General features: G+C 46.4%; 8 protein-coding genes, 1 long non-coding RNA gene, 1 other non-coding gene and 1 pseudogene across 23 annotated transcripts in view; 8 read left to right on the top strand and 3 right to left on the bottom strand.

Moving 5' to 3' along the window:
• Positions 1–120401: 120401 nt before the first annotated feature.
• On the bottom strand, positions 120402–137761 carry RpL35A (ribosomal protein L35A). 2 transcript variants are annotated; one of them, XM_037429992.2, is made up of 4 exons: positions 137710–137761; positions 137213–137327; positions 129545–129697; positions 120402–120602 (listed from the first exon to the last, which is right to left on the bottom strand). In XM_037429992.2, the coding sequence occupies exons 2-4, from the start codon at positions 137317–137319 to the stop codon at positions 120428–120430; spliced, it is 435 nt and encodes a 144-aa protein (XP_037285889.1). In that variant the 5' UTR covers positions 137320–137327; positions 137710–137761; the 3' UTR covers positions 120402–120427. The 2 variants fall into 2 exon arrangements, with proteins under 2 accessions (XP_037285889.1, XP_075732580.1); XM_075876465.1 differs by lacking the exon at positions 137710–137761 and adding an exon at positions 137582–137627.
• A 19555-nt stretch (positions 137762–157316) lies between these two features.
• Positions 157317–158025, top strand: LOC119178751 (heat shock protein Hsp-16.1/Hsp-16.11). Its single transcript, XM_037429991.2, has one exon. It carries the CDS (start codon positions 157409–157411, stop codon positions 157946–157948), a length of 540 nt encoding a protein of 179 aa, XP_037285888.1. The 5' UTR covers positions 157317–157408; the 3' UTR covers positions 157949–158025.
• A 2330-nt stretch (positions 158026–160355) lies between these two features.
• LOC119178745 (GTPase-activating protein skywalker) lies at positions 160356–206386 on the bottom strand. The gene is made up of 11 exons (XM_037429984.2): positions 206249–206386; positions 202216–202311; positions 199792–199938; positions 195431–195763; positions 190271–190387; positions 190065–190175; positions 176013–176106; positions 170798–170919; positions 168888–169127; positions 165572–165927; positions 160356–161200 (listed from the first exon to the last, which is right to left on the bottom strand). Exons 3-11 carry the CDS (start codon positions 199930–199932, stop codon positions 161065–161067), a joined length of 1650 nt encoding a protein of 549 aa, XP_037285881.1. The 5' UTR covers positions 199933–199938; positions 202216–202311; positions 206249–206386; the 3' UTR covers positions 160356–161064.
• A 5-nt stretch (positions 206387–206391) lies between these two features.
• On the top strand, positions 206392–375264 carry LOC119178743 (uncharacterized). 7 transcript variants are annotated; one of them, XM_075875543.1, is made up of 19 exons: positions 206392–206525; positions 211533–211653; positions 233904–234091; positions 237437–237738; positions 256033–256178; positions 256987–257119; positions 280121–280294; positions 288214–288307; positions 295996–296174; positions 308106–308348; positions 312887–312928; positions 313477–313553; positions 315086–315216; positions 317228–317483; positions 321548–321664; positions 344230–344384; positions 352410–352562; positions 368388–368537; positions 374715–375264. In XM_075875543.1, the coding sequence occupies exons 2-19, from the start codon at positions 211535–211537 to the stop codon at positions 374744–374746; spliced, it is 2691 nt and encodes an 896-aa protein (XP_075731658.1). In that variant the 5' UTR covers positions 206392–206525; positions 211533–211534; the 3' UTR covers positions 374747–375264. The 7 variants fall into 7 exon arrangements, with proteins under 7 accessions (XP_075731658.1, XP_075731509.1, XP_075731745.1 ...); XM_075875394.1 differs by having other exon boundaries at positions 206396–206500; XM_037429977.2 differs by lacking the exon at positions 206392–206525 and adding an exon at positions 206641–206757.
• On the top strand, positions 281197–283782 carry LOC142774745 (zinc finger BED domain-containing protein 4-like). Its single transcript, XM_075875753.1, has one exon. The coding sequence runs from the start codon at positions 281932–281934 to the stop codon at positions 283765–283767; it is 1836 nt and encodes a 611-aa protein (XP_075731868.1). The 5' UTR covers positions 281197–281931; the 3' UTR covers positions 283768–283782.
• ScsbetaA (Succinyl-coenzyme A synthetase beta subunit, ADP-forming) lies at positions 371182–450539 on the bottom strand. 4 transcript variants are annotated; one of them, XM_075875980.1, is made up of 11 exons: positions 450384–450539; positions 449804–449960; positions 447885–447984; positions 427659–427821; positions 420822–421000; positions 410114–410202; positions 407939–408100; positions 403413–403555; positions 401229–401349; positions 374755–374843; positions 371182–371792 (listed from the first exon to the last, which is right to left on the bottom strand). In XM_075875980.1, the coding sequence occupies exons 1-11, from the start codon at positions 450447–450449 to the stop codon at positions 371718–371720; spliced, it is 1344 nt and encodes a 447-aa protein (XP_075732095.1). In that variant the 5' UTR covers positions 450450–450539; the 3' UTR covers positions 371182–371717. The 4 variants fall into 4 exon arrangements, with proteins under 4 accessions (XP_075732095.1, XP_037285882.1, XP_075731990.1 ...); XM_037429985.2 differs by having other exon boundaries at positions 410114–410210; positions 420830–421000; XM_075875875.1 differs by lacking the exon at positions 371182–371792 and having other exon boundaries at positions 374532–374843.
• A 190-nt stretch (positions 450540–450729) lies between these two features.
• On the top strand, positions 450730–517217 carry LOC119178750 (ras-related C3 botulinum toxin substrate 1). Of its 4 annotated transcripts, none has more exons than XM_037429989.2 (5): positions 450730–451059; positions 457163–457433; positions 465660–465777; positions 498398–498558; positions 506163–517217. In XM_037429989.2, the coding sequence occupies exons 2-5, from the start codon at positions 457179–457181 to the stop codon at positions 506238–506240; spliced, it is 612 nt and encodes a 203-aa protein (XP_037285886.1). In that variant the 5' UTR covers positions 450730–451059; positions 457163–457178; the 3' UTR covers positions 506241–517217. The 4 variants fall into 4 exon arrangements, with proteins under 4 accessions (XP_037285886.1, XP_037285887.1, XP_075732285.1 ...); XM_037429990.2 differs by having other exon boundaries at positions 450730–451099; XM_075876170.1 differs by lacking the exon at positions 450730–451059 and adding an exon at positions 451143–451299.
• LOC142775042 (uncharacterized) lies at positions 465818–471919 on the top strand (annotated as a pseudogene).
• A 10993-nt stretch (positions 517218–528210) lies between the features above and the next one.
• Positions 528211–528281, top strand: TRNAG-GCC (transfer RNA glycine (anticodon GCC)). The gene has a single exon. It is a non-coding gene; the product is annotated as a tRNA-Gly (tRNA).
• Positions 528282–532511: 4230 nt separating this feature from the next.
• On the top strand, positions 532512–535638 carry LOC142774670 (uncharacterized). Its single transcript, XR_012886490.1, has 3 exons — positions 532512–532733; positions 533207–533312; positions 533449–535638. It is a non-coding gene; the product is annotated as an uncharacterized LOC142774670 (long non-coding RNA).
• A 4431-nt stretch (positions 535639–540069) lies between these two features.
• The window catches only part of LOC119178710 (uncharacterized), a 650-nt gene continuing 95 nt past the window's right edge, over positions 540070–540624 (top strand). Inside the window, exon 1 of the mRNA XM_037429942.2 lies at positions 540070–540624. This exon is cut by the window's right edge and continues 95 nt beyond it. Within this exon, the coding sequence (XP_037285839.1) occupies positions 540070–540597 (528 nt within the window). The 3' untranslated portion in view covers positions 540598–540624.

Raw genomic sequence — 540624 nt, 5'->3', positions numbered from 1 at the left:
AAAAGCGTCCTAATGTACACCCTTTTTACGCTTCGTTTTTTTTTTAATTTGAGGTGTTTGTGAGTACAACACCCTCAAAACACCCTATTTACACACTTACATTAGGGGTGTCATTAACAAGGCTTCAATTATTGATTGATATGTGGGGTTTAACGTCCGAAAACCACCATATGATTATGAGAGACGCTGTAGTGGAGAGCTCCAGAAATTTCGACCGCTGGGGTTCTTTAACGTGCACCCAAATCTGAGCACACGTGCCTACAAAGCTACAAATGCACGACATTTTCGGGCAGTTTTGCTTATACTCTTAGTACACATTAACCATTTTGATACCAGCAAGGCTCTTACTACTAGCTGCTTGCGGGTCTAGTAATGAATCGAAGCAGGAAGTAATGTGACGGAAACGCAGTTTTCATCGATAAAGCACGCAAACTTCTATAAGACGCAAGATACAATAGGAGCACCGCTGGTTCAATAGAGTAAGGACCGATTCTCCTGTATCTCTTTCTTTCAACTGTATCATTTGCGTGATTAGTCAACACTCACAATGTGCACTGATTTTCCTGAACAAGGTAATGTTGCGCACATTAGTGTAGCCACGCATAGAACACTCCCCCTTCCCCTCTCCCCAATAAGATCGAAGCTTTTAAAGATGGAGGTAAAACATCCGCTACCTGCAAAAAAAACAACAACTGCACAGTTGTTTAGCCATAACCACCACGTCAGCAGGCCATCAGGTTCCTCAAAAACGAACATTGACGTCATGTATTTTTAGCAGGCACGTTTTATTTATTTACTGTAGTGAACGTTCATCTTCATGTGTCCTTAAAAGTGCGCCATGGAAATTAGGAAGAGGACACCGACCATAAAGAAAATACAGAATAAGGACATTTCGGTGACATTGACGCAACCTTGCTCACAATGGCGGCAGCCTTGTTGACTAAATTGCGAACAAAGCTCTCTTCAGGGGAGCCAAAATGCATTCTCTAGTTCTCTCTCTCTCTCTTTTTTTTGTGGATTCCCTTCTTTTAATTTATGTAACTTCCTCAGCAGACGTGCTGAGGAAGCAGACGTTCGTTCAAGGCCTTGACTTTGTAGGTAGTGAGAAAACAACACTGATGAAATATTTTCAGCCGTGGTCTTGTTCCAAGGACTGCAAGGTAGGTACAAATGTATTGTCTCAACGTAAAGTCAGAAGTAGTAATTAACAGGTTGAGAAAGTAGCAGCAAGTCAGTATTTTTATTTGCTGCACGCCAGAGCATTCCTCTTCTTTCTTGTTATTGCTTGGTGCATAAAAGCGTGCAGATGCGCTGTGGTCTTCGTCTTCCTAGCAGTACGCACGTGGCAATATGTTCTCTTCGAATAGTGTGACGGCCGATGCATGCAATGTTGCAATATCTTTACCGAAATGAAAGTGCTGATAAAATATCGCCTGCGTGACCCTGAATGTGCAGTCTCTAAAGACCCATAGAGCTATGCAAAAAGCATCAGCTTAGCTTTTTTACCAGTATTCACTACATTAGGTCGGTGAAGGTGCGCTTAATATTGCTCCTTAATATTACAAATGAGCGTTCTGACTAGTAGCTTGTGCTGGCCGCACTGCACCGTCACAATGTTCACTGTGATTGAGATGCACTGGTAAAGAACGAGTCATCATCATCATCATGTTGTCAAAGCGCTATGACACCACAAGGTGGCGTACTTCACAGGGTCTTTAAAGAGAGGCTTCATGTACACGTCTCCACGGAAGCGTGCACACGAATGTTGCCTATGTGTTCAAGCTGTCTCATAGAAATCATATATATAAAAAAATACATCATCTTCCAATTAGGAGAACCACGTGTACATGCGAAAAAGCGCGTGCTAGCGCTCACACTGACAAGGTGTTGACGCTGGCGCTCATCTCGGCGTTGCGCAGGAGGGAAACCTGGGGAATCGCTAAGTACGCAGTGATGGACGGTGTTTTTCACTGGAGCATGTCTATCGCTGCTTAAGGGCAATAAGAGACAGAAGACCGAGATTGGACACAGAGACCCGCAGTCCGCTTTTAGTTAACCAACACGCACCGAATTTTAGGGGCGAAGCTCCTTAAAGCGGCACCCGTTCGTCTCTCGTAGTAGTCGTAGTCGTAGTCGTAGTGTGTAACCAGTTTTACGTTTTGACCTGCAAGGTGGTGCCAGTAGGAGATTTTTCCTGTGCTTTGTTGAACAATAAAAACTTCTCGGCGTGTATTACCAGTATTCAGCGTGTATTACCAGTATATATATTACCAGTATTCACTACATTAGGTCAGTGAAGGTGCGCTTAATATTTCTCCTTTATATTACAAATGCGCGTTCTGACTAGTAGCTCGTGCTGGCCGCACTGCACCGTCATAATATTCACTGTGATTCAGATGCACGGTAAAGAACGAGTCATCATCATCATCATCATCATCATCAGCTTGACTACGTCCACTGCAGGACAAAGGCTTCTCCCATGTTCTGCCAGTTAGCGAGTATAACGCAAGATATTACTGCCGCAAAAAAAGAAAAGAAAGCAGCGCCCGCGCTGTACAGGGCCGGAGATAGCGTAAAACCGTATTTAGCCGGTCTGAGAGCGCACTGACGCCATGAAGTCTCGTCGCCTAGACAACGTTGGCTACCCGGTATTGCTGCGCGCCCGAGTGCAGAGCGCGGGAAAGGGCCCGGCATCGTCCTACATGTCACTGCGTGCGCTGGCGAAAATTCTCCCGTGTGTGTGCGTGTGGTGCGCGTGGCTTCTCGATCGGTAGAGTTTATTAGTCTGTGTTCAGTTTGAAATGTGCCTGCGCTCTGTGCTCGACCTGTGTGTTCTGTCAGTGCTGATTATTGCGAAGGTGCACCATCCTGAATACTGGACCTGCGGATTCACATTGTGGAGCACTCGAAGTGAAACAGTGAGTACCGCTCTCACGTTGTTCCGTTCAGCACTTTGTTAACTGCGTGAGCACGAGAACAACGCCTTTACACAATTTTGTTTTCAACTAGTTGATGACAAATCAGCATTTGCTTACTTAGCGAGAATATTTGGTTGAACTGTTTTACGGGGATGATGGAGAAGTGTGATTGTGGGCAAGTTTTTTTGTTTAGATTGTTTGGAGTACAAAGCAGAGTGAGCGTGCGCCGCTTTGGTTCGAAAAAATTGAAAAGATTTTTGCCCTTTTTTGGCAGCCGTTTTTAACGGGGCCCGCTCGTGCTGCTCATGAATTTTAGTTTACTAATTAATACATGTGTGGGGACGGCGCCTGTTAGCTCTAAGCATCAACCGTATGTAAGACGCATATGCTTGGGCATGTCGGTAGTTCATTTACTTTCTTTTTTTTTTTCTTATTGCACAAAAAGACCGAGAACGGAAAACAAGGGCGTGCTGTCCATGTCGATCTTTTCGGTTCTTTTTTGTTTTGTGGGGTAACACTACCGTGATAACTCGGGTTGATGCATCGGGTGATAACACAGCATATTGTTTCGCGTTAGGTGCGCCTCGCGAAGTTTGCCTACTTGTTAATACATTCAATTTCGTTAAATTTGACATCACCGGTATTTTCGTTCACCCGCAACGTAGCGTGACACTGCCGACAGCCGTGCCTATGTAGCGGATCGAGCACTGAAGCTGGACTTTTGTTTGAACAGACCTTTAGTCTGTGTTTGTGGTCGAATTGCCTACTTGAACAGCGCAAACGCTTGTTTGAACATAACTGCTAACGTTTGAGCACATTTTATTCAGATTGTTTCCATCATGTGTAACTTTCAAAATATTCTTGTTATTCAGAAATTTATTGCCATCGCCTTGCTTAGGCGTTTAACAACGCTAAGTACTTCAGATGTTAAAGGTATTTCCGCTATGTGAAGCGTGTTATTAGTTCTCTTTGTTGCACAAAAACACTTTATTATTATACATACTACACGGTATATAAGCATGTGTTGCAGCCAAAATGTGAGACTGGGCAGCATATTTATCTGGGAACACAACACGCACAGCCACTGAACAGCTATACGCTGCATCGGGAAGGAGTTATGCTTTCTCAGCCTGCCAACATGATTGAAACAAATGGCCCTAATTTAGCAGTATGCAATGGTCATTGACTGAAAGTAACAGGGTCACTTTATTCCAAATTTCCAAGCTAATTTTGTGGCTATGGCAAATGTGTATGAAAAAAATGTGCTGATTTAATGAACTGAAAACAGTGAACTGCATGAATATTTTGGAGAGAAAAAAGTTTTCGGTCACGCGCATACCTTTTAAACATTCCATAATGTTGTTTGAGTGTTGTTTATGAAAAAAATATATTTTACAACTACCGCTTCTTTTTTATACCAAGTTTGGTAGATGTTAAGTAAAGGGGCTTATGTAAGGTGTTTGAAACTCAGCAATATAAATACAAATTTCCGACCACATACGTCTGCAAGAATTTAGCCAAAGTGTGTTATGTTTGCATTTTCTCACTGCTATACTGCACTTTGTATGAATATCTGAGCTGTGACTACTTACTTCACAGAAAAGATATTTTGATGAAAAATTATTTTTAGACATCTTAAGCTGTTAACCTCTACGAGAAAAGATCAATCATTTCACAGATTTGTCGTTTTTGTCCGTATTGAGACGCAATTTGCACCATGTTATCGTCCAATTAAAAATCACCTTTAACCTCAATTGAAAGAAAATAAACAGTTCTTTGTATGTGACAAGTTTCATCATTACAATTTCTATTTCAAGGAATGAAATAATTTTTGAATTTTCTCATCGACGGCAATGGGGAACTTCGAGGCGTCGGCTGCCGTATGACCAAATGGCAAATGGGTAACTTGGAACTTCAAAAATCCTTTAGGGGCAAAGCTCTTGAGGCCGTGGGTCGTTCTCTCCTCTGTAGTCCTACTAGTATCCTTATGAGTTGCACAATAGATAGCGTAAGTGGTGTTCACGGCATATACACGGGCAAAATGATCATTCGTGGGGCGAATCGTGCGTCCGTTCATTTGTGCTTTCGTTCGTTCGTCTGTTCATCCATCCGTCCGGGCTTCCGTGCGTTGGTCTGTCCGTGAGTCCGTCCGTCTTTCTGTCCGTCCGTACTTGCGTGAGACTGTCTGTCGATCCGTTTGTGCGTCTGGACGGACGGACGCTACGCCCCACACATCATCATTCACTCCGTGAATATGCTGTGATCTTTTTCTCAAAACATAAATCGCTATGACAAAATTTGGCACATGAAAAGAACTGTTGATTTGCTTTCGATTTAGGTACAAAGTCTATTTTAATTGAACCACCACATGGTGCAAGTTGCGTCTCATTATAGACAAAACAAGTATTTTGTGAAATTCGCGATTTGTTCTCGTAAAGTTTGACAGCTTGAGAGGTCTAAAATATTTTTTTCCTGCAAATATACCTTATGTTGAATAAGTATTCACTGGTGCCTCAGATGTTAATTCAAAGTGCAGTATTGATATAGAAAATGCAGATATAACACGTTTCGGCTAAATTATTAGAGGCGTATGTGGTCGAAAAATGGTAATAATATTACTGAGCTTCAAACACTTTACACAAGCCCTTCACTTAACGTGAAGACCAAATTTCGCACAGAAGAAGAGGTACTTATGAAATAATTTTTTTTTCACAAACATCCAGACGAGATTCCGGGACGTTCAGGAGGCAGCCACGCGACCAAACAATTATTTGTCTGCGAAATATTTTATCAGTTACCTTTTTTATGGCAGTAAAATCAGCGCGATTTTTTTCTAATACATTTGAGATGGTCGCCAAAAGGGCTGGGACGTCTGACGTGGAAGGACCCAATAGCCAATTATTCCCTTATATAATCGTGTCAATGTGAGCCAGTTCAAGAACACTAGTATCATTCGCATTTTAATAGGTAACTGTACAGTACCTAATTTTACAAGTTACCTCCACTGAATACCTTGTCAATGCGCATACCGCCATGTATGCTTAGTGGCATTGTGCTTTTGTGCAATACAGATAAAATATGTTCATGTTGTTGCGCGTCGTACTGTACTCTTTTTAATAAACTAATCGAATGAGTACCATATGGTAGATCTGCAGAAATACACATGCATGCAGCTGTGTTGATGCATACTTAAGCATAAAACACATTGGTCGATGCCTACAGCTAATTAAACATTATCAACTTGGAGCTGCCCTTTTTATTTGCCTATGCGAGCAAGCTGAAAGGGTAAAGCAAGGTTCACATCTACGGCACAAAAGGTATAATGATTCTGCCACAGTGCGCTTTTTATGGCGTTTATTGCTCAGCAAACCTTTTCTAGCGTTTCTCACTGCAGTGGAGCCCGATGCCACTGAGTATGCTTGCTATGCACTCAATTTATACTTACACGTAAGAAAGCAGTTAGTTATGCAGGGTGCATACTGTATGTTGCACTCTTTGTGAAGTTTTGGTCATTGTTCCTTGTGTATTTATTTTAGGTTTCCGGGATTGAATTTCCTTTACAGAAAGAACAGCTTCGCCCCACTTCCTCGAAGGCACCAGTCATCTCAGCAGCTGAAGATGATTGTGCAAGCAGCAGTGACGAGCTGTGGTTTTGCAGCTAGAAGTATACCAACACAGACATTACATTAATACAACCCCAATTGCACTACCTTGTCGAATGTTCACATTTTTAATGTCGAAATTTATACTGCGAGATATAATAGGTTGTAAATGTGACTCCAGAAACTCGCTTACTTTTTCAACGTGTTTTTTTTCTATTGTATAGGTGTCAACAAACGCCATACCTCTCAGTCGTTTGCCCGACTAGCGCAAATGTTTTTGAAAGTTGTAGGGATTTGTTGTATTGAAAACAATGAATTTCTAGTATAGAGAGAAAAACTTGGTCACGTGAGATATTTCAAAATTTTGCAGAATGCCATCAGAGTCCTGTTTGTCAAACTTGCAGTTTTTCTATAATAAAGGCAGATGTGAACATATGGGCTTAATTGTTTTTTTGTTTTTTTGCTTCGGCATTATGTTCAGTTGAAGCTTACGCTACAGGTTACTGCTTGCACTACTGTGTGTGTGTGTGTGTGTGTGTGTGTGTGTGTGTGTGCGTGTGTGTGTGTGTGTGTGTGTGTGTGTGTGTGTGTGCGCCCGCACTTTTAGCGTCCTACTTTGTCGTTTTCGGCCCAGTCTACCTACCATATAGACACTCGTCTTATACGGCTCATTCAAGACCACGGCACCTTATTTTATCAGCTGCATGCATGCAGGTCTAAATGCAGTGGGTGACACCAGTATCTTCTTTCTTCCCTGTCAGCCGCAGAGAAGGTTCATATATGGCTCTCCCTGAGAACAATAAAGCCTTGGGCCAGTTGGTGATGCATATTTGGTGGAATGAAGTGCTATGAACGGCTCTTCTCAACACACAAGACCTTACGAGACCAGAGGACCTGTGCGCCGTGACCAACACACGTGACCTCCTGTGTCTCTGCTTGTGTTGTCCCGTTAATTGCGCTTCATTTGATCAAGTATGCTAATCCATATAACTGCCATTGTTCAAGGGGGTTTTTAGTGTTACACCCCACTCGCATGGGTGTAGCTTCATCGAACACCCATAGTTTAGGGGTGTTCATAAACACCTATTAAAGTAGGGTGTAACATTTCTTTACACCCTGCGGTTTCAGGGTGTTTCTAAACACCTTATTCTTTATGGTGTTCCTAAACACCCTAAAATGGTGTTGCCATGGGACAAAACAAATACACCCTTATGGGTGTAAAAAATTTTAGAGTGTAGTAGTGGCTGATGATCTTTGTATATGGCAAATTCTCGGCCGTACAGGTACCGATGAAGTTTTTTTAGGCCATAGATTATGGCGAAAGCTTCAAGTTTGCACTGCGCATGCTTTTTTTCTGCTTCTGTTACTGTACGCGACGCGAAGGCAATTGGCTTTCATTACCTTCGGCTGTCTCGCGAAAAATCACAGCGCCTAAGCCGTGGGACGACGCATCGCAAAGCATTGTGATCGGTTTATTGATGTCATAGAATGTCAGCACCTTACTGCTTTCAGCAAGTGTTTCGTAGCTTTAAACGCGTCGCTGCAATCTTTTTCCCTCGTCCATTTTTTTTTCCTTTTTGAGAAGCCGATAGAGTGGTTCCGCAACCGTCGAGGCGTTCTTGAGAAACTTGGTATAAAAATTCCACACACCTAAATATGCCTTAAGCTCCGTGACGATAGTAGGCTCAGGTGCTTCTAAGATTGCTCTCTTTTTGGCGTCTGTGGGGTAAATTTTCTGTTCAGTGACCGTGTAACCCAAATATGTAACAGATTTTTGAAAGAACCGGCATTTAGCAGTGTTGAGCGCTCTGTTATATTCCCTCAATCTCTGCAAGTCACGGTCGAGAGTTTGTTGGCAATCGCCAATGTCAGATCCTGTCACGACCACGTCATCGATATAACATCCAACGTGTGGGATGTCGTGAAGCACCTCATCCATCATAGCCTGAGAGATTGCGGGCGCACTAGCCACCCCGTAAGGAAGGCGCTAAAACTCAAACAGCCCCATACTGGTGTTGACTGTCAACAATGGTCGTGACTCCGGAGTAAGGGGGAGTTGTTGATACGCCGAGGATAGGTCTAGCACACTAAACACCCTTCCGCCTGCTAATGCCGTGCACAGGTCCTCTGGTCTCGGAAGTGGATAATGATCCGTCTTAAGAGAAGGGTTTACTGTTCTTAGGAACGCCGCTTGCTAGACGCGAGCCGGACGCGCTCGCATCGGCTCCTGCTTTTTTAAATGTTTTTGACCGCAAATTTGCCGATCGACCTCGGTTTTTCGACTCATCTGATCCAGTTTCTTTCAAGGATCGAGTGGATACCCGACTTTTGCGGGTAGGTCAAGCTTTCGAACTTTTATTTGGGTGTTTCACCCTGTGCCACGTTGGCGCTCAGCTCGGCCTGCCGAGCGAGACGCTTCGAGGATGCCGCTCGAGGAGATGGTCTTCGGCGAAGAAATCTCCAGGCAAGAGGATGAAGCCTCCGGATGGATTGTTGCCCACTCTCGGAAGAAGCAGCGTCAGGATTTTACGCCCGGCGACAGCCCTGGCCCCAGTGCCGGTCATCGTGCCGCCCGTCCAGCGCACCCGAAGGGGCCGATAAACAAGCTCATCGCCGCGTCGCGCCTGCCGCGATTGCCTAAAGATCACTACCGGGTTGTCGTACGTCCCAAGGGAGGCATGGATGTGCGCAAGGTCAGTGGAATCAAGGTTACCCAAGCTTTGGTGATGGCTGCTTGTCTCGGCCCGCCGCAGGCTGAGGAAGATATTGTTTGTGCCAATGAAATGCAGAACATTTTTGTGATCAGCACGCCACACGCTAGGAACGCAGAAGCCTACGCTAAAGTGAAGCAAATTCGAGTGGGAGAAACGCTCCATGAAGTCTCTACTTACGTGACGCCACCCGGGGATACGTGCAGAGGAGTTGTTCGCGGTATCGACCCTGAGCTCTCTGATGACCGGCTTCGTGAGCTCTTCGTGCACGCAAGAAATCCGAAGGTTCTTGGAGTACGGCGCATCAAGAAAACGCCCACGGTGATCGTCCTGTTTGACGGTATGAAAGTTCCAAACTACGTCATGTGTGGGACGAACCTGATCCGGTGCACGCTCTACCGACGACAAATCGACGCCTGTCGAACCTGCGGAAAGCTGGGACATCGCTCGGACGTTTGTCCCACTCCTACAGTCATCACTTGCCCGGACTGTGGGGTCTCATCGCCCCCTGAGAATCATACGTGCCAGCCGAAGTGCTCCATCTGTGGAGGAGTGCATCCGACGGCGGATCGGGCCTGCCAAAGCAGGTACCAGGTTCCCTACATCGTTCAGCGTAGAAGGCGACGACGGAGAAAAGCAAACAAGCAGCGCGCGGAGTTCGTGCCACAGCAAGCTCCCGGGCTTGGGTTCAACCAGGGGGGTGGCCTTGATAACCCTGGGCGGGGTGCGGGTCACCGCTTTCGCTCGAGGGATAGGTCTGCCTCCTGTGCCCGGATTCAGCAGGAACCTACCTGGGCTGAACGAGTGGGCCCAAAACGTGAGTCTCGCACTATCGTGCAGCGCCAGTTGCCAGAGCAAGCTACGGCTAGAATACAGCAGCTAGAGCGTGAGAATGCAACTCTGAGGAGTGAGCTTCAGGAGATTAAAGCATTAGTTGAGGAGCTTAGGCAGCGCGAACGCACGCCGGAAGGGGCGGTGAAAGTGCAGCAGGCCGAGGCACAACCTAGAGGCGGTAAGCGGAAAGCCGCTGACCCTCCGGTAGATATCGAGAAGGAGTTCAGTGACTTTAAACAGGAAATTATGGGGGTGGTCCATGAAATTAAGGAGGCCATCGCTGGTGTCAGCTCTGTCATCCAGTCCCTTTCTGCAAGGGTGGTGGTGGTGGAGCAAAACCTAAGTAGCAATCATGGCGAAGCTAAATAAAACATTTGTCATTTGGCAATGGAATTGCGCGAGCTTTTACAGGAAGAAGGCAGTTTTGCAGCAGTTCGTCAGCTCACAGGAGAATAAGCCAGCCGTAATACTCCTCCAGGAGACCCTTAAAGGAGAGGTGGCCCTCCGGGGTTATCACTCCGTGGCCTGCTGGGGGGAAGGAAAACGCGGGGTCGCCACCCTCATATCCAAAGAGTTCTCCTTTGAGGTTCGCGATGTACGTCCAGACCTAAAGGTGGAACACATACTCATTGAGTTAATCCCAAACTCTCGGCTTAAGGAGCACCTATTCATTCTCAACGTTTATAGCTCACCATCTGATGCTCGGGAGACTTTTAATGCGCTTCTCTGCAAAGCCTCCAAAATCGCGGGCTCGGCTCCGTTGACAGTTGCTGGCGACTTCAATGCGCAACATCAGACATGGGGCTATATCAATAATACGGCTAAGGGGCGGGCGCTTCTGCAGCATACTACCAATCTTAATATGTTACTAGTTACTGATCACAACTTTCCCACACGTCTCGGCAATTCTGTAGCAAGGGACACCACGCCGGACCTGGCTTTTGTCAGGAACGTCGAGTGCCCTTTCTGGCAGAACTTGCATGAGAACTTGGGGAGCGACCATTTCATCACGTCTATCTCTCTCGATGTTAAAGCACCGCCGCCGCGGGTTTTCAAAATTGTTGATTGGGATGCCTTTCGGGAACTCAGACAAAGCGATGAAAAAAAGTACGATGACCTTGGCCAGCTACTTGAGCGTCTTAAGGCAGATGTTAAAGCTGCCACTAAGGTGGTGGAGACGGATCTTAAAACGGAACGCATGGACAGCCGCCTAGCGAGGCTCCTTGAAGCCAAAAACTCCTTACTTAACAGATGGCGTACACAGCGACTCAACAGGCGACTCAGAAATAAAATTGCTCTGCTCAAACAGGAGATTGAATCGTACAGCCAAACCCTGGCCAGACAACAATGGGATGAGGTCTGTAACGCTGTCGATGGGCAGATGCGGTCAGGGGCGAAATGGAACATTCTCAAGCACCTCCTGGGAGATAAGCAAACTAAAGCTAATCAGAAACACACTGTTGATCGGCTCATTCACAAGGAGAGGTCTGCTGGGCTCTCCAATGATCAAATCTTACAACAGCTGGCGGATAGGTACCTCCCCCTGGGGGCTACCACGGATGCAGACTACCCGGATTTCTCTGGTCTGGAGGATGCGGAGCTGGACTCCCCCTTCAACACGGCAGAGATCAGGGCGGTCCTTTTTGATCTCAATGGAAAATCGGCTCCCGGGTCGGGCGGTATCACTAACAGGCTACTTAAAAATCTGGACGATAGATCCATTGAGCTGCTAACTGACGAGGTCAACCGGGTTTGGGAGTCGGGGCGGGTGCCGAAAGAGTGGCGAACGGCCTCTGTCGTCCTCATTGCCAAGCCTGGTAAACCTCTCGGGCTCGGCACGCTCTGACCGATCTCGCTCACGTCTTGCGTGGGTAAGGTCGCGGAACATGCAATCCTTAACCGAATCTCCCATCACATTGAACAAAACGAGCTCTTCCCTTTCAATCTCATTGGCTTTCGTCCCGCGCTCTCTACGCAGGACGTTATGAAAATGATTAAACATCAAATTCTCGACATAGACACCAGAGATGTCCGAGGGATTCTTGCACTCGATCTGGAGAAAGCTTTCGATAATATCTCACATCCTCACATACTGGATTCGATCTCTGAGTTGGGATTGGGGGCCCGCTTTTACGGGTTCGTCCGCTCTTTTCTCAGGGATCGCGTTGCCACCATTCGGCTCGGGGACCTCTGCTCCAAGGAATTTCACCTTGGACCTAGGGGAACCCCTCAAGGATCGGTCATTTCGCCGCTAATTTTTAATATCGCGATGAGGAAACTCTCGCTCGAACTCTCTCGTATCGACCGCATCGGACATGCGCTGTATGCGGACGATATTACTATATGGTGCACTGGGGGTAGGGACGGAGACGTTGAGGAGTCCCTCCAGCAGGCCCTCAGGTGCACGGAGGAGTTTTCGGATAGCACGGGGCTGCACTTGTCGACCGCCAAGTCGGAGCTCCTCCTGTACACACAGCCGGAGAAACGCAAGTTCACCACTATTCCATTTCCGCCGGAAGAGATCAGGATCGAAATTCACACACGGTCAGGGCAGGCCATCCCCCGTGTCGATAAAATTTGGATATTAGGCATGTTCCTGGAGGAGCACGGAAGTAACTCTCATACTCTGACTCGTATTGCGGCAACGGCGGAGAGCATGGTCAAGCTTATACTTCGGGTGTCTAACAGGCGTGGAGGGCTTTGTGAGGCCAACCTCATGAGGCTTTTCCATGCCTTTCTTATGAGTCACATTAATTACATTGCCGCAGCGCATAGGTGGGAAAGGAAAGAACAAGGGAAACTGGATGCGATTATTCGAAAGTGCATTAAGAGGGTCTTGGGCCTTCCAAACAACACAAATGAGGAAAGGCTCAGGGCTCTTGGTATGCATAATACATTTAGTGAGATTGCAGAAGCGCAACAAACAGCACAAGCTGCACGACTGCCCTCTTCCAAAGCTGGGAGACGCATCCTGGAGTTTCTGGGCTGCGAACCAACTATGGTAGCAGACAAAAAGATACAGCTTCCACCCAAATTGAGGGAGCAGATTACGGTCTCACAAATTCCTAGAAATGTTCACCCTCTCTACAATGTCGGCCGCCGGGCCGCTTGGGCTAGGTCGCTCCTCAGTTCCGCCGCTGCCACCCCTGAACTTGTGGCGTTCGTTGACGCAGCACAGTATCCCGGCACATCCAATTTCGTGGCTGTGGTCACTGACCTTCACGGTAAAATCCTCACAGCAGCATCTCTTCGAGATACCATGCCGGCTAGGGCAGAGCAGGCTGCTATAGCAATGGCCGTGGCGATTCCCATGCCACGCGCATTTTCACTGATTCTCGAGCTGCTGCACGAGCGTTCATGACCGGGTCAGTCTGTGAGCAGGCGGCCCATCTTCTTACCAAAAGACCACATTGCACGGAAATCGACGGCCACATCACCTGGTTTCCTGCCCACATGGGCAAGGATGTCCACCCTGTTATCCCCAATGCCAATGAGCTTGCCCATGCGCGAGCACGCGAACTGTCCCACCGTGACGGGCCATCGGCATCTAATTTTGGGGATGGCATCCGGCAGCTTGATTCGCTCCTCACCTTTAACGAAATTTGCAAAAATTATCGATTGGCCAGGCGTAGCTTTCCGCTCCCGCACCCGCAACTCTCTAGGGCCCAGTCAGTCACTTTAAGAATGCTGCAAACGGGTACTTACCCGTCGCCTTTAGTGTACAGCAAGTTTATCGACAGCATAAAACCGCAATGCCCTCATTGCGAAGAGAGACGTTGCACGTTACCCCACATGCTCTGGCAATGCGCGGCGCTGCGCGATGGCGAGCCTCTCAGCACAGAAGCTGCCTGGAGGACGGCAATTACCAGCTCAGACCGAGAGGTCCAAATCCGGGCTGTCCAGAGGGCCCGCAATTTGGCGGAGGGGCTCGCTCTTCCTGTCCCCACGTGGGTGCGGCCCGCAGCCGACCCTCCCCCTTGAGGGGAATCGGCTCCTCAGGACAATTTGTAAATAAAGTTCATTGACTGACTGACTGACTGACTGAGTGACTGACTGACTGACTGACTGACTGACTGACTGACTGACTGACTGACTGACTGACTGACTGACTGACTGACTGACTGACTGACTGTTCTTTTGTAGTCCCCACATAACCAGACACTGCCGTCTTCCATTACAACAGTGACTAGTGGCGCAGCTGTTGACTGCGCATTACCGGGCGCAGCATGCCTGTGTCTACATGTTCCCGCAGCTGCTGCTGAACTTTTTCCTGCAGTGCAAATGGGACTGGCCTAGCGCGGCAAAACACCGGCATGGTTCCCGGTTTTAGGACTATCTGTGCTTGAAACTTTTGTATTGTTTTCAATTTTGTTGCGAACACGGCAGGGTACTTTTGTTTTATACGCGCAACTGTGTCTTCGACCGCAATCTGGCCAATTTCCAGCCAGTCAAGTGATAGACGTTCTAGCCAATTTCTCCCGATCAGAGCGGGCAACCTCCTGCCCTTGTCCTTAACAACAATCATGGGTTACATCGTGCTTTCGTCTTTGTACTTCACAGTCACTTCACACTGCCCTTTCAGCTGTATTTGCTCCCCAGTATGCATGCGAAGTGACATTTTGCATGGTTCACATTTCACGTGTGAAAACTGAGATTGGTAAACTTGCTCCGGAATAATAGTGACTGCCACTCGCGTGTGAATATGCATATTCAGTGCGCGCCCTTCAACCTGTACGCTGACTTCATAAGAGAACTGCGTTGCATTAACTATTGATGGTACAGTCCATGCTCCGAGTCCTCGTCAGAACATTCGAGCACATGCGTGCTCTTAGGTCTCGCTCTAGGATTTGGGCATATGTTTTTCAAATGTCCTACTGCTGAACATTTCTGACAGACAGAGTTTTTGTACTAACACACTTCAGACGAGTGTCCCCTGCCGCACCGCTCACAATTTTCGCTCTTGCCGACTTAGTTTTCCTTGGGCTTAGCTGGTCTCTGGTCTTTGCACGGTCGGCCCTTGACAAAGTGCACTGATGCTTCTCGTCCTCTGAACCGCATTTACTCAGTGTCTCGTGCCACTAGTTCCCTGTCCAGGGCAATTTTACAAGCGCCATCAAATGTCAGCTCTCGTTCAGCAAATAAAGCGCGCTGGGTTTCTTCGTTCCGTATACCAGCAACCAATCCATCTCGGAGGGCGTCTTGCAAGAAGTCACCGTAGTTGCACTTCCTGACTGTGTTTGAGTTCCACGATGAGCCCTTCGACACTTTCTCCCTCCTGCTGTACGCACCGGTTGAACTTGCACCGTTCCGCTATAACTGAACTTCTGGGGCTGTAGTGCTCCTTCAGGAGGCGCTTTACTTCTTCTTACGACTTTTCCCCGGGGCCTCTGGCACAACAAGAATTCTTAGCACTTCATAAGCCGCTGGGCCTATTACTGTCAAAAAGACGGGAAGGCGCTTGGCCTCGGAAGGCGCATGGCCTCGTTAAGAAATGCTCAAAACGCTCTAAATACGACTCAAAGTTTTGCGACTTTGAGTCGAACTCCACTATTTTTCCCCAGTGGCGGCATTTCGAGAAAATTAGAGATGCTATACTCATCGGTTCGGCATTCCCTTGCTTTCACTGGCTGCTTTCGACGTCTCATAGCCGTTGCTCAGACGAGTACCTCTGCAGGGTATTGGCTAAGCGGTGACGTATACTCCGGGAGCACGTAATTGGGTGTTCACTAGACGAATGTGTGGCTGACTTGCTTCCGTTCCGTCCGAACGGCCGCCCAACTGCCGCGCGCGTGGGTTCGAGTCCCACCCTCGTTGCCATTTGTAATAAGGTTATCAGTCAGCCCGGCAGGAATAAAATGCCTTTATTCAGTGCCGATGTGCATATATATACAGACAAGTGACGTCGCATTAATTGCATACTGAGTGTCATATAGATATACATGTGGCGCGACATGCTGCGCTATCACAAGATCTTAATCTCTAATTGCATTAGGAGCGCCCAAGTGAACCAGGTATTTGCATGTATGCAAGTCAGTGCAGTGGATTTGCCCGTGTGAACCGGATAATGTTATAAAAGGTGAACAACACTGCGAACTCTTATTCTGAAGATATATGTATGAAAGGCAAAAAAGACAACCACCAGTTTGTAGCACGAAGCCACAAAGAAATTCATACGAATTTCTCAGAAAGAAAGCCTCTTAGTTGCCGAAAAATTTGTCCTGGTACGCCGTTGGAACCAGGACGAACACCTATCTGGGGCAGTCGTTCTGCCGATTGAGCTAACCAGGAAGCTAGCATTTGACGGCGCGAAGGTGTATTGATCGACAACTCGAAGCACATGGACACAAGTATTACAAATGTAGGTTGCAAATGTTGCTCATTTGCAACATACATGTAAGTAGCATCGCATACACAGCTGCTTGAGCCGCTAGATGTAGTACATTTTGAAGTGACATGCACTGTGCACCAAAAGCCAAGTAAAGTCACGCAGGACATTGTCATTGTACACAGCCCCTCTTCCACCAAGAATAAAATAAAAACGGTCAGACTGACGACTCGTGAAATCACCCCTTTTTATTGGTACAAAGCTGCTTCACTGTGAATGAATGCAGCTCGAGCAACATAGCATGTGGTTTCTGCTCTTTCAGTATAGAAGTAGATATATGAATACAGCATAATTAATAGAATAAATTTGGCGATTTCGCCCTCAAGCCAATTCTTGGATTGGGGGGGGGGGGGGTCAACCTTTGGTGACTCGGTGACAAGGACATTGGGGCATATGAGAAGGAGGTTAGGTCGGCCTCTAGAAGGGGGGGGGGGGGGGTTACAGCCTTGTAACTCCCCCGTCGGTGCGCCAATGACTCATTGGGTAACTGCTGCAAGTACACTTGCTGGTTACCCACTACGTAAATAATAATATTTCTGGGTAGTAAGGCCGGCATTCACTCTGCTATCCTTCGTCATTCTTCTGGGCAGCGTGGTATCCGCTAAACACTTTCAAGGAATTTAGTTCCAATGGTTCATGCAGTGACTGACAACGATGCGAAATTATGCCTGAAGTGGGTATGCGCCACAGTTAGTATGTGATCGAGTACAAGCTCCTGTAATAGGTTGGAGCATTGGACAACCCACTCGTTACGCTGTTCATATTGTGTGACGCCTGGTTGTTCTTTTGCTGTTCTAAAACGCTTTATTACTCCGATTAACGCAAGTCTTTTACCAACATCAATCCTGCCTAAGCCAAGTTTGGGAACATGTCCCATGCACCGGCGTGTATCAATGGTGGAATACTGGGCTGGCACCCAGTGGACCCGGGTTCGAGCCCCACTGTGTATTTGGTGTTATTTCGTGCGATAGTGGTTCTGGACACAGCGGCGGCAGCAAAGAACTCGGGACAACGCACATCGCGTGTCCCGAGTTTTCATCGCATAACATGCGCTCGCTGTAAAAGTTCAGTGGTACCAACTCATTTGTGTGAAGCAGGGGTACGCCTTCCTGACCTCGTATATATATATATATATATATATATATATATATATATATATATATATATATATATATATATATATATATATATATATGTATGTGTGTGTGTGTGTGTGTGTGTGTGTGTGTGTGTGTGTGTGTGTGTGTGTGTGTGTGTGTGTGTGTATGGTAGATTACTTATGAAGAGTCTGGCTTTGTTTCTCGTAAAAATAGAAAAAAGTTAATGTACGCTTCTAAAAAAACTGTTTTTTTTGTGACGTTTCGATCGGAGAGCGATCTTCATTAGACGAAATTTACTAGGCTCTATGGCATCGCCAAGCCGAGAGAGATAGAGAGAGGGGGTGAAACGAAAAAAAAACAAGAAAAAGAATACAGAAGAGATGAAGGGTCCATACTGATAAAGGGTCATACCACCACATGCGCGTACTTCTACATACGCATAGCACGTATCTTTTGAGCAAAAAAAAGTGCACACATATCGCGTGCCCAAACAACCCATCCATATGCATAAAAACAATCCAAGTTTTTGCGGGGAGAGAGGAAAAAAGGAGAAAATAAATAAAAAAGGAACAGAGTAAAAATACCAAGTGGACATATAAGTACGTCCCTGCGGTGCTTCCCGGCATATACACAGGTGTAAGAACTGAACATGTTTCTAAGAAGAAAACTTACCAAATCAAAAATATATACAATAAATACATCTGTGGTACAGGTGGCTAAATTAAACATATTCCAGTGATATATTCTGAATTTTCCCTCCTCAGGCTCACCCCTCAATAACTTCCCCCCGTAGCTTGAACAAAACACCAAAGTACATTCCTTGCGATAATTGTCGCGTCCCACTATTTCCCCTAAACCCCTCCTTAGTTACTCTTGAAGCCTGGGGAAGAGGTATCCGTCAGAACGATGTTGTAAATGCTTAAAAAACAAAAAAAAAACACAGCTCACGCGTGTCAAGCTCCGCACAAGGCGGAAAGAAGTGGACGATTGGTACATGCCAAGGAGCTACGACTTCTGGTCTGTGGCTCAAAAATGTTTGAAAAATAATAGAGGTTGTTTTTCAGATTTTTGCTGTGGGGCTCGAATAAGTTATTTACTCAGTTTTCTTTGACAGTTTCCCACCTTTCTCGGATCGCGCGCGCCTATGTTACATGCCCGAACACGTGCTCCGGGCGATATAAGGGAAAAAATAGTATAAATAAAAAAATCGGCAGATCCCACTTATCTGGGAATCAACGTTATGCGAAGTATGCAGAGGCAAGGTGACCGTGTCGCATTTTTTTATTGAGCGGCACGTCATGAAATTACGTTAAATATATGTACTAATGTTGCACGAACAGACGAAGTTGAAAAGTTACAGATGTTTATATAACCAGTTGTTCGCAATTGCGCAACAATGCCAACTGGAACATGCGTATTAGCAACACCAGAAGCTGGTATGAAGCACTGATGCTCCCGAAGATGCTGGCCCAGGACACTGCTACATAAATAAACTTCAGCGCATGGCAAAAAACCACAATTGACGTTAACCCGACGCGACAGCTGTATCAAAGTAGTACACATGTAATGTTCATATAATTGGGTAGGCAGCACTGCAATTACTATAGACGTTTCCCAAAAGATTGGCGTCTATTTGGAAAGTAATTCTGATACCTGGCGTAGCTCTGTCGTAAAATTTTTAATTGCCGCGCAGAATGTTTGGGTTCGATTTCAGCTGCGACCCTAAAATTTATTCTTTGCATTAGTCGGGTCGACGCTATACCGGTATCGGGTATTTCTTGACGCTCGCGCGTCAAAATTTCCCATGTGTGTTCTCGTCGTTCCTGGGTAGATACCAAGTGTCAATCACCTGTGGCACATACCCGCATACCAACGGCACATACCCACCCCCGGGTATGTACCAGTGTCTGGCGGGAATTGTTTAACGACATACGCAACGGGATTGTAGCGTTATTCATGTCTTGACCAGCGCGTCATATTCGTCAAACCATCTTACCCTCCCATGCTAATTTTGGTTCACGCCACGTTAAGGGGGTGACCAAGAGAGCACCCAAACGTAAGGAGATAGATAGATAGATAGATAGATAGATAGATAGATAGATAGATAGATAGATAGATAGATAGATAGATAGATAGATAGATAGATAGATAGATAGATAGATAGATAGATAGACAGACAGACAGATAGATAGATAGATAGATAGATAGATAGATAGATAGATAGATAGATAGATAGATAGATAGATATATAGATAGATAGATAGATAGATAGATAGATAGATAGATAGATAGATAGATAGATAGATAGATAGATAGATAGATAGATAGATAGATAGATAGATAGATAGATAGATAGATAGATAGATAGATAGATAGATAGATAGATAGATAAATAGATAGATAGATAGATAGATAGATAGATAGATAGATAGATAGATAGATAGATAGATAGATAGATAGATAGATAGATAGATAGATAGATAGATAGATAGATAGATAGATAGATAGATAGATAGATAGATAGATAGATAGATAGATATGCTCAAAGTCGCCGAAGTTCGCTAAGAAATGCTTCGCATTTAAAAGCTTGGCTAGGATCATTATTATCCTGAATCGTGCAGAGCGCGAATTGAAGACAGTATGCCTGGAGTGATATTTAGACCAGCTTTTAAAGCATTAAATTTAAAAATAATATATTATTCGCGCTGTTCACGTTTACTGTACTGCATAAACCACTTTGTAAGAGTGTAACCTTGATGGAATCAAACGGGTGGTTTACCGAGTTAATATTCCGAATGGACTGGAATGAAAAAACTTTATTTCAGTCCTGCAGGACGCGCTTAGCGCGTAGCGGGCGTCTCCCACGTAGGGACCGACAGGGAGTACCTGGCGGCCGCTTCGTGGGCCTGCTGGACAGCCCATTGCTGGTCGGCGAGAAGTGAGCTCCTGAGGGACCTCTCCCACTTGCTTGAGGTAGAGTCGGGAGGAGTTGTTCTACACTCCCAGAGCATGTGTTCGAGTGTCGCTGTGTGTCCACATGATGGGCATGTGTCGCTGGGGTATGCATCGGGATAATAAATGTGAAGCGTGGCAAGGTTTGGGTACGTGTGTGTCTGTAATAGGCGTAGGGTTAATGCCTGCGGTCGGTTAAGTTTTGGATGTGGGGGTGGAAATATGCGGCGTTCCAAGTAAAAGTGCTTTGTAATTTCATTGTACGTGATTGGTGCATCCCGATTGGTATCTAACCCAGCAAGATGAGGTTGCCCTGTGGCAGCGCGGTCGGTAAGTGCGCGCGCTGCATCATGGGCGATCTCGTTGAGGTTGGATAGGGCACCCGGCACCTGGCCGAGATGGGCGGGGAACCAGATGACAGTGTGGTGCTTCAGGGCACTTGGGTCCGCATTGCGCAGGATGCGTAACGCCTGGTCGGAGATGACTCCGCGTTCGAAGGCTTTGATGGCCGGCCTGGAGTCGCTGTAGATGAATTCCCGTTCACTGTCGAGCATAGCTATAGCTATAGCTACTTGCTCCGCTACTTCGGGGTTTCGGGTGAGGATTGTGGCTGAGTTAACAGTCTGCTGCGCGGATGATACCGCGACCGCGGTGATACCGCGACCGCGGCTTGGTTGTTGCGATAGGCAGCGGCGTCCACGAACGAGACGTTGTCCGCTTCCATGTCTATGCGCTTGAGAATGGCGGTCGCCCGCGCAAGGCGCCTGCCTCTGTTGTATTCGGGGTGTACATTTCGTGGTATGGGAGCGATCGTGATAAGGTCGCGGATTTCACGGGGAATTAGAGTCAACTCTGGGGGGTCCCTGGCCCTCGAGGAGAAGAAGCCGAGCTCGCGCAGAATATGGCGGCCCGCCTTGGTGGTAGTGAGTCGGGTCAATTGCACACGTTCCTGAGCTTCGGCGATCTCTTCTAGCGTGTTATGTACGCCAAGCTCGAGGAGTTTGTACGTTGGAGTGGTGATAGGGAGGCCAAGGGCTCGTTTGACCACCTTGCGAGTAAGCGCATTGAGTTGATCGCGCTCAGCATGTACCCACTTGTGTATAGCGGCAACGTAGGTAAAATGGCACAAAACAAACGCGTGTACGAGACGCAGCAGGTTGTCTTTTTTGAGGCCATGGTGCCTGTTGGCTACTCTAGACAGTGGTAGATCAGGAAGCGAATGAATGCATGTGAACGGTGGTTAATTGAAGTGGATGCGGAAGGCCGTGTCAGTCTGTCCTATGTAATGAATACCGCATACTTCGCGCTCGACAAGGTATATTACATTAGAGCTGTCACAGTTAACGTTTGAGTGAATGGGAGCATTTGAAATCGGAATGTGTGCTTGGAGCAACGTTGGTCACCTGTATGTATTTGCACACCTTGCAGCGAGCCTTTTCGCATGACTGACGTCCAGTTATATATGTCTTATCGGTTTTCGAACGCGCAAGATAATCTTTAATGTTTTGGGGGCATCTATATAGCACTCGTGGAGGAGAAGGTAAAACTTTTGATAGCTGTTCACTTTGTTGTAAGAAGTTAAAGCGTCTCTTTAAAATTTTCTTCACGTTAGGGGGGTCGCTACCAAATGTTAAAACCAAGTTTTTCCATCTCTCTTGTTTTAGTTCGTTCTGCTGATCAAGTAGCTGCTGGCAATCTAGTTTTGCCGCTTTATTTATGGCGTCGTAGACTATAGGGGGAGGATAATGTTGCTTTTCAAGTACCTCGCGCAAGTTCTCTGCGTTGGATCCAAAGTCTTCAGGCCGGGAGCAAACTCTTTTTAAATCGGTGGGCCTGGGAGTACGAGATGGACGTCTTGCAATGACGAGGGTGACAGCTATCGAAATGAAGGTATTACTGCTTTTCAGTAGGCATTTTGTAAACATTAGTAGTTAATGGCCCGTCTTTTACTATTAAGTGGACGTCTAGTAAACTTATTTTTGTTGTGGAGTATGCATAAGCGAATGTTATGTCTCAAATAACATCATTGAAAGATTGTATAAAAATAAATAGGCTTTCCTATGTACGTGTCTAAATAATAAAAGATATAATCGAAGAAGCGTCTGCAGAGAAGTCGCTTAATTTACTGGATTGATAAAAGCTTAGTTTCAATGTCATTCAGAAAGTTGTTTTTGTAGTTAGGTGCCATGCGGGTCCCCATAGCCGTGTCATTAGTTTGTAAGTAGTAATGGTTATAAACCTCGAAGCTGTTGAGTTGCTGTACTAACTTAGCAAGGGTTTCAATGACTATTGGGTTTGGTGAGTCAACCGATTTATGTGAACTATAGGACTGTAGTAATTCTTCGATGCCGTCATTGTGCGGAATATTCATGTAAAAGGAAGTTACATCAAGAGTTACAACGAAGGCATCATCAGAGAGTTTTACATCTTTGATCGTCCTAACGAAATGGTTAGTGTCACGTAGGTAGGAGGGGTGTGTAGGAAGTATATTCAAAATTAGGGAGTATATGTAACTTGCTATACGTGCTATGCCTATGTGGAAGAACGCGCATGTGGTCGTACGACCCATTAAAGTATGGACCCTTCATCCCTTCTCTCTTTCTTTCTCTTTTTTCTCTCCCCCCCCTCTCACTCGGCTCGGCGATGACATAAAAGCGCATAAGAGCCTAGTGAATTTCGTCTGATGAAAATCAGTCTGCGATCGAGAAACGTCACAAATGAACACTTTTATACAAGCGTATATATACATACAAGCGTATATATATGTATATATATATATATATATATATGTATATATATATATGTATATATATATATATATATATATATATATATATATATATATATATATATATATATATATATATATATATGAGATATAACAGACAGTAATGCCAAGGAATGTACAAGGGAAGTTATTAGAACCAATGGAATGTAAATAAGAAGAAAGAAGAAAGAAAAGTGGATGAAAAAAATTACCAGCTGTGAGCAGGAATCGAACCTACGACCTTCGAATAACGCGTTCGATGCTCTAACCACTGAGCTATCACATCGGCCGTCCCTCCATCCACTTTTTGGGGTTTATATATGTGAATTTAGAAGTAGGAGTGACAGTCAGCGCCATCTATAAGCCAAACAACGAGTGTGAAAACACTCTTATTCGCAAGTTTGGCGTCACGTAACACGTGAACTTATTATGAGCGGGCAGCTGATTAATCGTCCCTCTTATACAACCTAAACACACCAAGTCTGCCAGTACGAGACCCTCGTTCAATGAAATAAGGGAGAGAAGTGCATACCTAAGGGCTCGTATTTCCGTGTTTTAACACAATATTAATGAGATATAACAGACAGTAATGCCAAGGAATGTACAAGGGAAGGTATTAGAACCAATGGAATGTAAATAAGAAGAAACAAGAAAGAAAAGTGGATGAAAAAATTACCAGCTGTGAGCAGGAATTGAACCTACGACCTTCGAATAACGCGTTCGATGCTCTAACCACTGAGATATCACAGCGGCCGTCCCTCCATCCACTTTTTGGGGTTTATATATGTGAATTTAGAAGTAGGAGTGACAGTCAGCGCCATCTATAAGCCAAACAACGAGTGTGAAAACACTCTTATTCGCATGTTTGGAGTCACGTAGCACGTGAACTTATTATGAGCGGGCAGCTGATTAATTGTCCCTCTTATACAACCTCTTATACACTTCTCTCCCTTAGGTATACACTTCCCTCCCTTATTTCATTGAACGAGGGTCTCGTACTGGCAGACTTGGTGTGTTTATGTTGTATAAGAGGGACAATTAATCAGCTGCCCGCTCATAATAAGTTCACGTGCTACGTGACGCCAAACGTGCGAATAAGAGTGTTTTCACACTCGTTGTTTGGCTTATAGATGGCGCTGACTGTCACTCCTACTTCTAAATTCACATATATAAACCCCAAAAAGTGGATGGAGGGACGGCCGCTGTGATAGCTCAGTGGTCAGAGCATCGAACGCGTTATTTGAAGGTCGTAGGTTCGATTCCTGCTCACAGCTGGTAATTTTTTCATCCACTTTTCTTTCTTATTTCTTCTTATTTACATTCCATTGGTTCTAATAACTTCCCTTGTACATTCCTTGGCATTACTGTCTGTTATATTTCATTATATTGTGTTAAAACACGGAAATACGAGCCCTAAGGTATACACTTCTCTCCCTTATTTCATTGAACGAGGGTCTCGTACTGGCAGACTTGGTGTGTTTAGGTTATATAAGAGGGACAATTAATCAGCTGCCCGCTCATAATAAGTTCACGTGCTACGTGACGCCAAACATGCGAATAAGAGTGTTTTCACACTCGTTGTTTGGCTTATAGATGGCGCTGACTGTCACTCCTACTTCTAAATTCACATATATAAACCCCAAAAAGTGGATGGAGGGACAGCCGCTGTGATAGCTCAGTGGTTAGAGCGTCGAACGCGTTATTTGAAGGTCGTAGGTTCGATTCCTGCTCACAGCGGGTAATTTTTTCATCCACTTTTCTTTCTTCTTTCTTCTTATTTACATTCCATTGGTTCTAATAACTTCCCTTGTACATTCCTTGGCATTACTGTCTGTTATATCTCATTATTATTGTGTTAAAACACGGAAATACGAGCCCTTAGGTATACACTTCTCTCCCTTATTTCATTGAACGAGGGTCTCGTACTGGCAGACTTGGTGTGTTTAGGTTGTATAAGAGGGACAATTAATCAGCTGCCCGCTCATAATAAGTTCACGTGCTACGTGACGCCAAACATGCGAATAACAGTGTTTTCACACTCGTTGTTTGGCTTATAGATGGCGCTGACTGTCACTCCTACTTCTAAATTCACATATATAAACCCCAAAAAGTGGATGGAGGGACGGCCGCTGTGATAGCTCAGTGGTTAGAGCATCGAACGCGTTATTCGAAGGTCGTAGGTTCGATTCCTGCTCACAGCTGGTAATTTTTTCATCCAGTTTTCTTTCTTCTTTCTTCTTATTTACACTCCATTGATTCTAATAACTTCCCTTGTACATTCCTTGGCATTACTGTCTGTTATATCTCATTAATATTGTGTTAAAACACGGAAATACGAGCCCTTAGGTATACACTTCTCTCCCTTATTTCAATGAACGAGGTTCTCGTAATGGCAGACTTGGTGTGTTTAGGTTGTATAAGAAGGACAATTAATCAGCTGCCCGCTCATAATAAGTTCACATGCTACGTGACGCCAAACATGCGAATAAGAGTGTTTTCACACTCGTTGTTTGGCTTATAGATGGCGCTGACTGTCACTCCTACTTCTAAATTCACATATATAAACCCCAAAAAGTGGATGGAGGGACGGCCGCTGTGATAGCTCAGTGGTTAGAGCATCGAACGCGTTATTCAAAGGTCGTAGGTTCGATTCCTGCTCACAGCTGGTAATTTTTCATCCACTTTTCTTTCTTCTTTCTTCTTATTTACATTCCATTGGTTCTAATAACTTCCCTTGTACATTCCATGGCATTACTGTCTGTTATATCTCATTAATATTGTGTTAAAACACGGAAATACGAGCCCTTAGGTATACACTTCTCTCCCTTATTTCATTGAACGAGGGTCTCGTACTGGCAGACTTGGTGTGTTTAGGTTGTATAAGAGGGACAATTAATCAGCTGCCCGCTCATAATAAGTTCACGTGCTACGTGACGCCAAACATGCGAATAAGAATGTTTTCACACTCGTTGTTTGGCTTATAGATGGCGCTGACTGTCACTCCTACTTCTAAATTCACATATATAAACCCCAAAAAGTGGATGGAGGGACGGCCGCTGTGATATCTCAGTGGTTAGAGCATCGAACGCGTTATTCGAAGGTCGTAGGTTCAATTCCTGCTCACAGCTGGTAATTTTTTCATCCACTTTTCTTTCTTCTTTCTTCTTATTTACATTCCATTGGTTCTAATACCTTCTTTTGTACATTCCTTGGCATTACTGTCTGTTATATCTCATTAATATTGTGTTAAAACACGGAAATACGAGCCCTTAGGTATACACTTCTCTCCCTTATTTCATTGAACGAGGGTCTCGTACTGGCAGACTTGGTGTGTTTAGGTTGTATAAGAGGGACAATTAATCAGCTGCCCGCTCATAATAAGTTCACGTGCTACGTGACGCCAAACATGCGAATAAGAGTGTTTTCACACTCGTTGTTTGGCTTATAGATGGCGCTGACTGTCACTCCTACTTCTAAATTCACATATATAAACCCCAAAAAGTGGATGGAGGGACGGCCGCTGTGATAGCTCAGTGGTTAGAGCATCGAACGCGTTATTCGAAGGTCGTAGGTTCGATTCCTGCTCACAGCCGGTAATTTTGTCATCCACTTTTCTTTCTTGTTTCTTCTTATTTACATTCCATTGGTTCTATTAACTTCCCTTGTACATTCCTTGGCATTACTGTCTGTTATATCTGATTAATATTGTGTTAAAACACGGAAATACGAGCCCTTAGGTATACACTTCTCTCCCTTATTTCGTTGAACGAGGGACGAGGGTCTCGTACTGGCAGACTTGGTGTGTTTAGGTTGTATAAGAGGGACAATTAATCAGCTGCCCGCTCATAATAAGTTCACGTGCTACGTGACGCCAAACATGCGAATAAGACTGTTTCCACACTCGTTGTTTGGCTTAAAGATGGCGCTGACTGTCACTCCTACTTCTAAATTCACATATATAAACCCCAAAAAGTGGATGGAGGGACGGTCGCTGTGATAGCTCAGTGGTTAGAGCATCGAACGCGTTATTCGAAGGTCGTAGGTTCGATTCCTGCTCACAGCTGGTAATTTTTTCATCCACTTTTCTTTCTTCTTTCTTCTTATTTACATTCCATTGGTTCTAATAACTTCCCTTGTACATTCCTTGGCATTACTGTCTGTTATATCTCATTAATATTGTGTTAAAACACGGAAATACGAGCCCCTAGGTATACACTTCTCTCCCTTATATATATATATATATATATATATATATATATATATATATATATATATATATATATATATATATATATATATATATATATATATATATATATACACGATGGCTGGCCCATCAGCCGAATCGTTAATAAAGCCACACCACATTTCATACGTGCATCCTTCTGTTCAATCCTCAATCGTATCGGACCCATTGATCTTCATTCCCAAAGTACATATATATGCATGTATAGATTACTGAGGGTAGCACTGTAAAGAGAAGGAAACCATTAGACGTTTCTTAATATGCTCTCGCCGTTTCACGTCTTTCAGGAAAAGATTCATAGCGCTACCTCTTTGAAATCTGACTACAGAACTATCAGAATCAGTTCTTTCTTTTGGCGCCTCTACTCTGGGCTACAGCCTGGCTATCTGTAGCCTGGATACTATGACACATACCCACTACGGGAGATTGGCCAAAAAAAAACTATAATATCCTTTGAGTGGTCGGACAGTCTAAAAAATATGTAACGGAACTCTCCATCCTTCAAATGTTTCATAACAAATAATTCGTACTTCAATTCATTATACTAGTTTATTATACCTTATGCGATTAACACACTAATCAAATACTGTGAAATTTACCTACTACTCAGCCAATCTCCTGCATTAGGTATGAGTCGTTTGAAAGTTGCCACAGTTGTTCGATGCGATTCGAGGTCTGTCTTACTAGCTAGCTAGCTAGATTTAGCATTTGCTGGCGCAAACGTTTCTACGTCATGTTGTACTGTCCTGCATAACGCTACAAGTAGTGATCACTGTCCACTCATTCGAAGTTAACATTCCATTAGTGACGTTATACTACCAACCACGAAACTTTGTAGACTACTCTAAGTTGGAAAATTTACAGTCAACTTTGTCTTCCTTAATCAGTATGAAAAGAAATGTTAAAACTGTGAGTCTTAGCTTAGCTTTGAAGTATGCGATTAAAAATAACAACAGTTTACTGCATATTTTACGGAAGTAATCCCTTCATTCGCCAAATGGCATTTCAATTTTACAATAAAATATAGAGGCCGGAAAACTGCATGAAAAAAAGCCCTTATCAACCGATGTCCTACTAATTGGGGAATATATTTGTATGCTAAAGCTATTTTTAAAAAATCTGAATTATTATTGAAAGACAATTATGAGGAAAAAGTTATAGTTTTCTATACAAGAGTAGTTATAAAAAACTTCCATTTAAATTTCTCCGTAATCGTAACACATTTGCAGCACCGGTAAACATTGGTTCAGTTAATCTATGACCAAAAAAGTATCAGATATTTTAGCGAAAGGTGCAATAGGATTGGAGAAGAAATTTACATCACAAATGCAAACAAAGCTGGTAAAACATTCATGTGGGAATTATTTGGCGGAAATAAGTATGGAACAACTTGCACGCGTCGTTCCTCTTCTGCTAACATAGTTTTAGAACCACACAGCTTGATCCCAGAAATGTTGAAATTATTATTCGACATATCTCCAGAAAATAATCTTAACGTTGTCAACCACTCACTTAGAAATGATTGGGTTGTTACGGACCGGAGACTTGCAAAAATTGTTTTGCTTCTTAAAAAACAGTGATTATAAATACAGGTGGACAACATTATACCAATCGCTTTAGCGTCAAGTGTAATGAAAAAATATAATACTATATGTAGGAATTATGAAGAATATAACAAATAATCCAATACTCAGCTCGTGCCAGACTGTATTTAGACCAAGTAGCTCGATATGGTGTGCGCATGTCAATTTAGAAGCTAATGGAAAGCTTGCTCGGCAAAGACGGCAGTATGGGGTTTTAACAACTCTTCATTTTGTCAAAGCATATGATAGTGTGTTGAACATTTTATTCTCATTAATGTCCTTAACGACTTAATTTTTTTCTAGTATATTACAAATTGGATGTATGAATTTTTAAGGGTAGAAAGTTTTGTTGCTCCCAACAGACTATTTCATACGTCGACGTATGGCCAAACGAAAGGTTGTGTTTTATTTAGGATTTTGCTAAGTTCAGTACCACTGTGCGATAAGGTAGAAGTATATGTAAAGGTAGATGGCATTGCGTTTTTTGTGTCTGACTCTGATATACATTTACCAAATTCAAGTTTACAGTCATATTCAGCAACATTGGAAACCTGGTTTGCTGATATTGATATGAAACTAAGCGATACTAAAAGTTCTGTAATATTCTTCGTTTTGGATCAGCCAGTTTCTCTTCAATATCAAAAAAGAATTCTTTTACGTGCACTCTAATAAATATTTTAATGTATGATGAACTGAGCTGGCGTAATCATAATGAACATAATAAATAAGGCTACACAGGCTGTTGGGGTGATATGCTGACTTGGCCGACACCGTTCTGGTTTACGCAAATATACGCTGATCATAATTTACCGCATGTATATTCCCCCGACTCTTGAATTTGGTTGCAAACTCTTGTGGACCAGCATATAAGGTAAACCCCTTGAATCTTTTAGAGCGGGAAGCTCTTTGCAGTTGTTTAGATTTGTCAAAATTTACAGCTAACAACTTTTTTGCATCAAAAAGCTTGGATACCCACTCTCGCTTGCAGATTCCGCATTTTGAAAGTTAAAACTTATTTAAACTTTCAAGAATCCACATTGAGAAGGCAGCAGTTCGTATTTCTTGTGGAATCCGGTGTTTCTTCAGTGAGCATTGGCCGTGTGCGTATAAACCTCAAGTAGTGCTTTTTAAACACTATAATAGGTGATTTAAATGTTAAAATATACAATATCATCTAGAAAAAACCATAGGTAATGTGCAAATAGAATTCCATGTTTTTCCAATGAGCGCTAAACATTTTCTGTCTAAGTATTTGATTAGCTTATACTTATAAAATCTGTCTCAATCAGGTACTAATACTGCAATTACAATGGATTCATCTATTAATGATTGAAAAGCAGGGTTGATATCTTTTCTCTCACTATCCTCGCCATATCCATTACGCCTCCCAGGCTATATTACTATATTTGACGCGAAATTAACAGCTATATGTCTAGCTCTTCAAAGGTTTTCTGCAACTCATTCGACAGCTGTTACAGTGACTGATTCGTTATCCGTGTGTTCGTTCCTCTCGATCGTCGTCAGAATCTGCTGTATTAAATACATTTAAATCATTTATCCCAGCAAACATTTGTCTTGTTCGATTTATGTGTGTGCCCGATCAGCATGGTAAACATATAAATGAGATGAGAGGACTGGCTCACTCGCGCGAGCATCCATTGATGGTCCGCAATGTTCCGGAAGTTTTTCCTTCTTAAGGACTCATTAAACATTACTATACTGAATCCTTATTTTTCGCACTTCACACGAAATATTAAATGGTGTCCCGCGTTTAAATGGAAGTATTCACAACTAAATTACGATGCCGTATACCACCGCTTAGTTTCGGCTTGAACTGGTTTGGTCATGTCTTATTTCCTTTGTGCCACACTTGCAACAAACATAGAAATATCGACCATTTTCTACTAACATGCCACCGTTTCAAAATCAAAGAAAAATGTGTTTCGAAATATTATTCTAAATATCAGCCGTTCTACTCAGTACTTCGATTCTGTCCTTCGGGGCTGCTTCGCTGGAATTCAGAGCAGGGACGGTCTGTGGGTTCCTTCGCAAATTTTTATGTGACACAAGGAGATTACTTTGCTGAGTTAGTGATAAGCTCTCTTCACAAACCATACTTAAATTTAGCATTTCATTAGTACACAGAGCAGATTTAACCATTTATTATGAATTTTAAGTCAGTCAAAAAATTACATTATTTTTTCTTTTTTTAAGTTTTCAGAGTCATGTCAAAAATATTGTCGCGGCTAGAAGCCGGGCAAGAAGACAGAGGACGACGAAGTGTTGAGCGTGGACAGCACCTACGGTTTTTCCGAGAAAGAAGCCGAAGCGGCTGCTCGACAAACAAACAATGCTTTTTCGTTCTGTTAATACAGACCTCGTTTTTCCTGGTCGCACCGTCGTCCTGTATTATTATTTTCACCTAGTGACATTGGCGGAGGTGCTGGACTTCTCCAACTGATGCTTGGGACACCTCCGCGCCCTAGCACATCGAGTCCGCCACCGCAATCCGTTCCTGCAGTGGATACTCCTGTCTACCGCTGCAGTCGCCGACAGCGAGGCCTTAGTCCCGAGGCGATCCCGCTCGAACTTCTCCAGAAACACACCGTGCCGGGAGAAATGGCTACCGGAGGGCCTTCACAGCTTACTGTTTATCAGCCTCTAATTCCTGAGACCTTCCACGGTGAGGTTTATGAAGACGTCGAGGACTGGTTAGCCCAGTATGAGCGAGTCGCCAAAGCCAACCGCTGGTCCACTGAACAAAAGCTATCGCGTGTCTACTTTGCTTTGGCAGACAGCGCTCGTACGTGGTATGAGAACCACGAGTCAACGCTGCCTTCTTGGGAGGAATTTCGGCAGCCAATTCTTGGGACATTCGCAAATACCGACCGCCATGATTCTGCTCTGCAGCTCATCGAGGCACGCATACAGAAACCAAACGAGAGCGTTGCCATGTTTGCGGAAGACATGGCCCGCCTATTTCAGCGGGCTGACCCCGATATGCCTGAAGGTAAAAAACTCCGACATTTAATGAGGGGCGTCAAGGAAGAGCTGTTTGCCGGTCTCCTACGCAACCCGCCAACAAGCGTGGCGAAATTCTTCAAAGAGGCTACAACAATCGAGCGAGCACTGCAGCAACGGCGCCGATACCATGACCAACCAAACAAGACATCTTCCAGCCTCTCTGCTTTGAGTGCCGGTAGTGAGTGTTCTCTGTGCGAACTCATTCGTGAGGTCGTTCGGGAGGAGATCCGAAACCTCCTTAAGACTCCGCAAGAAAGTACCATGGCTTGCGTTGCAGAAGTTGTGCGGCAAGAACTCCGCCAGGCATTTTCATTGCCCGAATTGCTCTCAGACCAGCGGTCTGTAAGCTACGCATCAGCTGTCCGTCGACCCACTCCAGTGTCGTACAACTCGTCAACACTGGCTTATCGTGACGTGAGCCAAGGGCCTTACAACGAGCCGTGGGCCCCATCTCCCAATCCGCCGCAGCCGTACCCACAGTCTAACGTGCCTATGCAAACGGCGCCGATGTACACTCCGCCAACATCTGCATCTTGGTCGCAAGGTATGCCCACCAGTCGACCATTCATCCGTAAGACGGACTTGTGGCGCACCGTCGACCGTCGACCACTTTGCTTTCATCGCGTAGGAGCCGGCCATATTTTCCGCAATTGCCCGTACCGTGACCGTAGACATCATAACTTTCTACAAACCTCCCCTGATGCTTATTTCGATAACCACCGTGACAGCAGTGCAGGCCCGCAAGCACAGCAACCCGAATTGCCGTATCGTCGACCCCGCTCTCCTTCACCTGGACCGAACTCGCCGCCGCAGCGCAGTTACTCCGAGGTGGTCCGAGGCAGATCTCCTGGCCCTCATCGGGGAAACTAACAGCTACGACCTTTGGGGGGAAGGTTGCCGCCGGTCGAGATGCCATCACACCCCCAACATCTTCTCTACGACGCGATACGACGAATGATACCATGAATCGTACGGCGCACGATACCAAGGACGATACGACGTCACCGACATCAACGGAAATCGTAAGCACCAATCTAGACATTTGTATAGACGGACGCCCAGTAACAGCACTGGTAGATACTGGTGCGGACTTCTCCATTATCAGCCGTAAACTCGCCGACTGCCTAAAGAAAGTAAGAACACTGATATGGACGGGCCCAAACATAAGAACCGCAGGGAGTCAATTGGTGACGCCGACGGTCAAATATACAGCTCGAATTAATATCGGAAGTTCAGATTTCGTCGCTACTTTCGTAATTTTACCGGAGTGCTGCAAAGACCTGATCTTGGGCATGGACTTCTTGCGTGAATACGGCGCCATTATCAACATTCCTGAGAGATCAGTTATGTTTTGGACGGCCCCAGATCAAGTTTAGGATTGGCCCTGTACAAACCAGCGACGTCAGCCTTTGCGCGTCTTCGAAGACGACGTTACCGTCCCACCGCGGTCGAGTGCACTCGTGGCTGTGACATGTGACACTTCGAGCGATTCTGAAAACATCGCTGAGCAAATTCCAACACTGCTATTCAGCCATGGTTTATCTATCGCAAGAGGCGTCGTAAGCATAAAATGCGGACACACGCACGTCCTTGTTACGAACTTCAGCTCTGAACGCCGACATCTAACGAGGGGCATGGCAGTCGCGTACGTAGAAGAGCTCGCCGAGATCACGGACTGCCTAACTCTTGAAAAAGATAATTCAACTGATCTGACCCCCGCACCTCTATCTGCTGATATTGGCCCAAGTTTGCTGCCGGCGCAGAAACAAAGTATCATGCAGCTTATTAACAAGTTTGAATATTGTTTCTCTTCGATATCCAGGGTCCGTCAAACACCGCTGACAAAAACATCAAATTATAACGGACGACATGACCAGACCCATCAGGCAAAACCCGTACCGGGTAGCTCCGCGAGAACGTGAAGCCATCGAACAGATGCTTGAAGACGACGTTATTCAGCCGTCGAAAAGCCCCTGGGCTTCGCCAGTTGTATTAGTGAAGAAAAAATACGGCACCTTACGTTTCTGCGTGGATTACTGCAAGCTGAATCAGGTGACAAAAAAAGACGTCTACCTACTTCCCCGTATCGACGGTTCACTCGATCGACTACGGCACGCGCGTTATTTCTCGTCGATGGATCTAAGGAGTGGGTATTGGCAGATAGAAGTCGATGAAAGAGACCGGGAGAAAACAGCTTTCGTGACACCTGATGGTCTTTTTGAATTTAAGGTACTTCCATTTGGCTTGTGCTCAGCACCGGCAACGTTTCAGCGGTAAATGTACACCGTACTATCAGGCTTCAAGTGGAAGAGGTGCTTAGTGTATTTAGATGATGTCATCGTATTTTCTGCCACATTCGACGAACAAGTCAGGCGACTGCACTCAATATTTCAAGCTATCCGTTCCGCCGGACTAACATTTAAGCCGGAAAAATGCAATTTCGGCTTCGAAGAGCTTCTGTTCCTGGGGCATCTTGTCAGTAGTGAAGGTGTGCGGCCTGACCCTGAAAAAATAGCTGCCGTTACGAATTTTCCTGCACCAACTGACAAAAAGGCGGTCAGACGGTCTTAGGACAGTGTGCTTACTACCGACGCTTTATTGAGAACTTCTCGCGCATTGCCTAGCCGTTGACCCGCCTTACCAGAGAAGACGTCGCATTCGTATGGAATGAAGACCAGCAAAAATCATTCGACGAGCTGCGCCAACGCCTTCAGAAGCCACCAGTCCTCACACACTTTGATGATGACGCACCGACAACAGTGCACACCGACGCTAGCTATGTCGGCTTAGTAGCTGTACTCGTGCAGTGGCAGGATGGCGCCGAACGAGTAATTGCTTACGCGAGCAGACCTCTTTCACGTGTGGAAGAAAATTATTGCACCACGGAAAAAGAGTGCCTTGCGGTGGTGTGGGCGGTTATAAAATTCCGCCCACACCTGTATGGTCGTCCTTTTAATGTTGTCAGTGACCATCATTCCCTCTGCTGGCTGACGAATTTAAGAGACCCCTTAGGACAATTGGCGCGCTGGAGCCTGAAGCTTCAAGAATTTGACATGACGGTGGTCTACGGATCGGGGAATCGACATTCAGACGCTGATTGCCTTTCTCGTGCGCCATACGAACCAGCGACGGCAGAAGATGATGATACAGCCTTTGTCGGAGTTGTAAACACGCCAACTGTTGCACAGCTGCAACGAGACGACCCCGAACTAGAACCCATATTACGTTTTTTAGAGGGTCGCGCTTCAGCTGTACCTAGACTGTTTGCGAGAGGGCTTTCGTCAGTTTGCTTGCGCAACGACGTCCTGTATAAGATGAACTTCACGTCACGCGGAAACGACTACTTACTCGTCGTCCCAACATCTCTAAGGAGCGAAGTATTACGGGCATGCCACGATGAACCAACATCCGGCCACCTGGGTTACACGCGTACGTTGTGCAGAGTGAGGCAGAAATACTACTGGCCAAGACTGACGGCGACCATTCAACACTATGTTCGGACGTGCCTTGATTGCCAGCGCGGAAAAGTTCTACCCGTCAAACCAGCAGGCCTACTCCATCCTATTGGGGTGCCTGTTACTCGATTCGCTCAAGTCGGAATGGATCTTTTGGGCCCATTTCCAACCTCATCAGCAGGCCGCAGATGGATTATAGTAGCTACCGACTACCTCGCTCGTCACGCCGAGACCAAGGCTTTGAAGAAGGGCACGGCAAGTGAAGCAGCCCGATTTTTCGTAGAGAATGTGGTGCTGAGAATTGGCGCTCCATCAGTGGTAATAACTGACCGGGGAACTGCATTCGCAGCCAAACTATTACAGACAGTTTTAAGACTTAGAGGCACATCCCACCGGCGAACAACGGCGTATCATCCGCAAGCGAATGGTCTTACGGAGCGTCTCAACAAGACACTTGTGGATATTCTCTGCATGTACGTCGATGTGGAGCATAAAAACTGGGACGAGATCTTGCCGTATGTCACGTTCGCCTATAACACGGCTCATCAAGAAACAACAAGAACAACGCCATTCCGCCTTCTTCATGGTCGTGAAGTCACCACTATGCTGGATGCTATGCTGCCGCACGAGTGCGAAGACGCTGAAACGGATGCTGATTATATCACTCAGCTTGCCGAAGAAGCCCGACAACTTGCACGCCTACGCATTAGTCGCCAGCAGGACTACGATTCAAGACGGTACAACCTTCGTCACCGTTCAGTCTCCTACGAGCTAGGAGAGAAAGTTTGAATATGGACACCTATTCAGCGCCGTGGCCTCTCAGAAAAACTGTCAAGACGGTACTTCGGTTCCTATAAAGTTCTGCGACGTCTCAGTGACAATAATTATGAAGTTGTTCTTGATACTGCGCACTTTTCAAGGCGTCGAAGGTATGCTCCAGAAGTTGTGCACGTGGTACGCATGAAGCCTTATTTCTCCGAATGAACTCATGCGTTTCCAACGAGTACAAACTGCTTTGATTATAAAGCATCGGGACGATACTTTCTTGAATGAAGGCTAATGTCGTGGCTAAAGGCCGGGCAAGAAGACAGGGGACGACGAAGTGATGAGCGTGGACATCACCCACGGTTCCTCCGACGAAGAAGTCGAAGCGGCTGCTCTTTCGTTCTGTTAATACAGACCTCGTTTTTCCTGGTCGCACCGTCGTCCTGTATTGTTACTTTCACCTAGTGACAATATCCAATTCCCGTTAATTGGGAGCCAGTCACTGAGTAGATTCCTAAGGCTGACGTACTTGTCCACCGAAAAACACCACGATAAAACAGTTCGCGCGTCAAATATGCACACTCGACAGGAATAAACTACTATATCTCACACTGCAACTTGGTTGGTGTTTAAAACGACGCTAACAAATTTATCGCACTATAAATGCATTCTTAAGCGGGCAAGAGGGTCAAAATAGCATGGTAGTTTAAAGGGGTCTGACGAATGGTCATCACATAGATAACGGGACAATCCCGTCGCGTATGGCACACACCCGCATACCACAGGCCGCGATATGCGGGTATGGGCTGCAGATGACTCACAGTTTATACCGACCCAGGAACGGCAAGAACAGTCATTGGTCATTTAAATGCGATAGTGTTAAGGAAAACTGATATCGGAAGCGTTCACCTCACGTGTGCGAAGAATAAATATCAGGATCCCAGCAGGAATCGAAAAGAGAGCATTCTGCGTGGCAATCAAGTATTCTCCCACACCACCACTCTATGTCTCCGAGCTGTTTTGGAAAGAGACCCGGTGCAGGCGTAATGTTGGTGAAAGATTGGTTGTGATTGAAGTGCTGGCTGTCTAACTTCATAAACATGACATATAATTCGGGGAGAGTACCGAGGACCACTCTACGAAAGATTGACACTACTAGGACAAGCTGTTCACGTATGTGGGGTCATACGCACTTCTAATCACGACTTCAGTATTTAACCTGTAATGTACAACTACAAAGCGCGTTATTTTCTGCCTGATTAGAATCACTGTCACGCGTACCAATGCGCATGTGGTAGCGCTTGCCCATGAACGGCTATACTGGAGCCGCGGTGCCAGGGTGAGCGCGACGTAAGCTAGGCCCGAAACGCCGCTTTGGCGCCACTAAACAAAGCGCACCACCTTTTTTATGTCGCGGCGATGGTATAACATTTCAATTTGTTGCTTTAGAATTCAATGCGTTGCTCTTAAGCGAAACTAGCTTTTTTTTTAAGAGATGAGATCAAAAGGCGACGCGTAGAGCATCGATTGTGTGTAAATAATGGCGCTAACTCCCATTGATGCCAGGATCGAGAAAGGTAGCAATACGCTAACGTACTCGTGTGTCCAATCGCTAAGACTCTGATCGAGCCGTGGGTTCCAGTCTTAGTAAGTCCGGGTGAGTAATGTCTTGGTGAGTTTGAGTCTGAGTGAGTCGGGTTCAGAAAAAAATTTAATGAGCCTACGCTGAGCTCAGCAGGGTGTCACTTTCATCGGTGAGAAAGCCCGGAGGAGTTGATCTGGACAGAAAAAGACAGATCAACAAGATTTGGCGATATTACAAAATACTACAAGGAAATCAGAGGCAAAAAAATATTACCACTGCCTTAAGCTAGACTTGACAGAACTGAGTTCATTGCTTGAGGGCGTTATAAATAGAAACATATCCTAATAATATACAACTATAAAGACCTTCCACTCCATAGATATTCAACCTTGGTACCTAGACGTGGGTTGTATTCCTCAAAAACATAAAACAACGATATATTTAAGGCGAACTTGGGCCCGTCGGCTAAATATGCATGGCTTTAAATACGCATGGCTTTAAATTTTATTCAAAGAAGCATGCGATGTTTGCGTGTGAAATTGAAATACATAGCATACACTACTTGTATCAGACCTATCTTGGAATACGGTTGTGTCGTGTAGGGCCCTGCCGAGGCAACCTCCATTGCTGCTCTTGAACAAACTCAAAACAGTGCTGCCAGGTTTGTCTTGGAATGGTACGGAAGGTGGGAGGGCTGCACTGCAACGAAGGCTGAGCTAGGATGGAAGTGTCTTTCTGACCACCGCCATAAACAAAGATTGAAGTTTCTTCAATTGATTTACAATAATAAAACTGGAAATAATAGAAATATTTACCTACACAAACCTCATTACATATCAAAACGTTTTGATCATAGTTTCAAAATCCTGGAATGCCAAGCTAAAACGAACAAGTATGCCAAATCATTTTTCCTAGAACAATTAAACAGTGGCATAAGCTAACTGAAAAGCAAGTTCATAGTGTGAAAGAAGATGTATTTTATTCAATGCTGTTAAGCCGTGCTGTAACCTCAATGAAGATGTATTTATGCGTGAAGAAAACTGTATAGTGTTAGTGAACGTAGATGTATTTTAGTTATTGATGTGTGTACAAAGTTTTATTGTGTGTGCGAACGAAGATGCACTTCACTTATTGATGTGACCCCTCTGCTATGACGCCCTCAGGCTCTGCGGGGTATCTCATCAATAGAGAAAAAAGAATAGCTTTTCTCAAGGGTTGTCCCATGCAATAGCTAGTCCGAACCTCATCGACTTCTTCTCGCATATAGTCGTTTGCAAGAGGAGTCTGTTTTTATTAACGTGGCACGGATAAACGGGAAGCATGCTTAATCGGGGGTGTACTCAAAGGATACAGGTATCACTGTGCAGGTCTCTGTTGCCATAGCACGCACTAATTTAGGCACAATTTTAGTGTTTAATGACCGATGATCTGCGATTGAAGCGGAGTACTCCTTGCAGAGCCAGCGAACAGACTGCTGCAGGCAGCGATATCACTTCACCGACAGATGATTTCCGTAGCAGATGGGGTCAGTTGAAGTTTCCCCACTTAAGTACAACGAAGTGATCCATTAAAAAGAACGAAGATTGTGGTGCGGCACACTTCTTGTGGAAGATTTATAAACTCGAGCCCTTAGGTAAAACGGACTTGTATCGTAATTGCTACGAATAACATCCCCTACAGATTCCTCGGCTTGATTGTCTGTTAGTTCCCATTAACGTTTTGCCTGGCGAAAAAAAACGAGCCCTTAAATTCCCATTCTTTCGATCTCTCTAATGTATTGTGAATATACACTGTCGAAGTTTAATTGTAATAATGAAGGGTATTGAATAGAGCTTAAGTTATCTAATTACGTCTTTGATGCGTAAGTGGAAGGTAATCTAGAGATTCTAATAATAATCAGTACATATACAGTGTGTATATTAATGCACTCTTTAGCTAATGCAGTTTGAAAAAACACAAATTCGGCAGATCCCACGTACCTGGGAATCAACGTTATGCGAAGCATGCGGAGAGAAGGTGACTATGTTGCATTTTTATTATTGAGCGACACATCATGAAATGACGCTCAATATATGTACAAATGCTGCACGCACAGGCATATGTTGAAGAGTTGCAGATGTTTACATAACAAGTTGTTTGCACGTGCGTAACGATTCCAACTAGAACATGCATATCAGCAACAACAGAAGCTTATATGAAGCACTGATGCTCGCGAGGATGCTGGCCCTGGACACTGCTACATAAATCAACTTCAGCGCATGACAACTAACCACAATTGACGTTAACCCGAAGTGATGGATGTATCAAGGAAGTACATATATACTGTTTATAAAATTGGGTAGGCAGCACACCAACCACTATTGACGTTTCACGAAGATCAACGCCTATTTGAAAAGTACTTCCAAGACCTGGCGTAGCTCAGTGGTGAAATGCTTCATTGCCACGCAGAATGCTTGGATTTGATTCCAGCTGGGACCCTGACATTTATTCTTTCAAATAATCGGGTCAACGCTACCGATGTCGAGTATTTCTTAACACTCGCATGTTAAAACAGCCCATGTGTGTTCTCGTCGTTCCTGGGTAGATACGAAGTGTCGAACACCTGTGGCACATACCAGCTTACCAGCTGCACATACCCGCCCGTGGGTATGTGCCACTGTTTGGCGGAGAGTTTTTGACGACTTATGGGACGGGATCGGGACATTATTCATGTCCTGACCAGCGCGTCATATTCGTCAAAACATTTTACCCTCCCTTGCTAATTTTGGTTCACGCCAAGTTGAGGGTGTGACCACGAGAGCATCCAAACGTAAGCGGCTAGATAGATAGATAGATAGATAGATAGATAGATAGATAGATAGATAGATAGATAGATAGATAGATAGATAGATAGATAGATAGATAGATAGATAGATAGATAGATAGATAGATAGATAGATAGATAGATAGATAGATAGATAGATAGATAGATAGACCGACAGACAGACAGACAGACAGATAGATAGATAGATAGATAGATAGATAGATAGATAGATAGATAGATAGATAGATAGATAGATAGATAGATAGATAGATAGATAGATAGATAGATAGATAGATAGATAGATAGATAGATAGATAGATAGATAGATAGATAGATAGATAGATAGATAGATAGATAGATAGATAGATAGATAGATAGATAGATAGATAGATAGATAGATAGATAGATAGATAGATAGATAGATAGATAGATAGATAGATAGATAGATAGATAGATAGATAGATAGATAGATAGATAGATAGATAGATAGATAGATAGATAGATAGATAGATAGATAGATAGATAGATAGATAGATAGATAGATAGATAGATAGATAGATAGATAGATACGCTCATAGTCGCCGAAGTTCGCTAAGAAATGCTCCGCAATTAAAAAACATCTGACAAGCTACACAGCAGGACAGGACCACAAGGAAAGAAGACACAAGCAAGCATGGGGAAAGATGCCCTATGTACACTAGTAATTGCAAAACCAGCGTTGGGGCTTTGTCGAGTTGGTACGGGGTCATGTTCCAATAAACTGCACCAGGAAAGGGAGTTTCTGTTGCCTGTCCGGCTGCACAGTTTGTTGAAAGACGATCCCGCACCAACTCGACAAGCTTTCAGCGTAGGTATGGCATGAAGAACTTATTTTAGTCTTGAATAATTAGTCTTGACTGATGCAGGGCGCTCTCTCATCGGGAAAGGCATTCCGATCCGCTCTGCCACCGCACATTCCCTCTGGACAACCCTCCGTCCGGCATTTATTGCGTGGCATTCGCTGCCACCACCGTTCACCTTGAGATTCATTACCGACCAATGGCGAGCAATTTCAGATCATGCGTTCTCTAAATCGAGCAAATAGACCTGTGTGCCGCTACCAAAATTGACGGCGGTGGCGCGGCGCGGGTATGGGGGGAAGGGGGAGGTGGGATTACGATTCAAGTGTTGGTGGGAGTAGCAAGTTCCACCTTGAATTTTGCAGAAAAAAAATCTGTTTACCCGAAAAGGCCAAGCAGTTGAAGTGACAGCAGCCTGTCTTAATGTTATTGATCGACAAGTACTGCTCTTTCAGTTTTCGAAACAAAGCAGGCGTAAATACAAACGTTCAGCACCTTCAGAAATACAATTTAACGAAATACATGTTCACGCAAGTCATTTTTACAATTGCTCAGAACCGAGTCTGTCCCCATCAAGCTCATTCCAAAAATGCATGTTCCGCAGAAAATCAAAACAAACAAAAGAAAAAATAAGATTCCTAATTGATCTGATGGGCACAATATTGATAAAATCAAATCACCGGGTAAAATATGCCAAAGATACAACGAAGAATATGGGTGCTAGAACGCTAGAATCTGTGTAAACCATCTTATTTACGCAGGAGGATGACATGATTGCAAGTGCACTTATGTTCGAGAGGGGCTGCAGCGATAAAACATGCGCACTTGAAGTGTTTACAAGAAACGTTGGTCACAGCGACAAAATAAGAGTTTTATTGCTTTTTTAACAGCCTCTCACGTAGCTATGTCATGATAAAGCAGAAACGCGAGTTAGGCAAGTTAGTGGATATAATCGTAGAATATTTTACAGCGCAACGGGTTTGAGACGGACAGAGAAGGGACACAGCGCTGTCCGTCTCTACCCTGTGGCTCTGTAAAATATTCTACGATAGCTATATGATGTCTGTGGTCAGGCCACGAAATAGCCAACGCTTATTTGAGTTTAGCCAAAACGTTATGCGCTGTCAGCCCGCGTCAGTTTGTCTAGTTGCTTGACGTGTGTCGAAGATACCAATGTTGTCGAAGATCTTGTACTGTTCCGAAATACGGTGCCATTTTAAATTTGCTTGGAGAGCTATACACAAATGTATTTAAACTCCGTGACACGTACTAGGCTTACACCGTCATTACAACATTTAAATGAAGAGATCATATTCCTTATTTGAAACGGTCGTGACTACAGTATTTTGCAGGTACTAGATAATCGCCATATTTCATTCCTGTTACAAAACGACGAAGAAAAAAACAGTAATCAGTGCATCTTGATCTTGAGTGTTACAGGTGATTTTACAGATAAAGCGGTCCTCTTCCCACATTACAAGTTTAATTTGGGTGCTACTGATAATCTCTTCTACGTCATTTGTATAAATAATAAAAAACACCGAGCCTTGTGGCCTCTTCATGATTTTCATGTACGTGAGATGACTTTGCGTGGTTAAACGTAACAAATATTGAGTGCGATCACAAGTCATTTGCTATCCAATCAACATGCTTGTTGCCACCAAAATTGTGTAGCCAGAAGCTTGGCATGGCGAACAATGTAAAAATTTTCAGAATAGTCAATAAATATGGCATAAATCTCCCTTCAGTCATTAAGAGAAGCAACAATGTCATGCGTAAATTTAAGCAACTGTGTAGCCATCGAGAAAATAGGTTGTGTGCGTTTAGGTATTCTACATAGTATTTGTTGATTATATGCTCCGAAAGTGTGAAGATGGTTTAGAAAGCAAAGATATTGGCTTATGATTTGGTATTTGCTTGTTTTCGGGATTAAGGACACAACGGTTGCTAATTTCCGCAGTTGGGGACCTGTTGCACAGCTTACTTTTTTAAATACTATAGTAAAATGTTTAGCACACCTACTGAATACCACATTAGAAATGTATTCGCACATACTGTCTGAGCCAGAGTGTATTGTAACTTCAAAATTGCTATTAGAGTATGCACTTCACAGGAGCTTAATTCAAGATTAGGAAGATCAGATATAGTTTGCTTCACGCGAGAAATAGAGTGATGCCATTGTCGGTAGAAAAAAAACAGATTTGAATTAAACATTAAAGGCATTTTTTGAATTTTGAATTGAATTGAATCTTTATTTTCATGTCTGGTACAACATGAAGGATGGCGGGAGTAAAAGCTGCACTAAAACAGCTTGACTAGCTCCCGCTACCTAAAAATAAATGGGTCACAAGCAGTGGCATACAAATGAGAACAAGAGCATAATGTACAGAAATTCCCATGCTATTGGGAATAAAATAATTACATAATCTGAACGTAAACAGGATACAACAGTTCCTACGAATAGAAGAACAAAACATCAGTAGCTTGAAGAGGCTGTGTATACATGTGTTGAAAAATACATAAGAGGTCAAACGGATACAAAAGGGTAGATTTCATCATAATACAATTTATAAGAACAGAGATGCAATATTTTTTGTGGTCATGGTTTCTATATTTACGTCATTGCTGCTTAAATAATTCAACATTCTGGGAATAACACTGCGTACCATTTGGTCACCATACTTTGTGCGTGATCGTGGTATTAACCAGAGGTTATGCTTACGGGTATCGTATTTATTTTCCGAAGGTTGCAGGTTGGCTAAGTCAGATAGTACAGTTTTTTGCTTCAGCTCTTTTTTTATAGTCCTACAAATGTTGTAACTGTAAAGATTTTGAAAACTGATTAGTTTATATTTTTGTTGCATGTACATAACTGATTGATATGGTTCTTTCTTAGCAATAATTTTCAGAAATCTAGTTTGAAGTCTAGTAAGCTTCTCAATATTTGTTTGTGTTGTGTCACCCCATACTATAAAGCAATAGTTTACATAGGACATAAATAAGGAATGATAAATAATAAGTATTGTTTTTAATGGAAGTAGATAATTGTTGCGATAAATTATACCAAGTACACGTGCCGTTTTTGTTGCCACCTGCTCTACTTGTGCATCCCATAGCATGTTGTTTGAAAATACGATACCTAATGTTTTGACATTGTCAACTATTTCAATCAGACTGTTATTAAGATAGAGCGGAGAACTTACTTGTACCTGCTTGCCTTTTGCTCGAAATATAACCGCTTTGGTTTTTTCCGCATTTATTAATAGTCCATTGGAACATGCCCACTGCATTAACTTCCGGATTTGAAGCAGGATTGGCCATCAAGAATAAACAATGAGGGCATAGACGATGCAGGGGTAATAGACCACTGGAATCAGAATGAATTTTTTTCCATAAGTGTAGTGCAGGTATTACTACATAGTAGTCATTAGCCTCTTAATTTTAGCTTTTATTTATTTCTTAATGCATTACCTCAAAAGGCACTATCGTTACACCTGGGATGACGAGTCTTATGTTAACGCTTCATCCGATGAGTGAGATGGATTATGTCTCTGTGGTAGCATGGGTGTATGGGGTTTCATTTAATGTATTTGTGTGGCACATACTTTGATAGGCATTATCACAAAACCTAAGAAGGAGCGCATCTACAGTGAAAAATTCGTTGAAACATTCTAATTCCTCAAAAGACGAGGCTAAAGGGTCCAGTACGGAAGTGTCATCAACTTTAACAAAGTTCAGAACAGTTTCGATCTCAGGTCTCTGAGGAGAACACGCTAAGTTTGAAGTGACATAAGCAGTGTTATGGCCAGAAAGCTCTTCGACGACTTCACATTTTACACCGCGCGTAGGAGCTCGCCACCCTATAATGAACTTAGGCTGCAGCTAACTATTCTTCATCTGGCCTCGCGAAACTGTAAAACGCTAGTGTGTGAGAATACGGCTGCTCCCGGGGAAAAAGCCGAGTTCGTGCAGTGATATGATATCAGAAGCGTAAACGAGCCGTTCGCTGATGCCTGATGAAATAGCGATCGTGCTAGCGCATGCCAGCGCTCGCGACCACGCCCTTATATTCAAAGTTCACATATGCGGATCGAGCCACGCAGCCTCCGAGTATCCTTTTATACCTTAAAGACAGACAGGGCTCCCTTTCCGGCTGAAGAGCAATCAACGGTAGACGTCGCACGCGGACTGACGTTATCGCATGCACCCTGCGTGCGATGAAGATAGGCAGCTTGTTTCATGTAGGCTTCAGCAGTGTTCCTCGCTGTAGCACTCGTGAGATTTTATCCGCTGGAACTTGCATACAGTGTGCGTACAAAATAATTTATTTCGACTTTCAACGAAACATCACGGGGATGATAAAAGCCTGTAGACAGTGTTCATATAGTTCTTCTTGCAATACAGAAAATATACAAAAATTGTCGAAGCGGACTGGCCCTTGTTATGAAGAGCTGCGTTGTCTTCGCTGTGAAGAATTCGTTCGTTGAGAGAATGAAATAATTCCAAGCCTTTTCCTTTGGATTTGTCTTCATTTATGTCTTCATAAACCATGTGTGCGATTTGAACGCTAAACGTTTAGCCAATCAAGATTTCGGACTTGTCGGCTACACTCTTCTAATCTCCACTTGTGCCCCGCCGCGGTGGTCTAGTGGCTAAGGTACTCGGCTGCTGACCCGCAGGGCGCGGGTTCGAATCCCGGCTGCGGCGGCTGCATTTCCGATGGAGGCGGAAATGTTGTAGGTCCGTGTGCTCAGATTTGGGTGCACGTTAAAGAACCCCAGGTGGTCTAAATTTCCGGAGCCCTCCACTACGGCGTCTCTCATAATCATATAGTGGTTTTGGGACGTTAAACCCCACATGTCAATCAATTAATCTCCACTTGCGCAATCGAAAACTCACCAAATGCAGCAAAATCACAAGTTCATCGCGCATGATAATCCAGCGAGACGCGAGGAAGGAAGGGGGTGGCGGGTCACGAATGCATGCCAAAGTAGGGTACAAAACAATTTACAACTCCTATTTCTCGTATATGGACCATTCTAGAGTATGTGCCCTATAATTATGCCACGTGAATAACTGTTCTGGCATCGCGCAGCACGCTTTAAGAACGAAAAACGCCAAAAGAGAACAACATGTTGGACTGTGTATCTCCAAAAGTTGTTTCAGGGCGCTACATAGACAGCACATCAAAAACACGGAAACAACATAGCAGTAACGACACCACAAATGCCCCTCTCACAAATAATAAAGCTGCAGGAAAGCAGCTGTAGTGATGTATTCTATGCCCAGATTCCGCGTACGTGTAAAAATAAAACGAATGGTGGCGCTCTGCAAAATATTGTGCAGCGGCGGCGGCGGCGTGGTCTCTCTCAGAACTTCGGCATCTTCCCTCCTTAGCTAGTGTAGAAGCTAGTCGAGAAGGAGGAAATTAACTCAGCCCCTCAAGAAGGGGCTGGATGTCCCATTTTTTGTCAAGACCCGCATCAGTCAAGACTGATTTTTCAAGACCAAAATAAAGTGCTTCATGCAATACCTACGTTGAAAGCTTGTCGAGTTGGTATGGGATCGTCTTTTAACAAACTGCGCAGCCGGACAGGCAACAGAAACTCTCTTCTTTCCTAGTGCAGTTTATTTGAACATGACCCCGTGCCAACTCAACAAAGCTCCAACGCTGCTTTCGCAATTACTAGTGTACTTAGGGCATCTTTCCCAATGCTTGCCTGTGTCTTCTTTCCTTGTGTCCTGTCCTGCTGCATAGCTTATGAGAATATCCTTTTTGTTCTTTAAAACAGCAATAGCCAAACTGCAAATTGCATTACACACCACATATATACTGATTATCATTAGAATCTCTACATTACCTTCCACTTGCACATTTAAAAGGACCCTGTAACACTTTTTGAGCATGGTCAGAAAACGCTGCCGATCGATAGTAGAGGCTCCCGACAACACGTGAGCCAAATATAGTGCAGCGCGCAGCCTGAAGTTCACAATAAATTATCAAAGTTAGCTAAAAATTGCTTTCTCTTCTCTCGACAAATCACGGAAGACGCTAAAAAATCCCTCGTAGTAAGCCCATCTATCAGCTATTGGCTGATTTGAACAGGGCGCGCTCGGTAGTTACATAGATCCCCGCGGGAGGCCATGACTTGCCCATGCGTGCGCGCGCGATCACACTGAGAAAGCCATGCATTTGAAGAAGAAAAGTGCTCAAGGTCATAAGGCGCGCGTGACGTCTTTTTTTTTTTTTTTTTGCTCTGGAACACCCCCCCCCCCCTGCTTAGCTTCCAGCGCTTTCGTCGGGACGAGAGAAGAGAAAATGAAATTGCAGCATGCGACAAACCTTTGTAACAAATTCACTCGCACTGGACGGATTTTTTAAATTTTTGCAGCGTTGAATTCGTCAGACAATAAGCGCTTCCAGTGAGTTCATTCCCTGGTTACTTGAAAAAGTGTTTCATGGCCCGTGTAGAATGTTATAGATAATTTAAGCTTAATTTATTATCCTTCATAGGCCTAATTACTTCGACCACGTTATATTTCTAGTACAATAGAGAGATCAAAAGAATGGGAATTTAAGGGCCATGGTTTTTCTTAGCCAGGCAAAACGTTAATGAGAACTAACAGGCTATCAAGCAGAGAAATCTAAAGTGGATGTTATTTGTAGCAATTAAGATATGAGGCCGTTCCACACTACGAATGGCACTAACACTCTCCCATCTAAATGTGCAGAGGTGACGAATAAGTGTGCTGGAGTACAGCCGCCGTAGTCACTTAACCGGTAGAGCATCGGACGCGCTATTCGAAGGTTGCAGTTCTAGTCCCAGCGGCGGCAAGTTGTCTTTTTGTTGATTTTGATTCCATGACAGTGATATCGTAATTACGAGAAGTAACATTCCTTACACGTTCCTTCACTTGATTTAAGTCATATTAAGGAGTGTGTGAGAGAGCATACACACCTTTGACTACTTGCTTCTCCGAATGCGAATAGCGCTAGCTGAGCATAACGTGCAGCCCATCAGCCAAGCTTCGTCCGTGCATCATGTTCTCGGAGCAGATATAAGGCATTCGTACACCCTTGTGCAGGCCGTCGGTGATCTGCTTGATTGCTGGTACGCATGGCACGAACGCTAGCAAGACGATGTACCAGAAGGCGCACATGAAGGCCACCCAGAAGGACAGGTACAGCAGCACGAACAGCCAGAAGAGGCTCCAGATGGCGGACACCAGCTTGCGCACATCTTCGCCCATGGGGCCGTCCGCCGAACCGGATGTCACCTCTTGCGGGCAGTCAGAAATGCTGACGTTAGTAAGCTGCGCCAACACAGCGCGACGCCCTCCAATCTCTCTTTTTGGTTATAAAGCGTAGAGTATGCGTGTCCTGCCTTGACGAAGACAAGTATGCTTTCTCACAGTGTTGGCTACAACACCTTTAGTTTAAGAGTTTTTCATCTTCTCAACGTGTGCCTTGTTTATATTTACAACAAAAATGAGAACAACATGCTAAGAATCAGGTTGATATCTGTCATGGTCACACCATCAGTGGCGATTACAGACGACTCCATTGCGGCTTTAGTTCACTATAATCATGACGAAGCACGCATTGACCGAGTTGTCAAAAACTACAGTAAAGGTTTTCACGACACCGCCTACAGAAACAAGACGCTAATGTCAAAAGGAGCACTTTTACAGAGCTCCAGATGTCGCATAAACACATTTACACAAACTATGGTAATCCAAAAGCCATTCCGCAATAAGCAACATAGTTCGTGAATCGCGGTTCTGTGTGGGAGCCGGAACTCTAGTATATATTTCACTTCGGTCGGTGTCCAGCGTTGTTTTGAAAATGAAGTTACATGAACGGCTCATACATTTAGACGCGTACATCACGCATACTCATAGTGTGGTAGTAAATTCTTCTTTCCAACTCACAGTGTCATTCACCATATCACTATGCTTATTCAAACCACAAGAATGTTAAAAAAGCCACACAGTTTAGCAGCATTAACTCTCGACATGCCGCTCATATCCTTTTTTTAAGAAAAAGTTGACAGAATTATATGCACAGTCCACAATATCACCTTGGGCCTCTGTCGCAACGCATCGACCACGCACCTCCTCAGCCTTAGAATTCACAATACAATAAATTAGCTTATTGAAGCTCACAGAACTGCACAAATTGAACGATTGTGTGGTAGTAAGACCGGAATTTGTATACCCGAACGTATCGGCATTCCAGCGTCACGAAGCGGACAAGACTTGATCTCGCTACCACCCCTCATCAGACAGCGCTTCATTGTGCAGCCGTTGCCGAAGAAAATGCTGGCTGGAATTCATGACGGTAGACGATCGGGCCACGCCATAAACCTTCACAGTGCCCACAATACGAACACTAAGGCGGCTCACGTCGACGCGGCAAGATACCCAGCCCCCAGACAAGCCTATGCAATCAATGTGTCATTTAAACGCACGCCAGTCGATAAGAAGCCTACCACAATGTGCGCCGGCTCCATACGCACACAGGACCCAACCGATGCCGAAGAAGCTTGCCATAGCACTCGCCGGAATGGCCGTATTCGAAACAATCATTGGTGACTCTAAATCTGCCATCATCCGATTTGTCCGTGGCACTGTCTCCCCAGCCACAGCACGCATCCTCCGTCATCTGCCCCGAGCGGCACGCAACGCCTCAGGCGACACTGCTGCCAGCAGCGCCGACTCTGATGATTGCCGTTTCATCCAACTCATGAGGGTTCCAGCGCACGCAAGAAACCCTGGTAATGAAGCCGCCCACAGACAAGCTCGAGTACACGTACACCAAGCGGGGGGCCAGACTTCCGACCACGATATCGAAGCACCCGAACTACTCACCACCTTTCGCGACATCACGCAGTACTACAAGCTAACAAGGCAAACCAAACCACCCCCGCACCCACAACTAAACAAAGGTCAACAAACCACTTGGCGGCGGCTTCACACGAACTCATTCCCTTACGCGTACATATATATAGACACACATACCCAGCCTTATTCACATCTACGTGCACCCTTTGCAAGACACAGACCACAACCTTGGGCCACATCATCTGGGGATGCAGCAAGGACACTCCCCCACCCGACCTCCTAGGAAAGTCACCTTCATGTGAGGCCTGGGAGAGAATCCTCACAACCACAAGCCTATAGACGCCCAGCTCCGGGCCATCAAACGCGTTGACGAGGTGGCGACCAGGCATGGCCTGACAGCCCTCTCCTCCTAGGAAACCGTCAGCAACCAGGCCCGTAACTATGGGGATTGAGAGGGTTCTGACCCCCCCCCCCGAAATTTTTTTGATGCTTTAACTTTTCGGGTGATACTAAAATATTTGCACGCCTTCACAGCGACCACCAGCTGCCAAAGTTACACTGCAACTTTCCTGGCATTGCTTCCCTCTTCTTCCTATCTTCATACCTACCCTTTTACCAGAACACCTCAGCGCTCCCTCCCCCGCACGCGCACCTGCCCTATTTGTACAGCTTTGCACTTCGCCCTCGCGTTCCTTCGAGTCTTTTTTTTTCGTCTTTCACACCCTACCAGCTCCTTTATTGATTCCAGATGCTTTCCTTGTGCATTGCCGCTGGGGAAGTTATCCGTCTGTGCGGACCGCACGTGTAGGCTTTGGGTTCCTACGAAAGTGCGTCTACTTCTGTGAAGGTAAACAGTTCGACAGCAACGGCAACACGACGTGCGCAAATTTGCCAGGGAACGAAACCCCTAAGCGGGAAAACTCAGTGGCGCATTCCGAGGACGCAGGCTGCAGGGCAAACTTTTCTCAAACTGTAGTCCTCGCCACCGAAACGAATCATCGAAGATTACATCTACTGAAGGACTGGCATATCCGAGCAACTTCGAACAACCTGAACCACACGCAAGGAAATCTACCTCTTCTGTACACAGAAGGTATATGCGCCTCCCTACAAAGCGCACAAAGTGAGGATACAGCCGGCACACAATCCGGCACCAGTGGTCAACTTTCACAGCAGAAAAAAAACGCCACCAAGCTGGGCTGCGCGCGGGAGTACAGAGGCTGACGTCACAGCCTACAAAGTGCATATTGGGGGGGTCACGGCTATTTAATTAGCGCAGCCCAGAGAGAATTATGCAGGCACCCAGGGAGCTGTCTGTGAAAAGGTGACTTTTTCACAGGAACGGAGCAACACCTCCTTTCTGGACTGTACCACGGGAGTGCAAATGTCTCGGCAGTGCATTCTTATGGGTTCACGTATATTAAGGGGAGTATGCAGTGTCCATGGAGTCTTCTGTGAAAAGGTCTTTAAGTAGCGTTAATCCAGTTTGCTGCAGCTGGAGTACAATAATGGGCCTGCATGCACACCAGCTGTAGGGGCGTTCAGAAAACACATGCGTCACGCGGGAGCCGGCGCGTTCATCACACTTCTACATTCTAGCCACTGTAAAGAGGATAAGAGAGGAAGAAAACATCGCCCGCCGTTCACGCCAGGCAGTCGAAGCAGTCGCAAACGTCTTTTTGGAGCCACTGGCCACTTCTGTGTGCGGGCACAGGATTGCGGCAGCAAAATGAAAAGACACTCTGCAACAACGAAGCAAAGGAATCTTACGTCTTACTTCAAGAAAGTTCGAACCGATGAAGCGGACGGAGAAGAACCGCCTCCTTCGAAGGATAAAACTTCGCCCTCCTCAGCACTGGTGGAAAGCCAAGCGCGTCCGAACTTCTGTAGCGACTCAGGAGAATGCACCAGTTTATATGAATCACCTGAGAACGAACACGAGCAGGACACCCATGCACCGCCGAAAAATGATGGTGGCCGCAGTGCAACTCCACGTGATCTTTGTTCTACAGTCAACGCTGGGCAAAGTGACGCCTTTACCACTGGGCAACGCCCAAGGAAGGTGAGTGGCATGGCACCTACGCATTCTGGTTCGCCTCCACTCTGTGCGATGAGTGCGAATATTTTCGACTTGGGACTGTTTGTCTCTAAAAGCAATAATTTAAATGATCCAGAGACGATGGAGAAGCTGCTGTTCAATCCGTGGACCCCTCCGGCTAACTATGATTATCCAGCCACAGGGAAAAGGAATCTGAAGTTCCAACCTCACTGGGTAGATTGTTACCCATGGCTTGTTTATTCAGAGAAGCTTCAAGGAGCATTATGCAAATATTGCGTAGTCTTCGCAAGCGAGTGTGCAGGAAAAGGGGAGCACCAGCGCTTGGGCTGTTTTGTAACTAAGGAGTTCACCAATTACAAGAAAGCCATGGACGCCTTTAAGAGCCACCCAACCAGCAGTTATCACGTCATGTTAACAACGCTATCGGAGAACTTTTTAGCAGTCCGGTCCCGCTCACAGTATGACATCTTAACACAACTTGACCATGGCCTTAAAAAGCAGGCGGAGGAAAACCGCAAGGACTTGCTGCCAATAATAGAGACAATCCTTTTCTGTGGCAGACAAGAAGTACCGCTTCGTGGCACAGACGACTCTGGTCCGATAAATATGTCTGAAGTGCTGCCATTCAAAAATGATGGAAATTTCCGCGCACTGCTTAGGATGAGAGCAAATCGTGGAGATGCCACCTTGAGAGCTCACATGGAAACATCTCCAACGAATGCTCTGTACACGAGCCCAAAAATTCAAAATGAGTTGATCACCCTCTGTGGTAAAATCATACAAAGAAAGATAATGGAAAACGTCAACTCAGGTTCGTGTTTTTCAGTTCTAGCTGACGAGGCCACTGATATATCTCGCACCGCCCACATTTCCCTATGTGTAAGGTACGTTGGACACGACACGTCGGGAGTGCCCATTCTTAAAGAATATTTTGTAGATTTCGTTCCCGTGTATGATCTCACTGGCAAGACGCTGGCGAACACAATCCTGAACAGCCTTAGAGGTCATGGCTTTGACCTGAACCTACTTTGCGGGCAAGGATACGACGGCGCGGCATCAATGAGCGGCCACCTTAACGGTGTTCAAGCCTTCATTCGTCAAACAGCACCCAAAGCGTTGAACGTGCATTGTAGCGCCCACTCGTTGAACCTTGCTCTGCTTCACGCATGCAAACTCCCCAGCATCCGCAACTGTTTGGGAACTGTATCCTCAACCTGTACGTTTGTGAGAGCTTCGCCACAGAGGACGAACCAACTGCGAGACAAAGTAGAAGATTTAACACAAAAAAAAGAAAATCAGTTCTCTCCTTTTGCCAAACAAGGTGGGTAGAGAGTCACGATGCACTTCAGCGTTTCCTTGACCTCTACGTGCCTATTGTACAATTCCTCGAATATTTGGAAGAAAAGGCCGCGTCATCTGATACTTCATCAAAAGCTTCTCAACTGCTCAATGCCATTACGAAGCCCGAGTTTGTCGTTTCGCTTCAGATCTGTAGCGACCTCTTCTCTTTGACACTGCCACTTTGCAAGTTTCTTCAAAAAATTGACTGTGATTTGGCTCAAAAGTGCGATCACGTAAAGAATGTTATAGACGTTCTTTCCACAAAAGGGGCTAGTGCGGAAACGGAATTTAATAAGATTTTTCTGAAGTCGCTCTCTTTGCTGAAGATCACAAATGTTGAGATGGCCCTACCACGCATCACTGGAAGGCAAATGCAAAGAAGCAACGTACCTTCTGCTACTCCCGAAGAGTACTACCGGAGGAATGTGTGTTTGCCTTTGCTGGCTGACTTCGAAAATCAATTAAGAGACCGGTTCGATGCCCATAAGAAGGTCGTGCTTGGCCTTAACATGCTGCTGCCGAAATTCTGTGCATCAGCTAGCCTTTCTGATATTGATGATGCAGTGCAGTTTTACCTTGGCGACATTCCTTCGGCTAATGTCCTCGAAGCAGAGTTCACACTGTGGGTGAACAAATGCTGCCAGATCGAAGAAAAGAATCGCCCAGCTTGTGCTTTACAGGCCTTATAGATGTGCAACCGCGACTTTTTTTCCGAACATCCACAGCCTACTTTCTATCCTGGCGACTTTACCCGTGTCGACGTCGACCCCGGAACGGACTTTTTTCACACTGAGAACGCTGAAGAGCTACCTTCGAAATCATATGAACAACGACAGAGTGACCGGACTAGCACTGCTCAGCATCCATCGAGAACTTCAAGTGACCCCAGAACAAGTCCTCACAGAATTTCGCAAGTTGCCGAGAAGAAAAAACTTCCTCGTTTAAACTTCCCTCTATGTTTCAAGAGTCGATTAAAAGCTAAACCCAGCTAACCCAAGCTTTAACTCTTCTATTCTTTCGCAATTACGAGGAAACTATCCAGCAAGCAGAATGTGCGAACGGTAACAAGAAGATCGCAATGTCGGGCGACTTGTTTGTTTGCTTGCATACATGCTGTCACGGACTGCCATTTTTGCGACCCGGCGTAACGGCAAATTAACGGGCGCCACACTCCCCCGCTCACCGGTGGAACCGTTCGCTCATCAAAAGACTGGCCTTTAGTGCAGGGAAGTACTGAATGGGGTGCTCTTCTTCAAACGTCAGTCGCCGATGTTTGAGCCTTTGTACCTACGGCGGCGTCGGCAGGGTCGTCAAAGGCCGCGATGCACCCCGAACTAGCTGTAGACTGCAAGACGCACCGGCTGAAACCAAGGAAACTGACCATTCCCACGGGCAAAACTGCTTGTGGACAAGCCGTATGAGAGAACCCCAATAGGTTGTCACTCTCGCTCAGTTGAGGACCCTCTCCTAATTAAAAAGGGACGTGGTCAATATATTTTAGGGTGGAGTTTCTGACAAAGAAACGTGCATGATTGGACCCATGTAGAGGTCTCTTTTCCCCCTTGACGAGAATCAGGGGACACGGAGGTCGATTTAAGGAGATCAAGAAGTATCCCTTAAGTGGTTGTGGCTCCGTGTCGGCTGGCCACCTAAACTTAGCCATTCGTCTAGTTGTGACGCGAAATTAACGTCTGTAACGTAGGCATCGGTACTTGAATCTCGAGTAAGCTCAACCTGCCCGAGATCGGCTTCAAGCACTAGCCTCCCGGAAACACCAGCGCTGCAACACCGCCGACATCGCAGTTGTGCCAGAACTCTCTCTGACATATCGCATCCGATCGTCGTGGACTCAACGCTGCCGATCATCACAGGTATCCCTTCACCTGTTTATACCTTCGGACTTTCTCATCTGCAGTTTTATTGTTGGTTATATTTGTGTAGATTGTAATTCTTCTCTCTTGCAAGCTTATTTATTGATTTTATATGTATTTTGTTAGTTGGTATTAAGTGTGGTACTAGATTCCTCTGCAATATTCCTAGATTCCTCTGCAGTGCTGCAATATCACTAGAGTTTTGTTTGTTTTTTTCACATACGTCTCTGATCTCTTCACTGTCTCTGCTTACGTACGGAACGACCTAACCTGCTGCCATTCCCGTCGCCGACTTCGCGCTGGCGACGCTAGAGTGGCAGCTTGTAACACATACATACCAGTTTTGTACCGCGGTTACATTGTGTTACTTCATCAGTAGCCGTTGGTCGCGGTGTCCCCGGCTTTGGTGGTGCTATTGTCCCAACTTATTTCTTGCTTTGACCAGGATTTGAGGTTGACATACCAATTTCTTTATTTGGGTACAAATAATTGAAAAGTACCATCGAATTATTACAAGTAAGCGATGTACTTGTTTTATTCACGACAATAAGCCAGTATAAATCTTAAAAAATTGCAGCCGTTCTACATGCAAACCCCCCCCCCCCCCCCCCGAAAAAAATTCCTGGGTATGGCCTTGTCAGCAACCTCAATAAAGTTGTTCACTACTTCAAGAAAACTTTTTGTTTACAAGTGGGCCTTGTCTGCTTCTATTAAATCTATCTTACTATAGAAAAACTGAAATCATCTCCTGCTAAAAGGAACCATTAGTAGATGCGAAGCAGCGGGCACTAACGCTTACACTGGCGGTGACGTCGACGCTGGCGCTCATCAAGCGAAAGCCAAGTAAAGATGTCCTTGACAGAATTCCCAATGTGCGATCCAGTGCCTATACATACGGAGTGGACAGAGAAAGGTTGTGCAGGCTCGCTGGATTTCGTGCCGACCAGTTGTGCCCTCGCAATCTCCGACGACAGCGCAGCTCTGGCCGACTGGGTTGGTCCTACGCCATCGATAAGAGCTCTCGCAGGTGGTGCCCCGTGCTCGGACTCCTGTGACCGAGTTTGCATCATTTGCATCTTTCTTATCTCTTCTATCTCTCTTATGTCGTCGCTCGCTGTCCTAGCGCATATATATATATATATATATATATATATATATATATATATATATATATATATATATATATATATATATATATATATATATATATATATATATATATATAGAGAGAGAGAGAGAGAGAGAGAGAGAGAGAGAGAGATGAAATAGATGATCAGAGTTTCTTCCGGCTACCGTAATAAAAGTTATAAACTTCGAGAATAGTGCAGTATAGGAAACAAAACAATAAAATATTTATTTAATCCTAACAGTTTCGGCTGGTGGACCAGCCTTCTTCGGAGGATGTAAGTGAAATGATACAAGTTCCTGTAGCAGAGGGTCACCCTCAAAGTTTAAAGACCCTCCAAAAAAAAGAGAGAAAAAGACAAGCGGGCGAACGAGGTAGCAACAGACAACAAGAAGCAGAAGAAGGAGAGAAACTAGAAAGGAGCGACGGAGAGCCGCCGGAAACGAGCGGGTAATTCTGGCATTGTTACTGGGTATAGGTAAGACGCGCCGCAGGCGGAGGCGACCAAGAAAAACGGAAAAATGTGGAACATGTTGCCGCTTACTCGCATCCCACACATGGATCGAGTTTAAGTTCACGTGGTTCGGCGGCTGGCCCGTGGCATTATATTCGTGGCCATTATATTCCGAAAGCTGGAGCGGGTCGTATGCTTCTTGTGTGTGTGTGTGTGTGTGTGGCCCGATGCCACGGGCCAGCCGCCGAACCACGTGAACTTAAACTCGATCCATGTGTGGGATGCGAGTAAGCGGCAACATGTTCCACATTTTTCCGTTTTTCTTGGTCGCCTCCGCTGGCGGCGCGTCTTACCTATACCCAGTAACAATGCCAGAATTACCCGCTCGTTTCCGGCGGCTCTCCGTCGCTCCTTTCTAGTTCCTCTCCTTCTTCTGCTTCTTGTTGTCTGTTGCTACCTCGTTCGCCCGCTTGTTTTTTTTTTGAGGGTCTTTAAAGTGTGAGGGTGACCCTCTGCTACGGGAACTTGTATCATTTCACTTAGGATTCGCTCGCAGGATTTCAAGCTGGACGGTTGTGCCCTCGCGATCTCCGACATCAGCGTAGCTCCCGCCGACTGGTTCGCCCTCCGCGGTCTCCTGACGCCGTGCAGCTCTCGCATTGTGGCACCCCGCCCTTGGACTGCTTCGACCGGATCCTCACTTTCCTATTTCCTTCTTTTTTCTCTTGTTGGCTGTCTTCTTCTCCGTCTATTTCCCTTCTATTCTTTTTATCCCTCCTTCCCCCCATCCCTATAAGGCACTGCGCCGTGTCGCCTGAAGGCAGACAGAAATTAGGTGCCTTTTTCCTCTTCATTCTAACCACTACCATCACCACCATTTCACTTACATCCTCCGAAGAAGGCTGGTCCACCAGCCGAAACTGTTAGGATTAAATAAATATTTTATTGTTTTGTTTCCTATACTGCACTATTCTCAAAGTTTATAACTAATATATATATATATATATATATATATATATATATATATATATATATATATATATATATATGTGTGTGTGTGTGTGTGTGTGTGTGTGTGTGTGTGTGTGTGTGTGTGTGTGTGTGTGTGTGTGTGTGTGTGTGTGTGTGTGTGTGTGTGTGTGTGTGTGTGTGTGTGTGTGTGTGTGTGTGTGTGTGTGTGTGTGTGTGTGTGTGTGTGTGTGTGTGTGTGTGTGTGTGTGTGTGACGCAAGAAGGCAGGGATGGTTAGGAGAAGCATGACATACGACGACGGACAAGGCGCAAACCAACACCCTGTATTCCGGAAGGACGCGGAAATCACCGCAACAACCTTTGTCAACAAACACGCAGACGGGTGGCGCTGCATGTGTACCAATCAAGGCAAAGAGCACGACGCCTACGCAAATCAAGCTGCTGGTGCTCCAAAGCCTTCCCACTACGCTCATTCCTTGCCAGAATAGAAACAGTTTCATCATCTGCAGTTTCCACGTTCAAGGTATACTTGTGTTTTACAGTACGCAACAATCAGCCTCGCCCACCAGAACTCCAGGACTTACCGGACTACTGCACTCTTCTGTGAAGCTAGTGTGTTTACGGAAACTTCCTGGGACATGGAACGATCTTCCCTTTTTGACAGTGTTCACTTCTAAACCGCGCATGCTTAGTTTTCGTTTCTGTTCGTCTGACGTAACTTCTTTCGGGGGGAGGGGGAATCCTGTGACGAAAGAAGGCAGGGATGGTTAGGAGAAGCAGAGGAGGAAGAAGTGAGAATAGAACAAACATGGCGTATGAGCCAGGCCACGTCTCCCAGTCATGATAGCATCACACGAGTCGACAGGATGAACCCTGCCAGCCCCTTCATTAGTCGCGCATCATCTACGCAGTTCTCCGCATGACACTCTGAGCATACATAAACTACTGTACAAGCGCCTAGCAATACGCATCGACCAGCATCAGGTCAGAAACATGTACTGACCTTCCCATCCCCAAGTACACTCGAGCAGCGAACTATGGACCCGTACGTACAAGACTGGTTCGACCTGTTAGAGCTCCACGCTACCACTGCATCTTGGTCGGAACGAGAGATGGTTACGAACTTCAGCGACTACGTTACCGGTGAGGCATTTAAATTTTACCTAACCCACATATTCGAGAACGACAAGTCATGGCAAAAAATTAAAGAGGAGATGATTGCCCGTTTTAAAGACTATGACCAAGACCTACTCATTTCCAACCATCTAGAGACAACCGCACACTATCGTCGATTTCCTAAGCAGTCCTCAACCATTCGAAAGTCCCGCGCGAATCGACAACTACCACAAGACGAAGTATCACACGAGTTCACTGCCAGGCGGCCATGCGTATTTAGGGAACAACCCAACCATCAAGCGCGCCTTCCTTCTGCACGAAAGTCGGCATTTCCGAAGTTGTCTAACCAATATACGACATGAGACGTCGCTCACCCTACTGATTCTCTTCACTCTTTGCATCGCACACGTGGTACACCACCTGTGTTTTCATCGCTCAGTTCTTCAAACGCTCCTATCGCTCACCACTTGCCTTATAAGGACGCCGTATTCGTGGTAGATACGCCGTATTCGTGGTAGATACCATTGGGAAAATACCTTGTCAAGCCACTGCCATTCCAAAAGCCGTTGTACTTGAGGAACGCGTAGCTTGATTCTCCCACCAGGAGGAGGAGGAAAGAACTTTATTCAGAGTCCGGCGAGTAGATGGGGTGGGCGATTGGCCCCGCCTAGGTTACGGCCAGGAGTCCTTGAATCCTGGCGGCTTCCTCGGCCCGCTGGACGGCCCACATTTGGTCTTCGAGGACGGAACTGAGCATTGCGGTTTCCCAGCGTGCACGAAGGCTGTCAGCAGAGGCCACACACTTGTTATGAGTACTAATCCCTCTACATTCCCATAACGTATGCTCCAGAGTGGCTCTGGAGTCGCAACGCTTGCACCTGTCCGTTTTGTATATATCAGGATATATAATGTGCGATAGTGCAGGATTCGGATATGTCCTAGTTTGTAACTGCCGCCATTCGACAGACTGTCTTTTTGTTAATTTTGGGTGAGGGGCGGGAATATGCCCCTCTGTAATCTATAGTGTTTTGTAATTTCATTGTATCTGGTCATTCTGTCTTCCCACTCCCACTCGTCTGCCACGCCGTAATCACCGGAGGATGCTGGGGCGGCACTTGAGAGGGCAGCTTGGTCGGTGAGCCCTCGAGCTGCGTCATGTACAGCACCGCTGTTGCTGTCCCGCGTGATGGCATGAGCAGGTGTCCATATGATATATGTATTTCTGGGGCTTGTTCGACACCCTCCTTTGAGAATACGTAGTGCCTCCGGGGAGATGCGGCCGTTGGCAAAGTTTCTCACTGCCGTTTGAGAGTCACTGACTATCACGGTTGAGTTTGCCTGAGCTACAGTGAGCGCTATGGCTACCTCTTCCGCTGTCTCGGTACTTGTGGTGCGTATCGTTGCACATGTCGTACAGCGTTTGTTGCTATTGATTACAGCTGCGGTAAACCCCCGTTCACGCTTGTATCGAGCAGCGTCTACGAAAACTGCGTCCTTATCATTACCGAACTTTTTTTGTATTTGTTTTGCTCTTGTCTCTTGTCTAGCTTTATTGTGTTCGGGGTGCATGTTTTTTGGCAAGGATGGTATTATCATTGTTTCCCTGCTCTCTTTTGGAATGTCCACCTTAATGCCGTGTTGCGTGTGATACGTTATGCATAGTCGCTCTAGAATATGTCTTCCTGCTCGTGTCTTAGAGAGACGTTCATATTGCGCCGTACGCTGTGCCTCAATAAGCTCATCTATTGTATTGTGCAGGCCTAGCTGTAACAGTTTGTCGGTGCTTGTGCTAATCGGTAGCCCTATAGCTAGTTTGAATATTTTTCGAATGAGGCAGTCTAGCTTGATCTTTCCCGCGACTTGCCATTTTAAGTATGGCGCTACGTATACTATTCTGCTTATCACGAATGCCTGTATCAACCTTATCGTGTTTTCCTCCCTCATGCCACTGTGCTTAGTTGCTATCCTTTTTATGAGTCTCATTGTTTGGGCTACAGTTGCATCCAGTCGCCTGAGGATTTCTCCATTGTTACCCTTGGCTTCGATGAGCAGACCCAGTACCCTGTGTCTGCTCATCAAATACAAAAACCATACCCATCCTGTCGACGATGGGTATGGTTTTTCCATCGGCTGTTCTTAACTGTATTTCTTCTCCATGAGCAAGACCTTGCAGGCAGTTGTCTGGTTTGCGACCTCTACGAGTAGGTCTCTACAGCAACAGCTCTGATTTTTCCGCAGAGCAGGCTAGCCCAGTACCTTCCAGATACCGCTCGACCGTTTCGACTACTGTTTGAAGCGTTTCCTCTATTTCGCCATCACTACCACTTCTCACCCATAGGGTGATGTCGTCTGCATATATAGTATGATTCAGTCCTTCGATTGCTTGGAGTTTGGTTGGCAGTCCAATTAGAGCCAGATTAAATAACATAGGTGAAAATACCGAGCCTTGCGGCGTACCTGCACTGCCCATCTCAATTTCCTCTTAAACTAGGTCCCCTATCATGATCTTTGCCTTCCTTCCCGTCAGAAAATTACGCACGTAATTGTACGTCCGTTGTCCCAGATTTAGATTGTTTACCTTTTGTAGCACCGTTGCATGGGTTACATTATCAAAGGCCTTCTTGAGGTCTAACCCTAGAATGGCCTTTGTCGCTGTTCCCGGATTATCTATAATCTGATGTTTTAACTGTAGCATTGCGTCTTGCGTTGAGAGGTTCCTCCTGACCCCTATCATTGTGGGTGGAAGCGCATCTCGGTCCTCGAGATAGGTAGTTATCCTCTCCAGAATCACGTGCTCCATGAGTTTCCCCACGCAAGATGTGAGAGGTATGGGTCTCAAGTCCGCAATCTGCACTCGCTTGCCTGGCTTGGGTATTAACACAATTTTCGCTGTCTTCCATTGTTGCGGAATCTGTCCTGCCTTCCATGATTTGTTAATGAATTCAGTTAACTTAGTTATGGACTCATCTCCACATTGCCTAGCGTTTTGTTAGTTATGCCATCTGGTCCAGGTGCTGATCTAGTATTGAGTTTTTGCAAGACGGCCCTCACTTACGCCTCCCCGATCTCGTTGTCTAAATGATCATTTGCCAGCCCTGTGTAATCAGGGTGTGTAACGGGAAGCGCATGAGATGTATGTTTTCTTGATTTCATTCAGGAAATCCTGCTCTGTACCTTGATATCTTTGTATTAACCGATTAATGTTGTGCCTTTCTGCCAACTTGTTTCCGTCCGGGTTTAATAAATGTCTAAGGATGGTCCACGTTTTCGTCCTATCTGGTGTCCATGTCATTGCACTTTTCCTCCCACTGCTGTCTGCACAGCTGCTGGGCGTATTGCTCTATATCTCTGTTCAATTTAGCTATCTTTCTACGAAGTGTCCGGTTGTGCCTTTGGTTTTTCCACCTCCGTTGTAAACCTTCCTTAGCTTCCCACATGTGGAAAAGCTTATTGTCTACATACTCTAGCTGCGCCTCCGGTGGCACCATTTGCGTAGCGGCCTCCACGTCTCGTTTTAACTTTTCGGTCCATTTCTCAATACCCCGTATCATTTCGTCGGGCTCCTCTCTGATGTTTTGGAACTTGTCCCAATCGACAAGTTTAATTTGTCTGCCTTTTGCCTTCCGCGGCCCTGCATTCACCGTTATTTCAAGTATAAAATGATCGCTTCCCAAGTCATGTTGCGTATTGGTCCATTGCGTGTCCAGTATATTTTTGGTGAACGTCAAATCTGGCGTGGTATCCGCGCAAACGCTAGTACCTGTTCTTGTAGGAATGGATGGATCGGTCACGAGCGTCAGGCCCTCTTCTTGTGCGTCCAACCACAAGTGCCTGCTTTTCTGGGTTTCGATCCTGTATCCCCATGCACCGTGTGGGGCGTTGAAATCTCCTCCAATCACTAGCGCCCGGTTGCCCGTTATAGCGAGGGTTTTTCGAAACAGCGTGCGGAATTTGCGCTTTCTGCATTTAGGACTGCTGTAAATGTTTAATACAAAAAGACTGTCCTCTGTTTTTCGCGTGGGTATGAGTTCGAGGAGAATGTGATTTATTGCCTTGATTTCCGTGTCATGTTGCACCACCACGTGATTTCGCTTAACCAACGTTGCTAATACGTTTGTCTCCCCATCAGCACTGCCGAATGACTTATATCCCGACAGTTTGACCAGCCCGTGCGTTTCTTGCACCATTATGACATCTGGGGTGCTGGTGTCTTTAAGATGTTGTTGCAAAATGTATCGTTTTCGATTATATCCTCGACAATTCCATTGCCAAATCGTGTAGCTATTTTGTCTGTCCATGGCGGCATTACAGGCTCTCTAATCCCTCGGTGGACACCGAGGTCCTAGCGTACGGTTTAAAAGACGTCTTAACTGGGCCCCCACCACTTGACTGCGATCCCCATATTGCTAGCTTGGCGTCGAAATCAGCCACCATTTGCTGCACTTTCTGCAATATCGTCTTGCCTAGCTCCTCAATTTTGGCCTCTATGTTTGCCTCAAATCTAATTTCTAGTTGTTCGAGCTTAGTTTGCGATTATCTTTCAATTTGTTCCATTTTGGTTTCCATGGTGATTGCGAATTCCTCCTGTCTTTCTTGTGGCGCCGCCACTGCTTTTGGTTTCTTTACCATGCTTTTAATCGGGGGCGTTCTCTGGTTTACGTTTAACAGGGGTGAGGGCTGCTACCTCTTCCTCCATTGCTGCGCCTTTTTCCTCCATTATAACTTGTGAGGTTTCCTCGTTGCGTGTAACCCCTCCATTTTTCAGAAAATCATTTTCTTCCCTGAGTTTTCTAATCTCATTCATAAATGCAACATTGTTCTGCCTGATCGGCACCAATTCGTTCTCTAGCGCCTTAATCCTACATTAGAAAGCAGCCTCTGCCTCCGCGCGCGCCCCGGAAGCTACATCAGCCCAGCTCACCTGGAAGGGTCCCGCGGTGCCACAGACTCCGCTCGGTCCTTTTGAGCTTTGGAATCCTCCTCCCTCCTTTGATCGGGGAGACCCGGTATTGCCGGTCTTGGGTCTAGACCTCAATCTGGACCTCGATCTAGACCTCGATCTGGACCTCGATCTGGATCTCGACATAGATGTGGTGGTAGTAAACGTAGAGCGGTTTTTGTTTTGTGCTTGAAGCTTGGTGAAGGCTTCTGGTCCGGATGCGTCCCGCGTCCGATGTTCCGATCCTTGACCTGAGTCGCCCCATCTTTGCCTGTGAAGTGCTTTCGCTTCCGTCTCGTAGTAAAGTGCTTCTTCTTCCTCCCGTCGGGCTCGTTCCCAGCGGCGTCGTTTCACCAGGTACGGTACCTTAAATCTGGCCTTGCAATGGCGATCTACCGTCGGGTGGTCTTTGCCACACAGCTGGCCCTTCACTTCGCGCTCGTGCTCCTGCGGTGGGTTCTCAGTGCCACACCCTCTGCATATTCTGCTATTCGGGCTCAGGCAGACGTCAGCTCTGTGACCAAGGCGTCCACACTGGTAGCACACGTATATTTTCTTGCAGTACAGTGAGCACTTGACCATTGCTCTTCCGTAGCTCACATAACTTGGAACGCTATGCCCATCGAAGAGGACGATGACGTTCGTGGTGTTTCCCATCCTCTTGGCCATGAGGACTGTCGGATTTCTCGGAGTTACCAGCATTTCCACGATCTCTCTTGGAGACACGTCCTGCGTTACTCCTCGGATCACTCCTTTAAATGTATCTTCCGGAGCTGACTCGTACGCATTGGCATCGAATTCCTTGTCCCCAATTTTCAGTTGAGCGATGGTTTTGTATTTTTTGGCGCGCTCCTTTGATGGTGTGCTCACCACTAGAATGTTCTGTCTATAGTTGGCACATACCGTGTCTTCTTCCGATTCAATCCTGGGTATTTTAGCGGCGTTGGTGACGCAGCATTCTAGACGATTGATCCCGTAGTCAGTGACCTTGAAGCCGTCACGTGGGCGCACAATTATCTTGTAATCTTCCTTCGGCAGACGGGGCATCCTGCTCACAGCCACAATTTGTCGTGCTCTCTGTCCCTTCCTCCACCTATTACTGACCGCGTTCTCGCTTGAGAAGTGCGTTTCTTGGTCCTTGGCTTCATGCGTTGTGGTTTCTTTGTTGGCTCGTCCTCTTCTGTTCACAAGGCACCAACCTGCTTCGTTCTCATACTCTTGTTGCGTGATATCTTCGCCATCCACGCTCATCGTAGCCATCCTGTGGCATTAACCCGATAAGACGCCGCCTTGAAGACGCCAGCGTCCGCGGGCTAGGCGAAGCGCATTTTGCACAGCAGCAGGAGGCAATGGCGTCGTGCATTCGTCGGCGTTACAGAAATGTGGTCATTGTGCCGAAAATTAAGCGTCCACCTACGTGAGAGTGGTACCGTGGGGTTCCGTGGAACTTCCACTTTCTTCACTGTAAGAAAGCGTCCGTCAATTCTTCGATTTCACGCTGAGAATCACTGAAAATCACTGAAGGAAACAAACATACGAAGTCGGAACCACGTCAAGCCATGTTTGCGGCGATGTCATCCTTGGGAACTGGACCAACCCAAAGTCGAAACAGTATGGAGTCACCATTGAATGCAAGTCTCGTTAATAAAAACGAAAATGTATCTACTGCTTTCCTTGACACGAATGATGCTTGCAATGCACTCGTTAATAACGCTGGGACTACCAACAGCGTCTCCTCGTTCAACGACGATGACCACCCGCAATTTTCTCAGCACCATCACCACACCAAGAAAAGACGACGATGAACGAAAACTTCAAACCATCCACAGACAACCGCCCTCGGTAGTCACAGTCAAAAGCAGCCTTCACGTATTGACCAACTTCCTGCTTTTCCATCGCGTGGATCTTCGGTCGCTCACAACGCCCACCTCGCGTCTCACACATTCACTGTGGTCGGAATAGAGCAGAGAAGCTCGGAGCATACTCAGTCAAGCCCGGGACATACAGTTCAGTTCCATGCACCAGAAGAGCTCGTATCGTTGATTGCACGCAAAGACAGTCATTCCCAACTACAATCTGACAAAACCACACCTATTGCGATGTCGCCATTGAGAGCACAGCCATCTGAAAGCCCAAACACAGGAGGCTCAGAAGCAACTCTTACAGGTTGCCAGGTGCCAGAAGCCTACGTAATGAATGCTGTCGCAGGCGCCTCTGATGTTCCTCCATTCAAATCTGCCCTACCAACGTCGCTGCCTGAAAAGCGTCGCAACAGCTACCAACTGAACACTAGGTCAAATTACCAAAAAAAGCTTTGTCATATTCCAAAAAGGCTGCCACCTCAACACTTTTAGCAACATCAGCAAGGCCAGCACAATGCAATCGGCCAGGTTAAGCGTCTTGTTATTCGACACGGACAACTAGAGACGTCGGAAGAACACACACGGTGTCAAGAAAGACGTTTACAAATGCCTCAACCAAAGCGACAACATATTCAAGATGTCTCACTCGAGACAAAGAAAGCATCGAACCCCAGACATTTTCCCAAGGGACGTCGATAAAGTTTTCTCCAGCATAGAATAATACTCAGACAACATGACATACGACGACGAACAAGGCGCAAACCAACACCCTGTATTCCGGAAGGACGCGGAAATCACCGCAACAACTTTTGTCAACAAACACGCAGGCGGGTGGCGCTGCATGTGTACCAATCAAGGCAAAGAGCACGACGCCTATGCAAATCAAGCTGCTGGTGCTCCAAAGCCTTCCCACTACGCTCATTTCTTGCCAGAATAGAAACAGTTTCATCATCTGCAGTTTCCACGTTCAAGGTGTACTTGTGTTTTACAGTACGCAACAATCAGCCTCGCGCACCAGAACTCCAGGACTTACCGGACTACTGCACTCTCCTGTGAAGCTAGTGTGTTTACGGAAACTTCCTGGGACATGGAACGATCTTCCCTTTTTGACAGTGTTCACTTCTAAGCCGCGCATGCTTAGTTTTCGTTTCTGTTCGTCTGACGTAACTTCTTTCGGGGGGAGGGGGAATCCTGTGACGAAAGAAGGCAGGGATGGTTAGGAGAAGCAGAGGAGGAAGAAGTGAAAATAGAATAAACATGGCGTATGAGCCAGGCCGCATCTCCCAGTCATCATAGCGTCACACACACACACACACACACACACACACACACACACACACACACACACACACACTATATATATATATATATATATATATATATATATATATATATATATATATATATATATATATATATATATATATATATATTGTGAAGAAGAAAGAGCGTCGTTGGCAAGAAACATCGCTACCGCTTGGGTACTGGGTGCTGGGCTTCGCTCGCTCGGCTCGTGCTGATCATCGCCGGCATCTGCTTGACCGTTGCTCTTGCACGATCGTGTTTCTTCGTAGAACCACCGTCGCAACAGTCGTCAATAAACCCTTTTTCAATTGGTGGAAGGTGCTGACATTCCCCGTCACCTGAACCTGGGTGCTGCCATTCGCCGTCGCCTGAACCTGGAGCTGCGCAACCGAACGCTACCTCCCATCATGGCTACCAACAACGCGCAACCTGGCTCTTCCACTCCATCCCCCAGCAACCCCGGCGTTCTTCGTTTGCGAGAGCCCAAGGTCTTTAGCGGAGCTGATGAGACCGACGTGGAAGACTGGTTCGCTAACTATGAACTGGTGAGCGCAAACAACAAGTGGGATGACGCGGACAAATTGACTTACGTCATCTTTTACCTCACTGACGTGGCCGAAATGTGGTATAACAACCACAAAAACGACATCACGACGTGGTCTATCTTCAAAACCTTGTTTGCTGACGTTTTTGGCCGACCCGCAGTCCGCAAGTCCAGAGCCGAACAACGCTTGCGGACTCGCGCACAAAAGCCGACGGAATCTTTCACCAGCTACATCGAAGACATTATTGGTCTTTGCAACCGTGTGAACACCACCATGCCCGAGTCGGAGAAGATTCAACACATCCTCAAAGGGATAAATGACGGTGCATATCAGCTGCTCCTGGCCCGTAATCCTGCCACCGTTGCGGAACTTGTCACTTTGTGTCAAAGTTTCGACGAGTTGAACAAGAAGCGCGCCCTGACTCGGCCATTGTCCTCACACGCCGACTCGCTCTCCAGTCTCACTTCTGTTCCCGACCACTCACCAACCCTGCAAGAGATTAAAGACTTTGTGCGTGAAGAAGTAGCTCGGCAACTGTCGTTGATTCCCTTCACGCAGCAGCCGCCGTCCTCTCGTCTGCCCTCACCACTCCGCGACGTTATTGCCGAAGAGGTAGCTCAGGCTGTTCCCGTCGCCGCCCACCAGCTGCCTGTGGCCATGCCTGTTGCCCATGCGCCGGCTATGCAGCCCGTGGCCGCGCCTCTCACGTATGCCCAGGTGGTACGCAGCAGACCCCGCCAGCAGCATTTGCCACCCATGTCTTCAGTCGCTCCCCACTCCGCCCCATTTTCGACACCTTGGGCCGCAGCACGAGTCAGCAATTCCTGGCGTACTCCTGACAATCGACCGATCTGCTACGCCTGCGGTACTCCAGGACACGTGGCACGATATTGTCGCCGTCGCTTCCAACCACTCCACGACGCTACTCGGCCGTTACCGTATGACCCACAGCCCATGCACATACCTGCTCCCTATCCCTCACCGCAGTATGGATACACTAACTTTCCTGAGTCTCGGTCACACCAGCCTCAAAGTCACTCTCCCCGCTCCCCATCTCCTCGCAGGCGATCACTGTCCCCAATGCGTCCTAGACCCGCTTCTTCCAACCGGGAAAACTGAACGCCGCAGTTTCCGAGGCAAGAACTGCGCCGTCGTCGAAATGCTCAAGTCCTCGCACTTCACCAGCTAACGTCGTCGCTATATCTGTCGATGGTGTTTCTGCCTTTGCCCTCGTCGACACAGGTGCTGCCGTTTCTGTTATAGCCGCCCAGCTCTGCCGCTCCCTACGCAAAGTGACCACGCCGCTCTCTGGACTATCGCTTCGTACAGCTAGCGCACAACAAGTTCGACCTCTTGGCACCTGTACGGCCCGCATATTCATCCAAGGCTCTATGTACGTTGTCGAGTTCATCGTCCTTTCGGTGTGCTCGCATGACGTTATCCTTGGGTGGGACTTTCTGTCAAATCATCATGCCATCATCGACTGCGCACGCGCTGAAGTTCAATTTTCGCACCTGTGTGACGAACCTTTGCACGAAACCCTTGAGCGGTCGCCAAAACTTGTCGTGCGTGAGGACACTGAAATTCCGCCAGCCTCTTTTGCCGTTGTCCCGGTTTGCTGCGATGACTATAACGATGCTACAGTAATGTTTACACCTTGCGACATTTTCATGAGCCGCAGAGCCGTTTCCTTGCCTTTCGCTACACTCGACGTCACTGCGGGCCGAAGCAATATTTTCGTTCACAACCCCCTTTCTGCACCGCTTACGCTACTTGCCGGCGAATGTCTCGGTCGAGTGGAGTACCTCGATTCCTCTTTATTCCTTAGCATGCCAGACGAATCGTGCAGTAGCGCCTCGACCGAACTTCATGCCCTTTCCCCACTGGAGTGCTCATCGAGTGACACCTTCTCGAGTTCCATCGCCGACACCTTAAGTGCCCATGAACGCGCCGAGCTTCTTAATCTCCTCCAGCACTTCGCGAATTCATTCGACGTTTCTCAGCCGCAATTGGGTCGGACTTCCGCAGTGCACCACTACATTGACACCGGTTCGCACCAGCCATTGCGTCAAAGACCATACCGTGTCTCTGCTGCAGAACGTCACGTCATCAACGACCAGGTCGAAGAGATGCTACGCCGTCGCGTTATTCGACCATCGCACAGTCCTTGGGCATCTCCTGTCGTTCTAGTTCGAAAAAAAGATGGATCAATTCGATTTTGCGTCGACTACCGGCGATTAAACAAGGTGACGCGGAAAGACGTCTATCCATTACCGCGCATAGATGACGCCCTTGACAGCCTACAAGGAGCCGAATTCTTCTCCTCCTTAGACTTACGATCTGGATACTGGCAGGTTCCTATGGCAGAAGCTGATCGCCAGAAAACTGCGTTCATTACACCAGATGGCCTGTACGAATTTAACGTAATGCCATTTGGTCTTTGTAATGCTCCTGCCACGTTTGAACGGCTCATGGACAACACACTGCGTGGACTGAAGTGGTCTGTGTGTCTATGCTACCTCGACGACATTGTCGTTTTCTCTCCCGATTTTCCTACGCATCTGCTTCGGCTCCAACTGGTTCTGACGTGTTTAACCAACGCTGGGCTCCAACTGAACCTTAAAAAGTGCCGCTTCGCCGCGCGAGAGCTGTCCATCTTAGGGCACATCGTCTCCAAGCATGGTGTTCGACCCGACCCTGCAAAACTGCGAGCAGTCGCTGAGTTCCCGAAACCTACCACACTGAAAGAATTACGCAGTTTTGTCGGACTATGCTCGTACTTCCGGCGCTTCGTGCGAAATTTTGCATCGATCATGTCACCACTGACCAACCTCCTGCGCGGTGATGCAGACCTTTCACCCTGGTCTTCTGACTGCGACGTCGCGTTTGCCACGCTCCGTAGTCTGCTAACATCTCCTCCAATTCTTCGGCATTTCGACCCAACAGCTGCAACGGAAGTTCACACAGACGCTAGTGGGGTCGGTCTAGGCGCCGTCCTCGCCCAACGCAAGCCGGGCTACTCCGAATACGTCGTCGCTTATGCGAGTCGCACACTTACTAAAGCTGAGGCCAATTACAGCGTCACTGAAAAAGAGTGCTTGGCGCTAGTGTGGGCGCTTCGCAAGTTCCGCCCTTATTTGTACGGTCGCCCATTCGACCTGGTAACGGACCACCATGCACTTTGTTGGCTCGCCACATTGAAAGACCCTTCTGGCCGCCTAGCTCGGTGGGCACTGCAAATCCAGGAGTACGACATTCGTGTCATCTATCGCAGCGGACGCAAGCATTCTGACGCCGACGCCCTGTCGCGTTCGCCTTTACCTCCCGACTCGGCCTGCGGAACCACTGGTATCTCTATCGCATCTCTCGACCTCGACTCCTTTACCAGTGAACAACACAAGGACCCGTGGATCGCTTCTCTTTTTAACTGTCTTTCTGGATCGTCAACCACTGCGGTACCACGATCTCTCCGACGTCAAGCTGCTCATTTCGCCATTCGTGATCGGCTACTACACCGACGCAACTACGCCCCCGAAGGTCGTAAGTGGCTCTTGGTTGTCCCGCGCAGCTTGCGATCACAAATCTGCGCCTCCTTTCACGACGATCCCCAATGTGGTCATGCCGGAGTTTTCAAAACTTACGAACGCATTCGCCATCGCTTCTGCTGGCGCGGAATGTATAATTTCGTTCGAAAATTCGTTATGGGCTGTCCTAACTGTCAACGTCGCAAATCACCGCCTTTCCACTCGTCCGGTGCGCTTCAACCGCTTCCGTGCCCTGCCAAACCTTTCGATCGGATCGGAATTGATCTCTATGGCCCTCTACCGACAACATCAGATGAAAATCGGTGGATTATAGTCGCTGTGGACCATTTAACACGCTACGCTGAGACCGCCGCCCTTCCAAGTGCCACTGCGCGAGACGTAGCATCCTTCATCCTTCATCGCTTCATATTACGACATGGTGCACCTCGAGAACTACTAAGCGATCGAGGTCGAGCCTTCCTATCAGAAGTCGTCACGTCTCTGCTTTCTGAATGCCATGTTGTTCATCGCAAGACCACGGCATACCACCCGCAGACTAACGGGCTCACGGAAAGATTTAACCGCACCCTTGGCGATATGCTCGCCATGTATGTGACATCCGATCATACTAACTGGGATCGCATTCTTCCATTCATTACGTTCGCATATAACACCGCGGCACAGTCTACCACTGGATTTTCACCTTTCTTTCTTCTTTATGGACGCGAACCATCCCACACCATCGATACTCTCCTTCCATACCGTCCTGACGCATCCGAATGCCCATCTGTGTCCGAAGCTGCACGAAATGCGGAAGAGTGCCGTGAGCTCGCCCGCACCTTTACGTCTCGAGAACAACAGCGCCAGAAAGAAAACAACGTCGACCCTTCCCAAAGCCCCAGCTATTCCCCGGGATCACTTGTATGGCTGGCTGTTCCTTACCAAACCCCCGGCATTTCCTCAAAGCTCGTTCCAAAGTACGAGGGCCCATACCGCGTTTTGGAGCAAACCTCGCCGGTGAATTTTCTCATCGAGCCACTTTCCCCATCTGACGACATGCGCCGGCGTGGACGTGACATCGTCCACGTCGCCCGCCTTAAGCCATATTATAGCCCTCTGCCTCCAGACTCTTAGGTCGCCAGGATGGCTCTTTTTCGGCGGGGGCAAATTGTGAAGAAGAAAGAGCGTCGTTGGCAAGAAACATCGCTACCGCTTGGGTACTGGGTGCTGGGCTTCGCTCGCTCGGCTCGTGCTGATCATCGCCGGCATCTGCTTGACCGTTGCTCTTGCACGATCGTGTTTCTTCGTAGAACCACCGTCGCAACAGTCGTCAATAAACCCTTTTTCAATATATATATATATATATATATATATATATATATATATATATATATTGCCACGTTCCATTTCCCAAGTTTTTGTTATCGTCCCAAAACACCACACGATTCTCAGCGCAAACCGCGCCTGCAGTTTTCGAGAAGGTTTCAGACTGTAGTATATCATTTTGATAAGATCACGCCCATTGTGCGAACGGTACGGATTGTTCTAGAACCTACGCCACCACCAGCGATAACGCTAGAACATTCGACGGCAAGAGTATAAATGCCGACGCGCTTCGCCGCTTGTCAGTTGTTGAATGAAGGCCGACGCTCTGTTCGCCGCTATCAGTCCGAGACTGCTATCTGTGCGAGACTGCTGCTCTAATTGGACTTTCCGTTTGCCGGGCACAGGTTCGCCTAAATAAACAGTTAAATCCCAACACGAAGTCTCCTGTCTTCGGCCACGTCACGACCACGTGACAATATATATATATATATATATATATATATATATATATATATATATATATATATATATATATATATATATATATATATATATATATATATATATATATATATATATATATATGTGTGTGTGTGTGTGTGTGTGTGTGTGTGTGTGTGTGTGTGTGTGTGTGTGTGTGTGTGTGTGTGTTTGTTTTTTGCTTGTGACGCTATGATGACAGGGTGACGTGGCCTAGCTATCTCATACGCCATGTTTATTCTACTGTCACTTCTTCCTCCTCTGCTTCTACCAACCGTCGCTACCTTCTTACGTCACATGATTCCCCCTCCCCCCGAAATAATTCGCGAGCTACAATCTAGAAAGCATGAACAAATTGAGTCCTATAATTAAAAAAATGCCAGAAAACGCAGTAGTTCCATGCCACACGGCGGTTCCATGCACTTGCACAAAATGTTCACAGGAAAGGCAGTCCGGTGAGATCTAGGAGACCTCAGGTGGGCGAGGTTGGCTGGTGCGTTCTGGAGAGCATAACCATGCCTTCAGCGTTAAAAATGATGATGGCACAACCTGGTTAGTATTGAGGAACGAACAAGGTTGGGAGTCGTTGTAGCGTTGGAAGGTCGGATGTCTCATGCGTTGGATTCTGAGTCGAGGCTGTGACACACGCTTTGCTTATAAAATGCGTGCTTCTTGACGGATTGTGACGGTGTGATGCCGGCGGGCTGGCGGTATGCAAGAAGTGCTTCCGCATCTTTCTTGGCGTTTTCCGGGGTGTTGCGGTCTGTGTAACTGCAGGCGCAGGGAGCGTCTCTGGCGACTTTTCTCTGTGCGAGAAAATTTGACGTCTTGGAATACTTTTTGGGTTAGAGATCTTATTTTTCGCTGTTCTTTAATTGGTGAGTGTGCTTCCGTTGAATTTCGCGTTCGTCGATGCCTTCGTTGCAGTCTATTTTGTTGTCGCATGAGGTTGCGCGCTTGGCTATGCCTGCTTTGCTGATGCTGCTCAGGAGATGGCTGTAGTGGCAAGCCTTCCGGAATGGGACATTCATTTACTTTGTGGTTTAACGCGTCCTGTAGACAGCCGATTCATGGTGAAAAGGTTTCTTGCTTATCGGGCATGGCTGCTGGTGTGCCATCATTGCTAGCCTGCTCTTCAGAGGCTTCTGTGACGTGGTTTATTACGGACGCTTCTGAAAGACAACTGTGTACGAGGTTTGATGTATCATGTACTTCTGAATTTGTTCGATTCTTGAATTGGTGAGCTCTGCATGTGGGCGCCACAAGTGACATGGCATTACTAGGTTTGAACTGCAGATTTTGCAAGTCTGCGGTGCCGTAGAAATGACACGAAGCTCTTCAGAGGCTTCTTTTTCGCTGTTTGCTGCGAGTAGTTCTTGCGCCTGGTAGCGTGCGACGTTCGATGCGTCTGAGCCTTCTGTTTTGTTTGGACTCTCGGGAGTGTGTGCACCGGACGGTGATGCATGAAACCGTACGGAAGAAGAATGGCTTGACAAGGTATTTTTCCGATGCGCCAGGTCATCTACCATGAATACGGCGTCCTTACAAGGCAAGTGGTGAGGGCTAGGAGCGCTTGAAGAACCGCGTGACCAAAACCCAGGTGGTGGACCACGTATGCGAGACGAAGAAAGAAGGGCATCAGGTGGTTAAGCAACGTCTCGTGTCATATGCTGAAGCGATGACTTCGAAAATGCCAACTTTTGCGCAGAAGGGCGGCGCGCTTGACGGTTGGGTTTTTCCCAATATACGCATGGCCTTCTGTAGGTAAACTGGTGTGCCCCTTCGTATTGAGGCAGTTGTCGATTCGCGCTGGGCTTTCGAATGGTTGAGGACTGCTTAGGAAATTGACGATAGTGTGCGGTTGTCTCTAGATGGTTGGCAATGAGTAGGTCTTGGTCATAGTCGTTAAAACGGGTAATCATCTCCTCTTTGATTTTTTGTCATGACTCGTCGTTCTCGAATATATGGGTGAGGCAAAATTTAAATGCCTCACCGGTGACGTAGTCATTGAAGTTCGTAACCATTTCCCGTTCCGACCAAGATGCAGCGGTAGCGTGGAGCTCGAACAAGTCAAACCAGTCCTGTACAGGTCCATCGTCCACTGCTCCGGTATACTTGGGGATGGGAAGGTCGGTCGATGGTTCTGCCATGATGCCGGTAACTGCTTGCGCCTGACATCACCTATTCTGTGGTCGATATTCAGTTGAGGCGTATTGCCGGTGGCTTCGTGAATGATGTGTGGCTGATGAGTGGAGGCCAGGTCTTCATCCTGCCGGCTCGTGTGACGCTATGATGACTGGGTGACGTGGCCTAGCTCACACGCCATGTTTATTCTACTGTCACTTCTTCCTCCTCTGCTTCTACCAACCGTCGCTACCTTCTTACGTCATATATATATATATATATATATATATATATATATATATATATATATATATATATATATATATATATATATATATATTGTAATGAATTAATGAATCTGAGTAACGGACGCTCTGCTGGCAACGAAGAAGACGATGATGATCGGTGGCTGCAGTAGTAGCTCGCGCACGCCGCTCGCCATTAGCCAGACCTGCCTGATAAAGGACATTTTGCCAAGCTACGTCTGAACCTTTCTCGACGTACAACACCTATATTTTAAGTGGTGGAGGAGCCGGGGTTCCCATCAACCTGGAACTTCGCAATCGGACGCTACCCTCACCGTTCACCATGACTGCTCCTGGCCCTTCTCAAGCTGCCTCACCAACGACAGTCTACTGTACTGGCGCGCCTCGGCAACGCGACCCACCAATTTTTCGCGGCAACGATGAACAAGACGTCGAGGACTGGCTCGTCGAGTACGAAATCGTAAGTGCTTCCAACAAGTGGGACGCCTGCGACCAGCTCACAAACGTGCGCTTTTACCTCGCTGATGTGGCCAGCCTCTGGTTCAAGAACCACCAAGGCGAAATTACCAACTGGTCCGCCTTCAAGACCACCATCTCCGCGGTCTTCGGCCGTCCCGCCGTGCGCCGGCTTCGCGCGGAACAGCGTCTCCGTAGTCGAGTCCAGCGCAGGGACGAGACCTTTACGAGTTACATTGAAGATGTCTTGTCCCTTTGCAAGCGCGTCGATGAATCTTTAACCGAACGCGACAAAATCAAGCACATCATCAAAGGAGTTGACGACGACACATTCCAGATGCTCGTCGCCAGGAATCCACAGACCGTCACCGATGTTGTCCACCTCTGTCAGGAGTACGACGAGTTGCGTAAGCAGCGTGTCTCGACGCGCAGGGCCGCAGAAGATACGGCTGAAGTTTCCGCCCTTGTACACGACGTCGCTGCTGATCACACCGTCTTACTCCCCCAAATCAAACAATTCATTCGTGAGGAAGTTGCGCGTCAGCTTTCTCTTGTGGCCGAAGCATCCGCGCCAGTGACCTCGTTAGACCCACGTCTACGCCAGGTCATTGAGAAACAGGTCACGCAAGCACTGCCTCCATCGCCACCTGTCCCTACGCCGCTGACCTACGCTGCCGTCGTTGCTAGACCCCCAGCCCCACCTGTCTCTGGCGCATACCGGGGCACCGGGTCCTCCTACCCTACGACGCTGCCTACATACACGGCACCCCATCCCGTTTCGCCCCCTGCACCTTCTCTCGTTAACCCATGGCGCACCTTGGATAATCGACCCATCTGTTTCGCATGCGGTTTCGTGGGACATATAGCACGCTACTGTCGCCGTCGCAACTTCCAGCCTCCAGACCATGGGAATTCTGCAAATTACCAGGCTGCCCAGAATCCCCAGCGACCATCTTCTCCTATCACCGACTCATTGTCCCCACGACGCCCCGTCGATTCTCGCCGGTCATTACCACCCCGTCGCCGATCTGTCTCCCCGATGCTTCGGCGCACGAGCCCCGCTCGAGAGGAAAACTGACAGCCGCAGTTCCGGAGGCAAGAACTGCGTCGTCGTCGAACTTTCCAAGACCTCCTCTTTGTCCGCCCAACGAAATTGATGTGCTAGTAGAAGGTGTTGCTGTACGTGCACTTGTCGACACAGGCGCCGTCGTTTCTGTAATTAGTGAAAAACTGTGTCGCGATTTGAGAAAAGTTACAACGCCGCTTACGAATCTTGCTCTGCGTACAGCCACCTCCCATTTCATCGCACCGACAGCTCAGTGCACAGCACGCGTTCTTATTCAAGATGTTTGGTACGCCGTCAACTTTGTTGTTCTCCCACGTTCATCTTACGACGTGATCCTAGGATGGGATTTCCTTTCTACCCATCAGGCCCTCGTCGACTGCGCTCGTGCTGAACTCACGTTGACGAATCCGTGCCTTGATATCGACCACCACTGTCCCTCGAAAGTGTTTGCCACAGCTGACGTCCGCATCGCGCCGTTGTCCGCCGTCCTAGTGCCTGTGTTTTCCCCTGCTGCCACTAACTCGACGCTCCTGTTCCAACCAACTATAGCTAGTGTGCAACACCGAACCATCGTCCTCCCGTTTGCCGTCATCAACTTTTCCAATGGTTCGGCGGTACTTTATGCGTGCAACGTTTCTGCTTGCCCGTGCATCCTGCTACGCGGTGAGTGTCTGGGAAGCCTCGAGACCTTAAATTGTATTTTCGAAGACCCGATCTATCCAGACAAGCCATTTCTACCGACTTGTGCCATTACACCCGCAACTGACGCTAATGAACCTATGGATGTATTCCGCAAGTCCATCGATTGTAACCTCACGCCTGGGCAGCAGAAACAGCTGATCAAGCTCCTACAGCGTTTTCGAGCCTCGTTTGACCACAATCAGCCTTCCTTAGGTCGAGCGTCATCTGTTGTACACCGTATAGATACCGGTCAAGAGACGCCATTAGGGCAGCGTCCATATCGTGTGTCAACTACCGAACGCCGTGCCATCAATGAACAGGTTGACGACATGCTGACACGTGGCATAATCGAACCGTCAAGCAGTCCCTGGGCCTCTCCAGTTGTGTTGGTGAAGAAGAAGGACGGATCCATCAGGTTTTGCGTGGACTACCGGCGTCTCAACCGAATTACGCGCAAGGATGTCTATCCGCTGCCACGCATTGACGATGCCTTGGACTGCCTACAGGGAGCCGAATTTTTCTCTTCTTTAAATCTCCGCTCTGGATACTGGCAGGTACCCATGGCAGAGGCCGATCGTGAAAAAACTGCTTTCATCACGCCCGACGGGCTTTACGAATTCACAGTGATGCCCTTCGGCCTCTGCAACGCGCCAGCTACTTTCGAGCGGATGATGGACTCTATCCTTCGAGGCCTCAAATGGAACGTTTGCCTTTGTTATTTAGATGATATTGTCGTCTTTTCAACTGATTTTGCAACCCATTTAACCCGCCTCGAGAAAGTCCTCGCGTGTATTTCTGCCGCGGGGCTGCAACTGAATCTGAAGAAGTGCAATTTCGCCGCTCGAAAGCTTACGATCCTTGGCCACGTGGTTTCAAAAGACGGCATTCTTCCTGACCCTGCCAAACTTACAGCCGTTTCAGCGTTTCCCAAACCGACCACCATGAAAGAGCTCCGAAGCTTCATAGGCCTTTGCTCTTACTTCCGGCGCTTCGTCCGCAATTTCGCGACGATCATCGCTCCTTTGACCAAGCTCCTCGCCGGCTCCAGAGACCTTTCAGCCTGGTCTGCCACCTGTGATGACTCTTTCAATGAACTGCGCCGCCTCCTCACGTCGCCGCCTATTCTGCGACACTACGACCCATCGGCACCCACAGAGATCCACACCGACGCTAGTGGTGTCGGGCTAGGCGCTATTTTTGCACAGAAGAAAGACGGCTTCCAAGAGTACGTGGTTGCCTACGCAAGCCGAACTCTTAGCAAAGCCGAAAGCAACTATTCTGTCACTGAAAAGGAATGCCTCGCCATTATTTGGGCGATAGAAAAATTTCGACCTTACGTGTACGGGCGCCCTTTTGACGTCGTGACTGACCACCACGCCCTCTGCTGGTTGTCGTCATTGAAGGATCCAAGCGGTCGCCTCGCCCGATGGGCATTACGCCTCCAAGAATATAATATTGGCGTGGTCTATCGCTCCGGCCGGAAACATTCGGATGCAGACGCCCTATCCCGTTCGCCTCTACCCCCTGACCCGGACTGCTGCGAAAGTCTAACCTGTGATGCCACTGCCGTCACCATCGCCAACATGCCATCTGAGCAACGCAAGGACCCTTGGGTTGCTTCGATTCTAGACATCCTGGCTGGGCGGACGGCTTCCCCCCCTTCTCGCACGTTGCGTCGGCAAGTGGAGCACTTCGCCACTCGCGACGACGTGCTGTACCGACGCAACTACGCACCCGGTGGACGTCAGTGGCTACTCGTGATTCCACGTCATCTGCGATCCGAAATTTGTTCCACGTTTCATGACGACCCCCAATGTGGCCACGCAGGTTTCCTGAAGACTTATTCTCGCATACGTCTCCGATATTACTGGCGTGGCATGTACCGTTTTATACGACAATACGTTCGGGCTTGCTCGACGTGCCAGAGACGAAAAACTCCCCCTTGTCACGCCAGCGGTACCTTGCTACCCTTGCCATGCCCATCCCGACCATTCGACCGCGTCGGCATCGATATCTATGGTCCCCTTCCCAACACTGCTGACGGTAACCGCTGGATCATAGTTGCCGTCGACCATCTCACGCGGTATGCCGAAACTTCATCCCTTCCCTCGTCTACAGCAAAAGACGTTGCGACTTTCGTTCTTCACAACATCGTACTACGTCATGGAGCACCTCGGGAGTTACTGAGCGATCGTGGTCGCGTATTCTTGTCAGACGTCATCACAGCATTGCTGCGTGAGTGCCACGTCGTTCACCGCACTACAAGCGCCTATCATCCCCAGACAAATGGAATGACAGAGCGCTTCAACCGCACCCTTGGTGACATGCTGTCTATGTATATCTCGTCAGACCACTCCAATTGGGACCGAGTGCTCCCGTTTATCACGTTCGCTTATAATACCGCCATTCAAAGCACTACTGGGTTCTCTCCTTTTTTCCTCCTTTACGGACGCGAACCTTCTTGCACTATGGACACCATTCTTTCGTACAAACCTGACTCCTCAGAGTCCACGACTTTGTCTCAAGCCGCTACATACGCTGAGGAATGCCGCCAACTGGCAAGAGCATTCACAACCCAAGACCAAGGACGCCAAAAGCACCACCATGACGCATCAAATAACACCACTTCCTACAATCCAGGTTCACTCGTCTGGCTGCATGTTCCCTCTGCTACACCTGGCCTTTCTACCAAGTTGGTCCCCAAGTATCACGGCCCATATCGTGTGCTACAAAAAACGTCACCGGTGAATTACCTCATCGAGCCACTGGAACCATCTTCTGACCAACGTCGTCGTGGCCAGGAAATTGTCCACGTCTCGAGACTTAAGCCCTGCTACGACCCTCCCGTGTTTACTTGTCCATAGGTCGCCAGGATGGCTCCTTATTTCGCGGGGAGTAATTGTAATGAATTAATGAATCTGAGTAACGGACGCTCTGCTGGCAACGAAGAAGACGATGATGATCGGTGGCTGCAGTAGTAGCTCGCGCACGCCGCTCGCCATTAGCCAGACCTGCCTGATAAAGGACATTTTGCCAAGCTACGTCTGAACCTTTCTCGACGTACAACACCTATATTTTAATATATATATATTGTCACGGACGGCCATTTTGTCGACCCCGCGCCACGGCAATTAACGGGCGCCGTACTTCCCCACTGGCCGTGGGAACGGCGGGCGCATAAAATGAGCCGAGAAGTGCAGAATGGGGTGCTCTTCTTGGAACGGCGCCACCGACGTTTGATCCTTTTGTGACTGCGGCGGCGTCTGCAAGGTCGTGGAAGGCCGCGATGTACCACGAACAGGGATTACACTACGGGACGCACCGGCTGAGAGCCAAACAGTCTGACCGTTTCCCATGGGGGAAACCGTGGGAAACCTCTGGTGGCCAAGCCGTACGACATCCCAACAGCCTGTCACTCTCGCTCTCGGCCAGTTAAAAAGGGGTGTGGTCAATATATTTTTGGGGCAGAGTTTCCATCAATGAAACGCGCATGATTGGACCCATGTAGAGGTCTCTTGTCCCCAAGGAAGAGAGCGAGGAAACACGAGGGGGATTTAAGCGCAGGATTTTGCCCTGCTAGGCAGACTAGTCGCTGACCAACATGGTGTAGAAACAGATCAAAAAGCATCTCTTCTAGAAGTTTTTAGTGTGGCTCAGTATCGGTTGGCCACCTAAACTTAGCCGTTCGTCTAGTTGTGACGCGATATTAACGTCTGCAACGTAGACATCGGGACTTCGCCTCGAGTTAGCTCAACTTGCCCGAAGTCACCTGCAAGCACTAGCCTCCCGGAACCACCAGCGTTGCAACACCGCCGACATCGCAGTCGTGCCAGAACTCTCTTCGACTTCTCGCATCCGATCGTCGGGGACGCAACGCTGCCGGTCATCACACGTATGCCTTCACCTGTTTATATCTTCGAACTTTCTCCTCCGTAGTCTATTGTTGTTAGTTTGTGTAGTTTGTAATGGTTCTCTCGCGTAAGCTGATTTATTGTTTTTTATATGTATTTTTAGTTGTATCAAGTGTTGATGTATTTTGTTAGTCGTATTGAAGTGTTGTACTAGATCCCGTGTGCTGCAATATGACTAGAGTAAAGTTTGTTTTGTTTTCTCACGTCTCTGCTCTCTTCACTGTCTCTGCTTGCGTACGGAACGAACTAACCTGCTGTCATTCCCGTCGCCGACTTCGCGCTGGCGACGCTAGAGTGGCAGCTTGTAACATATATATATATATATATATATATATATATATATATATATATATATATATATATATATATATATATATATATATATATATATATATATATATATATATATATATATATATATATATATATATGTATATATATATATTAATCTCTCCTCACCCCCATTACTTGTGAGCTACTGTTGAGGTGTAGCACGCTGATGCAGACAGTTACGGGGCTCACTTTTCTCTTCTTTTCCCTTTTATAACCACAATCTCTCGGTTGTGCAGCGCAAGCAGTCGATTTTTTGCTAGCTGCCTGCGTCAGCCTTGAGAGGCGAGAGAGGGGGAGGGGAGCGACAGTTTTGCGGGTGTCTTCCTGGGGCGGCACGAGACGTGAGTATACCGCACGAGACGCGAGCATGAGCAGTGGGGATGTACGGAGGGTCAGCGTTGCATAGGCTAAAATCTCTTGCTTACATCTATCGTTGGCGCTATTTCTTTTCGTTGTTTTGCCTAAAGCCCATGGTTTAGTGTAGGCTTGTAGTCAAAGTATACCTGGGTGGATATCCTCACCTTCAGAGCGGGATCCATCTTTTCCTTTTCTTCCCCAGACCTTACGCATTGTTCTTCTTTTCTGAATCTCCTTTTATAGCCTATCCTGGCTATAAAAGGAGCTCTGGGGCTACCCGATCTCGCTTCATATGGTAAAGCACTTCCCCGTGAAATATAATTAAAAAATGCCTCCCTGATGATTTTTTCTCTCTCTCTTTTACCATTCAGTAGTTGCTATGAGTCGGATGTTTTTAATGTTAGCTAGTGCCTCTCGTAGCCACGGCGGAGTTTGAAGCACTCTTTGGCACGCCAGAGGGAGCCACAAGACGCAGTATGTTTGCACGAGGTCAGTCAATCAGTCAGTTTATTTTCCTTAAAGACCCCCGTGGGGTATTACATAAAGGGTGAATCAACACATTCACATAATAAATAAAGTAAATATTACATGGGTTACAATTATGGCCATTTCTTCGTATTACAATAAAATATACACATAAATTAACACTTGATCGTAAACTTTATTGAGAACAAAAGTATACTCAGAGGCCATTTAGCAGAAGATGTTCTGTTACGTATTGTGCAAACAAAGATGGACATGTTATGTCGATAATGCCAGGAGGGAGGCCGTTCCAGTCTTTCGCCGTGCGGAGAAAAAATGATGCTGAAAATGTTGATGTTCGAGCACGCATTAGTGAAACCTGCAGTGGGTGGCTTCTCCAGAGCGATATGCACGCTGCGGGTTTGATGTAACGCGGTTCATGCGTACGTCACAGATGACCAATGATGATTTATAGTTTGCACCTCTTGCGTTGCAAACACTTTTTTTTTGTTTAATCATGTTTTGTGCATGTCCGTGAGTGTGTTTGTGCGCGCGTATACGTACACAGATGCAAAATTTAATACAGTGAAACCTCGGTGGAACGATCACAGCTTGTATGAATTTCAGGATCATACAAAGTTTTTAAGGGTCCCGGCCAAAGCATGTTATGCAATAGAGTACGGTTGTTACGCACTGATTTTCATACCGCAGTATTTGATGCAAACGTACATGCGTCAGCACATTAACTCGAACGCTCCGACGCGTGGCTCCGCTCGCTCGGACTGAAGTCAGCACCACCAAGCATTGAAAATGATATGCTTGCTGCAGTTCACGATAGATGGAGCGTGCGTCAGTTTCACTAGTAAATTTAGATTTCCAGTCTGCCTGACCGACAGGTCGAATGCGCTCAACTCGGCATCCCGTTTTCGCCACGTTTCGCTCGTGGCTACATTATCGCGCACGCTCATGGCGTTCGTTATTGTGGACTTCTCTTGACAAAGCATTGCGTGCGACAACTAACGCACATTTCGAGTTCGAATTCGCAGCTGCTGTTCAAAAGAAATCAACTGTAAAAAAAGTAGAGCAAGCGCACATTCATTGCGTTTGTTAAAGGGCCACTCACCAGGTTTGACAATTTTTAGCTGACAAGCGCAATGCGTAGTAGACAAGGCGTTCATGATCCCGTCTGCCAAACTTTGCAACGCTACGCGCCGCGGAAATGGATCAAATTTCAAGATTAAAGCTGCTCATCCTCCCCTCTACCGGCGCACGAGTAGAGAATGAGGGCATGACGTAGGCGTAGGAATGGCCCTACGTACACGACAATGCAGTGACGTTGGTCCTCTACGTAGACGAGTCTGCTCTGACGTTGTCAACAGCATACCACGTGGCATGCCAAACATATTTACCACAACATGCGTAGTTTATGTATTTGTTGCTTTAAGAGACTAACAAAACTCGAAATAAATAATGAGACGCAATAAAGAATTGTGCGCGTTTTAGATGCGGAGCATCTAATACTCGAGGCTTGTAGTGCGGCGCCGTCCGCAAGCTTCCTCCTCCTTCTTCCACCATCTGTGCATCCCTTCCTCCTCTCCACACCGCGCGCGCTTCTCTCCTCCACCATCTGTGCATCCTTCCTCCTCTACACACCACGTGTTCTTCTCCTCTTCACGAACATTCGCCAGCTGTATGATGATGCGCGCATGCGCCGTCGCGCTTCGAGAACATCGGCAGCTGACGCGCGCGCATGCGCCGTCGCGCTTCTCCCCTTCGATAACCTTCGAGTACATTCTCCATCTTACGCGCGCGCATGCGCCGTCGCGCTTCGAGAACATCGGCAGCTGACGCGCGCGCATGCGCCGTTGCACTTCTCCCCCTTCTCGAACATTCGACAGCATACGCGCGCATGCGCCGTCGCGCCGTCGCCCACCATCTGTGCCGCGCGCGCTTCTCCCCTTCGAGAACAATCTACAATTCTCCAGATTCTCCAGCGGACGCGCATGCACCGTCGCGCTTCGCGAACATTCGACAGCTGACGCGCGCATGCGCCGTCGCGCTTCGAGAACATTCAACAGCTGACAGCGCATGCGCCGTCGCGCTGTATATATACTCAAGGTCGGCGCTCGCTCGCTCAGTTGCCGCTTGTCGGTTGGTTTGTACGGCGCGTCGACGTCCGAGGTTGCGGTGAAATGAATGCCAACGAATCCACAAACACAATGATCGACGTCCCTTCGACCAGCGCCGCCCTTTCGCATACGTGTTCACTCATTTAACACCCCCTCCTACAACCATGTTAACCAATTTAGCCATCGACCCAAGTAAGTCGCAATTTAACACCCCATTTCACAACCACGTTAACCAATTTAGCCATCAACCCAAGTAAGTCGCAATTTAACACCCCGTTAACCAATTATATGCTCCGCATCCTCCTCAGTGTTCCCTCGAGGGAAGCTGCGGGCAATCTTTTTCTTTCATTTTTTTCCGCGAAATGCTACGAGATGCAGGGCTAATGTGCCAGCGTTTCACATGCGTTCGTGCCCCCGCGGTCAGCGCATGGAGCCGACGACAGCCATGGAACGCTCCTACGCGTTCCCGCACTCAATGTGCTCATCTACTCAACCGCGCCTAAGCTAGCGTTTCCAAACGATCCCGCAGAAACAGGGAGGAGACCACAAAATAACGTTGGTCAACAAAGCAACGCTGCTCACGTGCTCGGGGGCTGGACTTGTTTGGGCACGTCATGCGCACGTCACCTCATGGTCAGATGCCGGAGAAGGTGGGGAAGAGATTTGGTTTGCGAATTCTACGCGGAGGAGCGGCAAGGGTTTCGAGCTCGCCTCCTCTCATCCTTGTTTCGCGCCGCTTCAAAAAACCTGTTTTCTCCACTCGTGATGAACCGATTTGAAAAATTTTTGTGGCAAAATTTTCCTCATCGGACACCCAACAACTTCCACTGTCTAACTGAAATTCGGTATGGGGCCTAGTGAGTGGCCCCTTAAAGCTGCAAAGTAAATAAATCTGAAATGCGGTGGCGTTGTTCATGTTCTGATTCATTAATATTCAGACAACGAGAACTGAACCGTTCTCGCAATTTAGTGTGTGCCTTCCTGTTAAGTTCACGCTGCATGGAAGATGTGGTCTTGGAGCGCAAGATTTCTGCGTGTAATAATGTGTGAGGTTTGACGTATCTGGGGTTTAACGTTTATGCGATATCTACGCGAGAAAACTGCTTTGTTCGCGATGTATCCATGCGTCTTCCTTGCTGCATAACACATGAAAACACTGCGCTACACGCCCACATCTTCCGGGCAGCGTGAACCGAACAGGAAGGCACACTATAAATTGCGATAACAGTTTAATCATCGCTGTCTGAAAATTAATGAATCAGATAATGAACAACGCCCTGCCGCGGTGGTCTAGTGGCTCCGGTACTCGGCTGGTGACCCACAGGTCGTGGGATTAAATCCCGGCTGCGGCGGGTGCATTTTCGATGGAGGCGAAAATGCTGTACGCCTGTGTGCTCAGATTCGTGTGCACGTTAAAGAGTCTCATGTGGTTGAAATTTTTGAAGCCCTCCACTACGAAGTATTTTAGGGGCGAAGCCCTTTAAAGCGTGGGCTGAGCGTCCGGTCGTAATCGTATATAGCCACCTCTCGTTAGTTCTTGAACCAGCCGTAGAGGGCGGTACTTGTACATATAACGAAATGCACATACGCTGAAAAACGCAAATGGTACGATACTAGAGGACGTTACTTATAGTACGATAAATAATAAAAATCACAGCATGTCCATGGAGTGAATAATGATGAGTGGGGCAAAGCGTCCATCAGTACGTCCATGCTTCCACCCACCCATTTCTTCTTGCTTCCCTGCGTTCGTCCTTGCATCTGTCCATCCGTCCGTCCATGCGTCCATTCGTTCATCTGTGCGTCCATCCGTGTAGCTGTTTATTCGTGCATCCGTCCATGCGTCCGTCCGTCCGTGCATCTGCCCTGCGTTCGTCCATGCGTCTGTCCGTGCATTCGTATATCCATCCGTCCATCCGTACGTCCATGTTTCCGTCCTGCCGTCCGTCCACTTCGCCCCACTCGTCATCATTCAAAGCGTGGATATGCTGTGAATTTTTTTATTGCCTACAAAGCATGTGACCGTGGAGCAGTGAATAGCGCGCCTGGCGTGTGCTGTTGCAGACCCATAGGTCATGGGTTTCACTCATGTTAAAAGATGTTTTCTGATTGTGCGTATTTTCGACATCATTTTCGTGGCAGAAATACGTCACTGAAGTCTTGGCCAACCCCGGCATAAAACACTGACATTTTTAAAAAATGGACGCGCCAGCTTTCTTTTATCGCAACTAATTTTCCATGCCTTATTTTGAAGGACACGATTATTTTTTGGTGACCCCGACATTCGGCTCCACGATATTTTACTGTAACTTCTCGGAAAGGAAAGAGGATGTCACCCCCTTTCTCTCATTTTGGTTGCGCCAACTGGCTTGCACGAGCAAGAAGTGCACTCTTTAGCACATTAATCCAGTGCCTTTCGTCGACAACCAGGTGTAGAGTAAGTTCAAAGAGAATATAATTCCGGTCGGAATGCCAGTGTGCCGCTTTAATTGTGTATTCATTGAATATGCCTAATGAGATATTCACAAGGCAATTTAAACATGGTAAGTGCCGTCCGTTTCTTAATTCCTTTAAATGTCTTCCGGTGTTAACTGTAGTTGTCAGTTAGCGTAATATTTTTTGCGGTTGCTGCACAGCTATATGAATTTTCTTACAAGCCGCCGGTTCGTTAAGGCCGCAGAAGCATTACACTTTAACCTATTCAGTAATCTGATTTGATTGATTGATATGTGGAGTTTAACGTCTCAAAACCACCATATGATTATGATAGACGCTGTAGTGGAGGGCTCTGAAAATTTAGACCACCTGGGGTTTTTTTTAACGTGCACCCAAATCTGAGTACACGGGCCTACATTTCCGCCTCCATTGAAAGTGCAGCTGCTGCAACCGGGATTTGATGCCGCGACCTGCGGGTCAGCAGCCGAGTACCTTAGCCACGGGACCACCACGGCGGTGCGTATTCAGAAATCTGGATACTAAGTAAAAAGTTCTATATTTCTCAATTATCATTCTGGCAGGGCGATTGGCAATAAAGCCTTTTGACCACCTTTCATTTTATATGATAACACTGGTATATAAGCACAATGAACCTTGCAGTGTTGGAGATAACAGAAAGGTACAAGACCTACAGGCCGCCCTACCGCGGTTGTGTAGGGGCTAAGGTACTCGGCTGCTGACCCACAGGTCACGGGTTCGAATCCCGGCTGCAGCGGCTGCATTTCTGATGGAGGCGGAAATGTTGTAGGCCCGTGTGCTCAAACTTGGGTGCACGTTAAAGAACCCCAGGTGGTCGAAATTTGCGGAGCCCTCCGCTACGGCGTCTCATAATCATATGGTGGTTTTGGGACGTTAAACTCATATATCAATCAATCAGACCTATAGGCACTGACAGCAGACGTTTTGCTTTGACTTTTTAAAAAAAACAGCAGCAATAAAAAAGATTATTCCAAGCTACTTTACGCGCAATGAAAATATCGTAAATCATTGAGCGTGCGCAAATTGGTACGCACAACGCCGACAGGAAGAAATATTCATGATGTATACAACTCCTATGCTCCTACGACGGTGACGGCCTAAAAAAATTCTAAGCGAACTACCGATGGTGACGGCCATACTGACGGCCAGGAATGCATCGCGTGAGGCGCGTAATACAGTGCAGATATATACAGTTCGTTTGGGTTCCATAGTGTCGGAGTTCTCATTCTTTTTATTGGTACAACTGTTAACGTAAACTACAGTGTTCTGCAATACGTATTTTGAGCGTCATTATTTTATTCTGAGTGCAGATAGTTCTATTTAGGCCCGTAGCCAGAAGGGGGTCCTATTTGATTTGAAAGCAAGATGTTAGTGTTTTATACGAGTACAAATAAAGCATATCTCTAAAAACAAAATGATCGCCGTAGCGAAATTCGGTGCAGAAGAATGATGAATAATATGCTACGAGACACAACACGAAGCCTTCTGAAGCACCAGCGACATATCTTCTGAACGCATAATGCATAGCTTCAACGTACTACAACCCTAATTTGGAGACAAGTATGGCAAAGTTAAACACTCACCCAGTTTCAGGCTGGCTGCCTTAGATGATGACTATGGCGATGACGATGGTGGCCGATCTGTGTGGCTCACACCCACTCTGGAAGATCGGCTGCCTTTGTTTTTCCTTCAAAACAATGGCACGTACCCACACAGGGGTATTGGCCAAGAATTGAAAGTTTCAATTGTTATTCAAAAATGCCTCTTTGTTTGTTTGTAGCTTGGGTACCATGGCACATAGTCTGGGGGCTTGGCCAAGAAAACATATAGTGTCCTATATGAGTGGTAACTGCACTGATGCTCACGATTGAAAATAATTTCAAAAAGAAGACATTACAAAAAAATAAAGAGCAAGAGAGTGAGAAACAAAAGAACAAGCAGTATGAATATAACGATAATTTGAATTTTGGAGTCGACAAGACAGCTGAGTTTGCCAAAACCGAATGTTAGCTGCCCCCTTCTTCACCTCCGCACATGGCACACATGTGCACTCAATGGAGGGAACTGGCAGGGTATAAAATCAAGGTAAAGTAGGTCCGTTTGCTCATGCGAGGAGTAAAGCAAGACCTCTTCACTGGGCTGATGCAGAATCCACCCAAAACGGTTCAAGAGTTTGTCTAGAAAGCTACGACGATCGAGAAGACGCTCGAAGTGCGTACCCGCCAGTACGATCGATGCAAGGCAATGCAGCTATCCACAACCTCGGCTCTAACGACATACATGAAACGATTCTATAGATCGCGTGAGAGGAGCTACGGAAGCTATTGCCTTCGTGGCAGCCCCAAGTAGACTCGATTGCCGACATTGTCCGAGAAGAAGTTCGGCGATCGCTAGGAGTTTCCGAAGCACCACATCCTCAGACGGAGCTATGAACTACGCTGCAGCAGTCCGCCGTCCTGTTCCCCTTCTGCGACAACTCTAAGACGCCGCACAACCACACTACCGACGCCATACGCCAACCGCCCGCCCTGCTACCACTGCGGGGAAGCAGCCCACACGTACCGCCACTGCCGGTATACCGCCAGATGGGCCTGCGCGGATTCGCTGTCAACGCACCACCTCCTCAACGTGGCGAGAGACCACATGACATATCCAATCTCATTCGCCAGGCCGCTACTCCTCCCCGCACCGCACCCAGCACGCCGGCCCTTCAAAGGGCCGATCTCCGAGCCCTTACTCGGAAAACTAAGGTCAGCATCTGATGGAGGTGCGATTGCTGTACGAATAACTAAAGATCCTCCGTCGCTACCGACAACGACGCGACGAAACCCCAAGAACCTGCCGGAACACGTACGCAGCTCAGACGTCGAAACATCGCTGCCAGAAGAAGACCTGACGACGCGATTGACGTGGAACCGGCGGAGCAACCGACGTAGCCGTGATCCGATGTCAGGACCTAAACGCAGCGCAAGACGACGAACAAGCGACGTCGACGTTCTCACCGACGGTCACAACGTCACCGCTCTCATCGACACTGTTGCCGACTATTCCGTCATCAGTGGCCGTTTGCCGCCAATTTGAAGAATGTAAGGACCGCTTAGAATGAACCCGAAATCCGTATACTGCTAGAGGTCACCTGATAACGCCGGTTGGAGTTTCCACAGCCAGGGTCACAATAAACAAGCGGACTTATCCTGCGAGCTTCGTTATTCAACAACGATGCTCCAGGGACGTGATACTTTGGATGGACTTCCTAAGTCACTATGGCGCCTTCATCGACCTGAGGTCTGAATCAATAACACCAACCTCAGAAAAAGCGCTGTCCTACAAGGCACCGGATAAGCATGCACTGAATGTAGGCCATTATGCCACCTTTCTCCAGCGTCACTATTTCCGTCGCCATCCAAAAAGCCGAAAACCTTGAAGGCGTCATCAAGGGTGATCAGCACCTACTTCTAAACCGTCAGATTTGCGTCGCAAGAGCCATATCCGAGCAGCGTGATGGCAAAGCAAGGGTGGTGCTGACAAAGCTCACCTACGAATGTAGGCACCTCAACATTGATGCGATGGTCGCCTGCAACGACGAATTCGTGTATGCCACCCATTTCTTCCCCTTCTTCGATGCTGCCGAAGCTACTTCGACGAATCGAGGTCCCTAACTATATTTCGACGTCAACCCGAGCCTTTCGAAATGCGAGCAAGGCCAGCTCAAGTACCTGCTCCTGCTATTTAAGCACTGCTTCTCGTCATCATTGAGAATTCAACAAACCCCAGTCCTGAAATATCGCATCGAAACATAAGAAAGTGCCCGACCAATTCTATAGAAAGCCCGTGCCGAGTTTCAACGCACGAACGCGACGCCGTGAAGAAACGAGTCGACGAAATGCTACGCGACATCTTTCACCCGTCCAAGAATCCGTGGGCGTCACCCGCGGTATTAGTGAAGACGAAGGAAGGTACCCTACGTTTTTGCGCCAATTGCCGCCACCTGAACAAAATCACGATGGACATGTACCCTTTCTCACGTATAGACGACGCCCTAGGCCGATTCCACAGCGCGAAGTACTTTTCGTTGATGGAGCTGAAGACCGGCTATTGGAAAATCGAGGTTGACGAGAGAGATCGAGATAAGACTGCGTTTATCACACCAGACGGCCTCTTCGAGTTCAAGGTCATACCATTTGGTCATTGCTTCGCACCTGCGACGTTCCATCGTGTTATGGACAACGTGCTGCATGGCTGTATTGAAATGGCAGACTTGCCTCGTGTCAGGCTGTTCGCCTTCAGCCCTTTGCCCCTGCAGTGAGCTCTGTATCCGGCTTACTGTAAAAAAAAATCCTACTACTACTACTACTACTTGGAAGACACCGCCATGTTTTCCTTGAGCTTCGATGAGCAACTCCGGTCCCTTGAAGCGGCACTTCAAGCTATCAAGACATCTGGATTCACCATGAAGCCACAAAAGTGCCGCTCTAAGTCCGAGGAACTCTTCTCCTGGGACACGTGATCAGCAAGTCTGGAGTCCATCCCTACCCGCGCAAAACAGCCACCATCGCCGATTTCCCAAGGCTCACTGACAAAAAGGCTGTATGTTGAATCCTCGGATTGTGTGCCTATTACAGGCGTTTCGTCGAAGGATTTTCACAGATAGCCGATCCGCTAACTCACCTTACGAAAACTAGCACTGAATTCAGGTGAAAAGCGACACAAAAGGAAGCATTTCGGAACTTAAACGATGCCTCCAAACACCACCGATACTTGCGCATTTCGACTAATACGCCAAAACAGAAGTACACACCGACGCAAGCAGCGTAGGCATCGACACCATCCTTGTGCAAAAGACTGACGGTCTGGACAGGGTTATCAGTTATAATATCTGGTCGCTATCCAAGGCCAAAGTCAACTTTTCCACAACAGAAAAGGAGTGCCTTGACATTGGGCAGCATGAAAGTTTCGTCCCTACCTCTACCGCAAGCCTTTCAAAGTTGTGAGCGACCACCACGCCTTGTGTTGGCTAACTAACTTGAAGGGCCCTTCTGGTCGCCTTGCAAGGTGAAGCCTAATGCTTCAAGAATTCGAATTTGCCGTCATGTACAAGTGCGAAAGGAAACACTCCGATGCCGACTGCCTGTCTCGCGAGCCCGTCGATCTACCACCACAGGATGACCAGGATGATGAGTGCTTCGGGAACCGCCAGTGCCGATGACTTCGCCGAGCGACAGCCAGCCAACCCGGTATCGAGGGACCTAGTGGAATATCTTGAGGACCCCACCACCGTCGTCCCACAACTATGCAAACGAGGACTGACGTCATTTTTTTTAAAAACAACATTCTCGTAAAGAACTTCTCTCCGGCCCGAGCTACCTTACCATTGATTGTACCTTCGGCGATGCGACCGGAAATTCTGCAGGCCCTGCACGATGACCCAACGGCTGCCCACATCGGTTTTTCCCGCACGCTCGAGAGGATACAAGAGAAATTCTACTGGTCACGCCTTTCTTCTGGCATCTCTCATTATGTGAGGACATGCAGGGACCACCAACGGCGAAAGACACAGAGACTAGGCCAGCCGGAATTCTCGAGCCCATCGAGCCACCTTACTGCCGTTCCGCCAAATCGGCATGGACTTACTGGGACCGTTACCTACGTCGAATTCCGGGAACCATCCAATGGATCGTCGTAGCTACTGACTACCTCGCGCGCTACGCCGAGACAAGGGTCTGAAGGCAGCGCCGCCGAGGTAACAAATTTCTTCGTCAAGAGCATCGTCCTTTGCCAGAGAGCCCCAGTGGTCCTCAATACTGACACAGGTACGGCCTTTACAGCGGACCTAACTCACGCGATCCTGAGGTAGAGCCAGACGAGTAACCGTTGGACCACCGCCTACCATCCACAGACCGATGACCTCACCGAGCGTCTTAATAAGACCATCGCTGGTATGCTGGCCATGCACGTCAACGTCGAACACAAGACGCGGGATGCGATTCTTTCATACGTGACCATCGCGTAAAACCCTGTCATGCAAGAAACGACGCAAATGACACCGTATACCAGTAGGTGTATAGAAAGAGTCCATGCATGACGCTCGACTCTACGTTACCCAACGTCCGCGACGAAGAAAACATCGACGTGACTAGCTACCTCCAGAGCACCGAAGAATCTCGACAACCTGCCCGCCTCCGCATCAAGAACCAACAGTCTACCGACATTTGCCGTTACCATCTTCGACGATGTTTTGTGGAATACCAGCTCGGTGACTGTGTTTGGGTGTGGACACCGATACGCCAACGTGGACTCAGTGAAAAACATTTGCGATGGTACTTCGAGCCGCACAGGGTAGTTTAAAGTCCCGGTTCCCTCAACTACGAGGTTGTCACGGCATCACGAACGCTCAACGGCGGCGTGCGTCACTTGAAGTCGTTAGTGTTCTGCGTCTGAAGCCGTTTTATGCTGTCAACAATGATACAGCCTAAGAACTGTATTCTTTGATGCTGTTCTTGCTGTGCTCTATTGCATGTACTTATTATTTATTCTCTTACTTTATACTTGTACTTTTGTATTTTGTTATAGCATCGGGCAGATGCCTTTTTCAGAGGGGGCAGTGCCACATTCGTTTCCCAAGTTTTGTTATCACCTTGTTACGCTGTCAGTAATTCTGAGCTCAAACCACACCTGTAGTGTTCGAAAAGCTTCAGGGCTGCAGTAGAGCATTTTATTAGGATCACGCCCACTTCGCGGACACTACAGATTATTCTGGGACCAACGTGGGCTCTAGCGGTAACACTATATATCGAATATTCGACGACACGTGTATAAATGACGACGCGCTTTACCACTTGTTAGTTGATCGCTGGCCGACGCTCGGTTCACCGCTATCAGTGTGTGTGTTGCTGCGACCTTCAATTTCCTAGCCACAACTTCAGCCGAATAAGCAGTTATATCTGAGTATCCGGTGTGCTCCCTTCATCCACGTCACAACCCCTTGGCTATACATTCTTGCACAGCAAAGAAAACATGCCTTTGCCTGTACGCCAGAGTAGGGGCACCAAAAGAAAATGTTATGTATATTCCAAGCCCAGTCTTCGAAAATGTAGTACTAGTAAGCCTTTTCTAAATTTATTGAACCGGTGACGAGGTATTAAAAAATGACTAATCATTTCGTTCTTATTACCGATATCAGGCACAGATAATTAAACCGGATCTATGTTATTAAGAATCAGGGAATTTAACACCGCAACGAAATATTATGATGGCAACTTCCATCATCCTTGATATAAGTCGCTGCACCAAGGTAATAAAAGCCGGTTGTACTCCGCAGAAGTAGTCGATACTGTCTGATAAACTTCGGCTGGATGTAACCTGCGAAATCTCGCCAACGTGATGTGTGCTGTTAGTGGGAAAACACAAATGATTGGCGCGGAAAGCGACGTTGCTACTAGGGAATTAGCCATTTCAAAATAAAAATAAACTTTTGCGGTGGTACCCAAATTAAATCAATACACTGAAGATGAGAGAGAACGAGTGATTCAAAAATTTTCAGTGAAGGCATGTCACAGCGCCGGATGCGGAAAGAGAAAGAAAGAGAATAGGGATGAGTGAAAGAAAGGGAGGTTAACCAGAAGAAAATTTCCGGTTTGCTACCCTGCACTGGTGAAAGCGAAATTGAATAAAAAGGTAAAAGGAGAGAAAGCACATAAATAATTAGTCAAATCATGAGTCGGTTATAATTTCCGCTGTTTTAATTGAAGTACTTACTTGCGTAAAGTGAATGCTATTACCATAGTTTCAGCAAGACGGGAATGTAATCAGGCAACCGTAATGAAAATGACCAGTCAAGTTGAGGGCAAAATATTCTGATTCCAGGGGTTTCCTCGGGGTGTGATGCGTCCGTTGTGATAACAACATTGGATGGCAACATAACATTTGTATGCCCTTAAAACAACCCATTTAAAATGCCGGAAGGTAATGTTTTGACGTGATTCGAAAGATATCGTGGTACTCAATTTTTGAAAAGTTCTGTGGCAAAGTTAAAGGGAAAAAGTCAAATTTTTTTTCATATTTAGAATACAATAGTTCAAAATTGTTTAGCTTATTTAAAACATAGTGACATAACATGAAATATGCTAACGAGGCAAGGCAAAATAAGACTCGTACATCTCCTGACGAGGCCTTTGAGGCCTTGACGAGAATTTATGGAATCAAGTTCCAAGAAGTTCCTTATATCAATCAGTTTAGCACTAAATAACATTTCTTTTACAGACTCTCTAGAGCATACTTTTGTATTTCTTTAATTTAGTACAATGTGCAACCCTTTTCTTTTCTTTCAATGTGCAACCCTTTTGAGACTAGCATGCTGCTTTGCGCGGCTTTGCCGCCTTATCTGCCATTCTCATGTCCCGACATGACTCCCCTCCTCCGCTGTCTGCCGCACTGGGAGAGCTAGGAGTGACGTTTAACCCCTCTCACCCAATAGCGCATGGTGACTGTGGCACCGCGCGCGGTCTCACGAGAGGTCTTGCGCGCGTGCGTCAGGAGTGAGTCAGAGATTATCCGGGACAGCTTACGGTAAGCACACATTCCCTTTTCTGTCCGTCGACTCCCGTTGTTTGGGGCTCGTCGGACTTCGCTGATGGCACCTCGCACCCGAAGCGAACGCTCATCTTTTGTTGCCCCTTTGCGTACGCTCGGCCAAAGGGCGGTACGGTGTCCTAGTGCGTGGCCACGCTACGCCGACCCGTCTCCCTCCGAAGCCAACGCGAGCGCCTTTGCCCTCACTCGAGCAACCGGGCCTTGGTCCCGGTGTCTCCGTGAATCACTTTTACCACGGAGACGTGCTCGTGGCACCCTGTGTAGTACTTTTCGCCCGTGGCATGGATAAGCCCATTTGCTTTCCCGCCGCGCCTTTGCAACGGGCTGTACTGCGTTTTGGTGTTGCCACAGACAATAAAGTGTTGCGACCTTGAGCAGTATCGTGTTCTCGCCACGGCGATGGTTAACGCATACCCTGCGGCTCACTAAGACCGGAACCCCGCTAGTGGCCGTACTCCTTCGGGACATGTGTCCCTACAAAGTGTATCACATGTTCTCTTGTTTCTTATATTATGTATTTGAATTGTATATAACCCCTGCTCTCAAAACCCATATTGCAAATTTTGTTGCTGTCGATGCTAAAGCTGAATTTTTCTCTATGTTTACCCTGCACAGGAGGTCCTAATTCATTCTCCGACTCTGGCACCTCCTTCTGTGTACTGAATTGCAATAACTTGAATATAAGGAAATAATTAAATTACAGAATTCCTGAAGTAATGATGAACAAATGCAATTGTCCGTCTGTGAAATCTGGCCCAATGCACAGAAAAAAAATAATAATTTAGCATTGGAAATAAAAATAATTTGATCATGGCTAGAAGGTTCTTCACATAATCTTAAAAAATTTTGCACCGTGCGAAGGCTAAAGCGGCATACAAGGGGTGGCGTTCACGCTTCTAGGTATAATACCCCTGTCACACGGGCACCTGTGAAGACCGTTCAACTCCCTCGTCTTTACGACAACGAAGATGCGGTCGCTGTCAGACGGCCACCCTTACGCAAACGAAGGTGAACGGAGCATTTCGCAAAGGACGTTCAACGATCTCCCTTCGCAGCGAAACGAGGTACTCTCGTCCTCAGCAGTCTAGAGGTCAGAAAAAAAATTCGAGCACTAAGTAGCCGCAGTGAATAAATAATACATTTTAGCAATATTAAACGTTCTTTCGTTGTAGTACTCATTCACAACGCGTGTTTGTTTACAATATTTACGCCCACCAGAGTTCACTTACTCTCAACACCGATGCCCTACACACCATGCCTCGCGAGTCGGGCTGGCCGGCGCCAGCCGATCAACGTCATTACCAGCGCAATATCGCACCACTTCCTCACGTCGTCCGCTGTGTCACTCATGGCTGAAGAACACAAAATGGGCGCTCACGAGGCAAGTAAGCGTAAGAACTTTCGTGCCGGGCATGTACACAGGCAACAAAACACCTTTATTTTCTCCGTGCAACAGAACAACTAAAATCACTATGTGGCCAGCGTCACTAGCAGCATTCCTACATTTAGCAAATGCGTTTTTATTTGAAATTATTTTTAATGGTTTGTTAGTCGCATACCTACTTAATAGTGCTTTTTTGTAAAAACCGCAAAACGAGGATTCACAAAAAAATCAATAGGGATCAAATTAGAATACTTATCCGAAAATCAAACAGCGCCAGCTGAGCCCCCTCGCGGCAACTGTTACAACCTTGTCATTGCCGTGTGACACTGCCACAACTACTTCTCCGTCGAACCCCCTAGGGGAGATTTACGTTGACGGTGTTCAACGGAGTTTGGTGGTGGCCGTGTGACAGGGGTATAACACTGCATCTGCAGCACCTTTTGGAAGGCGGACACACAGCCGCAATGCCTCTCTATATAACAGAAACAGAACTAGCAACCGAAGTATGTAGGCTGGCGCTACAGAAAAGAAAACGCTGCCCAATTCTGACAATGGCAGCTGCACATACATAATATACCATCAAAAGCGCCTTCCTTCTCATCCCTAATCTACAAATACTTGACCAGCGTAAAACGCCCGTTTCGCGTATTCCTCTTGTCGCGAGGAATACACGAATACATATATATATATATATATATATATATATATATATATATATATATATATATATATATATATATATATATATATATATATATATATATATATATATATATATATATATATATATATATATATATATATATATATATATATATATTGTAGTAAGCGAGACAGACACAACACCCGTTCATCGGGCAAGCTGTTGTATTCTGCCTCCTCTTCCTCGCTGTCCACCCCATGGCCCACAGCTGCCGCGCCACTCTTCGTTACATTCGGCCACACTGCGGACCTCACAACGAAAAAAAAAAGAAATTACAGTTCATTGCTCCTGCAGCAGTCCGACTGCTTTTTTCAAGCGCGACACATGCACGGCAATGTTGTTTCTTTTGCGTTTATCGAGAGTGAAGCTCGCATCTGAGGTGTTCACCCGCCAGGTATTTTCTCCTACACGCTGAGTAATTATGAATGGCCCGTCGAACTTAAGGAGTAGCTTCTTGCCAGGCCCGCTGGTTCCCCTTTGCACCCAGACTGCGTCACCAATGCTGTAAGAAGGAGCTGGTCTACGGCGTCTGTCATAGTGGCGCTTTTGATTTTCTTGTGCGTGGGTGGCTTTCTTGATCGCCTCAGTTCGGATCTTCAGACAGGCCGCTTTGCAATCGTTGGCACGTGTAATTATAATGGGAGCATCCAGACTGAGGACCGCTTTCAGCTGTGGTAGTTTCCCATAAACAATTTCGTAGGGCGTTTCCCCGGTAGACGTCTGCAGTGCCGTGTTAATCGCAAAAGCGGCTGACGGAAGGTGGACGTCCCAGTCGGCCTTTTCTCTTTTAGGGGCGAAGCTCCTTAGGGCGTGGGCTGTGCGTCCCCTGTAGCCTGTATGTAGCCACCTCTAGTTTAGTTCTTGCAGTGTTCACTAGATGGCGGTACCGTCCCCTGTATGTAGCCACCTCTAGTTTAGTTCTTGCAGTGTTTACTAGATGGTGGTACTTGTAGCTGATGATGAAAAGATGCAAGATGTTATAAACTAGAAAGCGGTACTTGTAGTTGATGAAAGACGCGAGATCTTATAAAATAGGAATGATGTCACATATGGCGCGTGTCATTGGTTGAAGGCAATCGTTCGACTTAGTGCAGAGAATATGCAGCCATCAAACTCTTTGACTCTGGAATCGTCCTCATGACCATGTACCTCACACCCAAACTGTCGACCGGGAACATCAAGACATTCATAGACACTGCGTTACGAAATTATGAGAACAAATACAAGAATGGACCATTTGTACTAGTTGGAGACTTTAACGTGGCTATCATAGACAATAATTGGCTTATCCAACATATGGCTTCTAGATATGCACTCAGACGTATATCGTTTGACCATATGAAACCTACCACGATCCGAGGAACATGCATAGGCCTAGTATTTGCAAATTGCCCACTGCAACCCATACAGGAACCGCTCTCCCTTCATTTCACAGACCATAAAGCCGTCATAATGAAGGGACATCGCAAGCCATCCATCGTCTAAGAACAAATAAAAGTTGATTTGTGTATATACACACACAGCGTTTCTCACGTCTTTACATGATCGACTGGGCGAATTACACGGAAGATTCACAGTTTACCGATGAATCCCTCCGGAGCTTCGCCCATTCATCATCATTCACCCCGTGAATATGCCGTAATTTTTTTCCCTGCCTTCGTATATGGAGCGAGTCGTGCCTGGATGCTCTGGTTAGTTCTCTCAGTAATCCCGTTTGCTTGAGGATGAAACGCGAATGTGAAGTGGGGCTGCACCCCTGCCGTGCAACGGTGCTTTTTTCAGTTCCCCGCTAAGAAACGTTGTAGCCCGATCAGATATTAACTTTTTTGGTAAGCCATGTATCCATTCAAATCGGTGCTTGAGGAAGTCGATTAGCTAAGTGGATGCAAGAGATGGCACGACCTCCACTTCCACGTATTTTGACAGGTAGTCTACTGCTACAATGACGTAACGATTTCCCGCAGTGGTGGTGGGTTGAGGTCCTATGTAATCAATGCCGATCGTGTGGAAAATTGTTTCGGGTATCTGGATTGGTGTTAGTAATCCAGGTTGACACCCAGGCAGTCGCTCAAACTGCTGGCAAATTTTGCAACTGGCGACATAAAAACGGACGCTACTTTGAATCTTCGGCCACCAAAAACGTTCTTGTAGTTTCCGGAGTGTGGCTCGTTCGCCGGTGTGTCCGCCTTCTGGGGAGTTGTGAATGGCTCGTAATATTTCTGACCAGTGGGATTTCGGGATCACCAGGAGGTAACGTTCTTCGGATCGGTCCGCTCGCCAGTGACGCCGGTACAATGCGGCATTGCGCATCACAGAAGTACTGTGATTTCCCTTGTCAGTGATAGATGCAATAATGGATGCCTAATCTTTATCCTCCTGTTGGGCTCGGGATATATCCATCTGGGCGAAAGAAATGTGGGTTTGCCTGGTTTGTTGCGCGCAGTCAAGGGGGTTCCGTGAGAGTGCATCGGCGACGTTGTTTAGCCCCCCGGCGCGGTGGCACACATGAAAATCGTATTCTTGCAGCGTTATTATCCACCGGGCGAATTTGTGCTTAAGTTGCTGCTTGGAGAACATCCATGCTATAGCAGCATTATCAGTCACAACAGTGAATTTACGCCTGAAAAGATAATGTCGAAACTTATCATCAACGCTCCATACCACTGCAAGACATTCAAGCTCGTTGGAGTGATAGTGGCACTCGGTGTCTGAAAGTTTTCAGCTGGCATAAGCGACCACGTGTTCCACGCCATCTGGATCACGCTGCACTAACACAGCTTCTAGGCCGACTTGGCTGGCATCAGTGTGCACTTCAGTGGACTAGTCTTCATTGAAGTGACTTAGTATGGGGCAACAAGTGAGCTTTTGTTTTATAGCTCGAAAATCATTTTCTTGTGAGACGCCCCATTCAAACCACGTGTCTTTTTTTAAGAAGACCGCTCAAGGGAGCTGCGATCGAAGCGAAGTGGGGAATGAACCTTCGCAAATACGACGCCATACCCAGAAATGGCTGAACCTGCTTCAAGCAGGTTGGTGTGGGATAATGCGACACGGCAGCTATTCGCTCCGGGAGTGGCTGAATGCCGACAGGAGATATATTATGTCCCCGGTACGAAATCTTGGACACCCCAAACTGGCATTTCTCTTTGTTCAAACAAAACCCTGCTGCATAGAGTACATCGTCCAAATTGCGAAGGTGTTCATCCTCCGTCCTGCCAACGACCAGGATGTCGTCTAAGTACACCACATAGGCTTGGTTTTTCAATGGTCCGAGCACTGAATTCATCGCACGCTGAAAAGTGCTAGGAGCCGTTCTTAGTCAAACGGCATGCGGTTGAATTCATACAAACCGAAAAGTGTTCGAAAGGCCGTTTTACATCGATCTTCCTCCGCGACGTTAATCTGCCAGTACCCTGCGCGTAAATCAAGCGATGAAAAGAACTTGCAGTGGCGTACAGTATCAACAGCGTCATCAATGCGGGGTAAAGGGTAGGATTCAGGCATTGTACAGTTATTGAGCTGCCTGTAGTCCACGCAGAAGCGTTGTGATCTGTTTTTCTTGCGAACAAGGACGACTGGCGCTGCCCACGGACTCGATGACGGCCTAATAATGCCCGCGGCAAGCATTTCATCTACTTGTTCTTCGATCACTGCCCGTTCTCGTTCAGCGTATCGTCGCAGTGGTACGCATATTGGCGGATGATCTCCCGTTGGTATGCGATGGAGCAGCAAATTAGTGCCTGGCAGTTCTGTTGTATTGATAGCGAATACTGGCTGATGGCGAGCCAATATAGATGATAAGGTAGGCGGAGTGGACGGCTCACCTGTCGGTGGTGATAGGGTTGTGGCGGTAGTTCCAGCTGTCGAAGACCGGAGCTCGACGTGGCCGCGACGTATGGTGGGTGAGCGCAATGTCATCAGATAGCAAGAAGTCAGCACCAAGGATCATGTCGGCAGCGAGGTCTTCAAAGACGGGAATGGCGGGAAGAACTTTAGTGCCCGCTGCCATCAGGACTGAAATGTCGAGCATTCCGACTGGCATAGCACTTCCTCCAAGTCCGCAGAGGGGAGGTTGCTTTCACGGTCGGATAGTGTCCGGAGCATGACGTCGGTGTAGTGCCGTTCGTTCCGCACCGGTATCCACCAAAGCAGATAGGTCACCTATTCCCTCAACATGAATGGACATCCGAGGAGTTTGACAAGCTTGGTAGTGGATTCGGTTCCGGAAAGGTTGACGACAGCCCTTGGCGTTGTGGCCAATGCGACCGCACTTGAAGCATCCGTGTCGTGTGGAGGCGTAAGTCGAACGGACAGTCGGTAATGTGTCCAAGCTAAGCCGACGACGAGAGCTTTGCTGAAGTTCGGCTGCCCTTTGAGCGAAAACCTGGGGTGACGCTTCAGGTGACTGGCAAGATAAGATGGCAGCATGGGTAGGGTCAGCCAAGCCATCAACGATATACTGGCGGGCAGCCGGAGAGATCCATGTAATGCCACATTTGTCGAGAAGCCCGAGCTTATCCTAGACGTATTTACGGGCGTCTTCCGATGGAGCCTGCCGACGCGATCGCATGCGCATGAAATGGTCGTCGTATGCGGATGGAACTGGTGGTAAGGCCGTGACGAAGGCTGTAGTCCAGTCACTCCAGGATTTGTACTTGCAGCCATCGTATTGATGCCACGCTTTGGCGCACTCGCGCAGTTGGCTTACGGCTAGCGATAGCGTCACGTCATCAGTCCATGCATGTCGACGGGCCAACGAATGGATTTCATCCAGCCAGACGGTTGGGTCTTGATCAACGCCAGTAAAGTCAGGAACTTTCGCCATAGGTGGAGGAGGCAACGTGGTGCGTGCACAGGCTCCTGAGAAGGTGACGGTGGCGTCTGCAAGACGCTGGCTCGAAGTAGCGATGGCCTGCAGAACCGTGCAGAGCTCGCTGGTGGCTACAGGCGAGGATTTACACCTGTCTTCTGGCGACGGTACTGACGCTGCTCCAGGGATGGTACCTGAGGCGAAGTCCAAGGGAACGTGTACGGCGTCCCTGGGCAAGGAGGCGGTTTGCGAAGCCAAGTCAGTGGAGTCACCTTGTGGTTTGGCAAGGACGCCTGCAGGCAGCGCGCTGGCTTCAGTACCCGCAGTGGCCAGGTCGGATGCCATGGCCACGGGAGCAGGAGCTGTGGGCCGCTGGAGAGTGCGTCGGCTCCATAGGATGGTTTCTTCACGCAGGTCGTCGCGCACAGGTTGGTTGAACGGCTGCGCCATTGTAATGAGCGACACAGACACACCACCCGTTCGTCGGGCAAGCTGTTTGTTTGTTTGTTTGTTTGTTTGTTTGTTTGTTTGTTTGTTTGTTTGTTTGTTTGTTTGTTTGTTTGTTTGTTTGTTTGTTTGTTTGTATCCTCTAATCCATGGCTCGTACCCACTCTGGGGGATTGGCCAAGAGAACATATAGTCTCATATGGACGATAACTGCATTATTGCTTACAACGAAAAAAAAGGGGGGGGGTGGGGGAGTTGTATAGTGAAGACAGTATGTTAAAAAAAAGAAAGAAACCAAAGATTTAGATAGTGAGAAAAAATAATCAACAACAAAGTAGACACTAATAGCTACAACTTGATTTTAGGAGCCGACCAGACAGCTGGTTTTGCCAAGCCCGGTTAATTTGGTATGTCACGTATTTATCCAGAATTGAAAATTACTTTTCGACCCGTTTTTGTTTTTTTTTTTGGGGGGGGGGGTATCTGTTAACGTGGGCTTTATGTTGAAAAGCGTTTAGAGTCTTGAATAAAATTACACACCGCATCGAATGCATCTCTGCGGCAATTTCCCAAAACAGAGGCACCAAAACTTAGAACATTTTCTCTGGTTAAATTTAAACCTAGATTCGCAAATAGAATATCTAAAAGTCGTTTCCTAATTAATGCATAGTTACGACATGAGCCAAAATAATGTTCAATAGTTTCTGATTCTTCGCAGAACGGACAAAGGGGGGAAAGTGTCAGACCAGCTCTGTGTAAATAAAAATTTAATGGGGGGACACGGCACCGGAATCTGGAGATTATAATTTCAAGTTTTTTTGACGAACTCCACTGGGCTTTCCATGGAAATTTGAGGTGCTGATAATCTGTCGATTGTGTGATATTTTCTAAACTATCTGTAAAAATAGCGAATTTCCTATATCTAACCCCTGATAAGTATTCTAACTCGGGAAGTACTGAAATTACTGGTCCATCGAGTGATGCTCGTGCCAAAGCATCTGCCAATTCATTTAATTGTAATCCGCAGTGACCTGGGACCCACACTAATTTGAGGAGTTTTAAATGCGGCGGTGCTAATGTGTGGAACGCTGCTAGGGCACGAGATTGTTCAGAGGTTGTCAGAGCTGCACACACCGAAAGTGAGTCTGTTAGGATGATTGCACTGGTCTCGGTCGTAGGAATTTTACGAAGAGCTAAAATAATAGCTACTAGCTCGGCTTCAAATATAGGAGTGAAATCTGGAAGCCTTACTGAAAAAGCCCAGCGGAGGAAATCAGACGCAATTCCCACGCCTGCCTTTTCATTGTTGACAGAAGCATCTGTAGCTATTACATTTTTAGGGGCGAAGCTCCTTAGGGCGTGGGCTGTGCGTCCCCTGTAGCCTTTATGTAGCCACCTCTAGTTTAGTTCTTGCAGTGTTCACTAGATGGCGGTACCGTCCCCTGTATGTAGCCACTTCTAGTTTAGTTCTTGCAGTGTTCACTAGATGGCGGTACCGTCTCCTGTATGTAGGTACTATACAGGTTGGCGATGCAAGCAGTGAAAATGAAAATAGAAACATGGGCCGAACATAACGATATTTTGGGAGAACTTCAGAACGGATTTCGAGTCGACAGGCGGTTAGACGATAACCTGTTTGTTCTCACTCAGTGTATAGAAATATCTAAAATAGAGAATAGGCCCTTGTACGTGGCTTTTCTAGACATCACTGGGGCATACGACAACGTTAATCAGGAAATTTTGTGGGATATATTGAAAGGAATGGGCATGGGCGACGACTGTATACAGCTTTTGAGGGAGATATACCGAGAAAATACAGTTTGCATAGAGTGGGAAGGAATGCGTAGCAAAGAGAGCGTTGAGATTAGCAGGGGTCTGAGACAGGGATGTCCTTTGTCCCCGCTGTTATTCATGCTGTACATGGTGAGTATGGAAAAAGCGCTAGAAGGTAGCAACATTGGTTTTAATCTGTCACACAAACAGGGCGGCATGATGATTGAGCAGAAGCTTCCAGGTTTATTTTATGCGGACGATATCGTCTTATTTGCGGACAGTCGAGATGATATACAGCAGCTGGCGAATATATGCGGAAGGGAAGGTGAAGCTCTTGGACTAGGATTCAGTGTAACGAAGTGTGGATTGATGGTATTCAATGATGCCTGTGATCAGACGGTGTCCATACAAGGCCAAGAAATACCGAGGGTAATTGAATACAAGTACCTTGGAGTATGGGTAAATGAGAGTGATAGATACATGGAGGTACAGGAAAAAGCCTCGGCAGCAAAAGGAAAGAGGAATGCGGCAATAATGAAGCACAGAGCGTGGTAGTGGTTAGAAGATGAGAAAAGGCACCTAATTTCTGCAACCCGGTCGGGAGCACGGCGCAGTGCCTGCGGGGAAGGGAAAAAGGGAGAAAAGTGGAAAGAAGAGGAAAGATTAATTGAGCAGTGGAGCGGTCATCATCAACAGAAGCAGCAGTCCAGAAGCAAAGGTAGGGGTGGCAAGGGCCCCATCCTCAGCGGTAGGTGAGGATGGGGCCCTTGCCCCATCCTCACCTCAGTGGTGTGCATGAGGGCAGAGGTGCAATCGGGAATGGATGTAAATCAAAGGACTGTGGGACGCCTCGCGTTGGGTGCTCACGGGAAGACGACAAACGAGGCTGTAAAGGGCGATATGGGGTGGGCAGGTTTTGAGGCGAGGGAAGCGCAGAGCAAAACAAGGTTCGAAGAAAGGCTAAGAAATATGAAGGAGAGTAGATGGGCAGAGAAGGTGTTCCGTTATTTGCATAGGAAGAGCGTGGACACACAGTGGAGAAAAAGAACTAGAAGACTCACTAGTAAATATACGGCTGGTATTGTGAGCCATATGTCAACAAAGAGCGTTAAGGGAAAAGTCAGGGAGGCGGAGAGGATTTACTGGATGGCAGCTATGGAGAAAAAACCGGCTTTGAGTAACTACCGAAAGGGCAAAAATGAAATAAGGAGGGAGGCATTTTACGATAATTCAAGGGGAAGCGCTTTACTGTTTGAAGCGAGATCGGGTTGCCTTAGAACGCGTAGTTATAAAGCAAGATTCAGTAAAGAAGAAGAACAATGCACATGCTGCGGGAAAGATAAGGAAACGGCGGAGCATGTTCTGATTGAATGTGGAGATATCCACCCAGGTGTACGTTTGGGCACGAGCCTACAGGAAGCCTTGGGTTTTAGGGACAACAATGGAAAGCTGAACACACCCGCGATTGAAATAAGTAAGAGACGGTTAGAGTATTGGTGGCAGAAAATTAGAGAGAAAGGACAAAAATAAATATTGGAAAAATAAAATATGGACAGTGTGCCGTAAATGGCAGAGAACTTAAGCTGAAAATTTACCTTTTTTTTTCATTAAGATAGAATTTATCGAAGTAGAGGCATTAGGCCAACATAAAAAAAAAGGTTTTTTTTTTTTTGTCGAGCCTGGTGGCATACTTGTCACCACCCCGTTATAAAGGGGACGCTCATAGCATCCATCCATCCATGTAGCCACCTCTCGTTTAGTTCTTGTAGTGTTTACTAGATGGTGGTACTTGTAGCTGATGATGAAAAGATGCAAGATGTTATAAACTAGAAAGCGGTACTTGTAGTTGATGAAAGACGCGAGATCTTATAAAATAGGAATGATGTCACATATGGCGCGTGTCATTTGTTGAAGGCAATCGTTCGATTTAGTGCGGAGAATATGCAGCCATCAAACTCTTTGACTCTGGAATCGTCCTCATGACCATGTACCTCGCACCCAAACTGTCGACCGGGAACATCAAGACATTCATAGACACTGCGTTACGAAATTATGAGAACAAATACAAGAATGGACCATTTGTACTACTTGGAGACTTTAACGTGGCTATCATAGACAATAATTGGCTTATCCAACATATGGCTTCTAGATATGCACTCAGACGTATATCGTTTGACCATATGAAACCTACCACGATCCGAGGAACATGCATAGACCTAGTATTTGCAAATTGCCCACTGCAACCCATACAGGAACCGCTCTCCCTTCATTTCACAGACCATAAAGCCGTCATAATGAAGGGACATCGCAAGCCATCCATCGTCTAAGAACAAATAAAAGTTGATTTATGTATATACACACACAGCGTTTCTCACGTCTTTACATGATGATCGACTGGGCGAATTACACGGAAGATTCACAGTTTACCGATGAATCCCTCCGGAGCTTCGCCCATTCATCATCGTTCACCCCGTGAATATGCCGTAATTTTTTTTTTGTTTCTGCATGTACCAAGTAATCGTTTAATGTAGTGGTAAAAAATCTAAGAGATTGCAACTTGGCTTGGGGGGGGGGGGAGATTTCATCGTCCTCTATTCTAATGTTGATGGTTGAGGAATTAGTTTCAATTACTGTTCTAATGTCTACATTTATGCAATCCAGTTTCTTTTTAACGAAAATTATCTGAGGGGTATGAAATCGAGGCCAATGTGCAAGAAAGAAAGAGTCAGGGTCGCTGATAAATGCGTACTCTGATCTTCGCGCCGGTAAACTGTAGAACTTTAAGAAGGTTTGAACCGTTAGACTGCGGAATCGACAGAGGAGTGTTGGCAATCGTGCTTCTTGATACAATATTATTTGCCACGAACCTGGGAAGTCCCAGGCATATTCGCACGGCTTCTCGCTCTAACATTACTAGTGGTTTAATTTTATAACCAGCGGCCCCCGAGAATAATACACACCCAAATTCCAATATTGGTCGCACATACATTTTATATATCATTAACATCGTGTGTCTGCGCAGCCCGTATTTTCTGTTGCTTAACCTGCGTAATAAACCTAACGCCCGTTGTGCCTTTGCTGTTATATATTCAATGTGTGGGCTCCAATTTAGCTTTTCATTATAAATCATTCCTAAGTACTTGACTGAATCAACTTGTGGATTAGGTTCCCGATTATATAATACAGAAGTTGAAACTGTATCTGCTATAGGAAACACCAAGAGCGCACTTTTACTGATGTTCAATGACAATGAAACAGATTGCAACCAAGTTTCTAGTGTATTAATATATCTTTGCAGTTGTTAATGTAGTGAGTAAATGTCGCTCTCTGCAGCGAAGAACGCGATATCATCTGCATAAATGTAGACACTGACATCCTGAACAATTGGAATAGAGCTCATAAGTATATTGAATAATGCTGGAGATAGGACAGACCCTTGGGGAACACCACGTTTCTGTTTGAATTTATGCGAACAACAGCCATCCTTCACGCAATACAATTCCCTTGATTTTAGGAATTCTGCTATCCACTCAGCAATATACTGAGGAAACTTTAGACTCTGCAAGGTGGTCAGTAGAATAGAGTGCTCGACACTGTCGTACGCTTTAGCTATGTCGAGAGTTACTAATGCGGCGTACTGTTTCCTTTTACGAGCAAGCTGTATTCGACTCTCTAAATCCGCATGGGCGCACCAAATTGAGCATTCACAACAAAAACCAATTTGATTTGGCTTTAATATGACCTTATTCGTCATCCAGGAGTTTATTCGGCCCTTTAGAACCCTCTCTATGAGTTTCACCATGTTCGAAGTTAGCGAGATGGGTCTGATATTTTCTATGGTAAAACCTAATCCTTGCTTTTTTATTAATGGGATTACCTTAGATATTTTCCAGTCATACAGTATCCAGGCATTCTTTAAAGAGTAGTTTACAAGATTGAGGACGTCGCCGGGGGATAGCTTGAATAAAATTTTAATCATAGGAACTGTGATTCCATCTGAACCAGGAGCTGACGATGGTAGATCTCGAATGACTTTTGATGCTTTAGACAGCGTTACGTTTTCGAAGTCAGTGCTTATGCTAGACTTTTGCCAGTTGAAAGCCATAATCGAAGAAAATCTAATTTCTAGACCTCTGCCAATTGACTCTAAAGAGTTCTTCGTTTCTTCCAATGATAGTTTTTTATAATCAGTATTTAATGTAGACGGCAGGATTTTGCGAGATCGCATATATTGAAATAAAGCTTTCTTATTTTTGGATTTCGACAGAAAATCGAAATGTCTTTTATCATAATCTTCTTTAGCTTGGGCCACCGTGTGTTTAAATACAGCGGCAAGAAATTTATAATCTGACCAGTTCTTAGGGGACTGATTATGTATTAGCTTCTTCCAAGCTGCCTGTCTTCGTCTGTGATCTCGTGAACAGTTGGAATTCCACCAGGGGCTATAGGGTATTCTCTTCGCCGATTTAACAGTAAATTCAGCGTTTTTGTATGCCCTTTTAATTACTGCGCTTATTTTCATAGCTTTAGTGTCATCTCCATCTTGAGAAGGAGCGTCTAAAGCAGTTTTTAGGTCGTGTTGAAATTTTGCATAATTTATATAGGTTCGGGCATGGAAGCATGAGGGTTTGACGGGGCAAGCGATCTCGAACATTATTGGAAAGTGGTCACTGTTGGAGGCGCAATCAAAAGCTGTCCACGATGTACTAGCAATGGCCGAGCTTACAAAGCTTAAATCTAAGGCGGTGCGTGAATGACCTCGAATAAATGTGGGAGTTCTAGCGTTAAGGCACAATAAGTTGTTGTCTACCGACCAGTCCCACAACCGTTGTCCACACTGATCTGTTCTAAAACCCCAGCAGGTATGGTGAGAGTTGAAGTCACCAACTATAATTTTTTCTTTACAGCCTGAATTAGCAGCCATATCTAACAGTCTCGTGTCTTGAACGCCTACAGGAAAGTAGACGTTTATTAGCGAGAAAGGCAAATATCATGGCAAGGTAATATCTAACGCGAAAATTTCGCATTCAGAAGACATACATTTGTGTGAGTTTTTTACTTTTAAACTAATTTTATTGTTTATAAGGAAAGCTAAACCTCCACATTTGGATGGACGGTCTAGACGAAAGGTTTGGAAGTTGGGTAAGTGAAATACATGATGTGTGGATAGCGAAGTTTCTTGTAATGCAATAATAGCCGGATCGAATTTGGAAGACAGGTATAACAGATCTGTTATGGCTGAGTGAAGAGATCGGCAATTCCAATGTATAATTTTAAGAGACCCTATGATTTCGTTAAAATGGTTTCGGCAATCACCTTATCTAAAATACTTTCTTTTAGAAAATCGGTTTTTGATAGGTTGTCTTTCTGGTATTTCTTGCTTTTTACATGTTTCGGCGAGCTAGGTTTTTTCCATGCAGGGGATCCAGAACGCTTTAGGCATTTGAGATCTATGTCCATATCTTGTGTGTCCTGAGAAGCTTCCTGTGCACCCTCGCTTTGCTTCTGAACGCCTTCTCCAGAGGGCTCTGCAGGCATCTGGTGGAGTTATCTCAGATTCTGCCTCACTTGTCGGGTGTGCAGACTCAGCATTTTTTACAGCCGTACTTCTGCCTCTTCTTCCTCGCTTTTCAGCCCATGGCCCACAGCTGCCGCGCCGCTCTTCGTTACAATATATATATATATATATATATATATATATATATATATATATATATATATATATATATATATATATATATATATATTGTAATGAATCTGAATAATATACATATATATATATATATATTGTAATGAATCTGAATAACGGACGCTCTGCTGGTAATGAAAAGGACGAGGATGATCGGTGGCTGCAATAGTAGCTCACACACGCCGCTCGCAATTAGCCAGACCTGCCTGATAAAGCACATTTTGCCAAGCTGCGTCTGAACCTTTCTCTACGTACAACACCTCTATTTTAAGTGGTGGAGGAGCCGGGGTTCCCATCAACCTGGAACTTCGCAATCGGACGCTACCCTGACCGTTCACCATGACTGCTCCTGGCCCTTCTCAAGCTGCCTTACCAACGACAGTCTACTGTACTGGCGCGCCACGGCAACGCGACTCACCAATTTTTCGCGGCAACGACGAAGAAGACGTCGAGGACTGGCTCGTCGAGTACGAAATCGTAAGCGCTTCCAACAAGTGGAACGCCTGCGACCAGCTCACAAACGTGCGCTTTTACCTCGCTGATGTGGCCAGCCTCTGGTTCAAGAACCACGAAGGCGAAATTACCAACTGGTCCACCTTCAAGACCACCATCGCCGCGGTCTTCGGTCGCCCGCCGTGCGCCGGCTTCGCGCGGAACAGCGTCTCCGTAGTCGAGTCCAGCGCAGGGACGAGACCTTTACAAGTTACATTGAAGATGTCTTGTCTCTTTGCAAGCGCGTCGATGAATCTCTAACCGAACGCGACAAAATCAAGCACATCATCAAAGGAGTTGACGACGATACCTTCCAGATGCTCGTCGCTAGGAATCCACAGACCGTCACCGATGTTGTCCAGCTCTGTCAGGAGTACGACGAGTTGCGTAAGCAGCGTGTCTCGACGCGCAGGGCCGCTGAAGATACGGCTGAAGTTTCCGCCCTCGTGCACGACGTCGCTGCTGATCACACCGTCTTACTGCCCCACATCAAACAATTCATTCGTGAGGAAGTTGCGCGTCAGCTTTCTCTTGTGGCCGAAGCATCCGCGCCAGTGACCTTGTTAGACCCACGTCTATGCCACGTCATTGAGACACAGGTCACGCTGGCACTGCCTCCATCGCCATCTGTCCCTACGCCGCTGTCCTACGCTACCGTCGTTGCTAGACCCCCAGCCCCACCTGTCTCTGGCGCATACCGGGGCACCGGGTCCTCCTACCCTACGACGCTGCCTACATACACGGCACCCCATCCCGTTTCGCCCCCTGCAACTTCTGTCGTTAACCCATGGCGCACCTTGGATAATCGACCCATCTGTTTCGCATGCGGTTTCGTGGGACATATAGCACGCTATTGTCGCCGTCGCAACTTCCAGCCTCCAGATCATGGGAATTCTGCAAATTACCAAGCTGCCCAGAATCCCCAGCGACCATCTTCTCCTATCACCGACTCATTGTCCCCACGACGCCCTGTCGATTCTCGCCGGTCATTACCACCCCGTCGCCGATCTGTCTCCCCGATGCTTCGGTGCACGAGCCCCGCTCGAAAGGAAAACTGACAGCCGCAGTTCCCGAGGCAAGAACTGCGTCGTCGTCGAACTTTCTAAGACCTCCTCTTTGTCCGACTAACGAAATTGACGTGCTAGTAGAAGGTGTTGCTGTACGTGCACTTGTTGACACAGGTGCCGTCGTTTCTATAATTAGTGAAAAACTGTGTCGCGATTTGAGAAAAGTTACAACGCCGCTTACGAATCTTGCTCTGCGTACAGCCACCTCCCATTTCATCGCGCCGACAGCTCAGTGCACAGCACGCGTTCTTATTCAAGATGTTTGGTACGCCGTCAACTTTGTTGTTCTACCACGTTCATCTTACGACGTCATACTAGGATGGGATTTCCTTTCTACCCATCAGGCCCTCGTAGACTGCGCTCGTGCTGAACTCACGTTGACGAATCAGTGCCTTGATATCGACCACCACAGTCCCTCGAAAGTGTTTGCCGCAGCTGACGTCCGCATCGCGCCGTTGTCCGCCGTCCTAGTGCCTGTGTTTTCCCCTGCTGCCACTAACTCGACGCTCCTGTTCCAACCAACTATAGCTAGTGTGCAACACCGAACCATCGTCCTCCCGTTTGCCATCATCAACTTTTCCAATGGTTCGGCGGTACTTTATGCGTGCAACGTTTCTGCTTGCCCGTGCATCCTGCTACGCGGTGAGTGTCTGGGAAGCCTCGAGACCTTAAATTGTATTTTCGAAGACCCGATCTATCCAGACAAGCCATTTTTACCGACTTGTGCCATTACACCCGCAACTGACGCTAATAAACCTATGGATGCATTCCGCAAGTCCATTGATTGTAACCTCACGCCTGGGCAGCAGGAACAGCTGATCAAGCTCCTACAGCGTTTTCGAGCCTCGTTTGACCACAATCAGCCTTCCTTAGGTCGAGCGCCATCTGTTGTTCACCGTATAGATACCGGTCAAGAGACGCCATTAGGGCAGCGTCCATATCGTGTGTCAACTACCGAACGCCGTGCCATCAATGAACAGGTTGACGACATGCTGACACGTGGCATAATCGAACCGTCAAGCAGTCCCTGGGCCTCTCCAGTTGTGTTGGTGAAGAAGAAGGACGGATCCATCAGGTTTTGCGTGGACTACCGACGCCTCAACCGAATCACGCGCAAGGATGTCTATCCGCTGCCACGCATTGACGATGCCTTGGACTGCCTACAGGGAGCCGAATTTTTCTCGTCTTTAGATCTGCGCTCTGGATACTGGCAGGTACCCATGGAGAGACCGATCGTGAAAAAACTGCTTTCATCACGCCCGACGGGTTTTACGAATTCACAGTCATGCTCTTCGGCCTCTGCAACGCGCCAGCTACTTTCGAGCGGATGATGGACTCTATCCTTCGAGGCCTCAAATGGAACGTTTGCCTTTGTTATTTAGATGACATTGTCGTCTTTTCAACTGATTTCGCAACCCATTTAACCCGCCTCGAGAAAGTCCTCGCGTGTATTTCTGCCGTGGGGCTGCAACTGAATCTGAAGAAGTGCGATTTCGCAGCTCAAAAGCTTACGATCCTTGGCCACGTGGTTTCAAAAGACGGCATTCTTCCTGACCCTGCCAAGCTTACAGCCGTTTCAGCGTTTCCCAAACCGACCACCATGAAAGAGCTCCGAAGCTTCATAGGCCTTTGCTCTTACTTCCGGTGCTTCGTCCGCAATTTCGCGACGATCATCGCTCCTTTGACCAAGCTCCTCGCCGGCTCTAGAGACCTTTCAGCCTGGTCTGCCACCTGTGACGACTCTTTCAATTAACTGCGCCACCTCCTCACGTCGCCGCCTATTCTGCGATACTACGACCCATCGGCACCCACAGAGATCCACACCGACGCTAGTGGTGTCGGTCTAGGCGCTATTCTTGCACAGAAGAAAGACGGCTTCCAAGAGTACGTGGTTGCCTACGCAAGCCAAACTCTTAGCAAAGCCGAAACCAACTATTCTGTCACTGAAAAGGAATGCGTCGCCATTATTTGGGCGATAGAGAAATTTAGACCTTACGTGTACGGGCGCCCTTTTGACGTCGTGACTGACCACTACGCCCTTTGCTGGTTGTCGTCACTGAAGGATCCAAGCGGTCGCCTCGCCCGATGGGCATTACGCCCCCAAGGATATAATATTCGCGTGGTCTATCGCTCCGGCCGGAAACATTCGGACGCAGACGCCCTATCCCGTTCGCCTCTACCCCCTGACCCGGACTGCTGCGAAAGTCTAACCTGTGATGCCACTGCCGTCCCCATCGCCGACATGCCATCTGAGCAACGCAAGGACCCTTGGGTTGCTTCGATTCTAGACATCCTGGCTGGGCGGACTGCTTCCCCCACTTCTCGCACGTTGCTTCGGCAAGTCGAGCACTTCGCCACTCGCGACGACGCGCTGTACCGACGCAACTACGCACCCGGTGGACGTCAGTGGCTACTCGTGATTCCACGTCATCTGCGATCCGAAATTTGTTCCACGTTTCATGACGACCCCCAATGTGGCCACGCAGGTTTCCTGAAGATTTATTCTCGCATACGTCTCTGATATTACTGGCGTGGCATGTACCATTTTATACGACAATACGTTCGGGCCTGCTCGACGTGCCAGAGACGAAAAACTCCCCTTTGTCACGCCAGCGGTACCTTGCTACCCTTACCATGCCCATCCCGACCATTCGACCGCGTCGGCATCGATATCTATGGTCCCTTTCCCAACACTGCTGACGGTAACCGCTGGATCATAGTTGCCGTCGACCATCTCACGCGGTATGCCGAAACTTCATCCCTTCCCTCGTCTACAACAAAAGACGTTGCGACTTTCGTTCTTCACAACATCGTATTACGTCATGGAGCACCTCGGGAGTTACTGAGCGATCGTGGTCGCGTATTCTTGTCAGATGTCATCACAGCATTGCTGCGTGAGTGCCACGTCGTTCACCGCACTACAAGCGCCTATGATCCCCAGACCAATGGAATGACAGAGCGCTTCAACCGCACCCTTGGTGACATGCTGTCTATGTATATCTCGTCAGACCACTCCAATGGGGACCGAGTGCTCCCGTTTATCACGTTCGCTCATAATACTGCCATTCAAAGCACTACCTGGGTTCTCTCCTTTTTTCCTTCTTTACGGACGCGAACCTTCTTGCACTATGGACACCATTCTTTCGTACAAACCTGACTCCTCAGAGTCCACGACTTTGTCTCAAGCCGCTACATACGCTGAAGAATGCCGCCAACTGGCAAGATCATTCACAACCCAAGACCAAGGACGCCAAAAGCACCACCATGACGCATCAAATAACACTACTTCCTACGATCCAGGTTCACTCGTCTGGCTGCTTGTCCCTTCTGCTACACCTGGCCTTTCTACCAAGTTGGTCCCCAAGTATCACGGCCCATATCGTGTGCTACAAAAAACGTCACCGGTGAATTACCTCATCGAGCCACTGGAACACGGAGGAAGGAAAAGGTAAGGAGAGGCCCTGACGTCACTCGTTGTGAAGCCGCGATGAAGCCGGAAGTCGGCCATATTAAGTAGGCAAATTCTCCTCTCTTGTTTACATATGAATGCGAAGCAGAAGGCGCGACTCCCTCTCCGGCTCGGAAAGCACGTGGGCTGCGCAGCGCGTGTGTCGTGACGATCCGAAACTAATGGAACTGGGCTCATCACTCAGAGCCAGCGGGACACCTTCAGCGAAATCGCTTCATCCGAGTAATAACAAAGAGTAACAGCTCGCTGACAACGAAGCAACTACGCAAGAACGCGCGCTAGATGCACTGACAACAGCGAGTGCTTTCACGTCATTAATTCAGCAACTGTACAGACAACACGATCGGTCGTGCGCCTTCTACGGTTGCATTCCGCCACGCGACTGACGCAGCGTCCTGCCACTGTGTCCGTGTTCCGCGTGAAACTCACCTGCGTCAGCATTCTGCGACCGTGGTGACTTTGAGCATGGTGCTAGTGACAGTTGAACGTGGTTGCTGTTACGTTGAGATTACATGCAATGCTGGTGGAGAGTGTACCAAGCGGAACAGAAAAGGTGTTTTAATACGCACATACAAGTTGTTACTGTACACACACAACACGAAACTACGTATGTGCACATGGTCATCACGGCGTCTTGCTGGGCTCAACAGCGTCGTCCGTTGTCACAACCAGGAGCACTGCTCAACCGTCACTGACCTGCAAGGCGTTCGTCGTCATTCAGCTTCATCATGGTGCCCAACGCCATTTCGCTGAACACTAACTGCTTCATCCGCGTCATCCGCCGCACGACACATGGATATGCACTTGTTCTACGCACTGTTGAAACCCCGTGATGGACAAAGAGATTTGTAAACGTGGCTAAGAGTAATGTAACAGCCAGACGAACACTGCGTAACCAATAACGCGGCGCAGAGCACAGATATTGTCGGCCACGGCTCAGCACGAGACCTGGGGAGGCACACATTCCGCCGCCAGCCGCGGCCGCTCACTGCTAGACCAGCTTCACTGCGCAAGACGTAACCATAGCAACGCCGCCATTGTGCCTACTGAATATGGCCGCCATGATGTCATTTCCGCCACATTTTTTACGCCCTGCGCCGGCTGGGCATGCCCTCTCCTTACCTTTTTCCTTCCTCCGTGCACTGGAACCATCTTCTGACCAACGTCGTCGTGGCCAGGAAATTGTCCACGTCTCGAGACTTAAGCCCTGCTACGACCCTCCCGTGTTTACTTGTCGATAGGTCGCCAGGATGGCTCCTTATTTCGCGGGGAGTAATTGTAATGAATCTGAATAACGGACGCTCTGCTGGTAATGAAGAAGACGAGGATGATCGGTGGCTGCAATAGTAGCTCGCGCACGCCGCTCGCCATTAGCCAGACCTGCCTGATAAAGCCCATTTTGCCAAGCTGCGTCTGAACCTTTCTCTACGTACAACACCTCTATTTTAATATATATATATATATATATATATATATATATATATATATATATATATATATATGGGGGGGGGGGAGAAGTGTATACTTAAGGGCTCGCGTTTCTGTGTTTTGACACAATATTAATGAGATTCGGTTCCTGCCCACAGCAAGTTATCTTTTCACCCACTTTTCTTTCTTCATATTTGCATTACAATTAGGGCTAATAACTTCCTCTATACTTTCTTTGGCATCTTTTGTCTGTTAGATCTCCTTAATATTGTGTCAAAAGACGGAAAAACGAGCCCTTAAGTATACACTTCTTTCCCATATTTATTAACGAGGGTCTCGTACTGGCAGACTTGGTGCCTTAGGTTGTGTACGAGGGACTATTGGTCAGCTGCCAGCTCGTAATAAGTTCACATGCTACACGACGCCACAGAGGCTCATAAAGTGTGTGCCACGCTCGTCGCCATGGCTACAGATAGCACTGACTGACACTACCACGTTTAAATTCACATATATACCCAATAAAAGTGGCTGGGAGGATAGCCAACGTGGTAGCTCAGTGGCACAGCATCAAATGCGTTATTCGAAGTTCGCAGGTTCGGTTCCTGCCTACGGCAAGTTATCTTTTTACCCACTTTTCTTCCTTCACATTTACCTTACAATTTTGTCTAATAACTTCCCCTATATACTTGGCATTATTGTCTGTAAGATTTCATTATTATTGTGTCCAAACGCGGAAAAACGAGCCCTTAAGTATAGACTTCTTTCCCATATATATATATATATATATATATATATATATATATATATATATATATATATATATATATATATATATATATAGCACCAGAAGAATGTCACGCGACATGTATGATGGGCACAAAAAGTAATCTCTTAAAAAATACAATGCCTTATCACTGAGCATAAGCTAGGGAATGCCGGTGCACTTACACCCCAGTGATGTGATAGCCTCAGTCTCAATAATCTTTCTAGTAAGCTTGTCATTCTCTTGATAACTGTGCACGCATCGAATATCGGCGAGCAGCCGCAGGATTTACAGTGAATGGTCAGCCAACTTCCTTGGCCATTTTTCACGTTATTACAATGTATCAGACTGGCAACAGGCATGTCAGGCCTTCCTATCAGGACATGGCATCCGAAGAGGGGCACACCAAATTCTCAGTCAAACAGTACTTCTCGCATCCACTTACTCTGGACTCCTGGTCATGCCTATCTGCCGGACAATGAACGCGCACACACTGTTGCCCGGGAAATTTCCTTCCGGACGGCCCGGCTAGGCAAGGCGACCATTTTAGAGTGGGGGGATCCTCTTCTCACTTACGACATTCTTCGTCACTACAGGAGCCCCGCCGCGGTGGTCTAGTGGCTAAGGTACTCGGCTGCTGACCCGCAGGGCGCGGGTTCGAATCCCGGCTGCGGCAGCTGCATTTCCAATGGAGGCGGAAATGTTGTAGGCCCGTGTGCTCAGATTTGGGAGCACGTTAAAGAACCCCAGGTGGACTAAATTTCCGGAGCCCTCCACCACGGCGTCTCTCATAATCATATAGTGGTTTTGGGACGTTAAACCCCACATATCAATCAATCGTCACTACAGGAGCGTCCGTCGCACTCAGAGCGCCTCACCGCCATCTTTCTCGCGAGAGGAGGCCGTAGCGCTAAGCCAGTTACATACTAAAACATTTTCCAATCTAGTATCACTTCATAAATTCTACCCGCAGTGCTATGCAGACCGTTGCCCCGGCTGTGGAAACTCGCCCACGACGTTCCATGTCTCGATCGAGTGCACTGCGAACATCTTTCCTCCCTTACCTGCTTTCCTTCACCCTTTACGTAACGAGGAGCTGTGGGATGATGCTCGTCGCAATGGACCTTCCGAGGTCCTTCGAGCTCTGATACAGGGGGCCCGACTCGTCGCTGGAGTCGCCCTAGGGACCCCGGACACTAGGGGTTCCTCCCACGCCCTCTTTCTCCATGCCTTTCTGAATGAAGAAGTTTCTCTCTCCATATGTTTTGCCGATATGGTCGATTGGGCCAGTTGGTGATACATGACCGTTTTGAAATGAGAGCGCACTGCTTAGACGCGGACAGAACGACAGGGACAAGCGCTTCCGACCTATGGTTGGCCGGAAGTTGGCTTAACGAAATAACATTTGCGACAGTGCTAGAGCAACAGTGATGTTCCGTGCAGGGAATTTTCGCCAGTCATTTAGAGCCAAAAGGAATCTTTGTGATATTACAGGGAATTTCACATTTCCAATGGAGGCAGAAATGCTGTAGGCCCGTGTGCTCAGATTTGGGTGCACGTTTAATAAGGTGGTCGAAATTTCCGGAGCCCTCCACTATGGTATCTCTCATAATCATATGGTGGTTTTGGACGTTAAACCCCAGATGTCAATCAGGGAATTTCAGGAATGGCTAAATTCTCCTATGACAACCGATAATTGGCGGTCACAGTGCACCTTCATCTGCTGTAAGCTATTCTGGTGCATGCACCATGCAAGCATAGCCCTTGAGATTTGTTTGATATTTACGTGGGGCGATTTCTAGTTCACTATTGCTGTTAGACTTGAAGCCCACAGTGTGCAGTGTACTAACAGTATAAATTAATAAAGTCATGCCTTTGTTGTGTGGCAGTGGAGGGGCTCGTCATGATTTCAAAAGTCGCCGGTACGTCAGACACATGTAAATATGGTATGCGTGTGCGTGAATGTAGGTGGACATTAGTACTCCTGTGCAGGCAAATATGCTGAGAATTTCGTCAATGTTCGCAGGGAAAAATCCCCAAAATAGGGAATTTTCATGTCTCTGAATGGGAATTCTTAGACGTAGTATGGAACATCAGTGTGCTAAAGGGCAGCTTGCTTTCACATGTCGCCAGGGCATGTTCCAAGAGTGGTCTAGTGGACTGGCCTTCCATAATGCAAGAACAATGCGACAAGGTGTGATAATCACTTTTTTATTGTCTCCTAGATGCGAGACGGATAGAGCATGATGCGTACCCGCCGTCCCATGGCGGCTGCGGGGAGGTTGCTCCTGAACTTGGCACGCACGATGCCGCTGTTGCCGTGAGCACGCGTCACCTTGCCCCAGATGGCCCGCACTTTGGAGTACTGCTTCTTGCGACCAGGCACCCGCGTCTTGCTGAAATTGTAGAGAAGAAAACTCTCTACGTGCGCTCACAATACTCAGGCTCTCTTGCAGGATATATTCTGCACACGATACAGTAATCAAGCTCTAGATTGGTCCCTGCTTATGCCACAAACACACAGTTCATAAGTTCTAACGGACCTCACTATACAAACACAATCCAAAGGACATTCCGCAGGATTCGTTCAGGTGATTGAGAAAACAAAACATGAATTCATAATGTACAGTATTACGTACAGAAAAAGTATAAGTCGCCCTTTTCAAGGCAGCAAATCTGATTTCACAAATTTTTCAGACAGCATAGAACGAATAAAACTGATTTTGGCATTCATATTTGTAACTTATGCACACTTTGTTTCCAACAAGCAAAAAACATATCTCACAGGAACTACTCAGTCAGATGCAGTTACAACAAAAAACCTCCCTATATTAGCAATTTACTCTTCTCCAATTTTTGCCTTCCCCTCTTTCTTTCTCCTAACCAGCAACTTAGTATGTGCACTCCAAAGTATTTCTAAAGTCAACAACTATATGAGCCAATGTCCAACAAAACACTTTTTGACGCCACTTCTGCATTCAAAACAACCCTTGGACAAGCTTTGTGCTACTGTGGTATGAGCAGTACAAAGAATCTGAGAGGGAGAGAGACAGATAGCATTAGTCCTATCCATGGTTATGCCTGGCAGCTTGGTTTACCTCAATGATCATAATGCACTTCAGATTTTCAGTTTACTTCAAGTAAGGCCCCTCCAATGTTTTACTTACATGCCACTTCGGAGCACAATGGCACAAAGGACCACAAGCGGCCTAATATCCACCTTCATCAAGATGCCATGGAACATGCCCCCTTCTCAAAATGCAAAGTTATGAAATGCCTCTTGATCTTAGTGGCTGTCATTCTGGCGATACCAGTCGTTGCGGACCCCACCAAAGCAGCAGAGGGCACACCGAAAAAAATGAATAAATGATACATGGGCAGTTTCACCACTGCTGCATTGTGAATCGGTTAAACACCTTAACATGCCGCAGCAAATGTATCACCCAACCAGAATCATTTTTAACATGAGTAAGACTTCAATGAGATATTTCCGCAATAGATATGACATTAGTAAAATGCCTGTTAATGAACGAAAAAGAAAAAATATATAAAAATAAACCATCCTGATTGGGAATCTAACGTACAACCTTTTGCTTCGCGATGATCACAGAATGCATCTCCGCAGACACTGCACAGGTAACAATGATAACAGCCAGCAGCACCCCTCGTCAACTACAGGTATGACTACTAGCTGTCACAATAGTGTTTGTTCTGTGCGCAGCATCCTATTCCCCCATGTGAGCGGCCTGCGACAATGCTCTAAAGGAGTAGCGTTCCTCGGGACCCAATCAAGTTCTGTGTGTGTGTTCGATCACAAGCAAGCACTTTTACTTAAATACCGACATAAGCCAAACCTAGAATTTTGTACTTAAAGAGGCCCTTTGACGCTTTTTCGTCAGCATTTTACAACGATGAAGTTTATGTAATGCTGAATGCCGAGATGAACGCAAAAAGAATGACCGCAATGATATGTACGGTAACAGAAGTTATTAGCCTTCAAACTTCCAAAAACCCAGCTGACGACCAGAACGAACATTAATTTCCTTTCGCAATGCACTCTCCCACTAATGTCAAAGGCTGTTCCCAATCACAGCGCGCCTCTTAAAGACATATCGAACGGCTCTCCTCGTGGTGGCTGTTGTGCAGCGTTCCTGGCGTCGTTTCGCAATTGTTTTCACATTTTCATATTTTCTTTAAGACAGAAATCCCACTTTTTTAAATCTGAGGAAGTATAAACAGTGCTTTTATAATTTATAGTGCATAAGAGTGCGGCCTATCTGAGAACGTACAGTATTACACGTGAGTTGTCACATCACACCAATCTAAATGTACGGCCTATGCAGTCGCTCCCACATGGTGCAGCGTCACTTTCGATTACAAAATTAGCCACTGCGTTACACTTTAGTCTCAAAACAGCGTGGTTTCTCTGTGAAAGTAAAATTACAACAGCATTATTTTAGCCGTTGCCAGTCATACAACCAAACCTGTGCATTCCACAGCCGACAAAAAGTGATGAAAACAACACGCTTCAATTTTTGCCGCAAGGCCACTATAAGAAAAAAAAATTTAAAATGTCGGCCTAGAATTGAGTAAATGGAGAACATACGGTCTAATCAAAATGTTTGGCTCCCAGTAGCAACATGTCTTTTCATCGATTCTGCTGAATCTTTCCGTAATACTTTGAGATTTCAATCAAAAGAACAAGTAATTTCCTGTATGCTTTCTTCAGTATCATAGCCAGTTATTTCCTGCATATGAATAAAAAGAAAGCAAACCCGACAACAGCCATGACACCTTGTGTAAACGAAGAACAGCAGCTCCAAGCGAATGTCTGCCAAGCAGGGCTGTGACAAACCATGCAGTGCTAGCACCCATGTCACTGTCTCAGCAGAGTTCACTGTTGCAAGGTTGTGATAGGCAAAGTGTTATGTGGTTTACATCATGCCCTCGTTCCCTTGCACTCACACTACACATGATTACTCCCTCACAAGTGTTCAATTGTGATAAATGGCTTGTCAACACTATACACTAATGTGCAAACACATTAAACCACTGCTACCAGTTTTCTCTTTTACATCGAATAACATCAGCCATATTTTTCACAACAATGTGTCACAGCATTCTTATACCATGTAACCGCACCCCAAAATTTTGGTCAATTTAAAAAAGAAAATATGAGCGATCATGGTGCAAGTACAGTGGAACTTTAATTCTACAACCTCCAGTTTTGCAACAACACACATTTTATGACTAATTCGTTTGTTCCCAGCAAAAAAACACCATAGAGATAATATATTGCAAATGAGTTCTGGGGAAACCCGCAAGGTGGCGGACCAGGACAAAATTTTCTACAACTAAGAGACTTTCTTTCTGAAAAATCTGTATGAATTTCCTTGTGGCTTCATGCTACAAACGGGTGGTTGTCTTCTTTGCCTTTCAGAGATAATACATTAAAAACCTTGGTTAAATGACACAATATTAGTCCAATCCTACATCTTACGACAACTTTCCGATTCCGCCTGATAGAAATAAAAACCAGCTTTACTCAAATCAAATGTGAACCAAATATTCCCGACTCCAAAATAAGAGGTTGTGTTACACTATGTTGACTGTAAGGAAAGTAGAAAGTGAATGAAAAATTTATTCTCCTGGCAGTTCATACACTACTGTCTAGGTACATCTAGATTGTGTGAATATTCTGGGTAATTATCTAGACAAGCTCTATTCACATGGAGTGGCTACAGCTGGTCAAAAAAGGTCTGGATACTTCAACATTTTTGGTCCATGGAAAAACTTCCTGGTCGAAATACAGCTGATCTGCCTTTGTCTGTGCCCTTTGCGGGCACATGTGCTCAGCACACAGAATGCAATGCGGCTATTTTCACCATGCAAACTAACCTTCACTTGAAGTGAACATTCATAATACCATATTTGCTTGCGTAATGAACGCGCTTTTTTCTAGAAAAATCGGAGCAAAGTTGGGGGTGCGTTTATTATGCAGGGAAATTTAATAACATTTTTGGGAAGCGCAAAAACTGCCGTACTACAAAAAAAAGTTAAGTCACTTAGCCTTTCGCAATTGACATACGTGTATACATTGTTTGGAAACTGCTTCTCTGTTGCACTTCACTCATCTTCGGTGGTTAATGGCACTATCTTCTGCAAGCTGTGCCCACGCACACCATAAAAGTGTTTCGCGGCAATGTTTTCTCGCAATTGTTTAACCCCAACAATGGTACCTGCTGTGATCTCGAGGGTGCCATGTTGTGCCAGAATCAGAGGTGCTGCCATGTTGTGGAAATAATCACAAGAAAAGATGGTGATTATTTCCACAAAATGGCAGCACCTCCAATTCTCGTGGCGGCCAGGCTCTGTTGGTACTTCGGTTGCAACTTGCTCTTCCTGCTTGTTATCTGTGCGTACTTCAAGGAACGCAAGATATAGGCTTTCTTTTCTACAGCAACTTATGTGGACAGTGAAGCGACGGCCGTCCTTCTTTAATCCTGTTATTCACGGTTATTTTTGGTGCTTCGGTGGTAGCTTGCTGCAATGTCGGTTACTAGCTACAATGATTTTTTTTGGTTTTCCAGAAACCTGCGACACGATGGCGAGGAATGACCCTTTGAGACAGCCATAGCGACAGCAAATCTTGTCGTTGTCGCTCGAAAATCGTGTAAATGTGGTTGGGCCTTATTCTTTGGCACGGACAGTTTCATGATCTTTGCTCGCTGTGTGCTTGTCAGCGCAATGCCTCTACACTTGTACCGTTTGTGACCTGTTGCGCACTGATAAAAACAAATATGATACGGTGAGCGGCAGGAAATAAAGGGTGAAGTGAGCAAGCCGAGGTGACCAAGGAAGAGATCCAATGGGCAAGGAGACGGCAGGTGTCGGTTAGTGGGATTGCAGCAAATGAATGTAGGGGGGTGCGTTTATTATGCAGGGAAAAAAATCCAAATTTTGACGACCGAAATTGCAGGTGCATGTATTACCGTATTTACTCGATTCTACCGCGCCCTCAATTGTAACGCGCACCCGATTTCCACGACGAAAAAAAAAAAAGTAAGACATCAATTGCAACGCACACCCATTTTTCTCGCTGGCCCGCGCGATCACACCACTCGAAAAAAGGACTCCTTTCGGGAGCGTCTTCCATTTAAATATGAGGTACGGGGGAAGCTCGTGCCCACATTGATGTGTAACAGAGCATTTCCGTCACTGTAGTTTTACCGTGGACCGATGTCAGCACGCGAACTTGCTTCGCCCCCTTCTTCTCGAAAGTAGTGGTGCCAGGCATGTCGAAGTAAACAGGCGTCTAATCGGCATTCCCGATCTGCCCAAGCAGGTAGCCGTTGTTGTGTCACAAGTTTAGGATGAACTTCTGAAAACTGTGCAGCTTTTCATCGCACTTCTCCGCAAAACTTTTCGCAGATGCCCGTTCACCTTCGGAGGGAAAAGCCTTTCCTCTTCATAAAGTTAGTTAGCCAGCACCTGCTCGCTTTAAACTGGCTCCGCATTAGCCCTTTTTCCAAAGCTAATTGCATAGCCCGCACTTGGAGCAGTTCTGTCGTCACGGGCCACTGCGCCGCTCGCTGCTCAAGCACATACTTGGCGAGCAGCTCTTCAATTTGCGGAAACCGACCCTGCTGTGGTCCACTGAAGCCTTTGCGTGAATCTTTTCTGTCGACAATCTTCTGCTTTTGTTTTTGCCAGTCCCGCAAGCACGTTTCGGGAACTCCGAAAGACCGCGATGCGACCCGATTTCCGTCTGTTTCTGCACACGCGATGACTTTTCTTTTAAAAGCGGCATCGTGGTGCACTCGAGTTTTTGGAGTCGGCCCTTCCATGCCGTCGATGCTAATGCACTACAAGATGACGAACTCCTCAGTACACGTACGAAGTGCCGCACATGGGAAACACACAGGCAGAAATGGCCGACGTGCCATGCCGACGCACGAAGGGGGCGGCCATTTTGGAAATGCCGATGGCAATAGAATGACCGTATTCATTTTTTTTTTCGTACTCTATTATAACACACATGCGATTTATGAACTCGCTTAATCGAAAAAAAGGTGCGCGTCAGATTCGAGTAATTACGGTATGCAAGTGCATTCATTACGCGAGTAAATGCGGTAATGGCAGAAAATCACGAGCTGCAATCACCAGCAACAAATCACAATGTGCACAGCTGCCACGGATAAAGGCAACCAACACAAACTCACGCTCCAATCATTGTGATGGCAATGCACTGATGGAAGCGTCCTTTTACTTTTATGAGCAAGGAAGTACCATTGTCGAGCAGCCACAAGGGTTTCCATAGCAGAGAACATGCTAGTTTACAGAAGCTATTGGTGTTTAGAGCATATCTGCCATACAACTCCAAGAATATGAAGCATCACTGAAGTATTGCATAAATATATTACTACTTTATATGAAAGACGAGAACTGGCGCATTCAGCATGGTATGGCCAATGGCAACTTTATATGAAAGATGTTTTACAGCCTACAATCAACGTAAACTGCAAAAAAAAAACAAATGATTAGGTTGTTTATCAATGCCCGTAATGTGAGCTATATATTTAAAACAAAATCTCGATCATTTCTACGCATCAACAATATGGATTGGATGTAAATTTGAATGTAGCTAAATGATTTGCAAGCTTAATATGACAATTATTGTTGCATAAACACGAGCCAACAAAGTTGCGTATTAACATGCTAGAATTGTACAAATTCTTTTCAGTTTCTTTAGGGCTTGCAAGTGGGTCATCTTCACTGCTCGTCTTCATTTTGACAGTGCCATTTGGGAACCGGTTACTAATAAAAAACACAATTTAGAGCAGCATGTAGCAGCACTTCCGATGACACTGCAGCTGGCTACTCCGACGGGAGCCTGTTGTCAATGCAGTTTCGCTTTTGTTTTCATGAACAGGCAATTTTAGGGCTCGACGTATCAGGAAAAAAATGCACATTGTATTTGGTTTTTCAAAGTTGACAATAAAGATTTGCGAACACCTCCTTGAGCTGCCATTAAGTGCCATTCGCAAAAATACTTTAATCGATTTTACATGCACAAGGTCGTGCTGTCGGCTTATCCAGGCGGTCTGAACCCCTTCATTCAGCAAGGCTGAGTGTCACTGCCTATATTTTTAGTTTACTGATTACAGTCGAACACTGCTACAACAAACATTACTTCAACAAAATTTCCGGTACAACGAAAAATTCTCGGTTCCCCGTCAGCAGTCTACTGGAGTCAATGCATAAATACAGTAAAACCTCATTAATTCGAACTCAGTTATTTCGAAATCCCACTTATTTCTAAGTATTTTCAGGGTCCTGTATTTTGTAATGTGTGTTTGAGCAGATAGTTTGAAGCGGCGGTCAGCACAAGTCCGGTTAATTCAAAAACCTTGGGTGCAGTAGGCCGATGCTAGATTTCGCTGCAAATCTGCGGAAACGACAGCCCTTAAAGCCACTAGGCAATGTACTTTAGCGATATTGAGTGCTGGCTGAAGAACTTCAGTCCCACTACTTCCAGCATGAAAAATGAAATTATAAAAAAAAACGGTCTCGTGATCTACTGAAATATGCGCCTGTGGAAAACAAGACGTGCTTCACTGCAATACAGCAATATGAAGATTTATCCATTCTTTCTGAGAACTTAAAAAAAATTAACCAAGGACCGTCTGGAGAAATCCACGATGTATGTGTACCTCTAAGTGCCGGTTGCTCCAGCAATTCGCACACTTGCACAGCTGGCGGAGTTCTTGCCTGCAACGCCTACTTCGAAAACTAGGGTCGAAAACTTCAACGGCGATATTTTCCAGCCCAAACACATCGCGAATTTCATCACACTGTCTATTATCAAATTCTTCATTTTATGAGAAAGAATGGGCGAATGGTTGCATCATGACGTGCTGACGCAGAAAGGAGCAGGTGACATGCTGCCCGCATGTCACTACTGTACTGCAGTGAAGATGTCTTTTTTTTCGCTAACGTGCAATTCAGTTTTTTTTTTCTCCGTGACAGCAGTAAAGCCTGGAATTCCTCTTTGTTTGCGGCAAAACAGTGACCAGGTATTGCTGGAAAACATAATCCTTGGAGCCACAAACTAGCCAGCACAGCAAAAGACCAGCTCTGATTAATTTGAATAAATTCCAAGTTGCTTTCGTTCCCCACTTTGTATGTTCTGTTAATTCGAAAACCTGCTTAATTCGAAGATTTCTCAAGGTCCCAGTGACTTCAAATTAATGAGGTTTTACTGTATTTTATTTTGCACATCCCCATCAAGAAAATTTGACGGTGCAATTCTGGGCTCAGATATTTAATGCCATGCAGTAAACACAATCTTGAACATTTCGATGCATATTTTAATTAAAACAAAGATAGTCTAAATTACATATTAGCACCATTAGAAATCACCGCTGTTGACCAAGTATGGGGGCCACCACTGCTTGATGAGACTACCCCACTTATGCCACTGGCTTGCTTTTTAGCCCCAGATAATTCGAAGACAAAGCTCAGTCGCTCAATTGTCCACACTGCCACACTGGGTTCAATTGCAGAATGATGCCTTTTTCAATACCAATGCTTTTTGTTCTTTTCTCACTAGGCCAACGTGGTCGCTGGTAAGAGCAACCGACTTTTGTGTTATAAACCCGAGAAATAAGCTAGCTACGACTAGTAGATAAAAATAGCATAGAGTAAATCACCATTCGACATTACACCTGCACTTCTGCGTCATGTGATGCCTTGTTGACGGTGGATAGCTGCTAGCGTTAGAGTGCCTCTTTGGTTAGTACGTGGAAATAATTATTTCAGCACGCTTTTTAACATGGCGTTACTATGAATGTACGAGAATTGCTTTACAACATTGCTGAGAAAGAAAAGGAAACAGGCAACACTTTTTGAATTTTGCTAATAAAAAAAGTTGCTTTGTTTTGCTAGCTCGGGCCAGCTATATCTTTTTTTGGATTTCCCTACAAGCAAACTCTTTCCGCACCCCGTGGGTTTCGATGTTGCTAGTTTGGCTGTATATGAAACCCTGATTATACAACGGTCTTGCATGGTCCCCTGAAAGTTGTACTGTACGCAAAGAAGGAAAATGCTGGCAGTTTTTCACTTGCTGCAACTTTCCTCTAACACAGGGCTGAGTACGAATCCTCGGCAGATGTACTCAAATCAGCGTTTTGGAGCAGATTTGGCACAATTCTGAGGTATTCATATGAAATGTAGTCCTTTCAGCTCAACCATGGTTATGGGAACGTCAAATGTACAGCTGCTACAAGTAACAACACAATAAATGGAGCTCCATGCTCTATGGCAGTGAAGCACTCACTTCTTCGCCGTGTAGACGAAGACAGCACGCTTGCCCAGGTAGAATCCTGTGTCTCGGCGTGCATCAACACCTTCAATTTTGAGCAGGGATGTGTGCTCATGCTGGTTGCGCAGGCCCCTCCGGTAACCAACAAACACTGCCTTGCAGTACAACCTGCAAACAGCACATCACAGTAGTGAGTCTGTAGCACACGTGCGCAACCCACACAAGGAATCAAAATTATAATGAAGCAGTGTGATGCATCAAGAAGGCATTTCCTTTCTAGTCAACACAACTGTTCGCTTTTAGTGTTAGCAATGAGCAGTCAACTTCACAAAATGATAAACTATAACCACAAGTGTCAGGAGAACGACCACAAAACCATAGAGGGTATGCACTGACACACAAGGTGGCAACACCATGGCCCCACCATTTTGAAGGTCTGTTCATGCAACATGTCTGCGCTGTTCGTACAGGTATTCAAGAGGTCTCTACTCATAAAGTCGCACCATACGGATGTCAGACCCAGCGCATGCAGCAAGAGTGCAGACCTTCAATATGCCGACCCTGACGCTAGTGGTCCTCGCGGATGCAGTCAAGTGCTTAACAAGCAATAGGCTTCTCACATAATTTCGATTAATTAATTTTAAAAAATTCTGCCTACTAAGCAACACAGTGTAAAGAAGCCTGTGTCACAAAAAATTTGTCGATAAGTTAAATCAATGAAAACGAAGAATAAACATCCCAGCTCAAGCAGAGAGCGAGTCAAGGCATTCTGCATGGCCCTCAAGTATTCTGCAACACAGCTTCAAACTGTTTGAAAAAAAGATCCCATATGAATATCATGCCAATACAGCTGTCAACACGTATGTTTAAAGAGAAACTAAAGGCAAATATAAAGACGACGTTGATTGCTGAAATACACAACTTGCAAGTACGTCACACCGCAAAACTCTGGGATACGATCTTTGCATGCACCACTATCACTGAGCACATGGCAGCAAACGAGTAAAGCTGTGTGGCCCTCGCATTTCTTATCGGTGTCGTATTAATGTCGCAATGGCAATTTCTGCAATATTTGACTGGCGCATGAGAAGTACGAGATAAAAAAGGACCAGAAGCGGGGATGTACTGTACGCCAAAGGTGATCACAAACCCATGGGACTGCACAAAAGAGCTGTCCGAAAAGCGGAGCACCCTATTTCCGAGTGCTAAAGCAGGATGGACCTCAAGACATTGAACATACATGTGGGCAGGTGCCACTCCATAACAAGCAAGTTGTCTTTTCAAATCTCGTGCAAAGTTGTTTCACCCATTACATACAACACCATGAACTAGGAAACCACAGGATCCGTGTTCCCCAAGCAAAGCTGCTGCCTGCGTAATTTCCTGAACAATTCTTCTTCATAAGCCCAAGGCAAACGATCTGCCGCACGAAGGTTAACACAGCGCAAACAGGAACAAACCTGTCCTGCAAGTTGTGTATAGTGATCCAGAAATCTCGTAGGGTTTCTTTCGCACCAATGAGATGCTTGTTTTAAAATAAAATTACGTTGTAGCAGTCCGCACAACATTAGTGCACTTCGAATCCCCCCGCCTGAACGGGCCTTCTGACGTAGCAGTTGCCTGGCCCAACGTTGTCTGCTTTTACTGCATAGCTTGAAGTGACGTACACCATTCGGACATACGTAAACATCACATGAATGGTCCGTTTTGTCGAACTTTCCATCGCATCGACTGTGTGCATGCAACGTACAGGCAGCAGTATGCAATACCGAAATTACCACTGAGATGCCACCGCATGAGCAAAGTGCAGTTCATGAAAACTAAACTTTCGAACCCCATAATAACGCCAAGTGGTTCATTTTTCCATAAGTCCAACAGAAACTGACAAGCAGCGTTAGTACATGTTGTAATGCACGAAAGGGTCTTTTTTTTGTAATTTATTTATTGCAATTGGTTTGATTCCTAGCCACAGACTACTCTGTACTCTTAAAGTCACTGGGATCTTTTCAAAATATCCCACTCGTGACACATATGGTGTCGTACGTCAAATTAAGTTTAGGCGTACTACGGGCACGTTTTGATGTGCCCTCGTACACACCGCGCATTCTGTAACACACGGCAGTGATGGAAGCGACATTTTGCTTTTTGGAGCAGATTCTTCTGGAGCAAAAAAAATGGTGCTTTGGAGCAAGCTCAAGCGTTTTCGGAGCAGAAAAAAAATGGTATAGCTTAGGGTTGCTATTGGTGTTTTCGGAGCAGACGCATGTTCCGAACTACTACTGAAGTCTAAAACACCACTTGAGCACCTAATAAATATTTATATTTATTAGTAAACATGCCGTATGCTAGTATGCAGCTACAGTCAAACATCAATATATCGAACACAGATATATCGAATTATTGCCTATATCGAATTATTGCCTATATCGAACGGTTCCTATATCACGCGGGAAATCGCATGCATTATTGATTTTTTATTTCGAACAAAGTTTGACATATAATGGATATATCGAACGCAGCCGCTCCAAACCGCCCGCGCTCCATTGACAGGCGGCGAGCTTTCCCGCAACTCTCAAAAGTAGCGGTAGAGCGGCGGGCGTTTACGAATGCTGCACACATCGATGGCGCCGAGAGCGCCACTTTTGAAGTAGCGGCGTACGCGCGCCTCAGCCTTGCAGCTTGCAGTCGTTGCAGTCTCTATGGTGTCAACGGCACACTGCGCACTTGTTGGGAGGATTCGCTCACAGGATTTCAAGCTGGACGGTTGTGCCCTCGCGATCTCCGACGCCAGCGTAGCTCCCGCCGACTGGTTCGCCCTCCGCGGTCTCCCGACGCCGTGCAGCTCTCGCATTGTGGCGCCCCGCCCTTGGACTGCTTCGACCGGATCCCCACTTTCCTATCTCCTTCTTTTTTCCGTGGCTTGCCTGTCTATTTCTTCATCTATTTCCTTCTATTCTTTTTATCCCTCTTTCCCCCCACCCCTATAAGGCGCTGCGCCGTGTCGCCTGAAGGCAGACAGAAATTAGGTGCCTTTTTCTTCTTCCTTACAACCACTACCCCCACCACTTGTTGCAAGCTCCTCCCCCGTAGCATGGGCAGGCATCGGTCGTGGTGCTCGCAGTGTTCGTGCGTTTGGAGTTGGGCCTGTCGCGCGCTGTCCAAGGGCGGGGCGCCACAATGCGAGAGCTGCACGGCGTCAGGAGACCGCGGAGGGCGAACCAGTCGGCGGGAGCTACGCTGGCGTCGGAGATCGCGAGGGCACAACCGTCCAGCTTGAAATCCTGCCGACGAGCCTAACTCCGAACGACGGAGCTCACGGATGTGGAGATTGTCGCCGAAGCCACTGCTGAGCAGCCAAATGAAGACTCTGCCGAGGTGGATCCCGCAAGCGCTGATAGTGCCCCGTTCTCGACATCAGCTGAGGTCGTAGCTGCCTTGGCCCTTGTGCGCTGCCACTGCGGCGCGATTGAAGGCACCGGCCTATCACTTATGGATCGCCTGGACTATATTGAGGACGCAGTCGTCAAACACGCCATGGCCAACAAAAAGCAGGCTACTCTTTTTAAATATTTTAAACCAACCCAATAAATACTATGTTTGAATATTCAAGTGAGTATTTACTGCACCACGCTTGAACGGTTCGTTGGTTGTTTTCAGCAAGCTGTTGACGCATTTTTTTCGTGATTTTTTTATATTGAATTCTGGATATATCGAACTATTTCGTGATCGCCGCGCCGTCCGATATATCGAGGTTCGACTGTAGTATACAAGCAGTATAGTTGGCGTGAATCATGGGCGTGGAGGGGGGGGGGGGGGGGGGTCAAGAGAGTCTGGACTTTTCTGGTGTTCAGGCTGTGGTGGACAGCCCCCTCAAGTGTCCCTCTTGAGATTTAACTTTAGGATGTGATATGTTTGAGTTAAGGAAGCTTGCATGAACGGCGGCGATGCTATGCACTCTGGGTAGGCAGCCATTTCTTTGTCAAAAGCGGCCGGGGAGTGCAGCAGCGAACTCGTGATTGAGTGCGAGCGCGATGCAAATTTAACTCCAAGTGTTGTGCACGATGTCAGCTTCACCGGAAGACTACACCGCAACGCTGTGCCACAAAGACCTCGAGCGGTGCGAAGAACAGACGAGAATCAGCTCAGAGTAGACCCGTTCACATTTCATGCGGGCGGCCGTGTAAGTGACGTGAACTTGTGGCTGCGCGTCGACAGCACGGTTATTCATGAATTTCTTGTTCCAAGGACGAGTTTGATTACCCGGGAGCTGTTGAAGTCGAAAGGCAATCAATGGCCACAACCTTGTGACAAATGGCTGGTTGTGGGAGCGGTGGGTGAAGAAATTCGCTGCTGACACCTTCATCATTGTCACTCAAGTAAGAGGTGTTAGGTTACTTGATTTTGCCGTAGATGCTAATGTTTGCTTCTGTTCAGGTTAAACTCCCAGTGTGTTAACAACCCCCATCGACATCTTGTTCATGGGCAAGAGTGATGGCGAAATCCTTGGCGTGCAATACACATGCATGGCCAGTAACAGCGAAGCCTGCTCGCATCCTACTGCGTTGCTATTCTACGTGGACTATGTTGCGTGTGCACGAGAAGAGCGCTCCTCAATTTTTGAACAAGTCTTACTGGAGTGACAACGACCACGGTGTCGGCGGCGACTTTCTTCACCCACAGCTCCCGCGCTCGGCCACTCTTCACAATGATGTGACCCTCGAGGGCCTTTCTGGACTTCACAGCTCCTGGGTAATCAAACTCGTCCTCGGAATGAGAAATTCATGAATATCGGAGCTGTCGACATGCAGCCACAAATCCACGTCACACAGCCGCCTGCATGAAGCGTGAACAAGTCCACTCGGAGCTGATTGTCGTCTCTTTTTCGTACCGCCTAAGGTCTTTCTGGCACAGCGCTGCGGTGTAGTCTTCCGGTGAGGCTGACATCGTGCACGACACTTCTTGGAGTTACATTTGCATCGCGCTTGCACTCGATCACGCCTGCAAGCTACGCAAACACGACTGCGCTGCTGCACTCGCCAGCCGCCTCTGACAAAAAAATGGATGCCTACCCAGAGTGCACAACGTCGCCGCCGTTCATGCAAGCTCCCTATTGCGCAATCAACTTTTTAAAAGGCTTTTTATCTTTTTAATGCACACCTGTGTTAAATGCCCCTCACCTGTGTAAACTATCGAAATAAAAAAAAATGTGAGGAAAAGAGACTGAATAGAACAATGCAACTGCTCGAGCTCGGACCCCATGCTCATTTTTTAAAATTTCATCTGAAAGCATGATTCAATTCCTATATAGATAAAAAGTTTAACCGGTATTAAAAATACGAATTGGACACCATGGCCTGATATGTGTCACCCCTTGAGATTTTTCTGGACTTACACCACGGTGTAGCATACCAGAACGACAGTGTATACAGTTTACTTTTGGTTTCGCTTATGCTCACGGGATGGTCCCATGGTTCAACTTCTTTCTTTTTGTTTGCCAACACCGTTTTAGGGCAGGTTTGGCGCAGTTACTACCAAATATTGCACTTTGGAGCAGCATTTCTCTTTTGGGGCAGTTTGGAGCAATTGCAGCAGCACTTCTATCACTGACACGGTGAACACCGTGTGGCACTACCCCGGCTTTGTCCGGTGTGCGTCGTGTTGTAGGTACTTTAGAACGTGCAAGACCAGCGAAGAATTGGACACTTCGCTGAAAACTGCGACACAGCGGGCGAGCAGCAATGCCAGCGATTGTTCTCCACTACAGTTTCACTATGTGTCGGATACTTTCACGAGACTGTGTTGTCGAAAGGATGGACGCTGTTCGACGTTAAGTACATCTACGACACTGAAGAAACAGTGTTAATTTTCGACTGCATTTTACAGCGTAAACTTACAGGTAAGTGTGTTCAAATAGCACTTGCGAAGCTCGCTGTAGTGTACAGTTTGCTGGTTATGCACCCGCTTTAAAGTAAAATTAGTAGTTTATCAGGCAAAACTTAAGTAGCATTTGGCCAGGTGACAGTAATTTTGAGCGAGAACGTCACACTTACGTAGCTGGTAGTTGCAGCTCTTGCACAATATATTACAGAAGCTGTTTCACTACCCTCTTTCCTTTATCGTGTATTCAACGGCTAGCATAAACCCACAAAATGCTCATATCGTGGTCTTCAAGTGCTCGAACTTGACAGTGGATCGTGAAATGAATATCTAAGGCAACCTTCCCTTGAAAGGCCAGTGTGAAGCGGAGATTAGTGGTGTTAGCAGAAATGCAAACATGTCGCAGCAGTCGTGCAAGTCAATTCGTCTACAGACTGTTTGCAAGCTTGCGTTTGGCCGGCATCTAAGCCTGATATTTAAAAAAGAAAAATGCATTTGAACAACCTGGTGGGGATTGACTTTGTGGTGGTTCCATGGTTGATGTGCGGTGTGTGGTCCGATGCAACATGCGTAGATCATCACGGCTTTTCTAGCAGTTATTGCCTTGCAACCGGTCATGAACTGCGCAAGTGACCAATATAATGCTGTATTTACACGAATATGACGCGAATTTTTTTTCTTTGAGATTTTTGCTACTAAGGTCGACCCTCACATACGGAGTATTGAAATTCTATCTTTTTTTTTTCTTCCTAAACGTAATGAAATGTCACTCCTCACGTTACAATACAATGTATGTAATATACAGCGCGACGCTTACACCACTGAAGTTTTCATCTGCTTTCTCGAACGTTTACAAAGAAAGTTTTACTCAAAAAACTTGTAATAACCCCTGTGCATTCCTGGAAACGATGCCGGAGGGAGTCAACTATGCATGCTCTGGATTATTTTTTGTGTCATTGAAACATTTTGTTGTTGTGGCATTCGTGAATACAACAGTAACGCAGACTCTGGAAGCTTCTTTAACCTCGTATGATCATCGTGCACAGCAGCATTGTTTACGTTAATATTCGTGCACACGAATATTTCCGGCCGTGCTCGACTAGGCGGCGCTCCATGTCCGCGGAAACTCCAGCGCAGGTTCCCCATAACTGTTTTGGCAACTACTCGAACATGCGACCCTCGAAAGCAGTGCCACATTTTGCCGTTAAGAGATTCGGTACGAGCACACATTCATAGAGGAGGTGGTGGTCACCCCAGTGGCATACCAGTACAGCCGCCCCACAAATGAGCCAGCTAATGTGACATGCAAGCTATGTCTACATCAAGATGTGACGACTTCTCTATTGCAACTGAAGGCAACCACATGCCACCGTGGTGCTGACCTAAATGAGCGCATAAAAGCAAAGTGAACGTTATAGAGATCCAAATGGAAAAGGACAGCATAGTTAAGGGAGCCCTCAACACTCATGTACATGTTGACTTGAAACATGCTCTGGTGGAATGCCGGGCGCGCACAAACGAGTATTCGGGCAAGTAAGAAATCTGTCTTTTCACGAACTTTGGTGTTATTGCTGATTTAGGTGTCACAACAACCCAAAACATCGAGGATTCAACGTGACTGCAGAAGGTTGATTTGACGGTCGTGTGCAGTAGTCACTTTTGTAGAAACCACAATGTGTTACATCAAACATACTTTCGAACTGCGGCAGAGGAAGACGAACAGACCACAAAAACGAAACCCACACATCATGACGGTTTTCTCACAAGCCTGATCGTTCACCACACACGGGCAGAAACAGTGCTCACCTGCACAGCGGCCTTTTCCGGCCGCCCTCTTTGACTTCTGCAGGTGCAGCCACCTTGTCCACTTTGGAGGAAACAGCGGGCGCTTTGGCGGGCTTCTCCTTGGCCATGTCTGGCACTGCACACACGCACGATGGTCACTTACGTACTCGCCGATTCAACGGACTACGGGCATATTACACTATGCAGCACACGCCCGAATTACTCTTTGACACCAGCCCTGATATTCAGACAGCTAGCGACTCCTCGATTGTGCCGGCACGTGAGCAAGCAGGCGGCTCAATAGACAGCACACAGCGTTTCTTAAGGGGCTCACAGCGACGAGGCACAACGCGATCTGAATGAATCCGTGCAATAAGAAATAGGAAACACCTGTTTAGCGCTTATCTTGCTAAGTTAAGATATTAAGCGATACGCCTACATAATTATTTTAGCCTAGGAATAGTTTAAGTCAGACATATATGACATTTGTACAATGAGAAATCAAACGCGCTTCTCACCTTTTACAACTTTATGGACGAAAGGAACGGCTTTGGCTAGGCTCGACTCAATCCACCTAAAGAAAACGTTTGTGAAGACCATGACCTACTACACTCCTGACCTGCCCAGAGAGCACCTCTTCCAGCGCCCACGTTCTAGTTCATACCTTCTGCCGCTAGGGCCGTCACCTACGAGCGGCGTGGCGCTAGGCAGCACCTGTTCGCTGTCGTCTGCTTCAGCCATCGCTGTGGCAGTGCAAATCGTTCTTATTGTGCATGAATTGTGTATGAATGTGTAAAATATGGCAAATAAAGCGATATGATTCCTCGTCAGAGTTGGCTGCATTCGTGTGGACGTTTGAAGCAGAAATAGAACCGTAAAAAAAGCACACAAAGGGTCACAGTGGCAAGCAGACGGGAACTTTTCTACAAATGAAGGAAAATTTATTATGAAAATATTTCTTGAATGAAAACGTAGTCCAACGAGATAAAAAAACTATTGTTAGGCATTCATTGTTCACACTGAATCACGATGGTTCCAGACGATACGCATACACAAATTGCAGAAGATACGCAGAAACACAGTAGGTCGTGTGCAGAAACTTGCAGACGGCAGATAGCTGCAGTAGTCAGCTCTAATAGTGGCCGCGTGCAGTTTTTTTTTTTTAGATGAGCTGACACCTCAAATGTAAGTATGGTGTATTGCTGCGTGCCATATTGCAAATCGGAACAAGGCAAACAAAGTAAAGTAAGTTTTCACGAGTTTCCTGCCACAGACATACGGGAAGAATGGATCGAGGCAATTGGAAGAAAAGGTGAGTCTTGTGTTTTTGAGAGTCGTTTCAATTCAGAACGAGTTGCAAGCTAGCAAGAAGCACCAGGGTGCTTTAGTAAACTTTATTTCCGTGTGTTATGCTAATTCACTGAGCTAAAAAACATGAAAGCTTTTTTAAAGTACCGCGGCTAATATGGCAGGCTCCACAAATAGTGCCAAGAAATTTAAATATAGCACACAAGAAAAAAGTAAATATACGAAATCTGTAAATTATGTAAAAATGCGTAGCGGTGGGTTGCGAGGGGTTCGAGCACCCTTCCCGAAGGCTGCCTCAACAAATGCCGCCGAAATCCATAAAAAAATTAATGATATGAAATATTTACGTGCTGCCTCCACAGTTTGTCTCTGTGTGTGTGTGTGTGTGTGTGTGTGTGTGTGTGTGTGTGTGTGTGTGTGTGTGTGTGTGTGTGTGTGTGTGTGTGTGTGTGTGTGTGTGTGTGTGTGTGTGTGTGTTTAGCGATGGACAACTCTTGAACACTGGGTGTCACTGAAGTTAGCGACCGAATTTGGTCAAATGTATTTCTCATCTCAAACCTCTATCTTCCCATACAGCTTTGTTCGTTTCTGTATAAGCTTACTTAAGGTAATTAGAAACGTTACGCCGGTAACGAAATGTGGCGATTAACTGTTCACTCTATATAGGGCTGGCAGGCGGTCGGGTATAATGACATAATTGAAGTCCTTCGTGCAATGAGCCCATCGGCTCTGTGAGGGTTAAGAGACCCAGCCGGTGAAACCGAAATGAGGAACCTGGAATAATCAGCGACAGATACTCTATTTATGTGCGTGCTGCATCTGAGATTACATCATGCATGACAAAGATTCGTTTTGGAGAATGCAAAAGAACAAAAACCACTGAAGTCATCGTCGTCAACGGCGGAGTCATTGTACAGGTTAGAGGTTTGCGCTCTAAACCAAGACCAAGGCGCTCAAGTGCGCCTCGGTTTCGGCTCTGTCGTATTGGGTCGCGCTTCGTTACTGAGCAGCCATTAGGAAATTCAGCTTTGTTATGAAACCTTGTATAGCCAATGAGCTCTTCGAATAAAGGGCTTCAAGTATGCCACTGGACTCGACCACGTACCATCACTAAACATCAATCGACGAATGTAGTCATCTAAAAAGACATTTACAAAGGCTGCGAGAAAATATGAAAATGCACTAAATGGGTATACAGGTACTTCCCCAGAATAAAATCGTGGCTATGCTTTTTCTTAACCTCCCCATTTGGCTTGTTACATTTTGGAAAAATTAATTACAAAAAAGGTGTTATGGACTGTTATTTTGCAATCTTGCTAGCCATGCGTATACGCCTTTACCTTTGATGAAGGTTCAGGAAAGCATCGCTGGGAGCCCAGCGACCGGTCGAAGGTATGCAGCCTGCATTTTACCGCTGAAGATTACAGAACAGTGACGAAAAGGAAGATGTTGAAGCCCACAGCCGTGCCTTCCTTATTTCCCGCTTCTCCTGATCCACGTGGGCAAGATCCAATGCCGCGGAAAAAGCGGCTAAAACGAACGCAGGGGGAAACAACGCTGGCACCCATACAAGTAAAAATACTGTAAGTAAAACTTGAAGTCTAACACAACAACGGATAAGAATAATGTTAGCAGTATTCCCTTATGCGTTTAGCGGGACAATATATCTGTCATGCTTCGCTATTTTTTCGGCTTAACAGGGGAACGTCCAACGCAGATTCTTCTCAAGAAGAGCGAGCATCAGCGGAGCCTGGGGAAGTATATAGTTCTGAAAACCCAATTGAAACTGCACAAGAGGCCGAGTGGTTGCATTTTCCATCAAGTCAGGACAACATGGAGGACTGTAGTTCAGTTATACAAGGGGAACACCAGAAGAGGCCAGTGCGGCGCTCCATGACGTCGCAAACGTCGATCGGTTTGAAGAAGATGCGCTCCCTGGTCGCGGCAACTAAGACGTTGCGGCGGAAGTGCAGCAGGCTGAAAGAAATGAACAGTAATTTGCATTCACAGCTAGAGAAGCTAAAGAAAGATTTTTTCGAGATGAAAGCCCTCGCCGAGGCGAATGGCGCTCTAACGCTGCAGGTACGCAGTTACGTCAGTGGACGAATGTTATATTAATCCTTTTATATTCGCACTTAATTTTAAATGACTCTGAACATAATAACAATTTAGGAGTAAGTCAATTCTATCAACATCACCCGTACTACGAGAGGACGTCCGGTGAGCGAAGGAATTCTCGAAACTATAAGAGATTGTAAAGGTGGCGATGCTACCCTTAAGTTCTCGCGCATCGGCTAGCAGTGACGTCATACTTTGACGGCCTCAGGTAATGTCTAAGACTGCTGTGTTAGTAGATGCAAGGTCTGAAGTAGCAAGTTTCAAAGAAATGTTCTCAGCCAATGCGGCCAAGTACACAAGGAGCGACGCAACATAAAGCGACGTGCACGTGTCGAAGATTGTTCGCCAAACTCAGAACATTAAACCTAGTCTTAATTTTTTCTGTTCTAATAGTCGTATGATCGGAACAGGAACGATAGAGAATTATCAGGTACTCATTTATCAGTCTATTAACTTAGTGTCCCTATACTTTTTTGTAAGAAACGTCAGAAAGGGGAGGATGGAAGCTTGCAGTAAAAAACCTGTGAACAGGGGTTGTTCCCATTCTTTAATCGCTGTTTACACACACACAAACACTGAAAATAATCATGAACCAACTCGCTTAATCAGTAGTTTTAGCAAAGTTGTTTCGAGGCGGCGTTTCGACAAGCAGGCTTGTTTTCTGAAAGACTGAAATACAATTATAGCCTTAAGGATGACAAGTCCGCTGTCATGATGTCTGCTCGAGAGAAACTCTGTTTATAGATTTTCTTCTTCATATAAATTTACGTGACATTTTAGTGTACGCCGATGCTGGCAATCTTTCTGGTCATACGAAGGTGTAGGCCTGACATAAGGACACGGAATAAAAGAAGGTTGGTGGGTAAGCGCGCACATGAGCAAGTGTTTAAGATACGAAGGTCGGTGTGTACCCCCTTGCGTGATTGGCGCACCCCGAGTTTATTCCTTTATCCTGCGAACAACGAGTTCAAATTTCTGTCGTCGCAAACAATTAGGGACATTGGACTGACAACTGGAAAGACAGTAATTTGCAAGCTGTGTTGTGTTGGTGCTATGGGCCGATCGGTTTATGCTCGTACAGGAAGCCACGCTTGACGCACATGTGATGTCTGCCTTATAAACTTGAGCGAGCAGCATTGCATTCAAAAAGGAAGGAATGGTTTGGAAAGTGTAAGTGAACAGTTTCCGCTAGTCCGTATGTGTGAGTCGGTGGCCGGTTACTGAACATGACGCAAGTCTGAAGTTGCGCAATTCATTAATGTAGCATAGCTGCAATTGAATGTCCACGTGGTGACATGAAACATCTATTATTGTCTTAAGAGTAAACGCATATCTTTTCTCGCGATTATGAATTGTTGAATAAGGAATGATGCCAAATGCAAGGTTTCGACAATCAGGTGCACTATTCTTTGTCAGGACAGCAACAGCCTCCTTTAGTAGCGTGTGTGTGAACGTTTGCTCACTCTCCCACAACATCTAAACTTGTCTTGACAAGGGCAAGTCCAGTACGTAAATGTCGAATTGTTGGATGCGCCGGCATTCCCTGCTCTACGATGTTTCAGCGGGTCAAGCTTCCATTCTCCCCTGCACTTCCGCTTTCTTCCAGTATGTTATCTTGCGCGTGATTTACGCATTTCAACTGCCCTTTCATCATCAGGAAATGCTGGACGAGAACGACAAGAAGGCTGAATTTTTGAAGGAGCAATTGCAATGCCTGCGTGAGAAAAATCACCGTTGGAAAGAGGTGACCATCAGGCAGGCCATAATGTGGCAAGCTAAATCACCCTGCGGGTACGAAATGTTGCGGAGGTCTGGGTGCCTCACCCTTCCAAGTCGCATGACACTGAAGCGTTACATTGGCTACTGTACTGGAGCAGTTGTTTCGTCGCTAATGAAGCAAAGGCTGCACACGGAAAGCACACACTTGTCCGAACGGGTACGTTACTTCGATCAGAATTATTTACAATATGCACGCGAATAACGAAGGAAGCAGCGCACGCGGCAGTGTTTGACTGATCAAAATACATGCTAGTATAGCCGAATGAAAAGTGATTTAAAGTGAATAAACAGGGACCAGACTTGTGGCAAGGATTACTCGAACGTAAGATGTATTGTTTAAGAGTATACGGCAGTGCGCTATGTTTGCTCTAAACCCTAATCATTTCTGTTAAATTATGGGTCATGTACGGAACAACAAAGAAGGTTATTTATATAATTAACTGTCTCCGCCGATATATAACGCATGTCTGTTAACAGTGAATTCCCTCCCCCCCCATTTTTTTTGTTAGGAAAAAATGGGCTCTTTGATTGTGGATGAAATGTCTTTAAAGCAAGCACTGACGTACGAAAAAAAAGGAGACAAAGTCCATGGCCTAGTCGAAATGGGAGGCCTAGAAAAAGAAGTGGGCATTCAGAACGAGCTGGCCACACACCTTCTCGCCTTTGTATTTGTAGGCTTATCAACGCACTACACGTAAGTGAATCATCACTTTGTCTATCACTATACGTTTCGCTGTGACTGAAAGACTAACCCCACCTATAGATATAAAAAGAAAACGTTGTCTTTAATTAACCAATGATGTGCTATTCCGCGACCAGGGCTGAAAGTCTGGGGAGGGGCAGGGGGAGTCGTCTTCTATTTTTTAAGGAGGGCTCCCCCCCCCCTTTCCCCCGGCAAGTCAACTTTAGCATTGTGCACTTATTTGACAAGCACTCGAGATGAGCAATTGGCTCTCCTCCTCTCTCCAACGGAGTGAGATTTTAAGCCCAGCTGACACCGACGCTACAGAATACTGCTAATTTTTATCTTTTTCAGGCTACCCGTGGGATATTATTTCACGCAGTCAGTAAAAGGAGACCACCTGCATCAACTAACACTTGAAGTAATTAAGTCCATCGAAGAAGCAGGATTCCAAGTGGTCCGACTTGTAGCTGACAACCACGCTTCGAACAAAAAGATGTTCACCATGTTAGGGAATGGTCGTATGATGCCAGTTGTGCCGTAAGTTGCTAAGTATATATTTTTGCTCTCAGCTCGCATTAAGCTGTGCGCAATGCCTAGTGTAAATATTTTTTTATATGTATTCGCAGTGTGCCCTCAATGTATGCATGGATCGAATCCCAGCTGCGGCTGCTGCTTTTCCGATGGAGGCGGAAATGTTGTAGGCCCGCGTTCTCAGATTTGGGTGCACGTTAAAGAACCCCAGGTGGTCGAAATTTCCGGAGCCCTCCACTACGGCGTCTCTCAAAATCATATGGTGGTTTTGGGACGTTAAACCCCACATATCTATCAATCAATGTATGCACGCGCATGCATGCCGTGTTTGAGTGAAAAAAAAAACAAAAGACTTGGTCGCACAAAAAAAAAAAGCCTGTATCAGCATCAGAGCCCCCCCCCCTTCTTTTTTTTTAATCAGCGCTGCCATATAAGAAAGCCGTGTCCATAACAAGATTGCTATCAACAGTACAATCGCTGTAAATAGCCCGTCTTTACAAATCAATTGACGTTACGCGTTTGCGTAATGTATGCGCACCTGCATGCGACTGTATGAATGGGTGAGTATACTTAAAGTTTCGGAAGATTTAAGGTGTAGGTAATCTCAATAAAACACACACACAGACCTGCAGGATCATGGCATGAGTGGAGAAATTTTATAATAAGGTAATAATTAACAACGCACACGTCCTTCGAATGGCTAACATTTACATTACTTTGGTAAAAAACAGAAAACCGTATATGCAACTAATTATTCACACCGCAAACGCCGCCTTTCTCCAATTTATTTATTCATTTTTTTTTGTTGTTGTTGCAGACATCCAATGGATATGAATCGGAGGCTCTTCCTTTCTTTTGACCACTGCCACATCCTGAAAAATCTCCGCAACCAGATGTTGTCCACCAAACGCGTTCTGTTCAACAATGGGCATTACTACAGCCCCACGTATTTGAGAAAGTTGCTGGACATAACAGAAAAACAGTCGTCGTTCAAGCTTGTTCGGAACCTTACGCAGAAGCACGTTTACCCGACGAACTTCGAGAAATTAAGCGTGAAGAGGGCCGTTGAAGTGTTCTCTCCACAGGCATGTATAAGAAAAGGTGTAAACCCATTTAGCGTTAGTGTCACACACTCCCAGATTCTCTGTATTCCTTGTAGACATCACAATGCGTGACGCACACAGGTCATGCAGGAAATGCCTTTTCGTTAGCTGTAAATTATGTATGCTTCCTGCAACCTGTATTACACAAAAAAATACATCTAATTGAGCTAGAATCATGCTCGCAGTTTTCTATCAGTAGTGACGTTTATCCCCTTCAGGCGCAGCGTCCACATTTGTGGACGCCAACTTCACAGCTCAATATCTCGAAATTTACTTTGAATCTCGCGCGCAACCAGTGCTCTCTCTATCACTACATGTTGCTGCAGCGACCCGTGGCGCCATCTGCCGCAGCTGACACAAAATAACTACAAAAACAACTCTCAAAGATGGACGCCTCCACGTTTTACGGCGGCGCACGTAAGTGGCTCTCACTTTTCAAGCCCTTGCTATGTTTCATTCGAGGTGGCATGAAATTATGCACTTGTCAGTAAGAGCTAAGAGATACCTCATGCCAATAAACAAGACTTTTGCAACTAGAAACTATTTATAACGTCAAAAAGGGTGCGTAAAATACCGCGTCCACGATCGTGGACATTGCGCCTTAGTGCTGCCTTTGTTGCAGGGCAGCCATTTCGCACCGTGTGCGCAGATATGATGGTTATGTGTGATTTTTTGTCTCCAGGACTTGAAGATCATGCTTCAAAACGTCAGAAAGTTGATGATGCGACAGCAGAAGAAATCCTCATGAGAATATCAAATGGAGATATCTCAGATGGCGACTTTTCAGATGACGAATTGGAAGCAGAAAATGAAGAAAACATAGTAAGTTTGCTCGAGATTGTGAGACATTATTTTGTGTTCTCGGGAAACATATGGCACCAAACTGTCTAAAGGTACTTTGACCCTAATTTACGCTGTTTGTTTCAGCCTGCCAATGGTCAGGTGACCGCATCCACGACCACAGCTGCACTGCCTGCACGACCAGACGCCACGGTCAGCTCGAACGCACCTGCGGCATCTACGAAGGCTGAGTTCAAATGGGTGAAGAAAGATTTTGCTCCAAGTGATGTTGACTGCCACTACAATCCTGAAGTAGCCTCGACATGCCAGCAGCCACTTGTGTATTTTAGCAAGTATTTCACCGAACAGATATTTGAAGACCTTGCTGAATTCACAAACAGGTATGTCCTGCAAAGAGACGGTGCCGTATTAGCCACTACAAAAGAAGAGATCAAAATATTTTTTGGAATGCTCATGCTGATGGGTGTTCTGAAATACCCACGCGTCAGAATGTATTGGCAAACTGCAACGAGGATTCCCGCAATAGCCGATTCGATGGGCGTGAAGCGATTCTTCAAAATCAGAGGCGCTCTCCACATAAGCGACGCTAATGAAGAACGGGACCCGAACAGCCAAGACAAATTTTGGAAAGTTAGGCCGTTGCTAGAAGCTGTCAGAAGCCGCTGCTTACAGCTTGTTCCCTTGGAACAGAATAGCATCGATGAACAGATGGTGCCGTTCACAGGACGCATTGCTGCAAAGCAATTTGTGAAAGGAAAACCGAACCCAGAAGGCGTGAAGGTTTTTGTACGCTGCAGTTTTGACGGTCTTGCACATGACTTTGAGTTTTACCAAGGGAAGGGAACGGGAGTGAGCAAAGAACATGCACATCTTGGCCTTGGTGGCTCCGTCGTAATGCGCCTTGTTGAAAGCCTCCCGAAGGCACAGAACATCAAGTGCTACATGGACAATTATTTTACGTCCGTGAAGCTCTTTCTTGAGTTAAAAAAGATCGGCATTTTGGCTAGTGGCACAATTAGGGGAAACCGCTTGGCAGGATGCGTCATGAAAACAGACAAGGAAATGAAGAAAGAAGGACGGGGAAGCTATGATGAGCGGGTTTCCCAGAACGACGAAGTTGTCCTTGTTCGTTGGCAAGACAACGGGACCGTCAACATGGCTTCTACCCACCTTGGAGTTGGAAATATTGGCACCGTGAGAAGATGGAGCGAATCCCAAAAGGTCCACGTTGACATTGACTGTCCAGAGGTAGTCCTGGACTACAACAAATACATGGGTGGAGTAGACAAACTAGACTTCATCATGTCCCTCTACCCAATGCGGACGCGAACGAAAAAGTGGCCTGTGAGAGTGATTTCCCATTTTGCATCTTTTGCGCTCTCCAACAGTTGGCTTGAATACTTAAGGGATGCCAATAAAGCAGGGCTACTAAGAAAAGAGACACTGGACATGATGGCGTTCCAAACAGACGTCGCGAATTGCCTGCTGAACAGCAATAAGCCACAAAAGAAGCGTGGACGTCCGAGCAATGACAACTCCCGAACAGTGAAAAAGAAGGTACCCAATGCTTCACCACTACCAGTCAGCACTGTTCGCTATGATGGGATTAATCATTGGCCGCAGCAAGTAAACATGGCTAACGCACAACGCTGCCGGAGAGAGGAATGCACATCCAAAAGCCGTGTCCGCTGCAGGAAATGCAACATTTTCCTTTGTCTGACATCTCAGAACGACTGTTTTTATTTGTTTCATACCAAATAGACTCTTTCTGATTATTTTTGCGGAAAAGACTTCCTAAGCAGTGTTCCTGCAATGATTATTTGCGAGCCTCCGAAATAAAAGCGTTTGTTTTCTTCTTCTCCACCGTTCATGGGTATTGCAACAAGGAAAGCGAGATGTAAAATATGTATTTACTAGAGCCTATACAACAGGCAGTATGGCGAAAAACCCACGCACAAGCCATGGCGCACCTTCGTCGTCTTCCTTTCCCTGCGTCTTCGTGCGCGCGCTTGGGTAACGGTCACGTGACAATATGACTGCTTTGAGGCGCAATGTCCACATATGTGGACGCCATTGAAAAATTGAACCAATGAATTTTTTTCTGAATTTCTTGTGGATTCCTTCTTTAATAGCGTTATGTATTCATAATCTGAACAAAATTTTTTTTTCGCTACGTCAGATTTAATTCGCGCCTGAAGGGGTTATACTTCTCAAATTCTTTGGCGCGCTCGGGCAAACTTTTATGCGCTAATATTACGCCACAACTCATTTTACATCATATTACGTCAAGTGAATGTTCATGCAGAAGCAGAAAAAATTTTGCAGCTTTTCGTTCAAATGAAGCAGTACAAAAACTGCCTTTTAATAGTAATTCACCGCAAACGATACGTGAATATTCATGTTAGTTTCTGGTTTATTTGTTTGTAGAACCCAAACGGAAGCAAATGGTGAAAATGTAATTCAATACGTATATAACTGCTAACATATTTATCAGTATGGTCACATAAAAACATGCACATGAGCTGCTGCTACTGCTGCTGCTAACAGCGCATGGTTATCTGAACATACAATTTCCCTTTCTTAACGAATGTACCTGCGCGTATTGCTTACCACACAATAATTACGTATCATTAGAGCTTCTATAAATATATGTTCACTAACACAAACTCACTTAAAAGTGCACGTTATTGATGACTGCAGTGCCACTTGTAACTCGTCTCACTTGCTGTATACGAACGTCCAAGCTTAGAAACCTCTCTCTAAATAATTCCGATCATTTTTAATATGTCGCGTCTCCTTGGTTTCTAGGTGACATCGGCCTTACGATACCTCTTACAATACGGCCGCAGATTTGGCATTTTCGGGTTTGAAGACTGCCTGCCAACCATCGAGCTGATGGAAATGATATTTAAATGGTTCACCATACACAACATAAGAAATACAACCTTCCACGTAGTAAGCCGGGACCAAAACAGGATGCCGTTCAGTTCCCCAGATGATGACAGGTACATTCCATTTATCCCGCTAGGTTTCATATTTTCTACAATAAACTGCTTTATTTTCAGGTTGATATGGCTGGAGCAGGAATTTCTGCCCTTTTTCGCAGCATGGAAAGCCGCGGCACCACATAAGAGGGCATTCATATCTCTTGAAACATACGAAGCTCTCCAACTGACCACAATGTCCACAGTACAGTGCACACAATTTCTCATCCGTTCAGGTTTCCTATACGTGTTGACTGCCAAATTCTCCAGTGACCCTGTCGAAGCACTTTTTTCCACCATCAGACAGCTTCAAGGAAGCAACGATCAGACAGACGCCCGTGCTGCGCTTTCATCACTGCAGAAAGTCCTCGTGATGGGAATGATGCACTCATCACCAAGCGGCAGTACAGAGCAAACAACGTCTCCTCTTGGATCGCCCAGTGCAAGGCAGGCGTCGTGCTCCACAGCAGTAAAGCAAGCCGGACAACCTCTGGAAATGCACTCGCTAGTAAACCAGAATCAAGGGTCGTCAGGCGAGTGCGCGGCATCGACATCTGCTACTATAACCCAGACGATGCGGCCACATCTAGAAGCCCTGCAGACTTGCCGTGGTGCGCTTTTCATATCTCGTTGATTCCGTGTAATGGAATGATTTACATTATTTAAAAATTATTACACACCGTCCAACAATTCCCCACTATACGATATTATGCATATATTATAAACTCTGCGCTGCTTACTGTGTTACATGCAAGCCGCGTGAGGCAGCGTTTGCGTCAGTGCACGATGTAGATGAAAACATGCTTCTCAATCAGTTATACTGTGTATGTATGTAACGATAAGTCCATGGTACAAGCAGGTACTATGGCTTACATTTAAAAATATAACATGCTTTCACCAGGCGCCCACACAACTCGACTAACCGACGTCCCTTTCCCGCAATCGGGGAAGAAATTTTCGGCGGTTTTGAATCGCTGTCATAACTGGCACACAGATGATGGCATGGCTCGTTTGCGTTCGCCTTACTCTCTTGAGATGCTGTCCCTTCCTAATCCCGTCGTCTTTCTCTTGCTTCTTCTCCTAGATTTTTTTTTATTTTTAAACGTTTCTCCCTCAGTTTTTTTTATGTTGTTGTTTATACTATTCTCCGGACTTCTTCCCTCCTGTCGTGACAAGCTATAAATCGACGCGGAAAATGTGTAAATATTATTATACCTTGAAAAAGACGGGGCTCTCCCGACGCAAACGTCGGCTGAATGAACAGTTATCTTGATGATATGTGGGGTTTAACGTTCCAAAACCACCATATTATTATGAGAGACACCGTAGTGAAGGGCTCCAGAAATTTCGACCACCTGGGGTTCTTTAACGTGCGCCCAAATCTGAGAACGCGGGCCTACGGCATTTTCACCTCCATCGAAAGTGCAGCCGCCGAAGCCGGGATTCGGTCCCGCGACCTGCGGGTCAGCAGCCGAGTACCTTAGCCACTAGACCACCGCGGTGGGGCAACAGTTGTTATCTGAAAGCGCATTAACATCCATATATATATATATATATATATATATATATATATATATATATATATATATATATATATATATACATATATATATATATATATATATATATATATATATATATTTCTCATATTTTGTATACGGACACGTGTCGGTTTAATCATGCATGCTTATCTATATACTGATAAAATTCTTGCACACTTTTCATTTCTACCTTCCCACAGGTGCCCCACAGCCAGGCATAAGGGCCAGCACGCTTGGCCTTATAGCGGGCTTCCTGGTGAAAGCAGCTGAGGATTGCATTACTTGCGACGACTGCATCGGCAAAATCAAGGCTCCCAGCTCATCTGGACCAGCTACTGCTGTGATATTTAATTTAGACAGGGGAGGGCTTTCATACCCAACGATCTCATTTCTTTCCTTTGTGAGCACTCTAGAAAGGGCCGCGGAAGCATTTGCGCCATTGGCCATTTCCAAAAAGAGGCCGATGGCACTTTTTGTGCAAACTGTGCTACCTGCAGTGGCCTTGAACCCTCTTTTCAGCCATAAAGGCGCTACTAGCGAGCACCGAGAAGCCATGGCGCGGCTAGTGTTGCAAAAATTTAGCCGTCCTTTCTTCTCAAACTACGTGCGGGACAAAACAGCCAAAGAAGGAAAGAGAAAGAGAATAGCCGAAAAGCCAAAATCTCGCAAGATTTTAAAAGTTTAGTTGCATGCCTCCATTGTATCATGTACGCGCCCAGAACCTTGCTAGCACATTTTATTGAACTATGACCCAAATGCACGCAGCTCTGTACGCGTACATATGTTTTTCTTTATTGCAGACACAAGCCGTCACTGTGTGCCAGCAAGTAGGATATTCTTCGAAAGTGCAGAAACTTTGTTTTAAACATCAGCTTTAACTGGCATATTGTGGCACGCATAAGTAAAGCGACAAATGTGTTTTGTTTCATTTTGAAGTGCTGTAACATTGCTCGAATCACACGCATACACTCGCCAAATTCTTTTAGCAGAAACCTTGATATCACTTTGAGGGATCTGCTTTTCATTGACAAACGAGTATAATGGCACATTTTCAGCATGTGTACGCGCCCCAACTGCGGGTGTCGCCCTTGGGCGCTATCAATCAAACATAACCACTAGTACAACAAAGGCGGTACTATTCCGCCCTAAAAATAAGTCTGTTAATGAAAACATACATTTCAAGTATGGCGATACTATTATTGAGTTAGTAAATTGTATAAAAATTCTTGGAGTTACATTTTCGAGCAATATGCTTTGAAACGATCGCATTTACAGTGTGCTGGGTCAGTTATCTCGCGTAGAGGGCACGGTGTACAGTGGCAAAACTGTTCTACTATACAAGGTAAAATTCTTACTTTATAAATGACTGTTCTGTTGGCATCTTGCTTATTGTTTCTTGGTATGAAGGACTACGACTAACACGCGCTTACAAAAACTGTACCTGATGCAAAAGACGTATATTAGAATAATTTTTTACTGGTCGTATGATGCTCGCAGAAGTGAATTGTTTCAACAGGCTGGAATACCACCCCTACATCGTCTCTACGATTTTAAGTTAGCATTGGTGGTCAGGCGTCAATTTCAAGAAAGTCGACATTATTTGTACGACCTCTCGAAACTGCAGCCAAATAATTTGTTCGAAACATGACATAAAGAAACATGGAAAATAAAAACTTCGAGAACAAACTACTCCACAGATAGGTTGTTCTACACAGTTTCTACGTTAATTGATAAATATGTGAAAGCTGGCATAGATTTCTTACTCTGTACCCGAACTCAATTGCACGATATACACATGTATAGTTTTCAAGATTTCTTTGCAGTTGCTACATTGTTATCATGGTTGCTATTTTTATTTTTAGAATTTGAACTTGATATTTTTGTAATTGTTGCTTAGATAACATTGCTAACTGTTTGCCAGTGCTGTCGTGCTAAAGGCGTCTGTGGGCCTATGTCAAGCTGCCTCTTTCGAAGAGCAGCTTTTACCTGCCGCTGTCCTTCATCAAACTATTGATGAAAAATAAAACATTATTATTATTATTATTATTATTATTATTATTATTATTATTATTATTATTATTATTATTATTATTATTATTATTATTATTATTATTATTATTATTATTATTATTAACTATGCTCGACAAGATGATGATAATGATGACGATAAAAACTTTATTGGGGTCGCAATGTGTTGCCCTCGATAGGCACATCACTGCCTTTACCATATCGTCTCATCGCACGGACATATAAAATCATAGAAACGCGCATCGGCCAGCGCTCCCCGTTCCAGCAGACAAACTCCCGTAGCGAAATTTGACGCACAATTTTTGTTGTGTAGGTCACAGTAAGAGTTAAAGCTTCAATTCCTGTGTCTCTCCTTGATATGCGTCCGTGGGCGTATGTGCATTATTCTCTTCTATCAATTGACTACAAGTGTAACACCTGTCCAGGGCGAGTGTCCAAGGTAAGTGCTCAACAGGGGCACTGCGTTTCACCTGACGCGTCCTAAACAACCTAAAATCAGTTTGATATTCTATTACCAATGAGTACATTATTAGTCAAAAGCTTTATGAATACTAAATTGAAGTTTTTTTAGGCTGGAATGGCAAAAACAACCATGCAGCAAGACATTTCTACGCAAATATACAGCTTTAGAAGTCAATCAACCAGTATAGCCTAACTACTAAAATGTAACACATAGCACACGTTAGCCTTTTCAGCAAAAAACAATCACACGTATAGGCAGTTTGTCACAGAAGCAGACGCATGGTATCAGTCCGTCGCCCTCCTGCCGGCCGCACAGTAGCAGACGAACAGGTTATAGGTAGCGCCACCTACGGCGAGCGATTGAACGAGAGCGGGGACACGCGCTCCCATAGGAACCCCGCTATCTGAACAGGTCAGGAGTGTAGTAGGTCATGGTGAAGACAACACCTCCTAGATTTCTTGTGCCTGCCGGATGAACGCTAAACGCCCGTCATCTATGGCAGCGCTGCCTACGTAGGAATAAGGGTCTTTGTACTTAGCCTTTAAGATTGGCAATTTTGGCATTTGTTACTAGTTTTAGAGGTTGCTTTGTATTAAAAATGTTGCTTGCTGAATGACAACGTCACTTAAGTAGGGTTAATTATAATTAATTTTACGCTTTTTACGTTATTTTTGTTGCATATACGCTCTAAAAGCGTAAAAACCTATTTTAAGACAACACTACTTGAGTTGTGCCACCGTCATAGTTCGGACGACTGCCGCTTTCTAAGTGAACGCCGATAGTCCGGCAGGCACAAAAAATCCAGGAGGCGTTCGTGAAGGCGCTACACTCCGGATTTTTTTTTTTTTCAGTACAAAAATATTACACATTTAACGTTATAAATATATAACATAACTTCTTGCTCAATTTACAAAAAAATTATAATGCTTAGTTTTAGACACCCGTAGTGCCATTGGAAGTGACACCTGAAGGGCTTGAAGCAAGTGTGTCTGCTCAAAGAAATTTTAGTGAGATTGGTGTGAGCTAGTCGGTAGCATTGTTAAAGTGAGCTTACGCCAGTACTACATCTTCTACAAGTACGATGACAAATGTAGGACGGGAAAAAAATCGCAGCATATCCACAGAGTGAATTATGATGAGTGGGGCAAAGCGCTGGAGAGTTTCATCGCTAAACCATGAACCATCCGCGAATATCGCCCACTACATCATCAAAGACGTGACAAACACTGTATATATTTGTACAAAAAATTTTATTATTCGTTAGTAGTTATAACGGCTTTATGGTCGGTGCAGTGGTGGATCGGTGATGGGGCGTAGTGGGATGTTTGCACGGATGAAGTAGTGGGCAGTTTGCAAAGGTTGAAGTATAGGCGATCACGTTCAAACAAGGGATGAACAGAGTTGGACAATCTATGGTACTTTAACGCGTAGCAGCGTACGAGTACACCACCATGTTGCATTTCATATTGACTACTTCTCGACAGTATTTGCTTTATGGTTGGTGAAGTGGTGGATCGGTGATGGGGCGTAGTGGGATTTTTGCAATAACGAAGTAGTGGGCAGTTCGCAAAGGTGTGGAGGTCACGCACATACATACAAGGGATGGACAGACCCACACCTCTAGGAGCTTCGCCCCTAAAACAGCGCTAGACTGTCCCCGTCAACCATCGCATGCCATCAAGTGCCCTTGTAGGATGATGAAAGTTTGCGTCATCCAGTTCGTGCGAAATGAACCAAAATTTACGGCATCTTCAAGATCACCAGTGCGCCGTTTCGCGCAATCATCGTAGCGCCTGGTCGTGATTTGTCCAAGTTGGCAACAGCTAGCGCATTATTTTCGGCAAAGAAAGCGAGAAAGCTGACGAAGACATTGGTTGATTTCTCCGTCAGCTTCGCTTGAGAGTTCAGCTAGCAGCAGCAGTGTGGGAATTGAAAGAATTTGTGGAGGAATTAAACTCGGCGTGTGTGCCAGCTCTCACCTTCAAGGGCGTAGCCAGGGGCGGATTATCCAGGGTTCAAAGGGCTCAAATGAATTAACCGGGCCCTTCAGTTTTACCCCCACCCCCCAAATAAGGGCCTGAAAAAAATGGTTGTTTTCTTCAAAGAAGTTTAATTCTTTTGCAGGATTACTCTGATAAAAATGGATTATCTATTCAATAATCAATAGAGGTGCTGCTTAGGTTGTCCTTTGCATAACGTGCATAATTTGAAAGTCAGCTCTCAGATCTGCAGTCTGTGGTAAAAACCTTTTACTTGCCGAAAACCATGCACCATGCAGAAAGAAGGATCGAGTTGATGCAGTGGACAGACGAGGATTTTAGCAGCTACGGTACAACACGCAAGGCGAATACGTACAGAGGGTGGTTCCTGTTTGAAATGTCGTTCAACGCGCTGAATGAAAATAACCGGTATGAAGCTGACGTGCAAGTTGCTATACTATGCTTCCATATTATAGTGTAAACAACGCAGTATGGGGCTGAAATTCCTGAATATGCAAGGATCGACTCTGAGGAGTAATAATCCTAATCGTATGAATTCCTTATTTTCGTCTTAACTTCTCACACAGTTTAGTCTTTTCTCAGTATGATCCAATGAACGAAACAAATCTTAATACTGTGCATATGTCTTCGTCTCGTGTTATAGTTATAATTATTACAATGACCATCTGTCCACGCGCTCCACAAAAAAAAAAAAAAACGGCCTGGTGGTACTAAACACTTCGGAGAGCTTAGAATAATCATGGCTTGTGTTACAGCTAAATCAAAAAAGTGTCAAGCCTCAAGCGTGAGCATGCAGATGACAAAGTGGGAAAAGGGGCGGGACGAGGGGCCCCCTTATTTTGTTTGAACCGGGCCCTCCGCAATGTTGATCCGGCCCTGGGCGTAGCTATAATTTTTTTTTCTCCCTGCGTTCGGGCTTGGTGGGGTTCAACAATCTTTTAGCATTTTCGTGCGTGCGTTTGAATGTGTGCATGTATACACACGCGAAAGTGAAAAATTAAGGGGGAGGGCCCCTCTACGCCAGTGCTGACCAATGGACCTCAGAAGATCGATCAATTGCCAACACGTGGTTAAACAAGCTGTTTAGTGAACTTGCGCGTAGAAAGAGAGAAATGAAGAGGAAAGGCAGGGAGGCGAACCAAGAACTTGCTCGTGCAAAACAAACCATGCAAAATAAATGTGATGGTTTCATTGATTGATTGATATGTGGGGTTTAACGTCCGAAAACCACCATATGATTGTGAGAGACGCCGTGGTGGAGGGCTCCGGAAATTTCTACCACCTAGGGTTTTTTAACATGCATCTAAATTTGAGCACACGGGCCTACATATCAGCCTCCATCAGTAATGCTGCCGCCGCAGCCGGGATTCGATCCCGCGACCTGCGGGTCAGCAGCCGAGTATCTTAGCCACTAGACCACGGTGGCGGAGCTATGTGACGGTTTAATATTGACTGGCCAAGATCAACGGTATGTTAATCATTAAACTAATTGGAAGAACATTTGAACGTACGTATATACAGTTGGCCAAAACTTTAGCTATTGTGTGCAGCGGCCACTTTTGTGTCTGTCAACGCCATATAACGAAACACAAAAAAATTGCTTCGTGGACATGTGCTTTATGGGCATACACTAGTCCCAGGGGAATAGCCAGGGGGTGGCCCACCAGGCACGAGTTTTTGTTTTTTCGCCATGTCATAGATAGCAAAAAAAAAAAAAAGACCATCAAGAGGCGCCCTCCCCGAAACCAAAAAAGGTGCTCCCCCCCCCCCCCCTTCGAAAAAAGTTTCTGGCTATGCGCCTAACTTCTCCTTAATTTAACTGAAACTTAATTCAGTCGTAGTATCGCAATATATATACAAAAAAAGTACTACTCATGCACGATAGCTATTACAAAGATTTGACCGGGACTGTACATACACGTGCGTTTTGCACGCATTTTTATCTTTTAACGGCTTGCATGAGTAAAACATAGCTGCCGTAAAAGATTCAGCTCGGGGATTCGTAATGCACATACTTTATTGCGAGCGCATAATGTTTCCTCATTTTTTTGTTATATTGCCAGTTCTCGCGCGTCAGTGGCGTTGGAGGTGAATCGAACTCACAGATCGGTGTCATTGGTCACCAGCCATTCAGTACCTTAAAATATATATGGTGCAAATGAAAGGTAGGACGCCTACCGTAACACCAATTACACTTACGTATCTGCACTTGAAGTTGATATATACAACTTTCTTCAAAGTACTCTAACATTCTTGCCACAGGTCTCAAGAAGGTAAACGCGCCCGGATAAAGATAGTGTCAAAAAATGTGTCATTGTCAGTGCACATGGCTACAGTGGCTAGAAGGAGTAACATGGCCGAAGCACGAATGGAAACAGCTCTACTTTGTATTGTGCTGTACCAGTGTACAGCGATATCAAGATGCACCTACACATATTTTCTCGCTTTCTTCGTCTGGCATACATTATTAGCTCGTGGCAACGCCCAACAAATAAGCAGCGAGTTCGATTTTAATTGTTGTGCAAGCGAGAATGGGCATAAACAAATGAGTACTCCACACAGAAGTGGCGGATCGCTGTCGAGCTTCGGCATACGCAAGAGGGACCAACTCTGTCATCATTCTGCACGAAATTTCTAGAAGCAACTCGAATTTTCGCGCCTCGTGTTAGTTTTGTTATTGATGACGTCAACGCTAGTGGCCAATCGTGCGTTTGTTTTGAAGTGCTCTCATTCGTTTACAACAATGACGTCAAGACTAACCACGTGACAATAACAAAGAATAAATACTCCACCAGAGCGATCGGAGCATTAAAGCTGGTAGGTGTTGTGATAAAAGTGAGTCTCCAATCGTTCGTCGTGCCCGAGAGTTGTACGTGATGGCTAGTCCGATGTTCGCGAGGTTTTCTCTGCCATGCCGGCGTGCCGTAATGGCCTGTTCGCGACGGAACCTGTGGAGACGCTACCCGGCCACCATCGGGGATGTGTTCGGCGAGATGGACCGGCAGCTGCGACACTTCGAGCACGAGATGTCGCGCACTTTCCGCGACCTCGACCGATCGGGCGCGTTCGGACCGGCCTTCCGCTGGCTGCGTGCGCGCGACGTGCCCGTCGAGTCCGGCGCGGGCGACAAGTTCCAGGTGCAGCTGGACGTGAGCAAGTTCAGACCGGAGGACGTCAAGGTGTCCCTGTCGGGCAACCAGCTCACCGTGCGCGCCCGCTCCGAAGTCAAGGAGGGTAACTCGACCTACGTTCGCGAGTTCTCGCACTCGGTGACCCTGCCCGAAGACGTGGACCCCGACACGGTGCGATCCCTGTTGCTCGCCGACGGATCGCTGTGCATCGAGGCTCCCCGCGCGCTGCCCGAACCCAAGGAGGTACCCATCGAGAAGTCTTCCACCGAGCAGCCGCCCAAGTGAAACTATGTGTGTGTGTGCGTGCTACAAAATAGTTGGCGTACCTGTAGTGTGTAAATAAACGTGCGTATGTTCGCCCCTGTCGGTTTCTTATTACTCGCTGCTGTCTGCGAAACCCCGATTCGTGGCGGCTACTACAGCTACGAATCGTCAAATTTCTCCGCCGTATTTTAGCGGGCAAAGCCGTGCGCAGCATCAGTTTTACTATTCTGAGCATCTAGCATTATATGCCAGGCACTTGTTTCGTGAGCTACTTGCGTCTCCGTATGCACGCGTTTGCCTTAAGCCCCGCCGAAGATGAACTTGTTCTGCCTCGGTGCTAATGTTTGCTAGACATGTTATTCTGCTCCTCTGTATCGCCTGTCATTTCTTCATGTTTCCGGCAATGCAACAGCAATATGTTAGGTGAAGCGTGGGCACATTGGAAGGAACTTCTGGGTGTAGGGAAGACGCTTCAGTTGGGAAGGAAGCACATGAGATGTGCTGTATCAGAATTTGTTGTTAAGCTAGTCGGTTAAACATAAAAAAATATAATATATATAAATAAATATAAATATTATATTATATATAATATAATATTATATAAAAATATAATATAATATTGCAGCACACATAAAACACATACAATGGTGTGTGTGCATGCTGTATTTCTTAAAGCATGAGAGACATTGGTCAATGCAAGTATGCATTTTAAATATGTTGGTCATGTATTTTGGAAGCATGCCGCTATTCGCTCGAAAATGACCATAACAATTAGCTTGCGTGCAACTTGTTTTTTTTTTCTTCACTTGACATTGCGTACAATGGCGATTCCCAACACACCCAGAGTTGATAGCAATAGCATGAAGAAGAATGCTGAGCTCAAATCTGTACTCGTGCAACCTTGATGCAAGCCGAGCAGTCTTCTCTCTGTTCCCAAACCTCGGAAGAAGGCCGATCGGCCATGTTCTCACCTTTGCACAGGCTGTTGCAGAGACTGTGAAAGAAGTCGTGGCTGAAGACTTTCAGGTTGCCTAGGGAGTACAGCTACCCCATTAATAATGTGCATGGATTCCCAAGGGAAGTATTCAAAGAATTGAGGCATGTGCCAATCCCATAAAATACATTCTCTTTACCAGACAATCGCATTACTTGGTGGTAAATACCCTGAATACGTTGCAGTTGAGCACTATGCTTTGACATGGCAATAATTAAACATGCAGTTTAGACCAAGTCTGGAGTAGGCACATGGCAAACTTTTCATAGAACTTCAAAAATATACAAGTGTTTTTATGTAGGCTAGTCAGTTCATGAACATTGTGGCAAAACAGCGCAAATAACAGGACGAGAGATATGCAGAACACAGTACGGACTATCGACTGATTTCTTTAATGGAAAGGTGGAGAAGATATATAGCAAGGCAAACAAATATCGATAAAACAGCATAAATGCTATTGAGCGATTCAACGGGCATTTCTATAAATTTCGACAACGGTTTACAGAATGCAGAAAATGTAGACTTCGTGAACATGAGCAAAAAATGGCGAGAAAACAACCACACTACAGTTGATATGAAACTGATTAAAATCTCTAAAACTAGACATTCATAAATCAATAAAAACCAGGGTCTAACTAAAAAAAGGTTTGCAAGCATGTGACAACAAGACTAGAAAAGTGTCATGGCAGACAATAAAACAAGAAGGATGCAAAAAAGCTTGTGACAACAAGCTTGGTGATTACATTCGAAGCTCAAGGTATCTAATTTCTTTGATAAAGAGCAACGAACTTCTTTGCTAAAGGGTGTATACCATTCGTCCCATCATTTGTGCTGTTTCATCACTATGTTAACATGCACTAGAGAAATTTCCTTGAAAGATTAGTCAAAATGAATCGTTTGTCCACAATATCCAGCTGTATGTCCTCATATAATGACAGGCAATAAGTGCTTACCTTAGAAGACAGAATGATGCAACAATGAGGCTTTGTTGCATGGTTGGTAACATATTGCCACATTCCTTCCTCGAGTTTTGTCTTGGCCCTTTACACTGTAAGTGCTGCCTTGCACAAACCGCATTAAATGACCAAGAATTATCAACATAATCTCAGAACCTTCCGATGTGATTACGCGCACACCGCAAACAGTACAGTTTCTTATAAAGCGTACATGGCTGTTAGCAATAACGCTGGAATATTTGACGCCACATGTCTAAATGATGATGCACTTCTCCACTTGTCAGCTGATCAACGGCCGACCCTCTGTTCGCCCTTATCAGTGTCAGTGTGCTGTTATCAGATTTTCCGTTATCAGATTTGCGTTATCAGATTTGGCCACAAGTGCGGCCAAATAAACAGTCTCATCTTGGACATACCGACCACTGCCTTCATCAATGTTACTACTACATGACAATACGCAGGCAATGTACGAGTGAGCTCATTGTTAAGCAAACAATTTATTGTACACATTTTTCGATATCCAGCATCACGTCAAACACAATGTAGTAGACGTCAAGCATGGCACAGTATACCATAAAACATGGCACAGTATACTATACACCGAACTACAGATTTTGTGTCTCCTTATTTCGAATAAGGCACAGTCTATTGTTGTAAGCAGGTAGAACATATATAACAGGTTTGTAGACTCAGGATTTGTGTTGCGCACAAACACCGTATATTAAACATGCACAGGATTAGACTATGGGGACTACACAAGCATTTTACTGCTTAAACGCATGATAGATTGTGTAGTCAGAACCCATTCTTGGAATGTGCACCTTTTTATTACATACACCTAGGCAAAATGAGAATGCACTGACAATATATCTGAGCAAAATGCACACTACGTAGCATAAATAGGAACACATGAGAATACGACTCAAACAGGCGATCACAGGCAGCATCCAAGAGCCTGCCATTGACTCAAGGTGGACTAAAGACGTTAACGAGAGATGCCTCAATATCAATGAGACCTCTTGAGCAACTAACGTTTTGATGCTAAAATAGCACATTGTGGCCACGCATGATCAGATCATACAGCAAAAAAACAATCATTAAAAGAAATACTACAATGGCAACAAAAGTGATAAAATGCCACGGGTCATCAACTAGGGATGCTAAAAATTGAAGGTCCAAAGGGAAAATCAGGCAAAGCCAATGACCTCCAAAATGCGCACAACGAAGTCATTACTGCTGGCCAGTGGGCTGTTGTTGAAAGTATCGCAACGCTCGGTGCGACCATTCTCCAAGGATTCGTCTATGTACAGCCCCAATCCATTCCTGCACAAATGGAAGTGAATGTGGATGCCATTCGTGCATGCCACATTTCGAACAGACACAGCGACTGTTTGCAAAAAATTTTCACACAGGCACGTTTCATGGTACAACTGTCCGTAGATGGGAATGGTTGCACATTCGATCGGACGAACATAGCCGGTTGTTCCCTTCACCCTGTCCTTCTCCTGTGTTTTTTCGATTGAATGTCAACGAATTCCCATCGAAGTCGTGCACCAACTCGCCCAAAATGATGTTCTTCTAAAGAAACTGTCTTTACCATGTGTACACTGCAGAAGTGACTCAAAAGCTACAGAGGCAAAGCATGTGCAAACCGTACCGCACAGTACAGTTAATGTCATTCGCAAAAAATGAGATCAATGCTCAATTTCTTGTGCTTGTACGGGCAAAGCAAATGAGATTCACCGATAATTATGTTCAGCCAATGAATGCACTTTGAGAAACTTAATTGAAGTGACTTGTGTAGTTTCAAATATGTCATGAACATTCTCAGCTTACTTTCCATGTTTGCTGTAGGACCCATGTTTGCTGTCGTGCCCGATTTAGCAGCCTTATTTCCACTCCAATAATTCGTGTGTTGAATAAGGTAGCGTTAAGACAAATACATGAACGAGAAAAACATGACAAGCGCTGCTCTTTTCTTGTTCATGTATTTGTCTTAACGCTGCCCCATTTAATGCATTATGAACCCTACCCAACTAGCCTACCTTTCCGTTATTCTTCATCTTGTGCAACCTCATTCCACTTTATGGCTGCAAATTTAAAAATTTATTTACCCCACCTAACAGTCTGCCACCCTCTGCTGCATTCCTTGGTATCCATCCCATTGCTCCATCTGTCGTATGGATTGCATGACCTGCTTAAGTCCGTTTCTTTTGCTTATTGTAATATCAACTGAAAAATACTCACTACCAAGGAGAGTATACAACTTCCCCCTGCATGGGAGCCAGAATAATTTATGAGGGTATTTTCTGTAGGTATTTTTTTCTTTCCAAACTATGCAGAGTCACATTGGTACTTGCTGTATTGCGAGAGAAGTTGGCCAGAGGACAACATACTGTGGCCACCCTCTATTCCCGCTAAGGAGATGACTTTTGCAGCAAAGCCATTTTCAGTCGAGGCTTGGCACAGCACTGGTCACAGGGCTTTGCTGTTTGGTGAGAGTGGAGGAAGGGCTGTGCCTAGGCTTGTGTGGATAGTGAATTTTAGGTTCAAAGTAAATAGGGATTTTCTTCGAATAATTTCGAATCGAATAGTATATATGACATATAAAGAAAAATGGGCATGTTTTCATGACCTAACTAACCTGTACAATATTTTTTTTAAAAATTGAAATAAAGCGTCTACGCAAGTGCCATTTTTTTTTTCATTCAAAAAAAGTAAAAAAAAAAAAACTGAGTATTAGCAGGATTCGACTTTGGGTAGGATGTGAGTCATAACTTTTAAAATACATAAAATTGTAATATTTCTTATACTTTGAGCATATAAGCTAACAAAACAAGTTTTTAAACTTAATAAGATTATTGTGAGGGTAATACTTTCTTTTAAAAAGGCTGGGCAACATTTTCAAATCGCCATGGAATGAATTCACTAAGGAAGCTTATTGCCTCATGAATTCACCGCCGCAAACATTTTTAGAATTCGCCCAGTACGTGCGGAGTTGCAAAGAATGGTCGCACGCTGGAAGTACATTCTCTCTTCTCATCCCGACGAAAGCGCTGGAACCTAAGCAGAGAGATATGACACCGAGAAAGAAAACACATCATGTGGGCTTTCTGAGCTTGTGGAGTCATTTGCCGAGAGAAGAGAGCAATTTTTAGCTGACTTTGAGAGCTTATTGCTAACTGCACGCCACATGCAGCGCTATAATATGACTTGCGTGTCCTCGGTAGCCTCAACTACCGATCGGCAGCGTTTTCTGACAATGCTCCAAAAGTGTTGCAGGGCGCCTTTAAATTTGAAAGTGGCTTTGCAGCATAGCGGATCTCCCCTCGATAAATAATTTCACGGTTCAGCACTACAATGCAGTGAAACCACCTTTACACGTGGTATATTTGGACTAATATGAATTTATTTGTTCCTTGCGAGTCTTTACTTCAAAATTTTCAATAATTAAAACCCGAATCAAAGCCAATTCAGACACCCTATTATTCGTTACAATATATGAAGCATTCGAATATTCACACAAGCCTAGCTGTGCCGTACCAAGATGGGTGAGATTCGATGGAAACCAATAGGAAAAGTTGCACAAATATGGGTGAAGGTGAGCCTGACAAAGGGGACATCAGCATCGCAGTTTTGACAGCGTTCATGAAGTGAAGCTGGCTGCACTTTTTGATTATTTATTTATTTAGAAACCTTTGTAAATGCGAAACTTCACTGTAGGTGTCTCGTGTAGGTGTTTGGCAGCATCTCGTGACGTCAGAGACAATTGATGCAAAAAATCATCACTTATTACATCACCATATAATGTCACACTGGCGTTACGGATCACCAAAGTTTGCGAAGTCAGTGCAACGTCACAGCTGGTGTATATCACATAAGACGCAAATCTTGGGAACCAGAAATGCATACTGGTGGCTTAAAGAAGCAGGAATGTGATGTAAATGAAAAAGTTTTTGTGTAGCTATAGGTGTAGTTCTAAACCCTGCGCTAAATGCAGCTCTTTGATTCAGTGTGTAGCGCAGATGCCCATTGATTCCGATTGGTAGAGTGTCTACTTCTCCATCAGCAAAACTATCGAAGATGCTCATGCTTCAGGTAAGCATGTTGGGTTTCCCCTACATAAGTAGAATTACATCTGCAGCGAGTTCTATTCCATTAGGTGGTCGCAACCAACCACCGAAAAGAATAGATTGTGAACAAAAACGTGGCAAAAAAAAAAGCGGCTATGACATCATCATAGCTTGTTTTATTGGCTGCAGCGTGGCATGGGGCGGGAACCAGGGGGTCCCCAAAGGGTCCCCTTCGTGGGTGTCAATGGCACGATGAAGTCGACAGCTTGCGCAAACTTCAAAACTAAATTAAAATACCTTCCAAGCTGTATTTTCTATTGATATTTTGCAGATGGCATAAGAATGTTCCTGAGAATCGACCCCTCAGACTATCTCGGCCGCAAAATTTTTTGTCAGTATGCCTTTAAGCATATTTTAGCACTTTGGTATTGATACCGTCTACTGCGGTGGAAGTTATTCGACAATTAAATTATTTTGATAAAGCCAAAGGGATTTAATGTGATGTTTTTGCAAGATCAGATACGTGAATGGTGCACTATGCCAGATATTTCATTACTGGAAAATGAACTAAATGCTGTGTTAAGACAGTCTGCAACCTTAGTCTCGGGAACCAGAAGTTGAGAGCCATTATTATGCGAAATATGACTAAAATGAACAGAGTTAATTGTCTTCCGAACTCGCTTAGGGTTTGTTTGCAATGTAGCTGGTAAAGCATTAGAACTAAACTTCGTGCTCAGTTTTAGCAGCTAGCCCATCATACTCTTCCTCTATTGCATCATATTCTGTCCTTTGATCGAACAATTAGACCATCTGGCACATAAAAACAGGCATCTTTCTCGTTAGCTGTTTTAGTGATACGTTAGACCATGGGAATTTCATTGGTGACAGGAACACTGATTGACACTCTTCTTCTTCTTTTAAGCATATTCAATCAAGCTATTACTTCCAGTTTTCTGAATATTCATAAAAAGTCTTACAGAAAATAGAAACTGATGGCTTGGTTAACAATTATGTTTGATTCATATGATATTGTAGCATAACTTAACTTCGCATGGGTCGACTCACTCGAATCAAGCCATGAATCTCTGTCTGAGTGAGTACGGCTGAGAAATATTTTGGTCAGTGAGCCTGAGTGAGTATAGTTGAAAAACAAAACAAAAAAAACATGAAGCATTTTTTGCGAGAATACGAGTAATTTCCAGTTTTTTTTTGCACACCTAGGCTTAAGGTAGGAACCAATCAGCTGTCAGAATAACTATTGAAAATTAACTGAGTTCCCTGAAAATTTGTGAGCAGCTGGGATCGTTGTGGCATCCGACGAGTATACCCTAACCACACTTCTTTCCATGTTGCCTCTAAGATCTGCTTCGACAGCATGCTAAATACAATGTTGACTCCTGCAAGACACCATGGCACACAAACAGTGATCTGGATGCCAAATACAGCAATTAAGGTTAATTCTCGAATCTTTCTATTATTGTAATGGTTGGTATGAATCGCTGCTATGAAGTGACCAGTACAAATTGACCAAATTTAGGAACAATTTAACGGCATATCATGGAAACCAGAGGCAGAGTTAAGCAACACATAGCAAAGTTTCAGTTACGCAGTAGATGCCTACCCTCCTCCAACCTGGATCATGTGCTGGTTGGCCGAAATGAACAGATGGGACGAATGGGGCACGTCCTGACTGGAGCCAACGCCGACCCAGGCGAACCGCCGTGGCTCAGGTACGAACGTGAAGAGAAAGGTCTCGCCGGTGCCAAAGTACGTCTTGGTGCGCTCCTGCCACCGAGTTGAGCAGTAGGCACCAAAGCGCTCGTCACGCGTGGTCAGCACTGCCAACAGCGTGGGCTCCCATGTGTCGGTGTGGAAGAAGAAGTTTGTCAAGCTGCTGCCATGCTCGTTGGTCGAGTAGATCACCTCTGGCTGCAGCATGGTGATGCGTGTGGGCAGCCAGCTCCACACGAGGGCCATCTGCAGTCACAGCACAGGCAGAGGCAAAGCCAGAAAGTATTTTTCTTTTTTTCTTGAGAAGCCCTCTACTCTGCTCGTTTTCACCTGTCATATAATCAGCTTAACATTATCTGCATGTATTACCTCTGTCAGTGATGACTTGGCATGTATATATAGGGGTGGTCACCCCTCCCCCCCTTAAAAACTTGGAATAAATGATGTCTTGACATCTATACTACTAAAAATCACATATGCCATGCTCATCTTGTAACTAGTGCTTCACATCAATGCATATCTTGTATGTTGAGGTAAAACTAGCACAGGTTACTTTTTTATTACAACAGCCTCATTAATGCCTGTTTTGTGACTGTTGGTCTTGTCCCCTTGTATATATTGGAGCAACATTTCATCTCTGTACACTAATGAATATATACACAGGAAAGTTACAGATACATTGCTCCAAGTGATTCGAAACATCGGTTTACCTGCTTTCAAACGCAGTGCCTTCTGCTCCAAATAAGCTCAGAAACATCTTTTTTGCCTGCTCTAAAAATTTCTTTAAATCCTAAACAGGCTGGACCACAACTGTAAAATGCTGCACATGTTCTTGGATCTACAGTTGAACCCTTTTGTAAGAGGCATGCTCCGGGCAGCAATTCTTGTCTTTTATATCAGATATCTCTTACAAGCAGAGTACTACCGTACTTACTTGCATAATGAACACACTTTTTTTTTTTTCACGAAAAATCAAGACAAAGTTGGGGGTGCGTTTATTATGCTAGGTAAATTTTTATAAAACATTTTTGGCATGAGCAAAAAATGTAGTAATGCAAAAAAAAAAGTTAGGTCGCCTAGCCTTTCGCAACTGACATACGCGTACGCTGCTTACAGATAGAAAGAAAAACCATACGGAGCGCGGCAGTAGCCGAAGGTAGAGAGGAAGAAAGCTGAGGTGGCTGAGGGGGTCGGCATTATAATAAAAGACGGAAGAGATTCAACGGGCAAGGAGGTGCCGGGTGTCAGTTAGTGTGACAGCAGAGCACGATCGTAGAGGGTACGTTTATCACACGGGGAAAAAATAAAAAACCCAGATTTTGACGACTGAAGTTCGGGTTGCGTTTATTATGTGAATAAATTGATTAGACAAGTAAATATGGTACATATGCATTTTCCTATTAACCCATACTTTACTGTAGGCACACTGGTGTCTCTTATACTCATTTGTCTCTTATAAAAGGGTTCGACTGTATTTGGAAAGGTTCTGTTCTAGAGAAGCTTTATTTGTGCAGCCACAGCAGCATTTTCAGCCAATCCCTGCTGAATGCCAGCCAACAAAAGCTTTGCAGACACTTATAGCACTTATAGCATCATTTCTATGATGGCAGAACACCCTTTAGGAAGCTCGCATAGGCAGTGGCGCCACATCTCCATCGAGGTATTATTGTGAGAAACTCTTCGTTGAGACCTTTAGTAGTACAGTGAGAGCTCGTTAATTCGAACTTCAATAATTCGAATTTATGGATAATTCGAACTGTAAGTTATGGCCCGGCCAAGCTTCATACAAGCCTATGAATAAAAAAAGCCCGTTAATTCAAGCGAGTAGGTTCCACCGCGAATAATTTGAACTACGCGCCACCGTGCCGGCGGCTTGGCTAGTCACTCGATATCGCAGCTGCCGAGTTACAAGGCGACGTGGACAGGGAGCGGAGAGAAAAACAGAGAAACTGGCCCGGAGGCCAGAGTGCAGAAAATAGCACCACTTACTCTTCACTTCCCTCCCCCCACAATCTCTCTCTCGGCGGCTGTCTGCTCTCCGTCCTATGTAACCTGCAAGATTAATCTTTCTTTAAGCGCCAATCTCGGAGCCTTTGAAAATCCTGCGTAGTTGTCGCTGTTAGACGACAGATGGCATGAGCAGCACACCGCAAATCGGATGCGTCGTAGCTTCGCCCAGCCTTCTCTGCAGTCTTTGTTTCAGGCGTGCGCCGTACACCTCGGTGTTGATGCTGGGAGTAGCTTCCGACTGTCGCGATTCTTTGTGTTGGTGTTAGGCCTCGGCTAACGTTTGTTGCGGTAGCGCCGGTAGAGGTCGCGTCTGTCGCGACTACTACCGGCGCTACCGTCTGTCGCGATTCTGCTGCTCCGACTTGATGGCGTGTGCCCGCGGCAAATACCGTGCCAAAACACTTCCTTCCAGCAAACACGACAAGCTGGCCTTCCTTCCAGCAAACACGACAGCGGTACTGCAGCCCATGGACCAGAATATAATTAGAAATTTAAAATCATTTCATCAGCGTCCTATGTTGAAACGAATTATTTTGTGCAATAACTACGTGACACTCCTGTGCACTACACATGCTTGTGCGTGCTTGGGAGCTAGTGACAGCGCTTACGATAGCAAGTTGCTTTCGCCACTGTGGCTTCAGCACCGAAGCTCTGCAAGCTGACGAGCCACCAGTGCTCGAACACGACATCACCGCCTCCATGGCAGACGTTTTGGAAGACATCTGTTTTGCGGACTACGTCGATGTGGACTGAAGTGCAGTGGTGTGTGGTGCACTCACAGATGGCGACATAATATGTCAGGTGAGAAGTGCAGAACCTGTCGCTGCCAGTGACGATGATGAGGAGGAGTACGAAGCACCAGTGTGGCCCTCTGCTGCGGAAGTCATGGCCGGACTGAATGCCGATCGTCTTTTCTTAAGTTTTGAAGAAGGCGGAGAAGAGGCCTTCTGCCAAATTCGCTCGTTAGAGCAAAAAAAGCTGGCTGTTGCCTTCAAGAAAAGAAGGCAGACCGCGATTACAGATTTAAAAAATAAATAAATTGTCATGCCCTACTTGCAGTGTATTATTGTTGTTCTTCACTTTCGTTAGTTCGAACTTTCATTATTTCGAACTGAGGTGGCTCCCCCTTGCAGTTCGAATTAATTAGGTTTTACTGTATTGCTTGTCCTAATGAAAATATCATGGATGCTTTTTACCTGCTCAGAGCTAAGCACCTCAGATCGGAAATTGGCCATTGGCATGATGCCGACCGACATGGCACGCATGGCTCTGTTCTTGCTCTCCTTAATGGACAGGTAGGCAGACGTCACGTCCAGGTGGTAGCAGGAGCCTGGGGGGCCACTCTCAGATGCTGCCCGCAACCGTCCACTCGAGCAGCTTCGGATGTACATCTCTGATTTGAGCAGCTGCTGATTCAGAAGCTTGGCACTGAAGCCCTGCGGAGTTCCAAGTTGCATGTGAGGATGGCAGGTTCTTTACAAATGAAACATCGTGAAGTGGGCAAGTGTCTCGAGCAGCAGCCTTCCAATAGCAGCATGCAACGACGAAGTAGAGCATTGTTGGGACAAGCTACAATACGAACATATCACGTCCAGTAGATTCAGCATCAAGCTGGCTGATGTTTACCTCTGACCAGTGATATTGCTGTGAAAGATAAAAATGTGCAAGGCCCAAGTTTTCATTTGTGCTATTGTACGTTGACTACAAATGCTACAAGTACGACACAAGTGCTTTGTCGACCATAAACTTGTATCTTCCATTTAATAATGCCATTTAGCATTTTTCATAAAAAACACCAATTATTGGTCTTGCAGTTGTTAACGTCCGAATTTTTCGATCAACAAAATCTGTGAACAGCTTGCCCCTTCAGTTTCCTCATGAGCAGCATCTGCCACTTGAACCAACTACAGAGCTAGCACAAGGCAAAGTGCTCCAGACAGAGACCATTCACCACTTCATGCTACATTTTCACCGATACTAACGCTTGATATTTTTGCATTTAGATGTCAAAAAGTAGTGAACAGTAGCTTTTCAAGTAAATGCTGGGTGTTTCAGCAATCCTTGAAAAGAATGTTAAAAAAGAACTAAGAAGAAAAACATCTTCAGATGAGATTTTAAACAGCAGAAAAAGTCAAAAATTGTCCAGGCCATACTAATTAGTTGTGTTGTTATTCAAATGTACTGAATAACTTTAATTAGCAAAGCTGTAGCCATGATGTAGCCATGATGGAGATGATGCCATATTTTTTTAAAGGAAAGAAAATTGCCTAAAGCCTAGCAACATGAGCGAATCGGCCTTTTTTTATTCAGCAAAATGAAAATCACTGCATAGGAGTCCAGAAGTCTTGTGCAACTGCAATAATTAGATTTTTTGAGGCCCTACAGCGAGCATAAATGAGATGTTTTCTTGTTATTGAAACCGAAACTTGTATTATAAGCTGGCACAGCATCATATTTTTGGGTATAGATGTGCCTTAGACAATAACTGTCAAATGTTACAAATAAAAAGGTAATTAGATTATTTTAGTTAACTACTCAATTTTCACATTTTGTACAATTACTGATTCCCACTAAACATAACGGCTTGGTACAAAGGATTGCTCTCTTTTCTTTTTTTTATACCTATATTTAAAAATTTTTTTGCAACATGTTCAGTGAAACACCTGCCACACATGTTCTTTTTTGAATGAGGAGCTCAATCAGTGCTCTTGTTTGACCACCTTTGTTGTCAGTTACCTATCACTACGATGTGCATAATGCTACCGTACTTGGTAGCCATCACAATTTGGTAGCAGGGCTCACTGACAAAGAATCTGTTATCTGTTGTGCTACCATTCTTGCGTCGTGAGCTCCAAACTTTTCAATTGGAATCTGTAACCACTATATTTCCTCTAATACAGCATCAGTTAAAGCTGAGCCACACCCTGAAACTAACAGATTGGGTTTGGCCAAATTTAATTACAGCTCAGATTGAGTTCGTTTCGATGCCTTGCTCAGACTGAACAAAGGTTTTCTTTGCCCTGCTCTTATGTTCAGCTCAGTACAAAGCGTGATGCCAGCGAACGCTTTGTCTTCGTGTAGTATCCACCCATGCACACACACACACCTGAATGTTATAGGCAGTTTTGAGGAACCGGTCAACGTTGTAGGGTATGTGCTTGCAGAACACTATGATCCTGTCCAGGAAGTTGCCCGTGTCTGATGTGGAGTCTCCAGATGGGTCTTCCACTGCACAAAACACACCGACAACGTGGAGCTCAGGGAAAACCTTAACCATAACTAGTAATAGTGTAAGCAGCTCAACAACTTCACTTACAAGCTGCACCTCTGCACACATTCAACCAAACCTGGTTCAGTTTGGGTTCAGGTTCAGTGCATTTTGATTTCATTACGTTTCACTTCCAGTTAGGAGAAATAAAAGTTTGCTCAGCGCACAGATTCAAAAACTGATTTGGCACAGAAAGCTTGCCTTGCCCTATTGTAAAATGTAGCACAGTGCCATCAACTAGTAGACATATTGAGGGTCTTAATTTGGACACACACATCTGCATGTGCAGACCTTTCCTTTCCCTTTTTTTTGTATTGCACCGTGCCCATGGAGTGACAGTCACTCACGTAACACTTCCGCAGCAGCTTTATCAATTGGAGTCCTGACCTTGTAGTTCATGTAGCATTGCGACCATGTCGAGCATCCGGCTGGTGAGAATGGTGACAAATGCTTTGACTAACTAAGTTTATTCAAATCAGTACGCCACCACAAGCAACAACAAATACATACCAATCCGAAGCAGAAGAGATTTTGTTTTGGGTAACAATAAAGAAAGAAACAAACAAAGTAGAAGGAGTGTGTTACTAAGCTACTAAGTCACATTGTGGCTAGAAAAAAAATTACAGGCAAAATTAAGCACATCCTTTTTATGAATACTCTACTGCAACAGGAATGATGTGGAAAAGGGAATGACTCATAATTCTCCACAGTAAAATCTTGCATGCAAAGTTACCTTTCTTCTTCTTTTTTCCTGGCAGCATAAAAGAAAGCAAGAGATGTGAATACAACACTTCACAACCAGTCACATGGTACTGAAGCTACACTTTTCATGTAGCAGCCGTGACACTACACTAACTCATGCACATCAACATGAACCAGCTTGATGCGATCCTGCTGCTTCTCATTACAGGGCTGCACTGGCATAACACAATCATGAGCTGCCAGTTGAATCAGCAGCTTCACTAGGGCCATCAACGCCTATAAGGCATAGAGTGCTACATGACCTTAGTACACATTTTTAAGAGATCAAGAGCTTTAAAATTGGAAGGTGAATCCTAATAAGGGGATTAAATCTCTTTTACAGCAAATGTTTGCACAAGATACTGAGCAGAAATAGACAAGAAAATGACTGAGCAACCAGCACAAAGAATTCTTTAGTTCAGAAGAAAAAGTTTGTGAAATACTGCTATTTACTCAAAGGCAATACTCCAGCTCGTACTATAAACATTAGCAAGCATTGAGGAATTATTCATTTTGTACAACTTTGTGCAATATCTGGGGAAGTAACATTAATTATATAGGAAAGCAAGCGAATATTTGAATTTCTTAAGAGTACAATAATACTCGCACATTCGTACTTGTATAGCATGGCTGTGGGATCATGCTAAAGGTACTGTCACTTTTCTGTTCTGAAACTTGGTATAGTATAATTTAAGGGATTCAACAGCACATGTACGCGTCTAGTTGCTCCTTTAGGAACACAATATTCGTCCCAGGCGAAATGTTTTTTTTTTTTTTGCTAGTTTCAATCGGCATGAAGCAGTTTCAAGTGGAAGTCAGCTGGTATACTACTGGTTTCTAATGGTCCGAGCAGAAAGCTACTGATCTTGAACTGGCACCACAATAGTTCCAGCTGGCAGTGCTGGTATTGAAGGTATTGAACTGGTTCCAGGAGAAGACTACTGGTTTGGAACTGGCAATGCAATGGTCTCAGTTGAAGGTGCTTATTTCAAGAATGCGCAGCACCATTAATCATTGGTGTATCCAGAGTGAAAAACAAAGATTTTTGCCGGCATCCACATATCGCTGGCATGCCAGTACTCTGCATGGAGATAGAATGGGATACAGGGGATGGACACGTGTTTGCTTTTAACTATAGCACGTTGAACAAGTGACACACACAAATGTGAAGAGTGACATACACGAATGTCACGTGCACCTGAAGCATTCCGAATTGCACCAATGATGGCGTGCATCAGCTAGACAGACACACATTCAGTGTGATCTTAATACCAGCTCTTCTGAAGGCTGATACAATTCTGATACAAAATAAAGCTACACTTGTCTTCAAATGGAACTGCACCAGCTCAACATAGTTTCAGTATAATTTTAAGCTACCGTTTATATAAGCACAAATTGTAAAGTCAGTGTATTGAAGAGATCAATGATGAACTGAAGATTAGTTTATTTTAGTTTGATTTTAGCTAAATGGCAATCATCACACACACCATTACGAACGTTTATTGAAAGGCAGTATATGTATGAAATGAACTCTGCCTGAATTAAACAAGGTCAAAGGGTATGTGCTATTTGTGTGTTTTGTTGGCGTGCCATCGCATTCTGATTACTAGCCAAACGCACACTAACTACACTTGCAGTCTTCAAAAGAACCTGTGCACTTCACACTTTTAAGGCTGTCAGAAAACCAGAAATTTTCTTTAAGCAGAGCATGTGATAAACATACAAGTGATAGTGATAAAGTCCAGACATAGACAAAGAATTGAGCTTATCTAGTTTTAAAGACAAGTACAATTTGGCTTTGCTATTTAGTTTGGTAGGCTTTAAAGGACCCCTGGCACCACCAAATTAGGAGACCTGACATACTCGTGTCGTTTGGTGTTGTGGCACGGGTGGGTAGGTCTGGCTGGTTATGAGCAAAGAACATTGTTTTTGATGAATTTTAATTTGGTTTGAAAGTAAGCGTGAGTGCTCATCTGAGTTTTTCAGCACCATGCGACATTGCTACTATAAGTGAGACAGAAGCCCGGCGTGAGACATTCCACGAGTAAATGAGTATGGCTGATATCAGAGATTTGAGAAGCGCATACAATGTACTTACTGTCACTTCGTGAGGACTATTGTTTGTCACCCCTCTAAAACTATTGTCAGACGACTGCTATATATGCCCTGTTCATCATTATAAAAAGCCACCTGGCCCAGACAGCAGATGGTTATGTTCCTCTTCCTCAATCTTTTCTGGTGTATTTGTTCTTCGACTGGCATATATTGCACTACAGTCAAACCCGGATATATCGAATTCGAAGGGGATCGTAAATTACTTCGATATATGAAAAATTTGATATATAAAAACAGAGGCCCCGAGAGCTTACCTGAATGCCGACCATCACCTATAATAGGTGCATTCAAGAATGACAACTAATTCCATACACACGCCAGAACAAAATGATTTATTTGCATGAAAAAAAATCGCTTATCTTGGCTTGCTTGTTCACATTTGAAATGAAGTTGAAGACACTAGTCTCAATCTTATCAAGGCTGTCCAAGTTCGAAAGTCTGGTTCCCTCGCATGTCGCCGATACAACGGCAAATGACGACGAACGCTGCCACTACTTTAGCGGCGCAGTATGCGTGTGTAGCCAGCGCCTCGTCGAGACGATCCTCCTGATCACTTGAGCTGTCGGCCTGGGCATACTGGGTCCCTGCGACCGCAGCTACTATGTCCTCGTAAGCGAGGCTCGCAATGGCCCGGACATTGCAGTCTGCTTCCACGAAGTCGTCCGTAGACTTCGTGTGGAACTGCTACCGGTAAGTGGAGGGACAACTCGCGAAACGCGTCTACTATGCGCTCGCCGTCGTCTTCACCGGTTTCCGCAAGTTAAGCCGTCTCAAAGCCTGCATTGCAGAAGCAGTTGACAACTGTGTCCGTCTTCACGTCTCGCCAGTCATTGAAGATTTCCGCAGGAGAAAACTTCGCAGAGATTTCCGGCCACTCCCTTGTCATCCACAGCTGGATGTTCTGGCTGCTTACAGCTTCGCCTTCGCCAGAAATGGTTTTGCCAACAATGTTGTAGCGCTGCTTAAATCGTTGAAGCCACCAGGTGTTGTCAGCGAAGTTGTTTTACAGAGTGCAGCAGCAAACCATTTGGCCTTGGCAATCAGCATAGGGCCATCTATAGAAATGTTCTTCACGCGCACTTCTAAAAACCAGGCACAGAGTGTCTCTTCTACGTTCCCATGGGCAGTAGTGCGCACATGACAGGCTCCCGAAGTTCACTGCTCCACTGCCTTTGCCTTGATATCTGCTTTGTTTTTCAACAAGGTACTCAGAGTGCTCCGTGGTATCCCCAAGCCCGCAAAGGTGGACTATTTCTTGCCTGCCTCAGCACGCTGAATAGCCTTCAACTTCGTCGCTAAGTCAAGGGTATTGCGCTTCTTGACCCTTGCTATAGCTACACGAGAAGTCGACAATTCAAGCAGTCTGCAGCGGCTTCACACACGCAAAAGAGAAATGCTGCACATGCGGTCGTACGTAGGCGACGCGACAACAGAAGCAAAGCACTCGTGAGGCGATGGCCACCTGCGAGGGCAACAGCAAAAGGCGCGAGCTGTGGTTGGCTGACGCTCTTCGGGCCAACGGGTACACGGAGAAAGCATGAGAGAGAGAAAGAGAGAGAAAAAAAAAAACTGTTCCGCAAGTTAGAGATTGTGCAGTCTGAGCCTCCTTGCTGATACCTTTTTTCGGGAGTTTCAGGTTTTAACAGAGGCGTGGTGCTGCGCGAAGGTCGCCGGGCATGCGAGTGTCAAAACGCGCCTTCCAACTCGCGCGTGAAGCCGTGCAGGTTGCAGGGCACCGGCGAGTGCGAAGCGCACCTTCCAGCTCATGCGGCGTTCTATATATCCGAAGGCCGGTAAAGATACTGTTCGATGTAAACATGCGAATTTCTATACTCTTACAAGGAAATTGCAAGGGGATAACTTACGAGTTCGATATACCCGAAAGATCGATATATGTAGGTTCAATATAACCGTGTTTGACTGTATATTTAAAGTAAACAAAATCAATTGACAGTCCGTGCCTTGCCCTGTTGGTCCTTTTACTTGTTTTGTCATAATATGCGCTAGCAATGAGGAAATAAGAGGAACAGGCATCAAAGACCAAGGAATTGAAACTTTGGTTACAACTTTTCATCATAAGGTACCAAAGCAGTGCCTAAATCTAAAGACGGGAGGAACGTTCTTAGTAATTTGCATCGACTCATCATGCCTCCTCGGATGTTGATGCAAGTGTAGCACAGAATGTCAGTGCACTCACGAGACAAATCCTGGGTGAAGAGGATGAGGATGGTCATTGCGATGCGATAAAGAGCACGCACGCCCTCCAGCAAAAAGCAGTCCATGGAGCGCACCTGCATGAGACCACCACTCATATGACCACTCAGTGGGTGCACACGTTTACATAATCAGGCATGCAACAGCAAATTAGGAACCATAGCAATTTTTGGAGCAGCAGAGTGTTGCTTTTCGAGCATAAATATACAAGTTTCAAGCAGGTTGTGGGAAAAGTCAAACACTCCATTTAGAGCCCGGAATCCACAATTTGGAGTAATACAACAAATGAGACTTACTATTAAATAAAAAATAGATGGACAAGCTATTTAAAATCAACTAATTCATGCACTGTGCACATTAATTTAATGAAAGCACATTGCATTGTCTCACAGAGCAAACAATGTTGACATTACAATTTGCAGCATCTGCCACACCGTTTGACAGGCGACCTAGAAATTCAGGAGGTTCGTAAAGCAGAAACAAAAAAGGGTGGCGAAAAAAAAAAGCATATATTTTTGTTTAATGTTTCTTAAGGCTATTGACTTCGTGAAATATCATCCATTTCTTGTGGTTATGCAATGTCAGAACATAACCAAGGCAGCGTACTAAGCATCACGCTCTTTAATGCAGTCATGGCACAGCTCCTGCATAATCTTACGCCTGACGTTACATGTCCAGTACATACAGATGATGAGCATCTCGTCCGTCGTTTTTGCATGTTCAACTAAATTCACACGAAGGACTGAATTATGTAGACCATTTTCTTACAGAAAAAGGTATGGCTTTGAGAGTGGCCAAAACAGCCACACTATCATTTACATTAAAAAGACCTGGAGATCTCAAGATTGTTATGCAAAACCATCCTATTCAGATGGCACACCAGCTCATCGATTTTTAGGTGTGATTTTAGACAGGAAACCAATATGGTTGTATCGAGTACAGTCATTTGAACGAAAAGTGAACCAAGCCATTTAAAATATCTATCATTGCTCAGAGTTGCTGTTAGCTCTAATTATTGTGAGGATATTCCACATGTTGAGTTACTCCATGCCTCGGCTGCATGGACTTCCAGCCTCCATCAAAAGAAGAATTCGCTTGCTATTGCAAGGAGCCTGAGGGTATGTCTGGGGTTGCCACGGCCGACTTCTAGCAATATGGTGTGCACAGAAGTTGGACAACTGCGAGCAAGAAAAATGTTAGAATTTTTACGTAACATGACAGTCATCCTTTGTATGTAAACTAACACAGAGGATTGTCACGTGACTCCAGGATAGTGTGCCATCATTCCGAGCAGTATTACCGGGACATAAACAATGCACACCCTCAAGACCACCTTAGAAACTGCCAGTTCCAAATATTATCTGTGAGATAACAGATAGTATATGCAAGACGCTCGACGAAGCACCTTCAGTGACAATACGAATGGTGTTTTATCATTTTCATACAATACACAACGGAAAGACAAAGATATATATACAGATGGGTTCTGCCCTGAAGAAGCATCAGGCTTTGCCATCTTCATATCAGAAATTCAAGAAAGGAGAATGTATAAATTATCACACAAATCTTCATCAAGGACATTGGAATTAGTGGTTGTTTTTGAAGCAGTGAAGTGTATCTGCGAAAACTCCGGGACAGGACACTGTGTAGTAGTTAGCATGGATAGAAAACCCACATTTAATTTGATTAAACATGCGAGATTGCCTTACAAAAATGGCTAAATAGCACGGTGCATAGCAGAAACTACGGAATATGCCACAGAGTAAGGTCACAACCTTGTATTTCGAATGATACCCAGCCACATATGAATAAAGGGCAACGAAGAGGCAGATAGGCTCATCAAGAAAGCCTTGAAAAAAGGATGGGATTGTGCAATTCCTGTGTATGGGGCAAATATTCAAAACATTATAATGCAAGAAGCTAACCACTGTTTTATGGAGATGTGGTATCATAGCACTAAATTAAATCAATCATTACTATATATGATGTTGACTCACACAGAAAATTCTCAATAGCGACAGATCTCCTATGACACACTAAGGCATTATTCCACAGACTTCAACCGGAAGTAGCAAATGGGTCATTCCACGCCAAACGTCTTAGACATTTTGGCGACCATCTCATGCATTTGAAAAATATTGTGCTGATTTGCTGCTAAACTTTACGAGAAAAAATCATAAATTTCTCAAAATCGTCATTTTTGTCCATACTGAGATGCAATTTACGCTATGTGGTGGTCCAATTAAAAATCACCTTCATACTTAAATCGAAAGCAAATGAACAGTTCTTTTCATATAGTAAATCTTATCGTTACATTTTTTGTTTTAATGAAGAAAATAATTTTTGCACTTTCCCATTGATGGCCACGGAAATTTTCAAGGCGGCAGCTTTCTTAAGACAAAATGGGAAGATATACAAACAGCCTCCTACATAAAATACACCCATGTACAAACAGCTTCCTACACAGAATACACCGATCCAGCTCACTGGCAAGAAGATGATAATGAAGATGATAATGTAGGGCATATTCTTTTGGAACGCACAAAGAACTCAAATGAAAGATAAAAATTAAGAAAAAAACTGGACAGTTTGGACAGCCCCTCACATTACAGAAATTACTTGGACCATGCATCTTCAGAAAAAGGTAAACATCTTTCCTGAAAGACTTCTCGGTGGACAGTGGAGTAGATATGCGTTTATGATCTATAGCTATGAGTTGTTGTGTCGCAGTACAACGCGAACAAAGCACAAGTACGCCTTGAGGCAGTGAAAGCAGCGTGTTCTCAACAGCTGATCCGCAAGATTGTCTTCTTTGTTCTCGAGTCAAGCCAGAGGCCGACTACCCGGTGTTCGCTAAATCCCCACATCATCGTTGTCGTTCACACACAGACACGAATCGTTTGCTCCCTCTCAAAGAGCATCGACCCGATGCGAACTCACTAATGCAGTTTTTTTTTTTTTAAAGAAAAGTCTCACGCAATTACTCGCTGACGTAAGGCTTCATGCGCACTATGTGAACGAGTTCAGGATGATGCTGGCGACGCTTGGTACTACACGAACTGTCGGGGACAACTTCGTAAGTGACCTCACTCAGTTGTCGCAGCACTCAGTATGGCCCAAATTATCTTCTTAAAAGCTTTTCGGAAAGTCCTCATCATTGTCGCCAGTTTGATAGACGACTGTTCTGCGGTGAGCATTGTAGCGGCCTGCATCGTACTCTTGCTGCTGGCGGATCCGTAAATGTGCAAGTTGCCTGGCTTCTTCCCTGCGTTCCGTAAACGTGTTGGCGTATGGGTCGATGTCGTCACCTTTGTGTGGTAGCATCGCATCTAACACAGTTCGTACTTCTCATCCATAAACGAGGCTGAACGGGGTCAGGCGGGTCGTTTCTTGCTTGGCCGTGTTGTACGCAAACGTTATGTATCTGGCAAGATTTCATCCCTATTTTTGTGTTCAACGTCTACGTACATCGAAAGCATGTCTTCAATGGTTTTGTTTAGACGCTCTGTCAGCCCGTTCGCTTGTGGGTGGTAGGCGCTGGTCTTACGATGCGCTGTCCCACTCAGCATAAGGACGTGATCCAAAAGAGGTGCCATAAATGCGGCTCCTCTGTCTGTGATCACGACGGTTGGTGCACCATGCCTCAGTACAATGTTCTCGATGAAAAATCTTGCCATCTCCGCTGCTGTACCTCTCTGGATAGCCTTTGTCTCGACACAACGGGCCAGATAATCCGTCGCGACGATAACCCAGCGGTTCCCTGCAGTAGAAGTAGGTAGTGGGCCAAAAATGTCCATGACGATCTAGTAGAATGGAGCTGTTGGGACCTGCACGGGTTGCAGGAGGCCAGCTGGTTTAGTCAGTGGTGACTTGCGTCACTGGCAGTCGAGACAAGTACGGACGTGGTGCTTCACGGCTGTGGTTAGTCTCGGCCAGTAATACCTTTGCTGTATTCTGGCCAAAGTTCTCGTGTAACCCAAATGGCCAGAGCTCACTTCACTGTGGCATGCTTTGAGTACTTCGGTACGAAGAGCTGTTGGGATGACGAGCAGATAGGCGGATTCCGTCGGCGAAAAGTTCCTTTGTAGAGCACTCCGTCCCATAAACAAAACGATGACAACACTCTTGCGAAAACTCTTGGCGCCTTCTGAGATCCGCCATCCAAGTAGTTAATTAGGCCAAGCAACTCAGCGTCGTCACGTTGTTGCTGTGCAATGGCGGTCGTGTCGAGGACACCGAGAAATGCTGTTTCCTCCTCATCAGGTAGGGTTGCCGACTCAATGGGTGAACGGGACAGACAGTCAGCGTCCATATGTCACTTGCCTGACTTATGTACGACTACCATATCGAATTCTTGCGCTAATCGCCAGGTAGGGTCTTTTAGACTTGGTAACCAGCACAGTGAGTGGTGGTCACTAATTACTTTGAAGAGGCGGCCATGTAAATACGGGCGAAATTTTAAAACCGCACATACCATGGCAAGACATTCCTTCTCAGTTGTGGAGTAATTAGCCTCAGCGCATGTAAACGTTCTGCTTGCGTAAGCGAATACCCTTTCTATGCCCTCTTGCTGCTGTACAAGCACAGCTCCCAGACCAACATTGCTAGCGTCTGTGTGAAGCATCGTCGGGGCTTCTTCGTCGACAAAGGGCAAGAATCGGGGGCATTTGAAGACCTTGACGCAGGTGATTAAAGGCAGCCTCCTGTTTTTCGTTCCACTCAAAGGCAACATCGTCTCTTGTGAGACGAGTTAGTGGCGACGCGATGTGGGCAAAGTCTGCGATAAACCGGCGATAATAGGCACAAAGGCTATAGTGACTCCGCTCTAACTGCAGCGGACGATCACCGCGGGTTCACGCTTAGCGAGCCACAGGGCCGCTACTCCGTTTACTCGCGTGTAGCGCACCGCTCCGCGCGCGCTCAACTGATAAGGCGTTTAGCGCGGCGCGGCAAATAGACAGTGTTCTAATGTAAAAGTACACAACACTTTATTGCCTCTGGCGGCACCCCGAACAACAGTACAACGTCCGCTCCCGGGACGCGGGTAGCAAAGGCACCCACACGCGGACGTTCACAATAAGGGGAAAACCGCGAGCACGTCGCAGCTGGCAATGGCGAGCTTTGACACGCCGGTCGGGAAAAGGTCCCTCGCGGCTATGCTGCGCACTCTCACGATGGCCACTGGGCCTGGTCGCGAGTGTTAGGGCAAACCTCGTACGCGTAGGCCTAACGCAAGTGCGGCTCGTTGTGGTACGACCACTTCAAGCACTAGGCACCGCTCTGGGCTTAGCGTACGCTACCGAAGCCAACACTCAAGTAAACACGCCTGCCGGGATGCCCAAGGCCATCCTGGGCAGGCTACCGTCCGCGATTCCCAAAGGGGACGCGGACGAAGGAAAACACGTGCTTACCCGGCGCTGTCCACGGAGAAGAGACCGCTTCCTCGGCGCGCACAGTGGCGCGCGCCATGCCCGCGCGTGGCGCCATCTATCGCCACGTCATGTCAACAGAGCAGGGAAGCAAAAGGGTGTGGCCGTGCGGCGGAATGCCCGCGAAATGGTCGCAGGCGCGCCTCAGATCCCCACAAGGCCCAGGAAGTGTCTGACAGCCTTCTTATTGGAGGATACTGGGAACTGTGCGACAGCGGCAATTTTTCCAGGATCGGGCCGGACGCCTGCGTTACTGACGACGTGACCGAGAAACTGAAGTTCGTGGAAACAGAAATGACACTTTTCTGGTTTCTACGTTAGGCCCGCAGACCGTATGGCGCGTAAAACAACTTCCAGCCTTTTGAGATGCTCGTCAAAAGTGGTTGAAAACACTACAACGTCGTCCAGATAGACTAGGCACGTCTTCTACTTCAATCCCGAAAGTACTGTGTCCATAAGCCTTGGAAAAGTCGCGGGCGTGGAGCACAAACCGAAAGGCAAGACTTAAAATTTGTATGAACTATCTGGCATCACAAAAGCAGTTTTCTCACTGTCTCTTAGGTCTACCTCGATCTGCCAGTATCCACTCCTCAAGTCCATGGAAGAAAAGTTTCGAGCGTGCCGAAGTTTGTCAAGGGAGTCATCAATACGTGGGAGCGGGTACACATCTTTTTTGGTCACACGATTCAGCTTCCTGTAGTCCACGCTAAAACGCAACGTGCCGTCCTTTTTCTTTACTAGCACTACAGGCGATGCCCAGGGGCTCTGTGACGGTTGAACGACATCATCTTCAAGCATTTTCGTGACTTGTTGTTGTATGGCTTCGCGTTCTTTTAAAGCTACACGATAAGGGTTCTGGTGAATAGGTCTTGCCGTGTCCTCGGTGATTATTCAATGCTTTGTCAAAGGTGTTCGACCAACTCGTGAGGTCGATAAAGGAGTCGCGGAATTCGGCTAGCAAGTGAAGAAGTCTCTGTGGATCGTCCTTTGACAGAGTGGGGCCAACGTTGAGAACGGGTTCTGGTTCTTGATTAGGCGCTTCGTCTAATACCGATAAACATAAACTGCCTCGCATTTCTACGATATTGTCATACGAAGCGATAGCTGTGCCTTTCGGAAGGTGCCGGCGCTCAGTACTGAAGTTGGTCAGACGTAAATTCGTGCCCCCACCAGTGAGACGGATGATACCTCGTGCGACCGAAATGCCATGGGTAAATGGCAGCGAGCCAATTCGGTCGGCAATGCCTTCGCCATCAAACGCTTCGTGCCCTTTCACCGAAACAAGAGTGCAATGACTGTGGCGGGACGACCACATCATCATCAATTACCGTATTTACTCGATTCTACCGCGCCCTCGATTGTAACCCGCACCCGATTTCCACCGCGAAAAAAAACAAAAAAAAAACCGTAAGACATCAATTGCAACGCGCACCCATTTTTCTCGCCGGCCCGCACGATCACACCACTCGAAAAAACTGCTCCTTTCGGGAGCGTATTCTATTTAAATATGAGGTACGGGCGAAGCTTGTGCCCATCTGACGTGTAACAGAGCTTTCCGTCACGGTAGTTTTACCGTGGACCGATGTCAGCACGCGAACTTGCTTCGCCCCCTTCTTCTCGACGGTTGTGGTGCCAGGCATGTCGAAGTAAAGAGGCGTCTGATGGGCATTCCCGATTTGCCCAAGCAGGTAGCCGTTGTTGCGCCGCAAGTTTAGGACGAACCTCTGAAAACTGTGAAGCTTTTCATCGTACTCCTCCGCAAAACTTTTCGCATATGCATGTTCCCCTTCGGAGGGAAAAGCCTTTCCTCTAAATAAAGTTAGTTAGCCAGCACCTGCTCGCTTTAAACTGGCTCTGCATTAGACCTTTTTCCAAGACTAATTGCATAGACCGCACTTGGAGCAGTTCTGTCGTCACGAGCCGCTGTGCCGCTCGCTGCTCAAGCACATACTTGCCGAGCAGCTCTTTAATTTGCGGAAACCGACCCTGCTGTGGTCCACTGAAGCCTTTGCGTGAAGCTTTGCTGTCGAGAATCTTCTGCTTTTGTTTCCGCCGGTCCCGCACGCACGTTTCGGGAACTCCGAACGACTGCGATGCGGCCCGATTTCCGTCCGTTTCTGCACACGCCATAACTTTTCTTTTAAAAGCGGCATCGTGGTGCTATCGAGTTTTTGGAGTCGGCCCTTCCACGCCGTCGATGCTAATGCACTACTAGATGACGAACTCCTCAGCACACGTACGAAGTGCCGCACATGGGAAACACATAGACAGAAATGGCCGACGTGCCATGCCGACGCACGTAGGGGGCGGCCATTTTGGATTTGCCGATGGCAATAGATTGACCGTAATTTTTTTGTTCGTACTCGATTCTAACGCAATTTATAAACGCATGCAATTTATAAACTCGCTTAACCGGAAAAAAGGTGCGCGTTAGATTCGAGTAATTACGGTATACGTAAAGTGTTACATATTGCGTCTGAACAGACAACTAAACCAGGGCTGTTGCGGAACGTAATTGAACGGTCCGGGATGTTGATGACAGCACCATATTTTCTTAAGAAGTCCATCCCTATGATAAGGTCCTTGCAAGATGAGGTGAGGATGACGAACGTCGCCACGAAAGAAGAGCCACCGATGCTGAGTCTTGCTCGACACCTTCCGACAGGCATCAACAGCTGGCCGCCTGCTGTCCTCCGGTGTGGTACCGTCCACGTAGTCTTCACTTTTTTGAGGCGCACGGCAAGGTTTTCACTTATGATAGAAAAGTCGGCACCGGTGTCAACTAAGGCTGTTATTTGCTGTCCGTCTACAAAAACGGTAAGATCTGTGGTCACAGTTTCGTCAGCGTTACAACTAGTCGGCTTTACGGCGTCCTGTGGTAAGAGTAACGGGAGCCTTTTTTCGTCGCCTTGGCAGCTTGCAACCTCACCTCCGGAGGTCGCCGCCTTCAGTTTCTCCGTCGTGGACTTGGTGACCTCTTTTCTCTGGCGTCGGCTGTAGTGCGGTGACGCGACGAAAGTGAATATGCCGGAGACACAGAGCGTGGTCGACGTCCCAAACCCGGCTGGTAATCAGGCTCACTGTCGTCATTGTTGGCACGGTGGTTTTCAAAATGGGACCGAGACAAGGAAGGTCGTTGAGAATCAGCGTCCCGGTGTAGTGGGTAGTCGTCATTGGGGCGTCGATTGTCAGACCATTGCCGAAGAGGTTGAAACGTATCGACGCGGTGCCAGCAATGACGGGAAGTGTGGCCCACACCTCCGCAGATAAAACAAAGCGGACGTCTATCTACGGTGTGCCAGACGTCTGTTTTACGAAGCTGTGGATGCCGCAATGGCTCGTAATGTTGCAAGTGCCATGTCTCGTTGAGAGACACCTCTTCGTACGGCGGCATTTGGTACGACGGCACAACAGCAGGGCGCCGCGGTGTCTGTTCTTGCGGTGGTGACTAAGGAACGGCTGCCGATGACTGGCAGTACGACGGCCCAATGGGCGGCGGGTGGCTGTGTAGCTCGTAAGTCGCTGATCGTGAGTAGGATCATCTGCTGAAGACGCTTGGCGTATTTTTTCGCAGACGACTTCAACGACAGACGCCGTGGGTGGTTCTGTGACCAGAGTCCGCAGCTTCAGCAGCTCTTCGCGAACAATCTCTCGTATTAAATCGCATAACGAGCTTTGATTGTCAGATGTCGTAGCGGCGACTTGAATGTGGGTGCTGCTGGACAAGCGATCGTATTGTCGACATCGTAGGTGAAGCGCCCGCTCGATAGCCGTAGCTTCTTTGATGAAGTTTGTCACAGTGCTTGGCGGGTTCCGCAAAAGTCCGGTGAACAATTGCTCTTTAACGCCACACATGAGGTAGTGTAACTTTTTGTCGTCGGTCATGTGCGGGTCAGCTTTACGGAAGAGACAGGCCATGACCTCAGCTAACATTGCGACCGTTTCATTGGGTTTCTGAACACATAGCTCGAGTAAATATTGCGCACGTTCGCGCCGGTCGACATTGGCAAATGTGTCAATCATCCCTCCTTTAAAGTCACTCCATGTTGACAAACTGTCTTCTCTGTTCTCGTACCAAGTACGAGCACTGTCGTCGAGATGGAAATAGGCGCTGGAAAGCCTTTGTTCAAGACACCACTGGTTGGTGTTGGCGACACGTTCATAGTGGTCAAGCCAGTTTTCGACGTCTTCATGTGCTCCACTACCAAAGCGATGAGGCACCAGCGGTGAAAAAAGGGTTACCTGAGATGGGGTTGGCAGACTGCTGTCTCGTAGTAGTAACTGTTGTGGACTGGCGGTGGCCTTTGATAGATGTGAGCGGTGCCTTGTAGAGTGTTCCTGCGAGGGGGTGAACTCTGGAGGGAGGCTTCGCAAGCGACGACTGAAGCAATGCATGGGAGTGTCGACAAGTGCTTCTGGGCTGGATAAACGGCTCCCCGTAGGAGTGTGGAACATCAGGCGGGGTCGCGGGCCAGCACCTCCGCCAGTGTCGCAGTATAACGTAGGCCTTGAGGCAGCGAAAGCAGCATGTTCTCAACAGCTGAGCTGCAAGATTGTCTTCTTTGTTCTCGAGTCAAGCCAGAAACCCACTACCTGGTGTCCGCTAAATCTCCACATTATCGCTGTCGTTCACACGCAGGCACAGGTCAATATAAGAAATGATGTGCGGGTTCACATACTGTGGGCCGAATGAAAATGTGTGCTTGTAGATGCTTCATCGCAGTATGAACTTCTGCAAGCAAGCAGTACATTATCATGTTATTTTAACTTACCGTATTTACTCGATTCTACCGCGCCCTCGATTGTAACGCGCACCCGATTTCCACCGCGAAAAAAAAAAAAAAAACGTAAGACATCGATTGCAACGCGCACCCATTTTTTTTTTTTGCTGGCCCGCACGATCACACCACTCGAAAAAACGATTCCTTTCGGGATTGTCTTCCATTTAAATATGAGGTACGGGCGAAGCTTGTGCCCATCTGACGTGTAACAGAGCATTGCAGTCACTGTAGTTTTACCGTGGACCGATGTCAGCACGCGAACTTGCTTCGCCCCCTTCTTCTCGACAGTTGTGGTGCCAGGCATGTCGAAGTAAAGAGGCGTCTGATCGGCATTCCAGATTTGCCCAAGCAGGTAGCCGTTGTTGCGCCGCAAGTTTAGGACGAACCTCTGAAAACTGTAAAGCTTTTCATCGTACTTCTCCGCAAAAGTTTTCGCATATGCATGTTCCCCTTCGGAGGGAAGAGCCTTTCCTCTTCATATAGTTAATTAGCCAGCACCTGCTCGCTTTAAACAGGCTCCGCATTAGACTTTTTTCTAAGACTAATTGCATAGCCCGCACTTGGAGCAGTTCTGTCGTCATGGGCCGCTGTGCCACTCGCTCCTCAAGCACATACTCGCGGAGCAGCTCTTCAATTTGCGTAAACCGACCCTGCTGTGGTTCACTGAAGCCTTTGCGTGAAGCTTTGCTGTCGACAATCTTCTGCTTTTGTTTCCGCCGGTCCCGCACGCACGTTTCGAGAAGGACCACGATGCGGCCCGATTTTCGTCCGTTTCTGCACACGCGATGACTTTTCTTTTAAAAGCGGCATCGTGGTGCACTCGAGTTTTTGGAGTCGGCCCTTCCAAGTCGTCGATGCTAATGCACTACTAGATGACGAACTTCTCAGAAGTGTGGCAGCTTGGGCTAGTTGGTAAGGCATTACGATAGTTATAGCGCGAGAACAAAACGACGACACAGAGACAAGAAGGACTTCTCAGCACACGTACGAAGTGCCGCACATGGTAAACACATAGGCAGAAATAGCCGACGCACCATGCCAACGCACGTAGGGGGCGGCCATTTTGGATTTGCGATGGCAATAGATTGACCGTAATTTTTTTGTTCGTACTCGATTCTAACGCGCATGCGATTTATGAACTCGCTTAACCGGAAAAAAGGTGCGCGTTAGATTCGAGTAATTACGGTAGTTCAGTGTGCCATAAGAGTTTTTTAGCTGCTCATTGTTCATTTTGGGTTACTTTCTTTTATTGCGGTAGCAATCATATAAACAGCCTCAGCTAGATTTTGCCGCCGGCGTTGACGTCAGCGTCACTCACCGTATATGTATACCTATCTATACATATAAAAATACAGAAAAAGAACAGAAAAATACTCTAGTTGTGGAATCGAACAACTTGGGTCCTCCCAATCCCGAGTGCGAGGCATTATCCACTGAGCCAGCGAAAACACGTCCTTTACTATTCAAACGGCAAGGTATTTATATCTACTACTTATCACTACTTATGGCATCTCGGAGGGAGGGGGGCAGGGGGAATTATCGTTTTTTCAGCCTTACCAGCAAGATGGTGCAATGAGTATGTGTCGCCACATTGCGCGGCAGCGCGCGCTCTATACTCCCATGCGTACTTTGCCTCGCTTAGAGGAAGGAAGCGACGGTCCCTTGCGCGCCCTTATCTCACAGTGGGGAGGAGGGGAAGATCGTACGTCTTGGCTGGCCTCGGGCTTTTCTGTTGTAGTTACCGGGTGCAAAAAGGTCACTGCAATCGTGGCAGTCTCCGTTTGCGAAAAGTGCGTGCTTTTAGGCACAGCGAAGTAACAAATGAGACGCTTATTCGTGTGCATGTATAGCTGTGAGTACGTTTTGTGCGTCGTTTGTGCACGAGAAATGCGGGGTACGTTTTGATCTGCTTTTAATGATGCACGTGGCCTTCCAATTTGTTGCTATCACGTTCATTACTTCACCTTTGGCGCAAAGCTGTGACTTTTTCTTTCTTCGCTGCAAGCTTATAAAAATGAAGTATCTGAGATAACATAAACCCCAGCCTTTTCACAGCAAGGCAGTTAAAACAGAACCCAACAGATAAAATTAACAGTACAGAAAAAATACTGAGCCTGGTCGAGTATTCTGGGGCAGTGTGCTGCAATTTCAACAAATGTCATGGTTTTAGCTCAGCTTTGCGCAAAAACTAGAAATTGTATCAAATTGGTGCAATAGACCCTTTTTGAAAATTCACACCACCTACTGAACGAAACCAAAAACACATTTTTTCCGCGATGTCTTGTTCACCCATGGTGATGCACGCTGCTGATACCAGTACGCGATTATCGCTGCGTATGTGGGTTGTAGTTGGCAGTCGATGGGACGTCTGAGAGGATGCACAGCGGCTACTTCAGGGAGCGGTGCCACTGCGGCCCTTGCATGACCTCTTCGGGAGGTGAACGGGCTGTTTTGACCAGCAGAGAAAGGACATGGCCTCCAAGGGACGCTCGTTGGCGTACCGTACAAACGTGGTACACGTTCTGCAGTAACGCAAGCGGTGTTCGCGTGCGCTGCAGGTAACCCTCATTGGCGTCGCTGGGACACACAGCTCTCCAGCTCGCACGAGTGAACAAGATATGGCAGAAGAGCTATCTTGCCAGACTGAATTTTCGAAAGGGTCTATTGGCAGAGCCCTTGCACTCTGCCATAATCCATAGAGACACAATATCAGATGCTTCAGAGTAATGCATCTGATTGATTTACAAATTATACAGTAGATTCACAATGATAAGGTTTGTTGCTTAATCTGAACAATTCCCATTATTATAGTTTTGTACTTGAATTCTGCCCCCTGTTCATCTCAGACTTTGGAACTCCTGCTAAATAGAATAAATTCTTTTGGTCCACCCCCCCCCCCCCCCCCTTGTGTTCAACAACATGCTCCTGTACTTAGGAAAAAAAATTCCGCCATATCCACGAAGTGAATGATGATGAGTGGGCGAAGCTCCGGAGGTAAACCTGGTAAACCATGAATCCTCTGTACATTTTGCCCACTCGATTTTATTACATCGCTCCCCCTAGCGTACGTCGCCGCACTAAATCGAACGATTGCCTCCAACCAATGACACGCGCCATATGCGACATCATTCCTATTTTATAAGATCTCGCGTCTTTCATCAACTACAAGTACCGCTTTCTAGTTTATAACATCTTGCATCTTTTCATCATCAGCTACAAGTACCACCATCTAGTAAACACTACAAGAACTAAACGAGAGGTGGCTACATACAGGAGACGGTACCGCCATCTAGTGAACACTGCAAGAACTAAACTAGAGGTGGCTACATACAGGGGACGGTACCGCCATCTAGTGAACACTGCAAGAACTAAACTAGAGGTGGCTACATACAGGCTACAGGGGACGCACAGCCCACGCCCTAAGGAGCTTCGCCCCTAAAAAAATACCTCTTGTGATGAATGAAGATTTTAAACCCCTGCCATCATGCGGGTGCTACTCCGCCTTCAAAAGGTGCCCAGACAAGCAGCCATTATCATAGCAAATTGCAGCACAATTCATGGTGTTAGGAGAGGGCAAGCAGGCTCTAGTACTCAACAGCTTTGGAAAGGGTTATGGAGTTGGTGGTCTCTTGGTATTGTCGCATCCTGTAACTGGCATGTGTCCCATTTGTAGATGGTGTTTTTTACTGGTGCACAGTAATTGGCGGCACAGTTTTCTGCCAAATGATGCCAAATTAACATAAGCTCATTAAGTAAATATCACAGAGAACACTGCCTTCTTTTAGTGCATGCACGTCGAGAAATTAGCAAAAAAAACTGTCATACCAGGTGGTAGAAGGGCAGCCCACGAAATATCCAAAGCTCCCATGTGTGGAAGATCTTCTCCAGGTCTTCTTCGTGTCGAACTTTGCGGAGCAGCCTTGAATAGGTCTTTTTCTGCTCACAAAAGAAAAGAAAAAAAAGGATCATTTTTCTGAAAATAACGTGCGAACAGGTGACTAGGTTATGATGATGAGCCCAAAGTCACTCACTGCCAGTCGCCTTGTCAGTTGCATGAGTGTGTATGCTGAGGTGTCGTGCATCAGTCGAGTCTGGCTCAGATGCCGCACCGTCGTGCTCTCGATAAGAGAACACACACACTCGTAAGCCTGTGCAAAGTAAATGGCCTACTTCATCAGCTCAGACTGTACAAGTGAAGCTAGTAGCTGCAAATTAAATCTATGCGTTCCACTTTCTAGTTTAAAGCCTGCCTCTCACATTGCTGGCATTCTAGAAGCATGTCACTGCACTGCGAAGAATGGGGCCAAGCAACCTTAACAAGGAGTGCAAGAGTTCTTTGATCATACCAGCTACAAAGCGTCTACTGAAAGCCGAACATGCCCTCAGACAAACTTGCAAAGGATAGCAAACCAATGCATCACTTGGGAGTGACAACAGAAAACAAGCGTCAGCGCCGCGATCACTGCAGTCATCAGTGTCATTAGGAGAGTTGCTAAAGCAACAAATGTTTCACGTTACAAAACAGCAAATGTGTCGGACACGAACAAAGTTATTGTATTTACACACAATTTAGAATAATGAGGCTATCGTTTGCAGCATTGTGATATGTTCCCACAGTGCATCTGCGAGATTTTATAGTCTTCGAAGAACTGTGGTCTCATTAGACCTTATGGTGTAGTAACATCCTGGGTGATGTTCGGGATTATATTGGCAGCTGGTGGTGGGACAAAAAACATATAAGCTTCATCTACACTCATTATGGTGGCAAATTGGAGCAGCCCCACGCTTTGTTCTGGCTCTCCTCATGTGCCTGATGGCTGTGGAAATTCATTGGAAATAGTACTTCACATCTCTGTTTCAACATTACAGAAATTAAGTGATTGAAGTAGACTAACAACCAACGATTTAATTTAATTAAGGTTTAGACATGCATCAATATTGCAATACAGTCGAGCTCGCTTATAACGAACTTGAGCGTGACGCGGAATTCGTTTGCTGTATTCCGAAGTTCGTAGTAAATGAAATACAGCTTTTAAAAAAAGTTGCGAGTGAAAACACAAACTTTCTTTGCCCCAAAAAGTCCATGATGCACGTGTTTTGAAAAGCAGAAGCGATAAGGGCAGTCAGTTTTGAGCTCATTTAAAACGGCAGGGTGCTCGTTCGCGAGGCCCTTGGCATAAACTGCATGAGGCACTGGCTCCAAAGTTTCGTCGTTCTCGCAATCAGATTCCTCCAAATCGCTCTCGCCACGTACTTCATTCACAATGCCCCAATCCTTGCACGGTTTCGCAGTGTCGGAGTGTCGGCCTCATCGTCGGCCGTAATTAAACCACGGCAACAGATGTCCCACCCGCTCTCTCAGGTCGGAGTCGACGGCGCGCTGCCACCAATTGCCGCCGCAGTTCGGAAGCTTCAGGCTCGGCATCGGACCCAATGTCGCGGAAATAAGCCTCGGGAAAACAGTTTCGCGTGCATGTAGTCGTCACCGCCGCCCATCAAATATTCACCATCTCCACAGCTGAATACCGGGACGCCCGAAGTGGCAAGTTGGCTGCCAGGTGTTCAACAGCTATGAGCAAGCGCTCCGCAAGGCAGCACCCAACGCGCGGATTACGCTCAAACCAAGTGGTCACACTTTCAACGTTTTGTTGAACAGCAGGAAAAAGCGTGCTAGTCCTCCCGTCGGCCATCATGACCACACACGCACACCTAGAGTGAGCAAAACGCACACACGCGACACACATGCCAGAACGCGTGGAACAGCTCTGGGCCCTTTTCCAGTCAGAAAACGAAAGTAATTCAAGCCAGCGTGGCAGGCGTCGCGGAGCAGAGGAGACGGGCAAAGGGGCTGTGATTAAGAGAGGAGAGCAGACTTGCGAGAGAAGGGCAATGAGTTGCGACAAGAGAGGAGAGGATGTGGTGGGAGAACGACCTTGAAAACCAAAACACACGGGAAGGAGGCAAGTTGGTAGCTTGCTTGAAAGGTCTGAGAAACTTGCACGTAGAAAACCTTGGAAAGAGTGCTTGCGCGTGCAGAAGTCAAAGCATGGCCGCTTTGATCCGTGCGCGCGGTGTTTGAAGAATCGGCGGCCGTGATCAAAAAATCTTTTTGTTGCGCCGACGGGTTTGCGTGGCCTAAAAAACTTCGATATTTTGCGATTCATCCCGCACAAATTAACAGCCGTTTTCGTGCTTCCGCACGCGCGTGGAAGGCATGTCGAGTCGAGTGCGAAGTGAGCGAGAACAAGTCCTAAACATGAAACGAATCACAAATTGTCAGAGTCGGTGGGGTAGCGTACGCGCGTGCAGTAGACGCAGACTATCGGATACAGTTGATGGCCGACGATGTTGGCAAATGGTCTGGTCACTCCAGGCCGGCGATGCCAACGACAATACGAGCAATTAAAAACAGGGTAGATGGCCGACCGGTCTTCGAAAGATCGGCGGCAGTGTGAAAACGCGGGCCTCGTCTGGTGATGCAAGGCGCTCAGAGTAGCAGGGGGACAAAGGACGGAGGGGTGCATAACAAAAAGCAGTCAGGGCATGGAGGAAGGAAACAACTTTCCTTTCTTCATGAGTTGGGGAGAGCAGCAACTAGAGGGTCGCGGAGGCAGGGTCAGCGTTTAACAATAAGAATGTATGGGCACCTTGCCGATGCCTGATCGGTGGTTCGGAACTCTGTTTGCTGCAACCAATCAGCGGCGCTCGGAGACGTTCGTTGTAAGTGCGATTTTGTGCCATTGAACCAATGTATATTGTCACGGTCACGCGAATATTGTTCGTTTTAAGCGAAAGTTCGTTTTAGGTGGGGTCGTTATATGTGGGCTCAACTGTAAATATGATATGCATTTGAATTGAACAACATCAACTGATGCAAAAACTCCAATTGATTTGATTGATATATGGGGTTTACCATCTCAATACCACCAGATGATTATGAGCGACGCCATAGCGGAGGACTCTGGAAATTTCGACCACCTGGGTTCTCACAAAAGCTCCCAGATAAAGTTAACTTTCGTATACTCAAATACTTACAAACGAGCATAATGCTAGCGTTATGGAATTTTTTTTTTACCAGCACCTAAATCCAAGCAAACAACTGTTTCTGCATTCTGCCTTCATTACGTAGAGGCCACTATTCACAGAAATGTAGCTTTCAAACTAGTGCAAAGGAGCATAGAGCTGCACACATAGCAAATATAATGTCATTTACAATGAATGACATTAAGCAGACCTCTTGTCATTTTACCTGCGTGCTGTCACACGGTGAAAATAAATACCGCAGAAGCAAATACAGTAGACTCTTGTTAAACAGAACCTGAAGAGAGTAGGAAAAACTCTTCCTTTTACTGAGAAATGAACATAGGTGAAGAATCCAAGAACGAAACTAATTGTTCCGGAGGCAGTTGTTCTATTAAAGAGCAGTTTCATGTAGCTGATATCTTTACTTGAGAGTCTGCTGTATTAGAAATGAAAGAAAATAAAAAAAAATGACACCATCTCTTACAAAAAGAAACAATGTGTAGAGCGAAGCAGCAGGCGCGAACGCTTACGCTGGCGGTGACGTTGACGATGGCAGTCGTCGTGGTGTTGCGCAGGAAAGAAACCTGCTTATGCGCAAAGCACGCAGTGATGGACCAGTGTTTTTTACCGGAACATGCCAAAGGCTGCTAATTGGCAATGAGAGGCAAGACTGATTGTACGCACACCCACAATCCGTTTTTAGTCAACACTACGCTGCAAAATTTTTATTGCTCAACAACACACAGGAAAAATCTCTCACTAGCACAGGTTAAACTCCAGTGCTTATATATAAGCGGTGGCCAGTGAATGGTTGTGCAGTGCAAGCACTCGGTTTTTTCAATCAGGAAACTTGCTAGCAGACGCTGCCTGCATCAGCATTGCAAAGAGAGAGAGGAGATGCGCATGTGCAATGGGGGTGTAAACACCGTGGGGAGAACTGCCCAGAGGAGAGAGAGAAGCGAGCAAAGATTAGCAGACACTGTCTGCGTCAGCGAATGCCCAGAGGAGAGAGAGAAGCGAGCAAAGATTAGCAGACACTGTCTGCGTCAGCGTTGCAAATCAAGAGAGGGGGGTGAGCAAATGAGAGGAGAGAGTGGGAGGGGACGCACATGTGCAATGGGGGTGCGAACACTGCGGGGAGGACTGCCTAGAGGATAAAAAGGGGGGAAAGAGTGTAGGTTAGCAGGTGCTGCTTGCGTCAGCATTGCAAGGTGATAGAGGGGGAGAGCGAATGAAAGGAGAGAGAGGAAGGGGAAGCGCATGTGCAATGGGGGTGTAAATGCTGCAGAGAGGACTGAAAGAGAGGAGGGAGCAAAGGTTAGCAGACACTCCCTGTGTCGGCGTTGCAAGGGGAGAGAGTAGAGAGAGGGAGGAGACGCGCAAGGGCAATGGCGGTGAAAACGATTGATGATTGATTGATTTGTGGGGTTTAACGTCCCAAAACCACCATATGATTATGAGAGACGCCGTAGTGGAGGGCTCGGGAAATTTCGACCACCTGGGGTTCTTTAACGTGTACATAAATTTGAATACATGGGCCTACAACGTTTCCACCTCCATCGGAAATGCACCCACCACAGCCGGGATTCGATCCCGCGACCTGCAGGTCAGCAGCCGAGTACCTTAGCCACTAGACCACCTTGGTGGGGCATGGCGGTGCAAACTACGCGGGGAGGGCTGCCTAAAAGAGAAAGAGGGAGGAGAGAGTGGTGGTGGTAGTGGTTAGAAGATGAGAAAGGCACCTAATTTTTGCAGCCCGGTCGGGAGCACGGCGCAGTGCTAAGAGGAGAGAGTGTAGGTTAGCAGGCGCTGCCTGCGTTGGCGTTGCGAGGCGAGAGAAGGGTAATAGGGGAGGAGAGAGAGAGAGAGAGCAGACGCACTTGTGCAAACTCTACTTGCTGCACAAGTTGAAGGAGAACGAGAAGAAAGACAGGAAAGAGCACCGTCTCCCTTCTCGTTTTCTTTCTGCTTGTGCAGCAAGTTGAGTTTTCAAGTATAAACCAACTAGTCTGCAAAGAAGTATTGCGCATGTGCAGTCAGGGTGGTCACGCCGCACAGTGGATTGAGCTTAGCCCTAAGCTGCTTCGGATCCAAAAATGTACGTGGGTGGTGTATGGACAAGTGTCTTATAATCTGGTTTGCAGTGCCGCTTGTTCTTGTTAACGCACCTGTTCGTCAGACAAATAGTGGAGGAGCAGTGACGTGACGGGGTAAAGGAGTGGGCAGTAAGTGATGTACGGGTGGCTGATGGACACGATGTACAGGACCCGCTCGGCGTGCTTCTGGCCCTCGGGAGACAGCAAGTAGTCCTCGCAGAAGATTGGGTCGGCAAATGCGGGCAGGTTCATGGGCCACAGTCTCCCCAAGGACTCCTTCACTGTGCGCTGGTAGTAGCCCTCTGCTAGCTGGCCCTTCGAGTGGTGCTGGCACAGCCTCAGCCATAGCTCGCCTCGGCTTGGATGGTCGATGGACCAGTGCTGCGACCGCACCACACTCTTGGCCTGCACGCGCCAGTTTGATTCTCACTTGGTGCACAGATGCATCCTTCATCAACAGTTCTACACAGTTACATGCAAGCCCCTTCTCCCAATTTAACAACTTAAGATTGCCAGTAAAGAGAAGGGACGTGGTCACTTACCAAGAACGGCAATAAAATTTGAAATTAGCTGAAAAATTGGAAAGAATACTCGCTTAGAATCTTACAGTTATTGAATATAGGCAGCAGTCGCTGACACAGATATCGATAGTGCTAAAGCTATGTCTCCTCCATATGTTTAGCCTTACACTGTTGAAAAACTGAGAATTCCTCTACAAAAGCTTTAGTAGAGAATTCCTCTAGTAAAGTGGCAGTATTCATAACACCAGAATTTAGAGCATTTTACAATTTACGATGTATCCCAGTTGTTGGCTGTAGCTATGACACTGAAAGTCAAACTTCATTTATGCGAGAATATGGAAATTAAATGAGTGCACATATTACAGCTCTGATGCCTTGGGAGATGATGGGACAAATCTGTTCCTTCAGTAGAAGCTTCCTCTACCGCTTCACGTTGCCATGAGCGATGGTATTTCCTGCTGCTGTAGATTGGAACCATTTAGGAAACCAAGAAAAAATATTTCATACATACACGACAATTCGTACCAGTGATACATTGAGCTTAAATTTGTTTTTATTTCAGTAGAAAATTTTCAGAACTGTTCTTCTTTCCTTTGCATGCAAATTGGCTAAAGTTTTAGATTTAGGGTAAATTTCTCCTTTTTTAAATTTTAACGAAGTAATTCTAGCATGAAACCATCAATACTGTTTCAAAATTGGAGCAGTATGCTATAAAATAATCATGTCAAGAGTACTTTAAAGAAAACTGAAGCAGTCCCTTGCTAAGCCTAATTGCATAACAGGCACGCATATTTAAATGTTAGGTTGGTGCACATATTCAATATGTTTGAACAGTGGTTTTCAAATTAGGGTTCGCGAAGCCATTTCTATCATCTTCGAAACCCCCACCCACATTTTATTTTAGGTTTGACAGTGCCACGTATTGATTAACTGTCCAAAATGAAGTAATGTGGCTCGTTTGTTTGATGTTTTTGGTAGCAATAAAAGGCACCTGTTTCACGTTCCAGTTGTGCTAATTTACCTACGTACCCCCCTCCCTCCCCTCTACTGCAAAGCTGCAAAGGGTACCATCACTTTCCACCAGTCCACAAGGGGTCTCGGACACATCAATGGCTGAGAAACACCGAGTTAGAATATTCAAATGAATATTACAGCATTTAAATTCACTTCAGTTCAAATTTGTCCTCATGCAACACCCTGTAAGAGTGGTTTCAGTGCAGCGGAGGGTTCCTATACCATGAATATACTTTTACAGGGGTAATCCTTACTGCCACAAAGCTTGACCTCAAGGTTTAATAAAAACTTCACATTGATTCATAACTTTCTAAAGTTTAAAAGCTTGTTATACCGGCTTATATGCTCTAGGTGTAGTAAATTGAAAATGTTGACATATTTTACAGGTAATTACTAGCATCCTAGCAAAGCTCAAATTCTGCTACTATTCAAAGTTGCTTCCACAACCTTTGAATCAAAAAGAATTACATTTGCACATGACCTGTTTCTATTTTGAAAAGACGCTGAATAGGTCAGTTGACAAATACGCTCATTTTTCTTTATATTATGTGGTACATGCTATTCGAGTTCGATTTGACATTATTTGTCTAAATCACTATTCACTTTGAATTCACTTTGAATGTAACAATAAATATTCACACAAGGCTACTAAATGTTTTTCTAAGTTTGAGGAACATCACTACGTCACAAGACAATATCTTATGACGAAGAAGGCTCTGAAATTATTTTCGTCCTTTTCAACAGCTGCCGTGCCAGTGGCAATGAGACCAAAAGCTGTGGCTAGGACACGTGCTGAAATTGAGCACTGCGGTGTAACAAGATGGATGGCGAGATCAATGCTCTAGACAGTCAGGAAGCAGAACAGCACATGAATATACAAGACCTGGAAGAAAAGCTAATACCTCAGGCCTAGATGGAGCTAATGGATGTATTTACAAGATTCGGTGCATTCGGTGACACAACATTCATGTGGCTTGCCATGATTTATAGTTGCAATTTTATTGTAAGAAATTCAGGCATAGCAAATGTGCTGTCCTTATCTATACTGACAGGAGAGACAGAAAGGAGTTAAAACAGTTGGTGTATGCAAAGACAGCAGACAGAGCTGCTGACACATCACAACAGGCCCAGGTCACAGCAAGATATGACGTGCACATAATTTTTTGTTGTCACTGTTACTGAAGTGCTCCTCTTTACCACTTGCTTTTATTCTTTTCCAGTGATGACCCAGACAGTTTATAAATCAGAGCAATTTTTGGAGCCGGAGAAAGTCTGTTTTAGAGTAGGTTTGGAGCAGTGAATGTAGTGCTCAGAATCACTTGGAGCAGCACATGCAATATTTTCAGTGAATATTCTTATTAGTGTGCATATTAGAAATGGTGCTTTAATATAAACAGGAAGACAATGCCAAAATGCAGAGAGAATCCGTGAATAAAGTTCTCAGCCCGAAAGACTGCCACATTTTGGCTTGAGTGCACAGCATAAAGTGTGCGCTGAAGTGAAGCACTAGTGACGAGGCAAGCAGGGCGCATACCGTTCCTGCGAATAAAAGGTGAGACAAGGTCGGTCCGAAAGGAAAAAAAATCCGAACCATAAAAGAGCAGTCTAACAATCAAAGAAGGAAGACGATGAAAACCCGTTGCCAAATAGAGCATACCGTACTGCTTGAAATTGCCTGCGTAGACAGTGCCCTCAACATATGCCCCAGCTCACTATGGATGACACTCCATCGTACTCAATAATTGATAGAGGCGGGAGCACTGAGTGGCATATTCTCCTTCACTGTCAACAACTTTGGGTTGAGATCTTACTTCCAGTTTTCAAAATATTCAGAAAAAGTCTCCTAAAAGTAGCTGGTACAGAGTAAACTGGTGCCCCTGATTAAACCAAGAATGATCAGTGGCACCAGTCTAAACCTTCAAGACAAGCTTGAGGACAAGTCCATTTGTCGAAGCATTGGTATTAGCAACACCCCGCACACACGAATTTTTTACCTTTATATATGCTATCCAGGTGCGATTGGTAGGTATGAGTTCCCATGCCACTCACTTGGAGAAGATATACAGCCACCCACTAATAGGCCAGATGACAACCAATTTGTCAGGAGCTGAGAGTGCTATAGAAAATTTTTCTATATTTTTCTTTGAGGGTAAATGCCCCCCCGCCCCATGACACCCCACCCCTTGTATCCAGCGTTGACAGGTGGTCCCAAGACAGGGTTTTGGCAGGGCATTTTAGGGTTCAGCAAGAGCCAAGAACTAATGCCACTACATCTGTTCTCTTTCCTAAGTTTACAGTTTTGCGACTCAGTTCAGACTTGACAAACCTACCACAAGTCACAGTTAAAAGCAAGCAATTACTGAGGCAAAGCTGTGCAATGCTTGGCAATTTGTGATTTGCAAACAAATAATGGCTGCGCTGCACATGCTCACAAGCGTAATTTCCTACAAGCATGGGAAAAAATCAATTGGGAAGATAGTCAAGCCGGGAAAAGTGACCTTTTTTGTCGATTGACAATAACACTAGCTAATTGCTCTAACGGTGCTTAAGACACATGGGAGCACTTGTCTTTCAATTTTGGGTGCCTGTGCAGCAGAGTTCCTATGAGCGCTAGCTTGCCATGGCGTTACGCCGGTTTTGCAATCCGAATTCACTTGGACGTGGGCAAGCAGCAGTCGCACCACATCAAGCCAAATGCAATCTAAAAGGGCATTTAGGCTTAGCGTTACGATAGACAACAATTATCTCGTTAAGTCAGCACAGAAATGTTAAAACTGACCTTGTGCCCCTCAAGCAAAGTTTTATAACAGTACCATTTAAAACAACCAAGAAAAAAAGCTGGGAGCTTTCTTGTAGCAGCCGTTTATTGTGCATTTGCCAATTTGCAAAGTGACTCACCTCTTTCATCCTCTCCTGCCTGATGAGCTGGATGACATCGTTGTGCGTTCTGTTAATGGGCGTTGGTGATGTAGGGATTGGATAGGGAAGCTTCGTCACGTCCACAAACTCTTGCTTGAAGACAAGAGGCAATGCCATCATGTAGTCCTTGAAACAAAAGCACATTATACCACTTTTACCACTTATTACACATACTTTTGCCAATGATTGTTGCCCCTGAGAGACACTTATTTGGGTGTGCAATTTATTTATTCTAGGAGGTCTTGAACTTGTCTAACATGAGTCATGGTTGTTGAGCAAATAACAGTTCAGATTGCCAAACAGGTTGTTTTTGGCCAATTGCTCATTTTATTACTTCCATGAAGCACTAAATTCAAGCATGAAGATGTTTGACAATAATATTACCAATAATATCTGGTGTTTTATGTCTCAAAACTATCATATGATTATAATAGATGCAGACACCTGAAATTTCGACCATGAGGTGTTCTTTGACATGCAACGACATAGGGCAATACATGAGCCTTTGCCATTTCGACTCCATCAAAACGCGACCGCCATGGCCTGGATCATACCCGCGCCCTTCTGGTCAGCAGCGAGAACTAGAACCGCTACTCCACTGGGGTGGACATGCTTCAAAGTCAGTTTTCCAGTTTTTTTTTTCTTTGATTAAAGTTGATTGGATGAAAAGATAATTCCATATTACACAAGTGACTCATAAATGATAAGAAACACTGCCATTAAAATCATTGCATGTGAAACAACAATCTAGAATCAGCACTCCTAAATTGTAGCATGCGAAGAAACAGGTGTAGGTCACAATAACATTTTACACCAATGTGTGGCAAGGGCTCAAAAACATTATAAATTTTATCTAAAACTAGTACAATCTTAATAGAACATAAAAAGAAACCTAATTTGCTTATTGCAGTTTTGAAACTGATTTTATTTGCTGAAAGAGTACAGAATTGTGGCATTATATAGTCTTGCAGGAATGTTGTAGATGTGTCAAACAATTAAAAATTTTTCCTCAGGGTTGATGATTGATTGATATGTGGGGTTTAACATCCCAAAACCACCATATGACTATGAGAGACGCTGTAGTAGAGGGCTCAGGAAAGTTCAACCACTCGCAATTCCTTGCTTTTACTTTTTCGTCGATGCGCAATCAGTGTCTTGGCAAGATGAAACAAAAAAAAAGAGAAATATAATCAGTTTGTGGCTGATTTTCAAACAATCGTCGTGTCTCGTTCGCCAGCGCTGCTTCACCTGCACCCTTCTTTCAGATGATATGTAGGGTTTAACGTCCCAAAACCACCATATGACTATGAGAGACGCCGTAGTGGAGGGCTCCGGAAATTTCGACTACCTGGGGTTCTTTAACGTGCACCCAAATCAGAGCACACGGGCCTATAGCATTTCCGCCCTCATCGGAAATTCAGCCGTCGCAGCCTGGATTCGATCCCGCGACCTCCGGGTCAGCAGCCGAGTACCTTAGCCACTAGAACAGCGCGGCGGGGCTTTCCCTCAGGGTTGCCATGCCACTTTGCTGCAACATGCTACAAGATGCCCTGACACCACCTAAACACGCCAGATAAGTGCCCGTGCTTTCAGTTTTGCAAGCTAATCATTCAATATCAGGTACACAACAAAACTGCCACAATATGTCAACTGCCAGCAATAGCAATACAGCAGGGGTGAAATCAATCATCAATTTCATTTGGCCCATTCAGTTACATAAGTGGATTATTATCATATTGTTACATTTTTCTCGAATTTAGGTGATGCACCATCTCAAAGGCATACAAAACCTTTTTATGTAATAAAAGTAACTCATTCAAGGAACAGGCAACGAAACATTTTGTTAACCTGGCCCATGCTCAGATAAATAGGTGCAGTTAATGAATATTACGGTGCAAAGTGTGTAATATACCTGAACAATGCTACATAAGCCTAGTGGAAAGCTAATCAATGCTACTCAATCTTGGCGCTCTGTGCATTTCAATTACCCATTATTATTTTTTTACTTCTAAAACATGTCTGGTGGTAGACTTCATCTATGATTTTTATTCCGTATTTCTGATGTATTGATATGAAAAGGGGGACAAACAACCTACTTCTCTGAAGCATGCATCAAGGAGTAATTCTTGTCTTGTGTATGAGGTGTGACTGTGTCTCTTATAAGCAAGGTTGCACGTCTATGCTTTCTTATTACCACCTATTTCAATGTACACATACTGCTGTCCTTTATACCCATTTGACTGCTACATCAGTGTCCTTATAAAGGGGTTCAACTGTGATAGCGTGGGGAGGTCAGTAGTCAAATGAGAAAATATTATTGGGCTTGTGTGTGCTTACTGATGCACTACATTGAAAACAATTCTCAGCAAGAGACAAAGGGTTAAATAATGTATGCAAGCTCACCTTGTTTGCCAAGTTGCGTGCAGTACCACTAAGGGCCAGTCTCGGCTCCTGCAGTGTTGTCGGCTAACCAGTGCGCTGGCGGTGGCAAGGAGCCACCTTTGCACGGTCACGTACACACAGTGAGCTACAGTGCTTGTTGCATTGTCAAGAGTAGTGCAATGTATATGCAAGACAAGCACGTGGCTACAGTAGTGTGTCATGTGCTTGGTCTAGCCGTACGTGCTCACTTGCCTGAGCAAGTGAGCCCACATGGCCAGACTGTGTTAGTTGAGTCACTACATAACCTTGGACACGCTGGTATACATACAAGAGTGCATGTAACAACATAAACAAAATCAACACAAGCGTTAACAGCCATAATCTTTACCGGCAATAAAACCTCAGCAAAAAACAATTAATTATACTATGCACATAATTTAAGAATGAAATGATTCTTTCTTTGTGATGGAAAAAAAAAAACACTTCACATATTCATTCCGCTCCATAAATGTAGTGTACATGAATAACTTTGCTTGTAATTGTATTAGAACTTTACAACAATCACCAAATTATTGAACACAGAGTTGCACCAAGCCATTTACAGTTTTCATCTACTACAAACCAGCTTTGAGAAAAAAAAGAGGCAGCCAGTGCAGTTTTTTTTTTGCAAATTTTAACAAGAACACTTCCCTTTTATTTTTATAATGAATTTAGTAATCAAATCTTTTCAAATAGAAGAAAATGTAATACCAAAACTTTCATTCTTAAAAACATGCTTTCTTTCAATAAATGATTCTTGGAAGAAAAGTGATGGTCCTTCTGAAGCCACAAGAATGTCCCCTAACTTTAGGTGATATCCAACACCATGTGAGCCACACGTACAAGCTACCCGATTCTCTCCCAGCTTGCTGTTGGTGCAAAGGAAATGATAGATGCTCTATTGTGACTCTTCTTATACAATTTCTAATACAAGACAGATTGTTCACTTAGAAAAATATTGTGTTGCATAGATCTGCATAAATAAAGTATAATCGCATGTGCAATGGTAGTTTCATCTGAATAAGTGTGAAAATAGTTGCATAGCTGTAAAATGCCAAAACAGGCGCACACCATTGACCTAGTGAATTGCATCAAAGACCAGTAGGTGTGACAAAGCACAAAAAAGGACTTACGTGATCTCCAATCAATATGCATGCAAGAGAAGCACAACTTTATTGCAGTTATGAAAGAAACAAGTAGTATGCTCTATAATATATTTAGCACAATTGCTCTAAACTGTGCTTTTCTTGGAATGAAACGTCGCCTCAGTACAGTGAGTTCGCTTCGTGTTATACCACTGTTATCGATCACTTTTTTTATCCCGGTCAGCGCCGATGCTGAACATCACAGATTTCAAGGTGCTTTTTTGTATTTCAGCCACACTAACTCAATGACATTTTCTGAAACTTGGCATGTTAAGTCGCTGGCTCTCTCAGAAGCACTTCAATGCACTTCAGTTTTGCCAACTAGAAACTATGCAGGCTTTAGGAGATGCCGTCAAAATATAAGAGCCAGGGACTGCTACACGTACTTCAAAGATGGTGTCACCACCCATCCTTTCTTTTTGTGTGTTTTCGCGCCTACCTGGAATCGCACACCACACAGACATTGACTGCCTTGCTTAAGACTGTAGGAGTCGAGAAGCATTATTGGGTTTACAAACTTTTGCAGAAAGGTGCAGCCATATATGCAAAACAGCAACTGAATACTGCTCACCAAGGTTGTCACTTTATTCCTGTGGGGTCAACTAGAGTTTGTGAGGCATCGATGAATATGATAGACCTTTTTGTACTTCTGTGGCCCTGCAAACTTACTGCAAATATCTCGCAGCGGTTAAGACCCAAGCAGTACACGAGCCAGATTGAAGACCACACCCTCGTACAGACTATCTCCAAGATGTACTTCTGGGAGCCCAACCATACAGCCGCCCATTTTGGTGCAAGCGTTGTGAATCCAAACATGAATGTACAATTACCGTTAGCATGTATGTACCTTTGTTGTCTGCCTTTCTACAAGAGGCATGCACTGAAAGGACAATTTGCTATACTCCGCAAATAAAAGAATGCATAAAAATGTGACTTTAAATTGAATCGAAAACCATTTTTCTTTTCCCACTGAAGATTATTTAGGAGGTGTGTGTCTGTCTGTCTATATACTATCTATCTATCTATCTATCTATCTATCTATCTATATATATATATATATATATATATATATATATATATATATATATATATATATATATACACACATATATATATACAAACATACATATACGATATCCGCCATGGTAGCTCATTGGTATAGCATCGAACGCGTTATTCGAAGGTCGCAGGTCCGGTTCCTGCCCACGGCAAGTTATCTTTTCACCCACTTGTATTTCCTCACAATTACCTTACAATTCGGTCTAATAATCTTCCCTATACTTTTTTTGGCATCATTGTCTGTTAGATTTCATTCATTGTGTCGAAATACGGAAAAACTAGCCCTTAAGTATATGCTTCCCTATATATATATATATATATATATAGAAGAGAAACAGGTATGTACTTAAGGGCTCGTTTTTCGTGTTTTACACAATATTAATGAGATCTAACAGAAATTAATGCCAAGGAAGGTATAGGGGAAGTTACTAGTCCAATTGTAATGTAAATGAGAAAGAAAAGTGGGTGAAAAGATAACTTGCCGTGGGCAGGATCCGAACCTGCGACCTTTGAATAACGCGTTCGATGCTCTACCACTGAGCTACCACGACAGCTATCCCCCCAGCCACTTTATTGAGTATCTATGTCAATTTAAACGTGGAAGTGTCAGTCAGCGCCACTATAGAGCCAAGGCGGCGAGTGTGGCACGCACTTTATGAGCCTGTTTGGTGTCACGTAGCACGTGAACTTATTAGCAACTGGCAGCTGACCAATAGTCCCTCGTATACAACCTAAAGGCACCAAGTCTGCCAGTACGAGACCCTCGTTAATGAATAAGAGAAACAGGGCCCGTTTTTTGTGTTTTACACAATATTATTGAGATCTAACAGACAATATGCTAAGGAAGGTATAGGGGAAGTTATTAGTCCAATTGTAATCTAAATGAGAAAGAAAAGTGGGTGAAAAGATAGCTTGCCGTGGGCAGGATCCGAACCTGCGACCTTCGGATCCTGCCCACGGCAAGTTATCTTTTCACCCACTTTTCTTTTTCATTTACATTACAATTGGACTAATAACTTCCGCTATACCTTCCTTGGCGTTATTGTTTGTTAGATCTCATATATATATATATATATATATATATATATATATATATATATATATATATATATATATATATATATATATATATATATATATATATATATATACATACGTCAAGTTCAATAAGCACCTAGTTAGCCAAAAGTTCAGCAAAAATGAAACCTCTGCAGATCATCTCATGGACAGGAAAGCAATACTTCGAGGCTTACCAGTAGTTCCTCCCAGAATTAATCTAATCACGTTTTTTTTATCTTGGCCATCATTAATAACTAACGTCGCTACTTTCAGCTTACGCATAAAAGCGCGTGTAAATATAGTGCGTTCTTAACAAGCGCCGAGCCAGTTTTACGCAGCGATCGAAAAAAAAGGAGCATGTTTTGCAGACACGTACGGGACCCCCTCTTCTAGAATGCAAATCACCCGTGCCAGAATCTACCGAGGAAAAGAAACTAGCTTGTATCATATAGGCTATTATGCGGCTTCGCACAAGTATCGCTATTATTAGCCTAAAAATATCGTAATGAACGAGTGTTGTTTCCTATCAAGAGGACGAGTAGAGAGCTTGGAAAGCCGATCTGTGATCTATGTCATATCAAAATGAATTGAGGTAGTAGCATGAGATTACAACATCGCGTGGTAAAGCGCTGCGAGAAACAGCCAGAGCACACATGCAGTTTAAACTCTCGACGCAAAAGAAAACGAAGCGTGCGTAAAAGTTCGTCAGAAGGGTTGCAGGGGGGTGGGGCGCGATGTCGAAAAACACTCACCGAGTGAAAGAGTAGTGGGCGAGCGGCACATTGCCGAGATGTCCAGCGCCGGCCACATCAACAGAGCTGCGAGTGATTGAGCGGCGTTTGTTCCCCAAACTTCGTCTCTGCTGAACGCTACAATTGCGCCGATTCGGCCTTTCCTGAAGACTGCGTCCTTGCGGTTTACGAGCTCATCGTCGACGCGAAAGAAGAGGTTCCCGAGGACAGCGGTAGAGCTGACAAGTGAAGCACTGCGGATGGCCGCCCTCAGTTAGTTATAGTTTCGGTTTTTACAGTAAGCAAAATATTTCAAATGTTTTTTATCAAAGTGTGAATATAAGTTTTACTCGACCACGGCGCCGCATTTCAAAAAAAAAAAAAATGTGACGCTAAAATACTTGACTGCCACAAATAGCAAAAATGTTGATTAAGGTGCTGGAAGTGAGGAATCGGCAGTTTCGTCTATGGTTTCGTAGCCGTGTGTTTTCGGCCGACTGCGTGTTGTGCGTGTGCGTCGTGCGTGTTGTGTAAGTGTGCTTGGGAATATTAGTCGGCAATTTCTACCCCATGTCGGTTCCAGCAGGAACCACAACCGCTCTAGTTTGTTCCCGTTAATGGTAAGCGAGCATGGTGCACGTCGGTTGTTCACTGGAGACCCTTAGTAGGCCTAGGAGCCCGGCTCTCCCGGCGTCAGCCGGGCTAGTACCCCGTCAGTAGTAGTTCATTGCTCCGTGCGCTTCTCCTACCGACGGGCCGCCGCCGAACAAAACAATGACATCGCGGAGCTTGGTTTTTGTTTAATTCGGTTGTGAGTCGGTTTCTCGTCAGTGTTGGTGAAGCGAGCTTGGGAAGCCGTACGAACCGAGGCGGCGGCGACTGTGGTAGCGGCTCCTTTGTTCCTCTCCCTGTTGTTGGCCTCGATGCGACCCGACGAAAGCACCGTTGCTCGACCGTGAACTCCTGCGTCGTCGGGGGCGCTTGCACGGCGCCCGTCGATGTCGAGGAAAAAGAAGTACGGCCGATTGGTTTCGCGGTCTGCCTTCGCAGCAGGCGAACACGGTCCCGATGACGTAATGGCGTTTCGCGGGTCTGATGTCGAGGTGGTTTAGTTTGCTCGCGGTCGAGACTTTCTGTCCGGCCCGCGTGATCCGCAATTTTCGGCTTGCGTTCCACTTGCCACTGTGTTGTCGCCCGTCAGCTGTCCGTGAAGTAGCGCACAATGCATTCCTTTACTCTCGTCGTACGTTCTGGTGTTTTCGTACACTTACGGTAGCGTAGCTCCACTGAGGTGTTAATTGGAAGTCACGCAACCTGCCAGTGCTGTAATGTTGAGGCGCGATATTTTTCAGGGTATCAGTAATGCAATGGTCACTCTTGCAGAGTATAAAAAAAGAACAAAAAAAACGGCTAATCGATGCACGTCAACAGCATGCACTCGTTTTGACACAGAAACCGCCGCGCAACTGAACGGGACTCGCTAAATGGAAAATGTGCCTGTGCTCTCTCCTGTGTGCCCTGTTGCGCTACTCACGGCGATTTTTGTGTTAAAGCATACACTAGTGGACGGTAGTTTGGTTTACGTGCTAGCTGTCACTGAAGTTCGCCGTGTTGTTGCACTTTGCATAACATCGTTTGCCTGTTGTAAGGCTGTATATATTTATTTTGAAACAAAACAATTTGTTTCGTCGCGTTATTCATGCCCACACACAGTGGTAGTTTTTCTGTCGTACATTGTGCTGCTTTGCCTGCATTGAAAGTCACCATATATTTATTTAAACGGGAAACATGGGAATATTTGGCCACTGTTGTTTCAGCTCATTGAGTCATTCATCGCAGAGATAAGCATCACATGGGTTTGTACTTGACCATTCTTTAAATGGCCATTTTTATTTCTTTCGCTGAGGAAAGTCGCTAGGCTGCAAAATTGGCCGCTAAGCAACTTCTCTAAAGTGTTCCTTATCGGATTATTGGCATATTAAAGTTGACATTCTAATTTTGCTGTTAAAAAAATCGCATTCTCTAGTGAAAAATGTCTTTAATACGAGCTTTATTACCTGCACCTTAACTGAGGCCTTTGCTTTCTCTGAGGTTTGGGAACATTAAAGTTGAAACATGACAAAAGCTTCTGCTGCACAAGAGAAGGGTCCATAAAAACACTCGAATGCCAAACTTTGGAACTATTCATCACTTTGCTTTGTTATTTACAGAGAATATTTCATTGAAAACTAAAAATATACTGAGCTTTTATTGTATCGTAAGTGCCTGGTAAGAGGCCAGTGCCCTTGTGCTGTTTGGCAACCTTGTAAGCTAATACAAAATAATGAGCATGTTTCGATGCTACCACTAGGACCTTGCTCATTCCACAGTCTGACTCAATCTAGCTCCCCTTTGGCAGCATCTGTATAATCAGCCACAGCTACGTCATTTGTTCTTCCTGCCCAGTGTTAGGCAGTGAATGGTCTTCCAAGAACCAGGTGTAACATCTACTAACATTCACTCTAATTCGCTTTCAAAGCAAATACAGCTGTGGTTGTTTAAAGCGGTACTACTCCCCATATACCACCTTACACTTCTTGTGACCACTTGAAAAAGGCAGCCACCTTGTTTAAAAATTTATTTGATCTCCACCATGTTTAAAAATTTATTTGGTTTCTACACATGCACTGATTTGCTTGCCTAGGCTTTGTCTTACTTTACTGTTCATGTGCAATCAATTCCACCCCTGTAGTAGCCCCAAATAGGCAGCAGGATGTGCAACTAAACAAACAAGACATATGTCATGTTTTGTGGGCTAGAAGCTTTATTCAAGTGTGTTCTGTTTACCAAAATATCTTTCAGAGTTCGTGGAATGGCTGCATAGGGGTTGTATGATTACAAGCAGCACTCTCACAGAGTACAGTTGACAGCTTACAGTTTGAGGTAATCGTGCTGCCTAGCTCAAGAATGTGGTTTTGATTCCCAGCTGTGGTGGCTGGAGGCCACATGTTTAGATATAGGTGCAACCACAGTTGGTTAAAATTAATCTGCAGAACTCCCCCCCCCCCCCCCACATCTACAGCATGTCTCCTATTCACATCATATTTTTTGGCTCATAAAACTTAAGAAATTAATGTCAACCATAAGATAATATAACCATAAGGCCTGAAATGAAACATAGCTCTCTTCTGTTGACTCATTGTGATAGCCATAATAAATATGCTAATTTTACAAGTGAAACAGCATGATTTTAGCACGTGGAAGGCCAGCAACTACTTTAGGGTAGTTGTGGCCGTGGAAAAGGCACATCTCTAAGGTATTGTATTATAGTTGAAGGAGCACTGACATCAAATTTCAAGATCGAGATGTGCCCATCATTCGATCGCTTGATATGCATAGGTCTTTTTGGCCAAACTTGAATGGCATCCGTTGCGTCGAAGCTATTTTAATGTGATGTCAAACAGCGTAGAAAAGCTAAGGAGAAAAAACATAAAATAGACTGCCCTGCGAAATCGACACTAGTGCTACGTGTTCGGTGTGATACATTCCACAAATACTATCCTGAATGACGATGCCCTAGTAGCGATGACATGTACGATCCGAGTGTTCTTGTCGTTGCGCCGACTGGCACCGAAGTGCAGAAACGCACTCGCTCGTCCACGGCCGGGCTAGTGCGCGCAGGTGCAGTCCAGCCCGGCCGTCGCTCGTCGCTTCTGATATTTATTGCACCGGTTTGATTGATTTTCATAAACTGTCAAAATAAAAACCACCTTTGAAGGAATGGCGAAAGAAAAGAGCATGATTAAAGGTGTGCTTGTTGGTCAGCATGTTGGGGAATCGTTGTGAGTTGCAGGTGAGTTGCAGTCGTCTAGTTCGAAGCACGGAAAAAGCGCAATGAGGGTGTCTTTTCATATCACGTATGTGTTACACATCAACACGACCACAAGCTATCAAAAGTGGAAGAGCGTGTAGTCAGGTGTCATCGCTAACAAGTAACTTGCAGGTATCGTAAAATTTTAGTTTATCTGTAGACTTTGCGTCCACGTAAAAGTGGTAATACCGTGTCAACCGCGAGAGGCTGGATAGGTGGGGCCATCTGGAGGCGCAAGAAAGAACCTGACAAGCAGGAAACGTATTCTATGTCTGCGCTGATGCTCATTCGCGATATCTATATTGGATTGATCCCTCTGCGTATACCTGAATGCTTTGCACGCCAAAACACACCAATATAGCTAACCGAGACACACGAGCGAACATGGCTGAAGTGTGAATCCTCAGGCACCTCTGCAGCGCTGCCTGGAATGGCGTCCATTTCGGAATCACTGTTCTGCAAAAGGTCGATCGAAGGAAAACAATTCGCGACGCCACGAATCGCGGGGATTCCAAGCAAAGTAGGAGGAAAACCAGGGGGCAAAGGCAATCGCTCTCGGAGGAATTTTTTGCTGCCTGCCGAGGCTCAGCGCTTTGCCACAGCCAATAAGAACGGTGCGCAGCGGAGGCGGGGTGGTGGCGCAGTTGTGCGTTTGGCGGAAGCACTGACACATCATAGCGACACGTACGCAAAAGCGCGAGATGCCCGCCTGCTTTGCTGCGCAGCGATTCATAAAAGGCGGGCGGTCTGAACAGGTACACGCACTCGGAGCCTCAAAGTAAGTTAATGAGGTCTGTTGCGACGCCGTGTTCTCAAAATGCCCCGATACTATATAGGTGCGAAGCACTTACATTTCAATCCAATCTATGCCGCCTCCCAGCCACTTCAATCCATCCGTTTCGTTTTGGACGGTCTGTCTAGCCGTTCCTTTGCCTCCATCCGAAAAACAAACGAAAACAGACATGTAACACCTTGGCTCACGTGACATAGAACGTCACAGCATTTGCTACCGCTCAAATGGGCCAATCGCAAGTGACTCGACGGAATGGAACGCCTCAGTACGAATTAGGCTCATGTGACGTAGAACATCATGGCATTCCTGACGACTTAAATGGGCTAATCAAGTGCGACTTGATGCGTCTGAATTTGGAACGTGTACAAGATCGCACCACAGCAATGTGGGCAGGCTTGTCAAATTAAAACTAGGGTTTTGACTAGGACGGCCACATGTCTAGGAGTGTGTGCTTGAAGGGAATTTTACCAAATTCAGAATGGGAACAAAATAACCACTTCATTGTCTAATTTGAGGAAACACCTGGTTAAATCGGGTTTGGAGTTAGGTTAGCTTTATTATTTATTCAGGTAGATGATAACATAAAACATTATGAATACCTAAAGGTGAATGGAAATTATTTCGTTAGACCGAGTTTTAACGGTGCGTCATTGTGTGTGCAGTAATGGACTTGTCCCTTCCGTCCACCTCCAGCTGTGGTGCCACTGCCAGCTCGTGCAAGGCTCCCACTTCTCCTTCCCCAGCTGCCCTGACCGAGTGTGTCGAGCTACACCCACTCTTCTGGTGAGACACTTCATCACCTTGCACCAACTCGTGCATGTATGGTGTTCCTATTGGGAGAGCTGCCAAACATCTATGGTCTTGGGATGCATGAAAAAGCGTTCCACAAAGCGCTGCTTCAGTTCGCACACGACACAGGCCCTGCAGCACATGAATACACACGTCAAACATCATGCCTCGAGAGCAAGTATCGAGCATAATTACAACAATATAAGGAGTGATGACGTAGTGTGTCTTATTGGGGATCTCCCGAGGTTCAAATGAAAGGTTGCACCAAAAGATACAAAATATCAAACCGTTATAAGAGGTCAGAATTGCTGCTTTCCTTTATTTTGCTGATGTTTTGTTCGTACGTCATTGTACACCAAGGGTCCCGTTTGCACTCATTGACTAGAGGAAGTCAATCTGCATAATTGTTTAAACAGAAACATTGCAAATCATCAAATGGTTTACCAACTGAAACCATAAGCCCAGCTTACTCTTGGTCTGGCACAGTTCTGCTCTATGTGCTCTTCAGTTGCATTTGAACCTCAAATGCAACCGACCAAATAGAGCTAGTGGAGCTTTCGAAGTTAATCAATAGGTGCAAGGTAGCCAATGTCAGAAGGTATAACAGGGAGAGAATTGAGCAGGCTATAAAAAGCGGCAGCAGCCTAAAAGCTGAGAAGGCAGACTTGTACATAGGCGAAAATCGAAAATCAGATTTATGCGTTGAGGAACAAAAAAGGCATTGTCATAACCAATATGCATAGTATAGTCGAGGTGGCGGAGGAGTTCTACAGAGAGCTGTACAAAAACCAGAACAACTAGGATGATATCATGAGAAACAATATTAGTCCAGAGCAATTCGACATCATATAGGTAACGAAAGGGGAAGTAAGGAAATCACTAGAATGAATGCAAAAATGCAAAGCCCCTGGTGAAGATTAAGTAACAACAGGCGTCAACACCATTTTAATCCATAAAAAAAGAGACATCAAGAACTTGAAAAATTACAGGCCAATCAGCATACTGTCCGTTCTCCACACATAATTTACAAAAATTATAGCTAATAGAATTAGGTGTCATTAGAGTTCAATCAACCAAAGGACCAAGCAAGATTTCGTACAGGCTATTCCACTATAGACCATATTCATATTACAGTAAAAGCTCGTTTATCCGGACCTCGTTAACTTGACAATTAGGTTAACTTGGACTCGCAGCGCGGTCCCGGCAAAACTGTGTATATTTCAATGAGGTCAAATGCTCATTAATTCGGAGGGATTTAGCCGCCCACCGGTTATCTCTGACAACTCCGGTGAGGGCTAACGGAACTCCAGAGTTGCGCGATCTCGGCAGCTTGGAGGCTCAAGCACCGCTTGCTGTAACCGACAGCAGAACCAGAGTTTTCGAGAAACCTAAACCGAGCGAACTGCAGGAGAATATGACCATGATGATAGTGAATGAGGGGGAAGTGGCTAGGTGGCGCTAGCAATTCCCAGCGGAAGCACTTGGGCCACCGGCGCATCCAGTGCCTACTAACAGCTGCTCGCTACGCCCATGCTATGCCTACTGGTGTACTTCGTGTCTTGGTTCTTTGTGTTGTGACTTCGCGCGTTGCCGCCGTGTTTGTGCGCGTTGTCGCTACCGTCGCGCTTCATGGCGACCGTCACAGGAGTTAAGCGGCCACAGCAGCCAGCTAATGATCTTCAAAGAAAGGTTATGATATTGAAAGACGTGAACGCAGGTGTTTCTCTAGAGGAGATAATGAAGAAGTACGACGTTAAGAGAAACACCTTAAGTGACTATGTGAAGAACATAGAAAAAAATTTTCGAGGCGTTTGACAGCGGCAAATCCACCGGAAAACGAAAGGACGGTAGCACACCCGAAGCTGGAAGACGCACTGCTGCGGTGGATTACAGACATTCGGAACAGCCAGCTTCCCTTGAGTGGACCGTTGATCTGTCAGCAAGTTGAAAAGTACGCCCTGAGAATGAACATCGAATCTTTCAGTGCGCCTGAAGGCTGGTTTGCCCGCTTTAGAGAAAGGCACGGTTTGGTCTTTCGAAACGTGTGCGGGGAAAAAGCAGCAGTGGATGAACGGCGTATTGGCGACTGGAAGACAACTGAGCATCCCCAGTACCTGGCTCGTTATGATCCTGCCAACGGCTTCAGTGCTGATGAAATGGCTCTCTTTTTTAAAGCCTTGCCGGACAAAACGACCACGTTCAAGGGCAACCCGTGCATTGGAGGTAAGAGGAGCAAAGAAAGGATCAGTGTGCTTCTCGCTTCAAATATGTCAGGCACCGAGCGCCTGCCACTGCTAGTCATCAGGAAAGCACGTAACCCAAGGTGTTTTAAGAACATTCACCGCTTTCCTGTGCAATATCGCGCCAACAAAAAGGCCTTGATGACTTTGAACAGAAAGGCCTTGATTTTCCAAGCTTGGCTGCGCCAACTCGACCACCGCTTCTCCGCTAACAAGTGCAAGGTTTTACTTCTAGTTGACAACTGTAGTGCTCATACCAGAGTGACAGGGCTGGAGTGCATCGAACTTGTATTTCTACCTGCAAACACGACGGCTGCTCTACAACCGCTGGATCAAGGGATAATTCAGCACGTAAAAAGCAGGTACAGAATGCATGTGCTGAAACGAATCCTGCTGTGCAAGGAAGCAGGGCGAGAATATGAACTGAGCCTCCTGACCGCAATTCACATTTTAGCGCATGTCTGGAGCGACACGCCGCCCGCGGTCATTGCTAATCCTTTCCGGCACAGCGGCTTTGTCAGCCCTGACGACTCGGAGATTCTTCCAGAGGACACCCGCGAGCACACTGGAAATATGGACGATGAGGTGAATGACACGCGTTTTGACTCTCTCCTTCCTAGTGGCGTCCAGATTTTAGACTACGTCGCTATAGACTATCATGTTGCCGTTGCTGGTCCGCTGACTGACGATGATATATTATCAGAAATGCTTGAGGAGGACCAAAATCACTGTTTCGATGATGACGACCAGGATGAGCCGACGCGACGTCTCAGCGCCGTGCAGGAGGCCGCCGAAGCCCTCGTTGTCCTCGATTAGTTCTGCGTTTGTTCTCGCGTCAGTGATGGTGCGTTCCACCAGCTGATGGGATTATATAAGATCGTTCCGTCAGAAATTCGACGGTGCGGCAGGCAAAAATAATGCACTTTTTTAAGAAATAATGGTTTGTCTGTGCCGTGTATGTTATCCTTTTGTTTTCATGGTCCATTCGGAATTCGGTTAACTCGGACATTTTCTCCGGTCCTGTGAGATCCGAGTTAACGAGCTTTTACTGTATCAATCAGGTAATAGAGAAATGCGCGGAATATAACCAAACCCTATACATGAGCCTTCATAGATTACGAGAAGGCATTTGACTGAGTCGAAACATCAGCAGTAACGCAGGCACTACAGAACCAGGGCCTTGAAGAACCTTACATAAACATACTGGAAGAAATCTGCAGTGGATCCACAGCCACCATAGTTCTCCATAAATAAAGCGACAGAATCCCAATTAAGAAGGCTGTGAGGCAGGGGGTCACGATTTCTCCAATGCTATTCACCGCGTGTTTACAGGAAATATTCAGGACCCTAGATTGGGAAGGGTTAGGGATAAGAGTTAATGGAGAGCACCTTAGTAACCTGGGATTCGCTGATGACATTGCCTTGATGAGTACTTCAGGGGACAAATTACAGCTCATTATTACTGAACTGGACACGGAAAGCAGAAAAGTAGTTCTTAAAATAATGCCCACAAAAATAAAGTGATATGCAACAGTCTCGGCAGAAAACAGCACTTTGTGATAGGTGGAGAGACGCTGGAAGTTATGAAGGAATATGTCTACTTAGGACAAGTAGTAACCGCAGAGCTGAACCATGAGAGTGAAATAACAAGAATAAGGAGGGAGTGGGTCACATTCGGCAAGCATTCTGAAATCATGTACGGTAATCTGCCTAATCTAACAGCTGCATTTTGCCAGTACTTGCCTACGGAGCAGTAACCTGGAGGCTCACAAAGACGGTTCAGCTGAAATTGAGGACGATGCAGTGCGTGATTAAACGGAAAATGATAGGTATAATCTTAACTCTTTCCTTACCACGGGAAAATTGGCCTATTTTTGTATGTTGCAGCTAGGAATTTTCTGTGCCGTCGCTACTAGATTTGCAGTGCCATGCAATACATCAAAATAAAGACGAATGAATGTACTTTTGAATGCTTTTTATTTTAAAACAATAAAGAAAATTTATTTGGCAAAAAATTCGTATACAAAAAAATAAAAAAATTTCAAAAATTTTATTTGAAAACGAAGCGATATCTCAGACAAAAAATTTTTCTGAGAAATTTTGAAATATACAAAATGTTCAGTAATCACATGGCAACATTATTTAGAAGAATCGTTAAAATTGACAAAGCTGTTTTTGAGTTACAAAAAAATTGCCTGATGCATAGCGAAATAGTGAAGTTCTGATTTGGTCCTACGCGAAATTTTTTTTTTTTTAAAAAAACCTTACAGCAGAATATTACATACCAAAATGCAAGTACTAAATGTAGGGTTTAAAAGGTACATTTGACGGAAGAACTGGCAGATCTAAATAGGTAACAAAAATTGACAAACACAAATAATTAGGTACGTTCACAACAAATGTCGTAATGATTTACTTATATCTTCCGAGTATAAAATTATGGAAAATTATGAGAGATGCAAAATATTTAAAACAGCGTATTGGACTAGGATTGAAAAAATTAAAGTTATAGCTGAAGAACTTCTCGAGCTATAATTTCTTCACTCAGGGAGATCAGTGTGCCAGGCACCAAAACAGTTTCTCGTTGTAAAGCACAAATAGACATTGCAGGTGCGACAGAAAATGTTCGTCTTGTGTTGAGGTTTGTTTTCTTGGTAGCACTTCTTACAGTTCCGGCATATCTCCAATCGTTCAGGCTGGTGCTGTACAGCTGTGGGTGGCCGAATTGGGGTGGGAGGAATAGAAGCTGGTGCGGTGTCCTCTATCTGAAGAAGTTGTTGTACGAGTTCTGTCCTAAAAGCCAGCTGATCGAAGCGAGACAGCCTAGAAAGTTCAGGTGTTTCTGGATTTTGGCTCCGATGTGCTTCAAAAAGAATGTAGCTGTTCACAGCTGCGATATCAATGCAGTGGAAGAACAACGTCTTCCACCAGCGGATGCATTTTCTAAGAACATTATAAGAAGCAATCAGCTGGTCAGACTTGTCGACCCCCTAACATGCCGGCATTATATTCGTCGATGAGTTTAGGTTTCCTGATTGTGATCTGCTCCCACTTCCCGTTTTTCTTTTCCCTTCTCTTAGCGAGCATGTGAGCGTTAGCAGTGGCGATCTTTTCTAGTAGTGCCACACGCGAGTGTCTTGCGTTCTAGCAAGTGCACAAGAAGAGATGTGGACGTGTAGAAATTGTCCATGTAAATGACATGGCCACGGTCAAGGTATTTGTCGCAAAGCTTCGTCACCACATCGAATGCCAGCCCATTTGCGCTTGGTTTTTCACGCTTCCCCGTGTAAACTATGAATTGAATGGTGTAGCCGGTCTTCGTATCTGCAAAAACCCACAATTTGTATCCCCATTTCACAACTTTGTCTCGAATGTACTGCCGAATTCCGGAGCGCGCTTTGGATTTAACCATTCTTTCATCAACTGAAATTTCGCGATACGGCTGGAAAAACGTTGCAGAGCAGTCATTGATGTGTTGAAGAAGCCAAGACACCTTGTCTAGTTTTTGTGCGGTAGCGCCGTTCGTTTCGGGATTTGAAACATGCAGCATGGCCAGAAGTGCGGTGAAACGGGGCCTTGACATGACTTTTGGCGGAAGAAGTCCAGAAAGCATTTTAGTCCTACTCCAGTACAAATTTAGATGCGGAAGTTCTAATATCCCCATATACATCAGGAGTCCGATGAACTTCATCATCTCCTCCGGCGTCACTTCCTTCCACGATCCGTCTTTCTCACTGTATGTCGGCTTTTCAAGTATGTGGGTCCACGCATACTTGTTGGTGTTGAGACAAATTGCGCGGATCACCTCCGCCGTGAAGAAGAGGCGAAAAAAATCCAGTGCTCTCGTCAGCCGATGTGCGCGACTGCGGAGCGCCATGCCGAGGTCGATGCCCGGATCCCTCTGGGGTCGGAAGTCCACGCGTCTTTGTGCTGGAGGCAGCACATCGCCCCCATATGAAGTAGACACGCTAGAAATAATAATAACAATATGTGGGACACATACAGAGCAAGTCAGCCAGCTCCAGAACATGACAAACAAAACAGAAGGTGAAAACCAAACATACCTGCGATTAACAGCTGACGTTCCCGGCTGATCTGATGAAATTTCTTCATCGGAGCTGAAATCCGATGTCACCACATCGTTGTCTCATTCCTCACTACTCGAGGAATTCAAAAGATCGCTCGTCGAGGCGTCGGCATCGAGCGAAATCGCTTTTTTCCGGGAGCGTGTGGTTTCGGATGTTGACGCCATCGCGTGAATCACATGCGCTTCAACCTTTGAACGGGCGTGACCTTTAAAAATCACCGCCACGCGAACCGTACAGAAAAAGCAATTCTAGTGTGTGTACCGTTGCCTAGATGGCGCTACAAGTCCATAGGCACGGTGTTTTTTGAAAAATAGGGGCGCGAAATCATCGTTCACCGGTGAACAATGCCTAGTGGCGTGGTAAGGAAAGAGTTAAGAGACAAGAAAAGGGCAGAGTGGGTCAGGGAACAAACCGAGGTTAAGGATATCGTAGTTGAAATCAAGAAGGAGAAATGGACATGGGCCGGGCAAGTAGCACGTAGGCATTATAACTTCTGGTCTTTAACAATAACTGAACGGATTCCCAGAGAAGGCAAAGGCATGAAGGGGAAACAGAAAGTCAGGTGAGCCGATGGGATTAAAAAGTTCGCAAAGATAACGGGGTGAGACGTCCCCGCTACGCCATCGATCGCCAAAGAGAGGAAAGACCACTTAACCCCTTTTCTATCCGGTTCCTTCTTGGCTATGTGTCTCAATCACTTTCTACATACAGGGATTCGTGCTTGGGCTGGGAAGTAAGAGACGCTACAATCTTTTCTTAATTATGGACGCATTTAATTCCATAGCAAGTGCAAATGGCGTACACACATGCTGCCCGTGTACGACATCTCTGTTACACGAAATTGTAACACATCAGTAAAATACTCGTGACACGCGACACAGGATACATAAGCAAATAACGTTGACAATACAAGGGTGCCTCAATACAGAGAAAACACACAACACAAATGATAAAGTCATTAATTAATAAAACCACGCAACGTCTCAATATGCTGCATCCCTTTCTGCAAAGCTTGTCTGAATAAGGGAGGTGAAGTTCGTCTCACCGAATGCCCATGTAGTCGGGGCCTCGGAGTTGCCTGCTCGAGTCGGGGCCGAAGGTTGGTTCTTGGCGTCGATGTCCGATTTGTCACTTTGGTCATTGTGGCGTACTTTCTTTGGGCCCTGGGAATGACTCTCTTCGCGTCTTCCACTTTCCTTGACCCGTGGCCGCTTTTCTAGGGTTCCGACTTTGCCTTACCGGGGCACCAAACCAATCGCCACTATCGACGTGGCATATTTTCTTGTCAGTCAGAGTGGGCTGCCCCCGCGGCCCACACCAGTGGATAACCCTCTCCCAAGCGAAGCCGAGCAAGTAGCAATGTACAAACTCAAGCCTTAGAGAGAGATTGGCGAGCTGTCCGAAGATGCGTGAATTACGGGCGAACAATGGTCCTAAAGCAATGGTACAAAGCGCGTCCTCTGTAATGGCCAACGTCTGGAGTTTGCAGTGTTGTGCCGAAATGTTTTCGGCCGCCCCAATTGTTGTGGTTTCTGGTGCCCGATGACCCGATGTCCAGATCAAGTTTCGACGTCTCCATGCAACTCGGCGTCTCTTACGAAATTCTCCGCAGCCGCCGCTTCTTCGTCATTCAAAGCCGCGGGTGGCCATCCGGGCAGTACGCAGTAATGAGCCCTAAAGCCACGGAGGCTGACGGAAAGTCAGGCTGGGCCCAGCACTGGCGCTGCAGCAGGGTCGCATGCACAGAACCAACAAAAGGTGCTGGCTGCTCCCCCATGCCATAAATCTGAAGGGTGTGCACGGAGCATTGCCACCGTACACTGTCATACTGTGACGATTATGACAAGAGCGCCATAGGGGCAAAATCGGAGCAGGAAATTGACTGGAAGAAGAGAAGAGAGAAGACTGCTGCAGTGAACGTTCACAGCCGGCTTCGATGGTTGTCGGGGCTTTCGACCCCGTGTTCTGGGCACTCGCCCCCGTCGAGCGTGACCTGGACGCCAGCAAGATGTCAGGGTGCGGGACATTGACGTAAGCTCGAGCCAGCGAGCTACATGAGAAGGTGCGTTCCCACCGTGGCCGCTACCGCGACGGACTCAATGCCACGTTGCCCTGTGCTACGGTCACCGTAACGACGGTGCGCGTGAGTGTCGTTTTGAAAACTTGGTGGCATGGGAGTTAAGTGCGTTGTGTTAACATGTAGACTTACGTCTCGCATGGACAGAAACTTCCCTGTAGACCCTCTTTAACCTCGTATCGTCCTGATGTCTTTGTGAGATTCCTTCGTGTGTGTTCTTGTCCTTGTCCGATATAAAGAACGTCTTCGTGTTATCAAGTTGTCTTGAGTGCGTCTGATGACCTGGGCCCATTGAGTAAACTCCTTCACTCATCACACACACTGTCCGTAGACAACAAGGCGCCACCCGGTCCTGGTGTTTGCGCGGTGGGCCCGCGAGAATCGTCGACAGAATCTTTCCAGGAACTCCACTCCGGAATGCGCATTCGTTTCCCCGAAAGTTTTCTTTTCCTTTTTTTTCCAATGCATGGGTTTAAGAAATGAACGTAAACATCTTGAAAGGGCCGGGGTTCAGTCCGCGTTTGCGGGGACGTCACAGTGGCAACGAAAAACACTCAACCGGGTTGATTGGAAGATCATGGAAGAGGCCTTTGCCCCGCAGTGGGCATAGACAGGCTGATTATGATGATGATAATGATGATGATGATGATGTGCTCTTCTGCGCGTTTAGAGGCCAACTTCAGTGATTTTTTACTGTGTCAAAGTAATGGTGCCTTTGTGTTTTTGAGATGCTGCTGTCATAGTGCTGTCATAGGCCTGTTAGTAGAAATACTCCGCTAAGTTGAGGCTAATTTTTAAATAAGCAGAAAAGCGCAACACCGAAACCCAATTGCTATACTGTCTATGCATGACATAGAAGTTGGCAAAAGCCATGCAAACTGGACACCACACAACGCATGCCAGTCTCGCTAGCGCAAAGTATGCAAGCTGCAAAGCGGCGAAGAGCAGACACTCAGGGGAAAGGTGAGCCTATCGCAACAGCTGCACCATATCTGTGTGCTGACCATGCTATGTGCAGAAGATCTTCGGAGCTGTTTGAAAATGACAGCTCGTATTCGGACGCATGTGGAGGCCAAGTAATATTGCCGAAGAGAAATGGTGATTGCTAGTTGTGCATTCCACTATCAGATGGCACCACCTATACAGGCCGCTCGTAGTTGTGGCATTCTGATCAGTAAAATGCTATTGCTTGAAAGTTTGCTGGCTATCTAAAGCATCTCTGTATTGCTATCGGAAGAGTGCATATACACCACCATAATGTTCTCGCATGGACCCTCTTCAGCCAGTATGGTGTTAACACAGTTTCCGGGAAATGAGCTGGCACTGCTAGCTAAAACACTATAATATCAAGATGAAGGGTAATCGTTACCTCTGAGTGTTTCGTAATTGTTATTTATATGGGGAATCATGTGCAATCATAATGCAACACCACTTGCCACCGATCGCACGCAGGCCCCCAATGAACTGAAATTCACTTGCTGAACCAACGAAGTGTTGGATAAGCAACCCACGCCGTCGTTGCTTAAGTACAGCAGTCTATTTAGTGGCACGTCGGTTCCGTTACTTCTGTTTCCTTGGCATAAATGTTGGCATGCAGAATGTTGTCTATAATTGTGGGAAGCCAGTTGGGAGAGTCAGGCCAATCTATAAAATTCCCTTGTGAAGAATCTGCGTATCTCTTACAGCCTGTTATTGAGGACACATGACGGAAACACAACGGAACATACCCAGCGAATTTCAGTGAGATCCATTGACCACAAAAATTCGCCAGAGTTGGTTTTTTATATCATCCATATTGATCTTTCAGTTTAGGCCAAGTGGGCAGATTGCGCTTGCTTTCCATGCAGGTATATGTGTGTATTGGTGCAGTTTTTAGGCAGCAGATGAACAGAAAGAAAGGGGACTTTGTGAATATACAGTTAAACCACTTTATAAGAGGAATAATTTGGACAGTGATTCTCGTTCTTTATTATATGTTTTTTTAAGCAGGGTACTTCGTATGCATTTTCTTACTATGAATTTTAGTGTAGGCACACTGGTGTCTCTTATAAAGGGGTTTGACTGTATTTATGTGTATACAGTAAATGTTTCCATGGCCAGACACAGTAGGGAAAATTGCACTGTTTAGTGTCTGTTGGATGAAATAACAGTAGGACTTCTTCCTTAGCCTTTATCTGCTCTGTGGCTTACTTTTATGCTGAGGGTACCAATAGACACAGATAGAAATTTCTCACTCGCTTGCTAGCATGGGAATGCCTTCCCAGAACTGTATTGCAGTTGTTATGAACTGTAGCTGTTTACATATACAAAGTGGCAGAAATGGTGGAGTGTACAGCACTCCGAATTGGGCAGGTTATTTGTGCATATGGTACGGCTAGGGAGCCTGTCATAAAAAAAAAAAATCTCAAGCTGTCACTTCATATCACATATGTGTCGAAGCATTCACAGTTTACAGAACATAGATATCTATTTCTGGTGTGGGGTTTTGGATTCCTAAGCTTTATGCTTCAGCTTTCTTTTTATTTTCCTAAAGGGTCTCTGTGATTCCATCAGCATATGACCATCTGTGAGACGTACTTAATGCAAGTTTGTGTATCATTTGTAGCTAACAAGACACTTTGAGCTTTAGCACTTCTCTGTCAGCATTGTGACCTATTGCCCGTGAAGAGGAGGCTTTGGTTTACCACTTGTTATGTCCTTCACTGAATAGTGCCTCCTTCTGCGGGGAGGCACCGTCCCACAAACATATTGATACGAAGTGTCACTACCAGGAAAAACAAGGGAAGCGCGGGTAGAGAAGAAAGACGACGTTGCTTCTACTGCGATCCCTCTGAGTGGGTACGAGTCATGGCTGTGGAATGATCATCATCATCATACTGTGATTGCGGACTCAGAACCCATTAAAAACCCCCCCTTAAGTTACCTTACCTTACGTAACAATTTTGTGGAAGGTGCTGGGTAGAACGAACCCAAAGACGGGAGCTTCACTACCAGGACTTCCACCTACGCCGATCGTAATGGCCCAAGAGCAGCGATCGAACGCTTCGAGGCCAATTCAAATGGGTTCCGTGCCGTACTACAGAGTGCCACCAAACTTCGGCGGGACCTCAGGAGAAGACGTCGATGTGTGGCTCAAGAACTACAAGAGGGTGAGCAGAAGCAATAGCTGGGACTCGAACGAACAGCTCAATCATGTTGTATTCTCGTTAACTGACACCGCCCTCATATGGTACGAGAACCACGAGGACATGTTTGCGACTTGGGATAGTTTTGTTGCGGGAAGGGCAGAAGTGCTTCGGTGATTCGGACGCAAATAAGAAACGCACGGAGCAGACATTGTCTCAGAGGGCACAGCTTCCAGGAGAAACATGTATGACGTACATTAAAGAAATCTTGAAGCTGTGCAACATCCTCAATGCAAAGATGTCTGAAGAAGACATGGTTGGACACGTTCTCAAGGGTATAGCCGAAGACGTGTGCAATTTCTCAATTGCGAAAGTCTGCTTGAACTCCGTGTCCGACGTGATGAAGCACTGTCGTACCTTTGAATCCCTCAAGATGCGACGAATTTCTCCAAAATTCGGCCGCCTTTCCAACGTCCCCACTGTGGCTTGTGTTGAAACAACACAACAGCCTAACAATCTTGCTTTGACCATACGGCAAATCGTCAGAGAAGAGCTGTTTCGATGTCAGCAGACCTATCATCGCCCCAGCGATTTTCAGGATGCGTACGCAAGCAAACCAGAACGTGTGCGGAACTCCTGTTTCTCTTTTACCATGGCAACCATCGATCAACGCAACAGACGCTTATGAATATCAAGGCACACGGCAGGCTGGATTCCCACGTCAACCACCTCCAAACTATGAACAAAGTTTTTGCCCGCCTGTTTACTCAACATCGACTGCCTACAGTGCCCCTGAAGGGCGGCGCCACTATCCCAAGCCTTCCGAAAGGAGTCGTTACTCTGAGCAGCCACGTGCTCCTCGACCGATTTCGGTGTGCTACAACTGTGGCGTCCCGGGTCACATCGCACGTTTGTGACCACCGCCCATATCTGCGACAGTCTTGGTACATGTCTCACCAACCTTTCGACCATCTGCTCCTCACGTCACGAAAACCACGCGCACCTACCGGGTCACGCTACCCCTCGCCGGCCTCTGATCGAAGTTTGAAGCCACCACCAGCTCCACGTGCTCCCCGATGGTCGTCGCCACGGCGACGCTGCGGACGCCGCCGCCGGAAAACTAGTCGGTGCGGCCAGTTGGGGTGAGGCCGCGAGATCACTGGTGATATCTACAGATATACCCTCGTCAGCGCTTATGTTGAAGAACAAAGTTCATGTAGTTGTCGATGGAGGGGCTACTATGGCATTTGTGGATACAGGCGCGACAGTCTCGGTGATGAGTGCAAATTCTAGAAACCTGCTAGGACCAAAAGTGATGTTTTGCCTGAACCGTGGGGTGACATTTCATGCTGTAAGTGGTGACGTGTTGTGTCCGGTGGGATACTGTACTGTGGACGTCTCGCTGTGTGGCAAGGTGTTTTGCACAGAGTTTGTGGTTATTCTGCGATCTACACATGACGTTATCTTGGGTATCGACTTTTTGTATGAGTGTGGGACAACTGTAGACTGCAGAAGGGGGCACCTTTTTATATGCGGTACTTTCCCAACGGCGCTCTTGGAAAACTACTGTCCGGATGAACGCATCTTTTTCGTCTTTGTGGGCACTTTCGTTCCTGCATTTTCTGCTGTGTGTGTTCTCGTGATATGTTCCAGTAACAACTGTGGCACGTTTGGCGCCACGCTCGAACCGATTCCCTTGGCATGCCTCAAAAGAGCATCCTCATTCCCCATTGTATAGTGTCAGTCCTTGATGGACGGGCAGGTGTGCGGACAATGAACAGTTCCATGGAGCCTGCAGTTTTGCCAGGTGGCATGAAACTTACAGTATTTAGACCCGAATCATCTACGACGCTGGTTGCGCTTGTTGATGCCACAAGCCGAAATAAACGTCAATACTCACAAGGTTCAAAGGTTGCCCAATTGCTAAAAATGGTCAGCAAGTCACTTGACCAAAGCGAACGTCATACACTGCCCGACGTGCTAACTAAAACTCGAAAGTGTTGGATTTTTCTAAAAACAGCCGAAGGGCTTTAATCCTAGCGTCCCGGATACGTCATCAGATCCACACCAAGGTGGCGCATCCCATTAGGCAGAAACCTTACCGAGTGGCGTCATCCGAGCGAAAGATCATCGACAAGCAAGTCCAAGAAATGCTGGAAAAGGGAATAATACAGGAATCGGCAAGTCTGTGGGCTGCTCCCGTCATTCTTATGAGGAAGAAGGATGATACGTGGAGGTTTTGCATTAACTACTGCCGACTGAATTTTGTTACGAAGAAAGACGTCTAACCACTGCCGCGCATCGATGATGCTCTAATTGATTGATTTGTGGGGTTTAACGTCCCAAAACCACTATTTGAATATGAGAGACGCCGTAGTGGAGGGCTCCGGAAATTTTGACCACCTGGAGTTCTTTAACGTGCACCCAAATCTGAGTACACAGGCCTACAACATTTCCGTCTCCATCGGAAATGCAGCCGCCACAGCCGGGATTTGATCCCGCGACTTGCGGGTCAGCAGCCGAGTACCTTAGCCACTAGACCACCGCGGTGGGGCAAATCGATGATGCTCTAGACTGCCTGCATTCCGCGTCCTACTTTTCATCTGTTGACCTGAGATCAGGTTACTGGCGAATTCCGATGCACGCAGCTGACAAAGAAAAGACTGCATTCGTTACGACCGACGGACTTTACGAGTTCAACGTTATGCCATTTGGATTATGTAATCCTCTTGCGACATTTGAAAGATTTATGGACTTTATATTGCGTGGTCTAAAAAATGGCCCATATGTTACTTTGACGATGTCGTAATTTTTGGACGTACGTTTGAGGAGCACAACACTCAGATAAACCTCATGCTCAACTGCATTGGAAAAGCTGTCTTTGTATTGAATTTAAAAAAAAAAGTGCCACTTTGGCGAGCGACAGACATTGGTGTTAGGACATCTCGTCGACAAAGATGGCATTAGACCTGACCCACAAAAGACAGCGGCCGTTGAATCGTTCGAGCGTCCTAAATCTGTGAAACAACTGCGTAGCGTCATCGGGCTCTGCTTGTATTTCCGTCGGTTCGTACCCAGGTGTGCCGATGTCGTTCATTCCCTGACAAGCGTTTTACGCAAGAACAACCTGTTTCAGTGGACCTCCCAGTGTGATGCCGCTTTTCACCAGCTGAGGTGTTTGTTAACTTCGCAGCCAATACTTCGGCACTTTTATCCTTCATTATCCACGGAAATTCACACAGACGCAAGTGGCATTGGTACCGGTGCCATTCTCGTTCAGCGTTCTGGCAAAAAGGAACACGTTGTGACGTACGCAAGTCGTTCTTTAAGCAAACCTGAATGCAACTACACAGTGACCGAACATGAATGCCTAGCGGTAGTCTTTGCCGTGCAACGGTTTAGCTTATGCATTCGATGGTCGCCCGTTCACTATCGTCGTAGATCACCATTCCCTGTGTTGGCTGGTCAACCTTCGTGACTTATCCGGCCGCCTCGCACGATTGGTCATTCGTTTGCAAGAATATGTCTTCACTATTTAATACAAGACTAGCCGTCTGCGGATTGCCTCTCCAGGATGCCGCTATCGACAACAGGTTGTGAAGCCGATAACTTTGACCACCTTATCGCTTCTCTGTCATCTGGCTTTCCCGATGCCATGACTTTTGCCGCTGAGCAGTGTAATGACCCAAGCTTGAAAGCTCTCTTCCTGGAGCAAGACGTTCATTAAGCAAAGGCCGATTCTGCGTCCGAAATGGTCTTCTTTACCAGAGAAACTGGTCCACGACAGGCGCCCGCTTTCTGCTGGTTGTTCCTGCGTCCCTCCAAACGTCTGTTCTGCGCATCACGCATGATGACCCCACCTCTGGCCATCTAGGAACCGCACGAATACTTAGTCACACGAAAGAGCGGTTCTATTGGCCGATAATGAGCAAGACAATTTAAAACTACGTGGCCAGCTGTAGGCAGTGTCAGAGCCACAACCGGCCCACCTTGGGTCCAGTTGGTCACCTGAAACCTTAAAGCCTCCCGGTTCCCCTTTTGAAAAGGTCGGCATTGATCTAATGGGACCATTTCCACACTCCTCAAAAGGTAACCGGATGATAATTGTATGCGCTGACTACCTGACGCGGTGCTGCGAGACGGCTGTCTTATCCTGCGCCACGGCAGTCCAGGTTTCGGAGTTCCTCTTGCATTCAGTCATCCTTCGACACGGGCTGCCTCGCGTGATAATAAGTGACCGTGGACGACAATTTGTTGCTGATATTGTGGAATCATTACTTCGTTTGTGTGCCTCCAAGTTCCGACACTCAACTGCGTATCATCTACAAACTAACAGCCTCACCGAGCGCATAAACTGAACATTCATCAACATGTTGTCAGTGTACGTCGCCTCCGACCACAAAAACTGGGATGAAGTATTACCATTCAACACGGGGAAACACGAAACGACAGCCTACAGCCCTTTCTGTCTGCTCTACGCTCGCTCACCTCGACATACGCTGGATACTATCTTTCCTTTTGTCGTCCATGATGATTTAATAATTGCGGAAACTTTGTGTCGTGCGGAAGAGACACGTCGACTTGCCTGCTTACGTACACTGGCAGCGCAAGAGTCCTCCAAAACTCGCTAAGACAGTCGACACTGGCATGTAACCTATGTCCCTGGGGATCTAGTGTGGGTGTGGACCCCAATACGCAGACGTGGCTTGAGCCAAAAGCTACTGGCTCACTACCCCAGTCCATTCAGGATGCTCCATCGTCTCGGCAAGGTCAACTATAAAATTGCATGTGTCGCCACTAGTGGCCGATGTTCATGCAAGACAGAGGTCACGCATGTTGCCCACCTGAAGCCGTTTACACGAAGGATACAAGAATGACTCGTCCAGAGGGCTTCGTCTGAGACGGGAGGAATGATATGAAGAGTCACTACCAAGAAAAAGAAGGGAAGCGCGGGTAGAGAAGGAAGACGACGTTGCTTCTACTGCGATCCCCCTGAGTGGGTATGAGCCACGGCTGTGGAATGATCATCGTCATGATACTGTAATCGCGGACTCAGGGCCCATTAAAGAAACCCCTCTTAAGTTACCTTACTTTACGTAACAATATTGTAATATTAGAACTTGAGAATGAAGGTCAACGGTTAATACTGCACCAGATAATCTGGTACGATGTGCATCTTAGTTGAAACCATCTCTATAATTGTACTATGTTAAGTGCCATCAAATGAAAAGAAGAGAAATGCTTCTTATTTATGCACTCTTGCTAACTTTACCTCACTCACACGCGTGTAACTGTAGTTATTTCAAACACTGCGAAGTTCTTCTCCAAACTATGGTGAAAATAGTTTTAGTTCCATAATTCCTAAAGTATTAAATAATGCTCATGGAGATTTTTATATAGAGGTATTTCATGCCTTAATAGTGTCTACCAACCTGGAAAACCTACATAAGTCAGAGAATTGGGACCCTTCTGGAAAAGTCATGGAAAAGTCAGCGTATTCTTGAAAAACCTGGCCAGGTCATGGAAACTGACAGAAGTTTTGTGTGGCCATCACAAAAATAAGTATTACCATTAATCCAAGCTTAAGAAGTCCCTCATCCAATTGCAACTACAGTGAACTGCTTGAAAAGGCGTGTAAAAAAAAGAAAGAAACAGTGCATAACTGTTGCTTCGTAGTGTAAGCGTGAAAGGATACACCGACCCATGGAAACCAAAGTTTACTGAGGTTTCGGCAACCAAAATGGGAGAAAGCCTTGTTTACAATAAAAGCCATAAGAAAAGCACAGCGTACTTAAGTGTGCCTAAATGGGTGGTGTAAGCAGCGAGAGTATATTGTCAGAAGCGTCCGTCGCTCCTGTTCAGCATATGTAGCTTGGTAGACAAACCAGGTGCACAGGGTGGTACAAACAGCCATACAAGGGTTCAAGGGCGAACTTTGCGGCAGGAGGGTGGTCGTCATTGCGGGCCTTTTTCTAGCATTGCTGGTCAGCCGTAGTAAACTGCTTCGCTAGTTGGCGGCATTCTTCGGCGTGATGGGCAGTTTCAGACATGGTCGTGCACTCAGATACATCTGGTGCGTATGGCAGCAAAGTGTCAATTGTGTGCGATGGTTGATGTCCGTATAGAAGGAAGAATGGGGAAAAGCCGGTGGTGACTTGGGTAGCGGTAGGTACCCAAGTCACCACCGGACTGTGTTGTACGCGTAGGTCGCAAACGGAAGAACCAGGTCCCAGTTCGTTTGGTCAGATGCCACATGCGTCACTAGCATGTCACCCAGGGTTCGATTAAACAGCTCAGTCAGGCCATTCGTCTGAGGGTGGTAAGTAGTACTCATCCTGTGTACAATATGGCACTGACGGAGAAGTGCTTGGATTGCGTCGGATAGATATACACGGCCACGGTCACTGAGGAGGTCGCGAGGAGGGCCGTGACGCAACACAAATCGATGGAGGATGAAAGATGCGACGTCCTGAGCGGTCGTCGTAGGAAGAGAAGCGGTTTTTTCGTACCGTGTCAGGTGATCTACAGCAACGATAGCCCACCGGTTACCTGCTGTGGTCAATAGCAGTGGTCCATAAAGGTCGATTTTGACGCGATCGAATGGGCAATCAGGGCATGCAAGCGGCTGTAGTGGAACTGCTCCTGCATTCGGTGGCTGTTTTCGTCGCTGACACTCGTGGCAGCTGCGTATAATTTGTCGAACAAAAGTAAACATCTCATGCCAGTAGTACCGCTTCTTTAAACAATCGTGGGTCTTGAAGACACCGGCGTGAGCGCATTGCGGGTCGGAGTGAAATGATGTACAGATAGTAGAGCGCAGCTTTCGGGGAATAACGAGCAGCCACTTCCTGCCGTCTAGTGAGTAATTGCGCCGGTACAAGAGGCCACCTCGAATGGTGAAGTGCGAAGCCTGGTGTCGCAATGCTTGAGGGGTGGGAAGTGTCGGTACCCCAGATAAGACGTCCAGAAGCGAAGTTATCCATGGATCGTCGCACTGTGCAGAGGTCACTGTGTCGATGTCAAGAGTGGACAGCGCGTGTTCTATAGAAGATGTAGAGGCAACCTCAGTGGACAGTGGTGATCGTAAGAGCGCATCAGCATTGGTATGTTGGCAGCCGGAACGGTGCACGACGTGGAGGTCATATTTTTGAAGTCGCAGAGCCCAAAGAGCAAGGCGACCTGATGGATCCTTCAGCTACAACAACCAACATAAGGCATGATGGTCTGTAACTACAGCAAACGTGTGGCCATATAAGTATGGGCGAAACTTGACAATCGCCCAAAGTATGGCTAAGCACTCTTTTTCGGTAACACTGTAGTTTACCTCAGCTTTGTTTAGCGTTCTGCTGGCGTAGGCGACGACATACTCAGGGCATCCAGGCTTGCGTTGAGCGAGAACTGCACCGAGACTGACACCGCTCGCGTCTTTATGGATCTCAGTTGCAGCCGTGGGATCATTGTGGCGCAATATAGGCGGTGATGTCAGGAGACGGCGAAGAGTGGTAAATGCGTGATTACACTCGGAAGACCATGATGAAATGTCGTTGGCACTGCTTAAAAGTTTGGTCAAAGGGGCAATTATGGAGGCAAAGTTGTACACAAACCGACGAAAGTAGGAGCACAATCCTACGAAGCTGCGTAACTGTTTTACAGTCGTCGGTTTGGGGAATTCAGCGACAGCGCGTAGTTTAGCCGGGTCGGGAAGAACGCCATCCTTTGATACCACGTAACCGAGAGTGGTGAGCGTCCGAGCAGCGAAGTGGCATTTCTTTAGATTCAGTTGGAGCTGCGCATTCTTCAGACACGTGAGGACATGTTTCAGGCGTACAAGATGTGTTGCAAAATCGGGTGCAAAGACGACGATATCGTCGAAGCAGCAGAGGCATATGCTCCATTTCAAACCCCGCAGAACTGAGTCCATTATGCGCTCGAATGTGGCTGGCGCATTGCAGAGGCCGAAGGGCATGACATTGAACTCATATAGCCCGTCCGGTGTCACAAAGGCTGTTTTTGGACGATCGGCATCTGCTAAAAGCACCTGCCAATACCCCGAACGCAAATCTAACGACGAAAAAAACTCGGCACCTTGTAAGCAATCAAGGGCGTCATCAATCCTGGGCAAAGGGTATACGTCTTTGCGAGTAATCTTATTTAAGTGCCTTTAATCAACGTAGAAGCGAATTGTACCATCCTTCTTCTTAACAAGAACGACAGGTGATGCCTATGGACTTTAAGAAGGTCGGATAACGTCGCGCTTGAGCATATCGTCAACCTGTTCGGTGATAACCCGACGTTCCGTGGCAGAAATACGGTATGGTCACTGTCGTACTGGCGCGTTGGAACCTGTATCGATGCAGTAAAAAAAAGCTGGGAGTTCGGCCAAGGGTAGGTTGAGCAACGTCAAAGGATTCATGAAACTGGTAGAGCAGCTGAAGAAGCTCAGAGCGTTCAGATGGAGATAGTCCGTCAGCGATCGATGAATCAAAAAGCTCGGAAGGTGGTACATAGGAAGGGTTGAGGGCACTGATGGCGTCGTAGTCACCAGAAAAATCTGGCGCCATGGTAAAAATTTGTTCTTTATTAATGGCATGCACGTGTCCAAGAGATTCACCTTGAAACAGTTTGACGGGATACGGAAGGGGATTGATGAGGCAAAGAGCACTGTTTCCTTCAGAAATGGAGAGGGTTGAATAAGGCAGAAGAAGTGATCTTTGACTAAGGAAGAGGCTTGATGGTTCATAGAATGCAGCTTCGTCCCTAATGCCGTCACAGAACACGGGGAGCAACACAGCTGCTGTCGGAGGAATTTGAGTGCCTTCTTTGACGACAAGTTTGAGTACGGTGGGCTGAATGCGGCTAGTTGGTTGGTCGTAAAACGAGAAGAGTTCAAGCTCCGATCTTCCACAATCAATAACGGCACGGTTACGCGATAAAAAATCCCATACAAGTATGATGCCGTGTGAGCATGACGAAAGGACAATAAACTCAACAGTGTAGTGGTCCTTTGCGATCATTATTATTTATTGAGGATGCAAGAGCAAACGCCCTCAGCTATGCACTTATTGCTGGTGGCTCGTGTTTCAAGCGTAGCACTTGTGTAACTTCAGCTAAGTTCCTTATTTCAGTTTCTTGAGACTGTGCAAATGAATCTGCAATTATTTTTTAGCATGGCGTCCGCAGAATAGTACATAAATCAAGGTAATGTGCGAACATCCATGATTCATCTGTGGAATCAAGGCAGCTGTCGCACCTTGACAGATTCCTTTTTCTACCATATATTCAAGCGGCGACATTATAAAAAACCGGCTCCAGCTTTCATTGCAGCCGTTCGAGGACGTCCATTGCACTTCAAGTGTCAAAGCCCACAGACACAAAATACAAACATGCATGTGCTCGTTGGAAAAAAAAGAAAGAAAGAAAGAAAGAAGAAAAAATTTCGCAGTACGACTCTGTTCTTGCAACGTTGTCGTTACTCGTTGTCAAGGCAAGGCAAACAGAATACGCGAGTAGTAGTTACTATTTTTTTTTTGCAAAAAAGTAAATGTTAGAGGTGCGCAAATTACGTGGGAATGCAAATAATTAGTAAATACAGCAATCCAGGTTGAATTAGATCTAATCCAATCCACACCCTAAATAGTGGAGTCAATAAATACAGCAGTTTAGGTCGATCTAATTCAATTCAATCCAATCAACACCCTAAATGGTGTGGGCTACAACCATTATAGTAAACCAGATGATGCTCCAGTTGCAGAACCGGCCTGGTTCCAGTGTCCTCATTTTGCTCGGATGCTGCGAGATGGCCCCACTTCGACGATTCCTAACATCTTTGACTGCGATGTCGGACTATCGCAGTCTCGTTCAAACTTTCATCTGTGGTTACTGGTGCGCTTGCTTCGTGGTTCTTCCGAACATCAAGCAGCTGACTTGCTCGCTGCCTGGCTCGGGTGTTTGATTTCGGGCAGATATACATATTTTTTCACATTTGTCGCATGCACCCAGAACATTCTGAGTGCGTCTGGTGAATACGGATCACCTGATTTTTTTTACCTTGTCGAGGCTTTGTTTCCGGTGCACATTTTTCCAAGCAGACGTCGCGGTCATTGAATTCACTTTTAATCATCATGGAAAGCCTGGAAAGGTCAGGGAATTCAGAAATATCAAATTGGGGTAGACACCCTGCTTAATGGCATAAGCAATACTATACGTAGCAGTAGTTTGTAGGAGTTATATTTTCTGTATGGACTGTTTCTATGTGTATACTTTCTCATTCTGCTAGTGCATCATGACATGAATCATGTAGAATAATTCACTGTATATTTACTGCAATTATTACTTTCTGTTGTACTTCTCTGCAATGCGATGAAATTCGTCCATTTCAGCCATTTTTACTATCAGCGTCAAATGGAGTGCAAATAGTGTAAGCATTAGATAGAAATGGTATGGTGCGTGCCATTTGGTCGTATCCCTGCGAACATGTGAAGTGCTGCCAAAGCGGAGAGCTACATACGTGTGTGGTGATGACTGGACAGTGCGCATTGTACGATTTGTAGTTGTTGCTGCTACTTGTGTTTCATTTGAAGTATGTAGGCGTTGTATTCAATAGACCTAATGCTGACTCATGTCCACAATAGAGGGGCTTCGTTGAGTACTTTCTCCCTTCTCTCACTGTGTTATGAGTTTGTGTGACTTTTACACGAGGGGGTTCCTCTTGCAGCACCCTGTCGCCTGAGACGGAGCGTGGGGGCGAGCTGCCCGAGGAGGTAGTTCGTGGGGACATGGGCCTCCCCGAAGAGGAGACTGCGTTGTGGCCTGTCCAGGAGGAAGGGGGACCGCTGTCGCCCTTGTTCAGCAGCCTGCAGGACGCATCGCCCCTGGCACCACACCACGACCACACGCCCAAGGGTGAGCATCCCAGGCTCTTGTAGAAAAGGTTGTAAGATCCATTGATACAACTGTCGTTCAAGCGTACAAATAAGCACAAAAGAAAAGAGCACAAGCGCTTGTCCTCTCTTCTTTTGTTTTTATTCGTGCACTTGAACGACAGTTGTACCATGCATATCCAACTAGGCCAACTTTCGATTCTGTTGTAAGATTTATTGAGTTTTCTAGAATTAATTACTGGGGACTTTTCTTTTTTTATTATTGTATCTGAAATAAACATGACAAAAAACATTGCAAACACTCGTTTGGTCTCCTAGCTTAGCCGGCTGGTTACAGGACCAATTTTACGACATACCTATAATTATGTACGCGGTTTCGACCGGGACAAAAACATGATTGGATAGATATTTGAAAAAAAAAAAAAAAGAGAAATACATGACTTGGGGGGGGGGGGGGGGAATTATACACGGAATAACAGCATACAAAATACCTACTTATACAAATGTACACTCAAGATTGATCATGAAGTGCTTCATGGCCACAGGAATATTTTTCGCCTGTTCTACTTCAGCCGGTGTGCCATTCCAAATGAGAGCCCCGTTAAATTCTATGAGTCTTCGACCAAAGGCAGTCCTGGCAACTGCTAAATTGAAGCATTTGTTTGCTGCAGCTCTCGTGCAGTGCCTGGGATGCTTAATGGGAATGGGTCCTCATGTTTTATTATTCTGTGCACTGCATCAGCAACACTGTACAGGTGAACAGAGTCTAGCGGAAGAACACGCATCAGTTAAAAAAGTTGTTTTGCACAATTTGTTCTGTTCGAGAAGGTGATAGCACTGTGATCATCCAGTGACCATGGGAAGGATGGGTAGTACACTGATTTGCCTAGTCTTCGTGCTTGCAGGGTTCAAATGCGCTTGTGACTTTGTTTGTTATTATTATTATTTTTCACTTTTTTGCCCTAGGGGCATTACATGGGGGGTGCATAACAGTTCATGAGAATTGTAAAAGTGTAACAGGGAAACAAATACGGGTAAGAAAAAAAGAAAACATTGAAGAAAAAATAGAAATTTTTAGTAGTACACTGCTTTTGAACTGACATTGTCGTACTACATTTCATTCATTATACAAGAAATAAATGCACATTATTTGTCTTGCATATACAGGCATCGTGACAACTGGGTTAGGATAGAAATTTTTCGTGTTAAAAGTAAGTGTTAGTGCTTATAGGCTAACATGTAAATTTCTCAAACGACCCATATAAAGCGTTTTTAAATACTGCGTGGTCAGTTATTTTGGCTATGTTACTGGAAAGAGGATTCCATTCGGGGATGGCTAGATGTAGGCATGATAACTCTAATAGGTTAGTGCGTGCAAAAGGTTCTTCAACCCTAAAGGCGTGCTGACACAAAAAAACTTTGATCTGGTGTTTTTTTTTGATGCATTCTGTTGTTGGGGGCCTGTTAGCAGGCACATTGTTTGCTGAGGTGCACAACAGATAATTGATTTCAAGCTCCTCATTATCAACCAGTATTATTTTTGGTTTGAGAGAGCTCCAAAAACGAGTCGCTGGGTGCAACTAGTATCGCCACCTTGCGTGGGCGATGCTCTACCACGTGAGCACACTGAGCTGTGATGCACTTCCGCACAGTCTGCGTCAAGAAGGCACAGTAAACAGGGCATAAGTGTCACTAAACACAATACTTCCAAGGCGTGCGCCGCGACCGCAGACTGACGAGCAGCCATTGAGTCTGCGGGAGCAAACACAGTATTAATTGCAGCGTAGTGATGTGGGGGAAGTAGGAGGGTCATAGTAGGGTCACTTTTGAGCTTGTAAATGGCCCAAGGGTGTCGATTGCACATCCAAACTTCAAAATACATGTGAAATGCTTTCCTAGCTATATTTGCTGTTGATATTTTGCAGATGATACACGCACGTTCACAGAACGTGATCCTGCAGGCTATTTTGGCCGCAATATTTTGTCTGAACAACTAAGCTTGTGCGAATATAAGAACGAATAGTTGAGTATTCGAATTTGCTTTTACTCGAATTTAAGTTATAGAATATTTTCGAAGTATTTGCAACGAACGAATAGGTGTATATTTATCTGCATGTCACTGCCTGTAAAGGTGGTTACACTGCAATGTAGGATTGCTAAGCCGTGAAAACACCCACTCAAGGAAAATTCGCTTTGCCGTGAAGCTTCTTTCAAACTTAAAGGAGCTCTGCAACATTTATTGAACATAATCAGAAAACACTGCCGATCGGTAGTCGAGGCTACCGAGAATACACGAGGCAAATATTATAGCGCAGCACATGGCCTGTAATTCACAATAAATTTTCAAAGCTAAAAGTTGCTTTCTTTCCTTGGTAAATGACACTACAAGCTCAAAAATCACTTGTCACAGCCATTGGCTGATTTGAGCATGTCGCGCTCGTCATTACCAGGACCGCCACAGGAGACCGCCACAGGAGACCGCCGCTTGTCCACGAGTACGTGTGTGATAACACTGAAAAGCCGTTTATTCCAAGAAAATAAAAATAAAAAAAAGGCGCTCAAGCTCACGAGGTGCGTGTGACGTGTTTTCTTTCGCCGTGACATTCCCCCCTGCTTAACTGCCAGCTATTTCGTCGGTATGAGAAGAGAGAATGCAGTTGCAGCGTGCAACAAATTTTTGGAACTCCGCTCGTACTGGAATAATTCTAGAAACTTCGTGGTGGTAAATTTGTGAGGCAGCAAGCATGTTTACTGACTCTTGGCTACTTGAAAAAGTGTTGCAGGACCCCTTTAAAGGAACATATTACCTTCAAATCGACTCTTAATTTTATTAAGCTTGTTATAATGGCTTATATGCTCCAAGTATAATAAATTTTAAAATGTGAAGTATCTTACAGGTTATCACTCGCATCCTACCGAAAATACTGCTCAAAGTTGTTTAGACTTTTCTTGAACAGAAAAAAAAAAGGCATTTGCATAGAGCCCCTATTTCAATTCAAAAGAAATATTGTGTAGGTTAGTTGGGTCATCATAAATATTCCATTTTTTTTATATGTCATACATACCATTCGGATTCGATTCGAAATTATTTGATAAAAATCACTATTCCCTTCGAACCTAAAATTCACTATTCGCACAAGAAGCCTTTGACAAAGTTAGACCTTGAACAGTTTCAGTGTCTGTACCTTCGAATGCACTTGTATATTGTTTCTATGAGGCTTTGCTGCTTAAGTGTCCGTAATTTTCAGGAACGTCTGAAAAATTGCCAGTTAAGTGTACATCACTGGCCATCATGGGCACAACGTCTTTCTAGTCTAGTGTGAAGCTTCCCAGGTGGGCCACCCAGTGACTGTCCTGGGGCTTGCAGGAGGCCTGTTGGCATCTGAGCAGGCCATTCCGTCGGTGCGTGGAGTGTGCGGCCTGCGCAACTTGGGAAACACGTGCTTCATGAATGCGGGCCTCCAGTGCCTGGTGAGCAATGGCCGCCTGGTCACCTACTTCCTGGCCCGCTCTGGGGACGCAGCTGAGAGAGAGGACGAAGACTCCCTGACCGCGCAGCTGGCGCACCTGCTGCGCCAGGTATGGAGCGGCAGCTACTCGTGCCTGCGGCCAGCTCCCTTCAAGGAGGCCCTGGCACAGGCCTGCCCGCAGTTCAGTGACTGCCGCCAGGTGAGGCCGCACTGGAGGAGGGGGGGGGGGGGATCATTATTCTGCGACAGCAGTAATTTGTTGGGAGCTTTAATTGGAATGGCTTGCAGTGGACTGTGACCCAAGCATAGCTCACATGGCAAGGAGGATGCCATACGCAGCGTTCACTGAAAAGCTGTTTATGTCCTTAAACAGCCTCGCTTTGTTCATTTTTATAAAGCTGCAGCATGGCTTTTTGTGTCATCAGTGTCAAAGTATTAGAAAAATATTCTATTCGATTCGCACTTACACTTCAATGTTCGAATTTGCTTCGCACCCAAAATTTTGCTATTCACACAGCTCTAATATAAACTAGGGGTGTGTAAATATTGAAATTTTGAAATGTTTTTTTTTTTAATAGGGTTTGCTATTCGATTTGATTTGCACTGCAATTTTACTATTTAAATCGATTCGAACTTCCCAGAGACAAATGCATCAACGTCTGGTTGGAAGTGATGCCTTTACATTTTAAAATACTTCAGCTAATTACACTCATACTGCGACAAAGCTGGCTTTCAGTCTCTGCTACGGTTGAACTTCTCAAAGGCAGTCAACATTCATTATAAAAGTGATCGCACGAAGTGGCCTTTGCTTCAAATTGGCGCCCATAATGATGGCCACGATATTGCTCCTGTGATTTTACGCCGTGTTAGCACCGCACAGGCAGTACTCAGCTGCTGGAAAGTTATCCAAGGAAAGTTATCGCTGGGACTGTGAAGGGACTGGGAAAATGTGTTCCGTTCAGGAGTTCCATTTACTGAGAGGTGAACTGGGATGCAGTATGCAGGGATGAAACCAATCATGTCAGAGGCAGTTGTTCTATTCAAGCAGAAGTTTCATTTATCAGATTTCTGTTTACTGAGTATTCACAGTATTCACAGGATAACCGCTGGTCGTTAAGGGTAACTACCTGGATTCCCAGAGAAAGCAACCGGGTTAGGGGGAGACAGAAGGTTAGGTGGGCAGATGAGATTAAGAAGTTTGCGGGTATAAATTGGCTGAAGCAAGCACAGGACCGGGTTAACTGGCGGAACATGGGAGAGGCCTTTGTCCTGCAGTGGACGTAGTCAGGCTGATGATGATGAGTATTCACGATACGTGGTGTTCAAACGAAAGACACTGCCAAGGGGGAGAAGTTCCCAAAAATTGTTGTTGTCTGCTGCCAGGACAAGGGGTGGATCGACGAATCCAAGGTGCTTAACGGGATAAAATCCGTGTGGTGTCAACAGCCCGGAGCACTGCTGGGGCTCCCTTCGATGCTTGTGCTCGACGGGTTTCAGTGTTACCTGACCAACTGCTTAAGGGGAGAAGCGGGTCTTTGAGACCTAAAATTGCCAAAAATTAAGTTTTTTTTTGAAAATGCTATATTTGGATTCTCCCACTATCGCTGCATGATCTCGCCAATTTTCGCGCATCCTAGGTTGATAATTTAGCCATGAGAGTAGTTTCTGCGACGTTAGTGAGCTGCATTTTTGGCGATGGACGCGTGAAAAACGGGCTTTTTTAGTGCCGCGGTGTTGCCGTTCTATGCTTGCTACAGCAGCCGTCTTAGTCGCATTCGAAAGAGCCGCCCTTTTTCTTTCATATCCTGCCGCGCTTGTTTTTGTCCACTCAGTATGCACGCCATGAATCCGCATAAAAAAAAAGGCCCCCTCGCGTGAGCCTATTGGTGCGGTAAGCACACGTGACTAAATCGCGCCTTCTTATTCACCGGGCCTCCCGAGCTGTCTGCAGCGTGCGGCAGCGGAGCGCACATGAAGCGGCGAGTGTATGTCACTTTGTTCTCGTCGGCTTCCTGTACTCGCGTGAGCTAAAGCAAGCATCTCTTTATATTCTCTACATTCGACGGTATACTGGTACGGCGTTGAACGAGCTCGACGAAGCCGCAGGGACAGGGCGGTAGGCCTACGCTCTCGGCCGCGTTTCCCCGAGCTGTCTACTGCGTGCGGCAGTAGAGCACACGTGAAGCGGCGAGTGTATCTCGCTCACATGTCATTGTTCTCATCGGCTTCCTGAACCTGCGCGAGCTAGCGAGAAGTTAGAGCAAACGTTTCTCAAGTCTGCACATTCCGGCACGCCGCCGAACCAGCCCGACGAAGCCTGCCACAGCCACCGGGCAAGTGTCTTAGGCCTACGCTCTCGGCCACGTTTTGAGCCTGGCTTGAACCTTTCATCATGCCGAAGTCGTATCGCAGGTTCCGCACCGCTCACAAGTTTGGAAAAAAGCGCAAGAAATGTACGGCAAAAAGAGATAATGGCACAGGTATATCCGACGCGCACCTAGTACAGGACGCCGCAGTGACGGAACACGATCCGTCGGATGAAACGCCGACATCTCGGCCTGTTTCTCCGTCCGCCTCGAACAACGTCGGCGATAGGCAGCGCATAAGGAAAGACACAATCTTTTTGATGAGCGCCGATCATGCGCAACGCCAGAAAGTGAGTGCTGATAAGATCAGCAGCTTATCAGCAACTTCGGTGAGCGAGCGCAAGCTGCGAACGCTCGTGACAGCATCCGAGGACTCGGACCCGTCTGCGGCTACCTACGTGATCGTCAACTTATCCTCAATAAACAAGCTTCTTGAAAGAACGGCTAAATGCCGGACATGCAGTGGGACCATTTCTATTGCAAAAGGTGAGCGTGAATATGGACTTGCGATGAAGCTGATTTCAGAGTGCCGCAACTGTGGACTTGTTGACAGTGAGTGGAGCTCTGGGAGGGTACCCAGTCAGGCTAAATGCGCTGCATTTGAAGTAAATATCCGCGTGTCTTGTGCCGTGCAAAGCACAGGGAATGACCAGGCAGCCCTAAACGACATCTTCTCTGTAATGGGAATTGCTCATAGGGGACTTCACCACACAAAAATATTTTCACAACGACCTACCTTCTCTTCTGCAAAATAATCCAAAAAAATTCTGGCGCCTCATATCCCCTGACCACGGTTCCAACCAGTTGTCATTACTTAATGAAAACAACATTCCGCTTTCAGACTACGAGTGCTCCACTACTTTTAATACCTTTTTTTCATCTGTATTTAGCCAAGAAGATTCTTCTGACGTACCACATATCCCTGATTACAACTTCCAATACATGCAGCCTATTGAAATTACGGTGGAGGGTATCGCGTGTCGAATTAAACAGATTAAGGCATCCTCATCAGCTGGTATAGATGATATCAACTCTAAGGTAATTAAAAATACTGTTTCCATATCTAGCATTACATTATACCACATTTTTCGACAGTCGCTATCGTCTGGAAAACTTCCAGACGACTGGAAAATAGCCAAAGTAGTACCCATTTTTAAATCCGGAGATAAGAACTCACCTAAAAATTATCGCCCAATCTCGCTCACATGCATATGTTGCAAACTCCTCGAACACATAATCGCCTCCCACGTATACAGTCACCTCGAGACTAACAAATTCTTCTTTTCAAACCAGCACGGATTCAGAAAGGGCATGTCATGCGAAACACAGTTACTAGAATTCACTACAGACATTCATTACAACATAAATAATGGCCTACAGACTGATTGCATATTTCTTGATTTCGCCAAAGCATTCGATCGTGTCGCCCATTGTCGCCTTATTTCAAAATTATCTGCCCTCCGATTAGACTCCCTCACTTTATCTTGGCTACGCAATTTTCTGTCACTTCGCAAGCAGTTCACAATCGTTAATAATTCTTCCTCTCCCTCTTCGTATGTCTCTTCTGGCGTCCCACAGGGGAGCGTTCTTGGCCCATTACTTTTTCTTATCTACATCAACGACCTCCCAACTAACATATCATCGCATATCAGAATCTTCGCTGATGACTGCATGCTCTACAGACCTATAAACTGTCCTAACGATCACTCCATCCTTCAAGATGACCTGAACACTATTTCTAACTGGTGCAGCACTTGGCTTATGAGGTTGAATACTAATAAGTGTAAAGTTGTTTCTTTTGGACGTAAACAGGTCATATCTAACTTCACTTACCATATGCAATGTGACAGGCTCTCCACGGCGACTTCTTACAAGTATCTTGGCATCCACCTTACACCAGGGCTTTCCTGGTTTGATCACATCACTAACGTTTGTGCAAAAGCCTCCAAAACATTGGGGTATTTACGCCGAAACCTTCGTCGTTGTCCCACTAACATTCGCAAAATGTCTTACCTAACTTTCGTCCGCCCGCAACTTGAATATGCCTCATCTGTTTGGTCCCCTTCCGCTCAGTATCAAATTAACATGCTGGAAACAATCCAGAACAGAGCCACCCGTTACATTTCTAGAAACTATGACATCAATTCCAGTGTGACTCAGCTTAAACTCCATCATTCCCTCCAAGCATTAAATGTTCGTCGTCACGTGTCCTTGTTATGCCTATTTCATAAGTACGTCTACAGTAACAAAACATCGTCGTTGCACCTTCAACGCCCGCTCTACACGTCACGCAGATTACATAACCATCTCAGCTTCACTCGCATTTTTGGAAACACGAACGCGTTCAACACATCCGCACTACCACAAGCCATCCGCATGTGGAATGATCTTCCCGACGATATCGCCTCTGATAGCAACCCCAACACGTTTCGGCAAAAAGTTCAGACGCATTTCCTTAATATTTCATCTTGACGTTCTTTTACTTCTTTTCCGAGGGTTTTTATGTCACGGAGTGTTCTTATATACTTCATCGCCATGTTTACGTATTGCTGACTTATTGCTTTGTTAATTTTTTTTTTTTTGTTATTACTAACCGACATTGTACCGTTTTTATTTTGAAATTTACATGCGATTTTTCACTGTAACCCCCCTTACTCAATGCCTTCTGGCCTGTAAGGTATTTTCAATAAATAAATAAATAAATAAAAAGCTATCAGAGTAATTTGAAATATAAACTGAATCCTGCGGCAACAAGAGCTGCAGACAAGGCCCTCTCTGATTGCGCCATGTCAGTGAAAACATTATACCAAGATCTGTGCTTTGACAACCCAGGTAATGTGGCCATCTGTTATGATGGCACATGGATAACTAGAGGCCATCCGTTGCACATTGGTGGGGGAGTTATAGAGCTGTTTACTAGCTATGTTTTTGACAATGTTGTCCTGTCAAATTTTTGTGCCGGCTGCAAGCACGCACTATCTAAAGAGCACCCAAACTACTTGGTTTGGGAGTCCACTCACATCTGTCAGAAAAATACACAGTGCAAATCAGGGCACATGGAAGTGGAGGCAGCTGTCACTCTCTTTGAGCGCTCAATTTCCCGTCGCGGCTTGCGGTAGACAGTGATGCTGTGTGATGGGGACAGTAGATCATTTCGTGCTGTTAAAAACTCGATGGTTTATGGTTTCATACAGGTTCAAAAAGAGGACTGTATAAACCATTTCAAAAAAAAAAAAAAAAAAATGAGTACCGCATTACGCAATCTTGTTCAAAAGCATAAAGGTTCTTGCGAAACACTAAGTAGAAAGGCCGCTTGACAGGTGATGTCATAGAGAAATTGTCGAGATACTATGGCTGGGCTCTGAAGTCCAATGTTGTTGACGTAGATGCAATGCACTGTGCAGCCATGGCCACATATTATCATGTGACATCGACTGATGAAAGGTCCGACCGAACGTTGTGCCCAAGTGGCAGTGCAAGCAGAATGCTGCTGCTGCAATGGGAGAACCGCTGCCAAGACACACCTTGTTGCGAACGACGGACCAATCCCGCCGAAGCCACCACTGTTACGAAAGACGGCGACGCCAACACGGCCCCGCAGGCGCCACTGCTTTCAACTCCGCCGGGAAGGTCACCAGCCGTTTGGTAGCGTATGTTTATCAGCTCGCGACTGCTTCTGCGCAGAGCTGATAAGACGAGCGGACGAGACGACGGTGAGTTAAACAAGGTTTATGTACAGCATATTTACAGAGGCGTTACAATTTCGGCACTGGGGCCGACAGAGACTCGAAGAGCCGAACTCTCCTCTCTAACACATAGGTCAGCCTTTCGCCTAAGACCGCTGACTCACACACATGTCGGCACTCCGACACGGGGACGCCTCTCACATAGGACCGCCGATCGCGACGCGCCGCAGGGCTTCTTTTATTTACACCGGGTCCAACCAAAATGTCCAATCAGAAGCGCCGCTGGTCGTCCGGGCAGATTCCGCCAATGGGGGCCGCCGCGCCATGCGTCAGACCACCAGACACGCGGCCGCCGGCTCGCTGTCACGTGCGCCGCTGACTCACTGCACATGGGCCAGAGGGCGCCGCGCGTGTTCACGCCGTCGAGGTGATCGCGCCAGGCAGACTGCGGGCTGGCCTTGACCCAGATTGCCTTTTTCCGAGGCACGGACGTTTGACGAGGACTCGCTGGCATAACAGCACCCCCGCCGCCAGACAATGCACCGGAAAGACGAGCTGCTTCCACGGGGCTCGGATGTCAGGTGCGCTCGTTCGCCAGGTCCCTCCAGGTTCGCCTCCAGGGCCATGGGGAGAATACAGCTCCAAACTGTTCCGGGAACACATCCCATTTTTGACGACAGATCCTAGCTCCACTGGCTCGTCGTCACAACTTGCTGACCAGCTTCACTCGTCTCTTCTGACCATCTTCGGTTTCAGCACTTGTCGATGGTTCTGCAACTTGCCAAGAACGGATCGACAACAGACAACACACGACACACGCAAGTGCCTTCGGTCACCCGACAGAACACCAGACAAAGTATAGTACAACATATACCTATCTACGTGTCTATCGGAATTTTGTTCCCTCTACATCAAGAGGCACATGTGGGACACAAGACTCTTAAAATGACAACTCAATTTTTTTTTTCCCGTACAACAACGTAACGAATTAGAATACCACATAAAGTTGGCCCCTTGAGATCACTCTGAACGAGAGCGCTCAGCCCAGGTCGTGATGAGGTCAAAATTTTGCCCCGAATCGCCAGCGAGAAACCGAAAGGTTGAGAAGTTACTAGCTGGGACGCACTGCTCAATGCACCTGCATTAGCGTTTACCTTTCCCCTTTTTTTTTTTCTTTAGCGAACGTCAAAGTTGCGCTGTGGAGCAACATGCTCCACCTCAGTAACCGGCCACTTTTAGGCGACGATACCTATGCGGCACCAAGAGCGGCTCACACTTGCGACGTTGCACAGGGGAACAACGATACGGCTTGCTACTGATTGACTCCTCACCGCTTAGCTCGATATCGTGTTCGATCACCCTCATGTTTCTGGGGCGGTCCGAAAACACGTCTTCAAACTCGGAACCAATCTTTCTCAGGTCCTCTTTCTCAGGTCCTCCTTCACTTAAGCTAGGCTCTAGGTTTATCTGCTCCCAAATTACTTTCGATCCCCCTTCGATCACCTCACTAGAACTCAAATTTTCTGCTCCCTCTTCCTCTGAAGCCTTCAACAGCTGATTTACGACCGCTTGATGTTGAACATTGGGTTTCATCAAGTTGTAAATTTTGTTCTGCCGCCTTCCTACTTGCACCTCATAAGTTGTATCGCAAGGCTTCGATAATACTGTGGCGGGCCCTTCCCAATCAACCTCAAGCTTGTTCCTTTTGGGTGGCTGCAGCCGCATTACCTGATTATCAACTTCAAAAGCGCGCTTCTTCCCCGATTTCTCGTAGTGCTCCTTCGACAGCACTTTTGCCGCGTTTTTCTGGCTTTCCACAAGCGCTTCAATTTGGCTTTCCACTAGCGCTTCAATCGAGAGATCCTCACTCTGCCCTCGAATGAGCGTCTCTCGATCAACTCTCGGCAGCTCGCTCCAACTTTCCGCTACAGGCGAGAGCGTTGCAACCCTCTCGCTCTGACTCAATGGCGCCACATCGTCTCCCCCAGCGCATACCGCGCCGGCCGCTCCCGCGACGGGCCGCTCGCGTGACTGCTCACATGACTCATGCGGAAAATTTCCTTTCTGGGGTTCCGTCGACCCGCCGACAAGGTCACTTGAGAGTTCACCGCATGGAACCAAGTCAAGCTTCCGCGAAAGCTTTCGCGCTTGCGATCGCGTGGGAGCCATGCACGCTAAGTTGGGGAAGAACGATTTGCCCTGCTCTTTGAGAAGCTGCTCCGAGTTGTTGGAGAAAAGATAAGAAAAACGACCATTCAGCGCGGCAGACACAGCCGCTTCGGTGCAAAGCTTACCGAACGGGCCTTCAATGACAACGGTGGCGATTGGTAAGCGAACACTCTGCTCCTCGGCAACTTGCCTGATCCACGCGCATTCTCCTGTGAAGTCATCCGGAGACACCAATGAAGGATGGACAACGTCCATGGTTGCCGCTGAGTCTCTAAGTGCTCGGCACGTTTTCTCATTGACCCTAATTTCTTGGAGATACGGCTCCAACAACCGCATGTTTTTTTCCGATTCTCTAATTGTTGCAAAAGCAAACTTTTGCTTACAGTTTATCGCGATGTGCCCTTCCTTTTTGCAGTTGTAGCAGATTAGTGGCTTCCGTGATTCAAACGCCCGTGTGGTATCAGTGCGTTGTTTAGAAACCTCACTCGATTTTTCCGCTTCTGTTTTCCCTTCCTCTACAGTGTACTTCGTAAGAGACGGGTCCTTTTTGAAATTACGGTGCGGAGCGGGTTTCCGTTGATCAGGTTTCTTTGAAAAGCCCTCCTTTCTTTCATCCTTTTCAACGCGCACTGCCCTGCTATGCAACTTTCGGCGAGTATAATACTCCTCAGCTAACTCTGCTGCCTTGTTTAGCTGTACTTCACCAAGTTTGTCCTGCAGCCAAAGTTTGACATCCTCCTCGATGCAGCGGTAGAATTGCTCCAATGCAACGCATTCCACCACTTTATCGCGGTCGTCATAAACACCTTCACCCTTGAGCCATTCAATCAAATCGGCTTTAAGACGAAACGCGAAGTCAACGTGTGACTCATTCCCCTTTCTAGCATACCGGAACCTTTGCCTGAAAGCCTCGGGTGACAACTTATAACGTCTCAAGAGCACTTCCTTAACCTCGTCATAGCTCTCAAACGCTTCCCTCGACAAGCAAGTTATCGCGTCGGACACTTCGCCGGGAAGAAGAGCTAGCAGGTTCCGCGCCCAAAGAGACTGCTCCAAAGCATTTCGCTCACAGACGTGTTCAAACTTGACGAGATACTTCGCCATGTCCTCGCCTACTACGAACGGTGGCAGTTGATCCCGAATTCTAATACCGCTGACCTGCATCGTCGGAGAAGCTGCGCTAGGCGCCTGCGAACACTGTAGGATTGCCAATTCTAGTCGTTTCATCTCAAGGCGCTCCTGTCTCTCGGCCTCCTCGCGACGTTCGCGCCTTTCAGCTTCTTCGCGAGCTTCGCGCCTTTCAGCTTGTTCACGTTCGCGAGCTTCGCGCCTTTCAGCTTCTTCGCGAGCTTCGCGCCTTTCAGCTTCTTCACGTTCGCGAGCTTCGCGCCTTTCAGCCTCTTCGCGAGCTTCGCGCCTTTCAGCTTCTTCGCGAGCTTCTACTTCTCACCTTTCAGCCTCCTCACGGCGTGCTTTAATATCCACCCAGGCCTCATCGACTTCCTCAGCCGACACTCCCTCATCCTTCATGATCTCAAGGATCGCTTGCTTTCGTTTCGCACGGCCCAAAGTAATGCCGAGTTCCTCACAAATTTCGATGAGTTCCTTCACTTTAAGGTTCTCCATCGTTCACACTAGCCTCTTGCTGTTTGCCCCTTTGCCGTACCCACTATAAGTCAACTAGCAAGACGCGCAAGCAACTTTTCACTCTCCCGTGTTTACCCCCTCCGCATTAACTTTGGTTTCAAAGCACTTCGACTTTGCTTGAAACGATCAAAGCTCACTCTAATGCTTCACACAGCCCTTCTCTAAACTACTACAACCTGAGCTAGAGTAGTCTGGTGAACTGAGGGGAAAACATCAGGCACTCACCGCATCGATGTCGCTGACGCCGGCCGATCCCGCAGCTGCCAACCACTGTTGCGAAGCCACCTCCGAAATCCCACCGCTGCCACCACTGTTGCGAAACGACGGACCGATCCCGCCGAAGCCACCACTGTTGCGAAAGACGGCGACGCCAACACGGCCCCGGAGGCGCCACTGCTTTCAACTCCGCCGGGAAGGTCACCAGCCGTTTGGTAGCGTATGTTTATCAGCTCGCGACTGCTTCTGCGCAGAGCTGATAAGACGAGCGGACGAGACGACGGTGAGTTAAACAAGGTTTATGTACAGCATATTTACAGAGGCGTTACAATTTCGGCACTGGGGCCGACAGAGACTCGAAGAGCCGAACTCTCCTCTCTAACACATAGGTCAGCCTTTCGCCTAAGACCGCTGACTCACACACATGTCGGCACTCCGACACGGGGACGCCTCTCACATAGGACCGCCGATCGCGACGCGCCGCAGGGCTTCTTTTATTTACACCGGGTCCAACCAAAATGTCCAATCAGAAGCGCCGCTGGTCGTCCGGGCAGATTCCGCCAATGGGGGCCGCCGCGCCATGCGTCAGACCACCAGACACGCGGCCGCCGGCTCGCTGTCACGTGCGCCGCTGACTCACTGCACATGGGCCAGAGGGCGCCGCGCGTGTTCACGCCGTCGAGGTGATCGCGCCAGGCAGACTGCGGGCTGGCCTTGACCCAGATTGCCTTTTTCCGAGGCACGGACGTTTGACGAGGACTCGCTGGCATAACAACCTACAACTTCCCACAAAATGTCCGTGATGCACTACTTCCAGTCTACGAGCGACTTTGTGACAAGGAGCTGCTAAAACTCTGCCAAAGAGGCAAGACAAAAAATGCAAATGAGGCACTCTATTCTGTCATATGGTCTCTAATTCCTAAAGAGAAGCATACTTCACTCATAGCTGTTGAGACTGTAGTTGCTGAGGCCGTGATGCGCTTCAATTCAGGAATAATAAAGCCTCCACACGTATCCTCAAAGAACTTCAGCTAGAGCAAAATTCCATGAGGGAGCGACGGGCAGAAGAGAAAGGTTCTCGTCGGATCATGAGTGCTGAGCGGAAGCGTTCAGCATCTTTCAGGTTCCTGCAACACGCAAAGCGGCGGCAACGACAAAAGTGTGACAAAGACAACTGCCCTAGTGCTTTCTGAGGCATTTATATGCAAATAGGAGCATTTTTCTTTGTGTAGAATTCCTTGAATATACAGAGCTTTGTTTTTGCCATTTTCTCAGTTTCAGTTTTGTGGCCACCTTTCATTCTTCTGACAAGTGCTTCTCAGCTTTGGTACACTGGAATTTGATAATTTTTGTCTTGCTGAGAAGCTGAATGCGTAGTGAGTGCAAGAAAGTGCCATATGCAACTATAGGACACCATAAATTTTTAGAAAAAATAAAATGCAAAAATTATCGTTCCTTGATAATGGAAGGATAAAATTCTAAGCTTCATAACTTTTGTTGTGGGAAAGCTAGAGCCATGAAAATTGCTTTTTGCACTCTTTGCTAATGGTAGAATGCAATGATATTTAATTCGGCAAGATCAGTACAGCCAATGTACTGATAAGGTGATCAAAAAAGCTTTTAATCAATGAATACTAATTAAAAACAAAACGGTAAGAGGTACATAAAAACTGAGTTCATATTTGACATCTGAACGGTAAGAGGTACATAAAAACTGAGTTCATATTTGACATCTGCACATGTAAATACACCATCTCATAAGTTTTCATCACCCTAACTTAAATAATAAGATGCCTGATGGCTAAGTGCCTCTTCCCCCTTAAAGCGACTGCAGCGCGACTTCCGCACCGAGCTCGTCGTCATCCCCTGGATGACATACTGCTGCAGCCGCGTGATGTGTGCCTTAATAAGCCATTTAAGGACCATGTCAAAGGCCTGTACGCGGAGTGGATGAGCTCCGGAGAACCAGAAGTGACCCCTGCCGGACGCCTGAAACGGGTCTCGCCAGCGATTCTGTGCTCATGGATAGTCTTGGCTTGGGCCTGCATTCCTGAGACGCTCGTTCACTGCGCGTACAAAAAGTGCTCGATTTTGAACGCACTTGATGGCACTGAGGGTGATGTGCTGTGGGATGGATGTGTGATGTGATGTGCGGCTTCGGAAAAGAGTGCGTCCGACGACGACGATAAATGAAGTGTGTCAATAAATGCATTTTTTCATTTTACTCAGGCTATATTCGGGTGAAAACTTTTTCTCGCATTTGCTATCTTCGAAGTACACCTTTAACTATATGCGGGTCTGAGCTACGTGTGAGCTTTTACGGTTCTTTCATCAAGGAAGTGACATTGAAAAATATATACCAGGAGATTGCAAAGAAAAAAAAAAAAACGGAACGCAAGAATCTGTCGTGCAAAATCGAACCAGCAACCTCTCGATTATTAGTGTGCAATGCTAATTACCAAGCCGCAGAATGCACGTTGTCTGGAGTTCTAATGGCAAGCCATTGTACTGCAGGTTGGGGTGCCACCAGATGCACTAAAGTGTTTGTGTGTTTTGTTGTTAAGAACACTGTCTGTTTTGCTGTGCCGTGCTAAACGCTTTGATAGTTGAGCGCGCGCGGAGCTGTACACTACACGTGAGCAGGTGAGGGAGATGCGGCCCTGTGGCTCGCTAAGCCTGAAGCTGTGGTGATCTTTCGTTGCGATGAGTAGCGAGGTCATAACAATATATAAACCATACACCGTTTGGCAGTCCTCGGAGCTTTGAAACTTTAGCGCGTTTTGCGTTATCAGTGGCCAGATGGTGCGACAAGCGTTGGGCGCTCTCTAAAGGTTGTAACCTCCACGAAGTGCCGTCTCCATGAAGCGTGGTCTCTCCTACGTGCGCTTATTAGATTTGTAATTCGGGAGAGGACGAAGGCCACTTCGCTCACTGCCACAGCGGCGTTTACGAATGAGCGCGCTGCTGACACACGACGTGGGAAGAATTGTGACAGTTGTTCGCGCTTCTCCTGCATATACTTCTACGCTACTTTCGTGTGTCTTTCTTTCTGTTTGAACCGCACGCTTGAAGTGCTAAGCTATGACAGTTTTTAGTCCGTGCTCGTCCGGTGTGTGCTCATTTCTATGCTTGGGCAGGTATTCAAATGTAAATTATTGAAAATTTCTAAGTATTCCCAATAAACGAGTAGGGGTGTAATAATCTGCATGTAACCGTGTGTAAAAGTACTTTCACTGCATTGTAAAGGTGTTATTTCGTGAAAGCACCATTTTTAGGGTAAATCTGCTCTGCCGCAAAGCCCTCCTTCAAATTTGAAGGGGCCCTGCAACACTTTCCGAGCGTGGTCCAAAAATGCTGCCGATTGGTGGTCGAGGCTATTGAGAACAAGCGAGCCAAATATAGCACAGCACGGGGCCTGGTATTCATAATAAATTCTCAAAGTTACATGAACTTTGCGCTCTTTTCTCGGCAAATGATGCCACAAGCTTAAAAATTACTTGTCACAGCGATTGGCTGATTTGAGCATGATGCGCTTGGTCATTCTGGGGTCACTGCAGGAGGCCGCTACTTGTCCACACACAGGTGTGCAATTGCACTGAAAAGCTGCGTATTTAAGAAAAAAAGAAATGCTTATGGTCACAATGCACGTGTGAGGTATTTTCTTTGCCCGTGCCATCCCTCTCTGCTTAGCTTTCAATGCTTTCATCAGGACGAGGCAAGAGAGAAAGCGAATTCCAGCGTGTCACAAATCTTTCTAACTCCACTCGTACTGGACAGATTCTAAATCTTTGTGAGGCGTGCACTGTGTCTAGGTCTCTCCATTTTGTGTTTAAATTTTTTCGCGCACCTCAGTTAAAGTTTTTGCGGCATAAAAGTGGTGTGGCAGTAAGCTCTTTTAGTTAATCCATTTCATGGCTACTTGAAAAAGTGTTGCAGGGCCTTTCAAAATGAACATATTCACCTCAAATCAATTCATCATTTTTTCTACAGCATAAAAGCTTGTTATGATCACTTATATGTTCTAAGTATAATAAATTTTAAAATGTTACATATTACAGGTTATCACTCGTATCCTACCGAAAGTAAAATCCTGTTACTATGCAATGTTGTTTCGACTTACCTTGAATGAAAGATTAAAAAATGGCATGTGCATATAAACCTTGTTTTAATATTTAAATATACTGTGCATGTTAATTGTTTAATGAAAAATATGCCCTTTTTTCTGTATAACATGTTACATATGCACTATTCGCATTCGATTCCAAATTAATCGACTGAAATCACTGTTCGCTTTGAATTCGATTAGAACCTAAAATTCGCTATTCGCACAAGCCTACTGATTTCGTGCGTGCTTTCTGCTTGAGGTGTGCGCTGCAAGTTTCAAGCTGCTTGCCATTTCTAACGTGGCTTTGCAATTTGTTGCTGTTGCTGAAAGAATGCACAATAAATGCTCAACTACCTCTGTAAAGCATGTTTCATTTTCATGTCATATCGATTTCAATATAGGGGGATCAACTACATTTTTTGAGCAGATGAGCGCAATTCATACACTGGGTGCTTGCAATTTCATCTGTCATAATTTGCAATGATACACGCCACGAAAATAGGTTGAGTTTCAAGCTGCACGCAGCTTGTCCTTTTTCTTGCATGCTTATGACCTGAGAATGAGGAGATGACGTACACGATGAAATTGCCCTATGTAGACGGTAGTGCTGGGGTGCCGATTCTCTATGTAGACAACAGTGCTCTTGACGTCGCCAACAGTAGCACATGACATGGCAAAAATTTTTCGACACATGTGTAGTTTGTGCAATTTGTTGTTTGAATAGATGATTAGAACTTGACAAGTACAGTCGCCGACCGATTTTTCGAACTTCAAAAATTCGGATCTGTTGGATATTTCGGACTTCAAAAGTACACCGTCAGGGTTTCCATAGGGCTAATGCATTTTTTGGACCGATTGTTCGGATGAATTTGCCCCCGAAAGTTGGATTTTTCGGACTAAATCACTTGTTTTGAGCTGCGCCACGAACCTGTATGAACTCCGCCATGTTGGATTCTCTGCTGACTTCACTAAGCTTAGTGGCTTTATTTTAAAGTGCCTTTCCTGCCCCCAAGATGACTAAACAAGAGGTGGCACACGCACACTTTCTTACGGCTTGCGCTTCGTGTCTACTTCTCACCTTTAAAAAAGCAAACGTCATATTTAAAGTTTCGGAGGCCGTGTCTGCTTTAGAAAACGCGGCACGGCACCATTTTTTCGCCTTCGGTCAGCCATAGCGGTCAGTGGTGTTGTCAACGCACTGCACATGGAGGAGGCGTAACTGTGCAGGGATAAAGTGAATGTGCCTGTCACAATGACATTAGGGAGCTTTAGAATAGCGCACCGCAAGCCCTTGTGGCTCGGTCGCTGCCACTGCGCATGCGTCGTAACGCGAGTCGCCGTTCGCGGCCCGCCCGCAGAAAATCCGAAATAGCCTGCGGCGATCACGGCCCGCGAGGCCCGCGAAGTGTTGTCTGTAGCTTCTGTGCATTTGAGTTTGCGGTTGGGGCAAAAGTTCCTAAACTTTTCCCTAGGGGAGCAAACTCCATTCTAAAACTCGTAATGCGTCTGCTATACCCTCAACGCTTGCAGCGCCTGCAAACGTTATTCTAAAACTCCCTATTTAAAGACTTCGCTCGTGGGGACAATGACAATTTCGTGCACGGAGCCCACAGACGAATAAATTCTTCGCCAGGTTGTGCTGCAGCCGGAGAGTGGTTCGGATGATGACAACGATGATCGCCTGCAGCTGTCGGCAGCGAAGATCGCCACTGCGGTGACTTTTTTGTCGAGCATTTGCAGTGACGATGTCACCTTGGTGCAAATACGGGCGCACCAAACTGCTCCCAAGCGTAGTATCAGACAAGGCAGAATCATGGACTTTTTTAAGCCTGCTTGATGCAGTAAAGTTCATATTTCTGACAAAAACGAATTTTTCGGACTGTTAGTTTTTGGACTTTTTTTCGGTCCCCGCTAGGTCCGAAGAATCGGTCAGCGACTGTAGTCAGGCGCACAATAGAAATGTGTACATGTTTTTCATATTTTTTCCTGAACTGCAGCAATATGCAGGGCTAATCTGCCTTCCTTTCGCAAGTGTTTGTGTCCCCGTGGTGCTATGCGGTTAACACATCGAGCTCTGGCGTGAGTTTTGGAAATGCAAGTGATGTTCTGGCTCATTCATGCACTCATTATGCTAATGTATTCTACCATGTCCAAGTAAACAATAATGTGGCACTGGCTCATGATACTGCCACTCTAATGCCAGTGAAATGTCGCCGTTTTCATGCTGGTAATAGGTTGCAAGCCTGATGATCGGCGAGGCAGTAGACTACAAAATAATGCTGGTCAGCAAAACAACGTTGCATGCGTGCTTGGACTTGCCCGGGCTCGCCATGCGCATGTGCCCTGACGTACTCATGACAGGTTACTCTCGCTCAGATGTTAGAGAAGGTGGGGAAGGGGTTTGGCTTGCGAAGACAGCGCGGGGGGAGTGGCAAGTATTTCGAGCTCGCCTCTTCACATCATGGTTTCACGCTGCTTTAAAATACTGTTTTTAAAAACGGTAGTCTTTCTTGAGGACCTTCGACGCAAAAAATTTGGTTTGTCTGTCTGTCTGTACATTTCTGTTTGTCCACTCTTAAAGGCACCGGGTACTTAAAACGGTCGACCCCATCCGCAGCGCCCACCTATGTTGCTCAAGCTTTAGCGTTCATACTTGTGCAATTGTCAATTAATAAGCAATTATTGCGCATGTCTGAGGCACCATAACAACACGTATATATCCTGCATGTGCATCTTATACTAGAAAAGGCATGCATTTGTAATTTTAAGGACCGTAGCGCTTATCACGCTGCGCTGACCATGCAACGCTTGCACGGAAAGGCGAGTGTTTCCAACGCTTTGCCAAGACGAGACGGTGGTGGCACCTACCCGTTGCCTTGCGTTCTACACCTTATCCTCTTTGAGACGTGTGCGCACACCCGTCTCAGAGCCACGCGCTTCGTTTTGCAAGAAAACTGCCAGATGGCGCTCATGTCTCACGTGTGACGTGACTTGATGCGCTCGTTCGCCTTCGCTGCACGCTCGAGGCACTCTAACGCAGCGCCTCCAGAATACCATTCACTGATTTTCTTCGCAGAAGATCAAAGAAATTGTTCACTCTCTCCACACGCAAGACTGTCGTCTTTCCATGACATTTGCAGATAAACATGCAGATACGAAGCCATTTTTTTTTTCAGCTTGTAACGAACCGATTGGAAAAAGTTCCTGTGGCATAATGCTCTTCATGAGACACACAACTACTGCCACAAGCTTACTAAAATTTGTTTGAGGGGCTCAGTGAGGGGCCCTTTTAGGGCTGAACAGTTGACCAAAGTAAGAGCTTCTGAATGGTGCTGTTGTTGCATTACTAGATATGTCTAAGCAATAGCTTAGTCTGCCTGTTTCCATTGCCACAATCTGCTGCTGCACCTTGGAATTGCAGAAATCAAGCCCTTCCAAACGATATTCATGTGAAGCATACAGAACACAAAGAGCAATATGCTTTCTTGCGTATTAGTAAAGTACAATTTCACAATCCTGAAAACAATGCTCTTACCGTGACACGATACTTGGTAAGTGATAAAACGTGCAAAAAGAAACTGCGGGTGGAGACGCCACCTTGAGATTCCCCACACCGAACCCTGTGACGCCATGGAATTTCGATGGAGTCTACTGGGTCCTACATAGCTTCTAAGTGATAAACTTTTAGTACATTGTAATCTGCAGGTGCCATAGACCTAGCCTATGAAGTTTCAGAAATTTTCATTGAGCCAATGTCGCGGAAATTCGAAAAATACATTGTGGAATTTCTTGCATCACAGGCGGAAGTAGAATAGCGCACCGCGAGCCCTTGTGGTGCGGTCACTGCCACTGCGCGTGCGTCGTAATGCGAGTCGCCGTTCGCGGCCCCTCCGCAAAAAATCCGAAATAGCCTGCGGCGATCATGGCCCGCAAGGCCCGCGAAGTGTTGTCTGTAGTGTCCGTGCATTTAAGTTTGCGGTCGGGGCGAAAGTCCTTAAACTTTGCAAGTTAAACTTCCACCTTGATTTTCTCCACTAACAATGAACTCATGACATTAGAATTCTTAGTTTATCAATCTAAAATTACTCATTGTTTCTCTTTAGTGTCCCATTAAGTAGAGCATTAGATCTCGTTTTGGAGGGGCAGAGTAACTTTTTTAAATGAGTGCCCTGCTTTTAATTGAATCAGCTGAAGTGTGAATCATCCAGCTCACTGAACATCACTTTACTGACTAGATCAGCTTCCCATAATGCTTTACTGCATTGCATGCAAGTACAATGCTGATGATAATTGTGTGTTCTCAGCATGACTGCCAAGAGTTCCTGACGCTCCTCTTGGACACACTGCACGAGCAGACCAACTGTGCTGGTCACGAGACAAGGCGGTCTCCTTCACAGGGCAGCGGCAGTGAGTCATCAACCAGTTCCTGGGAAACGGCGGTCCCCCTTCGGTAAGGTCCTCAGGGGCTCACATAGTGTGCATGAGTTTATTAAATACGAAACACTTCCTGCCAAGACTGCAGGCGCTTTGAGCCTTTCCACTGTCGACGTCCAATTTCCCGGACCCTCGAGGGAATGGGAAAATGTCTGGAATATTGGGCAGTTCATAAAATCAAATGCGAGCGAGAGTACACCTTTTGAATAGGTATTTTTCACTCACAGAGAGGGTCATAAGAGGAGTACTGGATTCTCATTGCAGTTCTGTGAATGCATCATTTAGGTGTCTTTGAAGCTGTTTATATATAAAAAAAAGAAATAAAACTCAAAAGACGAAAAACAACAAAAGCTTTAGCTTGGAAATTAATGTCTCCTTGTTAAAATGTTGGTTGAGGCGGATTCTTTGTGTGACGACTACTCGTTACTTTGCACACTTTCCTGTGAACACTGTTGTGTTCAAGGAGCAACAAACTTGCGTGAAGTTGCCAGGGTGGGTTCTCTTAACAGTAAGATGATTGCGCACTTTCTACAATGAACTATTAATAGCTTGTCAATAACAAGTACTATTAGCATTTCATAAAAAATTACCGAACGAAAATAGGGCCTTAACATGGGAAAGTGATTTTAAAATTTCATATTGTTTTGTAGCAGAAAAATATCCCTGATATTGATAATTTTAAATAAAATGCTGCCACTGTGATTCAGAGTGAAGCATATGGATGAGAACACAGCCATTCATTCCAATCTATTCTGACCACCCTCTTACCAAGTGGAGGCAAATTAGCTTTTCAAGAGTAATCACGACCACATATCTGTTGTCAGGGGCCGCCATCTACCATTTGAGCCATGCGTGGGTGGCAAGTATTCGGAAGCTGAAGAAAGTGCAGTGGTTGGGGAAGTGCGGCCGGACAGCCCCACCACAGCCAGGGCCGTGACAGCCTGCAAGCCTCCCAAGGTAAGAGGGTCGACTGGACGGCTGCTCTTTATAGGGATGCACATCCCTGTGAAGGTGCACTGCAGCTGGTCTTTAATGTGCATGCCTCTGGACAGTTCCAGTGGCTGTCCTTACTGTTTACAATATTTAGTACTCTAATCTAAGCCAGCTCCCCAAAAGCTTGTCGCCAGAGAGAGAGAGAGACAAAAGATTGCCTCAAGTGAGCATGCGAAACAAGTATGTTATAAACTGTCACAAATTACAGCTTCTCTATATTAACAGGTGCCATCAAGCCAGTAATCAAAAGTTAATTTATTAGTATTTGTTTTGTTTACTCCAATCAATTCTATTTTAGCTGTAACAAAATATCTCCAACTCAATGCAGAGTTTGGCGAAAAAACGACAGGAGCGTGACTTCGTTCTTTTGTTTAAAGAATCTGTATAGCATAAGAAAAGGTGCCCTGTTCTATTCAAGGATCTCTACTTTGACGCAAAGTTTTTAGGGGGGCTAATTCGTTCATGTGCATTGTGGTGAAACAGCACGAGTGACTAGATGAAGAATATACTGGGGCACAACGCTGGGTTGTGTCCTGCATACTCTTTGTCCCACCATTTGCGCTGTTTTGCCACACTCTACTTTGGTGTTGTGGTTTTTGGTCACCACTATGCATTGGTTAAACATGGGCTTTGTCAGTCTGTTTTATCACATAAATAATCTTAGTGGTAGTTGGTCGCAGTGGTGCAAGTAACTGCAAGCGCCTAAAAAAAAATTGGTTGGCTACTTCAAATTTGGTGGAGTGGTGCACGTAGCTTTAATTTCTGGTACACGTTCTTGTTGGTTCCGATTGCTTTTGGTCGAAAGTAGAGTCCAGAGTAATTTCTGTTGACACTGTTACAAAAGAGCGTCAGCTATAAAATGTCTCATAACACCCTGGTAGTACAGTAGAATCTAAGTAAACAAGAATCTCCGAAACGGGATTGCTGCGTAATTGGAACTGCCATTAGGAATATCGGTTTCGCGCTAGAATTATACACCTTACTTCATCTCTTAGTAATATGGTTGTCACCTGTTTCTGAGAAAAAAGAAAAAAAAAAGCCCTCCCGGAAGGGAGGGGCAGGCTATGTTTTCAAAACACAACGCTGAAAGTGACTTCTTAAACTCTTGTTTAACTGTCGCCTATTACAATTCGTCTCTAAATTGATGCAACATACAGAACAGTCGACCCGTTGCGGTGGTCTAGTGGCTAAGGTACTCGGCTGCTGTCCCCACAGGTTGCAAGATCGAATCCCGGCTGCGGCGGCTGCATTTTCAATGGAGGTGAAAATGTTGTTGGCCCATATGCTCTGATTTGGGTGCACGTTAAAGAACCCAGGTGGTCAAAATTTCCAGAGTCCTCCACCACGGCATTTCTCGTAATCATATGGTAGTTTTAGGACGTTAAACCTCACATATCATCAAATACAAAACACTCATCCAACATTCTGGACTTATTGCTAACATCTCACCAAAGATAGTTTTAGCACAGTGTCATATTTATCGGCCATTAGTGATATCGTGCTTTGTTCTTCACACAACCTTTCAGTGCTATTTACCTTGTTTCCCCAAATTCAAGATAACTATAACATACAATAAGTGCAACTACGCGGCTATGAACAATGAACTAGCAACTTTTTTCTGAATCCTTTCTAATCGACTCTTTCTTGTGCACTGTCGAAACAAAGTGGCACCCATTTAATGTCAAACTACAGTAGACTCATTAAACGGAACCTTAAGGGACCCAGAAAATGTGAATCATCCTTTTTTATCAAGACAGCACAAGATGGGAATGGCCTTTCTCGTGACGTGCACCATCCCAGTATCCTCAATTTCCAAGCAGCGATTGAGCATTTACACCTTTAACCCTTTGTAAATAAAACCATTTCACTGGGGCCTTTGAGGTATCGTAACTAGCTAAATAACTAAGTTTATGTTGAACAATAGACGCCATTCTGTTTTTAGCATGCAGCGCCATTTAATGTAACATTGCTTTCATTGAGGGAAATAAACTTAACTCTTTCGTTACCGTGCGAAAATGGTTGTTTTTCATATGTCTAGGGAAGATCGTTTTTGCCAGTTTGAAAAGTACTCCATCATGCATTGCATCATACCAAACTTTGCACGGTGAAATGTGCTTTCCCCAAAATATATGTTGTAGAGCAACAAAAATATTTTGCAATGAACAACAATGTGAAAAGTGGAATTTTTGGTTGCCAGCTGGTAAACAGTAGAATGAAAAGACCTATATATGGAAAAAAAAAAAAGAAAATTCAGTATATACATTTGGTAGATAAATGACCCAGGAACAGTATAAAAAAGTAATGAATGTTTTGTACAAAATGTTTCTCTTCACATAGACAAAGAAAATCTGAACAGAGGGGCTGCTTCGTTGCTCATGCTATGCAGTGAAGCATTGCATGGTTTTTCGTGACACACAAGTGTACTTGTACACTTTCTCAGTAAATTCTTGTTTTCTTGCGATAAGAGTCTCCAGGTGTTGCAACTTAGGTGGATAACTATGATGTGAATAATGACTCTATAAATGGCACGTCTTATGAACTTGGCTAATTCATCTAGCGTCGCCTCTTTCCATGTGCCACCTCACTCAGCATAGGTTAGCGTTCCGATACATGCATCCAAGCATATGTCTGCATTTTTGCGCATATCATATTAAAGCAAGGACAGTATCGCGCACAGTTCTAAATTGTTTCGCGCTGCTCTGTAGTCAACGTCTAGATGGTCTCCGGGGGCCTTCTTGCTGTTAGGAGAAGCTCTGCAGCCATTGCCAGCACACCGCGCGCCCCAGCGAAGTATGGATCACGCATGTAACCAGAGTAGCTATAAAATTGTGCACAAGGCTCAGCAGCTATGCACTTGCGTTGGAAGAGACAACTTGAGGCCGTAAACAAAACAAACCCATGAAAGGATGTGGATGTCTCTGGCTGACACAAAACATGGTCTCCATAAAATTTGAACCTGAGGTGCTGTCATCATCGAACTCTAAACTCGTCCTCACTCAAATCAGGTGGGGTTGCAAGACAGTTTCAAGCAGTGCATGTTTTCTGAAGCACTGGTGCGCACCCATGCGTGCATGACAACGATGTCATACGAGCGTCTAGGGACACTAGATGCGACCTTGCATCTGATATAACAATGCCAGCAAAACCAAAGCTGCTGGAAACTGTCAGAGAAGGCCACCTCGACACTTTAAATGCGCAGCGGATTTTTGTGAATACTTTTTGCTGAACAAATTTTCCCCAACTACTAAAAACAGCTCTCTATTGAATATCTGGCAAAAATTTGTGGCATTTATCACTGCTCAACTAGTCAAATAGGGAAGCTGACACTTAAATTCGATATTTGGCTTGCAAAGTTTCTTTTCATTCAGAACTTCGATGCTGCTGTAGCATAACAAAAGGGTTACGCACTTATGTCAAGTTCCCCAGCCTAGTGCACTTTTTTAAGAATACACGTACATTAGTCCGCGCTAAGGTCAGTCAAAAATCACTATGTTGCCAAAATGGGCAAATTCAAATTGATTCTGAAAGTTGAGTGGCTGCACTAACTATTAGAAAGTGCTAGGTGCAGGATAAAGAAATTTAACATGCCAAAGTAGATGATCCAAAAGCGTCGATCACTGGTGATGGATTTGAATAGGCGTGGTAACGAAAGAGTTAATGCACATGTTCACAAAAACACAACAATGAGCTAATCAACTAGTCTCACTGCTGGCATTAATGTACCTCTACTAAAGTGCAGACCACTTATAATGTAATCGTTTACAGTTAATTCCTGCATAAGAGGCATGCTCCGGGCAGCAATTCCGGTCTTTTATACGAGATGTCTCTTATAAGCAGGGGACCTCAGATGCATTTTCCTATTCCCTGTATTTTACTGTTGGCATACTGGTGTCTCTTATATCCATTTGTCTCTTATATCAGCGTCTCTTTAAAAGGGTTTGACTGTATAGTGCAGGACTGGTTACAACCTGGCTTTTTTTAACTCTCGCTTACCCTTCCATAGTACCCCATGTATACACCTACCGCTTATTGTGCAGTTCTTCAGGATGAAAGAAATGCAATTGCTGAAAAATTTTTGTGACAAATGCGGCAGGCAGTGCACTTTTGAAAGGAGGTGTGCGCTGCTGGAGAGTGAGCGACAAGGTCGTTACTGAGGAGGAGGGGACGAAAAGTGAGGGACAGAAAAAGAAAAAAAGATAGGAAAAAAAAAGACCACAGCACGCTACATGGGCTCGCCAAGTGAAGGAGGAGGGTGGTTGCCGAGGTTACGGATAAGGCTTTGCATCGGTGCTGGTGCAGCTACAGTACGGCTTCGGCTAATTGCTGGCCGCATGCAGCTCAACATGGCATGTATAATCTCGTCCTTATCAACTGCGCTAAGAGTTTACTTTTGGTCTTAGTTTTCTGTCGGGAAAAGTGTTGGTACTGAGCTATTTACAGATATCACCTTTGCTACCTCGTTTGTAAGTTCTAAAGCTTTATGGTTTTATGACGCGAGTTTCCGCCTTTGGTGCCCTAGTGCAGTCTTAAGGGGGGAGGTGGCTTTGAAAATAAACTTTTTTATTTGTTGATCTACAGCAATGAAATTTGGCATGCTTACTCATAAGTGTTTAGAATAGGGAAATATGCAGTTTCATCATGATAGCTACAGTAGTTCTCAAGTTACATAATGCTACACGATCCAATTACCGTATTTACTCGATTCTACCGCGCCCTCGATTGTAACGCGCACCCGATTTCCACCGCGAAAAAAAAAAAAAAAAACGTAAGACATCGATTGCAACGCGCACCCATTTTTTTTCGCTGGCCCGCTCGATCACACCACTCGAAAAAACGATTCCTTTCGGGATTGTCTTCCATTTAAATATGAGGTACGGGCGAAGCTTGTGCCCATCTGACGTGTAACAGAGCATTGCCGTCACTGTAGTTTTACCGTGGACCGATGTCAGCACGCGAACTTGCTTTGCCCCCTTCTTCTCGACGGTTGTGGTGCCAGGCATGTCGAAGTAAAGAGGCGTCTGATCGGCATTCCAGATTTGCCCAAGCAGGTAGCCGTTGTTGCGCCGCAAGTTTAGGACGAACCTCTGAAAACTGTAAAGCTTTTCATCGTACTTCTCCGCAAAAGTTTTCGCATATGCATGTTTCCCTTCGAAGGGAAGAGCCTTTCCTCTTCATATAGTTAATTAGCCAGCACCTGCTCGCTTTAAACTGGCTCCGCATTAGACTTTTTTCTAAGACTAATTGCATAGCCCGCACTTAGAGCAGTTCTGTCGTCACGGGCCGCTGTGCCGCTCGCTCCTCAAGCACATACTCGCGGAGCTGCTCTTTAATTTGCGGAAACCGACCCTGCTGTGGCTCACTGAAGCCTTTGCGTGAAGCTTTGCTGTCGACAATCTTCTGATTTTGTTTCCGCCGCTCCCGCACGCACGTTTCGGGAACGACCGCGATGCGGCCCGACTTCCGTCTGTTTCTGCACACGCGATGACTTTTCTTTTAAAAGCGGCATCGTGGTGCACTTGAGTTTTTGGAGTCGGCCCTTTCACGTCGTCGATGCTAATGCACTACTAGATGACGAACTCCTCAGCACACGTACGAAGTGCCGCACATGGTAAACACATAGGCAGAAATAGCCGACGCACGTAGGGGGCGGCCATTTTGGATTTGCGATGGCAATAGATTGACCGTAATTTTTTGTTCGTACTCGATTCTAACGCGCATGCGATTTATGAACTCGCTTAACCGGAAAAAAGGTGCGCGTTAGATTCGAGTAATTACGGTACATGGTCTGCTCGTGGAAAGTTTAGCGCTGCAACAAAACATGCCAGGAAGCTGCGAATGATGTTGATCTTTACTCAAAAGAAAGCTACAGGGTATGACACTATCGGAATTTTTTAGTAAGTTCTCACTTTTTTTTTAGAGATCATCATGGCTGCCGACACACATAGTCAGAAACAATGGCACGGACAAATCATCGTCTAGAAAAATAACAGGGCCACAAAACAGAAATTGAAGATTGCTGTACCCACAAGCAGTGTTCAGGGATTCAGGGAAAAAAAAACTGAATCAACATTGGTCCAGTCATTCTCGTGCTACTCTTTCCACGAGCAATGCACAATGTCCAAAACACACTTGTGAGAAAAAGCCGGTCGAAGTTTTCGACAGGCTTTTTTTCAATGAACTTTTTTGTTTCTCGTTGGATATTGATGAAAATTGGCACAGACACTAAGAATAACCTCACAGTGCTTCCATAAAAATTTTGAAGCGATACCACGAATACTTTACAAGAAACAAATTATTTCTTCATTGAACCATGTGGAGGGGCTGAGCATAATGTCAAAAAAAAAAAAAAAACAGTATTGAGAAAGCTGCGTTTAAAGTTTCAACTTTTCTTTACGTCTCTAAGACACCTAAAAATTGTGATCTCAGGTTTGTCTTGTGATATTTGACTTCTTTTCATGATTTACTCCTTTTTATGAGTTACAAAAACAAGTATGAATTTCAAACCAAGTTCTTTGTATGAAGGAGTGGTGTGATAGGTATGACAGAAAAGATTGTAATTGAATAAACCCTTATACTGAAATTATTAAACATACTTTTTTTGTGCTTGAGTTGTAATTAGCGTAATTAAGTTCTTGATTACAAATATTCACTGAACTTTTTTTTTATTTGGAGAGAAGTTTATTGCATCAGAAAAATGGATCACACCATGACGGCCTATGCCTTCTTTCTAAATAACAAAGTTATGGGCAGAAGACTGGTGGCGCGGGAATTTCTAGCAGTATAATTAATGACACGAAACGGGCATATAAAAATTCGTGCCCTTGATTCACATATGCTCTTTCGCCGCTCTAGCCGTGAAACGCATCATCATACAGCCGGTCGCGGAAACTCTAATCTACAGCAATTCATTAACCTCGGAACATTCATAGAAGTTCGTGGCGATATCAAGCACGGCTCCAAGCACGTCTGAATCGCATCATAAAAGCTTACTGACGGCACTCCATATGACCGTGGGGTGTGCGGCCGCGTGGACAGTGCAGCCGGCGCGTAATGCACTTGCCGGCGGCGTTCGATGACGATGCGCGAAATGTGTAACTACGAAGACAAAAAAATCGGCACGCACTGCACTTGGCATCGCATTTTTGAATGACGACGCGCGAAACTGCTAGCCGCTGTTCCGAGCAATCCTTGGCAGTGAGGGGGGGGGGGGGGGGTGACAAGCTTGACTGTGTTGTCCGCTGCCGATGCGTAAAATGCCCGTACAATATTCAGAGGAGCTAGCGAGTGATGTGGTACATTCCTTGCGAAGAAGCACCTCACCAAGAGTGCGCTTGCGCGTCGTTCCTGCCCGCAGTCTCGCTGTCAGCGGAGTTAGGCCTAAAGCCAACTCCGATGACGCGCCGCACTCGTAGACCGCCGCACGCCCACTCGTAGTAATCTGATCGTGCATCCGGTGCGGCCACGCGTAGTAATCAGATCGTGCCGCCGCTTACAGCTTAGTTGCTTGCGAAGAAGCACGTCGCCACGGATGCGCTAGCGCGTCGTTCCTGCCCGCAGTCGGCGGAGTTAGGGCTAAAGACGACTTCAATGACGCGCGGCGCTCGTAGACCGCGCTGACGCTCGTAGTAACCTGATCGCGCATCCGCTTATTGCTTGTAACTAAAGCTAGTTATATCTTAAGTGATTATCAAGCCGTGAACACGTCACGAAGTGGCGATTTTCGAGAGCCATGTCCTCGCGACGCACAAGCAGCAGACGATGATCTCCCGGAGCGAGCATCGGGCCAATGGCGAGGCGAGCTGAGGCAACATGGCGGCCACGGCCAATCAAAGGCCTCAAAATGACCTTCAAACATTTGCTTTTTGCTCGCTTTTTGTTAAAGGGAGGAGCCAGCTGAGACGGGAAAGTTAAACACGGAGAAATGCTCTTTCCGATGAGCCCAAGAAGCCGGCTCCCGGCCCAAGCATAGCGAAGCTATTATTTTTTGAATATCGCCGTTTTCTCGCCATTTCCAGAAAAATTTTTTACTACCTAGGTGGGTGAAACGAATTTTCCGAAGCACTTCTGCGCGGTTTTCAGTGTAGATATTTTGGAACCAGATAGAAAAAGGGTTCCAGAAACTGAAAACTTGAGTTTCAAGAAATCGATTTTTTTGCCATTTTTCGCGATCCCAAAGCCGCGTCCCCCCTTAAGTGAGCTTGGAGGGCTTGTGTCGTCCTTTACTTAAACTTCGTATCACGAACACTGCTCTTAGTTCATTGCTTGAGTGCGATCTTTTCGACAGCCGATCTTCATTTCTTGGTGAAAATTCCCGCCACAATGTACTGAATGCCTGGCTAGGCCTAATCAGTGTTGGTTGCATTTCGGCAGCATTCGCGTGCAATCTAAGTTGCAGTAAGTACGGAATCAGTAAAACTCTTTGTGGTGGCCACACTTGAAGGCAACGCATGAGTATCATTATTAAAAACGAGCATGGCACATGTAGTATTGCAATGTTCGTTTGCAATTAGATTGCGATGTCCTAAAATTGGGTGTGTGCCTGTGAAATTGAATGATCGGCGTCTTTCAGCATGAGAAATTTCGATTGTGATTTGGCATAGTTTGGAAGTAGCTATCGAACTTCCGCGATGGTGTTTTTTTGTTTGACTCCCCCCATTATTGGGTGTAGCACGAAAGACACATAAAAAGAAAACGCGACTCTACCCTCTCCCTCCCTTTTGCATTCATTTCGTTGCCAACGCAGGTCTTTGGACGTTATTATTTTTTTTAGCACATTGAATTTCGGAAGCATCATGCATTCGCAAGCTTGAAGTTAGTGCCTATTTGGTCTACAGCTTGTTTTATCTGCATCTCCTGTGCTCTGCTTGTTTTAAGGGGGGACGTGGCCTCCGAAAAAAAAGACAAAAAAGTATATTTTTAGAAAACAGTATATTTGGTCAGTGTAATCTATAAACTACGTCCGCTGTAAATATCAGTTTCGTATTCGCACTAAAAGTACCTCAAATAAGCTATTTAGCTAGGCGAGGCAGCACCGGAGGAGCGTGCGATCGTCAAAAATATTTTTCTCCCGTTTCTCCCCCGCTCAACTGAGCGCCGCCATTTTGGTCACGTTTTGTTCGTGATTTCTTGCTTCCCCCCCCCCCCCCCCCCCCCCCATCAGCGGCGACAACAAGGGTGTGGTTGAGGCATAACTGGCTTGTGATTAGGTAGCTCGCGGGGTACTCCAGTTTCCCACTTTTCAAACGCCGAGCTACAATTGGACGGAGTGCGCACTTTTTCGTGGCGAGGGGAAACAAGTGAAGTGGTTGCTATTGGCTGGTGTGCACGCTCATATGCTCATCTCCCACGCATGGTGCAGCCGCCGCCCGGGGCCCGCGCGACTTGTCTGCTCCGATTTTTTTGTTGCAAACGTTCTCTGTATGCTTCTTTTGCGATCGGCCTCGGCACTGTCATGCAAACCGTCTTTACGAGACGATAATTCTGCACAGCCCCCCGATCCTCGAGTTCTCCTGTGCCTTCTGCTCAAACAGTTGCCAATTGCCGGACGCATGACCGACTCAGCTCTTTGTGCCGAGGAGGTTCTTTGGAAGTTTCAGACGTGGTTTGTGTCGATGAATAGCACGTTTCACAGGAAACGCACGACTGCGCTTGCTTTTGGAAAACGAAAGCACCGACCATGTATTCCTTGGCATTCACGAAAACCCCCAGCAAGTCGGCACGGTAACGAAGTCACCCTGGATCTTCGGCCGTCCACAAGCTATCGCGACCCAGTGGACAATGCAGAGGAGGTGCGACGCAGGTGTGTGTCCGAGTCATCAACAGAAGGCATGCTTATCGATGTTATGCATCAACGTGTGGCTGCACGCTTGCCTAACCGGAATCACGCTGTTCGGCATTCTGGTGAAACGATCAATCCAGAAATGACAGGTGCATCAGCAGACGCTGTCAATGAACGGAGTGGTAACGAGACTCTGCTCGACGAGCGTCCTACGATTCAAGGGCATTGTGATGTTTAGGACGGTTCGAGCACTTCCACTACTGTGCAGCGGGGCAGGAAACAGACAGGGAGACGTGTTCAAACGTTTACATACAAAAGAAGGGATATAAAAAGTCAGTGATGTGGGCGCCATCGGGACGACCACCACGGCACACGAGGAAGAATAGTCCTGTGGACTCGCGACTCTCGAGCAGCGGTGGCGGAGATGCCTGGACCAACGCGACCTCGGACCTCGTTTTTGAGCTCTTGATCACCTCCCGGGCGTTGCGGTTCCACGTGCGGGTTCTGGCCAGCACAGCACCGTCTGTGCCGTGCTGAAATGCTGCTCGCCACAGCTGCGGTGCGGCAGCTCAGTCACTGGCGTTCCTCGCCTTGGCCAGTGCACAGCCGGGTACCCTCGGGTGCAGAGCTCGTGAGCTCGCGGCCCACGTCCGAGTCTGGCGTGTCACTTGGTACGGCTCGGCATCGCTCGGCGATCCTCGATTCAGCCAGCAACTCCCCTGGCACCTGGATCCTCGGCCACCCTGGACCTCACCCGGCTCCGTGGTCCTCCGTCCACACGCCCGCGTCTCGCCTGGCAGAACGTCTCGCTCGTCTGAGCTCGGAATTGCACGCCTTGGCCCGAACACTGCGGGCGCGCCTCGTGCCACCCGTGCCACCCGTGTCACCGCGCTCTTCTTCTTTGTCCCTCAGTGCTCGGTTGTCTGCGTCGACGTTTTTGCGATATTTACACGTGACATTTTACCCCCCACTTTAGAAAGTTGTTCCTCTTCAACAACTTTTCTAAGCATGAGGATAGAGAATGTTCACTGCTTGAAAGGCGGAAAGTGTGCGCATGTTAACAGGTTTTTTTTTTCACGCACATTCACAAGTTGGTTTACACGCAGTTCACGGAGTTTACTTGGAGTTCACAAAGAGTTCACAAAGTGTTCAGAAAGAAATAAATAAAAGCTTACATGTGCGTAACGCTTTAAGTCTACACTCGGCTCTGTACTCAGCTCCAACGTTGTCACTTCCTTTGATATATTCCACAGTGAAGTCGTATTCCATAAGTGTCAGACTTCAACGCAGAATTCGGCTATTTGTGTGCTTGGCCGAGTAGATGTTGGCCAGCGGCTGGTGATCGCTCTGCAATACAAACAGCTTGCCGAAGGGATAAATGTGGAATTTTCGGACAGCCCACACGAGCACAAGCCCTTTTCGCTCTACGGTTGAGTACCGTGTCTCCCGTTGAAGGAGCTTTCTGCTTGCGTAGGCGACGGGATGGAGAACTCCGTCATAGTTCTGCATGAGCACGGCTCCCACACTGGTTGAAGATGCGTCTGTGCGCAGAACAAATGTCTTCTCCAAGTCGGGAGACCTCAAGATTGGACCAGTAGACAGCAATCGTTGAAGCTCGTCAAATGCCTCCTGGTGACGTTGTTCCCATATTACCTTGTTCGGAGCACGCTTCCGAGTGAGCTCTGTTGAGGGATGAGACACGTGGGAATAGTTGGGTACCAAGTCTCGGTAGTACCCCGTGAGACCGAGAAAAAAACGGACTTCTTTCTTTGTATGAGGTCTTTTTGCAGCTTGTATCTTTTCAAGCATTTCAAGTTGCGGCCGCAAGACCCCATGTCCCACGATGTGGCCCAAGAACTTCATCATCGTTGAACCAACTTCACTCTTAGATGGCTTGATTGTGAGATGTCCACGCCGTACTTGTCGGAAAAAACTTTCGAGCGTGGCAAGGTGCGTCTCTCATGTGTCTGTGGCTATAAGAACATCATCGAAGTAATGATGTACGTGCGAAATGCCAGCCACAACTTTTCTCATGAGTCTCGTGAACACTGCTGGCGCTGTTTTGATGCCGAAAGGCATAAAACGGAACTGGTAAAGGCCCGACATTGACATGAAGGCTGTCATGCGTTTCGAGTCTTTGTGCATTGGGACGTGCCAGTACCCCTTTGTAAAATCAAATTTAGAGAAATAGCGAGCCTTTCCTAAGTTTGCGAACATCATGTCCACTCGTGAAATAGGCTCATTATGCATTACGACCACTCTGTTCAACTGTCGGAAATCAATGCATAAGCGCATGCTGCCGTCTTTCTTTTTTACTACGACGATTGGCGACTGGTAAGGTGAGTCTGACGGTTCGATAATTCCCTGCGCCAGCATCTGCTGTACTTCTTCCTCTACCGCCTATTGAACACCAAAGGGTATCGGGTACTGGCATACGTTCACGAGCACAGATGTTGTCATGATCTTGCACTCTACCAAGTTAGTCTTTCCCGGAACGTCTGAGAAGATATCTTGGTAGTCTGATAGAATCTTCTCTATCTCTGCCTTCTGGTTCACGTCCAAGTTGTCGGACACCTTGACGTCATGATAGATCTCATTCTGGTGAAGCGCGAGCAGCGGTAGTTCCGGTTCTTCTTCCGGTTGTTCCGTTTGTACCGTGACAGCCACGCGGTCCACCGTGTCTGTCAAAGGTGATCTCTCCTCGTACTTCTTAAGGAGGTTGATTTGGAACAAACTGGTTCGAATTCCTAGATCAATGACATAGTCGATCTCGCTCCGCTTTTCTAGTACAGTGAAGGGGCCTTTCCAAGTGAGAATCAGTTTGTTGCTGTCGGAAGGTAGTAGTAGTAATACCTTGTCTCCGACGCAGAGCTGACGAGGCTTTGCTTTGCGATCGTAGTACAGTAGACTCGCGATAATTCAAACTCTGATAATTCGAACTTTCGGTTAATTCATACAAAATTCAAAATTTTGGTTGGCTCGCTATGCTTTCAATGTATTTAAAAGCCGCTTAATTCAAACTTCGTCATTCGGTTAATTCGTATTTTCTGCCTGTCCATACCGGAAAATTTCTGCTGATTTGCCGGCAATATTTGAAAATTTGCGTGCTTATGATTATCATAATAGTCTGATATTGAAAAATAAGCGCCTTAAAACTTCAAGGGAAAAGGTTTTGCCACACAATCATTTCTCAGCATTCCGCGCCGCGGTGGAAAAAAAAAACGAAAAACAAAAACGGCCCGGTGGTTACGAAGCTGGCTCGCGGCTTATCTCTGCTTTTCCGGCGTGCCGGTGGCGCCGGCCGACTCCGAAGCACGTGACCTGCCCACAGAATGCGTACAGGTTTGCCCGTCTTTCTTACGTGCTGCGCATTTTTCGATCGACCATGTCACCGCGAGGAAAATATCGGACACTACCCCTAAAAGAGAAATTGGCCGCTATCCAAGAAGTCGACGCTGGGGTAAAGAAGACGGAAGTGGCACTGAAGTATGGAATAACCAAAAGTACTCTCACAACCATTCTGAAAGCCAAAGACAAGCTGCAGAATAACGCGAGCCGCTTCGCTCCCGATCGGAAGAGGCTTAGGGAAGCTGCGTACCCGGATCTCGAAAACGCCGTGCTTCTTTGGCTCAAGCGCGCACGGAGCTCCAATTTACCGATAAATGGGCCAATCCTACGAGAGAAAGCTGAAGAACTTTCCTTGCGCTTGGGAATTGAAGATTTCAAGTGCAGCGATGGCTGGATTTCTCGGTTCAAGGAACGCCACGCTCTCTCCTTCAAAACAGTGAGTGGTGAAGCAGCAGTGGTCGATGAAGCTGTTTCTTCTGACTGGCGGCAGACTAGACTTCAAAGCCTGCTGCTTGAATACTCCCCGGCTGATGTATATAATGCCGACGAAATGGGGCTGTTTTTTAAGTGCCTGCCCGATCAAACCTTGTGTCGCAAGGGAGAGCGTTGCACTGGCGGAAAGCTGAGCAAAGAACGGTGAACCGTCATGGTTTGCGCCAATATGGACGGAAGTCACAAGCCAGAACTCTTCGTTGTGGGCAAGTCAAAGCGTCCCAGGTGCTTTAAAGGCGTCCGAACGCTCCCAGTTGCATATGACGGAAACACGCGAGCCTGGATGACGCAAGCTCTGTTCGAGGGTTGGATCCGCAAACTGGATGGGCAAATGAAGCGAGCGAAAAGGAAAATTTTGCTCATTGTTGATAACTGCCCTGCGCACGGCGACGTGGAGGGGCTGGAAGCAATTCGCCTTGAATTTCTGCCTCCTAACACTACAGCTGTCCTCCAGCCCCTGGATCAAGAAGTAATCAAATGCTTGAAGCTTAATTACCGGAAAATACTGCTCAAGAGAATGCTGATATGTATGGACAATTCCATGCCTTACAGTGTCACACTACTCTCATCGTTGGGCATGCTCGCCGACGCATGGAAGGCTGTCACATCAGCAACAATAAGGAACTGCTTCGAGCATGCCTTCCGCATACCTGGCTGCAGCATCGCCACTTCATCTGACTGCTTGCAGACTGAGGGCGACGATGAAAGCCAAGTGCTGTCTGCTCTAAAAGCGCACAACATAGCTGCCGACCTCGACAGTTATGCAGCTACTGATGATAACCTGTGCGTGTGCAGGGAGGACACACTCGATGACTTGGTGGCAGAGGTGCTGCCAGCACAACACAGCAGTGAAAGTGAAGAAGAACCGGAAGTGGAAAATGTGACAACTGCACAGGCTTTCCAGTACATTGCTAAAGTGAGAAAATTTCTGACAACAACAGAAAACTCTCAGAATCAACTGGCAGCACTTACTGGCATCGAGAGCTTTGTGCTAAATGTGCATGTGGCAAATAAGCAGTTGACCATCCATGATTTTTTTAAAAGGTCTAGTCAGCAGTAGATAGTCAATAAACTTGTTGACCATACATGCACCGCTCTCTGTTTTTGTGTAGTTAGGATCTAGAGATGCTTAAAAGTGTGAATATAGATGTCTGATCATAATTTGTGCTGTCACCTTACCCAGAGTCGCATATATGAGAACTTCTGATAATTCAAACAGCCTGATAATTCAAACAAAATCCAGGGGTCCCTTCGAGTTTGAATTAATGAGAGTCGACTGTATTTCTTTTGTGACAGCTTGGCTTTCTGCAGCTCTTCGTGCGCAATTTGACACGTCTCATACAAACGATCGCGAAGCTCCATTACGTAGCCGTACGTAGTCTTCGTTTGGGGATCCAAGGTTTTTCGCGTCCATAATTCCTTCAGTATGGACATTGGGCCTCTAATGTATCGACCATAAAGGAGGTCAAACGGCAAAAAGCCGATGCTTGACTGAGGCACCTCTCTGTATGCAAATAATAATGGTGCCAAGTATCTGTCCCAGTTCTTCGGACTTTCGTGGCACATGCGCCATATCATTTGCTTTAATGTACCATTGAAGCGCTCCACAAGACCATTTGCCATAGGGTGGTATGGGGTAGTTGGCAACTGTCGGAAAGGCAGTAGTCTGCTCACTTCCTGCATTAAGCGTGATGTGAATGACCTTCTGTGGTCGCTCACGATTTCTCGTGGTATTCCAACCCGCGAGAACATTTGCACCAACGCTTCTGCTATCGTCTCTGTTTCTATGCTTGGTAATGCAACAGCGTCGGGATATCGCGTTATGCAGTCGACCATTGTTAAAATGAAACGGTTTTCTTTGGTCGATGTCGGTGATAGTGGACCGATTATCTCAATCGCTACACGTTGGAAGGGCACATCAATCACCGGCATTTTTCCGAGGGGAACACGTCCGACTAAGTGCTTTGGCACAGTGCGCTGGCAGATGTCACAAGAGCGCACAAATCAGCCTGCACGCCCGGCCAATAAAATTTTTCTAGAATCCTATCAGTTGTTCTATTAATACCTTGGTGACCTGCCATAACTCCCTCATGCGCCATCCTAAGGACAAACTGGCGGAGGCTTTGCGGAACAACCAGTTGGTCAACTTCCTTCCTCGTTAGCGATCTGTAGTGTCGATGAAGGATTCCCTTAAGCAAAACATACTCTATGTTTGCTGATCGCTTCGCTATCATCTTCCCGATTGCCGAAAAACAGCTCTCCAAAGTGCGATCTTCTCTCTGCAACTTTGAAGAACTTGTGGGGTCACATCTAGTTTGTTAGATGCCGCCACGGGTAACTTCATGTCCCTGGTCCTTCTTGTTATCGCTGCACTCAAAGTCGGTCGCAGCATTCAAAGTTGTCGCTGCACTCAAAGCCGCCAGACGAGCAATCTCCTGTTCGTGCGCTATTCGCGATGCGTCCCTATCCTCAGCTCATCTGTCACGCTCTTTTTTCTGCTGCTCTTCAATCCACTCCTTCAGTTCGTTACCCGACAAGCCAAGTTACTTGTCAATCGGAATATACTTCTCCCAATCCATTTTCGCCCACTGCACAAAAGATAAGTGCGGCTCTGAAAGTTGGGGCTAGAGCTTTGTCCTACGTCGCGTACGCCAAGAAATTGTGATGTTTAGGGCGGTTCGAGCACTTCCACTACTGTGCAGCAGTGCGGGAAACAGACAGGGAGACGTGTTCAAACGTTTACATACAAAAGAAAGGATATATAAAGTCAGTGATGTGGGCGCCGTCGGGACGACCACCACGGCACATGAGGAAGAACAGTCCCGTGGACTCACGACTCTCGAGCAGGGGTGGCGGAGATGCCTGGACCAGCGCGACCTCGGACCTCGTTTCCGAGCTCTTGATCACCTCCCGGGCGTAGCGGTTCCACGTGCGGGTTCTGGCCAGCACAGCATTGTCTGTGCCGTGCTGAATTGCTGCTCGCCACAGCTGCGGTGCGGAAGCTCAGTCACTGGCGTTCCTCGCCTTGGTCAGGGCACAGCCAGGTACCCTCGGGTGCACAGCTCGTGAGCTCGCGGCCCACGTCCGAGTCTGGCGCGTCGCTCGGTACCGCTCGGCACCGCTCGGCGATCCTCGATTCAGCCAGCAACTCCCCTGGCACCTAGATTCTCGGCCACCCTGGACGTCGCCCGGCTCCGTGGTCCTCCGTGCACATGCCCGCGTCTCGCCCGGCAGAACGTCTCGCTCGTCCGAGCTCGGAATTGCACGCCTTGGCCCGAACACTGCGAGCGCGCCTCGTGCCACCCGTGCCACCGCGCTCTTCTTCTTCGTCCCTCAGTGCTCGGTTGTCCGCGTCGAGGTTTTTGCGATATTTACACGTGACAGGCATATTCAACCAAGCTTCCTGTCCGCGGAAACAGCAGAGGCGCAGTCAAAGACAGTTCGTGAGTCGCTCGGCGTGATGTCGGCAACTGAGCGGAAATTCGCACTGACTGCGTCTCAGGAACGTGAAACGATGTCTGCGCCAGGAGAAGGAGAATACAGTCCAACCCGGGTATATCGAACTCGCAAAAAAACGTTTATTAGTTCGATATATGGCGTTATTCGATATAGGCCTGGTATAGGTTTTGACACAAAGGCACATAAAAAACTCGAAGAAAAGTACTTTATTAATATAGTGGCTTACTTGCGTGCCCTACTGTGGAACAATATAGTCCAGGATTTTTTTCTGTGTCAACAACTTCGCTGCCTACGACAGGACGCACACCTCCACGTTGTCCAACGAGTCGGAGCAGCTGAGGCCGCAACCTTCCGCATTCAAGCAATAGCGCCGGACCAGCACAACTGCACTAATCACTTCGGAGGATGTAGGCAATGGGCCGTCGTCGATTTCCATATTGCTGTCGCTTTGGCTCGTGGTCGGCACGATCTCTGCAATGTAATCCTCATTCTGCAATTGGCCCATAATGGGGACATCATCGTCCGCACTGACGAATTCGTCGAATGTCGATCCGTCGATAGCACCCGAAAAAAATGCTAGCTCGTTCCAAACTTCGGCGGAAACACCTGCGGTGTCTTCAGTGCTGTCAGAATTTGGGGTGTCATCACCAGGCATGCGGAAGCCGGCATGCCTAAAGCAGTTCTGGATCGTTTCCTTCTTGACATCTGCCCACGATCTACTCAACATAGAAATAGCTTCGAGCAAGTCGATCTTAAGCTCCCTGCTGACACGAAGGTTCTGCAGCAGCCTCTCCACCAGGCGCTTCCGATAGCCGGCTTTCATTGCACGTATAATGCCTTGATCCAGTGGTTGCAGTACAGACGTAGTGTTCGGGGGCAAAAAATGCAGCTCGATGTTGCTGAAGGTCGTACTGCAGTGGTGCGATGAACAATTGTCCACGAGCAGGCACACCTTGCGATTTTCGCCTACCAAATCATCATTCCACGACGATATCCATCTGCTGAAAAGCTCCCCGGTCATCCAAGCTTTTGAGTTTGCTCGGTAGGTAACTGTAAGTGACAGCGCATTTCGAAAACACCGCCGTACCGTACTTTTCCCGATAACCAGAGGTCGAAGTTTTTCGATCCGTCTAAATTAGCTGCCAACAGCATGGACACACGAGCTTTGTTTGCCTTGCCGCCGCTTGTCTTGTCGCCACGACACGCAAGTGTCTTGTTTGGCAACATTTGCCAAAATAGAGCGGTTTCATCCGCATTGAAGATATCTTGGGCGTTATATCTTACTGCGATATCTCGCCAGTTTTCCTCAAGCCATTTTTCTATGTGTTCAGGTCCGCCGCTCTGCTTTCACCTGTAACAGCTTTGCCAACGATGTCGTGCCGTTCTTTAAACCGCTGAAGCCAGCCTGAACCGCCTTGGAAATCATTCCTGCTGTCATAAAACGAGCGCTCAAAAAAGGGCGCGCTGCCAAATTTTCGCGACGAAGCGCCGAGAAGTCAACGGAAAAAAAAAGAAAAAAAAAAAAACAAGCATCCAAAGACTCCCCGGGCGCGCGTCCCTCTCCCCTCGGAAGCGTGGGTTCGCCGACGAACCTCCTCTCATCGGCGCCCGAGCATGGAACGTTCTCGATGAAAAGGGGCGTGGTGATGCAGGGTTGCGTCATCCGTCGTGGACGGCCCTCGTACCGTCTCGCGCTCTCCCCAGCCTTCGCTGTACATCGCGCCGACGAAATGATGAGAATTTTCTGGAATCGCGCGCGGAAGGTATTGAACCGAGCAGCGGAGATGGGAGATCAGGAGAAGAAGGAAGTTAACGCCAGAGTGCGTAGGGCATTCCGCCGTGTCTGCCGGCGAAGGTTTTGTCTTTAGTGACAAAGCAGGAGAAGAAGGAAGTTAGCGCCAGAGTGCGTAGGATATCCCGCCGTGCCTGTCGGCGAAGGTTTTGTCCGTAGTGACAAAGCAGGAGAAGGAATATTGCGCCAGAGTGCGTAGGGTGTTCCGCCTTGTGGGCGAAGCTTTTTGTCTTCCGTGACAAAGGAGGAGAAGAAGAGGATTTCCACCTGAGAGGTGAAGACTCGAGCTACAGGCAAGAGTGTGTGTCTACCGCTATCGAGCGAAGACGCGTGGCAACAGCTGCGTGTGGGAAGCCGACGTGTTTCCGACGAAGAAGTTTGAAGCTTGGAGAGTGGCCAATTGAAGACGCGAGGTTTCCTGGAAGAGAAACTTCGGGGGCAGCGGAACGACAACAACGCTGGACTTTGAGTGAGTGATTCTCGGAAGAGTATCATCCAGACTTTTGTCCCAAGAACTTTGGACTGAATAAGTTTTCTAACTCTTTAGTCTTTAAGTGTCTTGGTTGTTCGATGCATGCGACTGCATTGTAGTGCGTATTGTTGTCTGTGTCCGTTGTTTCGAGTGTGGCTGATTGTACTGTGTAGTACATTGTTTGATTGGTGACACATTGTATTCAAATATTGTCGAGTGTGCATACTTGTGTATTGTTTTGATCTGCCATAACTGAGAATATCATTTTGTTTTGTTTATCAACTCTCGGCTCTGACTTGTTCTTTGGACCACAGCCGGCGTCCGCTGGCGCACCAAATAGGACCACTTCTAAATTGTCCACGCTTTCGTGGTGTGGTTTGGGGGGCCGATACTTCGGCCCTTGGAATTAGCCCGGTGATCGCCTCCCGAATTAATGGGACTCGTGACACCTGCCAAGCAGAAAAGCAAGGTCTTTGGCTTTCTGCTCGATCATAGGGCCAGACACCGGGATGTTTCGCGACCGAACGTCCACAAACCACTTGTAAACGGCCACTTCAACATCTTCGTACACAGCAGTGCGCACACGTCGGGCGCCACGGGCGCCTGGCCTTTTGTCCGATTTGGCCCTGATGTCTGCCTTGTTCTTCAGAATAGTACCCAAGGTGCTCCTTGGAATTTTGTACGCGGCGGCGACGTCGCACTTCTTTTTACCGCGCTCAACCCGATTGATAATTTTGAGTTTCGCAGCGAACGGCAAATTTTGCCTCTTTGCGCAAGCCATGATGACAGCCCGCCAATACAGTTCACACAGCACCAACAGGCAACACCACAGACCATGCTGAATCGGCAGCAGCAGGCACACAAGTATAAAGAAAGATAAAAATGGCGCTCACTTCTACCGCCTCCGCGCCTCGGAGGGAGCACGACGGCCCCTGATTGGCTGTAAGCGCTGCGAGCGGGCCAGGATCATTTCTTGGAGGGGGGTGTTCGCCCGCGCTCAACCGGGTCTAACCAACTTTTTCTAGGGTGGCGCTGGCAGTTTTCCCCGTCACCGCGAGGGAAAGCCAACTTGCTGGGGCACATTTGAGGCACATGGAGTTTGATATATCAGTTGTCGTTGCTATTTTTGTTCGATAAAACAGTAACTTTTGCTATATATTCTCAATGTAAACTTACCGTGTTTAGGAATTGTTAGACATACGGGATAATTTGATATAAACGGGTGCGATATAGTCGGGCACAACTGTACGTGCTTTTCCAGATGGCCGCTCTGAACGCGATGATTGGTAAAACACTGCCCAATTTGCCATGAGCAAGACCTCGCTGTGGACCGGGACACAAGGCTTGGACTTGCCGTGAAAAATGGTGCTAATATGTCATTCTTCCGGCACAGCCAGCTCTGACTGGTCGTCCAAGAGAAAAAAAGCTGTGAGAGTCTTTGATATGTATGCTGGAGTGTGCAGGCAATCAGAAGCATTGAAAAAGGACCTACTGCTCTAAATGACTTCTGGGCAGTGATGAATCAGCCAGTGTATAAAAGCACTGCAGCCCATCTATCAACGCCTTTCCGACCTTCAACTGCTGGCTCGATGTAGCGGCGACAAGACTCGAAATGATGCCGAGAGCCTCCACTTGGTGATTTAGTCACTGATATCCAAGCAGCAGCGTGCCTCTCTCTTCACTGTGGAAGCAGCAGTGCATGAAGCAGTAGCAAAGTATACTGCAGGCAGCTTGCGAGCTTACACCGAGCGATGCACTGCACTAGGGGTAAAACATGGAGCCGTTACCCTCCAATGGGCTGCAGAAAAGGACAGCCAGCATGCTAGAAAATCATCAAACATGCACCAGATGAAAAAAAGCAGAGGACCAAAAGGCCACCTGCAGGCATGGACACCAAAGACTACTTTGTATGTAACTGTTCCGGTGCATTTTGATGAAGGTTAAGTGTTATAAATACTTCGAAAGCCATTTTCTCTGAAGTATGTTTTGGGCACTTAGTGTTGCTTGGGAAAAGCATAGCGTGGCACTGATTGGACCGATTTCGATGCTGTTTTTTTTTTATTCCTTGAAGCCTTGCCGACAGGATGGCATTATTCATTACCTTGCTTGCGATCTGGTTTTTTTTAATGTGATAATTAGTGCATGAAAAGTTCTGATGCAATACATGAAGATGATGGGGATGTTATTTGTAAAAAGAACTAAAAGGAACAGACAATTTTTGATAATGCCTTTCCTTGTAGTGTTCTTTTGAGTAAAGATCAAAACCACTTGGCCCTTCCTGGCATGTTTTGTTAGAATGCTAGGCTTTTCACCAGCAGACTATGTCATCAGATTATGTAATATATATAACTGGGAAACTACTTATGATATTGCAACGAAACTTCATATGTAGTCATTCGGGACACTCTTCAGTATGCCCGCCAAATTTCATTACTCTAGGTCAACAAACAAAAACGTTTCTTTCGATCGCCCCCTTCCCGCTTAAGTTTATTTGAAGCCTAAGGTGCGGAAACGACAATGACGAAACGAAGAGAACACACTCATGCAAGTTGTCACCGTTGTGCCTTACATCTGTATTCATTCGAATCTAGGCCGACCCTGATTCTAAATAGTCCCCCCAAAAGTCCGAAGCCTGGAAAAAAAAAAAAAAAAAACTTACCTCGAATCTAGGCTGAACGAAACGGGGAAGACAGCGTTCACAAAGAAAAAACATTTATTGAGCCTGAAGATGAAACAAAGCAGTTGATTCGTGATGCAAATAACTCAAGAAACATACAGCTACTAGTCCTGTTGTGTGTTTCTTCGTCGTCATTTTTTTTTAGCGGTGCTTCTATCATGAAGATGCTGGGTTTGATAATGCTGCGCTCAGTCGTCATCGCTGCTTCCCCCGTCGCTGACTTCCTTGCCGCTGTCTTCAAATAGTGTGTGATCCCGCTGCCATCAAGCGCATTGGATATGCCGCACTTCTTGAAAGAGCGCACAGTGAAAATTCCCGGGTTGTCCTCGCACACTGCAGACCCTCCAGCAACGTACATTTTTTTTCCGTGCACTCCAAAGTCCCTCCCGGCTTGAATGTCAGATGACAACTTTGTGCTAAGAGATCTTTACTTTTATAAGCGGCACTATATAATGACATCGCCTGGTGCCGTTAGGCTGTGCCACACACAGACCACTCAAAGCGCGACTCGGAATAAATGGCTTGCCTAAACACTTGTCGCAAACTTCAAAATCGCGGCCTCACGTGGGTACTTAAGCCAGGTGTTGGCTTAGCTATTAAAAGCTACAATATCATCTAGGTGGTGCTTGTTGGGCATCACTTTTTGCAAAGAAAAACAGGGCATTATTCAAAATCCTCGAATCAAAGCTGACCCTGGAGTTTGATTCGAAGAAATTTGAAAAAAAGTCGTTGGCCTAGATTTGAATAAATATTGTATTTGAAGAAATATTCTAAACCAGCACGCCTAGTCTGCCATTCTTACATATGTTGTACACCCTTACCAACCTGCCCCACACGCTGTGTTTCCCTTGCCATGTTATGTGCGTGTGATTTTGTGGCATGTTCCAGCATTCCTCCAGTGAGTGTGAGGCTGCTGTCAGTTCATGGTTGTGCTGGCATGCGTGCAGGATGGCATCTTAGTGAATGGCCGCTGCTCACCCCCACTGGCCAAGCGTCCCCGCTTAGACGTAGGACTGAAGATTGACGAGCAAGAGCAGCAGGCTCAGGATGCCTGGGATGAGTACACGGCCCGTAACCGGTCTGTCGTTGTCGACACCTTCCAGGGACAGTTTCGCAGCACGGTGGGTGCTCTGATTTATTAGCTCCTTATACTGTGTATTCAGGCATTCAACGTTGCCCAAGCTGTACTTTACTTTTATACAACTAACTTCATTTGGAAAAGTGGTTAGATGCACCTAGAGTTCTCCAAAATAAGACTTTTGGAGATGGAAACAGTGAGCCTAGGTAGCTTCGCACTAGTATTTCTATAACTTTTTCCTCAGGTCTCCTTGAGCACCTTCATTGCGACCCTTTGAATGTCTTTCACAAGATCGTATATGTGATGCGCTTATTTTTTTTTTGGAAACGGAAGAAGTACCAGGTCAGTTCAAGCTGTAATGGTGGCAGTGTGGTGATGCTTGCCTGGCCAAAAATTTGCTGACGAATGGGGCCACTGTCGTGGGGTAGGACTCGCGAAGTCACTAACTTTCAACGTGTGTGCAGCTTGCATTAACTGGAGCAGTTCCATACCAAAACATGCATGGTAGAATTACACTTATACAAGCCTCATGCTGTAACAGAAATGCTTGTATCACCAAAAAACTAGCAATATCCATGTTTACACCACGATGTACACAAGAAACATTTTTTGCGGTCAAAAGAACTCAAGTTTTTCTGACACGCTAATGAATCGGGTAGGGAGGGCGCAGCTGCTTGCCGGGAATGTGTGCGTTAAAGCTTTGCTTGAGGCCAACTGGAGACTAAGTGCTGAACGCTGAAGCACTTAGTGTCTTTTTATGACCTTAATGCCATTAACTAGGTGTGTGCGAATATTCGAAAGTTTCGAATATTCGTCGAATATTAAATTCGCACTATTCGTATTCGATTCGAAAAAAGTGTATTCGAAAAGTTCGAATCCACTTCGAATATTCGACAATATCGAATATTTGATTGGATTATCATGGGGAAAATAGCTCTTCTTTAATATTTCCGCTGGGTTCAGACATATTAAAACGTTGCCCAGAGGGGCGATAAGCGTCAGAAGTGCACGGAGGCACTATGTCGGCCAGCGACGGTCAACAATCAGCAGCAAAGTTGACGTTCGTGTAAACGTATTGCAAGCTTTTCTTATGCCGCCGTAACGTGGTGCACTACCACACGTTCACTATGCGGGACCTCGTGTGCAGGAACGAAGCTTATAACCGTTGCCGCGTTGTCTCATCAAAACATCGCTTGATAACGCACGACCGTGCACGCGCGTGCTAAAGCAGAAACTTCGTCACCGTCGGCAAACGGTTCGGTTAGAAAACATAATAAGTGACAAAAAAGTTCTAGTGGTAATTTGTACCATGACGTCGCATTTATTTCCTTTTTCGAGGAAGTTCCGCACGTGAGCAGTCGCACAGTTATACAACAAGCTAGAAAGCGGTTAGTCTCAACTCGGGATTTTATTGCTAAGTTACGTCGTATTTCCGGCAAGTATGCATTAAATAACTTGGACTGCATTCTAAACATATTGAATATATGAAACGGTAATCATGCGCTGACCTTTCAGTTTTATATATCTGTATATGCATATAAATATTTTTCGTGCTGGCCACCAGAGCGCCTGAGTAGTGGTAGTGTGCCATGTAGTGCACAGTGCTACGTTAGTAGGGTCAGCGGCGTTGGCTAGTGCTGTTAGCCGCTACGATCAGTTCTGCTAGCTGCCATAAGTGCCATGGCAGATAGCGGAGGCTATGACGACTCGCCTGTGAAACGGAGGAACAATCAAGACACGGCGCCGAAACGAAGGGAAAGAAGCGCTATCTGGAAGCACTTTGTGAAGACATCGTCGTCGTTGGCGCAGTGCAAGACATGCGGCGCAACACTTAAAACGCCGACGGGTACGACTAGTCCTCTTGTTAACCATCTAAAACAGCACCCAACCGCGATGAAGGAGTACCGGATGACTGCAGCAGGTGCGCCAGAGAAAGACCAGTCAATGATATTTGATTTTGTGCACCGCACTGACCCTTTGTCGGAAAAGAAAACTCAAGCACTCAATGCCAAGGTGGCTGCCACGGTAGCGCTTGATTTGCAACCATATAGTTTTGTTGAAGACCACGGATTTAAGGAACTCATGGCAGAGGCTGTGCCTAACTATCGCCTACCGTCGCGCACCACGCTTTCACGTACCCTTGTTCCGCGTTTGTTTGATGACACACGGAAGAAAGTGAAGGACGAGCTCAGCAGTGCTTTCGAAGGGGGAACATCTGCAGTCACCTTTACCAGCGACATGTGGACATCACGCGCCAACGAGAGTTATGTGAGCTTCACTTGCCACCTTCTCACTCCAAGTTTTAGGATGAAGTGGTTCACGCTTAACACTCGCCACATGGAACTTGTTAGCCACTCCGCCGAAAACATTGCGCAAATGCTTGTCGAGATGTGCGCGGAATGGGAAATACCGGATGGCTGCCGCAAACACATCGTCACAGATAACGGACGCAACATCCGTGCCGCGGTCAGAAGGCTCCCGTGGACTGAGCGTGCGTGTTTCGCCCACACCCTGCAGCTAGCAATTCACGATGCAATCTCCAACACACCGTCAATTGGCCGTCTGTGCAAGAAAGCGAGGCACATCGTGGGCCACTATAAGCACAGCTCGTCTGCGCAAAAGAGATTAGATGAGTACCAGAAGAAGATGGGCAAGGATCCACTTCGTCTGGTGCAAGATGTAGATACGAGGTGGAACAGCCAATACCTAATGCTGTCCCGCCTCTTGGAATTGAAGGAGGCTGTCTCTGTTGAGCTGGCAACGTCAAATTGCAGCATTGATGGTCTCTGCTCAGCAGAATGGAAAGAGGCTCTTGAATATCTGGACGCACTGAAGCCCTTATATGATGCAACTGTGATAACTAGCGCAGACAAATACCCATCACTTTCCACTCAGATACCAATTATTTTTGGTATGCTAAGTTGCCTCAGCAACTTTTGCGGCACAACAGGCTTTCATAAGGAACTGGCAAGGTCTCTCAATACCAGATTCCCCTTATATACCGAGGACAAAGAAGCATGCTTGGCTATGTTTTTGGACCCACGCTTCAAGTCAACGGTATTCAGAAACAACAAACAAAAGTTGGTGTGGCTGAAAGATCTGGTGCTTCAGGATGTTGCCCTATGCCCTGCTGTGGAAGTCGTGCAGCCAACAGCAAAAGTGCAGGAGCCACAACAGTTTGTGCAGCCATCCTCTGATGTTTGGAGTGCATTTGATAATCTTGCAAGTAGTCAAGTAGCAAGTACACCACTGTCTACTTCAGAATGGGAAATTAAAGCGTATTCTGAAGAAGCCCTACTGAAGAAAGACAGTGACCCATGTGACTGGTGGCGGACTGTGGGCACCTTCAGATACCCCATTCTGGCAAAGCTTTGCCCCAAGTACTTGCCCATACCAGCCACTTCAGTTCCAAGCGAGCGTGCCTTTTCAGTAGCAGTGGAGGTTGTCTCTGTTCGGAGGGAGCGCCTCCTGCCTGATCATGTGGAGCAACTCATATTCCTCCATGATAACATGTAGTCATTATGTTTCATAATAACAGCTAGTCATTATTTGCATTGTGTTCCAAATAACAGTGTATGTTGTGTTAACAGACAGGCTGTTGTGTATTTTTTAGATAAATACATCTTAAATTATTGTTACTGTGGAGGCATTTGTCCTTTGATATTCGATATTCGATTCGATATTCGAACATGAATATTCGTATTCGATTCGTATTCGAAAAATTTTATATTCGCACACCCCTACCATTAACCTATCACTGTGTGAACTGGGTACCTTCAGAGCTGCATAGTCACTAGTGATGATCACGTTGATAGTGACCTCTATTTCATGCGCAGTGGTTATGGGATACGGTAGATTCGTTTCAGCCTGTCTACACTGGCTGCACACATGCCTTCAAAACTGCGGTGATGATTGTCTATGATTGTCTCTACCTCAATTCTGATCGTAGCAGTTGTGGCAAGCAGCGCTTTTGCTTTATGAGCATTGGATGTGAGCGCACCTTTAGAGCTTTGTCGTCGCCATAGATGATCGCATCGATGGCGACTGCAGCGTCCACAGCAGGAATAACATGTAACAGCAGGGTTCCCAATACATGAAATTCTACAGAAGCTATTCCCGGACCGATGAAAAGCAGCGTAACAGCGAAGTTTCACTGTATATGTCTACAATCATATGCTGAGAAGGTACCAAGGTTGATGGTTACTCTTTTGACACTGGTCTGTTATAACTTACTGACACGACCAGTTGTTTATTTTTTGTGCAAGACAAAAACAATGCTGCCGAACTTCTAGGCGAGTTTTACCACTGCGTAAGCAAGCAGCATAGGCATCCAAAGTAAATAAGCTTATTTTCTCGCAATTTCACAACAATTATTCATTATTAAGGGGAGACCCTGGTGTTCTAAAAAAATTTTCTGTTTATTATTGTATTCAAATGAAATTTTCAGGCAACGTATCTTTTAACCTGCTGTGAAGATATATGCAATCCGTTTTCTTTTATCTCAAGTAGTTTTAGAGATATTGAATAAATAATGAATAGTTGGATTGCCCAATTATTCTGCAATTTAATCATTAAATATCCTTGAACACTTTATATGGACATAGTCTAGAATAATCAAGGATCACAACTATACTATCACTGTAATTTTAGCTCTATTTTTATAAAAGTTATTGCCATATGTAATATAATGGTTGGGAACATGGGAATTTTCATGAGATTTATCAGCGCATAAAAAATTTTCTCTTGACTAAATACAAATTTTAGTAGTCTTATTGTGTATAGGAACTCGTAAGCTGTCAATTGCAACAAGAATCGTTGAAATCTGATCACTAGATCAAAAGATACTGTGGGCAACAGTATAGCACATAGGCAAAAAACTGATTTTGAGAAAACACAAAAAGAAGTTTGAAGACTATATATAGGTTTAATTCTTGCCAAAAAAGCAACAGATGGGAGCCCTTTTTGCTCTAGAAGCCACCAGGCTCATAATCACCATCGCTCTCTTTCACACGCCTCTTCTTCATGGCATTCTTGAAGTCTTCTGCTCTGGTATGCTTTTTGTCACATGCCGCTAGCCGCTGCTGGTCCTTTTGCAGACATCTTTCAACATCTGTGTTGCCTTGGTTCAAATGCAGCTCCTTCAAAATGGCCTCAGAAGCACGTTTCTTTCCAGCATTGAACCGAGCAACCGCTTCCGCAACAGCAGTTTCGACTGTGAAGAGCGAGGCATGCTTGGTTTTCGGTACAAGCGACCAGATCACTGAATGAAGGCTCTCATTCGAGTTTTGAGTTTTGCCTCTTTGGCAGCGCTCCAACAGCTTTCGATCTGAGAGGCGAGTGTACACTGGAAGGAGCGCTTCTGCAACATATTCCGGGAGGTTGTACCGATGCTTAGGAGGAGCCTGCTGCCTTGCCACTGCCTTGTTGTGGGCACACCATGAGTCTTCTCCCTTTGGGCACCGTGAATGTTGTGGCTTTGCATCAGTAGAAGTCACATGATAGTAAGTGGCAAGGACAGCATTCTCCATCTCATCGATGTTTCCCTGGTGTGCCTTGAGTGCCCAACCATAATAATTTGTAAGCTTCGTTACAAGCTCAGCAGTGAGCTTTCCTTTGCCACTTAGGCTTGGCGGACCTTCCCCCTTGCTCTTCTGCAGGAGGTGTCTCAGTGCAGCACCCATCCTTTTATGTATATGATTTACGCAATCCTCCTTTTCGATAGCCACGAAGCCATAAACTTGCTCCTCCTGAAGGCTGTTGAAAGCGCGGCTATCGCCATCGCACAACATTGTTGTGTAGCGGAATCCATGCTTTTCGAGGGACCGGCGAAACAGAATTTTGGCAGCCTCCACCTCCATCTGGCTAGGCTTGCTCGAAGAGTTTTTTTGGCACTTGTGCCGAGCTCGCCACTCACTGCATCGAGGGTCGTCGTCCTTGGGGCCAATCTCGCAACCCAAACAGAAGTTCGAGAGAACTTTAAAGTCCAACACATACCCCGAAAACAGTTCTATTACAGTTCCCTCACAAATGTGTGACAAGTGGCCACGAGTGAGCCAAGTCCCGTCATAGGAAACTGCGATATTGCCGGGGTTCCCGAAATTCAGTTCAGAATAGATGGCCTTCACAGCTGTTGCGCACTCGCTCATAATAACCGCGGATGCGTTCATCGCGGCAGGGTTCATCTTGGTTTTGACGTAGCCTTGGTACGTTTTGTTGTGCATTCCACGGCGAGACACATTCAGCGCCGAAAAAATGTCGTTTAGCGCGGTCTGCCCATTGCCCGTGCTCATAACTGCACGAGCCGCAAGCACATTCACTTCGAAAGGGTTGCAGGTCGCATTTCCCCCTGCTCTCGGCGAGCTCCATCCGGCGCTGACATCTCCGCAGACGGCACAGTTCACCACTATTCTAACTGCCAATCCGTACTCACGGTCGCCCCGTGAAACGTTCAATGGGCCAGAGCAGAATTCGCATTTCGCGCACCGAAGCAGTTGGTTCAGCAGCGGTAGGCTTAGCAGCGTAAACTCGGTGCCGGACCCCCCCTGCTTCCGGGGAATCTCCGATAAGCGACCGCTTTCGGCGGGTAGCTGATAACGAAGACAGCTTCTGTCGTTGCTCTTCCGCGCGATGCTCAATTGCCACTTTTTCCGCTTCTGTCACAAAATGCGTATCGACACGCGTTGTCCTCGTGTCGTCGGCCACAGGCATCGCTTGCGCGACTGCAGCTTCGGTAGATATCGTACACTCGCTGGCGCATGTCGCGGAGCTCGTCGCCGTCGATTCACCCGACGCTGCTTCAGGTATCCGAGACCGACGCTTGCGTTTTTTGCCGTAGGCATGAGCTGTCGCGAATTTGCGTCGCCCGCCAGCCATCGTCGCGTCCGAACAATTTGTGACAAGGAGTCGCGCATTGTTGCACACAGTCGGGCAGACGAAATTTTCGGTCGTCCAATCGTAGAGCAGGATTTGCCCCACGTGGTATAAACGCGCCAATGCCGTGCGAGTATTCCCTCCTTTTCGGGGGCGTGTAGCTCCATAGTCGCCAGACTTAGAGTTGTTTTCTCGCTAAAACCGGATTGCTGAAGAATTTAGCTTTCAAATGATTCCAAAATGGCCGTGCTGCGGCTAACGGTTTTCGCAGACGACGGCATTGAAATTGCCCGTTTTGGGGGCGCGTTTTCGAGCGAGAGTGATCATAAAAGTCTCCTTAGAACGCAATAACAAAATAAATACTAATCGGAACGCGTTAATATTCCGGCAATAGATTCTTTTGGACGTCGAGATTTCAAAAAAAAATATTTTGAAAAATTGATTTTTTGGCAATTTTTTGCTCTAAAAGACCCGTGTCTCCCCTTAAAGATGTGATAACATGTTTTGCAGATTATGCAATGAATATTTATTTTATTTGGTGTTGAATATTGGCTTGGATGCTACAAGTAAACTCCGTTATAACAGGCATTGTTGCAATGAGCATTTGTGTGCAAGACATCAGTGTGCCTGGATGGAAATGGATCAGAGTTTTCAAGGAACACTTCATATCAGAAAGAAGTGCTTCTCCGTGTCTTTTGTTGAGGGTTCAGCAATATTCTTCAGAAGGGAAGAGCATTGTTAGCATTGATAGGAAGGACGTACCATCCGACATAACAAAATTGCTATTGCTGCTGTGCCTTCTGTAAGATGACTGCACCATGAAGCACCACAGTAGAACCTTGTTAATACTTTCCCGCTTAATACGATTTCCCTGCTCCTAAGCTTGCAATCATGAAAACTAAAAACAACCCGATTCAGATCGTACGATTTCGATATTACGTTTTCCCAAATTTTTTTTTTTTAAATACATCATCGAGGGTCTACTGAAGTTGAGTTTCAAAATTAGTACAATTGTTCATATTCTGTTATGTGGAATGTCATTTTCTGAGGCAATGCAGGATCTTGTGGAACCCGCTCTCTGGTTTGTTGCAGGTGGTGTGCTCTGAGTGTGGCCATGTTTCGGTGACCTACGAGCCGTTCATGTACTTACCCCTCCCACTGCCTCATGCCATGGAGAGGCAGATCGGTAAGAACTACAGTTGTATGAACAGCAAAGTCTTGGGTGCAAAGCGAATTCGAATATTGAAGTGTGGATGCGAATAGACTATTTTTCAAATATTTCTAAAATATTTTTTGTATGTTTTAAAGTGAAACAAAAGTTGGTGAGGATTCCCAAATATATCCTTCTTAGATGGCAGCCTGAAAGTGTTTCTTTTCACTAGGTTGATAAAGCACTGGCGAGTTGGTGTGTCATAGCTATCTTATCAAGAATGAGGGAATGCAGTGGCTGAACTGCATTTATGTACATGGTTTTGTGCAACTAAAGTGTTGCCGGCAACACTTTACAGATGAAAGGCAAAGATGCTATTTTCTCATCCTCTCTTCCTCTTTCAACTTCTGTGGAAGCCCAACTGATGTGGCGGACAAGGGTGTGCTCCCTTCGAGTACGGAGTTCCAGATGTGCCTTGTAGACGTCAATATATAAGAACACTTGAAATTTTGGAAGCTTCAAGACCTTTGGTGTCAAATTTTTTTAACTTCCTGCCTAAACTTAAGGGCGACATGGGTCTATTTTTCAACTGAATGTGATGAGAGTTGGCATGCTTACTTAGTTTGTTCGCCTAATTCTAAGACGTTATTCTAAAGATGTTATTATATTGCTTTCGTCGCGGTCAGCAACAGCGCAAAAAATTGAGCACTTTTGGGAGTCAAGTGGTGCAGCGAGGCAAGATGCCAGCAAGTCAAGACTTAGAATTCACACGAAAGCCTCCAATCCGTGATTTGGAGGTCGATATCAAAGGAGTAGCATGCTTCTCTTTTTGCTGTGCAAGCTGCTGCTGCAGAAGCTATGCTGTGCTTCAACACGGGCAATGTCAATACATTTGCTGCAATTCTAGAGCAGCTCGACATCACAATATTTAGCGGCACATGCCTGTGGTCTAGGGAGAAGGACTGTTGCCAGAGTGCAACCTCAGATGAATAGAGAGAAGCGTCTCAAAGTCTGAGAAAGCTGGTCAAGAAGAAGCATAAGGATGGGATGCATCCATATTGTGCCCCTGGTGCATTTTCATAAGATTTCAATTAATTTTATTAGTATTTTTAATAAAGGTGTTTTGAAACGTTTTTTTTTTCCTCGTTTTCTCAAAACGTCAATTTAGGCACATTTGCCAAGTTGTAGAGAAAATAAGTTCTGTTCCATTCGAGCCATCAGCATAGTTCCTTTTTTTTCCATAAAGATAAATGCATACAGTATGCAGTAAGCCTATTTCAAAGGCAACATACAGATAACAAAATTTTTAATTGGGTCACATGCATGACAGGTGAAGGTGGCTTTTTTTCTCTGAACATTGATGTCTTCTAACTACTGTTTAAATTGGCCCAGCGAATTGATTTATAGCATATTGCACTCCTTAAACATCCTACATTGTTTCTTCACTGTCGCCAATGGTTTGGTGCTTCCTTCTTAGTTGCTAATTAGGCTAAATTTTAGATGCTAAAAGGAGCCAGGTTTTACATTGATTGTGTAGTGTCCTGGAAACTACTTGACCTATCAAAAAAGTAATTATATCTTTAGAATCTGCACATCTAAATAAACAAACTGTGAAAATTTTATTCAGATCTATACATAAATGAAAAAGTTGCCCATAAAGTAGCCAACTCTCTTGTAGCCAACTCTCCCCACTTAAGGGGAGAAGTGCCTTCGGCAATGAACTTTCTTGTTTCTGGTTGGATGATGATGAAAATTGGCACAGGCACTAAGAATCGCGTCACCGTGCATTTTTAAAATTAAACCTCGTGGAGGGGCTGGAAGATTTATAAAATGACAAAAATAGTTGGTAATAACTGTATGCACTGCCAAATGTATGTTGAAGGGGGCTGCGTTCTCAAAATTATTTTTTTGCAACACTAAAATTTGTAGTTAACGCTTTCTCCAGCGACACTGCATAGAGGACACTTGCACTACAAACAAGAAACATTATAAAAAATTCTTTAAGGAGTAAAATGAAAAACTAATATTGCAGCCCCCTCAAGCACAGTTCAAGGAGCGTTAGAAAATAAACGGAATCAAAATCTGTGCAGTGGTTGCCTAGATATCTGCTCCACGAGCTGAGCATAATGCCAAAACAGTATTGAGAAAACTGCATTTAATGTTCCAACTTCTTTTTACATCTCTAAAACACCTAAAAATTGTGATCTCAGGTTTGTCTTGTGATATTTGACTTCTCAGGCATCTGGTCTCTGACCAGTGTGCCTTGGTTGCTTTTTGTTTTTCCCCATAACCTCCTTTTCATGATTTACAAAGAACAAGTACGAAATTTAAACCAAGTTTTTTGTATGAAGGAGGGGTGTGATAGGCATAACAGAAAAGATTGTAATTGAATAAGGCCATATACTGAAATGATTACACATATTTCATGTGCTGAAGTTGTAATTAGTGTAATTAAGTACTTGATTACAAATAATCACTGAGCATTACTTTTTTTGGAGAGAGGTTTATTTGCATCAGAAAAATGGATCACACCATGACGGCCTATGCCTTCTTTTCAAATAAAAAAGTTATTGTCAGAAGACTGGTGGCACAGGAATTTTTAGTATATTTAAGGGGGGAGGCTACCCTGGAGACCGAACTTTTTATTTTTTAAGATATCTGGATGAAACTTTCAGGGGTTGTTCACTACAATAAAACTAGCACAACTGCTAAGTTTCACGAAGCTGTGTTTCTTAGTTCCAGAGTTATTGAGGTTTAACTGGGTGCTTCACATGGGTGCCTGAGGAAGAGTCGTGAGAAATCCCAGGACATAGTAGAAAGCTGAAATTCATTGTGGTCATTCCTTGATAGCTATCCCAGGGCGCTACAAAGCCGTTTTTTTAATTCCCCCCCCCCCCCCCCCCCCAAATTTTCACGCAACTTTGAATTTGATGTAACCAGTAATGACCAGATTCATCAAAAATTAATTGTTTATTATAAATTAACAGCACCAATTTTCAAAAAAAGGAGCTTGTTACGCCCTTGCAAGGTCATTCAGGAACAGAATAAAAAAAACGGCACACAAATCTGATGAATGGTTTTCGAGTTCTTGCTTTCCTCAGTACCACAACTAGCAAAAAAATCCGTTCTGAGAAAACAGGCCGAGAAAGCTCAAAACACGTGTTTTTTTCAAAAAGCTCCAGCACAGTAGCTAGAAGTGTCCTGGCGCACTCTTTTCTTTTTTTGCCTGGCCTTCATCTTCTCTTGGTGTCTTTTAGAATTCTTTTTTAGGCGTAAAGCGTCTTTTTCACGAGCTCGCTGGATGGCCAGATGACCTGGTTGAAGTCCAATGGAGTCCGATATCACTTGGGTTGCTTTGCAGCAGCCGGCATTGTAGCGCAGCACTGCTTCATGCAGTGCTGTTTCTACCGCGATCAAGGATGAGTGTTGTTCCTTCGGCATCAGAGACCACAGAATGGAGTGGAATGATTCTGATGCATTTTGCGTCTTCGCTCCCAGGCAGCGCTGAAGAAGCGACTTTTGTGACAGTCTTTCGTAGATGGGCAGCATAGCTGCAGCGACATAGTCCGGTAGGCTGTGTTTATGTTTTGGCTGTGGCTCACGCTTTGCCTCTGCAGCTCTATGGCGGCACCACGATTGAGCCCCCTCTGGGCAAAGTTCATGGTGAGGGTCCTGGTCAGTCGATGTGACGTGGTGATATGTTGCCATCACTGCACGCTGCATGGCTGTTAGGTCAGTTGAATTGTTTCTCAGGGCCCAACCATAATATCCTGTCAGCTTTTCAATGAGGGCTTTAGTCAGCTTCCCCTTCCCACTCAGTGGCTTATCACTTTTCTGCACAATGTTTCGAAGAGCACTTCCAATCCTTTTGTGAACATGGTTCAGACATTCTTCTTTTACAATTGGCACTAGCCCGTACACATTCTCTTCTGTGAGGGCAGCGAAGGTACGGCTGTCTCCGTCGGACACAAGAGTGGTGTACCGCAGGCCATGCTTGGATACAGACCGCCGAAAGAGAGTCAAGCCTGCCTCCACTTCCATGCTTCCCGATTTTGCGTCTGTGTTTTTCTGGCAAATGTGGTGCTTCTGCCAACTTTCGTATGCTGCATCTCCAGGTTTGGGCCCTGTTTGGCATCCAAGGCAGTGGTTTGAAAGAACTACAGCATCCAAGATGAGACCTGTAAAGAAGTCAATTACCGATCCCACTCCGATGTGTGATGTGTGACCCCGCTTATGCCATGTGCCATCGTACACTACGGTGATGTCCTTGCAGAAGCTGGGGTCCATTTCTTTATATGTTTTGATCACTGCTGTGGCAGAATCAGCATAAAACTTCTCCAAAGCGGTGGCCTCTGGCTTCCTGAACGTCTCTTTCAAGTGCTTTTGAAACGTCTTGTGGTGAAGACCTCTGTAAGACACGTTCATGGCAGCCCAAAAGTCATTAAGAGCTGTTTGCCCCTTGCCTATTTGCTTTATAGCCATTATGGCGCGGACATTTACATCGAAGGCCTGCGTGTCCTTTTTGCGGGGTGATGTCCATAATTTATCGACGGTGCCACAAGAGGCGCACACAACTTCAAGTTTTGTTGCAAGTGCAAGCTTGGTGCTCTCTCGGACAGTCATAGTACCTTTCAAACATTCTTTGCACACTCTGCGGCTGAGCACGACGTTAAAGATGTTCATTTGAATGAGCGAAAAATGTTCGCCCTCACTTGTCACTGCAGGTGCAAGAGCCGGCTGCATCAGTTGAAATTTCTTTTTCGTCGCCGGCGTAGACTCGAGTTCAGCGCGAACGGCGTCACGACGTTTCGCATTCGCATCGATTTCTTCCTTCGTTAGGAAACGCGTCCGCAGATGAAGCGACGCTCCACTCACGCTCGATGGCGGCACCGATTCAGACGAAGTGCTGGGTCCGGCGATATCAGAAGCACTCGGTGTCACGCTCGATGGCACCGATTCAGACGAAGTGCTGGGTCCGGCGATATCAGAAGCACTCGGTGTCACACTGGATGGCATCGATTCGGAGCACGTGTCGAGCCCGGCGATCTCGGAAACACTCGGTGCATTTGCGGCTCCAGCCACACTCGATGTGTCGGATTCTCGACTGGCGACAGCCGACAACACAGTTCCGTCGCTGCAAGCGTCTACGCAGTCGGCACCCGCAGCAGAATAGCGGAATTTCGATGATCGTACAAGCCGCATAGCACGCCTCTCGCACCGGACTTCCGCACTGACTTCGGCTTCGTTGCCGGCATCGCCCGCAACAACAAAGACGAAAGGCACAGAACTAGTGCAAAAAGAAAAAAAAAAACGAGAGAAAATGATCGAAAAGATAGCACAAGGCGAAGAGCGGCTCGTAAGCAGACGTCTGTCGAGGCGGACGGAGCAGAGAGCAACAACGAAGCGAGCGCGCTGGACGCGCCATTGAGAGGAGCGACCGCCCCCGCTGCTGCACAGCAGCCAATGGCGGGCACGCTTTCTCCCGCGAGATATGAATGCGCTGCTCTAGCCAATCAGCGCTCCGCATCGCATCGCGGGAAAACGCCAATAGCGTCTCAACTGTGCTGCCGACGCCATTTTGCAAGGCGGCGAACGAGAGAGAAAGAATTCACGGTCAAAAGAACACCAAGATGGCGCGGGACGACCGCATGGTCCGGGAATGGCACGCGCGCGAAGTTTGGTTTGATTTCGGGCTTTGCGCCTGTTTTGGGCGCCGCGGCGGCCTCGAAAATAGTATTTTTTTTGCAGTTTGTGGTTGAATTAGGTGCTGATAATTACAGAATAGGTAGTTTATGAGACATACAACCCAAAAATGTGGTTTTTCAAAAACCGACTTTTTCGCGATTTTTCGGTTTTCAAGGGCCGCGTCCCCCCTTAATGACGCAAAACGGGCATTTAAAAATTCATGCCCCTGATTCATACATGCTCTTTTGCCACTCTAGCCGTGAAACGCATCATCATACGGCCGGTCGCAGAAACCCTAATCTACGAGGTCTTCATTGCCTCAGAACATTCATAGACGTTCGCGGCGATACCAAGAGCACGGCTCCAAGCATGTTGCATCACAAAAGCTTATTGACGGCACTCCATATGGCCGGGGAGTGCGCGGCCGCAGGGACAGTGCAACCGGCGGGTAATGCCCGTGCCAGTGGTGTTCAGTGACGATGTGCGAAATGTGTAACTACGATGACAAAAAACGGAGCGCACTGCACTTGGCATCGCATTTTCGACTGATGACGCGCAAGACTGCTAGCCGCTGTTTTGAGCAATCCTTGACAGTGGGGGGGGGGTGACGAGCTTGACTGTGTGGTCTGCTGTCGATGGTTAAAATGCCTGTACATGGTTCAGAGGAGCTAGCGAGTGATGTACTTCATTTCTTGCGAAGAAGCACGTCGCCAAAAGTGCGCTAGCGCGTCGTTCCTGCCCGCAGCCTCGCTGTCAGCGGAGTTAGGGCTAAAGATGACTCTGATGACGCACTGCGCTCGTAGATCGTGCGCCCGCTCGTAGTAATCTGATTGTTCATCCGTTGCGGCCGCTCATAGTAATCTGATCGTGCCGCCGCTTGCAGTTTCGTTGCTTGCGAGGAAGCACATCGCCACGGGTGCGCTAGCGCGTCGTTCCTGCCCGCATTCTCGCTGTTGGCGAAGTGAGGGCTAAAGACGACTCCGATGAGGCGCCACGCTCGTAGTAACCTGATTGCGCATCGGCCTACTGCTCGTAACTAAAGCGTAATTATATCATAAGTGATCATCGAGCCGTGTGAACATGTGACGAAGTAGTCATTTTCAAGAGCCATGTCCTCGCGGCACACAAGCAGCAGACGACGATCTCCCAGAGGGAGCATCGGGCCAATGGTGAGGCGAGCTGAGGCTGAGGATCTATTGTAATGAAGATATATTGTATTCCTTATTTTTGCACCAAGCTGCACCAAAACCATGAAAGTTGCTGAAATTGTCCTACACTGGGCACCAAAATGTCTGTCCTGCCTCAAAATTGTCTTAGTTGCGCTAACTTAAGCCAGAAATGGAGGACATGTTGGCAGTTTGCAACATCAATCAGTCCAAGTGTGCCTACCCTATCCCTAAACTGCAGTGTAAGATATATGCTCATTAGGCCTCTACACTTGCGAAACGCGGTCTACCTGATAAAGTAACAACGCTGTGCACCCGTCGGTCCGCTGACCGCAGCGGATCCCGATTGGCAAGACGATGCAACTTAATGTTCAAAATGCGTTGCCGTAGCCAACAGCCCTTAGTGGGAAAAATTAATTCTCTCATCATCCAATGCAGCTATGCTATTCTAGGAACTATAGCTGGAAGGTTGTGGCGCTTCCAGCTTTAGGAAGCAAAAAGAGCTTCGGGCTACAAAAAAGATTAGTCGCGCATTTTACGGGCCAAAACAAACAAAGCTGTCACGCGAAATTTTTGCTGTTTCTCCCGCCTAATGGACCCTCTACCAAATTGGCATCAAATTTTCCGGAAAAAAGGTGGGTTTGGTATTTGACTAAATATGGTAATTATATGTATGAAATAAGCCCGCAAATATTTCATCAAAACCAATCAAGAAATGAAAAAGGGTTTCAAAGTGCCATGTCCTCATTTAAAATGAATGGGAAACCCACAAGCCTAAGCACAGAACTTTTTTTGACTCTCACTATGGCTCTGATTTTGAGTGTTCATGAGAGCAGCGTGCCAATAGCTGGTCTGTGTCGCTGCTGTGTGCAGATGTGACGTATGTGCCCCTGGGTGGAGGTGACCCGGTGCCGTACCGGGTGCGGGTGCCCAAGCACGAGAAGGTCCGCAGCCTGGTGGAGGCCCTGACGTCCCAACTGGATGAGCCACCGCCGCACGGCATAGCCCTGGCCGAGCTGGCTCACAATGGCCACATGGTGCAGCGCATACTGGTGGGTGTAGTCGCATTATTAAAGACAGCGTGAGCTGTCTGAGCTGGTTGTTGCACAGTTTTGCTAGGGCATCACTCAGCAATGCTGCCAAGATACTCCTTGCTACAAATGCAGTAGAATCTCTCTGAAAGAGAACTTCTAGGGGGCTTGCAAAATGTATGCATTTGATTCTAGGTACGCTTCATGATAGGGTAGCTAAGAGTAAGAGCCAGGGGTGCTTGGATTTGTGAAATACAGTGAAACCTCGTTAAACCGTACCCGCGTAAACAGTAGTTTCGTTTTAAAAGTAGTGAAGTCAAATCCCCGACTCGGCGGCCATTGGAACATAATGCATTTTGTATCCACATAAGCCGTACCAGCTTATTGCGTCTGTATCGGTTAATAAGTAGTTTTTCCAATTTTCGTTGCGCACTCGCCGTGGCTTGTCGTCGCCCACTGGGCGTCCCGAGAAAACAGCAAGCCCCAGAGATCGAAACAGGCCTCGCTTGTTTGTGTTGATGATGATGGCAGCTGTGTTGGTGAGCGCCATCTCTTGGATTTTTCTGCAACAAGAAGCACTCAGCTGTATAGGCTTCTGGTGTTGTTCACGCGATGGCGCTTTGCACAAGCACACAAACGCGGTGTGCGCTTGCTTTGCTTTCTTTGTTCCTTTGGCGTCGTGCATAGGTGTTCTCTGGTTGATCCGTGCCGTACAGCTCTCGCGTCGTTTTTCACGTGTTGTGTATGTGTGCTTGTACTGCTTCGTACTTGCGTCATGCCGAAGCTGGGACAAAAGCATCGAGTGCTGAAACTAGAGGAGAAATTGGACATAATTCGTGCTATTGAAAGTGGCACGAAAAAATCGGCGCTGGCACGCGAAAAGGACCTGTCGTTAACCACGGTGTGTGGAATTTGGAATTCCAGAGAGAAGTTGCTCGGCAGTGCTGCTGCAGCTGCGAAAAGGTGCCGGCTACGCGGTTCGGCGTTTTTGGATGTAGAGGAGGCGCTGGTGAAGTGGCTAAAAGCTGCACGGTCAAAAAATCTGCCTATCAGAGGACCCCTGCTCGTGGAGAAGGCCCTGGTTTTTGCCCCGCAGCTCAACCATGACAACTTCGTGTGCAGCAATAGCTGGCTGGCCAGATTTAAAGCGAGGCACGGCATTACCACGAGGACTGTTTTGGGAGAAGGTGCTGCTGCTGACGTGGATGGCGCGCAGCAGTGGCAAAATGGTCAGCTGAAGAACATCTTGGAAGACTACGCACCTGATGACGTCTTTAATATGGATGAATCGGCGCTATTCTTTAAGCTGCTACCAGAAAAAACGCTCGCGTTCAAAGGTGTTACGTGCACCGGCGGCAAGCATGCAAAAGACAGAATATCAGTGGCGTTTTGCGTAAACATGACTGGAACCGACAAAACTCCGCTCCTCGTGATTGGAAAGTCGGCGAAGCCTAGATGTTTCAAAGGCGCCCGGTTGCCATCAGGGGCCATCTATCGCAGCAACACCAAAGCATGGATGACGGCAAAACTCTTTGAGGAGTACGTGCGCCTCATCGATCGTCGTTTTGTGGCTAAGAACAGAAGAGTTGTTGTTATTTTAGACAACGCTTCGGCGCACGTCGCCCTGGACAACCTAACGGCTGTGAAGTTGGCTTTTCTGCCACCAAACACAACAGCGATTGCCCAGCCCGGACCAAGGCATCATTTGAGCTGTAAAACAGCTCTACAAGAAGAATCTGCTGCGCAGATTTCTTTTGGCCATTGAATGTGGCAAATTATTCTCCATCGACCTGATTGGTGCGATTCACCTGCTCGAATACTCGTGGCGGCAGGTTTAAGCAACGACAGTTCAAAATTGCTTCATGCGTGCTGGCATCAGTGTGTGTGCGGGCGCCGCATATGACGCCAGTGACACCATCGACCAGACTTCGGACATCGTAGACGAAGCTTGCAAAACTCTGCTAGCTGAAGTGCTGGAGAGTCAGGGTGTTACGGAAGGCATTTCCTTCCCCGACTTCAGAGACGTAGACAGCGATGTGCAGACATCTCCGGACATGTCCGACGATGCCATTGTTGCCTCGGTTGTCGAAGTGTCGCCGAATGATAGTGATGAGGACGACATGGAAAGCAACAACACGGGTGATCGAGCTACAGTGGCCAAAGCTGCGCATTGCATCAGCCTCATGCGCATATTTGCCGAGAAGAGGGGGCTGGCGGAAAAGCTGGCTCACAGCATAAATGAGTTTGAGGCCGCTGTTGTTGCTGCTAGGTCGCCGCGTCGTCAAATGAAGATTACAGACTTTGTCATGCGAAGTTAATAAATTACTGCACGTTTTTTGTTCTTTCATCGCACTCCCTCAAGGTTTCTTTTTTTGACAGGTAAGTGAGTGACCTGATGCTATTTCGGTTAAGCAGTACTACCGTTTAGTACGTCCTTTTTCCGAGCTCCGGCCAACTACGGTTTAACGAGGTTTCACTGTAAATGTGACTGGACACCTCAACCCCCTTTTCACACCAGTATTTCAATGAGGTGGGCACCGCAGCAGTGGCTACATGGTTGAGTGGCCGCTTCCAATGCGGGAGGCACCTGATGCGATTCCTAGTACTGAAAGTCGAGCTAGTTGGTAAGGCACTGTAAAATAAGGCAAAAAAGAAACACGATACAGCAAAAAGACAATGCAACACCCGAGTTGCTGTGTCCTCGTGGTATTTCGCACTGGGGCTTTTTGATTTTCAGGCCTCTGACAGCTCTCTGGCAGCCAGAGCTAGCAAGAGGGTCAGTCAGCTAGTTCCGGTCTGGACAGGAAACAGCGTCATGGTCACGTATGTGGGGAACCCGAGATAACCCGAAGCTGCCCGAAGATCGCAAAATCGAACGCCGGGACAGCCAGCGTAAACGTAAACAAACTCTACCATCATGGCAGCAAACGAAACAATGCGTCGCGTGTATGTTGTTTTTTTTTCTGCATTGTCCGCTTGAAAATACGCAGATAAGCTCGCCAAAAAGCTGAAATAATATCCTCGAGCGTATGCATTTGGAGTACGACTTCGTACGCTCGCACGATCACTCGCCGCGAACAAAACAGCCAGCTGGCGCACGCTGCCTCGAGAAGGATGCAGGGTGAGCTGCCTTGACGCTGACGGCTTAACAAGCTCGCGTCTCTTTAGCACACGTATCAGTCACTGCACAACACGACGTGAAGTCACGCGAAAGTGATTGTGTCCCCAAAAGAGTTTGAGGATATCACGTATTATACGTCGCAAACACACATTGACCAACTTAGGTTTTTGTCTAAAGTTTATGATATGCGCAGGTATTCGTATCATGAGTGCGCGTCGTATATAAAATAAATGTGTGCATTACACGTTCTTGACCCATTTTAGAACTTGCCTTGGCCTGTTTTCCAGTCCTAAGTGGCACTTAGTGTAACACTAAGTGGCACAATGTATATCAGCTTTGATTCGACCTACTAGGTCATAGTACGTACTACGCGGTATTATTACAAAGAGGTGAAAAAAGACAAAGCCAACGATGAAATGGGCCTCGAAAGGATGTATGCATTTCTGATTTCATTCTCAGTTTTTTTTTTTCTCGCGCCGTATCGTATAACATCATACCACATACGCTGGCTCATAGATGGAAATGGTTTCGCACGCCGTTCGCGACTAGCGAGCATCACCAACAGTCGCTATCTAGGGCCTTCTATCACCGTTGAAGATCAATCGAGTAGTCTGGACAGAGGTTCTAACAGGTTCACGTACGCAAACACACGACGGAGCGAGCTAGTTCGATCACAATCGTCTTCGCTAAGTGCACAAAAAGCAGGCACAGCTCCACTAACTACTACAAAAAAAAAAAAAATTAACTCCAAAGTTGTTTTCATGCGTGCGTACGAATGAGTAGTACGTATGTTCATAACTTTTAAGGCATGTGCACGACGCAGTCAACAGGCAAGAGTTCCCCACGTTGTTCACAGGAGGAAGCTTCACGGGGAACATAACAAAAGCGATGAACAGTAGCTTCAAACACTCGCCGCCACTCGTAATCGCCTTATCTCGCAAGGCGGAACAGTCTTTAGAAGGTAACGCCATGCGTTATGACAAGCGAAGGCGCAGTCCTCAAGCGCCCATATTGCAATCCATTTAGTGCTCACAAAGATGACACCGAGCGCGCATCGTACCTTTTTGGCGTCTGCTAGCCTGAAACCTGCCCAAAACCTTCCAGAAAGCTTCCACGACTAAATTATCTTGGAAACGTCTGGTGCCTCTCGGGCTCCCCGCGGGTCGCCAGAACTGTCCAACCCGAGTAAAACGAACGCCAACTGGAAGTGCCCCGCGGGGGGGGACGGAGCAACCTGAGAAAAACGAGCGCGCTCTGGCTGGCTCTGGCAGCCCACGGGTATCCAGAAGTGGAAAATCGAAGAGCCCCACTATTTTACTATCAATTGCCAGTGCCAACTGGAAACCTACCAGTTTTTCATAAAAGATAGAGGAGTACATCGACCAACCTGGTGCTTGGTTGTTTCTGGGTACCCGCATTGAAAGGTGGCCCCATAAGGCTTTGAAAAAAACCCCTGGACGCACCTTGATCCACCAGACTTGGTGAAATCATTCAGCATCAGCGGCTGCTGGGGGAGGCAGAGAAATATTGCCGCCAGGCACCTACTGGTGAAATAGGCACTAGTGCACTTCTGTCCTGGTGTTCAGCAGAACAAAGTACTAGGTCTGTTAGAAAAGCATCCAACGTTATTTTTCTTTGTGAGAACCTCATAGATTTGAAACAAGCGTGCTTGCATTAGCTGGCCTTGAACCTTCGTGTGCAAGCATGAATTTTTCCCGTCTGGAAATGGCATCAGTTGCTGGGACGCAACGTTTGAATGAGGTAGTGCACAATGCTCTAATAAATTTTTTCGTTGCAAGGAAAATGATGGAGCGACTGAAGCAGCGCCACCGCATCAAATTTTGCCGGAAACTGCACGACAGCCAAGTGGAAACTATTGGGAAGATCAAGAACGCTTGCAGTGACGACACTATGAGCCGCACACAGATAAAGGAGCACAACTACTTAGGGCGGCAGCACATCGGTGGAGAGTGAGCCATGCTCTGGTCGGCCATCAGCTTGCCGAAATGACTAGGTCATTGCCAAAGTGAATGCTGTGGTGATGCGGGACCGTCATGTGACTATCTGGGAAATTGCGGAAGAAAAGGGCACCAGCACTTTCTCTGCACATTCCATTATGACTGAAGATTGGGCCATGAAGAGAGTTGCGGTGAAATTCGTGCCGAAACTGCTCATGGTGGAGCAAAAGCAACTTCTTGTTGAAGTCTCACAGGACATGCTGGATCTCACAAGCAGCGAGCGTAACTTCATGAACACCATTTTCACTGGTGACGAGTCTTGGGTGTATGGGTATGACCCGGAAACCAAATCCCAGCTGTCACAGTGGAAGCATTCCACGTCACGAAAACCAAAGGAGGCCCGCCAAGTGCGCAGCAACATCGAAGTGATGCTGAGTGCCTTTTTTGACTCCCGCGGTGTTGCGCACCATAAGTACGCACCACAGGGTCAAACAATCACCAAAGAGTACTACAGGGATGTCCTCAATTGCCTACGTGATGCTGTGCGGCGCAAGAGACCCGAGTTGTGACCAACAATAAACTGATGCATCTATCACGACAATGCTCCTGCACATTCCTCACACTTTGTTCAGACTTTTTTGGTGAAAAGTCGGACTCCTGTAGTTCAATCAGCTCCTTACTCTCCTGATATGGCCCCCTGCGACTTCCGGCTGTTTCACAATCTGAACAGGATAGTGTAAGCAAGGTGATTTCAGACAAGGGAGGACATTGCGGCTGCAATGACAGCTGAGCTACAAACTCCGTTCCGAAAGAGACCTTCTCAGAATGCTTCCAACAATGGCAGCACCACTGGTAGAAGTGTGTGGAGTTTCAAGGGGACTACATTGAGGGGGAATACGTTTCCAAAGCTTCAATTGTGCCAGTTTTTTTTTTTCTTGTCTTCGACAAAAAGTCGGATACTTTTCTAACAGACCTCGTACATTGTCGCTCGGGAGGGCACCCACTTAGGGGGAAATTGGCAGCATGGGACCGCCACACATCAAAGTGAGGCTTTTTCTGCATTTTATTTGGCAAACAGTAAAATATAAACTACTGTGTTTTTACCTTGCTCATTGCCGAGTCCATGTCTTCATAGAAGCTTTCAACAGAAGCGTCATCATGGCTGGATGTAGGCGCGTAAGCCTGTACTACCTTCATCTTGTATCTTTTATTCAGTTTAATTACGATACCTACCACCCTTTCATTAATGCTATAGTATTCCTCTATGTTACCAGCTATGTTTCTGTGAATTAGGAGCCCCACTCCCAGTTGTCTTCTGTCTGCCAAGCCCCGATAGCAAAGGACGTGCCCATTCTGTAACACCGTATAGGCCTCATCTGTCCTCCTAACCTCACTGAGCCCTATTATACCCCATTTAACACCCTCTAGCTCCTCGAATAGTACAGCTAGACTTCCCTCACTAGATAAGGTTCTAGCGTTAAACGTTGCCAAGTTCAGGTTCCAATGGCGGCCTCTCCGGATCCAGAGATTCTTAGCACCCTCTGCTGCGTTGCAGATCTGACCGCCGTCGTGGTCAGTTGCTTCGCAGCTGCTGGGGACTGAGAAGCGTGAGTTATTTGACGTATGCATGTGGGAGGTAGTGGCCGGATACTACACCAGGGTGGCCAATCCTCTCGTGAGGGAGTGCGTTCCCAACGGTGGTTACCGGTGAGGCCGCACCAAAGGCCTCTTAATGCAGTTTCATCAATACGTTTTTTTTTTTTAAAATCCGGATTGGAACTGCGCGGCACTGGGATTTGAACCACGGAGCTCTTGCATGCGAGGCGGATGCTCTAACCACTACGCCATCGCCGCGTATAGTGACGGGCGACTTTAATGCAAAGGTAGGGAAGAAGCAGGCTGGAGACTAGGCAGTAGGAGATTATGGCATCGGTACTAGAAACACCAGAGGAGAGCTACTAGTAGAATTCGCAGAATGCAATAATTTACGGATTTCGAATACCTTCTACCGAAAACGAGAAAACCGCTAGTGGACATGGAGGAGCCCAAATGGTGAAAATAAGAACGAAATAGTCTTTATAATGAGTGCACACCCAGGAATCGTGCAGGGTGTGGAAGTGGTTGGCAAGGTACGATGCAGTGACCATAGAATGGTACGGTCTCGAATTCCCCTAGACTTGAAGAAGGAACAACAGAAACTGATACGCAAGAAGCCAATCAATGAGCTAGCACTGAGAGGGAAAGTACAGGAATTCAGAGTGTCACTACAGAACAGGTACTCGGCTCTTAGTGAGGAAACTAACCTTAGCTTAGAAACAATGAATGATAATCTGACGAGTATTATTACGGAGTGTGCAGTGGAAGTTGGAGAAAGGGTAGTTAGACAGGACACTGGCAAGCTTTCCCAGGAAATGAAGAACCTAATTAAGAAGCGTCAAATCATGAAAGTGTCAAATACAACAGACAAAATAGAACTGGCAGAGCTTTCGAAGTTGATTAATAGATGTAAGGTATGCGATGTAAGAAAGTATAACATGGAGAGAATTGAACACGCTCTGAAAAACGGAGGAAGCGTCAAAGCAGTGAAGAGGAAACTTGGGATAGACAAAAGTTGGATGTATGCACTAAGGGACAAAGAAGGCAAAATAACTACCAATATGGATAGGATAGTTAAAATAGCGGAGGAGTTTTACAGAGATCTGTACAGTAGTCGAGACAACCACGACCTTAATACTATAAGAACTAGCAGTAACCCAGATGACACCCCACCAGTAATGATAGAAGAAGTCAGAAAAGCTTTGGAGAACATGCGAAGAGGCAAAGCTGCTGGTGAGGATCAGGTAACATCAGATCTGCTGAAATATGGAGGACAGATTGTGTAGAAAAACTAGCCACCCTGTTTACGAGGTGTCTCCTGACGGGAAGAGTACCAGAGTCTTGGAAGAACGCTAACATCATCATAATACATAAGAAAGGAGATGACAAGGACTTGAAGAATTACAGGCCGATCATCTTGCTCTCTGTAGTATACAGGCTATTTACAAAGGTAATTGCTAACAGAGTAAAGAAAACATTAGAATTCAATCAACCAAAGGAACAAGCAGGATTTCGAACAGGCTACTCAACAATTGAAAGCATTCATACTATCAATCAGGTAATAGAGAAATGCTCAGAGTATAACCAACCACTATACATAGCCTTCATAGATTACGAGAAGGCGTTTGATTCAGTAGAAATATCAGCCGTCATGCAGACACTGCGGAATCAGGGCGTAGATGAAGTATATATAAACATTCTGGAAGAAATCTACAGGGGATCAACTGCTACCATAGTGCTTCATAAAGAAAGCAACAGAATACCAATCAAGAAGGGTGTAAGGCAGGGGGACACAATCTCCCCAATGCTATTTACCGTGTACTTACAGGAGGCTTTCAGAAGCCTAGAATGGGAACAGTTAGGGATAAGAGTTAATGGAGAATGCTTTAGTAACCTGCGCTTCGCCGATGACATTGCATTGCTGAGTAACTCAGGGGACGAATTGCAACTCATGATTACGGAGTTAGACAAGGAGAGCAGAAAGGTGGGTCTTAAAATTAATCTGCAGAAAACAAAAGTAATGTGCAACAACCCCGGAAAGAAGCAGCGCTTCGAGATAGGTAATAGTACACTTGAAGTTGTAAAAGACTATGTCTACTTAGGGCAGGTAATAACCGCAGTGCCGAACCACGAGATTGAAGTAACTAGAAGAATAAGAATGGGGTGGAGCACATTCGGCAAGCAATCTCAAATTATGACAGGTAGATTGCCACTATCCCTCAAGAGGAAGGTATATAACAGCTGTATCTTGCTGGTACTTAGCTCTGAAGCAGAAACCTGGAGACTTACAAAGAGGGTTCAGCTTAAATTGAGGACGACGCAGCGAGCAATGGAAAGAAAAATGGTAGGTGTAACCTTAAGAGACAAGAAGAGAGCAGAGTGGATTAGGGGACAAACGGGGGTTAAGGATATCATAGTTGAAATAAAGAAGAGGAAATGGACATGGGCCGGGCTTGTAGCGCGTACAGAGGATAACCGCTGGTCATTAAGGGTAACTAACTGGATTCCCAGAGAAGGGAGAAGCGGGTTAGGGGGAGACAGAAGGTTAGGTGGGCAGATGAGATTAAGAAGTTTGCGGGTATAAATTGGCAGCAGCAAGCACAGGACCGGGTTAACTGGCGGAACATGGGAGAGGCCTTTGTCCTGCAGTGGACGTAGTCAGGCTGATGATGATGATGATGATGATGATGATGATGATGAAAATGTAAAATAGCTGCAGACAGTGAACCACTTTTTGTGCGTCATATTCAGACTGTCACTCACTCTTACGGCCGGGCAAGTCCCTCGCACTGTTGCTCTCGATATCCCACAGCATATCGGTTTGTGGGACATCTATGTTGTTTTTTACCAAACACTTGTTTTACCTAACACTCACACCCTGAAGAATTTTCAGCGATTTCGTACAACTATATCCAGCAGGTAAAAGAAACTCCTTAAAGGGACCCTCCAACACTATCAAATGCTTCATTTTTTTCATGGGATGTGTAGACTTGACATACACACAAAAAATAAGAACAACAGTGATAATGGCGCGCAATTCCGAGTTATTCGATCTAGAAATTTAGAAATACAAGATAAAAATGCCTACCCTAAACTTATTTTCGCGGCGTCACCTGCCCACATTTCGCTCGCCCTGACTAGCTCGGTGACGTCAGATGGCTACCCCAGTGAAATGAGCTGGAAGTGCTCATGTAGAGGAAGTTTGCACACCACTGCTGCTTGTCCTTGTTATTTCCAACGCAATGTTGACCTCGTTGCCACGGTAACAAAGGTGGTGCCTGACACTTGACTTGCCAGAGTGTGGCACTGCTCTTTCAAAGCAAGGTATTTTTTTGTCATTCTTTAAAATGTTCCAAGTCACTTCCTCCTCTTATTCTGAGAAGGAAACTTGAGGAATGACTAAAGTGGTGAAATACTGTTTACCCTTCACGAGTTGGTCAGTGAGCGTGACGAACAACAATGGTGTGTTGCACCCCTTCAACAACGGTCAAGAGCGTACTGCATGTGGGGAAAGATACAAGTCGCATACTCACAAAGAAGTGGGAAGAAAGAAGGAGAAAAGTCTTTCGTATGGACATTCGACCCATGCAAGCCAAAAATCTAAAGTCAAAATGGTATAGCACCTCTGTCCTTCTTAGTTGTCCCAGTGATCTCTCTCTCTTTTTTTTTTGTTTTGTGGCTGCGTCTATTTGTAGTTCAATTAAAAAGAAAGATGAAATGAAACACATCAGTACCCTCAGTTTTGATTCAATGTCACGATCGATTCTAGAGCTACATTTATCCAATCACAGGCCTGCGCCCTGCTTTGTCATTTCCTCCAACAATAATTCTGGCAAGCGGCACTACATGCTGACGCAGTCGGCAGCGGTGCAGTGAGTTTATGTCAGAAAAATGCTAAATAACTTGATATCGGTGCTTAAACCAATGCTCAAATCATCCTCAGTCATCACTCTACTCAAAACACACACACAAAGAAAATAATTGCTTCAAAAGTGTTGGGGGGCTTTAAAATGCAGACCAATCTCTCTGCACCAAGTGTAGTTCATTACAAAGCATTAAAAATGCGAATTGCTACAGATATCAGTGGTGCAGCTGAATGCGTTTTCAGTTTCTTACTTTCATTCTACATAGCATGGTTCCCTTACGCATACTGCTGATGGCCGATCTGACAGAATATGTCCCACATATATCCCTGAACCTCTGGTTGATAGCAAGCATTGACCTCTTGTGATGTAACATGCTCTGTGCTGCTGCTGACGAGAGCTGCATGCCAGTGTTTACTTTGAGGCTTTTATCTCAAAGACGCTTACTGATGCCCCGCCATGGTGGTCTAGTGGCTAAGGTACTCGGCTGCTGACCCGCAGGTCGCGGGCTCAAATTTCGGCTGCGGCGGCTGCATTTCCAATGGAGGCAGAAATGTTGTAGGCCCGTGTGCTCAGATTTGGGTGCACGTTAAAGAACCCCAGGTGGTCGAAATTTCTGGAGCCCTCCACTACGGCGTCTCTCATAATCATATAGTGGTTTTGGGACGTTAAACCCCACAAATTAATCAACGCTTTCTGACATTTGTTAAGGCTATAAAATAACTGACAAACGAAGCAAAGCGAACTTGTTTTGCCAGCACAAACCTGCCGAGAGCCTGCCATGTGCCACTGACATTTGCATTGCTCTCTCTTGTCGTAATCCAGCAGCACAAAACATGGCCTCCAAGACTCACTGGCTACCACTGCCTGCTCTTGGTGGAATTGGCTGTAGGTTGCTCTTTGAGGAAAAAAAAAAAAAAAAAAAAGCTGTGGCTGGGGGATGCGCTTAGATGCATAGGAAACCTCGTTTTACCAATTAATCTTTTTTGTGTGAAAATACATAGGTGTTTAGAACCTAACCTTCAGGTGTTTACAAATGAAACATTCTATTTATAGTCATTGTCAAGATGGTCTTACTCACTAGGTACTGCAAAACCATTTGCCTCAGTCCACGCCCTCCAAAAAAAAGCGTGTGCTTTTCTTGCTTTTTCCAAGTAGTTGTATTGCTACAGCCATGTCTGCAAGAGCTTGGAAAGAAGCTCCCATCCACACCTCTTCAAGTAGTGATTGCATGGCCACACTCGTCTAGACAAAAAGATTTCTCATGCATCAACATGAAATTGAGGGAGCGTTTCTCGGCACTCTTTGTGTGCACATGACACAGCTCAGCTGGTGAAATTTGTAGTGGGGACGCAGGCTGTGCCAGTGTCTGAGCAGTGTGTTGCTTTGTGCTCACCACTTCCCCCAACACCAGGATGAAGACATGGCCGTGCGGTGTGTCGGGGAGGGTGACCGGGAGGTGTTTGCCTTTGCCCTTGGACCGTGGGAGGAGGAAGAGGTGAAGGAGGAAGACGAGGAGGGTGCGCCCAAGGAAGAGTGCCTTCCTCCTGTGGCCAGGGCGTGGCACTCGTGCGCCATATGCCTCGAAGACATGGCTGACGACCACCTGCACATGCACCCCTCCTGCCCGTGCCTGCTTTGCCACAACTGCATCGAGGTGCGTAACTAGAATTCTCTAGTAGCTGGCCAGAGCCATAGAGTTTCCTTTAAATACTCTAGAGGGAACTTTGGTGCTAGTGTCTATAGGAGCTGCAATGCATCATGCTTCAGCCGGCATGGGAATTATGGATAGTACACAGATTTGTCTAATCTACATTCTTATGGCTGTGTTTGGTTGTGTGTGGCCTGAATGAGCTCTCCTATAAGATGAAGTTGAGCAAAGGTTCAGCAGTTACACTTATCACCTTGAGGCACGTGCTTGGTTAATCTCCTTGCCTTCTCTCTTGTTCTTCCTCCTCCTCCAATTCGAATATGCTCAGGAAGTTCACTACGGTTCATTCTTTTACTTGAAACAAAATCATGATGCAACCATAAGCGAAGCCACAAGTGTAGGCTTGTGCAAATATTCCAATGCTTCAAATATTTAAACGAGTATGATGGTATTTGAATTTAATTGTAGAAAATTTCAAAACATTCAGAACGAACGAAGGGGTGTGTATTAAGCCACCTGTGACGCCCCTGTAAAGGTGGTTTCACTGCAGTTGAGGAGTGCGAAACCCTTAAAGCACCTATTCAAATGTGCGTTAGTCCTCATGTAATCTCTTGCAAAGGCGCTTTCATTGCATTGAAGAAGTGCCAAGTTGGGAAACAATTAAAAAATATCTGCATTACCGCAAAACCTCATTGCTAGGTTAAAGTGACACAAGAGAAAAACAATGAGTTGTTTTACATTGATAAACTACATTCTGAGAACTCTAATGTCATAAGTTCATTATCAGCGTAGAGAATCAAGGTTGATATTTAATTTTAAATTTTGCGTTGTAATCTTCACGCGTGACGTAAGAAATTCCACAATGTATTTTTCGAATTTTGGCCACATTGGCTCGATGAAATTTTTTGAAACTTCATATGCCAGGTCTATGGTACCCACAAATTATAATTCACTTCAATTTTAGCGATTAGATGCTATGGAGAACCCACTAGACGCCTTCAAAATTTTATGTTGTCACAGTGTTTTGTGCAGGAATCTCTCAAGGTGGTGCCTCCACCCACAGTTTATTGTTGCTCATTTTCTCACTTACCAAGTGTCGTGTTGTGGTAAGAGTGGTGTTTGCGGGATGTTAATTTGGGATTGTGAAATTTCGCACAACCTGATAAGAGAAGTAAGAACAGTGAAAAGGAAAAGAAAGCGTGAATGTCTGCCTGTGTCACCGCATAAAGCATTGCTGGAAGTTTGTTTTAGTAATAATAAAAGTAAATAAATATGAACCACGCACCATATGCAGAAACATTTATGTTGCCAATTTTTTTTACATCGATCTTGTAGTTAAGCCTAGACACGTTCGAAATGGGAAGCTATCTCCAAAACTACGCCAACTTATACGTAATACTCGGCCGTCGAAGCTAAGTGAAGGCAAGTGAAGCCATTTTAAACAGTCGTTTGCTGCGAACAAAGTGAACCTTTTAACTACGCCAAAATCACTTCGAAGCAGGTGTCTGAGAGCGCCACCATGTTTTACGTACACTATGTACACGTACGCTGGCACGGTAATGTGAAATCTGAAAAATAGCGCGTACTGTAAGTGGTACTTGTAACGTACGTATCTGTGCATGCGCACTTCGATCCTGCTATCATGGTACATCTAGTATTTCGGTAAGCCCAGTATACTATAACTGTATATTTTTATTTTTATTGATTGCACCAACTGTACACATTTTGTTTTGGTGCACCTAAATTATAGACTGGTACGCTGCAGGGCGGCCATGCTACTATAAATGCAGTAAAGAGCCTAGTTTAGGTATGTTCACTTATAAGATTTTTTTTAAAGGTCTACAATTAAGGGGGGAGGCTACCATCGGATACCAACTTTTTTGTTTATTGAGATATCTTAATAAAATTTTCAGGATAGACTTATAGCAAAAGCAGTAGAAGAACTACAAAATTTCATCAAGTCATGTTCACTGGTTTTCAAGTTACAGCAGAATATCAGGGTAGTGCACATGGTTCTCTTATTCCAGGCCTGGAGAACTTTCAAAAGGTGCTGGAACTGTGAAATTAACTATGATGATTCCCAGATTGATACTCCAGGGGGTAACAGAGCCCTTTTTTTGAATTTCCTTGCTGAAAAGATTTAGCAGACCATCAAACTTTGTGTTCGTGATTAGGATATTATCAATCAAATTTTGATTAAATATAATAAATAACACACACAATATATTGAAAAAATGGGCTTGTCACCCCCTCAGAAATTTATTCATGTACATAATAAAAAAAGACAAGCAGCCTCACTAGCCAAAAAAGTCATTTTGAGAAAACGACGTTTGAAAGTTTTGAGCACATAGGCAGTTCTAAAATGAACCTGCAGCGTAACTGGAGGTGTCCTTTGGCACTCTCTTTCTTTGCCGCCTTTCCATCTTCTCTAGGATCGCTTCTTAGCCTTTTTCAAGCGCAGAGAATCTTTCTCGGCTGCCCGTTGAATGGCCAGGTGGCCAGGTGTTAGCCCCACTGATAAAGCTAGCTCTTGGGTGGCCCTGTAGCCGCCAGCATTGTATCTTAGCACTGCATCATGCAGTGCTGACTCCACAGCAATCAGTACAGCACAGAGTGAAAGGACTCTGATGCATTCTGCGTCTTTGCAGACTCGAGGCCGATGAAAGAGAAGATGCGGAAGCCACTGTCGATGAGCACGAGACACCAGGCGCACTTGTAACGACAAATTCTTGCACCGGCGGAGCAGGAGTCCCGTTGCTAGGCGCGTCGATGCGACCACTCTCTTGCGTAGATGAAGCAGAAGCTGCCCCACAGGTACCGTCGGCGCGATCACCGTCGGCGCACTTGCGAGCGGAGAGCCTCACCGCGCGGACAAGCTTCATAGCTCGCTTCCTTGCACCGAACGATTGTAGCGTCTTCTTTTTCGTTGGGCGCATCGTGAGCGAACACAACGGTCTCGTATAGACGGTTGAAAATCGTCTCGTAAAGACGGTTGAAAATCGTTTCGAAGACAGTTGAAACGTGGAGAGTATGTGAACGGCTGCAACGATACACGAAAGCGAGCGGAACACAAAGACGCCGGACGGAGGAGCAGCAGACGAGCGGCCGCATCGGCCGCATTATGCGCAAGAGCGCTACGTCATCGCGCACAGCAGCCAATGGCAGTCGCGGGCTCCCCCGCGTCCTTGGGGAGCGCGCGCTTCGCCCAATCCCAGCTGCGCGCCTCAGCCGCGGGAAACTTGAAAGCTCTCGCGAGCCCTCCAATCATGAGCGGCTTGCTCCTCTCCTGCGCTGCCACCGGCGACGCAGGTGGCGGGGAAAGAAAAAGCAAGAATTCACAAACAAAACAACACCAAAATGGCGGCGCTCCGTCGAGCGGTCGAGAAACTGCGATCACGCCAAGTTGGGGTATTTTGAGCGCTCGCGCGCCGCTCGAGGGCCGCCGCGGCATGTTCTAAAGTTTATTTCAAATGGTTTCGCGACGAATTAGACGTTGATATTTACAGAAAAGGTAGTTTATGACACATACTGCCCGAATATGTGGTTTGCCAAAAATCGACTTTTTCGCGATTTTTCGATTTTCAAAGGCTGCGTCCCCCCTTAAACATGAGCAACTGCAATGTGCGATTTTGTAAAATGGTATGTTTTTTTGCCGTTATTGCTTCATAAAAATCCCCATTTGAATCTTGCTATGAAATCAATCAACTTGTATTGAAACAATTGTTCTGGTTAAAAGAACACTAAATGCAACTTTTAAGTCGACGTTGATTGTTGAAATAGCACTCCAGAAACCTAATAGTAATACTTTTATGCCAAGGAAGTGCTTATTTTCAAATAAAGCCACGTTTTAGTGGTCCACATTGGGTTAGCGCGCTTCAAATTAGCTGCCTCAAGCAGAACGTCTCGCGTCACTGTTGCCCGGCCTTACTGCGCGGCTGCCAACACTAGTAGCAGCAGAACGACAGTAGCAGGAGCCACAGCTGCAACAACGGCCATTGAATAATCTCCTGCCATTGCCTCTGAGATGGCAGGTGTGCCTCGTTTAACTGGGCCCAGCTAGATGGCCCAACCTGTCCAATTTAACCAGATAAAAATTCACTTTTGAACAGCTTGAGCCATTCCCCATGGTAATGTCCAGCGGTTCTTTTCTCCATGAATCAAACAGAAACGAAGAAGCAGCATTTTATTACGTCTCTTGATGCACGGAAGGTTCTTTATTTAGTGCAGCTAGGTCGAGTACTAGTGATTTATTGTAGGCGGTAACTCTGACATCATCAGGATCATTTTGCGAAGGTCCTACTGCGACACATGTGTTCTCGTGCATTTACCTAAATTTCTCGGTAAGTAGGGCACTGCTGTTGATAATATTGCTGTTTTAGACGTCATACATTGAGCTTTCACTCCTGACGTAAATCGTTGTCTTTAGTGTCTCTTTAATTGTGATGGCCTATAACCTTTGTTATAAGACGATTTAGCTTAGTTTATCAAGCTGTGCTGTTCCCTCTGCCTGCTGATTATCCACTTTGTTGTGTTCCTCTGAACAGATTTCGTGCAAGCACTATGGGAGCGATACGTTAATGTGTCCGGTGAGTTGCACTTTTTCCTTGCTTCTATCAATTTATCAGTGAATCAATCTGCTGATTTTGACTTGACAAGGCGAGCAATGGCCGTTAGAGTGTACAACTTGGTGCGGTGGTTGCATTTAACTTTTTGCTTTTTTGTATTTCTTTCAATTGTGACAGTACGCCATTGAAGCACACAGTGTCAAGCACACGTCAACACATGATTCGAACTTGAAATGGACCATCAAGCAGTTGAATAACTGCAAATCCGAAGTATTGGAATAGACTAAGAGTAAACAATTTAATCTAGACTGGCAAGAAAACAAATTGGAAAAAAAAAAGATGTTAGCTTGCTGTGTTCTGTCAGAGGTAATTATATTTCAAGGAACCGGCAAATCGGGCTACGCAAAAGACGTCGATGGCAATGGTGCAAAAAATGACAGTGTGCTTACGAATGCTCCAGGCTAAATGAATCTCAGAACGTTAGAACTTTAGCCATACCTTGAATAGAATGCAACAAAAAGTGTGATTTGAAGTGTGGCACTCTTGATGATGGTGTTGTGTGTGTGCAGTTGTGCAATCAACCTGTGAAGGCCGAGGCCGAGTTTTTGCCCCTGTCTCGAATGAGCAACCAGCGACACCGGTCAAGGTGAGCACGTATACCATCGTTTCATGATAGTTGTCGTTGTTTTGGGAGGCGCAAGTATTTATGTCTTCTGATGCAAATCGAGCACAAGAAAAGTAAGAAATAATATATAAATATTGAATACAGTCGAGCCCGCTTATAACGAACCTGGACGTGATGTGGTATCTTCGCTGTATCTTGAAGTTGGTAGTAAATAAAACACAGCTTTAAAAAGCTGCTAGGGAAAACGCTTTTTGATGACGCTCTGTAGTGAAAACTACAGAGCGTCATCTTTGTCATCCAATTCATCTTAATCGCTCTTGCCGCGCGCTTCATTACAATGCCCTCATCCATTCGTGCTTCCGCAGTTTCGGCATCATCGGCCGTAATGAAATCATCCCAGATGTCCCGCCCTCCCGTGTCGGAGTCGATGACGTGCTTCCACAAGTCAACACAAGAGTATTCCTGTCTGGAAGCTTCAGGTTCGGCATCGGGTCCAATGTCGATAAAGTTGGCCTTATAAAAACATTTTTGCGCCCATGTAGCCGTCATCCCTGCCCACGAAGCCTTTATCTCCACAACAGAAGGCATACACGAAGTGGCTAGTTGGCTGCCAGGTGTTCAACAGCCATGAGCAAGTGCTCGACATGGCACCTATAATAAGTCTTCAACATGCGGATTACGCCCAAGCCAAGCGGTCGCACTTTCGAGATTTTGTTGAGCGGCAGGAAAAAGTGCGAAAGGCCTCCCGTCTGACCCGTCCGCCATCCTGACCACTCACTCTCAGCAATCGTATCCAGTATCCGCAGTGCGGATACCGTGAGTTCTTGCGAAGGTGGACCTTACAAGGTGGCCGATCCATGCTGTCCGAGATTTCGCGCCTTTGTGCCATGCTATTTGTATAGTGGCTAGCCACTATAATATTTGCGCTTAAAACTTAAAAGTCAAAGTGGGGGCTCTGGCCAGCCCCGGCTTTGCTCGCCGTGAAGGTAACATGATGCGCCAGCATGTGCGCCGGGGCAGCTTATCTCCGCTAGGAGGCCAGTGGTGTTAGCGTTGTTTATGGCCGCGCGGACGCATAGCCCCATCGCCCCAGCGATCTTGCGACGCATCTGTTTGGGGTTTCACGCCACCCGCCACCCCAACGTCCTGGATACGCAAGCCGCTTGGGTACCCAGCAATAAAACTCCCCATAAAATAAGTTAGTTGGTGTTGCTGCTGAAAAGTGCTCCATTTTTGTGCTCAGTAACATGGTGAGGTTGATTTGAAGTATGTTCTAGGCTTTATTTGATGTGCGCGTGTGCCAACGCAGTTATCTTTCCCAAGCTGTGTTGTCATCAACATTTTGTGTTGAATCTGAGTTCTGAGCCGAAGGAAACTTGTCCTCCTCCTCAACACTGTGCCTTCGTGGGTGTCAAGAGGTGTTACAGAATCTTGTCACATTATTTTTGCCCTATCCATTGGGGTTCACGGAGCTAGTTGAGTGTGGTTATTTTGACGGGACCTGTTTGTATGCGACGATCTCGTGTCATGAACAGGTGCTTTTGTCGTTACAGGCTGGTCACGGTGCCTCTCTTGTTTTGCCAGGAGGGGGGCCTGCCATGGCGTGCACCAACACTGTTACGAGTGCCTTGCCACTGCCCTGCCAGCCAGCTGTATACCGCCGCTGCTGCCCACCTCCCGCCCGGTGAGTGGCTCACAGCTCTGGTTTATTCTGACCCTCTTCCATGCATGCCTTCCATGCCAGCTATATACAGTCTCTGCTTCAACGTTAAATGTTCTTGAAAGTCCGCACTGTGTGTGTGTGTGTGTGTGTGTTTTTTTTCTAGTCCTTCCTTGTGCTGTGCTTGCATATTATTATGCCCTGCCAACGTGCCTAAAAGGATACTGACTAGGCTTGTGCGAATATTCAAATGCTTTGAATATTCCAGCGCTTTGAATATCCGAACGAATAGGTAAGTATTCGAATTCGCTTTGATACGAATTTAAATTATCGAATATTTTCGAAGTATTCGCAATAAACAAATAAATGTACATTAGTCTGCCTGTAAAGGTGGTTTCACTGCAATGTAGTAATGCAGAGCCGTGAAAGCACCTACTCAGAAGAAATGTGCTTTGCCGCGAAGCCCCCTTCAAGTTTAAAGGGGCCCTGCAACACTTGCTGAGCATAGTCAGAAAACGCTGCCAATTGGTAGCAGAGGCTACCGAGAACACGCGAGGCAAGTATTGCGCAGCATGCGGCCTGTAATTCACAATAAATTTTCAAAGCTAAAAATTGCTCTCTTCCCTCAACAAATGACACTTCAAGCTCAAAAATCACTTGTCACAGCCAAAAAAAGAAAATACGTCTCTGGTCACAGTCATTGGCTGATTTGAGCATGGCGCGCTCGTCGTTATCGGACCGCCGCGTGAGGCCGCCGCTTGTCCACAAGTACGTGCACGATCGCACTGAAAAGCCTCGTATTCGAGGAAAAAAAAAGAGAGAAGAGATGCTCAAGGTAACTATGCGCTCATGACGTTTTTTTCTATTCTCGTGCTATCCTTCTCTACTTAGCTTCCAGATCTTTTGACGGGTTCAGAATGGAGAATGCAATTGCAGCATGCGAGAAATTTTTGGAACTCCGCTCGTACTGGACCGATTCTAGAAACATTGCGGCGGTAAATTTGTGAGGCGACAAGCATGTTTACTGGCTCCATGGGTACTTGAAAAAGTGTTGCAGGGCCCCTTTAAAAGAACATGTTACCCTCAAATCAATCCATTTTATTAAGCTTGTTATGATGGTTTATATGATTTAAGTATAATAAATATTAAAACATTATGTATCTTACAGGTTATCACTCAGATCCTACTGAAACTACTAATTAAGGTTGTTTCGACTTCCTTTCAACGAAAAAAAAAAGGCATTTGCATAGAGCCCCTATTTCAATTCAAAAGAAATATCGTGCAGGTTAGTTAGGTTATGATAAATATTTCCTTTTTTTATATGTCATACATACTATTCGAATTCGATTAGAAATTATTCGACCAAAATCACTATTTGCTTCGAATTCGCTTTGACCCTGATATTCACTTTTCGCACAAGCCTAGTACTGACACAAATATTTTGGCCTCGTGTTTTCTTGCTGCAGTGTGTTGCTGGGTGCCTGTTAGGCATATAACGGCCATCTTATGCCGCTGCGCACGACAGATAATTAATTACAGGCTCCTCATTGCCAACCAGTCTCGGTTTCTGTTTGAGAGAACTCGAAAAATGACAAGCCGCCGAACTACTATCACCACCTAACGTATGCAGCTTTCGACCACGTCAGCTCACTGTACTGTGACACACTTCTGCACGGTGTGCATGGAGGACTGCCACTCTAGAGAACGAACATGTGATGCAAGATTTGGCTTATTCATTCAGCTTCATTGACTGGCGCTGTGAAGCAAGCTTTCCTTTGAAGTGTTTCGACCGGAATTTTGAGAGTGACGAGAGACCTTTCGACTATGAAAGTACGTGTATGCTTGGCTCTTTAAAACAGTTGCATATAGTGTAAACGTCTTGCATATAATATAAAAACCCATTGCAAGCAATTTATTTTAATTGAACCCCTGTTTTATTACATATTATGAGAGAATGAGCTCTGAAACCATTGCTGCCACCATATCAAATGTAATTTAAGTGTTGCAGCTCTTGAATATGCGTTGCCTGTTGCAGAGGCCTGCTTCACGCTGTGCCTCGTGGATGCCTGGGGTCAGCGGTGTTCGCGCTGCCTGCCTAGCCGGTGTAATGGCTGTGAGGTGGCCCGGGTGGGCTGGGTGTCACTACAGCCGGGCGACTGCCTTGCCCTGCGCTGCGTGGACGATGACGGGCCTTCCCGGCCGGAAGCGTGGCCACGACCGGCAACCAGTGGCACAACTCGGCCGTCTGGGTCCCTGACCCTGTACGACTGCCTGCAGGCGTTCAGCGAGAGGTGAAGTTTCGCGTCACGGCAAGGTCCATCTCGGAAACAGAATTCAATATCAGGGCAATGGAAATAGTGGTGGACACTGCAGGCCATAGTTTCTAGTCTAGGAGTTGAAATACATGCTTACCTGGTTTTGCAGCAGAATAAGTCTTAACATGGCACTTACCATATTTACTTGCATAATTCTTTATCTATGAAAAGAATATAGATGTTACGCAGGGTGATATTTCCAGCTGAAGTTGATTCAAGTTGCATGTCAAGATTGTTACAGTAAAAGCTTGTTAATTCGAACCGCAAGGGGAATCCGCCTCAGTTCGAATCCACGAAAGTTTGAACTAACGAAAGTGAAGAACGACAATGGTACACTGCGACTAGGGCATAACAATTTATTTTTTGAAAAAGTGTGTGATCGCGGTCTGCCTTCTTTCCTTGAAGGCGACAGCCAGCACTTTTTGCTCTAATGAGCGAATTTGGCGGAAGGCCTCTTCTCCGCCTTCTTCACAACTAAAGAAAAGACAGGCGACATTCAATCCGGCCATGACTTCCGCAGCAGAGGGCCGCACTGGTGCTTCGTCCTCCACCTCATCGTCGTCACTGGTAGCGACAGGTTCTGCACTTCTCACCTGACATATTATGTCGTCATCCGTGAGTGCACCACACACCACTGCACTTGAGTCCACATCTACGCAGTCCGCAAAGCAGACATCTTTGAAAACATCCGCCGTGGGTGCGGTGATGCCATGTTCGAGCAGTGGTGGCTTGTAAGCTTGCTAAGCTTCGGTGCTCAAGCCACACTGGCGAAAGCAATTTGCTATCGTAAGTGCTGTCACTTGCTCCCAAGCACGCACAAGCATGTGTATGCACTTAGGAGTGTCACTTGGTAGTTATTGCACAAAATAATTTCTTCCAACATATGACACCGATAAAATGATTTTTAATTTCTAATTATACCCTGGTCCATGGGTTGCAGTACTGCTGTCGTGTTTGCTGGAAGGAAGGCCAGCTTGTCGTGTTTGCTGGAAGGAAGTGTTTTGGCACGGTATTTGCCGCAGGCACACGCCGTCAAGTCGGAGCAGCAGAATCGGAACAGACTGGAAGCTACTACCGGCACTACCGCAACAAACGTTAGCCGAGTTCTAACACCAACACAAAAAATCGCGACATTCGGAAGCTACCCCCAACACCAACAACCGAGGTGTACGACGCATGCCCGAGACAGAGCTGCAGAAAAGGCTGGGCGAAGCTATGACGCACCCGATTTGCTGTGTGCTGGTCATGCCATCTGTCGTCTAACAGTGACAACTATGCAGGATTTTCCAAGGCTCCGAGATTGGCGCTTGAAAAAAAAAAAAAAAAATCTTGGAGGTTACGTAGGACGGAGAACAGGCAGCCACCGAGAGAGAGAGATTGTGGGGTGGGGAAGGGGTGGAGAGTAAGTGGCGTTATTTTCTGCACTCTGGCCTCCGTGCCAGTTTCTCCGTTTTTCTCTCCGCTCCCTGTCAACGCCGCCCCGTAACTCGGCAGCCCTATTGAGTGACTAGCCAAACCGCCGGCGCGGTGGCGCGTAGTTCGAATTATCCGCGGCGGAACCTACTCCCATTCGAATTAACGGGCTTTTTTATTCATAGGCTTGTATGGAGCTTGGCCTGATCATAACTTACAGTTCGAATTATTCATAAATTCCAATTATTGCAGTCCGAATTAACGAGCTTTCACTGTATGATGGTTACTGTGACCAAGCTCAAGAAGGCTTATGTTTTGCATTCAAATAACACGAATGGTTCCCTTGGCATGAATTGTGCCGGGGATGGTATGGTGCGTATGTTAGGGATTACGGAAATTAGAAAAAGGAAGGGGGACAACTTTACGCATCTACAATGCCTGCAGATTGTCTTGTACAGTCGACACCTCTTAAACGGAACTCGAAGGGGATCCATAAAACTGTTCCATTTATTAGAAGTTTCATTTAAGCAAAGTACACTTTAGTGAATCAAAAACTTTATTCAAATTGCACAAACCTCACCTTACTCATGAGGATGAGTAGGAGAAAAAGAGGAGTGAAAGGTGGTTTGTTTAGCAAGCTTGAGTGGTTTTTTTGACAAGGTACGCACCCATGCCTGACAAACTAGCCAGAAATTCTGGACAAGCTTCATGCTCAAAGTAGCGCTGCAAAACCACTCCAAAGTTCAGCAGCCTCTTTAGCTGATCTGTCTGGTGGCACCACTGCACTGGCAATATTGTCATCACATTCATCGCTGGAAGGTTGATCCTAATTTTGCTCTTCGGCAGTCATTTCCTCGACAGTCTCCTCACAACAGGTACGAACATTTTCATCAATTGATTCGTAGTCCAGCAGCGTAAAAGTGGCAGAGGGCACGACCTCACTGAATACTGCCTCAATGTCGACATCAGCAGGGCTTTCTTCATGAGGTACTGCTTCTTGCACTTGAAAGCCAGCATGATGAAAACATCTGTGTATTGTTGCCTTCACTTGTTTCCAGGCACGAGCCAAAATGTAGATGGCTGGCAGTAAATCTATGCTAAAGCATTTTTCCGCTGTCTGCACAAAGCAGCATTCGATGAAGCAATTGTCTTCGGTAATGAACTTTAATGTTTTGAATAACCCCTTGATCCATCAGCTGGATCACTGCCGTTGCATTGGCTGGCAAGAACTCTAGAGCGATGGCTTGGAGTCTTTCAACCTGATGAAGACAATCTTGCTGCCTTGACTCATAAATCTTGCATCTTCCTGCCCTAGCCAGTTTTCGAAAATGGCCATGGTCATCCATGCTCTGTCATTCGCATGGTACACGACGGGAAGGTGTTGAATGCCTTTGAAAAAACGTGGGTGCCTTGATTTTCCTATTACCAACAGCTACAATTTCTCATCTCCTGCCATGATCGCACCCACTAGCACAGTGATGCGATCTTTATTGTGTCTTCCTCCACTACAGGCGTCGCCTTTGAAGGTGAGAGTCTTTGATGGAAGCGCTTTATAAGAAAGACCCATCTTGTCAACATTGAAGACGTCTCGTGGCTCAAAGCTCATCAAAATTCCAGTCGATGCAAATGTCCCTGTTGACTGCGGCACTCTCACCTGAGATTGCTTAGAAGACTAGGAGGCCATGGCATGTTTTGAAGCGGCTGAGCCATCCGTCATTTAGGACGAAGTTCTCAACACCCATTTGCATGGCGATCTCTCGAGCTTGCTGCTCGAGAATTGGTCCGCTTATGGGCAAATTGGAACTCTGTGCGCGCTTAAACCACAGATAAAGAACTTTTTCGAGTTGTTTATAAGGCATCGTCCGCATCCGTTTAGATGTAAAGGTCCCGTTCTTTAGAGCGCCTTCAATCTTTTCTCTGTCTTTGCAGATCCGCGACAGCATCGATTTCAAGTTTTTGTATTTTTTTCGCCACCTCCATCTTGGGCAGGCCGCTTCGATCGAGCTCCTGAAGAATTTGCAGCTATTTTTCTAGCGAGAGTGCATAGTGCGGCCGCTTCCTTTCTATCAGGCTTAAATAACACCGTTAACTACTTCACTTAGCCGCAAAAATAGGCTTCCCGCAGCCACCACAAGCAAGAATAGCTACTGGATTGGCTTGTCTCGAGGTGTTGCCATGGTTGTGAGACTACCTTTGGCCTGAGCGAGTCTATGCCGGGTTTAGAGTTTGTGCCCTTTAACCGTAGGTGACCAGTAAGCACTATTTGATTAACCGATGAATTTTACTACGCAACACATAAAAATCCAGCCATATAAGCACATTTAGTTCCGTTAATAAGGCGTTTTCGTTTAAGTGAGTTTCGTTTATTGGGAGTCCACTGTATGTATGCTGTCTCTTAAATCCTTGTAACAAACTCTCACTTGTGGTGAAGTCATGTTTACTAAAAGTGCATGAAAATGATCAGCATTCTGATGTAGGATCAGTGTATGGAGACATCTGTAGTCTTTTTCTCTTCGACCTTGTATTCGATTTCACTGTACTACAAATATTTTCCTTCAAGTTGAAGGTGCAAGGGCTGTGATGGTCATCAATGTTTCTTAAAAATACTTAATCTGTTTGTGCTATAGTGAGACGCTGGACGAGCACAACCCGTGGTTCTGCCCTGTGTGCCAGCGCAACCAGCGGGCACGCAAGACTCTCTCAATCTGGCGCTCCCCTGACACGCTTATGGTCTACCTCAAGCGGTAAGTGGTTCAAACGGTGTTCAGACATTGTGGACTTTGTTATGACTAATGTAGGCTTATTCACTCTCTGTTATGCCTCACTCGTGTTAGAAGGCACAATGTATTACTTGTGAGCGTAAGTCGGCGAAAATCGTGCAGCTTACGCAAACTCACTCATGAAATATATTTTGCATTTAGGGCTCACTCAAGCTCACACTCGCAAACATTTGTTTCAACCAGACTCACTCGAACTTTCAGGCTCCCCAAAATGTGACTTGCTCGGACTTGTGGCGCAACCTGAGTGTGAGCGAATTCGAGTGAGCTTACTGACGAGTGCATTTGCTGACCTATGCTTGCGATAGTTCATTGTATCAGTGCTTTGAGGATTCCTTTGGAGAGAAGCGGGTCTTTGAAACCGAAAATCTCTAAAAAATGCTACATTTGGATTCTCCCACTATCGCTGCATAATCTCGCCAATTTTCACGCGTCCTAGATTGGTAGTTTACCCATGAGAGTAGTTTTTATGCGATGTTATTGAGCTGAATTTCTGGGGATAGACGCGTGAAAAACGGGCTTTTTTTGCGCCGCGGTGTTCCCGTTCTACGCTTGGTACAGCAGCCGTCTTGGTCGCATTCGAAAGAGCCGCCCTTTTTTTTTTCATATTCAGCTGTGCTTGTTTTCGTCCACTCAGTATGCACGCCGTGAATCCGCGTGAAAAAAAGGCCACCTCGCGTGAGCCTATTGGTGCGGTGAGCACACGTGACTAAAGCGCGCCTTCTTATTCACCGGGCCTCCCGAGCTGTCTGCAGCGTGCGGCAGCGGAGCGCACATGAAGCGGCGAGTGTATGTCACTTTCTACTTGTCGGCTTCCTGAACTCACGTGAGCTAGCGAGAAATTAGAGCAAGCATCTCTGTATAGTCTTTATGTTCGACGGTATACTGGTACGGCGCTGAACGAGCTCGACGAAGCTGCCGGGACAGTGCGGTAGGCCTACGCTCTCGGCCGCGTTTTCCCGAGCTGTCTGCTGCATGCGGCAGTAGAGCGCACGTGAAGTGGCGAGTGCATCTCGCTCGCATGTCATTGTTCTCGTCGGCTTTCTGAACGCGCGCGAGCTAGCGAGAAATTGGAGCAAGCGTTTCTCAAGTCTGCACATTTAGGCATGCCGCCGAACCAGCCGGACATTGTGCGCCGCAGCCACCGGGCCAGTGCGTTAGGCCTATGCTCTCGGCCACGTTTTGAACCTGGCTTAAACCAGAGGGTACTGTAAAGAGTAGGAAGTAGATGACGGCATCCCACCGCTGCCGCCAGTTGTTAAGGTGGCTCGAAGGAAGTCGATGGTAGGTACGGCGGGTATCTCTTTAGGGTAGCTGGCTCCCCGCCATCGTCCGCATATCCGATTTTCGCCAGTAAGGAGCCGCGTTCGTAGAGGTAGAACGAAGATTTATTTACATTATAGAAGAAAGATAGGAATTGTAGAGGGATCTATAAGATCCCGCATTATGTACAACAGAGATTCAGTTCATGATACTGCTCGTGATTCCGCACAAGGTTCAGCACCATTTACAAAAATGCGTCGACTTTTATAGCCCGCCGTCTGAAGGAGGCGATGATCACTCTTGCCACAAAGCAGGGGACGAAGTTTTTGTGGTCCACCCACCAGAAAGGGTGCAGATATTGCACCACTCGGCTGGGCGAAACGGTCCAAAGGTAACAGGAACGCACCACACAAAGACGCACACGGCCCACGCCTTGAATGCACCGCAGGGCAAGGCGGTAGAGTCCGGAGAGGGAAAGTTGAGCTCCTCCAGGAAGATGGCCGCTAACCCAGATGTCAGCAGCGCTCCATGCTGCTTTCAGCTTCAGGCAGTCCAAACGCTCGATCCTGGAGAACGGCTTCTTCGACGCGTTCCAACGCTTCCGTACTGTCTGTGCGTTGAGATGGCCTCGCGTAGATGACAAAAGCTGAGTCAAGAGGTTGACTTAATGTGACCCGCCACAGTGGCGCTGTTTCCCCGCTGCTCGAGCCCGTTCAACAAAAGGCTTGTATAACGAAGCTTTCGTTGAGACCCGACTGCTTTCTGGAACATCTATAGGACAGCGTCTTGTAGACTGGGCGCCGATGGGGTTGAAAGCCTCCCTAGTAGATCGGCTTACGCACAATAGCATCTGCCCAGACGAATTGCAGGGCCAAACGTAACAGCTCTTCCGCTGCCGGAAAATCTTGGCTGGCCAGCGCTCCCAACCACTGGGCATGAAGAGAATGGCTGGTGACGAGGGCGATGGCCTCGCTTGCATCCTTCAGCTGCGAACTTGTAACCAACTCCCAAACCACCCCACAATGACTGACAACAGCAAAACGAACCACACAACACAATACCATGCCGCAGTCAAGCACATTGGACTCGCTTAAAACCCTCCAGGCTTCTCAAGAAGCACAAAGAAATTCTATTCTACAATTTTGACAGAATTTCGTGCCACCAAAGTTACAACAATCATGGATGTGGAGATGCTTACCAAAGATAGAACAATTTGCCCTGCGAGAAAAGCACACAAAGGCAAATACAATTTGGCCCCATATAACCGTAATCCCATTCTTTCAAAACTAGCTTTTTCCTGCCATCCGCACTACTGTGTTGTAACTAATCTGATAAGTCAACACTAAATTAATAAAACACAACTACATGGTCATGAGTCGTGAGTACCTACTTGTAGGACACCCCGACGCCAATGAAAACTCTCTCACAACAAATCAAATTGCGTCTTCTAACTACCTGAAATGTATCCCTAACGTCAACATTCGGTAGAGCGCAACTCTCAGCTCAAGAGATCACACGATTCATATAAGCAATCACTAAAACAACAAAATAAAGGGTATAAACGCTTCATACTACATGCTCATTTGTTGAATGTAGCTTCATGTCAGCCCATGTTTTTAAAGAACGCACAGGACTTTGGTTGTGTGCCCTAGCACGACATCTTACTTTCACCTAAAGAGCGCTAGCATACCCACACCCACACACTTAACCAAAGGTCATATCCCTGTAACTCAACTAAGCGCTACTACACGTGTCTGAACCTAAATGTCCAAAAAGAACAACATGCAATAAAAAAAATAACGCTAGATGCCATACACTTCCGGAGTATCTAACGAAACTTGTGTAAGTTTTGTGCTAAAAACCCTTCAAAGGATTCTCAAACATGAGCATTTCGAAAATCCCTTTTGGTTTCATTCTAAAATGCTCATTTACTCTCTTAAAATGTCTAACCTTTGCGCTACACCAAAAGGGCACGAAGCACTCAAGCTTCGGCTCCGCTCGATAATGCTACCATGCTTTCAAAACTAGCGGGGCGTACAAATCTTCATTCGCGACCTACATGCTCTTATCTCGAAGAAAACTGATTTCACGCAGTCGGCTGACTGGTGCGGGTTACTGCTTCCGTATAACGCTTAACAACTTAACTCAAAACTGTGACAAAGCTTACACACCAACAAAATCTAGAAGGAAAAAACTGTAACTAAACAAACCATCCGTGGAGGTGACATAGGAATAATACTTTAAGACCAAAAATAAGCAAACATACTTCCTAAACATTCCAGTGTCACTCTTTCTAGCTTACAGCTGTCCCTCGCTCTTCAATTGCACACGCGACAGTCGCGGTTTTCGCGGATTTCGAGAGCGCCCAAGGCAACATCGCGTATGTGCTACAAGCTTAACGGTGCAGTTACGCATCATTCGCGATTTCAGCTTGCCCTTGTCAGGTTTGCGGATGAAACGCGTGGGAAAGAGCGGCAATTCCCGTTTTGGGTTTGCACCTGAGCGGCGCTTAGCTACTATCTCTTTTCTTCTAGGACCACGTCGACACTCTTGTCCACGAAAAGCTCTAAATCTCGACAGCGCATTCCATCGCGAGGATGCGTGCCGGGGACAACCCCTTCGCGGTGTACGCCTTACTGCACAACCCAAAAGATTTTTCTTTTGAACTAGCCGGTGACCTACATTTTTTCTTTCGCCCCGCAGTGTGTCATTTCTTCGCATAGTACGCCTTACTGCACGACCCAAAAGATTTTTCTTTTGAACTAGCCGGTGACCTACACTTTTTTCTTTCGCCCCGCAGTGTGTCAACTCTTCGCATAGCCGTGCCTGTTCGCCTCGCTCCTTTACGGCAACGTTTGCAACCGACCTTTCCTGCACTGTTAGGAAATTCCCTATCCCCGCAGGGGCGCCTGATAAAGCAGGCGTTTGGTGTGTAGCGACACCACGGACCCGAGCTAACGGGGGAGTTTCTACTCCCTCCCACGCCTAGCCGTGCGTGGCTTTGCCGTGTCCGGGGAAAAGGGAATCCTGGGGGTTGAGCTGACGCTGGGTGATTGGACCTTTAAGGCCCCCCGGCAGAGGCAACACACCCCTTTGGCCCCGGCTTCACGTAGACGGCACCCCTGGGCTGACCCACCCAGGGGAAATCGGCAGTCGCCTTTTCCTATCCCTCTCTCCCTACATCTTCGTCTTTATCTCTTACTATTTATCTGTCCTGTCTTCTACTCTCTTCCGTTTACTTCCAAACTTCCTGGCGGCTAGGGTTAACCCTGTGCAAATAGCCTACCTTGGTCTAGGCGCATTGGGTTATAGTGGCGTTGTACGGCTGGCGTCTGCAGGTTTCAGCATCCGTAAACTTGCAGCGTCCCCTCGTTGGGCTCCGTGGTGGGTGGCCGCCAACGCTACTGAACAACATACACTTAGCATGCACAAAGCATTTCCCTTACTTAGTGATCGTGCCTCCTCAAAGCGGGTACGCACCGAAGATATCAATTTTTTCCTCCGGCCAAGACAAACCTTTCCTCATTTCCACGTTATACACTGCGAAAAAACTAACAAGCAAGCCAGAACAGTATCCCCCTTCGTAGTGGCTAGGTCCTTAACCGAAACTCTCGGTGCCGGGTACAAGGTTACCAAAATGGCCAGTGGAGATCTACTCCTCGAAGTACGTGACAAAGACCAATTTGATAAACTGAACACCCTCACAACGTTTGGAGACACACCCATCAGTATTACGCCACACAGGTCTATGAACTCATCTCGCGGGGTCGTTTCGGACGCAGATTTGCTTGACCTGACCGAAGCTGAACTTCTTGAAGGATGGAAGAGCAAGAACGTGACAAACGTACAGCGCATTAAGATAAGAAGAGATCAAAAGGAAATACCAACAAAACACTTAGTACTGACCTTTGCTTCGAGCGATTTGCCGGAAACAATTCAGACTGGGTACACAAAAACATCTGTGAGGCCATATATTCCCAACCCCCGCCGTTGCTTCCATTGTCAGAGATATGGCCACGGCTCGCAAAGCTGTCGTGGCCAGAAAACTTGTGCTATGTGTGGAGTCGTGGGCCATGCGTCCGACAACTGCGAAGCACCTGCACACTGTGTAAACTGTGGCGGTAATCATGCAGCGTACTCACGTTCTTGTTCTTTCTGGAAAAAAGAAAAAGTAATCATCACTTTAAAGATAAAAGAAAACATTACATTTAAAGAAGCAAGAAAAAGAGTCTCGCCATTTTATGGTCCTACATATGCTGATGCGGCGCGCCAGGGGGCAGTGTCGCACCAGCCCTCGCCACTCCTTCGGCCTGCGCAGAGCGAGCCATTGGCTGTGGCGCCTGCCCCCAAGGTGGCAGTAGTTGAGTCTACTCCGCCTACTATTGAACAGAGACCAGGGACTCCAGGGTCCTCGGGTCTCAAGGCCTCACCTCGCCAGGTGAGGCCCAAGCTTCGAAAAACCAGCTCGCATGAGCGGGCATCCAGTGCCTCCGAGGAGGCAATGGATACGGCGGCACCTCTGGTGCCAAAAGAGCGGTGCGGCTCTCTGGAGCGCGCCAAGAAAACTAAAAAGCTCATAACAGGGCCTGATAATAGCCCTGCTACTTGAGCTCGACCTTTCAGTTTAAACAAGTCACTCTCTTAACGTACACACAGCACTACTTTACTTCCAATATGGAAACACAAATTATACATTGGAACGTCAGAGGCCTGCTTAAAAACCTCGACGACGTCCGAGAGCTTCTATACAAACACTCACCTCAAGTGCTGTGTGTACAGGAAACACATCTTAAATCCTCCAATACAAATTTTTTACGTGCTTACGTCATATACCGAAAGGACCGAGATGATGCTGTGGCGTCATCCGGTGGCGTAGCCATTATTATTAACCAAGGAGTAGCGTGTACACATTTACCACTCCAGACATCCCTTGAGGCGGTGGCTGTTCGAGCAATACTCTTAAACAAACTCGTCACCATCTGCTCTTTGTATGTACCTCCCCACCAACGTCTTGAAAAACGTGAATTTCAGTCCCTAATAGACGAACTACCGGAACCTTATTTGCTTCTTGGGGACCTAAATGCACATAGTGGACTGTGGGGCGATTCTCGCTGTGATGCACGAGGTCGTCTCATTGAACAATTTCTCTTCTCTTCCGGCGCCTGTTTGTTGAATAGGAAAGAGCCAACCTACTATAACGTTGCCAACAAAACTTACTCGTCTATCGACCTCAGCATCGTATCACCTTCACTCCTACCCCTACTCAAATGGAAAACCATAAATAATCTATATGGTAGTGACCATTTTCCTGTAGTGCTGAGTTCACAAACAACATATGAAGGTCCTCTACACGTTCCCAAATGGCTGATAAAAAAAAGCAGACTGGGAACAGTTCCATAACACTACACGTTTGAGTTGGACAGACTTATGTAGGTTAAACATAGATGAAGCTGTGCAGTATTTCACAGCTTTTCTAACTGACGCAGCAGCCAGGTGCATACCGCAAACATCTGGAATGCCCGGCAAACGACACGTCCCATGGTGGAACACGGAGTGTCGTAATGCGCGAAAGGAACAGAACAGGGCATGGAGGTTGCTGCGCAACTCGCCAACAGCGGAAAATCTTGACACGTTCAAGAAAATAAAGTCTCAAGGAAGGAGAACGCGTCGGCAGGCCAGAAGAGAAAGCTGGCAGAAGTTTTTGTCGGGGATCAATTCATACACACAGGAGGCAAAAGTCTGGAACATGGTCGGTAGGATAGCAGGGAAACAAGTACACACACTTCCACTTGTAAACACTCAAGGTGATACCTTGGAAGATCAGGCAAACTTCCTCGGGGCACACTTTGAACGGGTATCCAGCTCGTCCCACTATACTGACACTTTCCAAAAATACAGAACAAGAATAGAAAAGCAGAAACTTGAACACAAATGCACTAGATCCGAGGCATATAACCAAGCTTTCAGTCTAGCTGAGCTGCAAATGTCTCTAAACTCCTGCAGTACTTCTGCCCCAGGTTCTGACCGTGTGATGTATGAAATGTTAAAAAACCTACCAAACGAAACCCGTAAAACCTTACTTTGTTTGTACAATGCTATTTGGTCTTCTGGCACTATTCCTACCTCCTGGAAAGAGGCTATTGTTATTCCCATTTTGAAAGAGGGCAAGGACCCTTCTTTACCCTCGAGTTATAGGCCTATAGCACTTACAAGCTGCTTAAGCAAAGTCTTCGAAAAAATGATAAACTGCCGACTTGTACATTTCCTTGAAACAAATAATTTGCTCGACCCATTTCAGTGCGGGTTTCGAGAAGGTAGATCCACCACAGACCACCTTGTTCGTATCGAGGCACAGATCAGAGACGCCTTCGTCCATAAACAATATTTTCTCTCTGTGTTCCTAGATATCGAAAAGGCGTATGATACAACATGGCGGTTCGGCATTCTAAGAGACCTGTCTCACCTTGGTGTGCGCGGAAGAATGTTTCATATAATCGAAAGTTACCTGTTAAAGCGGACATTCCGTGTCCGTCTGGGCAGTGTGCTTTCCCAAACATTTGTCCAAGAAACAGGCGTGCCACAAGGTGGCGTGCTTAGTTGCACACTTTTTATTATCAAAATGAACTCTTTGCACTTGTCCATTCCCCGCAATATGTTCTATTGCACATATGTCGACGACGTTCAGCTTGGCTTCAAGTCATGCAACTTGGCCATGTGTGAGCGGCAGGTTCAGCTGGGTTTAAATAAGATCTCCAAATGGGCAGATGAAAACGGATTTCGACTTAACCCACAAAAAAGCACGTGTGTTTTGTTCTCTCGAAAGAGAGGCATGCACTCGGAACCTGACATTCGACTGAACGGGCAACGTCTGTCCGTCAAAGCCGAGCATAAATTCTTAGGCCTAATCTTGGACAACAAGTTGACCTTCGTGCCGTACATCAAGTATCTAAAAACAAAATGTTTAAAAGCCATGAATGTTTTAAAAGTGTTGTCACGTAGTACTTGGGGTAGTGATAGGCAATGCCTCATGAACCTCTATAGAAGCCTCATTCGCACCCGCTTAGATTATGGGGCCGTTGTCTATCAGTCTGCTACTCAAAGTGCCTTGAAGATGCTGGACCCCGTGCACCATTTGGGCATCCGCCTTTCTACGGGTGCTTTTCGCACCAGCCCCGTAGAAAGCCTTTACGTTGAGTCAAATGAGTGGTCGCTTCATCTGCAAAGAACCTACATGTCCTTTGTTTATTTCCTTAAGGTGAAAGCAGACAAGAGGCACCCCTCATACTCTACTATAAATGACTTGTCGAGCTCCATTCTTTTTCAAAACAGGCCTTCAATGAGGCAGCCCTTCTCAGTTTGCCTGAAGGGTCTAGCTGAGGACACTGGAGTGTCACTCGAACACGATTTAATGGCTCCTGTAGCATACCCGCCACCGTGGCAGTGGCAGACTATAGATTGCGATGTGTCTTTTTTAGAAGTTACTAAACATGCGCCTATTGCCCATATTCGAACATACTTCTTGGAACTTCAACACAAATACACACGTCCTGAGTTTTTTACAGATGCCTCTAAGTCTAACTCCTCTGTGTCCTACGCTGCTGTTGGCCCTTCCTTTTCGGATGCTGGCCCTCTACATCCAGGCACAAGTATCTTCACGGCGGAAGCTTACGCGATACTTGTGGCAGCTAAACACATCAAACAATTACAAATACAAAAAGCAGTAATTTATACAGACTCCCTTAGTGTGGTAACGGCTCTTCACAGTCTTAAAAAACAAAAAAACCCTGTCCTCATCTCACTTTACTCTATTTTATGCACACTTTACACACTCAACCAACATGTTGTAGTGTGCTGGGTGCCAGGGCATCGTGAGATTCAAGGCAACGTGATGGCGGATCAGCTTGCTGCATCCGTCCACGAGGGCACCGCCACTACACCCATATTAATCCCGGCCCTTGATCTTAAGCCGTCTCTCAAACGAAACATCAGAGACTTCTGGCAGAGCAAGTGGAATACACACACACAAAACAAACTACACATTATTAAGCCACACCTTGGTCATTGGCTGCCAGTATCAAAATCGCGTTATACAGAGGTAATACTAACGAGACTCAGGATAGGACACACATACGCAACACACACACATCTTTTGTCTAGTGACGATCCACCATTGTGCGACAAATGTGGTGAAACATTAACAGTCCTTCACATACTAATCCAGTGTAAACATTTAGAAACTCTAAGAAAACAACATTTTCCATTACTCTACCGACAACATATACCTTCACACCCTGCAATGTTTGTCGGTAGGGAACCACTTTTTAGTCATAAATCATTGTTAGCGTTTTTAAAAGAAATTCACAGCTTTCATGTCATATACCCGGGCATACCGTAGCATGACCTCTCCCGAGAGGTTTTTGCTGCGGTGGCTACACAAGAAAGCACATGCCTCACGGCCCTTGGACGCAAGGGTTTGAACGAGTGAGGCACTTGTGCTAATGCCATACATATCCACCATCGTCTTTTATTATCACCAACTTTTGTCATCTGTTCACACCACACACACCTTCCACGGCATGGTCATGATTTTATTATTTGTATGTTTTTACCCGCATTACTGCGAGGAATTTTATGGCCCTTATACAGCCACTTATCACAATCATTGTCCATATTTTTAGTAAGATGAACTGGCGCTCTTTGGCCGTGAATCGGCCCTTGCGCCATAAAACATCAAACATCATCATCAGGAAATTCCCTATGGGTTGCGTCATCGACGGTTGTACAGCTCAAGCGTGCTTCTGCACCACCTTTCATAGCACTTCGGCAGCTTGATTTATTAGCATTATTTCTATGTCGGCCCAATTCACTTGTGCTATATGTGCACTCGCGAGCGCCCTGAAACGGGCTGTTGATATAACTGAAGTACCGACACCTTACACGGGAATGCATTCGCGAAAAACCCGCTTTTCTTTTCGTCCGGCGGTTCGAACGCATGTGAAGGAGCTTTGACGCTGCTGCAAGGCTTTTAGGTCTGCTTGCTACGCTGACAGGTTTCGAACCTTCTTTTACATGCATAGTGTCTTTTGTCTTTCTCGCGGCTCTCCGACGTCTCTTGCGTCGGCGCCGCTGCTTGCGACTCAATTCTGAGCTTCCGGCTAGCATCTGAAGCTCTTCAATACTCTCACAGTTTTCGTCAGCTGTCTCACCCACACAGTCGAATAATTTTTGAAATTTCAAAAAAATCATTTCTTTCACACTCTTGACTGGCGGACAGCTTAATGTGCTTAGGAACAGTGTGGCTGTTTTCCTTCAGACAATCTAGCTCGCATGGCTGTGAGCAGTCTACAACCGTACTGTTTTCCTCACTCTCTGCATTTGCTGCTTCTCCTGAGCTTTCTCCGGTGTTCTTGATCACTTCGACCTCATTTGCAAGATTCACCGTTGCGACAACCACAGTTGAGGTCTGTCCCAGCTTTTCTACAGCTATCCTAGCTGTTTCGCTAGCATTTAATGGGCACAGTACCTTGTCGCACTCGCTCTGGCCTTTGTCGGCCTCTCTACTCAATGCAGCATCATTCGCAGCACTCAAACTCGATTCGTCTTTGAATCTGCTGCTATTCTCACACGTGCTAGCTTCCTCTGCGGCTCTAAACTGCACCTCACTTGTTTGTTCCGCGCACTTCTTGTGCGCTACACTTGCGGATGGCTGAAACTTCCGCCTCATTGCTTCAACTTCCTCTTGTTCCCCTTTTTTCTTTTCTTCTCTTTCTTTTTTCTTCATTCCTCCAACCTTTTGAAAACTTTTGATGCGAATCCAATATCCTTCTCACTGGCATTTTGAAAAATTAGCTCTAAAATTTGTGACCGGCTCATTCCTTTCTTAACCTTAATGATTAGGTCTTCGCAAATATACAGAAGACCACCTTTAGCAGTGTCTTCACCTCCATGATTGCCGTTATACTTTGGTCCTGCATCTCACACAAATGAAGGGGATCCCCCTAACACACAAATAGGTTATTTCCCTACTCACACACAATCCAGCTTCTATTTAAATCGCACTCACAAAATGAAGCCTGGAAAGTCAAAGCAAGGACCAAGTACTCACCACAACACAGCACCATGTCGTGAAGTCCATCCCACCGCTGCCAACCAGTTGTAAAGGGTAGGAAGTAGATGATGGCATCCCACCGCTGCCACCAGTGGTTAAGCTGGCTCGAAGGTAGTCGATGGTAGGTGCGGCGGGTATCTCTTTAGGGTAGCTGGCTCCCCGCCGTCGTCCGCATAACCGATGTTCGTAGAGGTAGAACGAAGATTTATTTACATTATAGAAGAAAGGTAGGAACTGTACAAGATCCTGCATTATGTACAACAGAGATTCAGTTCATGATACCGCTCATGATTCCACACAAGATTCAGCACTATTTACAAAAATGCTTCAGCTTTTATAGCCCGCCGTCACCGCCGTCCGAAGGAGGTGGTGATCACTCTTGCCACAGAGCAGGGGACGAAGTCTTTGTGGTCCACCCACCAGAAAGGGTGCAGATATTGCACCACTCGGCTGGGCAAAACGGTCCAATGGTAAAAGGAATGCACCACAGAAAGACACACCCGGCCCACGCCTTGAAGGCACCGCAGGGCAAGGAGGTAGAGTCCGGAGAGGGAAAGTTGAGCTCCTCCGGGGAGATGGCTGCTAACCCAAACGTCAGCAGCGGTCCATGCTGCTTTCAGCTTCAGGCAGTCGAAACACTCGATCCCGGTGAACAGCTTCTTTGATGCGTTCCCACGCTTCGGGACTGTCGGTGCGTTGAAATGGCCGCGCGTAGATGACAAAGCTGAGTCAAGAGGTTGACTTAATGAGACCTGCCACAGTGGCGCCGTTCTCCCGCTGTTCGAGCCCGTTCAACAAAAGATTTGTCTCGGGAAGCTTTCGTTGAGACCCGATTGCTTCCTGGAACATCTACAGGACAGCGTCTTGTAGACTGGGCGCCGATTGGGTTAAAAGCCTCCCTAAAAGACCAGCTTACGCACAGTAGGGTCTGCCCAGACGAATTGCCGGGCCAAACGTAACAGTACCCAATCAGGCTAAATGTGCTGCACTTGAAGTCAATTTCCGTGCGTCTCGTGCCGAGCAAAGCACAGGGAATGGCCAGGCAGCCCTAAACGACATCTTCTCTGTAATGGGAATTTCTCGCAGGGGACTTCACCACAAAAGCTATCAGAGCTATTTGAAAAATAAACTGAATCCTGCGGCAACAAGAGCTGCGACAAGGTTCTATCTGATTGCGCAATGTCAGTGAAAACATTATGCCAAGATCTGTGCTTTGACAACCCAGGTAATGTGGCCATCTGTTATGATGGCACATGGATGAGCAGAGGCCACCTGTCGCACATTAGTGTGGGTGTTGTTATAGAGCTGTTTTCTGCCTATGTTTTAGACTATGTTGTCCTGTCAAGTTTTTGTGCCCAATTGCATCGGTGGCAATTGCATCGGTGGCAGAAACTCCAGGCGAACGTGCGTCAAGCGAACACTCACAATGTGGGCTGAACAGTTGTCGACGATCAAAAGAATTTTTCTATTTTCTTTCCTCATTTGTTCGTCGAGTTTGATGAGCCACTGCGAAAACAATTCTCTTGTCATCGAGGCACGCTTGTTCGCACAATAGTCGAACGGTAGGGATACGACGTTCTTCATGCAGCGAGGCTTTGCGTATTTTCCAATGACAAGCGGCTTGATTTTCTTCGTGCCCGACGCATTGCAGCAGAGCAAGACCGTCACGCGGAGATGCGACTTCTTGCCTCCTTTACACTGCTGACCTTTGAAGTGCATCGTCCGATCTGGCAAGAGCTGGTAGAAGCACGCGGTCTCGTCCGCGTTGAAAATGTCGTCTTCGGAGTACGACTCTGCCACCTCTCGGAAACGATTGTTCCGCCAGGAATCTGCACCCTCTTTGTCCGCAGCCTTTTCTTCACCTGAGACTACCTGCCAGGTTATGCCGTTTCTCTGGCGAAAACGAAAAAGCCAACCCGCACTTGCATCAAACCCAGTTACTTCAAGTGCGTCGGCGAACTCGCGGGCTTTTTCTTGAAGCATTGGGCCAGACACTGGGATGTTTTGCAGCCGGGCATCTTTAACCAGGTCAGCACAGCTTGGTCGACATCTTGAAAATTTCCCAGGCGCAACCGTTTCCTCGTAGGTGCAAGTTGTGACTCTCGGTGAAGCTTCAGAATCTTTTCTCTGTCTTTCCAAATGGTCGCGACAGTCGACGGGGCAATGCCACGCTCCCTGCAGAGGTCGATTTGCTTTTTGCCCGAGTCAAGTTCCCTCAACAAATCCACCTTTTCTTGCAGGGAAAACTCCTTTCGCCTCTTCTTAGCGCTGTCACCTGGTGCATTCATCGTCGGGTCTCCAAACACTTTGCAGAAAGCTAAGAAAAAAAGAACGACAACAAAACGCAGCAGACTTCACACGTGCGTGGCACGAAGGACGCACGACGAAGGACGAGGCAACGAGGCTAGGCCTGCTAAGCTGCCACACATCAAACCATACCTGTGTGGTGGCGCTAGCAGTCGGCTCTCAACACGGTGATGATGATAGCTTCCGTGCATGGAAAAAAACAGCGGCTACTGCGCTACGTGAGAGTTGCGGTGCTGCTACTTTTAACTAAATTCGTAATACTGATGTTCCTTGCGTATAGGCGAGCAAATAAATTATCCACATTATTCTGAAATATACATTGTACTGAAATTCGTTGTTCTGAAATATTTTTACATTGAAAATATATAGACAATCTGGCGGGGATTTTCAAAATATTCGTAAATCTGAAAAAATCGTTAATTCGGTGTTCGTAGTAACGAGATTTGACTGTAATGACTAATAAAAAACAAAACTGTAAGAGGTACATACAAACTGAGTTCATATTTGACATCTGCACATGTAAATAGACCATCTCGTAAGTTTTCATCACCCTAGCTTAAATAATAAGATGCCTGATGGCTAAGTGCCTCTTCCCCCCTTAACGGATGAAAAATACACGTGAGCACTTTGTTGATTTTGTTAGGGTCAGCGCAAGGTGCAAAAAAGAGGCAAAATATTTGCATAGTGGTGAACCGCACACAATATTGTCACAATGCAGAAACAGCAGCAGTCGAATCCAGGGAACTCACTTTAATTGTATTAGAATACTGGCAAACTGATCGGAAGAGAACCTCGTCTTCTTCACTCGCTGCGCGTGTTCTTCGTTGTTCACTTCGTGCTGCATATTCAATGTGGCATTTGCCCCCCTCCAGAGAGCAGCGTCCCGATGCTCTTGTACAAAAGACGATGTAGTAGATGTATGGTGTAAATCAGTCCGAAAAGTAGGGCTTCATTCGCACAACGTGCACGATTTCTGGTTTTTGGTGGCGAGTTGTCGAGGGGTTGTCAGGAACGACCACGTAATTAACGTCGCTCAGGCGCTGTAAAACTGTGTAGGGGCCAAAATACTTCTTCAGCAATTTTTCGGACAGTCCCCGGCGGCGGATAGGACTCCATACCCAGACTTTGTCGCCGGCCCGATAGACGACATGTCGGTGTCGCAGATTATAACGTTGGGCGTCATAATTTTGCTGCTGGGTGATTCGGACGCGCGCAAGCTGCCTCGCTTCTTCTGCTCGTTGGATAAAAGATGCAGCGTCCAAATCGATGTCATTGCAGTCGTGCAGTAACATGGCGTCAAGCATCGTCGTCACGTCACGGCCATGAAGGAGACTGAACGGCGTTCTTCGTGTAGTTTCTTGCTGCGCTGTATTATAGGCGAACGTGATGTACGGTAGAATGTCGTCCCAGTTCTTGTGATCCACGTCAACGTACATACTCAACATGTCGGCAATAGTCTTGTTGAGGCGTTCTGTTAAGCCGTTGGTTTGTGGATGATAGGAAGTGGTTTTCCGATGGGCGGTTCCACTGAGTTCAAGCACTGTCTTCAGGAGCGCGGCCGTGAAAGCGGCACCTCGATCCGTTATTATGATTGTTGGAGCACCGTGCCTCAGGATGATATTTTCTACGAAGAATCGTGCGGTTTCAACGGCGGTGCCACTTGACAACGCCTTTGTTTCGGCATAGCGCGTAAGATAATCAGTGGCGACTATTACCCACTTGTTGCCAGCATGGGAAGTCGGATATGGTTCAAGGAGATCCATTCCAATTTGGGCAAAAGGTACCGTGGGCACTTGAATTGGTTGTAATAAGTGCAGTCCACTTATAACGATATCGAGAAAACCTAAAAATATGATCGTTATAACCGGTGATCGTTATATCTGGACTGCCGCCAAAAAATCGTCGCCGGACGTACCTTTTGTAGCTCCAGGCTTCATTTCGCTATTTTCACCAATTAATAAATATTGTACATAGTAGGATGTCAAAAACAAGACTTTATTTCTTACTCCGAAGAACGCATCACGGGTTCGCTGAGGAAGAGAGACTGACCGACGGCGGGGTGGGAGCAGTGGGAGGAAGAAAGCACAGCCGGAATGCCAACGAGGCCCCGCCCCGATGCCGCCGCACCGCTTTGCTTTTCGCTTTTTTTATTTTCTCTCACTTTCCCGCTTTCGTTCGGCAAGCTACGAGTAGCTTGCCGGCTTGCCGTTGTAGAAGGCGGGGAGCCGCGGAGCGCGGCGCTTTGCTTTTCGCATTTTTTTTTTTAATTCTTTCAGCCTCTTCGCGGTCGACGCGCGGCGAGGCGCAAAACGTGACACAGCTGGCGCCATCTGTAGCGCGTCGCGCCAACTCGCGATGCTCTCGTTGGCTTTTTGAACGGCCGGGACGCGATGCCGGCGCTGTGCTGCAGTGGCGGCAGATACGTACTCGCCTACGCTAACTTTTCGTCTTGTCTCGGCATAGTTCGTTTCAGAGGAACTTATCAATCTTAATGTTACGATTATTCTGAATGAAACATGCCGTCCACGGCAAACTTTTCATCGTTGTATCCGATATGCGGTGGATAACATATCGTTATATATGGTTTTTTTTCCCATAGCCCCAATGCATAAAATGAGACTGTTAAGTCGACCCATCGTTATAACCGATATATCGTTATATGTGGTATCGTTATAAGTGGACTGCACTGTAGTCCAGCTGGTTTTAACGGTGGCGATTTTCGTCATTGGCAATCGAGGCACGTGCGCACATAATGCTTCACAGTAGCTGGAAGTCTTGGCCAGTAGTACTTCTGTTGGATTCTGGCCAATGTGCGTGTGTATCCGAGATGACCAGACGTTGGCTCATCGTGGCAAGCACAAAGTATCTCCTCACGAAGTGATGTCGGAACGACCAGTAGGTGGGTGCTTCCTCTGGCAGAAAAGTTCTTCTTATAGAGAACACCACTACGTAAGCAGAATGACGGCAGGCTCCTTGCAAATCTTCTAGGGACGGTTGTTGTCCGGCCATTCAAAAATTCAATAAGAAAAAGCAACTCACTGTCTTCTTTCTGCTTGCACGAAATCGTAGTGGTGTCAACGACTCCTACAAACGCCATGCTGTCATCTTCTGTGTCATCGTCGTGCTTTATCGGTGACCTTGATAAGCAATCGGCGTCGGCGTGCTGCCGTCCGGACTTATACACGACCGTCATATCAAACTCTTGGAGGCGTAAGCTCCACCGTGCGAGCCGACCAGACGGGTCTTTCAAGTTGGTCAGCCAGCAGAGGGAATGATGGTCGCTGACTACGTGAAATGAACGACCATAGAGGTACGGACGAAACTTCATAACCGCCCATACGACAGCAAGACACTCTTTTTCCGTTGTGGAGTACGTAGTTGGACTCAGCGCGGGAAAGCGTCCTACTAGCATATGCGATTACACGCTCGGCTGAGTCTTGCCACTGGACGAGTACAGCGCCTAAACCCACGTTGCTGGCATCTGTATGGACCATGGTAGGAGCATCCTCATCAAAGTGAGCAAGCACAGGCGGAGTCTGCAGGCGTTGTCGGAGATCGTCAAATGCCACCTGTTGATCGTCGCCCCATGTGAACGAAACGTCTTCTCTTGTGAGTCGTGTTAACGGCGAGGCTATGTGGGAGAAATTGGCAATAAACCTTCGGTAGTATGCGCATAGGCCAAGGAAACGCCTGACTGCTTTCTTGTCTTTTGGTACCCGAAATTTTCTGACGGCCGCAACCTTATCGGGATCAGGTCGAACACCTTCATGGCTCACCACATGGCCTAAAAATTGAAGCTCCTTGAAACCGAAATGACACTTCTCGGGTTTCAGTGTCAGGCCGGCAGACCTTATTGCCCTGAATACCGACAGCAGCCTGCTCAGGTGTTCCTCGAATGTTTTTGAAAAAACAATGACGTCGTCCAGATAGACCAGACATGTCTGCCACTTAAGGCCTGAAAGAACGGTATCCATCAGTCTCTGAAATGTTGCGGGGGCTGAGCACAATCCGAATGTCAAGACTTTAAATTCATAAAGCCCGTCAGGCGTTACAAAAGCCGTTTTTTCTCTATCTCGCTCGTCGACCTCAATTTGCCAATACCCACTTTTGAGGTCCATTGACGAAAAGTAGCGTGCATACCTCAGCCTGTCGAGTGAATCATCGATGCGCGGTAATGGGTACACGTCTTTCTTTGTCACACGGTTCAGCTTGCGGTAGTCGACACAAAATCGCAAGCTTCAGTCTTTCTTTTTAACCAGCACTACCGGCGATGCCCAAGGACTTCTTGACGGCTGGATGACGTCATCATCGAGCATTTTCTTCACTTGTTCCTGGATTGCTTCACGCTCTTTTGGTGCTACGCGGTATGGGTTCTGTCGTATTGGCCTTGCCGTCTCCTCCGTTATTATCCGATGCTGCGTCAGTGGCCTTTGACTGACCCTCGAGGTCGATGAAAAACAGTCTTTGAACTGGTGAAGAAGATCTACTAGACTCTGTCTCTGCGCTGGTGACAAATCCGAGCTTACGTCGATAGGTGGTAGGGCTGACGTGGCTTGCGGCTCGTCCTGTTGTACTACACAGCACTCGCGAATTTCGGTGATCTCGTCGAAGTAGGCAACTGTAGTGCCTTGTGTAATGTGTCGTCGCTCGTTGGTAAAATTCGTTAACAGAACCTCTGCTTCACCGCACGCAACGTTGACGATACTTCTGGCAATTGCAACACCGCGAGATAGTAGGAGCGTCAATACTTGTTCAGCGATTCCTTCTCCAGTATTCTGCTCGCTGCACGTGACTGAAACAAGGCGGCACGATAACGGAGGTACGGTCACATCGTCAATGACTCGTAGGGATTTTCGGTGTAGCGCTGCGCTTTGATCCGCTGAAAAGGTCAGTACACCGTCCGGAATATTGATGATGGCACCATATTCACGCAAGAAATCCATCCCCAAGATTGCCTGTTTGCAACACTCAGAAAGGATAACAAAAGTTGCGACGAAGGATGCATCCCCTATCTTCATTCTTGCGGTGCACTTTCCGGTAGGTGTGAGTAGCTGCCCTCCAGCTCCTCTAATCTGCGGTCCTCTCCATTCCATTCTAACCTTCCTGAGCGTGTCTGCCAGACTCTCACTCATTATTGAGAAGTCCGCGCCAGTGTCGACCAATGCCGTGACGTCATGTCCGTCAATCGTAATTGCAACTTCGGCAGTAACAACCCCATCTTTCGTCGATTCATTGAAAATGTGTCTCTCTTCGCTCGGCAGTAATGGGGGATTTTCAGCACTTCGACGATTCGCAACCTTCCCCCCTGAGGTCGCTGCTTTTAGTTTCCCCGGCGTGGACTAGGAGATCTCCCTCTTGGCATGTCAGTGGTGCTCCATCTAGAGGATGGAGAATAACGCCCAGGAGAGGGTGAGCATGACCGAAACTCAGGAGGAACATCCCGCGGGGTCATGACACTCGTGTCGACGTCAGATGTTCCGTTGAAATGACGCCGAGGAACCGTAGAAGGAAACCCTTGGTACCCTGCGGCGCGATACGGGCAATACCGAACGATGTGGCCTGCTTCCCCACAGTGAAAGCACAGGGGCCTATGATCAGGGGTACGCCAGATGTCAGTTTTGCGAAGTGGTGGCCGCCTCGGCATCGAAGTTTCTCTGTAGTACCAAGGCGCTGTCGGCGGATGTTGCTGGTGGTACTGATGTGGTGTCGGCACGTTCGCTGGCTGTCGGCGGACTACGTCTGCATAGCTTGCCCTGGGAGTGCTCGTGTTCGGCTCAGGATGCGAGAGCGCTTGCCTGATCTCCTGGCGTACAACTTCCATTACTGAGGCGATCGGGCAGTCATTTGGTTTGGCGACGAGTTTCTTGACCTCTTCTTGTACGATTTCTCGTATTAGTTGGCGCAAAGAACCTTCGTCGGGTGTTGTTGCTGTGGTAGAGGCTGCCACGCTAATCGGTGCATTGTGGGTTGGGCGGTGATACTGGCAATAACGTAGATGCAGTGCGCGTTCGATAGATGTCGCCTCCTTGGAGAATTCATCCACACTTGTAGGCGGGTTTCGTACGAGGCCAGCGAACAGCTGCTCCTTAACGCCCCGCATGAGGTGGCTAACCTTTTTGGCTTCGGGCATATTAGGATCTGCTCGACGAAATAGCCGTGCCATGTCCTCAACAAACATCGTAACGGATTCATTTGGTTTCTGAATCCGTGACTTGAGGAGACGCTGTGCGATTTCTCGTCTTTCAGTGCTCGCGAACGTGTCGAGGAACTTCTGCCGGAACTCGTCCCAAGACGACCACACGCGATTCGTGAACCACGTTCGGGCTCCGTCTTGAAGCGGAAAATAAACGTAGCCCAATTTCTGTGTGGTGTTCCAACCGTTAACATTCGCTGTGTGCTCGAATTCCTCGAGCCAGTCATGTGCATCCTCATATGCGTTTCCGTGAAAGTCAACCGGAAGTCGAGGGTTCAAAACAGTCACGTGTGTCGTGCTTGGGCTGGACATGTTGGGGCCAGTGCTTCCAGGCGCCGTCATGCTTTCTGGCACAGTCACGCTTTCCGGCAATGGACCAAACTCCGGGCTGAGGCCTAACAGGCGCCGGCTGCTGCGGTGAACGGGGGTGTCGATGCGCGGAAGTCTTTCTTCACCAGATGCGGGGCTGTTGTCAGGCGTCCCGAACATGTACTCAGCGCCTCCACCAGTGTCACAATGCAGAAACAGCAGCAGTCGAATCCAGGGAACTCACTTTAATTGTATTAGAATACTGGCAAACTGATCGGAAGAGAACCTCGTCTTCTTCACTCGCTGCGCGTGTTCTTCGTTGTTCTCTTCGTGCTGCATATTCAATGTGGCAATATTATCTCACCCCTAAAACTTGATAAAGATATGCAGTGTTGCCTGATGTGTTTACCCACTCCCACTCAGCGCAGAATGTTTGTCAAGAACCTGCACTGTCCTTAATAGATCTAGTACTGCCATGACCGATATCCCCCATGCAATCGATTTTGAAGGTATCTTGGTGGCATTGTTCCTAAATGCGTCGGCGTCTCCGAACAATGTCTTAGCACTGTCTGCATGGTGTCGGACCCTGGTGGCTCACAGCAGATAGCTGAAAGCCTCACACAAGTGAAAATACACCCAAAAGCCAAGGTGCAAGTGGCCCCTGCCCTGTCTCCTCCAAAAGCCCATCACTATTCTGGTCAGTGGATGGTATCACAGAAGTGAGAAGGGCATCATTTGAAGAAATGTGTTCATTGCATGCAATTCTGTCTGCACCAACAGTTGGAGGTGGGAAAAAACAAAGTACACGCTTGCACAACCACTGGGATGACGCCAACTTCTCACGGCATAAGATGAAGGGCAACAAATAACAATGATGATGGATCTACATAAACACGACAGCAGAAAGTAATTCCTGTCTCAACGTCCTTGCTTTTGCATTCACCAAAAACAGGTCTAGTCATGGTATCATAGTCGACACTTTTGTATGCAAATACAAATCTCGTAGCCTACGCTCGTGCTTTCAGGAACTGAAATTATGCTGTGGCTCTCACTTGCATCACTAGTGTGGCTAATCATACAATCAAGCCAGGCCAGACGGCATCAGAAACCAATATGGCTGCTCTCTTCTGTGGCCGTTTGGTCAACTCACAGTGCACAACGACATATCATATGGAAGTTTTGCCAAAGATGTCACATACTAGTGACTGCTGTTATGTCATTTTCAGCCAGTTCTTGCCTATGGGAGCTATGCATTGACTGGCTGAAAATGACGTAACAGCAGGGAAAATTCGGCATGAAGGAACTCATGCTGGGACCATATGTTATCTGGTGACTAATATTTGGACAAGTTTTTTTAAAGGGACACAAAAGAGAAAAGCGTCTTTTTCGTAATAGTATACATCTCAATCCTAAAAACGCTGCTCTTACCACGAGACAAAGCCTGGTAAGGAAGCGATCGGACGAAAAGAAATTGATTGATTGATACGTGGGGTTTAACGTCCCAAAACCACTCTATGATTATGAGAGACGCCGTAGTGGAGGGCTCCGGAAATTTTGACCACCTGGGGTTCTTTAACGTGCACCCAAATCTGAGCACACGGGCCTACAACATTTACGCCTCCATCGGAAATGCAGCCGCCGCAGCCGGGATTCGAACCCGCGCCCTGCGGGTCAGCAGCCGAGTACCTTAGCCACTAGACCACTGCGGCGGGGGGGACGAAAAGAAAACACTGGTGGATACACCACCTTGAGATCCTTACACCAAACAACATGAAGTAGAAGATTTTGATGGTGTCTATTAGGTCCTACGTAGTACTTAGTCAGTCAAGGTGGGGAGGAGAGGAAATAACTTTATGAAAGAAAAAAGAAACGGCAAGATGTGGAAGAATTGATGAAGTACAATTTTATCTCTGAGGGCAATAGACATAGCATACTAAGTTCAAGAAAATTTCATGGAGTCGTGAAAATACGAAAATTACATATTCAAATTAGAAACATCACGTGCAGAGATTTAGGAATGAAATTTAAAAATGAAACATCAACCTTAATTTTCTTCTCTAATGAACTTGTGATGGTGAAACTTTCAACATTAGAGTTGTTTGAGTACTGTTTATCAATCTAAACCAAGACATTGTGGCACTTTAGTGCCCCTTTTATGTGAGGCAGCCATTTAGAAACATCCAATTGTGAAGGTATGCAAATCGTACTTATTCCTGTTGGAATTAGTCAGGAATGACAATATTTTGTGGCAAGAGTTTCATTATTGAAGGGTCCAACTGTGTCAATGCAAGCCAGATGTGTAATTAGAGGCTCATGCGTCTTGCTGACTGATGTGTTGCTTGTGCTGTGCAGGTTTGTGTTCCACGAGTTCTCCGGTAGCAAGGTGGACGAGCGAGTGGAGTTTCCTCTCGAGGGCCTTGACCTGGCACCCTTTGTGTCGGGGCCCAAACCGCAGGCTGCAGAGAGCCTCCTGTATGACCTGCACGCCTACATCTGCCACATAGGAGGTGCGTGTTTGACTGCCTTTCTTTAGCGCATGAAAAATTGATGAAACACTGTCTTGGTTTCCATGTTAATGAAAAATCAGTTCTTTCTTAGCCATAGGAAAGCTTAGATGTGGCATTTCTTGGGGATTGCGCAGCATGAAGTGAGCTCAACAGGAGCCATGTCTGATGTGTGTACCACACGGTTGCTTGACCTGTTTTATTACCAACCACTGTCAAGGTTTTTACGCTAGGGGTGTGAGAATAGTAAGTCTCGAATCAAATACCAAATCAAATCGAGAAAAAAATTTATTAATCGATTATCAAATAATAGCCTTGTTTAAAAGAAGCATGAATGTTTACAAATTTTCATGTACAGTAAAACCCCGTTAATTTGGACTTTACGGGACCGGAGAGAATGTTCGAATTAACTGAGGGTACGAATTATCGCGAGTACGAACAAAACACTTGAAAAATGTCTCCTATGCCATCAGACTTTTATTTATTAAAAAAGTCGGTGATCACAGTTTGCTTCACGGACGCTATGTGTGACAAAGTCACAATTTTGCGAAGTTCCTGCAGGTGGCTTAGTTCGCGCACACTGTCCGAAGAAAGCATGCATATGTCCTCCAAAACGGCCAACGCATGCGCAGTCTCCGTCTATGGTGTGACGTGGACGCTCGTCAGCATCAGTTACGTCCTCATCAGTTGATTCCCCTTTGCCGTCCGAGACCTCGGCGACAATATCTCTGTAGGTCACTGTGCTGGCCACGGCAACATCGCTGTCGATTGCGAAGTAATCGCCCAGAGGCACATCAGCTGGCATCATGCTCACATAGCGGCCGTCTTGCGCTTGGCCAGTTTCCTCATCGGCCACCACCCCCGGATCAGCAGCGTTGTGCACGAAGCCGCTATGCATAAAGCAGCTTGCGACTACTGCAGGTGGTGTGTTGTTCCACACCTTTGTCAGCATGTGGATTGCACTTAGCAGGCTTATTTCGTACTGCTTGCCTCACTCCATGCAGAGCAACATCCTCTTGAGTACCTGCCGTCGATAGCGGCTTTTCACGAACTGTATGATTCCCTGGTCCATCGGCTGCAGGGAAGCCATTGTGTTCGGAGGCAGCAATAGTTGTTCAATCTTCTCGGTCTTGGACACCTTCGTTAGCGCACTACAGTTGTCTAGCACGAACAGCACCTTCCAAGCTTGGCTGCAAAGCGGCGGTCGAGCTGACGAAGCCAGGCTTGAAAGAGTTTGGCAGTCATCCAAGCCTTTCTGTTGAACCGGTAGTCGATAGGCAGCTGCTTAATATTCTTAAAACATCTTGGCTTCGCAGCCTTCCCGATCACCAGCAGCAGCCACTCTGTGCCGGTCATGTTAGCAGCCAGAAGAACTGTCACGCGCTCTTTACTTCGTTTTCCACTAACGCACGGGTCCCCCTTGATTGATATGTGGGGTTTAACGTCCCAAAACCACTATATGATTATGAGAGGCGCCGTAGTGGAGGGCTCCGGAAATTTAGACCACCTGGGGTTCTTTAACGTGCACCCAAATCTGAGCACACGGGCCTACAACATTTCCGCCTCCATCGGAAATGCAGCCGCCGCAGCCGGGATTCGAACTCGCGCCCTGCGGGCACGGGTCCCCCATAATGACGAGAAGCAGGCATATTGAAATTCGTGCCCCTGTTTCACACATGCTCTTTTGCCACTCTAGCCGTGAAATGCATCATCATACAGCTGGTCGCGGAAACGCTAATCTACGAGGCTTTCATTGCCTCAGAACATTCATAGACGTTCGTAGCAATACCATGCACGGCTTCAAGCACGTCTAAATCTCATCATAACAGCTTATTGACAGCACTCTATATGACCGTTGAGTGCGCGGCCGCGTGTACTGTGCAGCCGGCTCGTAATGCACTAGCCGGCAGCATTCGGTGATATGTGCGAAATGTGTAACTACTATGACAAAACATCGGTGCGCTTGGCATCACATTTTTCACATCACATCACAAAAAGCAAATGTATGAAGGTCGTTTCGAGGCCCAATTATGGGCCTCGAAACGACCTTCATACATTTGCTTTTTGTGCACTTGTTTTTAAAAGTTGGAGCTAGCTGAGGCAGGAAAGTTAAATACGGAGAAATGCTCTTTCCGATAAGCCCAAGAAGCCGGCTCCCGGCCCCGGCATCGTGAAGCCATAATTTTTTTTAAATCGCTGTTTTCTCGCGATTCAGAAAAAGTTTCGCTACCTAGGTGGGTGAAACGAATTTTCCGAAGCACTTCTGCCCGGTTTTCAGTGTAGATATTTTGGAATCAAATAGAAAAAGGCTTCCAGAAACTGAAAACTTGATTTTCAAAAAAATCGATGTTTTTGCCATTTTTTGCAATCTAAAGCCGCATCCCCCATTACGGAGCGAGGATACCCCGGAAACAGAACTTTTTCATTTTTTCAGATATTTTAATGAAACTTTCAGGGTATGTTCACTACATTACAACTAGAAAAAATGCAAAGTTTCATGAAATTGTGTTCAGGGGTTGTAGTTACTGAGGTCTAATTGGGTGGTTCACTTGTGTGCCTGAGGAAGGGCCGGAAGAAATCCCAGGACATACCATAAGGCTGAAATTTTTTTCTGGTCATCCCTGGATAGATATCCTAGAGCGCTAAAGAGCCGTTTTTTTTTCCATTTTCCCTCCCAAAAAAATTTTTATGCAACATTGAATTTGATGTAGCCAGTAGGCATGACATAAAAAATTAATTGTTTATTAATAATTATAGCACGAATCTTCGAAAAATGAAGCTTGTTACACCCTGGCAAAATCATCCAGGAGCAGAATAAAGGAACGGCAGACAAATCTGATAAGCAGTTCTTCAGAAATCACTTTTCTCAGTACCACAACTAGCTAAAAAATTTATTTTGAGAAAACAGGCTTTGAAAGTTCAGCACATGTGTTTTTCTCGAAAAGCTCCGGCAGAGTAGCTTTAAGTGTTCTTGTGCACTCTTTTTTTTCTTTTGTCTTCCCTCCATCTTCTCTAAGTGCCGTATAGAATTTTTTTCAGATGTAGGGCATCTTGTTCAAGAGCCAGCTCCTAGTGAGCCACCATTTCTTGCAGGTTCTCCAGGATGTTGTGAGCAGTGTGGCTCTTGGTCACACTCCGGTTTTTCAATGCAAAGCTTCTCATCTCGAAATTGGAGCTTAAATAGTGGCTGGCAGGTGATGCTGATATAACTGTGGTTAGACCTGAACGTCCGCATGTCACTTGTTAACGAAGTCGACTCTACGCCTTCCCGAAGGTCTGCGTGCATTCTCTCCTTGACAGCCATGACTGTGTGTTGTCTCGGTACAACTCCAGGATGATTGTTCTTGAAAATGAGTGTGGCTGGGTATCTTGTACAAAGGCTCCATGTAGTTCATCAGTTCTTTAAAACCGCGATTTTCAACAAAGCTGTAAGGCTGGTGGTTGAATGCCTGCGTTCAGAGAATCTTTATGGCTATCGCTGTTTTCTCACGCTGCGATAGGTCCTTGCCCGACTTGAGCGCATTTTTTATGAGTGGCTGTGCCCTGTTTGGTCGTTTTTGCTTACTGCTGTCTCTCATGAACACACTGTGCCAGGAAAAGTTTTAGTGAAAGGTTATAGCATCTTTTCCTGATCACAATAGGATCTATATTCTTAAACAGCATTTAATGATAATATCTGGAGTTTTACGTACCAAAACCACGTTTTGATTGTGAGAGACGGTGTAGTAGAGGGCTCCAGAACTTTTTAACCATCTGGTGTTCTTTGACGTGCACTGTCATTGCACAGTACACAAGCCTCTTCCATTTCGCCTCTAATGAAATGCGGCCGTCTCGGCCGGCGACCTTCGGGTCAGCAGCTGAGCACCCTAGCCATTGTTCCACCAAGGCGGACTCCTAAATACAGTGATTCCACTCCTGCACAAATTGCATCAAAATGTGCCAAATCAGATTTACTGTGCTATATTGATAATATCAACGGAAATCACGCCAAACTGCGCCAAAGTCGGATTTGGGAGCCCGCAATCGCCACGCCGACGCATCCTTGTTCTCATGGCCACAAAAGTAACAATCACATACCTAGAATTATTCCTATTAATAATAGCGGTCGTGTGTGTGCGTTCTAAATAATCCACAATGCTATGTTCGGTGCCGTGCAACTTTTGTTGTGCAAGTCTCCGCTTAAGGGGGGAGGTGGCATTGAAAAAGAACTTTATTTGTTGACCTACGGCAATGAAATTTGGCATGCATACTCGTAAGTGTCTAGAATAGGGAAATATGCAGTTTCATCATGATAGCTTCAGTAGTTCTCAAGTTACATAATGCTACACGATCCAATTACATGGTCTGCTCATGGAAAGCCTAGCGCTGCAACAAAACATGCCAGAAAGCTGCGAATGGTGTTGCTCTTTACTCAAAAAAAAGCTACAGGGTATGGCACTCTCGGAATTTTTTAATAAGTTCTCTTTTTTTTAGAGATCATCATGGCTGCCGACACACATTGTCAGAAACCATGGCACGGACAAATCATCATCTAGAAAAATAACAGGGCCACAAAACAGAAATTGATTGCTGTACCCACAAGCAGTGTTCAGTGATTCAGGGAAAAAAACAGAATCAAAATCGGTCCAGTCATTCTCGTGCTACTCTTTCCACGAGCAATGCACAATGCCCAAAACACACTTGTGAGAAAAAGCCTGTCGAAGTTTTCGACAGGCTTTTTTCAATGAACTTGTATGTTTCTCGTTGGATATTGGTGAAAATCGGCACAGACACAAAGAATAACCTCACAGTGCTTTTATAAAAATTTTGAAGCGATACCACGAATACTTTACGAGAAACAAATTATTTCTTCATGGAACCATGTGGAGGGGCTGAGCATAATGTCAAAAAAAAAAAAAACAGTATTGAAAAAACTGCGTTTAAAGTTTCAACTTTTCATTACATCTCTAAGACACCTAAAAATTGTGATCTCAGGTTTGTCTTGTGATATTTGACTTCTTTTCATGATTTACTCCTTTTCATGAGTTACAAAGAACAAGTATGGATTTCAAACCAAGTTCTTTGTATGAAGGAGTGGTGTGATAGGTATGACACAAAAGATTGTAATTGAATAAAACCATATGCTGAAATTATTACACATAATTTTTGTGCTGAATTTGTAATTAGCGTAATTAAGTACTTGATTACAAATATTCACTGAACTTTTTTTTTTATTTGGAAAAAAGTTTATTACATCAGAAAAATGGATCACACCATGACGGCCTATGCCTTCTTTCTAAATAACAAAGTTATGGGCAGAAGACTGGTGGCACGGGAATTTCTAGCAGTATAATTAATAACACGAAACGGGCATATAAAAATTCGTGCCCCTGATTTACACATGCTCTTTCGCCGCTCTAGCCGTGAAATGCATCATCTTACAGCTGGTCGCGGAAACTCTAATCTACAGCAATTCATTAACCTCGGAACATTCATAGACGTTCGTGGCGATATCAAGCACGGCTCCAAGCACGTCTGAATCGCATCACAAAAGCTTATTGACAGCACTCCATATGACCGTGGGGTGCGCGGCCGCGTGGACAGTGCAGCCGGCGCGTAATGCACTTGCCGGCGGCGTTCGATGACGATGCGCGAAATGTGTAACTACGAGACAAAAAATTGGCAAGCACTTGGCATCGCATTTTCGAATGACGACGCGAGAAACTGCTAGCCGCTGTTCCGAGCGATCCTTGGCAGTGAAGGGGGGGGGGGGGGGGGGGGGTGACGAGCTTGACTGTGTTGTCCGCTGCCGATGTGTAAAATGCCCGTACAATATTTAGAGGAGCTAGCGAGTGATGTGGTACATGCCTTGCGAAGAAGCACGTCACCATGAGTGCGCTTGCGCGTCGTTCCTGCCCGCAGTCTCGCTGTCAGCGGAGTTAGGCCTAAAGCCGACTCCGATGACGCGCCGCACTTGTAGACCGCCGCACGCCCGCTCGTAGTAATCTGATCGTGCATCTCGTAGTAATCAGATCGTGCCGCCGCTTACAGCTTCGTTGCTTGCGAAGAAGCACGTCGCCACGAATGCACTAGAGCGTCGTTCCTGCCCGCAGTCGGCGGAGTTAGGGCTAAAGACGACTCCAGTGACGCGCGGCGCTCGTAGACCGCGCTGACGCTCGTAGTAACCTGCTTGTAATTAAAGTGTAGTTATATCTTAAGTGATTATCAAGCCGTGAACACGTCACGAAGTGGCGATTTTTGAGAGCCATGTCCTCGCGACGCACAAGCAGCAGACGACGATCTCCCGAAGCGAGCATCGGGCCAATGGCGAGGCGAGCTGAGGCAACATGGCGGCCACGGCCAATCAAGAGCCTCAAAACGACCTTCAAACATTTGCTTTTTGCTCGCTTGTTCTTAAAGGGAGGAGCCAGCTGAGGCGGGAAAGTTAAACACGGAGAAATGCTCTTTCCGATGAGCCCAAGAAGCCGGCTCCCGGCCCAAGCATCGCGAAGCTATAATTTTTTGAAAATCGCCGTTTTCTCGCCATTTCCAGAAAAATTTTTGCTACCTAGGTGGGTGAAACGAATTTTCCGAAGCACTTCTGCGCGGTTTTCAGTGTAGATATTTTGGAACCAGATGGAAAAAGGGTTCCAGAAACTGAAAACTTGAGGTTCAAAAAATCGATTTTTTTGCCATTTCTCGCGATCCCAAAGCCGCGTCCCCCTTTAACAGTGAAACGTGCTCTCCGCAGAGGGGCTCCTTACGTTCAGTTCAATTGGTAGCGTGAAACTGGCGGTGATTGATCAGTGGACATCGTCCACTTCAGGAATGCTGTTGATAGCTCGTTTGAAAAGCTCCACAGTGCCCCAAAATGGAAAATCTTGCTGCTTCAAAATCGAAAATTTTGCTGCTTGAAAGTGCTCCAAAGTAGAAAATTTTGCTCCATAATGGAAGATTTTGCCACTTCAATGTGCTCCAATATGGAAAACTTTTGCTTTTCCAAAGTGCTCCATAATGAAAAATTTTGCCACTACAAAGTGCTCGCAAATGAAAGTTTTGCCGCTCCAAAATGGAAAAATTTTGCTTTTTCAAAGTGCTCCAGAATGGAAAAGTTTGCTGCTTCAAAGTGCTCCAAAATGGAAAATTTTACTGCTCCAATGTGGAAAATCGTGCTGCCCGAAAGTGCTCGATAATGGAATATTTTTCCTCTACAAAGTGCTCCAAAATAGAAAAATTTGCTTCTCTAAATTTCTCCAAAATGGAAGATTTTTCCACTTCAAAGTGCTCCAAAATGGAAAAATCTTGCTGCTCCAAAGTGCTCCAGAATGAAAAATATTCCTGCTCCAAAGTGCTTAGAAAATTTTGCTGCTCCAAAGTGCTGCAAAATAGAATATTATTCTGTATATTTTGATCGTGTTATATGCGAGAGAATACATTCACTCACTGTGCGGCCAGATATGTCTGAGTTTGCAAGAGGTCAATGCATGCGCTTACTGGAATCATCAGACAAGTCTAAATCATCAGATTTTACTTAATATTGTGGTCTGTAGATGAAATATCGCTATAACGAAATTTCGCAACAAATTTTTTCACGCTTCTCGTCACTTTTATTGTAGCGGGATTTGACTGTATCACTAGACCTAGAATTCTTTCCAGGTGATCCTTGAGTATAGCTGGGAGAATAGCCGCAACTTCACTGTATTTAAAAAACACTAGAACACTCTTCGGTGTTTTCATAACTGATGTCTGTAGTTGCAAAAGTGAATGCACAAACAGGAAGGAGGGAAATTTGTAATTTCTTGCTTCACTGAGCTCCTTTTTGGTTGGAGTAATTTGCTGCCAATCAAGCATTTGCATTGTTCTTACACCTTCTGTTAATATGTTTCACTCCGACACTGATTTTTTGCTGTTTTTTTAGGAATTGCTGCGTAAGCTTGACCCGCTCACCCACCTGTTCTTAGCAGATTTATACATAGAACATGTCCAGAATGATGAAAGCGGGGAACGATTTGCAGTGAGTGTGCGCCACCTTGCCACCTTTACCTGCAGGGGTCAACTGTGGTCACTACACGGCGTACACGCGGCACTGGACCACAGGCGAGTGGTACCACTACAACGACGAGTCTGTCTGCAAGCAGCCTCCACCTCGGCCGGAAGATCAGGCTCATGCCTACATCCTCTTCTACCAGCGGCGCTCTGCCGGTACTTGTAATCTTTTCACTCTTGGGCGTGGCATTGGCGCAAAAAGCTTTTATGGCAGCGGTCACAGGGCTAGAAGACTGTCGACACCTTGTTTGAGAACAGTTACCCTACCACCTCAAACAAGTAGGAAACGCCACAGGGACAGTTCATTGTAGTTCTGATGGTGTACTCTTGTAGCAAAATGTTCTGGCTTAAGCTTGATATGCATGAAGCAGGAATGAAAAATACAAAATCAACATAGTATCTGCATCTGTGTGAGGTGACTTAATCATATGAAACTTCCATGTGTATATCTTTTTTGCTTTTAGTCAGCCTTGTAGCCAATGTGCATGTGTTGCAGTCTTACAGTGTTGTTGCTATGTAGCACATATACCTCCATTCCATTTCCATTTTATTACTTTAATGGGGGAGGTGGCATTGAATAAAAACTTTTCTATTTGTTGACCTACAGCAATGAAATTTGGCATGCATACTCATAAGTGTCTCGAATGGGGAAATATGCAGTTTCATCATGATACCTTCAGTAGTTCTCAAGTTACATAATGCTACATGGTCCAATTACATGGTCTGCTTGTGGAAAGCCTAGCACTGTAACAAAACATGTCAGGATGCTGCGAATGGTGTTGATCTTTACTCAAAAAAAAAAAAAAAAGCTACAAGGTATGGCACTCTCAAAATTCTTTATAAGTTCTATTTTTTTTTTAGAGATCATCATGGCTGCCGACACACATTGTCAGAAACAGTGGCACGGACAAACCATTGTCTAGAAAAAAAAAAAAACAGGGCCATAAAACAGAAATTGAAGATTGCTGTACCCACAAGCAGTGTTCAGGGATTCAGAAAAAAAAAAAAACAGAATCAAAATCGGTCCAGTCATTCCCGTGCTACTCTTTCCACGAGCAATGCACAATGCCCAAAACACACTTGTGAGAAAAAGCCTGTCGAAGTTTTCGACAGGCTTTTTTCAATGAACTTTTATGTTTCTCGTTGGATATTGGTGAAAATCGGCACAGACACAAAGAATAACCTCACAGTGCTTCCATAAAAATTTTGAAGCGATACCACGAATACTTTACGAGAAACAAATTATTTCTTCATGGAACCATGTGGAGGGGCTGAGCATAATGTCAAAAAAAAAAAAAACAGTATTGAAAAAACTGCGTTTAAAGTTTCAACTTTTCATTACATCTCTAAGACACCTAAAAATTGTGATCTCAGGTTTGTCTTGTGATATTTGACTTCTTTTCATGATCTACTCCTTTTCATGATTTACAAAGAATAAGTATGGATTTCAAACCAAGTTTTTTGTATAAAGGAGTGGTGTGATAGGTATGACAGAAAAGATTGTATTTGAATAAAACCATATACTGAAATTATTACACATATTTTTTGTGCTGAAGTTGTGATTAGCATAATTAAGTACTTGATGACAAATATTCACTGAACTTTTCTTTATTTGGAGAGAGGTTTATTGCATCAGAAAAATGGATCACACCATGACGACCTATGCCTTCTTTCCAAATTACAGTGTTATGGGCAGAAGACTGGTGGCACAGAAATTTATAGCAGTATTATTAATGACGGGACACGGGCATATAAAAATTCGTGCCCCTGATTCATACATGCTCTTTTGCCGCTCAAGCCGTGAAACGCGTCATCATACAGCCGGTCGTGGAAACTCTAGTCTACAGCAATTCATTAACCTCAGAACATTTATAGACCTTCGTGGTGATATCAAGCACGGCTCCAAGCACGTATGAATCGCATCACAAATGCTTATTGACAGCACTCCATCTGACCGTGGGTTGCGCGGCCGCGTGGACAGTGCAGCCCGCGCTTAATGCACTTGCTGGCGGCGTTCGGTGATGATGCGCGAAATGTGTAACTACGATGACAACAAATCGTCGCGCACTGTGCTTGGCATCGCGTTTTCGAGTGACGACGCGCGAAGCTGCTAGCCGCTGTTCCGAGCAATCCTTGGCAGTGGGGGGGGGGGGGGTGTGACGAGCTTGACTGTGTTGTCCGCTGCCGATGCGTAAAATGCCTGTACGTGAGTCAGAGGAGCTAGCGAGTGATGTGCTAACATGCCTTGCGAAGAAGCACGTCGCCAAGAGCGCGCTTGCGCGTCGTTCCTGCCCGCAGTCACGCTGTCAGCTGAGTTAGGGCTAACTTCGACTCCGATGACGCACTGCGCTCATAGATCGTGCGCCTGCTCATAGTAATCTGATCGTGCATCCAGTGCGGCTACTTGTAGTAATCAGATCGTGCCTCTGCTTACAGCTTGTTGCTTGCGAAGAAGCACGTCGCCACGAATGCGCTAGCGCGTCGTTTCTGCCCGCAGTCTTGCTGTCGGCGGAGTTGGGGCTAATGACGACTCCAATGACGCGCGGCGCTCGTAGACTGCGCGCCCGCTCGTAGTAACCTGTTCGCGCATCCGCTTACTGCTTGTAACTAAAGCGTAATTATATCTTCAGTGATCATCAAGCCGTGAGTGCCTCACGAAGTAATGATTTTCGAGAGCCATGTCCTCACGACGCACAAGCAGCAGACGGCGATCTCCCGGAGCAAGCATCGGGCCAATGGTGAGGCAAGCTGAGGCAACATGGCGGCAACAGCCAATCAAGGGTCTCAAAACGACCTTCAAACATTTGCTTTTTGTGCACTTGTTGTTAAAGGGAGAAGCCAGCTGAGGCGTGAAAGTTAAACTCAGAGAAATGCTCTTTCCGATGAGCCCAAGACGCCGGCTCCCGGCCCCAGCATCGCGAAGCTATAACTTTTTGAAAATCGCTGTTTTCTCGCCATTTCCAGAAAAAGTTTTTCTACCTAGGGGGGTGAAACGAATTTTCCGATGCACTTCTGCGTGGTTAAACTCTGAGAAATGCTCTTTTCGATAAGCCCAAGAAGCCGGCTCCCGGCCCAAGCATCACGAAGCTATAATTTTTTTTGAAAATCGCTGTTTTCTCTCGCCATTTCCAGAAAAAGTTTTGCTACCTAGGTGGGTGAAATGAATATTCCAAAGCAGTTCTGCGTGGCTTTCAGTGTAGATATTTTGGAACCAGATAGAAAAAGGGTTCCAGAAACTGAAAACTTGAGTTTCAAAAAACTTTTTTGCCATTTTTTTTTTTTGCAATCTCAAAGCCGCGTCCCCCCTTAAAGACCCGGTTTAGGGGTATTACATAAGAATTGTTTAATATAATAAAAGCAGGTGACCTTGGCTTCTCCTTATTTAATTCACTTGCTCTGTCTAAATTATTGCTTCTGTATTTCTCTTGACATCTGTCGATTGACTCCTCAATCTAAGGACTTTTGCAAAAGTTTGGCTAGCATTTTGTAGAAAAAGAACAAAGATGCTGCTGCATTGTAGACTTTAGTAAAAGAAAGTTAGGGTGGTTAAGGGAGAACGCGCGAGGCTCGCAACGGCGTGAGACACGGCTCTGCATCGGCTCCGTGAAATTACCACTTTTTCACGCGGAAAGGACAACAACCAGCTGATAAAGTGCTGTGTGTGGTTGCGGACGTGCTCAGGATCCTGTGGATACCATTCTGAAAACTGTAAGTAGATTTTAAAGGATTTTATTGCGCCTTCGGTGTTCGGCTACGTTGTGCGTCTCGCCAACTCCACCGTTAGGCCTAGCGACGAGGCGGTCGGATCGGCATTCGAGGCTGCAGGCGTCGGCCCGTAGAGCGTCTGAGCAGGCACTATGACGATGGAAGTGACTGTTAATGGTAGAGATGCCGATCAAGAAGAATTGGAAAGCTCGGACTGGGTGACGAAAGTGTCGAAACGTGTGGCGGAGCTCCAGGAGAGTCAACAACGGGAACGCAATGGCGCTACCAGGGCGGCGTCTACCAGAAGTGGATGCGGAAAAGAAGGCAGGACGCTGCCGGCCGGCTTCAATGGCGACAAGCATGGTGTAAGCGGGAGACCCTCATATAAAGCGGCGGGAAAAAAAAGCTCGCGTAGCGGTCAGTAGCGTCGCATCTACGCGTCTTCTGAACGCGGATCACAAGGTTATTATCAGGCCCAAAGAAGGACTGACGCTCACCAGACGCTCGGCACCTGTGATTAGTGGAGCAGTAAGAATGGCAGCAGGCATTCCATGGCAGAAAGGTCAGGAGGAGGACAGGATCGTTGTCAACGACAAGCAAGGAACATTGATATACAGCACGCCCAGGGAGGATGATTCCAAGAAAATGTTGGACCTGAAAGTCATAAAGCTCGACGGCAAGGAGTACGAGGTGAAGACATACATGGCTGCGCCTGAAAGTTGTGGCAAAGGAGTGGTACGTGGACTTGATATCAGACTCTCTGAGAGAGAATTGGAACTGGCTTTCTCACACGAAGAGAATCGTCCTATTCTTGGTGTGCGAAGGATGGGCAACTCCACTTCGGTAATCATCACCTTTGTTGACGACTACGTGCCGAGATGGATGATCTGCTTTGGGATGCCGATGAAATGCTTCCTCTACAAGAAGAGATATGAAGGGTGTTACAAGTGTGGTGAGCTGGGACATCGATCCGACGTATGTGAAAGCCCGCACGAAAAATGCAGAGGTTGTGGGGTGGCCTCCCCACCCAAGGACCATGAATGTACGCTGAGGTGCCGTCTGTGTGGCAAGGAGCACGTGACCGGAGACAAAAGGTGCAAAGAACTTTTTCGGACACCTTATATAGTGAAGAAGCGACAGTGGGAAATGAAGCTTCAAGAAGCGCGGGAGCAAGAAGAACGACGCAAGGCCGAAGAGGGCACGCAGCGGCACAGCAGGACAGACGGGGTTCAAGATCGTTCGAGGCGCAAATCCAAGCATCGAAGTAGATCGAGAGGACGCTCGGAATCCTTCCCCCGATTGCCACCGCTGGAGAAGCCGGGAGTTTCTCACAAAGCATCCCATGATGGTGGTGATTGTGCCCAGGAGAAGTCAAAATCCACAGGACCACTGGTGGGTTGGGTAACTAAGGTCTCCCAGGATGCTAATACAGAGATGATTAATGCTCTTAAAGAGCAAAACAGGATATACCAGGAGCAAAATGCGGAATTACGCAATCAGCTTGATGAGATCAAGGCTCATCTAACCTACTGGTTAGATGAGCCTTAACCAGGGAAGGCGCTAGAAACACCCCATGTAGCAAACCAACCGCCCTTAAAGAAGAAGAGGGCTAAAGAAACCGAAATTGAAGAAAATCACTGAGCGAGAATTGAAGCGCTTGAGGTGGAAACAAAGTCATTACAAGGTATGCTCCTAGCTGTACTAGAACAGATGAAACAAGTAGGCAACGCTATTGAGCAAATTAAGGCTGAATTGGCTAGCAGGGATTGACAGATAGAATGGCTATGCCAAGCGCTCAAGCTAAACCATGATGGCTGTGCACCCTTACAGTAATACGATTTGGCAGTGGAACTGTAGGGTTTTCTCGGGCAAACATACAATCTTTTCTTACCAACCCCGATCGACCGGAGGTTATTGCGATCCAGGAGTGTGGGAAAAATGCAAAATTAGCAGGTTACAAATCTTTTGCCGGGTCGGGTAATGATACCCAAGTTACGACCTTCGTAAAGAGAAACATTACGACATTGCAGCACGAGACGGGGAACTCGCAGATCGATCATGTTTTAGTCGAACTCGTGCCTCGCAAGCGCAAAGACAAGAGTCTTTTTATCCTGAATGTGTATAGTTCCCCCAGGCAGCGCAAAATCAACTTTGGTGATCTTCTCACAAAAACAAAGGTTATTTCAGCAAACGGTCTACTATTGATTTTGGGCGACTTTAATGCGCATCATACGGCATGGGGTTATAAATTCACCCAGGTTAAGGGCAGAAATTTGTGGAACCAAATTCAACAACATGAGCTCATACTTATAACAGACCCAATGCAGCCATTGAGGAAAGGAAATAGCGTATCTCAAGACACGACGCCAGATCTTACCCTGGTCAGCAGTGCCACCACCGCCACGTGGTGCAATACCGGCGAAGACCTAGGTAGTGATCATAGAATTTTAGAGATTATCGTTGCCAATGGCCCGCTGGTGATCAATAAGAGAAAAGTTAAAACTACAGATTGGGTGACCTTCAGAAATATCAGGTCGGAACAAGACCCCATAAATGATATTAATGATTGGAGTAAAGGGGTGATCCAGTCGGTTCAGCACGCTACCGAAGAGATTGACGCTGACGATGAGGAAGTTGTTGATAGGCATCTTGTAAGCATGTGGAAGAAAAAGAAAAACCTAGAGCGAAAAATCAGTCAGAAAAGAGGAGACAGGAATCTCCGAAAGGAAGTTGCTGCACTGAATAGAGAGATCGAAGATTATGCATTGGAACTTACTAAGCAAAAGTAGGGTAGTATCTGTGATCAGATGGATAGAGAGATTGGCAGTGCTAAAACATGGCAGCTACTACGGCATCTATTAGACCCAGAGAAAACCAAGTCGGAGGCCCGACAGCAACTTCAAAAGCTTGTGTACAAATATGAAGGTCAGACGACGGAATTATGAACGGAAGTTAGGGATCGATACCTCTGCTGCGCAGAATCTCAAAAGCTCCCTGACTACGCTTGTTCAGAAAACCCGGACCTAGACAGCCCCATCACGGTTGGAGAAGTCAGAGCTGAAATTAACCGACTTAAAACAAAAACGGCTGCCGGTCCGGACAAAATCAACAACAGAATGCTCAGGAATCTTGACGACGGCTCCATTCGTCAACTTGCAGCTTATATGCAAGAATGCTGGGACAAGGGAGAAATACCGCAAGCTTGGAAAACGGCCAATGTAGTCTTCATTCCTAAGCCAAGGAAAAAGCTCAGTCTTGAACATCTCAGACCCATTTCCATCACATCTTGCGTAGGAAAATTGATGGAGCATGTCATCCAAACAAGACTGACTAGGTTCATGGAAGATGAAAACCTGTACCCTGATACTATGATAGGCTTCAGATCCCACCTAACGACGTGCGATACCATAATTACTCGAATCTAACGCGCACCTTTTTTCCGGTTAAGCGAGTTCATAAATCGCATGCGCGTTAGAATCGAGTACGAACGAAAAAATTACGGTCAATCTATTGCCATCGGCAAATCCAAAATGGCCGCCCCCTACGTGCGTCGGCCATTTCTGCCTATGTGTTTCCCATGTGCGGCACTTTGTACGTGTGCTGAGGAGTTCGTCATCTAGCAGTGCATTAGCATCGACGGCATGGAAGAGCCGATTCCAAAAACTCGAGTGCACCACGATGCCGCTTTTAAAAGAAAAGTCATCGCGTGTGCAGAAACGGACGGAAATCGGGGCCGCATCGCGGTCGTTCGGAGTTCCCGAAACGTGCGTGCGGGACCGGCGGAAACAAAAGCAGAAGATTGTCGACAGCAAAGCTTCACGCAAAGGCTTCAGTGGACCACGGCAGGGTCGGTTTGCGCAAATTAAAGAGCTGCTCGGCGAGTATGTGCTTCAGCAGCGAGCGGCACAGCGGCCCGTGACGACAGAACTGCTCCAAGTGCGGGCTATGCAATTAGTCTTAGAAAAAGGTCTAATGCGGAGCCAGTTTAAAGCGAGCAGGTGCTGGCTAACTAACTTTATGAAGAGGAAAGGCTTTTCCCTCCGAAGGGGAACATGCATATGCGAAAACTTTTGCGGAGGAGTACGATGAAAAGCTTCACAGTTTTCAGAGGTTCGTCCTAAACTTGCGGCGCAACAACGGCTACCTGCTTGGGCAAATCGGGAATGCCGGTCAGACGCCTCTTTACTTCGACATGCCTGGCACCACAACCGTCGAAAAGAAGGAGGCGAAGCAAGTTCGCGTGCTGACATCGGTCCACGGTAAAACTAGTGACGACAATGCTCTGTTACACGTCAGATGGGCACTAGCTTCGCTCGTACCTCATATTTAAATGGAAGACGCTCCCGAAAGGAGTCGTTTTTTCAAGTGGTGTGTTCGTGCGGGCCAGCGAGAAAAATGGGTGCGCGTTGCAATCGATGTCTTACGTTTTTTTTTTTTTTTTTCGCGGTGGAAATCGGGTGCGCGTTACAATCGAGGGCGCGGTAGAATCGAGTAAATACGGCATTATGCTACAGCTAAAGGAGGAGATACTAGACAAAAAGACTGTTGACACCAAAGTAATTGTGGGTCTGGACGTCTCCAAGGCGTTTGACAATGTTAAACATGAAGCCTTACTTAAGAACCTTAGTGCGCTAAACGTAGGCGTCAAGACATACAACTATGTGAGGGGCTTTCTCTCAAATCGTACAGCCACTATCAGCATGGGAGGGCAGTCGCTCGAAAACATTAAATTGGGGAATACAGGGATGCCACAAGGGTCTGTACTCTCTCCGACTCTTTTTAATATAGGGATGATTTGACTTCCTGAGAAGTTGGAAGGAATCGAAAATCTGCATCACACAATACATGCAGACGATGTGACGCTGTGGATAAACAGGGGTAGTGACGGATATATTGAAAGCGCACTTCAGGCGGCTATAGATACCATCAAACAATATCTCAAACCACTAGGGTTAAAATGCTCGGCAGAAAAATCAGAGGCTCTTTTTCTACCATCGCAGAAAAGGAAAACAAACAATCCCCTCGGAAGGGGTTGTTATACTTCACTTTGCGAGTGCATGGTAATGCTATTCCAACCGTTGACAGCATTAGAATTCTAGGGATGCGCATACAAGCAAATGGAAAAAACACTGAAACTATCCGGAGACGCGAAGCTAGTGCGAATCAGACGTGCCGCCTGCTTAAGCGCATTTCTAACACGAATGCGGGGATGAAGGAAGCCAATCTTTTAAGATTAGTTCAAGCTTTCGTGATAAGCCGTGTACTATACGTTGCCCCTTACCTTAAATTAAGTAGAGCAGAAAAAGATAAAAATTGAAGCCATTATAAGGAAAGGCATCAAGACTGCGCTAGGGCTTCCCCCGAACACCTCTACGGTTAAACTTCTTGGGCTGGGTGTCTCCAACACTTTAGATGAACTAATAGAAGCTGCCATGATGTCACAGCACCAAAGACTTCTGAGAAATAGAACCGGGAGGAAAATCATGGAGCGCTTGGGGTTCGAGCCCACGGAGTGTTCCAGGCAGACCGCTAGCATACCTAAATCAACTAGGGCAAGACTGAAAATTATACCGCTGCGGAAAAACATGCATCCGGCGTTTCATGAAGGCAGACACAAAGCTAGAGCTGTAGCCTTGCAGGCGAAACTTGAAGGTCGATCTGGCGTGTTTTATACGGACGCTGCAGAATACGAAAGAAAGGGAGCACACACAGCGGTAGTGGTTCGCGAGAATGGGGACCTGGTCTCGTGCTGCACCTCTAAGAACACAACCACCGCAAAGGCAGAAGAACTTGCGATTGCTTTGGCAATAGTTCAAAAAGGCACACGAGTGATTTTTAGCGACTCTAAGTCAGCCATTAAAACTACGATATGGGCAGGATCTCTGCTACAGCCGCCAAAATTCTAAGACAAGGACCAGTACCCGCAGAGCTAATCTCACTAGTATGGTCCCCGGCCCATCAAGGTCTAGGTCTGAAGGGGAATGAGAAGGCGCACGCGATCGCCCGAGGGCTCACTTTCCGGTCGATCGACGCTGACCCGCCGCCTTCGCGCGAGCAGCCCCTCTCCACAAGAGACGAACTACGAACGTTTCAGAAAATCACCGCACACTATAAACTCCACCGTAAGATTTATCCAGAGGCAGCTAAACAGCTGAGCAAAAAGGAGGAAATTATGTGGCGAAAATTGCTAACCGGGGTGTTTCCAAACCCTCATCTGTACAGTAAATGGCACCCGGAAGTGTTCAACTCCAGATGTGTGCACTGCAACAGCACTGCGGGTTCAGTGCACATGGTACGGACCTGCCCATCTTACAATGATCCAAGTAGAAATGTAGAATCCTGGGAGGCCTTATTACACAGCCGTGACGCCGAAGAACAGCGTCAAGTCATCCGTCTCGCCCTGACCGGCGTCGAGTCCCAAGGGATTCCGGCTGATGGCTAGGGGGATGATTATGGGCAGAGGCCGAAGCCTCCTCCCCCGTCATTCTAGACGGGTGCAATAAACGTTATTTCTCTCTCTCTAGGGTGGTTGAATGTTTCTTTGTTGATTTTTCTGATGAGTCCTTGTATAGTCAAGCCCAGCTATATTGAACTCAAACTATCCTTTGTACATAACTATTTTGGAACTAAAATTGCCGTAACACTTCATACATCGGGCAGCGCGAAATGCTCAAAGAGGTTGCTTTTCCCTGATGAATACAGTTAAACCTCGTTATAACGAAATTGGAGTGCCGCCGCTATTTGCTCATTATAACCAATATTTCGTTATAGCCGTAGCGGGCATTTACCGCAAATATTGTGCACTGTACTTACCCCAAAAAAATAGCGGGCGAAATAGCATCCCGCCTCACGGTGGTATGCAACAAAATAACCGCATTCCCAAATAAAAAGGAAAAAGTCATGCACCTGTTTTAATGCACTTCAAAATACACAGCTTTCATTTCAGGCAGACTTAGCGGCAAAGAACTCCGTGATTGGATGTTGATGCATCTTCCTGATGCGAACGATGGCTCGCTCAGCTGTGGCGGCAATGTTCAAGCCATCTTCGCCGCCCTCGTGAGCGCTGAAGTAGCGGCACAGTACGTCCACCGCGTCTAATGCCTCCGACGCCGTCGGCACGTTTGTCTCCTATTCGTCGACAGAGTCATCGTCACTGGTTTCGTTACGATCACTGACAGCGCGCACAATATCGTCATCCAGGAGCTGCTCCGTTGCCACCACTTCCGAGTCCGCACTCGCATAGTCGCAAAGCGACTCGCTGTCAGGCACAACACCGGCGTCACGAAGTGCCGTCCATGATGCAGCGACTTCGTCTGATGTGGTGAAACCGTCCGGCACAGTGGGCTCGTCTGATGGCTCATCGCTGGCGTCTGGTGCGGCGGCAAATGAGGCGTGGCGAAAGCAGTTTGCGATCGTGGTCGCCGTCACATTCATCCACGCCACCTGAAGCATTTCGAGCGCAGCGTACAAGTCAACATCGGTGTCTCGCTTCATCCTCATGTTGAGCAGGAGCTTGTCTATCACATGCTTGCAGTAACCAGCCTTCAGCGACATAATCACGCCTTGGTCAAGCGGCTGTATTTTTGCTGTTCAGTTGGCAGGAAGGAACAGCAGCTCGATGTTTTGAAGCACGGCAGCGGTTTGGTGGGCGGTGCAGTTATCTAAAACAAGGCACACCTTGCGGTTCGCCTTTGCCAGCTTCTCGTCCCATTCGCGAAGCCATTTTCAAAAAATCTCCCTGGTCATCCAGGCTTTGCAATTGACTACGTACTTGACTGGGAGCTGCCTCTTCCTCTTAATTAGCGAGGGGATGCCCTTTTGCCAATTACGAAAATTGGCAGCTTCTCAGAGCCGGTCATGTTTGCACAAAGTAGCGCAGTGATCCGCAGCTTACTTTGTTTGCCGCCATGGCACGGCTCGCCTTTGAGGGCTAACGTCTTGTGCGGCAACATCTTGAAAAAGAGAGCGGTTTCGTCCGCGTTGAAAATATCCTCCGCGCTGTATTTTTCTAGCAGCTGCACGATGTTTTCTTTCGCCCACTTGGTAGCCTCTGCATCGTCGACAGATTGCGATTCGCCGCAGACCGCTCTCCCGACAATGTGATGGCGCTCCTTGAAGTGTTGGAGCCAACCCGAATTTGCTACGAAGTTGTCATAGCCCATGATGCAGGCAAAGTCTCTCGCTTTTCTTTGCAGCAAGACGCCGCTCACCGGCAGATTCACGGCCCGCGTGTCCAAGAACCATTTTAAAACGGCCCTTTCGGCCGCTTCGAAGGCAGGTGCCCTCATCCTCTTAGCGCTTCCTTTCACGCCACGTGCAACAGCGATGATGGACTCCTGCTTGCTCAAGATGGTTGACAGTGTGCTCGTTGACACGCCAAAGTCTCTTGCCACGTTGCCTTTCTTAGTCCCCGATTGGACGGCTCTTATTATAGCCGCCTTATGATCTAGCGTTATGCGCTTTTGCTTCCCGCCTGGCGCATTCATGTTGTTGGAATCGCGAGCGCAGCACGATAAAAGATAAGACGGAAGCAGTCGAAAAAGAGAAGAAACACGCACGCAAAAGCAACGCGGCTCACGTCGGCAAGCGACAACACTTCCAGAGAAAGTGACTGTGAAGAGGAAGGGGCAGAAGGGGCGCTCTTTTGCGCTGCCCTCTAGGAACCGGTTACTCAAGGGGAAGGGGGTATGTAAGCACGTGCAGCGACCTCTCCTCCGGAAACAGCGCGTGCCGTCTGCTTTGCGCGCGTTGCTGGAGGGCGCGTGGCGGGAGTTTTGAACTGCTAAATACAGTTCTCGCGTTGCGCGCCGTCTCAAATTCGCGTTGTGCACTAAAATTTTACTTCCTAACAAATTTTGTTCATTATATCCCATAACAGGCAAATTTTGCCTCGTTAAAACGAGGTTTTGAATACATTGGTTTGTTTGGGGACTTTCAAGGGGAATTAGGATTTGCTCGTTATATCCGTTATTTCGTTATAGCCCATCTCGTTATAACCAGGTTTAACTGTACATGCTTGCAGTGTCTTTTTTTAGAAAGTAAGAAGCAGTATTCTAGCAGTATTGTTCATATTACTACTGCGCTTTCTGGCATATAACCCTCCCATCTATAGAATGTGCACCCCTCTCCCCCTCGTCCTCCTTAGCACCAACTACAGTTCACCTCTTTTGCAAGAGATGCTCTGGGAAACAATTGTAGTCCTTTATATCAGGTGTCTCTTAATAGCAGGCTACCACGTACACATTTTCATATCAACTCTTATTTCCAATGTAGGCCCATTGGTGTCTCTTCTACTCATTGGTCTTTTACATCAGTGTCTCTTATAAAAAGCTTCGACTGTACTAGCCCTAAAAGAGTACGAGTTTGAAAAAACATTGCTGGGAACACGGAGCAGTGCCTGTTGTACTTCAAATTTGCTATGTGCGTTTCTGCATTCGTAACACTGTCACACCTTTTACACATACCTCAAACACTAAATGGCATCTGTCTTCAGGTAAAGGTCATCTTCCAAGCGTTTTCGTCTGCTTTCCCCAGAAACTTCTGACAAATTTCACGCACGAATGTCTGTCTAAGCAGACAAAGCATACATTATTCTATGTTTGTGCCATGGAATGTTTGCTTTCCATGGCAGTATGAAACTCTCACTAAAGTGGACTGTGTTCACTTGAGAATAGTACGTGATGCAAAGCATGTTTTTTGTTTCAACTGATGTTGACTCCTTTCCAGTAGCCACAATGCCATGTGCACCTATACAAAACGCCCAGAACCAGACAATGTTGCATATGTGATCGGTGCAAGCCATCTCTTACGTCCAAAGTGTTGGCCTTCTTTATTAGTGATGTGCTGACTGTAAGGCAGGCTGCTTTTGCTTAAAGGGACAATAAAGGCAGCTATTGTCGACATTTATTGTTGAAATAGTGGTCCAAAAACCTCATAGTGTTACTTTTGTGCCAAGGAAAGGCCTATTTTCAAATAAAATCACGTTTTAGTGGTCTGAATCGGGTTAGCGCATGTCAAATTACCCGCCTGAAGAAGCGAACCAGCCGGACCAACTCACGTCACTGTTGCTGTGCACAACGTTGCCCGGCTTTACTGCGCTAGTAGCAGCAGGCCGAAAGCAGAGGGAGCCACAGCAGCAACGACGGCCATTGGTCAATTTTCAGCCATTGGCTTCAAGATTCCAGGCCACGGCTGCCTGGATCGAGTGCGCCCGGCGGTGTTCCTCCGGCCGTCTCATTCGGACGAAGGAGACGCAATTGCAAAAGGGGGCGTGGCCACTCCGTTCGCCGCATGGCGGCATGAGCCTACTACTCCTCTTTTCCTTTAATGTCTATGCGGGATGGTTTGCGGTGCTTGAAAATGTTGCTTTATAGAAACCGCTGCCCGCTGGTTAGCTGTACACCTTATCTTATCTTGCCCCCCCCCCCCCCCCCCCCCCAACCGCCTCAAATAAAACAAATAGAGGAATTGATGGTGGCTGGCGCAACATTCTGTCTTTTTCTCTGTGCCCCAGCTGCTGTTGTGATGATAGTGACCGAAGCGAACACATTCATGAGCCAGTTTTCAAGATTATTTGGTGCCCTCCTGTGCAGCACATGAGTAGAAAGTACACAAGAGAGTGAGTGAACTCACCCGACTGAAGAAGAGGGAAACGATTTGCAGGATAGCTGAGCTGCATCGTGGATGTTGGCAGAGATACCTTGAGGTACTGAGGCCTTCAATGCGCAAACTTACCTGCTTTACTCGCAGACAACATTTTTCGGCAATGAAGGGAAAGCTACGGGAGTGGAGCTTCTTGCAAATGTGCTTTTATGCAAAGCAGTCCGGTTTGGCACGCGTCTCGTAACTCTGTGGAAAGTGATGGCTGAGCGCAATCAGCATTAATTTGCATACAGACACAGACGACGCTTAGCGTTTGAGGTACACGTAGAAGGAGTTTTTTTTTTTCACCCAAGGAAAAATGCAGTGACACAAGAACATGCAAAAAAACATGCGCAAACAGACACACACGCACACAGACAGACGAGTGCACTCACATGCACACACATTTGCACACACTCACTCACAAAAGAGCGCACACAGACACACATTCGCACGTTTAAAAGAACACACGAGTGCGAGTGCGTGCACTCGCCCACACACCCAAGCATGCGCGCACTGACTGACCAGCGCACGCGCGCACACGCACGCACATTTGCAGACACACGCACAGAAGAGCACACGCGCGCACTCGACCACACCCACAAGTGCGCCAACACAGGCAGACGAGCGCGCGCTCTCACATACACATTCCCTCATGCTCACGCACGGAAGAACACACACACGGCACACGTGCACTAGACCCCACACAAAATCCTGCGCACAAATACACACATGCATATATGCACTCACGCACGGAAGAACAAACACACAATCACCTCCCCGATCGCTGGCACGGAGCCATCGCATGTCAGCGGAGACCTGCACTTACCGTAAGTAAGGCCGACGTGCAAACACCATCTTCATTGCATCTACCTCGATTGTTCGCTCACGGCCAACGCAGCTTTTTTGCTCGCACACAGAAGCCGACGACATAATTTCTGTGAAACAAGCTCTTTAACGATGTCGCGCTTTAAGACGACAAGATTCGCCGACCGATTCAGGCAACAGTGGGAGGAGGGATAGCTAAAAGAGTGAATGAAAAGCGTGGCAGATCACGTAGTCAGTCAGCTTAAGGGGCCAGACTGGTCTTAGACATTTTTTTATTTCTTCAGTGATCTTGATCAAACTGCACAAGATTATGCCGTTTTTTCTGACGATTTCAAGTATTTCATTAGTTTTTCTGTAACTCATCTTGTTCCAGAGATAACTTAAGTTCACCCCCTATTGTTTAAGGCTAAAATAGAAAAAAAAAAGTGCTTAAGTAAAAGTGATATTTAAGATATACCGACATAGACTAATGACTATAAATTGAACGTATGTAAGAGTTTTTTGTTTTTAGGCCTTTTTTGGTTATTTTACAGCAAAATTAACTATCCAAAATGAGCTATCCAGTTGAAGTATGAAGCTAGCAGACGTTTTGCAATGTTCTGGCAGTGCTGGCCTAATTTCCATGTACCTCGATTGTTCTTGTCAGTGTCTCTGGAGCGTCCCACATAAAGACTTCGGTACGTAAGATCGTGATGCTGTCATATCTTACAGAATCTGCTTGTTCATATATTTTGCTGCATTCAACTGCTCTCGGGTAAAGAGGAGGATAGAAAAATAGCCTTGCCAGCACCTTGCCCATTGACGCAGTGTCCGAAGAGGCCCTGGGTTTGCCGGCACCTGGCCTGGAGCCCATGCTCCCCGAGCGGGGTGCGGCCACTGCAACTTCCTCCGTGGTGCTGAAACCGAGCACCGTACAGCGCGTCCTGTGCCGCCTCAACCGCAGCCCTTCTCCATGTGGTTAGTCGCGCCTGGACTGTCATAGTTCAATGCAGCATTTTCTCTTAATCAAGACTCGCTGGTTTCACATGCAATGGTGGGAAACCTGTGCCAATTTGCACCAACTGCAAATTACTGTGCCATGCTGCTCCAAAAGAGTTATTTTTGTTTAATATGCACATTACTGCGCCACAGGGTGGTTTTGGATTTGAAGCTATGTAATTGTGACAGCATGCATTGTGAGTGGAAGTATGTGAACAACACTTGCGCCACAGTCGTCGTGATAGCCGACGCAGTTCAATTCAATGTCAGTGGAAACACTGCAGTGCTGCAACTACACTGCAACATTAGGTTTCTTCAAGCTTCCTCTATGCTCTAACGCTAATGGAAGCAGGTGCATTTAGGTTGTCACCTGCAGTATGGTTACAACAGTGCCACGACTGCTGTGCCATATGCATGCGTTTGTCTGATAGTGCCAATGCAGCAAGTTGTCTAGGTACACAACCCGCAACGGCGAGCTGCTATTTTGCTTTTACAAAGCGGTTTGTGGTTGAATGTGGTCCTGCACGATAGGGCGGCAGCGATCGGAGGTTATATGCATGCAGTAGGCGTTAAAGAGACACTAAAGAAGAACAATGACTTAGTTTAAATCGACAAACTGCACTCTGAGAACTCTAATGCCATATGTTTCACATAATTTCATTATTAGCTGAGAAAATTAAGGTTGTAGTTTGGTTTTTAAATTTTAAGTTAAAATCTCTGCGTGTGACACAAGAAATTTCAAATTGTACTCTCAGTATTTTCCAGGCATTTACTCGATAAAATTTTTTGAAACTTCGTATGCTAAGTCAATGGCACCAACTGATTGCGATGTACTTCAATGTTATCAATTGGAAGCTACGTAGGACCCAGTAGAGGCCTTGAAAATTTCCTACGTTATGGTGTTTGGTGCGAGACTCTCAAGGTGGCGTCGCCACCTGCATATTCTTTTCGTGCATTCTATCACTTGCTAAGCATCATCCATGGTAAATGTGGTCTTTTTCGGGATTGTGAAAGTACTTGTACTTTACTAATATGTGAAAAACGTTTTGCTTTCTGGTGTCCCTTTAAATTTAGAATAACAGAGAGTTGAGCTAGTTTAAAAGACATTCATTTTAAAAGACAGGCTGTGCAACATTGGACCGATGGGCCACTGCATTAACCGGAGATTATTGGAACATTATTGGATTGGTAACTGGAGGCTTACCTTTTAATCTTTCTTTACATTGTCGAGAGTGTAAGTACATGCCGAAATTCTACGAATGTGTAGTTTTGTACCAGCATAAAAATGAAGAAACGTGTCAAAGGATCGAGGCATGCCATGCGAATAATAGTGGTACCGTGCGCGTGAGCGAACAGTCGATTAACTGGCACAAAGATAAAATCAAATTCCTTAAAACAGTTATCTTTCACTAGACACCCACGCGTGCCAGATCCATGCCCAGATAAGTTTTTGTGTCTTCTTAAAAATCTTTTCTGCCCTTGCGTGCATCTTCAGTTGCGTTTGTGACTTTCTTCCTGTGTCTTTTAGACGGCTTCAAGTAGTGCTACGTGTCTCCCATGCCCGAGCACATATCTGAAGATGCTTATCACGATCAGGTTGTCACACTGGTGCGTTCGTTAGTGGTCGCCACCTCGCTTTCACCCTATGCTATTCGCAAAGACATCGCTACAATCGCGCTGAAGTTGGAATCTTTTATCAACCAATTTCTGAATTTCTCAAAGAGATAAAAAACATTGCAGCATTTGAAGGTTCAGCGCCACAATAAACATGCACAAAAGGTTGAAGCGACGTAACTAGCCTTTAGACGATTGGCTCCCTGCGACTGTACCACGTATCTATAAAATTGAGCCAGTTTGAATTCAATGGTCAATTTTGCACCAAAATCGCAACCCCACAAACGAAGAAAACACATAGACAGGACAGGCACTCACTTGCAACTGTTTATTCCTTGAGGAAACAGGCTAACATAAACCCACTTCTCATCAATGCATGCACAACGTGCTCGAGCCGTCGTTTACCTAATCACACTGTGGGAGACATGCATTCTAGATACCGTACTTCTGACTCATACAGGTTGAGTAAAGTTTCGCTTGCACAGCTCATACCCCATTCCTGTATGGAAAACACCGAAATTTCTCACGCTACGTTGGCCAGACAGGGCACTATTTGTTGCCATGAGAATGTGTTCAAACAAACACATTCTCATGGCAACAAATAAAGACTGTGTGCATTTGAGTGGGCATGTGACCTCATAAGGGTGCACACCACGGTTCTCTCAGATCAAGATCTAGGTTAAAGCAAAAGCAAGGTAGCATGAAAAATTTTGGAGTGATTAGGCGTGCTGAAAAGGTGTTCCTATCTTAGAAATGGAAAGAAAAGGAAGCCATTGTTTCAAAATGAATGGTAACTGCATTTTACTATAACTCCGAACAATTATTTTTGTTATAATGAATAAAGGAGCATTTATTTCAGCTAGGCACATGAGAAAATTGTCATAAATTTGGATACTTGAGCCCGGTAGCTGGCATGCGCTTTAGTTCTGCAGGTTCCACAGTGCTGTCAAAAAAAGTTTGCTGCCGAGTATAGTGGCTGGTATCGGCAGGTAATGTCTTCACAATGAGAGCCAAAGGTGTCATTCTTTTATTTTACACCGAAATGTTGTTGTGCACATATCTCCCAATTCGTGCTGATGGTAGTTTCCAATTTTAGATGTAGAACTGGAAGTAAGAGTTTGAGGGCGTTCCTTGCTAAAACATTTATCGCTTTATCCAAACAGAGTTTGCTATTGAATCGCCCTAATGGCACAGAACCACCTTACATCCAGTGTCTAAAAACATGACAAAAGTTTTCAGCTACCAAACCATACTGGGCAGTTATGTTTGCAGCTACTACATTGTAGAAGGATAGACATATAGGACAGTATGTACACTTTATTCAACGAAGAGATTAATGTTTGAAGCAGCTGTGAACTACGTTTATCACGGTTGGGTTTACACCCATTGTATTATGGTGCAGTACTATTCTGTAGCGAGGTAAAAACCATCGAATGAAGTTGTGCACTTCATTAAAGTGCCACTTGGCTACAGCTGGGAGTCAGGGAGGGACACTGTGTGCGCCCTGCCCTTTTGGCAGGGACTTGGTGAGGTGGTCCTGCAAGTCTACAGTGGCAGCTCAAACTTGACGTCCACCGACGCAGATCGTGCCAGGCCCACGATGGTCGAGAGGCGAACCACCTGTGGTGGAAGCGAAAGATCCATTAGTCCACTAGACCAGCCTTTCATAATTTGGGCAGAGTTGAAAAGCAAAAACAATTCCCATGTTTGGTTGAGAACATACCGTATTTACTCACGTAATCCTCACACACCCCACATCGCCCAACAAAAATATGATTTATTTGTTTCCGCGAGTAATTATTGCACCATCGAAAACTGCTGAAATAATGTCGTCTGCTCATTCTAACCACTGATGATGATAGCACGCACCATGCGGCGTCCTCGCTAAGCATAAAGCGCACTATTATTGCACCGAGATTTAATCCAAGCCTACTCAAAGTGGCAAGTGCACGTTGCGGCGTGTTTTGCACATTGTGTCCATGATGTTATGTTATAGGGCGTTACAGAAGCTACACGGCTGCTTTCAATTTGAAAGTGATTGATCATGCACTAAAAAAACGGCAACATGGCCGCCGGTAGGCCTTCGGAGTCGGCGAGTTTTGTGTTCGCTACTGGTGACGGCAGCTGAAAGCTACCAAGATGCGTTGGGCCTTCCGTGTGCTTAAGACTGGGATGGGTGATAAACTTTATTTCGCCAGAAAGTAACTGCGCACTATTCAGTTTGCTCATAGGCTGTCGCGCCGCCTAGCGGAAATTGAGAAGCGTCCTCTCAAGGATGATTGGTAGGCAGACTGTGCTATTAGCAACTTTGTATGTTGCGTGCATCAGTGATATACCAGACCGTCCGTGACATGATAAATCTGATTAGTCCTTGCGAGAGGCAAAGTTTTCGTGAAAATACGTGGCAACTCGCGCTTTCGATTATAGACCATAGAGTGCTCATATCAGCTTCACAAGATTTTCTGCAGCCATGTTGGATAGTTAAATGTTTAGTTGAAACTCGCCTTGTTTTACGTGCGTATAGAATTCGTCAGTGCTTTTGTAGTGCATGATTCCCATAACATTTGTTGCACGCAGAAAGTAGCACAGGCTCACGATTTGCGCTCTCAAACCTTGGCCTAAGCTGCGCTGCTTGTTTTTGACGTTCGTAGATAGATGGCAGCACACTGCAAGCAATTCTTTTCTCGCCTGTTATTGGGGCGAAATGTACTCCGCACTCCCAGATAAACTAAAGAGTGATGCCCTGTTGGGGTTGTGCAATGACGCGTTGTTGGTGCTATCGAAGTCAATCGTGGGAGAGAATTCCTCAGATTTTTTTCAGCAGTGATGTTCAAAGAAACCATCTTATCTGACGCAGATGATTCTTTACTGGATGTAGATGGTTGTTGACGCGGTGAGAGTGACAGCAATGATGTACGATCAGCTGCTAGCTCACGAGCAGCGGGTTGCACTTCTCGTCCCCCCCAGGTGGTCGAAATTTCTGGAGCGCTCCACTACGGCGTCTCTCATAATCATAGGGTGGTTTTGGGACATTAAACCCCACATATCAATCAAGCGCTTGCTATCCCGTTGTGCGTTAATGTTTTTTTTGACACTCATAAGTCACTTTGATTGTATTTATTGTATAATATCCTTCAGCGAGCTCGAAATAAAAAAACATACTTTCTCTTGTGCATAGCAAGTAGCCCAATTACAGTGAATATTACAAAACGCCGCATGCCGCCAATACACTCGAGCTCGACCAGCGAAGGGAAATTGTTAGGGCAATGAAAAGTTCACGCTAACTTCTTCTGCACTTCGCCGGTGCCGCCCGAACGACGTTGTTGCTTGACAAATTTTCACAATTATGACGTTGCGAAAAGCATACGCGTGTATTCGTTTTGATCGCACTGGTGGAACCTGGAACATCCGAGTGCAGCAAATTGCGCACTGTTTGAGTCTGATCGTGGCTGTGACACGAGTGCTACTTAATGGCAAGTTAAATGCTTGTGTTCCATTCAAGAAGCTGCTGCATGATGCTTACAGCGTAATATATTTGCAAACCATCGCTACAATAAACATTCGGTCCTGTGCAGCTGCGACTGTGCGCTACTCGCTAGCAGCCTACTACTGCGGCAAATTCGCCAGGCAGGCTCAGCACAAATTATACGTGAATTCTCGTTCATACGTCGATTCTCGTTCGCACGGTTTTCTGTAGCATGCACAGGATTACGGATCATTGATACACGGACAATCAGCTGGCAACACCACCCCTTCGCACTGCGGCAAGAAATGAGGTAGGGAACATTCAGCAGTTCCTATAGTTAGGAAAAGTACCTAACTCCGCAGCCATCTTGGGATTGCATGGCGCGCCACCTATAGACCGTGGTCGTTGAGAGTACTGACGTCGTACACTAACCTTTGCGGCTCCTGTTGAGTGAAGAACGCTACCGCTATGCCTGCAAGCTTTGTGTACGGTATGCTAATTCACGACTATTTGCTTGCACCTTTTGTGTCTCAAATAGATCTTGCCTTGTGCTCAACCTGTGCTTCTATTCTTCAGGTAGGTCTTAATTAGTATTTCTGAAAGTTTGCAGTTGGTTGCTGGCATGAGAATCCCGGTGTGCGGCCACTTTGTTTTCTTATTCACTCTGTACCTTTTTACGGTAAGTTTTCCCCGCCTAATTCTCGCACCCCCTAACTTTGCACAGGTTTTCTGCCAAAAAAAAAAGTGCAAGCATTATGCGAGTAAATATGGTATATAAATGTCTATTGACTGGATGGGTGTTCCAAGTGAAAGGTGTGCAGCGCAATTCCAAGTGAAGTTTGTATAACCACAGCTTCAAATGAGTGAGGGGAAAAAAAAATCATAGTGGACGCTTGTCTCTTCTTACATTTTTTTTATTGGGATCTAAAATTGTGCTAATGGAAAAATTATTTTAAGAGTCATGAATTATTTTAAGAGTTATAGTTTAAGAGTCATGAAGTTGTGAAACAGCTTCACAGCAGCAGCAAGCAGTGAAAATATGCCATGCGATCCCAACAGCAGCCCTTCTCTTGCAGACTCCCCCTCCCTGGAAGTGAACAAAGAGTGACCACTTGCCATCTTAGCTGCCTCATCCAAGTTGTCACAGGCCAGGATCTTGAGCTTGCTGGTGGCTATCAGGGCCTTGGCTTCGTCCACCTGAGTACCTGTGTGTGCAAGAGGTTGTGTTCTTCTCCACCCAAAACCATGATCTGCTCTCATCACCAAGTGTGGACAGTTTTGTACCGTATGTGTTACTGTGATTGACACTTCAAACTGAAAGCCTGCTGCGATACTTTGCCAGGGAGGAAACGTGGGCCCCTTCCCACATACTGCGTGGGGGGATGCAAAGCCTAGCTCCAGCACGGCATTCGTGTCTGGAGACTGTAATACTAGGCTTCCACTGAATCCAAATATATATATATAACTGTATATGCTCCCTGATTACAGCACCAGTACATGTTATTCCTGGTTTTGGCTTTACACTTTCAAGTTTGTTTTTTCTTTGCATAGAAAAAGGTGCAAATAAATGTATAAATTTTTTTGTTGGTTTGATTCGTGGGTCAAATAAAGGGAAGCACTATGCAAGCATTTGTTCGTAGTCTGATTTTTCAAGTGGCACGATAATCCTGCTCGGCAACACATTTTTATAAGACTTGGTCCAGCAAAAAGCTGCCTCACTTTACAAATGCTTACCAGAACGCAAACTCAAGCTCGTACAGAGCCCACTAGTAAGGCAACTGAATGGTTTTCAAGGCAGTGTCCACCTCTTAGCAAAGCCTGCACTCTTGGGAACGTCAGCAGCGTATTACTGTTACACATCAACCATGTTTGTTATTTCTGACAAAAGGTAAGATAAACACTTTATCTTAACACTGCTTATGCTTAAAAAAAAGTTCTCTCTTCACCGAGAGCAGGTGCAGTTGCATTAAACTTTTTTTTTACTGATTTCCTCAAATCAAATAAAAACTTCAATGTTGGCTAACGGAACTCCGCATTATTCAATACTGATGGAGAAAGCCGAGAGTCAAGTGTAAGCAGTACGCTTGTAAGTAAAAGTTTTTAAGAAAGATTTGACATGGTAAGCAGAAATAGAAGTTGTCTGAAATGAAACTGGTGGACTAAATGGTCAGTAAAGTGTGCGACCAGGCTAGTTGGTGTAGATCCATAGAGCATTACATGATGAAGGAATGAAATAATTGCTCCTATGGCTACTCATGTTTGCTATTAGACAAGCAGCAATGACAAAAACCCCATATCTGGCACTCGTGGGCGGGACAGGACAGTGAAACTACACCAGTTAAAGAATGTCGCAATACAATGTGCTGGAGTGCCTTCTCCAGTTCTGGAGGCTAGAAGGAGAGCATTCAACTTTCCTATGCCTCCAATCACTGCTACAAACCTTATGGAGGAAGGAAACAACTTAGGAGAGGTCCTGACGTCGCTCGTTGTGAAGCCGGTAGTCTGCAATATTGACTGGGCAAATTCTCCTCTCTTACTTACATCCGAATGTAAAGCAGAAAGCGTGACTCTCCGGCTCGGCAAGCACGTGAGCTGCGCGTGTCGTGGCGATCTGAAGCCAATGGAACGGGGCTCAGCATGCTGGGCCAGCGCGTTACCGCTGGCAAAATAATTCCGTCCGAGTACTAAACAGCGAATAACAGTTCGCCGACAAGGAAGCAAGCACAAGAGAACACGTGCTAGATGCACCAAGTACAGCGAGTGTGGTGCGAATGTTTTCACATTTATATTCATGCGCTGTATAGACAACACGATCTGCTGAGTGCCACCTTCTATGGTTGCATTCCATCGCTCATGCGGCTGACACAGTGCCCAGTGACTGTGTTCTATGTAAAAGCTCATTGTCGTCGACATTGTACAACTGCGGTGACCTTGTGCACGGTGCAAGTGACACTACATCGTTGCTATAATGCCGTAGGGTAAAGCATAGCAAGCAAAGCAGAAAAGGTGTCTTAATATGCATGTATGCAAATTGTTGCTGGACACATATCGAACACGAAACGACATATGCGCACGTGGCATCTTCAGCACAAATGTTTCGTCTGCTGTCACAAGCAGGAACACGGCACAACCGCCACTGACCTGCAAGGCGTTTGCCGCGGTTCCCAAACGCAATTTCTCTGAGCACTTCATCCACTTTCCTTCATCCACTTTCCTTCACCCACTTTCATCCACTTTCATCCACTTTCCTTCATCCACTTTCCTTCATCCACTTTCCTTGGAGTACAATGACCACCGGGGAACACTGCATAGCTAACAATGCGGCACAAAGCACGGATATTCTCCGCCACGGGTCAGTACGAGACCTACGATACCTACAGAGGCGCACATGCCGCCACCATGCCGCCGCCGCTCACTGCGAGACAAGCTGCCCTGCACAACACATAACCATAGCAACACCACCAGTGTGCTCAGTAGATATGGCTGCCGTGATGTCATTTCCTCCACACTTTCCCCGCAGCGCACTGGCTGGGCATGCCCTCTCCTCTCATTCCTTCCTAGTGGCTAGAAATAATGCTCAGCCCCACAAGCTGATCATCAGCTGCGTGCCATAACCTTGGAGACTAAGTGCACGAACCTTGGAGGCAGTAATACACCTTGGTGTGCATTCGCGTTGAGATTTCCTCCTCCTACAAGTTGTACTGTGTTTACACGCACCTACCACACTGATGCAAGCCATGCCCCCACAATCGGACATCCTAGGAACGGTGGATAAGGACCACAAAAATAATGGCGCTAGGCCTCACAATGTAAACATGCACGATCATTTTGGGACGCACACTCATGCCAACCCTCCTATTTGCATGGGAGACTTCCGAATTTTGAGCAAACCTCACAATTGTGCGAGCACGTCCGTAAATCTCCCCCAAAACATTCCACCACTACAAAAAGTAATAACAACAGAGGACAGCAACTTTAAAGTTTTTCTGTCCACTGTCTTGCACCTTTAATGGGAGATGCCATTCGGAAAAAAAAAAAGTTGCGTGAATCTGTACCCAAAACCAATAAAATTTTCATATATATAGTCATTTATGGCGACTTCAAATATGTAATTTTTCTTATAGTAAATTGCACAGTTTTCTTCTTATGCGATGACAGTGTAAAGTATAGCTTTTTTTTTTTGGACAAACTTTTTCTGCTTTCAGCTTTTATAGTTCCGAGCCACTAATAGTTCACATTGCTCTGCATTAACTGCAGAATGCTAATAACAATAAAGAAAGTGTGTATAAGACATTTTAATAGAAAAGTTGTAATGTGAGAATTCTTAGAATCCTCAGCCCATACAAATTGCTTACTTTAGGTTAGTAACACTCGTGCAGGCGAAATTAAGCTTTAAAAGAGATACTTGCACTCTTTACATCTTAAGGAATACGAGTACACAATTTCACCCCGATCGGGCTATCGGAAGTACCAAAAACATGATTTCCAATCTCGAGAAGTTTCCAAAAATGGATCTTGAGAAAAACGCATTTTAAAGGTTTAAGTAAAAGCTCACCTATGCAGAAAAGGTAAGTTTTTTAAGGTAATTTATTCCATCATGAGAGCTTGGCAATCAGTGCTATTTTGAGCATGTGGCTTTAGTGAACTCCTAATGCAAAATGCAATGGCAAGCAGCCAGGTGAAAATTACCAGGGGACTCTAGACAATGAACTTTTTTTTAGTTTTCACCTTACGTTATTTAAAAGCTATTTTAACCTACTTGAAGTTTACTTACAATATTGAGTTTTTTTTTTTTGTTGTGAGAGTAGAAAAGCTGTACTTGTGAAAGCAAATTAAAATGAGAAATATATAATTTTGGAAAAAAACTTCCCGTTTTTTGACTCTCATCTCCCCTTGAAGGTAAATTACAATTTATGTCAGAGTGAAAGCTCAATGTATGACACCGTCTAAAACAGCAATATTATCAACAGCAGTGCCTGATTTATTAAGATATTAAGCTAATTGTACCACACAACAGGCCTCACAAGTGGGAAGTTTAGAAATGATCCCGATGACGTCGGAGCATCATCATCATCAGCAACCTGACTACGTCCACTGCAGGACAAAGGCCTCTCCCATGTTCCGCTACTCAACTCGGTCCTTTGCTTGCTGCTGCCACTTTATACCCGCAAATTTCTTAATCTCATCTGCCCACCTAACTTTCTGTCTCCCCCTAACACACTTGCCTTCTCTGGAAATCCAGTCTGTTACCCTTAATGAGCAGCAGTTATCCTGCCTATGTGCTACATGCCCGGCCCATGTCCATTTCTTCTTGATTTCAACTATGATGTCGTTAACCTCAATTGGTTCGCTTATCCATTCTGCTCTCTTCACGCCAGAACATACGACTACAATTATAATCAACATCAGCAATAAAAAAAAGAACCTTCTGTGCATCAAGAGATGTAATAAAATGCCACTTGTTCGTTTTTGTCAGACTTGTAAAAAAAAAAAACGCCTAGTGTTACTACGGGCAATGGTGCGAGTGGTTCAAAATTTCATTTTCGTATGGTTAGGCTGGATAGTTGGTACCATCTAGCGGAGCCCAGTTGAATCAAGCGAAATTTTTCACGGCCGGGCTAGACTGCACCTGCGCGCTCACTTCTTCTTATGGCCTTGGAATCGGGTGTAGTACATGCCTCTCGCTGCTGCTTTGAGGTGGGAGGGTGCTGAGATCCTGATTCTTTTTCGCGGCTCCATGCAGCGTGCACAACGCCGGCAAATGAGTTCGGGCGCGCTTCACTCACCGCGCATTGAAAAACAAATTGGCTAATCATTGAAGACACACAAATGATTTATGGCATTCCTCATACCCGATGATGTTGGGCTTGGACCTATATACATCTGAAGAGTGTTTTGTTGTAAGTCTCGAAAACCCCAAAGTACGACTATGATCGCAGCCTGTTGGGGACAGAAAGCGCCACTTCCTAACAACTTAGTCTGGGTATGCTGAATGCTTCTTTCACAGTCTATTTGATGAAAAAAAAAAACTTCCTTTTTTTCTCCTTTCTGTGGATCTGTTCCGATTTTTTTAACACATGCATGGTGAGTGAGCTAGTGAAACAACTTTACTGGGTTCAGAATAGCTGCGAATTAACTCAGCGGCACCTGGCTAGGCCGACTCAGGGACGATCAGGTTCAACCTGACTGCCCTCGTGCGGGCCCCCTGGATGGCCAGGATTTCAAAGGTGAGGTTCTGAGCTTTAATCAGCTTCTTCATTTTCTCGTGGTGCTTGCTTTCGTGATAATATTTGGACGTCTTTTCTTCTACTTTCAGTAATAGCTGCACCTTCTCACATTTTGAACGATGGTATGTATGACACTTGGGAGCACGATCTTCCTACTTTACTCAGGCATGGACCCGCACAATGAGTGTCGCTGTTCATTGTTTGCGATTAAACACTTACTGCTTGTTTAGTGAAAGCATCCTGTGAAGTGGCAACATCCAGATCTGGTTTCTTCGTCTCCGCTTTTCGCTTCCTTGATGTTTGACGTAGGGGCGAAGCTCGTGAAGAAAGATTGTTGCGAGTTTTATATGCAATTGGAATCGGCAGGAATGATAGTGTGCGGGATATGGCGTGGAGCAGCCTTAGAAGTACTTGAATCCGTTGAGGTAGTAAAAGGGGCTTTATTTACAGGTATGAGGTCATTGAGACCCTGCTAGTACTTGGAGGACCCTGTTACTTCTCTCGTGCTTGCTGGCGCTTCTTCTTCATCGTCTTATGGTCCACCAGCACTCGCTATAGAATTAAGGGGGAAGTGGCAATGAGAATTGTAAATTTGGTCAATTCTTTTTCATCGTCTTGTGGTTCGCCAGCGCTCGCAATAGAATTAAGGGGGGACGTGACAATGAGAATTGTAAATTTGGTCAAAATGTTCAGTTTTTAAATAATATTTTTCTGTACTCCTGAGACCATGTTTTACATCATAGTGTGATTTTAGACCAAGATAAGTAGTAGCAGTTGAGAAACAAGCATTTTGCTGGTGGGCTGTCGTCAAAAGCTATGTGAAAATTGGGCATAGTGGAATGCAAAGTTGCAGTTATCCCTTGGCACAGTGCCACCATATTGACATCATAAAAAAAGCAGATTGGAGCTCAACATAGCCACAAGGATGCATTTCTTTGCTGAAAAATAAAGCCAGCTTCCTTCCAAGCTTCATTCTATCTGCTTCTAGCTTGAATGTCTTTGAGCACGATTTTCTCTGGTTTCATTTTTTGAGTAATTGCTGTCAGTCATCCCTGTGCCATTTCACAACAAATTAAGCTATAGCCATTCAGTTTCATGCACTTAGATTCAGAGACATTGGTGACTGCAATAAAGCTGTCCATATTTGTGTGCACATCATGCAGACTTTTGTAATTGGCTTGGTAAGACAATAAGTCCAAAACATTTCAAAAGGATGTTTGTGTGCTTACTTAAATATTGAAAATAAACCAATAGCATTACGGCAAAAAATGGAGCCTTGTAAATATCTTTATGTGAGCATTTTGACGTACTTGTGTCTAATTAGCTATTTAATTTTGGGGCAACAATGAGAGTCTATCAAGTGTTGTAACACAAAAGTCATGTTAGATAGCTCAAAACCAATTTCAGTTATGACATCTGCATGCCAAATTTCATTCCTTTAGCTTCATAAATAACAAAGATAATTTTCATTGCCACGTCCCCCCTTAACATTTCCGGCCATGCAGTGAATTTGATGGCACAGTTCCAGATGCACTTTCGTTCAGGCCTTGTTAGGATAACGCCTCCTCGTTGTTCCACAGTGCAAGAATGGCCATTACCACCGGGTTTCTTAGCTGAATGATCTCTGCGAGGTTATGTTGTTGCTGGATTGTCTTGTCCTGATGAGCTGTCTGCTCTTCAAACTGGCTCATCTCACTAAGCTTCTGCTTCCATTTGTCATGCAGACTAACGCCCTTCTTTGTAGCCAGCTCTCTAGAGTAGGTAATTACGTCCAGACGTCTCTCATTCAGCTGTTGTGCTTCACTAGCTTGCAGTTGCTTTTTGCAAAAACAGTCCCGCAAGGTCTTTTTGTCGAGGTTGCCGTTGTGGTGAGCGAGTTTTGTCGCCTTGTCACCAACGCTCACAATATAGTTACTGAACGCATTTTCAGCGAGCAGCATGAAATGCGCTTGGAGCTTCTGAATGACCTTGTCAAGGAAGGAGAGGAGAGACGGCGACGACGAGCCCATGCCGAGGTCACAGCTTTATTTGAGACGCAGGCGTAGGCCGAGTCACCGCTGCAGCGTCCAGCCAGGCCAGGAGCTAAGCCGTTCTGAAAATACCTCGTGGCTCGCGCTACACGAGCCACGCGGCTCGCTTCTTTTTCGGCGCGGCCACTTAACCAAATCTAGCGTGGCACAACATAGGCTCCTCCCCTAGCGCTTTGCGCGATTGAAAAGATATGTACAAAAGAAAGGGAGGGACAGATGCTATATATACATAAACGACAATCGGTAAAATGTCCATTTGGGAAGTCCAGGTTGTCAACGTGTATGGGCCATCGGGAAGCAGTGGATCTCCGGCGGGCGACATTGGGAGAAACGCAGTGGACGAAAATGAAAGTGCCGGGTCGCTGCGTTCATAGACACGTGGATCCCACAATGACGCGGCAGGACCATTCAAAAGCGCACCCGCCGGTTCGAGTAGACGCGACCGACAAACGTGCCCACAGCTGGAACCGTGGACAGGCGCTGAAGAGCTCGCGCCGGCGATGTGCGCGAAATAGTGTGAAGAATCGAAGCGCACCCACGATGACCGAGCACTGAACCTTCACAGCCGCACCGGTGTCTCGGACAGCGCACAGGGTACCGAGCATGCTGTCGACAAGGAGCCGCGGGGCAGTCGTGCTGGTGTAGACGTCTCTGTCAATGGAACACCGATGTCCGCATAGCACTGTGGCCGGCATGCTGGGGCGGGTGGCCGAGTCTACGGATGCGGAAATGCGGTGCATTGCGGTTAGTCATGTGCACGGCAAGTGGTTGGTCATTGCGTCGGGCAAACCTCATAGGTGCTTGCGCCGTCTTGAATGCCAAGGCTGCAACACATGGCTGTTCAGCAGGAAGCTTCAAAAAGGTCCGCTCTGTATTATGCCAAACGTGATGATTTTGTTCGCATACTGTCAAGGGTCGCAGATGTGCAGTTGGACCGCACGTCGTCGCTGTTGTTATCAACGAGCCTGTGTGGCGGACTGCATCCGGTGTCAAATGCTCTGGGGAATGGTTGTGAACCTCAGAAGACATGATCTTTGCTGGTGGATCGGGCGGCACACCTGCACGTGTTGAACGACCATCGGTTGTCCGCGCATGAGGGTTGGCGTGCAGGTCTGCATGATTGATGACAACCTCTACAGCATGTGTGGTCTGCCCTGCCATAGGCGCACCAGGTACATCGTCCTCGGCTGGGTCAGTCATAGTCGCAGCGCCTTGGAAGTCTGACTGTGGTTGACGGCTTATGACTGACTTCGGCTGCGGGAGACTGCGAGGGCGAGGATGGTCGCTAATGACAGTACGCACAGGTCGTCAAGGTGGGTGGGGAGGCGCCTTCGGACATCGTGGACGCTGAAGCCTCCACGACCGAGGCGCAAATAGCGGACGATACTATGTCCGTAGTCGTGGTAGACTCCGGGGTATGCAGCGATGTAGCCGTCGTGGAGCCTGACACGTCAGAGATGTTAAGGGCCGTGGAGGTCGGCCAATCCGAGCGGGTGGCAAGCATGCCTACAGTATCGTCGGCTGAGGACGTTGACAAAGCGCACCTCATGGCTGACTGGTCGCATGCAGCATGAATGTCCTGAACCTCGTCAGATGGGCAGTCGGATGCTGGACTCGCGTCGCTAGTGGCCGGACGAGAGGTTGTAGGAGAGGTAGTCGGGGAAGTTAGGTCCCGGTCATGGGAGAGTTCCGGGCCGGAGGGTACCGCACGCTGTGACGTAGAGGAAACCTGGAAGTTGTGGGTGAACGGAAGCGGGCAGTAGGTGAGGCCGTAGGAGGCCAGCACTGCAGAGCGGAGGTCATTGTAAGGCTGCGGACTGGAGCTTGAAAGGGCAGAGAGATGACGCAGCTTTACCGGAAGGGCGTCGAGAAGAACGGCATACAACAGCGGCTGGTTTGTGACACCATTCACCGCAAGAACTGCATCGACCTGCATAAACCATACCTTGGGGTAGGTCAACTGGAACGGTGGAACTTGCGGGCAGAGTCGCGGGAACATGGCAGCCGTTGGCTCATCGAAGGGCGCGCTCTCCGGGTCACCATATGTCGAGGAAAGAGAGGAGAGACGGCAGGGACGAGCCCGTGCCGAGGTCACAGCTTTATTTGAGATGCAGGCGTGGGCGGAGTCGCCGCTGCAGCGTCCAGCCAGGCCAGGAGTTAAGCCGTTCTGAAAATACCTCGTGGCTAGCGCTACACGAGCCACGTGGCTCGCTTCTTTTTCGGTGTGGCCACTTAGCCAAATCTAGCATGGCGCTACAACCTAATGGTGTGATCACATGCGCGATCGCTCACAGGTTCCTATTGCCTGGGTCGATTCTTGTAGACTATTCTCCAAGCTATCCAATCACACTGCACTTCCTGTTGTCTGCTGATGTGAACGTTCCACAATGTGATCTGGCTGTTTTTGTCCTTGGATTAATTCACCCTGGTGTCGTTCCTCAACGATCTTCTGCTGCATCTTGGGCACCAAAGAGATTGCATGCCGTAGATTATCTTCTGCCGCAGTCAGCAGCTTTCGCACCTCGTACAACTCCTCATTCAATTGCTACCAAATCTGCCTGAGCAGCTTTCCACATGACTTCTTTAAGTTGATATTCCAATTTTTCGCGGCGGTGTTGCTCCTCAGAAAGCAGAAATTGAAGTTCCGTTATCTTGATCGCATTATTGCCCTGTTCCCGTTCGCGGTTAATTCTCTCCTCACTTAACATTCATCGCAACTTGGTCATCTTGGCTTCCAGTGATGCTGTCTGCTCCATGTTCCTATGAACTTTAACTTGACATGGTGTAGCTTGTTTCTCGTGTATGAGCCGCTAGCGGTTGTCACAAAATGCAGTCTTTTGTGAGTCTCTTCCGAGATGGCAGATGTGATGGTAATAAGCGCAGTCGAATCATGATCTTCAGAGGTTTTGTTCTGAGTCGTATAGCTAGGAGAGCTTGCTTTTTCTCGACCATCAACTGTTCATGTCTTCCTTAGTTCTGACTTCTTTGCGCTTTTCTTCTTAGTTGCATGTTCATTTGGTTTGTTCACATGGTCTTTGGTGAGGCCTTGGTTCGAGGTCCGAGTAATCCTCCATGAATCACACATGCTGGAGGCATATCGGCCTTTGCACCCCAAGCAAGAGATTTTTCCTTGCTGTCAAGCACCCAGTGGCCTTTCGTTGTACACGTGAAGCAACGTTTACCGTTGGACAGCACTTGTTTCTTCTGTGTCAAGGACGTGTGGGTAGGACATGCTGCCGTGGATTTGTGTGTTCTGCACATGTTCCATGTGCAGAACACACAAATTTTTCCTTCACCTTTGAAATCTCCAGAGGAGTTCGTCAGCAGAACAGATGAAGTCGGGTGGTCCCAGCTGTGACTTCGGGCTGGCTGGTTCGAAGACTGTTGACCACCGCTGTCTAATCCTCTGCTATCCTTGTAATCGCTTTTTGTCAAGCTCTCCAGCTCGACTGAAAGGAAGGTCAGGAGACCATCAAGCCCTGAAGGGTAAGCAGAATGGTCCGTAGGCCCTTATTTGGCGCAGGTACGGTGATATAGGACCACGACGTCTCGGGGAAACGCTCTAAGTATGATGTCGTAGAGCATCGACAAAAATGAAGCCCGCTGTACACCCAGTGGCTCCAGCCCTCGGATCTTGACGAGCACTTGGTCATAGAGTTGTCGAAGGCCTCTTGTGTCACCATATGCACGAATAGGAGTCAGATGACTCAATCTTGCAAAATATTCCTGTTCCTGGCGCGTCTTGTCACCGAAGCGCTTCTGTAGCATGTCTACAGCGGTCTTATAACACGCTTCTGTCGTTGTCAGGGTGGCGTTGTTACGGACAAGCTGTGCAAACTTCTCCCAGAACTCCATCCATTTACACACAACACCAGAGAAAGGCGCAATTGTCAGCTTCGGTAGCTTGGTTTCCATCCTACCCGATGGTGTAGCGATCGTATGGGTAGCTGTCACCGATCCGTCTTCTGCTTGTGCGCTTGGAATGCGTTTCTGCCTGGTTAGGAGCTCGGACAGGATACGTGTCACTCTGTCTTCGTCTGAGATAAGACTCTCCAATTCACCGTTGATGTTTTTCAGCTCATCATTATTTATATGTAAACGAGCTGTTCCTGCGTCGCGGAGTCATTGCGAAGTAGGGCACTTGCCTCATTGATGATCCGGCTGTTCAGGGCACGTCGCGATCTCCGCTTCGCCTTGATCTTCTCCATGTGTTCCAAGGCCACTCATAGCCATCGGTGGGTAAATCCCAGGACGATTGGCACCAGAAATGCGGGGGATATGGCGTGGAGAAGCTTTAGAAGTACTCAAATCCGTCAAGGTAGTAAAAGAGGCTTATTTACAGGCAAGAGGCCATTGAGGCCCTGCTTATACTTGGAGGACCCCTTTACTTTTCTTGTGCTTGCTGGCGCTTCTTCATCGTCTTGCGGTCCGTCAGCACTCGCGATAAAATTAACAATAGTCCTCGAAGAAAGCAGGCAGAGTCGGGAACAAGTTTTCTGATGTGGCATGCAAGCACATAGTTTTCATCGTGGAAGTGTCTGCTACATACGACATTCGATCCAGACTTCTCGTTGATGATGAGGTTGTCTCTCGCAATATTCTTTTGTCATTTAGTGCACAGCTCAGTATTGCTTGCAAATTGGTGAAAAGAAACACCGGGTGTATTTTCCGAACAGGATTTCCAATACGAAACACAGCAATACACCATCACACAGCTAGTATATATCCATCTACATACTGCCCGCACTGAAGGTTGTACGACCACCTTTTCGAGTCGAGAAATCACTGCAGACTGAACACTGAAAAATCACTGAACAAAGTTCAGTTGTGGTGAAGAAATCCCAGAATAAAGAAAGCCACAAAACAATTCCTACAGATTTCTTAGGAAAAAGCTGCTTACTTGCTGTAAAATTAGAATGTTGTCAGTTTCTCTTTCTAAACATGTTCTTCCACGAACTCGAAGGATAGCGCAGAACCGATTTGCACTACAGAGTTTTAGTTGTAGGGCAAGCGGCTTGCAAACGTAAGCAGCTGTGTTCTTCGCATTCTTTATGGACGTGGCTTGCAGTTATAGCGGTGCGCCACCGCCAAAGTTTCGAGAGAGACCACGCCACTGCCACCGCCGCACAATAATTTGCGGTGCGCCCCCGTTTGTCTTATTTTTAACTGAGCTGGAAATATGGACATAAAATCGATCATTTCACCTTTTTTCCTGCAACTTTAGGGTTTCAGAGAGCAGCATTTGCAGTGTCGTGACTGTTCTCTTGTTTCAGTGTTTACATGCGCTGTCTACGTAAGGACCCTATAACAGCTTCTGAAAATACACATTCTCAAGCGTGCTATTCTTTTCTGGTGATTCTCGTTCTTTTGGCTCCTTTTGTGACGCCAGAACAGTGATTCACGTGACATGATTAGGGCACGTACTTTAGAATGATCCACATACGAGAAATACGAGCTGTAAATTGTTTTCTACGCTACTTTGCCATGCATTCGCCATCCGCCACCCCCTTCTTCGTTGCGTCTTGCAGGATTCTCATGCGCGATGAACTTGTGATTTCGCTGCTATTGTGATTGTTTGATTGCATAAGTGAAATAAGAAGAGTGTAGCTAAGAAGTTCGAAATACAGTCGAGCCCGCTTATAACGAACCTGAGCCTGACACAGCATCCATTTGCTGTATCCCGAAGTTCGTAGTAAATGAAACACAGCTTTTAAAAAAGTTGCGGGTGAAAACACAAACTTTTTTGCCCAAAAAAGTCCGTGATGCACGTGTTTATTTAAAATGACAGCGTGCTCTTCGCCGAGGCCCGTGGCATAAGCTGCATGAGACACTGGCTCCAAAGTTTCGTCGTTCTCGCAATACGATTCTTCCAAATCGCTCTTGCCGTGTACTTAATTCACAATGCCCTAATCCGTGCACGGTTCAGCAGTGTCGGCATCATCATCGACTGTAATTAAACCATCGCAACTGATTACCACCCGCTTTGCCAGGTCGAAGTCGATGACGCGCTGCCACAAATCGCCGCCAGAGTGGTCCTGTTCGGAAGCTTCAGGCTCGGCATCGGCCTGACGTTGACGAAGTCGGCCTCGCGAAAACAGTTTCGCCCGCATGTAGCCGTCACCACTGCCCACTAAATATTCACCATCTCTACAGCTGAATACCAGGACGCCCGAAGCGGCAAGTAGGCTGCCAGGTGGGCAACAGCTATGAGCAAGCGCTCCGCAACGCGGTACCTAACGCGCAAATTACGCCCAAGCCAGGCGGTCACACTTTTGACGTTTTGTTGAGCGACAGGAAAAAGCGTTCAAAGCCTCCCGTCCGCCATCTTGACCACATACCGAGAGCGAGCAAGACGCGCACACGCAACACACATGCCAGAACGCGTGGTACAGCTCTGGGCCCGTTTGTCAGAAATCGAAACTAATTCGAGCCAGCGTGGCTGGCGTCGCGGAGCGGTGGAGACGGGCGAAGGGGTTGTGATCAAGAGAGGAGAACAAATTTGTGAGAGAAGATAGGCAAGGATTTGCGATAGAGAGGGGCGGATGCGGCGGGAGGGCGACCTTGAGAACTAAAACTACGGGAAGGAGGCAGGCTGGGTAGCTTGCTTGAAAGGTCCGCGAAACGCGCAACTAGCACTTAAAAAAACTTGAAAGAGTGCCTGCACGCGCAGAAGTCAAAGCACGGCTGCCTGTATCGGTGCGCGCAGCGGTGTTCAAAGCATCAGCAGCCGTGGTCAAAAAATCGTTTTGCTGCGCTGGCGGGTTGCGTGGCCTCACCAACTTCGATAGTTCGTGATTCGTTTCACGCAATTTAACAGTTGTTTTCGCGCTTCCGCACGCGTGCGGAGGGCATGCTGAGCCGAGTGAGCGAGAACAAGTCCTAAACACGAAGGGAATCTCAAATTTTCAGAGTCGGTGGGGTAGTGTACGCATGTGCGCTAGACGCAGAGGATCAGATACAGTCGGTGGCCGACAATGTTGGCAAATGATCTGGTCACTCCAGGCCGGCAACGCCAAGGACAGTACCAGCAATAAAAAACAGGGTAGATACAGTCGGTGGCTGACGATGTTGGCAAATGGTCTGGTCACTCCAGGCCGGCGACGCCAACGACAGTCCCTGCGATCAAAAACAGGGTAGATGGCTGACCGGTCTTCGAAAGATCGGTGGCAGTGTGAAAACACAGGCCTCGTCTGGCGATGCAGGGTGTTCGGAGTAGCAGCGGGACAAAGGACGGAGGGGTGCGTAACAAAAAGCAGTCGGGGAGAGCGGCAACTAGAGGGGTGCGGACGCAGGGTCGGCGCTTACCAATAAGAATGTATGGGCAGCTCGGCGATGCTTGATCGGTGGTCGAAAATGGTTTCCCGGAAAGTTGGCAGAGCGCCGACTCTGTTCGCTGTAACCGATCAGCGTCGCTCGGAGACGTTCGTTGTAAGTGAAATTTTGTGCTATTGAACCAATGCATATTTTCACGGTCAAGCGGATATTGTTAATTTTAAGCGAAAGTTCGTTTTAAGTGGGGCCGTTATATGTGGGCTCGACTGTACTGATACGCTCAACGTTTAGCTCACATTGCACACATGCTTTATGAAGACATAAATGTCGAAGAGCCTGTAAGAATTGCATTAAAGATAGTGTAGTGCAGTGTAATCGAGAGCGAAACCAAAGAAAAAGGCTCCAAATTATTTCGTTCTCCCAACGGACGAATTCTTTACGGCGAAGACAACGCGGCTTTCTATAACAAAGGCCAGCCCGCTTTGACAGTTTTTTCATAATATTTTATTATGTGGACACTCTCTACAGGCTTTCGTCATCCCTGTTATGTTCCGTATAAATACCAAATAAATTACTTTTAGACGCACACTGTATGCTGATCTTGTGGATGAAATCTCATGAGCGCTATAGCAAGGAACACTGCCCATCTCCATCGCACAAGGGGCGTATGCGATAACGTCACTCCGCGTGTGATGCCTACCATCAATTGTTCCTCAACCGGAAAAGAAGCCCTGTCTGCCTTTTGCTGAATGAAGGAGTCTGAAGGGATACTCAGGTAGGAGGCTGCGTGGCTCGATTCACATCTGTGAATTTGGAATATAAGGGCATGGGCGCGAGTACTAGCATGCGCTAGAGTGTTCACTATTTCAGCAGGCATTAGTGAACAACTTGTTTACCCTTCTACACGCTATAATATCAGTGTACGAACCTGGCCTTTTCCCTGGGAGCAGTTGTATTCCCATACACTAGCGTTTTACAGTTTTGCGAGATCAAACGAAAAAGAGTTAACTGTAGCCTATGTTCATTAGGGGGCTGCGAGCTCCTATACGCAAAGTAAAATGTGAATTCGATAAAGGGCTTTCTGACTCTAATACTGTTAAATTTGCCACAAAGGTGGCATGTTCTCCTCAAAGAACTGAAATCAAAACTGTTTTGAACTTTCTCAAAGTTGATGACACTTCCGTATTGGACACTTTAGCCTCATTTAAATGTTGTGGCGAGTTTTATAAAGTAGATGCGCTCCTTCTTATGTTTTGTGATAATGCTTATCACAGTGTGTGCCGGACAAATATGTTAAAACGAAACCGCCGAAACCCGTGCTACCATAAATATTTAATTTATCTCACTCGTCGCATAAGGCGCTTACATAAGTATCATCATTCCAAAAGTAATAATAATGCTTATTGACTTAATGCATTGAAATTAAATAGAAGCTAAAATAGAGAGGCTAACAACTACTACATTAGCAATGCCTGCGCTACACTTATGAAAAAAAATTCCATCAAGGTGCGACGTCGGTTACTCCTGCATCGTCTGTGCCCTTATTGTTTATCCTTGATGGCCAATCCTGCTTCAAATCTGGAAGCTATAGCAAATGCCTATAATAATTACTTCAAATATGTTTTTTTTCTCTATTGCTAACGACATCACTCCATTTTCTGCGTGCAGGAAACTACCTGTTCAATTTCTGATTTTAAATTGAGCTCCTCTGAAGTGCATAACTATAACCTAATAGTAATTTTGTAGTTATGATGCATTCTGGCCCAGACGGTATGCCAAATATATTTTGATGTAGTAATCAGTATGGTGTGCAAAATATTTTACTTTAATATTTAAAAATAAATCTCTGCAGCAACAATTCTCAAACTGCAGAAATCAGCTAACATCGTGCCCTTCAGTCTGGAAACAAGCAAATAGCAAATTATATGCCAATATCTTTGCTTTTCATGCCAGCTCCACACTTTTGGAGCATATAATCAACAAATACTATGTAGAATACCTAAATGCACTACACCTATTTTCCCGATGGCTACACATTTGCTTGAATTCATGCACAACATTGTTGCTTCTCTTAACGACCGAAGGGAGATTTATGTCATATTTATTGACTATTCAAAAGATTTTGACATGGTCAGTCATGCCAAACTTCTACCTTCTTCACAACTTTAGCGACAGCAAGCTAGTTGATTGGATAGCACAGTACTTGCTATCGCAAAGAAGGCGTGAAGTATTGCGGGCTTCTTGCGATAGCAAGAGGCACGCAATACTTCATTTAGCACTTCTTACAGGAACACCCTTCCCCGGTCACTGAGCAATATACGAGGGGCGCCATGGCGCAGAATGATGGCGTGCAGAACGAAGTCGGCAACTTCCAAAGCAGAGGCAGTTGACAGAGACATCTCCACGTAGCTTGTCAGGTAGTCTACGGCGGTCACTATCGATCGTTTGCCAGCAGATATGACAGGAAGGGGGCCGTAAACCTGCAACCTCAAATGGCATAGTGGGGCAGGAAATTGGCTGCAGAGGCCCGGCCGGTACAGATGTCTCGATTTTACGACGCTAGCATGGGACACAGGAACCAACGTAGCGCGCAATGCTAGTAAAAATACCAGGCTAGTAGAAGTGACTTCGAATGTGGTCGTAAGTTTTTCGAAAACCAAGATGGCCGGCAGTCAAGTCGTTGTGGAAGGCTTTAAGCACGTCAAGTCGAAGAGGGCATGGTACCACGGGAATAGATGTGAGGGTACAGAACTCCATTCTCCTGCTTAAATCGCAAGACTTGGCAACGATGCCACGCGTTAAGTGGACGGAAAGCTCCTGAGAGCTGGTCCAAAATACTCCTACAATACGGATCAGACAACTGGCAGGAGTGAAATGTGCGCTTGTCGTCCGAGAATAGCTGGTCTGTTGAGGCGAGCGCGGGCGTTGCGGTAGAAGTGACGGCCGAACTTTGACCGATGATGAGCTGGATATGTGTTAGCGGGCAGCGCAAAAGGGCGTCGGCGTCTTGGTGTTTTCTACCAGACTTATAAATGATATCGAAGTCATACTCCTGTCAATATAGAATCCACAGACCCAAGCATCCAGACAAGTTCTTCAGCGTGGAAAGCTAGCATAAGGCGTGGTGGTCCATAACGATCGTGAAATGACACCTGTGAAGATAGTGACGGAACTTTTGCACTGACCAGACCACCACCAAGCACTCCTGCTCAGTGACAGTATAGTTGTTCTCGGTTGCAGTTAGTACTCTACTGGCATATGCAGCTACTCTCTCTTGTGAAGAGGTGTCGCGTTGGAGCAGAACGGCACCTATACCGCAACTGCTAGCGTCTGTATATAGGATGGTCGGTGCGGCCTCGTCAAAGTGGCGGAGATCAAGTTTGGACCTGAGGGCACACTTTAACGGATGGAATGCCGTTTGACAATCTTCCGACCACAGAAAGGGCATGAACTTTTGCACTGACCATACCACCACCAAGCATTCCTGTTCAGTTATAGTATAGTTCTTCTCGGTCGCAGTTAGTACTCTACTGGCATATACAACTACTCTCTTTTGTGAAGAGGTGTAGCGTTGGAGCAGAACGACACCTATACTGTGGTCGCTAGTCTCTGTATACACGATGGTCGGTGCGGCCTTGTCAAAGTAGCAGAGTACAGGCTCGGACGTGAGGGCACACTTTAACGGGTTGAATGTCGTTTGACAATCTTCGGATCACAGAAAGAGCACATCGGAAGCAAGAAGCTGGTGCAGTGGAGCCGCTACTGATGCGAAGTTTCGTATAAAACGGCGAAAATAGGGAGCCAGACTAAGAAAACTTCGCAACTCCTTCGGCTTTTCGGGGTGCGGAAAGCAAAGCACTGCAGCAATTTTGTGCGGATCTGATCGAATTCCGTCTTTAGTCACAACGTGGCCCAAAACCTTGATAGCTTTTGTGGCGAAATGGCATTTTTTGGTGTTGAGTTGGAGACCAGCGGCGGCAAGGCACGTCAGAACGCCATCCAAACGTTGCAAGTGCTGAAGAAACATTGACGAAAAAACAACGATGTCGTCCAAGTAGCAGAGGCAGGTCTTCCATTTGAGGCCGCGCAGCACGATATCAATTTATGTGGTCAAAAGTAGCGGGCAGGTTGCACAGCCCGAAAGGCATAACGTTGAATTCGTATAGCCAGTCAGGGGTTGCAAATGACGTTTTCTCTTTATCCTCTTCGTGCATAGGAATTTGCCAGCATCTGGAATGCAGGTCGAGGCTGGAAGAGTATTTCATACCTTGGAGAGAATCAAGGGATTCGTCAATGCATGGCATTGGGTACAGATCCTTGCGAGTGATCTTGTTGAGCACCCTGCAATCGACGCAAAAGCACACGAAGCCATTCTTTTTATGAACCAGTACCACAGGCGACGACCAAGGGCTTATGTGAGCGGCGAATTACCTCTCGTTTGAGCATGTCAGCTACGTTTTTTTCGATAACTTTTCTCTCAGCAGGAGACACGCCGTAGGGCCAGCGGCGTACAACAGATGTTCCGACTGTGTAGATTTGATGCATTGTAGTAGTAGTGCGGCCCAACCTCGAAAAGTAAGCATCCAAAGAACTTGCGTGGTTCTTTAACAAAGCAAGCAGCTGTTGCATTTGTGAAGGTGTCAAGCTGTCGCTAATGGCTGCAGCGAATGCGGAAGAAGAAGCAGGCTCAACACTAGGGTGGTCGTTGGAGGAGACGGCATGAAGTGGCACGATGCATGCAGGCTCGGGATCGGTCACGCAGGCCACCGTGGTGTTCTGAGCAAGCAGAATTCTTTTGGATGTTGTATTCACCGCGATGACAAGTGCGGAACCATCGAAAAAATGAACCATACCGGAAGCGAGAACGATGCCTTTGCCGACGCAACTAAATGATGGTGAGACCAAGACGTCGCCATGGTTGATGTCTTTGGAGGTAATAGTTACCATTCGCTCTTGACCTGGTGGTAATTTGGTATCCTCCGCGGCTCTCAAACGAAGTGGCCTCTGGGTGTCGTCGTCAAGCATCCTGTCCGTGTGGGTGAGGTGGACCACAGCAAATAGCCGCGGAAGCAGATGAAAGAAAATCCCATCCTAAAATTAGTTGGTGAGAGTAGTCAGTCACATCGGTGAACTGAATGTGATGTCGGATACCACCAATAAAAACACGGGCTGAGCAGAAAGCGGAAGGGCGAATGTATACCCCTGGGCAGCAACCAACGTGGGTCCATCGTAAGGGGTCATCACTTTTTTGAGATGTCGGCCTAAATCAACACACATAACAGAAAATTCCGCACCAGTGTCCACTAGAGCCTCCACGTACACTCCTTCCACTACCACCGAAATCATGTTGCATGGGCCTGATAGAGGAATATCAGTCCTGATTTGGAATGCAGTTTTTTCCCCAGAAACTGCATCACTTAGTTTCCCGAATGACTGGCAGTGGTGAATGAGGCAGGCCGAAGTGGGGAAGAGGAGCGGTGAAATCGTGAAGGTTGTGGGGGTGCTGACACCCCCTGTAAAGTTGTTTGCGCCGCGTGGCGCACGTGTCTTGCACAGAAGCCGTATTTCGGGGTTAACAACCGCCGGACGATAGATGGCGTTGTGTTCGCGTTGAGTACCACTGTTGGTAGAATGGTAGCGCCGAAGGTGACCCCTGGCGGAAGGCAGGCCTTGGTGGCAGGCGAGAGGTGAGCGAGTCTCTTCTGCGCGTGGCGGTTGCTGGGAACGGTTGTCTGTAGCGTGGGTCCCCGGTGCTCGGCACCGTGGGCTTCGCGCCGGGGTACCACGTGGTAGGTCAAGCGTTGCCGACGCCGCCTTGGGTATGTTATTGTGTGTTTGTCGTGTTATTGTGTCTTTGTCATGTTTTGGAGTGTATGCAAATTGTGCGTAAGGATGTCTTCGCAGGCTGATCACGATTGATGTAACGATTCGGCGGACGATATCGTCGTCTAAATCAGTTAAATAAATATATGTATGTTATTTGGTTTGTACCGACCGCGTCTTCTGTGTCTTTTCACTCCAAGAGCATGGCGAGGCGCTCGCCTCGTTGACATCCCACAAGGTGAACGATGTCTGGAGTTCCAGCTGTTCCGTGATGCACTCGATGCAGGTGGAGATGGAGACCGGTAAGGAGGCGATGAACGGCGTTGACCTTGATACGATGAAGCATCTCGTTCACGCATGTCGTAAGCGCAACGCTCGTCTTGCTGACGCTTGCGGCAGAAACGAGAAATGTGGCTGCAATACCCGCAGCAATAGCAAACTGGGCGAGATGGGCACCAGGGGGGCGGGTAGAAAGCATTCGGAGTACCTGAAGAGAGTGCGGTCAGGTGTGCAGAGGAAGGGTCAGGCGGGACTGAACGGAAGTTGAGGGGAGAAGGGGCAGCGACCGACGCGTACGATGGTACCGGCAACGTCATGTTTACTTCGCTTGGAGGCGTGGCAGCGACTTGCGCGTAGGTTCGTATGGGCTGAGACAGGAGTGACTGGACGTGAGCAGGAAAATTCAGAGATGTGAGATCCTCCCTGATAATTTCGCGTATCCCCGCTCCAGTAGACTGTGGAGAACGCAGTAAAGAAGGTGAGAAACCCACGTTCTGCAACTCATCACGTATTATGTCTCTTATGAGGTCACAGAGAGGTCTGTTAGAATGTTTGCCAATGTCTCCTTGTAGACGAACCGAGTCCAGAGTATCGAGGCACTGACATATCATGACGACATTGGCGATGGTAGCTGGGTTCTGAGCAACCAGGGAATTGAAGGCAACAGGGCCTTAACACTTCAAAATGTGGCGTATTTGTCGGAGTCCAGCAGAGATGAATTGGCACGCCAGCAGAGAGCAAGAACGTCCTTGATGTAGGACGTGTACGACTCACCGGAATGTTGATGGCGAGTGTCGAGGGTTCTCTTTGCGACTGCGAACCGAATGGCTGGTGTGCCGGAAACGTGACAGAGCAGCTGCTCGAAGGTCCAGCGAAGAAAGGGGGATCACAATGGTGGCTGCGTACGTAAACAGGAGGCACGGCTGAAGACGGCGAGGGAGAGATGGCAACAGCGCCGGCAGGCTCGTTCTGTGACATGCTGCCGGACAACAGGGGGGCAAACGGCGACCTGAACTAAGCTCCAGGGAGTGGAGCGAGGTGAGAGAGAACCGAGGACCGAAAATCCACCTCCACCACGTATGATGTTTGGGTAGAGACAGCGTTTATTCAGCCCAAGGGTTCAGCAGCGAAGAGGCAGTCTGAGACAGAGCACACACACAATGATGATGGTGGTGACACCCAGTGACGATGAGAACAGAAACCCAGACGGATGATGATGATGATTATAATAATGCATATATGAGAAGAAGCTTATAACAAATGCCCACAGTATTTACACCTGCTATGTCTTGATAACTGAAAGAGCAGTTTTTGAAGGCGGAAGCTTTCTACCATCTGCCGTGCATGACGGTGAAGCGCGAGTGCTCGTTGCCAGTGGACAACAGCTTCACATCCTTGACGCCGCGCTGCGTGATCGTGGTCGACAAAGGCATGTCAAACCACACGGGGCTCTCATCGGCGTTGCCAATCTGCCCCATCATGTAGTCGTTCTGCTCCCGAAGCCGGTTCATGAAGCGCTGAAAGTTTATGAGCTTGTCTTCGAACTCCTCCGGCAACTTTTGACAGATGGATGTGCGCCGCCGGAGAGAAAATCCTTTGCGTCGTATAAATCGACGCACCCAAGAGTTTGGTGCACGAAACTCTTCCGTCGTGAGCCCAGCTTCTCGAGTGAGTTACACGGCTTTCTTGCGAATGATTTCCACGGTCACTCGCAGCGAGCGCGCACGAACTTCCCGCAAAAGGTGGGCTAGCATATCCTCCAGCTGCGGATGAATGGCAATTTATCCACGAAACAACATTTTTCGAGGATTGCACATCTGCAGCTTCCCTTTCTGTGCCCTCCAATAGTGCATGCTTTTTTCCGATTCACCAAAGCAGTGCCAACGCCTCCTAGATTTCCCGTGCCTGCCGGATGAGCGCGAAACGCCAGTCATCTATGGAGGCGCTGCCTACGTAGGAGTAAGGGTCTTTGTACTTGGCCTTTGAGATCGGCAATTTTGGCGTTTGCTGTTAATTTTAGACGATGCCTTGTATTAAAAAAAGTTGCTTGTTGAATGATGGCGTCACTTACGTAGGGTTAATTATAATTACATTTACGCCTTTTAAAAACTTTTTTTACTTTATTTTTGTTGCATATAAGCTCCAAAAACGTAAAAACCTATTTGAAGACAAAGCATCCTTTGAAATTAGTAGCAAACGCCAAAATTGCCAATCTCAAAGGCCAAGTACAAAAACTCGTACTCCTACAAAGGCAGCGCCGCCATAGATGACCGGCATTTCGCGCTCATACGGCAGGCACGGGAAATCTAGGAGGCGTTGGCACATGCAAGCCACATGTTACCAGACAGCGGCGCACTTTCCGGCTAGACACCGCTATATAAGACGAGGGGCGAGTTTAGCTTATTATTTTATTTAAAATATCTCGACTTATTTACAGTTTATACGGTAGTGTCGGTGGCCGCGCAGTAAAGCCGGGCAACGTTGCACATGGCAACTGTTACGTCAAGCGGACCGCTTCCAGGAGGGACATTTGAAGCATGCTAACGCAATGCGAACCACTGAAACACGATTTTATTTGAAAATACCCACTTTCTAGACCGCTATTTCTAAAATCAACATCGACTCAATATTTGCCTTTAAATCAGTTATGCCACAGCACCTTGGCATCATGCAGAAAGGTGTTGGAAAAGGCAACTATTTGTCTGATCACAGCACAACTGTTTCATTAATTACACATTTTCGCTCGTGCCTATATTTACTAGTACAAGCATGATCATTGAGATCTGAAAAATTTACTGTAATTTATTTGGAGCTGTTCATGACAATGTTTAAGCCCTGAGATATCTGAATAAGTGAAGATGTACACCTGCTTTCTTGCCATAGGAATTTTGGATGATATGAATATTTTCAGTGACCCCCGCAAGATTCGTATCACTTAGCTTTTACTGAATTCACTGTAGCTGCCAAAAGAGACTATAGGAAAAGAATTTATAGACCTTACCTCTTATTTGAATAACACATCACAGAAATGTTATCAGGGTGTGGCTCTATGTCCCAGTTTAAAATTCCTGCTCCTTGTTTTTTATGAAGTGAAAGCACCAAGAATTGCTAAAGAGCCGAATTTTGCAAGGACAAGCATGATCCATTGCTTCTGTAGTGCTCCGATTAAGAAACTCACAAATAATAATTGGATTAACAGCGACCTTTTGTAAGAATGGAAGAAAGTGAACGCTGTACTGCTAAGAAACTGCTGAGAGCTACGATTTTCTTTATCTTCTACTGCACCTGAATTAGTCCCCACAGCAATATGCTTTCGCTTGCATACAAAACATAGAAATGAGGTTCAAGTGCAGTTTTCTTTTTATCTGCTAAGGTAACTGGAAAATCACACAAGACGCTGACAGAGACGGTTAAAAAAAAAATGAAGCACGGGCTTGGGGGGAGGCGCGACAGATGTAGGGAAAGAGAAGAAGAAAGTAGGAAATGTGGAGCCAGCCCTGATTGAGTAAACGTTGTCTTCCTGACGTATGACCACGGGTCCTCGTTATCAACATTTGGTGTTGTGAAACCCGGGAGTGGTCAATCTAGGACGACGATGTCGTCAGCGGAGCGTCTTCAGAAGGTGCGTGGGACTGTCACAACCAGCTTCTCACGAAATATTGCGCTCCTGACAGGACTACTGCGGGACTCCGAGACCGAGGCACGGGAGGTGAACAGGCAAGTCATTGTATTGATGACTAGAAAAGCTGAGCTCCGCCATTTGAACAAGCAGATCGTCAATGTAACTGAAGATGAGGCAGTTGACCGGGAACTCGTGGATGCAGCGGACTACGAAAAGCAGGTAGCATGTGCAACCTGCAGACAGTATTACCTGTCTGAATGTGGACAGTCCATTTTCCTGAGTGACCCTAACGATTCGCTGCTTTCTTATGCCACTCACAACCGTGGAAACTACAATCAAGTTTGTTTCCGTAAAACCACAGACAACCGTGGCATTTCTTTACACACGGAAAGAGACATTGGATGTTCGAACGGCACAGATTTCAACCACAAAACTGGAATGTTCGCGAGTTGAGGCAATTCTGCCGAACACCTTATCGGTCGTGACAGCGTGCACAAGCATAGAAATATCACATCAGAATTCAATGATTCAGGACTTTTTTGGCAAAGATCAAGCGATGATGACAGGCATGAAAGATACTCCTTGGCAAACGCTTCACGTTGTGAATCGAGCCGGAGAGAAACAGCCATTGGAGGATTATTGCTGTACTTCGAAGTTGGAGGACGAACTGAAAAACGAAGATCAAGCGACTGCCAATGTTGAAAAAGTAAAAGGAAGTCGAACACATGATGGAAGCTATGGCATTTGTGACAAGATTGACCATGATGAACACGTTCCTGTCATAAGCCAAGTGATGATGAGTGCCAAGGAATCTGCTGACAGCTTACGAACCATCAACAATGACCAATTTGGTCAGCTCGTCACTGGAGCGAGCTGTCCTCCCATGTTTCCTGTCGTGTCCTCATCATTAGGTGCACAAGTTGGACATCAGAACTTTATTCTGCTCAGCTTTGGGGTACCAGATAATGCTGTGACAAAACAAGGAGATGGTCGCTTAAAAACCAAAGTGAAAATGCTGTTTCTGCCTCTTAAACTGAAGCGGAGAGTCCTGGAAAAAGAGCAGCAGCGGAACCGCCAGTGCGTATACCAACCGCGCAAGCTTCTCATCAAGAATATTACTGCAGAGCATCGAGAGAGCTAGGTGCATGGGTTTGAGCAACAGCAAGAACCGTTGCTGCAGGTATCCAAGCACTTCGTAGAGAATAGAGAATACTCCAAAACGTGGCAGTAAACCGTCCACTGGAGAACCAGGGTGCAGAGTAGAATAGCACCTGTCCGAATGACGCGATTGCATCACGGACGGCAACTGACCACGTGGTGAACCAGCCAAGACAAAAGTTGTACATGTTTTTTACTGACAGCATGAATTGTGTCACATGCGCTCCCTCCCCATCAGAGGATGTTGAAAATGAAGAAGTGGGGCATGGGCTTGTGGAGAGGTGCGACAAGCTTAAAGAAAAAGAAGAAAGTAGGGAATTCAGGGCTCGTCCTGATCGAGTAAACGCTGTGCTCTTCACCTATGACCACGCGTCCTCGTTATTCAGAGGCAACCCAAACTAGTGCTCCTGCTTCGTGCTGTGCCTTTCTGTGTCCAGTGTGGTTTAGCAAATCACTAATCCTAATCACTAACCTTGGAAAATCACTAATTTCCAAATGGCCCACACAGTTTCCTCACCCTTGTCAGCATCAAGAGAGGACGTGGGTCTTTCGAAAATTCTTTTTCTTAATTAGGTGAACTGAACAAAATACATTCATTCAGTTTTCCTTGCAGATTCTAATTATCGGAGTAGATTTTTAAGAAATGCATAAAACAAAAAATATGCAATTTCAAAGAGAATATTTCTCATGGTGCTTGTTGGCAACCTTGCTTAACAACAACAACGACAACAAAAAAGGTATGTGGCTAGACAGCCATAGAGCTAGTCTACCTGGTGATGCCAACCTGACTGCTTTTAACAAGCTATGATTGCAAAACAAGTGGATACAAATACGAGTGTGGAATGTTTTCTTTACACTCTTTATTATTACTGACAATTATAATTTTGTGAACAATATTATAAGAAAATAAATAGCACCATCAGCTAGACCTGCTTTCTGGCAATGATGCTACACACTTTCTTTTTAAAATCCCCGTAAGAGCTACGCTAAATATACGTGGTACAAATGGCATATTTTTGCAGGTATTTAATCTAAATGCAGCTATTGAGAATATATTCATAGATTTTGAATTTGCAGAAAGAAAACCAACAAGTGTATAAAACTTAATTTCGTTCACTTAACTATTAGATATTTTTTAAAACACCTTCACAGGCGAGGTCCAACAGATTCACCACATACCTTGTAGCCTGACCACAATGGGGATCTTCAAGTCGAGCGTCTCGGCTGCCTGAATGACACCCTCAGCAATAATGTCGCACCGCATTATGCCACCAAAGATGTTGACCAGAATGGCCTGCACCTGAAAAAAATGTGCAAGACAGACAGTCTCATGCAAGTTCCGACTTGCAGCAGAGGCCTTCACAGCGAGGGTCTAGCAAGTGTGATGCTTGTAGGCAGCACACAAGAGTCATCAAATGGCACAACTTACTTCAAGATTACTAATCCAGTAGTTAGTATGTGTTCCTTAAGTTTCGTTAGTTATTGTTTCATGACTTTTCTTTATTATTTTGAAACTATACATTTTGTTCACTTTGTATGACACTGCGTTTGTATTTATTAACAATGTGTAACATTATTTCTGTTTGTCCAAGTTTTGACTGTGCATTCGGGTGCTAGGGTCCCATCAATCAAAGCACATCTGCCTTTGCCCTTGCGTCCAAGACATTTTTGTCTGAAATAAAGAGCTGAGTGTTCTGAATGAATGATCTGCCAGTTCGTAAAGGTCCTGCACTACGTTATGTCACAGATGGCAACAAAAAAAAAAAAATTTCACATTCACCAACATGACTACAAGTGCCACTGGCTAACTATAAAAGAGCTACTTTTCCAGAAATAGCCAATAACATAGAACGGCTGCTGCCATAGCTCGATTGCTATAGCAGTGGATGTGCAAGTCGAAGGTTCTGGGTCCAATGTGCACCAGCAGCAAATAGTTTTTTACCCACTTTAATCAATTTCCATTAATGTGGTGCAGTTAAAACATGATATAATGAAGCTGATAAAATTGCCAATTTACATAAGTTGAAACTCAGCCTTTTATAGAAGGTATAGTCGCCAATAGATCTTTCTTTTTCTAACATGAAAAAAGTGTTCTACGTCGGGATCCACCACGGCTACGCTGACGTATTTCGGTCACAGATATGACATAAAATATATACTAACAGATTGCAAATTAAAAAACTAGAAAGCAAGAATCTGTCACACAGACTCGAACAAGCAACCTCTCGATTTGCAGTGCGCCACGCTAATTACTACGACACAAAGCTTACATTGTAAGGGGATGCTAACGGGAAGCCATCTATATACACCATACACTATGCGGCAGTCCTCATAGCTTCGAAACTTTAGCGCGTTTTCGTTATTAATATGGGCGCGCTCTAAAGGCTGTCACCTCTACGAAGTGCCCCCTCCACATAGTGTGGTCTCTCTCACTGCGGTCTCTCCTGCGCCCGTGCTCATCGGACTCCTAATTCATGAAAGGACGAAGTTTCGCTCAGTGCTGTGGCCGGGTTTATGAAAGGAGCTTGCTGCTGACACCTGATGATGAAAAAATTGTGACATATGTTTGCGCTTGTCCTATGTAGACTTGTGCATTCGTTTTGTGTGTCTGTTTTTCTTTTTGTCGTCTGTCCTCGGTTCTGGCAGCTGCTCGACAGCTCACAATGCCCAATTTTACGAATGCATAACTGAAACATTTGAACGCTGGTACCAGCATAATTTTTATTTTATAGGCAAGATCCTCATTTACGGCACCAGAGAAATTATGTGGTATTGAAATAATAGGTAGACACACTTAATTGGAGGTTAAAAATACATGATGTGCTTTGGGAATGAATCTATGCAAAGCTGAATACTTTATTATTTGAGAATTTTATTAAACAAATGTTTAGTTTACCTAAGCATTACTGTAATTACTATACTTCAAATAAAATATGCTATGTATTCTTTTGGTTTATTATCTGTTGACTTATTAGGTGGTGTTTAACGTTATACAAACAAACAGGCCCCTCAATAAATTCCCGTTCTTCCTTTTGCTGGCTTGGCAGTAACTTATTTTTTGTCTCTCCTTGCGTAAAACCTATAATGCTAGTATTTTTGAGGCACTTTCAGTAAAGATAGATTCTATATAAAACCATTTATTTTGCATAAAATGTTTAATCGCAATGTAATCAAGTTTTCCACGTGACAAAGTAAATTGCCAATTTTACTACATTACGTTCAACAGAAGTGTAATAGAAAAAACAGTTGAGAAATTATTACAGGTTGCATTGTGCTGGCTGCTGCTATTGATGATGACCCAGCCTGACTCGATATGTATACGTTCTTGGTTAATTAACTGGGTGACTGCCATGAGTTGCTCACTTTCTGATCGGAAGTAATGAGCCGGAAGGCCTCGGTGACCTGCTTGGCCGTGGCACCACCTCCGACATCAAGGAAGTTCGCTGGGCTGCCACCGTGAAGCTTGATGATGTCCATAGTTGCCATGGCCAACCCAGCACCATTAACTGTAACCAGAGACACCCTGGTGGCACAAATGCGCATGCACAGAGCAAAATTGAAGTGATAGGAAATCGTTGAACAAGAGAATGTTGCAGTCCTGATGAAGATGACCACTCTTGCTGCAATGCTGCGTTTTGTACGAATACTTGAGCCCTTTGAATGTTTGAACAATTATTAATGTATTCAAATTCGAATCCCTAAAATTATTCGAAATGAACGAACAAGTGTATATGAAGCCGCATGTAGGCCCCCTCCCCTTATTAGGCCACCCACCTGTGAAGGTGGTTTCACTACAGTAAAGGGGTGCAACACTGTGAGGACACCTTTGGAAAGATAACACACCCTGCCGCAAAGCTTTACTTCAAAATTAAATGAACATACCAAATTACCTCACAACGATTCTTACTTTTTTTAAGCAGAAAATCCTAATATTAACATGTGGGGTCTTACATCCCAAAGCCATGATTATGAGAAATGCCATAGTGGAGGCATCCAGAAATTTTGACCATCTGGCATTTTTTAACAAGCACCGACATTGTACAGCATATGGGCCTCTACAATTTCGCTTCCATTATGCACCACAGCCCACTATCTCTCTTTTTTCGCTCAGGCAGCCAGAAGCTGGAACAATCTTCCCTAAAGTGTCATTAACCATTCCAACAGAGATAAATTTACAAATGCCATAGAATAATTGTTTTATTAACTCTATATTGTTTGCCCATACTTTCATGTAAAGCTTCTGTAGAGATCCTTTGAGGTATAATAAATAAATAAATAAATAAATCAAAATATGACCGCTGTGATGGGGATCGAACCTGCGACCTTCCCGTCAGCAGCCGAATACCGTTGGCATTGATCTACTGAGGTAGACAGGCTTACATGCTTGCTATGCCAGCTTATATGCTTCAAATATAGTACAGTTACACCTGCTTATAACAAACCTCCATATAACAAATTCCTCAATATAACGAAGTTTTTCGATTCCCCGCCGTTGCTTTATAGAAGCACATGCATTTTCGACCTCTATGTAACAAAGTAACAGCAGGAGACAACCTTGATATAATGAATTTTGCTCCACATTTTGTCATTTTGGTACAAGCATGCATCCTCCGCGGCTGCCCCGCCACCGACGAAGCGCGCAGCGGTGGCAGCAGCGCCAACGGCGCACTGCCATTGCTGCACGCTTCGTCGCAGCAGTGGCAGGCAGGCGGACCTTCACCCCGAGGCAGGCAGGCAGGTGGGCGCGAGGCAGGCAGGCGGGCCTTCACCCCTCAAGCCGGCGTTGCCGCCGTTCTCGCCGCTGCGGGCACATAGGCGGGTGTGCCCCTCTCTTCACTCCAAACAAACAAACAAACAAAAAACTGCTTTGGCGCATTGACAGTGCCATGCTTTAAGTTATGGCAAATTCCATTGAGAGAGCAGGAGCACTCAAAAGCACGCTTAAAGTTGTGGAGGTACTGACACTCCCCTGTAAAGTTGTTTGCACCGCGTGGCGCAAGTGTCTTGTACAGAAGCCGTATTTCGGGAGTGACAACTATTGAGCGAGAGGTGGCGTTGTGTTCGCGAGCGGTGATCACTACTATTATTATCATGGCTGGTAGAGTGGTGGCGCCCGCTGTGACCCCTGGCAGAAGGCAAGCCTTGGTGGCGGGCGAGAGAGTTGAGTGAGGCTCTGTTCGGCGCGTGGCGGTTGCCATGAACGGTTGTCTCTAGCGTGGGTCCCCGGTGTGTGTCACCGCGGATTGCGCGTCGGGGGCCCACGTGGTAAGGCCCACGTGGGGCCCACGTGGCGACGCCGCCTTGGGTGTATTTATGTGTTTGTCATGTCTTACAGTGTATGGTAATATTGTGTAATGATGTCCTAGCGGGTTGATCGCGATATCGAAGACGATCTACGCAGACGACGTGACCGTGTGGACCACAGCGAATACGAGCGTTGGTGAAATGCAAGAGAAAATGCAGCAGGCCGTCCGGGCCGTGGAGCGGCACCTCGAAGGCACGGGACTCGTCTGCTCTCCCGATAAATCGGAAATACTCCTGCATAGACCACGCAAGAAAGGACCTCACCCGCAGGCTGTACTGGGCGCCCGTCGCTTAGGCATGCGCGTCATGACGAAGGAGGGGACCCAAATACCAACGGTGTCCAAAATACGAGTGCTCGGCCTGTGGCTGGACGAAAACGGTGCGAACCACGAGCTGATAGCACGACTGCAAAAGAAAGTTGCCGCCGCAACGCACCTTCTGCGTCGGGTAGCGAAAAAAAGAAAAGGGCTAAAGAAACACAACGTGACGAAGTTAATACATGCGTATGCGCTGAGCCACATAGCGTATGTCGCCGCGTATGCCAACTGGAACAGAAGCGAAGCCGATAAGCTGAACGCGGCGATTCGTTGAGCATTCAAGGTAGCCCTGGGTGTGCCCCAGTACACGGAAACCCATAGGCTTCTGGAGCTGGGTGAGCACAACACCCTCGACGAGATAGCAGAAGCGCAGAGGACCGCACAGCTCGAGAGGTTGTCTGGCACAAGAACGGGAAGACGCATTCTCGATCTGCTTGGGATTCGATATCACGAGACGCGTGGGCTGAAGGAAGCATTGCTACCGGAAGTCAGGGACGCCATACTGACAGAAAACATCCCCAGGAACATGCACCCCGTTCACGACTTGCAACGACGCAAATGCAGAACTGCAGCAATCCTGAAGGCGCATGGAAGCCAAGAGGGTGTCTTCTTCGTCGATGCAGCCAGGTATCCACTGTCAGCCGGCGGGGGCGATGGGGGGACGCTTGGAACCCCCGTCGCTACCCGTGAACGAGCGAGGCGAAGTCGAGGCGCTAACACTGCCACCACTGCTACTGTTACGACAGCAACGACTGCAGTGACAGCGGCAACATCAACAGCGAGTTCGGTCAGCGGCGGAGGGACCTGCTTTCTCTATGGCGGTCCTGGATACAACAGGAAAGGTTCGGGTCACGGCATCAGCACGGCTGCCATCATCCGAAGCTGCAGAAGAAATGGCCATAGCCTTAGCGGTACTCCACAGCGGTGCAGACGACAGCCTGATTATTAGCGATTCTAAATCAGCGATTCAGAGCTATATTAAAGGCTGGGTGTCCGAGGAGGTGGCACGCATGCTTAACGCTAGAGCTGGGGACTTCGCGTCAGGCAAGATTACTGACAAGGCCCTCAAGTGGTTTCCCGCTCACAAGGGGGCAGTGGAACTATTAACAACAGCCGTAAAACTAGCAGCAACAATGCCAACAGCCAAAGACTAACCGGCATCCCACCCAACCATAACGAGCGCGCCCACCTCGTCGCGAGGCAACTTACCCGCCGCGACGCAGCCACCCAGGGAGCAGCCGCCACCGTGGTTGGGAGGAGCACCGGCCGAGGCACGGTGGTGGCCACAGGCACTGGCAATGCCGAAATTACCACCCCCACCACGTCCGTTGCTGCAGCAACTGAAGTTGGTGCAGAAGAGACGAGACAACAGAGGTGCGCCGAGTGCTATAGAGAAGAATTTCCTGCCACGCACCACGACGTGCTTGCGCACTATAGGAAAGACCGGAAGAAATTTCCGCAACCCCACGTGCGCCTGGACAGGTCGCAGGCGGTGGACCTGAGAAGGCTGCAGACGGGCACGTTCACCAGCCCCTACCATCTGCACCGCTTATGGCCCACGCTGCACCTGTCGCCTGGCTGCCCGTGGTGCGCGCACGAACGAGCCGATATGGCACATATACTTTGGCAATGCGAAAGAGATGAAGATAGGCCACGAGAAAGGATGACGTCAACTGAGGGACCCACTGAAATGGGGCACCTTGCTGAGCGATAGCAAGCCGCCCTTCTCAGCGAGGCCCTCGAAGACCAGGTGTGGGCCGTCCAGCGGGCCAGGGTCGTCGGCGAGGACCTCAAAAGATGTTCCTTGAACAATGTGTCCCCGGCAGCCTAGCCCCAAGCACAGCAACAACCGTTGGGCAAATAAAGTTCATTCAACCAATCAACCATCAGTGACCTCCTTCCCGATATCTATAGTGCTGTAAAGCTTTTTGATTGCAGCATGCACTGAAAGATACAAATAAAAGTACAAAACATTACCAGAGAAATAAACTTTTATCAACACTGAAGTTTGTTTGGTTGATAGAACATCGCCATTACTGCCTCAAAGCTAAAGTACGGCCACATTGAAAAGCCGTATTATAAGGCTGTAAAGTACACTGCTTTGCCATTTATTTTATGTCGCACAAGTACTTGGATGTGTTTGCATTTGCAATGTGGGCACACGCCATGGCAAGTCAGCGGGAAAGTGCCACGTCCAGTCACTGCCTGTTCTGGCTATGACGAACTTGAAGCTCATACATACGGCACCGGCTGCTGATGAGGACTCACCGAGGCAGCCGATGTCCCCGTCGAGGGCGATGTAGTTGAGGTTGCTCTCATGGGCCTGCTTCTCACGGATGTCCTGCTGGGTCCAATCACGCAGGTCAAACAGCGCCTTTTGCCTGAAGGCCGCATTGTCGTCAAAGCGGCACTTGGCGTCTAAGCAGTACACTGCACATAAGCATGTGAAACCTCACTCCTTGGCACTGTGACCACTGCAGAGGTAGTACTCCTATTTGACTACGTCCAAGTCTGTCTCTTGGTCAATTTCATTGAAAACCTGCACCAGCCTCGCTGATCTTTTTTCGTCGTTTTGTCCACCTGGCTTAGCACTGCCATTTTCAAGACAAAAGGAAAGCAGGCTACCACTGTATTTCCTTCAATATAACCATGAACAAAGATTTTTTGTGGGAAGCTCATAACACCTATTAAGTGCTGCATTCACACCAATACGGTAACAGGAATAGGCTTGCGGCAATACATATAAAAAATTTCCAATTAACAAATCAAATAGCATTCAATTGGGTTTGTTAAATGCGAATCTTTTAAACGAAAATACTGCCCAAATGAAACAAGTGCTTTTGACAAGATTGTTTTCTTTCTTTCATTCTGCCCCCCTGTTCATCTCTCAGTCAACGGAACTCCTGTTAAACGAAACATATTTCACTGGTGCATTCAGGTTCCGTCTAATGAGTAAACTGTAGTGCATATTCAAAATACTGACAAAATTTTTTAATAACCAACCCACATGCACAGAGCTTGAAGCAACTAAACAAACTTTGTTTAGAATTGGCAAAAAAAAAAGCTGCATGGTTGCTAACTTGTGCAAGTTTGGAAGGGCAAGCACACATACAACAAACTACTTTTTGTGGCACTTTCAAGTTCTTTATGAGCAGGTTCCACTGTATCAACTATTGAAGCAAAATTTTATGCCTATTTATTTAAAAGCAGCTAACAATGTCCCATCTTGAATAGCTGTAATCACCGCAGGAATTCAATCTACAGTTACAAAATATCTCAAAGGCACTAGCCACTGCTGCATACCAGCTTAACTCAGTTTACATAATAGTAGAGTTTTTTCGTCAGTTATACCGTATTTACTCGCGTATTGAACCTACTCGCATAATGAAACATCCCTCATCTTGGTCCTTGGAAAAAAAAACTTTTTAAAATTTATCTGTTCAATTTATTTTGGTATTGTAGCCAGTGCAATTGACCATCGAAACAACGTTAAATGAAGCCATTATATCGCAAAATAACAACGCAATAAAAGTGAAAACATAGCTTTGCAACCATGCTAAATGGTTGCGAGCAGCGCGAGTGCAGACGACATAAATAAAAATGTGAAAGTCCCGCCTTTTGCGGCAAAGCGTCATCTGTCAAATGGAGGAGAAACCTCTATGCTGATAGTGCCACACAAGCACGGCACAAAAACTAAGGGCGTGGACTCCGAAATGGTGGGCGCGTGGCATAGAAACATGCCACGTGCCCGCCATCCCCGAGACCATGCAAAGCGCAACCGCGACGAATGGTGCTTCGTGCAACCGCAACGTCTACCGCAACGTTTGTGTGCCGCCATCCGACGCAGCGTTTTTGTTCTCGGGTATGTCTTTGTGAACTTTTTTGGGACACCTACTGCACAAGGCCCGTTCGGTCGGTACACTAGCTACACGGTGAGTTTTGAACTGCGTGCGCTATATCAACGCCTCCTCTATGCTGGACGACACTTTGGCGTCGATTCGTGCGCTTTCGTTACGGGAGGAAACAGAAAGAACTTCTGGCTACAAAAAAGGTTTGTCGCGCATTTCTCAGGCCGAAACAAGCAAAGCTGTCACGCAAAATTCTCGCTGTTATAACTCCCGTGACTTTTTTCTTATGCTAACGAACCCTTCCCCCAAAATGGCGTCAACTTTTCTGAAAAAATAGGTGGGTGCATTACGCGAGTAAATACAGTAAATATAATTAAAAATGACTATGGAGCTGAGGTGACAAAAGGAAATCCGTGGATGAGTAAAACTCAATGGGGGTATCATAGAAACCATTGATAAACATAATCATTGTGCATGCTTTATTAATGCTGGTAGTATAGGCGTACGCAATTCATACTGAAAGCTACACCTCTGGCTAGAACCACAGTAGACTATAAGTAGAGCTTGCCCGCTGCTTCTCTTTCATTGAACAGACCTATGTTGTTGTTGTCCTCGATGAGTGGGTTGATTTCAACCAGTGTGGCGTCATACTTGAGGAACACCTTGTACAAGTTCTCTATTAGTGTCACTGCCTGCACCAAGGAAAAGTGAATGCACTTGTTTATAGTACATTAGTAACCACTGCATCACACATTTCATTACATCCTGCACTTCAGCATCATTTATGCTTTCCACAAATGAGCACTGTAGGCAGTGTAAGCACTGTACACTTGTTTGTACGCTTACCCACAGGATTCTCTTAACACAGAAATCTTGTAAGAAGACCTATTGCAACAAGCTCGGTTTGTTTGTAATCTGTTTAAACTCTGCTTGTGGCATTAGTTAGGTCAGCCCTGTCAGGTATTGTGTTTGTAGAAGATTCAAGCAACCTGTACATGGCAAACTATCTAAATATTTCTCCATTCGTCTGCAAGAAACCCCAGTTTTGACTAATCTGACCATATGTACGAGCATGACTACTCATGTGTGGCCAAATTTCAACGAAAACCTTTTTTTGTTCAGAGTAGAGCAGCGAGGCTGCATCACAACTGCTTTTATGTGCTAGGTTGCTCGTTGAAATCAAATTTAAGCCCGAGTCATTCGTGCACGAACAGTGTAGCCAAACTTACTTTGCTAAAAGCAACTATTGCTAAAGGCAACTATCAAGTCGACGTTGATTGTTGAAATAGGCGCCCAGAAACCTCACAAAGTTACTTTTGTGTCAAGGAAGTGCTTATTTTGAAATAAAATCACGTTTTAGTCGTCCACATCTGGTTAGTGCACTCAAATTGCCTGCCTCAAGCAGAATGTCTCGCATCACTGTTGCTGTGCACAACCTTGCCTGACTTTACTGCGCTGCCGCCGACACTAATAGCAGCAGAACGAAAGCAGTGGGAGCCACAGCAGCAACAACGGCCATTGAACAATTTTCTGCCATGGCCTTCGAGAAGGCAGGGGCTGCTTGATTCAAATGGGACCCGCTAGATGGCACGACCTGTCCAGTTTAACCAGGCAAAAATGGAACTTTTAAACCACTCGCGTCATTCCCGATAGTAACTCGTGGTTCTTTTTTCCATGATTCAAATATAAATGAACAAGCAGCATTTTATTATGTCTCTTGATGCACGGAAGGGTCCGTTATTTAGTGCAGCTGGTTTGATTACTAGTGATTCATTGTAGGCGGTAACAATGACGTCATCGGGATCAATTTGCGAATGTCCTACTGCAGCAGATGTGTTCTCGTGCATTTACCTTAATTTCTCGGCAAGCAGGGCATTGCTGTCGATAATATTGTCGTTTTAAATGTTGTCATACATTAAGGTATCACTCTCATGTAAATTGTTGTTTGACTTTAGCGTCCCTTTAGGAGCAGGTTGTTAAATTTTACTTTGCTCCAATGCAGGCATTTCGTGTGTCACAGCAGACAGAACGGGCCACTGTCAAGGGGCCCAGCACGTGCTCCCAAATTAAAGCGGCATACATGTTCCATAAAATCCATCATAAAATGCCATTCAAGGCCAGTTCTGAAGTTTCTGTGCTGTCATTGCAAAAAAAGGTTTCTGTGCTTTGTCAACATCACCCTCTGCCTTTGTGTCAATTTCATCTCTCACCTCATTTTATAACAACCCTCGGAGGAAGTGGTAAAAGTGCGTACATACAAAAAGAAAAAAATGAAGAAATAAATTCTGCGAGTACAATACAGACACACAGTATATTAGAAAGAGCTTAGTATACAATATTAACTATAGAATTAAAAAATTGTTCATAATGATTCAAGTCAATTAACGATGTTACTGGGAAGGCTATTCCTATCGTGAAAGGTTTGTAGTAGAAATTGTCAATAAAAGTACATTGTATAATGAATGAATGATGACAACACCAGGGAACAACAAGGATCATCGCAGAGTAAGGCACCACGAGATCGGTGCTCGAGCTCCACCATCTTCCTCGTCCTGTCACTATCTCGAATCTTCCACCTGCCCGTTAGATTTGCCCAATAAACCTCTTTACATTTGGTGGATCATGCTGGGTAACCACATCGCCTACACCCTAAAACTCCGATCCTGCACCCTGCTGTCGACCATGCAAGTTGACGCTGCCCAACAAACAGTACCTCTCGCGGCCTCTACTTGCCCCGGCCCGGTTCACCAGCGCCCCCCCATCTTTGTGGGCACCGAAGACCAGGATGTCGAGGACTCGCTGTTGTCATACGAGAAAGTCAGTGGACCCAAAAGGTGGGATGACACTGCTAAGTAGGGCACTGTCAATTTTTATCTCACCAACGTGGCCAAGCTGTGGTATAGGAACCACGAAACCTAGTTCGTGAACTGGTCCGCCTTCAAAGAGGCGTTATGTGCCGTTTTTGGCCGCCCTGCCTTACAGAAGCTACGCGCCGAACAACGTCTGCGCACACGGGCACAAGAGCCAGGTGAAACTTTCACCTCGTATATAGAAAGTGTGATCGATCTCTGCCGGCCCGTTGATGCTTCCATGAGCGAGAGTGGAAAGATACAGCACATTATGAAGGGCGTCGACGATGACGTTTTCCAGATGCTCCTTGCAAAGTCTCCTAGCACTGTGGCCGAAGTAGTGACTTTGTGTCAGAGCTATGATGAAATGTGGAGGCAACGAGCTCAGGCGGGAGGCTCATTCTAGACAATCCAACCAGTGACCGCACTGGACGTCCTGACTGACCGGACAAACCTTCTCGCACAAATGAAGACTTTGTGCGAGAGGAAGTGGCTCGGCAGCTTTCTCTACTGCCTTTTGCTCAACGCCAGGAGCTCTCACACCAACAGCCACTGCGACACCCACCACCATTGGCTCCCATGCTCCGACATGTGGTCCAAGAGCAGATTTCCGAGGCTACGCCGGTGCTCGTGCAGCAGCCCCCCGTCACCGCGCTTCTTACTTACGCTGAGGCACTAAAGCGGCAGCAGCTACACCAGCCCCCACCGTTCCAGGGACTGCCGCATACCTCTGCCCCTACTCAGGCGTCCGCCGCCTGGGTTCCTTCTTTTGTTACCACAGCCTCAACTCACCCGTCTGCCGCATGGGCTGCTCTCCTTGTCGCCAATACTTGGAGAATACGCAATAACCGGCCCATCTGTTTTGCGTGCGGCGGTCCTAGCCATATCGCCCGATACTGCTGTCGTCGCGTGCCGGGGTACACAGACGCCCAGACACACAACAGCTTTATGGACCTTCCTCCATCTCGTCTGAAAAATTCGGATCCTCAGTCAAGCTCGTCTTCACGGGAATGTCCGCGTACTTGTCTGGTCGCTCACCTTCACCCTGCCGTCGCTCCCTGTCACCCATGCACTGTCGGCCAGCTCCTGAACACGAGGGAAACTAACCGCCGCAGTTCAGGAGGCAAGAACTGCGCTGTCAAAATGCTCAAGTCCTTGGACATTGCCGTTGAATATTGTCAAAGTTTTTGTAAAAAGTACTCGAGCATATGCTCTAGTGGATACCGGTGGTGCCGTTTTCGTGATAGGCGCTAAACTTTGCTGCAAGCTCCGAAAAGTAAGTATGCCTCTTGATATGATGTCCTTGCAAACAGCGCATGGGGACTCGGTTCAGCCTGTAGCTGCCTGTACTGCCTGACTGATCATCGCGAAGGACCGCTACTCTGTTGAGTTTATTGTCCTTTCGTCATGCTCACATGACATCATACTTGGATGAGATTTTTATCGCGTAACCACGCCGTTGTTTATTGTGCAAGATCGGAACTTGAACTATTCCCGTTTTACGACCAACCAACCAACTGCATTCAGCCTGCCGTACACAAACTCGTCATCAAAGAAGGCACTGAAATTCTTTCGACAGCAGCTGTGTTGCTCCCCGTGTTCTGTGACGGCACTAGGGACGAAGCTGCATTCTTTGAACCATCAAGCCTCTTCCTTAGTCGAAGATCACTTCTTCTGCCTTATTCAACCCTCGCTATTTCTGAAGAAAACAGTGCTCTTTGCCTCATCAATCCCCTTCCGTATCCGGTCGAACTGCTTCAAAGTGAATCTCTTGGACACGTGCATGCCATTAATAAAGAACAAATTTTTACCATGACGCCAGATTTTTCTGGTGACTACGACGCCATCAGTGCCCTCAACCCTTCCTATGTACCACCTTCCGAGCTTTTTGATTCATCGATCGCTGACGGACTATCGCCATCTGAACGCTCTGAGCTCCTTCAGCTGCTCTACCAGTTCCGTGAATCCTTTAACGTTGCTCAACCTACCCTTGGCCGAACGCCCAGTTTTTTTCACTGCATCGACACAGGTTCGAAGGTGCCAGTACAACAGCGACCATACCGTGTTTCCGCCGCGGAATGTCAGGTTATCACCGAACAGAGTGATGATATGTTCAAGCGCGACATTATCTGACCTTCCCAAAGTCCATGGGCATAACCTGTCGTTCTTGTTAAGAAGAAGGATGATACAATTCGCTTCTGCATTGATTACAGGCGCCTAAATAAGATCGCTCACAAAGACGTATACCCTTTGCCCAGGATTGATGATGCCCTTGATTGCTTACAAGGTGCCGAGTTTTTTTTCGTCGTTAGATTCGCGTTCGGGGTATTGGCAGGTGCCCTTAGCAGAAGCCGATCATCCAAAAACAGCCTTCGTGACACCAGACGGGCGATACGAGTCCAATGTCATGCCCTTCGGCCTCTGCAATGCGCCAGCCACATTCGAGCGCATAATGGACTCAGTTCTGCGGGGTTTGAAATGGAACATATGCCTCTGCTACCTCGATGATATCATCATTTTTACACCCGATTTCGCAACACATCTTGTACGCCTGAAATATGTCCTCACGTGTCTGAAGAATGCACAGCTCCAACTGAATCTCAAGAAATGCCATTTCGCTGCTCGGAAGCTAACCATTTTCGGTCACGTCGTACCAAAGAATGGCGTTCTTCCCGACCCGGCTAAACTACGCTCTGTCGCTGAATTCCCCAAACCGACGACTGTAAAACAGTTAAACCGCTTCGTAGGATTGTGCTCCTACTTTCGTCGGTTTGTGTGCAACTTTGCCTCCATAATTGCCCTTTTGACCTAATTTTTAGGCAGTGCCAACGACATCTCGTCAAGGTCTTCCGAGTGTAATCACGCATTTACCACTCTTCGCCGTCTCCTGACATCACCACCTATATTGCGCCACTATGATTCCATGGCTGCAACTGAGATCCATAAAGACGCGAGTGGTGTCGGTCTCGGTGCAGTTCTCGCTCAACGCAAGCCTGGATCCCCTGAGTATGTCGTCGCCTACGCCAGCAGAACGCTAAACAAAGCTGAGGTAAACGACAGTGTTACCGAAAAAAAGTGCTTAGCCATACTTTGGACAATTGTCAAGTTTCGCCCATACTTATATGGCCGCACGTTTGCTGTAGTTACAGACCATCATGCCTTATGTTGGTTGTTGTAGCTGAAGGATCCATCAGGTCGCCTTGCTCTTTGGGCTCTGCGACTTCAAAAATATGACATCCGCGTCATGCACCGTTCTGGCCGCCAACATGCCGATGCTGATGCGCTCTCGCGATCACCACTGTCCACTGAGGCTGCCTCTGTATCTTCTATAGAACATACGCTGTCAGCTCTTGCCATCAACACAATGTCTTCTGCACAGAATGAGGATCCATGGATAACTTCGCTTCTGGACGTTTGATCTGGGGTACCGACACTTGCAACGACTCGTACAATGCGACGCCAAGCTTCGCACTTCACCATTCAAGGTGGCCTCTTGTACCGGCGCAGTTAATCAACAGACGGCAGGAAGTGGCTGCTCGTTATTCTCCGAAAGCTGCGCTCTACAATCTGTGCATCATTTTACTCCGACCCGCAATGCGCTTACGCCAATGTCTTCAAGACCTATGAATGTTGAAGGAAGCGGTACTACTGGCGTGGGATGTTTACGTTTGTTCGACAGTTCATTCACGGCTGCCACATGTGTCAGCGACGGAAACAGCCACCAAATCCAAGAGCATCTCCACTACAGCCGCTTGCGTGCCCCGACCACCCATTTGGTCACGTTGAAATTGACCTTTATAGACTACTGCCATTGATGACAGCAGGTAACCCGCGGGCTATCGTTGCTGTAGATCACCTCACACGGTACGCCGAAACCGCTGCTCTTCCTACAGCGACCACACAGGACGTCGCAGCTTTCATCCTTCATCGTTTCGTATTGCATCATGGCCCTACTCGCTAGCTCCTCAGTGACCGGGGCCGTGTATTTCTATCCGACGTAATTCAAACACTGCTCTGCCAGTGCCATATTGTACACCGAATGAGTACTGCTTACCACCCTCAGACGAATGGCCTGACTGAGCTGTTTAATCGAACCCTGAATGACATACTCGCGACGCATGTGGCATCTGACCAAACGAACTGAGACCTGCTTCTTCCGTTTGCGACCTACGCGTACAACACCACTACCCAAGTCACCACCTGCTTTTCCCCAATCTTCCTTACGGAAGCCAATCATCGCAACAATTGACACTTTGCTGCCATACCCACCAGATGCATCTGAGTGCACGACCGTGTCCAAAGCTGCACGTCACACCGAAGAATGCCGCGAACTAGCAACGTCAGAAAAAGGCCTGCAATGACGACCACCCTCCTGCCGCAAAGTTCGCCCCTGGAACCCTTGTATGGCTATATGTACCGCCATTTGCACCTGGTTTGTCTGTTAAGCTACTTTTAAATGAGCAAGGTCCATACCGCGTGGTAGAGCGCACATCGCCCGTCAATTATGTCATTAAACCGCTTTCGCCGCTCGGTGACCTTTGTCGGTGTGGACACGATATTGTTCACGTGGACCGCTTGAAGCCGTACTTCGACCCGCTAGTTCCCACCTGTTAGATCGCCATGATGGCTTCATCTTTCTCGACGGGGACTATTATGAAGGAATGATGACAACACCAGGGAACCCCAAGCATCATCGCAGAGTAAGGCACCATGAGATCGGCACTCGAGCTCCACCATCTTCCACGTCCTGTCGCTATCTCGAATCTTCCACCTGCCCATTAGATTCGCCCAATAAACTTCTTTAAAATCGTATTATGGCATAAAGCGAATCAGACTTTGTGACAATGGTCAGTGTGATGGGATACATAAAATAGTTATTAAGAGATGCGATAATCGCACAGTGCAGGATGAGGATACATTTTATAGATCAAGGCAAGGCATGACACTTTTCTGTGCAGTGATAACAATGGGAAGCAAAGGTCTTTTGTAGAGGTCATACTGGCCGAGAATAAAATGTGCAGAGTTGTACTGGACCATTTCTAGAGCAGCAATTGACTTTACATGGGAAGAGACCCGCACCGCAGTAGCATACTCCAATGTGAGTCGGATTAGTGTTTGTGGGGATCTGAGGCGCGCCCGCGCCCATTTCGCGGGCATTCCGCCACACGGCCACACCCTTTTGCTTTCCTGCTTCGTTAACACCACGTGGCGATAGATGGCGCCATGCGCGGGCACAGCGCGCGCCACTGCGCGCGCCGAGGGAGCGGTCTCTTCTCCGTTGGTCGGCGCCGGGTAAGCACGTGTTTTCCTTCGTCCGCGTCCCCTTTGGGAATCGCCGGACTGTAGCCTGCCTGGGGTGGCCTTGGGCACCTCGGCAGGCGTGTTTACTTGAGTGCTAGCTTCGGTAACGTACGCTAAGCCCACAGCGGTGCCTAGTGCTTGAAGTGGCCGTACCACAACGAGCCGCACTTGCCGTAGGCCTACGCGTACGAGGTTTGCCCTAACACTCGCGACCAGGCCCAGTGGCCATCGTGAGAGTGCGCAGCATAGCCGCGAGGGACCTTTTCCCGACCGGCGTGTCAAAGCCCGCCATTGCCAGCTGCGACGTGCTCGCGGTTTTCCCCTGAAGCGCAACCACGCTCTTAGCGACGCGAGCAAGAGTTTCTCAACTTCGCTCGCTCCAAAGTGGCTTGGTCCGTACCGAGTGGAAAAAGCTTGGACTCCACTCGCGTACTTGCTGAAAGACCCGCTTTCGGGAAAACTCAGCCGTGCCCATATCGCAGACCTGAAAGCCTTTGCGTCGAGGTCTGACGAGCCTGCGCCAGCGCCCAGTGGCTCTTCGCGCAAGCAACGGCGCACACCCGGCGCGGCGGACCGCATTCGGACCACGCACCGGTATAATCTGAGGAAGCGGTCACCCTAGTGATTTAGCGCCAGACGGCGGGCTTATTTCCGCAACCGAAGGCCCTCATTTTTATTTTCTAATCTCAGTTAGCTAACTTCTTTACAGCCAGTGCTTGCAAAGAAGTCTGTTCCGCCCAGTTACTGCTGCTGATTGTCATTTGAGTGTTGTTGTTTACTTGATGTTTTTTTTTTCGTGTTTTCATTTTTTGTCCTTCTCGCTGGAGGAGGGGATTGTGAATTGGTGCTTTAGCGTGGGGAGAGGGACAAATGACACTCTGCGGTTCCCTTGCGGTGCGCGTTTGGAGAGACCCGACCATCGGAGGTGTGTGTGCGTGTGTGTGTGCGTGTGGCGACAACTTAGGAAGTCACCGACCCCTACACCACTTTGGACTCTGGAGGTGTTCGGAGACCTGCACGAGGCCAGCTGTCGCAAACGCTGTGCACGACTCGACCAACGCCGCAGGACGCCTCGCAGCCAATGAATTTGGCGACCATTATTCCAGCAGAAGGGCCGGCTGTCGCAGCGAGGTCCATCCGAACCTCCACCAAGGCGGCGTTCGTCGGACTCGCAGGGCTGTCGTCAACATCGACGAGACGAAGGTGAGCCCGTTTCTCGCATGAAGGCCTCAACCAGAACCCTCCTCTTGAACTCTCGCATCCACGCAATCACCCAAGTCAGACATTACGTGACGCTGCCCCTCCGAGCCGCGGACGCGCTCTTGCGTGAGCATCACGAACTCCCGTTACCCCTCTTCCGCGGAGCCCTTGTATTTGTCAAGTGTATTATTGTGTTGTTTATTTTTTTTCTTCAGCAGCAGTTGCAGAGCGAGGCTGAGGCTAGCTGTTGCCCATTGCATGACGCCTTTGCATGCATGGGCGACGACCGGCTGCCTTTGCAGACCGGTATATAGGGTGAATTAAGGAGAGGAGGATGTGGGGATCTGAGGCGCGCCCGCGACCATTTCGCGGGCATTCCGCCACACGGCCACACCCTTTTGCTTTCCTGCTCTGTTAACACCACGTGGCGATAGATGGCGCCACGCGCAGGCACGGCGCGCGCTGAGGGAGCGGTCTCTTCTCCGTTGGTCGGCGCCGGGTAAGCACGTGTTTTCCTTCGTCCGCGTCCCCTTGGGGAATCGCCGGACTGTAGCCTGCCTGGGGTGGCCTTGGGCACTTCGGCAGGAGTGTTTACTTGAGTGCTAGCTTCGGTAGCGTACGCTAAGCCCACAGCGGTGCCTAGTGCTTGAAGTGGTCGTACCACAACGAGCCGCACTTGCCGTAGGCCTACGCGTACGAGGTTTGCCCTAACACTCGCGACCAGGCCCAGTGGCCATCGTGAGAGTGCGCAGCATAGCCGCGAGGGACCTTTTCCCGACCGGCGTGTCAAAGCTCGCCATTGCCAGCTGCGACGTGCTCGCGGTTTTCCCCTTATTGTGAACGTCCGCGTGCGGGTGCCTTTGCTACCCGCGTCCCAGGAGCGGACATTGTACTGTTGTTCGGGGTGCCGCCAGTGGCAATAAAGTGTTGTGTTTTGCATTAGAACACTGTCTGTTTGCCGCGCCGCGCTAAACGCCTTATTAGTTGAGCGCGCGCGGAGCGGTGCGCTACACGCAAGTAAACGGAGTAGCGGCCCTGTGGCTCGCTAAGCGTGAACCCGCGGTGATCGTCCGCTGCAGTTAGTAGCGGGGTCACCATATGTTTCATACAGCAGGAGTTTCAAAAAAAGAAAAGAAAGAAAAAGAAAAGGATGCGATAACATTTTCGATGTGATAAGCTTTGTTAATGAAGTGCTGGATGTGAACAGACCAGTTTAATTGATTGATTGGTTGATATGTGGGGTTTAATGTCCCAAAATCACCGTATGATTATGAGAAATGCTGTAGTGGAGGGCTCCAGAAATTTTGGCCACCTGGGGTTCTCCAACGTGCACCCAAATCTATGTACACGGGCCTACAGCATTTTCGCCTCCATCGAAAATGCAGCTGCCGCAGCCAGAATTCCATGACCTGCGGGTCAGCAGCCGAGTACCTTAGCCACTAGACCACCGCGGCGGGGCAACAGACCAGTTTAGGCTAGCAGTGATATGAAAACAAGTATTTATTACTAAATCTAAATTAATGTTATCAATGTAATACATGGTGATGGGCAGGAAAATGTTCCCGAAACATGCATGACTTCACATTTCTTAATATTTAGTTGCATTAACCATTCATTACACCATTTTGGGATAGCAGCACGATCAGACTGAAGTGAATAAATATCATTAGTATATTGGTTATCTCTCTGAAAAACAAAACACTATCGCCTTCCAACTGAAAAAATATTAAATTTGCATCGCAAGAAAGATCATATCAGGAAAAATGGGGGCCTAAGGAATGAGCGTTGCAAAACCTTTTGCAGCAATTTGGAGAAACCTGTCTGTTGACCACATCTGATGACCTCGGTGTTGTAAACAGCGAGAAGCTCGCACAGAATTAAGAACATGTCACCCTAAATTCATTTCCTGTAGCTCGTGAGAAAGTAGTTCTAGAAGAATTTATCCCAAGAAAGATAATTGCCCCCTCGACTGCAGCCGGGTGGAAGCCGAGGCCTCGGACGAGTTCGGCAGTGCGCTCCTTGTCCACACCCTTGGTGATGTCGATAGGCAGCTTGAGTATGGCCTCAGGGTTTTCCTTGGCCACTTCCTCAATGTTGACACCGCCCTGGGATGAGGCCACGATCACCGGGCCCTGTGAAAAACAGCCACACTCTTCAGACAGTGGATATATGACAGCTTTCAAGAACGGTAATCACAGGTGGCACAGGTACAAAACCGTTTTCATTTTTACTCCTCGAGGCACAAAATTATGTCTCTATGAGCTCCCATTTCACCTCAGTGAAGTTAACCACTGAAAGGAGTTGGCTAAATCTGGGAAGGGAGCTGTCTATCTTATAAAGTGAGATAGACAGCACCCTTTCCAGTCTAGCAGAAAGTACTATATGAATCAAACCGAAAGGTGTTTAAATAATCGTTTACTAGATCACAGGTATCAAGTGTCCGTTTACTAGATCACACAAAACATCAAGTGTCCAAGGACCTTCCACCAGACTGGGCACTACATTTGACTGCACCCTTAGCATCCACCAAAGCAGCAAGCAAGACCATGATCACAGATGCTCCAAGCACTACCACCATTCTAGTCCTGTTTTCATCACCATGCCATTGTGAACTCCACTTCATTGAGTCATCAATCACTGGCGCACAGCAGACAACTGGTCTATCTGTTTTTCACGAGGTCAAACCGGACATGCCAGCGCCAGCCACTACCACGCACCTCTCACTCAGACCACCTGTTTCCCTACACTTCGGATACTGAGTTGCGATTTCCCTGCTTAATCCTTCGACCACATCCTGTTTGCTCGCTCTCCCGGATGCGTAGATCTCCATCTACAACTGACATGAAAAACTAAGAACTATATCCTTAACACCTAAGGTAAGACGCCAAGTGGAAAAAGCGAATTTTTTTTCAAAATGTCGTTTTCCATTTTTGGTTATGTTAAATACCCAATTTATTCTTCGTCATTTTGCTGCATAAAGCATCCGTCTATGTAGTTTTTTTCCAAATATACAAGCAAAAATGTTCGACCACCCATCAAATACGAAACCGAAGCTGAAAGGGTCACTTGTGTGTCAATCGTAGGATTAGCTTGATTACAGGTTCATATTTATGCAGCAAAATGACGGAGAATAAATTAAACATTTAACATAACCAAAAATGAAAAGCGATATTCTGAATATAAATTCGCTTTTTCCCCTTGGCGACATACCTTAGGTGTTAAGGATATATTTCTTAGTTTTTCATGTCAGTTGTAGATAGAGATCTACACATCAGGGAAAGCGAGCAAACAGGATGTGGTCGAAGGCTTAAGCAGGGAAATCACAAGTCAGTATCCGAAGTGTAGGGGAACAGGTGGTCTGAGTGAGAGGTGCGTGGTAGTGGCTGGCGATGGAATAAGTTTGCGACTTGTTCGGGTGGACCTCGTGAAAAACAGATTGGCCAGTTGTCCGCTGTGCACCAGTGACTGATGACTCAATGAAGTGGAGTTCACAATGGCATGGTGACGAAAACAAGACTAGAATGGAGGTGGTGCTTGAAGCACCTGTGATCATGGTATTGCTTGCTTCTTTGGTATACGTCAACGGTGTGATCACAAGTTTAGAATGTGACAATATGTACAGTGTAGACCACTTATAACGCAACCGCTTATAGTGCAAAACCGGTTACAATGCGGTCTTTTTGGACTCCCATTTACCCTCCCATAATACCCTATGTATACACATACCGCTTATCATGGGGTGCCCCAAGATGAAAGACCGGTAATAATGTGTTTGCCAGAAAATCGTTGCGACAAAGGCGGTAAAGAGTGCGTCTGAAAGGAGGCGCATTGGATGGGCCGCTGGGGAGCGAGCGACAAGGTCATTGTAGCTAGCACGGGTCATGTGCGTCTAAGGAATGCTTTATTAAACAATAGCACGCTCATATATACATCTTATCTCGAGGGGCGTAGCTGCCAACAGGGGCACGTGTGTGCATGCATGTCTGTCACAGTCATTACAGAAAAGGAGGAATGCGGAGTGAACAAACAAAGAGTGGAGGGAACAAAAAAAAAAAAAAGACCACGAAACCCTGCGCAGGCTCACAGAGCAGAAGGGTGGTTGCTTCGGCAACAAATAAGCCTTTGCACCGGCGCTGATTATGGCGTCGCTAGCATGGTTCTGGCCGCACGCGGCTAAATGTGGCACCTGCGGTGCCGTACTTATCAACTGCGCTTAACAGTTTCCTGTCTGGAAAAACATCACCGTTATCGACCTTGCAACAGATATCGCGTTTGTTGCGTGAGCTTTCGCCTTTGCTGCCAGTGAGATGTAAGCTTGGCGTGTTTTCATCTTTGTTGATCTCCCGTCTGCGAACGCAAACTTCGTATCATGCAAGCTGTTCTTGGTTCAGTGCTTGATGCGATTTTTTTTTTAACGCTGGATCTTCCCGTCTTGAACAAACTTACCACAACAACATACGAAACGGCAGGCAAAGCCTAATCAGCGTTGGTTACGTTTCGGTAGTACTTACGCACTACCCAAGTTTTGGTTTGGTACAAAATCAACGAAACTTTTTGCAGTGGGTGCACTTGACAAGAAGGGATACATATCGTTAGTGAGTTAAAGGTGGCACATGTAGCACTTGAATGGCGATTCGTGATTCGATTGCGATGTCTTGAAATCGGGTGCGCGCCCGTTAAATCGATCGATTGGCGTCTTTCAGCACTTAAAATTCGGGACATGATTCGACATAGTTTCTGTGCAATATGCATAATCGAGGCAGTCTGAGAAGTATACGGCGAATTTCCACGTGTTTGCTTTTTTTCTGTTATTGCCCTTTTTATTTTTGGCATTCATTTCGTTGGCAACGCGTGTCTCAACGTTGCTTTTTTTAACACTCGGAAACTTTAATGGTTGTAAGCACCACCCACGCATTGCATGCTTAAATTCTCGGACACGCAAGGCTGCGTGTCCGAGAGAACTTACTCACTACCAAATATCACAGCAGCTCACCACGCAGGGAAGAATGGCCGTCGGAAGGCAAAAACTAGCAAAATAATAAAGAACAATGCACCTGTATTTCCACCAAATTCCGCACATTAGCGGGAAGATACCTTCGAAGAAAATAGTCCATAATAGACTTTTACTGAATCTTCTTCCTGAGGATGACTGCTTTTTAACCTTCAGCAGCTATTACGAGTCCGTCCTCGTGGTCATCGTAAGCACCAAAGAAGCATTGCAACAAGCCTGTCGCATCCATTGCTTGCGCGGGCGTTGGTACGTCGGGTTCACTAACATTAGGCTCTGGGGTGTTGACACATTCGTCACTGTCATTATGCACCCCCATCACCGCATCTGACAACTTTTTCATTGTCACCATGTCAGCATCAGCATTGATGTACGTGCAGAAAGTTAGGCACATCGGTAGCGTCAAAAAGAGCATCCCACGACGTCTGGGACTGGTCGCCCGTGGCAACATCACTGAAATCTTCGACTGCATTTTCTTTTCGACGCCGGATTCAACGGCTTTCAACATTGCCGACTTCTGCTCGATTGTTATATTTTCGCGCTTACGTTTGCCGCTGCTGTTGTCCATCTCGTGTCAGGCGGCAAAACTAAAAGGTGATGTTGCTGTTCCACAGCGAACGACAAGAAACATAGCCACAATCTCCACGGTCCTAGTGCTGAGCTGAAGGGGAGGAGGAGGAGGTCAGATGCACGGGCGGGTCAATGAGTTCTACAGGCTGGCTGACGCGCACGCTTGCGCGAGTTTCTGAGCGGGCAAGTCCATTAGTTCCCAAAGAAGGTGAAAGCATGAAGATAAAACCGACGCGTGTGTTGGCAGGCGGCTCCCGGCGAGCCCAAGGCGTGAGTTATAAATAACCGCGGCCGTGATGATACATAATCCGTCCCGCGCTATATAAGATATGGAATTAATGTATACCAAAATGATAAGTAAATGCTCATTGTGGACAAGGAATGGTTTGTTATATCCATTGTGAAAAAATTTTACTTCGTTAAAATGAGGTTTTCAATTCATGGGCGTCTATGACAATTTCAAGGAAAATTACAATTGCTTTGTTATAGCAATTAGTTAGTCATATGCTGCTTCATCATAACAAGGTTCTACTTAACATGAAGCAGTGCGAGAAATGAACGCGGGCTCTACCGCTGCTCAACAGTGGTGCTTCTAACATGAAATCAAGTGCACACGCGTGCGCACTTGATTGGATGCCCTGGATATCGTCGTTGTATGGGATTCTAACTGGAACGGCAGCGTGATCTCCTTGGAATGCGAAATTATGATATGTAATTGATATGTGGGGTGTAACATCCCAAAACCACCATATGATTATGAGAGATGTTGTAATGAATGGCTCCGGAAATTCAGACCACCTGAGGTTCTTTAATGTGCACCCAAATCTGAGCACACAGGCCTACAGCATTTCCGCCTCCATCGGAAATGCAGCCGCTGCAGCCGGAATTCAAACCCGCAACCTGCGGGTCACTGGTCGAGTACCTTAGCCACTAAAGCACCGCGGTGGGGCAACACAAAAATATGGTTATCGAACTAGTACCCAAGGCCTTTTGCGGTTTCTCGCCCTTTGATTGATATGTGGGGTTTAACGTCCCAAAACCACTATATGATTATGAGAGACGCTGGTCTCTCATAATCATATAGTCATAATCATAATCTTATTGCCCTTTTATTTTACAAAATAAACTATATGTCGTGCTTGTTGCATGTAAGTTTTGTTTCTACGTGTAACACTGCATTTACTCGCGTCATGAGCGCACTCAAGTGGCATAATAATCGCACCACCAGCTTCAGTCGCCAAAATTTAGATTTTTTTCCCCGCATAATAAATGCACCTTCTACATTCTTCCCCTGCAGTCCCGCTAACGAACACCTGGTGCCTGCTTACCGCATGAATCTCTTCCGTTTTTTTAATTATTATGCCAACCCCCCTCAGCTCACTACCCTTCCCCCCCTTCGCCAGTTGCTACGCGCCGTATTGTTTTTCTTTTTATCTGTGCACGGCACGCCCCCCGTCTTCTTTATTTGTGCACCACAGCGGGGTTCACGAATGCGAGTGTAGAGACATCGCAGCTGATAAGCACACAGCCAGCGAGAGCGAGAGAAAATCATGAATCTGCTTGCGCAGACCGACGACAGCTTCCTGCAAATACAAAACTTTAAGGATCAACAAAGTGCACGCTGTTTCCGAGCGACCATGACAGGATTTGCTGTTGCGAAGCGCTATTCGTCGATATCGCGTCTCAGGTTTCTGGAAAACCAGGAAAAATCGCTTGTCACCCAGAAAATGTTGTGACGATTTCCACAACATGATAGCACCTCCACTCGCCTGGCTTGTTCGCCGCGCACACAGAAACTTCTCATGTTAAAGCGAGGCGGCAGCCGTATTTTGTGGTTAATCTTGTTATCGACGGTTTGTTTTGATGTTCCGGAGGTACCTTGCTGCCATGTTCGTTACTTGCTACAATGACAACAGCGTTATCGTGCGAGGTTGCCACAAAGTTGGCAAAGTGCGTCGTAGCACACGCTTCTGGGCAACTCTCAAGCTCCAATGATACCACTGTTATGGTTAAGCGATTGCGAGAAAAGATAGCCCAAAAAAGCTTTTATGGCATGCGCGGGCGACACGGGGACAGGTTGCAGAAGATAGGGCCATCAACACCTGAAGATGAGTAAAGTGCAACAAAGAACCTGTTTCCAAACAGTCTACACATATGCGAAAAGCTAAATGACCTAACTTCTTTTTTTGCATTACAGCCTTTTTCGCTCATGCCGAAAAAGTTTTCTTAAAATCTGTCCCACATAATAAACGCACTTCCAACTTTGCTCCCATTTTTCAAGAAAAAAAAAAGTGCATTCATTATGCAAGTAAATATGGTATTCTTTGCTGCAACCGGGTTTCATTTGCAAATGTGTTTCATTTTCAATTAGAGTACATATATATGGGGTTGGCATACGTGAGTGAAGCAATGCGGAACTAACACCACTGCAATCACCGTCGTGAACAGTGACATATCTCGAGCCTTCTGCTATAGTTGCGCTCATCGGAGCTTTAGTTGCAGTCCCACCACGAAATGAGGTTGAATTTCATTGCTGCGCAGAAGCACTGGCGGCCAATTTTTGAAAACGGCAATGGCCTGTTTGCATAAAGGTAAAGAATTCTCTCATTGGACTCGACTGCTGTCTCCAGTAATTAAAACATTAATTATTGTTATTTAAATACTGCTGCAATCACAGTGTCTAGCGACTTCAAGATATCTGACATCGGTCCAGGAGCCGCATAAAACTATCCTGCGAGCCACAGGTTGTGTACCCCTGAGATAGATGGTTTGGCGTAGCTTAGCGCAATTTATGTAGATTTTATCAGGCTGGCGCAGCGAATCTCGTTTGGTGCACTTTGGCGCAGGAGTAGGATCCCTGCTGAAAATATGTGCTTTATATTGCGGACTAATAATTTTTAGTGATTATTGCTTCAAAAAAATTTCCATCACTTGGCATCATACCTTAACATCTATGTATCTAGTGAATCTGTGTTTATGGCTTTTTTGTGGACAGAGAATGGTCTTGCAGAGCAAGGAAGTAACAGCGCGAGAACACACCCACAAGAGAGAAGATGTCATAGATAACAGGCGCTGTGTGTCCATGTTTTCTTATTCTCTCTTGTGGGCGTGTTTTCGCACTGTTACTCCCTTGCTCTAAGATGAACCGACATGCCCCCAAAAATTTTTTTAAGGAGAATGGCAGTACTGAAAGCAGTGAGCAGAAAACTTACATTGTATTCCCGTTCCATCATCAGCGCGAAGTAGTACTCGCGCCGATTGTACAGGCGCTCGGTGACCAAGACCTTGTTCACCTTAATACCCTTTTCGCCCGTCTGTTTGGTGCGAAGGACATGGCCTATCATCTGGCTGGCAAACTTCTTCGCTTCACTGGGCCTACAAACAAAAGGCCATTCATGTAGAAGATTTAGAGCACAGGCAACTAAGTTCTTTCTGCTCCTCTACTTTCCGTTTAGTTGCTCCTTTAAAAGAGAAACATTCATTGTATTATTGTGAAGCCAAACTGTTAGAGAGAAACAAGTAGCATAACCAGCCCAAAAAGTCGTAGAACATGAAGCCTGCCACTACAAGCCATTGACCCCGAATTTCCTTCTCTTCACCTTGTAGATTCCTTGCTGTGAGTGTTGACCAGGCATCTGAGAGAAATGTGTTGCCGGTGACTGAAGCAGCTTTTAGATAATTTAATTTTATGGCTGCCATAAAATTTTGGGAAATAACAATGTCATTGCCAAGGTAAAATAAGCACAGGGACCACTTTACACCTCTTTCACTTCTTTGGACATCGCTGGAGCATCATGGGAGCCGAAAAGCAAAACTCAATATTGGCAGCGATTGGCAAGAATGCAGTCTTGTCCCAGTCCTCATAAAAGTCAAAGTCATTTATTATTCTTCATTAGCACAAACCTGCCAGTACACTGCATAAAGAAAGGTGATTTAATGAAAAATACTGCGAATCACTAAGACAGAGGGGCGCACCATCGATGTAAGGCAAAGGATAGATGTTCTTTTTCGCAATTTTCTTTTTGTGGCAATGCTAGAGGGCCAAGAAAGGACGACAAAGTGGACGGAGTGACCCACTACGCATTTTCTTCCTTTGGTTCTTTATGTAACCATGAAGACAATCATAGTACCACCATTTAGTACTGACTCAAGTCTTATTGCCTAAAACTTTAGAATTGTCTACGTCATGCTACAACATATGGCATTTAACACCTGGGAACTGCAGCTAATTAAAAAGTATGCAAGAGTGGGTAGAGCCCCGACAAGAATAAAGTTTGAAGTTTGGTTTAATTTGCCACACACAGTTACAAAAACTTCAGATGTGGATTGGAAGGTGAAAAAAAAAAAAAAGCTACGTATATGTAGCTTGACTGGCCCCACCACCCATTACCACGCACCGGACACTTTCGCAGAAGCAAATTTAAGCAATATACAGAAAGGGTCTATGAATCGCAAAACAAAGTTATTTAAAATATACATATGTAGCAGACACTTTCGAAAAAATAAACAAAGCAGGCACACAAAACGTAACAACAGTAACAATTTTTCGTAATTACAAGTGGCATAATGGATACATGTGCAATTATACTAGAAAGCGAGAAGCACAGGCAATCATAATGTAATTAAACAACCTCACGACTGACTGTTGTGGGAGTGCTGACAACCCCCCCCCCCCCCCCCTGTAAAGTTGTCTGCGCCGCGTGGCGCACGTGTCTCGCCCCAAGGTTTTGTTTCGGTGGTGACCACCGCCGGGCGATAGGTGGCGTTGTGTTCGCTTTGAGTACCACTATTGGTAGAGTGGTAGCGCCGGCGGTGGCCCCTGGCGGAAGGCAGGCCTTGGTGGTGGGCGAGCGTTGAGAGAGCCTCTTCTGCGCGTGGCGGCTGCCGCGAACGGTTGTCTGTAGCGTGGGCCCCCGGTGTTCGGCACCGCGGGCTTCGCGCCGGGGTCCCACGTGGAAAGTCAGGCGTTGGCGACGCCGCCTTGGGTATGTGTTAGTGTGTTCGGTGTGATAGTGTGTGCTTATCATGTTATTGTGTGTTTAGTGTGTTACTGCGTTATGTTGTTTGTATGGTAGCGTGTTAATTGAAATTGATGTAACATTCGGCGGACGATATCGTCGTCTAAATTAGTGAATAAATGTATGTATGTTGGGTGCTTTGTACCGACCGCGTCAACTGTGTCCGTTCACTCCAAGAGCGTGGCGTGGCGATGCGCGCGTTCGCCTCGCCGAGACCCCACACTGTAAACAGCTATGTAAATAAGTGGACACAAGCCCAAATGTTTCACTGAGTCGACGGCAATGGTAGACCGTTTGAAACAGAACATCAATCCAGCACGGCAGCAGATTACATAGAAAATCTACAAAGCGACTACATTCTTGGAAAGCGGCAGGGCTAATAGACCAATATACTTATCACATTGAAGAGTTGCTTGCAACCAATACATAACTACAAGGTGAAAAGGATGTTTGCGTGGCCACCGAGGTCAACAGCTATTAATTACCCAGAGAAAACAGTCTCTGGGATGCAAGTTTGTACACCACCTAGATACAGACGATCAGCAAGAAAGTTGATTTCTCTGACTTGTTTCGCTTGATTATTCACCTGACAATTCTCTGGCTTTTCTAGTTGGCCCAAATTATGTGAAGCTCATGCCAGCCAAGTGACCACGAAAACAGGAAAAGATCAGGAATTCAATGAAACTGTCCTGGCAGTGCGAGGATCCTGATACAGTAGCAGAACCGGGACAAAAGGAAGCAAGACACAAGTTCGTGATCTTTTGTCAGATGATATAATACATATCAACAGAATGAAGGGTGCATTATCTGGAGGAACACTAGCCGGAGTCATAACATTAAAGCCATGAACAATGATTCACAGCCAAGAATAACCGAAAGCTAAGCTAGATGGTAAGTATTCATTCTAAGAGACAGAGCATGTAAACACTGGCCCAAGACACCACAGTCGAAATTTGTGGTGCCTTGACTTCTTTCTTGTGACCTTTGCATGTGGGCATACATAAGATGCTGTTTTGGTTCTAGTTGGTAGCTTCCTGTAATGCTACAGAATGTGATAGCTCCTTCCCTGCTTGAACCAACGACACTCTTTAATATTAAATTGTTGATACTAAGGAAAGGTCCACACCAAGTCGACCCCTTCAGCTACTTTAGCCTCCCAAGGTACCTCAGGTGCATGAGGGCCCTAGTTGCCACTTTTAAGGGACCCTGAAACAGTTTTGACGATTTTGGACAAATGTATTGGGCTCGTAGGCCCAAGTCTTAAGCGTCATTTACAGACTGATTTAAGCTCTCTGCACGAACTGTGTAAATTATTATGCTTTAAAGCTGTGAATTGCTGCAGATCACTGCTGCTCACTGCGGCTCAGCCAAATGCGTTTTCAACCGTTCGTTCACAGAACGACATCCTCTGGTACCATGACGTCTCACAGGCTGCTGATCTGATTGATTGTGAAGTGCACTAAAGAAGGATCAGCTGGTGATGTGGCAGCACCTGTCGAAGCAGATATCAACTACTCCAAACTCTTTTAATCTCACAGTATGGGTGATGCCTGGCGCACTAGGCTATGGTCTCCCAGATTGTGCGCAACCTGTCGGCATGCAATATCGCAGGTCATGACTGGGTGAAGCTCAAATTGTTGTGTGCTGTCATGAGAGCTCTGTGATTGCCAGTGCGTCTCATGTGTTGAGGACGCTAGGCAAAGGTGAGAAGGAAAGTAAGGTATTGTTTGTAGCAGCCTTCGCACATTTGTGGGGCAATGGCTTGACGATGCTCTAGCCTTAACGCCGACAAAAATTTACAAAAACGTTTCTAAATCCCTTTAAAGTCCGTCATTTCACACGTAGTAAGAAAAAAAAACCAACTAAATTACACCTCGAGGCTTATTATGCACAACAACGGAAGCAATAAAAAAAATAACACGTGGCTAAGCTCATGAAGTGAGATGAGAGCCACTGAAAAATGGAAGTTCTTTTCAATGCAACACAATTACAGAAATTTCATGTCTGCATGAAATTAAAGTGCAAGTGAGTAGGTGCAGAGCTATTCGAAAGCACAAGATTGCACGCACCTCTGTGGTAATTTCAATATCCTGCTAAGGAAATTCTAACTCGGACACAGCATCTGTTTGCATTCAAATAAAGTGCACTTACACGTGGTACCTTGGCATTCTTTCTGCATTTTTTTTCTTACTGTTTCTTTTTCTTTCCCACTGCCTCTTTTCCTTGCTCGAATATCCAAATTACCTTTTCATAACAGAATCTGCAAAGCCCTTATTTTATAAAGTACATTGTCCCTTTTTATGAAAGGGAACACGCAAGCATGTGGCGTGCGTCCTACCATGGCATGGTACAGCACCATCAACCGGCAGCTAAAGAAAGCATTTGTTTTCCGTGGCATCACTCCTTGCGAAACCGAAAGGGAGTGCAGTCTAAGAGCGCTTGTACAATGGCTATGACCAGCTGTATTGTTTGCTAATCGGTGATGCCAAAAGTGATGCACTTTCTTTACCTGCCAGTTGATGGTGCTGTATTCAGCTGCAGCAGAGCCACGCACTCACGTGTTTCCTTTCATAAAAAAGGACAGTGTACTTGCAGAATCAACCAGCAGCATTATCCTGCTGTCACGAGTCCCGTTAATTAGAAAGGCAATCGCCGGGCCAATTCCAAGAAGTGACGTATCGGCCCCCTGAACTCCACCACGAAAGCACAGACAATTTAGATTTGGTCTTTCTTGGCACCAGCAAACGCCAGTTGTGGTCCAAAAAACGAGGCAGAGTCGAGAGATGATAATAAAACAAAAATATATTCTCAAATACTGCAGATCGAACCACATACAAATATGCACTCTCGGCAACAATACAATAAAATAAGTCACCAATAAAAAATACTCAAAGCATGCTGTACTACACAATAAAATACACCCAAAACAACGGGCACGAACAACACTCACTACGATGCAATCTCATGCATTAACTAGCCAAGACACTTTTAGACTAAAATGTTCATCAAGCGAATGCAGTCAAAATTTCTTGGAACAAGGATTGAATGCTTCTCTTCAAAACAACGTTCATTCAAAGTCAAGCCGTCACCCCCCCCCCCCCCCTCCGCTGAGGTTTTTCTTCCAGGAAATTCTCGTGCCGTCAAATGTCTGCACTTTAATAACAAAAACTTCTTTGCCGGTAACATGTCGGGCACACACACTCTGCGACTGCTGAACACATCTTCGCCCATTGGCGGTACACACTCTTCTCCTGCTTGTAACACAAGTTTTCAACCGCAGGTGGCAAACTTCTTCATCTCCTGCTTTGTAACTGAAGACACAAGCCTTCACTCGACGACAGAAAAACTCTCTTCATGTCCTCCTTTGTCACTGAAGACAATCCTTCGCCTGACCGTGGAAAAACTCTCATCTCCTGCTTCGTCACTGAAGACACTAGCATTCGTCTGAGGGCAGAAGAACTCTTCATCTAATGCTTTTTCACTGAAGACAAGCCTTCGCCTGATGGCAAAAAAAACTCTCTTCATCTCCTGCTTGCCACTCCCTTCGCTGCTGGCTTATATACGTTCGTCCTGGGTTCTGGAAGTTCTGTCAGCGCGTTGCACAGCCAAAGCTGGAGAAAGGGAGAGACTTTTGTAGAACTCTCCTCGACCCGTGACGCAACCATGGAGTGACTCGCACTTTCCTTCTCGAAGCTTCTGGTGTTTGCTCTGCAATAGATGTGAGGAGGCTGGTCAGCGTAGCGATGACGCTTTTGAGGGGGAAAGGCTCAAGGAGTCTTTTGATGCTTGTTTTCTTCTTTTGTGCTGGCTTCTGGAGAATTCGAACAGCGCCACAATTTTACGAAGTGGTTAGAATTCGGAAATGTGCACTTTGTTGGGCGCTCGTTTGTGACACCGCCCCCCACTTTAAGAATATTATCCGATAAAATTCAAAACCACACAAATGAGTGCGAACAAAGAGCTACATTACAAAAGTCCCATATACAGAGTCCCTAACTCAGTCCATCGCTCATGGTGCATAACAATCACAATGGAATTGATTGATATGTGGAGTTTAACGTCCCAAAACCACGATATGATTATAAGAGACGCCGTAGTGGAGGGCTCCGGAAATTTCGACCACCTGGGGTTCGTTAACGTGCACGCAACACAATGGAACATTCAATGGAATTTCACATAGCAATTCAATCTCACAACACATGAAATATAACTAGCGGTACATGAGTGCGACACTTTATCACACATTTCAAACAATTAAAACATACAAGGGTCTGCCTTAATAATACTTATGCAATCAAATCATGTCACCGCAACAAACACTGGCTCAGTCAACATACACTTGTGACACGGGAAAACAGTAATTGCACAACATATTGCATTCAAGACTAACAAACACGTGCAAATCCAACCCCCCCTCCTATCCTATGCACTTCGGGCTATACTTGCGCCCTTATTTATGATGCTCGCTCGATCTCTTCTTTTTTTTTTCTTTCTGTTCTAGCGAGCCCTTTCAAACGACGACATCTGAGGTGGCATCTCTGCCATCGTTGACACTTTCGACACTGCCAAAGTGTCATCACATTCGACCCGTCAGTGCTGGTTTTTCGCCAGCTCGTGCACGATGCGGCTTTGGGCGTGGCTAGCCAACTTCGACACCTTTTCACTGTTGGTAGGTTGAGGTCGTTTCGCTGCTACTCCAACTGCCCGGTACGTTTTCTTGTCTGACATGATGACCTTTTGGATCACGATAGTTATAGCGCGAGAACAAAACGACAACACAGAGACAAGAAGGACACGAAAGACACGTCTCTGTGTCGTCGTTTTGTTCTCGCGCTATAACTATCGTCATGCCATACCAACTAGCCCAAGCTGCCACACTCCTGGATCACTTTCTTTTGCACCATGGCTTCACCTTGAGCTCGAGTGGAATCCTTCATGGCATTAACTTCTTTGGTATTACTACTTAGTAGTTCCCGTGTTGACAAGAGCTCCATATTCGGGTTTTCCACCAAACGTTCTGGATTATTCAGCCCTCGCGCTCTGTCGATGTTTCCGATGATTAGGTTGTACAGGGGGGTCATCATGTACAGGGCAGTAACTTTTTCACTGAAGTAAGGTGTTTCAACCTCAATCCCAGCTTCAGGAAGCATCCGCCTCGAACCCTCAATTAGGCAAATCAGCCTATCTCTGCCTGTTAACTCCCTCTCCTGCATCAAGTTCCTCCGACCGATAACAGTGGGGCTTCCAATGTCTCTTACCAGAGTAACATTCTTTTCCGCAATTTCCCAGGCAGCGTTGACATTATTGCCGTGACACCTGTTTGGCGCATTGTCATTACAGCACCCACAATAGAAAGCTCCTTCCCACTTTTCAGCTCCACAAATCCATCGCTGATATGATCATCATCTTTTGTTGGTGCCTGCACACAGGTTACTTGGTGGGGTTTTTCTACTTCATTATGACATGCGCCTGCCTTGTGCCCAGTCTGACCACATTTAAAACATTTCATTATACTGGGACGCGTGAAGTTGGTTCGACAACTGTTAGTACGATGGCCCACACGGTTACACCGAAAGCATCGCAGAACACTCTCCAGTGCTCGCTTCTTTTCTTCAGGTGCCGATTTTCTCGAATCTTCGGGCCTTTCTTTCTTGAGTTCGGACAAATTCATACCACCTTGTGCTTCCAAGAATTGATCAGCCAATTCAAGCATGTCTTCCAGCGAATTAGCTCTTCTCTCTTTCAAGTAGAGCGACAGACTCAGGTGGCAACTGATGGAAAGATTGCTCCCTAATCAGGAGCTTTCTAAGCTCACCGTACTCCTGTGCTTTCCCTGAAAGCTCGATTCATCTGTCAAAATAGTGGCTAAATCGGGCAGCGTACTGCGTAGCCGCCTCACTATCAGCTGGCTTTCCCGTCCGAAATATGTCTCGAAAAGACTTCTACAGTGAATCTGAATCGCTTCAGTAAAACAGCTTTTAGTTTTGCATAGTTAGCTGCATCGGTTGGCATCAGCCTTCCGTACACACCGAGCGCTTCGCCACTCATACAAGTACTCAAAGCAGTTGCCCATTGATGCGCCGGCCAATTCTTGCTCCTAGCAATCGTCTCAGACCTGTGAAGGTAGGCATAAAGGTTTCCTTCCTCTCGTCAAACGCTAGGAGCAGTTTGGTTGGATTCAAGCGGAAACTATTATCTTCCCTTTCGCTGCTGGAAATGAAGCCGTTCGAGTTCCATCTTGTGCTGCTGCTGCCTTTCTCTCTCAGCTATCTCCACTTGCATCTGCCTCTCTAGCACCTCTATCTTCTTTCACCCTCTCAGCTGCCAACCTGTCTCCTTCTGCCACCTCTTTCTCCTTCTGGCTCACCCACTTTCGTTGTTCAACGCCAGAAAGACCCATCTTCTAACCAAGAGCTACTAGCTTCTCCAATCCATGATACATATCAAATAAAGCCTAGCCGCGTGCACAGAATAACTGCCCGACTCTGGCTATTGAAAACTCTATGCACAATCCTTAGCGACAATGCGTGTAACACAGAAATATCGATCCGATTGCACAACCGACAACTCGAGGCTCTTTCTCCCTACTTTGGACACACTGTGCACCAAAAACGTCCTGTCACAGACGCCAGATTAATTACCACTGGTCCCGCTATTTAGGGAGACAATTGCCAGGCTAATTCCAAAGGCTGAAGTATTGCCCCTCTAAACTGCACTACAAAAGCACGGACAATTTAGATGTGGTCATTTTTGCCGTGCCAGCATACACCAGTTGTCGTCCAAAGAGCGAGGCAGAGCCGACAGTTGATAATAAAACAAAAATATATTCTCAAATACGGCAGATCAAATAACACACAGATATACACTCTCAGCAACAATCGAATACAATATTGCCACCTACTTCTAGTAGTGGGTCGTATGCCAAGGTGAAGGCTCACACCACAGAGAAGAAAGAAGTGCGCGTAGACCCCCGCTCTGGCAAACAAGCCCAACCGACGCGCTTGGTTAGAGCCCTGTTGCTCGGACATCAATAAACCTTAGAGCGACGTGACAATTGGTGGAGGTGCTGGGTAGCCCCTCACGGATGTTTCAGACCCTTCCTGGAAGCGGCACCACAAGCCCAGTGCGAGTCCACACTCCCGTTCATCGGACAAGCCGCAGGATCAGGGGATTGCCACCCGAAGCTGACCCTACAGTTCACACCAGTATGATGAGCACGTCCGTTCAAACCACTTTAACAGGAACGGGAAACCCCCCGGTGACTCGGTACACCCTCGAAAGTCCACAGGTTCTGACACCGTTTCATGGCACCGAGCTCGAAGACATCGAGAACTGGTTGGTCGACTTCGAACGCGTGGCTGCTTTGAACGACTGGAACGACGCGGCCAAACTACGGCGTGTGTACTTCTATTTGGAGGATGAAGCACGTACCTGGTACATGAACCACGAGGAACAGATGACATCGTGGCCCGAATTCCGCCGCCGGCTGTTGGACACTTACAGAAGTGCTGATCGCCACGAACGAGCGGAGCGAGCGATCCAGGCCCGCATCCAGATGCCCAACGAAACTGTCACGACCTATGTGGAAAATATGACGCGCCTGTTCCGACGGACTGATTCAAGTATGACAGAAGAAAAGAAGTTGCGTCACCTGATGTGGGGAGTTAAGGAGCAGCTTTTCGTTGGCCTTGTATGGGAGCCCTCCGAGCACGGTCGCCGAGTTTTTGTCTGAAGCCGTCACGATGGAAAAGATGCTTCAGCATCGATCCACTCTGTATGAGCGGCAAGTGAACACGTCCACTGCTCAAGTTCTCACGACTTTTGGGAACAACACCGAGTGTCTGCGCGACCTTATCCGCTCTATAGTACGCGAGGAGCTGCAAAAGGCTGCCAGACCACCACTACCTACAGTGAGTTCTATTGCAAGTATCGTCAAGGACGAGCTGCAACATGCCCTGCTTGACCCTGTGAGTCTGGATAACGCCACACCCGCCCCGGCTGACTACCACCGTGCGACTTATGCGGAAGCCTTGAAGCGCCCAGCTTCCTCTTTCCCGCTGTTTGTTCAGGCACCTCCTACAGTTTCACTGTACTACGAGAACACACGCACACCCCAACCCCTCGTTTACGCCAACCCTGTGCATCTTGCGGAACAACCAGCACGCTACCTTGACGACAGACGTGCTTCGCCTCGGAAATCTGATGTTTGGCGCACTCCTGATCGCCGACCTTTGTGCTTCCACTGCGGTGAAGCGGACCATTTGTACCGCCAGTGTCCATACCGGCGCCTCGGGCTGCGCGGCTTTTCAGTATATTCAGCGCCTCCTCGGTATGGCCAGCGACCCCGGGACATTGAGGATTACCTGGCTCAACAGCGCATGCCACCGCCTTCTGGACGGCAGCCGCGCTCACCGTCGCCGAGGCGCTTTTCATCCTCGCCACAGCGCCATGCTGGCGCACGGTCCCCCAGTCCTCGCCGGGAAAACTAACGCAAGCGACCCTTGGAGGCGAGGTCGCTGGCAGTCGACGTGCTGAAGACCTCCGATCAACGCTAACAGTAAAGGGTGTGGATTCAACTGAGCGATATGTGCGGCTTTCTCTGGATATACCGGTGCTGATAGACGGCTATGCAGTAGGTGCTTTAGTTGATACCGGGGCTGACTATTCTATACTAAGGGGGAAAATGACCAGACCACTAAAGAAGGTAATCACGCCCTGGCATGGCTCTGTGATTCGAACGGCTGGTGGCCACACCGTCTCTCCGCTTGGAACCTGCACGAGTAGAGTTCGGGTCTGCGTTTATACTTTTGTAGCAAAATTCCTTGTGCTCCGTGAATGTTCACGCGACGTTATTCTTGGTGTTGACTTCCTGCAGGAGTATGGAGCTGTCATTGACCTTCAAGAGAATCGCATCACCTTCTCAGCCGACCGAGCAATCGACAAGCAGGACGACCAACAACGTGCCGACATTCTTCGTGCTTCTGCTGAAAGTATAACGCTTCCTACAAGAGCCAGTGTTATTGTCGACGTCACATGCTGTGGATTGCGAAATGGTGAAGCGATTGCAGAAAGTAATTTCGAACACCTGCTGACTCAAGGTGTTTGTGTGGCTAGGAGTATCATACAGCTACGTGATGGCCGATCTCAACTGCTCGTTACAAATTTCAGCAACGAACACCGACACCTTTTCCGTGGCACTTCGTTAGCGTTTGCAGATGAATTAGGTACTGTTCCCATCTGCTTCTCGTCGAACGCAGTGGAGGCCGCCGATACGTCTCTAAACAATATCGATATTAATTCTAACCTCACACCAGAAAACCAGACAGCACTGCGAAAACTCTTGCTTGAATTCAAGTCATGCTTCGCTGCTTCCTCTAAGGTGCGCCAGACTTCGATCACTAGGCACAGAATCATCACTTACGACGACGCCCGCCCAGTACACCAACAGCCTTACCGTGTGTCAGCGAAGAAACGAGAAGCCATTCGTACGCAAGTTCGAGAAATGCTTGACGACGGCATCATCGAGCCTTCCAACAGTGCGTGGTCCTCTCCGGTCGTCCTAGTCAAGAAGAAAGACGGAACGCTATGTTTTTGCGTCGATTACCGGAAGCTGAACAGCGTGACTAAAAAGGACGTGTACCCGCTGCCACGCATCGACGACTCGTTAGACAGATTACGCCGCACCCACTATTTTTCCTCTTTGGATTTAAAAAGCGGGTACTGGCAGATTGATGTTGACGAGCGAGACGGCGAGAAAACGGCCTTTGTGACCCCAGATGGCCTGTATGAATTTCGAGTCCTTCCTTTTGGTTTGTGCTCAGCGCCCGCAACTTTCCAGCGAATGATAGACACTGTGCTTACTGGTCTGAAGTGGCTAACTTGTCTCGTATACCTTATGATGTCGTCGTTTTTCTGAAACCTTCCAGCAACATCTTCGTCACTTCAGGAGTTTGCTACAGGCTATTCAATCAGCAGATCTTACACTCAAAGCGCAGAAGTGTCATTTTGGTTATGAAGAGTTCAAATTCCTTGGCCATGTAGTCAACGCGAAAGGAGTCCGACCCGACCCCGACAAACTTGCCGCTGTAGCCGCGTTTCCGCATCCTACAGACAAAAAGACTGTTCGGCGCTTTCTGGGCTTGTGCGCCTACTATCGACGATTTATTAGAGGGTTTTCGAAGATAGCGGAACCCTTGACTCGCCTTACACGCGACGACACACCGTTTGTATGGGCTACCGAACAACAGGCTGCTTTTGCCGAGCTACGACAGCGGATGCAGTCAGCCCCTGTTCTTGCGCATTTTGACGATGATGCTGACACAGAGGTGCACACTGACGCCAGTAACATCGGCCTCGGCGCAGTGCTCGTCCAGCATCAACACGGCAAAGAACGAGTCATTGCCTATGCCAGCCGCTCACTGTCCCGTACCGAGGTGAATTACACGACCACAGATAAAGAGTGTCTCGCAGTAGTGTGGGCGATCACCAAGTTTCCCCCGTACCTCTATGGTCGTCCATTTAAAGTGGTGACGGACCACCATGCCCTCTGCTGGTTGGTAAACATTCGTGATCCCTCTGGACGACTGGCCCGATGGAGCTTGCGTCTACAGGAATTTGATGTTACCATCGTATATAAGTCTGGACGGAAGCATGAAGACGCTGATACGCTGTCGCGTGCACCCATACCTTTAGTCAATCAAGAAGAAGACGACGATGACGGTTTCCTGGGCGCCTTCAGCTCATCTGACTTGAGCAGACGCCAGCGAGAGGATGAAGAGATTCGACCGCTCATCAACTATCTGGAGGGTCATAGCGCCGTTATACCTCGCCATCTATTTCGCGTCATGACGTCTTTCTGCCTCCGAGGCAATGTCCTGTACAAAAAAAACGAGCCGCGCTTACCTCCTCGTCGTTCCGAAGGACATGCGGGACGAAGTCCTCTCCGCGTGCCATGACGAGCCCACATCTGGTCATCCAGGTTACTCGCGAACGCTCGCCAGAGTAAGTGAGGCGTACTACTGGCCCGGACTTTCGGCAAGCGTGAAGCAGTACGTTAAAAGCTGTCGTGAATGCCAGCGTCGAAAGTCGCCACCAAGCAAGCCGGCTGGATTACTTCAGCCAATTGATCCGCCCCACAAGCCATTTGACCAAGTCGGCATGGACATTCTCGGCCCATTTCCTTTATCGTACGACGGCAACAAATGGGTCATTGTTGCAACTGACTATTTGACCCGCTATGCTGAGACACAGGCGATACCACGAGCCACGGCTTCTGAGGTAGCACAGTTCTTCATGTGCCACATTGTTCTGCGCCACGGTACTCCATCTACAGTGATAACCGACAGAGGAACAGCGTTCACTGCACAGCTTATTGATGAAGTTTTTCGGCTAAGTAACACTAGGCATCGAACGACGACTGCTTACCATCCGCAGAGCAACGGCTTAACCGATCGACTAAATAAGACAGTCACAAACATGATCTCCATGTACATCGACGTCCAACACAAAACATGGGATCGCATTTTGCCTTATGTGACGTTCGCTTATAACACCGCCGTTCAAGAAACAACCCGATTTACACCGTTTCGCCTTCTCTACGGCCGTGAAGTTCAGACGATGCTGGATGCGATGCTTCCTTATGAAGGCGCTGATCGATTAACAACTGACGTAGAAAAATTTGCAGAGCGTGCCGAGGAAACTCGCCAGCTCGCCCGGCTACACATTGGTCAGCAGCAACAGGTCGATGCACAACGTTACAATATGCGTCACAATGACGTATCTTACAGTCCGGGAGACCAAGTTTGGGTTTGGACCCCTGTTCGACGCCGTGGCCTCTCCGAAAAGCTGCTCAGCAGATACTTCGGTCCGTTTAAAGTAATACGCCGCGTGAGCGACGTAAACTACGAAGTGGTTCCGGACGCTACGTCGTCACGATGGGCACAACGAAAACAACCGACCTCTGACATAGTTCACGTAATGCGCATGAAGCCCTATTTTGCGCGTTCCTAAAAGACCACTTTTCCTGTGTTTTTTTTTTTTGTGCTCTGACAATTGCCTCATCATTGGTGAACTTATCGCGTCTAACATTTGATTATTGGTGCCCTTTTTTTATTGTTTAACCTACTTTGTTTTGGTTTTTTTTTTTTCAACAACTTTACAGCATCGGGACGATGCTCTTTCTTTTTTTTTTGTTGAGGAGGAATATTGCCACCTACTTTTAGTAGTGGGTCGTATGCCAAGGTGAAGGCTCACACCACAGAGAAGAAAGAAGTGCACGTGGACAACTGCTCTGGCAAACAAGCCCAACCGACGCGCTTGGTTAGAGCCCCGTTGCTCGGACATCAATAAACCTTGTCGACACCCCCTGGAGCGACGTGACAATATGTCACCTAAACATACTCAAAATGTGCTATACAACACAATAAGATACACTCAAAACAATGGGTAGGAAGAACACTCATTATAATGCAATCTCATGCATTAACTAACCAAAACACTTAGAGACTAAAATGTTCGTCAAACGAATTCAGTCCAAAGTTCTTGCGACAAAGCTTGAATGCTTCTATTCAAGGAAACACTCAAAGCCCAGCGCTAATCACCAGCCCGCTGAGGTTTCTCTTAGAGGAAATTGTCCCATCTTCAAGTGTCCGGACTTCAATAACGAAAAATTCTTCACCGGTAATACGTCAGCCACTCACGCGCTGCGACTGCAGAACACTTCTTCGCCCACGTGTGGTACACACACTCTTCTCTTGCTTGTAACACAAGTCTTCACCTGCAGGTGGGAAACTTCTTCATCTCTTGCTTTGTTACTGAAGACACAAGCCTTTGCCTGATGGCAGAAAAACTCTCATCTCCCGTTTTGTCCCTGAAGACACAAGCTTTCACCTGACGGCGGAAAAACTCATCATCTCCTGCTTGCTACTCCCTTCGCTGCTGGCTTATATACGTTCGCCCTGCGTTCTGGAAGTTTTGTCAGCCCGTCGCACAGCCAAAGCTGGGGAAGGGGCGCGACTTTTCTAGAACTGTCCTCGACCCGTAACTACGGTGTAATACACTGTGCACGTGACGCAACCAGAGAGTGACTAGCGCTTTCCTTCTCGAAACGTCTGGTGTTCGCTTGGAAATATGTGCGAGGAGGTTGCTCAGCATAGCGACGCTTTTGAGGGGGAGAAGCCCGTGAAGTCCTTTGATGCCTCCTTTTTTTTTTCTCTTACGCTGGCTTCTGGCGCATCCGAATAGCGCCTCGATTTCACGTAGAGGCTGGAATATAGAGGCACACGCTTTGTTGAGTGCTCGTTCGTGACACCTGTTTCTGTAGAGATTAGTTTGGACAAAAAAAAGAAAAACAACTTCAGCATCTATGCTTGTACTCGGTTAAAGTGCACTGGCATGTGTTACCTGGGCATTCTTTCTGCATTTTTTCTTTCTGTGTGGTGGTCCAGCCAGATTATAATTTGGAGCAATTTTTGGAGCAGAAAAAAGTCTGTTTTGAAGCAGATCTGGAGCGATAGGTACTGTGTTTGGAGCAGGCTTGGAGCAGCCAAAATGGTATTTAAGGTCACTTGGAGCAGGACGTCTAAATTTCAGTCAATATTGTTATCTGTGTGCTTACAGAAAATCCTGCTGCAAAGGAGAAAAAGCCAGTATCCAATAAAAAATGGCAGCATATCCACGGAGTGAATGATGGAGAGTGGGGCGAAGCATTCGTCTGTTCATTCGTTCTTGCTTCCGTCCGTCTGTGTGACCGTCCATGTGTACATCTGCCCGTCTGTGTGTCTGTTCGTGCGTTCGTCCATGCATCCGCCCCTGCGTCCGTTCATGCGTCCATCCATGCATATGTCTGTGTGCCCGTTCGTCTATCTATTCAACACTTCAAATACCACCATCTCGCATTTTTTAATCGTATATTCCCCATATAGATGCACCGCCATCCAGCGGACATTCCAAGGACTACAAGGACTAAATGAGAGGTGGCACACTTTCTTACGGCTTGCGCTTCGGGTCTACTTCCCACCTTTAACCACCTCGAGTTCATGGTACATACTAGTTCACTGTATTCATGGCACTGCTGCCAACGCTCGCTAAACCTTTCTGAAACCAAGGAGGTTACGCCCAGCGAGTATAACGTAGCAACCTTTACCTGTCAGATAGTGCTCAATGTACAGGCCAATGGCTGCTAATAGGAAATGAGAGACAGAAGAATTCGGCTTCTGCTTTCTTGCGACTTGCGCTTCGTATCTGCTTCCCACCTTTAACCACCTCGAGTTCATGGTATATACTAGTTCATTGTATTCATGGCACTGCGGCTCAACGCTCTCTAAAGCTTTCTAAAACTAAGGAGGTTACACCCAGCAAGTATAACATAGCAACCCTTTCATGTCAGGTAGTGCTCAAAGTACATGCCAATGGCTGCTAATGGGGATCACAGAGTGCGCGTTAACTAAAAGCCGAATGCTCCTGTCTCTCATTCTCCCTTAGCAGCCATTGGCATGTACATTGAGCACTATCTTTTATTATTCAAAAACGCACAGAAGAAATCTCTCACCGGCACCACCTTGGAGGCCAAAAAGTTATACTTGTTACACACTACAATGGCTACGAGGGACGAACAGGTGTTGCTATAAGGAGCTTCGCCCTAAAAGCAGCCATTAATGAAGTTCTTAGCAGGAAAGACTGTCACGTTCTGGTGTCATTGGGAAGCACAACATGCGTGTTGAAGTATTAGTAAGCATGGTACATATGTATCAATAGTACTGAAAGTTTGGCAAGTTGGTACCAATTCATAGCTAAAACTTGCGCAACATAAAACACGAACAGACACCATGCAATGCGCCAGCGTTGTCTGTCTCTTCTCGTGCATGTTTTTTATTGCACAAGTTTTAGCTATGAATGGTACATATGGTTTCTGTGAATGGCCAGTGTCTTGAGGTCATTAAAAAAGTGTCACTGGTTATTTACTTACTTTTCTTTGGAGGGTGGGAGGTGAATGCCTTAACATTTCTCCTCCCCCTCCCTCAAAACTGGCATCGCTCGAATCCACAGTTGACAGGGGTATTAAGAGTGGGTCCTCAAAGGATGTTTCAGGGTTCACTAAGTACTGAGGACTAATGCGACTACATCCTGGTGATGCAGAAGTGTCGTTAAATGGACCATCGGTAGTTTGAAGAAGGTAGTTTGAAGAACTATCGGTATTATCGATAGTCCATTTACTGATGGTTTTGTGGAAAACAGTCAGAACAGGCCACCATTTGCAGTACTCAGCTCCTGTCATTTATGAGCAATTTTTTGTAAATAAAACTACCACATTAAAAATGCCGGAGTATGTCCACAAAAAATTATAGCTGAAAAACAAGCAGTCAAACTTTACAAACAAAAGCAATTTCGTAATTTTTGTTTAAATTTAAGCCACAAAATGCAACATAAATACGAGATTTTGCAGTTCCATTACATGAACAGGTTCATTGCCCCAACCACTAAACTGTTCAGTTAAATTATTGTTTGTAAGCCAAGCATTTTGGTGAAAGAGAAGAAGCATGTCTACCTTCTCTCCCTTTAGCCTGCTCTTTCTTTCTAAAATGATCTGTCCAGCTGCGGAGAACACGTGTTCTAAAGGCCAGGTACTGACGTTGCTGGTATGCACAAGTACTTCCTAGCCATCTGAGAGAGCGTTCAGCATTGCCAAGAGTGCCAGAAGTCTATTGAATCGCTCTTCCTTTCCTCTGGCGGTAACTCCAAGTAAAGCTGAAGCATTAGCTCTACGTTTGAAGTGGTGGTTGAGGACTCGAGTCATTGCCAATGCTATTGCTGACAACACTATTGAACTTACAGTTCATAGTATACTATCATCGATAGTGCTATCGATAGTTATTTATACCAATAATAGTATCAAAAGTGCTATTGATAGTTCTGCCTCACTACTACATCTGCTTTGTTTCCTTAACTTACAGTTTTGCATAGCAGTTTGGACTAAATGAATGCCGCCACATGACCGACGCAGTTAAGTAGTGTGTGAACAGCAATAAATTCTTGCGATAGCACCACTCTGTGTTTGCCAGTGTGCGATCTGCAAAAAAAAACGATGGCCACACAAAGCACGCTCGTAAGCGTAGTTTTCAGGAAGTGGGAGTCGATTGACAATGACACTACTTCCAGTGGTGTTTAGGATGCGTGAGAGCACTTGTTATTTATTTGTGGTTGACTACACGGCTCAGTTTCTACGTGCGCTGGCTTGCAACTGCATGATGTCACTTTCGTGATCAAAATGAACAACAAGAGCTAGGATATGCCCGAGCAGCAATCGCACATTGTGCTCGATGCACTCTACGCCAGCATTTAGGCTTAGCTAAGCAGTAGGCATACCAAAAAAAAAGTTTCCGTGGGAGTGCTGACACCCCCTGTAGAGTTGTTTGCGCCGCGTGGTGCACGTGTCTCGCACAGAAGCCGTATTTTGGGGGTGAAAATTATTGAGCAATAGGTGTGTTCGCGAGCGGTGATCACCACTATCATCATTATGGTTGGTAGAGCGGTAGCGCTGGTGGTGACCTCTGGCGGAAGGCAAGCCTTGGTGGCATGCGAGAGAATGGAGTGAGTCTCTTCATCTGGTGGCGTTTGGCATAAACGGTTGCTTTCACGGCGTGTCCCCGGTGCACTGCACCGCGAGCCGTCTGCCGGGGGGCTTGTGCGATGAGTCAAGCGTTGGCGACGCTGCCTTTTGTGTGCTCCTGGGTTTGTTATGTTGCTACGTGTTGAGTAATGATGTGTAAGAATGTCTTACCGTGTTAATTACAATTAATGTATAATCATTCCGCTGACGATATCGTCGTTCCAAAGTATTTAAATAAACGTGTTCTTGTTTGGTTCGGTCCAACCATGTCTAATGTGACCATTCATCCAAGAGCGTGGCGCTCGCCAATTTCGAGACCCCACACTGGCGCCCAACGTGGGGCTTTTGGAGCATCGGACGATAATTTTGGCAGTTTAGTACAAGTTTTTGTTAGAGCCGGGGTAGAGTAGGCCTAGAGAGACTGCTAGCGTTGGTGGTGTGCTTTGTTGAGAGGCAGATCGGTATTTGTGACGTGTATGAACTTGTCGGCACTCGAGTTTTTATTTTTTCTGCTCTTAAGTGTTCTTTTTTTTTTGTTGTTGTTGTTGTTGTCGTTGGTTTTCAAGAACGTTGTTCAGTTGGGACGAAAGCCATGCGGTCTGCATCCTGGGGTGAGCAAAGCTTAGAGCACGTGGATTGTAGACCAGGCCCGAAGTGAGTGAGTACGGAAGCCTTTTGGGTGGTCTGATTTTCTGTAAATAGCTTCTTCTATCTTTGGACTCAGGGAGTTGGGCGTCGTTGCCATGAGGTATTGCGGCTCGTCGCCAGGGCGTCGTGACACCGTCTGGGACGGTGGACACCAATTGCTCGGTAAGCTCCTATGAGCGGCGAGCGATAAGGCCACCTTACAGAGTAGATGTCTCTTTGCGGCTGCCTCTTCTGCGCCTAGGCTGGGTGCTGGGTGGATGCCAGTTGTTGTCGAGCGACTCATTAGGCCTAAGACTCTGCGCAGCCGCCTGTCACTCGTGGCACAACTAGGATTAGGTGCGGAGGTGTTGCACTTTGCTTCCCTCACTTTTTTCTTCATCTTGTAATGCACGAGCTGAGAAAAAGTTATTTTTGTTTTATGTTGATGGGCGTCTCGGCCGCCGCTCATGTATTAACTAGCAGTACTGACCATTGTACCGTGTAGGCGAGGAGCCAGAAGCTCCCTTCCCTTTGGCCTACTGCATTGTTCTTTCGAGTGTTTTGGAATGTACGCAGCGGGAGTGATGTAACTCGTGGCTGGCTGTCTTCTGCACATCCTCAGCACCGCTAACCAGGAATGCGGTCGTGAGGTCAGATGATGGAGATGCCTGGAACTTGCGCAACTGCCTGCAGTCCGGCGCCCTCGTGAGTGCTCGCCGCAACCGGAAGATGTGTCGGCACGAGTGACGGTTCGTTGCGCCGATGGCAACGTTGCTGTTGCGGGACCGGTACTGAGGTGAAGTCGAGCCAGACAGTGCAGCGGTGTCGACCGGTGGCGGTGTCGTCGTGCACAGACATTATGTAGGGACATGGGTTGTCATGTTTTGATAGAGCTTGTGTGGTGGATTTCTTCTCTTTTCGGAATATGGTTAGAATTAGGATTGAGGGGATATGAGAGTGCTGACACCCCCTGTATTCGAGAGATTGATTGATATGTGGGATTTAATGTCCCAAAACCACCATATAATTATGACAGACGCCGTAGTGGAGGGCTCCGGAAATTTCTACCACCTGGGGTTCGTGCATCCGAATCTGAGCACACGGCTTGACCTTCACGTATATACACTTCTGACAGTTGTTCAATGCTGCCATGCATGCATATCTCGAGAAGCAGGAACGGTACTCACGAAAAGGCCATTTTGACACCCCCCTTGAGCCCACTGTCGAAGGTCCCCTTGCCACGACCCCCGGCTAGCACAAGTGCCTTGATCACGACATCTGGTGTGCCTGAAAAATCGAAGCACCAGGTCACCTGTACTTGACATTAACTCCATCATCATCATCATCATATCACAGCTGTACGCAAGAGATACTGATGGTAAAACTAAGCCTAATGGCGAACACGAAACGGCTGTCTGAACTGTGGTTGTTAAATGACTAAAAATATATGTAAGCATTACAACTGTGGTATGATTGTATAGTGGCATACGCTACGAATGTTAAGAAATATGCATTTGGGTGGTGTACAAGTGCTTTACCGATGCCCTTGCGCTCGATGGCCTGTAGGCATATGCTCTGAAAGGTAATGAAAAGTATTGCAACAGCAGCCTCTTAGAAACAGCTTTGCTACCAGTTACTGCTTCTGATAACTCCAAGTATTCGAACATCATTTGTCAAGTGAAATCTCTCTCAAAACACCCGCATGCTTTGCCCGTCCCCAGTTTTTTTTTTTTTTTTTGTATGTGTTTATAGCTCGCGTTCGGCCTACTACGCCCTGCTGTAGCACGACTGAACTGCCATTGTTCGAAGCTTCAGTGTCACTGATGTAAACATACCATTAACCAACTGTCATCATCATGGATTATACAGTGACACAATTGATACAGATGGAAAAAATAAGAAAGGTAAAGATGACAACCGCCCATTTGTAGCACAAAGCCACAAGGAAATCCCTACGGGTTTCTCTTCCTTCTTGCTCTCTCTTAACCCTTCCATCACCTTACGGGTTTTTGCAGAACTAATTTGTAATATTGGAAAAAATAAATAATGCCATCATGATTGCAGGGCTCATTGCAATGGAGCACAGGCAAAAGAACGACAGATAGTTGAGCTAGTTCAGAAGCATTCACATCAAAGAAAGCAATAGAAAAAAGCGTGTCATTGGTATTCCTCAAATTCATTGTGTATCTGAGGCTAATGAAAGGAGGTGGTAGATCCGGCGTTGTTGTTGTTATGACTGCCATTAAACTTGGTAAGATACGTGGCACCATACAAAAATAGAATGAGTGGGTGACAGGCAATAAACGGCCTGACATTCATTTCAGAAAACATACCAAATCTTTATTGATTATTGTATGGGGTGTTGTATAAGATTCCATTTAGGTGCAGCTGTTTCAGCATTTCGCAAATGGGTCGCTGTGTTAACCAGAGATTATCGAAGCATAAGAGATCGCTAACCATAGGCTCACTCTCTAATATTTCTTTGCATCATCAAAAGTGTAAGTGCACGCCCAAAATTCGATGAATGCGCAGTTTTCTACCAGCATAGGAATGGAGGAACGCGTCTTATGATTGAGGCATGGCATATTGATAATAGCCGCCACACATGCGTGAGCCAATTGTAGAGAAACTTGCATAAAGACGAACTTAAATGCTTTAGCAGTTATCTTTCACGCCAACCTCCATGTGTGCCAGATGGATGGCTTCGCATATATTACACGGGCATGCCCAGTCAAGTTTTCGTGCCTTCTTTCTTTTTTGAAGTAGTGCGCATATTGAGTTGTTAGTAGGCAGTTACGGTGCGCCGACTTCCTTCTTGTATGCCTGGTGCACACCCGGTCCTTTAGAACCAACAATGACATGGATTGCCGAACTTCAAGGGTAAGACATTGGAACTCTAACGCAGGTCAACACGTCGTGCTTTTCATTCCTGATTTGTTAACAGCACCCTTTAGTATTACGGCAATATGCATCATGTGCATGTGAAGCGACAACATGACCACTGCGTTTATAACGCGGTGAACAAGTAACGCAACATGCGAGGACCGTGCAACACGAATGAATGGGCGTTTTCATTTTACGTCACTCAGACGCCGTGCAAGCATACCTAGGCGCTGGGCGATCTCCTCTGCCTCCTCAGGTGTGGAAGCGACACCGAATTTGGGCACAGTGACGCCGTTTTCTTGGAGAAGCTGCATGCTGACGTTCTCGTGAAGGTTCAAGTTCCTGCGCTGAATCCAGCCTCCCAAGGCATCCTGCTTGACCTTGGAGGCGCGGGCGAGACACTTTCATCAGTGAGCCACCCAGGAGGGCACAGCACAATCACACAATCATTGGCACAGCGCCCCGCACACTAGGTGCGAACTGTTCCATTAGCGCGTAACACCAGTACGTCGCAACTGATCATAGCACACGGCAGTAGGTGCGGCCGGCGAATGCCGTTAAAAGTAAGAAATGAGGCAAGCAGTTGCCAAGTATGGACTACACTGTGACAAACAGTGATAAGACATAAATAAGCAACTAGTTTTCTAACCGAAGCACCTTCAAAAAGCCGAAATAATCTCTTCGGGCGAATCCAGCTGTTCACCACAACCAATTGGTAGAGCAGCGGTGCGACATGAGATGAATCGTAAAGGCAGCGCGACATGTGTCATACCATGCGGACAAATTAGGACGTGCTCTCCCACCTTTAGGTTGCGCTGTACGGCGATATTTCCTGCGATCCGCACCGCTCTCCGAAGGAAGGTCGCCATTTTCGCCCAGCCTTTCGAATCCCCGATTTGCAGCAGAATGTAGAACGATAATCCGAAACCGAAACTAAAGGCTGCTTTTATGCATCGTTTTGCATGTGATTTGGCATTGTAAAATGCCTAGATAAACATAATACCACCTAAAAAAACTTTCAGTAAAAGTTTGTTTCAATTACAAGATTAGTTTTTTTTTGTACGTGCATTTTGATAAAATAATTTCACACATTAACGCTTAAATACTGCCTCTCTGTTTCCTCGCAAGCCCTCGAATGCCTCAAATAGAAAAGCTTTTATTGAGAAGCCAGAACATGTCCGCGAAAGCAGAAAATTGAGTAATAAAACTTGAGGCCGACGAACGGTTTGAAGCATTCATCCCGCCCGCTAGGCGCCAGAACAGGGATAGGCTTCGTTTGATGCACGGACACATTGTGCGATTGCTGCGGTAGCCGATTTGTTGTGCGGGTGTCGAGCGAAAAACCTTGCGCGGATCGCATGCAACTGTGTCCGCCCGCACCGCCGTATCATGACTACGGCTACACGAGCGTGATCAAGTTCCGTAGTTGAACGTGGTAGATCAACGGCGCCTTGGCAGCATCAGCGGAGATCTGACACGGTAAAGCTTGTTTACTCCCCGGTGTGCCGGCTGCCTCACCGTGAGTCATGCTCAAGTCGTTCAAGTAGTCGCGAATTGCAGTCCCTTGTCTATGCCACGGGGTTTTTGTGTTGCAACTCCTGTACCACGTTCGGTGTTGTCATCGAAGTTGCCGGTTTTCCCGCAACCCAAGAACTACGCGAGAGTTGATTCTCGCTCTGTCGGGCAGCAAGCATCGCAGCGATGATGCGACACGTGCCGGTAATACATAACGGCAAAGGGGTTCTTTGTGAGCTGGGTGGAACGGGGGTATTTTTGGCGTGGGCCAGGCTGGTAGCACGACATCCGCTGCTTGCCTGCGCGTGTTGTTCTGCCCTGTGTGAGAGGGTTATTTTTCGCGTTGTGTCACGCAAACCGACTGGTGGTGTGTTATGGAGCAAATTGCCGCTGCAGTAGAAGTTTTCTGGTTCTCTTCCCATCTGCCATTTTCACAGCCACAGTCCGGAGAAGAAAGCGATAGCAATAAAAATTAGATTTAGCTGCAGTGAGATGCTTTCGTTTAATGGGTTTCGGAGTTGGCCAGTATGTAATAGCTTAGCGGGGCCAACTGATTGAGCAGTCGCGCAATGTTTGATTCCATTAGCCCCATAGTGGCAGAAATCATCCGTGTCTCGACGTATGGACTAGCTGTGTGCTTTTAAAACGTTCAAGTGCTGCTCTTAAATTACGCACACAGGAAAGAAAAAAAAACAAAAAAAAACTATGCAGACAGGGGAGGTTACTTTTGAAACAGTTCTTCAGCTTGTCTGAGTATCTTTGCTGACACATTGCTCTACATATTCAGGTGGAAGCTCATTCAGTTTTCTGAGACTGCAATTGAACCTGATGCTAATGAGCACTATTATAGCAGTAAAGATGCCTGAAAAAAAGTCGTGCTGCTTCATGAAATGAGAAGGCGACCAGTGAAGCATCTGTGCAGGAAAGTCGTAGCAAATAGGCGTACAAAAGCTGATGATATTGATAGTTTTGCATGTAAGTACATTTACATTGTCTGGTTTGGTGCTCGGATAAGGTGTTTCGTGGCAAGCTGATTCGTTGCTTTATATATACATATGGCTGCGAACCAGGCTTCATCCTAACAGTTCTTGTAGAAAGTGTTTCCATAGAGTGCAGCGGTGCACTCTTGCAAAGCATATCGTGAGGCATATGGTTCAGCTATGACAAAGCAAATTTTATGAGTTAGGAACCAAGAGAGAACTATTTTTTTTTTTCAGGGCCCGAGAAGCCAGAGTGGGCATCCACATTGATCAGAAGTGTGCTAGTCTGACAGGCATGATGTTGCAACAGTTTGGCAGGTTAGCAGTGCATGCAGAAGTTTATTTCAGATACATGCGCAAACACCGAGTTGGTGGCTGTTCGATAACTGAAGAAACTGTTAGATAGTATGGCTGTGTTTTGTATGACTTAAATCAGACCTTCAAGCTAATGTAAGTAATCATGTGTAGATGTCTCGCACTGATGTCTCTGAAACGGCCATGTTGAAGCACCAACCTGGTGTGACACAAACTTTGTGATGTCACATTAACATTATTGGTACATTGCGTGTAGGTTCTGGTTCCATCATAATTCATGCACAGGGGCCCAATAACGTTTCAGCGATGTTATCATACTGAAGCAGGTTAATCGCTGCTCGACTGTACTGCCTTGACATCATTGAAGCAGCTGTACTGGAGTCACACTGTACGTCCATGACGTCACGTACAAGCTGTCAATAAAAATATTTTGCTTGTTTCTGTTTGTGATGTACCCAAGTGGAAACGTGAGTGCAGCACTTAGATGGGACCGCAGTGTTAGAGTAGGTTGACCGGACAAGACAGGGTGACGGAAGACAAAAGCGACAAGATGTCCTGTTTTTGGGTGTACCAACAAGCCTGCATATTAATACACCTTTTTAGTTTATTCCCCGGCGGGACCAGCAAACACTATGAAGTGTCTTGGCCAAACACTATTCCACTTCTCCTATGTATATGCCTATATTTACTTTAGAAGTTTAAAAAAAAAGACAGAGGAAGATGGAAGCTTGTGATAAAAAAGATGGATGCCCTTCCCTTCCAGCTTGTGTAAAAGCAAATGGGGACACAAAGCTGCAAACAAAGGATGCAGTCAGGCACGCCAGCTAGCTATGTGCACACCTCCAATAAAGGAAAGTATATTGGGGGAACAGAATAGCCCAGAGAGGTCACCTCTGTGAGAAGCAGGCAGTTGGAATTGTGGGTTGGCAACAGTGCCTGTCGGCACAGTGAAGTTGCATAGAAAGAAAACCAGGGGAGTTGGATGGATGAATGAAGTAATATTAAGGTCCAATAGATTGTGCTAGTGTCCTAGCCCGAACCGGGCCACTCCACATTGGGACCGAAAGACCTAGCCTTTCTGCTGCTTTGCGGGTCTGTTGAAATGCTTGTAATTGTCCCTCTAATGTAGGACTGCACAAAGCTGCGTCTCATCGTTCTTCAGTATTTTTCTCGTCGCTGCGTAATGCGAAGCAATGCCAGAGCATATGAGCAAGATCTATGGTGTCGTGGCATTTATTGCATGTTGTAGGAACACAGAATTTCAGATAGATCCTGTTAATTAACAGCAGGTTCGGATAAGTTATTGTTTGTAATCGCCTGATCGTAGTGACCTGAGCTCTGTTTAGTTTACTGTGTGGAGGGGGGAAGACCCTGCGTCCTAGATAGAAATGTTTCGTTAGGTCCTTGTACGGGAGGAGGTGATCCTTGCATTCTGAAACTTTGGCATTTTCTTGCCTTGTGGCTGCATGGTTGACAAGTCCTCGTGCAGCATTGTGGTCAGATTTGTTGAGGTTCGCGGGAGCATCATTGATTTCTCCCATGTGAGCAGGAAACCGGGTAATCGTGTGTGGCTTGATTACTTTTCCCTTGAGCATTGCCAGAAGCTGTCTAGAGAATACTCTTTTGGCAAATGCTCGCGGAGCTGCTCTAGAGTTTCTGTAGATCCTCGATATATATGGGTATAAAAGTGCCAATGCAATGGCTACTTGCTCGACTCAGTGGTGTAGATGGAAGCCGAGTTGACTAGTTGGCCTTTACGTTTCGAGAGTACTGTTCTGGCAGCTCGTTTATTGGATGCAAAAGCCACGTGGACAAACGAGCATTCCTCAGCCTCACTTTTACCTTTTTCTTGCAGAGCTTTGGCTCTGGCTTTCCTTCTGTTCACATTATGAATGGGGTGAACATTCCTTGGAACAGGCACAATTGTGATATTGTCCTTCAGTTCGTTGGCGATTTCTTTGTGGCTATCATCTATCGCTGTAATTGATGCACCAATTCAATCGAGGATGTGCCTTCCTGCTTGTGTTGTTGTAAGTCTAATACACTGGGCTCTTTCTTGCGCCTCTGCGATTTCCTCTATTGTGTTGTGTATTCCAAGCTGCAGGAGTTTTTCAGTTTTGGTGTACATAGGTAGCCCAAGAGCTACCTTGATTGTCTTTCTCAGTAATGCATTAAGTTTGTCTCTTTCGGATCTTTGTCACTTGTGCATAGCTACTACGTAGGCGAAGTGGCACAACACAAATGAGTGACCTAGTCTTACGACGTTGTCTTATCCAAGCTCTTGTTGGTGGTTAGTAACTCTTTCGATAAGCCTGATTGCGTTGTGCACTTTCTTAATGATACCCTGAATGAGGTTATTGGAGCTATTGGGGAGTTGCCAGAAATTTTTTAGGGAATTCAGGCATTCTTCAAGTATGTTCCTGCAAGTATTTGTATGTGTGCAAGCACATATGTGCAAGCAAAACTGTAAAATTCCAGGGAAGGGGAAGCGTGACCCCCCCTCCCGGTTATGCCACTGAAGAAAGCAGTATTGCAGTGAAGCCAAGTGACACAATGCAGTTGTACCAGCCAGCCAGTCTGTTGTAACGAAGGCTGCTGAGAGTAATAATGAGAGAATTATGGCATTCACAATATCTTCGTTCACACCACATCTTATTGAAAAACTCTTTCACTTGAATACTAAGTTTTAGATGTCATTCAAAAGCTGTTTTAAGCTTTTGTACCCCTGTACACAAAATGTATATTGGTGAGTGCTGGAGTAGTTGTACTCTGGCAAAAAAATACAGTAATAAAGAAATGTGTGGCCCCAGCCCTAACACCGTTATCAAGCAATTATCTTGCCATTTCTGCCTTTAGAAGCACTTGTTTCCTTGCTTTGGTCCTATGTTATCTTCTCCATTGTGTTTCTAAACTTTGACCCTAGATGCAGATAGCCCTCTTGACAGTCTTAGGTATATTCTCAGTGCAAGCAGCCAAAATGAGAGGATACGTTATTTGAAAATAAGATGGAAGAAGTTGGGTGCTTTCTGTGTCTGACCACTTTACACATTCTGCTGGTACAATAGTTACTTGTTTCTGCTTATTGCTTGGAACTATTCTGCTTGAAAAGCTCTTTGGCTCGTATTTTTCATCCAAACAATGTGCTTACCATTGTGCCACGTGGGATCTTCGGCTGGCGCCACTGGTTGCCTATTCTGTGCACTCATGCAGTGCTATACGTTTGTCTGGGCACCACGAGTACAGTGATGCATTTCCATCGGCCCATGCACGCTGGCAGATGACACGATGATGTTCCACAATTTCAGGCATAATTTACTGCTGATGCTGCCGCAGAGCATGGCCGGCCGGAACGGAAAACGTGCTTGAGTACATTATCCGACCATACTCGTACATGACTACTTTTGCTGCTAGGATTTCACTGGACACTGAAGGAGATGCGAAAATGACCTTAACCCTCATTCAGCTGGTACAGAACTTATGCAGCGCAACCGCCTGGAGAACACACGCACGCACTGGAGACATAGCGTCTCAAAAGTGTCTCTCATTGTATGGTTTTCTGTTGTTTGCTCTATTATTTCCAGTACAAACAGTATGCTGGAAATTGTAGTCTGCTCAATGGCACCTCTTGCAGACAGTGCTGCTGTCGTGGATTCAAGTCTTGTGGTTCACACGCTCGTCTAGCCCGTAGCAAGGCTTGAAACTCTGGCGGTGTTTGACATAACTTCACTTCTACCATCACGGTGCCAGTGCACCTCAGCCGAAAATGCCATTAGTTAAAGATTGTATAGTTGCTTTATTTTAGTTGATGGTAAAGCATGACACTGCAGGAATAACTGCAACATACTGGGCTATGTTGATGTACAGTGTCAATTTTTATGAAAGGGAACACGGCGACGCATGGCCTGTGTGCTCCTGTGGCTGCTGGCAGCGCGTTCAAGCGGGAGTGAGAGCAACAACAGTCTCATTTCGCATCATCTCGCAGCGAGCAAAACAACTATTCGTTGCTGATATAGAACGGCAAGATTGAAAACCCCTCCCCCTTCAAGGTAATTACCGGCTCTCGCGTAATCGCCTTGAAGGGGGAGTGGGGTCGCAATCTTGACGCTGGTTTCATATCTGCAACGAATGGTTGTTTTGCTCGTTGCGAGATGACGGGAAAAAAGGCTGTGGTTGCTCCCGTTTGAAAGCGCTGCCAGCAGCTGCCGGAGCGCGCAGGCCACGTGATACAGTGTTCCCTTTCATAAAAATTGACACTGTACATGATGTCCTTGCTTTAAAGTAGTACTGGCAAATCTTGTTGAAATTGCCATATGCCTCTTGAATTAGAAAGATAAAAACAATGCTTAATTCAAAGTTCATATTGAAATTCCAGCTTTTGTATGGTAAATCTCATCCTGTTTTCGTGGCACATAGCATAGCTTTTTTTTTGTATTGTGTATGAACAAGGCTCTGGGGTCATGCATTGAGAAGGTAAATAAGCATTGTTCTTTTTTTTTTTTACTGCACTCCTGCGGTCGCCTGAGTAGAATGAGCCAGCATGTCATGGCATGAACACTGTTTGTGTACTGAAACTGGCTTTTACAAATAAGTGTCATTAAGTTGCTCAAGGTAGTTTTCATTTTTTCGCATTTGCCGCTTACCAAGCTTACTTATTGGTAAGAGTTTCTTTTGTTGTAGTATTGTAGAAAGCTAATACCTGCTGATTTCTGTTTGACATTATCTTTAAGGCTCGTGGGGCACAATATTTATTGCGAGGTGCGGCTTCTGCTTAGGTGTCTGTGAGAAGCCATGCAGAAGGTTGGTGGCGGCAGCGTGTCGTCTGGGCGACCCATCAAGTGTGTGGTGGTGGGTGATGGCACAGTGGGCAAGACGTGCATGCTTATCTCCTACACGACCGACTCCTTTCCGGGCGAGTATGTGCCCACTGTGTTCGACAACTATTCGGCAGCCATGATGTGCGACGGAGTGCCAGTCAGCTTGGGCCTCTGGGACACTGCTGGCCAGGAGGACTATGACCGCCTCAGGCCCCTCTCTTACCCACAAGTGAGCACTTGAAATGATTGTGCACTATTTCCAGGAAACACCACTTTGTAGAGCGAGCGACAGTGCCATCGCTTGTCTTGTACGCATAATAATCTAGTCTTACAAATCGATCGAAGATCTCGATTTCTGGACATTTCTTAGACAATTAATTAGCAATAGGTGCTGCATCTGACAAAGAAATGCATTCTAGTTTGTCAGTCATTTGTTAACAATGCTTTCACTAATGATCAAGTATCTTTGATGCGACTGCTGCACTTAGCTGCGCTGCTCTGTTAAATCTGGCTCCATACAGCGACAGATGGCTATAGTTAAAGATATTGTGATGTAGATATACGTGATGTTGACGCTTTATATATTTACATATGCAGCAGTGTCGGTATTTTATTAACCAAGCAGTGATGTGATGGCAGAATGATGAGGTGCCACATCCTGGTATATTCTTGCAATGACATCACACTTTGTGCGGAGCATACGCTTAGATGTCATTTTTGTGGTATTTTAGAGAAAAGGAAGACTGAACGTACCTTGCTAAGCATGTTTAATTAAGTTAGCACTGTAATTCAAAGGGTGTCACACTAGCGAATGCTGCTCCATAGTTGAAGTAGGTGCAACCCTCTGTTGACAATTCAGACTGGAAGATTAAGGTTACGTTATTTCAGCAAAGTAGCTCCTAAATGTGGTGTACCAAGCTATTTGATCAATTCCAACAATTACACTGAGCAGTGTGCATCTATGCTTAAATGGACCATTGCATTAAAGTTAGTTTTGCAAAAAAATTACTGTTTGTTGTAACATAATTCCGTAGAAGTTCGTGCAGGGTGCTTAGGTTTCAAGTTAAGTCTTGTTATTCAGTTGCCATACTTTAAAGAGAGACTGACATGAAAGTTTTCAGTTGTCATTTTTTTTTGCATCCAGTACCTAGAAAATGTTCTGCTAAGCGTGAGTGAACACTAAAAAAAAAAAGAAGAGCTGGTCTCGGTTCCTAATGTACCGTGACATCAAAACACCGTACGAGCTTCTCATGATGTGCTCATGCAGTATGTCATGACGTTTATTCAGCAGTTTTGCACCATGGCTCCATTAAGGACGCAGAAGCTGCTATGTTGAATGTTTTGTCAAGGCATGAGCGGTCACTTGGGAAGTTTCGATACCTGACGTCATCGCAACTAGCCAGACTGCTCCAAAAAGTCACCAGTATTAGTACTATGACCTGACACCTAGGTAGTCTTGATGTTGGTAAGTGCGTCATGTGAAAAATGACTCAACTATCAAAATAAAATATATTCTCAGCTTTTGATGAGCTTCAAACTTTATCAGAGCTGTCTCTACATACAGGAGATTTGTGTCACAGAGTAAACTCGCCTTTGAAGAATGGTGTCAGTACCTATGTGACACGCCATGATGGGCCCAGTGCGCCGCAGTAAAGACCCTGTGATAATCTTAGGTAGTCTCAAAAAATATTCGTTTAATCCAAAATTCATACCAGCATAAAGTATGTAAAATTGGCGTGTGACAAAAGTAAGTTGGTGCACGTTTTCATTTACTGCTGCTCAGGGCCGCAGCAGCATCACAAACAGCTCTGAATGATTGCCAGTGAAGTCAGCGATCATACTTGCACTTGTAAATATTCAACCTGTGCGCACATGTGTGTATTGAACCAAGGGTGTGAGCCATGACGACTAGTAGTCTGTTGCTAATCTTTGTACGCTTTTCTGCATGAGACCAAAGTACTGGGACGAAAGCGATTTAAGGAGTGCTTTGCACATGACAGATGAATGCCTGAAAATTTTAGAACTGCTGTCCTTTGTTGTTATTTTCTCATCGTGGTGGTATTGAGGATGTTTAATGGAAATTCCCGGCCATGCCTGCAGAATCACAGAGTTGGCAGTTCTGCACGTTCAACATTTGTGCATGTTAACATTGTGAAGCCCAGCTTCTTTATCAGGACCGTCAGCTTCTATTGTTGAATTCTAATGGCAGATCCAGTTCAAGTTTTTTCTGCTCCAAGCGGAGCAATCACATTCCAATTGCGGATTGGGAGCATGAATAGTGTGTTCCAATAGCAAATTAAGAGCAACTACAGATTACGGATTACTCCATGGAGCCAAAATTCTTTCTTCATCGAAATTTGCTGATTTGACCGGAAGTTCACGTGACATAATCTGTGCACTCGCCTTTCGTCCAATCACGAATGAATGTTTCATGGTTGCGGGCAGCCTTGGATGACCAGGGAAGCGCTTCGTGCTTTTTTGCTAGATTTCCGCTCACCAACTGCTCCCGTTGAGACGCACATGTTCAAATCGCAGATTTGCCAAGAGCAATGCCGTTCGGATCTGCGCGCTCCATTCGAGATGCAGCCAACCGCTTGCGAACTGCCATTGGAATTCAAAATGTTGTTATGTAAAATGAGACGGGACGTGACTATTTGCCAGTGTATTTACACCGATAAAATCGGAGCGCAGCACACAGCGAGCAAACCAGTCCTCTTTGTCGTCTTCTGTCCACTGAATGGTTCACCCTTCATGCGATAGCTACGTAGCATCACCCCTCCCCCTGCCCGGTTATAAAAGCACCGGCTCGGTGCACTTTATATGTGTTCTTCAGAAGGAGGGCGGTAGGGTTTCAGCCTACTGATGTGGACTACGTCACTGGGGGTGTTTGCAGACAGGTTAGTCCCGGAGACTGGAATGACCTCATAGGTAACGTTCGTTACCTGTCGTATGATACGGTAAGGTTCTTGTATGGGGATAGCAACTTCTCTGACAATCCCACACGACGAACTGGGCTCTAGCGAAGAACTAGAGAACCAGGTGAGAAGTCAACGTCGACATGCTTGCTGCTGTAGAGAGCCTTCTGGGTTGCTTGTGAAGCCAACAGCCTAGAGCAGGCAATCTACGTGCGTGGTCGGCACGAGCGACAGCAATACGTGCGTATTCGCTCGGCGGAAGTGTAATGATTGATTGATTTGTGGGGTTTAACATCCCAAAACCACCATATGATTATGAAAGACGCCGTAGTGGAGGGCTCCGGAAATTTCGACCACCTGGGGTTCTTTAACGTGCACCCAAATCTGAGTACACGGGCCTACAACATTTCCACCTCCATCGGAAATGCAGCCGCCACAGCCGGGATTTGATCCCGCGACCTGCGGGTCAGCAGCTGAGTACCTTAGCCACTGGACCACTGTGGCGGGGCTTGGCGGAGGTGTAGTAGTCGGTAGTTGGGTGTCTTGCGGTAAGGTCGGATTAAGGCCATAGAGCATATAAAAAGGTGAATAACCTGCTGTATCATGACGAGATGAATTATAGACGAACGTCGCGTGAGGTAGCGTTAGATCCCAGTCATGGTGGTCAGATGAGACATGCATCGAGAGCATGTCCTTGAGGGAGCGATTTAGGCGTTCCGTAAGGCCATTTGTTTGAGGATGGTAGGAAGTGGTCAGTTTGTGTTGCATTGAGGAAGAGCGCAAAAGGTCGTCGAGTACGGGTGACAAAAATGCACGTCCACGATCGGTGAACAAACGCCGCGGAGCGCCATGGTATAGAATTACATCGTGGAACGAAATGCCAGCTACTTCAGTAGCAGGGCTGGTGGGGAACGCTCTAGTAATGGCAAACCTGGTCGCATGGTCTATAGCAACGTTGACTCACTTGTTCCCAGAGTTTGATTCAGGGAACGGTCCGAGGAGGTCTACACCAACACGAAGAAAGGTTCGGTAGGGATCGAGATCGGGTGAAGGAAACCAGCAGGGGGTGTGGCAGGTTGTTTTCGACGTCATTTATCGCTGGAAGCCACGTAGCGCGGCTTCTTTTGGCGAGACCACGCCAGAAGAAGCGGCGCTGGACGCGGTCGTACGTGCGAGATACGCCCAAGTGGCCGGCAGTTGGTTCGTCATGAAGCTCATGCAGGACCGCTGAACGGAGATGGTTAGGCAGGACTAGAAGTAGCTCAGGGCCATCTGGCTGGACCCTACCACGGTACAGCGTGGACAAGCAATCGGCCTCCAGATGGAGGCGTCCGGACTTGTAGGCAATTGAGTAGGAGTACTCCTGAAGACGCAATGCCCAACAACCAACTCGTCCAGAAGGGTCTTTCAGTGAAGAAAGCCAACAGAGGGCGTGATGATCTGTGATGACAGGGAACGGACGGCCATACAAGTAAGGACGAAATTTCGAAACCGCCCAGACAAGGGCAAGGCATTCTCGTTCTGTTATATTATAGAGTAGTTACGCTCAGGCTTTAAAAGGAAACGACTTTCATATGCAATTACACGGTCAGTGCCCCGCTGAGTTTGTGCCAAAACTGCGCTGATGCCGTGACCGCTAGCGTCTGTCCGCACTTTTGTAAGAGCATCTGGGTCGAAATGTGCAAGTATCGGTGGTATCGTTAGAGCGGTAGGAGCTCTAAGTAAGAGCATAGGCAACCAAAACTGCGAACGTCATTGACAGAGCCCTGAACGGGAAAGTTCGTTACTGCGCGTACTTTTGCCGGGTCTGGTCATACACCGGAAGCATCAACAAGGTGGCCCAACACAGTAATTTGACGGAGACTGAACGGGAACTTTGAGGAATTCAGCTGAAGACCGGCATGTCGAAATGTTGATAGAATGGTCGAAAGGCGTTTAAGGTGTGTGGCGAAGGTGGGTGAAAAGATTATCACGTCATCTAAGTAACACAAGCATGTCGCCCATTTAAATCCTTGCAGCAGCGTGTCCGTCATTCTCTCAAAGGTAGCTGGGGCGTTGCAGAGACCAAACGGCATGACCTTGAATTGGTAAACGCCATGGGGGTAACGAATGCAGTTTTCTCACGACTCAATTTGTCTACAGCAATTTGCCAGTAGCCACATTGGAGGTCGAGAGATGAAAAAAAGGTGACGCCATGAAGACAGTCAAGTGCGTCGTCAATACGTGGAAGAGGATACACGTCTTTCTTGGTTTTGTTGAGGCGCCGATAATAAATACAGAAACGCCAGGCGCCTTCTTTCTTTTTTGCCAAGACCACTGGGGAAGCCCAAGGGCTTGATGATGGTTTGATGATGTCTTTCGATAGCATGTTGTCCACTTCCCTCTGAATCACTGCTTGTTCTGATGCGGACACGCGGTAAGGCTGACAGTGGATCGGCGCAGAGTCACCAGTGTTAATTCGGTGCTTGACAATATTAGTCTGGCCCAAGAGACGATCACAGATATAAAAAATGTCACCGTAGGAGGCCAAAACGCGCCAGAGAGCATCGGCCTGATCAGGTGGAAGGTCTGGTTCATTTATACTTAGAAAGATGGCTTCGGCAGAATCGAATAACCGTGAGACTTCGGCTTGATCTGGAACAGTTACAGCGACAACGTTTATGTCATCATCTCTTGTGGTAGTGAGTTGAGCAAGCGACATCTGGCTGGGCAACACTTGAGGAATTAGGCCGAAATTTAGGAGCGGAAAAAACACACAATTTCCACTACCGTGGCGATGGTATGCGGCACTGTAACACTGCGCGTCAGTCGTGCGTCTGTTATCGGTATAACGATGTAGTCTTCGTCGGGAACTGGAGGGGTCGATGACAGACAGATGTATGTCACAGCTCGAGGCGGCAAGCGAACAAAAGTGGTTGGACTCAAGCGGCTGACGGGCTTTTCACAGACATCAGAGAGCAGGGGAAGGTCGAGGCTGAGCGTGCCAGAAGAACAGTCAATTAAAGCCGAGTGGGCCGAGAGGAAATCAAGGCCTAGTATGAGGCCATGGGGGCTACGATCTAGTGCGACAAAAAAGACTACGGCGTGACGACCAGCAATGTTGACACGAGCAGTGCACATTCCAACGACTTCTACAGCGCTGCCATCACAACATGTATGGCTTGAGTCGTAGTGGGCATCATGATCTTCTGTAAACAGCGACGTAGATGTGTGCTCATAATAGATAGGTGGGCGCCTGTGTCAACAAGGGCAGTAACAGGAACATTGTCGACTTTTACTTCAATGAGACTGTGGTGTGTGGGCAGCGTCAGTAGAGGGTTTCCGGGCGTCACTGGTATTGCAGCTTCATTGGGTGTCATTGGTAAGCTGCAATATCTAGTTTTCTTGCTGCGATCGTCCAGAGAAGCTCGACGAGGAAAAGCGCCGAGGCGGGGGAGAGCGGGATTGGCGGCGTAGCGGCGAAGGGGAAAGGAAGTAGCGGCGACCGGAAGGGGGCGTCGGTGGGGAGAGGCTCTTGAGGAGGCGGCGAGTAAAAGTTGGACGGTGTAGCGGCTGGATAACCAGAAGTGGTAGGGCGCATATAAGTAGGGTAGCTCTGACGTGGTGGGTTGAACCAGCGGCGATGGCAATAACGAGAAATATGTCCAGGTTGATGGCAGGAAAAGCAGATGGGCTTGTCGTCAGGGGTTCGCCATTGCGTAGGGTTCCGGAAGGGCAATGATGGAGGAGATAGGCGAGCGTTACCTGATGGATATGAGTGTACTTCAGGGCTAGTCACGGGACACGCTGACGGAAGACCGAGATTAGCGAACTCTTGCCTTACCACAGCTTGAATTAAGGCTAGCGATGGGTCAGTGGCTTGGGTTGTAAAAACAGGCTGTTGAATGGGAGCTGGACAGGCAGCTTCAAGCTCCCGACGAATTATTCGGGTGACATGGTCATGGGTGGGTGGTTGGCGAGCGGCTTCACACGATGAAGTTGCGGTTGTGTTGGGCAGTCGCGTGAATCTCTGTGTGATACGGCGGCTCTTGGCATGTTCAAACCGCCGGCACTCTTTGATGATTTCATCGATGGTGGTAACATTAGTGTATACAAGCAAGTTGAAGGCATCGTCCTTTAAGCACATTTGATACCTTCTTAGGCTCGGGCATCTATTCGTCAGCCTGGCAACAAAGGACGATGACATCATGAATATACGCGACGTAGGATTCAGTAGACGTCTGTGCCCGAGAAGCCAACTGATTTCGCGCAGTTATCTGTCGTGCAGCGGTGTTCCCAAAAAAGTCACGGATCTTCTTGAAGGTGTCCCAGCTGATAATGTCGGCTTTGTGTGTCTCGAACCACACCCGCGGAGGGCCATCAAAGTAAAGAAGCACGTTTTCAAGCACGAGTGTTGGGTCCCACCTATAGCTTGCGCTGATCCGTTAATACACGTTGAGCCACTGGTCAACGTCAAGGCCATCCTGTCTAGAAAATACGCCAGTATCACTAACACGAGGTAGGACAACGTAGGTAGGAGCCACAGAAGAGGCGGGTGGTGAAGGCGATGCACCTTAAACCTGTGACATGGTAGGACCCGTGATGATGCGACTGTTGCGGAGTTCATTATAGGTACAGGAAAGGACCAGCACCTCCGCCACAAATATGTTACGTAAAATGAGACGGGACGTGACTATTCGCCAGTGTATTTACACCGATAAAATCGGAGCGCAGCACACACAGCGAGCAAACCAGTCTTCTTCGTCGTCTTCTGTCCACAGAATGGTTCACCCTTGATGCAATAGCTACGTAGCAATATGTTTTGTCCTCGTCCACCTTTCTTAAGATGCCCATCGTTCGAGGACATGGTTTAAATTGATGTGCAAACACAGGCACAATGAAAGCAGCATGCATCAACACATCAAAGTATGCATGGCACTAGCACCATCTGTGGTCTAAACACAAAAGCGCATTAGGGCCTCCAACATTCGTGCACACAGTCTCAGAGGTTAAATGCTTTGCAGTGCGGTGTGAATGCTCGCACTCAGGATCCTGCGTGCTTGGTGCGTCTTCCGCGACAGCGCAGGCAGCACCTGTGCTGTACCTACATGGCATCGTACATTCGTATCAAATATCATGGGGTTAAAATTGGTTCACAGCAAAGCACTCCGTTGCATTGCTGGCCAATATGGCCATGGCTGGAGCCAAAGAAAAATTCGTTTCAGCTGTAATTGTATAAAGGCTTCACTGTGTATTTGCATTTGAAAGTGTTTGCATAGTAACTACTGCAAGAGGTTATGCTGCTACAAAGCGAGCTTTTAGCTGTTCCAGAAATGGCTTCAGTCGATCGCATCACTGTGAATGCCATTTCGATGCATGTACCTCACACAGGGAAGTGCGATGAGTCTGAACTTAAGCCAAGTTCTCAATGTTAAAAAGTCGCAACAATCCGGATGAGATGAGATTGAAGAGCGGTCTATTTTATTTTACTGCCATATGTGCGTCATAATACACCAACTGCTGTCAACTGAGGAAGGGTTTCTCTCCCTTATGCTGTGCAGACAGATGTGTTCCTCATATGCTTCAGTGTGGTGAGCCCATCTTCATTTGAGAATGTCACCTCCAAGTGGTTTCCAGAGATAAAGCACCACTGTCCTGATGCACCCATCATTCTTGTTGGTAAGTACTTTTTTTCTTTTACTTTTATTTTCTGCTGAAGCATCCCCTGTATTTGTACCATAAAAAAACGTTTACTTTGAAAGAAGCCTTGATGATTATTTGCTCACATTTTCACAGGAAGTGTTCTTGTAGTTTTTGATAAATCTTTCTCCAAACAGAGATTGTCGTTGTGCAATGGCTGCTCTAATAGCCCTGTAATAGCCTTCGCGGTGATAATCGTCGAACTTACCCTATATGTATTCAGTGTTTTAAAGTCTTTTGAAAGCATTTGGTGTCTTACTGGAGAAATTGAAAACGGCGCAAATTTATGTGGGGCTTCTTTTTTTTCGTAAGCTTTTGTTCTTAGGACATAAACGCGCAAAGCTCACTTGCTGCCATCCAACGAAAAAGGAAACACCATATTTTCTGCCATGGTCGTGATTGCCACTTCTTAACATTGTCAGTGCATTTTCAGTGTTACGCACAGAGAAGTACCCAACAAAGGGACAGGTGCCACGGTATGATAAACCTTTTATCAGAGGATTCACTTCTAAAAGTGCCTTGCAGGGATAAAACAGTTTTCTGGAGTTGGTCACAACCAGTAATGAGTTGTTTTCTCATCAACTTTTATTTTTGTCTATCCCATAATTGCCACACCTCTTTAGAGACAAAAGATAATGTGAACTGTAATTCGCACTGAAAACGCTAGCACAGTGATGTGTAAGGCCCCTAGCTTTCCCCGATTCTGCGAAAAATCACGGAATTTACGTTTTTCTGCGGAAATATGAAAAACGGGTCGAATCCGCGAGAAATCACGGAATTACGTTTTTTTCTTCGCGGGAATACGAAAAGTCGTTAGTTTGTTCGCAATGCCAGCTAATAGATTTTCGAGTGCGCAATAAAGAATCGACATTGCTGTAGCGTGTGAAATAACTTGTTTTTGTATTGAGCTTTGATTATAAAATGGGTGAGGCTCTTCTTTGAAAACAGGCATGACTAGTCTAGCGCGAAACGGGGCTGTGTGACGAACTTGCAACCATGCTCGCAACCACCCTCCTTGCTCGCAACGCGCTGTCGTGAAGGCGTTTCCGGTTTCGTACTCGATCGAAACGCGGAGGCAATCTCTTCGTACTCTTTTTTTCTACAAAAGAAAAAAAGTTCGCGTTAGATGTCGGCGAATCAATGCGCTCGTAACTTCATTAGTTAATAGAAAATTATTCATGTTACTTTATCGTCTTTTAGTAGTAGGAAAACTTTAAGCCGCCAGTGATAACAAGGCTTAACGGTAGCCGTAAGTAGCCGTAGTCACCTATCGATCCAACGTACTCGCTTTTGCGACTGCACGTGTGCCGTGTGCCTTGTTTTCGTTTGCTTTGGTCGTTCTAGCCACCCTAGCTTTGGTTGAAGGTCGATGCGTGAATAGACATGGCGCCTTCAGTGTCACATTTAAGTAAAAAGACTGCCAGGGAACGCTCTTGAGAATACAAGCACTCCGAGTTTTACGAAGATGGAGGTGTGCTTTTTTGCCGTGCTTGCGCAAGAGCAGTTGACCATCGCCGCAAATCAACTATTGACGAGCACATCGAAAGCAATCGTCATCGCGAGAATGTCGGAACAAGGGACCTTTAAGCGGCCCCGCCGCGGTGGTCTAGTGGCTAAGGTACTCGGCTGCTGACCCGCAGGGCGTGGGTTCGAATCCCGGCTGTGGCGGCTGCATTTCCGATGGAGGCGGAAATGTTGTAGGCCCGTGTGCTCAGATTTGGGTGCACGTTAAAGAACCCCAGGTGGTCTAAATTTCCGGAGCCCTCCACTACGGCGCCCCGCCGCGGTGGTCTAGTGGCTAAGGTACTCGGCTGCTGACCCGCAGGTCGCGGGTTCGAATCCCGGCTGCGGCGGCTGCATTTCCGATGGAGGCGGAAATGTTGTAGGCCCGTGTGCTCAGATTTGGGTGCACGTTAAAGAACCCCAGGTGGTCGAAATTTCCGGAGCCCTCCACTACGGCGTCTCTCATAATCATAGCGTGGTTTAGGGACGTTAAACGCCACAAATCAATCAATCAACCTCCACTACGGCGTCTCTCATAATCATATAGTGGTTTTGGGATGTTAAACCTCACATATCAATCAAGGGACCTCTAAGCGAAAAATCGGCGAAGAACCATCGGAAGATGGAGCCGGAGGTTCAGGAGCACCGAGGAAGCAAAGTAGACTGCAAACGCTGGAATCCACAAGCACGGCTAGTGAAGTGAGGAACGATGTTGTGCTCAAGTTCTTGGATGCATGGATATCCGCAAATATTCCCCTTGAGAAGGTGGACAATTGCAAACTGAGAACGTTTCTGCAGACACGTTCGGAATGGCGGATCTGTGCCTGGATCCGACGCGCTCCGCCGACGACTTCCAGAATTGTTCGAGAAGCACGAGGCAAATTTTATAGCTATGTTTCAAGGCACCACAGTTTCTGTAATTATAGACGAAACCACCGACGACCGATCAAAATCGGTTGTGAACGTGTTGTTCGTTCAGTCGGCCAGAACGGCGAATGCTGCACTACAACCTGTACTCGTGGAAGTGAAATTCGTGGATGAAGTGAACTCATCCGTCATCGGGCGCATCGTGACAAGAACACTCACGAGGTATGGAGTTGAATTTGAGGATGTATCGAGCTTTGTTAGCGATAATGCCACTTACATGGTGAAGTCTTTTAAGGAGTGCATAAAGCCACTTTGTGAAGGTGCTGTTCACATTACGTGTGTAGCCCATTCAGTGAACATTGTTGGCAGCACACTGTAGGCATCTTTTCTCTTAGTGAACAAGTTTGTCGCTTGTATGAAGAAGGCCTTTTGCCTGTCGAGTAGAAAGAGAGCTTTCTACAAATCGCATCTGAAAGAGTGTGGAGTTCAGTGTGCCAAAGCACCGCCAGCACCTGTCCAAAGCAGGTGGAATTCATGGATTGAAGCTGTGGTACAACATTCTGTCTACTTCGAGCACTATCCTTCATTGCTTCAGCAAGTCCATCAGAAGTATGGTGAAGCAGAGTGTGTTGATTCTCTTCTGAAACTGCTTAGTGAAGACTCTACTGAGCTCAGGAACAGCATGCGGTGCATTGCGGTATTTGGGAAAAAAAGTTTCCAGCTTGCTGAAAGCAACAGAAGGTCAGTGCGTAGCCTGCCACAAAGCGTGCAATGCATTGTTTACGCTTTGGAGGTACCTTGAAGCAGCTTCAAAGGAGGATTTTGCAACACCGCTGAAGAGAGAAAATGTTGCACATGATGAGGCCAATCAAATTGAAAGCAAGATGAAGGCTGCAATGACCAAAGCGGCTAACAAAGCACAGGTATATTTGGAGAAGTCCAATACGTGGCAATTCTTCAAGGATGTTAGGTGCTTGGATCCTCTGCAAGTTTGGTGTCTTCCACAGAAGAGGACAGAGTTGACAGGCGTGCCTCAGCTTGCAGAAGAATCACTTGCTCTAGCTGCCGAATGGCAGATTTACCTGAAGACTGCACAAGAACTGAAGACCGGTGACAGGGATCTGGCTCCATTTGTGTCCAAGCAACAAAATCCAGGAGCAGACTTCGATATCCTGGCTTTCTGGGCAGGGATGGAGCAGCTTACTCCAACCCTTTCATCAATCGCCTTGAAATACTTGGCGATACCAATCAATTCTGTTGATGCAGAGAGATCATTTAGTCGCTATGGTGACATTGTCTCCCACAAGCGTCACTCTCTAAGTGAAGAGAGCACCAAGCACCATCTGATGCTGTGCCACAACAGCTTTCTCCAATTTTAATTATTGCAGGCATGTTGCGAGCCTGAAAGTGTGATAAATAAGTTGTTACATGTGCTTTCTTGCATGTGTTCAATATTACCACAGAATTTTGCATGTTTAGAGTTGCCGTGGAATTTTGCAGATTTCTGTATCTTGCCGAATTCTAAATTTTCCACCGCATAAAGTTAGGGGCCCTAGTGATGTGCTAGCTGTGCCAATTGCACCAAACTGCTCCAAAAGACCAATCCTTGCTCCATTTCCACTATTCTGCCTCAAAGTTGTGCCCAACAAGGTCAAGTCATCTTTCGAAAATGAAACTACCGTATTTATTTGAATCTAGGCCGACCCCGATTCTAAGCCGACACCCCAGAAGTTCGAAGCAGGGGGGGGGGGGGACTTATCTTGAATGTATGTTGAACTATACATCGAAGACAGCATTCACAGAAAGGTAACATTTATTGAACTTGAAGATGAAACAATGGAGTTTGTTCATGATGCAAAGAACTCTAAAAACATATGCAGCCGCTGGTCCTCTTGTGTGTGTTTCTGTTTTTTTTTTTTGTTGTTGTTATTGTTTTTTACACTGCTTCTAGTTATTACCATCAAATAGGTGCCGCGCTCATTTCAAGTCGTTGTCACTGCTTCCCTCGTCGCTGACTTCGTTCTCGCAGTCTTGAAACAACGCGCCATTCTCGGTGTCATCTAGAGCATTGGATATGCTGCACTTCTTAAATGAGCGCACAATCAAACTTTTCGGGTCGTCGTCCCACGCTGCCGCCTCTCCAGCGATGCACATTTCTTTTGTCCATTTCAAAGTCCTGCTCGGCTTAAACGTTGGACGACGACTCCGCAACTAGGACAACTTCCTTACAGATGCGGCACTATAATGACACCGCCTGTTTGGCACCATTGAGCTACCACACACAGACTACTAGCAGCGCGACTCGAAATGACTAACTGCTCACCTCAACGTTGTCGAGATAGGTTTGCACTAGGCTTATCTACTATGTGCAACCGTGTAGGGATGCGACGTCCTCCACTGCCGCTACGTGCGACGACGCTGCGGCCGGGTTCGTCGTTTTCTCCGACACGGCGCAGAAACCACGCACGAGGCAGGAAAACCGGCTTATTAACCCAAGATGCAGCACAGTGCGACACTCGCAAGCTTGCAGGCCGTATAGGCAACTCCGCAAGACCGAGCAAGTACGCTTGCCTACTGCGCGACGACTCCTGCACAAGGGCCGAAGTCAAATGCACGAACGAGAAGCCGCCTGGTAAGCAGCGCATCAACCTCTCGTGGAGACCTGAGAGCATCTGCCGCGACGAGCAAATCGTCGGGCGCAACATAGCTCGTAGGAGAGGAGGATGTCACGCGCGCCCAAAGAGAAATGGCGCTGCGTTGTGACGGAGCCGAGGCTTGACAGGCCCTGACCAAGAGGCGCTCTGGCAGCCATCTTGGAGAATGCCGGTGATTATACCCGCCCAGGCTACGCGGTCAGTGCGCGTGCAGCAGCTGGGGAACGAAGCGCCTGGTAGGGTGGCGCTCTCGGTTGCCACATCCCCCCCCCTCCTAGGACCAAGACCACCCTAAAAACGCCGTAATAACAGCATCTACCGGCACCCAAAAAACTGGGGTCCAGCTCAGTGCCGTCCACGAGATCGACGGGGGCCTCGGTGTCTTCGTTTGGCTGCGTTTCAGCAGGAACTTGGGGCCGCGGGAGGGCGGCAGACACCGCAGTAGCGATGGCCGACTTGAATGAAGAGTCCGTGACGAACGCCGCCACGACCGCCTGATCGGAGTCGGTCGACCGGGCGGGTCGAAGACCCGGGCCAGGCGGCACCGCCGGAGTGGACAGGACCGCAGGGTCCCCACCGGACTTCGCTCGGTGAACCCGCGAACCGAGGTGGGTAGCCTCGTGCACCAGCAGGACAGCACAAGTGTCGCAGTAGGAGGCCTCAGGAACAGGCGGCATCGAGGCACCTCCGGAAGCGTCGAGCAAGTCCGAAAGGGTGCGTCCGTAAAAAGGACGCGGAACGGACTCGGGGTCTAACCTCACCCAGACTATGCGTTGCTTGGACCAGCGACGAGTCGACACGAAGGCGACCGGGGCCTCAGTGCCTTGTTGGAACGTCCACGTAGCGACTTCACGGCGAGGTGGTGTCTTGTTAGCCGGGGCTGGGGGAGCATTCGACGGAGGCGGCATGGACGTGGCCAGTGCCTGCGGAACGACCGAGCGCGCGGATGGTCTCCCGGGCTTTTTTTTTGGAGGAACGGGCCATCGAGGAGGACATCACGAATGTTGGGGCGTCGGTGAAAAGCAGGAACGCAACTGAAGGTGCGGCCCCGGAGGCGCGACAGGCTGGCCCAATAAAGAGAGCCTACTCTGTCGGATTGAAGTTTGCGTGAGCCAATAGGGCGCACGCTTCCCTTCTCTCGCCGACTACGCAGAAGATAGAGAGTGAGCCACCGGGGAAAGGGCTTTTCTCTCTCGAGCAGCCGGGAGCGCTGGGAACTGGGTGGATACTCCGCACGCAGCGCGTGTAATGGTGTTCCCAGGGAGAAAGCTCGCCAGGTAGCCGTTACTGTTGCTGCTGGATGGGCTCTCCCACAGCAGCTATAAATCTCCGCTCCCTTACATGGAGAGGACAACGTCCTGCTACATGCCGGGGGCAAAAATCAGCCTAAGTGCGTTTTCGCAGGTTGTACCAGTGGCGTGGATTGGAACCAGCCTTATCCCGGTTTCCCTGCGGTTCGGTGACCGCCTCCCCCTCCCCGAAGTCGTTGCTGCGGGCAACGAAAGGTTTGAGGTCGGAGACGTTAACTGGACCGCCGACTGGTCTCCCTTGGGAGTCAGCCAGCTTGTATACCAGGGGCGACACTTTGGTCTGCACTCGGTATGGACCCAACCACTTGGCCGAAAGGGAGACTGAGATGCCTTTGGCGGCGTCACTCAGGACGTGATTGCGCCTGAGGACGAGATCGCCGACATCGTAACGGACATCCCGATGCGACCGGTCGTATTGAGCCTTCTGACCAGCTCGTGCTTTTGCCAGGTTGGAACGCGCCAGGTCGAGGGCCGCGTCCATCCGTGAGCGCAGTTTTGCTGCGTAGCCAGACGGGCTGACCATCACGGCGCTTGCCCCGTCGCCGCCCCGTAGGACGCAGTCCATGGGGTTAGGCAGCTCTCTCCCGAAGTTGAGGAAGGCAGGCGTGTACCCTGTCGAGCGATTGACCGTAGACCGCAAGGAGAAGCCTATTTCGTTGAGACAGGCATTCCAATCCTTGTGTTGCTGCGCAAAGGCTGTCAGCAAGGGCTCGAGGTTCCGGTTGATCCGCTCGGTCGGGTTGGCCTGTGGGTGATACGTGGTTGTTTTATGGTGCTTAATACCAAAGGCAGCACACGCATCCACAAACAGCTTGGCCGTGAAATAGGACGCATTGTCCGTGATCAACTCCACCGAAAAGCCAAAGCGGGTAAAGACCTCGGTCAACTTGTCCCAGATTGCGCGTGCCGTTAACTTTCGAAGGGGAAACAGTTCGACCCACTTCGTAAAGTGATCTGTGACAGCCAGGAGAAAAACATGGCCTCTCCGGCTTCTTGGAAAAGGTCCCATAATGTCACAGGCCGCGACCTGCCAAGGTTGTTGGCTGTCGATCGGCTGCATGAGCCCAGGAGGCTTGCCCCCGCGAGGCATCACGCAATGCGCGAGGCATCACGCATTGGCACACGCGGCATGAGCGGGCGTAGTGAAGGGCGTCGCGCTTCATTCCATGCGAAATAGCGGAGCGGCACAACTTTTGAAAAGTCTTAAGGCCACTTGCGTGTCCGGCCAACTGCGAGTCGTGGAAATAACCTAGGGTGGCTTTCCTTAGACTGCGGGGTATCACCACCTTGAAAGACTCCTGGGGAGCTTCTTCAGATGGGACGTAGCGCAAGAGAACGGCGTCGGCACCAAGCAGGTACGAGTCCAATGTGCCCGCAGCAATACCAGCGTGCGTACGGCACTCGGCATCAACAGCAATACCAGCTGTCTGTTCGCGCCCGGCGGCTTGACTGCCCTGCTCCGCTTGGGAGCTGAGCTCTTTGAGCTCGTCAACGATGTGTTGACGAAACGGATCGTCCTGCTGTGCCTTCAGCAGCTCCTCTCTGCTAAAGACGACACCGGTGGACGTGACAGGGTCTACCAGGTATGCGTCCCCACCCGAGACTGTCGACTCGAAAGTCACTTCGCTATCGGGGTTTGCACCTTTAGACCTTTTGGAGCCAGAGGGCCCGGGGTCTACTTGATGGGACTGCTCTTGGGAGTGGCGGACACAAGTGCCGGACGCCAAAACGGGGGCCTGCGAGAAAGCGTCAGCCACGACCTTCGAACTCCCTTTTCGGTAGCGCGCAACAAAGTTGTACTGCTGCAAGGTCAACGCCCAGCGCGCGAGGCGGCCCGAGTGCTCGCGCAAGCGCTTAAGCCAAGTGAGTGCCATGTGGTCCATTTCCACCACGAATGGCACGCCGTCGACATAGCAGTCGAACTTCCGGATAGCAAAAACTATAGCGAGACATTCTCTTTCTGTGACGCTATAGTTAAGCTCGGCGGCGTTAAGTTACCGGCTCGCAAAGGCGACTGGCCGGAGGACGCCGTCGTGCTCCTGAAGCAGTACCGCGCCGAGACCCAGGTCGCTCGCGTCCGCTTGGACAACAAACTCCCTGTTCAGGTCGGGCACCTTCAACTCGGCTGTGGCCTCTAGAGCTTCGGAAAGCGCCTTGAAGGCTCGCTCTTGTTCTGGCCCCCAGCTCCATCGTGCCGACTTTTTCAAGAGTGCAGTCAAGGGCGCTTGGAGGGCCGCACAGTTTGGGATGAACTGTCGATAGTAGTTCACCATCAAAAAGTGCCTCAGGCCCTGAATGTCTGCCGGCGTCGGGTACTCCATAATGGCACATACCTTCTCCTCGCACGGCAGAACATGACCGCTCTGAATGGTAAAGCCTAATAGTGAGTTGCGAGTCTCAGCTATTTGAGCTTTCTTCGGGTTCAAAGTCAACCCAACGGCACACATCCTCCCGAGGACATCCTCCAAGTGGTGAAGGTGTTTCTCGAACGTTCGAGAGAAGATGACGATGTCGTCGAGGTACGCCATGGCGTGTTGCCATTTAGCGTCCCCTAGAACGCGGTCTATCAGTCTCTGGAACGTAGCTGCAGCTCCAGAACAGCCAAATGGCATGTGGCTAAACTCGTACAAACCTCTGTGAGAGGTGAACGCAGTTTTCTCCGCGTCAGCTTGCTCCATCTGAACCTGTAGGTAACCGCGGCTAGCATCCAAGGTGCTGAAGTAGCAAGCACCGTTTAGAGCAGCCACGATCGAGTCAACGTTAGGCATAGGATAAGCATCCTTCCTCGTGACCTCCTCAGCCGGCGGTAGTCCACACAGAGCCGGTGAGAGCTGTCTCTTTTGGGGACCATTACCACTGGTGAACCCCAAGGACTGTTTTAGCGTTGGACAACTGTGGTCTCAATCAACTCATCCAGTGCCTGGTCGATTGCTTTCCTCTTTGGCGCACTAAAGGGGCGAGGATTGCATTTTCACGGTTGTGCGTCACTTGTTTCAATCCCGTGCCTCACCAGAGAGGTGCAACCCGGGCGTTCCGTGAACGTATCGCTGAAACGTGTCAACAGCGACGACAGGCGTACTTTCTCGCGTTTCGACAAGCTGTCCGGCAAAGGCGGCAGCGAGCCATTCGAGTTGCTGCTTAGCGGGGGGGTCACCGGCATAGCCGAGACCTCGTTCACCGCAGCAGCATTATTCTCGAGGGAAAGCTGTACGCACGGACCGTTTTCCGCCGCGCCGGCCAAAGGACCAGTCTTGGCATCAGAGGGCTAGACACGGGCCGCGGGGGCAATGCTTGGTCTCCTTTCCTCCTTCCTCCTCGTGGCGCCCGGCGACTTACTGGCAGCCGAGACCACGGGAGGTGCAGCGAAAGGCCGTAGGGCGCCGGAAGGGCCGTCCCTGTAGCCTCCGCTTGCGACGTTAATCACTATACCTGTGCGCGCGAGAAAGTCGCGACCAAGAATCACAGGCACGGAAAGACTAGGGAGATGCACAAAGCGCTGTCGGCGTGCGCGATTCTCCCAACGCACAACCAACCGCGCAGTGCTGCACGAGGTGGCGGTACCGCTGGCGAGGTGGAAGGCAGTTTCGCAAGCTCGAATGCGGACAGAGCGGTCACGCAAATGAGCCCTGACCTCTTCGCCGAACAGCGAGATAGAAGCCCCACTATCCAGCAACGCCGCAAACTCTCGACCAGCGATCGTAAAGGCGATGAACGGCGCCGGCGTGGCTGGAATGTCATGTCCAGCGCGACACGCCATTGGTGCCAGAGGTTGTGTTGCACTCCCGTGCTCTCTTACTGCTGCAGCCGTCGGCAAGGGGGAGCTCACCGACGGCTTACCCCGTTTCCCGACGGGCGAGCAGGCCCTTGTGTTGGTTGGAGCGCGTTGCACTCTCGCGCGGTGTGACCACGCTCACGGCAACGAAAGCGGACCACGCCTTTTCCTCCAACAAGGGGTGATTTTGGCGATCCTTTAGAGCTACGAAGTGTCTGATCGCTAGCCGCAGTGGGGGCTCCGCGATTGGATATCCTCTCGTGCGCTGGAGCACGGGGTTTCCGTTCTTTTTCACGCTGCCGGGCAACGGTGGCCGCCCGGGCGTACGAGTACGGGTCCAGAGCGCGGTCTGACACATCGAGTGCGTCTCGGTCTCTCGCGGCAGAGGCCGCCTCATGGTTCAGGGAAACCCAGTGGGACGAGTCACGACCAGCCCACGCGCGATGAGGCTCGAGAGACGCGGACGGCGGTGGCGGCGGTTGATAGGCTCCCGCCGCCAAAATGTCGCCCTGAATACGCTTCGCATCGGATGCCGGCTCGTTTAGGTTCGCATCGGATGCCGACTCGGGGTCTCCCTTTAAAGCACAAGGCTGCGAACGCACCGCTTCCAACAGAACGTTTAGGAGCCGCGCCGCGGTTGCGTGCAGCGGTGATTGCTCCGAGGCGGGCGCGGCCGCAACAGGTGCGCGCGCCTGTTCCCCAACATGCGCGTCCGACCGAAAAGGGCCAGCACACAGCATGGAGGAGGGTAGGGTTTGCGCTCCGACTGGTGCTTGAGGCCTCACGCGACTGGCAAACGTGTCGTCAGCGGAGCACGGTGGCCCACGTCCGTCGAAAGCGTCGACCACACGAGTCTCAGGCCAGCGAGCTGAACGCGGCGACGTTGTCGGTTAAGCGAGCAAGCTTCCAAACGACATCGTCAACCCTTTGCGCCCGCGACCACGACGTGTCAGTAAGCGCGTTCGCGCCAACACCTCAGTGCACCCGGTAGGAAGGACTGGGTGCGGCGATTTGAGCTGTCAACCGTGCTGCTGACGGGGATAGGCCAGCGAGCGGAGACTGCGCCGGGGACGGGCCTGTAAACGCGTGAGTCTAGAGCAGCTGATACAGCCCGTTACTGGCTTGGCTAGGACTGTGGTCCTCGTTCAAGCGACTCGCATCACCGTAGGGGGCCCCGAAAAAGGGATCTCTCCCGGTGAACGAAAGCAGAGGGTCGCCGAGAGGGCCGTAACCCGTGCTGTTGCAGCCGTCCACAAACGAGATCAAGTCAATCGCCACAGGATCTAACAGGAACGAGCGCCTCGAAGGGGTCTGCTCTGAAGCCATGCCGAAACCAAGTTGGGCGCCAGTTATGTGGAGATAGGTTTGCACTAGGCTTATCTACTATGTGCAACCGTGTAGGGATGCGACGTCCTCCACTGCCGCTGCGTGCGACGACGTTGCGGCTGGCTTCGTCGTTTTCTCCGACACGGCGCAGAAACCACGCACGAGGCAGGAAAACGGGTTTATTAACCCAAGATGCAGCACAGTGCGACACTCACAGGCTTGCAGGTCGTATAGGGAACTCCGCAAAACCGATCAAGTATGCTTGCTTACTGCGCGACGACTCCCGCACAAGGGCCGAAGTCGAACGCACGAACGAGAAGCCGCCTGGTAAGCAGCGCGTCAACCTCTCGTGGAGGCCTGAGAGCATCTGCCGCAACGAGCAAATCAACGGGCGCAACATAGCTCGTAGGAGAGAAGGATGTCATGCGCGCCCAAAGGGAAATGGCACTGCATTGCGACGTAGGCCCGCACAGCGTAGCGTGCCCGGAAATGCCAGCGTGGGACGGAGCCGAGGCTTGACTCGCCCAGACCAAGAGGCGCCCTGGCAGCCATCTTGGCGAATGCCGGTGATTATACGCGCCCGGGCTACGCGATCGGCGCGCGCCGCAGCTGGAGAACGAGACGCCTGACAGGGTGGCGCTCTCGATTCCCACAACGTTCAACACCAAGATCAAAATGACGGCCTCACGTGTGCTTAATGTAGGCTTGGCTACTAATGGCTGTAAAACCGTCTAGGTAGCGCTAGTTGTGCACCGTAGAAATCGAGGCTAGCTCGCCGCCTTTGCGCGGGCTTTGCTGCCTCTTTCTGCGTTCTCATGTCTCGACACAAATCCACTCCTCCGCAGTCTGCCACGCTGGGGGAGCGGGGTTTGACATTTAACCCCTCTCACCCGGTAGTGGTTGTCGACTGTAGTGCCGTGCGCAGAGTCTCAGGGACGTTTCGAATGCGCGCGTCGGTAGTGAGTCAGATCTCTATAGGACAACCTAGGGTGCGCACAAATTTCTTTTCCGTCCGTCGGCTCCTATTGTTTGGGTCTCGTCGGACTTCGCCAATGACGTGTTGCGCCCGCGGCGAACGCTCACCTTTTGTTGCTTCTTTTCGAACGCTAGGCCAAAGAGCGACGCGGTGTCCTGATGCATGATCATATTACGCCGACCCATACCTTTCGGATGCCAACACAAGCGGATTTTTTGCCCCTGCTCGAGCGACCGGGTACGGTCCGCCGCATGCTCCAAAACCAGCCTTACAGGTCTAGTTCCCGAACCTCCGCAGCGGCGCCACTGGGGGGGGGGGGGGGGGGGGGTTGGAGAGCGCCCTTAGAATTGCATGCGCGGCGCGCTTGCGGTAGTTAGGATTGAGCGCGTGTAACTTTGTGTGACCCACGAAATCTTTTTTTAATATTTGTCTGGCGTGTGCGCACCAGGTACTTACTGACCTTGCTTTTAGATACCTGCAGCCCTTGCAAATTTTTGGTATTGTCTTACCCGAGGTGGAACCTTGCACACCGATCAGTTTTCGCGAAAGTGAGAATTGTGAGCACATTTTACTCACATCCTACAAGATCACAACTAATAGATCTAGAAGAGCTACACTTTTCTAATGCATCTAAATTAATTATAGCAACTGTGAGTATGTCGCTCCAGAAAACGTTGCTTCAAATATAATGACTTCATTTAGAATATTTAACCTCAGCAACTGCAGTTGTCTCTATTCTTTTAACACAAACTAAGATAGACTTCTCACTTCCTCCAAACACGTCTATAGTATTCATACAATGCAGTATCAGATGCAACAGCCACGAAATATACTTAGCATGTGTGCGATCTCATAACATTAGACTCGAGCCTCTTTGAAATTTCAGTGACTGTAATTTAAATGCTGGCAATTGAGCGAGCAGTTATGAAGTGAATAATATGAAAACTGTGAGACAAAAAGAGCGATGAAATGCTGCAAAATGTACGGACACTCCAAGGAGAAATGCTCTTACCGCAAAATCTCTTCGCGTTGAGAGCTCACGACGTAAAACGGTTTATGAGCCGTGCGCTGATGCTCGCCGATGGCATGCATGCCTGTTATCACAACCATGCCCTCAGCATCAAAGTGCACAGGTGCTGCACGAGGGGGGTCCCCTTCCCTGGCGTTTTTTTATGCTGATTCAAGACTGGCGGCGTATTTCCTCTCTGATTGAGCATTAAACGGCAGGTCTAACATGTGGCTGCATGCTAGCGCGCACGCCTTTCGAGCGACAGAAATCAGCAGCCTCATTTAATACAGTAAAACCCCGCAGATGCGTTTTTCACGGGACCGTAAAAAAAAAAACATAGGAGCCGGGAAACGCAAGAGCCGAGAAACACGAAAAATTGAGAAATAAGAGTAGTGGTGAACTGCACATAGTTTTATTTTAATTCTTTCGCTTGAGAAAATCATGCAGCATTGCCTGGGGCATCTTCTCACGCCCGACAAGCACAAGGCGTTTTTCAAGCACCTGTAGTGCCATGTGGCTCTCGCCGTCGTCACTGGTGTGCACATATGTCCGCAATGAATCCAGTGCCGCTACGGCCGATGAGTGCGTTGGCTCCGGTATCCGCTCCACCTCCTCCTCAACTTCCTCGTCACTGGCGCACGGATCGACGCACTCAGCCACGATGTCATCAATGGATAACATCGCGGAGGTGACAACGGCGTCGTCAACAGAAGCGTAGTCACTGTACGCGATTCTTGATGTCATTCTGTTTGAAGACTATTTGGAGCGTTGGAAGTGTAAAGGCACTATGCTGCACGCTCGTATAACCTGCCCAACGACTGACACGAAACAAAGGCAATACGAGAAGACCGCAGCAAGCATGGGTAGCACGGGCACACATGGGCGATGGTGATGGCGACCGGGCTAAACCCTTTGAATCGGGCCGCCTGCGCGACCCGGTTGCGATAAGTTTAAACCAGCGTGACATTCCAAGAAAACAAAAACAGGTCTAAGAGACCTTACTTTTACAGATGCCAAAACCAATTTTAGGGCCCCAATGCGTCACAGACACAATCTTTCTAGAGTGCAAATACATCTCAAAGGTCATGCTTTTGCTGGCATGAACCGAAAATACGTCATAGGTGTTGCCCCCGGCTCTTTGGGCGGCCAATCCCATCGTCAAGCCGCCAAGTCAAGCTAGCTACATGAAAGACAACATGGCTGCTCGGGCCGGCCGTTGTGGCACTTCGCAACGTATGATGCGGGAACGGTCCCACAGTTGCGACGCAGCAGCGGGGTTTCCGATGCATTGGATCCTATGGGAGCTGTGCCGGGACCGGCCTAAAACGACGTAACAGCCAGGAAAACGCCGCACACGGGAACGCAACAGCGGGGTTCTACTGTATCTGCTTGAACAGCGCTCATCATCCCAGCTCGTGCAGTTTTACGCGCGGGTGCAATGTACGATGCGCAGGGAACGTTCCCAACTTGTAGTTCACACGGAACATGGCGGCGATAGCTATAACTTGTCAAGTGCCCATATAGTTCCTATTATAATAAAACGTTTTTCACTTAATTGCCTAGATATCACATAAATATTTCTTTGTGGTTCTCATGTCAGCTGTGGCACTTCAATGACCGGAACATCACTTTTTTTGCATTTATTTTTATAGAGCCCTATTCGTTTAGCATGCAGTTAGCTTTTATTATATTAGCTAATCATCTTGAGTTGCTGTTCATGCTGAATGTGGTGTTCTAATCACATTTGGAACATTGAAACATTTTAATGATAAATTTTTTCATTCTTATGAGGTCTAGTAGCTGTCTGGAGCGCCGCTCATGTTTTTCTTTTTTGAGTTGCAGTGCTTTAAACTTTGACATTGTAAGGTTGAATATACAGTTGAACTCCGCTACGATGAATGCCGCTTCAATGAAATTTCCGCTACAACTAAAGATTCACGATTTTCCGTTGGCAGTCCATAGGAATCAATGCATAAATATTGTCTCCACAACAAACACTTTTTTTTTTTTTCGATCGTCCCGCTTCAACGAAATTTTACAATGCAATTCCAGGCTCATATACCTATTTCTACGCAGTAAACCCAATCTTCAGCATTTTGATGCATTTTCAGAGCCTAAAAATGTGTTAATGAAGTCTAAAACACGCGTTGCCACCACCAGAGAAATCGCCGCTTTACCTCTGCTGTTAAGCAAGCATTGGCGCCGCTATTGCTCGATAGCGATGGCAATGAGACTGCCCTGCTTCGGCCACTGGTGCTTTTAAGCCGCAAACGATCCGAAGCTGAAGCTCAGTCGCTCAGTTCGTGGTTTCCTTCACGCAGCTGCTGGGTGCAACTGCGGAACGATGCTTTCCTGATTTCGATGCTTATCACTATGTTCACGCTTGGCCAGTGTGGTAACTAATTAGAGCGGCTGTTCGTCTGCATTATCAACAAAATCAGCTAGCCGCGAGTAATGGATGGTAAGAATGGCATAGAATAATGCAAAAGCCGCTGCTCCACGATACCCTGCCTTCATCTCGGCATTGTCGGATACTTTTGACGGCGGACAGCTGGTGGTGTTAACGTGTTAATGCAACCGTTTAGTTCATTCACGAAGGTGGTTTTAGGCGTTTTTCCTGCGTGCTTTTCACCATGGCCTCGCTATGCATGGGTGAGAGTCACGCCGTGACGCTGTTGGGAAAGAATAAGAAGCGGCAGACATTTTTTGAATTTTGAAAATAAACGTTCTATTGTTTTGCTAGCTTTTTTGATTTCACTACAACGAAATTTTTTCCTCATCCTGTCAGTTTCGTTGTAGCGGGGTTCCACTTTATATCAATTCGAGGTAACTCTGGTCGCTTGATCAGCATTGCATGCTTAGCAAAAACCACTGAAATTATTTTTGTGTTTACCAGAAAGCAAAAGTTCTAATTAACAGTGGTGTGTGGCCCGAGAAATCTGCTTTAAAACCAAACTTTGATGCCCCCAAAAACACATTTTGCGGCTCCAGAGCTGCTTCAAAACTCCCTTTTTACTGCTTCAAAGCTGCTCCAAAACCACATTATTCCTGCTCCCAAAGCTGGTCCAGAAGACTGAAGCCCGCTTTCACCCCTGAGATTCAAATAAATACAGTAATCGCTCGAAGTCACAATGTCTTAGCATGTGCAACGTCTTAGCATGTTCTAATTGGCAGTGAGTTTTCTTCTTGTTGCTTGAATTGTTGGCTACAATCTCATTTTATTTCTTTTTGTACTGACCTTATGACACCTGTTATTCACAGAAGCCATATGTGCCATGCTTGCCTCATCACCAGTGTTTCACTTCAACACACATCTTGTGCTGTGCAGTGAACTAAAAAATCTGACACTCCTGTGATAAATGGCTACTCTCTCGATGTTGGCCTTGATTACACTGTGGCAGCATTTCCAGTGTGCACACTAATAAGAGTAATCACTGAAAATATTGCTATTTCCTGCTCCAAGTGATTCTGAATCTCGTTTTCACTGCTGCAAACGTGCTCCAGAATGAACTTTTTTCTGCTCTGAAAATTGCTTCATATTCAGTGATGCTACTGCTGCACCAGTTCTGCCTAGCTCCGCCCTATTGCTCTGGCTGCTATACCCTTCTACGTTTCCTCAAAATTTGGCGAGCCTGTGCTCAACTTGCACCAAAGGGTGTGCTCCGACTTTCAGAAACCAAACTACTTGAGGTTCTCCAATTGAAAGTGGCATCGTGGTGCACCTGCGCAAGACGTAACCCCCGAACTGGACCAAATGTCACTGTTCGGATGCAGTTAATTCCCAATTTTCGAACTTCTTGGACACCGCGAAATCGTCCGAAAAAGGATTCATGTCTGAAATAGCTTTTAATGCCTCCCACAGTACACTTGTGAGGCTTTTTGGTGCATGCTCATGCTCTCATAAATACATTCAGGGCTTGCTGACGTCCATTTGCAAATTTGCTTCGCGTGATCAACACTGCCGATAATAGCAAAGCGCGGAATAAATTATGGCTTTATTGCAAGGAATGTATGGAAACAATGACCCTATAAAAGCGAGAGGAATACTTGTGCAAAGCTCTGCAATGTGTCACTCAGAAGATGTGTCACTATGCGAAAAATCTCTCGCGACACGTAGCATTTGCTGCCACTCGAGACCGATCGTTCCTAGTTGTGTGCAGCACATTCTGAGCACAGCTGACACAGTTCCTGCTGAGACGCTTTCGTATGCTTGTGTTTGTCACGAAAATGTGTTGTTGATGCCCACTTCGTTGCTGATTGCACATGTGTGTGGCGACGACAAGCTGATACTTATTTTTGTTCTGCTTCACCCTAAAGCACAAGAGTGGAAGCTTGGGCTAGTTGGTGCGTATTCATATTTGCAAGGTGTTTCAGCGCGCGAACAAAGGAAAAAAAGGACAGGGTAGACAGAAAGAGCGCTGACTTCCAACTAACTTTATTTCGCAGAGTGGCAAGAATTTATACGTCTAAAAAGGAAGATTACAGAGCATGAAGGTAAAAAACAAGCCCAATCTACACACCAGTAACAGCACGTGTGACAGGTCCTCTAATGCCTCAAAGCCCAGCCAGGTAATCGCGTTCAGCCTGGGATAAAGCAACCGATGAAGTGCTTACGCATTTATCTCCTAGCACATGTATTTTTTTCGGCTTCGATAATTTCTCGGGTAAGTTGCTCCCTGTGCCTTTCCAATATAGAGCACTGATCAAAGAGGGGGGTGCACCCACAATCTCGGCAATGAATGCCAAGATGCCCTTGTACCACATTGTGCACATTGTTTCGGTGTTCTTGCAGGCGGTCGTTTATGCACCTGCCGGTTTGGCAGACATAGATGCACCCACACGTCAGTGGAATTAAGTATACGACTCCCACTGCGCATGGGACGTAGCATGTCCTGTGCGCGACAGAGCACGCGGCAGAAGTTGAGCGAGGTGTATTTACCCGTTTGCAAAGCTTCTGCAATTTTTCAGGTGCTGAAAAAACGACAAGAACGTTGGCGTCTCAAGCAATCTTTTTTAGCCTGTGTGAGACGTCGTGCACGTACGGTAGTACGACAGTCCGGCTCTTTCTGACGCTGTTGCGCTTATCTGGTTTGTTGCCTCGCTTCACGACAGTGACCAGCTTTTCCGCCACTGAAACGAGAACGTGTGCGGGGTAACCGGCTTTGCTGAGGCGCTCCACTTGTAGAGCAAAGCTGCGGTGTACCATGTGGGGGCAAGACATCTTTAAGGCGTTGGCAAGGCAGAGGTTAGCAATGCCCCGCTTGACCAATTTTGAGTGAGCTGAGCCGAAAGGCAGAAGTGGCTTGCCGCTTCTTGGTTCATACATCCAGCAAACATGTCGGGGTTCTAGCAAAAGCTTCAAATCTAGAAATTTCAGGTTGTTATCAGTGTGTGATTCATACGTTAAAGCTAATGGTTTCAGGCACTCTCGGAAAACAGTCAACACGTCAGAGGAAATGGTCTGAAAATTTTGACTGTCACATTTCAACAACACTAAATAATCATCAACAAAACGGCAGACTTTAAAAACCACACAGTCATCAAGTTTGTTTGACAAGACACGATCCTGATGTGCTAGAAATATGTCACTGAGAAGGGGTGCCAAGCATGAACCAATACATACTCCACTTTTTTGTAAGTAGTTTTTGTCATCCCATGATACAAAAGTGGCCTTCAAATAGAAGCTGAGTAACTCTAATAAGCTGCTGTTATGAATTCCAGTGCGCGTTTGGAACGCTGATGATCCGAAGTTGTCTATGGATTCCTCTACACATTTTAGTAGTTGATCGTGCGGCAAAGAGTAATACAAGTCCTTGATATCCACAGACATTGCCTGGAGTCCTGTGTTAGTTTGCCCAATAATGTCAATAACAGCGTCAGAGTTTTTGACCAAAAAAAGGTCGTCTATTGTTAAATTTTTTTTTAGCTTTTCTTGCAAGAAAAGTGCTACCGACTTTTGCCAGGTCCCCCTTTCTGTTACAATGACCCGCAAAGGGCAGTCAATTTTGTGCGTTTTCGCAGAAAAAAACAAGTCAAGGCTAAGCTTTTTGCAGCTATCTATTGCCTTTGAAAGCTTCTTAAGCCCCAGATCCCCGGCCAGAGTTTTCGCACGCTTCTTAAGCTTATGCAGACAAATTTTATCACTCTCGTTGAAAAGAGACTGCATTGCCTGTATGGCCTTCACCTTAAACATTGAACGAGGAAGAACCGCAAAACCACCCTCCTTGTCAGCCTGCAGAAGTGACAAGGAATGTGCCTTTAGGTACGCGACAGTGCCTCCTGTATTGACAACTTTGTTCGAGGACTTACATCTCGATAGCACCTGCACGCCTTGGGCAACACATCTATCACATTCAGAGTCAGGAGCACGACGAGCGACTTGCCTGACTAGAGTGAGGAGCTCGTGTGGTGTTCTTGAAGGTGCCACTGCGTACTTTGGTCCGAGGCATAGGGTGTGCTTAACGTTGTCGGGAAGAAAAGCATCCCCGAGAACATGCACAAGGTCCCTAGCAGCTGGAGACTTCCTTGGTGTGATGGTCCGCAGGTAACTGAGCGTCTGACGCCACATGAACTCGACGTTTCGGTCTACGAGGCTTGAGAGTTCACGACACTTCTTTTGTTTAACTGCTGTGCGTTCGTTCCCTAGGATTCGTAGTTGCAGGGCTTGACGGTACAGGCGTGCTTGCCGAAGCCATTCTGAGCGTAGAATCTTGGAAACTCTTAAACCATGGCCAATCGAGGGAGTGAGGCCACCAAACAACGCCTTGACTTCGGGAAGAAGTATCTTTAGCCGCATGCAGTATGCCAAAGAGCGTGCGCGGCAAGCTGCCACACTGATTAGACTGACGAGAAGAGAAGGGCTTGTAGAAGAGGAGATATAGATGCCCGATGTACTGGCTTCGGCAAGCACGCCTGTACCGTCAAGCCCTGCAACTACGAATCCTAGGGAACGAACGCACAGCAGTTAAACAAAAGAAGTGTCGTGAACTCTCAAGCCTCGTAGACCGAAACGTCGAGTTCATGTGGCGTCAGACGCTCAGTTACCTGCGGACCATCACACCAAGGAAGTCTCCAGCTGCTAGGGACCTTGTGCATGTTCTCGGGGATGCTTTTCTTCCCGACAACGTTAAGCACACCCTATGCCTCGGACCAAAGTACGCAGTGGCACCTTCAAGAACACCACACGAGCTCCTCACTCTAGTCAGGCAAGTCGCTAGTCGTGCTCCTGACTCTGAATGTGATAGATGTGTTGCCCAAGGCGTGCAGGTGCTATCGAGATGTAAGTCCTCGAACAAAGTTGTCAATACAAGAGGCACTGTCGCGTACCTAAAGGCACATTCCTTGTCACTTCTGCAGGCTGACAAGGAGGTTGGTTTCGCGGTTCTTCCTCGTTCAATGTTTAAGGTGAAGGCCATACAGGCAATGCAGTCTCTTTTCAACGAGAGTGATAAAATTTGTCTGAATAAGCTTAACAAGCGTGCGAAAACTCTTGCCGGGGATCTGGGGCTTAAGAAGCTTTCAAAGGCAATAGATAGCTGCAAAAAGCTTAGCCTTGACTTGTTTTTTTCTGCGAAAACGCACAAAATTGATTGCCCTTTGCGGGTCATTGTAACAGAAAGGGGGACCTGGCAAAAGTCGGTAGCACTTTTCTTGCAAGAAAAGCTAAAAAATTTAACAATAGACGACCCTTTTTTGGTCAAAAACTCTGATGCTGTTATTGACATTATTGGGCGAACTAACACAGGGCTCCAGGGAATGTCTGTGGATATTAAGGACTTGTATTACTCTTTGCCGCACGATCAACTACTAAAATGTGTAGAGGAATCCATAGACAACTTCGGATCATCAGCGTTCCAAACGCGCACTGGAATTCATAACAGCAGCTTATTAGAGTTACTCAGCTTCTATTTGAAGGCCACTATTGTATCATGGGATGACAAAAACTACTTAGAAAAAAAGTGGAGTATGTATTAGTTCATGCTTGGCACCCATTCTCAGTGACATATTTCTAGCACATCAGGATCGTGTCTTGTCAAACAAACTTGATGACTCTGTGGTTTTTAAAGTCTGCCGTTTTGTTGATGATTATTTAGTGTTGTTGAAATGTGACAGTCAAAATTTTCAGACCATTTCCTCTGACGTGTTGACTGTTTTCCGAGAGTGCCTGAAACCATTAGTTTTAACGTATGAATCACCCACTGATAACAACCTGAAATTTCTAGATTTGAAGCTTTTGCTAGAACCCCGACATGTTTGCTGGATGTATGAACCAAGAAGCGGCAAGCCACTTCTGCCTTTCAGCTCAGCTCACTCAAAATTGGTCAAGCGGGGCATTGCTAACCTCTGCCTTGCCAACGCCTTAAAGAAGTCTTGCCCCCACATGGTACACCGCAGCTTTGCTCTACAAGTGGAGCGCCTCAGCAAAGCCGGTTACCCTGCACACATTCTCGTTTCAGTGGCGGAAAAGCTGGTCACTGTCGTGAAGCGAGGCAACAAACCAGATAAGCGCAACAGCGTCAGAAAGAGCCGGCCTGTCGTACTACCGTACGTGCACGACGTCTCACACAGGCTAAAAAAGATTGCTTGAGACGCCAACGTTCTTGTTGTTTTTTCAGCACCTGAAAAATTGCAGAAGCTTTGCAAACGGGTAAATACACCTCACGCAACTTCTGCCGCGTGCTCTGTCGCGCACAGGACATGCTACGTCCCATGAGCAGTGGGAGTCGTATACTTAATTCCACTGACGTGTGGGTGCATCTATGTCTGCCAAACCGGCAGGTGCATAAACGACCGCCTGCGAGAACACCGAAACAATGTGCACAATGTGGTACAAGAGCATCTTGGCATTCATTGCCGAGATTGTGGGTGCACCCCCCTCTTTGATCAGTGCTCTATATTGGCAAGGCACAGGGAGCAACTTACCCGAGAAATTATCGAAGCCGAAAAAAATACACGTGCTAGGAGATAAATGCGTAAGCACTTCATCGGTTGCTTCATCCCAGGCTGAACGCGATTACCTGGCTGGGCTTTGAGGCATTAGAGGACCTGTCACACGTGCTGTTACTGGTGTGTAGATTGGGCTTGTTTTTTACCTTCATGCTCTGTAATCTTCCTTTTTAGACGTATAAATTCTTGCCACTCTGCGAAATAAAGTTAGTTGGAAGTCAGCGCTCTTTCTGTCTACCCTGTCCTTTTTTCCTTTGTTCGCGCGCTGAAACACCTTGCAAATATGAACACCCTAAAGCAGTTGTGCATTGTGGCAAAGCCGACTTTTCAACATCTGTGATGCTTAACGATTCTTGAAAGCGATTGTTTAAGCCTGCGAGGTCATAGACATAGCAGTGGTTAGGACTGCAAGTAATGCTGTTTCAAACCTGGAATGTTGGCTGAAAGCCCAAGAAATCAGATGTGAAGAGTTTGAGCGTTCAAGTTGATTGATTGATATGTGGGGTTTAATGTCCCAAAACCACTATATGATTATGAGAGACGCTTCAGTGGGAGGCTCCGGAAATTTGAACCACTTGGGGTTCTTTAACGGTCATTGAAATCTGAGCACACTAGTCTACAGCATTTTTGCCTCCATCGAAAATGCAGCCTCCGCAGCCAAGATTCGATCTCGTGACCTGCGGGTCAGCAGCCGAGTACCTTAGCCACTAGACCACCGTGACGGGGCATTTGAGCGTTCAAAATTCCAGACGTGTTTATACATAGACGTCTATAGGACTTGTGATGCTGATGCAAAATCGTTCGAATTTGCTAGCATGTCTTAAAATTTTTGACGTCCATAAAATCGGCTGCCAACTCACCTTCAGTCATGTTATAACGAAAAGCTATGGTATTAAATTTCATCATTGGCTTTGTCTCCTAAATATGGTCAGTTTATTTGTGGCTAACATAATCCTCTTTTCTTTTAAATTTATATTATGCTTGAATAGCATGCTGCACATCTTTATTTTTTCATTCGTGTGTCATGAACACAGTATCCAAACAATGGCAGGAAAGGAAAGAATGGAAGCTTGCAATTAAAAAATCTATAAACGAGTTGTATCGGGCCGACCTTTCAAAAGACGAACTTGTCTTTCTCAAGGTCAGACCAGAATAGTTCTGTTCTAGCCTTAAGGAAAATAAGTCCACTTCTCGGAATGTCGGCTTGACACAACCCCCATTTATGTATTTTTTTTTCATGAACACAGTATGTGTCCCAAAATTGATTCCAGCACTGCCTGCTGCAAAACAGCCTAAGCCAGTAGCATCACTGCAAGTTATAAACTGGCTAGACCACCACTGAATTCTAATTCCCTTAAATTTGAAAATGTTGAAAGCTACATGTTTTTAGACCTAAAGTGCTGGTGCACAATGTTGCCGATTTATTTCTCAGAGCTCCTCACTTACATGTCGTGTTTTGCCACACAGCAGCTACTGAATTTTAATATTCTTTCGATTTTCTAGGCACGATGTTGTAAACATTGGTAGCAGCGAACTACAACTTGACTTGTTTGAGGGTTGCACATGTGCGCTTTTGTTTTCGTTAACAATGGGAGTGGTTGCTCTCAGAATCGAAAAGGTGTTTCCATGGGTCCACCTCTTTCAGAATGTAACTAATGGAACACTTTTCGTTGACTTGGAACCAAACTGCACATCTGTGTAGGCTGTCGATAGCTGTTAGCGCTTGTTACGCCTAGCCTTGGGGTTTGCAACTTGGCATGCGGCCCCGGAAAGCTTGCCCTAGACAATACTCCTTTCAGTGATGAATTTTTGGTTGTGTGCAAAAAAAAAAAGTTTTAATGTGTTCTTATAGCTAAGAGGCATTTGAAAAAGCATGCGAAAAAATTCAGAGACTGTTAACCAATGGTGTTCATAGTCGAACCATGTCCAGCATACTGGACACTAGGATTCCTTTGTTGCACTTATAGGTATTCACGGTCTGCTATCTTCCCTGAATGATTCTTGCTTTTAGTCCTGTCAGAAGGTTAATTGTCCTATAAAACACAAAAAATGGTTTGTTTTAATCTTAGAAAAAGAAGGAAAAATTCTGACGGTTAATGGTCACACATAGCGTGATGAATGTAAAAAAAACATAAGGGGAGCGCGCTTGCCGTCCACAAGCCACCTTCCCCAAATGCCGCTTCTTCCTCATGTGCCATGCTTTGGTAGAATTCCCAGGATGCTCCTGTTTTATTTTTTATGGCTGGGCTTCAAGTTTATCGCCTAAAACTCGCTCCTAGTTTTCTTCTTTTTCTGCATGCTGGACACAATGCGAACCAATTGAATCCTGGTGTCTAGTCTAAGGGACGTAAAAATATTCTCGCATTGCGAGCAAACTACTGGCTACAAAAGCTACCTTTTTGCATCATTGTTTTAAGAGGACATCAGTCAGCTTGCACAATATAAATTATTTGAATTGCACAAAGTATGCTCCTAAAATGATTTTATATACGCAGCTACATCATGCGCATGCTTTTCCTCATGAATGACGTCCATATTCTACGGTGGTCTAGTGGCTAAGGTACTCGGCTGCTGACCCAGAGGTCGCGGGTTCGAATCCCGGCTGCGGCGGCTGCATTTCCGATGGAGGCGGAAATGTTGTAGGCCCGTGTGCTCAGATTTGGGTGCACATTAAAGAACCCCAGGTGGTCTAAATTTCCGGAGCCCTCCACTACGGCGTCTCTCATAATCATATAGTGGTTTTGGGACGTTAAACCCCACATATCAGTATCAGACGTCCATATTCTAAGGCACCCTCATAAGAAAGTGGGGCTGAGGGTGAAAAACATTCAAAATCATATTGCTCACCTCTTACAGAAGGTGCAAAAATTGTTTCGGCTCTAATTGTAGTTCTTCATTTTCTGCACCTCCTTTTTTTTGTGTGTAGAGGGAAAGCGATATGAAATCACATTTACGAGCTCAACAAAGGTCAGTATGCATAAAACCAAGTTTGGTATTGCGGTTGGGAGAACTGCTTAAGTCTAAAGCTTGCAGGTTCGCCGGTTGCTGGAATAGACGAAAATCAGCATTACGAAGCCTTTTCATTTCAGGAACACTGCCTACACTGATCATGGAATCGAGGACGCACGTGCAATATCTGCAGTCAACTGTGGTGTAACTATTTGGTAAACAAAAAGCCAAAGAGCTGCTAGTACCGAGCACTTGACACAGGCGCTCGTTCAGTTTGGAGTGGAGGCTTCTCCAGTGCCCTACAATCTTTCCTAACAGCGCATCTTTCTTTTTTCTCTTTTCCTGCTTCGCTCCTCGTTGGCTCACTGTGTAGTCCCTCCATCGCAAGGCCTACGTCGCTCTTTCTCGGACGGTGAATGTTCGTTGAGAAGGACAGTTGTTACCATAACTTGTTATGAGTGGCATTATAACCAGTCTTTCATCTCAGGGCTGCCGCAATACCTGGTATGCATATATGTGAACTTCAGTGGGAGGATTAACAGGAGTAAGAAAAGACTGCATTATTGGCTGCGAAATCAAGCAGAGTCGCCCGAGCCTGGTGGCAACTGGCCGAAATGACGAAGTGTGGATTGCTCCTTGCATCGTCTACTAGCTACGTCGTGTTTTTATGTTTTTATGTGCGCGTACATCATGCATGTTCTCAGAGTGTGGTTTGCCCGGCCATGTCAGCGCGAGTGTAACTGTTTCTACGTATGCCTGAAATGATGTACGAAAACATTTGGTCTTGCTCAGCTGCTAATGCATTGTAATAAGATCGGTGAGCGCAACTTTCCAGAGTGCTGTTTATTGTCGTCGTACCCTCCATTCAACAGAATAATCTCATGTTAATCTCAGTGTGGGTGCCGTTTTCTGTTTCAAGCAAAACGCAAAATGCTCTTGGCATCCTCCCAAACATAAGGACTATTAAGTGGTGTGTGAATGCAGCTTTTTATAGCGACTGGTTGATAAAAAAATTAAGAAAAACAGGCTCTAGACCGTGCACTTGCGTGCTGTTGGTGTACAGCTATGGCACTGTAGTTTATCGATCATGCGAAAAGCTTTAGTCGTGTTTATCTCGTCGTGGTACCACTACATAGAAATACTGCTATATTTCTATGGAAATGTTACTATGACCTAAGCTATGAGACTACCGTGTGCTTAGATTTAAGAATGCTTTAAAGACCCAAGACGTTGAAACTTAATTCAGACGGCAGGCCTTATAAATAATGTGTAATTTCACTGAAAATTTCATCCTTTTACATTGTGTTCACCGTTTGTGTTGCATTGCTAGTGACCGATGGAAGGCAGTGATAATTTTTTGCAAAAAATAAACGTGCTTGTCCCATTAACCAGGCCTTTGTTGTAGCATCGTCATGCACGTAATTCATCGATGAAAGCTTTCTGCTGAACTCTTATACAAGATTTTCACTGGTGCAAGAACATGTGCGTACACATTGTAAAGCAGTGTAGTGCAAAGCGCCGTCAGCCCTTAGGCTTTCTTGACCAGGCTTATCAATTGTCCCACATTTCATGGAACAGAATGAGAGGAGAAAAAATCGTATGCGTATAAGGTGCAAACGGTGGTTCTGAACGAATCGCACAGATATGTGGGCCTTTTACGATCTTTCTTTCTGTCTTTTTTGTAGTATGCTGATAACAAAGATGTAAATAAGTAGTTCAGTCACGCTACAGCAGTGCGTAGCAAGCGAAACAAAAGCTTACCACGTACAAACAACACAGCAAAGGTGCAATTTAGTTTAATAGCGTGAAGAGAGCCAGCTAGTGCGAGCATCTTTATGAAAGACAGAATGCACTTTACTCGCTGGTAATGTTAACATTGCATAAGGGTCGTGCACCGATTCAGTAGTAAAGAGTGTAGATATTAACAGTAAACTGTAGTCAACACAATTTATGCTCTGACAATCGGCTCAGACTGCACGCAACAAAGCGTCGCTGCGTGTATTTGTATACATGCCGCCGACTGCCTATCCACACTTGCACGGGACTGTGCTGCCACCTATAGACTGATATCACTGCGAATATCAATCCTGCTCTGTAAGCTGTTAGAGGCTGTAAGGAGTCTGAGCTATACATGCATGCAACTTCGGGCTTGTTGTGGTTTATTAGCTGTTCATAAAAAGTTAGGCGCAGCACTGAATTGACAAGGACAGGACAAGGAGAACTTCCTCAAGTGCTAACTTTTAACAATAATTTATTGGAAGCCACATTACTGAATATATGCGTGAAAAGGTGCACATTCAAGCATAAGAAAATGTGGTGGCATGAAGCAATAACAATTTTTTCATATATATATATATCACCCCAAGGAGGTGGATCTTGCGTATCTATTTCATCAGTTAGCAAAAACTTCATTCACACTGCAAAGAAAGATAAATACAATTGCCCTTCCCCTCCCCCCCCCCCCCCCCCCGTGGATTAACTAGTTATATTGTGGTTATTTCGTATGTGCATAAGAAATCCCACGGCTTGGAAAATATAGGGTGAGGGCTGTGTTTTCTGCAACAAAGAAGGTTAGTTGCAAGGTCGCAAGGGTCTGCTTTGGGCAAAGAAAAATAATGTGAGATAGTTGCCAGTTGTTTTTTCAGTTGTATAGGAGTTTTTAACCGGATTCCTCTTTTATATTGTTGCGTAGCTTCACTGACGTTAACAGTGCATAGTGTGCATAGTGGGACATACCTTGAAGGGCATCTATAAGGAAAGTGAAGAAGTGTACGTCTGTGGTTTACGTCTGACTGAGTGTTCTTGCCGTACAACATATGTAACAATATGTTCACATGTGCATCTGCCAGATGCACTGGCCGGTGGTTTATTTGGTGCCTCAGAAAGCATAGCAATTCATTGAATGGAGCCGTCTCATCTCTACTCGCATTGTCTGTCATACAAATTTAAATAATTCTTCAAAATAACGGTATATTTATATTGTCATCTTAATCAGACCACGCGAGAAATGTCAGGGCCTATCATATCATAAAGAATGCCGCTCTTTGTAGAAGTCAACCTTCTCTGTAATAAGAAGACAAGGAATTCAACTTTAATAATTGACTGTGAACACACTCCTTGGTTAATTTTTTGCTCCTGTTTCTGACATGCACGATGCGCCTCCATTTCTATATGATTCTTTTCACACGTACAATAACCTCTCAGTTGCGAGAGAGCTAGCGTTTATGTGTTTATTTCTTTCCTTGCCAAGCCTACTTGTTCTGGCGCTTTTAAGTTTTATTCCAACCAGTAGTTATAGTGCCAAACAGGGGCTCCGGAACCGGAGGCGCCGTGGGGGCCATAGCCCCAACAGGGCGATGGCCCCCTTTTACAATTGTAATGTAAATGTCAAGAAAGAAAAGTGGGTGAAAAGATCTTTTCACCCGCTTTCTTTCTTGACATTTACATTACAATTCGGCCTAATAACTTTCCCTATACTTTCCTTGGAATTATTGTCTGTTAGATCTCATAATGATTGTGTGAAACACGGAAAAACGAGCCCTTAAGTATACACTCCTTTCTTAAGATATGTATGTATATGTGTGTGTGTGTGTGTGCGTGTGTGTGCGTGTGCGCGCGCGCGCGCGCGTGTGTGTGTGTGTGTGTGTGTGTGTGTGTGTGTGTGTGTGTGTGTGTGTGTGTGTGTGTGTGTGTAACGTAAAAAGGTAGCGATGGTTGGGAGTTAGAAGAAGCCGAGGAGAAAGAAGTCAGAATGGAATAAACATGGAGTATGAGCCGCGCTACGTCTCCCAGTCATCATAGCTTCACACGAGTCGACAGGATGGAGACCTGCCTGCCCCTTCATCAGTCGCTCACCATCTACGCAGTTCTCTGCATGACACCCTGAGCATACATGGACTACCGTGCAAGCGCCTAGCATTACACAGCGACCAGCACCATGCCAGAATCATCGACTGCCCTTCCCATCCCCAAGTACACCGGAGCAGTGGATGATGGACCTGTACAGGACTGGTTCAACCTGTTTGAGCTCCATGCTACCGCTGCATCATGGTCGGAACTAGAGATGATCATCAATTTTACCGACTACGTCTCCGGTGAGGCCTTCAAATTCTACCTCACCGACATATTTCAAAACTATGAGTCATGGGAAAAGATAAAACAAGAAATGATCATTTGGTTTAAAGAAGACATTGACTACTACGACGAAGATTCGCTTATAACCGACCATCCACAGACAACTGCGCTCGGTCGCCGCAGTCAAAAGCACTGCTCACGCATTGGGACACCAAAAATGAATCGGCCTTTGAAACAAGAGCAATTAAAGCAACCTCTCACTGAAAGGCAGCCATATCTGTTTGCAGGAAGAGTGTACCCTCAACCGCACCACGTTTTGCAACTGCCCAATCGAAAACCAACCTTTACGTCATCACTGCACCGTAGCACTCACATTAGGGAGCCACCCTGTGCACAGTACTTTCCGTCTCGCGCACTTCAACCACCTCCTACTTTTCCGTCGCTTGGCACTTCAGTTGCTCACAGTGCTCACCTCGCATCTCACATGCTTACTACGGTTGATATAGAGGTGAGGAACCCTGAAGATACTCAGCCAGGCTCTGGCCCTTCTGTGCAGATGCATGCTTCAGAACAGCCTAACTCGTTAGTTACACAGAAAGACAAACATTTACGACTGAAATCTGACCAAACTACGCCTGATGCAGTGTCACCATCCAGTGCACGGGCACCTGGGAGTCTTAACAACACAGGAGGCTCGGAACCATCAAGTCACACACGTTGCCGCGAGCCAGAAGCATCCATTAGGAACGGCGTCACAAGAGCCTCCGAAGAGTCTCCAGTAAATTCAAGCGCACAACCTTCGTTACCCGAAATGCAGCATAACAGTCCACTGACTACCATCTGCCTACTGTACACCACATCAAGTTGCCCAGAAAATCAGTGCCATGGTCAAAAACGGCTGCCACGTCAGCACCACCAGTGCCAGCAAAATCAAGCCCAAGAACAACAGAGTCTGGAAGGGCTACACCAACAAGGACTACGACGAATAGAATCATCTTCGGAAGAACACACGCGGTTTATGGAAAGCCGTTTACAAACGAGTCAACCAAACCGACGACATATTCAAGATTTCTCACTCGGAACAAAGAAAAAATTGAATCCAGGATATTTTCCCAAGGGACGTCGAGTAAGCTTTCTCCAGTCGAGATCAAGACTCAGGCAACACGACATACAACGTCGAGAAAGGTGCCAAACCATACCCTGTATTCCGCAAGGACATAGAAATCACCGCACCAGCCTCGGTCAACAAGCATGCAAACGGGTGGCACCGCATGGGTTCCAATCAAGACAAATAGCACGACACCTGCGCAAATCATCCAGCCAATGCTTCAAAGCCATCACACCACGTTCATTCATCGCAAGAATGCCGGCTGTGTTTCCATCTGATTCTACGCTCAAAGCATGCTTATGTTGTCCAGAGCGCAACAGCCAGCCTCGCCCTCCAGAGCTGTACTCGATACCCCGGATTGCTGTCCTCTCCTGTGAAGCTATAGTGTGTTAACGGAAACTTCCTCGGACATGGAATGATCTTTTCTTTTTGACAGTGTTCACTTCTAAGCCGTGCGTGTTCAGTTTTTATTTCTGTTCGTCTGGTGCGAATTCTTTCTGGGGGAGGGGGAATCCTGTAACGTAAAAAGGTAGCGATGGTTAGGAGTTAGAAGAAGCCGAGGAGGAAGAAGTCAGAATGGAATAAACATGGAGTATGAGCCGGGCCACGTCTCCCAGTCATCATAGCGTCACATATATATATATATATACATACACACATACACACACGTGTGTGTGTCAAGTGGATCCTTCATGAGAATGGTAACAACAGAAGAGTGTAATTCGACAGTTTCGTCCAAAGTCTGGCCTTCGTCAGGAATGAGGGTACATTCTGTTTACGCACGCATTTATAGTACTTTGAGTGAAAAATGAAAGGGAAAGAATGGCTAAGACAGAAAGGAAGAAAGAAATGAAAAAGTGAGAGGAGAAAAAAAAATTCGAGAATGTTTTAGGGTTTACTGTGCTGTGCGAGTGGCGTCGTCAGTATTGTCGCCCCCTCACTTCAGATATACTTCTGGAGCCCCTGGCACTGCCAAAGGGGGTTCCTGACGCTTGTCATTTATTACCCGATGTGTACACTGTCTTTAGTGAATGTATCTTATCATACTAAATGCTGACTATACTTTCTCGGCACTGCGCCGTGTCGCCTGTAGACAGACAGAAATTAGGTGCCTTCTTCCTTTTCCTCATGAACCACTAACAACAACATATACTTTCTAGCGTACTATTTAAATATCGGAACTTCACACTGTACTCATCTATTCTGTCGACGAATGTTGGCTCCGTACGCATCTGTGAATTATTGACCACTCCTGCACTTCATAGGCAACCAACCTAGGTCTTTTTCATTTCATTTTACTATATGGCATACCGGTGCCAATAAAGAAAAAAAAAAGAATGAGAGGTTTTAAGTCACTCAGCTGGTGGTCCAAGCAGTGGGACAGATGGAAATCGCAGGGAGGCTGTCACAGCTAAATACTGAAGTTCGTGATTCAGTTATGCTGCAATAAGTGGCACCTTGCCGAATTCACCTTGTTTGAGGAGTGGATTGGCACGGCACAAGCTCCTTGAGGGAGCAAAAGCATGAGATCCGCACGCTCGTCGTGGCAGCTGCTGGTGGCATACACGCGTTTCCCATGAGCGCTTGTGCACCTGTTCAGGGTGCTTGTGTGCTTGAAATATGTATATTGGGCTTCTGGTGAATACAACACCAGAAATTTCACTGAAGGTGGGCCTCAGTAAATTCCACAGCACTGGTCAGTACCAGTGAAGTGCTACTGCAATACATCGAGTTCAGATCACCCTTTCTGCACCACTAGCTTTCATACAGCACCATTAGAATGCGGTGGTTGACGAAACATTGTGCAGCATGCGTGTTCCTGGTTCATTATTTGTCTTGCTTGCTGTTCTGTGTAGCGATCGGTCTAAATTTATGGTTTAATGCGAAAGGATTGACACAATTGAACATTGCAAATGGGATTTTTGAGCACAAAGATTCACATTCACAAGACTAGGCAACAAGTAGACCAGTGCCTGCCTTGTCGTCTCGACTTGTGAATGTTCTTTGCACTCAAAGATCCTGTCAACTATGCGCCATCCCGCCAAATTTCAAGTTTTGTGGGAATATTGGAAAGAAGTTACAGCCGTTGCCCGTGCCTTGTGCAGGGACCAAGATGGACCTCCGCGAAGATAAGGAGACTTTGCAGCAGCTGTCGGAGCAGGGCCTGTCGCCAATCAAGAGGGAGCAGGGCCAGAAGCTGTGCTCCAAGATTCGTGCCATCAAGTACCTCGAGTGCTCAGCCCTTACACAAAGAGGCCTCCGACAGGTGGGTTCTCTTCTGCCTGCTAAACGTACACTGTCTGGTCGTAGAAAAAGTAACAAAGCCACTGTAGAAGGTGTCAGTAATTACGTGCCCATTTCTATGAACTGATGCAGTTTTTTACATGCTTTGAGCAGGGAAGCTACTTCCTAAAGGATAAGGCAGATGTTTTCTCAAAGATAGACGTATTCATGAATGCAAGCCACACTTTGAATCAGTGCCTTGCCATTACAGTGCCTGAAAGAATATCGGAAAGTAAAAGTATGGGCTCCTACATGAATTCAAGTGAAGCACTTGCACGGCACTCGTCTACGGTCGCCCATTTTTCAAAACTTGAACGTGTCAGCCTTAACTATCCAGTCGATAAACGGCAGTGGACGGAGCACAGTGACAAAATTAACAAGAGTACGTGTATGCCTGCGATGAACTTTTCTGTGCAGCTGTCTTCTGCAAGGCTCTTTCGGGAACCGGACACCAGGATGCCCGCAACAGGCGCTTACAGCCTCGGCGGTCAATGCTCACGCATTCAGGATAAAAAATATGGCTGATACCCCTATATAGGAATCAGTATACAGACGGAACCCGCAATAACGAAACTCCGCGAGTACTAAAACTCCGCAGCAACGAAATATTTCCGGATCCCCGGCGAACGTTCATAGAAGGTCATGTATTTTGTATCTCACAGCAATGAAATGTTTTGGGACAGTGATCCCGCATCAACAAATTTTCTACCACGGTGCGGGCCTTGTTTTACCCTCCTGCCAAAGGTTAACTGTCGAAAGTATGCTCGTATGCGTGTTATGCGCACTCAAAATTTGTAAACGTCTGCTTTTGCCGCACTACCGTGGGTACCGCCATTTTTGTTTACTTAAGGGGGGACGCAGCTTTGGGATTGCAAAAAATGGCAAAAAAAATCGATTTTTTTGGAACTTTTTTTGGAACTTTTTTGGAAGTTTTCTGCTTCTGGAACTCTTTTTCTATCTGATTCCAAAATATCTACACTGAAAACCGCGCTGAAGTGCGGAAAATTCGTTTCACCCACATATGTAGCGAAACTTTTTCGGGAAATTGGGAGAAAACAGCGATTTTCAAAAAATAATGGCTTCACAATGGCGGGGCCGGGAGCCGGCTTCTTGGGCTCATCGGAAAGAGCATTTCTCTGTGTTTAACTTTCCCGCCTCAGCTGGCTCCTCCCTTTAAAAACAAGCGCATAAAGAGCAAATGTTTGAAGGTCGTTTCGAGGCCCTTGATTGGCTGTGGCCGCCATGTTGCCTCAGCTCGCCTCGCCATTAGCCCGATGCTCGCTCCGGGAGATCGTCGTCTGCTGCTTGTGCGTCGCGAGGACATGGCTCTCGAAAATTGCTACGTCATGACATGTTCATGGCTTGATGATTACTTAAGATATAATTACGCTTTAGTTAGGAGCAGTAGGCGGATGCGCGATCAGGTTACTACAAGCGCAGCACGTCATTGGAGTCGTCTTCAGCCCTCACTCCGCCGACAGCAAGACTGCGGGCAGAAACGACTCGCTAGCGCGCTCGTGGCGACGTGCTTCGTTGCTTGTAAGCGGCGGCACAGTCAAATTACTACGAGTGGTTGCACTGGACGCACAATCAGATTACTACGAGCGGGTGCGCGGTCTACGAGCACGGCGCGTCATCGGAGTCTGCTTTAGCCCTAACTCCGCTGACCGCGACACTGCGGGTAGGAACGATGCGCTGGACACTCTTCGCTCCTTCTTTGGCGCACGTGACGACGACGTAGCAATGGACCACTTTTTCCAGTACGAAGGGAGAGCTTTGAAGTTGTTGCATGGCAAGGGTCGGCAAAGTAAGTTGACCGACTTCTGGCAATAAATTTTCGTTCTGCTGGCCGTATCACTGTTTTTATGTCTCATTTTCGCGGCGACGAAATTTTCACAGAAACGAAATTTTTCATTCCCCGGCAATTTCGTTATTGCGGGTTTCGGCTGTAACACAAAAGTGAAACGTGTCTTTACAAAGATAGTTGAGTGGTTACTGTGCATCGTTTCAGCAACAGAAACAAATTTCAAAGTCATGTTAAGAATGGCAAGCAGCTCGAAACTTGCAGCACGCACCTCGAGCAGAAAGCACGCAAGAAATTAGCATACACGGGACGAGCGCGGACTGACAACTGTCACAGCACGGCACTTGAAGGAGTACTTACACGAAATTTTTCATTTTAGATAGAAAATGTAGGTACAAATATTCCGGTGTATTAATGTTGCACGATTGTTCCTGGAATGCCCATGTGGATTATGTGGTTGCTAAGGCTGCGGTGGCATTGAACTATATTTAAAGGAACTTGAGATGTGCAGATTATCAGCTTAGGAACGTGGCCTATCTCACCTGCATTCGATCAATTTTAGAATATGCTTGTACTCTTTGGGACCCGTCACAAGTACCGTATTTACTCAAATATAGGTTGGCCACGAATATAGGTTGACCCCTACTTATATTTTTCTACGAGGGAAGAAAATTTATACATATTCAAGTATAGGTCAACCAATGTTTTTGTTTTTTAGTTAAGAAACAAAGGAAACGTAGCACACCTTTATTTGCATAACTCTGCACCCTAATCACTGCCGGGGCCGTCATTTTGTCAGATCTGCAAGAGGATGTCATCGAATTCTTCGCAAGCATCCGCGACTTCCCAAACAGCGTGGTCCTTGCTGCCACCGCTGCTGATTTTTGTGCCGCGAAAGGCACGACAGCAACCATTTGCACGCAAACAGACGATCCCGTTGCTTTCGCCAACCCCAAATCAACGTCTCATTTACACAGAATTCACGCTGCACGGCACAATTTCTCGAGTCCTTGGTAAAAAGTATCACTTGGCACTTAAAGTCACCTTTGTAGCTCTGCTGACGCCACATTGTCACAAATGCGCTGAACCAAATGGTGGTGGTTAGAAAAAAAAAAGGAAGGCGCCTAATTTCTGCTGCCCCAGTAGGGAGCACGACGCAGCACCTAAAGCAAATGCAGTCACCCAGTCATGCCGATGGTACAATGAAGAAAGCGCGAGGTGGCGTCGCGGCGACAGCGAGGCCTCAGGCCAGTGCCAATGCGGCTTCGTGCCGCAAAAACAGTACCGGGAGCAGGGCTAGCGGGCTAGAGACTTCACGCTCAATACCTAGGGAAATCTTGAGTTTCATCGCAAACACGGCGAAGTGGCTGCATTCCCCAGGGGTGGTACGCAAATATTGCATAAATAACTTTTTTTTCAATTACTTAGGTAGTCGGAAAAGAAGAGGGTGGTCTTTATTTCAGATTTTACGGTATATAACATGTGTATGCAGCAAGAACTGCTTGAAGAACAGCGGGTGGTGCGGTGGTTGAACGCCATAAGCTCAGCTGGTTTGTTCGAGAATATTGGCCGAGATTTTTTGGTCACGAATATAGGTAGGTCAATAGCTGGTTATGAACAACATTTCCATTTAAAAAACGGTCGACCTATATTCGAATAAGTACAGTAGGCTTGATTAATAATTAGAAAAAAAAATTAAAAACGGAGCAGCCAGGTTTGTCTTGAGTCGTGATGGAGGAAGTCACAGTTGTACCGAAATGAAAAAAGAATTAAACTGGGAGTCACTTTCATCACAACCTAAAATATTTCTTTTGAAGTTGATATATGGGATATTTCATAATAAAACAGGAATTGAGAGAGACACTATCTGAAAATATCCAGAGTACATATCTGAACGTATAGATCATATACACAAAATAAAGCCATACCAGGCTGAACAAACCTGTACGCGAATTCGTTTTTTGTGAAAACTATTAATGAGTGGAATGGTCTGTTGTCTGAGCAAGTATGCAGTAACAATGAAGATGTTTTTTTCATGTTTGTAACCACCCTGCTGTAACACCTCCGGGAAAAGCAAGGTTATGTATGAATAAAGAACAATGCGTACATTAGAGTTTGTTCTGCTCCTTAAGTGGCCGCTAGCGATAATACTGGAATCTTTGATTGCATGCTGACACGCTTCACTGCTTAGAGACCATCGACGGCTGACGCTCTATGTTCTCTGCTGTCAGTCTACTGTGTGTATTCCTTGTAGAGTGACGTTTTGTTTTCCGGGCCCACGTTCGTCCAAATAAAAAAGTTCAGTCGTGAAAATGGCTATTGCTGGCTTCGTCAACATCATCACCCATTAGCATACTAAGCAAGGCTGACAGCTTTTTTGGATTCGAAATCGCGTAACTTTACAAAACGCTGGTGCAAGAGAAAAAGGGCAGTCGCTCCTGGGAGAAATGCTCTTTTCGCACAATCTCTACTCGTTGAGAGCGCACCACATAGAGGGTATAGAGCGCCCACATACAAGGGTATAAAAGCCGTGCACTTATGCTTATCGAGATAGAACGCACACCAGCGATCGGTGCCCTTAGAATCAAAGTTCACAGCTGCTGTTCAAGACTGGCGGTTTGTTTTCGCTCTGCTTAAGCATTCGATGGAAGGCCTAGCACGCGGCTGGATGCTATCGCATGCGCCTGCCGAGCAACGAAGATCAGCCGCTTCGTTTAGTCTCTGATTGAGCAGCGCTCGCTGCTCTTGCTCGCTCTATTATACTCGCGGGCAGAACATATGATGCGCGGGGGGGGAATGTTACCAACTTGGCATTTATGGGGCACATGGCAGCGGCGGCAAAAACCCTTCGAGCGTTGATATAATTCCTATGGCAATAAAAAAACTTTTCGTGCCATCGCCTAGCAACGGCACAGCCAGCGCATGTAATTTTCCTCGCAGTTCTCATGGCTGCTCTGGCACCTCAATGGCCGAAACATTCTCTAGTTTTTAAAATTCTTATTGGTTTCAAAATGAAGATAACTGTTATTAGCTCATCTCTATCCTTGAGTGGCTGGTCATGTTGGATGCAGTGTTTTGATCACATTTTTAACACTAAGATTTTTCATTCACTGTAGTTATAGTTTAAAGCATTGCTTATGTCATTTATTAAAGTTGCTGTGCTTTCAGCTGTGATGTTGTAAGGTATTGTGTGTGTGTGTGTGTGTGTGTGTGTGTGTGTGTGTGTGTGTGTGTGTGTGTGTGTGTGTGTGTGTGTGTGTGTGTGTGTGTGTGTGTGTGTGTGTGTGTGTGTGTGTGTGTGTGTGTGTGTGTGTGTGTGTGTGTGTGTGTGTGTGTGTGTGTGTGTGTGTGTGTGTGTGTGTGTGTGTGTGTGTGTTATCAATTTGTGGTAAGTCTAGTAGCTTCATCAGCATAGAATGTTTAGTAAAAACCACTGAATTTTTTTTTGTGTTTACCAGAAAGCAAAAGTTTTAATTAACAGCAATTAACAAGCACTCCAAAATTCACCTTTTGGTGCTCCAGGGCTGCTCGAAAACTCCTCTTTTATTTCTCGAAAGCTGCTCCAAAGCCTCATCATTCCTGCTTCCACCCCTGCATAAATGCCTATAGTGCAGAACCTGTTACAATGCAGCCTTTTTTTACTCCCATTTACCCTCCTATAGAACCCATTTATACGCATACTGCTTATTGTGCAGTACCCCAAGATAAAAGGCTGGTTGTAATGCAGTTGCTGGAATATATTTGTGACAAATTTAGTAGCGAGTGCACATCTGAAAGGTGGGCTGGGGAGCGAGGGATGAGGTTGTTACAGAGGAGGAGGGGACACGGAGTAAACGAACGAAGATCGGAGAGAAGAAAATTAAAAGGAAAGACCATGGTATGTTGTGCGGGCTCACTGAGTAAGTGTGGAGGGCTGTTGCCTTGGCGATAAATTTGCACCAGCGTGAACGCGACTACAGTGGGCGCTGAGCCGTGCTACTTACTAGGAATGCAGAACTTGCGTCTCTTCCTTTCCTCAACCTCCCTCTCTTTGCTGCAGTGCACTAGTGTTGCTACGGCGCGGCCCAACATGGCTTGAGCCATCCCGTCCTTATCGACTTCGCTTAACAATTTTGTGTTGAGAAAAGCGTCATCGTTACCGAGCTTGCTGCAAATATCGAGTTTGCTGACTTGTCCATAACTTGTTCGTAAATTTAAAACATTTTGCGGCCTTATGATGTGAGCTTTCGCCTTTGCTGCCAATGCGCCATCTTACGTAAGCTTGATGGGTGTTCGTCTGTTGATCTCTCAGCCGCGAATGCGAACTTGGTATCACGCAAGTGTTCTTGGTTCAGTGCCTCAGTGCAGTCTTTTCTATGCAGGATCTTTGGATCTAGGACAAACTTCTTGCAACAACCGAATGGCAGGCTAGGCCTAATCGGCGTTAGTTGCGTTTCAGTAGCAGTCGCATGCCAAGTTGCGGTTTGGTACGGAATCTATAAAACTCTTCGCGAATGCTGTGCTTGGTGGAAAGGGATACATATCGGTAATAAAAACGAGGGTGGCACTCGTAGCGCTCGCATAGTGGTTCGTGGTTTGATTGCAATGCCTTGAAATTGGGTGCACGCCCTTGAAATCGATTGACGTCTTTCTGCGTGTGAAATTCCTGACATGATTTGACGTGGTTTCTCTGTAATGCGCATAATCGAGGCGGTCTCAGAACTAATCTGATTTTTTCTGCACTGGTGCTTTATTTTGTTAGACCCCCCTCCTCCTTTTTTTTTTTTTTGCATTCATTTCGTTGGCAACACGCATTTTTGGACATTTTTCTTTTTAATTCAGAAATTTAAATGGTTGTAAGTACGACGCATGGAATGCTTTGATTGTCGGACACGTGAGGCTGGATGCTCAACACATTTTGTGCGAGTGTGGCCTTTAAAAATATTGTTTTGAATATAGTGTGAATATTCACCTCTTATAAGCGGTCTATACCGTAGTTTTGAAATTCCAAGTGCCATTTTCGGATCCAATGTTTACCTAAACTGAGAAAGTTCCATAGTAAATAAGCACATCAGAATGACCTGGATTGAGTACAAAGTGCAAGAAAACAAAAATGGATGGTCAGAGTCCATTTGAACAAGAGTTCTGGTATGTTGAGTATCTAAAATCTCAGTTTGATGTAGGCTCATTTGCAAACATTCAGCATACTGTAACTCCTGTTCCAATACTATTGGCTTTGTAACATTCATCCTTGTTTTCTTGCATTCAGAACTCATTCCACATGGTTTTGAAGTCCTTATTTATTATGTAACTCGGGTCAGTTTACACAAACAGTGACCATCTAAAAGGTGCACGAAATCTTTGATATGTTAGAAACCACATATTACACTAAAACAATGATTGTATATTTGAAATCTTCACACACATATACAGAAACCCTGCAAGTTTCAACGCAATTGGTGAAGCATTAAAAAAAAATGCAGGGCCCATGACCCCCTTTGTGGTTCATGGTCAGACAGTGCAGGACAAGTTAGTATTTTGCGTTGATCGGGGCCGATTTCATGTGCAGTCCTAAAATAAGACGGCAAGGTGTTATAGACTGCAAAGTTTCAAGGTTTAGGGCAGTGTTTTTCTCTAAGGTTTCAAACTTGCTCTGGGCCTTGCACAGTTTCTGTCAGTGCTGTACTTCTACGAGGTGTTGTACTACAGACGCTGTCGTTCATCTTTGATTTCTTGATGGTGATAAGAACAGTAGTGTAGACATCTTGGGGGGTTGTTGTTGAGGCTGTCTGTACGATGCGCAGGTATTTGACGAGGCAGTGCGAGCAGTTCTCCGGCCAGAGCCCCTGAAGCGGAGGCAGCGGCGATGCAAGATCGTCTAGGGCTCTTTTTCCTCCCATTTAGTTTTTGTCTTAAAGGGAGAGGATGGTCGTCTCTCGGCCCCTGTGTGAACCTCGTCTCTTCGTCTAGACCCTCATTCAGGAGGACACACAAGTGCAAACGCATCGCCACAAGAATAGAGTGCTGCAAACCATCACAATGTCAACTAACACGGCAGCACCTATTCATATCGTGCCAGGTGCAACCAGTACACCACTGCTGCACCTGTTCTGTTTTTTCTTGTGGGCTGTTAGTTTTGTTTTTGTCACTTTCACTCTGTGCTCCCACTTTCTTGGGTAAAGCTGACAAACTCTTGTTCAGGCAACTTTGAAAGATGATGTTGCCACTGCTTTTATGTTTTCCAAATTTGGCAGCAAGATTGCTCTTCTGAGCGGTCATTGTTCAACAAGCCATTTATCATGACTGAACAAGAAAGTAGGGCTGGTTTCTCACTCTTTTTCTGACATATCCTAGCACAAAAAGCTTAACAAAAGCTCTTGAAAGGCTGTATTTGTTCTTTTTTATTATTATTAGAAAAATGAAATGAAGGCACATCACTGCAGAAACATGGTAGTGCATTTCCTGGCTGAATCAGGTTAATTGCGATGCTTGAGTGCCTTATGAGAACAATGTTGGCAGTGAAATGTGCTCTTGGTCAAAATTTGAGCGATAAAGAAGCAGCTTCAGGCACAAGATCTTTTTTTAAAGCTGGGAGAGTAAAGACGCAAGTAGCTGTGTCCACCCAAGCAGATACTAGATGCATTACAGAATTTTGAATTGCCATGATAGTTTGGTGTGTACTTGGTAAAGGGTCGTAACCCACAAAATCTCTGTTGGGCATTATATAAACAAATCTTTTTTTCTCAACACAGAAAATGATGTTGCTCCTGGTATGCTATCCAGAGTTTGTGCATTCCTGTATTTATTAGCACTTCAACACATGAGCATCCACATTTGTCAGGCGTAGTGAACAATGGTGAGGATGGAAGAACAGGGGAGAGCAAGAACCGTTGTCAAATGTTTTCGCCCTTTTATGGTGTACTGAAATGGGGCAGTGTACCGTCTAGTGCCCCAGATGTGGCTCTTTTTGCAATGACGGCCAGCGCTGCCGGAACACACCGTACTACTGTGTCTCTACCTGTCAGCACCCTCTGAAGTAATTTATAAGCAGTTGAGATACAAAGCCTCTGAGATTGGTACTTGTAGTTGCCGCGCTGGTTGTAAAATATACAAAGATGATTAGAAAATTATATAAAAAAGTACAGCAATTCGCCTTGAGCGTCATTTTTTTTTTTTTACAGCACGACTGCTTACTGTTATGGCTCATGCAAATAAGTGGTGGTCGTGGAACTCGTCCCCTGATAACATTATCCTGCAGGGCCTCCTCGCGTGTTTCGTCACACGACTTCAAGTTAGTGTGATAGCTAGGCAAATGTCTGTATCGATTAAATGTGTAGCAATCTGCATTTTTATTCCTTCTGCAGTCAAAACAGTAAGCTAGCAGACGATTTGGGTCCCCGTTCTGCAATAAAAATCGTATGAGCTCAACTACACAGAAGCAGCATTATTTTTCTCATTAATAAATCCATATCTGTTGGACATGTTTTAATCTTACAGATACTTTCAATTTCAACTGTATTATGTGACTACTTTACTCAAAATGTGCAGTAAAGTCGGCAATGCAAATTTGAATTACGCTCGCTGGGCACACCGCTCGATCAAGGCGCCCTACTGGTGGCGTCATCGCAAAAGCGACCGCCACTGTTCGATCGGTTTGCTATGAAGACGGCACACTGTGCCATCCAGTACATGATCACCCTTTGTAGAAGTTGAAACAGTGTGGAAAGCTCTACGTGCACCATAAGTATCCTTTTGTCATGCATGACAGTTCCTGCTTTCTTTTTTTACCTCCTCTTTACCATCAGCCCATGGATGCAAGGAATGTTCAGCTTTCTATGTTAGTGAATTGTTATGTGTGGCATGACTACGGTAATCAGGGATAACTGATAAACTGCAAATTTGTATGGTTCACTAAAAAAACTGAAAAAAATTGATTATATTTCACAAATTATAAGTGAAACTAAAGCAGGTCCTTACCTTTGCTTGGAGCATGTCCACAAATGTGATCTCTAGCAAGCGCAATAAGAAAAGAAGATAATGCAAAAACAATGTAAATGTGTTCCGTAATTAATGCACACTTGTTCGAAGAAGTCTGTGGTCATTGCATGGTGCGCACCGCTGGTGTTCTGAAAGATGACTGCATCATGTTGTCCGCATGCTTTTGTGCTGCCTTGGGGGCATTGTTGCCCTTCCCAAGAAAAGTATGCATCTTTCTTGTGCACTCCGAAATATTGGCGTTCGATTCTGATTCATCGCTCCTCATCGTGGGTGTTATCAGCATCTTCTTTGCTCTCAGTGTCCGCGTTTCCTTAAGTGCAAACAGTGTTGTCAAGCTTGCTGGTTGTCAATGCAACTGACGTGTGTACCTCGTCTTCGCACTGCTCGTATTGTTAAAATGCTACCTGAGCATCCATGGAGGGAGTTCCTTCAAACTCCCGTACATCACCCGCATCGCATTGCTTGCAGTGTTGCACACTTTCAAATGACATCATGAGGTGTCCTCCAGCAGTAGCAGTCCTGGATGGTGGTGGTTGCTGTCACGCTCCACTAGTTCCACTACAGCCATGCACTGATTGAGGTCAGCTGCTTCATTGAAAGGTCGATGAGCTGTGGCTGAATGAGATGCCTCTTAAAGGGCCAGTAAACAGGCTCCGACTTTTTTTTTTACACCCCCCCCCCCCTCCATACAAGCTCGGAAATTTGTAGATTACACCGCAGCGATCACATTTTCTGAATATTACAGCGCTGCACGCCGCGCAGAGCCTCTATTTCGAAAAACTATTCCCGCACATCTTTCCTACGCCTGACCCACCTCCTTGCATGCGCAGCGACGTCAACTCGGCGATCCGCGACGTGATGTAGCACGCAGCTCGCCGATTGGTGTAAATCAGGTGTGAAAAAACAGTAGTGAAGTCAACGTCACTTCCTGTTTCCACCCACAGCTAGGAAACTGCCCCTTGTTTCTTGGCACTGCGGGGAAAGAACCAGCCCAAGACCAGCCTCACAGTTATCGCGTGCACGTGTACACTCCTCGCTCCACTACAGAGCCCGTGTGCATGCAACGAATGTATTTCGCCCTTGACGTGAGCAACGTGGGTAAAAAGCATTGCTCTGTCATCGGCTGCAAATCGAGCGACTGGGCAGAAAAGAGGCATCGGCTCTGGGTGCCCCACGATGGGTGATGGGGCCCTGCGCGCTGCATGGCTGAAGCGAATCAGCCATCCAGCAACGTACGTCGGCGACCTGATCGTTTGTGGTCGACACTTCGCACCTGACGCTTACACGGTTGACGCGGCTGGTGCGGCAAGCAGTAAACAAACAACCGCGCATCACAGAAAGCGTAAGTGCGTTGCGACTGATCAAGTTCGCCGATGACGTCAATCGCTGAGGTGTTGTCACGTTGCCGAAGTGGGCGGAGTCATGATGATGGGCTACGCCTTCCCCTTCATGGAAGGAAGAAGGGAGGCGAGGCCGCGCCAAAACTTGAAACCAGCTTAGGCCGATGTTCTCACCCCAGTAACTTCCTTAATATGGCATGTGTTCACAAAATTCTTGCAGCAGCATGTGAGCAAAGAAAAACTGCACATATATCTCTTTTTGAAACTTTTTGGACCTCATGGCTGTTTACTGGCCCTTTATTGACCCCTCAGTTGGAACGAGGGAAACCGATACTCCAGCCGTACTTTTGCTAACCAAGTGTTAGTAAGGTGCACTGGGCAGCGATAATGAGGGTTTTCCTTTCGATCTGACCATGAACTTCAATTCAGAGAAAAGAATTAAGACACCTAGCCAGACTGCTGATAAGCATGCCATGCCTCAAACTGCGCAGATGTTTCTATCTGTTTGAGAATCTAGACATTGGTGACAAGGTGCAAATTAATTCTATTACACACAGGAGACTTCTTTGGTGTAAGCACGTTTTGGACAACATCCCCTGAAGCCATTCATGTCCTCACAGTATGCATTATCTGCCGTACACAGCATCAAGTTTACATAGTTGTCAGTAATGCTGCGTGACAAAATTATTGCCAGGGTTCCTAGAACAAAAGCACAGGTCAAAGGCCGTGAAGAAAAGTGACCCACAGTCAAGTCTTGTGGCAGCATAGTACGAGGAAGCACTGCATTTGAATGTCTTTCAGCAAGAACAGTAATGCTCCCTAAGCCATTTGATGCGTTGTTTTAAACAGCAATAAATCACCTAAGATATTAGTATGTGAGTCGGGGATTCATAATGTAGATGGCTCTAGATTTTCTTATTCGCCTCATTTTAAAAGTGTACTCCTATATTACTCCTATCATTAATTAACTATAGGTATAGGCATTCTTGAATGCATTGGTTATTCGCCCATTTTACATTTAGCTGATCACCTTAAATGCATAACTTTTTGGGGGGTGGCTGCTTTAAAAAGGCTGATTGTAGTTGTCTACCCTTGGTAAGGGAAAATGCAAAGGGATGCTCTGTAGTTCACTCTTTTCTCTATTAGTAGGTGAAAGTAACGATAGGCTTCCACCAGCTTAGGGATCTCTTGGGAACAGTCTGCAGTTGTTTATGATTGCCATCTAGTCACTGCTTGTGTTTGGCATTCTAATGTCGTTTGGCATTGCATGCACGCCGCTGGTGCCTCTCTGTGAGGTTATCGATTGATGGAAGCTGAAAGTAGGGCTGTTGATTAGTGTTTTAATGAGAAACTTTTCACCAATTAGTCATTCCCTGGTATTACTATTCCTACTTTTGAGCACACTTAGTCACGTGAATACGTAGCCTCTCGTGATTTGTCTTAAATATGCTTCCTGCCCTATTGCACTACACTGAGCTGTATTTTGTGCAACCGCTGGACTATTTTTAGATATTGCATCGTGAAGAAAAGAGGGTTGCTTGATTACTAATGATGTAGAAAAAAAAACAGCTGCAGCTTTTTTGTTTGTGCATCTTATGCGTACATCATAAGTTGCTTTCCAGAAAGTGTGGCTTCGTGGCATTTAATTTAACCCTGTGCTACACTAGGTATAAACTCCTGCTTTTGGATCATAACCTATTCCTCTTTGCCATTCCATTTTTCATGCAGACTTTTAAAAGAAGCGGTGAAGCTCATAGCTGAAAACTGCATTTTAGGCAACAGCGTTTTCACTAGGGAGTTAGCTTTGGTGAAGACGCCTATGCTTTCAAAAGAGCTGAACGAGAGCACCGAACGCATGTATGTGGCTGCACGTAATTTCGTACCCACTCATGAGCTTGCCCGAGGCACTGCCCATAAGTGCTTAGTCTAATGCACAATGCAGATCTTTTTTTGCTTTCTGAAGTCGCCCAGCAACAACCAGAACTTTTGCTGTATGTAGAGTTGCATTGAGAACTCTCCCTCACTTCTGTGACGCTTTTTTAAGGCACACTGGATTTATCATTGAAAAGTCACAAGGAATACATTCCTTGCATATTCAGGTGCCAAACTCTAGCAACACTACCACAGGTATGCCCATAGAAGTAAAGTGTGTGTTTCTCTTACAGTCTACTTAGTGAAACAGTTCTGTGCAGTAGGTGGATAGCAAAATAACATGTCAATTTAAGCACTACTGGTTCAAGCCCTTCGCTGTTCCGAGACATCTGTCATGTAGTGGGGAGCAAATGCATGCATTTTCGCAACTTACCAGCCGTCCAGAGACCACGCTCTTGAGGGCTTTGTGAACAGGTGAAAATGTTTTGTGTTGCAAGGGGGGAGGCACACATGTAAATGAGTAGTCGTGAATGATAGACGTGGAATGGCATGGTGTAGGTCCCAAGAACAGCAGCCTGGCACGTGCAGATGTTACGCATTGCAATACGCATTAGTCTGTGAGTAGCACTAAACAACAACATGCAGCTGTCTGGGAGTGTATGAAGCAATAGCAGCTTGTACCTTTTGCAACTGTCCTGCGGTGGTTGCACCTGCTGTACGTTGCACTCTGCGCGAATAGGTCATGCAGTGCCTTGCAAGGAGGACCACAACAGCGAGTGAAACATGGAGAGCAGAAGCACAGATGGCTGGATGATCTCCTGAACGGGAAGTTAAGGTAGCAGACACCAGTGCCCAGAATCATTTGTGGGAGTGCAGCATCCGTTGTCCACATATTTAGTCAATGGCTGATTTAAAGTAATCTGGTGCTTTACTTGGACTGTCAGGCATGCTGAATGCCCTGCATAAATTGATATCTGGCATCTTATGCATGATCCCACATCCATCTAGTGTAAATCGGTGAACTGGTGTGTCCATGCACATTTGCGGGAAATGTTCACTAAAAGGAAGACTCTGAAAGAGCTTCTGTTGTCTAGTTGTGGGAATAAAGGAATCTGCTTAACATTTTTTAATTGCTCTGGTTAAAATTTTACACCTTTAGAATAAAAAATTTTAATTACTTTTTTTAATATTGTAGAGTCATGTAATAAACCTAAAACGTAAGAAGTCTGAACTTCAGAGCTTGGTCAAAATTGGTGCATAAACACACAATTGTGAATCATACAATTGATTTGGGGCATTGGCAAAGCTTTAGTAGAGAACTTGTACATTGTGGATACAAGCGGTAACAGTATATGTATTGGTTTTACACTTGGCAGTGTTACAGATAAGTGTACAAAGTTCTATTTGTTCTTGAAAAGACATCTACTTGGAGGACTTGTGCAGTGTTGTTTACATTGGACTTGCAGATTTGCAGTAGCAAGCTCAGCGTACAATGTGTTATTTGTGCAACATTGTTTCAAGAGTGCTTTCTGGATACTTAGAGGCCGTAACTGATATGCATCAGTGATTGGCATCCTATCGGATTATGAGACCTACATTTGGAGGTGCTATCTGTGAATCTTCCCAATGATTGGAGCAATGCACATGTTAACATTTATAAAGATGCTGGCTACACTTAGAAATATGTGCTGCTTTTCATAAAAATGAGGTATTCTGTCTCAATGAAATGCTGTGTGGCTGTATAAAGAATCGTGTGCAGCCTTTGAATACTTTGTTTGGCACTCTTGAGTGGTAAAATATTTGTTAAACTTTTGTATATGAGGACATTCAGGTTCGGGAAATATGTGCAGTTGAAGCTTGGTAATACAAGTCTATGTTGCACTGCCTTTTTGTTGCAATACAAAAGGTGATGTGCTTGAGGCACTGCTAGAACTCTACCTTTGTGGCAATGAGAGCTGGTGCCATCGGTATGCATAGGGGAGGGGAAGCACTGCTCAATGTATTGACTTAATAGGGAGGTGGGGCTACAATGCCCCCTCCCCCTTAAGGGGAAGCTCGTGCACACTTATGGCTGATGTGTTTCACTTTACAGTACTGGTGGCACGGAATAATATTGGGACATAGCTTTTACAGAGGATGCCAAATGCTCTTGATGTCATAGATATAAAGCACTCCCTTCATAGAACAGAGTAACAAGCATAACTGACATAATGTGCTTGAAAGTTCAGTATGAATGGCTACAATATGAACCACTGTACTTGCTGCACATAAGAATGGCAGGGTGCATGCTAAAGCTTCATAACAATAGGGATATTTTTTTTGTGTGGCCCATAAACTTTTTATGCTGGAAGCATGGTAGGCTGTGGTGATGCGTCTATGGTCTGAGTTATATTTTTCACGGGGTTGCTGCTTTGCCAAAAATTTCAGAATGTCGCTATGTGAATCAGCTGCCATTGCTTGTGTGGTGAATCTATGCTGCACAGTATGAGAATTTCAGCATGGAATTTTTCGCCACTTGAGGCGCAAGTGCCCTTATGATAAGTGTGAGCTTTGAGAACGACAGAAATTGCCCATCCTCCGCTAGGCTGCTAATTTGATCTAGCCCTCATTGGCTTTGTTTGGTTTGACAAGTGATTCACGAAACTTTGAATTCTTGGTGTGCTATAATGGTGCTATTGTGTCTTGGTTATCTCTAATGTGGTTGCAGTGTGGTGAACACTAGTTCTTTAACAAAAAAGTTGTGATTGTGATGAATTGAGTTGAATAGCAAACGTGAATAGGCTGGCTTACAGCAGACTGTCTGGGGCTTTTAAGGAGGAAATTTGAAGTATAATGCAGCATCTGGTGCAAGGTGTGGTGGGTCTTGAAGACTTGCTACTAGTGCTATAAACGAGCGATTTATCAGTTTCCATCTGTAGTTGCACTACCGTGATCTTGGGTGGCCCCATCCATAGGCCTGCTTATCTGAGATAACAAGCAAAGGGTGTCACTGTGTATTGTTGCCCTTCCATAATGGGAACATGAATGGTAGTGAACAGAAATCGTACCATAGCAAACCTCTTGCCGCTCTCTCATTTGAAGAACAAACTGCGCAAAGAGGTTATAATGTAAACACTGGAACAAATATCTGAACAAGTACTAATCGATACACTTGTGTGACGTTGAAAATCACTGTAAGCATGCATGACATGTATGTTTCATTTGTCACTCGTTTATCTTGGTTCAAATTATGTGTGTGCAAGGGTGGTGGAGCACATCAGGGATGTTCATTTGTGTACCCGAAGAAGCATCTGCCAGATTTCTTGTGTGTAGTTTGCTGAGTTCAGCATGGATAATTTTTTTATATTCTTATGGGGATGCTTTTGTGACCTTCCTTTACACCACTGACAGTGGCTAGACAAAGGTGCACCTTTGTGTGGTGAAGGATTTACAAAGGCCACTTCCTAGGAGTCATTCAGTGTACATGTTTAATACAAGCACTCTTTTGTCTCGCATGTTGCTGGTGCTTGTGCAGCAGCAGTAGTGGAGCATTTTGGCATGTGGGTGAAATTAGCACTTTAAGTTCGTATCCTTAAAGGGACACTAAAGTCAAATAACAATTTATGCCAGAGTGAAATCTTACTGTATGACTATGTCTAAAATGACATTACTATCAACAGCACTGTCGTGCTTCCCAGAAAGTAAGGTAAATGCTTGACAGCACATGCGCTACGATAAAACACTCACCAAATGATCCCTATGAGGTCAGAGGTACTGCCTACAATTAATCACTAGTAATTGAACTAGCTGCTATAAATAAAGAACCTTCCGTGCATCAAGAGGCGTAACAGAATGCTGCTTGTTCGTTTCTGTTCGATTCATGGAAATAAAAAACTGCCGAGTGTTGGCATGAGTCATTCAAAAGTTCAATTTTCACCTGGCTAAACTGAACAGGTCATGCCATCTAGTGGGGCCCAGTTGAACCAATAACGTCTGCCATCTCGGAGAGAATAGCAGGAAATTGTTGAATTACCGTTGTTGCTACTGTGGCTTCTGCTGCTTTCGTTCTGCTGCTACTAGTGTCAGCGGCCGTGCAGTAAAACTGGGCAACGTTGTACACGGCAACACTGACGAGAGAGGTTCCACTTGGGCCGGTAATTTGAAGTACGCTACCCTGATCCGGACCACTAAAACGTGATTTTATTTCAAAATAAGCGCTTTCTTGGCAGAAAAGTAACACTATGAGGTTTCTGGACCGCCATTTCAACAATCAAGGTCGATTTAATAGTTGCCTTTAGTGTCCCTTTAAGCAACACTTCCACAAGCCTAAGTGCAACATTACGAAACCTAGTATATGGTCTTACAAAACTAATGATTAGTGATGCTTACGGTTCACACACAATTGCATACTCATTCACATTTTTATACCGATGTGATCAGTTTCGTTTGCTGTAAACGAGAATCCTGATGTGCTTTCAATTTTTAAAAGCCGATCAATTCATTTTTTAAATATTTCAGGAACATTTTTTTTCTGACATACCTACATATAAAATGTGGTACATGTGTCACTTTTTATTTTACTTTTACACTTTAATCCCCAAAGAGTTACTTTTTTTAATAATATTGTATATTGGACATTTTTGTCAGCTAAATTTAGCTGACATTTTGTACTTGGCTTTTAACACTTTAGTGCTTGCACTGTTTATTGCAGTGGTTTTTGTCTGCTTTTGTAGTATTTTATCAGTTTACACGTGTAAAGGTTTTTTTACTGTTATACTTTTCTAGTCTGTTTCTGTATCTTAGAAAGTTTTTGGGTGATGATAGTTGATGCTTATTTCATGTGTGCACACTACATTACGACAATATGTGCCATCAATTTACTTATTGTGGCACACTTTAGCATTTCATAATGCCCACCGTCTCATCGAGTTTTTGGTTCATTGGTCAAAAAAATTTTTGTTCTCGTGTTTTACTGTGGATCTAGCCATCTTTGTGTATTTTTGCCTTATTATCATTGAGTTTCTTAGTGAAATGTGCCAGCATGATTGTGGTTCGTGAAGGACAGAGTTCTCATGTTATTTTTTGACTGGAAGGTTCTTGCTTGTCTCTGTTTGCAATATATTTTGTGAAGAACATTGGGCATCGTGCTTGGCACTTTACTGTGCCTCCCTAGAGCGATCTCATTGCTGTGTGACGGAATAGCAGAGGCCTCTTGCCTAGCAGAAGTCTCACTCGCCGTGGGTACGACATGCCTTCCAACCCTCACCTTAAATATGCTTTGTGTATAAGTGCGCAACAATATGTGCATTTGTGTGGGCTTAGAGAAAGTGCTATCAGAGAGAACACCTGGCACTGTGCGAGCCTTCATTCAGCCATTTGTTTCGGCATGCCCGCCTGTTTTGAGAATTTTAGGAACTGCTGTCTGTGCCCAAGTGTGACACACAGAAGATAGAGATGCAGCATGCTTTTGTGGCTAGGCATCTGTCGACTTATCGAGGTTGTAACGTGATTGTGGAGAGCAGGAGAGAAATATGGGTTATCTTCTGCAACCTGTGCGGGAACAAGGCTTGCCACCCATTGGTGCTGGAAGGCGAGATGTGCATACAAGCGGAAAGGCAGCATTGACCTTGAGCAGCAACTGTAATAAATGAGATATTCTATCAACAATAAGCGTGGTCTCTGCCTAATTGCATGTGAGGTGGGAGACGTTTTTGCCCCACAGGTTCAACGGGGCTCTGCTCCAGAGGCAGTGGTGATAATTTCTCTTACTGCTGGCGGACATGCATGCATGAGGAGAGGCTATAGACCGAGTGGCATGTTAAATATTAATCTCAATAAAGTTATGAAAGAAATGTGCCAGATACCGTGTATTGTGGGAAAATCTGTGTAGTTCAAAGCATTCAGCAAGTCGGAGCATGCACCCAATTGTTTGCGTTTTAAACAAAGCGAAATGGCCGAGGCCGTATACCTGAGGTTAGAAGCCAACATGGCAGCACGCATGTAGACTCGACCGCCCGCTTCGATCCAAACTCGCGCTGGCTACTTGGACACTGTCGTTACAGTGGTGAAATTGGCTACGGCTTTGTGTCATTTCACGCTAGAGACAAAACATCAGGTATGTACTGCCTTTGTTAAGGAAATTAGCTGTGTTTATTTAGCCAGTCTCCGAGCATTTGAGAATGAATCTTGAAAAACTTTGAAAAAAGGCCGACTACAACAAATACATTGCTCTCTATATTTCAGGATGTAAATATAAACAAATAAATGAGCGCATTTTGAACTTATTGGCCACACAGCACAGGATGACGATGTGATAAGATTGAGGTGGAAGGAAGCTGCACCCATTGTTACCGCCATGTTGACTTTTCTGGCACATTCGTCAGCATCGCTTTTACTTACTGGCGCTTCCATCTGCTTCTCTCGGCCTCCCCATGGCGTCTGCTTCATACCACGCGACGTGGATGTCGAGCAGTGCTGCAGAAGGGCATCGTAGGGAGGTGGCCACTAAAGTATATATATATATATATATATATATATATATATATATATATATATGTGTGTGTGTGTTAGATCTCATTAATATTGTGTTAAAACACGGAAAAACGAGCCCTTAGGTATACACTTCTTTCCCTTATTTATATATATATATATATATATATATATATATATATATATATATATATATATATATATATACTCTTTCTTCTTATTTACATTCCATTTGTTCTAATAACTTCCCATATACATTCTTTGGCGTTATTGTCTGTTAGATCTCATTAATATTGTGTCAGAACATGGAAAAACAAGCCCTTATGTACACACTTCTTTCCCTTACTCATTAATATATATATATATATATATATATATATATATATATATATATATATATATATATAGAACTTGAAGGGAAGGCACGACAGGTCCGGGTATTTTCTATATTGAATTAACTTGCAGATAGCACATAAGAAAAGGATCGTATTTACTAACGTTTCGGCCGTGCCACGGCCGAAACGTTATTAAATACGATCCTTTTCTTATGTGCTATCTGCAAGTTATTTCAATATATATATATATATATATATATATATATATATATATATATATATATATATATATATATATATATATATATATACACGCACATGCGTAGCGAGGAAAGAAGCGCACTGGTGCTGGAAGGCGAGAGGTGCATATATATATATATATATATAAAATCTGTGTTTAATGTGAAATACGAAACGATGTGTTTGACGCTTCGGCCACGGCATCAGAATACAATGCACGGTATGAGTGCTGTTTATATACCTGTATATACCTGTGCACATCAGTGAGATGAAGGTCTGAAAAAACTGGCATGAAAGACGATATATGGGCAAACATTCAGTGCATGTCACTCACATTGAAGGGCTCTTTGATAACGACGTCTAAAATGATCGTTATGTGAGCAGGTGCAAATACTAAGGATAAAAACAACATGGCATTTAGTACGACCGGTTATAACAAGGTGCAGAAGCAAACAAATATTTATTAATAAGCCAAGAAAAATACGTTATATAGGTGTTACGACAACAACTGATATGAAAGACCCAGACAACAGAAACCCATCTTCAGTGCATTTTTTAAAACGCTTTCGTGAGGATGTTTGAACATCCCAAGAACGTGCTCAACTAGCCCGGATGGAGTCCAAGAAAGGTTTTATTGTCCAACTTCAGCACGTTTTCTGAATATTCAGAAATCGTTCACGAGGGCATTTCGGGCACTATTTCAGGATTTATAGGGGACTGAAACATACTCAATTTATCCACCAGGACATTTTGCGTACCAACTGTGCTACCCACTAGGACATTTCTGAGACAGTTTGCGTATACAGTAAACTTTTTACACTCTAAAGATGTAAAAAGCATGTTTTTCATATTTACTCTCTTTTCAAATGGCTTAACACCTTTTTCTCTGCATGTACTCCCCGAGAGAAGGGTGTAAGAGTAGAAATGGTGTTAATATGATTTGACTGATTGGTATGTGGGGTTTAACGTCCCAAAACCACCATATGATTCTGACAGATGTCGTAGTGGAGGGCTCCGAAAATATCGACCGCCTGGGGTTGATTAACGTGCACGCAAATCTGAGCACACGGGCGTACAGCATTTTTTCTTCCATCGAGGATGCAGCTGCCGCAGCCGGTATTCGATCCCGTGTCTTGCGGGTCAATAGTTGAGCACCACAAGCTCCAGACCAACGTAGCGGGGGGAGGGGGGGGGTGATCGTGTGAGCATTAAGCTGCATTCATGCTTGCACATTCAAATAGCGTGCATAGTGCAACTTGTTCTACTGCCTTCTCTAAGGTTACAATGTCGACCGTTTTTTGTGGTTTAACGTCCACAAAACACTATATGACTATTAAAGCCGCCGAAGTGGAGGACTACAAATTTCGACCACCTGAGGTTCTTTGATGTGCACCCAAATAAGTTTGTAATGTTATAGTGATCACAAAAACAAGACAATGATCAAGGCATTGGCATATTTCATAGGACACTCTAAGAACAACCGAGAAAATGTGGAAGAGAATAACTTTTTTTTTCGCACTGTGTGATTCGACATTGCTTTACCGTTTTATATTGTTCACATCAAATGTCAATTAATGGGTAGGCTACTGGCACGATCTACTGATAGCACATATTCAAATCTAGAAGCAATTGAGAAAAAAAAGAAAAAAAAAAGGCGTGAATTTTTCACAGCACCGTTGCTCAGTCAAAATCCGTGCAAACTCAAGTCGCTTTCACAAGCTTCTCGAATAGGAGACGTGCTTGGTCAAAAAGGAAAATAAGGCTGTACTTCCTGCAACCATCTTTAGGGCAAGAAATTAAGGTAAGAGAATGGCATGGTCAGCGCATGCGGCACCTTGGAGAAGAGCACGAAAGATGGGACGAGAAAATGGAGGCAGAGCGGCGGCAACTGCTTTTACTTAATATAATGCATTGCTGCGCGAGTTGGTGCATGTCTAAAAACAAAAGTAGAGCGCAAATAAAGGTGGGACATGGAAAACAGGTAGACAGGACAGAAAGCTGACTAGCAACTGATTTATTTACGAATTGTGGAGAGAAATGTGGAACATACGTCACAAACGGGGCTGCGCACCTCGCAAATCTGCTCATATCAAGAACTAAAGCATATAAAAAACTAGATCATATTGCAACATAGCAATTGAAATTCCCGCTACCGCAAACACACTGACATCTCCTTGACGTAATCGTCACCCTTCAACTTTATATTAAACGCCTCTAATAGTTCACGTGCAACCGTTTTCCTATATACTGCGTCCCAGCGCCTTCAGTTTATCAAACAAAGGCACACAGTGCGCAAAAAGATGGGTGCTTTTATCGTTCGAGAGCGTCAAGTCATGCTCCCGGGCCCGCTGGTTTATACACCTGCCCGTTTGGCCGATGTTTGATTTGCCACAGCTCAATGGCAATTCATATACTACCCCCACCGCACAGATCCACGTAATGTCTAGTGTGCTTGGTTCCACAGTTTGTCTTCTATTCAACCTCATCAGAAATACACGCATACAGCTTGGACAGTTTGCGCAGCGCTGAAAAGACGATCAGCACATTGTGCCTACGTATTGCACCTTTCTTGAGGTTATGCGCTACTTTGTGTTTTTTCTTCCCCCGGCCCTGGCATTTCACCTTCTGGAGTAGCGACTCGGCGGTAGTTATCAGAATAGCGTCAGAATACCCTGACGACTGCAGCCGTTGCACTTGCTGATAAAAACGGTCAGGGGCCGCACGAACGCAAGACTTTTTGGGGGTGGTATTAGGCACATGGAAGCAATTGCACGTACGCTTTACAATCTTTGAATGAGCCCAATCAAACGGCAGTAACGGTTTGCAGGAGTGCGGATTATAAGCCCAACATACATGCGAGTGTGACAATGTTAGCTTCACATCTAAAAACTGCAACTGCCATTCTGGCAGAGTCTCGATCCTGTGTGAACGACAACCCCTGTCCCAATTAAAATATTCCAAGATCTCATGCACATCGCCGCTAAAGGCACTGAAATCATCGCCATTCACCCCAATGCTCTCCTGCTCCCTAAGAACCACTAAAAAGTCATCAACACATCTACTCCCGGCAAGCACCTCGTCACTATTAAAAGCACCCTTCAAACGACTGCTGAAAGCCGACAGAAAAATATTGCATAGGACCGGTGCTGCGCACGAACCAATACATATCCTACGTTTTCGCAAATACAACTTACTGTCAATGTTCATGACGGTGGAGCATAAATAAAATTTGAAAAGGGACATGAAGTTCTCAACAGTAATCCCAGCTGTATTTTGAAACACTACTTCCCCATTTCTTTCAATGCATTCCTTCATCGCAATGAACAATTTCTGGTGTGGGATACATAGTGTAAAACAAATTCTCAACATCGACAGAAAAGGAGTACCCGACCGAATCGTTGTTGCGCACAAGATATGTCACTTAATTGAAGCAAATTTTTTTGTTGCAAAGGGGTTGTCAATGTCCAAGCTATTTAAATGCTTCATCAGGCACCTCCGTACCTGCTTAGGTGCAGCTAGCGGGATCCTTTCTTGTTCACAATCGCTCTAAATGGCACACACTGTTTATGTGTTTTCACCGTAAAAAGTACAAACAAACAATTACCTTTGTTTCCAGGAATAAACTTGGCCACTCTTTTCAGCTTAAGCTGACTGCACCTAGCTACAGCTTCTGTTTTTGTTTTAGTCTCACTGGCTTTCACAAGAACAAAGTTTTTGGTAATGGCCGAGGGGGAGGGGGGGGGGGCTTGGGGGTAGTAAGCTCAGATTTTAAACTTGCCGTACAACTTGACCCACCGGACCAGAGAGAAGGTGAAAGACCGTGGTTCTCAGCACTATGGAGGCTTACTTAAGAATCGGGCTAGTTAGTTGCCACTCAACTTGGATTGTCTTTTACAGCTCAAAATACATCTCCAACAGCAGAAAAGAGCACACGCGTGCAGCGCTCCTTATTTCTCTCTATTCCTCTGTCTCTCGACAAGTATGAGCTCACAGAGACGTATACGCGCACTAACTAATAAACACCATTATGCTGTAAGTAGAAATATTCTATTAAACTCATAATCCACCTCGCCAGCTGCTATATGTAGCCACTGCTTATGTGATTGGCAGCTAGCCACCTGAATTACATTTAGAAGGATATGCTCTCCAGCTTCGTGACGTCATGTAACAAGCAGTTGATTTGGCACACAAAAAATTTTAAATGCCGAACAACCAGTGGCAGACAATATGCCGTATTAAAAATAGTTTATTCTCTTATTTTTTACATGGTCACGTGCATAAGGGGTCATTATGCGATGGGTCATTTTCACGTCATTTGTTATCTCGTGTAACAAGTAAGCTGGTGCTGTGTGCATGACAAAGACTGTTTACACCAATATTCCCGCAAGGTTCCCCTCAAGCTGCTCAGTGCAGCTTTTTCACCTGGTCTCCTCGCAACATTGTTGCGCAATCAACTCAATTCAATATACAGCTAATGACCATTTCGAAATGTCAGTTTGTATCGAATTGGAAGAAATAAGTAGCAATTACAGAATTGAAATTAACAAGGGGCTGAGACAGGGCTGTTTGTTGTCCCCGCTATTATTCATGCTGTACGCGGTGAGGATGGAAAAAGCGCTAGAAGGTAGCAACATTGGTTTTAATATGTGACACAAACAGGCTGGCACGATGGCTTAGCAGAAGCTTCCAGGTCTATTTTATGCAGGCGATATTAACCTATTTGCAGACAGTCAAGACGATATACAGTGGCTGGCGGAAGGGAAGGCGAGACTATAGGACTAGGATTTAATGCCGCAGAATGTGGATTGGTGGTATTCAATGATCACAAAGACCAGGTGGTCTCAATTACAGAGCCAAAAAATACAGAGGGTAAGCGAGTACAAGTATCTCAAGGTATGGGCAAATGAGGGCGACAGATATATGGAGGTAGAGGGAAAAAAACACATCGGCAGCAAAGGCAAAAAAAAAGAATGCTGCAATAATGAAGCGCAGACCGCTATAGGGATACAATAGGGACGAAGTGCTTCGTGGTCTGTGGAAAGGCGTAATGATTTCAGGGTGTACATTTGGGAACTCGCGGTGGTGTGCATGAAGTCATAGGTGCAATCAGGAATTGACGTAAATCAAAAGACTGCGGGACGCCTCGCGTTGGCCGCTCACGGGAAGACAACGAATGAGGCTGTAAAGGGGGATTATGGGATGGGCAGGCTTTGAAGTAGGGGAAGCTCAGAGCAAAATTATATTTAAAGAGAGGCTTAGGAAAATGAAGGAGAGTAGACGGGCAGTGAAGGTGTTCAGGTATTTGTATAGGAAAAGCGTGGACACAAAGTAGAGAAAAAGAACTAGGACGCTCACCAGTAAATATACGGCTGGCATTGTGTGGGTGATATGGCAACAAGGAGCATTAAGCAAAAACCCAGAGAGGTGGAAAAGATTTATTAGATGACAGCGATGGAAAAGAAGTCGGCTGTCAGCAACACGAAAGGGCAAGAATGAAATAGGCAGGAGAGGTTTTATGATAATGCAAGGGAAAGCGCTTTACTATTCGATGCAAGGTCTGGTTGCCTAGTCATAAAGCGAGATTCAATAAAGAAGAGCAACAATGTACATGGTGTCGGGGAGATAAGTGAATGATGGAACATGTCCCGATTGAATGCGGCGATCCCACATAAGGGTTTAAGTTTTAGCGACAAACACGGAAAGCTGAACACGTCCACGATAAAAGCAAGTAAGAAAGGTTAGAGTATAAGTGATTCTGCCTGAAGAGGTAGAGAGATGAAACATAAATAGATGTTTTCATTTCTTATAATAAGATCAATTTAATCGAAGTAGATAAGGCATTGGGCCAACTTGAAAAGAAGGTTTTATTTTCATTTCTTTTTCTTGCAAGCCTGGTGGCACACATGTCATCGCCCCGTTATAAAGGGGCACTCATATCATCTATCCATCCATCTATGCCTTTGTTATTGGGGTACCGGTACGTACAGTTGTAGTCAAACGTTCCCAAATACGTGACATAGTGGTGCGCGAACTTTTCAACTCCCCATGGTCAGTGATGTTCCATACTACGCCAAAAAATTGCCATTCAGAGACATGGAAATTTTATATTTCAGAGATTTTCCCCTGCACAACAGTACTGATTTCTGCCACCGTCCATGGACGCACATACTATAATTACACGTGTCTGACGTGTTGGCGACTTTTGAAATCAAGACTGGCCCCTCCACTGCTGCGCGATAAAAGCATGTCTTTATTAATTCATATACTGTTAGTACACTACACATTGTGGACTTCAAGTCCAACACCAATAGTGAACTAGAAATCGCTCCACGTAAATATCAAAAACAAATTTCAAGAGCTATGCCAGCGTGGGGCATGTGCCAGAACCGATTACAGCAGATGAAGGCGCACTGTGACCGCTAAATATCAGTCGTCATAGGAGAACTTAACCATTCCTGAAATTGCCTGCAATATCACGAAGATTGTCTTTTTCTCTTTGGCTCAAATTGAGAGGCGGAAATTCGCTGAAAAAGGGGACATTCCCACCACGGAACATCATTGCCTTTTCTGCGCAAGTGTACGCCTACGCGCCTTACGCCTACGTACGCGTATGTCGATGCCAATGACTACGTTCCCCCTGGAAGGCTGCCACGCGCTGCACGGAACATCGACGAGAGACTCAACCTTCCAGCACTTTCCTGGGTAGAGGCACCTGGCTGAGCTAGCGGGGCCTCCGGTCACGTCCAATCTCAGCCACCTTTAAACCAAAATTTTCACTTACTCACTGGAACTTTATGAGCTTGTGCGTATATTAGTTCTCGCCGCAAAGCGTCGGTGGTTCAGTTTAACGCTAAACCACTTCGGGATGACATTTTTAATAATTTTGTTATTGAGGGAATTAAGAACATAAAGTGATCGGAGCCTGTAATGTTGGCGAGGAATGGGAGCTTTTGAAGCAAAGCGTTAAAATGAAAGCCATATCGAGATCTAGTACTTTAAAATATCAAGAAAGAATGAAAGAAAATGAACTCAGAACAACGCTTAAGAAATTGATAGCATTAGAAAGCAAGGAGCTCGGTGCATATAAAGAAGATATTCGAACGGTGAAACGACAAATTGAGCTAGTAGAGCAAGAACGCTACAGAGGTGCCCTTATTCGCGCGAGAGCAGAGGCGTGGACTATGGGGGAGACTCCTACCAAGCGCGCACTTGGAATCGAGAAATCATGAGCGCGTCGTACTCACATCGACGAAATAGAGGGAAATGGAATTCTGCTAAATACTAACAGCACTATCGCTGAAGCTTTCTTTCGGTATTACAAGGGTCTCTTCGTAGCCGCATTAGTAAATGTTACGAAGTTCAAGGACACTTTCTTGAGCCAGATGCCGCAATTATCCCTCGAAACGAAAGAAGCGTTAGAGAGGCCTATAACCGTTTCTGAAATTGAATATGCAATAGATAGTCTCGCCGCTTGGAAGTCGCCGGGGCCTGACGGTCTCGGTGCGATGTGGTATAAAGCTTTTAAAACAGAAGTTTCACCAGTGTTACAAGCTGTGTTCAAGGAAGCCTACGCAATCAAAGCGTTACCACCTTCATTTGCCGAGACGCACACTATTCTAATACCTAAGACGGATGACAAAGCAAAATTAAAACGAGTTTCCTCATACAGGCCCATTTCGCTAACCAACACTGGCTACAAAATACTCATGAAAGTATTGGCAGGTAGATTGCAGTCCGTAATCACCGAAATAGTTGGGGAGCACCAAACGTGTGGCATCAAGGGGCGCTCAATATTGATGAACACACACACAATGCGATGTGTCCTTGAGAGTTGCGATGCTTTTAATTCTCATGTTGTGATCTTCCAGCTTGATTTATTAGAAAAGGCTTCTGACTGCGTCCCGCAAGATGTGTCATTCTCCATACTTGAACATGTCAATGTCGGATCGATGATTACAGAGGGCATAGTTTTGGCGTATAAGAACTCTACTACACGACTAATTATTAACAAGATCCCGGGGTCTCCCATTAGGCTGGAACGTTCTGTACGCCAGGGATGTCCGGCAAGTGCACTCTTGTTTGCATTGTACATAGAGAGCTTATGCTTGGCCATAATAGAAAACGAGACCATCCGTAGTTTCAGACTGCTAGACGCCGAGGTAAAGGTTTTGGCATACGTTGATGATGTAGCAGTGTGTTGCAGCACCAAAGAGAGTGTACAAGAGACAGTTGCCGTTGTTAAAAATTTTGGAGAACTTACAGGAAGTCGGGTTAATTGGGGGAAGTGTCTGGGGTTGAGGCACGGAGACTGGACATCAACCCCAGATACCTATGCTAACGTTCACTGGTTTAATACCCCAGTAAAATATATATAGGCGTGCCTTACCAGCACTACAAAGACACCAATGATTACTGGACTGAACAAATAAAAGAAACGCGCGAAAGGACAGCGCAGTGGAATGGCAATTGTCTCACAATGTTTGCCAGAGCCACTATAGGCAACATATTTTTAATGAGCAAATTATGGTATGTGATGCAGGTTTTGTGTTGCTCATGGGTTCATGTGCCAAAGCTGAATAGGATATTTGCTGTGTTTATATGGGGGTCTACTTGGGAAAAATGTAGTAGGACAAATCTGTTCCGAAGAGTAAAACAGGGGGGACGAAGCCTGTCACATCTGTTCGTGTGACAACTAGTTAATCGTTTTATTTTCTTTCGAGATGTTCAACACCCCTTCTTAAGAACAGTGTGCCAGTTACGCCTTTGTTGTGTTCTGCCTAACTTTGTGGTTAGCACCGCAAGCATGCCGGGAGCTACGCGAGGTTTCTTTAAGGAAGTTGCAGACAGTGTCCGGTTCTTATCAGTTTGGTTTTCCAATGAATACCTTTCTTCGGTCGGGCGAAAGAAATTGCATAAAGACATATGCGACATGATTTTTCCAGTTCCTATGTATAGGTTAATTATAGTGGGGGAGAAGGCAATGATGTTCTTAAGCGTGTTAAGAAAATGCAAATTCAGCCTAGTGCAAAAAGCTTTTTCTTTAAATGACACTCAGGAACACTACCGGTTAAGACTTTTTTAGAAGATAGAGGAGTTTATATGCCATGGGGTTCGAACTGCTTGATCTGCCGAAAGCCGGAGACAATAGATCACGTTTTTCTGCATTGTTGGGAAGGGGTTTACTTCTGAGATGTTTTACAGAGAACTCTAAAAAAGGAACTTCCCTTACATTCACTGGGTATCAGGTTTTTAACAGTAGAAAAAGAGGAGGGACTGCCTTTTGATCTTATAATGCTGCTTGGCCTCCAAGGTCTATGGCGGGCAAGAATGGCCGGTTACTACTGTGACCCTGACAGGCGTCCGGCCCGTATGCTGTTCCGCGAAAGCATTGCTCAGTACATTGATATACTCAAACAACAAGATTTTGTTCCGGAATGGCTCTCCAGGGTCGAACCCCTGGTGAACCTGAAGGAATTTTAGCACTGTAATCACTAATAGTTCCGCGGCTGTTTTGTCATCACTTCTGTTTGTATGTTACTGTTTACAGTGACTTATATTGATGTCTGTACCTTGTGCGAAACCGGTAATAAAAAAAAAAAGCGTCGGCGGTTCAGTGTTAGAATACTCGCCTGCCACGCGGGTGGCCCGGGTTCGATTCCCGGCCGACGCAGACGTGTTTTTGTTTCTTGCTTTTTTATTTTAGTTCAGATGGTTTTTTCTGTTTGCCAAGGTAACGTTGTAACATTTTTCTCTTTTCAACGATCCCTATTGGATCTTTAGTTTTTAAGCAGAGCTAGTCAGATGAATTGTATGTCCTGTTAATGGTCATTAGATGCAAATGTAGACTGCTGTGGCGCCTCTGGCGGTGTACAAAGCGTTTTTGCCGGTTTTGCAAACACTATATTTGCTCAAATTTCAAGAATTTTATTATTATTTTTGCAAGAGGAGAGCAATTTGATTTAACAGGACTGTGTGAACGTGTTCAGTGGGTGTATTCATCGAAACAGTTTTTTGTATTCAAGTTAGAGACAAGGAGAAAACTTTCACCATTGTTCGCAGCTCGCTTGCACTTCCAAGGAGGTCGCTATCTGTCTGCACCGAGTGCAAGACCTTTGAGCGGCATACTTACCTGGTGCCAGAGCCACCGTGATGACCTATGCCGCATGTTGGTTCTCACACCTGGGCACTCTTAGGGAACTCCTCGTATCGAGGCAGGCAACTTGTAGTGTATCTGCTAGGAACCTCTAGAAGACTTTTTCGTTTTAAACAACACGAGACCAGCTGCTGAGGAGCCACCAGCGTATTACACACATGTTGTAAAATCTTTGCAACAATGGCGAAACGATTTCCCAGTTGAAGAACTTATGGAAATGTCCCCCACCAACATGAGCGAAAAAATAGCATTTAAAAGCCTATCTGAAGAACAACGCCGGAAATGCCGGGCGAAAAGACGCTGGACTCTCTCCACGTCCCTCCCTTCCGAGGTCAGTGACCTAAACTGGCTCAGGGAATGGGGGGGGGGGGGGGGGGGCTTTACCAACGGCCGACCGCCTTGCGGCGTGGCGCCCTCCGCCACATGCCCCCAATGCGGTCGCGTCGAAACACTAAACCATGTCTTCCATGAATGTATAGTAGCGCGCACCTTTTGGCGCATGGTTACCAGGATGTTCCAAACAAGTATGCACTGGAAGTCTAGCCACAGGAATAACTTCGTCGTACTCTTAATGGCTATCGGAGCCTTCGTCTTATGGAAACGAAGGGGACTGGCCTGCCTGAGGGGACGCCCCCAGAGAGCCATGTTTCCCCTACTACATCGGCTAAGAAACATAATGCTCATGCATCTTAACGCAGTACTAGTCATGCTGGGAGAGGAGGCTTTCCTCCGACGGCGGTCTACGCGAATTATTATCGTAAAAAACAACAGAGTGTCCATGCCTTTCCTCCCTTATTGAGGAGGTGGGCTAGAGCTTGTACCACTGTGACATTACAGTGTGTATTTTTTTCTTCTTTAGAAACATGTCCTTTTGTGCAATATTGTTCTTGAGCGCGAGAGCAAATTGTCCTCACAGGTGAAGGCAAATATCACGCTACACTGTGAATGACCTCCCCTTGTTTGTTCGTATAGCCTTACTGTTTATTTAAGTTTAATCATCTCGATGTCATGAATGCCCTGTCTTTGTTGTACAATTTTTGCATTGTACGTCACTGCATACGCTATAAGTTATTTCGCTGTATATAGCAGCTTGCATTGTACATACGCATTGTTCACCATTGTCCATTTTCATGTGTGCACATAAGCTGTGTAAGATATATCCGGAATAAAATTCTCTTAGATAGGCGGTGCTTCCAGGGCGAGGCGCGGGCATTGCACTTAAGGTCCCTAGATAAAAAAAGTTTTCAAAACTTTTTTATCTAGGGACCTTAATTGCACTGCGCCCGTGCTGACCCCTGCCACTACCCCAAACTGGGGCAGATGGGGCATGCAATTTTTGGTAGTGGGAGACCAATGTTTCTAGACTAGGTAAGCTGCAAAACTCCCCGTGTCAGCCTACTCGGCACACGGCGCCGGGACAGCTTCCGGTTTGGTGGCGCTGGCGGCGCAACAAGCTTCTGCTAGCAGACGAAAACGCGTAGTCGTCACGGCAAGACGCCGTGGCGGCCGTTCTGAAAGAGCTTACCAACAGCATATTATCGAGATTTGCTGTGCTGCCGCAGAAACCTAATACTGCGTAATATTTAGTGGTGTAAGACAAATACAGTATAATTATGGTTTTCTGAACTGCCCACAATAAACAATGCTTGATATATATAGCATAACATACGAGTCTGTCGGTTAGTTGCTAGTTGGTGTACGTTCGCAATAGATTTTTAGACGCGAAAAACCCAATTACAATGTCTGGCATTCTCTTTTGTGGCTGCGTTTTTTGGGCTTGAAAATAAATTACAACAATGTGGCGCAATCTTGTGGCTTTTGTCTGGTTATGTAGTCAGCTTTTTTGTTTCATGTCAGTCACATTCTTTAGCAACTTAGACCATCAAAAAGCTTCGCGTGTGGACATTTTCTTGAGCATGTTTTCCTTCTGCTTCTCCTGTAGTTCCTCTAATGAAACCTGTTAACACAGCTGCAGCCAAAGCTTCGAGCAGAGACCGCACTTTGGGGTATCGGTGAGCACTTCGTAGTAATTACTCACGAGTCTGTCTGCTGGCGCATTGGGACAACATGCCCCACCGCGGTGGTCTAGTGGCTAAGGTACTCGGCTGCTGACCCGCAGGTCGCGGGATAGAATCCCGTCTGCAGCAGCTGCATTTCCGATGGAGGTGGAAATGCTGTAGGCCCGTGTGCTCAGATTTGGGTGCACGTTGAAGAACCCCAGGTGGTAAAAATTTCCGGAGCTCTCCACTACGGTGTCTCTCATAATCATATGGTGGTTTTGGGACGTTAAACCCCACATATCAATCAATTGGGACAACATGAACACACTTGCAGCTTTTCTATGTTCTCCAGAAGTTCGGCCCATTGGGTGATGGTATCTGCATTACCAGGCGACTTGGCTAAGTGATGGTGACGGCTGCTAATGGTGACTGTCATGTCTTCTGCGACGACAACGCATTTATCCACAAATAGCGCTCTTTTTGTTTCTTTGAGCCCTGGAAACACCACAAGACGTCTTGTCTCGCCATTCTCAACAACTTTCCGCCAGCATGCAAAATAACGTTTTCTATTTCTTGAAGCGAAATGACGCCACTAGTTGACGGCATGTCGAGACTTATTTCACTGTATTCGAGCTCAGTGCTCGGAGATAGTCTATTCTTTTTCGCCGATGATATTCCGGAAAATACCCCACTCCTATCGGGCAGCTTTCGCTTCTTTGTCGCGGGCCCCGCGACAAAGGTAAGCGGGCGAATTCGGGAATATTCGTGGAACGCATCCTTCGACGAGGTCTCACTTTTCTCTTGCGATTTGTACCGTTTTACCATATGACGTGAGTGAAAGTCTTCAGGATGTCCTTCTCATGAAAGTGCATATCACACACACGTGAGGTGCTGAGGCAGTTTCTTATCTGCACGAGGAATAGCGTGGTCCCATACCTCTCGCTGCTCAGGTACACGTGGGCCCAAAAGAAATGTCGTGGTGTCTTATTTCCTGTAGCTACTCTGCAGCCGAGAACGCAACATCCGGGCATGATGAAAACACGCAACACATACAAAGCAGAACAGGGTGCTCTGAAGCACAAAAATTTTAACGCAGAAAGAAGCCTCCACAGATATCAACGCACTGCAACATGCACAGCGATGGAGGTTACGGGAGAGACACGAGCGAGCTAGGTGTTCTGTGAGTGAGCCTGCAGTGAGTAAATATGGATGCGACAGCAGCGCCACATTTGTCGCTGGCAGCGGCGGCGCCGCGCAACATCGCTCAGTTTTGCAACTTACCTAGTCTAGAAACGTTGGGGGGGACTGCGTTCGTGCTATCCCCCTGATCTCAAATCTAAGAATAGACATACATTAAAAAGTAACACCAGGGCCCGGAAACTCTCAAGTTCAAGTGCTCACAACTGGTAGGTGTTTTGTGTGCTCACCTGTAGGGGGCGAAAAAATCAACCACGGCGCGTTTCTGCTTCAAACACCCAGTGCACCTACAAACCTCTCTCGCCACTCGCGCTATTGCACTTTTTTGTAGAGGCGCCTTCATCGGGGCCAAGTTTTATTTTAAAATAATCAAATACTACATATTTGCGTACCGCTACCCATAAAAAACATTTTGTTCTTCTAACAAATATTTTTTTTAAACATGTTCTGCGTCATCAACTTTTTGTAATAGTTTTTACTGCAGCTGACTTGATGTTAGTAGCAGCCTATCGACATCACTATCCTCATTTCAAAGCTTTTGGCGGCCAACGGTTGCGACAGCAGGTAACGGCTCGCGGTACGTTCGGAGGTGTCTCAGACTGTTTCGTTTCGCTGTAAATATTTCGAGCCTCTGCCGACCGACACATTCTTTCTCATTCTGTTTATTTTGACTCGTTCAAATGTTTTCGCGAAGGCAATTCGAGTGACTTTCGGGGAACGAAGCGACCGTTGAAGCTTTCATCGGATGAACATCAGTTGCAAGCCCGGGGCGGTGAGTAGAAACCACTTCAGTTTTTTAAGGATGGTTGCTTGCGGGGCTAGTTGGTTCATTTCAACATATGTAGTTTTTTTTTGCCAATGACTGCGTAGGCGTCACACGGTGGCAGCGCATTGCAGTATTAAATTTTAAAATTGTTGAACGTCTCAATCTGTAAACGGAAAAACGTGCGTTACTTGCGGCGTGCATGGCTTCACGTGGGAACGAGTCGCTGACTCAATAGTTAATTCTGAAATTCTATCATCAGGTAACACCAACCAGGCCGTTGCGATAAAAGAAGGCAAATAAATCACTATCGCCTCGCATGTGTCTTCTTAGCTAGCCCATATATTAGTGCAAAAAACCTACTAGTTAATAGTTTACTGCAGTCGCGTTTGAGAAACATCACATAATTATGGGTCTGGTTATGCTATAGTGTGATAAAGGAAGCGTCATATAAGTGAGAAATACTTCTTTTTCTGCCACAGCCTCCTGGCCCACCTGACATGGAAGCGAATGTGTACAATGGGCAAGGAACCTGCTACATGACATGCCTTGTGAAGAAGCAGCCCTGAGTGATATACGTGTTATGAGGTACCACTACATATATGTATAAAATACCGCTGTTTACTAATTAACTGAGTTTATTTGTTTACTTTGGAAAATTTCATGCATTGATTATGCATTGATTTCATGCATTAATATCTGGTGATGTTACTTGTTTTTCCAGACTGCCATGCAATGACAGGATGACTACTCCCGAATGTCCACTCTGCAAGCACGTTGAAACATCTGATGTCCACTACAACAGGTCATCTCTAACCTCACACATGCAATGCTGTATTTGTGAAGGTTTTACCGCGCATATCGTGGAGAGGTGCTTTAGATTGGCTACAAGCATTGTCTACCTACCGTGGCATGGAATCTACACTTCAATAATGTTGAAACTGTAACACTATTAGTTAGATTGTGTGGTACTGCTGAGCTCAACAACACACTGTTTGATCCCAGCCACTGTAGCCATATTTCGATGGGGGTGAAACGCTAAGACGCTTGTGTCCTTAAGGGTTTATTTGATTCGCCTGCTCCACACGATCGATTTTACAAAGTGCTGCACCTCGCCATTCATTTCAGTGGCGCAGCAATGGCATCTTCTAAATCGTGCCACTCATTTCAAAAAGCGCAGGACAGGTACAGCACCACAACTAGTTCATGACTTTCCCGTACATTCTGCCCTGACGGCGCTGGTTTGGTGCAGGCGCACGCACAGCTTAACAAACAACATACCATTCGACGTAGGTACTGTACACACCTCTGCAAATGCGGCGTGTTTTGCCAAGATGTTTGCACCTCATTAAATTAAGCGAAAAAAATAAGGATTCCACCTTGTCGGCACCTTGTCATTCACTTGTGATGCCGCACCGCTGAACTCCTGCCGCACAAGTTCTGAACTTCTCATGCACAGCTGTGAACCAGTTCGGATCGGTGCAGGTGAACTAAACTGACCCTTAAAAGATGGAAGCTTGAAAATATGAAAAATATGTTAACATAAGGAGTCAAAGCAAATGTTTCGACAGGCAGTCTTGCCTTCTGTGAAGCTACAGTGTCATTTGTTTGAACCCATGGAAGCCAGAACCAATCTAAATTTGCCCAATACTGTACGACTCACGATCGCTTCATAGTTGGCATGTGAGTCGTCGGAAATTATTATTTGCACTACATAATGAACACACTCACAGTGATGGGCGTTAACAGGCTTTCGGACATTTAGTTGTGCCTTGTGACAGTTTACCAACAACACCCAGAACTGTTTTGTTTTAAGTAACTGTGTTTAGCTCACACAAGTTTACAAAAAGATGCACCAAAGCTCATAAGACTGCACTCAATTGCTTTAGCTTTGCAGACATGTTCAATGGGCTCATAAAATAATAAATCATAAAGGTGATGAGCAGTTGCTGCACAGCTTCCTCAAAGACGTGAATGCTGTCATGAAGAGCAAGATTGTGTTCACTGCATGAGGTAGTTTTTTTTTGGCAGAAAAACGTTCCACATTTCTTTGTGGACATCTGCTTCTGTTTAAATTAAGTTGTCGTAACTATAGTGTCTACCACTACGAAGTGAAATTTTGTGCATTACGGTCATGAAAAAAATCTAGGAAATCGCACAGGTAGTTGAAACATACATGTTCTTCACTTATCTATAGCCACACTGCAAGATATATAGTACGTATTTCAAGTCCTAACCTCTAAAAGTAGCAAGGAGAAAACAACTTCATTTTCAAGCACAAGTATACTGAAAAAGTAAACATAATAACAAGTGTGTAATAAATGTGACCTTTATTGATCCAGTATTCTGACAGATTCACATCATGTACCACCAATTGATTTCAGGAGTGCTTGCTTGCAAGAGAGTACTCAAGTTCTATGGATACGTCTATGCAAAAAAAGAGAGATTGTGCTCAGGGCTGAGCACATAGTGTGATGTAAGAGTACCAAAGAAGATGTACAGACAACAAAATTGTACAATGCATACCTGAAGCTTGTTTTCATAGAATTGGGCCTTTTCGATCGTTAAGCACACACCTCATAAGTGTCCCTTTAGCATACATGTTCGCTGCATACTCAGCAGACTGGTCATTACCTGCGACGAGAAATTCTAGCTGTGGTAACTGTGTAACTTAACTCTAACAATAAATGTAGATAGCCTGAAATATTTTCAGGCCCCCTAAATACATAATATCTGTAATATGGGCTCACGGCTGAGTATTAAAACTAGTGCCTACCCTCTCGACACGACGGGACATTGCAGCATTGTGAAGTACTCAATGTAGCATTGCAGAGCGAGAATGATTCAGAAATGCACGCATCCACAATTGCTTATTTAACAAATTTAGCAAAACTACATTTCTCTAACTGCGCGAGCTATCTATCCGCAATGTGCAGGTTTTCTTCTCGATTCTACATCACGCATTCGCTTCAAGATCAACCCTACGGGGCAAGCGCCGCATCTGACGGCAGAATCGGACCCTTGTCCTGAAGCCACGCTATTAAACTCGAGCGCCGCAACACAATGAGAGCGACGTTCATTCAGTGATTTAGAATTTCGATCTTCAGTTATATGCATATGCTTGTTAGCTTTCAAGAGTCTTTACACATGGGTTGAAAGCTTTCGATATGTATGAGTGACTTGTTTTGTTCGGACCCGACCGTATACATTGATTGTACCGGCTTGGACACTCGCAATAAACGATGCAAACCTTACTTGATTGACGTTGTTTTTGCAATCGAGGCCAGCTAGGTCCCCTGGCTATAACTACAGATGCGAAACGCGATCGAGCAACGAAAAAAAAAAACAGAGGAAATGAGCAGCGCGAACCAGCCGCAGGCTCCCCCCTCCCCCACCTGCAACAAAAAAAATGCGTCTGCTTATTGATGATGATAGTACTACTAGCGCCATCTCGCCTCGCGGTATTGCAGTTCAGTGCGCCGCCGCTACGTTTTTGCATACAAAAGCCCAAAGGTACAGTTTCCGTTCTCTAAACTGGTAGGTGTTCTGTGGTAACACTACATGTGTAGTAGTAGTCACATTTTTGTCTGTGGCCCGCGCATTGTCGGCGCCATGCCCTCGTTCTGTCTCTCTCCTGCGAGGGCACGCATGCAATCTTTCTCCTCCGCCAAGCTCAGGCCACGACCTTCTGTACTCCTAACCTGCCCAGCCGGCGGAGGTCTACGGAGCTGCCTGCGCCGGCTCGGATGCCGAACTTCGCCGCATAGGGGGGCTCGAGTTACCCCAGCTTAGCGCCGGTGGATGCATAAAAATGCATGGGTTGCCGCCGGTTTGAGAAGAGTTTCATCACGGTTTGAGTAAATGTGACGGGAATCTTGAATCATTTTATTTTATGTGACTTTGAGAATCTTATTTTGCATTTTACATGACATTTCGGAGCATTATTTTTCAATTGGAACCACAAATAAGATACAAAAACATGGATCATCGTGCAAAACAAGAAAGAACGATGGCAGAGACAGGTTGTAAAAAGTGCTGGCCCTCTAAATGTTTATTTAACTAATAATACCGTCTGTACGGGTATACGATGGTAGACTTGTTGCCGCACACTCAGCTGGATTGAATTTACTATCTGGACGAGAAAGTGCAAGGACTATGACATTTGACATTGGCCGCGGCATCCAGCGCGCATAAAAAACAACCCAATACAGACAATTTTGCGCATAAATACCTTCGTCTCAAATGGCAAATATAGATCGCAGGTACATGAATAATCAATAAAAAACACTCTGCAACTGTTTTGAAACGAAACAGCAAACAACAACAGCAAACAACTTTACCTGCAAGACTGCAGCGTTTGCTCTTTTGGAGAGAAGATTAGCCTCTGCAACTTCACGGTTCAGCTTGGCTATTTGCGCTTTTAATTCAGCATTATTCCTTGCCATGGTTTGGCATACCCGGTGCGATGATTTTGCGGAAGTCATCACACGGCGCATCTTCCGGCTGGTTATAGTTGTTTGCGTGGTCAATGAGCGTCGGTCGATCTTCTTTTTTTTTTACTTTGTCACCAGGTGCAGTTTCAGGTGGTTCTGTCAGCGCCTCCTAGAATTATCAAGGCCCATTCACTCACTTCGTTTCCTTGTCTGACGTCAGCACACCTAGCCCGATGAACTGGTGGGCATCGTGAGAACCGGTTGGGGGATGCAGGCTCAGTGACTCCCTTCGTTAGGGCGAGCCTGTTAGAACTTGTTTGACCCTGGCAAAGCGAGGTGCTACGCTGCACAAGAATTTTGAAATAGTGCTGGTGGACGTTCTTCGGAGATATGTGCAAGTTGTGGCCCTGGCTGTGTTATTTGGAGTCCAAGCAGTGAAGTTTGTTCGCGTGAAATTTCCAGGAAGTTCACAGGATGGGCCCCTGCTGCGTGCCGAACTGTCGCGGAAATTATGATGGTGGACCGAAGGTCCGCTTGTTCTCCTTCCCTAAAGACGACCGCAGGATAAAATGGAAACGCGCTATTCGTCGCAAGGATGTCGACATCGACACTCTGCGTGATCCGAAGGTAAGAATTTAAAATTTTTACCGATAAACCTTCACATAAAGCGAATTCTGTGTCGCAGATATGTGCTAGTGCAGTGCATTACTGAGCAGCGTTACTCTAGATCTCAATACTTGCTAATTATAACGTTCTAGAACATAATCAGGCAGAAAAACATATATAAAATGTTGTTAAAATATTTTAAAACATTCTTTTTGCTTGTGCATACCACAGGTCTGCGAACTTCATTTCAAAGCAAAATATTTGAGGACTACCACCACTTACACGAATAGCAACGGAAAAACAATAGAAGTTCCAATGAGCCTTACTCGACTATAACTGAAGATGCAGTGCCGACGATGTTTCCGAACAGCCCTGCTTACCTATCCTACTGTTCCCGTTCGCAAGGAGCCTGACGCAAAACGGAAGCACCATTAGGCAGACCAGCTACGAAAGGGCATTCAGATGTCGCTTGTTTCGCACGAAGAGGAGGAACGCAAGAATAGAGTGGCATCTTTTGAGCAGCTCATGTCACAACTCTCACAACTTAAGTTGTCCGACTATTGGATAGTGAGCAGCACGGAAGCTGCAGTTATGTTTCTGCATATTCAGAGTAACACACTACCTCCAGAGGTGGAACGTTCTGTGGTTGTTTCCGATGAATTGCACATTTCTGCCCACTGAAAAAAGATGAAGCTGCACATTGCTGATGTTCCCATTCCTGAAAAACTAGAAGACATTCGGAGCTTGCACACTATTCTTGAAAGTGTGGAGCATTTCAATGCTCCGGACGTCTGCGAAAAAGAAGAAAAATTGAAAGCCTGCTTCCACATTATTTTTTCTATTCTTGATGACCTGCCTGATGGTGACCTCCTACCAGAAGAAAAAGTAGAAGCGTTCGAGTTTCTGAAGGAACAGTTGCGCCTTCTACTTAAAGAGCGAGGAGCTATGAGATAGTCTTCAGATCTTCTTATATTAGCTAGCATTTTTCATACGATCTCTCCTCACGCATACAAATTCGTTCGCAACACTGGGAAATTAATGTTACCTCATCCTTCCACAATATTAAGGCTGTGCAGCAAGTACAATGCAAGTCCTGCAAACAAACAAAGCGATGAAGGCTTTTTGCAGTACATTACAAAAAAAGTGAGTCTTCTAAAGCCGCACGAAAGAGTCGTAACGCTCATGATAGATGAAATTTACATCCAGCAATATTTTGAGTATAAGGGTGGCTCATTAACAGGGACGGCATCGAATTCCTCTGAAGAGGCAAAAACAGCACACGTGTTCATGACAAATTTATTGCTTTCTGTGCACAAAGATGTGGCACACATCCTTCCTGTTTTCAGCATTGAAGCCAGCCCATTTGCACGACATCCTGAAAAAGTAATTTTGGGTCTTGAAAAAGCGGGACTTACAGTAATTGCCGTTATCACTGATAACAACGCTGTGAACCGAAAAGTAATGTCATTTTTTTTCAAAAAACAACACAATAGACATTGTGTACCCACATCCAGCAGACAATTCAAGGCTGCTATTTTTGGTTGTCGGTACCGTGCATTTATTAAAGTGCATCCGTAACAACTGGTTGAACCAGAAAAATGAAGGCTCTTCCATTTTTATCCCAAATTTTCAAGTACATCACAGGTGCAAGTGAAGAAAGCAACATTTGAGACACTTCGTGAACTGTACGTTTTCGAGCAACACAATCTCTCGAAGCTTGGATACGGACTTACTTATAAGGCTTTGAACCCCTCTAACATCGAAAGACAAAACGTGAAGCTAGCACTGAAAGTGATCAGTCCATTTATTGCAGAAGCACTAAAACTTATGGTGCAAAGCTTGGTTTAAGTTGTGCCCGAAAAACTGCTGAATTTATTGAATTAATACACAAGTGGTGGTGCGTTGTGAACACTAAAACACCATCAAAAGGCAAGCACCTAAGAAATCCTCTTCAAGCACCCGTAGGAAGTATGGAGGACATGCAGCTGCAGTTTTTTATTGCATTTGTAGACTGGCTTGACACTTGGGAAAACTTGAAGATTGGCCCTGGCCGTGCAGGACTGTTAACCACGGAGACGCACTCCGCGCTACGTCTGACCTGGTACTCCTTGATTGAAGTCAGTCGGTATTGCCTGGAGGAGGTAGGTTTTGAATATGTCTCGCTTGCAAAGTTTCAGACAGACAGCCTCGAGGAAAGGTTTGGTCGTTACCGTCGGCTATGTGAATCCAACTACCACATTTCCGTCCAACAAATATTTGAATAAGAAGCAAAACTGAGGCTTCAGAACTCGCTGGTTATTCAAGATATGAAAGAACTGTCCCAACCTAGCAGTATTGTGTTTGATGCAGCCAAGGTGATAGAAGAATATGGCGTCAAGTTGACTGAAGAGGACGTGAAATCAAAAAAGGAAAGCTTGCCTGCAATAGTGTATATTGCAGGTTACTGCGCCCACGCCGCTCTCAGGAAAATTCTCTGTGAAGATTGTGCGGCCAACATCACGAGACAAGATAGGTATATACCAATGGTTGATGATATGCTAATCGAAGGCCTCACAAGAGGGGCCCTGAAATTTCTCCAACCAGTAGTAATAAGTGCTGTTCTGCACACACAAGTCGTGCTTACAAAGCTGACCTCGAAAGAGAACACCGCCCGGTTTCATGCAGCACGGCACCAAAGGCAGCTTCTTCTCAGTGTGGTGAAGCACCTTTTAATTGACAATGAAGATTTGGACATTTGTTGCAAAGGACACCATCCAGAAACAGTGCTTCACAACATCTTGTGGGCAGCCACCAACACCTTACTGAAAAACTACGTCCAAATGAAAACCGACTAGTTAACGGCGGCAAAGAAGGGTGCAACA

The sequence above is a fragment of the Rhipicephalus microplus genome, chromosome 1 (genome assembly GCF_043290135.1).
Source record: "Rhipicephalus microplus isolate Deutch F79 chromosome 1, USDA_Rmic, whole genome shotgun sequence".
Taxonomy (NCBI): Eukaryota; Metazoa; Arthropoda; class Arachnida; order Ixodida; family Ixodidae; genus Rhipicephalus; species Rhipicephalus microplus.
The sequence above is the reverse complement of the archived record's forward strand: the minus strand, read 5'-3'. Positions and strand labels throughout refer to the sequence as shown.

Coding starts and splice junctions, on each gene's coding strand:
- RpL35A (XM_037429992.2), bottom strand. CDS start 137,319: ATGGCCAAGGAGAAGCCCGCCAAAGCGCCCGCTGTTTCCTCCAAAGTG. Junction 129,698..137,212: donor CGGAAAAGGCCGCTGTGCAG/GTGAGCACTGTT, acceptor TGCTGTTTGCAG/GTTGTACTGCAAGGCAGTGT. Junction 120,603..129,544: donor TTCGTCTACACGGCGAAGAA/GTGAGTGCTTCA, acceptor CTACAATTTCAG/CAAGACGCGGGTGCCTGGTC.
- LOC119178751 (XM_037429991.2), top strand. CDS start 157,409: ATGGCTAGTCCGATGTTCGCGAGGTTTTCTCTGCCATGCCGGCGTGCC.
- LOC119178745 (XM_037429984.2), bottom strand. CDS start 199,932: ATGATGGCATTGCCTCTTGTCTTCAAGCAAGAGTTTGTGGACGTGACG. Junction 176,107..190,064: donor GGCTGCCCTTCTACCACCTG/GTATGACAGTTT, acceptor GGTCTCATGCAG/GTGCGCTCCATGGACTGCTT. Junction 169,128..170,797: donor AAACTGCCTATAACATTCAG/GTGTGTGTGTGT, acceptor GGAACTCCGCAG/GGCTTCAGTGCCAAGCTTCT.
- LOC119178743 (XM_075875394.1), top strand. Junction 312,929..313,476: donor GCGATACGTTAATGTGTCCG/GTGAGTTGCACT, acceptor GTGTGTGTGCAG/TTGTGCAATCAACCTGTGAA. Junction 321,665..344,229: donor CTTATGGTCTACCTCAAGCG/GTAAGTGGTTCA, acceptor TGTGCTGTGCAG/GTTTGTGTTCCACGAGTTCT.
- LOC142774745 (XM_075875753.1), top strand. CDS start 281,932: ATGGCAGATAGCGGAGGCTATGACGACTCGCCTGTGAAACGGAGGAAC.
- ScsbetaA (XM_075875875.1), bottom strand. CDS start 450,449: ATGGCGACCTTCCTTCGGAGAGCGGTGCGGATCGCAGGAAATATCGCC. Junction 447,985..449,803: donor GGAGATCGCCCAGCGCCTAG/GTATGCTTGCAC, acceptor TCGATTTTTCAG/GCACACCAGATGTCGTGATC. Junction 403,556..407,938: donor CGGGGACATCGGCTGCCTCG/GTGAGTCCTCAT, acceptor CTCTGGTTACAG/TTAATGGTGCTGGGTTGGCC.
- LOC119178750 (XM_037429989.2), top strand. CDS start 457,179: ATGCAGAAGGTTGGTGGCGGCAGCGTGTCGTCTGGGCGACCCATCAAG. Junction 457,434..465,659: donor GGCCCCTCTCTTACCCACAA/GTGAGCACTTGA, acceptor TATGCTGTGCAG/ACAGATGTGTTCCTCATATG. Junction 498,559..506,162: donor CACAAAGAGGCCTCCGACAG/GTGGGTTCTCTT, acceptor TACGATGCGCAG/GTATTTGACGAGGCAGTGCG.